This window comes from Vulpes lagopus, chromosome 8, assembly GCF_018345385.1.
Source record: "Vulpes lagopus strain Blue_001 chromosome 8, ASM1834538v1, whole genome shotgun sequence".
NCBI classification, from domain to species: Eukaryota; Metazoa; Chordata; class Mammalia; order Carnivora; family Canidae; genus Vulpes; species Vulpes lagopus.
This window is the reverse complement of record NC_054831.1, coordinates 91,838,233-92,373,281: the sequence shown is the minus strand read 5'-3', so window position 1 is coordinate 92,373,281 and position 535,049 is coordinate 91,838,233. Positions and strand designations below refer to the sequence as shown.

At 39.2% G+C, this 535,049-nt stretch overlaps 10 protein-coding genes and 4 pseudogenes across 15 annotated transcripts in view; 6 read left to right on the top strand and 8 right to left on the bottom strand.

Moving 5' to 3' along the window:
- Nucleotides 1-62,558: 62,558 nt before the first annotated feature.
- On the top strand, nt 62,559-154,986 carry PLPP1 (phospholipid phosphatase 1). Of its 2 annotated transcripts, none has more exons than XM_041765632.1 (6): nt 62,559-62,926; nt 96,135-96,289; nt 125,451-125,731; nt 143,283-143,340; nt 153,934-154,110; nt 154,630-154,986. In XM_041765632.1, exons 1-6 carry the CDS (start codon nt 62,869-62,871, stop codon nt 154,759-154,761), a joined length of 861 nt encoding a protein of 286 aa, XP_041621566.1. In that variant the 5' UTR covers nt 62,559-62,868; the 3' UTR covers nt 154,762-154,986. The 2 variants fall into 2 exon arrangements, with proteins under 2 accessions (XP_041621566.1, XP_041621567.1); XM_041765633.1 differs by lacking the exon at nt 96,135-96,289 and adding an exon at nt 120,265-120,416 and having other exon boundaries at nt 62,563-62,926.
- A 3-nt stretch (nt 154,987-154,989) lies between these two features.
- Nucleotides 154,990-259,050, bottom strand: MTREX (Mtr4 exosome RNA helicase). The gene is made up of 27 exons (XM_041765631.1): nt 258,689-259,050; nt 250,691-250,828; nt 249,274-249,340; nt 244,902-244,964; nt 243,886-243,998; nt 238,406-238,580; nt 236,383-236,473; nt 233,745-233,869; nt 232,580-232,678; nt 231,981-232,083; nt 230,223-230,354; nt 228,326-228,405; nt 226,340-226,450; nt 223,471-223,572; nt 221,104-221,229; nt 212,981-213,131; nt 204,802-204,974; nt 204,295-204,363; nt 191,823-191,951; nt 179,901-180,011; nt 178,441-178,629; nt 173,356-173,519; nt 168,474-168,579; nt 165,493-165,549; nt 164,124-164,286; nt 156,603-156,707; nt 154,990-155,273 (listed from the first exon to the last, which is right to left on the bottom strand). The coding sequence occupies exons 1-27, from the start codon at nt 258,820-258,822 to the stop codon at nt 155,221-155,223; spliced, it is 3,129 nt and encodes a 1,042-aa protein (XP_041621565.1). The 5' UTR covers nt 258,823-259,050; the 3' UTR covers nt 154,990-155,220.
- On the bottom strand, nt 209,558-212,520 carry LOC121496970 (annotated as a pseudogene).
- LOC121496856 lies at nt 234,325-234,880 on the bottom strand (annotated as a pseudogene).
- Nucleotides 259,051-259,137: 87 nt separating the features above from the next.
- On the top strand, nt 259,138-309,746 carry DHX29 (DExH-box helicase 29). Of its 2 annotated transcripts, none has more exons than XR_005989358.1 (27): nt 259,138-259,447; nt 267,047-267,120; nt 268,329-268,442; nt 269,359-269,488; nt 270,187-270,329; nt 272,288-272,416; nt 276,057-276,183; nt 276,885-277,043; nt 279,428-279,593; nt 279,845-279,968; nt 281,379-281,987; nt 283,806-283,949; nt 289,081-289,257; nt 289,905-290,045; nt 292,189-292,333; nt 292,468-292,585; nt 293,178-293,262; nt 295,410-295,498; nt 296,455-296,583; nt 296,676-296,751; nt 297,482-297,706; nt 302,810-302,946; nt 303,377-303,470; nt 306,124-306,426; nt 307,414-307,490; nt 308,490-308,586; nt 309,424-309,474. XR_005989358.1 is itself a non-coding variant. In XM_041765630.1 (27 exons), exons 1-27 carry the CDS (start codon nt 259,267-259,269, stop codon nt 309,477-309,479), a joined length of 4,104 nt encoding a protein of 1,367 aa, XP_041621564.1. In that variant the 5' UTR covers nt 259,139-259,266; the 3' UTR covers nt 309,480-309,746. The 2 variants fall into 2 exon arrangements, 1 of the variants encoding a protein (XP_041621564.1); XM_041765630.1 differs by having other exon boundaries at nt 259,139-259,447; nt 307,359-307,490; nt 309,424-309,746.
- A 21,787-nt stretch (nt 309,747-331,533) lies between these two features.
- Nucleotides 331,534-333,925, top strand: CCNO (cyclin O). Its single transcript, XM_041768158.1, has 3 exons — nt 331,534-331,997; nt 332,576-332,761; nt 333,262-333,925. Exons 1-3 carry the CDS (start codon nt 331,611-331,613, stop codon nt 333,745-333,747), a joined length of 1,059 nt encoding a protein of 352 aa, XP_041624092.1. The 5' UTR covers nt 331,534-331,610; the 3' UTR covers nt 333,748-333,925.
- Nucleotides 333,926-338,504: 4,579 nt separating this feature from the next.
- Nucleotides 338,505-344,520, top strand: MCIDAS (multiciliate differentiation and DNA synthesis associated cell cycle protein). Its single transcript, XM_041768309.1, has 7 exons — nt 338,505-338,621; nt 338,706-338,817; nt 338,998-339,089; nt 342,211-342,283; nt 342,851-343,074; nt 343,705-343,815; nt 344,080-344,520. Exons 1-7 carry the CDS (start codon nt 338,505-338,507, stop codon nt 344,518-344,520), a joined length of 1,170 nt encoding a protein of 389 aa, XP_041624243.1.
- A 38,605-nt stretch (nt 344,521-383,125) lies between these two features.
- Nucleotides 383,126-427,016, top strand: CDC20B (cell division cycle 20B). Its single transcript, XM_041767496.1, has 11 exons — nt 383,126-383,188; nt 383,469-383,531; nt 403,670-403,898; nt 404,865-404,995; nt 409,881-409,974; nt 415,742-415,935; nt 417,290-417,384; nt 419,219-419,444; nt 421,546-421,671; nt 422,378-422,495; nt 426,901-427,016. The coding sequence occupies exons 1-11, from the start codon at nt 383,126-383,128 to the stop codon at nt 427,014-427,016; spliced, it is 1,455 nt and encodes a 484-aa protein (XP_041623430.1).
- Nucleotides 383,479-394,759, bottom strand: GPX8 (glutathione peroxidase 8 (putative)). Of its 4 annotated transcripts, none has more exons than XM_041764833.1 (4): nt 394,398-394,677; nt 393,592-393,853; nt 390,035-390,206; nt 383,479-383,591 (listed from the first exon to the last, which is right to left on the bottom strand). In XM_041764833.1, exons 1-3 carry the CDS (start codon nt 394,599-394,601, stop codon nt 390,043-390,045), a joined length of 630 nt encoding a protein of 209 aa, XP_041620767.1. In that variant the 5' UTR covers nt 394,602-394,677; the 3' UTR covers nt 383,479-383,591; nt 390,035-390,042. The 4 variants fall into 4 exon arrangements, with proteins under 4 accessions (XP_041620767.1, XP_041620765.1, XP_041620764.1 ...); XM_041764831.1 differs by lacking the exon at nt 383,479-383,591 and adding an exon at nt 389,585-389,913 and having other exon boundaries at nt 394,398-394,676; XM_041764830.1 differs by lacking the exon at nt 383,479-383,591 and having other exon boundaries at nt 389,585-390,206; nt 394,398-394,660.
- LOC121496969 lies at nt 397,399-401,727 on the bottom strand (annotated as a pseudogene).
- A 3,991-nt stretch (nt 427,017-431,007) lies between the features above and the next one.
- GZMA (granzyme A) lies at nt 431,008-438,792 on the bottom strand. Its single transcript, XM_041767593.1, has 5 exons — nt 438,643-438,792; nt 435,548-435,686; nt 433,890-434,031; nt 433,420-433,689; nt 431,008-431,365 (listed from the first exon to the last, which is right to left on the bottom strand). Exons 1-5 carry the CDS (start codon nt 438,740-438,742, stop codon nt 431,204-431,206), a joined length of 813 nt encoding a protein of 270 aa, XP_041623527.1. The 5' UTR covers nt 438,743-438,792; the 3' UTR covers nt 431,008-431,203.
- A 9,694-nt stretch (nt 438,793-448,486) lies between these two features.
- On the top strand, nt 448,487-448,928 carry LOC121498108 (annotated as a pseudogene).
- Nucleotides 448,929-492,220: 43,292 nt separating this feature from the next.
- Nucleotides 492,221-500,119, bottom strand: MARCOL (MARCO like). The gene is made up of 4 exons (XM_041767495.1): nt 500,110-500,119; nt 495,489-496,372; nt 493,224-493,345; nt 492,221-492,266 (listed from the first exon to the last, which is right to left on the bottom strand). Exons 1-4 carry the CDS (start codon nt 500,117-500,119, stop codon nt 492,221-492,223), a joined length of 1,062 nt encoding a protein of 353 aa, XP_041623429.1.
- Nucleotides 500,120-527,166: 27,047 nt separating this feature from the next.
- The window catches only part of LOC121496685 (serine protease inhibitor Kazal-type 6), a 9,480-nt gene continuing 1,597 nt past the window's right edge, over nt 527,167-535,049 (bottom strand). The window contains exons 2-4 of the mRNA XM_041765189.1: nt 534,767-534,789; nt 528,352-528,467; nt 527,167-527,212 (exon numbers count right to left, since the gene is read on the bottom strand). Of these exons, the coding sequence (XP_041621123.1) occupies nt 527,167-527,212; nt 528,352-528,467; nt 534,767-534,789 (185 nt within the window). The remainder of the gene's footprint in view (nt 527,213-528,351; nt 528,468-534,766; nt 534,790-535,049) is intronic.

Sequence of the window (535,049 nt, the reverse complement as noted above, 5' to 3'; positions counted from 1 at the left end):
CCCCAGGATCATGCCCTGAGCCAGAGGTAGATGCTCAACCACTGAGCCACCCAGGTGTCCCTGATTAGAAGATTCTGCAATAAGTGTCTGTATCCCTATGATAACCTCTTAGAGTATACATGGAGGAAATGTCTCTATGCTTTGGAGCTCCTGCATCTTTGTGACTTCAGTCTTATTCAGTTAGAGACATAGGAATCAAAAGTTACCTAACTCCTTAAGACTAACGTTTAGTCCCTATTTATCCCTAGTCCCCTCTCTCTGAAAACTTCAGAAACAGAATTTTCATTTCCTCTTTTCAGAAATATACTTGAAAGTTTTAACACATGGAAAAATAACTTGGTATATCTTTGTCCATGTAATAATCAAAATGAATATGACAATGCATTATTTACTGAATTAAGGAATGTGGATATTTGTTTTTTTCTTTAAAAGACCTAATAAGGGGATCCCTGGGTGGCTTAGTGGTTTGGCGCCTGCCTTCAGCTCAGGGCATGATCCTGGAGTTCTGGGATCGGGTGCTGCATCAGGCTTCCTGCATGGAGCCTGCTTTTCCCTCTGCCTGTGTCTCTGCCTCTCTCTGTGTGTGTCTCTCATAAAAATATAAATAAAATCTTTAAAAAAAGACTTAAATAATTTAGAACTTCCAAAATCCTACATTAGGCTTATACTGAATGATATTGCTTTAACTTTCTTTTCATGAAACTGATGCCTTTGGCTCATTTAGCTTGGCCAGATGCTGTCTATGTGAGTGTGTATGTCCTGGCTCATACATTGGAATGATGGGATATGAATTCATTTGGATCACATAATTTTAAACTTTCTCTACTTTTGCCTTTTCGAATTTTCTAATTAAATTTGTTTTACTTATTTTACTTTACCACTCTGATGTATGTAGCTAACCTTAGTGTCTTTGAATTTTGCTGATTTAACACACAACTGAGGACATTATAAAATTTAAAATGGCTTATTTAGAGAAGTTTTCCCTAGAAAGTTTTGATGAAAATAGATTATGCTCATACTGGGCCAAAAAGATCAAAGAAATGCCCTCAGACATTTGATACCTGCAGATAATCATCCAAAATCAGTTTCCCCATCACACCCAAAAAAATTATTACAGTAAAGAATGAATTTACCCACAAATAGGGACTGTATTAAAAGGAAAAACTCACTTTACTCACATTTTGCAATCTCTTTTGACATTCGTTTCCATAGATAAATAAACTACTACATTCAGTGCTTTAGAGGAGTCCAAGGTATGTGAGATTTCATTCATATTCTAAAAGAACTTTAGTAAAGAACTAGGTATGTAGTTAACATAATACAAGGGACCATTGGAAAAAATAAAACCCCTTCCAGTTGGGATCTTCAGAGAGAACTGGTTTAAAAAAAAAAAAAACAAAAAAAACAAAAAAAACACAAAAAAACGTGGGGTAAAGCAGCAAGGACCCATTTTCAGACTCCTAATAACTCCAAAATTTTGGATATTTGATACATTCACCATCATATGAGATCATGTAAAGTATAATGGCTTTTATTTTGGCAATTATAAATTACTATTCTAAGTATTATATCATTATAAATAATATATTTTTCTAAGAAATTTTGTGAGAAGTATTTAACTGCTTTAGTATACTATTTATGGTTCTCTTTGCATTTTTAAAAGTACATTATTCACTTCTCCGAATCTTGGACAACAAAGCACAGTTGCTTAATAGGGGAAATAAGTAGTAACAAATTGGGCAATACAAATGGATTCCATAAAATTTTCTCTCCAAAGACTTGACTTACTTAAATATCAGGAGTCAAAATGTCAAATGTTTGAGTTCATTGATAAAAGCAAAAAGTATTGGTGCTGTGTGTTTTCTTTACAAAGCACTGACCTTATTGCTTTTTAGAATTTGGTGGTGGCAGTTTGTTTTCTCCCAATTTGAATGTCCCAAACAAAACCTAAATCTAGTTGACACTTAAACAATAGAATGTTACATTAGTTTGTAATCCAAAGTGAAATGCGCACAAGGCGGCCTGGCTGGCCCCGTTTCACAGCTGACTGCCCACTTCACTTCAGATTATGTAAACACGTATTGCAAAACAGCTCTGACGGGAACCTCATAACCTAAACAGCATTCTCTGAAATGTAATTTGTTGTCTTTTTATATAAAAGAAGAAATTAAGTCAAAATTATTTTGAAGAAAAACAACTCCGGGATTTTATTTAATTGAATTTTACCAGGAAATGCTATTATTGCCAGTAGCACTGACCTCAGGCCAGAGAGAAGCTGAAGTTACATATTTCCACAGGGTCAAGCTTCTCTAATGATTTAGTGCATGTCACATCAAGTCACTGAGTGCCGCTTCTGTCACCTTTGGCGGCAAGGAGCCCTCCCTTAGTGTTCTGTTTTGGAGAAAGGTATGTACTAGGTTATGTTAACTAAAATCTAAAATGATCACCCCTTTGGGACAATAAACTGTTGTGATCGCTTCCTGCAAAAATAATACAAAATGAATGTGGCACTTGAGGTAAGTGTACTTCAAGTTCTGGCAAAGAGCTAGGTGTCTTAATCTTCCAGAGCCACTTAAGGGCAATAAAGAGCTCTAATTTTCTGCCTTCCCTAAGTAAAGTTTCTTTTTTTCCTCAATATCATTTATGTATACTTCCCTACTCTTTCTGCAAAGAGAAAATAAGGCTGTCTTTTTAAAAGATTAAAAACTTCTCCAGATGCGTATTCATCTTGGGCCATAAAAATAAGGATTAGGATTGGGATTTGAACTGGAAATAGCATACTCTGGATTTTTCCTCCTTTGGCCCTCACTTGATCCCAAGTGATCCAATTTTATTTGGTCATAGAAGACACAATATGTTATTAAGTTAATGAGAGAGATTCGACTTTAATGGAAAACAATAAATTATTATTTTCTAAAAATTTTTCTGTCAATCCACCCCCACAAAATAAATAAAACAGAACTAGTTTGGTCAGAGTCAGGATTAGGCCCTCAGTAAATGTTTAAAAATTTACTGAATGTCAAACCCTGTGCTAAGCACAGAGTATAGAGTAGTGAACAAACTGGATGTGACCCTGACAGTTTAGCATCCTTTGCCCACCCTCCTGTGTACCAGCAGCTGGTCGTTTTCCTTAAGTGTCCCTGAAACACCATGCATTGACCTTTTCCTTCTGCTCTGTCTCCATTGACGGCTGGGATGTAGCCACATCATACACATTTTCAAGAGATAAGTGTAGGATAAGTGCAATAAATGCAACTTTATGGGGCCCCTGGGCGGCTCAGTTGCTTAAGTGTCTGCCTAAGGCTCAGATTGTGATCCCAGGGTCCTGGAATTGAGCCCTACATCGGGCTCTCTGCTCATCCCGGAGTCTGCTTCTCCCTCTCTCTCTGCCGGCCCCTCTCCCTATTTATTCTCTCTCTCTCTGACATAAGATCTTCTTTAACAAAAAAAAAAAATGCAACTCTATGTTGCATGATTATCAAGATAAAACCTTTTTTTTAAAGATAAAGTTTTTTTTTTTTAAAGATTGTATTTATTCATGAGAAACAGAAAGAGGCAAAGACACAGGCAGAGAGAGAAGCAGGCTCTTTGCGGGGAGCCCGATGTGGGCCTCGAATTCGAAGGCAGACACTCAACCGCTGAGCCACCCAGGCATCCCAAGGTAAAATGTTTCAAAATCCCTGGGTAATCACAAAGTTAGATAGACATGTGGACAAAACTGCAAAGGGCCACAGGAGAATGAACATGGGTGACTTGCTGAGGTGATGGGATTCTAGGTAAGTCATTTCCATCCTCACTTTACTAATTGCATAACATATATTCTAAAAGGATGTCTAGGAAAAATAATAGAAAAGAAGGCTTGCAGAAATGAATCTACACTCAACCCAGGAAGAGCAACCTACAAACAACCCTTGGAACAGGTGAGAGAGAGCTTTTATTATAGGGGCAGACCCAGGTTTTGAGGGGCGGGAAGTTTATATTATTTGGAGTTCCCTCTTAAGGAAGTACATGCAAAAGTAGGAAGGCAGCCATGCAAAGGAGGAGCCGGGACTTTAGCTGCTTGAACTTTAAACCATCTACAAACTATTCCAAGGATGGGGCAATTAAGAGGCTGAAGGAGGTATAATGAAGAAAAGTTTTGTGCCCTCCAATATGTCAAACAGTTTCTTGGCTATCTTTGAGAATTCTTTTACCAAGTCTGAGCTTCTATTTCTGGAAGTGTCAAACAGGATTTAGCAAAGTAGCATGGAGTACATATGCATTAATGGTTTACTTGGGATCAAAATAGGACTTTTTTATTTTTTAGATTAGAGTTTTTACTTGGGTAGATCTTCAGTGTTTTTTTGTTGTCGTTGTTGCTTCTAATTTTTACAGAGATAAAAAGTACAAAGAATACTATTTAATTGTCCAATGGCTATTTAACGAACCTTAGGGATGAGGAGCTTTTTAAGAGCTCTTGATGTAAGAAAACACGCTATCCAGAACAGCATTTATTTACTCTGCTTTATTCCAAAAAGGATCTATTTCTACTAAAGTAAAATCTTTTTTTTTTTTTTTAAGATTTATTTATTTATGAGAGAGAGAGAGAGAGAGAGAGGCAGAGACACAAGAGGAGGGAGAAGCAGGCTCCATGCCGGGAGCCTGACGTGGGACTCGATCCCAGGACTCCAGGATTGCACCCTGGGCCAAAGGCAGGCGCTAAACCGCTGAGCCACCCAGGGATCTCCTAAAGTAAAATCTTTTTACTTGAACATATTTTTTAAGAAAATAAATTAGAAATTTATGATACTCCTTAAGTCAAGGAAACTAAAATGATTCAAATAAATTACTCCTTGGTACCATATCGTCATCTTTTATTATATGTAGCTAAAGCCTAATTCAGTGCAGTAAACTTTTACTGATTGTTCTAGATTTGGAAAGGCAAACAGAGTCATCCTCCCCAGTGCTACCAGAATCTTGTATTTACTATGATATTGATTACATTCTTCGCTCCTACAATCATTCGGTGCCCCGGTAGGAAAAGGTCCAGGACCTTTGTAGCAGACAGTTCTCAGAGGAAAAACTGTAAATAAACACGAAGAGAAAAAAAGTTCAGGGTCGAACTAATGGATAACCTCAAAAACATAATGTAAGTGAAAGAAGCCAGATGCAAAACACAACATATTGTATGGTTCCATGTATATGAAATGTCTAGAAAGGCAAATTTAGAGGAACAGAAAGCAAACCAATGACTATCTGGAACCGTGTGTAGGAATAGGGATTCAACATTAAACAGGACCTTCCTAGGATGACAGTGTTGCATGATTGCAGAGTTCTTGTCTCCACAGAGTTGAAGAATGAATCTCGCAGACAAAAGGATTAAGTGAGGTGAAAGTTTATTAAGGGTAGGTGAGAACCCAAAGGAAAGCTCTCTAGGGTAAAAGAGGTCTCCAACCAGTTGCCACTGAGGGCTTTTATGTTGGGTCTTATTATATAGAACTGACCAGAGAACTTGGTAAATACCTTGCTATAACATTTAAGACAAACAAGGTGGATTTGTAAATATTATGAAAATATCTCATCTATATTTAGAACAAACAAGGTAGATTTGTTATGTTCCCTTCTCTCTAGTTAATATCTTGTCTGTAACATTTCTCCACATCTGGAATTTCTGTAAGCCGGGTTACATAGCCCCCTGTATGACCCCGAGTCATGTTGTCTGCTACCTGTCTCTCCCTACCTTGCCTCACCTGTCCCTTACTCCACAGAAATGTTCTAAAAGTGGATTGTGGTAGTAGTTATACCACTAAATAATTTCAAAATAATTGGATTGTACCCTTACATTGGTTGAATCTTATAGTATATAATTATCCCTCAAAGCTGTTAAAGAAAAAAGTTCAACTTTACTAGCAAAAGAAAAGAAATTGTAAATGTTTTCTACTTGACAAATATTAAAATAATAATAATATTAGTACCCTGACAAAGGTGTAGAAAATGGACACTCAAACATATGTAGTAGTTATAAGAGTGGGCACAGACTTCCTATAAGTTATTTGGCAATAGGCACCAAAGCTTCAAAGTGACCCTTTGACTCATTTCCAGGAGCATACTCTAATGAAATAATTGGACAAGTGTTGACATACACACACAGAGATGTTCATCTTCCTATTCTTTGTAGTGAAAAAGTTAGAAACAACTTTAATGTCCAGTGATAGGAGGTAAGTCATGGAATAGCCATCTAACAGAATACTGTGTAGCTATTTAAGTGATGCAGATGTATAAATGTAACATCAAAAAATGTCTCTATGGGGGATCCCTGGGTGGCGCAGCGGTTTGGCGCCTGCCTTTGGCCTAGGGCGCGGTCCTGGAGACCCGGGATCGAATCCCACATCGGGCTCCCGGTGCATGGAGCCTGCTTCTCCCTCTGCCTGTGTCTCTGCGCCTCTCTCTCTCTCTCTCTCTCTCACTATCATAAAAAAAAAAAAAAATGTCTCTATGAGTGAAGGGAGATTACAATTAACTATAGAATTAAAAACACATATAAATATACATTCATACACATATAAAGGGCTAGGATTTATATAAAATATAAACATTAGTTACCTCTATGTGCTAGGACTATTGGATATTTTTTATTGCCTTTTGTTTATCTGTATCTTCTAAAGTGTTCAAGTAAAACATATCATGTTTTATGAAGACAGCAATAAAGGGTTTTTCTTTAAAAAAAACCTTTCACCAACTTCTCATCACTTAAACTAATTTTAAGGATCCCTTTTCATAGTAATAAAAATCCATCAGACCCTCACACCAATAAACCTTTCAGTGTTTATTGATTGATAAAAATAATGGCAAAAAGCTGCCATAACTTCTATACCACTTGCTTAGCTTTGAATATATCATTATAATATCACAAAACTGTAAACAAGTATGCACACACACATGTATTTCAGCTTATTTATTCAGTCTGTGTTGTAGAACTATTTGAAACAACTCTGCTCTGCAGGTTAAGAAGGACCAACCTTAGTACCCAAGGCTCTACTAATTAAAATCTTCATTCCTTTCTAACTTCACCTCACACCAGTTCATACAAAACTGTTATTCCTTTTTCCTTTGTACAGGCAACAAGCTTTTATCTTTCAATGCATTATTTGAAAATCAGCCCTCCTAACTCTTTCCCAGATAGTTTAGGTGCCTCCTTTTCTCTGTGCTCCAGCACTTCATACATGATTTTATTATAGCATTTGTCACACTGTATTGTAATTAATACTTTTTGTATGCTTCCCCAGCAGCATGAAGAACTTTATCTCCACTGGGTTTTTAGCACACTGTCTGCAACAGAAGAGGTGCTTGCAATAAATGTCTAGGGATGAGTGCATGGAAAAAGACCCAGTCCTTGCCCTTAATGCTCTCATAGTCTGGTTAGGGAGATAGATCCATGCTTAATATATGAGTAGTCCTTTAATAGAAGATGTGAATGAGTACACAGGAAAAATAGTGATTAATTTTGACTGAGTGAAAAAATAAAAAAATTAAAAATTTTTTTTTGACTGAGTGATTAGGAATTGCTTCCCAGAGTAGGGTCTATTTGAGTTAGACTTATTTTGACAAGTGGAAAAAGGAGAAAGGATGAATTAAAATAAACAAAAAACCCTGGGCCCTTTGATAGACTTGGAATTCATTCTGTAAAAAAATAGGGATATCTCTCGTCAGTTGATCCCTGAACTTCCAGCTCTCAGCCATCCCTAGTACTAGCTGGGCCTGATTCCCAGTGCTCCAACCTCCCTTTCTTCTCGTCTCCTTGTCAGAAACTAGTGACAGCGCAGACAATAAATTTCCTTGTTAGGGTGCTAAATTGGCACTCTAATTTGGCAGAGAGTTTGCTTACCCAGCCAGATATATATTTGGGCAGTAAGAAAAAGTACTAGGTGAGGCACAGAAGAACTGGTTTCTAATCCTGGCTTTATCCTAGACTCACTGAGCAGATTAACTGTATGATATGCAGAAGTTAGATTCATCCTCAGTTTTCTCTTTTCCAAAATAGGAGTGGTTATAATAGTATTTCTGTTACCTAACTCATATAGTTATTTAGAAGAATTTAGAATACTGTATTTGAAAACACTTTATTAAACTGTGATACATAAATGCTTAGTTTTAGGATTACATTTCTGAAAATAATTAATGGATTGGGGCAGACGCCCGCTTGAGAAGAGAAGCATGGCAGTGGGTTGGGAAAAGCAACCTTGTCTTGTGCAATCAGATCAGGGGTTTTCTTTTTTTAAGGATATTTTTTTATTTTAAAGATATTTTTTAAGATTTTATTTATTTATTCATGAGAGGCACAGAGAGACAGAGAGAGAGAGAGAGGCAGAGACAGAGGCAGAGGATGAAGGGAGAAGGGAGAAGCAGGCTCCATGCTGGGAACCTGACATGGGACTTGATCCCAGGTCTCCAGGATCACGCCCTGGGCCGAAGGCAGTGCTAAACCGCTGAGCCACCCGGGCTGCCCAGATCAGGGGTTTTCAAGTAAATTTGGGTGGTAAAATATCTGGGTATCACAGAAACACAAAGTATTGGTGTATTTAACTATGTCACCCAAATCAGGACTATTAATTTTTTTTTTTTTTTTTGCAAAAGTGTGATTGTATAACCTGAATAGAAATAAAAAGGAATGGAGATACCCTACTCCCCAGTTCTTGCCTCAGTCTAATCCCAAAGTAAGGTTATTTGAGCTCTTACCCATTGTAGCAGTCAGGGTTCTCCAGAGACATAGAACAAATAGAAGAGAATGGAAGAGAGATGCCTGGGTGGTTCAGAGGTTGAGAGTCTGCCTTCAGCTCAGGTCATGATCCTGGGGTCCTGGGATCGAGTCCCACATCAGGCTTCCTACATGGAGCCTGCTTCTCTCTCTGCCTGTGTCTCTGCCTCTATGTGTGTCTCATGAATAAATAAATAAAATCTTTTAAAAAAAAGAGAATGGAGGAGAGAGGTGGTATTTATTTTAAAGAATTGACTCATGATTGTAAAAGCCAGCAGGACTACCATCTGCAGGGAAGTTTGGCAGGCTGGATATTGCAGCATCAGGGTCTAAAGGCAATATGAGGGCAGCCCAGGTGGCTCAGCAGTTTGGCACCATCTTTGGCTGGGGGCGTGATCCTGGGGACCGGGGATCGAGTCCCACGTCGGGCTCCCTACGTGGAGCCTGCTTGTCCTTCTGCCTGTGTCTGCATTTCTGCCTCTCTCTCTCTCTGTGTGTGTGTCTCTCGTGAGTGAATAAATAAAATCTTTTAAAAAAATAAATAAATAAATAAAGGCAATGTGATAGCAGAACTCCCTCTTCCACAAGGGGTGTCAGTCTTTTTCTTGAGGTCTTCAAGTTATTGGGTGAGGCCCACCCACATTATGGAGGGTGATCTGCTTGATACTCAAAGATGTTAATCTCATCAAAAAAATTCCCTCACAGCAGTGTCCAGATATGATTAACCAAATATCTGCAGACTGTGGCCTAAGCAAGTTAACTGTGACACTCACCAGTTTACAAACCACTGCAGCAGGTAGCAAATCATTTCACCTTTTTCTGGGACTTTTCCAGGAATTCCTTGAAGCTATGAATATCCGAGGGTCCTGCTGGATGTGCCAAATGAGGGAAATAGTACGTCATATAATGGCAGAATTAGCAGATAGCATCTCTGAAACCCTGAGGGATGAGTCCCTACTGAGACAGCTTACACAGACTAAAGCACCCTTGGGACTCAGAGTGAGGTACATGAATGGATCCTTCACTCACGGATCCTCTGCAGGAAGCAGAGCCCTCACAAAGCAATTCTAACCCCTGCCCATTGGGCCCAGCACCTCCTAGGCCTCAGATGATCCCAAAAGGCAGCATCAGGTCAAGTTTAGGCGACATCCCATGGGACACTCAGAGCCTCTGTGATTACAAGTGATTGTTCTCTTCTGCACATTTACTGGTCGTTTGGAGGTTTCCTTTAATTGTTTATTATGCAAGTCTAAATCATCTCAGATATCTTGCTACTCTGAATCCTGATTTGAAATCCTGGCCAAGGTGTATTTTGTTGTTTTTCTAGGTCCTTTTTATAGACTCTCTTGATGCCTTTTGTTTCTCATGACTTTTTGCCTGATATCTAGAGTATGATTAATGCTTCATGGTTAATCAGATTTAGCCTGCTGCAGAAATCATTTTAGTTTATCAAGTTCACTCAAGGGGATTCTCTGAGAAAAAATGTTAAGGTTTGGAGGGGTTCCAGTGGTTCTCAACCCTGACCTACTTTACTCGGCTCAGTACTGCACCCAGAGCAGCCAAACTACCTTCCCCGGCACTCCTCAGCTATGTGGAAATTGCCTATTATTACTCACAGCTCTCTTCCACCGGATGATGGGAGGGGTATGAGAGCACAAAAAACTGAAATCTCGAATAAAGTAATATTTTTTGAAGATTTTATTTTTAAGTAATTTCTACATTTGACATGCAGCTTTAACTCAAAATACCAAGATCAAGAATCACATGCTTCACCGACCAAGCCACCCGGGCACCCCTCTAATAGATTAATATTAAGATATTTTATTAGGTGCACTTGGGTGGCTCAGTTGGTTAAGCCTCGGTCTCTTGATTTCAGTTCATCTTGTGATCTCACTGTCCTTGGATGGAGCCTCTCCTGGAGCCCCACTTCAGGCTCTGTGACCAGCAGGTAGTGTGCTTGAGATCGTCTCAATCTCTCTCCTCTCTCTCTCTCTCTCTTTCTCTCTCTGCCCCTCTCCCTGCTCCCACATGCAAACGTGTGTGTGCTTTCTCTCTCCTCTCTCTCTCAAATAAATAAACAAATAAATCTGAGGCACCTGGATGGCCAGTTGGTTGAGTATCTTCCCCTCAGGTCATAATCCCAGGGTCCTGGGATTGAGCGCCTCATGGGACTCCCTGCTCATTGGGGAGCCAGCTCCCTCTCCCGATGCCCCTCCCCCTGTAGGTGCTCTCTCACTCTCTCAAATAAATAAAATCTTTAAAAATAAATAATCTCAAGAAGATACTCTAATACACATAGGTAGATATAAAATTTTATTATTTGAAGGGTATGATCTACATGTAATCCACCAACCCTTTATTTTAGTCACCCATACCTTCAGTGAAACAATCATCAGTAACTACAGATAATAATAAAATCAGTTGTATTATAGCTTTTTTTTTTGTATTATAGCTTTTTATTGGGTTTTGTTTTCCCAAAGGTCCAAAGAGAATCAACTTTGTCATGTAATACAAGTAAAAATTTCTTCTTTAAAAAAAAAAAATTCTTCTTTAAAGTCTTTTTCTGGGGGGCACCTAGGTGGCTCAGTGGTTGAGTCTCTGCCTTTGGGTCAGGCTGTGATCCTGGGATCTTGGGATGGAGTCCCACATCGGGCTTCTCCTGGGACTCAATCCCAGAACCCTGGGATCACGACCTGAGTCAAAGGCAGATGCCAAAATATTTTCTATTTCAAAATACTATCAGTTTATTCTCTCTGGGTGAATTTTAATAGAGATTTTTATCATTAGCATGGGCCTCAAAACTGAGAATATTTATAAATCAGGTCAGTTTCAAAATTCTTTTCTCTCTCTCACTCTCTTTTTTTTGCTAATCACAAGCCACAACGTGAATTTCTGTGAGAGCCAGAAAGCCATGTCACAAAAGACCAGTCTGGCTTCAAAGACTCTTCTTATTTTCCCTGTGTGGAGGACAGATGTTTTTTGTTGAATCAGGACCATAATTTGCATCTGGTAGGACAATGGGCCATATTCTCCTCTCCTGTCTACACAGAGAGCTACATTGACGACAGCAAGAGTTGCTCAGAGATAGAGGCAGAATTTGGCTCTGCCGGCGCAAAATTCAGCCTGGTTTTAAAGAGGAAATGGTACAGTTAACATTTAGTGAAGAGCACAGCAGCTAGTATATTTGGAAGTTTCCTTTAAAATTTTTTGAAATTTTCCTTTGAAATTTCCAACCCACTGTATGAAGTAATTCCAGACTCTAATGAGCTTCAGAGGCCCTTGGGCTGTAAATAAGAACCAAAATGATTGTCTATATTGGATCCAGGACTGTCGTAGCCAGTGGATAATTTATTGTTATGCTCTATGTCCTGGTTTTCCCTCAGTGATTGATTTGTTCTCTTCTGTTTCCAGAAAGCTTTTCTAATATTCACCTTTCTTCAAAAGTGACCCTGAAAGATGAGTCAAAAGTTCCATACCTGTTTTCCATATGAGGAAGCTGAGGGCCCAGAAAACTTGCCCAAGCAAATTTTTTTACTTGTGCAACAAAGGAACTCTGGGTTCTCAAGTGGTTATGGAAATATAGTCAAAATGGAAACAAAACTTCTGCTTCCTTAGGTTATCTTTCCTATTTGTTTAAAATGAAATCCTTTACATTTCATCAGTTCCTAGGAGATAGCTTTTTTTTTTTTTTTTTTTTTTTTTTTGGAGATTGCTTTTTGACTCATGTAAATTTGGTATCCCCTCTAATTAGAACCAGGACATCTCAGTCGTTCATTAGGAGAAGCCTCTTCTTAAGCCCCTCCTCCCAGAGGCAAACAGAGCCCTTTTGCTGCTGAGCAGGTCGTTGCTGATAGGTATCACCATTATTGTACAGAGGGTTTAGAGAATGATTCATTTAATTGTGGGCTCTGCAGTGTATTGTCTTTGAAACCCATGCATTCAGGTTTTTTTTTTCTTAGTAAAGTTATTTAGACATATTTACCTTCAGTTTCCTTATTTACTTTTAGGTTCCAAGATGTTTTGATCCTCTGGATTGAGAAATAAAGTAGATATCACTTTGAGAAAGGAGAAAAAGTAGAGAGGGAGTTAAGTAGAGAGGGTTTTGTGAATTTCAGATTTTCCCACGGAAAAAAAATGCAAAAGGGACAATTCCGTTTTTATAAGATCACAAAATTCTTGAGCTATATGACACTTCCTTTTTTTAGAATGAAATTTGAAGGAATCTTCGAGATTTTTTAAGCTTAATCCCTCCATTTTACAGATGAAGAAAATAAATTCAAATGAGCTGTGATATGTCTTTGAGCTATTTCCATGTCAATATGTACAAATTTATTCTTTTTAGAAACTGTGTAACAGTCTACAAGGATGTACCTTAATTTATCTAGCAATTTTTCTTTGAGGAATATTTTTTCTCTGAAGAATATTTTATTTCCAAGTTTTCACTACTAGAAATACTGCTACAGTGAATAAGATATCTTAGCTCAATGCATGAGTATTTTTACAGGATAGATAATGAGAAATGAAGTCAAGAATTCTTTTAAGGATTTTATTTATTTGTTTGTTTGTTTATTTATTTATTTGAGAGAGAGAGAGAGAGAGAGTGCATGCACACCACTTGGAGGAGGAGCAGAAAGAGACAAGCAGACTCCGTGCCCAAACAGGGCTCAACACAGGGCTCAATCTCACAACCCTGAAATTATGACCTGAGTGTAAATCAAGAAGATTTGGACACTCAACTGGCTGAACCACCCAGGCAGCTTGTCCAAATTTTAATAGAAATAGTTCTACGAAATTGTAACCCTGCCTGCACATCTTTGCCAACATTGGATGTTATCGAACTTTTAATTGAAGTTTTTAAAATAATTTTGGACTGGAGAAAAAAAAAATTTTGGTCTTTACATTTAGCTCATTAATCTATGATTTCACATACTATGTGAGGTTGGGGGCTAGCTTATTTATTTTGTCAATATTTAATAGGAGAATAGGAGCAGAGCACTAGGCATGTGAAGAGTAAGGGTAGCAGCTAAAGGCAACTGCCATATGGAATCCCCTTCACCAAAATAAAAGTCCTGCAGCCTATTGGACCTGCCCCTTGCGGCAACTTCTGAAGACTACTTAGGGACCATGTATTGTTACAGCAAAGTTGCATCACATATGGATCTGGGGATTTAACTATACAGGCTTATCACTTTCTAAGGATCCAGTACTAGGGACTTTAGGACAATTTAAGAATATCACTAACCAGGACAGACCCGGTGGTGCAGCGGTTTAGCGCTGCCTGCAGCCCAGGGCATGATCCTGGGGACCGGGGATCGAGTCCCATATCGGGCTCCCTGCATGGAGCCCTCTCCTCTCTCCCTCTGCCTGTGTCTCTGCCTCTCTCTCTAGCTGTGTCTCTATGAATAAATAAATAAATAAATAAATAAATAAAATCTTTTAAAAAAATCGTTCATTTTGCCTACACTGATTTTTTACCTTCCATGTCAACAAAAGAACCTAGACTGTCTGCACCCCCCTCCCTGCAACACCACCCAAGAAATATACTCAAGAAGTGTCTAGAGCACGCTGCCTTCTGTGTCCCTCATCCTCCAAGGATCTTTTTTTTTTTTTAAGCTCTTATTTATTTATTCATGAGAGACAGAGACAGAGAGAGAGAGAGAGAGAGGCAGAGACACAGGCAGAGGGAGAAGCAGGCGCCATGCAGGGAGCCTGATGTGGGACTCAATCCCAGGACTCTAGGATCAGGCCCTGGGCTAAAGGCAGGCGCTAAACCGCTGAGACACCCAGAGATCCCCCACCTTCCAAGGATCTTAAAAAATATTCCTTCCAATTCCATATATACACATATAGTATGCTCCTGAAAGGATCTTGAAAATACAATTTTCTCCACTTCATTAGGTTTGGAGTTTTGAAGTTTTCCAGTGATTTTTTTTTTTCACCCTTATGGATTGGTACCTAGCTATCCTATAACTGTAATTCAACCCACTGTTTCTCCCAAGCTTCAGAATTCTCAGTAGAGTGTTCTGGGCAGCCACTACCAGATGATGCACTGTTGGAGTCAGTTTACCATCTCTGGTCTGAGTCATTGTTGGTAAAAGTTCTGTGGTAGTGGTGGGAGATTTGTGTCTTAAGTATAAGCATTCTATCACCATGACATCTATCAGCAGCCTTGCCCACAAATGTGAAACAAAGATTATTTGAGGAGGTCTGGCCACCCATGGAAAAATAAGATGTGGCTCTTTGAGGAAGAAGACCCTTCCTTTTTCCTTTAGTGGCTGAAGTATGTCATACGTCTTCCTACTTTCTATATTGATGGGCAGGATCAGTGGCACAATTTCATATTAAGCCTTGAGAGGTTGCAGAGGGGGTTCAGGAGATGACTTTGGTGCCCACCCACATCCTCTAGCACTCCTTGTTAGCATAAAAGCAGGTGGCTTTTGTGGCTCTGCCTGGAGTCTTACTATGGCTATCAGAGCTCATGTGGCTTATGCAGGGGGCTGGTGGCAAGTGCTGGGGAATGCCTACAGGAGTAGAACTCAACCGGTAACAGATGGGAATTGTGGTACAACACTCCAACAGGTATACTTTGCAGTTTCTTGGGGGTCTCCCAGCTGCCCCACTGGTAATAGGCTCATGCTTCCTCTCTATGGGCTGCCTGTTCTTCCATCCCCATTCCCCCTAGCAAGATCCTCTTCTAGATAACCTACTTGAACTTCAATCCTTATCTCAGAATCTGCTTCTGGGACAACTCAACCTAAGACAGGAGGGGACATCACCTTTGTAGAGGGGTATGACATATCCTTTTGAGAAATTATATTAACTAACAAAGCATTTTAAGGAGCTACTATTAAGTAATAACAAATTTTAATTCTTCACTCTGAAAAGAGATGCAAAGACTTCTGGGAAGGACATCTGTTTTTATAGAAACAGGGAACTACAAAAGGGAGAAGGTGAATCTCGGGGTAGGGAATCTCTAACATACCTACTGTCCAGCCAAACCAGGAGCATACTGGGCTTGCTCTGAGAACTCATCAGGGCTCAAGCACCAGGAACAGTACCAGAGGCAGCAATGATAAATAAAATATTATGCTGTGATTTTTCCATTTGAAAAAAAATTAGAAATATATCATTAAAAAAATATGTCACTTGAGGATTGCCGAATGTTGTTTGAGGAAAAGACTGTTGTTAGGTTTTGTCTTTTTAATATAAAAAATTGTTAAAATATTCATATTTATAAGAAATGTTGATAGACGATACTATTTTTATATAATATTTTCATTTGGCAGAATTAAAAGCTGCCAACCATCTGTCATTGCCCCTTTTAGTGGGGGGAGGACATGGTTCCTGAAATCCTAAACTCTGGGAGCCACTGATCATAAGTCCAAATGGATATACCTTTTTGGTGATGCAAGAGTTTACACAAAGTAGCCGTATTGTAAAGCCAGTGTCAGGGCTGGTCCCTGACATCAGAGGCCAGCCCAACTGATGAATTTTGGGATGGTAGCAGAGGGACAGATTTCTCACAGAATGTTTTTCTGGAGCCAACTGGCTGATCCCTCATGCCTCCAGTGGCTTTCCTTGCACTCTTCACATGTCTGCCAGGATTTCGCTGGGATGTTCCCAGATACTCTAAATGCTTTCCTATCCCTGCCTCTCTCCCAGCACCTAGACATAAGGGACAACAGAGCCTTCACATCTTCTCATTCAATCCCCACTTTCCTAATGCACCCTTTAGAAGTACATCACTAGAAAAGAACTTGCTATTTTTGTTGTTGATGATATTGTTTTAACTCCTTTGAGGTCAGAATTTCACCCTTTTGGGAGAAGTTATTACAAATTATCCGTATCATTCCATTCTTTTAAAAAATTCCTCCAATAACAAAGTGCCATGGCTTATCTGCATAAAAATGAAGTTCAAAGCCATTCTCTTTTTTTTTTAAGGTTTTATTTATTTATTCATGAGAGACACGGAATGAGAGAGAGAGGGGCAGGGACACAGGCAGAGGGAGAAGCAGGCTCCATGCAGGGAGCCCGATGTAGGGCTCCATCCTGGGTCTCCAGGATCATGCCCTGGGCTAAAGGTGGTGCTAAACCGCTGAGCCACCTGGGCTGCCCTCAAGCCCATTCTTAACTTTAAATTGATAGAAACCAAAGGTGTCATTAATGATAAATTAGGAACACAATTTTGAACATAAGAGGAGAGTAGTTAAGCTAAGGATGTTTTTACAAAAAAAAAAAAGAAAGAAAGAAAGAAAGGTGGATAATTTTTTAAAGAGACAAGTACTAAAAAATGGGGATAATTTTAAAAATAAATAAATAAATAAATAAATAAATAAATAAATAAATAATGAGGATAATTATATGAAAAGGGACTGCCTATTTCCATGGGCTCTGGGAAAATGAACTAAAGGGGGCAGCTTTTAAAACTGAATAGGATAAGGGTATATAGGGAGCATCTTTCTCCCTCTTTGGAAAGACAGATCCTACCATGGAAGACCAGAGATATTGCTTTTCAAATTCTTAGACAAACTGTCTCTCTTGAGTACTTTTATTTTCATAGCATATGTCCAGTGTAGGGGGCAAAGTGACCCAGGGAGCTTTGGGCAGGAGTATCAGGAGACCCAACTGGCATGGCCATTCTAGAACTAAGATGCCAGATATGATAGTTTACTAGGGTTGCTGTAACAAAGTAACACAAACTGTTTGTCTTAAACAGCAGAAATTTATTGTCTGATAGTTCTGGAAGCTAGAGGTCTGAAATCAAAGTGTCAGCAGGATTGTTTCCTTCTGAGGCCATGGGGGAAGGATCTTTTCACAGCCTCTCTCCTTGGCTGTAAATGGTGGTCTTCCTGTTCACATGCCCTTCTCTCTGTCTCCCAGATAATGTACATCAGGGAGATACGTGTCTCTGGGTCTAAATTTCTCCTCCTTATGAGGACACCAGTCATATCGGATTAGGATCCACTCCAATGACCTCATTTTATACTTCAGTAAAGACCTTCTCTCCAAATACAACATTCTAAGGTCCTGGTTGTGAATTCTGGGGAGACACAATTCAACACATAACACCAAGCAGCCTCCCTGTCTTCAGTTTCTCTAGAGGAGAATATTGGTCTTAATGCTCTTATGGGCTCTTTCAATCCCAGGTTTCCAGGATTCACTCAGCCCTTATGAAGCTGCCAAGCCTGCACCCTCTTCCCGCCCTTCCCCCTGCTGCTCCTGGCACCTCATTCACAGGACTATAAATATAAGAATTTTCCTGACCCAAGATTGCCAGGAGGGCGGGAAATGAGTGGGGAAATGGTGCTAGGGTGGAGTTTTCTTTAACCTTTTGTCAGTTGCGTGAGTTCTGTAATCAGATCAACACTCAGGGTGTGGTGAGCTGGGGGTCCTGACATCCTAAGGCAAACAAGCAAACTCAATGACATTTGTTCTTTTCCAAAACCCAAGGTCTTCTGTGCTCCAACTATAGATGACAAAATAGTTCCAGGAGAGCTGCAGTGTTTTGTTCTCCCTGCCAATTCATTAGCAGCAGAACGGTTGCCGGCTATAATCCAGCCAGGCTGACATCAGTTCCCCAGTAAAAGGACAGAACTGGAGCTGGATCTCTGCAGCCAACAAGGATCAGGAGGGCTCAGCTGTACTGACACGTTGGCAAAAAAAAAAAAAAAAAAAAAAAAATAAGAAGAAGAAGAACAAGAAAGAAAGAAGAAAGAAGAAAGAAAGAAAGAAAGAAAGAAAGAAAGAAAGAAAGAAAGAAAGAAGAAAGAAAGAAAAAGACGAAGGGAAGAGGAGAAGAGAAAAGAAAAGAGAAGAAAGTTGGGAATGTTTCTAGAAATGAAGAGGTCACCCACCTTCTTTAAGGGACTCAGACAGGAAGAGAGGATGGAGGGGACACTAGGTGTGGCCATAACACAAATTAGGGTCTTGCCAGCATTGTCTTCAGTGAGTATTTAGAAAAATTAGGTTTTGCCTAACCTGCAAATAAAAACCATCAGTTTTAGAAACTTAAACTCAGAGCATGTGTGTAAAAAGAAACCTATATAAGGAAGCTGAGCTGGACTGTAGTTATGGCAGGCCCAGGAACAGCCCACTTCCTTTCTTTGTGCCTTTTTTATTCATCTCTAAATGTGGGGATGGTAATACAATTGCACTCCTCTCAACTTAAAAATACTTTTCTTCCAAATCACCTGACAAGGCTTTTTTTACCCCTGTACAGTGCCTACATCCAGTAAGAGATCTTCCAAAACCTCTTTATCAGTCTAACAGATCTTGCTGGAAGCTTCTAGCACTCCAGATGCTGAATGCTCTATCATTGACCCCTCGCTCTCCTGTGTGTCTTAAGAAAGTGCCAAAACCTTATGTTGAAGCTGTGTTTTATTAGGAGCTTCCTGGGCTTTTTTTCCATGGGATTTCTCCATTCCTATTTCTGGAATTTCTTCCCAGCTTTTCTGTTATTAGAGAGTGAGCTTTGGATGTCACTCTACGGCTGGATATTACATGAGTGTATGTGCCCACATTGTACCTTCAGTTTCAACCACATGCGGCAGGGCAAGGGAGGAAAAATAATCATCCTGGTGGCCCCATTCCCAGCTTCGTGGAGGCAGAACATGTCCCTGATGGGGCAGGCACGTTTCTGGCTATGTAGGGACTGGACAAGGGATCTCTGCATGCAGAAAACTAGGACACCAATGAGGTCATCCTAAAAGCAAAGTCTGGAGTTAGGTGGATTGAGGACAAATTATAATACATTCAACAACTTAATGTGCTTCAATCACACTTTCCAACTGGATTATCCTTGATTTAGGTATCCCAAAATGCTCCGATCTGCTATCTTCCCATCTATACCCTTAGGTATTGACTCTTAGATCCTCCCAATTAAATTGAACTTTTGAGTACTAAATCTGACCCTGCTTCCTTAGAAATAATATCCATTTATTTATTTAGCATCCATTGATTCACTCAACAGCAGGAATTAGGTGCTTCTCATCCACCAAGCATAGTGCTCTGTTAAAAGGGTAGGAAAGGCTTCCTGCCCTAGAGGAATTCCTAGTTCAAGCTCTCTTCCAGCTGCTGAGGGTTCTGGATTTGGGTTTTGACTTTGACTTTTTAAACTTAGAGCACCCATGCTTCCTTTCCAAGGGGGAACTTGGCTTCCTTGCTAATGCAGAGAATGGATAGCTGCCAAGTTGCTTTACTCAACCAGACATCTAGTCTCAACTACTCTTGGTCCTTCCTGTCTCTGTCTGAAGCCCAGCATGACAATCCCTTTGCCTGCCTGGACTCTGCTTGAGTCCAGAAGCTCTGTCCACATACCAAAGGTTATATACCTGAACCTTTGGGCCTCCAGAGCCCTGCAGATGTATCTTCTGTAGAATCTCTTCCCCATTTGTTTCCTCTTGGGCCTACTCTCAGCCTGACCACCACTAGACCATGACAGAGTTCTAAGATCCTAGTGTGTCTGAGAGTTCATCTGTGACAACTGAAAATGGGACCCAAAGGGGGAACATCTAACTGTTTCCCTTCTGAATCATGCTAGTCTGACTTGGGAGCCCAGGTCTGCCCAGCACAATCTTCTTGGCCCCCCTTGCTGCTCTGACTTCTGTTGGGGGTGGGGGGAGATGGTCATTGTGCAGTGATGTGCAGGAGAAGCTAAGGTAAGGCACTGCCCATACCTAAGAAGCAGTCATACCTGTAGGGTATTCCTGTCAAAAATGCTCCATGTGCAGCAGTGCAAGGGAAGGGAAAAATAAACCATCCTTGTGGTCCCACTGCATCTAATCTGGAGGAGATAATGAGACATCCAAACTAGACATTCTGCGAAACAGTAATCCTGGACTCTTCAATAATACTGACGTCAAGAAAGATTTTTTTTAAATGCCAGTGAGCTGTTTTAAATCAAAGACAGCTAAATGTAATGCATGATCCTTGATTAGATCCTGAATTGAAAAAAATATAGTCACAAAGACATTATTGGGACAATTATGGTAGTATGTGTATGTGTGCATGCATGTGTGTATGGATGTGTGTGTGTGTAGAAAGAGCAAGTAAGAAAAACAAATGTAACCTGCTAACAATTAGTAAATCTAAGTGAAGGGTATATGGCTTTTTGTTGTACTGTTTTCTCAGCTTTGCTGTAGGGTTGAAATTTTTCAAAATAACAAGTGTAGCCTGGTGTGGGGTGAATGGACCATAAGACGGGAGAAGACAGATGAGCCGACTGGCAGGAGCCAGGACAGGCATGGCAACTTCTGACTGCTTCTGGATCAGATTCTAGTCCCAGGGAGAAAACAGGCAAAATACAAGTCTGGGCGAACTGGCCACAAGCGCAAGGAACCTGCAACTTAGTGAACACCTGGAAGCCTTGGGTCAGCCCCACCATCTGGGGACCAGATGTGGGTGCAGCAGGCAAATTCCAGGCCTACTAACAAACAAAGAACTCCCAATAATGCCACGTGTGGCCTTCGGAGGCTCAGGACTGGGAAATGCTGAATGATCAAGTGCTTGGCCGTTTTTCCAGGGGCCAGACAGGATTGAAGCCAGCAGGAACTGACACGTCTGCCTGTTGCCCAAGGAGCCCAAAAGCTCGCCCGAGGTGGGGGCAGGGGCTCTCAGGAGGCAGGGACCTAACTGGTTCTCTTTGCTTTTAACTGGGTAAACTTTGCACTGACAGATTAAGTTACTGATTATACTCACAGATATCACCCAAATTTCCCCTTTTCCCCATATTTTTCTTCTATATTTGTAATTCTTTCTGGCTGTCCCTGCCCCTCCCCTGGTTTTATGCCATTATGATGTATGGAAAACATTAGAAGACTCTACAGTGTCTTAAAATGCCTAAATATAAAGCTGCAAAACAAAAAGAAAACAAAACAAAACCCCAGCAAATATCAAAGCTGGTTTTGGACTCAGTAGTGTCCACGTTGCTTGACATGCTGTTTCCAAAGGTCAGGGAGCTAAGTGCTAAGGGGGCCAAACATTCAAGCCCTCCCTCTGGTTTTGTCATTTTTGGCATTTCCATAAGTTTTATGGCCCTTAAAGGAATGGCTGACCTCTCCTTCCTGATTCTCTTTTAATCTCAGCTGTCCTGAGCAAATTCTGGACAGGACAAGCATTTCAGCCATCTCCTATCCGAGGCTCCTGAGTTTTCTTCCCCTGTATGTGAGATGTACAGCAGGAGAAGTCAGCCAGGGTTTGGTGGGACAGACCCAGCCAAGGGCTCTGCCGTTTCCACCATGCAGCTCAGTGACAAAGCAGCCATGACAAGCCCTGCCAAGACCATCTGTTGGGAGCCAGGAGTAGATGAATTCCCGGTGTGAGTAAGGAAAACAGCAACAGAGTTCGCTACAACTGTGATTAACACGCAGGATTCAGCCAAGTGAAGGCTCCTCCTGAGAACCCATAACATTTGCAGAAGTGAAGTTAAGCAAACCCCAGTGGTTTTCATTCTCAATCTCCTTTCTTTCACTTACTCATGGTCTTTCTCTTTTCTCCTTTTTTTTTTTTTTAAATATTTTATTTATTTATTCATGAGAGACACAGAGAGAGAGGCAGAGACATAGGCAGAGGGAGAAGCAGGATCCACACAGGGAGCCCCATGTAGGACTCGATCCCAGGATGCTGGGATCATGACCTGAGCTAAAGGCAGATGGTTGGGATCCCTGGGTGGCACAGCGGTTTAGCACCTGCCTTTGGCCCAGGGCACGATCCTGGAGACTCGGGATCGAATCCCACGTCGGGCTCACAGTGCATGGAGCCTGCTTCTCCCTCTGCCTGTGTCTCTGCCTCTCTCTCTGTGTGACTATCTTAAATAAATAAAAATTAAGGGATCCCCGGGTGGCGCAGCGGTTTGGCGCCTGCCTTTGGCCCAGGGCACGATCCTGGAGACTCGGGATCGAATCCCACGTCAGGCTCCCGGTGCATGGAGCCTGGTTCTCCCTCTGTCTGTGTCTCTGCCTCTCTCTCTCTGTGACTATCATAAATAATAAAAAAAAATAAATTAATTAAAATAAAATTAAAATTAAAAAAAAAATAAAAATAAAGGCAGGTGGTCAACCACTGAGCCACCCAGGTGCCCCTTCTTTTCTCCTCCTTTGAGCAGCAAACCGCTGTGTTCAAATATAAATATTAGACAAGAGCCAACATATAAAAGGGATCAAAACTCAGTCTGATTTTTTGTGAGGGCTCTGCATCTAGGTGGCTCCTCCGCAGTCGCCCCAGGATAATTTCAGATAGTGCCCCACTGAATCCACGGTTGGAAAACCATTGCTTTGATCCATGTGTTTTCCACACACAAAGGGAAGATGGTATAGGGTGTCTTTTTAAAAAATATTTTATTTATTTATTTTGAGAAGGAGGGAGAGAGTGCAGGCATGAGGTGGGGGAGGGGCGAGTGAGAGAATCTCAATCCGACTACGACTACGCAGAGCAGGGAGCTGGGGAAGGGCTTAGCTCACCATGTAGAGATGATGAGCTGAGCTGAAATGAAGAACCGAACTTGCAACCAACCTGAGCCACCCAGACGCCCTTTAGGTGTTTTACAAACACCTCCCTACCAGTCCCTGAGCTGTTTTCAGGGACTGAAAACCAAGAACAGGTGAGATCTGTTCTATTTCTTTCTTAGAAGCCTGGAAAGTATTCTTTGATGGAAAAAGAATCTAATGATAATTTATGATATCTTCAAAAAAGGGCTTTGGCCTGAACTTGAGGTGTTTCATCCTACTACAAAAATGGAGGTGTGGGATCCCTGGGTGGCGCAGCGGTTTGGCGCCTGCCTTTGGCCCAGGGCGCGATCCTGGAGACCCGGGATCGAATCCCACATCAGGCTCCCGGTGCATGGAGCCTGCTTCTCCCTCCGCCTGTGTCTCTGCCTCTCTCTCTCTCTCTCTCTCTCTCTCTCTCTGTGACTATCATAAATAAATAAAAAAATTAAAAAAAAACAAAAACAAAACAAAAACAAAAACAAAAATGGAGGTGTGATCACATGGTTTCATGTCCATGAAGTTAAACCTGTGGTATATGTGGATCTTCGGTTCCCTCATGAGATGAGAGAATGCCAGGGTCTGCTGTCCTCACAGGTTCTATTGTGCTGGCTGTGTATGTGTGTGTGTGTGTATTTTTTTTATTGGAGTTCGATTTACCAACATATAGTATAGCACCTAGTGCTCATCCCATCAAGTGCCCCCCTCAGTGCCCATCACCTCATCACCCCATCCCCCCACCCACCTCCCCCATTGTGCTGGCTTTATGTTAAATCAACATCTTGGATCCAGTTGAGCTTGTTTCATTTTTTTGAACGTTACAAATTGTATCAGCGGCTTACTTTTCCTGCCACGGACCACTAATTACGTTTTCATCTATAACCTCAAATGTCATGGAATAGAAAACTGTGAGAAAGTTCATCTCTGAAGCAATGGAAAGTTCCCAAATGTGACAACAACACAGTAACCTATAATAGGAAAGGCCATTAAACACGAATATTACATCAGTTATCACAATAGCAAAGACTTCTGAAGTGGAAAAAAATATATTTTACACAACTACCAGTCATCCCAAAAGAACAATGTGTTTTTAGTCATTCGTTTCAAAACTGGCTCATTTCTGAACTACATAGTTATTTTTTAATTTTGTTTTATTAGTAGTTAGACCATATTTTCCTAGTCCACACCAGCCAAGATGCTGTACACTTTTAACAGACAGATAGCAATGACCCGCACATGTCCTGATCTTTCCTGACCTCTATCCCCATCAGTGCCCCCTCTGGGAATCAACAGAGAGCATATTACCTGGGCTCACCAGAAAGTTCAGGAGCTACCACCACCGTTTTCTTCTGCCCTGCCCCTCTTCGATGATGTTGACCGCTCCTGTCTTCACTATCCATACAATTTTGTGAAGTTGTCTCATGGTGGCCTCCAGTATCACCAGTCAGCCACCCCCTATAGGTCCATGGCCACCTTCACCAGCCCTGAGACACAGGGCTGCTCTGTATCAATATGGATATGAATATTCTGGAGGTCATGAGTTCTCTCTCCCTTTTGTGTAGCATATCGACTGAGGCAGTACTACCTTTCATTCATTGCCTTCGAGCTTTTATGGAGAGCAATTGTCTTAGTCTATTCGGGCTGTTACAGCAGAAATACCACAGGCTGGAAGTCCAAGATCATATCATGGTTGGGTTCTAGTAAAGGGCCTCAGCTGGGTGGTTAGGCTGCTGCCTTCCCTCTGTGTCCTCACGTGACAGAAGGGGCTAGGGAACTCCGTGGGGTTTCTTTTATAATAGCTCTAATCCTATTTAAGAGGGCTCTACCCTCACAACATAAGCACCTTCCAAAGGCCTCACCTCCTAATACCATCACATTGGGCACTGGGATTTGGAGTGGCGGGGGCGGGGAGGGTGGGGGGAGCAGGCAGGGATGGAGGACACAAATATGCAAAGCACAGAAGCAGTGCTTTCAGGTTTTATGCACAGGACTTTGTCTCCTGGGTCTCAGTTCTGGGTACGTGGAGGCAAGACTAGAATTTGGGGAATACTGTGTATTCGGAGCTGTGCTCCCACCAGAAGATTTAATAAGCTTTTCTGTTTGAGTCTCTCTTCCCTTAAATGAATTCTCTCTCCTGAGTTCATTGGTCCCTCTCACAAATCAGCTTCTGGCAGCTCAGTCTACCAGACAGGCCTGGACCTGTCTGAACCCCAGCAGGGGAATGCTGAGGCTCACCAGAGGCCACTGCTGTGTAGCTTTCAAGTTGAAATTTACTCCAGGCTCTTCACACCAATATGTATGCTTTTTTTTTTTTTTTTTAAAGCACACAACTTTGGTTATCTCAATCATTCTTTCCTAAGTTAGTCATTTTCTTTTCTTTTGCCTTGTCCTTATGAGCTCTTAGATGTCAAATGGCAGATGGGTGAGGTTATCACCGACCATTTGATTCATACACTTAAAACACATGGGTAGAAGGTTTATCATTCCTATTCCTGCATATCAGCATTCTGTTTGCCTAAAGTAAATTTACTCAAATGGATCTTCACTAGAATGTGGAAAAATCAGAACTCTCATGCATTGCTGGTGGGAATGTAAAATGGTGCAGCCACTTGGGAAATGAGTTTGGCAGTTCTTCAAATAGTTACATGAAGAGTCACCACATGACCCAGCAATTTCACTCCTAGGTATATAGTTCTGAGGATTAAAAACATAGGTGCACACAAAAGCTTATGCACTAACATTCATAGCAACATCATTCATTAGATCCACAAAATAAAAACACCCTAGATGTTTATCAATGATGAATTGAATAGTGGTAATGGCTGCCCAATTTTATGAAAACACTAGCACTGAATTACACACTTCATTTAAAAAAAAAAAAAAAAGATTTTATTTGAGAGAGAGGCAGAGACACAGGCAGAGGGACAAGCAGGAAGCCCAATCATGCCCTGGGCCAAAGGCAGGCACTAAACTGCTGAGCCACCCAGGCGTTCCTGAATTAAACACTTTAAAAGGGTGAATTTTATATCTCAATTTTTCATCTCTCTACACGGTAAGCACTTAGCACAGTCTGCCTTTTTTTTTTATTAACTGAAATCCAGTACAGTCTTTTTTCAAGTTTCTTTAGTCTCTGTCTAATGCCTTTTCTGTTCAAGAACAGCCTGCTTTTAATTTTATTTTAGATTTTATTTATTTATTTGAGAGAGCGAGAGCAGGGGGAGCAACAAAAGGAGAGGGAGAAGCAGGCTGCTCACTGAGCAGGGCTCCATCCCAAAACCTGGGATCATGACCCAAGCCAAAGATAGACACTTAACCAACTGAACCACCCACGTGCCCTAAAGAGCCTGCTTTGTAAAGAAAAAAATTAAATACTCTATGGATCTATGTTTGTAACAAATTGCAGCTTTCTTGTGAAAGGCAAAATCTTTGTAAAGCCCAAGTAAAAAGAATGAATGCTTCTCTTATTCATTCATTCAACAAATATTGAGAATGTAATATGGCAATATGCCAGCACAGCAGAGATAATGGTGACCAAAGCAGATGTATCCCTGCCTGCACAGAGAGATATAGGAAAGTAAATACAATTTGACAAAAGCTGTGCCCAGGAAAGCACAGAGCTCTCTGGGGGCCTATGGGAGGAACACTACTCAGGCCTGAGGACCCAGGGAAATCTTTCTGGAGCCCTTGATTTCTCCTTCTTTTTTTTTTTTTTTTTTTAAGATTTTATTTATTTATTCATGAGAGACAGAGAGAGAGAGAGTCAGAGATAGACATAGGCAGATAGAGAGAGAGAGTCAGAGATAGACAAAGCAGGCTCCCTGTGGGGAGCACAATGCGGGACTTGATCCCAGTATCCTGGGATCATGCCCTGAGCCGAAGGCAGACACTCAACCATTGAGCCACCCAGGTGCCCATGGAGCCCTTGATTTCTAATAGAGAATTGAAGTTGAGCCACAGTCAAGGTCACAAAGAGCCGAGGAGGGAAATGTCCTAGACAGTGGGGATAACATGTGCAAAGACCCTGAGGTGGGAGGAAACACAGCATATTCCAGGAACAATTCAGAATGACTTTTGAAAAAAGATCCAATCTAAATATTTGGTTTGAGTAAGTCCAGACTATCATGTTTAGGAATTCAGTACTTTTGCCAGGGTTCCCACTTGTTCAAATTCTACTCTGTGTATTGCTTAGAATGTTTTCAGCTGCAAGTAAGAGAAATCCTGGCTCCCACAGGAATAAAGAGTAAGGACTTTTATTATTTCACTTGATGGGGAGAGTAGAAGTTGGGCAGACTTCAGGATAGGTGCGTTCAGTGGTTTGACAATGTCATTAGGGACCCAGCTTCTTTCTGTCTTTCTCTCTGCTATGCACCCATTCAGCTTCAAGTTCCCCTCAAGACCACACAACATAAGGTCACATGCTTCCCTGTCCTCTTTCATCAGCAGAGACACTTCTCTGCTTTTCTCCAGGAAGACTTTCCTGGCAACTCATTGGCACAATTCCTAAAGAGAGCCCTGGCAAGGGAGTAGTCACCGTGAGTGGCTTGGATTATTTTCAATGGATTGAATGTTGGGGCATCACCCTTAGTGTGACCACAGTGGGAACCTTAAATATAGGTGGGTGTCTTGGGCTGGCACTGCATTTACCAGCGCCTGCCTTGAACCAAGAATATGTCCAAGTCCAGCTTCAAAGTGTGATGAGTAATGTGGTTTTTGTTACCACAGGTTTTGTGAAAACTGGCTATCATACTGACAAACTTCCTAAAAATTATCTCTAAACATCTTTCTCTTTCCCCTGATTTCCACCCCATCTTCCTCTCCAGACCTCTTTCAGCCAAACTGGTTGTTACCTCTTTTCCACTCATTTTCTTCAAGTCACTTGGCTTGCATTTTCCACCCAGCAGAAACCACTCCTCCCCACGTGAAGGAATGGACTCTCAGGTCACCTCCTTTTCCTCCCACATGCTCCTGACGACCTCCACTTGCCCTGCCAGGAATTCATTGGGGACCTACAATGTTTTATTAGTGTTTCGACACACAAAAACCTGGATCTCAATGTTTCCAAGTGTTTTCAATCAACAGGCTTATTAATTATCAATCACTATTAAAAGTTATGGGTAGTCACACAGAAATTGGTGGCTTTGTGGGTTTATTCACTTGAGGGAAAGAGAGAGCACAGAGGAAGAGGGAAAAGTACACTTCACCTCAATAGAGAGCCTGACATGGGGCTCAATACCAGAACCCTGAGATTATAACCAAGCCAAAGGCAGATGTTTAACTGACTGAGCCATCTGGGCATCCCCACAGAGAAATTGTTTTATGTAGGAAAAGAATAACTTCAATATGGTCAGTATGGTTAAAAATACCAAAACTATGAAAAAATATGAACTATATCCAAAGACAAAAAAGTTGGGAAATACTTGTAAAATATGTGACAATTTCTTTAATCCTTAATCTAGATAATTATTTTTACAAATCACTAAGGAAAAGGTAAACATCCTAAGGCAAAAGATATGAACTGTCAAAGAGAGAGAGATAACATGTATTTTAATTTTTGCTGCTCAGATTGGCAAAGAATTTAAAACTTATTAATCACTAGTATTGGCAAGAATATGGAGCAAGAAGCACTGCTAATGGGAACGTCATCGGAACAGTGTTTCTGGAAGCCAATCTGCATTTGTATTAATATTTTTTAAATGTTTACTTAAAAAAATTATTTATTTGACAGAGAGAGAGCACAAGCTCTGTGGAAGCAGAGGGAGAGGGAGAAGCAGGCTTCCCAAGGAGCAGGAAGCCCAATCTGGGACTCAATCCCAGGACCCTGGGATCATGACCCGAGCCGAAGGCAGATACTTAACCAACTGAGCCACCCAGGCGCCTCTAAAATATTTTATTTACTTCTGGTTGATTAATGTTTCAGGGAATTTATTTTAAGGAAATATCCAAAAAAAAAAAAAAAAAAAGGAAATATCCAAGCAGGGGCACAAAAATTTATGTACAAGATACTTCCCATAACTCTTTTTTAAAAGGATTTTATTTTTAAGCAATCTCTACACCCAGCATAGGGCTCACACTCAAAAACTTGAGATCAAGAGTTGCATGCTCTACTGACTGAGACAGTCAGGTGCTCTCATAACTTCTATAAAACAGCAAAATTGAGCAACTTTATTGTCCAACTAATTAAATTAATTTTGGTAAATGTGTTATTGCAAAGACTTGCTTACCTATGATTGCATCTCCAGAATCTAGCTTGGTGCCAGGTCCATATATGAATATTTATTGAATAAATGAAAAAGAAATATGTTGGATATTCTACAGACATTAAGAATGATGATACAGGGGATCCCTGGGTGGCTCAGCAGTTTAGCGCCAGCCTTTGGCCCAGAGCATAATCCTGGAATCCCGGGATCGAGTCCCATGTTGGGCTCCCTGTATGGGGCCTGCTTCTTCCTCTGCCTGCATCTATGCCTCTCTCTCTCTCTGTCTCTGTGTCTTTCATAAATAAATAAATAAATAATTTTTCAAGAAAGAATGATGATACAGGGATGCCTGGGTGGCTTAGTGGTTGAACATCTGCCTTCAGTTCAGGGCATGATCCTGGAGTCCCAGGATCGAGTCCCACATCTGGCTCCCTGAATGGAGCCTGCTTCTCTCTCTGGCTATGTCTCTGCCCCTCTCTCTCTTGAATAAATAAATAAAATCTTAAAAAAAAAAAGGTGATACATATTTACTTTTATTGAAATAAAAGTAAGCTATTATTACAAGGAAAAGCATTATCAACAAGAGAAAGGATAAAAACCATATGAGCATTTCAATAGATGCAAAAATGCATTAAACAAAATACAAATTCCATTCATGATAAAAATACTCAACAAAGTAGATGTAGAGGGAATATAACTTAACACAATAAAGTCCATATATGAAAAACCCACAGCTAACATCATCCTCAATGGTGAAAAGCTGAGAGCTTTTCCCCTAAGATTGGGACTAAGACAATGATGTCCACTGTCACCACTTTTATTCAACGTAGTACTGGAAGTCCTAGCTACAGCAGTCGGACAACAGAAAGAAATAAAGGCATCCAAATGGGCAAGAAAGAAGTAAAATTTTCACTATTTGCCAATGACGTGATACTATATATAGAAATCCCTAAAGACTCCACCAAAAAATTACTAGAACTGATAAATTAATTCAGTAAGGTCACATGATACAAAAATCAATATACAGAAATCGATTGTATTTCTATACACCAATGAAGTAGCAGAAAAATAAATTAAGAAAACAATGACATTTACAATTGTACCAAAAATAATAAAATATCTAGGAATAAACTTAACTAATGAGATGGAAGACCTGTACTCTAAAAACTATGAAATACTGATAAAAGCAGTTGAAGATGAGGGTGCCTCTGTGACTAGTTGGTTAAGCATCTGCCTTCAGCTCAGGTCATGATCCTATGGTATTGAGATCAAGCCTCTCATTGGGTGCCCTGATGAGTGGAGAGGCGGCTTCTCCCTTTCTCTCTGCCATTCCCTCTACTTGAGTGCTCTCACATTCTCTCACAAATAAGTGAATAAAATCTTTTTTTTTAGAAGTTCTATTTCTTTATTTGAGAGAGAGATAATGAGAAAAGGGGGAGAGGGAGAAGCAGGGATCCACACTGAGCAGAGAGCCCAACGTGGGTCTCAATCCCAGGACCCTGGGATCATGACCTGAGCCAAAGGCAGACACCTAACCAACTGAGCCACCCAGGCGCTTGTATTTTAAAAAGAGAAACTGAAGATGACACAGTTAAATGGAAAGATATTCTGTGCTTGTGAATTAGAGGACAAATATTGTTAGATGTCCATACTACTCAATAGAATCTACAAATTTAAGGTTGTTAGTCTACAGATTTAATGCAATCCCTATCATAAAAGATCCCGAAAAGACAAAACAATTTTAAAAAAGAACAAAACTGGAGGCATCACAATTCCAAATAACAAGATATACTATGAAGTTATAGAAATCAAAACAGGAGTATTGGCACTAAAATAGACACATAGATCAATGGAACAAAATAGAGAGCCCAAAAATAAACCCACAGTTATATGGTCAATTAGTCTTTGACAAAGGAGGCAAGAATATGTAATGGGGAAAATCCATTTGTTCAATAAATGGTATTGGGAAACCTGGACAGCTACATACAAAAGAATGAAATTGAACTAATTTTTTACACCATACACAAAAATAAACTCAAAATGGATTAAGGACCAAAAAAAATGGATTAAGGACCTAAATGTGAGATCTGAAACCATAAAATCCTAGAATAGAGCACAGGCAGTCATTTCTCTCTGACAATGACCAACATTTTTCTAGATATGTCTTTCTGAGGCAAGAGATATAAAATAAAAAATGACATCTCTGATAAAGGGTTAGTCTCCAAAATATAGAAAGAACTTACACAACTCCACATCTAAAAAACATAAGTGAAAAATTTTTAATTAAAAAAAAACTAGGGCAGCCCCAGTGGCTCAGCAATTTAGCGCCGCCTTCAGCCTGGGGCCTGATCCTGGAGACCTGGGATTGAGTCCCACATCAGGCACCCTCCATGGAGCCTGCTTCTCCCTCTGCCTTTGTCTCTGCCTCTCTCTCTCGGTGTGTGTCTCTCATGAATAAATAAATAAAATATTAAAATAAAATAAATTAATCCAATTAAAAATGGGTGGGCAGAAGACATGAAGACATTTCTCCAAAGAAGACATTCAGATGGCCAACAGACACATGAAAAGATGCTAAGTATCACTCAGCATCAGGGAAATGGAGATCCAAACCACAATGAGATATCACTTCAAACTTGTCAGAATGAGTAAAATAAAAAAGCAAGAAACAAGTGTTGGTAAAGATGTGGAGAAAGGGGAAGACTCTTACACTGTTGGTGAGAACGCAAACTGATGCAGCCACTATTGAAAACAGTATGGAAGTTCCTCAAAAAATTAAAAATAGAATTACCATATGATACAGCAATTTCACTACTGGATACACCCAAAGGATATGAAAACACTAATTCAAAAAGATATATGCACCCCTCTGTTTATTGCAGCATTATTTAGAGCAGCCAAATTATGGAAGCAGCCCAAGTGTCCATCAATAGATGATTGGATAAAGAAGATATGGTATGTGGGACACCTGGGTGGCTCAGTCGTTGAGCGTTTGCCTTCAGCTCAGGGTTGTAATCCTGGGGTCCTGGGATTGAGTCTTCCTCTGACTATGTCTCAGCCTCTCTTTCTGTGTCTCTCATGAAGAAATAAATAAAATCTTTTAAAAGAAGATGTGGCATGTATACATACATACATACAAACACAGTGAAATATTATTTGCCCATGAAAAGGAATGAAATCTTGCCATTTGCAACAACATGGATGGATCTAGATAGTGTAATGCTAAGTAAATAGGCCAGAGAAAGACAAATACCATAAGATTTCACTGACATGTGGAATTTAAGAAACAAAACAAATGAACAAAGGAAAAAAGAGACAAAACAAACAAACAAACAGACTCTTAACCATAGAGAACAAACTGATGGTTACCAGCTGGGAATTGGGTGGGCAGATGGCTGAAATAGGTGAAGGGGATTAAGAGTACAGCATCGTGATGAGCACTGAGTAATGTAGAGAATTGCCGAATCCATATTGCATAATGAATATATCACTGTGTATTAACTACTGAAATTAAAATTTTATTTATTTATTTATCTATCTATCTATCTATCTGTTTATTTATTTATTTGAGGTAGAGGGAGAGAAATACTCAAGCAGACTCCATGCTGAGCATGGAGCCCAACACAGGGCTCAATCTCATGACCCTGAAAATAACTGAAGAATTTTAAGTAATTATGTTCACCGCACATTTGCTTAGAAAAAGACAGACAACTGCAATGTCCAATAGAGAATTGTTAAATTACAAGTCATCATAGGATAGTACATCATGCAGCTAGTAAAATAGTTGTTCAAAGAGTTTTTATGGGCATGAGAAGACATTTGATGCAATATTAAACCAAAACAAGACATTAAATTATATATAAAATAGGATCTCAACTATATTAAAAAATGTGGGGGGGAAGACTACAAGGAAACAGGAAAATATTAACAGTGCTTATCTCTGGGCAGCAGCTTTTTGTTCTGCTCTTTATTTTTTTTAAGCTAGATTTTTTTTTTTTAAGATTTTACTTATTTATCCATGAGAGACCCAGAGAGAGGCAGAGATATAGGCAGAGGAAGAAGCAGGTTCCCACTGGGGGCCTGATGCAGAACACGATCCCAGGACCCCAGAATCACAACCTGAGCCCAAAGCAGGCGCTCAACCACTAAGCCATCTAGCCATCTAGATGGTCATCTAAAGCCATCACTTTAACATCTTAATCCCTTAAACTAGATTCCTAGTAAAGAAACTACTGGATTGTAGGGTATTAATGCATTGAAATACTCTTGAGACATATTATCAAATTCCTTTCTCAAAGACTGTTCCAGCTGCTTCTTGCAGTACCAAGGGCTTTCCTGAATTTGTGGAGATGGGAGCCTCTGTAATGGTGAATTGGACTAGAAGTCAAGAGGGGTGTGGTCTCTGCTCTGCCACAAAACAGCTATGTCATCCTGAGAAACAATATTAAAAAAAATTTTTAATATGTGTAAATTTACATGTTTTGGGTTTTTTTTTTTTTTTTTTTAAGATTTTATTTTTGGGCAGCCCCGGTGGCGCAGCGGTTTAGCGCCGCCTGCAGCCTGGGGCGTGGTCCTGGAGACAAGGGGTCTCCATATCAGTCCCATATCAGGCTCCCAGCATGGAGCCTGCTTCTCCCTCTGCCTGTGTCTCTGTCTCTCTCTCTCTCTCTCCCCCACTCCGTGTGTGTCTCACATTAATAAATAAATAAAAATCTAAAAAATAAATAAAAAAGACTGTCCTTTAAAAAAAAAAGATTTTATTTTTAAGTAATCTCTACACTTGCAACCCTAAGATCAAGAGTCACATGTTCTTTCAACTGAGCTAGCCAGGTGCCCCAATAGGTTTTTAAAACACGTTAACATTTTTTTTTTCCAGACATCACAACCACCCCCATGAAACAAGGAGAGATTATTCCTGTTGGAAAGATCAGAAAGCAAGGCCCAAAATGGTTAAGTGATTTTTCCAGGGTCACAACTGGTAAGTGACATGAAATGCACAACTTCTGGTTCTTATTTCAGAATAATTTCCATTATCTCACACTGCCTCTTTCTTTTCATCTTGTCACGCAAACATTTTAGATCTCAAGGCAGGGACTGTCCTCATGCTTCTCAGATTTCACTGTGCATGCAAATCCCTGGAGGAACCTTGTTAAAATGGAGATTCTAATAGATAGGTCAGGATAGCATCTAAGATTGGCATTTCTAACAAAGCGCCCCCTGGGGCGGGGGTGGGGGTGGGGGTGGTGGGAGGCGGGCATGTGGGGAGACAGTGCTGCTGGTTTGTGGGCCTCACTTTGAATAGCAAGGTACAAGAGAGTGTCTTAAATTCCTTTTGGCAAAAATATTGCATATTTGAATATTTTTCACCTAGGATAAAATTATATCACATGGAGAAGCCATTTATCATATAGAATTCACCAGGTTCCACAATGTCTAGGTCAGTGGATGGGGATCAGTAGCTGACTGCAGCCTGGACTCCATCATTTCTGCCAGTTTCAAATAAACTTTAAAAAGCAATTAAACCTAATAAAGAAGTTCTTCGAAACCAAGTACATGGGTTGCAGGAGCAGTCCAGTATTGAGCAGGACATTTAGAGGGAAGGCAAAAGCTAGCCACACAAGGAAGAAACTAAGAACTCCAGGGTGCATGATTAATCCTGGCTAGAGAGGGCATTCCACACAGGGGACCCAGCGTTGGAAAAGCAAAGGAAAAAGGAATGGGTCAGATGTTTTAGAGACAGTGAATAGCCTCATTTGGGAGGAATGTAAAATTCATGGAGGGAGATAAGATTGGAAGGACAACTCCAATCCAGAATTTTATAGCCTGTGGATGCTTGGTTGAATTTAGACTTTTATTTAAAACTCCAGAGCTGTTCGCCACTGAAGGCTTTTGAGCCAACAAATGACATGAAAAGGTGTTAGAAGATAAGTTTTCAGAGGGCAGTGACTGGGAAGTTAAAAAACAACAACACCACCACCAGAATATGTTGATTGTATTGGTTGATTACATGTGGCAAGTGATAGGAGAGTTTAAGGGCAATCTTTGAGGTTTCAAGGCTGGATGATAGGAAAATGAAAATAGAGATGTCAGGGGATAAGCAGATTATATAAATAACTGCAATAACATTGTCCCCACCAACTTTAATATCCTGGCATGGCCCCAAATGCTATGATCACAATTGCAGAAGAAAGGTTATTTTGAGATGGTTTTGCCTGAATTGTCTGATTATTAGTTAAAATTCTGTCTTGACAGAAAAAGGTTTATACTTCGTTTTCCAGGAGTGTTAGGTATGCATGAATTTTTGCCTTCTTTCTACCTGTCTTAACAACTGTCACTGGTAGCACAGTTGACTAGGAGTCAGGAAATTTGACTAGGAGAAGGAAATTGATGTGCTTGGATCAGGAACCAAACTAACTGGTCTCTGAGGTTCCACATCAGAAGAGGGGCACCGTGAATTCCTGCTTTCTCCTCCTTCCCAGCACATACCTCTATATAAAGGCATTAATCTAACTGTGATTTCATCCTGATTTAGCACGGTCCACTAGAAACTCCCTCGCTGGATTCTGAAATTCTTTATAACTGAGTTCAGCTGACAAATGCACTGGCTTCATTGCCTTATAGAGGCCTTGATGCCCTCAGAATAGCACAGTTATTTGTAGCAAAGGGCAGACCTTTGTACTCAGTTGGCAGCTTCTGCTCGCTAGAGCTTGTGGGAGCCTGAAAGGAAGAAGCCCAGACATGCATGTGGTTCCCTCCCTGTTCAATTCACTCCATTGTCTTTTTTTGGTGGTTTGACCTCTTATGACAATTGTAAGGTATCTTGGAAAATTCTGAGATATAATTCATAGCTCTTGCAGTGCAGACAAAAGATTTTTAATTAAATGAAAGCAATAATAGAAACATTCTCAAAGAAGGCTGGGTTTTGTTTAAGCCACATGTCTCCATCAGATTCCAACTGGGAAAGTCGTGTGTGTGTGTGTGTGTGTGTGTGTGTGTGTGTGTGTGTATTTTTTTCTTCTCACTTCTTATCACAGATAATTAACAAGAATTTGTGGAACACCCACTCTGTTCAGAGCACAGTGATAATGTGCCATTGTTTAGGGTTCAAAACAAGTTGCTAATTCAACAACCCCAGTAAGAGCAGGGGTTTGTTTTTTGTTTTTTTTTTTTTTTTCCCTTTGTGGTGACCATTTTTATCTGAGACATTGATTGTGTTTTGATAATAGAATTATGTGGTATGGGACACCTGGGTGGCTCAGCGTTTGGGTGCCTGCCTTTGGCTCAGGTGGTGATCCTGGAGTCCCAGGATGGAGTCCCACATCAGGCTCCCTGCATAGGCCCTGCTTCTCCCTCTGCCTGTGTCTCTGCCTCTCTCAGTCTGTGTCTCAAATAAATAAATAAATAAATAAATAAATAAATAAATCTTAAAAAAAAAAAAGAATTATGTGGTAGAATAGAGTGTGATCTGTCATAAATTTGTGGTTTACTATGAAATGAGATGGGGAGGTGATCTGAAACCAGCAAGAAAAGGACTTATCTCCATTCTTCCTCTCTCTGGCTTGTGACAGGTTTAGTGGTGAGAGAGATGTTCCAAGCTTAAAGCAAAGACAGAAACAACATCACTATCTGGCACAGTGAGATGTGTAATGTGTTCTCAGGATAATTCTGGTTTTGTTTGGTTCTAAAAACCTGCCCGTGTTTTTATTACTCAGTCACTTCTTGAGCCAGTAAGCCTGATACAGCCACAGAAATTAGTTCGGATATGTCTTTAATCACAGGATAGCCTTAGAGAACAGGGATCTGATTCAGAATAACTGATTGTTTCAACCATAGTCACACAGCAGATACCCCAAAACCAAACAAATGCCCTACATCTTGCTTAAGAACAAGCACACCGATAGAGATAATAAATCTCTGCCAAAATCAGCTAGATTTCATTGTTACTTCAGCTATTTGGCAAGGTCTTTTTTGACATATACTTTTTAAAAGTCGTCGTCGTTGTTTTTTTAATCTGTGGTTCCCGGATGGCTTCTTTGAAATGTCACTTCATCTTAAAATTTGGAATGATAACTAAAGTTTAGCTTACTGGCTGTGTCCAAACACAAACCCAAGGGATTTTACCCTAAGAATTTAGGTAAAATCTCTGGATGATTTGGGCCAAAAAGAACTCTTTCAGTAATCTGGAGCCCATTTCTGTTGTTTCACTTTCACTAATGGGTAATAGGGTCAGAGACTAAACAGTGTGTATTGCTTCAAGCTTTGCATTTATCTTTTGGGATAGTGTCCTAAATCTTTCAGAATATCTGATTTATTAGGTTTAATAGAGTCAAAATATTATTTGAAGGTAATATAGCTTTTACCTATGTTTATAAAGTTAAATCGATTGGCCTCAAAACCTTAAACAACTCATCTTTATGTCCCTAGAAATATGGTTTTTTTTAAGATTTTATTTATTTATTCATGAGAGACACACACAGAGAGAGAGAGAGAGAGAGAGAGAGAGAGAGAGAGAGAGAGAGGCACAGACACTTGCAGAGGGAGAAGCAGGTTCCCTGCAGGGAGCCCTATGTGGGACTTGATCCCAGGTCTCCAAGATCACGCCCTGGGCTGAAGGCGGCGCTAAACCGCTGATAAACCGCTGAGCCACCCGGGCTGCCCAGAAACATGTTTTAAAATGTTCAGTGGGACATGAATATATCCCTACTTGATATTTTCCTTATCTTGCAGTTAATGTAAGGGCATCATAGAAGATAGTCTCAGCATCAATAATGAACAACATTACTATTTTTTAATTGAAATTTCATTTTATTTTTTTTTAAGATGTTATTTATTTGTGAGAGACAGAGAAAGAGGCAGAGATGGAGGCAGAGGGAGAAGCAGGCTCCCTTTGGGGAGCCTGATGAGGGACTTGATCTCAGGACCCCAGGATTACAACCTGAGCCAAAGGCAGATGTTCAACCATTGAGCCACCCTGGTACCTCTAATTAAAAATTTTAATTGAGGTTATTATAGATCTATATGTAGTTATAAGAAATAATACAGTAAGAGTGCCTGGGTGGCCCAGTGGTTAGGCATCTGCCTTCTGTTCGGGTCATGATCCTGGGGTCCTGGGATGGAGTCCCACATTGGGCTCCTTGCATGGAGCCTGCTTCTCCCTCTGCCTGTGTCTCTGCCTCTCTCTGTGTGTCTCTCATGAATAAGTAAATAAAATCTTAAGAAAAAAAAGAAAGAATACAGTGAGATCCCTTGTATGCTTTCCCCAGTTTCCCTCAATGGTAACAATTTCTAAAACTATAATACAAATTGGGATATTGGCATTGATACAATCCAGCGATCTTATTTCTATTTCCCTAGTTTTACTTGTCTGTGTGTATGCTTATTTACATACACCACGCTGCCATCTATACAGTTTTGTGGACTCACCACACAGTCAAGATACACGCAGTGCCATCACCATAAGGATTCCTTATGTTGCCTTTTAATAGCCACATACCCTTTCCCTCCACCCACCTAAACTGTATTATTTTCTGAACAATCAGGTAGTTCTCCACATAGATTGGAAAGCCAGTATATATAGTAATTATTAGATTAAGTCTCACTGCCTGAGTTTGAATCCTGGCTCTGCCACCACCCTGGGTGATTGATATGCCTGACCTTATTTAATCCTCACAAAAGCCCTGTGAGATAGATATTCTAGTCCCTGTTTTAAAATAAGGAAACCAAGCCTGAAAGAAATGAAAGTATATTATTATTCTATTTGCCTAGAGTAACATACTAGCACACATTTGAACTAGGATTGAAAACCAGGTCTGTATGCCGCCTCCCCCCAAACCCAGGTCTTTTCACAACAGCAAATGTATTAATTTCAAGTGTTCCAGTTACAGCAGCGTGCAGGTTGTTAAGCATTTGCCCCAGCCTCAAACTCATGCTTCTAGTCACTGCTTTGTGACACAAAGCACAATTCTCTTTCGCCAGATAGGTTCTGCCAATAGGAGGCGCTAGGGGAATAAGTCACTAGCTCCTTCAGGTTGTTTTCTGTTCTTTCAATGTCACCAAACAAACAGCCCTTCATCCTGGCAGTGACCGTTCCTTCTAATAGTCACAGTTAATTCCGGTCTGCAGGCGGTCCACATGCCCACAACTGGCTCCATTGCACCCCTCAGTGATACCATACCATCCAACCACACCCCCACTTCAGAGATCTCTGGCTCCCAGTAACTCGGGGGCCTCCTCTGTGTTCCTGAGGCATCCTGAGCTCTTTAGTCTTTGCTTCCTGAGCTTCTGAATTTTAATATTTCAGGCTCTATCCTTGGTTCCTCCAGTCCTGAAGTTACTGCTTCTGTGATGATCACTTCCTGGAGTTGCTACTTCCATGATATCTTCATGTTCTCTTTCTGTGTTCCTAGTATTCCAACACCTGCTAAACAATTCTTTATATTCAATTATTGCAAATTATTTATTTAAGTTAGCTATTAGATAAGTTAATTATTTATTAAAATAATTGATATGGTTTCTGACTCCTTTTTTTTTAAAGATCTTACTTATTTATTCATGAGACACAGAGAGAGAGAGAGAGAGAGGGGCAGAGACATAGGTAGAGGGAGAAGCAGGCTCCCTGTGTGATCCCGATGTGGGACTTGATCCCCAGACCCAGGATCACACGCAGGGCCAAAGGCACATGCTCAACCGCTGAGCCACCCAGATGTCCCTGGTTTCTGACTCCTCCTCTTGTATCTTCTGATACAAGATACAAGTAGCTAACTCAGGGACACCTCTCATGAATAAATAAATAAAATCTTAAAAAAAAAAAAAAAAAAAGTAGCTCGGGCAGCCCGGGTGGCTCAGTGGTTTAGTGCCGCGTTTGGCCCGGGGCCTGATCCTGGAGACTCAGGATCGAGTCCCATGTCGGGTTCCCTGCGTGGAGCCTGCTTCGCCCTCGGCCTGTGTGTCTCTCATGAATAAATAAATAAAATCTTAAAACAAACAAAACAACAACAACAACAAAAAACACACACGTATTTAAAAAAAAAGAGTAGCTCATAATTTGGAACTTTACTTGCCACATTGACCAAGAGCATGGTAAAATTTTTTAACAGAAAGGATATGTTATCATTTTAAGAAAAAAATATTTGAAACTTTAAAATATGGCAAAAGGATGATTGTGCATCTGTCCCTTAAGTGTCATACTAGCATTGTCTAACAGGCTTACCCACATATTTTTTACTTCTCCATGGAAACGCACCTTTGTTTACTATTTGTTATTGCTTTGGGCCCATGGTCTGTGAAATCAGACATAAACTTGTAGAAGATTGATAAGTGGCAAATGATTTTTCTAGGGTACAGTTGTAAAAAATTTCTGTTGGGTGGAAAAAGGAATCTTGAAAGTTATAGTTTTATTATCCTATAGGGCATTCAAAAGGTTTTTTGAAATTAATAGACTTTGCATTCTGGCAGTTTTAAGTTTACCGATAAATTCAACAGATAATGCAGACAGTTTAGTATATCCTCTCTTTCCTTGACCTTACCTCCACTGTTGCCCCTGTTAATAATATCATTCTTACTATGGAACATTTGTTACAATGATGAGCCAGTATCGATCCATTGTTTTTAACTAAAGCCCATAGTTTACCTTATGGTTCATTCTTTGTGTTGTACACTCTATGGAATTTAGCAAATGCATAGTGTCACAAACCTACCAAGCACATACCATACAGAAGAGTTTCCCTGCCCTAAAATCTCTTATGCTTTACCTATTCATCCTTTCTACCTCCCCTGAATCCCTGGCAACCACTGATCTTTTTTTCCTATGATATATATATAGAAAACTTTTATTTTTATTAATTTAAATTGTTCTCCTAAATTATTAAATTGATATGTATATACACAAGGAATAAAATGACGCAAAAATACGAGAGGAAAAAGTTCATCTATGTCCTCATTTCTAGTCTTACTCCTCTTCCTGGAGAAAACCATGTATCTCAGGTGTGCATTCTTCCACAGTTTTCTTCCTGCTTTTGCAAAACTGTGTGTATGTGTGTGTTTGTGTGTGTGAATCACTGATCTTTATATGTCTCTACAGGTTGCCTTTTCCAGAATGCCATGTTTGGAATCATAGAGTATATAGCCTTTTCAGACCGGTCTCTCACCTAGTAATACACATTTAAGTTTCCTCCATGTCTTTTTGTGTCATTTCTTTTTAGTGCTAACTAATACTCCACTGTATGAATCTATCAGTTTATTTTTCCATTCACCTGTTCTGAGACATCTTGATTGTTTCCAGTTTTGGGCCTTTATAAATTAAGGTGCTATAAATATTTGTATGTAGGTTTTTGTGGCGACATGAATTTTCAACTCATTTGTGATTACTGGATCATATGGTAAGGGTACGGTTAGCCTTGTGAGAAATTGCCAAACTGCCTTCCAAAGTGTCTGGACCATTTTGCATTCCCATGGGGTTTTAAAATAATAATAATAAAAAAAAAAACCTAATTAAAAACAACAACAACAAACAACACCTAACTTCATAATCTTATTGCTGGACTCTTTCATAAATCACATATACTCAATCTCTTGAATTCTCCTCTGAACCAGTTTGACCATTTTGTTGGTGCCCCAATTACCAAGGTCAATAAATATTCAACATGGCCTCACTTAAATGTCTGTACTAGGGCCATTTTTGGCTTTTTAAAAATCATACTTTGACAATAATAGCCAATGATATTCCCCAAGTGAAAAATGACCCTATAGATTAACCATAGGAAGAAAACCCTTTTGTCTTTTTTCTAAATTATGGCAATGACTTTTACAGTCACACTCCGATTTCCTCAGGATCAACTCATATGTAAACTGGCTCAGCAACCCTGCTAAAGGGCTAATATTTTATAAGTGCAAAAGAGTAGCTGGTGAACATTTCAGTGAACCAATCCATCGATTCATAAAAAAAATAAATAAATAATTCCTAGATAAATGCTAAGTCACCCTGATATAAATCAGATTAAAGGGGATTTTTCAAGCCACATGGTCTCCAATTATCTATACATTTTTATTTGGTGGCTTCTGTAAAGGGAGAAGATTGAAATCAACCCCCCGAAACTAGATCCTAGACTTATCTGTAAGAAAGAAAATCCTCACAGGGTTTTGAGGCCTACTGGCTGAATTCTGACACTGCACAGACCTTCCCCAGGCGGAGAGACAGAGTAGAATTACGAGTCTGGTAGTCAGGGAGGCTAGGGTGTGTGGTTTGAATGTCAAGGGTGTTCTTGGGCTTGCTGCAAACCTCACTTCTGATTGGTCCATTTTCAGACTGTTGAACTGAAGTCTGCTTCTCGGCAGTCTTAAGTTATTCCAGACGGTGGATCGAATGATTTTCCCCCCTTACCTCCCTCAGACGCGGAGCTCCAGCAGCGGCTGGCACGGTGCACGTGTAACTTGCACACACACACGCACCCCCTCCCAATTAATGTAAAGGTCCCAACATAAACATTAGTTCTCATGAGCGTTCCAAGGATTTTAAAGGCTTTGGTGTTGTAAAAAAATATTTAGTCAGCTTGTGACAGCTACAATCCTGCTCCTGTTTCAGTTTAAAAAAAAAAAAAGAAGAAGAAAAGGAAACCATACTCATTTCTTCCTTCCACAGCTCCGTGACGTTCCAAAACGGAGAAAGAATCCCTTAGCTTGCCTCATTGGTAGAAATGCCCGACTGGGACATTCCTTTGGCCACTTTAGCTGAAACTGCATACCTTGGGGATTGAAGCATCCCTGCGTTAGCCTCCTGTCTGAGAAGTGTCTACAAAGATAGGAGAACTCTGTGCCAAACCCTCAGAGAGAACAGCACAAAACCACACCTGACCCCACATGGGGGCTGCTGCATTTCCAGAGAGAAAACATAGCCACTGAGATAGTAGCATCCCTCAGGATCTCTTTTTATTTTGACTGCCAGGCAGGTAACTACTGTCTTAGGAGTGTTTCCAACATAACCAAGGAGATGTAGGAAACCCTCCTACCCAGTGAAATGAGGCCATTGTCAGTATGACACACTGTGGTAACCTTCTCCAAGAAGCCATCAGTCTGAGGGAAGGAACCCGCCCTATAGGAAACGGAAAAGCTGACCAGGCCTTTTCTATCTAGGATACACATGTTCCTGGCCCTTTTGCTGCAGTAGCCTGAGCTTAATTCCTTGTTGTGTTTGGCAATGAGCGAGTGAGAAAAACAAGGGTATTAATAATGATAATAGGCATTTGAACTTCCTGGGTACACTATGTGCTTGTACCCAACTGGGGAATAGAATTTTTTAAAAAGATTATTTGTACGTGTACGCAATGAGACTAAAATTTGCCACAAACTTAAATCATTCATTTTCCTTTGTCCCGGAAAAACACATTTTTGTCTCTGTGGCATTTGAATCAACTCTCCTTTCCTAATTTTGGCATCTGAAGAGGTTTTATGACATGAAATGACTTTATTTATATATTCGGCAACTCATGCCACAAAGCCTTAGGGCCTGCCAATTAAAAACACAGCAGCAAAGAAATGAAGCAGTTTGACGATTTTCCATCGATGAAATGGTTTTCCATCATCAGCAAGTGCCTTGCAAAATGATACTGCTATTTGCTGACTCAAATACCATAAATCTGGTTGTCTTTCTGGTTTTGTGGCAAATCCCACCTGCTGTGGTCATGGTTGGTAACTTGTGGATTTTATTCTGGTTGCCAGTTATTGATCTCTGTTCCCCATCCCTCCCTTATTAGAAAGATAGAAAATCAGCAAGAATTGTAGGGGCTGGGAATACAGGGGTCCTGGTAGGAGCTTCCTATGGATGATACCATCTATGAATTCAAATTCTAGGGCAACTGAAGTCTGCCACAGAAGTTTTCTTGGCATCTTAAAATTTGCCCGCAAGAGAGTTTACCAGAAAAAGAATCCTCGAGGTAAAGAGCTGGTGTCTACATCTTTGCCTCAGATGGTCAAATTTCTGGGAAAATCTCGGCTGGGAGCTCTTCTGAGAAATAAGCTGACATCACAGGGTTGAAGGACTTACTGCCTCAAGACTCTAATGCTCTAGAAATTTGCCAAAGCCACTATTTATTTAAAATTGACTCTAGGGGCACCTGGGTGGCTCAGTCTGTTAAGTGTCTGCTTTGCTCAGGTTGTGACCCCAGGGTCCTGGGATCAAGCAATAAGTTGGGCTCCTGGGATTGAGCCCTATGTTGGGTTCCCTGATCAGCTGGGAGCCTGCTTCTCCCTCCCCCTTTACTACTCCCTCTATTTGGGCTCTCTCCCTCCCTCTCTCTCTCTCAAATAAATACATGAATAAAATCTTTAATAAATAAAAGAAAATTGACTCTAGCTTGTAGTCACATGCATTTATGGCTCCTTACGAACAAATGGAGAAGCCATGCTTCAGGAGGGAGGGTCCTCTGCTGTGAGGGATTCCTGCTCTGGGAGTTCGTATGATTAGTACAGTGGTAAGAACACATTCATTCATTCATTCACTCATTTTTAAAGTTTTTTTTTTTTAATTCATGAGAGACAGAGAGAGAGAGAGAGAGGCAGAGACACAGGCAGAGGGAGAAGGAGGCTCCATGCAGGGAGCCCGATGTGGTACTCGATCCCGGGTCTCCAGGATCGTGCCCTGAGCCGAAGGAAGACCTGCTAAGCCTCCCCAGGCATCCTGGTAAAAACACATTTAGAGGGAGCATCCAGCAAAAGCAATTCATATTTATCTCTGATACCTTTTCTCCCATAATTTGGCCTTCTTAAAGAAACTGATCCACCAAATTGCACTTTCGGTGTTCTGAAAATGCAATATTTTCAGTGAATACAGAGAATAAATTGAAGCTAGAAGATGTTTAAGTGTTTAAATGACCTAATCCAATTCTTAACAAACTCCTCTGACTTTTCTTTTTCTCCCTTTTATTTTTAATTACAAAAGCATGGCATTAACATATGAAATTTAAAAAAAAAACACATGAAATAAGAATTATATAGTAGTTATCATAGCACAAAAAAATTCTAAAAATTTTTCATGGTTCTATCAATTAGAAACAAGCATTGTAATCATGTTAGTGTATTTCCTTCCAGTCTTTTTTCAATACCGAAATTTTATGTATTTTGTATCATAAACTGTATATATTATATATTATAAACGATAATGTATTATAAGTTGGGTACTTACTGTAAACAATTTACATGTAGAAATGAATAAAGGAGAAACTAGCATTTCCTATAATCTCAACCCACAATAGTCATAGAAATGACTGTGAAAAGTTTGATAATATTATCTATTATATATAGCATTCTTATATACCCATTATATATTATATGTATTATAACATGTAATGTTGATGTGTAATATCTAATATGTTATCTATTGTATATACTGACTTATATTTTTACCAAATGGCTTCTACTATATATTCTGTCCAGTAATTTGCTTTTTTTCATAACAATATATCTAAATATCTTTGTATATCTACTCCATTTTAAAAATGACTATATAGTATGCCACTGCATGGATGTACCATACTTTCTGTAATCCCTACTGATTTCTAACTTTTGCTATTATAAACAATACAGTGACCATTCTTCCATATTTATCTTTGCACATCTGTTTGGAAGGTGGAATTGTTGGACCAAAGGATATTGTGCATATATTTTAAATATAATCATAATTACATTAGGTGTAATTATGTCCTCCATTTCCACTAAAGATTACATCATTTCATGGTATCACATTAACTTTGTATCATTTTAATATCTGCATAATATCTCACCAAGTCATTTCATACTTCTAAGTCATATGATATGGTGTACATGAGACACTGCTTTTACCTACTAACACTACTGGCTGGTTTTAACCACATCTTGAGTGGAACACATTGTGAGTATAAAATGTGTCTTTCTGGAGGCAAAAAAGAAAAAAAAAGCTAAGCAATTTTTTAAAACTGCATTATATCTGTAAAGGTAGGAAAAAGATACAACAGAGTCACATTGCATAATTTCACTAAGGAAATAAGCCAACATTTCAAAGATGAAAAATTATTTCTTGATGGCAAATCCAAGCCACCTAAGGTTTCAGGGAAAAATCTATTTTAAAAACAGTCATAGCAGAGGAGGTTTCTAGCTAAAATAATTCATTAGCAGTTAACCTAAGAAACCACAATGTTTCCTGACCACATGATGTTTGTTGACCTGGTTTCTCACCCCCTGGTTTATATGCATATGTTGTTCCTGGCCGACAGCTGTCAGATAGTTTCATACTATCATCATCAATAAATCCTATAGTTAAATGCAGACTAATGAGCCTGTTCAGACTTTCGTCTCCAAGCTGCATTAAATCACACCTCTATCAAGAGCCTACTTCCCAGAAACATCAAACATAAAAGATTCTGCAATTATGGAAACTTTTATTCATTTGCTCTATGTGAAGCATTATCCAGAATCCAGAATTTTCAAAAAATGAGTAAGTGAGAGCTTTTTTTTCCACATAAAATTGTATATAGAAACCCAATATGTAAAGCATTAAAGAAAAATCTGTTCAGGTCCAAGCTAGATCCGGGCTAAGAGCCCCAATTCCTCAGCTCCCTCCTTTCCCTAGTACTGTGTGGTCCTCGAGGTGCCTCCTCAGATTGCAGCTGAGTCTATAGTAAGAAACAAAACAAAATAACAGACAAGATACTGATAAATTACAAGACGGACCAAATCTACAAATGAATCCTGTCTTATTTTTTTCAAATATTTTATATTTTTATTCATTTTAAAGAGAGAGAGTGAGCAGAGCAGAGGGAAGGGCCATGGGAGAAGGACAAGCAGATTCCCCACTGCTGAGTGGGGAGTCCAACTCAGAGCTCGATCCCAGGACCCTGAGACCACAGCCCAAGCCAAGCTTCACCGACTGAGCCCCCAGTACCTCATGATTCCTGTCTTCTATAGATGCAGGATTCTGATGTTTAGTGCTTTTTAAACCATGTGAAATTTAAAGTGGCTAAAGTGGCCAATCCCAATTTAACTACAATCAGATTATGCAGAAAGTTTTCTTTTTAACATCAAGCTTAATTCATTTTTTAACCAGGAAAAACAGTGTATTCACAGATATTATTGGGCATTATCTGATTATAAGAATGATCAAATTAGCCTATCATTTAGATTTTAGCAACACTGTAAATAAAAAGTTCAATCTATTTTTATATATTATTGCATGTTCGTTTGGAGACCACCCTCATTGTACAATACAACTCGGCATGACAAGTTTTATTCTAGCAGGATAAAAAAAAATGTGGAAGATCTAGAAGTTTGCAATTACAGTAGTCCCACCTATAAGCACCACTTTAAAAAATGAGTCCACAAACCAACTGCATTACAGTCAACCTGAGATGTTAAAAATACAGGTTTTTCTACTTTACATCCAAAGATTCAGGATCTAGGGAGAAGCCCAATAATCAGTACTTTTTCAAGTGGTCTCCAGGTGATTCCAATGTATACTGACGCAAGAAGCTGGTGATGCGGAGTTCCAGCAAGAGATAATGGGAATTCTAACAGGCTAGTGTGCAGAGCTCAGCTGCAAGTAAACTACAAAACAGGTAGGCATCTGCAATCCGGGATGTCTCATACCAGTCCTGTGTAAGTCCTGAGTCAGCATTCTCAGATCTGTTCTTCAACTCTTTGCCTGCTTTGCTCAGCATAGCAGGGTGCCTGGTTCCTGCGGGCTGTTTCCTAAACCCCTACAGCCCGATTTTCAGAGGTCATCAATCAATGAGAGGTACTGGCTTCCATCTGGAAGGCAGAAGAAAGAAAACAGGGGATTTTCCTTGTTTTTCTGTCTTAGCCTCCTCTGGCCACAATTGTCTCTTTGATGGTTTCCACCTTCATCAGCCAGGCCCACTGTGGTTCTCGCTTTCCCTGGCTGCTACCTGCCCATAGACTCTAATCATATCATTTTCTGTCCCCTGTCCTGCCTTCAGGTGGTAGTGCCTTCCTTCTGCTGCTGCTAATAATATCTGGGATGCTGGAATCCCCTTTTGGCGTCTCAGCCATTTCATCACCCATGTAACTAATTCCCTTTATTAAATGCCTTGTTGCGATCTTGCTCCTACAGGGCCTCTGCCACAGGGCTAGTGAGGTTTCAGAACCAGGACTCCAATCACTCCAGTCACACCAGGCAGGTGGACAAGAATAAGGCAGGAAGGGCCCAGTCATGCAGGGAGGACCCTGTGCCTTGTGCCTCAGGATCCTCCAAATGTGTGTTGAAGCTTGGTGCTGCTCCAAAGGCTGCATCCCATGGCCTTCGGAAAGGTCACGAGGGTACAGTGTCTTCTGGAAGCCATATGACTGGAGTATCTAGTATAGAGTAGCTGCTTAATAAGTAACGATTGGATGTGCATAGTTTGCAAGGGAAACTATCTGATCTGAATTAGGGGGAAGGATTTGAAAAAGATTCTTTTTCACACAGTCTAGAAATATTTCTGGTGTGAAAATGAGATGATAGGTTGTTTTTCTGAGACCGTTTTTATTTTTAAGTACCTAGAACTTTTTTGGTGAACTGAATAATATTTTATAGGGATGAATCAGGCTTTTTTAAAACTAGAAAACCAGGCCTATGAACTAAGACTTTATTTTTATTTACCTGGCAATAAATATTTAACAGTATCTTTTTATTTTTTTTTTAAGATTTATTTATCTGAGAGAGAGAGGAGGCAGGAGGAGGGGCAGAGGGAGAGGGAGAAGAAGACTCCCTACTGAGCATGGAGCCTGATGCAGGGCTCTATCCCAGGACCCCAAGATCATGACTTGAGCTGAAATTAAGTCGGCTGCCCAATGGACTAAGCCATCCAGGCACCTCTGTCAGTATCTTACTTTTGCAAAAAAAACCCTAACAAACATGTATGAGATAAGTGACACCAGCTGCTTGTTACGTTAGATTTCTACCACAGTTTTGTATTAAAGTGTTACATTCGAGAACAATCAAGATTAGGAGGAAGCAAAATGTATTGAGATTCATGGGTTAATTTTTCAATGTACGTTGGTACATGTAATATTTTTATTTATTAAAATTACATGAAGTTGGGCAGCCCCAGTGGCTCAGCAGTTTAGTGCCGCCTTCAGCCCAGGGAGTGATCCTGGAGACCCGGGATCGAGTCTCACATCAGGCTCCCTGGGTAGAGCCTGCTCCTCCCTCTGCCTGTGTCTCTGCCTCTCTCTCTCTCTGTGTCTCTCATGAGTAAATAAATAAAACCTTTAAAAAAAGGTTATTTTTCAAAAAAAATTACATGAAGTTGAAATTTCCATGTAATTAGCCTCAATAACTAAGACATATAATTATTTTTTAATTTATTTTTAAGAATTTATTTATTTATTTATTTGAGAGAGAGAGAGAGAGAGAGAAAGCATGAAGGGCAGAGGAAGCACAAAGGGACAAGCAGATTCCCTGCTGAGCAGGGAGCCTAACTTGGGGGTTGATCCCATGACCCTGAGATCATGAACTGAGTAAAAATCAGATGCTTAACTGACTGAATCACCCAGGCGCCCTAGCATATAATTTTTAAAAAATATTTATTTGTAATTTATTTGAGAGAGAGAGAGCCTGAGCATGAGCAGATTGAGGGGAGAGGGGCAGAGGGAGAAGGAGAAGTAGACTCTCTACTGTGCAAGGAGCTGACTTGGAACTCAATCCCAGGATCCCGAGATCATGACCTAAGCCAAAATCAGATGATTAGCCAACTGAGACCTCTAGGTGTCCCAAAAGGTTTTAAATGAAATGCTCTAATGGGCCCTCAGAACAACAATTTGCTCATATGGCATATATGTCTGTAGTACGTGTAGTTAAATAAGGACAGTGTTTGTACCCTGTTTCCTTTGTTGATGTTGTTTAGATTTTATGTCATTAAATTAAGGACCTTGACAAAAGATAGCTGGGACCTAAAATCACATATATCTTTAAAATTGGAGAACTTGGGATCCCTGGGTGGCGCAGCGGTTTAGTGCCTGCCTTTGGCCCAGGGCGTGATCCTGGAGACCCAGGATCAAATCCCGCGTCGGGCTCCCGGTGCATGGAGCCTGCTCCTCCCTCTGCCTATGTCTCTGCCTTTCTCTCTCTCTCTGACTATCATAAATAAATAAAAAATTAAAAAAAAAAAAAAGATTGGAGAACTTCTCTCAGTGCAGTCAGAGGGAGATGTGCCTATGGAAAAATGGTCAGAGATGCACTGTTGCTGGCTTAGAAGAGGGAGGAGGGAGACTCTGAGCCAAGGAATGTAGGCAGCCTTTAGAACCTGAAAAGGGAAAGAAATGAATTCTCTACTAAATCCTCCAGAAAGGAACATAGACTTGCCAACGCCTTGATTTTAGCCCAGTGAGACACATACTGAACTTGTGACCCACAGAACTATAAAACAGTAAGTTCACATTGATTTACACCACTAAGTTTGTGGTAATTTGTTAAAGCAGCAGCAGAAAGAAATATATTGTCCTCCTGGTTGTTGGAAATGCAACATTTTAAAAAAAGTCTCATGCTTTTATCCCTGGGGCACCTGGTTGGCTGAATCTTTTAGTGACTGATTCTTGATTTCGGCTCTGGTCATGATCTCAGGGTTGTGAGATGGAGCCTTGCGTGGGGCTCCACACTCCACAGGGAGTCTACTTGAGATACTTTCCCTCGCCCTGTTGGCTGCTCACACTTGCTCTCTCTCTCAAATAAATAAATAAAATCTTTTTAAAAAATCTCCGTTTTTTGTTTTTTTTTTTTAATCCCTCATGGGCTGCCACTGTCAGCAGTAGCAACAGTGTTCCTAGAATGTTGGAAGTGTGGCAAGATTGAAGCTATGAACTGTATTGAATCAAACAAATATGCAAAGACTAAAAGGTACAGTGGGCTTCTGCAGTTCAACCCCTTGGCTGTCCTTGGAGGCTCTGTCATGAAAAGAAGTGGTGTTTCTGGAAGGTACAGAGGCCAGGGCAATGCTTCTACATAAACCTGGTCTTGGTGTAACAACAAAAGCAGCTTCATAGATAGGGAAATCATTTCAATAAACACACAGCATACCAGGGATCCTAAAAACCTGTTCAGGCATCTAAGAACTAGTTACACCTCCCTGACCTGAGGCCAATAAGATGATCTCTCCGTGGTTTCTGACAGCAAGAGAATAATACGGCTAAGCAGAAAACTCAATCATGATTAGTAAGCCTGCAAAGTAATAACTCGAGAGTGTGTCTATGAATTGCAAACCCACTCTCTCCACCAACCTTCAGCCTTCTTTGGTAGGGAGCTTTGATGGGTTTCCCCCCATTATTTGTAAAGTATTATGTAAATATGACTGCAGTACAAGTTTCCTAAATCTTCCTATACAGAAATTCTGGAACCACCACTGGAACTAATACTTGATGCATGATGATACATCATCAGTTGAAAATAATTTGACAAAAAAAAAAAATAATAATTTGACATTATCTTCTCAAGTTGTATGTATACATACTTGTATTAGTTCCTGATGTTTGCTGTAGCAAATGACCACAAACATGATGACTTAAAACAATAGTAATTTATTCCCTCATAGTTCTGGAGACCAGAAATTTAACATCAGTTTTACTGGACTGAAATCAAGGTGTTGACGAGGCACCTTGCCTTCTTCTCTTTTGCCTAGATTCAAACCTCCTTCTACCTCCCACTTTATAAGTACAGTTGGATTGCATGTAGGGCTCATTTGGATAATTCAGGATAATTTCTCTATCCCAAGATATTTAACTTAATCACATTTGCTAAGACTCTTTTTCTGTATAAAATTATGGTTATAGGTTTGGAGGATGAGAAGATGGACATATGTTTGGGGATGATTGCCATCCTATCCCAATACTCTAGCAATTCCAATTCTATTAAGTGCTCTAGAGATACTTACTACCTAAGTGTATTTTTTGAAATGTATTTTAAAAGTCCAAAGTAAATCACCCAGTTGTCTATTGACAGGTGAATGGATAATTAGAAACATATTCACACAAATGGAAATTCATCCATCAGTGAGAATGATTGATCTGTAGGAACAGGAAACAACATGAATAAACACTACAAATATTGGTGAGTAGAAAAGGAAAGCCTCCCCAATGTACATATTGATACTGTTTTTATAAAATTCAAAACATGTAAACACTGATTAGGGACAATATGTGGCAAAGCCATAATTTTCTTTCAAAGATTGATTGATTGATTGATTGATTGATTAGAGAGAGAGAGAAAACCAGTGGGGGGTAGGGGCAGATGGAGAGGGAGAGATTCTCAAGCAGACTCCCCACTGAGTGCAGAGCCTGAGGCGGGGCCCTGTCTCACCACCCTGAGACCATAACCCGAGCTGAAATCGAGAGTCGAACTCTTTTTTTTTTTTTTTAAGATTTTATTTATTTATTCATGAGAGACACAGAGAGAGGCAGAGACACAGGCAGAGGGAGAAACAGGCTCCATGCAGGGAGCCCTACGTGGGACTCGATCCTGGGACCCCAAGGTCACGCCCTGGGCCCAAGGCAGGTGCCCAACCGCTGAGCCACCCAGGCGTCCCGAGAGTCGAACTCTTTTTTTTTTTTTTTTTAATTTTATTTATTTATGATAGGCACACAGTGAGAGAGAGAGAAGCAGAGACATAGGCAGAGGGAGAAGCAGGCTCCATGCACCGGGAGCCCGACATGGGATTCGATCCCGGGTCTCCAGGATCACGCCCCGGGCCAAAGGCAGGCGCCAAACCGCTGCGCCACCCAGGGATCCCAGCCGAGAGTCGAACTCTTAACAGACTGAGCCACCCAGGAGCCCCACCATGATTTTAAGTAAAGGGAATGATAAAGGCAAAATGTAGTATGTGGTCACCTCCATGTTGGAGACAGTGGAAAATGAGCAGGCTGGGGGTTTGGGATTGGGAAGGAATACTGGAGTAACTTCAATATGGGAGATGTTTTAGCTCCTATGCTGGATGGTAAGCCCTTAGGTGTAATGTTACAAATATTGCTTTATATGTTTCACATATTGCATTTTACAAAACACCAAGGTAAGGTAATTAGTGACATTGCATTAGGTGTTTTTTTTGTGTGTGTATGTGTGGCTAGGTATATGGACTCAAGCTTGCTAGAGAAAACAAAGGGATTGATCACGAGGATTCATAGACATAGGAAGTGGAAGACATCTGGGCTCTGAAACAGCCTAAGTACCAATCCTCCACTCTTACATGCAAAGGAGAAAGAGGCTGCTGCAGGAAGGCGGATAGCTTCATCTTTGAGACCAGTGTTTCCTCCCTAAATATGAGTAACACTCCCCACCCCACCCCCCCAAAAAAGAATACCCAGATTAAATGAATCACAATTCCAAGGAAGCCACAAGATAAACTGCATACTTAATAAGTATGCCAGATTATTCTCATTATCAGGGAAATTTGGGAAATTTTTGGAGCAGTGCTTCCCAAATGTTAAATGTACACAGGAATCACTTGAGATCATGTTGAAATGCAGATTTAATAGTTCTGAGGTGTGGCCCGAGTCTGCCTCTCTGAGAAGCTTCAGGAAAGGTAGACACTGCCAATCAAGGGCACTATTTGAGAAGCTAGTTTGTAGAGTCAGTACAATATTGCAGAGACCTCCTTTGAGAATCTGGGAAGAGCTATCTATAGATCTATTTCATAGCAGAATGCATAAACATAGAATTAACATAAAATTGCAAAGGGTTTGGAGAGCCACTGAACACTATTCTTAAGCTAATAGAACATACCATCAACCTGGTTCTGATGAGGAGGTGACAGGAATCTTTAGTTAATAATATCCAATGTCGGGCAGCCCGGGTGGCTCAGTGGTTTAGCGCTGCCTTCAGCCCAGGGCATGATCCTCGAGACCCGGGATCGATTCCCATGTCGGGCTCCCTGCATGGAGCTTGCTTTGCCCTCTGCCTGTGTCTCTGCCTGTGTGTGTGTGTGTGTGTGTGTGTGTGATGAATAAATAAAATCTTTAAAAATAATAATAATATCCAATGTCTATTAAGTACTACTATAGGCTTTGGCACTGTTGTGCTAAGTGTTCTAGACATATTATCTCATTTAAACCTCACAACAAACCTATGAGGTGGGTACTTCTATTATCATTCTTATCTTATAAGTAAGGTAACTGGTGCACAGGAAGTTTTAGGTAATTTGCTCAAAGGTGTTTAGTGAGCCCAATTCTGGGGTCCAGGTGTTTAATTACTATGTAATTAAGGTTTTATTAATTTAACGTGTTGCAATTACTTTAAGGAGAGTGATTTTTATTTCATTAAAACTTGTTTGGAAAGTAAAAACGTGAGCACACAAGATCCGAGGTTTTCAAATTCTGATGGGCATCAGAATCCCCTGGGGCTTTTGTTAAACATGAGAGGAAAATAATGCTTGGGTTCCATAGTAGATCTTCATCTTAGAATCTCTGGAGATAGAATGGAGCAGGGCACTTATGTTTTATGATTGATTTTTTTAAAAGGTCATTTTTAAATCTACAACAAGCTCTAAAACAACACTTCATTCTAGCTATAGGTGGCAACAGACGCTTTGACAGGGAATCCAGATGTTTAACAGGAATGAAATGAAGGATCACCATTGCCTCAGGCATAAGGAACAGCTTACTTTTTGCCAGGTTTCTTAATACCCCCTGTGGCCAGAGGGCCCTTCCCCGTGGCTTTCTTTTTTAACTCTTGGGGTTTCTTCTGCTTCTCTTTCTGTTTCTGCTCAAATGCTTTATCTCATCTATCTCCTTGGCCTGCTTCTTGGGCTGCTGCAGGCTTCTTCTTCCCACTGTCGCAGCCAGACGCGACACTTGTCACCCCTTCTGCAGACCCTGCCACCGGAAGCCTGTTTAACCAACACCCCAGATGATTCCAAAGTGCGAAGTTCCAGTATCACTGCTACAGATTTTTCAAAGGCAGATTTTAAAAGTGCAAAGTAAAGTTAATCTGTTATGTGAGACATTCTGAAAGGGGAGTTAACTCCGAAGGTTAGGAAGTTCCTAGAAATGCATTATTGACTGATCTTAATGAGGAAGAAGAGGAAGGAAGGACATGTAGGTTTCCTTTGCTCCTTTTTTTTTTTTTTTTAAGTTTTCTTTATTTATTCATGAGAGACACAGAAACAGGCAGAGGGAGAAGCAGGCTCCTCACCGGGAGCCCGAGATCACGCCCTGAGCCAAAAGCAGAAGCTCAACCACTGAGCCACCCAGGCATCCCTCCTTTGCTCCTTTGACTTCCAATCAGGAGTATTATGTAACATCGTGATTTAGAAGGTAATAGATTGACTTTTAAAAGTACTTGGCATAATAGAGGACACAAAAAAATGCTTATAAAGTGGTACCATGGACCTGCAAGAATAGTGGCAGGAAAATTAACTCTACTTCCCACCTTCACCCCCAGACAAATTTAACAAAATAGCAGAAAAGGGTGGGAGGCACAGCTTGACTGCCTGCTGAGCTCCTATTTATTTTCATTTTTCTCATTTGTTTATTCGAGCTTTTTTTTTTTTTTTTTTAAATTTGTATTTAACTGCATGTGACTTCATTGTGCCAAGTACAAGTCTGGAGCTGGGAATGCAGTGCTAAAGGAAGCCTACTCCCATTGCTTAAGGAAATGAGTGAAGCAGTCATACCTATACAGGGATGAGGTTTAGAAGAGGGACAAGTATAATGTAAGAAGAGCACATACCGAGGGTTGTGAACAGGAAAGGAATCAGGAGAGGAGGGTGGATTGTATTATGTTTCTAAAACAGCTGAAGAAGGTAGATTCTGAAGAAGAGTAGGAAATGGATGGGAATCCTATTCAAGATTTGTTTTTAAAGAACAATATATGTGTTGTCTTTAACACTATAAATATTTTATAGGTAATTAACTTCTGTATTTCTGGTGATACATTTTTAAAGAGATTGTTAAAGCAATAATCTGTGAGCATCGTAGAGAAAGGAAGTGGTGATCAACAGGGCCAGGTGTGGATTTACTAAGAACAAGTCACTTCAGACCACCCCTTTGGTAGATTAGGGAACCAGGGTAGATTTTGGGTTGAGTGGGTGGTAAGAAAGCAGAAATAATGGAGGTGGATTCACAGAAATGTTTTTGAAAAAAATATATATTGTGTGTTTGTTTAGATCAGATGTTTGTTAGGCAACTACACTCATGCTTTTGTATTTGATCATTTCAGTAAGCCTATTAAGAAAATCTTGGCTTCCTAAAAACCAACAACAACATAAAACTCAGTTTCCACAAGCTTGACACTGGAGGAGAGTGTTGGGGGAAGGAGAATATTTCCACAGAGCTCATTTGCCCATCCATGAGGTCCCCATGGCTGATCCTAGAGAGTCACTTCTTTTCCTATGGTTCCTCACATTTGTGCCCTGGGTCAAGAGTGTACAGAAGACTTTAACCCTCATACCTTTTAGCAAAACTGTAAAAGGAAGTTTGGGAAGCCATAAACAAGAATTTAGGAAAGATGGAGGGTAACTGAATGGAAATAAACATAGAAAAGGACTGGAAACCAGATAATCCAGTTTACAAAATAAGGTTTCCTCCTCTTCAGTTTATAGTCCACTGCAGAGATTATGACTTCTTCTCACTACTAGATTATGTGTTTTAAATGACTCTTTTCAGCAGATCACTATGCATTTTCAGTGATTCTTCTTTGCCTCCAGACACACGGTTAAGCTATAAACTGCTATAACCTTTCTTTTAGAACATTATCTTCCACTCATTCACACTGTGAGCTTTTTCACCCTTCCTACTCAGGCTTCAGAACATGTCATTTGTTTTGCCTCTTTGCTCAAACCATTCTTCAAAGTGTGTTCTCCTTCAGCATTCGTTTCCGTCTGCCCAAATTGTTTTATTCAGGGAACTGTGGTCTGAAGGACTAGATTTGATTAAGCTACCTCAAGGAAAAGGTTTTCTTAGAGTAATAGGACATGTGTTTTCTCAGAAATATGACCCACCATGCTCTTGAACCCTGTATCAGTTGTGAACAATTGAGGCTTACAATTGTTTTTTTCTCACATTAAGAAGAAATCTGGAGGTAGCCAATTGCTAGTTGTTTTAGTGGCTCAACATTATAAAGACCAGTGGCACTACTCTTCTTGGCCTTTTCCTCATGATCAGAAGGTGGTTGTTATAGCTCTAAAATATCATGTCCATGTTCAAAGAAGGTGGAAAGAGAAGGGAAGGGAAGCCAGTCTTTACCTTTGGTCAGGAAGCAAAAACTTTCACAGAAAACTGACACTAGATTTCTGCTTATATTACATATAAAAGAACTGTGTAACCTAGCTGCTTATAAAGGAAGTGAAATCACAAGCCACAAGTGATTACTATTGAGACTATGTAAAGAACTTCTACACTTTGAAAAAAATAAGATAAACAACCCAATAGAAAGATATGCAAAAGACAGGTAATTGACAGAAGAAGAAACATTTTTGGTGAATAAATTTAGGGAAAGATGACCAATCACATTAGTGATCAGGGAAATCAAATGATGACTACAGTGTGATAACTACACCTTATGACTACATATTATAACCACTAAATTAGCAAAAAGTAAGACATCTTAAAAAGAAGTGTTGATAAAAATGTGGGGTTGGCTCCACTGCCAGTGTGGGTGAGGTAAAATGGTACAACCACCTTGGAATACTTTCTGGGATTATCTAATGAAGTTGGATGTGGGCATATACCACGATGCAGCAGTTCCACAGCCAGAGATGCCAACACAGGAGACATACATAACAATGTTTACAGCAGCATTTTTTTTTTTGTAATAGCAAAAGCGGAAATAACCCAGATGCCCATTGTCAAAAGTATATATAAAGGATATATTCATATGGTAGATCTATAACTATTGCAGCCACACAAGTGAATACAAGAAATACTGTTTCAAGTGGAAAAAAAAATCAAAGGCAGATTACATATATTGCATAGTGTTTTTAAAAGCTAAAACCCAGAAAGTTAAACAATATATATTTTTAGAGTTATATACATTTATGGTTATATGTCTTTCTACAGAGAAATAGCAAAACCAGGAAAAGATAAGGACAAAATTCAGGACAGTGGTTATCTCTCCTAAAGGAGGGAAATGGGATAAAACACACAGGTAAATTCATTAATACTACAATATCCTAGGTATTAAATTAAGTAGTGGATTAATAGTTCCTCATTTTATTATTATGCTCCATAACTTATATTTCATATATATTTATATGTTAAATATTATATAACAGGAAGCTTAAGGAAAAATAACTTTGGTAATAAATGTTAAATGGATTATATCTTATTGTAAAACTTTTTTGGGGGGAGACACATGCTCTGGGGAATAAGACATTTATATTTTTAATTGTTTTCATTTTACAATGATATTTGAGTATAATAAAAACTATATTTGTTTCAGCTCAGGTGGGGAGAAAGAACATAAGCACATATAAACACAAATACTGTAGGCAAATTTATTCTTACTACCTTGCAGCAACTTTGTGAAATAAATATGCAATTGAGACAAGAAGCACAGTTAGAACAGAGAGAGGAAGACTTAATAATATTATGTTAAAGAATAGTGCAAATGGAGTGGGGACAGAAGTGAGAATATATATATATATATATATATATATATATATATATATATATTTAAAGATTTTATTTATTTATTCATGAGAGACAGAGAGGCAGAGACACAGGCAGAGAGAAGCAGGCTCCACGCAGGGAACCTTATGTGGGACTCATCCTAGGTCTCCAGGATCATGCCCTGGGCCGAAGGTGGTACGCTAAACTGCTGAGGCACCCAGGCTGCCCTAATACAGAAATATTTAAAGAGAAAGTGGAAATGGAAGATGGAGACTATAGTCTTCTTTTAAAAGTGCTTAGCAATGAAAGAAAAGATTAGTTTTGTCTCTTTGAAGGAGTCTTCAGGACTACTTTTCCCAAAACCACTCTGCTTTGCTTTTGCTTAATGCATGCATTACAGATAGAAACATGCAGGCCCAAGGACAAACTTTGTTATGCATTTAAGAAAGTTTCTGGGGGAAAAAAAAAAAAGCTCCTGAGGTTTCATGTCCACTCTAGGGACACACTAGTACCTATCCCCAAGGGGATGTTAACAGTGTCATTATTCAATCAGTGCTTCCTTTTTATTATTTTCACTATCATTTCAAGGTCATTTAACTCATTCTCTTTTTTTTAAGATTGTATTTATTTATTTATTTATTTATTTATTTATTTATTTATTTATGAGAGACAGAGAGGCAGAGACATAGGCAGAGGGAGAAGCAGGCTCCATGCAGGGAGCCCGACATGGGACTTGATCCCCGAACCCAGGATCACGCCCTGAACCAAACACAGAGGCTCAACCGCTGAGCCACCCAGGCGTCCCTAAGTCATTCTCAATTCCAAATAGTACACCAGAATCCAATCATGACAACAGACCAAAACAACACCACCTCCAAAAAAAACTCCCACCCTAAAAGACAATGACATTTCTTCATCATTGTCTCCTCAGTGGAGAATTTATTCATTGCTTATAATCTGCACAAATTACAGACCCCATTTTAAAATACCGGAAATGACTTAATACATTTTAATGGACTTTGCTCTGTCCATCTATTTTTAAAGCTCTTATCTGTAATTCCTACAAAGGGCAAAAAAATCTATTAATATATTAACTGTTTTACTTTCTTCTAATCTAAGAAAATATATTTTGGTGTTGGGAGAGAGACAGGAAAGAACAATGCTTCATCTTCCTGCGCAGTGTTTCCAGAGCTCCCGGTAAAACCTTTACTCCTGCTTTGCATGCCTGCTGTACACCAACACACTTCTATCACAATATTCATTTAATTAGGGCACCTGGGTGTCTCAGTCGGTTGCATCTGCCTTTGGCTCAGGTCATGATCTTGAGGTCCTTGGATGGAGCTCTGCATCTGGCTCCTTGCTCTGTAGGGAGTCTGCTTCTCTTTCTCTCCCCTTCTTTTGCCCCTCCCCTGCCAGCTCATGCTCTCTCTGTTTCTCTCTCAAATAAATACAATCTTTAAAAATTTTTTCATTTAATTACATGCCAATCTTCTTGACCTGGCAGTAGGCTCTTAGAAGACAGAGATATTTTCTTGCTCATCGTAGTCTCTCTAGACTGTGCACTAAGTTTGGTATGTATTGGGAGAATAGATAAATGCTAAAAGAATGAATGAGTGAATGAACAACAAACTTTTATTAGCCAATAGGGTTTTCTGAATGTTTATCTTTGAAAAAGCATTTTAAAAATACACGTTTATTTCAAAAGCTATTTAAATGAAGCACTGTCCCTAGACTATGCCCAGCACATAGTGGCAATAAATATATATATATATTTTTGCAATAAATATTTTTTGAATGAATATCAAGTAGTTAGATATCACAAGTAATTTCAATTTACTGTGGCTTGCACTCTTCATACTTCCTTGTAACTGCCCTTGTAATAGGAAGTAAAGGAAGCCATATAAACAATGGCACATCATTCTCAGTTGTAAGTTGTTTAAAACTTTTTATTTATTTATTTTTATTTTTTATTTATTTATTTATTTATTTATTTTAAATTTTTAATTTATTTATGATAGTCACAGAGAGATAGAGAGAGGCAGAGACACAGGCAGAGGGAGAAGCAGGCTCCACGCAGGGAGCCCGATGTGGGACTTGATCCAGGGACTCCAGGACCACGCCCTGGGCCAAAGGCAGGCGCTAAACCGCTGAGCCACCCAGGGATCCCCTGTTTAAAACTTTTAAAAGCCATTCAAACAAAAAGTGAAATACAAAATTTATATTCTTTTAAAAGAAAAACCTGCTTCCTCAAATACATTTTTGCTTGTGGGGTATCACTTGGGGCTCTATCTTCAGAATCCTTGATGGAAATGGTATCTCCATTGGTTTTCGGGTCATCTGTCAGGAAAAGTCTGAGAGGTAGTAGGTACAGTTTTTGATTTGCATCTTACATCTTGTATAAGAAGATATAAGGAGAAAACATACCAGTTGTTAACATCTGTAGGCGTTTTAACCTTTTATAAAACTTTCATATTATTTTTTTCCAGGCGTCACAACTTCATTTTTTTTTTTTTTTAAGTTGGCTCTACACCCAGCATGGAACTCAGGACTCTGGATCAAGACCTGAACTGAGATAAACAGTCAGATGCTTAATGGACTGAGCCACCCAGGCGCCCTCAGGCTTCACTGCTTCTCCACCACAACACACAGCAGGGATTATCAACCCAATTTTTCAGATTAGGAAACTGAGTTTGCTAAATCTCTGCTAGGGTCCTCCTAGAACAAAGGAGGGGAGGGTGGCTCATTTCAGGTAAAGAAAAGTAATTGACACTTATTAAAATGGTGAGGAAGACGATTGCTTTTGGGGGTCAAAATTATTGCAAAAGGAGAAAGAAATTGTGCTTAACTTTGAATACAGTAAAGATTGCTGAGAATTTACGGCCAACAAACAAGCAGAGCGAGGGAGTCCGTATGAAGGAACAGTAAGGCAGGCCAAAGGTGGCGGTGGCGGATAAGGAGTGTGATCACGTATCAAAGGCATCAGACATCAAGGAGGGGGGATGACTTAGCAGGATTCCTACTAATACTGGGCTCAGCCAGGCCAGCCTTGAAGGCCTAGGTGGGAGCCCGGGTAAGTAGAAGGCTCAGAGGCGCCGGAGTAAACGCCTGGCCAAGTCTTGGTCACGGGCTCTCTCGGACCTCTGTATTACCCAATCCCTGCGGACGGGGATGGCTGGCAGAGAGTCGGCCTCACTCTCCCTCTGGGGAGCCATACCCGGCGGCCGGGGCTGACCAAACCAACCCCCTGCGACCCGCGGGTCGCAGCTACGCCCCTAGCATCTCACCGGAGGCGCCCAAACGTCCGCAGGACCGCGGCTCCTCCCACTTCTGGGGCGGGAGGGGCGGGGCCCGCAGGTCGGGAGGGGCGGGGCCGGCGGTGGGGCGGGGCCCGCAGGTCGGGGGGGCGGGGCCGGCAGCGCTGATTGGCCGGAGCTCTCGGGCGGGGGCTCCCGGCCCCGACCCGCCGCCGCCCTACTGGCCGCCCGGGAGCCAGCGAGGCCAAGCGCTGGACGGTCCCGCGCTGCCCGGCGGGAGGGGCCGGGTCCATGATCCTCCTCCCTACCGGTCCCATCCTTAAAGCACGAGTCCCGACGCCCCGCCTGCCGGAGCGGGCGCCGGGATCCGGACAGCGGGCCGCCGGGGCGGGCCAGGGCCTACCGAGGAGGGCCTGAGGCCACGGAGCCGCCGCGGCGGGCGCGCGGGCGTGTGGGGGTGAGGGAGCTGCCAGGGCCGGGGGTCCCGGGCGCCATTGCGGGCCGTCAGAGAGCCGCCCGGCCCCGGTCTGCCCCCGCTGCTCTCTTCCGGCCGAGAGGAGCCGCGGCTCGGGGCCGTCGCCACCCTCTGGCCCGGTGTCGTGAGTTGTGTGCTCATCTGCCGCCCGCGGCGGGCCGCCGGCGCCGAGACCATGTTTGACAAGACGCGGCTGCCGTACGTGGCCCTTGATATGCTCTGCGTGTTGCTGGGTACGTACGCGCCGCCGGCCCGAGGGGTGTGCGCGCGAGCCGGGGTGGGGGGCCCCGCGGTGGGGTCCCGGGGTGGGCGGGAGAGGGGAGCCCCGGGGTGGGCGGCCCGGGAGAGGGGAACCCCGCGGTGGGGGGACCCGGGAGAGGGGAGCCCCGCGGTGGGGGGCCCGGGGTGGGGGCCCCGGGGTGGGCGGCCGGGGGTGGGCGGGCCGGGGTGAGGGGCCCGCGGTGGGGAGCCCGGGATGGAGAGCCCGGGGTGGGCGGCCCGGGAGACGGGAGCCCTGGGGTGGGGGGCCCGCGGTGGGGAGCCCGGGGTGGGGGGCCCGGGATGGGTGGCCGGACCGGGGTGGGGAACCCGGGGTGGGGGCCCTGCGGTGGGAGCCCCGCGGTGAGGAACCCGAGGTGGGGAGCCCCGGGGTGGGGGGCCCCGGGTGGGGCGGCCCGGGTGGAGACTCGCGGAGAGCTGCGGACGGGCTTAGGGGCGGCGTGTGTGCGCCCGGCGCGCTCGCCTCTGCGGGGAGAGGCTCGGGGGCGGCTTCCGCAGCCGGGGGATCCGCTTTGCAGCCTGCACCCCGGCCCCGCGTGGCCCCTGCTGTCTGTCTGTCTCCCGCCGGTGTGCTGAGCCCAGCCCTGCTTGGACGCTGTTCACGCCTCTGCGCTCGGTCCTCGCTCCTGTCCTCTGTTTCCAGTTCCACTCCCAGCGGAGCGCGGTGGGCTCCTCCCCTCTCTGCTCTTAGGGAACCCCGGTCACTGGCTTGTCAGGTTCAGTAGCGACACGGGATGTTGAATTCACTGGGGATTCTTAGGAACAGGCGCCAGTGCCTGGTTTATCTTCCTTGTGGGAAGCAGTTTAATTTTTCGTCTTTAAAAGGCTAGAACGTTCCTAATTAGAAGGTGTTACCCGGTTGTAAATTGTCAGGTTGCAAGTGGGTGTGAGGATGCCAGGTTTCTGCCTATAGGTCTGGAGGTCTGAAGAAGCTTGCCTTTCTGGGTGTGTGTGTTTTGGGTGTGTGTGCGCGCGCGCGTGCTCCAGACCTGCTCTTTCCTTCTCTGTACAGACCTTGCCATGGAGTAGCTTTCCATCTCCTGTGACAGGCCACAAGGAGCCCTAGACATTCTTTGGCTGCAGCAGATTTGGCGTTGTCATCCTGGTGGAAGAGTCCATTTCTGGGGCTCCTGGTTGCCAGTTGCTCCTTTCTTTTGACAAGAAAGAATTGAAGTCACTTGGATAAGGGATAGGCATTGGAAGGAAACTTGCACTTTTTTAATAAGTATTTTCTAAGAAAGTATGTTACAGACTATTTAGACGTTATGGAAAAAAAGAAACCAAAGCAAGAAGACCTATTCAAGATTTGGGTAGCCATGGTCAAGTATGGAAGTAATGGTACCGGCACGTTCTTTGGCTGGGGGAGGGGGACGGGGGGGGGGGGGGAGTCTGTGAGTTCAGCAACCTAGGTGCAGGTGTGCATAATGGGTTTTCACTGGTTTGAATCTTATATTCCACTTTGCTGCCTCAAACCTGATCATTTAGGTGCTTGCAGGCTTGCTCAATTCATACAAATTCTTTTACCCCCCCCCCCCCTTTTTTTTTTTTAAAGATTTATTGATTTATTCCTGAGAAAGAGAGGCAGAGACATAGGCAGAGGGAGAAGCAGGCTTCCTGCGGCCTGATGTAGGACTCCATCCCAGACCCCGGGATCATGCCCTGAGCCAAAGGCAGATGCTCAACCCCTGAGCCACCCAGGCATCCCTTTTACCTCTTCTTTGAGTTAAAATCCCTTTTATATTATTTATGAAATACCTTTATTGTCGACCAAGATGCTTCCTGTAGAGCTCCACAGTGAATTTTTGGAGTTCAGTTTAGGAAAACGAATCGACATTTTAGAACACTTTTTATAGAAACACAAGTAATTCTTCCAGATGCCAAGACATGCTAGTAACTACATTAAATATTTTGAAATTTATTTACAGTGAAATATTGATTTTTGGTAAATATGTTAAAATTTTATTTTAGATTTCCTTTTAATTCCAGTGTAGTTAAAATATAGTGTTATATTAATTTCAGGTGTAGAGTATAGTGACTCGACAATTCTAAATATGACTCCGTGCTCATCAGAACAAGTGCACTCTTAATCTCTTTCACCTGCTTCACCCATTTCCCCACCCACCTCCGCTCTGGTACTATGTACAATTTTAAAATGTACTTTGACTCATACTCAGTGTCAGTCAGGCTTTGTTAAGCTTCATTTATGTTTTAGCAAAGGGAGAGAAAAAGGTTTGGTCAGAAGTAAATTTGATAATTCTAATACATTGGCTAGTATCCTGTCAATTGCTGCATGTTGTGTACTGTAGAATTATATATCAACTTCCCCTTTTCCTACCTTATAGGAATTATTTATTCAGAATTATTATTGAGAATTATTGATTTATAAAACAAATGTCAAGTTTTTTTCTGTGGGCCAAGTACTGTACTAGGACAAATGAAACATAATACTGCTCTAAGGTAAGCTAAAGCTAATATTAATAACCATAATGTCATAAGGTAGACTTAGTTTCCTTTGTATGTTTTAAAATCCGTCTATAGGGACGCCTGGGTGGCTCAGCCATTGAGTGTCTGCCTTTGGCTCAGGGCGTGATCCTGGAGTCCCGGGGTCGGGTCCCACATCGGGCTTCTTGCATGGAGCCTGCTTCTCCCCTTGCCTAGGTCTCTGCCTCTCTCTCTCTCTGTCTCTCAGGAATAAATAAATAAAATCTTTAAAAAAGTAAAATAAAATAAAATCCGTCTATAATGGAGAAACCTATGTGCAGTACAGTTGTATGTTATAATTTCTTGTCTTTTTTGACATAATGCAAATATCACATAATTGTACTATGGAGGTAGGAATAATTTTATTGCTACATTGACCTGACTGTTGCAAGGTTTGTGATGGCCCTCAAATAGATAAAATATGTTTTTGATTTTAAACGTCTTTGATGGTTTTGGGAAAAGCTTACTTTGGGGAGTTACAGATTAAGTATGTTTTGGAAAAAGATACCTCATCTATTTGAAACTTATTTTATCTGTTACTGTATTACTTGGGATTCTTTTGAAGTAATTTAGAAGATTTTCATGATGAGCCCAGAATTCCCATTTCCTAAATAGAAAATGAAGTACTGACTTATTTTAATTTTGTATATAAGATGACATTAGATTTAGTAATATCAACTTTCCATTACAAACATCCCCTGAAGAAAGAGAACAGCGGGGGAGGAGATAAAACTTAAAAAAAAAAAAAAAAACTTTTTCATGCTGAGTTTTGGAAGACAATACATTTTTATAGTAAGTTCACCTTTCTTTTGGAGTATAAGGGTTATTTTAAATTTGGTTTTTATTCGCTTTACTGACAGCAGGAGATTGCCTAAAATTAGGGGTTATCAGCCTGGCATTAACTTTATTCTTTTTCTGTGGAGAATATACAGGTAAGAGTTGACTACACCAACAAAAAGATGATTAAACACTTCTTAAGTACAGGGTTATGTGAAAGTGATTCGTAATTTTATTGTGAATGTGTTCCAGGTTCTGTTAATGACCACTCCAACATCATACCGTGTATCTATTTTAATATGATGATGATACATGATTGTGTTACAGGAGTACTTTATAATTTTATGGAGTGTGATGTCTGTTGAAGTGATCATTAAACATGTGGTGTGTGTCTGTGTGTGTATATATACACATTTGTATCCCTCTGTCATTTTTATCACTATAAAACATGAATCCCTCCCTCTGATAAACCCAAATGATTAGTTCCTTCAGTGGATGTGGTAAGTTCTTGGGAAAAGTCAGAATTTTGAGAGATGGTATTTATTTGAAATGGAGCATAGTCTTGACCTCTTTCTTTTGTCATTGTAGAAAAGGCTGGCCGTGAGCACACAAGGAAAGCTGCTCTGTAGGGAATGATAGCAGGCTGGTGTGACTGGCAGTGTTTTTGCCCAGTGTGCTAAATGGTGTCCTGAATAAAACTTACTAGTGTTTAATTACTGAGAATCATTCCAGATTTTATCCACCGTGGCGTAAGGCTGCCAGTTAGTGGACGCCGAGTCCACTGATTAATTCAGTGCACATTGATTGAAGGCTGATTCTGCCGAGACCACGTTAGGTGCTGAGGATACACCTACCCTAAAGGAGCTCAGGGTCTAATGAAGAGCAGACAGATTACAGTACATCATGATAAGTGTAATAATGGAGGTATGGAGTAAGTGCCTCTGAGTACAGGGAAGGGAGTTGTCTTAGACCTGATCCATTGTAAATAAATGGTTTGTATGTTTATCGTTAGAGATGCAGAAGTAACAAAAGTTACCTGGAATTATTCTTAGAATCTTTTGTTTTCTTTCCCCACTTGATGCAGGACAGTAGGGACCCAAGTAAGTACCCTGTGTTGATGACTTTTCTGTAGACTGTCCATTGGCATCTAGGAGGTTTAGGTGGAACTGGCAAAAACTTGTTATGTGCTTGTGTTTTGCTGTGTGGCAGTCATTTAGAATACCTTTCTGGGCTCCATATTCTCCTTTTGCTTCTCCAGATCTGTTCTCCATTTGCTCTGTGCTCGGGGAAGCAGGCAAATTGTATGAACGGTATCACCTGACCTCTTGCTTTATGATCTCTGTTTGGCTTTGGCTGGTGGTACATCAGTAGGAGGCCTGGGAGAGCCAGTTCCTTCCTGCTGGATTTGTGTTGCCAGAGCTATTCTGTGGTTTTGTAAGTCACAGCTTCTGTTCAATGGCCCTCTCTGCCAGCCAGCTACAGTTGCAGATCGTTTTGGGTTTTAGTAACCCCTTAGTTGCCTGCCCCCTTAGGCCTAGTGATGATAATGGCTTCCTGATGTTGGTAGCTTAGGAGTGAGTATTCCATCCTCCCTTGCTCCTTTCTCTAAATCCTGCCTATACTTTAAAGATGATTCCTTCATTAAATTCTCTTGAATCCCTTTTTGACTCTGTGTGTGTGTGTGTGTGTGTGTGTGTGTGTGTGTGTGTAGTGGGGGCTGTGGGGTTTTGTTTTTTGTTTTGTTTGCTGCGACCCTACTAATAACACTGATACAGGTCCAAAACTGATTTGAGGTGGCTTCCCTTTCTGCACCTAACACCAATTACAGCTGCTCATTATAGCAGGTGTGAACGGAAGCTCATGGGCTCCAATGTTGGCTTTCTTGGAAGGGAGGTTGGTCATGGTTTCCTTAGCATGCTCCAAACGTGCTATCACCATTATGCCAAATCAGAGCCCATAATGAAGAATAAAATCTGGCAGCCAAAAACTGGAAGCCCCAAACTAGCAGCAATAGTAGGTGTTTGTAGAATCCCTATTACTTACTCTTCCTTAGTAATTATATCAAATACTGATACCATATGTTATTGCCCTGATGATGACATCATTTGCCCCTTAAGTATTACCCCTGAGGAGTGGTCCCTTTCCTGTCTACCAGTTTGGGCCTGTTTCTCAAGGAAGAAACAGTCAAGTAGTCAATGAAAGATTCTCATTTTCTAACTAGTCTGCAGCATTTTGTGCCTTTCCTTTTTGCCTAACATTTATTTATTCATTCATTCATTCATTCATTCATTCATTCATTATTCAACATGTATTTGTTTAATATCTTATAGGTACTTGGCATTGTGTTGGATGAAGATAAAAATAAATAAATCGATACAGAAATAAATAGGACATAATGCTTATCCTAATTGCTAGCCATTTCAACCCCTACTAAATTTGTTAAGCAAACTTTTTTTGCTTCTGATGAAAGTTTAGTGGGTTTTTTCTTTTTTATGTAACTTTTCTCTTTCCTCTAAGCCACTGTGAGAGGGAAGGAATCTCAAAAAAAATGAACTAAAATTTCTGGCATATTCTTGAGTTAGACTAGAGTCCTCTTGCAAGACTTTTTCTTCTGTTAAATGTCCAATTTTGAATAAGAGAGGAGGAAATTGCTACTGTTTGGTTCCAGTTGACTTTATACAGTTGAATTTTAACTTAAGCTTGCCTTGCTTGGAATAAAGTATGGAAATGTTCAGAAAATGTTCTTCTCTATAAATTTTATGAAATGTAAATTCTTCCTTTATATTTGCTTTGAATTACATAGTTTTGGAAAACTCACGGGCATGCTATGGATCTTGATTGATCTTTTTCTTGTTTAGCCATTTTGGCCAAGCTCTACCAAGGTCTCTTATATACTGAGCTTTAGGGATTATTCTGATTCTTTTGGATAAGAAATTGAAGTTTAAATTGTTACTGTTTACCCTGCTAAAAAAGAGAAGTTGGAAAAAAGTCACTAAAGTCCCCAATTTTAAGTAAATCAGTTAAAATGTAGCTTCCATTTTATGGAAAGGAATTCGGAATGTTAATTGTCCACTTCCTCCTAATTTAGGTGGCTTAATTCAGCATTTGGGATGGAAATATACAATCTGTGTAATACCCTAGTTAGGGATTATATAGACCCTGCCTTGTTTCTCTTCTTTTTAGAAAGCACTCACCATTCAGATAGAATGAACAGTGTTTACAAGTAGCTTTCTTCTTCTATCCTTCTTCTTTTACCTTATTTTTCATTGTTACTATTTTCCACCCCTCATCTCTTATCTTCCTCCTGCTTTGCTTCTTCTCTTCAACCTCTTGCTGCCTAGGTTTAAAACCCAGCTGGCTTAGAGTTTTTTGTTGTTGTTTTCCGCAACTAGTCTAACACTGGAAATGACTTGTTCTTTATAAACTGTTTTTCTTTTTCTTTAAAATACTAGAGAGACAGCATAGTCCAGTGATGGACTCTGGATCCAGATTGCTTAGGTTCACTTTTTACTTCTGTTTCTAGCTATGTGACCTTGAGCAATTTTCTTCTTTGTGCCTCTTTTCCTAGTAAAAGTATCTATTTCATATGGTTTTTGTGAGACTCAAGTGAGTCAATATGTAAAGAGCTTAGAGCACTGTCTTGTGCTTAATGCACATGATATGTTTATCAAATAAAATTAATCCTCTCTAATCCTACCAACTATAACTTAATTTTAGTAGAAATAACATCACCTAGTTTCATATTAGGGACACAGAAACACAGACTGTGAAACGTTTCCCATGAGTACTCATGGAATTTCTTTGAAACTTAGAGTCTTGAAATAGTAGTGTTGTATCAGTCGTGTGTTAAAACCACATAGACGATCTCCACATAGTGGTAATCCCAACAGTGGTAGAAATTGATTTGTATAGGTCTGTGGCAGAGAGTAATTAAACAAATGGAGAAACTTCACACATTCCTAAGTCCCGAATTTCAACTTAAGAAAATGAGAGTTAGCTATACTTTGTCACCTTCACTGTTTTTATTGTCCAGGCCATGGGAATGGTCACTCTTCATATAAAAAGTGAACTTCGTATTCTTAAAATTTTTGAATGACCTTAATTGTATATCCTCATTTGTGTGAATTCTATTATTTGAATTCATCTCTGTAATTAAGTGGACAGCAAAGAAGACAGTTGTGTAGTACTTCTCCATACCTTCTCCCTCTTACTCTTGATTTATTTTCAGCCAGATATTTATTTCAATGTATGTTAACCTGAAATTGTTTTTTGGGGTGTGTGTGTATGTGTGTGAAGAGTATTAGGTTTTTAAAATATTTGACTTTGCATTATCTTTATTTATTGGGTACCCATTATGTGCTTAATATAGTAATAGGAGCTATAAATATTATTGTGAAAAAGATAATGTCTCTAAACTAATGTTTAAGACAATGACAGATGTTTGTAAATGCCACAAAAGAATTAAAACAAGATTAGGGGACGCCTGGGTGGCTCAGCGGTTGGGCGTCTGCCTTTGGCTCAGGTCATGATCCCGGATCCCAGGATCGAGTCCCAGATCGGGCTCCCTGCATGGAGCCTGCTTCTCCCTCTGCCTGTGTCTCTGCCTCTCTCTCTGTGTCTCTTATGAATAAATAAATAAAATCTTAAAAACATTAAAAAAAAACAGGATTAGAAGGATATGAGATGATGGAGGGTGGCATTCTCAAGGAAGGCTTCATGGAAGAAGGGATATTTGAATTGAGATTTAAGGATGAAAATAAGGTGGCTGTGGAGGAACTGGAAGAATTTGATTACAGGCACAGGGAAGAACAGATGTTGAGGGCCAAACAGCAAAGAACATTTTGTAGCAGGAAAGAGGCCTGTGTGACTGGAATATAGTATGCATCCATAGTATTCTTAATAGTGAATTTTGTTAACTTATTTCTAAATGTCAAAGTTGATAATAATAATAATTGACAGTTGTTTAGTGCTTACTATGCCCTGTGTGGCCTGTAAAGTCTCTTAAGAAGTTGCTCAGGGAGGGTAGCTTGGTCACCTTCATTCTGTAGGTGATAGAACTGAGGCCTAGAATAATTGGGAAACTCTCCCAGTGGAACCCAGCTAAGAAGTGGTATAGTCAGGAATTGGGAAATGCATTTTTAGGGATTATAACTTTTCTTTTTTAAAAAGATTTTATTCATGAAAGACACAGAGAGAGAGGCAGAGACATAGGGAGAGGGAGAAGCAGGCTCCATGCAGGGAGCCTGATGGGGGACTCGATCCTGGGATCCCGGGATCATGCCCTGAGCCCAAGGCAGATGCTCAACCGCTGAACCACCCAGGTGTCCTGGGATTATAACTTTTGAATGCAGATTATCTGGTCCAGATTTAGGAAAGGTGCTAATAAATGGAGAGGCTGAAAAAGAGGTTAGGGAATTAGTTGATTCTAAAAACAATAAATATTTTTGGGAAGCCTAGTTGTTTTATAACAAGCTGAATTCTATATAATGTGACTTTAGCATCTGTTTCTAAATATATTTTGAGCATGTGCCTGCTGTCCAAAGGAGCCACTTTATTTTTCATAAGTCAAACTTCTCTAATTACTACTAGAGTTTGCCAGGAGAGTATACCCTACTGAAAGAGGCAATTAATTTGCCCTGTTTGGTAACAAATCCACATACTTTTTTTCAGATAGCATTGTTGTGGGTATTTCTATGCAGGAAAGGAAGACCTTTGTCCTTCACTGTATTTCACGTGAGTCATGTGTTACAGAGTTCAGAGACACCTTTGGTAAGTCATTGCATCTCATGGTTTAGTTCTCAGTTGTTATTGCTTGGAAATGTTTCCTGAGTCTTTTTCAGGGTGGGGTGTTTAGGAAAATGACATATAGGAAATGTGTACTGGATGAGTTCTTGAGTTAATTAGCAGCTTGTTAAGCCAGGTTCTGCCTGCCTTTTGGTACATTTACATCAGCAGTAAGAGAGATGGGTTGCCTGCCTAGGTGCTCAAGGGTAAATGAGGAAAAGAGAAGAAAACCATTACTCACTGAATGCCTAAATGAACCTTTGGTAAATGTCTGACATAAACTCATGCAGTCATCACAAAACTGAGGTTTTAGCTTCATTTTATGTCATAGCACTGGAATAATACAAAAATTGGTGGAAAAATAAAAGCATGGATCTCAAGTAGCTCTTGATTACTGTGGAAGTCAGACTCATAAGAAACGGTGGCAATACTGTATGGTAAATTGAATATCTGATATGTCCTAGCTCTGAGGTTACAAAGAGTGAGTGAGGCACGGTCTCCATCCTGGAGAGGTACACAGAGCCTGTAAATGGAGAGCAGTAGGTATTTTAATGAAGTCTCTGTCTATATTTCAAAATGATTTCTTCTGAAATGATTGCTTTTACTTTCCAGCAGAGATAATGTACACCTTTGGGAATATTACTTGTGGCTCCAGCAGAGATAATGTACACCTTTGGGAATATTACTTGTGGCTAGTGCTAAGTTCTATAAATAATTCCTGTAGACAGGTCAGGCTCCATTTCTACTACTGAGTGAAGACACATGAGGTAGATGTTTAGAAAGTGTGTGGCATGTGGTAGGCATTCCGATACTTGCTACACAAATGTATAGGCAATGTATTTGAGTCAGCTGCTCTACCAGGGTTTGAGTTCTAGCTCCATCTATTACTAACTGTATGACATGGGGCAGGTCACTTCAACTCTGTGAGTTTCGTCATCTAATGAGGAAAAAGATGCTAATAGTGCATTCCTCATATTGCTGTGAAATTAGATGAGATAATGTATGAGACAATATATATGAAGTGTTTTGAGTAGTGAAGTGTTTAGCATAGTCCTGTCCTGTGCTGTTGTTATCATTATTAAACTAATAAGCCAGTTTGGTACCACTGACCCAGTCTGTTATTCAAAATTGATGTCACATGCTAGCAACTTTTCTTTTGGAACATTATTTAGTGTAGTTCTAGTTTCAGCTTAAACAATGTTGAACTAGGAATCTGGTTTGTATTTCAGTTCTTAGTGCCCAAATTATTTTGGGAAATGTTTCAGTTACTTCTAACCTATTTCTTTGTAGAATCAAATACCTCAGTAAGGTCTTCTGATTTTACTTTTAGGTGAACAGTCTTCCTGCAGCTCATCGGCAAGGTACCCAAACGAATATTTGTGGTTGAAGAGAGAATAATAAAATAGAAATACGTGTGTGAGCTAGTAATGGTGTGGTTTGAATAGTCTTCTCTTAGTTCTCAGTTCCTAAAACATGAGTATTTCATATCTTAAATATAAACTGGTCAAGAGCTAACTTGTAGTTCAGGTTGCATGAGCTAAACATAACCAGTTCTCATCATAACTTCTTTGAATCAGAAGAATTTATCGTTTCTTTCCATAGAATTTAAGAAACAGATGTATATAGTAATCCTACCCATCTGCAGTGTTCTAAGATAGCCCTAATTTTAGGTAATGGCCTTCTTCACAGAGGCAGTTTGTTCAATATGTGACTAAATATAATAAAAATTCATATTTTATAATACTTTAGAACTTTTTAAAAAACACAGTTTTTTAAATGACATCTCAATTTGATTTGTAAAGTATACCTAATATAATTAGGCAGTGCAACAGGAGCAGGTGACATTTATTTTCCTTTTTTTTTTTTCCTCCAAATGGCGTGGATAAGAGAAAGGAATTTTAAATAGGCTCCTTTCCAAATATGTATTATTTCTGACCCATTGGTCCATTTGGCGAAAAGGTTTCTTAAATTGTGATGTTATCATAACTTGTTAGTCAGGTTATGGGTAATATTCAACTTTATAGCTAGTGTGTTGGATATCTACATTAATACTAACTTTACCACAGTATCAGTGAGATTCTAAGTGCCGCGATTGAAGGTAGCCTAATTATAAGTTACCTTTATGGAGATGTGTTTGCATGGAGTTTCTCCCCTTGCTTAGGATTCAATGTCATGGAGGTTTTCTAGTGAGTGGCAATTTCTTTTTGTAACTTTATTTACACAGTTCACATCACGGTATGATGTAGTGAAAGCAGTTGACTTGGAAGTCAAATTCTGGTCTTGTTTCTGCTGCTCTCTGTGATCACATGGGCAAGATCTCATGGGCTATTTCATTTATTCATGTATATTTTATAATGAGAATAATGTCTGCCTGCATGTATCTCAGGATCATAGTGGTAAGCAAACCTTGCTTATTAAGAAAAGTCAGTTGCTTCAGAATATATTACAGTAGTTCACACCAGTGGACTCAGGATTGGAAGAGAGAGAACACATAGTATACAAAGGGGTATTTTGAGCAACTGGAATAGACCTGTAGGAGATCAATTATTAGTCTAGTCTGGCCTTCTTGGGGAGAGTGTTATTGTCAGCAGAAAGTAGGAAAAAACTGAAATGTGAAGTGTTTAGGAAATAGTGATGGGCCCTGATACAAAGTAATACAGGCGCTCTGCTTGGCTTTTCTTTTTTTGCCATATGTAGATACACAATTTTATCAGTGACCAAGTGGCTCATGAAATCTTGCAACTAGTTTGTTATTTCTGTATCAGTCATCCTGTGAGAGATGGGGACATGTCCTACCTTGAAAAGCCAACAGGAAATATGATTTAGTCAGACTGAAATTTCAGTGAAAGGAGATTTTCATTTTTTTTTTTTAAAAGATAAAGATTAGCCCTGCCTTGGGCTCCCTGATTGGTGGGAGTCCACTTCTCCTCTGCTGATCCCCTCCACCGCCCCCACCACTTGTGGTCTCTCCCTCTGTTAAAAAAACAAAACAAAACAAAACAAAAACCTTTAAATAAATAAATAGCACTAAACTATTCAGTAGTCATTCCTGAATTTTTTTTTCTGAATTTTTTTTTAAGATTTTATTTCTTTATTCATGAGAGACACACAAAGAGGCAGAGACATAGGCAGAGGGAGAAGGCGGCTCCCTTTGGGGAGCCTGATGCAGAATTGCATCCAGGACCTTGGGATCAAAACCTGAGCCAAAGGCAGACACTCAACCACTGAGCCACCCAGGTGCTTCTCATTACTGAAATTTTATTTTATTTTATTTAAGATTTTATTTATTCATGAGAGAGAGAGAGAGGCAGAGACACAGGCAGAGGGAGGGAGAGATACAGGCAGAGGGAGGGAGAAGCAGGTTCCATGCAGGGAATCTGACGTGGGACTTGATCCTGGGTCTCCAGGATCATGCCCTGGGCTGAAGGTGGTGCTAAACCTCTGAGCGATACAGGCTGCCCATTATTACTGAAATTTTAAACTCAACTGATCTTCAATAGCCCAAAGGCCCTAATGTGGGCTTTGGCTAAAGAAATTACATCTAATAAAAAGAGGGGAAAAGGAGAGTGAGGAAAAGGGAAACAAAATGAAGGAAGTAAATATTGCTGGATGGTTTGTTTTTGACTTCCAAGAGGAGTTAGGAGAGAATGAAGCTTCTTTGATAGGAAGGATGAGAGAATTAATCATGAGGATGTGCTTCATAAGGCTTGAGATTGCTTGCTGCCCAGTAAAGAGATTGTGGTGGAGATTCTGATTTTTATTTGGAAAAAGTTCAAGGTCACATTTATAGTGATTTAAAATTAATAAAGTGTGGGACACCTGGGTGGCTCAGCTGTTGAGCATCTGCCTTCGGTGCAGGGTGTGATCCTAGAGTCCCGGGATCGAGTCCCACATCGGGCTCCCTGCGTGGAGCCTGCTTCTCACTCTGCCTGTGTCTCTGCCTCTCTGTCTCTCTGTTTCTCTCTCTCTGTGTGTCTCTTATGAATAAATAAATAAAATCTTAAAAAAAAAGACTCAGAACATCTGAGGTACAGAATATTAAAAAAAATTAATAAAGTAAGGAACTTGTCGTTTTGGTTGGTCAGTTAATTCAACATATGTTTAGGATTTATTAGGAAAAAAAACCAGATTACTGGAAAAATGCTGTGTTACCCATATTTCATGTCCTTGGACTTTTCATGATTAAGAATGAAATATTGGGGGAGAGGGTGCCTGGGTGGCTCAGTCAGTAAGCATCTGACTTTTGATCTCAGCTCAGGTCTTGATTTCAGGATCGTGAGTTGATGCCAACCCCTGTGTTGGGCTCCACACTGGGTATGGAGTCTACTTAAAAAAAAAAAAAAAAAAAAGAAAGAAATATTGGGATAGAGAGACAGCATAACTTCGGGTAGTATTTTTGTAAGTTAAAGTTGTAAAAGTAGAGGAGTTTGATCTTTTGAACTGTCAGATACAACAAATAATGAAATTATATGGTTCATACAGGAGTTAGCCATAGGCATATTTCAGTAAGTTATCTAAATATAATTCCGGAGAGTGGGTTTATGTAATATAAGATACAGACATACTAATACTTACTATAATAAAGGGTGTGAATATATCTGTGCATCCATCTTATATATGCAAAGTATTATTACCCAAAATAAGAGGGAAACAGACTTGTTCCATTTTAAAGAGATTAGAATGCAAGATGAGTCTTACCTTGCAGTTACAACAGAACTTTATTTTTGAAAATTTGTATTTTACCAAGATATGAAATAATTTCCATTCATTTTTACTAGTGTATAAAAATTTTTAGAGATTTTTTTTTTTATTTATGGGATACATAAAAAGTTAAGTGTGTAGACACTGGAAACATATAGGTCTGAGTTTGAATTCTAGTTCTTTCACCTACAATTAAGGTAAATCCCCCTCATTCATAGCTTCAGTTTATCTGGTCTGGGTCTTTATCTGTATATTCTCTTTGGCTTTTGTGCATCACAGAGTAGGCATCTGCTTATTCCACAAGCTTTTGTCCCTCATGTATTGTGTGCCACACTATTAAGTAGAGGAGATTCATATAATCACACAAATACAAAAAGAAACCACTAAGGGCTATAAAGGAGAGATATGGATATAGGAGGGTTTATTTTTGTTTATTTATTTTTAGGAGGGTTTAAAAGAAGAGTTTTGAATAGGAAAATGAGTAGCTTTTTAAAATGATAACTTTGGCTATAGGATAGAATAATAGATGAGGGCTGGAAAAGAATGGATTTAGGGAGATGTGTTAAGAGGCTTTTGAAATAGTCCAAGTGAGATCATGGTATTGAGACTAATGAGGTAGTGGTGTGGTGGAGATGGAGAAAGGTGGATAGATTTGAGAAGTCTGGGAGGGAGGTAAAATGGACACAGTGACACAGTGAATATGTGGAGTTGGAGAGCAGGAGATATCAACGATTGTTCTGAAAGTTCTGGTTTGTCTAATGGATGAATGTTGATTCCTGCCAGTTACTAAGGTGGAGAGCACTAGGAGACAACTTGATCTAAGATGGAGAGATTGGGAAGAGAGAATGATTTTGGTTTTCCTTTATGTTTAAGGTGCTTTTGAGATTTGTTTTTTTTTGAAGATTTTATTTATTCATGAGAGACAGCGAGAGACTGAGATACAGGCAGAGGGAGAAGCAGGTGCCATGCAGGGAGCCTGACGTGGGACTCAATCCCAGGTCTCCAGGATCACACCCTGGACTGAAGGCGGCGCCATACCGCTGAGCCACCAGGGCTGCCCGCCTTTGAGATTTTGTAGAGAAAGTGCCAAGTCTTTGCAAAAAATGGGTCTAGAGCTCGTAGGAATGGTTTGTCTTTTGGAAGTCACTGACATATTTTGGTAACTGAAATGAAAATCGGTGAAATCTTAAGCAGGAATTATAAAGTGAGAAGGAGAGAAGGTTGAAGCAAGAGCTTTGAGAAACACCAACCTTTCAGATTGTTTGGAAGAAATAAGGAACATCAAGACTGAGAAGCAACACTAAAAGCTAGAAGAATGTTTCAGGAAAGCCAAGCGAAGAGAGTGCCTCAAGAAGAGCGTGGTAACAATGTGTATATTCTCCTCAAAGGTCAAGCTGAGATAAAGTCTGTATAAAGTGTCCATTGGATTTAGTTACACAAATATCACTGATAATCTCCTGTAAGAAAGCAATTTCCATATTGGAGTGGTCTGAAAAGTGAATATATGGTAAAGAAATGGCAATTGTGGATATTGGTAATTATTTTGAAATGCTGGGTTGAGAAAAAGTATAGTAGAGATGATTCCAAGCATAGGCCAACAGAATCATTTCTGAGAATTAGAGATCATGAGTTAGGGCTATCAGCTGAAACACTAGAAACCTAAAATAATACATTGTCATGGTTACCTATGATATATCAGATGGGGGAAGAATACCTTTTATATTTTAAAATAAATTCCCGTGTGTGTGTATGTGTGTTTTTTACACCCAACGTGTGACATTGAACTCATGACCCTGAGATCAAGAGTCACATTCTCTACTAACTGGGCTACCCAGGTGCCTCTAGGAATACCATTTTTAGATCAATGGTACTGTATTGGAATAGTTGAATTCCTCTTGAACCCTCTTGGCTGAGAACAGTAGATTACTTGATACCCTTGTTTTCCAAATAACTGTTGCCACGTATGGTGGAGTTTGGGATGTGGAGCCTGGTAAACTTGGTTTCAAAATTCTGCTTTGCTGTATATACTTGATTCAGATCACACAGATGGTTATTTCGTCCTACTGAATTTTAGTTTCTTCACTTGTGTGATGGAGAGAATAAAGTCTACATAATAGATTTGTTAGGAATAAATAAGAGTCTTTATAAATAAAGCACCTGGTACTTCATAGGCACTCAACAAACTAATGCCTTTTTTCTTCCTACGTAGTTGCTCTTCATTGTATAGTTTCAGTACTGTACGTTTGACCTTAACCCTTGAAGTAATAATTGGTGGGAATCCTTGCTGCTTCAGCTTATTACCTTCTGTAGAAAATAAATTGAGTAGTACAAACATACATTTTTTGGAAAATGGAGGTATGATTTGCTGCTGCAGTAATCATAACCATTAAAAAAAAAGAATTTTACCAACTGTTTTGGCTTGTGTGCCTTTAAAAAAAAAAAAAAGTGTGTGTTTTAAACCTTACTAATTTAGATATGCCACTTTTGGTGACTTCCTGCCAAAGTAAGCATTTTTATATTTTTCTTCTGAGACTCATCTTAGTGTAATTTTATTTTAGTTTTTGGACCATTGCCAGTTGGCATAATTTCAGACTAGACATGATGGATCCACATAAGTACTTCTAAGATTTATATTACACAATACATTTTTTATTGGAGGGGGAATGTGAACTGTTAAAAGCAGTTGAGGTCTCAGGTCTGGATTTTATTTAGTATTTCATTTAAATTTTTTGATTTGTAGTTTTGATTCTTTAATTATTGCTTATTGATATTTTAAGCACCGAGATAACTATTTCTATATCAAAATGGTGGAATCAAATCATTCTGATCTTTTTTGTCTGACTTAAGTTGCTAAAGCAGTCTCCTGAAAGGTTTTTTTTTTTTTTTTTTTTTTTAAAGATTTTATTTTATTTGTCCATGAAAGACACAGGTAGAGAGGCAGAGACACAGGCAGAGACACAGGAGAAGCAGGGAGCCTGATGTGGGACTCGATCCTGGATCTCCAGGATCAGGCCCTGGGCTGAAGGTCAGTGCTAAACCACTGAGCCACCCGGGCTGCCCTCCTGAAATGTTTTTATATCTGCTCCCAAATATCACCATATACCACCTCTTAAGAGGCATTTATGCATATACTTTTCTAGAAGATGACTATCCTAGAAATTTTAAAAAGTATCAGTTTGTCAGCTTCATTCAAGAATCAGTATAATAGTAAACACACAGTTGTTACTTGGAATATAGGCCTTCCTACTGTGTAGAAGTTAATCTCTTGACCAGCTACTAAGAGATTTTGTTGGTTAAGCGAAGTCTGTGGATGTGATTGTTGAGACTGAAAGTCTCATTTAATATTCAGAGAGAAGTAATTTAACCAGATATTCTCATCTGAATATATGATGCTTTGTTTTAAAAGCTTACTAATACTTAGGTAGAACCCAAGGTTCTATAGATCATAATTTCTTTAAAGACTAAATAAACTCTTCAAAGAGGAACCTCTTCAAAGAGGAATCTTCCCCTTGATTCACTATCCTGTTGCTTTATGAAATTTTGTTCAAAGGCTATCGACAAACCTTTGAAGAAAGGTAGCTAAAATACACATAATTGATCATTTGATGAAATTTTATATATGTGTTGATAGATTTTCCAAGTTAAAAACGACTTTTTCAGTAGAGGCAGTAGGCAGAGGAGAGAGATCAGGAAATAAGCACTTAATAAGCTCTCTTAATGTGCCAGGTGTTATGTTAGGCACATTACGAGGCCTTAGTTTACAACTGTTCTGGAAGGTAGTACTACTTATGTAGTAGTTTTGCATTCACGATAGGAGGAACTTGAGCTCAGGTAGGTAAGTAATTTGCCCGTGCTTACTGAGGTTTAGTACCTGGCAGGATGCCAAAAGGCAGCCCACTTGGGTGGAAAAGCCCAGCTCTGTGTGCAGCCTTCCTCTGTTATACCAAAGGAAAGATTTCAGGAGTAGCTGAATAGAAGCTAGAGTAGCCAGTAGACGTTAGCCAGGTGGAAGGCTGGGTTATTGTGAGGAATGTGGCAAGAGGTTTGAAACAGGTGTGGGGAGTTGAGAAATGTAGTATGAAGCTTACAAGTAAAACTTGCCCTTTTGGGTGCTCACTTCAGCACATACACTAAAATTCACTCTTTTGGGATACAGTTCTATGAATTTAGACAGTTTAGACTTTAGAGTCATGTAACCACTACACAAGATACAGAACTGATCTATAAGTTTTCTCTTGCTGCTCTGTGGGAGTCAGGTCCTCCCACATCCTACATCTCTGGCAACCACTGATAGGTCCTCTAGCCTATAATGTCACATAAATGAAATCATGCAGTATGTAGCTCTTGAGTCTGGCTTCTTCACTTAGCATAATGCACTTTTAATTAGGCAACCATTTAATGATGTACATGTTATTGTACAATTTTGCTACAGTTTTTTACTTTGAACTCTCAAAATGCTTATATCATTCCCAATTCCAGTTTCATGTAAACTTTTTGGGGGGGCTGAGGAATGATTATAGTTATGGCTTTAAATATCAAAGAAACCCTAAATAGATTCCTAGTAAGTGCCAGAGAAGAAAGTAAAATAGAAAAAAATTTGGTGTCTCTCCCCACACCCTATTACGTCAGCCATCGCCTTGCCTTTTGCACATAGAAATCTGCATGGAAAGTGTGGTACTGATTGTGACCTTTGCCAGCTTGAAAAAGGGAACAGCTGTTAGTATGAGAGGGTGGAAGGAATTAATGTTGTTCCTGCCCAGTTGGCATCGCGTGCTTTTTGGGAAGGGAACAACAGGTGACCAACTGCTTGCTTTTTATTTTTGTTAGTGTATAAATAAGTAGGCTGTGTGTGTGTGTGTGGGGGGGCATGTGTTCACGCACAGGAATCTTGAGTCCTTATTAAAATAACCTGTCCTTAGAGTCCTGGATTTTTTTTAAAACTGTTTAAATATATACACACATTTATTTTAAGTGTTTTAATGAACTAAGAGACTCCAAGGTTAAGTGTATTATAGGTCATTATTGACAGAAAAGCACAAAAAGTAAAATAAAAGTCACTTATATCCAAACTGCCTTTTCTCCCCTTTGTCCCAACTTAAATAAAAAACAAAACCCAGCAAGATAGCTAAGTACTTTTTATAGTAAAACCATCAGCCACAGAGATGTTGTGGTTGCTTCAAGCCGGTGACCAGACTGCAGGTGTCTGTAAAAGCCAAGGGTGCTTTGTTCTTTGAACTCTTGCCCCTGGATACTTCACGTACCATCTCTGTGAATCACACCCAAACATACAGTACACTCTACCCCTGGCTCAGGGCTCTTTCCCTTTTCTACCTCTACCTTGCACAAACTCATCTAGCTTTCACCAAACCCTTTCTTGCTCAAGAGCCAGTGTTGATTTTTCATTTCTTATTGAGACATACTATTATTTACCTGGAACAAAACATTCCTCATAGTGTAGTTTTGCTTTGCCCATTCACATTTCTGTGATTTCTCAGTTCCCTGCTTTAGTTGAATCATCCCTCCTCCCCTCTTTTTTTTTTTTTCATTGTCTGGCACAGGTTGAGCTCAGTGATCAGTCTATAATGCATTTCTAATTCTATTTTCCATTGCAGTTGTTGAGCCCGTTAGTCTCTTTATTACAATGTTTTGAATGTTTTTCTGCTTTATGAAAACCTCTATTTACCTCTCTTCTCTCATCTTTTAGAAAATGGCACTGTTTCCCACTTGATTTTTTTTTTGTACCCACTTGATTTTTAAAAAATACTTACTATGTATTTGAAGAGAGAGGCCATGAACGGGAGGGGCAAAGAGGGAGGAAGAGGGAGAGAGAGAATCTCAAGAAGATTTCACACTGAGCATAGAGCTGAACACGTGGTTTGACCTTAAAACCATGGGATCAAGATCTGAGTTGAAACCTAGAGTCGGATTTAGAGTTAAATAAGTACATGTTTCAAACCTGGATGTACCACTTACTATCACAGGTGATAGCCAGTAGCATACATCTGAGTTTTCCCTTCTCCAGGCCACAAGCTTGCATTGTCCTGGCCCCTCCTGTGGACCTCTCCAACGTCCACAGCTGAAAGGTTGAAGCAGAACCCAGCTTCTCTAGCACCAGCTGGTGTCTGTTCTGAGTGGCCAGTGCTGCTGTAGCACTAGTTGTTAAAAATTTTTAATTTCACCCTTATTATATCTATGACTTTAATTAAGCTACTTATCCTTTCTGAGTCATCCTCTCATCTTTAAAATGGGGATAATAATACCTGTTTTACAAGGTGACTTTGTGCATTCATCAAATACTTGTTGAGGGCCTGCCCTCTTTTAAGCACTACTTGGGATATATCTGTGAACAAAATAAAAATATCCATACCTAATGGAGCTTGTGTTCTAGTAGTAGGGTGAAATGAAAATTAATATTAAATGTTCAGTATGATGCCAGACACATATAGGTATGCACAGTATTTTAGTCCTCTTTATTCTTTGCCATGGTTTTTCATCAAAGCCAAAGGGCCAGGGGAAGTATGGGAACAGGGAAAGGGTGAAATCAGTCCTAGTAACTAGCCATGGCTTCCTCTGAGAGGACTTGAGTCCTGACTACATTGTATAGCAATACAAATGAAATAGGAAGCTTTTAAATTTTTTTGGGAGGGAAAGAACACTAGCTGACCCTGTTCTTGATGATTTTGATTGTTTACCTATGCTTTCATTTCTTCCCATCTACCTTGGATGTAGCTCTGTCCATTCAATTCACATTGTCAAGTCCTTTCTGACTTAACTGACTGAGCCAGCCAGGCGCACCTGTCAGAAGACATTTTGAAGTCCCCTCTACCCACTCAGTCTTCACTCCTTAAATCTTGTCAGTCTTTCTCTTCTCAGTTCAAGTGTTGGCAGTCCTCTGTCAGTGACCTCTAGTCTATTCTTTTTCTGTTCAGCTTCTTTGTAAGTGGCATTTGTTAAGACCAAGTGAAAGCAGTAGGCTCATGGCCTCATTGGCCTGGGTTCAAATCCCAATTCTGCAATTACATGGCCTTGGGCAGGTTTCATCATCTTCAAAATGGTGTAATAATATTTACCTTTTCAAGTTATTGAGGGATTAGAAAGATGCAACACCTAGCATACTGTCAAGATATATGTTGAAAGTTAAGTAAAAAGTGGCTCCTGTTACTGATATTTTTTAAAAATGCCCCTTTATTTTCCCTGACATCTTTTCTTTCATGTTTCATTCTATTATAATGATAGTTCCATTCCTTATAGTTGGTTTTGTTAACTTTGTGTTTTCTTTCCAGGGTTAGGGCTGTTATCACTTTCTCTTAGTGATCTTAATAAAATCTCATGGCGGGATCCCTGTGTGGTGCAGCGGTTTAGCGCCTGCCTTTGGCCTGGGGCGCGATCCTGGAGACCCGGGATCAAATCCCACGTCGGGCTCCCTGCGTGGAGCCTGCTTCGCCCTCTGCCTGTGTCTCTGCCTCTCTCTCTCTCTCTCTGTGTGACTATCATGAATAAATAAATAAAATCTTTTAAAAAAAAATAAAATCTCATGGCTTCACCTGTTCCCTTTATGATTGATAATTTCAGATATTTATCTTTAGTCTGGATTCTTTTAGTGTCAGATGTGAGTGTCTAGCTGTGTACTAGACATGAAACATCTGTGTCAAACGATGAGGCATAATAGTGAGAAAGGAGTGCATTGAATCTGTAGAGGAAACCATCTGTCTTACCTGTTAACTTACTAGTTTCGTTTAAGTTGGAAAATTTTTGAATGATTCTCTTTACTTTTGGATACCTAATGATCCTTTATTATGGAGGAGAAGAAAACTTTCTGTTCAGAAATAGCACATAACTCTTGTCAATTAGGAGGGTTTCTCATGTGATTTTGGAGAGAATATATAATACCTGTTTCCAAAGAAAGCAAGAAAAATACTGTATTTCCCCACCTCCCAAATGTATTTTGTTCAAACCGAATTGGACACCAAATAAAGAACATTCCTTAAGTTTGGAATGAATACAACTTTCTAAAAACTGCTCAGGTAACACAAAATAGTAAAGAGCCAAGAAATTTTTATTTACTTAAAACCTAGCATTGCTAAAAGGAGAAAATGAAAGGGTTCATAGAGGCAAGTTGCACAAAAGTAACTGTAGACTTACTTGTTAGACTTAAGTATACTATATGTAGAAAAATGCACAAACATGGTTAAATTTACATATGCTGGATTTTTTTTTCTTCTTGAAAGGGAGAATATTTATTACGTAAGGGTAAGAAATCCATTACCCTTTTTGGTAAAACATGAGCTCCTAGAAGCAGTTCCCTCGTTTATTTTTCTTGAGAATTTTGCTGAGGTTTCACATTTCACTTCTGTAGTTTATAGCAAAGTGTACTTAGACATTTTGATGGCTCAGTCAGCCCACATAGTAGATTAAGATGTATTCTAGGTCACCCAGAGCATTTCCACCTTCACCCTCAGTCTAACCAAAGGAAATCAGTTGTTTGTCTATATATGCAGACCAACTTAGGCTCATAGAATCATGGATTTGACTGAAAGGGAGGGAATGACATAAGAGATAATGTCATTCTTCTTTCTCATTTGTAAGGAAACTGAGACCCTGGAAGTTAGGCTCCTTTCCCAAAAAAGAGGTGGTATGATGTGGTGAAAAGAAACGGAACTTTTTGTTAAAACTCTGGCTTGCCTGCTTACTACCTGTTTAATACTGGTTATTGGCCCTGGAATATACCCACAAGCTCTGTCCTCGTGGGTGAAGTATTTGGTGTCTCTGAGTTTCTGATAAGATTTAACCCAGAGATATAGGTAGTACATTTTAATAATTTGCTGTAATTGTGTTTTTCTTTTGTTTTTTTTTTTTTAAGCCTTTAACAAGAGCGATCATTTCATTAACCTGCAGAAACTCATTTAGTTCTGTCGATATGATTTTTCCTTTTTCTATTTTATTAGTTTTTGACCTATATTCTTTTCACTTTGAGCTTTTAAAAAATAAACTTATTGTACTGGATGCTTGTTTCATATATTTTTTTTAAAGATTTTATTCATGAGAGAGAGACACACAGTGAGGCAGAGACATAGGCAGAGGGAGAAGCAGGCTCCCTATGGGGAGCCAGATGTGGGATTTGATCCCAGAATCCCGGGATCATGACCTGAGCCTAAGGCAGATGCTCAACCACTGAGCCCCCCAGGTGCCCTTATCTTTTCTGATGTATAAATTTAAGGCTCTGCATTTTTACGTATCATATTTGAGCTTTATACTCTTAAACTTTGATATGTTGTATTTTCATTGTTCATTTCAAACTATTTTGTGATTTACATTTTGATTCTTCTTAACCTACAATTTAGTGACTTATAAATAAGTTTTTAAACCTACAGATTTTAGAGGACTTTTTCTCCTTCATGGAATTGTTAGAGATAATATGTAGACAAATACTTGGGAATAGTAGGTATTGAATGATGTTTTCGGTTTTCTTTAGACACACAGAGAGAGAGGCAGAGACACAGAGAGAGAAGCAGGCTCCATGCAGGGAGCCTGATGTGGGACTCGATCCCGGGTCTCCAGGATCACACCCCAGGCTGCAGGCGGCGGGCGCCAAACTGCTGCGCCACCGGGGCTGCCCTCAGTTTTCCTTAAAGAAATAAATTTCTGTTTTTGAAACTAGGACAGGAAACATAAAATTTTAATGAGCATAGCTAATATTAAAAATGACTTTAGTTCTATAATACAGTCAAATAAGATAATACATAGAGAGCAAAGAGATGATTACAAAAGGATTAAAGTGGGAGGAAGGGTGGTGGGGAGGAGAATTAGGTGAAAATGTAGGAATATCAAGTTGAATTCTCATCTTCTTTAAGGTCATATTCTTTTGATCCCTTTCATCTGTGGCCTTTAGGATATTATTTTTATTACATTTTACCTTCAGTTAATTTTATCTATTTATTTAGAGAGTAGAGGGAGGAGCAGAAGGAGAGAGAGAGAATCTTAAGCTGCACACCCAGCTCAATGCATTGCTCAATTTCACAACCCTGAGATCACAAACTGAACCAAAATCAAGAGTTGGCTGCTTAACTGGCTGAGCCACTCAGGCGCCCCTATTGCTTATACCATTAAATTGAAGTATCTTTAGATGACTATTTGTTGAGGTGTGTGGGCACAGATTCTGAAACTGTGTGGCAGAAGCTCATAGGTTTTGATGAGAGGTTCCATAGTTTCATTAGAATCTTAAAGGGGTCAATAAACCCCAAGAAGTTAAGAACCACTACTTTAGAGACTTTACCATGTAAGTTAACTTGAGAAGCCTACCAGGAAAGAATTATGTTTTTTCCTGCTCTCACTTTGTTTTATAAGCATAAAATTACAAAATCTTAAATCTTTGACTAGTATTTTTATACAGATACCCTACAGGTATTTGATTTTTCACTTCTATACCATATTCAATAAATTATAGGAGGGATTTGACATATTATAAAATAGGCTTTGTGTTAGATAATTTTGCCAATTGTAGGTTAATGTAAGCATTCAGAGCATGTTTAGGTAAGCTAGGCTAAGCTAAGATGTTCAGTTTAGGCTTACTAATGCATTTTTGACTTAAAATATTTTCAACTTATGATGGGTTTATTGGGATAGAACTACATAAGATGAGGGAGATATATTATTTCTTGTTAAAGAAATAATAATGCTTGTTAAAAGGCCATCCTTTTTTTAATTTAAGATTTTATTTATTCATTCATGAGAGACACAGGCAGAGGAAGAAGCAGGCTCTAGGTAGGGAGCCTGACATGGAACTCCATCCTGGTCTCCAGGATCACGCCCTGGGCCGAAGGTGGCGCTAAACCACTGAGCCACCCAGGCTGCCACTCATTTTTTTGTTTTAAGCAGAATAGTAAAATAAAATAGGTTTTTCCTTTGTCCTGGTTTCAAACAATCGGTTTACCATAGATAGGACTTTATCAGGTAGGTTGCATGTATAGCATAATTTTAGGAAACACAACGAAAAACTTCTTGATTGTGACAAAGTATTTTTTAAATTTCAAAATTGATTATTTTGGCCTTTGGTTTTATTGTAAGATATTCAAACATGGAAGTATATACAATAGGAAATGAGTTTTCTTCCTGATTTGTATGAATACCATCTCTGGACATAACTGCTTAAAAGTTGGTGATTGATTGATTCTTCTATGTGCTTTCCAATGCATATTTAGATACAAACACAATAACATGTTTTATATAGGGAAATTATACTGAATATAATTTTTATAGATTATTTTGATTACTTAATATATTGGAAATATTTCTATGTATATGATCCATACTCATTGATTCAATTTAAAATTTTTTTTCCAGATTTTATGATAGTCTGAAGTATAATTTTTTTTTTTAAGATCTATTTAGTTATTAGAGCACGTGGGGCAAAGGGAGAGGGAGAGAGACCTGAAGCAGACTCTGTGCTGAGTTCGAGCCTGACTCAGGGCTCAATCCCACGATACTGAGATCACAACCTGAACCAAAAACCAAGAATCAAACACTTAACCGACTGCACGACCCAGGCTCCCCAGTATGAAGACAACATACAGGTAGTTGTATGTGTAGCTGCTTTAGCATGATAGTGACCTATAGTAGATGCTCAATACATGTTAGTGTTTATTCTCCTTCTTGGACATGTGTATGAGATGTGAAAGATGATTAACTGCTTGTTTTGAATAGTGAAAAACCCTAAGGACTTACAATAAATATCCACAGCTGCAGCATTTATCTTTTCACTATAAAGGAAACCTTTCTCCTAAGGATGTTTGTGTTTAGTGATTGGGATTTATAAATTGCGGTAAGACTAGCAGGATTGCTATTTAAGAGTCTTGTAAGTTAGGCTGCCCTGATTATTTTAGGTGCTTCTATTTAGAGCAAATAATTTTTATTGGTGGATGAGATGCCACATTATGATTTATCCTTCTTAAAAAAGTACAGAGTATAGCATATACTATAGAGTTGTACAGTATGTGAAAGCATTTTTTGTGGGAATCTTGGAACAAAGTTCTTTCCTAACTTTGAAGATGTTTAGAGGCAGGTGCTGAGATTAGAAATCCCACAGTTCTGTTACAGGTAGGAGAGGTAAAATGTGTGCTTTGTGATAAAGTTGCAGATAAAATGTGTGCTTTGTGATAAAGTGGTTCTAAGAACTTAGGAAAAGATGGATCTGGAGCTAATTGTTAATTATTTGTTAAGTCCTGTTTTGAAGTATTAGTACTTCTCATCATCTCTTTTTCATATCTCGTTGTGGTACTTTTCTGCAGGGAAGTTGCCCTCTGTTTTGGGTGAGTCAGTAAAGAGGATCGGATTGGGCCTCAACTTCTTTTCTCCCTGAGAGGAGAGTAAGGGGGGGCTGCTAGAAGAAGGGCTTCCATAATAGCCAGGTCTGAAGCTTTGTGTGGAGGTAATACTGGACTGTATGGACATTGCCCCCAGGATTCCAGGAGTTTGTAGAACTATAAAGTTCTTGTAGCAATTACATGGGTATATCAGCCTATTTATCTTTATTTGTTAGCACTTTGCTTTCCTAGTGGAAAACATGCTTGAGAAATAGTTGGTAGAATATAGAGTTGGAAGTGCTTCCCTAGCATGTTCTTGAACTTCAGATTGTTAGTCAGTTTTTTGTTTTTGTCTTTGGGTCTTGTCTTGATTTATTTGTTTAAATTTTTGTTTCCAAAAGACTCAACTTACTTAAAACATTTGAAAACCTAAGTTTATGGTTACACAAAGGTTTTATGTGCCTTAGAGACTTTTGCTCACTTGTTTATTCATTTGTTGATTTACCCACTCAACAAATACTCATTGAAGTACTTATTGTAAGCAGGGTTGAGGGAATGCTATCAGATAGTCATCTGTTCAAGGTAAAGAAAAATGGAAAATGTATTCTGGAGAGATAACCAAAGGCTGAAGGTAGGTAGGTAGGTAGTTATATATATATATATTTATATATATATATTTATATAAATAATGTGTGTGTGTGTGTGTGTGTGTGTGTGTTTAAGAGAAAGATGGTCAATAGTTCTCTCCTAAAGGTTTTTAGAATCTGTTTCTTCTATTCCCACAATTATTTTTTTATTTCAGGCCCTCAGCATCTCTCATACACAATTGTATTTCTTGCCTCTGGACTTTCCCTCTATTTTAACTTCATGTTCCTTTTTCCTTTATTTGGCTCTTCTCAGAGTTTTTCTCCCTGCTAAAACACAGATTAGATTGTGTGTCTCCTGTTACCCACAGAATAAAATTCAAACTTCCTAATAAATAGTTTCAGTATAGATTCTGTAAATAGTCCCTTTATGAAGCTTTCCACAGTTACCCACTTTTAGTTCTTGTGTGTTCCATGGTGAGACCCCAACTGGTCTTATCTTCTCCTGATAAATGATTCTAGATATATTCCATTTCCTGCTCTGGATCTCTTCTCATCATTGACTACCCTGCCCACAGTGCTAGGAGGCTGACCTTGCCCTTTGGCTTCCAGATGTGTTTGGACAGTGGGAAGCTCTGGCAGGAGAGTAAGCTAGCTGTGTTTATTCTTCTGGTTTCCTCCTGCCAATTCATGTCTTGTTGGCTTTACCAGAGGTCATAGTTCCTATGAAGCTGCCCTCTTTATACTTTTAAGGCTTAGAGGTGTTAGCAGCTTCTGGAGGTTGACCTATCTCTTGACTCTGACCATCTTCCATACCTTACAAATAGTCCTTTATTAAGCTGTTCTTAAATTACCCAGTTTGAGGATGATGTTCCCTGCTGAAGTCCTGATTGCTGCATTGTCTAAATCCTTTAAGCTTCAGTTTTGCTTGTAATTATAGCTGTTATTTTTCAGCAGCACTATGTTTCTTTTTTATTAAACATTTTTTTTTTTTTTTTTGGTGAGCTCTTCATCTCCCCTTCCAGTCCTTTTTCCTTTTTTTCCCCTGGCACTGTGACTGTCATATAATATGAATTGATAGGTCTGAATGAATAAGAAGGGGAGATTTTCAAGATAATGGACATTTGACTTTCCCTGGGTAGCATAATATTTACTTAGATGTCTGAAATAGGATCTTTTGAGAAGATAGGGGGAGGTAGCACGTACTGAAGTCCATTTAATCACTTTAATAATATCTAGATTTTTATTTCATCCTTCTCATAAAGTAAATTTAGCACTTTTTTTTTTTTTTACTATTGCTTCAACATATTTTTTAAGGTTTCAGATATACTTATATACTTATTTCTTCAGTCATGCCATATTTTAATGGGTGCACAGTGCTTTTACTTGGCATTGCTTATAAGTTGCTTTTGAAACAATTCAGTATTACATCAGTTGTGATATTGATCTCTCCATTCCTTTGGGATGGCTCTGCCAACAGAGGACAGGAACCATTCTATTCCAATTTGTGTTGCTTCATACACATACAGCAACATAGAAAGTGGCTCCACTAGCTAATGCAATGTTACCATATTTGTCATGGAAATCAGGTGTCCGTTTCTGGTGGCTTCATGTTGCCATTGCTTGCTGCAATGCCAAGGCCCCTTGCAAAGAGCCTTGAGAAACCTGGTGCTTCCGCATACTAAAAATTGACATTAGTTTCTCTTCAAAATGCATTTTAGATTAATTCCATTTATTTTGTTGGAATATTTTGTAATATCATGTCTTTAAGGATGTAATTACTATATCTAATATGGGGGAGATTTATTCCTTTATTAAAGGAGAATATAGGAAGCATACTTTCTCAGTTTATCTTAGAAGGGATGTGCTAAGAAGTGTGTTTAGAAGACTAAAGGATGTTTAGTAAGAACTTTTGAAAAGTGACTTTTTGTAAGGGAAATGTTCAGAGAAAAATATCCTAAAATTATGATAAGGATCAAAAATAGTTTCTATATCCTTTATATAAGGATATATCTATCCTGTGAAAGGGTTTATTTTGTGAAGCATCTTCCTATAACACTAACTTGGACCCATTACTATCCTAAAAAATTACTATTGAAAATAATCTCGATAGAGAATATTCCATTGTTATTTATTTATTTTTAAAAAGATTTTATTTACATATTTGAGAGAGATCGCAGAGGGAGAGGGAGGAGGAGAAGTGGACTTGCCACTGAATGGAGAACCCTATGTGGAGCTCAGTCCCAGGACCTTGACGTCATGACCTGAGCGAGAGGCAGATGATTAACCAACTGAGCCACTCAGGTGCCCTTCCATGCTTTTTAAAATAAAGCTATCTTTTAAAAATAGAGGTATTTTTTTTACTCCAGGGGGATAGATTTGTGTGTGTGTGTGTATATCTGTCTATCCTAGTTGGTTTGGGCTGCTGTAACAGTATGCCATAGACTGGGGGGCTTAAACAATGGAAATTTATTTTCGCACAGTTCTGGAGGCTAGAATTCTCATAACAGGATGGCAGCATGATTGGGTTTAAGTGAGGATTCTATTCCTGGCCTATAGATGACCACATTTTCCTGTATCCTCTCATGGCCTTTCTTTGGTGCAAATACATGGAGAGATCGAATCTCTGTCTTTTTCCTCTTCTAGGAGACCAGCCCTATTGGATTAATTTATTAAATTTATGACCTCATTTAACCCTAATTACATCCTAAAACAGCCTCCTTCAAATATGATAAAAGTGGGGGTTAGAGCTCCAAAAAGTGAATTCTGGGGGCACATTTAGTTCATAGGGATATGCTATACATATGTATATATAAAATGTATGAGCAAAAGAGGAAATAATTTATATATTTAAGTTGAAGAAAGATACTCATGCTTAGACAAGGACAACCTGATACTGAAATTCATTATTGAAGTTTCTTCATAAAAATAATGATGTTAGTGGAGGTGGTATAATAATATAATAAAAGGGCAGTTATCAAAGATCCCCTTTTTCCTCTGACCTCAGAGACTACTCAGTTCTCACTCTCCTTGATTATCTTAGCAGTGACATCCTACCTTTGCCCAGATACGTACTTGATACTGTAAGCTACTTCTGTTGGCTTTTGTGTCACAACATTGCCCTACTTCTCTATGGTTCATTCTTTTCCAAGAATGGCCATGTGTGTGGCTGAATGAAATAGAGCCCCTGACATCTAGAGCCCCTGACATCATCCTCTCTTCCTTTCTCTCCTATAGTCTCCGTTCATGATTTCACTATGCATATTTAGTCATTAGCTGGTTGTCTTATCTCTACTGGTTTTGATTTTAGGCTGTTTCTGAACTTTTTCATTCTCCTGGCTTAAGTTACCACCTCTAATGCCAGTAATTTGTGTGTCCCTCCCTACTTCTGATTGTTACTCCTTATAGTCATTTAGTGTCATTTATTCAGAGCAAACTGTGTGTGTGCCTGATACAAAGAATATGAGAATGATAGAGCCTTTGCCTTCAAGTTAGTGACAGAATGTCAGAGGCAATATAAAACACAGTGTGATAGATGTATGTAAAAGTTGTCATGGGACAGATAAGTAGGGCGTGCCTGCCTTGGATGGAAGGGGAAATGAGAGGTCAAGTATCCCCAGTAGAAGGCTGAACATTTATGAAGCCACCTAGGGTTTTGAAAACCGTAATAGGCAAAGGTAACAGCAAATGGCTCAGTGTGATTGGAATCTTTAAGGGCTGCGTATAGAAGAGTCCAAGATGAGACTGAGCATTTAAGAAGTTACCAGATCATCCCAAAGGCAGTATTCTCAAGACTAAGTTTTCTTCCACAATAAACCACATCCCACTCCCAACTTCGCGTTTCTGTCAGTAGGCGCACCATTGTCTCTTTCTAAACCCTGAAGTGTCATCCTCAGGTCTGCTTCAGCAATTGTGATCAGGCATGACGTTGAGTCATTTCTGTATTCAGAACACTCCTTCATGCATTCTCTTCTGTTCACTGTCAACACACTACTTATTGGTTAATTACTGGATTATTTCAAGGCTATATGAAATGATCCCCTTTCTGCTTTTTTTTTTTTTTTTAATTTCTAGTATCCCTTATCTTACTTACCCTGTCGCTGATCCTGACTGAGCAAGTGCAGTGATTTTTATTTCCTGCAGGAAAATTTCTTTTTTAGGAAAAGAATATATAGTTCTTTTTATGAAACCAAACATCTTTTTTTTTTTTTAAGATTTTATTTATTCATGAGAGACACAGGCAGAGGGAGAAACAGGCTCCATGCAGGGAGCCCAACGTGGGACTCGATCCCGGGTCTCCAGGATCACACCCTGGGCCAAAGGCGGCGCTAAACCGCTGAGCCACCCGGGCTGCCCATGAAACCAAAAATCTTAAGTCTGCACCTCACATTAAAAAATCATAGAATGGAAGAATTAAGAGTTATTTATAGCAAAGAACATTTTGTTCCATAAACTTTGAGTTTTGATTATGAACATAATATGTATTTTATACTGAAGAAGCTTTTTCAAACGACAGGTCTCCTGCCTCCCAGTCTCATCTTCTTGTCATAGTTCTAACCTCTTAATTTATCCAGATCACTTGCCTCCGTGGGAGGCCATATATACACTGACACTGGAAATAGCCTTTTTGGAAATCCTGGTTTTACTCCTTATTAGTTTCAGTAAGAGTCTACATTTGTCTAAGCCTCATAATAACTTTATGTGAAAAATGGGAGAGGTGATATTACCTGCACGGTTATAGCTAAGGATGGAGTGAATCTGTGTAGCCCAGTGCCTGGCATGTGTGAGCTCGCAATATATGTTGGCTATAAAATGTTACGTACCCTGAAGACCCCTCGCTCATTGCCTCTGTGCTTTTGTTAGTGCAACCCCCTGCTGCCCTTGCTTCCTTGTACCACTGAATGCTTTCCTTGAGCCCTTCCTTATTGCCTGTGGTACGTGTTGTTACAGGTTCAACTCAGTTGCCTTTTTAAAAATAGTCTTTTCTAATTAATCTAGTTCACGTTGACCTCTGAATTCCTAGAGGACCTTTTATACCATTTTAGAAATTAGTCATACGTTCTTTATTATAGTATTTCTCTGTGAATTCCCTATAGTAAGATTCATTTATTTTGATGTACATTGTATCAAATTCATCCCTATATGAATTTTGATAAATGCTTTGGGGTAACCATCACAATCAAGATACAGAACAATTTCATCACTCCCTAAATATTTATCTCATTATGACATTTTAAACAATTTCCTCTAGTGCACATTCTGTTTCTATATGTATGGTTTAGGCTTTTGAACCTAGCATCTGTTTTATGCTAGTTTGTCTCCCTTTGTGTGGCCTAACTTAGTAATCCTTTTTAACAGTTTCGTTTATTTATTCATGAAAGACACAGAGAAAGAGAGAGAGGCAGGGACTTAGGCAGAGGGAGAAGCAGGCTTCCTGCAAGGAGCCTGATAGGGGACTCAATCACAGATCCTGGGATCACTCCCTGAGCCGAAGGCAGATGCTCGACTGCTGAGCCACCCAGGCGTCCCACTAACCTAATATTGAGCATATAGTTAGTAGATGCTTAAGTGTTTGAATTGTATAAAACGAAGCATAAAAACATGGTAAACTTGAACAAAATATGAAGCTACTCATTTTAAGTTATTTAACTTCTCTTTGGTCTTTAATTTTACTTGAGTGAAAAATTTCAAATGGATATTATTCCTATATAATTTTCTAAAGTGATTGGTACCCTTGCAGAGCTAATAAAATCATTCTAAATTTATCTTTGGGGGGAAAAAGGGCTAGTTTCTTTCTGTTTTTATCTTTTATTTATTTTTAAATATTTATTTATTCATGAGAGACACAGAGAGAGGCAGAGACATAGCAGAGGAAGAAGCAGACTCCTCACAGGGATCCTGATGTGGGACTCGATCCCTGAACTGGGATCACGCCCTGAGCCAAAAGCAGACGCTCAACCACTGAGCCACTCAGGCCTCCCTCTTTCTGTTTTCATTATCAAATGTGCTTAGGGTTTCCATTTTTTCCTTACCCTATTAGTTTACATTTTAATGTGAAACAAACTTTTCTATCTTTAACCCTCCTTGAGTATTTTTGGTTGTTATGATGTTACTGATAATGTGTTTACAGTTTTCCTTTCTTTCTTAAACATATTTAAAATATTGAGCAATTCAATTAAAAATAAACTAGTTACAGAATGTAAGGTTTTGTACAGTACAAAACCTTGCTGTTCTTTCAACTTTATTTTTTTCATGAGCCAATTTTGCTCTCTTTCCTGGGGCTGCTTTTATTGATTGTCTTTAAAATCAGAGGTCAACGCAAGTAAGATAATTTATACTTCATAAAGGTGGGGCTGATATGGACAAGCTAATGGTGCATGGTTTCCTTAATCTTCACTCTTGGGTATTTTGGACTATTGATCCTTTTCAGAAAGGACCAAATATGGTTAAGATTTGCATCCCATTCAGTAGAGTTTACTTCCTGATGAAGTGAATTGAATTTAACCATGTGTATCTTTTTTTCCCTTCCCCAACAGCTTCCATGCCTATGGCTGTTCTAAATTTGAGCCAAATATATCCATTTCAGAGAGGCTTTTTCTGTAAAGACAACAGCATCCAGTACCCGTACCATGACAGTACCGTCACATCCACTGTCCTCACCATAGTGGGGCTTGGTTTACCCATTTCCTCTGTAAGTAAATTAATAAGTAGGTAGTGATGGGTTTGTTGTGCTGGAGGATGGATGTAGTGATGGCATTGGGGTGGGAGTAAATCTATAGTACTGTCTTCACCAGTGCTGATGTGGTGAATGAGGAATATACCCACTATTTTTTTTTTTTAAGATTTTATTTATTTATGAGAGACACAGAGAGGCAGAGACATAGGCAGAGGGAGAAGTAGGCTCCATGCAGGGAGCTCGATGTGGGACTCGATCCGGGGACTCCAGAATCATACCCTGAGCCAAAGGCAGATGCTCAACCACTGAGCCACCCAGGCATCCCTATACTCACTGTTTTAATCTAGGGACAGTGTAATTGCAGTTAAAGGAGGAGTCACCCAAAACAATGTGATATCATCCTGAAGAACTATAGAATGATTATTTTACAGTAGAAAGGTTCATTTAAGTCATTTGTACCAGTGCCTTTCTGTATGTTAAGAAACTTAGGCCCAGACACTTGATCAAGCCCAGTAAGCTGTTTTATGGCAGAGCTGACATGAAGATGATGCTTACTTTATCATATTTAAAATGAAAATTGAAACCATAAGAAAGATAGATTTATTGATTAAGATTGAGAAGACAACTCAGGAGAAAGAATTTAAATACATACGCAAAACAAAATCCTCAGAATATATCAAAACTTTTTAAAAAATATTTTATTTATTTATTCATGATAGAAAGAGAGAGGCAGAGACACAGGCAGAGGGAGAAGTAGGCTCCATGCAGGGAGCCCGATGTGGGACTCGATCCCAGGACTCCAAGATAATGCCCTGGGCCAAAGGCAGACACTAAACTGCTGAGCCACCCAGGAATCCCCAAACTTACTTTTTTTTTTTTTAAAGTTCTACTGACTTTCAGATAATTTATCAGTTTTTAGGATAATTTTGGTTTTCATTTTTTTAAGGAACTGGAAACTTTCCTTTTAGGTTAAGTTTCACAAATAGGGTGAAGATTGGTCTTTGAGATTTTGTGATTACTTTCTTTATCCTTGGCTGTGATTCCTGAATCTTGGCCTATCCTGTTTCTCTTGATGTGAGTTGGAAATAGAAGAGAAAGAGCAAAGATTTACCTTCTTGAGTGTCTTGGGAGTGCAGCAAGTGATGCTGTATATCTCCTTTGACCAGTTGTCTTTTGACAGTTGGCATCCTGAGCAAATTGACTTAAAAAATTTTGTATTAGCAGACTCAGCAGCCTATTCCTACAATAGGACAGCTAGCTTTTCTTTCTCTTTTTTGTCCTAAATAACCTAATTAGTTCTTTAGTTTTCTATTTCCTGTCTGTGTTCTTTTTTTCTTTTTGGCTAGTAGGTTTTTGTTTTGTGTTGTTTGGTTTTGGATGGTCTTTAGCCTTATATTGTGAAGGTAAAGGGGACTGGGTTTTTAATATATCAAGCTACAGTAAATATTTCCGTATATTGTCTACACATTCTACTTTGGTGGTAACTAATTTTATAGCATTAAAAAGGGAGAAAAATCTGGGATTTAGTTTATGGAGATAATTACTTTTTCCCTAAAAAATAAATTCTATCATAACTCGTAACTCTTATTTTAGCCTTCAGGCTGATGAAACAATGTGCAGCAGAGCATATAGTACTACCATTTAGATGAAAATATGCTGTACTGTCTTACTGTACTTCTATAAAGTGCAAGATGTTTGTTGTAGCTATTATTTGGCGCGGCTATCTCCAGGTAAAGTATTTAAAAACTATTCCTGTATTTGAGGAGATGATTGCTTGAAGATCAGGAAGTTCCTTTTAGTTATTCGACTTGGTACATTTCATCTTTTTCTAAAAAAAGTTTAGTTATAAAAATAATAGATGCTCCTGTCTGAATCTAAGAAAATCTATTATAAAGGAAAAAGAAATCACCCTTAGTTTTATTGCCTGAAGACAGTTAATATTTTGATGTTACTTCCTTTAGTTGGACATTTATTTTACAACATTATGAACACATTGCAAATTCAGTTTTGTTCTTTTTTATTTACTAATTTTTGTAACCGATATTTTTGAGTTATTAACAAATGTCAAGCAGCATTTAAGTTACAGCAATAAAACTAAATTAAAAAAAATAGGAAAAGACTTGGATAGGAATACTTAAGTTCTGGGATACTAAGTCTCATAATGTTGTTACTGAGTGAAGTGATCTTGACAATGTTGTAATGCAAATTTATTTTATTACAATAAATAGTATATTTGGCCTGTTTCTGGGCCTTAAATAAGTTAATAGCTTGCGGATTATTGTGAGGGTGTTCTTGTACATTCCTACAATAAATTTATTTGTTTTTTAAATAATTTATATAGTACCAGATATAGAAGACAATTTTATTTTCTGTAAGGTGATTTATGTTTGATGTAACTTAATACAAAACATACTTTGTAATTTGAATAGTAAGATTTTGGATGATAAAATTTTTTTTTAAATTTTTGTTTTTAAGAGAGAGAGCAGGAGAGGGGGGCAGAGGGAGAGGAAGAGGGGGAGAGAGATTCTCAAGCAGGCGAGGAGCCCAAAGTAAGACTCAATCCCATGATCCTGAGTTCGTGATCTGAGTTGAAATCAAGAGTCTGGATACCCAACCAACCTACCCAGGTGCCCCTGGATGATAAAATACTTTTAAGGTTGTAACTTTTTACAATCTGAGGTCTGTAATCTTTTTTAAAAAAATGTGTTCATCAGCTAATCAAAAAGATGCAACATTCAGAAAACTATAGATTTCCATGTTTTTGGAATTAAGGCTTCTTTATGGGTTTTCAGGATCCACTTTTTATTTGACATCAATTTTTTTCCTTCCCTTTTGGCTTCATGTATCTTCTCCCTTCTTATTCAATGTACATTTATTTTTGTAAATTTTTACATTTCTAGAAAATGTAAGATTGTTAATTTGTATGCCGACTCTGAGAGTAATGGTAGCAACAATAAAGTAAGGATTAAGTCAGAAGTCCCTATTTTGCAGTGAATAAGTATACATTTTCTAGAGTTTAAAATGTATACAGTTTGGGAATAGAAAACTTATCTGTATTTAATGGGTTATTTTACATTAACTTGAATAGTGACTGAATATTGGCTTTTTTTTTAGGTCTTGATAGTGACTGAGTACTTTTTTCTTTTTTTCTTTTTTTTAGATCTTGATTGCTCTGTCTTGCTACCTTATAGTAAAAATGCATAGCCTAAAATAATGGTGAAAAGACTGTTTTCTGTGGCCAACTTCTGAAACTCCTAAATAGACGTTGTATTATTCATAGTGACCTAAATTGCATCATGACAAACTATGGATATATTTGGATGTATGTGAAAAAGGCTTAAACTCTTTATATTATGTATACATACTCTTATTAAATTAGTGAGAAACAGATGAGTGCTCCAAAGTAACATGAGCAAAGAGCATGAACAGAAAGTTGTCTGTAGAAGAAAAAAATTGCCAAAAGATATTTTTAAAAAGAGTTGATTTCTTAAGTTTATTTTAAAGCAACACTGAGAAAGCGGTTTGGCCTATTATATTGGCAAAGGGAAAAGCTTTCCCTAGCTTGTCAAGTATAGAAAATAAGTATATTTATATACAAAGCTGGTAGGAGTATAAATACATACTAAGAAAAATGTATCATTAAGACCTAGAAATTATACTTCAAATAGTTTACCCTAACGAAATAGTACCAGTTTTATGCAGGGAATTAGTTACAAGAATATTTATTACAGTATCATTTTTTATAGTAGAAAATTAGAAATAGGGCTTAGGGAACTGTTTATGATTTATCCCAGTGAGGAAATATTGTGATACCATCCATTTTATCATTTTTTTATATTTATTGACCTGGAAAGATCTCTTTAAGATATTAGGTGGAAAGGGGAAGGAGAAGAGTAATAATGGTTCTCTCTGATTACTTGTATATAAGATTACTTTCATTTTATTTCTTGCATTTCCTCTTTTATTTCTTCTCATGAACACATACTGTTTTGCACATTTTAAATCTTTTTTTTATTTTTTTATTTTTTATTTTTTATTTATTTACTTATGATAGTCAGAGAGAGAGAGAGAGGCAGAGACATAGGCAGAGGGAGAAGCAGGCTCCATGCACCGGGAGCCTGACGTGGGACTCGATCCTGGGTCTCCAGGATCATGCCCTGGGCCAAACAGGGATCCCTGTTTTGCACATTTTAATACCCACTAGAAATTATTTCATTGTCATTTTGATAAACATGAAGCTTAACGGTCTGAACTGTATACCCATTTTCACATAGTTGTTCCAGAAGCTTAACTGTTCTGTGTGAGGTTAGTTTTGTCTGTTTCCAAATAAGTTCAAAAAGAAAAAGATGTAAATAATGACATTTTCAAGATGCACAATAAATCAAAATAAAAACTCCATACCTCGTTCATGCTGGGTTGTCTGTGGACTTGAGTGGACCTACTGATAAATCTTATCTGTCTCCTTAGAGACAGAAATTTTGTCTTGCATGTAGCAGTATACCATAATTCATTTCTGATGCTAACCACCCAGAATGGGTGTCAGATTCCACTAGTTTAAGTTCATGATTTCCAAACTGCCCTCACTTTAGTTGTCAGCCATTAAGTTTGAAGTTCTCCAGGTCACCCAAAGTTCAGACCAACTGGATACAAACCCAGGGGATTTCCATGACTGCCTACCCCTACAAGACTGCCTTCACTTAAGATGGCAGCCACAAGTTTGGGGGTTCCCAGGCAACCTGTAATTCTGATCAACCTACTACAAATTTGGAGGTTCCCATGACTCTCAGGTTAATAATTCACTAGAATGACTCAGAACTCAGGAAAGTGCTTTATTTTTTAATTACAGTTTTGTTTTAAAAGTAGGCTCCATGCCCAGTATGGAGCCCAAAGTAGGGCTTGATCTCATGACCCTGAGATTGAGACCTAAGCTAAGATCAATAGTCAGACACTAAACCAACTGAGCCACCCAGGCACCCCTATTACAGTTTTTTTCATAAAGGATCCATATCAGTACCAGCCAAATGAAGATATACTTAAAGTGAAACGTGGGGGTTGGGAGGATCACTAATGCAGAACTTCTGGGCCCTCTCCCAGTGGAATCAAGGCTTGTCACCCTCCCAGCACTCTGATGAATTCACCAGGCTTCAGGTATCTAGTGTTTTTATTAGGGTTTTATTTATTTGATTCGTATTTGAGTAAGTGTGATTGATCCATTGGCCAGATTCTGATTGAGCCTCAATCTTCAGTCCCCTGGGGCTCCAAGTCCCACCCCTCTGAATACATTGCTGATCTTTGTGATGATCAGACCCATCCTGAGTTATCTTATCAGCATAAACACAGGTGTGATTTAACAGGTTTATGAATAACAAAGATACTCCTGTTACTTGGGAAATCCTAAGAATTTAGTCTCTTCATAGTGGCTGTAAACAAAGACAAGTGAGATTCTTTGTTATAGACACACCTTTGTATCTTTAACTGTATGGACTTGGTGCCTTGAACACAATTCAGCACTCAGAATACTCTATATTGAGTAATTTTAAGAAGAGGGTTTTAGGTTTTCCCCTTCTTTCAGTCTATCCGCCAAAGTTTACTGAGGAATTGGACATTTTCTCCCTTAGTAGGTTTCTGTTATTAAAGAAAACATGATACTGACGCTTGTTAAAATTGTGAGAAAGACTTTCTTCAAGATTATTGCAATAGGAGCAAGAGATGGAGCTCAGCTCAGCTCTGAATATGGCAGGGACAAGTGGGGATTTATAGCCCAAAGCAGTGTGTGGAGGTCAGGAGATAGAAAATTACTAAGAGAAAACATCGAAGGTAGCAGGATTCTTACTCAAGGTATACCAGGACTTTAGACACCAAAAGTTGGGAATAAGGAACTTGACCACATGTGAAGGTATTAGCAACTGGGGGATTCTTGCTAAGGCTGAGCTATGGAGGCTCAGCAAGGACGGAGAAACACAGAAGGCCAAGGCTGAACCCTTCTTGAGAACAGGGCTTAGAGGAACCTAACTAAAATTTGGTCAAGGAGAGAGTCTTAGTCACAATCTACTGTTGTTAATGATGAATTTCATCAAAGTATGTATTGTATATCATTATTAGCTCGTGATAGAAGAACATTTATATGTTCTAAATATAAATGTTCTAAATTTATATGCTCTAAAAACCTTCAAGTTTATTCAAAATTTTGTGTCATTTGAATTCCTGTTATATTTCCTTTGTTAGAAGTATTTGTTTATTAGAATTCCCTTATCCTAAGATGTGGATTATTCTAGTTTTTGGTTGGGGATTTTAGTGAAGTCATTCTAGGGGATGATTATAAAAAAACACAGAAATGTCAATAATCTCCTAAGCCAAAATTTAAAATAATGTACTTTGAATTATCCTTTTGATGGTTGTACGGGTGAACATAACAACAACAAAAAAATGCTTGGCTTTTGTATAGCATTCACCACAAGTATTTTTCTAGCATTGATTATTCCTAAGATTTTTGCTACAACTGTTATTAGTGGAATATGTTAAATAGATAAAAATTTTAAGGGATAAAATACAACTTAGAAGTATTTTTCTATGCTTTTGGTAACGTAATTGTTTTCAATTTAATTTTTTTTCTATCAATTTTTTTAAGTTGCCTTTACTCCCTTTATTAATGGCTGAAGAAAAAGACAATATAGGATAACTTTTTGGGGTTGAATTGTTACAGAATACTGCATCTCCAGAATTTGAGATTTGATAATGTTTGAGGATGAGGGAAATCATTTACTGTAGGTATATGGATTTTCTGAAGTTCTTTGTTTCTGACACACAGTTTGAAAAATCCTGTTTCTTTAGGGTGACCTAAAGAAGACAAATGAAGCCCAATGTTTTTTTGAATAGCTACTTAGATGATAATTAGACCTTGTTAGTCATGAAGAAGAAAGAATGGATGGGTTAATATATTTTTATAAGCTGTAAGGTAATACATAAGTATTGTTTATGCTTAGAGTGTCCAGAAGCACCTTCCACTGTAGGATGCTATTGGTGTTTGCTGTTTTTTATGTCATGGTACGTCTCTCTTGACACCCTTTCTTGTACTAATCCAAGAAACTGGTATCAAAACAGTGTATTGCTTCACTTGCCATGTTAACATAGGTGGTGTGGCTGCCTTTTTCCATTTCCACCCCAACAGGCACAAGGCAGTAAGGTTTACTAGAGTAGGCATGATCTCTCTTGCTCCATTGTGTCCATACTGCTGAATACCGTACTTGACATGTCATGTCATAGGTGTTTAAAAATATATTTCAGGGGCAGCCCAGGTGGCTCAGCGGTTTGGCACCACCTTCAGCCCAGGGCCTGATCCTGGAGACCCAGGATCGAGTCCCATGTCAGGCTCCCTGCATGGAGCCTGCTTCTCCCTCTGCCTCTGTCTGTCTCTCTCTCTGTCTTTCATGAATAAATAAAATCTTAAAAAGTAAACATAAAAAATAAAAATAAATTTCAAAGGGCGCCTGGGTGGCTCAGTCAGTTAAGCGTCCGACTCTTAATTTTGGCTCAGGTCATGATCTCAGGGTCCTGGGATCGAACCCTGCCTCAGGCTCCCTGCTCATCAGGGAGTCTGTTTGTCTTCCTTTCCAAACTCGGTGCTTCCCCCACTCACATGCACACTCTTTCTCTAAAATAAGTAAGTAAATCTTTAAAAATATATTAGGTAGAAAAAAATTAATGAAAAACTGCTACATGTGAAATGGGGTAAGATTATTGGCTTAAGTTTAATAATATAACTAGGACCATGAAAATAAACCTTAACTTTTTGTAAATACATTGTATATCCAAGTCATCTTTAATACAGGCGCTGAGGGGGGGGGCAGTTGATGGGTGTTATATGTTGGCAAATCAAACTCCAATAAAAAATATACAAAAAAGCAAAAAAAATATGAGATCCCTCATTAAAACAGCTTTTCAGGAAAAAATGGGACACTGTTATATTGAATATATATATCCTAATTACAGATATCTTAAAATATGGGGGAAATGTCTGAGTTAAAGAAATATAGTATTATGGAGGTGGATTTCTTAGGTTGGAAAAAAGTTTCACTGTTTACTTATTTCCATATGGAGTTGTTTCTTGTCAGTGTTGTTATGGAAAGTACTGATTCAATTAGTTCTGAGCAATTTTTCCAGCACTTTTTCTGTATATGAAGTAATACCAGATGCATCCCTAAGTAATTTGCCATAATCATGGATATTTTCTTAAGATTGCTTTTCATGTTATGTTTGGAAGATGTAATATGTAGATTCAGTATGTTAATGATAATACATCCATTTTATGGAACCCTAGAAAATATTCTGATAAATTTTAATTTTTATTGGATGTACTGAAAGAAAAGTTACATAAATATTGAGTATATACTGCCAGTAATGAAAACTGAAGCTCTCTTCGTGTCTCAGTAGCCAAGCTTACTGAATTTCACTGCTGTTTTCTTAAATGCTGTGGCTTCTTGAAGGACTCATTGGGAAAAATATCATCTCATAAAATTTTCTCTTTTTTTTTCAAAGATTTTATTTATTCATGAGAGACAGAGAGAGGCAGAGACACAGGCAGAGGGAGAAGGAGGCTCCCCACAAGGAGCCCGATACAGGACTCCAGTCCTGGATTCCAGGATCAGGATCTGAGCTGAAGGTAGCCGCTCAACCGCTGAGCCATCCAGGTGTCCCTTCATAAAATTTTCTTAAAAATAGTTTCAGGGCTGGGGTGCCTAAATGGCTTAGTTGGTTGAGCGTCTGACTCTGGTTTCAGCTCAGGTCATGATCTCAGGGTCCTGAGATCAAGCCCCTCATTGGGTTCCATACTTGGAGGAAAGTCTGCTTGAGATGCACCCGCCCCCCCTGGCTCATATGTGCATGTTCTTTCTCTCTCTAAAATTAAGTATATCTTTAAAAAAATCGTTTCAAGGGTTGTTTTTTTTTTTTAATTTTTATTTATTTATGATAGTCACACACACACACACACACACACACACACACACACAGAGAGAGAAAGAGAGAGAGAGAGAGAGAGGCAGAGACACAGGCAGAGGGAGAAGCAGTCTCCATGCACCGGGAGCCCGACGTGGGATTCGATCCCGGGTCTCCAGGATCACACCCTGGGCCAAAGGCAGGCGCCAAACCGCTGTGCCACCCAGGGATCCCACGTTTCAAGGGTTGTTATGGAATGCCTTTGCTAAGGTTAAGGGATGAAGAGCTTTTGCTTCACACACTGAGCACAACTCTACAAAACTAGTAGACATTCTCTTCTAACTTTTTTATTGCATGAGCCTTGACAAATCTGCAGGGTTTAAAAGGGTTGAACATTATTTCTAGATGAGACCTCTGATTTTTGAGAAGTTCTAAAATCTCTCTCTTTCTCTTTCTTTCTTTCAAAAGATTTTATTTATTTGACACAGAGAGAGAACCAGAGAGTACAAGTGAGGGGAGCAGCAGAGGGAATGGAAGCCGACTCTGTGCTGAGCAGGGAGCCTGATGCAGACTCTATGCTGAGCAGGGAGCCTGATGCGGGACTGAAGGCAGACACCTAACTGGATGAGCCACCCAAGCACCCAATTATGAGCCTTTTAAAGAAAGCTTATTTAAAATTATTTAATTCCTTGGTCATGTTATATGGTTACTTTAAACAAATATTTAGAATCCTAAATTTAGTTTCTGTTGAGAAACAGGACCTATGTTTAAAAATGTAAGCGTAAAACTGCTTATGTGAAACTAACTCATTTGTGATTGGAATGCAGAATCGGTGATGTAAACCATAAAAAATAAACATGTCCAGTGTAGCACAGGGATTTTGAATACTACCTTATTCAGTAATTGTGAAGTGTGAGCAAAAATAGTGTCTGTAAAGAAGTCACTCATGAAACATTTTGGTGTTTCCCTATAGCTATAAATAGCTTATGTCCTGTATCTGGCTTTTGGAAGACCACTTAATATTCTATTGTAGCCAAATTCCTGTGGGCTCCTTTAAATAAGAATTAAAAAAACTCTTCACCATTTTTAACAATTATTTATAAGCTTTTATATTTGGAATGAGAATAAGAGAGGGTCTTAAAAATGGCAGTTCACTGCTTTATCATGAACTTGTGTTTCTAACATGACAAGAAGTGGAATTCTGTATTACTTTTTAAAGATTTTATTTTTTTGACAGAGATTTAATTTATTTGACAGAAAGAGTGAGTGCATAAGCAGGGGGGAGGAGCAGAGTGAGAGGGAGAAGCAGACTCTTGGCTGAGCAGGGAGCCTCACTCGGGGCTCAGTCCCAGGATCCTGGGATCATGATTTGAGCCAAAGGCAGATGCTTAACCAACTGAGCCACCCAGGAGCCTGAGAATGGAATTCTGTATTACTTGTAGAAAGAAAACTTTTTTTGTGTTTTTACCCGTTTTTAGACTGTGAATAGTCAACACCAGTTCAGAGCATAATATCAGTGCAACCACCTTTCAGAAGGCAGGTGCCTTGCCTTCTGAAATAAGTTTCTACTTGACTAGTTGCTATTCACCATAATACTAGCAGCAGGGAGTCATCTTTTTAATTAAATGACTTTCCAACAGGTGGTGTTGGCCTGGCTCTCTTGGCTTAGATGCTGGAGTGGGGGGTGGAGATCTAATTTGTGATGTATCTAGGGAGATTGTAAGCAGAGGTCTCTGGCAAAGCAGTAGAAGTGGGGTGAATGGGCTAGTGAGTCAATGAGTTTCTAAGTAGAAAACCTGGGAGTTTTGAAGCACAGTGTGTCAGTTATGTGTTAAATATGTATGTGTGTTCAATCAGATCGATTCTTATACCTGAGTGTTAATCTTCTGATAGACCTAAAAGCATTCTTTTAGGAGCTCTCAAGATTTGAAAGAAAAGAATGAGCTTTCTGTCAGATTAATTTCTCTTTGACTTGTTTAATTTGTGCTGTAAATTATCTGTTTCCGGGGTGGAGAGTGATTTTATTTCCTGTGTCCCTATAAGAAAAAAATTGGGCAAGGAGATGAAAAGAGTAGCTGGAAAGGCACCCATTTTGTTTACTATAGAGTTTTACTTTCTCTCCTTGAAATTATTGTAATCTGGATGCCTGTTGTTTGGTTTAGAACTTTTTCACATATGGTAAGTGGAAGCCTGTCTTCTATCCTATGGCTGTTTCCTGTTTATGAATTACTACTAGGTTACAGATTCTTTATCTTCTCATAGCAGCTCTCTGAGCTTTGTAGGTATTTTTCCTTTATAGCTACCAAGGGCATAGTTGGGGTTTTAACCTCATTCTGCTTTACTCTTTTATTCACATACTTTTTGACAGCACTTCATTGTCTTCAGTGTGGAGTAGGTCTAAGTCCTGTAAAGTCTTCTTTTTTTTTTTTTTTTTAATCAGTTGGAAGTTATGAATGTGAGTCAAGATAGTGAAGAGTAGATTAGGAAAGAGTGGCAGAAAGCTTGGGTTAGTGTGACAGCAAGTGACCAAAGCTTAAAGTGGAGCTTGTCTGCCTAGGTTGACTTTACTGGAGGAGTTTCTGACCTGACCTATGCTCTTTAAGAGTGAAAATTTTATTTTGGATATGTTTCTTTGTGCCACTCCTGAAATTCAGTGTGACTTTATACAAGCATTTAATCTCTTCATATGCATTTCTCTAACTGGAAAAGGATGCTTTTCTGTTAATCAGAAAGCCATGAGAAGAGGATGGGTTTCACTTATACAAACATCACACCTATATCAAAGTCTGTTCTTGTTTTTAAAAAGAGTTCACTGATTTTGCTTCCTGTGTAGTAAACTACTTTGTTGTATTTTGGGGAAAGGCAGTGCCAATTATTCACCTTTTTAGTGGAAGTAAAATGCTTTGCATGTATTTTTTCCCCCTAATCTTTTCTTCTTGTCTAACTTTACTTCTCGTTTAGAGCTTTCATAGGCTTTTCTGTAGACCTTACAGCAACTCTGGAAGAATGTCTGGTAGTTTATTGTACTTGAGATAGTTCAGTAGCCTCCTTGGGAATCTTTCAAGAATAAGCTGGTCCTCTGCCTCCCCAAATTAGTAAGAAAGGCTCAGTTCTCTTTCCTATTTCAAAGATCTGGTTCATTGGCTGTCTCAGCCATTAAACTTACATGATCATGTCCTAGTTGATGCCATTTCTAATAACTTAAGCCCTTCCATAATCTGAGTTTCAAGCATTCTGCTTTCTAATCATTACCTTCATGGAAACAATTCCTCTCAGTCACCAGCAGTTCCCAAGTTGTTTAGTCTAGTGGTCCTCTAGTGGTCTTCATGTTATTTGATCTATTAGCAGCATTCAAAAAACACTTAAAAAGTGTATGATTTTGAAATAATTTTAGACTCTTAAAAATCTTAAAAAAGATATTTATTTATTCATGAGAAACAACAGAGAGAGCAAGAGGGGCAGAGACACAGGCAGAGGGAGAAGCAGGTTCCCTCCTCCCTTGACTCAGCTTCCTCCAGTGATAACATTTTACATAGCTATGGTGGAAGTCTCAGTACTATAACTGAAATATAGATCTTACTCAGATTTCACCGGTTTTTACATGTAGTTTGTATATGTGCGTGTTTACGTTTTTGTGTGAAATTCTATGAAATTTATCACATGTAGAGATTTGTGTAACTGTTCACAACTGTTGATCACCCTACAGAAACTCCCTTAGACTCTTTCTAGTCATACCTTTCCCCAGTCCCTAACACCTGACAAATTTTGTCATTTATGTTATATAAATGGATTCATACAGTATATATTTGAAATTGATTTTCTGAAATTGACCTTTTCTTTTTTACTCACAACTGAGCATATCGATAATTCATTTTTTATGTTGAATAATATACGGATGTATTGTAGTTTATTTTTCTGTTTGAGGGAAATCGTGGTTCTTTCCAGTTTTTGACTATTACAAGAAAAGCTCTATGAGGTTCGTTTTTTGTATGTGTGTACGGATGACTAATTGTTCTAACATCATTTGCCAAAGAGATTGATTGCTCTTTCTCCATTGGATTGCTTTTGTATCTTTGATTTAAAAAGAAAAAAAAAAGATGGCTATATTTGTAAGGATGAACATAAGTTTTCATTTTTCTAGGGTAGATACCCAGTACTGAAATTGCTGTCTTTTGGTAAATGTATGTTTACATTTTGAAGAAACTGCTAAATTGTTTTCTGGAGTGACTATACCATTTTTCATTCTCACCAGAAATGATTAAGAGATCCACTTGTGCATCTTCACCAACACTAATGTATTTTTCAATTTATTTATTTACCTTTTGAGATTTTATTTACTTATTCATGAGAGGCAGAGAGAGACAAAGACACGGGCAGAGGAAGAAGCAGGCTCCATGCAGGGAGCCCGACATGGGACCCGATCCCCGGTCTCCAGGATCATGCCCTGGGCCAAAGGCGGTGCTAAACTGCTGAGCCACCCAGGCTGCCCTTATTTTATTTTATTTTTGTTAAAGATTTTATGGGCAGCCCTGGTGGCTCAGTGGGTTAGTGCCGCCTTCAGTCCAGGGTGTGATCTTGGAGACCTGGGCCCGAGTTCCATATCGGGCTCCCGGCATGGAGCCTGCTCCTCCCTCTGCCTCTGTCTCTGCCTCTCTCGCTCTCTCTGTTGTCTCTCATGAATAAATAAATAAAATCTTAAAAAAGATATTTATTTATTCATGAGAAACAACAGAGAGAGCAAGAGGGGCAGAGACACAGGCAGAGGGAGAAGCAGGTTCCATGCAGGGAGCCTGATGTAGGACTTGATTCTGGAACTCTGGGATCATGCCCTGAGCCAAAGGCAAACACTCAACTGCTGAGCCACCCAGGCATCCCTGTATTTTTCATTTTAGCCATTCCAACAGATATGTAGTGATGTATTTCTAGTTAGGACTTTAATTTGCTTTTCTCTAATGGCTATTGATGTTGAACATCTTTTCATGTGGTTGCTGAATACTTGTGAATCCTCTGGTGAAGTATATGTTCAAGTTTTTGCTTATTTTCTGGTGAGATTTCTATTTATTTAATATATACTTATATACATTTATATTTATTTATGTATTTTTCCCATGGAGTTTAGAGAGATCTTCATTTATTCTAGCTGCATAGTCTTGTTGAATGTGTGATTTGCATGTATTTTTTTTCCCTGTGGGTATCTTGCCTTTTCATTATGTTAAATGTCTTTTGAGAGTAGAAATTTTTAATTTTGAAGAATCAAATTTATTGATGATTTTTTTTGTTATAAAGATTGTTTGAGAGAGAATGAGCAAGGGGAGAGGGAGAAGGAGAGAAGCAGACTCCCTGCTGAGTGGGGAACCTGACTTGAGGTTCAGTCCCATGACCCTGAGATCATGACCTGAGCTGAAATTAAGAGTTGGATGCTTAGGTGACTGAGGCACTCAGGCGCCCTAATATTTTTTCTTTTATAGACTGTGTTTTTTGGTGTTGTCTAAGAACTCTACCTATTAAAAGTAGCCCTATTAAAAGACTTCTAAAAATTTGTCTTCTAAAACTTTTATAGTTTTCTGTATTGTTATATCTCTGTGAACCACTTTGTGTTAAGTTTTTTTTAGGAAGTATGAGGTAAAGTTGAGGTTCATTTTTTGGTATGTGTGTATGTATGACCAATTGTTCCAACATCGTTGGCCGAAAAGACTCTCCTTTCTCCACTGACTTGCTTTTGTGCCTTTTTGTTTTTGTTTTTGTTTTCGTTTTTTTTTTTTTTTTTTTTAGAAATTTTATTTTTTTTTAAGATTTATTTATTTATTTATGATAGACAGAGAGAGACAGAGAGAGAGAGAGAGAGACAGGCAGAGGGAGAAGCAGGCTCCATGCCGGGAGCCTGATGTGGGACTCGATCCCCGGACTCCAGGATCGCGCCCTGGGCCAAAGGCAGGCGCAAAGCCACCCAGGGATCCCCTGTGCCTTTTTGAAAAAGCAATTAGTAGGCTGTATTTGTGTGGGTATATTTCTGGACTTTGTTCTTCTTTCATCAATACCTATGTCTTTGCTTCCTTGTATATCACATGTATTTTTTTTTTTTTAAGCGGTAGAGTAACAGTCAACTTTTGTTGGATGTTAATTGTGAATTAGGCAATGGAAGGATTCAAGGGTGCCAGGCAAAAGTCATGGTCAGGAATGCCAAACGTGCTTCCACACTGGGCCCTCTTCCGTGGTACTTGTGTAGCCGTTCATGTTTGAGTTCCTTGTAAGAAGGACAGTAGTTGAAAAGCACATAAGCAGCCAGCACCACAGAAATCCCAAGGACGCCCCCTTTCTTCACATTGATATACTTGTTGTAATACCAGTAGTAACCTCTTTTTTTTTTTTTTTTAAGATTTTATTTATTTATTCATTAGAGAGAGAGAGAGAGAGAGAGGCAGAGACACAGGCAGAGGGAGAAGCAGTCTCCGTGCAGGGAGCTTGATATGGGACTTGATCCCAGGTCTCCAGGATCTCACCCCAGGCTGAAGGCAGCGCTAAACCGCTGAGCCACCGGGGATGCCCAGTAACCTCTTTTTGAAATGCTCCAGCAATGCCCTTAGGGATGAAATCCCGCATCAGTATCCAACCTGGCAGCTCTCCTAGTTTCACCTCCATGAGCTTCTTCTCCTTTACTGGTACGGATGAGGATGATGCCATCTTGGAGTCCTGGGTGTCCGCTCTCTATCACATCTTAATTACTGTGGCTTTATATTGGTTGGTAAAAATATGTATTGAAGCTAAAAATCAAGTGGAGAAAACAATAATGTAGCTCAAAACTTCATGAAATGTAATTCCTCCAACTTAATATTTTTTAGAATTATTTAGCTGTTTGCTTCCCCTGCCTTTCCACATAAATTTTATTTTATTTTTAAGTAGGGGCTCAAACTCATGACTCTGAAATCAAGACCTGAGCTCCAGATAAATTTTATAATCAGCATATCTACAAAAAAATATATGGCAGGTATTTTTATAAGAATTATATTAAAGCTATAGATCGATGTGGGGGAGAATTGACATAATTGTTAAAATTGTTAAAATCTTTCAGTCCCTGAAGATAACATCTTTACATTTATTTAGAAAAACACCATTTCATCAATGTTTTATAGTTTTCAGTGTACAGATCCTATATATGTACTTAGATTTATACTTAAGTATTTAATTTTTTTGAACTTTTTCTAATGGTATTGTGCCTTTAATTCTGGTTTCCAGTTGTTTGATACGTTGCTATGATATAGACATACGATTGACCTTATATCCTGTGGCTTTGCTGTACATCTAGTTCTAGGAGTTTGGGGATAGATTTTTTAAGATTTCCTATACTCCCCTGATTTTAATTTTTCCTTACTGACTGCTTTTTCTCATTCTCTTTGCAAATTCCTTCTCTTCTGACTTTTTAATTTTGGAGGTTCTTGGGTCCTCTTTTCTATCTATACTCATTTCTTGGTGATCTCATCCACTTTCCACCACTTCTGTTCGACATCTTCAACTTGGACTTCTTCTTCTTTGGATTTTATGTCCAGCTGCCTACTTGATATCTCATCTAATGGGCTCCTCAAACTTGATGCATCAAAGTATGAACTCTTAGGTTTGTCCATTGCCCACTCTAATATTTTGTCTCAAATCTTCCCTCAGTTAATTTAATTGAGACAGTTTATTTTTGTTTTTATTTTTTAAAAGGTTTTTATTTTAAGTAGGCTCTACACCTAACATGAGGATTAAACTCACAACTCTTAGATCACCAGTTGCATGCTCTATTGACTGAGCTAGATAGTCAACTTCCCTCAGTTAATTTAACTTTAAACTTATGGTCTCTCAAATGGAAAACCTTGGGTCATTTCTTCATTCCTCTTTTCCCACACTAATATCCAATCCATCCATCAACAAATACTGTTGACTCTACTTTGAAGGTGAATCTACAACTTGACCACCGTAAGATCTGTGCTGTATCTTTGGTTCTTCCTCACCTCAAACCTAGTGCCTGGTACAGAGTAATAGGAACCTACTTAATTGTTAAATTGAATGATTGCTTCCTTGTTAAAAAATGGTACTCAAGATTTTGAGATCTTACTTTCTCTAGTTGAATTATAATATCCCTTAACATTGATGGAAATAAGTTATTTTTATATCTTAAGTTTCCTGAATTCATCAGACTTCTATTACAGATGGAGTTCTTTAATGTTTTGGTTTATACACTGAATTGTGTTCAAACACTTTTCAGAGTTCTGTCTTTAAGATTTAGTTGATAGAGTTTCAAATAGAATATTCTAGTTTCAGTTAATTTTAGCTATAATTTACTATTCTGGTTGAGAAAATGATTTTTCATTTAAAAAACCCTGCTGCTAGTAAATTTTAATAATGAAATATACTCATATCAGCACTCTATATAACTTGGGAGTATGTTATATATAACGTGACTGCTCTGAATTGTTTACAGCAAAAGAAATGCATTCAGTGCTTTAAGCAATAAAACTGATCTTAGTTCCTTTTTCTTGAGTCTTGTTTTTTGATGTAGTTCAGTAATTATTTTTGTTTCTGGCTCATTCCCTCTGTTCCCTGAACTTTATTTTATCATGTACTCGCATGTACCCGAGTGCACTTTATTTAATGCATGAATGGGGCAGAGTAACTTCACAGGTTTTCTTGAATAGTCACCACACTTTCTGCTCTTTAAATATAAGCAGAAGGAAAATAAATAAGGCGTTGACATATTCTTTTTACTATCTTGTTAAGTATGATTATATCTTAAGTCTTTACCAGCATCTTTGACAACTCATATTTTCAAAATTGACTCTTTCCTACTTGAAATTTTTCCCCATCGGTGAGTAAACAAAGGTAGGTTTTCAAATGACATGATAAGGTAGACTAAGTAAATACACACTTCCCTTACCTGTTTAGCGTAGGGCCATAGTAACGTATCAAAAATAATAATAAACCCATTATTTTACAGTTTAGTCTATATCTTTAGGTTCTTTATTGCTCTAGTCTCCATCTACATCCTTTCCTTCCTGTTGAGGCATTAGGAGAAGAATATGATCTCTGAGGTATTTCACAAATGGACATCATCCTCTCTGTTGGGTGGTGTCTTTTATCTGCCAGTGGAGTCTTTTGCTTTCAAGGCTAGTGACATGTGGTCCCTGACCTCAAGGTGCCTGAGAGCTTTGTGTCAGGATTTCGCAGGTGGATGCCTACTTCTCTTAGCCCTGGGGCAGCGTGTCCCTTAAGGATTTGCTGCTTTGGACTTAGGAGTTGCAGGCCTCTCTTCTCTGAGTATCAGATCGTTTTATATCCCTGTAATAGAATACCATTCAGAAGCAAAACAGAATGAGATATTAGTCTATGCTACATGGATGAACCTTAAAACATTATTTTGTTGAAATGTTTGTGTAGTTTTCACTATTAGAAGAGTTCCCTTCACGTGTTAAAACAAAAAGTTCTTGCCCACGGTTTCTCAGTTCTACTAGGCACCCTACTGCTAATCTTTCCAACTAACACCTTTGTTTATATCATGTTTTTAAGATGCTGAATATTTGTGTGGAAGAAGTTAAGGATATTGTGTGACCATGTTTTGTTTTGTTTTTTCTTAAAGATTTTATTTCATTTTAAAGAGAGAGAAAGAGCGCTCGTACACATTATTTGCAGGAGGAGCAGAGGGAGAGAGAGAGAGAATCCAAATCAGACTTCCTCCTAACAGGGAGCTCAACATGGGGCTTTATCGCATGACCCTGACTCAAGTTGAAATCAAGATTTGGAGGTTTAACTGACTGAGCCACCCAGGCACTCTGACCATGTCCTTATGTTATCATTTCCTATCTCTGGTAAAGGATGGAGAAGTGCTCTTGTGGTATTTAGCTGGTGGAAGTGGTGACACTCTCTTTTAAACTATGATAAATATTCACTGGTAGAAAGTAGAAGGCTATATTTATATGTGGGAGTAAGTATCAGTTTACCATACAGAAAATCTGATTCCTTTTTTTTTTTTTTTAAAGATTTTATTCATTTATTTATGAGAGGCACAGAGAAAGAGGCAGAGGAAGAAGCAGGCTCCCAGTGGGGAGCCCGATGCAGGACTTGATCCTGGGACCCTGGGATCACACCCTGAGCCAAAGGCAGACACTCAACCACAGTGCCACCCAAGTGTCCCACAAAATATGATTCTTATATGGATGAATATGACTAGGTATTAAAAAGCAAAATGTAGGAATGTAAAGTGATACTTTGGAAGACTTTGGAAAATAGCTTAGCAAGTTCTTGAAAAGTTAAACATAAACTTACCACATAAACATATACCATATGACTCAGCCATTTTGCTCTTAGGTGTCTACTCATTAGGGAGGACAATTAGTCCTACTAGGCAAAAACTGAAACAACCCAATTATATCTATACTGGTGAATGGATAAATTAGATGTAGATACATGCAGTAGGATAGTATTTAGCAATAAAAAAGGAACAAAGTGCATGCTACAATGTGGATGAACCTCAAAAACATTATGCTAAGTGATAAAAGGACTTAAGAAATACCACATATTGAATGATTTCATTCACTTGAAATGCTCAGGAAAGGCAAAGCTATGTAGAAACAGAAAACATGAGTAAGGTTGCCTGGGGTTGGCCATGGGAGCAAGGGTTGAATACAAATGGGCTTGTGAGAAATGTTTGGATAATCAAAAAGTTCTAAAACTGGATGGTGGTGATGGTTATACAACTTTGTAAATTGGCCCAAATCACTGAATTATATACTTAGAGTGGATGAATTTTATGGTATGTAAACTATATACTTAAAAGTAAATAGTTTTTTTTTTCCAAAAAGGGAATGAAAATGAATTTTATAAACTGAAGTATTAAGAAAAACATTGTTTGACAAATGTAGTCATTTGGCTGATGATGAAAAGGGATTGTTTGGAGATGTGACCTTTCAGGTAAAAGGAAAAGGGTGTTTGATTTACTTTGATAAAAAAGTAAATGGAACCCTTCTCTTTTCTTTGAAATCTGTAGTTAATGCTAATACCATCAGATGTCTTAAATTTTTGCATTTCTCCATATTTCTGTACAATTGTGGATGATAGAGTATATTGCTAATAACCTTTTTGAAAAAAGGGCCTATAATGGCCTATAATTCCACATAAAAAATACATTCTTAGGAAATAATTAGAAATGAAAGCAAGGATTAGTATCTGGAAATGTTCACTCTGGCATTACATAGGGTAATCAAAGAATTAGTGATCTGGGGAGACTGGGTGGCTCAGTGGTTGAGCATCTGCCTTTGGCTTAGGTCATGACCCTGGGGTCCTGGGATCCAGTTCCATTCCTTTCTAACTAGCTGAAGTAAGGTTGGGTTTTGTTGAAAGGATATAGGGCACTCTAACAACTCCAAAATAGCAAGATCAGTGAGGCCCTCTGGCAATGGGGAGCCAAAGCCACTTTCCCATTTCTCACTTTCAAGGGCCAGGCTAGTCACTTCTCTTTTCTTTGCAGACCTGTTTTGTTCTCAGCCTCTTCAGCGAATCTTTCTTGTGCATGGTTCAGACTGCTTGCCAGCTCTGACTGAGTCAGTCTTTGTTCCAATTCCAGAATTCCCAGAGCAGAAATCTGGACGAGGTCATCTTTTTGAGCCTGATATAGATCATTGAACAAATGGTGATTTGATCTTCTCCATCCCCTTTTTGGGGTCTATGTTCAGGTTTAGTGAAAATGAAATGGTGTTGAATAATGACATTGATATAATAGATTTCATGGACTTACATGAGATTGCAAATATTATTAATTTGAAAATATTTCTGAGGCCTTCTGTGATAGAATTACTTTTCTTCACTCACACTCTCAAAAGAAGAGTGTGCATTTGTGATGGATTCCTGCTTTTTAAAAAATGTTTATTTTTTAATCATTCCTCACTAAAATCTCTGTAGTGTGGCTTCCACCCTTTCTTTCTTTCTTTTCTTTCTTTTATCTATCTATCTATCTATCTATCTATCTATCTATCTATCTAGATTTTTACTTATTTATTCATGAGAGACACAGAGAGAGACAGAGGCAGAGACCCAGCAGAGGGAGAAGCAGGCTCCATGCCGGGAGCCCGATGCGGGACTCGATCCCAGGACTCCAGGATCGCGCCCTGGGCCAAAGGCAGGTGCCAAACCGCTGAGCCACCCAGGGATCCCCTATTTTAGAAAAGATTTTATTTATTTGAGAGAGAGAAAATGAGTACGCAAGAGACAGAGAGAGAGAGAGAGAGAGAGAGAGAGAGCCTGAGTAGAGGGGAGGAGCAGAGGGAGAGGAAGAAGCAGGCTCTCCCGTTGGGCAGGGGGCTCAATGTGAGGCTAGATCCCGGCACTCCAGGATCATAGCCCAAGCTGAAGGCAGATACTTAACTGACTGAGCCACCCAGGCGCACCCCCTGCCCTCCTTTTCCTTATTACCATTTTTACTAAGTCTGGCCCTTGAAAATGTATTGGGTGTTGTGGATGCATCACCACCTCCTGAGGTGCTTTCTCTGGATTTGGCCTCAGTGATGTAACTCTCTCCTTTCTTCACCCTCCAGATCTGACTCAGTGGATCTTCCTCCTGTGCTCATCCCTTTAGTGTTGCCGCTGCTTTGTGCCTCACCCTGCACTTCATTTCATTTCATATCCGTCCTGGAGTTTTTTACCTCTGTGGCTTCAGAGATGCTTACGTGCCAAAACTTCTGTCTTTACCATACACCTTCTACTGGGTTCTATGGTAACCACTGGCTTTTTGAATATCATCAGAGCTTCTCTTTTGAACCTTCATAGCTTTTTGTACCTTTTTATTCTCTGCTGCACTTATGTATTGTGCCTTATTCAACTTTGTATTCCTGGTAGCACCTACTAGAATTCTTTGACAGTGGATTCACTCAATATTTTCCCATTTATATATTCTTGTTTTTTAAAATAGGCTAATTATACTTGCATGGAATTTAATTTTATTTCCTTCCTATCCTAAAAAAAATACCCACAAACTTTTTTTCCAAATCTAAAAATAATTTCCAACATAGTTGTTTTGGTCAAAGGGAAAAAAAACCCAACTTAGTGGATGTGCTTGTTAAGAAAAATTTTCAATATATTTCGGTCTATTAATAAGAATTTTTCCTGAGAATAAGGACATAAAGCCTACTGCATTTTTAAAAAAGATTTATTTATTCATGAGACACACACACACACACACACACACACACACACACACAGAGGCAGAGACACAGGGAGAGGGAGAAGCAGGTTCCATGCAGGGAGCCCGACATGGGACTCGATCCTGGGTCCCCAGGATCATGCCCTGGGCTGAAGGTGGTGCTAAACCACTGAGCCACCTGGGCTGCCCCCTACTGCATTTTGGATGCTGATCATATGTGGATTTAATTTCTATACTAGATATCTTGTCTTACTACAAAAGAAAGAAATCATGGAAAAATTCAATTCCAAAATGTGCAATAGAGATAGAAAGTTTCCTTTGTTATGTTATAGAGTTATTGCAAGTAGAATTGAACTGTAGAAATGATGGTTCTTTGTGAATACAAAATAAATTTGCTCATGGGTTAAGAATATGGCTGTTGGTTGAAGGATGAACATCTAGTTATTGTAGAGAGCAGGCAGCAACTGATGTCACAGATCTGCTTATTAGCCTCCACAGTATATGCTGCTTGTGTACAAGATGTTTGTGCTGCAGCTGTGGTATCTGTATTAAAGGCTTGGGCATTTCGCCCTATTCCTCTGAATGCAATTTGGTGAATCAGAGAATAGTCTGGAATCAAACATGGAGGTAGTATAAGTATCAGTTAGCAAAGTCAGTTCTAGTTTATTTATTTATTTGTAATCATAACTCTTACTAGAAGTATACTTCGGGAGCCTTGTGAACATCTTAAAGACTTGTAATGGGTTGCCACTCTTGACAATTGGTTTAACACAAAGATAGAAACTTTGGTGTATGTATTTAGGGTATAGATGAGAAACAGAAAGATAAATAAAAGAACTAGGAATGTGCTTCTTTTCATTTAGCTTCTGGAGATAGAACATATTTGATATTTACATTAAGGACACTCAGGCAGAGTGGTAGAGTTGTGTTTGTCTCCCAGCCTTTGGGATTTTAGTGGAGTTAATGAAACTTTTAAATGGTCATTAAGACTTGGAGCTTCATAGAAAGAACACTTGAACATACAGTGAGTATGGTAGCTTGTGATTATGGCATTACTGCTGGGAAAATGGATCTTCGAGGGAGAGAATCTTCCACACTTGGATACGTCTTGACACAGACCTCATGTTGAAGGTTTCTGCTAACTAGATTTGTAGTTGGTATGCTGCATATTAATCAGTATGTCTACTTCTGTGAAGTAAAGGAGAACTGAATTCTTAAAGCTGACTTGCAGGGAAAAGACCTTTTAGGAGGTGAGTGTAAGACCTAATCCTGAGGGAAAACACGAATGAAAACAGAACTGTGTTTTGGTGTTTTTGTGCTTGACTTCGTTGTCTGTTTTTCTCAAACTTGGTTTAAGTTCAGGTCTTTTTCACAGCAGCTCTAAACTTGGTATAGATGGTACAGAAGTAAGTGGATAGCACATTATTTAGATACTCTGATAGTTTTGCCACGACCTTGTCCTGTCTACATGTGGTAGTAACATAGAGACAAAATGGGTAATGTCAAAAAGCTGTTTTACTTTTGGAAGGAAAATGCGTGACAAATTGGTTTGGGAATAGGTTGAAAAACCCTCTGAACGGCAAACAAGAGCATAAGAAGCAATTTTTTTTTTTTTTTTGTCTTCTCTAAAATCCATTTAGTGTGTTTGGGCAGAAACAAAGGAAAGAAGATACTCCTAGTTAAATTGGTTAAGCATCGTTCCTCTTCCTACCTTAATCTAAACTGTAATCTTTCTAACTTCTGTTGCATGCATTGCTGCATTCCTTTTTATGTGTGCTCTTATTTATTTTCATGGCAAATGCATTTTTAAACAGTCTCTGGGATAATTATTGCCATTAATTAATTTTCATATTACCATTTTAATGATATTTTCATTTATTCCTTTTGCTAGCTGGATTGCCTTTTGCAATTCTTACTTCAAGGCATACCCCCTTCCAACGAGGAATATTCTGTAATGATGAGTCCATCAAGTACCCTTACAAAGAAGACACCATACCTTATGCGTTATTAGGTGGAATAATCATTCCATTCAGTATTATTGTTGTAAGTCAAATCCACTTTTCCAAGTTTATCACTTTTGGGCAGTTGGCTTAATTTTGTGTTAATCTGTTAATTATTGAATGCATAAATGTCCAAAACTATGTTTTTTAACCTTTAATTGAGCATGTTATTTGATTAAGATCTCAGCTATTTTAAATGGGACCAGAGGAATAACAGTGTATAATTAGAAGAACCTTACTGAAGGTGTGTAGCTTTTATGCTAATCTTTTCCAAGTCACTGTGATTTTAAAACACTAATTTGGTGTTATTGCAGCACATGCATAGACACATGTTACAGCAGTATGTTTTTAGCCTACTTTATATGTAGGGTATTATTTTGTAATTTGTGAAATCTGTGTGTATGTACCTACTTTCTAGTTGCCGAGTTCTAAAAAATAAAAATAACTAATGTTAAGTCTTCATTCTAACCCATGTTAAAGAATTATTAGATAATGCCAGAAACTAGAGAGAGAAGCCAAAATTTCTATATATAATCAGCAGTGAATACAAGAGGATTTTTGCTAGTTCTGAAAAATAATAGTAACTATTTGCTTTTAGGATTTTAGGTGGGAATCATTAGAGATTGTGCTCCAAGGAGATGGCTTCAAGGGATTGGCTCAGATTATAATTTCTTGACTGAGAGAGTCTATGATTTAAAATAGCTGTACGCTCCATGGCTTGTAAAAGGCGAAAGATTTATACGATCTGAAAAGAAACCAGAGTATGCTCCATGGCTTGTAAAAGAAGATTTATATTGGTTAAAAGTAGAAAATACGGTCCCATCCAGGAGATAGGCCAATAAGATGACATATATGTCTTGTCTTTTTTGGTACTTATTGAAAAAGAAACTTTAATTTAGAATTTTAATTTTTTTTTAGGATTTTATTTATTCATGAGAGACAGAAGCAGAGACATGGGCAGAGGGAGAAGCAGGCTCTCCATGGGGAGCCTAATGCAGGACTCAATTCTAGGACCTTGGGGTAACACCGTGAGCCGAAGGCAGATATTCAACCACTGAGCCACCCAGGCATTCCTAGAATTTTAATGTTTTATTCAAGAATGATCACAGCTCCTTATAGGCATCGAGAATTAATGAACTCATTATTTGTGGTACATAATTAATAAAAGAAAACCTCTCTCATAAACATGTTTGTTTTATGAGACTGTGAGCTCCTGGAGGGCAGAGTTGGTGCTTTGTTCATCTTAGCAGCCTTGCTGCCTGCCACTGAGCTGGGCATGGTGGAGCCTGGCATGTCAGAGCCTGGCATGTCCTAGGTGCTGGAATGAAATGGGAGTAATTACATAGTAACATTGGTTGGCTCTCCTACAGTATGGTGAAGTTTTAAGAAATCAGATCCCTTTAATCTAGACAAATATTTACACTGAATTTTTACTATGAAAAGAAAGAAAGCCAAGCCTATGATTGTTCCTTTAAGAGCACAGTAAGAGTAGAGTTTTTTTTTCTTTTAAAGTATGTGTGTTTCTGAGATACTATTTGAATTTTAAAATTTTAATAGGATAGTTAGCTGCAAATACAGTTGCCCCTTGAGCAAGTTGGGGTTAAAGGATACTGACACCTGGTGTGGCCAGAAATCTGAGTTATAATTTTTGACTCACCAAAAACTTTACTAATAGCCTACTGTTGCCTGAAAGCTTACTGATAAAGAGTCAACACATATTTTCTGTGTTCCATGTATTATACAATAAAGTAAGCTTGAGAAAAGAAAATGTTATTAAGAAAATCATAAAGATAATCCATTTTCAGTACTGTATTGTATTCATAAAAAAAAATCCGTGTATAAGTGGACCCACTAGGTTCAAACCCATGCTGTGAAGGATCAACTGTAGTAGCTGAGTTCATAAAAGATTCTCCCTTGGGCACTCAAACAGTGCTGCAGGTGGACTTGTCTTTCAATTCTCCTTGACTTCGTGTCTCAGTAACAAGGAAGCTGCACAAACAAAGCTCCAGCAATCCACGACAGACCAGAGGCCTGCAGCAGGACGGGGCCTAGCACCAAGTGTGTGCGTGTAGCCTGTGCACGTGCAGGGCCTGACAAAACCCTCCATTAGCAAGAACTTGTCATTGATACTTCATTAATTTGTAAGTTTTGACTATTTCATCATGAGCTGTGATACTCATGTGATACTTCATTAATTTGTAAGTTTTGACTATTTCATCATGAGCTGTGAGAAAGTTATCTTTATGTTGAATACAACAAGTAAATTGAGTGTAGGTTTCTTAAAAAAGAACAGACTCTTTAAGGTGCTATGAAAGTACGATTTTCACATCAATCATATTAACCACTGCACTAGGCAGTAGCTTTATACACTAATTTAAAAAAAATTAACTCCTTTCAGGCAGCATTTGGTTAAACATGTAAATAAATGCTTAGTTTTATTTACTAGAAAGTGAATCAGTTCCTTAAAAAAAAATTGGGATCATGATTCAGACTTCATGCTAGGCCTTTGATGTGGCTTTCAGATGATCCAAAGATACATAAAGTGATGGAGCCTGGTGGAGAACCAGAGTTAATTAATATAGTTTCTCAGAAGCCAAGGGAGAATTTCAATAAGGAGAAATGATCAGTGGTGTCAAATATTGTGAGGAGTTGAGGTAAATGAGAGTTGATAAATACCTATACAATCTGACAAGACCATTTTGACTTTGGAAAAGATTCAGTAGAATAAAGAGAATGAAGGTAGTAAGAGAAATTTAAAGAGTGGAAGTACACCAGTGATTTTAGACTACATTTGTGGGAAGGTGAGCCCTGAATGGGAGGCACATAATATGTGGACAATGCAGAGATGTATAAAATCATCTTGGTTGATGGAGCTATAAAGGAGATGGTGAGAAAATATCTTGGTGCATAGGTTTTAAATGGTTGAATTACATGGATTTGGGTAATTACTATCTTTAATCTTCAAAAGTATTTTGTTTTAGTCCCTCAAACATTATCTTTTGTTCTTTAATAATAATTTATCCTATCTTTGGAGTGTAAATAATGCATAGCAAGTGATCCCAGCTCTAAGATGAGTCTACAGTCAGCTTAAGAGTGGACTTGACCAAAGGCTAATAAGCATTGACATTAATGGTTCAAACGGCAGGAAAAGGTATTTAAATGAAACAAAAATATGGCTGTCATGTATAGTGAAATGCTTAGATACATCCCTGCATTTAATTTAGAAAATCAATTTAGAATTTGTCTATTGTCTATCTCAGTGAGGATGGAGGACATAATAAAAAATGATATACATTGACCTAGGTTTGGTCAGTGTTAGAGTCCCCTGCCCTTCCCCAGCATTAAGGGTAAAGTTTCTGCTTATAGTACCTCTGTCAGTCAATTGGTCTTCAGTGCCCAGTGCTCTGAATTCTCCTAGCGAATTGACTTTCTGTTCTCAGTGTTAGGAATCATGTTTTGGGTGGCCCTAAAGAATGATCATTATGCCTATGGAAGACTCCTAAAATTCAACAATTGGAAAATAGTTGGGTGCTTATGCAAAAAGAACAGCTGACAGCTGAAGTGTGGGAGTTCCAGCTGCTTGAATTGTGGTTGATTAATATACTTGGTATATATTTTAGATGATCAAAGAGCAACTCCATAATGAAACATGAGAGAAATCCTTTCTGCTCATCTGTGAAGGCAGTTGCTGGGACACCTTAACACTCAGAGGAGACAATATATACTTTATTACAGGGTGACTGGAGGGCGTTGGGAGAACAATTACAGAGGTGCACAATTACAGAGGTGCATATGGTTTTTGTCTCCTGAGAGACCTCTTCTCAGAAAAGGATCTGATTCAGTCATTCACATTAATCACTGTAATGAGGAATATGTTTCTATGGGGCTTAATGTTTAAACCAAGGGTGTTTACCTTTTACCCAAGAGGCACCCCTTTCAATTAAAATTTATGAACCACCTACTATGTTTGAGTCCATTGTGGTAGTGCTAGCTTTTTATTCAATGACTAAAACTTGATTCTTGCTTTTGTGGGATTCATAGACTTGTCCAAATTTTATCACTCTATTTATGGAGCCATGGAGCCAGATGAAGAATTTTTGGTGTTAGATTCTTAAAATCTCTTTCAGGAAGCAACTATTTATTTTACCTACAATAAGGCTCACCGTGAAGATAATTAATCTTCACTAAATGGATGAAGCAGGGAAAGTAGTACATATCTTAAGAAAAACTTTGTGACTTGTATCTCCTTACTTCCCCCAACATAAGCAAGCTGATTCTTCTGTTCAACTATTTATTTTGGTCTGTGAATTTATCAAGTATTGGGAAGCCATTTTTATGCCTTTAAATTCATTACACTGGCACATGCTGATACACACTCTGCCTGAAGGCTTTGTCTCTACTTACAGTGAAAACTAAAGCCAGTGAAAAATAAAGAGGAAACTTGAGATGATTTCTTGGAGGAGGAGAGCATCAAATGTGTGTTTGGTCTATTAATGAGACTTGTTAAGAAAGACAGGCCTAGAGGTCTGGAGCAGCTGGACTGGGAGGCTCTGTCAGCTAATTTCTGCCCTCTGTACCCTTTGGCCTCAGTGTTAGATCGCTGCTTTAATATTAGTTTACTCTCTGAAACGATTTTACTTTTTAGAATATGATGGATGTTTTTCTTTCAGAGGAATGTTTGATAGAAATGAAGACACTGCCAGATAAAAGTACGTACATAAGGGATACTCTAGGAAAGTTTGTGTTCTTTGAACATACCATGATTTTTGTCATCCATGATACACCATTGACTACTTACTAAAACTCATTTGAATACAAGAAAAGAAATAAGGTCTTATTGTTTCAGGTCGGCTTTGAAATTATTGTGGCCATTGCTTTGTAAGCATTATCCACACTTGATCTGAACCTTTTTTCATGGTTTAGAATTAGATATCCTGACTACTTTTGCAAATGAAAAATGGGAGGTGTTGTTAAAATAAAGATTTTATTGTGACTTACCATTTTCTTTTCTATTTTTTATTTTGTTTAAAGTGCCCAGTTGCTCTTTTAACATATTATTTTTCTGTTTCTTTTTCAGATGATTGTTGGAGAAGCCCTGTCTGTTTACTATAACCTCTTGCACTCGAATTCCTTTATCAGGAATAACTACATAGCCACTATTTACAAAGCCATTGGAACATTTTTATTTGGTGCAGCTGCTAGTCAGTCCCTGACTGACATTGCCAAGTATTCAATAGGCAGACTGCGGCCTCACTTCCTGGATGTTTGTGACCCAGACTGGTCAAAAATCAACTGCAGTGTTGGTTACGTTGAAAACTACATATGTCAAGGGAATGCACAAAAAGTGAGGGAGGGCAGGTGCGTGTTAAATCTTCAATGTTTGTTTTATTTTGTGTATTCTTGGAAAAAAAGGTTTCAGAGATGGATGAGCTATCCACTAGCTTAGAGCAGCTAGTGTAATCACTGGGAGGTGAATTGAGATTATATTTTGACCTGTTATCTCTACTTACTCTTTTTCTCCCTTTTATCCCTACCTTCTATGTAAGAGCATTTTAATGCAGGTCTTTCCATCTCCAATGAATAATAATGTAAAATAAATGTCATATGTCCTATAGTGCAGGGCCAGTAAACTTTTTCTTAAGGTACCAGAGAGTAAATATTTTAGGATTTGTGGGCCATTTGGTTAATTTGACAACTGTCCAGCTCTGCTGTTGTACCAGGAAAAAACAACCATAGACAATCCTTGAACGAATGGGTGTGGTTATGTTCCAATAAAAGTTTATTAACAGAAATAGTTGCTGCTCCAGGGTTATAGTTGGCTGACTTTTGATGTAGGCCAGCTGTGCATCAAGTTCTGCTCTATCTCTCAGTATTCTTAGGGTATATTTTTTATAAGAAAACTTCATATCCTGACAGCTTAGGTCTTCAGGTTGCTGCCTTCTAATAATACCCTTGTTGGGCTCCTTTCTATACCTGGAGCACTATTAGGCAGGAATGAAATAGAATGTTTGGAACCCAAAAAGTCCAACCCCTTTAATGTATATAGATAAGAAAGAAGAGGCTCAGTAATATTAAATAAAGCCATTAGGGTCACCTGGGTGGCTCAGTTGGTTAAGTGTCTGCCTTTGACTCAAGTCATGATCCCAGGGTCCTGGGATCAAACTCCTTGTAAGTCTTTCCTGCTTCTTCCTCACCCCCACCCCTTCCCCAGCTCATTCTCACTCGCTTTCTCTCTTTCTTGAATAAATAAAATCTTAAAAAATAAAAATAAATAAGTCCACTAATTAGTAGGAGAGCCAGTTACCCATCTCAAGTCTCAGAATTGTCAGCCTTATCTTTTCTATATAATTGACATATTTTAAGATAGCTATCACTTTACCTTAGTCATTCACCATCCAACAAATACTTTGGGCAAAACATCGTTGTGCCTTTTTTTTTTTTTTTTTAAGATTTTATTTATTCTTGAGAGACACACACAGAGAGAGAGGCAGAGACAGGCAGAGGGAGATGCAGGTTCCCTGCAAGGAGCCTGATGTGCCACTCGATCCCAGGACCCCAGGATCATGACCTGAGCCAAGGCAGATGCTCAATCCCTAAGCAACCCAGGTGCCCCTGGGTAAAACATCCTTTGAGTGTTCTTTATACATGATTCTCAAGCATTTCATTGTCCTTATTATAAGCTGCACAGGCCTTGTAGTAGCCCTCAATTTTTGCATTTAGTGGTAATGAAAAAATACTTTAAGTATTCACTGTGGTGTGCCTGAGATCCAGCAGTGAACTAGAATGATCTTCATGGAGTTTAGGCTAGCACAGAGAACTTAGATTAAATTAGTGAGGGCAGTGGAGGAGAACCTCTTTGTTGATACAAAGGCCAGAGAATAGAGAGGCTGTTGAATTGGCAAGCTTTGAGGTGATCATTGGAGAACCGATAGGGTTATAAAATTTTAATGAATGAAGGAGGGGGAAGTGACTAATGCAGTAGTATTGTTGATTTGAGTTTAGGTAAGCAAGCATTTTTTAAGAGGGCTAAGGGAAAAATGGTCCAGAAATGGCATTGAAGAGTTAGGAACTTAAAAATACCAGCACTGGGCACTAAGGGTGTGGGATGCGGAGATCTCATGCTTTGCTCTCCTAGCACTACAGTGTCCTGGAGAAATGTCTCATTTTAATGACTAGGGGATGTAGTAGCCTTCGGTCAAGAGGTTGAAGACTCAGGGAAATATAGAGGACTGTCCATGCCTCTGTCTCTAGTAATCTCTTCTGCATCACCCAAGCTCTAATGTTTTCTCTTGGCCAAGGAATTTAAGAAAGTCAGGTGATGATAATTTAAGAAAGTCAGTTTTTCTAAACTCTAGAAAATATTATTATAAATGATTCTTTAAGAACACAGATTCCTCATACGTGTATTGTTTCTCTGGTTCAGTGGGTACATACATTTTGGCTCAGAATTTTCTTGTAACAGTTTATCTTACTGAGAGATTTAACTTTCTTACATGATCCATTTGAACAAATTATGAAATATAATTTCTTTTAAATGGCATAAATGTGATTACATTTCCCAGTCCATATATGACCTATTACGTATCTCTTGTATATCTAAATTGGCCAACACGTACTCTGATGGTACTTTTGATGTAAATATATGTAGGGTTTTTACCCATTACCCTTTAAAGTTTCTTTAGCAATCCACATTTTCAGTGAGAACTGTCGATAAGCATTGGGGTTCTGAAGGAAGAAGGAAAATCAAACCTAGAAATGAAAATTTAAAACTGTGTCTTCTGAGAAAAATGGGATTTCTATTAGTGTTTCCAGAATGAGTTAGTGGTTACCAGTTTCAGAGCTTTGTAACTTTGGTGCATAACTGTTTTTGCATTGCTGTTCTGTTGTGGAGCATAATTTGGTTGGAGTCGGGCTTTCCTATTTCTTTTCTCTTGAATTTTTTAAGTCGGGGTGCCAGAAATGCAAAAACATTTCAGTCTAGACATTGTAATATATTAGGAGTGTAGTGTAATCTCCTTTATTTTGTTTCCACAGCCTGCCCCCTGTACATTTATTTTAATTATAAAATTATAATGCTTGAATTGGAGAGAAGGGAACATAAGCACCCAAAATGAGTCATTTTTGTTGACTATAAATGAGTCAGAGTTACATCTGAGGGTGAGAGTACTCTCCTACAATTTTGACTTTTGGTCTTGATTTTTTCCCCCATTCATTCTCTTATTTTCTTCTATTCCTCTCTCTGCCCTTCCTGCATATGTGCGTGCTCTTGTGCTCTCCTCTCATTGATGTCAGAGGACTTGTACCAGGGTTCATTTGTGGTTCTGAGTCCTAAACATAGAAGTGAGAACATACATGGACTGTAGTAGCATACTTCATAATATCCAGAGAGCTCATATTCGTTGTTTAAAATTAATACCTGGGAATTTACTGTAAATGAAAAGGGGCTGTACTCATCTAGCTGCTCTTGCTTATGCCAGTGAGATTAGCATTACTTTGTGAAAAAAAAAAAAGTTACTAAAGAGTCTCTTTAGAGATGATTTATGCCAGCAGCTCTCAAATGTTAGTGGTTTATTAGAAGTACCTGGAGGGCTTGTTAAAACACATTTCTACGTGTCATCTTCAGGTGTTTAATTCAGGAAGAGGGGGTGAGGGGTGAGAATATATATTTCTGACACACTCCCAGATGCTGCTGTCTTTGTGCTTGATCTCAGGACCACACTTTGAACCAGTGCTTTATATCCCCTGGATGATGGGAACACGGCCTCTCATGCTGTTATCTCAGGATATTCGGCAGGGTGAATTTAAGATTGTGCACAACTAGCTGTGTTACTGAATGATCTATCATTACCACTAACTCAAGAACCGAGCGGGTGAGCCTTGGTGCTACTGGGGCGAATTGCTCTGTGCCAGGGAATCCTGAGGCAGGGTGGACAAATCAGAAGCACAGCTCCTGGCTGGGTTTGCCAGCACCGTTGCAGAATAAACTTGGATAAACGGTTGTAAGGAAAGGCAGTAACTCGAGATGGTGGTTTCGAAAAGAGAAAGGGAGAAGTTTAGGGTGCTTGGTAGCAGGCTCAAGCATTAACAACTGGCCTCTCCACCAGCAAGATGGACACCTTCAGCGTTATAGGGAAAGGTGGGGTGGGATATGTGCAAGAGAGTGGGCAGGGAGTGCATGATCACGGGTGAGGGGGTCAGTATGTGTTCAGCCCAAGATCATGGGCAGGGAAGGGGATGTGTGGGATGTGCGGTCTAGGCATTCCACTGCTATCAGGGCTTTTCTGGTCTGGCAGTTGGGATGTTCGGGTGTTTGCAAAATGTCTTTGTCAATACCTTGAGAAAGTTTGATAAGAAATAAGCACAATGGGTTTTCGTTGAAGCATTGGTTAAGAGGTCTTGCCTATTCCTGGTTTTAACTGTTGGAGCCTGTAGTTGATCAAGAGAGCTTGATAACAGTTGCTCTATTTGTGATACTACACAAATGTGATAGTGATACTACATACAGTATAGAAACTTGTCTTCTCTAAGTGATTCACTTTTTTCTTTTTTCTGGCAATTTATTTATTTATTTATTTATTTATTTATTTATTTATTTATTTCTGGCTTTTATTTAAATTACATTGATTTAAGCATAGACTCAGTGTTCCTGATCAATTCTGAGTGACTGACTGGTCTTTGTCTGTATAAATCAGATATTCAATATAAAGTTATTTCTTTTGGATTTTGGCAGCTTTGTGTTACTTAGCTGTTTAATTGTGATATGTTTGGTTGAATGTGATAAATAATTTTCCTTTTGCCTTTTTTATTTTTTTTTTATTTTTATTTTTTTTCTTTTTGCCTTTTTTAAATGCAACCCCCATGTAGGTAAAATGAAGCTGAATTTCGAGGAGGACCTTCTACAGTAGTGAAAATCCATTATAATTAGACTGACTAGCTGTGGTATTAAGTACTTTGAGAGAAAAGCTGCTTCTTTGTGGTCTAATTGTAGACATTACTGGACACTTTATGCTTTCAGAAAGATTTATTCAGGTTTATCTATACTTCCTGTGTGTGTATATGTCGGTAAGCTAGAAATCAACCTTAGGTTTTAGTCTTCTATCTACCTGGAAATAGCAACATATAGACTGAGAAAGGGGGTTCTTTTAAAAGATCCTTCACCCTGTGAATGGACATTAGCTATTAGCATATGTAAAAGGAATTGGACTTGAAGGGCAGCAGCACTTTCCACCTCCTCTGTTCTCAATATTAACACATGACACTTAGGTTGTAGCTGTGACTATCTCCTCACCCCCTTGCTGACTCTTTTTGCCCCAGTGTTTCTGATCCTTTAGTCACTTTGGAATCATGTGGAGAGTTTGTTAAAGTATAGATAGCTGGGCCTCACCCCTAGAGTTTCTGATTCAGTGAGTCTGAATGCCAGGGAGCCCAAGAATTTCCGTTCCTAAAATATTCCCAGATGCTGCTGTAGCTGCTGACCTGAGAATCACACCTTCAGCCTATCCATGAAGTTACTAAATCCAGCTACTATCTATTGCTGTTAAGTCCTAGACACTGTGGGAGGTGTGCATGTTGCTCTCGTCGTGCTCACTACACGAGCTGAGACATGTTTGGAGATTGTGTGTGTGACATATGTGCCTTGAAAGAGTAAAGATCAACAATGAAGTCAAAGGGTGGTAATACTGCTTCTAGTAGAAGAGGCATTTTGGAGGATGAGTAAGGTTTGAATGTGTAGAATTAGGATGGGGTATGTCTCAGCCTCCAGGGAGCAGCAGCATCAGAGGCAGGCAGGCTAGAGGCTTAAGGTATGCAGGCAATGTTTTATTATTAGACTGAGTTTCAGTAAAACCAGTATGATTTTCTGATTTTTGTCTGTTGATTGTTTGTTAATGTATAAGGCAATTTGGGGCATTTAAGGCTAAGGAAACTTCTTTGTTTAGAAATAAAAATGAACTTACACCACATATGTAGTTAAATAGCTGTATACATTCTCATGCATACTTTTGATTTATTAGCCTGTTGCATTTATACATTCCATATAATTTTGTTTTCATGTGGAATAAAAGCAAAAGATTTTTTCTTCCTTGAAATTTGAGTTGGTGCCTGATTCTCTTTCCTAAATGCAGAATGAGTTGATTTGAGATATGACTTTATTTTGGTTGAGGTGTAGACTTGCAGAGACAAGATCCTTTCTTTACTCTCAGTGACTTCCTGCCATTATCTATTGGTAAAGACACACACACACACGCGCGCACACACACACACACACATCATTTATTTTTTTAAAAACAAATACCCCCCTCTGCCCACCGTCCCAACCCTCGAAGTTTAGATGTTTGGCCTTTCATGCCATCCTTCTCCTTATTTAATTTATTTTATTTTATTTTATTTTATTATTTTATTTAATTTTTTTATTTATGAGAGACAGAGAGGCAGAGACATAGGCAGAGAGAGAGAAGCAGGTTCCCTGCGGGGATCACAATCCAAGCCAAAAGGAGATGTTCAACCACTAGGCCATGCAGGTGCCCTTCTACCGCATTTTTAAATGGTAGTTTAGGGAATTAATTATGAACAAAGATAACTTTTGGTGCTTCTTGAAACTGTCCTTTTCTTCTTAGTTTTGAGTTAGAATATAGGTCTGGCAGTGGATATAGTAAGATGAAAGAGATTCCTAGGTTTAGATAAGCAGTGCTGTTAAATTTCTTTTTTAAAGATTTTATTTATTTATTCATGAGAGACACAGAAAGAAAGAGGCAGAGACATAGGCAGAGGGAGAAGCAGGCTCCATGCAGGGAACCTGACATGGGACTTGATCCCCGGTCTCTAGGATCACGCCCTAGGCCGAAGGCAGTGCTAAATCGCTGAGCCACCCGGGCTGCCCTGTACATTAAATGTTAATAAGCTACTAAATCACATGAACACATCGTTAGCTGATTACTTCTTTTTTTTTTTTTTTCCAGCTGATTACTTCTAATGGTGCTTTGTACCTTCACCTTAGAACTCTTAAATTTCACATTGCCAACTTTGAAATATGAAAAAAAAGTTGCATACAGTACTTTTTTCAGATTAAAATATAATGGAGTAATATAAAGCTTGAGTTTCCATTCAAATAAATGGAAGAGAATTCAGTATTTTCATTTAATTAGAAAACAAATATTTTTATTGAGAGGTAGGATGTCAGTTGAATTTGTGAATAGTAAAACAAACCTGATGTATGGACTGTGTTGTCTCATTATTCAGAGATCACTGAAATCTGTCTTCGTGTGATTCTTAATGGGAACATTCATAAATGTTTTTCTGTTTTAAGTAGGCTTTGTAATAAGAAAACAGGAAAAGCATCAGCATTCATTTGTTGTGACCATTTCCACAAAGTGCCCAAACTGTTGACTTCATCCCAAGTGTACTCCTACTCACGCTCAAAATTACCTTTCTTCTCATTCCTCTCCCCTTGCCATTCAAAGTGTGGTCCTGTGATCTGACCAGTAGGATGGACATCACCTGGGAGCTTGGTAGAGAGGTATAATCTTGGACCCCACCTCTGGTCTACTCAACAAACTCCATTTTATGGAATAAATGAGTTTATATTGGCCCTGGAGAGCTAGATTATGGGATTGGTTAACCTTTTTCTTTTATGTTTGTATCCTGTTAACCATGATTTTTTCTTACATTGCAGCTGTAGTGTTTTGCTTTTGAAATAATGTTTAGAAGTTTACAAAGGGTAGTTTTCAAGATTTTTTGGTTTACTGAAGGATAGAATTGAGTCCTTTAAAAATGGAGAAAAGTCTTCCTATAGGTATTAGAAAGTAGGATTCAGGCAATACCTAAAACCTTTTTTCCTTGTCATCCCTTGTTTTTTATTTTGTCTTTTTTTGCCCACTTATATTTGCTTTGAGAATGCTTTTTTTAAAAAAAAAGTATGTTTAAGATTTTATTTAAAAAAATTAAAAAGAAAAAAGATTTTATTTTTAAATAATCTCTGTATCCAGCACAGGGCTTGAACTCACAACCCCAAGATCAAGAGTCGCATGCTCTACATGCTGAGGCAGCCAGGTGCCCCTGAGAATACTTTTCAAAGTTAAATAGTCTTTTATTTACAACAGAATATATCTCTTACTTTATCATTGTGGATATCATTTGTTCCACTAATCTGACAGCCTTTGATCATAATGTAAAAAAGGTTTCTGGACATTTTAAACACGTTATTGAAATGCTTGCCAGATGCATTGGGAAGAGGCCTTGGGTACTGCATGTTTAAGCACACACACTTTGACACTGCTCAGTTTCTTACAGAAGGGTGAAAAGAGCAGGGTATTAGATTGGACTTCCTAACTCTCCTGGACCATGATGATAAAGTCAGAATTTGTAACCACTATAAAGGGAAAAAGCACATCAGAGGTAAGATGTTAAAATCTGATTAACTTACCTCCTGTGGCTTGCTGTGATTATTGGCATAGACTTAGCTAAGTTTAGCATTTAATAAAATGATAACATTCTTGTCATGGAAGTAACATATGTCCTTACTTTTATGAATTTTTTACAACTGTCAAAACACGAAATAATTAAGGTGTGATTTTTGCAGAGCCACGAAGTAATATTCTTGGTGCTTTGTGTGTGTGTGTGTGTGGGGGGGGGGTGTGTGGCAGCAGCAAAGGTGGATTTGTTTGTGATATTTAAAGTGTGAAAAGCCTAAAAATTTTACATTTTCTAGACTAACCACATAAAAATTCATTTTTCATCAAGACATTAGATTCTGTTTTAGCTTAAAAAATTTATTGAGCACCTACTGCATGTTTGATCTAATGGTGCTGGGTGTTAGGGATGCAAGGTGAATTAAAATGGGATCTCAGGGAGGTGGGGAGTTTACCAGCAATTTTTCTTTTGATTTGCTGTGCCTTTCAATTTTTCTAATGAACATATCTAGTTAAACAAACAAATGAATAAACCTCAGACATTCCTGTTTATAAGTCTTGTCCTGCTCCTGCCCATGTTTGGGTGGAATGGAGGAAGTACTACAACAGATGATGTACTGTGGAGGCTGGATGCAGGGATATATGTGTGCACTGAGTGTTGTACATCTCTTTCCTTTTTGGAGAAAGGGAGAGGACTTCAGCCTCGCTGTTGGAAGAAAGGTTTCCTGGAGGAAACAGTGGCTGAAGTGACTCTGGCATGGTAACTATCCAAGAAAGTTGGGAGGCTCATTTCAGGCACAGTGATGAAGAAACACAGAGAGCATGAAACATGGTGTGAATTGGGAATTATAAGTAGTTGGGCAGCAGATGATGGTTCCAGAGTAGTTGGTGGGGCTTATGAAGCTCAGCAGTTTGTTTGAGTGAAGGACCTGAAGCAGTAGAGGAATGTGGTCATGACTTTGTTTTTATATTTGTAAAATATAGTCTAATTTCCTCCACTTAATTCTTATTTAAATATACTGAAATGGGTACCTAAATATTTTATGATTTAAGCTTTCTTTCTTTTAAAGCAGAAGGATTTGAGATACTAAAGGAAATGACTCTAGTGCTTTTGTCAGTTGGGTAGAAAGGCTGTCTAGGTGAAGTACCGAGGCACTCTGCTAGTCCTTTGGGAACTCGAGCTCTCGTGATGTCATCTGCTCGAATCTAAAAGGAACCAAGAGAGACCTGCTTGGCCAGCTTCCTGTTGGGCTCTAATAATTTTATATATGCGTGGGCATTTGCCTTTTTTATTGCCACTGGTGATGTCCACTTCACTTTTGTATGGGTATAATTGTGAAGACACTTGTACTGAGGTCTTGAGCCTCATCCTCTTGACCCCAGTAGTAAAGAGTTAGTGGTGATTTCATGATCTGCATCAGGGTGGGAAGTGGAGTGTACTGGCCAAATTTAATAGGCTTTCTTGGCCTTCATGTTGTCTCCTTGGGAGAGGGCTGAAAGTAGAGGTCTTACAGTCTTGCCTCTATGCTAGCATAAGAGGCAAGCCCCTTAAAAACACCTGCCCCTTAAGAAACACCTTAGAAAGAGATTTAGAACTTTATCTTCCTTCTGTCTCACTCTGGTATCTTCTACCTTTTAGCAAGGTAGTTTTCCTTATTCCTTATTTTAAAAGGGGGCTGGGGGATGCCTCGGTGGCTCAGCAGTTGAGCATCTGCCTTCAGCTCAGGCTGTGGGTCCCAGGATCGAGTCCCACATTGGGTTCCCTGCATGGAGCCTGCTTCTCCCTCTCTGCCTGTTGTCTGCCTCTCTCTGTGTATCTCTCATAAAAAAATCTTAAAAATAAATAAAAAGGGGACTGGGGAGCAGTAGAAGGTATGATGTTATTAGATGCTGGCATAGGAATGCCCCGGAGTTATGTTCCTTGTGTAATCTACCATTTGCCCTTTGTTTCCCTTTTAACTCTTAGATAATGCCACATTGGTGATTTGGAGTCCTTCTGCAGCAAGTAATCAATTTTTCCCTCATGCTGTAGGAAACTTGTGACCTCTCTTTCCCTGGTTAGTGAACTTAGGTCTGTTTTACCTTCTGCCAGTAACCTTTGTCACTATCTGACCTCTGCTCATCTGTCAGAGACACAGAGTTTCACTCCTTAGTGTGTAGCACTGTTTATGCCGCAGTCATCTGATTTTCAAGGCACACCCAGTTTTACTTTCCTTTATCTGAGTTCTCAACAACTTCTCCTTTTTAGATTCCTGCTTTTCATATGAGTCTCTTGTAAACAGAAGACACATGATCATTCGTTTTTAATCATTAACTGGTTTATGTAATCAAGAGTTTAAATATGCTGTACACAAAGCAATTATCCCCCCTCCCCCGCCTGTTTCTATTTTCTACCATCCTCCGTGTTTTTCTCCTCTAAGTTTCATGATACGGTATCTGTAGATATTAGATTGTTTAGTATATGAGTCACTGATATTAATGGCTGTGAAGTGGTATTTGATGCTGATGCATTAATATTAATAAAAATAGGATTCTCAGATCTGTTTTATTTCAGTTACCACTTCCTATATGAAAGTGACATGTCTTAGTTAAAATTGACGCCACATAAATGCAGTGTAGCTTTAAATGGAAATATAGTAAAAATCATTGTAAAAAATAATTTATGGATTATATGGCAGGGTTTTTGCCGCAAGTGAAATACCATATCAGTCTCTGGCTGGTTCAAGCAAATGAGATGAATTTATATTATTTTTGCTGTATTTTGCTTAATTTTGATTGGGACCATCTTATATATTTTTGCCATTTATCACCCTCATCTTTATCTCTGTAACCTTTGGGGGGGAGAGATACCCTGTGGTTCTTGGGTATTTAGATAGACATTTCTAGAAATCTGATCTTTTAAAAAAATCTCCTGCTTCCAAACACATGTATCAAAATCACATGTTTATTGGCTCTGATACTTGTAATAACTACAGTTAATATACTGAATTTCAGTGGTATGAAATGATGTGTATATATTTTTGTGGAAACATGACTTAGGATATTTAAAAATACACGTGAATTTCAAAACATTTCACTGAGAGATGTAAGAACAAACTTCCAGGGCTTGAATGCCTGAATATAGGCAGTGAACTGTGCATGTGCGCTGAGTAGTGGCAGCAGAGCAACTCTCAAGGCAACTGTTGTTCAGGAAGAGGAGTTTGTGTGTGTGCGTGTGTTTAGTGGAGAAGTTTTTAGGAAATTTGTAGCAGGCATATCAGGTAATTTCAGTATCATTTTTTATATTTTCAGTTGTTTTTCTATGTCTTTTACATTAAATGTGAAGTTGTACAGTTTCTGTGGTTTAAATAAATGACATATTTAAAAAATATGTCCTGGATATGATTTTTTGTCAGTTCACATAGTTAAATCTAATTCATTCTAGCTATTCATTTTAGCAATTTCATAACTGCTAGCTGTGTTGCAGCAAACATCTTTGTGCTCGTGCGTGTTTCTCTAGGATGGGGGGGGGTCTTCAAGTGGTATTACTGGGTCAGAAAATATGGTGGGTTTTACATATAGATAGATATTGCCAAATCCTCCTTTGGAAAGTATGCACTCATATCAGGGCATTGTGGAAGTACCCATTTTCCCCAATGACTGCCTACTTGACTCCCCTTGTATCTTAGATGTGACTTTTTTTTTTTTAAGGATTTTATTTATTTATCATGAGAGACATGAGAAAGAGACAGAGACATAGGCGGGGGGGAGTGGGGGGGTGGGAAGCAGGCTTTCTTGCGGGGGGTGCCTGATGTGGAACTCGATCCCTGGACTCCAGGATCATGCCCTGAGCCAAAGGCAGACACTCAACCACCGAGCCACCCGGATGTCCCCAGATGTGACATTTTGAAAGATATTAGCCTGATAGCTCATTGCCTGAGCATTTTGCACAGCTATTGGTTGTAAAAGTCCTACAAGTAGGATTAATACTTGGGAAATTGTTCCTATGGGCATATGTTTGGGACACATTTTAACTTTCTCACAGGGTCATTCTGTGTTTAAAGGTCACCACAGAAGGGAATTTTACCACGTCCTTCAAGTTAGTTTGCTGTTGTGTAAACTTTATGATCAGGAAATAACATTTGGAGAAAATGCTTCATGTTGCAGTTTGACTTCCTTTTATTTAGCCTTTAGGGTGCCCAAAGGACAAATTAGTATTCTCTTAAAATAATTGTTTACACATTGACATTTGCTTTTCCACAGATTATCTAAATTCTTCGCATATTAACTTCACACATGTTGCCCCGTATGTGCCGTGACTCCTGTTCTTTCTGACGGCCGCTCCCTGCAGCCACTGGGAGATGGTAGGATGCGTGTTGCCGCTGGGTCTGCTGGCCACGCACAAGAATGGGGGATCATGGCCCATTGGGAAAAAGCTGGGAGGACCTGGATTTGATCCTCAAAGCGATGTGACATTTGAGCCAGTGGGTGAACCTGTGGGAAGTTCAGGGTCTTCCTATGAAAAATAGGATTGACAGCCCCCACTATGGGGATTTTTTGAAGAATGGAAGTATTGTGGATTAAATACCTATGCATGGAAAGTGCTCAGTAGTTTGGAAGCGTTAAGTCTTCTGACAACCTTTTTGCCTTAAAACACTTTAAGAATGAATTTCAGGATGATGTTTAGGGAAAGGAAGTTCCCCAGAGCCAACTGTGGCATATCCAGTGCACTAGTAGAAGACTAATAATTAAAAACATTTGTGAGCATTGACCGCAGATGAAAAACTCTTTGCCACACTATATGCCTCCTAGTAAAGCAGTTGATTTGAGATAACATTTTATTAGTCCTAATTCTTTTTTTTTTTTTTTTAAGGTTTTATTTATTTGAGAGAGAGCGTCAGCATGAGCCATGTGTGGGGGGAGAGAGAGGAAGAAGCAGACTCCCTCCAGAGCATGGAGCCCAACGCAGGGCTTGATCCCAGAGCCCTGGGATCATGACCTGAGGTGAAGGCAGATAGACACTGAGCCACCGAGGCACTCCTAGTCCTAATTCTTATTTTAAAAATGCCTGCCCCTCTTTCTGGCAATACGAGGATTAGAAATACTTATTGACAGAGTTACATGTGCTAGGTAATACGTTATACACACACATATGCACATGTTATTACATATTTAAAAATATATGTAAACACATATAAATAAGTCTTTTTAATGAATAGCCAAGCTGATGAAAAAGTAAGGGAATTTTCCTGATGTTGGGATTTTTTTTTTTTATTAAAGATTTTATTTATTCATTCATGAGAGACACACACACAGAAAGAGAGAGGCAGAGACACAGGCAAAGGGAGAAGTAGGTTCCCTGCAGGGAGCCCAGTGTGGGACTCGATCTTGGACCTGGGATCACATCCTGAGCCGAAGGCAGGTGCCCAACCGCTGAGCTATGATGTTGGGCTTTGTTAATGCTGTAGATTTGATGTGTACCTGAAAGTATGTGCCAATTCTTGGTAGCCTGGAGCCTCAGTTTGGATGGGCTCTGACCATGGGGCCCAAGAAATAAAGACTGAGGCCAGTGCAGGGTAGACAGAGGGGGACTCAGGGATAATTTAAAGATTCTCAGAGGGCAACATCTTCCCAGGCGGGGGGACTGTCAGAAAGAATTCGTAACTACAGGACCACAGTAACCTTGTTCTGGTGCCAGAATCAGTGTGTGTGTGGTGTGTGACTTTAAAAAGAAAAGAATTTAAAGTGGATTGCTAGTGAACCCAGTGGGAGAGAACACAAATCTTTGGAAGAACTCTTTTTAAACCAAGGCCTCTAAGACTCCCCACAGATAGAATCCTAAAGACATGAATTCATATTCTCATATGAATGAATATACATAGAAACAAGCTACCCTCAGTGAGGGTCAGGATATACGACAAACTACATAAGCTCTCAAAGGTTGCAGATAGTAGAATTATCATATAGAATATATAATAAATATGTCTACTCTGTGGAAATAAATCAGAGACTGAGAATATAATATAGGATGAATAGAATCAAAATTGACCATAGGTTTGAAAAAGAACCAAAGAGATTTATAAATGATACATACATAGTAATTTATATAAAAAATAGACTGATAAAACAGCAAAAGTGAGGGCTAAAATGGAAGACAAAGATGAGAGTACAAAGATAAAATTAGGAATAGGATGAAAATGTCAAACACGTTGAACCTGGATCTCACAAAAAGAGAGTGTGATGGAGGATATTAACAAAGGTATGATAGCTGAGACGTGTCCAAAATTGGTGTAGTATATACATGAGAAGCCAGTGAATATGAAATCAGATAAAGAGACATTCCTACTAGATACATGATTGTGAGACTGGAGAATACTGAAGACCGTGGTGGTGGTGGTGGTGGTGGGGGGAGAGTAATTACAGAGAAAGGACAGTTGAATGGCAGACAGACAGCTTCTATCTTAATAGCAAAAGTAGAAGCCAGAGATAGTCTGTTGATGCCCTCAAAGTGATGAGAAAAAAGATTAACCTACAATTCTATATTCCGGAAAACCATCCCTCAAGAATGAATGCAAACTAGAGATTTCAAACTAAAATAGTGAAAGGGATAACTGTTTTGTGCCTTTTAACTCTGGGGTGTGGGGATGAGGAAAAGAAGTCAGAGGACAAGCAGTGAGATTTTTAGGAGGTTGTGATTTAACCTTCCCATGAGTCCTAAAATACTTAATAAATGCCATTTAAAAAGTTAAACACTATAAATTATGTGAGTTGCTTGCTTCTGATGACTGATAAAGGTTGGATTTTGGCTGTTGCAGTTGATAAGCCTGAACATTTATGTAGATGTTGGAAAACTGAGAAGGAAGAATGATGGATTGAAGAGTGGGAACGCATGGACACTATGAGGGGTGGATGGCTGTAAACCATAGAAAGCTAGGACATCGGGGTTCAGGCCAAGTTTAATAAGCTCTCCCAGGAGAAAGGGATGTCTTGGCTGACAAATATAAGGAAAAAAATCTTAAATCTGTCATTTGGAGTAGAATGTCATCCACAGAAAGTTACATTGTCAAGACTGACGTACTTGTTCAGTGTAATAGACCATGCCTGAATTAGTGAAATAGCTGCATTCCAGAATATATTCTCTGTAAATTTTCTCTCTGAAAAGACTTTCCTAAGCTTTGATGGAAAGTTGGCACAAATTGTTTATCTACATTCCTTAGAAGGGCTCTCCTGAAGTGAAATAGTAGTCTAGCATTGGGCTGAATCTAAGAATGACCTGGCATTCTGAGGCCAGGGCCAAAATTTTGTAAATACTTAAGTAAGGTTACTATTGATGAAAACAATCTGCATTTCAACTACTTTTGGGATTTTTAGATTTTTAGTATTACTATTTTTTAAAAAATTTAAGTAATCTCTACACTCAACGTAGGGTTTGAATTTACAACACCTAGATCAAGTTACATGCTTCACCTACTGGGCCGGCCAGGAGGTGAAGATTTTTGGGATTTTATCAAACTACTCATACAATTCTTTGTTCATTTGTGAGTTTCAGACGTAATAAAGAAATGTATCTCATAGAGATTCCATTAAAGAGATGTGTATGGGGGCGCCTGGGTGGCTCAGGTCTGTTTAAGCATCTGCCTTTGGCTCAGGTCAATGATCCCAGGGTCCTGGAATTGAGCCCCACATCAGGCTCCCTGCTCAGTGGGGAGTCTGATTCTTCCTCTCTTTTTGTCCCTCCCACTGCTCCCAGTGTTCTCACTCTCAAATAAATAAAATCTTTAAAAAAAAAAGATGTTTGTGGAATATGAAAATAACTTGAATTTATTTTTGGGTGTTTTATTCTGTTTTAATAGTAAAAATCCACATTGCTGTGATTTGTTTGATCACTTACTGTGGGTAAAGACTTAGAGATTGGGGTCAAATAGAGTGTTCCCTTTATTTTAATCCTTGTTTGTTGAAGTCAGAGGTTATTGTTTGATTCTCTACCAAATATCTGTTTATGTATTTGGAATAAAAAACTGAAACCATTTTGTTTTCAACTAATGAAATCACCCTGTGACTAAATCAGAACTATTTAAAACTATTACATAGCTTTGGAATTTATAATTTTGTGGCCCAGTGTACAATGAATACTCTGAAGATGAAGTCTTAGTGAAACTTTGAACTTGCTTGGCTTTGAGAACATTTCTTTGATCGTGGTCATGTTGGCTTAATGGGCTTTGACAGTCCTTGAAATTGGCTTTTATTTATTTGTAGGCTCTTCAGTATAACTTACTGAAACATAAAATGTATAGAATTCTGCTCTAATTATCTGATTTAAAGTAAGGATTTGTATTGATCTTTTCTGAAAGCCTTCCCTGCATATGAATGCAGTTGGTGAGCCAAACAGTTGGTGAGGCTAAAAGTAATTTATTTTTCTTCATGTTTTACACAGATTAAATCTGCAGCAATTAGCAGGTTTAATTACATAATTCCTACCTGGTACTACAAGTGAGAATATTCATTTTCTTAGAGATGTATCTGATTATGAAAAAGACTATCATAATTCTTGCTAGACCATCATCGACACATGCTTAAGAAATCTCCACTCCCACCTATCCTCAGTTGCCAAACGTACACAGATGACTTTCTGATCTGTGTTTTAATTTCACTTCTCTAAATCCAGGCAACCAAATTATTTTTGAATCAAGCAGGGTATAATAAGTAATATACTTAGCAGCCTGTCCTTCTGAGTTTTGTTCTTATTCATATTCAGGGAAAGCTTTCAGGAGAAGCATTCTGATTCTTTGATGCATCTTTTTGCATGGAGTTACTTTACTGTATCAGATATGCCTGCCTTTTCTGCTCCAGTGGCCAGCACTGTGTAAGCAGAAGTTAGATCATGGATGTTAGAGAGCTTTCTCCCTATTCCAAACAGTGCCATAAAATTAAGTTTTGCAAGCATTCTGTCATTTTGGGTGGGAAGATGAGACTCACATGTTTATAGAATGTAATACTGAAAAGAGAGGACTCCTCAGTGCACAGCTTTAAAATAAATGTTAAACAAAAACACTTGAATGTGGCAGGAAATCTAAGGCAAAATGTGTGCCTGCTTAAAATGCTAAGATACCACTTCTGGTTTTTTAGAACTTACTTTATTTTTGAAAAAGTAGTTAACTTCTGAGTGTTCCAAAGGAGGTATTACTAGTACTCAGGGGCAGGCCCTGCAGGTAGAAAGAAAACGTAAATCATGGTCATATAAGTTTATGTGTAACGATGTCAGAGCATTTGCGTACTAGTTGTGGCTTGTCAAGCATTACTTCAAATATGTGTGTCTCAGCTTTGTTCCCTGCTGGAAGTCTCTGTAAAAGGACCCTTCCTCCCCCAAGACTCTCTAATTTCTGTCCTGCCCTCTTTCCCCGCTCTGCTAGTTTCTCAGGGTGAGGGGCAGAGGTGGATGCACTGTGGCAGTACGACTGAGGCCGTCAAGTCAAGACTGTCGGCCTCTAGGAAAGAAAATTGACCTTTGTCTTTTTCTCTTCCAGATTGTCTTTTTACTCGGGCCACTCATCGTTCTCCATGTACTGCATGCTGTTCGTTGCGGTAAGTACTCTGCATCTGCCCCCCCCGCCCCCCCGCGGTGATGGTGACACGCCCCCTGCGGTGTGACCCCCAGCGTTCCTGTCAGCTGAGGTTCAGGTCGCAGAAAAGATACCTGCGCTCCAGCCAGGGCCAGTTCCCACTGTTGACAAGTATTTCTTTCCTTCATGTGGAGAGAGCAGACGGGCACACCTGTTTAGCAGTTGACGAATAGAAGACCTTCAGGAGAGGGTGGGGGGTATCTTCCCCTGGAAAGTAGGTCTTTTCCTGCCTATGGTCGGAACCTAATCATCAAGTGTGCAAACCTGGTGCTAAGAGTCCATTGGTGTGTGCTCTTAACTTTGGGGGGATGTATTTTCTGGAACATAGCAACAGCTTCTGTGTAATCACTGCAAGTCCCTGATCTCAAGTACCAGGCCAAGGTGGCTGCTGCTGTGTGGTGAGCTCACCTTCACTAGATGCGCCAAGGGCCCCTTTTCCTCCGGGGGGCTGCTGGGTTTAGGAGTGAAGTTTTGATTCGTGGATGTGAAGGCAGCTCTTGTTTCTTTTTGAGTAAGTTTTATTTTCCTTCACTCCCTGAAATACTTCATTGACTGCTTTCCATGGGACTAGAAAGGTTTCAGCTTCTGGGAGAGCAAGGGGCTGCTTCAGAAGCTTATCCTCTCTCCAGTTTGCAGGGCCACTTCTCATTACTAACCCATAGAGCAGCACTGGCAGGTGGCACTTGGGGTATACAAAGTTGACAGTGAAGAGTTAGAACATATTTGCATCCATATTTTGCATCTCTAGACAGGAGTGTTTGTTTATCCAGAGAACCTTAGGGAAGACCAGGCAACAGGGCATATACAGGAGTCTTTAAAGGTCAGTTCAATTGACTTACTTTTTATAACTCTCCTATCTCTGCATGTCTTTATGAAATTACAAAATTTGTTGGAAAAGAAGAGAAGGGGAGAGAAGATCTCTACCCTTAATGATCAGCTATAATTTTTGTCTTAATTTTCCTTATGAGTGGTTTTCTATATAGTTGTGTTTTATATAAACTTGCTCTTTTCCTCTTTTTTCTCTCTCTTCCTTGGTTACATTAAGTGCTATCGCGTATTTAATGCTTACATTATTAGCCCATGGTATATGATATTAAGAGTAGATTGCTGAGAGTTAATTTGGTCTTATTCAGACACATTTTAAAATTAATTTTTACCAGAATCCTGCTTTCATTGGAAAAACCAAATTTGGAAAGTTAAAAGAATGTAAAAATTATAGATGAGTGTGCTTTACAAAATTCAAACCCACAATTTCAAAACCATTAGAGTAGAGCTAATTTTTGGCTTTTTCAGCATTTCTGGAAATGTTGTCTTTTGTCTTAGGTTAATTTAATTTTGAGAGGAAGCAACAGGGTATCAGTTTAGCAGAATTTAGGGCTTCCTTTTTAAAATACGCACCCAAATGTTTCTGAAAAAGTGCCACGGGGAATGTGAGTTATTTGAAGGGAGTATCGAGAAATACTATTCCAATGTCCTCTGTTCATTTATCTTATTAGAAAAAGTTAGCATTCTTTCTAAAGGGAGCCACTGTGTATTTTTCTTTTTAAATAGGGCATGGGGACAGGGGGAGATGAATGTTAGAAGCATTTAGTATCCTGAGAAATCTTCCCAAAGCACAAGTCTGTGACTACACGGACAGCTTTTTGGTGTTTGGACATGTTCTACATGCCCACAGCCAGACTCGCCAGGGCGGCTCCTGTGCTCGGCCAGCCCCTCGCCTGAGTGTCGGTATCTGTAAGTCCTTCAGGACAGGGACTTAAGAAGCTGAGGTTGATGATGATGATTTGCATTCATACCACTTTAATTGTTGGCTCTTTCTGATAACCCTCATGAAGCAGAAGAGGGGTGGCTGCCCCGTTATAGTTGGGGAGCTAGGGGCCTAGGGAGGCCGTTGAGGTCTGCTCTCTGTGGTCTCTTGTTAATCGGTTCCTCGCTTTGCTGACAGGCTGCTTGATCTGAACCCTAGTCTAGTTATTTTGAAGGAGGTCAGGTGATGACAGAACTTTTATCAACTGTTTTTAATTGTGAAGAATATTCTCAGATCATTATCTTCTATATCCTGCAGTTTACTGCGCATCTTTGCTCCTTTGACCCTTCTCAAAATATCTGTATATTTAGTCACATATAAACTTTTACTGAGAGTTGTTTTGTAAAATAGGAAACTAATGTACAGAAGATGAAGGGCTTCATGGGAAGCCTGCTGCATAGACACCTGGGAGGCTAGGAGGAGACAGCTAGGGATCTAAGCAGATGGAAAATTACCATGATTGTTGTTGGGTAACTGGGTATGAGCTCTTAGACATAAAGTTATAATGAAAAGTTCAGATAAATAGGTTTGTTGTAGACCAAGGCTTTTCTGGGGAGGAATGTTGGCCAGAGCAACTGTGCGCTGCATTTCAGTGACTCTAAGCAGTGGAAATATTTACTTGATGTGGATGTAGGCCCCAGCTTTTATTTCAGCCCCTGAACACAGATGTCTCCCTGCTTTCCAGCTTTCACATTTATATACAACAGTTAACCACCTCCTCTGCCAATTCCTTAGGCAGTGACTCATCTGGTTTCCCTAGGCATCTTGGCATCGTGGGTCAGTCCCAGATTTGGGTGGAGATGTACAGTTTAAATTCTGAGGACAGTTTTTGATAACCAAAACTTCCGTCAAGAATTCCTGACACGCAGAAATGAACTTCTAATTTAAAAAGTCTCAAAGAAAATATCCTGACCATTGTTCTCATCTGGCAGGAAGCCCAGCCCTGCACTTGATGGTGCCAGGACAGTCAGCACCCATGACAACCACCTAGGCTGGCAGGAGCAGAGGGCAGGGCATCTTTGCATGTAGCTAGTTCATGTGCTTAGTGAGGCCCACTGAATGTGGCCAAATGCCAAAGAATCCAAGTTGACTTCACTGTCCAGGAAAGGAGCCATGTTATGAGACTGTCCTCTTTTTAGTACGTATATATATGGAATGTACTGGAGTATACTGAAGGAATAGACTTGAAACCCGTTTCCCAGCACTGTGCTATTGAGCCTGAAGTCTCAGATGGTTTACATGTCTGTTATGAAATTCCTGTATAAATGCCTACAATGGGGTCCCAGGTACCTTAGTGTCTGTGCTTCAGTGGACCCCTGCCCCTGCCACAGGATGTGTTGTATCTGGGTCTTGCCCTCTCCCGTGTTGGATACCACCTGCTTCCCTCGAGGTTTGTACAGTCCCTCACCTGGCACTCACCATGTGGTTGGTACCTAGCACTGGTGTGTTTTCATGAAGATGCTTCCCAAAGTGTGAATTAATGCTGGGCACGGGGCAAGTGATCACAGCCCAGGACGACATGAATCCTGGCTAACTGTAATGTGGGATTCTACATCTAAATTTAGGAACTCTGAATCCTACAGGTGGTGAAATTGAAGCCTTAGAGAAGACTAAACAGAGGTCAGCCTTAGGGTGTTCTCCTGGCCAGGTCTGTCATCAGATGGGGGGAAACGATATATTGCCTGGCTTGGTCAAGCTCTGTTTCAAAATAAGTAGAGTAAGGAATATTTGTGTTGAACATGCTGTTGTCCATCTGGTTCAGGAGTTGGCAGATGATTTCAGTAAAAGGTCACTTCATAGTTAGGCTTTGTAGGCCACACGCAGTCTCTGTTGCATATTTTAAAAACAGCCCTTTAAATTGTGAAGACCGGGACGCCTGAGTGGCTCAGCGATTGAGTGTCTGCCTTTGGCTCAGGGTGTGATCCCAGGTCTGGGGATCGACTGCATCGGGCTCCCTGTGAGGAGCCTGCTTCTCCCTGTCTCTGACTCTCTCTATCTCTCATGAATAAACAAAATATTAAAAAACAATGTGAAGCCATTCTTAGCTTGCAGAGTGACCCCCTGACTCTCCTTTAAAACAGGAAAGAAACCCTCTTATTTTAAAAGATTATTAAGAAACTGTGAGACAACAAGCATTTTGCAATTAAGTGTTACAGGATCAAGGAAAGGCAAAATATAAATAAACCAGCTTCAAAAAATATGTTGGTCAGCAATCAGATTTTAAAAGTGAGAAGTTAGGGATCCCTGGGTGGTGCGGCGGTTTGGCGCCTGCCTTTGGCCCAGGGCGCGATCCTGGAGACCCGGGATCGAATCCCACATCGGGCTCCCGGTGCATGGAGCCTGCTTCTCCCTCTGCCTGTGTCTCTGCCTCTCTCTCTCTCTCTGCGACTATCATAAATTAAAAAAAAAAAAAAAATTTAAAAAAAATTAAAAAAAAAATAAAAGTGAGAAGTTAGATCCTTTAATGGAAGCCATTTTTTTTTTTTTTTTTAAAGAAATTTTGAGTAATCTACTCTTGGACGATACTAAAATAGTGAAAGAATGCCTATAAGTAGTGCCAGCAGACAGTAAATTTCCTTATTTAAAAAAGATGTACATATTTTTTACAAAAAATGAAAAATGTGTATACCGTAGCATTTTCCAATGTGGCCCTGTTCATTGCAATGTCCTCAGTGTTTAATTGGACTAGGCCTTTGTGTGCCTACAAAACTGTCATGAGGCTCTTCACGGAGAGATTCAGTGTTGGATTCTCTCTGGATCAGGAGGAAGGCCTCTCTGCACTTGTCCGGGAAGCATTTGCTTCCTGCGCCACAGAGTATCTTCCTACAGTCCTCTGCCTTGGAACATCTGTTGAGCAAATTGATTCCTTCTGTCCTTGTTGCCTTAAGGAATAAGAAATTGCCTTTATGAATCTCTAGTACTAGCTCAGCTAAGAAGCTTTTGCCGATTTCTTTTTAAAAAAAATACTGGACATGGTAATTTATTTCTACCCTATTTTGAATGGGTTTTACTTTGGTAAGAGATTGGACACTTTTTTTTTTTTTTAAGAGAGACTGGACACTTGACCTTCCGTTGAGCAGTGGTACTCTCCTGACCAGAAGCCCTCCATGGAAGAGTTGCTTGGGGCTTACCCTTGCTCAGTTTGCTCGTCTTAGAAGAAAACTACATCTAGAACCTCCCTTTTCACAAGGGTTAGTAGTGATGCCTGGTTTCAGTGAGGACACTCCTGGTGGATATTGGTGGATTACCGCTAAAGCTAATTCTCAGATTATTTTTTGCTTTCTAAATCTGGGTTTTGCAGAGTCACTGGTTGTGATTTGACAGCTGATTTGTCCCGACCTTTTGCTCTAGTGCACTGTCTGGTCAGGGAAATAACAGGTCCTCTGCTGGAGAGACCGGAGAAATAGAGATAGGCCTCCCTGTGGTTTCCTGTTGAGGCCTGGAGGTTAATTTCCTCTACAAGTTCTCCAGTGGTATTTGTCTATCTTGCCTTTTTAACAGATGAAAAAAAAGTAGGCAGGGAACAGTATGAAGGCTAGTGAAGTATATGATGGATCTTTGTTTTTCCTGCTAACTTTATGGTTTGTGCCTCCCAGAAACCCACATGCCTTGTGCCTCTTCGTGTAGGGGACAGCAGAGAGGACGCTAGTGATAGGCTGCTCCTCTCACAAACTTGACTGTTCTCTCGCCTCTGGGGAGTATCTCAGTGACCAGCTGCAGGTTATTGCTTCCTTTCTGCCTTTTCCACCCATCATCTTATTTTAGTTGTGACCTTTCTACTTCGGAACTTCTTTGATCAGAAGGTTGCATGTTAGGATCAGGAGGGATCCAGAGGTTACAGTTTCTCACCAGGCAGTCCTTGGTCCCCCACCAGTGGACCGAAATATCCACGGTTGGGTCAGTTGAGACCAAACTGCTGCATGCTCAGAGAGGAATCTTAGAACGGGCCCGAGAAGTGGGAGAGAGATGGGGAGATGAACCACTGGGCTCAGGGTAGGGGTACACACCTTGTACTATATGTAGAAGGAAGTCATGGAAATCCCATGCCCAGTGCTAGACCGCTCTTGTAACGGGGACTTCAGTGGACGTTTAATGTGTTTGTCCTCATGGGATTTAAGTTTTTCTCATGATTTGAACCTTGGTGTGTAAATAGTATTTTTCTTCTCAACTGAAACTTATCTTCTTTTTTTTTTTAAAGATTTTATTTATTCATGAGAGTGTGTACATAGAAAGAGAGGCTGAGACACAGGCAGAGGGAGAAACAGGCTCTTTGCAGGGAGCCCCACGAGGGACTCGATCCCGGGTCTCCAGGGTCACGCCCTGGGCTGAAGGTGGCACTGAACTGCTGAGCCATCCGGGCTGCCTGAAACTTATTTTTTTTTTTTTGAAACTTATTTTTTAAAAGTAAAACTCTTCATTATTTGTCACAGAACCACATTAAAAACAAAATAAAATGGGATTTTGGTTAAACACACAGAGGTGGCTAATAATTGGCATTTTATCTTTTGGTTGTAAGCAATTGACTCTCTTAGCTCTCCCAGAGGAACAATGGTTTGTGTGTGTGTTTGTTTTTCTAAACATTTAATTGAGCCTCAACATGGGGCTCCTCTCCACGACCCCGAGATCATGGCCTCAGCAGAAGTTGGGTTGGACAGAAGCTTAACGGACTTGTGCCACCAACGCGCCCCCAAAATGGTTTATGGGAAAGACCTACGTGGCTAGCACCAGGACCTGAACATCCTCCACTTGTCTCACTGGCTGCCCCTCTGCTCCATTCTTCGTGCTCACTCAGTGGCCCGCTGTCCTTGCCTAACCATAGCTTTTGCTTCCTCCTGAGTTTACTATGCAAGTAGCCTACCTGTGGCCTTTGGGGGCCCTTTCTGTACCTTCTGAAAGAAGAGAACTCGTTCATCCTTGCAGTGCAAATTCCGGAGGAGAACACAGCCTGGCAGGCCTCTGGGCCAGGCCTGTCCTTTGTTTTCAGTGTTCCCTCTGAAAAGAAGGCACAGCTGTGTGGTCCAAATGGGCTCCCCCTTCCCTGTGTCTGTGGAAGGATGGTTCCCCACAGGAGGGGAGTCCTCAGCACCACCATGGACTCTGCCCAGTACCCTACAGTGCTGGATGGAGAGTTCCTTAGTTCTTCTGAGTTTTATGACCTAAGCGACAGACTTTCTTACTTGCATGTGTTCAGTGCACATATGATTAGCATATGCGTGTGTGGGGGTAGGGGAGCTGGAGTGAGGGAGTTGGCAAAGGCAGGGACTATGGAGCCTTTTTATATAATAAGGTTTGGCATTAAAGCATGGGCTCTGTCCCTCTATCTAGTTCAGGTCAACAGCAGAGTTTCCAACATTGTTTCTCTGAGGCGGTTAAGAACATATACTTCTCTCAACAGAGACTTGTTTATTTTTTTTAAAGATGTATTTATTTGAGAGAGACAAAGAGAGCATGGCAGAAGGGAGGGTGGCTCCAGGATGAGCAGGGCGCCCGATGGCCGGGGAGGGGGGAACCCCCGCCATCATGACCTGAGAGGGAGGGAGATGTTTAGCCAACTGAGCCACCCGGATGCCGCAACAGAGACTTGTTTTTAAAGGTACATACTTTCCTCTTAAAGGACAAGGAATAGAATAAAGTTATAAACCCACAAAGTGAAAGAATGGAAAGGGACACAACAGGCAAGTGGTAATGATTTTTGGGAAGCAGTTAAATGAGTAGGTAGAGGAAGTCAAATCTCTGGTACCTCGGGGGAGGGGGGGAGATATTAAAAGATCTGCACTACAGAACTTGAGAAAGGCTTATTAACATGGAGCCACCAGAAAGCCCAGACTGTCTGCCTGTGGAAGCTGCGTATGCAGGAAAGACTGCTGGCTGGCAGCATGGGAGGAAAGCTGTTGAAGTCTGGAGTTGTGGCCATGTCAGCTGTGGAACTCCAAGTGATCCAAGGTCCAGGAAACTCTTTGTTTACCTCCTTGGGATCTACTGAAATGGAAGATGCTTTTTTTTTTTTTAAGGTTTTATTTATGTACTCATGAGAGACATACAGAGGCAGAGACCTAGGCAGAGGGAGAAATAGGCTCCCTCCTGGGAGCCTGACGCAGGACTTGATCCCACGACCCCAGGATCACGACCTGAGCCAAAGGCAGACACTCAACTGCTGAGCCACCCAGGTGCCCCTGAAATGGAAGATTCTTGACAGCAATGAACAGAGCTGTATTTAGGATATGCCTGGTCTTCCCAGAGCTACACTGAGTATCTTGGACTCAGGGAAACACCGAGCAGGCAAATAGGAAGCATCCTCAATTGGCCAGCCTTAAGTAGAGCTGAGAATTGTTCTGTGACCACAGCCTGCATACGTGCCATGGCCATTAGTCATCAGAGGAGCCAGAGCTTGGAGGGGAGGGTAAGGTTAGCTTTATGACCATAATGAGGGGATTCTTAGTACTCCTTCAGGGTGAAATCATTTCCTCTCTGAGATGGGGGTAACATGGATACTTGGATACATGTGTAAGGAGAAACTAGCTACTTAGAGGGGTAAACATTCCACCTAAAGTACACTGAGGCTTGACTATTACTAATCCATAAGTGAATGCTAATTCAAAAGAATTAGGGATGTTGAGGAATTTGGGGGCAAACTCCCTAGAATTAAAGTCAGGGTCTTTGGAAGGAAAACGTTATCAGAAGGATTTTAGAATCCTAAGTGAGGAAGGACCTTCAGAGTCCTGTCTGAGTCTCCTTTAGGTTGGAAGCACAAAAAAAGACTAAGCATAAGTCCATTTTAGAGTTAACTGTTTTTTCTTGCTATGTCCTTAGCAGAGAGAGGTGCAGTTCTCCCTAAGGTGCATTCCTAAGTATAATTCATAGCTATATATTTTTATAGTCTGAAGAACCTATGCCTTTAACAGTTATATGAAAATCAGCTATATAATCAGAGTAGGGACAGCTGAACCTTTGGAGAGTCACATTCAAAACTTGGCTTCCACCCCAGTCCAAGATACTGTTTTCCTTAAAACCAATAAAACATTTCCAGTTAAGATAGAACTAGTGAGGAGAATCTAACTGGCATCATTGTGTTACCTAATTGGCTGCCACTGGCAGATACACACTTCGCTTCAACCAGAACCAACTATCTCCCAACTCCAGAGTCTAGAGACACATACCGAAAAAGAAAGGGGGCGCTCTGCAAAGCCAGGAGTACTTTAACCAGCTAATCTGTGCAGTTCAGTTGAACTGGTATGCTCTGTTACAATTAGATGTTTATACTGTAAAATACTCAATAAAATTAGACAATCTCTGAGTTTTTGCCAGCTGCTAAGAATTGAATGCTTGCTCACAGCAGTGCGCAAAGAACTGGGAATGGATTTGTGTATCAATGTCAAGTAGGCAGTGTTTGTGGGCACGGCCACACAAATTGTTTTCTGAGTTCTAGTTAAGTTTAGGAATCACAAATTATCAAACAGAACTTTAAGATATTTTTAAAAGCATATTAGATACAAATAAGGCAAAATACTTTTTTAAAAAAAGAGACCAGATTCACTAAAACGCAGTGATAGGAAAACTATCCAAGGTTAGCTGTATGACTAATGAGGGGATTCTTAGTACTCCTTCAGGGTGAAATCAGCTGTCCCTACTCTGATTATTTAGCTGATTTTCATATAACTGTTAAAGGCATAGGTTCTTCAGACTATAAAAATATATAGCTATGAATTATACTTACATGAATGCACGTTAGGGAGAACTGCACCTCTCTCTGCTAAGGACATAGCATCCTTCTACATCACAATCTTTAGGATGCACCCAAGTCAAAGGCAGGCTGAGAAAGAAAAGGGGAAATTCTCAAGTCTGAGGAGTATAGAGAAAAGTCATGAAACTTAAAGGGCACAGGTGCTAAGCAAAGACTAATCCATTGTCAGGACAAAGCTAGAACTTGTATTACTTATTTAGGCAGCTTGCTATATTTACTTAAAATACAGATTTAGTCTCTGCTGCCCGCCTCCTTAAAAAAAAAAATTATTAGAGAGCACAAGCAGGGGAGTGGCAGAGAGAGAGAGAGAAGTGGGCTCCCTGCTCAGCAGCTCTATCCCAGGACTCTGGTGATCATGACCTGAGCCAAAGGCAGACGCCTGACTGTGCCACCCAGGTGCCCCGCTGCTGCCCTTTAAAGTAACTTGAGGATAGTGGAACTCTCAAGTAAATTGTTAGAATGAATTAAACAAACTTAGTCCCTAGTTAGACTGGATGAAAACACAGTAGCTTGGCCCAGGGTAAGGACACCCTTGTGCTCAGAATGCGAGCACTTTTTCCCAAGACTTGGAACTAAGGATAACAACGGGCTTTGAATCAGAATTATAACACAAATCCCAAGAGGAAGAGCTGCCTTTGAAATCCTAGAAAGTTATAAGTAAGGAAACCCCTTGCCTTGTTAACAATTTGAAAAGCAGTCTAGCTAGATAGGTCCAGTAATAAACTATTCTAAAGACAAGTTTCTGGGGCAATCTCTTTTTGTTTTGCTTATTTAAAAGGATTAACTTTCAGGTGTTAATGAGCATAAGAATGCTTGCCTAACACCGTATTCTGTATATAATTTATACCCTGATTATTTAATGGTTATTAATAGTAATGATTATTAATATATAATGAGTTACTCATGTATAACACCAACCCTTTAGGGGGATGGTGATAATTAAAAAATATATATAGTTTCTAGTTGGTAGGTTAAACTCTTGTCTTTATTCCTGTCTTCTCTATTAGCTTTACCTTCAAGCCAGGATGAAGGGAGACTGGGCAAGGCTCTTACGCCCCACACTGCAATTTGGTCTTGTTGCTGTATCCATCTACGTTGGCCTCTCCCGAGTTTCCGACTACAAACACCACTGGAGTGATGTACTGACTGGACTCATTCAAGGAGCCCTGGCTGCCATATTAGTTGTAAGTATACAGGGTGGCAGCCTACATCTTGATACTGATTAAACATTGGGATGATTGAGTAGAAAACATGTCCCAGTGAAAAAACTATCCAAAGGCAGATAATGTGGCTCAGTAATTTTTACTGGGTAATCACCCCAATGGTTTTAAGTCATGTAGGATAGACAGCAGATAAGAAAAAAAAAACCATGTTGCTTTTTCCAAAAGTTATAAAACTCTTACTACTGTATGTTTTTTTGTAAAAGGCTATGGCTGTGTAGTGTTTTGTTTTGGGTATGAATTGCAGAATAACTTGAGTTTAATACAGTTAAACCTGTTTTACTTAAGACCTAATAAGCAACTCTCAATTTAGAAAATCTGTTTTAACAAAACTTCCTTTTAGTCACTTATTTTTTTGTACCCTTTCTCTGTACCCTGTAATGTTTGTATTTATTTTCACAAACTGCTTGTATATGGTTCTTAAAATTAAATTACATCATTAAATACTTCTGTCCCGTTCTAAGTATAACTTGTTCTCTATAGGTGGTGTATGTATCTGATTTCTTCAAGGAGAGAAATTCTCCTTTTAAAGAAAGGAAAGAGGAGGACTCTCATACAACTCTGCATGAAACACCAACGACGGGGAATCACTTTAGGAACAATCACCAACCCTGAAGGTAGCAGAGTGCCCAGATAAAGCTGGCCCGCTTTCTAAAGGAAAATGATTGCAACCAGAAGGCCAAGAGGATGAGTTTTCTTCTTGGTGTACAAGCCTTTAAGGGACCGCTGCTGCTATACCTCTTGGATGCCCACTTTACCTGTGTGTATATAGTCACATTTAACAATGGTTATCTAATAGCTCAAAGTTCATTAAAAAAAATTTCAAGCCTTTCACTAAAACAATGCCCACCTGTACGTTTTTTATTAAAAAAATGTAATGCTTATGTACAAATGTGTATGTAATAATGCGCTTTCTTAGTATGATGCCTGATTTAAATATAATACATACTGAAATGGTTGAGTACAACTGCCTTGAGATGGGAGAACCAAATCAACACTTCTGTAAAAGCATTTCTAGTCAACTGTGATCAGGTGGTATAAAATTTAAAATCCCACATTCGTTTATCTGACTTTTTATAAGTAGAGGCTGGCAGCAAACACAATATCTCTCTTGATTTTGGTGATTCCTAAGAGAAAAGAAAATATGGTTTAAACTTCCAAGACCACAAAGACCGTAATTACCCTCCGGTCAGGTTTTAATACAACAATCCTGATGATACCAAACCCTACTGGTCTAAAACACAGGACGTCACAGCCACTTCTGAGAGCAGGGAAACTTAGAAACCAGACTCCTGCTCTTGTGACTCTAGACCCTGAAGTAGCCTGTGTCTGTGTGTGTGTGTGTGTGTGCAGGGGGCGTGCCGGTGTCTAAGGCTATGCACACACTCCTGAGGAAAGGACTAAACCGTCAAAAGTAGTCATTCAGTTGACCCAAAAGTATGAATTTTCAGCGTACATAGGAGACCCTGTATTTTCACTTACTATGTAAAACTCTTTCTGAACTGAGGCAGGACAAACCTAAACTTTTTTGCACACCTCTTCTTAGGACACTTAACCAGCAGAAACCATTAGTAGGGGTTGTGACTATAAGAGCAACTCACTCAGAGCCAAAAGGTGGCTGCTGTTCTTTGACAAGAAAAAGGGCTGTGAGTTACAACAGCAAATATTGAGACAGAACAAACTGTAAGCATGTTATATACTCCCTCCTGCCTCCTGCCCACTTCCATTGCTACCACCTTGGACTGGCTATCCTGTTTTTTTTTTTTTTTTCCTGGTCTTCCCACTTCTACCTTGCTATCTACAGGCTTCTCTACAATGCAACAGCAAGAATTGCCTTATGACACCCAAACCAGAGCACATCACTCCTGTGGTCAAAACCTCCAATCACTTCAGGAAGAAGCCGGGGCTGCGGGCTAACATGATCATCTCTTTTTTCCTTCCTACTACTCTACTCACTGTTCACTTGGCTCTAGCCACACTGGCCTCTTGCTGTTGCTTATGCTTCTCGGGCATACATGAGGGGCCTTAATACCATCTTCTGAGTGGAGGCCCTAGGTCTATCCCTCAATTCCTATTGTCTTGTCCTTTCTTTTCCTGTAGACTTATTACCACCTGAAGTATTTTAATTGTTGACTTGTTTATTGTATGTCTCCCCACGCTAAGCTCCACAAAGGCAGGGATTTGTGGTTTTTTTTGTTCACTGCTATTATCTGCTGGTGCTTAAAACCATGCCTGCAAATAGTGCACAATAAATGTTTACAAATGCTTATGTATAAAATCTCAAAACTTTTTCCCAGAGACACTCAGAAATTCTGTTTAAATACTACTAGATGGCCCTCCATGGCATTCTAAGGAAGAGGATCTGAAAAATCTCTTCCTACATAATGGCCAAGAACTCAAGGCTCAAAAGATCTGCCTTAATTAACAGGAACAGAGCTTACATACAGGATACTGACCTTCTGCAAATTTGTTTTCCAGCTCAGTGTTTCCAATGGCTTTTGCTGCTTGACACATCTGTCGAAGCAGTTCTTCTAGGCGCCTCATACAACGAATTATGCTGCCTATAAAGAAAAGGAAACAAATCATTTATAAAATGGAGATAACCAGGACAGTAGAACTTTTGTTAAGAGGCAAACCTAGGAGAACATGGGATGATTAGCTAGTAGTACTCTGAGGGACTTCCCATGCAGTAAATGAGGCAGCTGACTTGACTGGCTGCCTGAAAGGCACTATGAAGAATACAAAGGCAAGAAGTTGAATTTTCCATGCCTAATGGTAGAGAGTCCTGGATTTATTATAATGTGTGCCCCTCAAGTTATCTTTTACTAACAGTGGGGAGAGTTAACTCAGGAGAATGTAACTTGAGCTTTGATAAAGGAAAAAATAAAAGCCATTTGACCAACAGAATCAGCATAATCCAGCAGCAAGTGCTCACGCAGAGCACCTTCTCTCCTGGTGCGACTATTCAAAAGCCAAAGATAATACCGCACAAGGGCCCACACCCCAAAAGACAACATTCCTGGCTGCAGAACCCACCTATGGGCCAGAGCAATGAGAACACGATGGTGCTATTTCATGTTAGGGGAGGTTTGTGAGAGGACACTGGTACTGAAGATCACCAACACACAGGTTACCTTAAAAGACAAACGAGGACAATACCCTTCCATCTCCTACAGATAGAATGTTCACCTACTTTCGATTGGGTTCACAAGAGTAGGCTGGGGGCACCAGGAATTAGAGGAAAAAAAGACTAGAGGGGAGACCCAGGTTCTAGCCCACATTCTGCCACTGAGGTATTAGCTTTGGGATCTAGGCCCTTACTCCATCCATTCTCATTTCTAAGAAACACAATAATAATAAATACTATTTAAACAGTCTGCCTGCCCTCATTTCATGTCACTTGAGATAAATGTACAAATTTTGTTCCCAAGCAAAACTGAAGGACTACAAAGTCATGATATAGCCCTTTAGCCAAAATATTCAAAGTCCATAGGTTTTTTTTTTTCTTTTTTTTTTTTGGTTGTCCTCTCATTAAAAGGTTCATAGAGTTCTGGGAGAAAACTCCAGCCCTCAAGTACAGCCTATTTCCACAACACAACTCTGTCAAAATTATTTAGGACCTTAGCAAGGGTCTTTACTAGATAGAGTAATAGCGAAATGGCAACCAGAACAGAGACATAAATTCTGTAAAATCCAAACAATCACATACATACACATCTTATAATAACCCTGAGGACTTTATTGTATTACAGGAGAGTAAAGTTACTGATGTTCATAATGACACTTTGGCATCAAGGAAAGCAATGAGGCTGCATGTGTTTTAGGAAAGAAGGATGATGTTCAACATTTTCTGAGTGCTTGTTTTGTGGTAGGTCTGTAATATTTCATGTAAAACTTCTCATTTGACATCTACAATTTGACATGTACTGTCATTATCCTCATTTTACAAAGAGGGAAAAGAAGAAAAGGAAGTTGCCTACATAACTTGACCATGGTCAGAGTGAGGAGTAAAGGATGGAAATCAGGATTTGAATCCAGACCAAAGATTCTAGAGCCCAAGCATAAAAACTGTATTATAGTACCTTGCAGAAATAAATATAATTTCTAGGAAATTTTCTTTAATAAATGTGTATTCCTTTATATATTTTAACATTTTATTTATTCGTGAAAGACACAAAGAGAGAGAGGCAGAGACATGGGCAGAGGAGGAAGCAGGCTCCGTGCAGGGAGTTCAATGTAGGACTCTATCTCAGGACCCCCAGATCACGACCTGAGCCAAAGGCAGACACAACCACTGAGCCACCCAGGTGCCCCTATATAGTTCAACTTATAATTAGATTTAGTTTATACATTAAAAATCAGAAAATTCTAAATCTTTTGTTTTTAAAAAAGATTATTTGAGAGAGCGAGAATGCATGTATGTGCAAGTGGAGGGAAGGGCAAAGGAGAAGAAAAGGGAGAGAATCCTCAAGCAGACTTCCCGAGGAGCACAGAACCCGACACAGGGCTTGATGCCAGGCCCCCGAAATCATAACCTGAGCCAAAACCATGAGTCAGCTGCTTAACTGGCGGAGGTACCCAGGTCCTCTAATATACTTTTTTTTTTTTGGTCTTCCAATATTTTGTAAGATTTTTAGTCCTTACTCTAAAGCTCTTCATTTCTGTAAAAATCTTCATTGCCAGGCAGTGCCAAAGAATTTACATTAATGAGTTTCTAGAGGTAATAGGCAGTAAAAATTGGCAAGTAGGATGCAGTCAAATAAAGGAGTCTGTTTTGTGAATTTGGCAATCAGAAAGTCACTGGTGTCTTATAGTAATTTCAGCAAACTACTGTGAATCAAGATGGAAATGGAGGGTAAGAACTAAAGAGGGTCTATTCTCAATTACTCTTTCTGAGCCTGGCTATAAAAGGAATTCTTATTCCTTAGGATGAGGACAACAAAATACCTATTGCTCTTAACCACTACATTACGTTGGTAGCTGAAAAAGGTGCGTATGAAAACTATAAGCATATTTATATCCTAATATGGCAATACTGAAGAGGGTGCAGAAAAGAGTGGAGCAAGGCTCTGAGATTCAGAGCAATGGGGGAAGGGGCCATCCTCTGGAATGGAAAGCATAAGGTACATGAGTTTCTAGATAAAGAAGACAGGCCTAATGGTTTCTCCCCTTTCCAATGATGCACAAGTGATCACCTACAAAGCAGGGGGCAGAGCTACAGTAGACGCCTGACATGCCATGTCCACTGTCTCTTAAAGTAGAAAGACCAGGGATTACAGTTCAGCTGTGCCATTTACTAAATGAGGGACTGTATTAGCAGTTAGGAGTGACTTCTTTGTGGGTGATAAGAATATTATAAAATTAAATAGTGATTATTGTTGTACAACTCTGAATACACTAAAAACCACTGAATAGTACACCTAATTAAAAAGGGTGGATTTTATGGTCTGTGAATTATATCTCAATGTGAATTTTTCCAGAATGGTGATGTAAATCTGAGGTTAAAAAAGATCAATGACACTGAATTGCACATTTAAAATGGTGAATTAGGGCAGCCTGGGTGGCCGGTTTAGCGCTACCTTCAGCCCAGGGCCTGATCCTGGAGACCCGGGATCGAGTCCCGCATCGGGCTCCCTGTATGGAGTCTGCTTCTCCCTCTGCCTGTGTCTCTGCCTCTCTCTCTCTCTGTGTCTCTCATGAATAAATGAATAAAATCTTTAAAAAATAAAAATAAAATGGTGAATTATATAATTATGTGTATTTTGTCACACACACACACAAAAAAGGTAGTGATTAGTCAGAATTCAATTTCGCTTCCTACACTAGCCCCTGGCCCATGACAACTACTTAATTTACTTCGTCTTTATGGGTTTGTCTATCCCAGACATTTCCTGTAAGTGGAATCCTACAATAAGGTTGCCTCTGGGTCTGCCTTTATTTTAACTCAGAACCTGTGTGTCCAAAGTTCATCTACATTTTAGCATTAATCAGTATTTCATTCCTCCTATAGCTAAATACTACATTACACTGACACACCACAATTTATTCACCCACAGATGGACATCTGGGCACACATGCAATCATCAGATTCATCTGGTGCTTGAACGGGACAGTATAATTTTCATTGAGGATGGAAAGCAACACCTTTCTCTGAACAGTGTTTCTACCTCCAGCTTTCTGGCATTCTACAAAGTGGTCCTCCATAGTTCATGTCTCAAATCTCACTTAATAAAGTTAAACTTTAACATCTAGGTGTTTTTAATGAGTCTGACCTGAGGTCAGGATCACAAATGTATTTTCCTGCAACTATTTACCACTTGATTCCAGCTCAGGCTAAACCCTTTCTGGAGGGCAGAGACTGCTGTTCATGATGCACCTAGTCCCTGATCCCCACTAGGGTCTCAGTATTATTCATCAAATGCGTAAGTATCAAGTACTAATTTCTACATAATTTAGTACTAAAATGTTGCCAAAAGTGAAAGAGAAATGATACATGTTAATAAATGGTTACTCTATTATTATTAGCAAAAGTATTTCTAAGAACAAATCCACTGGAAAATCCCTTACGAGGCTAAGGGAAGGGTAAAACTATGCCAGCTGAAAGGTGTTTGAGAAGACCATTTACTCGAAGCACCATATGGGAATGCACTACATGGTAAAGTTTCAAGTGATAGCACATGTCATTAGGAGAGCTCCTGTGACAAAGTAAGTGAAAAGCAAGTCCTTCATGTGTAGTCAAGAGTACAATATTGTTTCTATAGAGATAGAAATAAAATTTAATGGCCCCTGAAAGCTTACAGTGGCTCTACTCTATGATTTAGACTGAAACCATAGGTTTGAACCTCTACAAGTACTGTTTTAAATTGTTCTTCCAACTTAGTTTGACAGAAATAAGCAGCAGCCACATTTTTATCATTTTCTCCAGGGTGATAACAGAGGAGATAATTACTTGTATGAAGTCTTCAAAATTCTTCAACTGAATCACAATATTAGCTCCTCTCTTGCAGTAGGCATCCCCTCAAACATACTGTGCCAGTTAATGTTTGAACAATACTTAAAACTACTTCTGGAGCTCATGACATGAAATGATCACTTATTTTCACAAAAAGAAAATTTATAATCTAACTGGAAACAAATATGGTTTGAGTGAAGGGCATTTTAAAGTTCCAATGCAATCATTTTCTGCCCATAAAAGTAAAGACACAATATACTATGGGCTAGACCTTTGATTACAGTATTTTTCCAATTATATAAAGCGTGTACAGCAACAAGATGAGGAGAGAATGGCTATTCTGAAATAGAAGAACTCAATAATAGCATGGTAAAAAAAGGGAAAGGCACATAGTATGATGGAAAAAGGAAACACTCTCTCCTATATAAATCAAGGTTCTTAGTTATTTTTTTGCTGTTTATGTTTTTAAGAGTTAATATATAGTCCATCTCAATTTTAGAAAAAGTGTAGCTAATATAACGGCACCCAGACCAGAAAACCATGGAAGATTACACTGATGGTATCCTCAACTTCAAATTATAGTTACAAACTGAATTCCTCAGATTTTCCAACTTTGACTCCTCACGCAAAATGTGATATAGAAATAGCCCCAAGGAACTGAAAGGGGGGAAATCGATTTCAGGAATGCCAGTATGTTCTGGATAACTACAAACTCTCTTCAATATTAGCAGTTTCAGATCTCTTTCTCCATACTGTGAAAACTCTTCCATTTAAGTACAAAGAACAGAAAAAACAGTCCACAAAGATAATTTTGTAGGCCTCCCTAAATATGCAGGTCTGTTGCGTCTTGATTTTTCTTCAAACTATTCTCCACTATGAATCATTATTATGTCATTGTGTCTGACTTCTCAAAGAAGCAGATATTCTATAAATATGAGCTACTGACAAGTCTTAGAATTATTTAGGCAAGAACAGTCATTAGTTTCATCCTTATGTTCCAAAAAGATCCCAGACTGAAGACTGGGGGTGTTGTATGTATGACTGCCTTTGCACCTTCACAACACACAAGCTGTTATAATGCACCTAGGTTCCTACAGGCAAAGACAGTGTATACAAGTGAGCCAAATGTCGTGCTTCCCTCTTCTCATATCCTCAGCTATTGCTCTTCACCATGAACTATTACACACCATCTTGCCACTCCTACAAGCATGAACTGTCAGTGGATGGAGATGGTACAATATAGGTTAGCATGTGAGAAGTCTCTAGGTGATCCAAAATTAAAGGATAAAGCATTATATGGTGCTTAAAGTTATCAACTATTATGTGACTTGTAATCACAGAGGCCGGGGCTCAAATCATAGTGCCATCATATTCCACACCTCCATCACCTTGGTAAAATTATTTACTTTTTAAAAACTCAGCTTCCTTGTGCAAAGTAGAAATAGTATCTATGGGCAGCCCAGGTGGCTCAGTGGTTTAGCGCTGCCTTCGGCCCAGGTCATGATCCTGGAGATCCGGGATCGAGTCCCATGTCGGGCTCCCTGCCCGGGGCCTGCTTCTCCCTCTGCCTGTGTCTCTGCCTCTCTCTCTGTGTCTCTCATGAATAAATAAATAAAATCTTAAAAAAAAAGAAAAAAAGAAAAAAAAGAAATAGTATCTACCCTAAGCTGCCATTTTGGTGATTACATCTAAATTATATAAAGTGCTTATTGCACAGTGCCTGGCACACAGTAGTCACTTAATAAACCTTAAATCCCATGAAGTTCAATGTCATAGTTGAAAATTTTAATATTCTATTGCAGATATGTTTGACCTATGCATCATAAAAACCCATGATTCATAAATTCAGTAATCTCTTAGTCTTTAATACTATCAGTTGAAAAGCATGTAATATTGATGTGTCAAAAATAGAATTTTTCTTAAAATACAGCTACAAATAATAGCATTTTAAATATTCTTATAATAATCTCTATGAAATCCAAACTCATTTAATTTTTAAAGAGTTCAGGGATCCCTGGGTGGTGCAGCGGTTTGGTGCCTGCCTTTGGCCCAGGGCGCGATCCTGGAGACCCGGGATCGAATCCCACGTCGGGCTCCCGGTGCATGGAGCCTGCTTCTACCTCTGCCTGTGTCTCTGCCTCTCTCTCTCTCTCTCTCTGTGACTATCATAAATAAATAATAAAAAATTAAAAAAAAATTAAAAAAAAATTTTAAAGAGTTCAATGTAAATATCCAATTTGGTAAATATCATTCACCATTATAAATTTCTATATAAGCCAATCATTTTGAAATAAATAAAACATTTTTAAAATGGTCTGCTTTAGATATTGTGGGTTTTTTTTTTATTTTTATAATGATTATTTCTTTTATATTCCCTCTGCCTTTTTTCATTTAAAATTTCTCTTCAGTTGAGTAACAATTATTCTTCAGTCTTTTAAAATTCTGCTCATTAATTGATTCATGCTTAAGTAATCTCACTGAAGCCAAGTCTGTTATTAGAAATGCAGTGATGGACAGCATTTTCAGCTCTGCTGTCTTTTAGTGGAATTAATATAGTAAGCCTTTATTTTTATTTATTTTTTTTTTAAGATTTTATTTATTAATGAGAGACACAGAGAGAGAGAGAGAGAGAGAGAGAGAGAGAGAGAGAGAGGAATAGAGACACAGGCAGAGGGAGAAGCAGGCTCCATGCAGGGAGCCCGACATGGGACTCGATCCCGGGTCTCCAGGATCACACCCTGGGCTGTAGGCGGCACTAAACCGCTGAGCCACCTGGGCTGCCCTATAGTAAGCCTTTAGAGAACTGCCAAGAGATTAAAAAAACTGACACAACTTACTAGGATCATCTGTGATGACATTACCATTCCAATTTATTACCAAAAACTACAAATAATGTATTATTCTTGTTTAGTTAAAACAATGCCATCCTAACTAAGTATATTTTTGTATCAAAAAGGAACGTATATATATATATATATATATATATAGAGAGAGAGAGAGAGAGAGAGAAAAAATTTAAACATACCTTCAAAGACATCTGTCATTTTGCAGATATGGGCAAATGTAGCGCCTGTTGCCCAGGTATATACTACATCCATTAAGTGAGGTTTGAATGAGTTTAGGTAAGTTTCCTCATCAATTTCCAGTTTGGCTTCTGCTGAAACTTTTGCAATTCTTTTAGCACATTCCTTTGAAAACAGAAGATTACTTTACATTTCTTACTTCTTATTTATAATCTCCCATGTACTTGTTTTCTTTAGGTTCCCAGAGCCAAAATTCCACAAGGTCCCTTTTTCTTCCTAAATGTCCACAGCTTGGATATTCTGTGCTTCTAAGTCGTGACAGTGGCCCTTCCACTGTAGTTGTTTCCCCAACTGTAATGTTTCCCCAATTACAATGAAGTAATTAAGAAAAATTTATCAAAAGCATGATTTTCATCCAGTTAAACGTTTTCTACATAAAAAAATAGAAACTCTTCATTAAAATCAGTTAAGAGTAGCATTTAACTAATCTCTAAGTATTTCATTAACAACAACCAAAAAACCCCAAAGATGTCAGTAACAAAACAGATTTAGAAAACCAGAAATCCTATGGCAAAATAATATTTTTCCCCAATAATGCTTTAAGAAATAGAAATCTTATTTTTTCCCTCACAATGATATATTCAGATTCACTCTTTTCTCCTTGGTAATATAAAAGGTCAAAACCACCTAGTCCTTTGTAAAGTCCCCCGGTTCTGAAAGTTTAAATTTCTTAGTAATAAGGAATATTAAATGTTCCACTGAAAAGGCTCTTTTTATGATTCACTTTTCTTCTCTTGCAGTGTCATATAGTTCATCTTTTCTTGTCGTTCTGTCTAATGTTGAAAACAGATAAAATCAGTTCTTCTTAAGAAAATCATAAAGCACACAAATTCATTATTATAAACTACTGGGGCTTTGAGGACCCAGGAATAATTAATTTCTTAGAATAAAACATTTTAAAACCTTATTGTAAACAAGAATGGAAAAAACATACAAAGAATTAAGCTAACTAATCCTAGTTCATCAACACGCCATTCTTAATACCAAAGAAAACAATGCAGGCACTGAGTTGTTGATATTGCCTATTGACATTATGTAGGTGTTAACTCTGTACTCAATAACTCAATACAATTTATCACACTGGTGGGGGAGAATGTTTAATTATTAAAGTAAAAAAAGCACAAATGATGTTACCAACATAGAATAAATGACAAGACTAAAAAAAATTAATAAATGACAAGACTAACATCAAGTAACATTTAATCTTGAAGGAAGTGGTCTCTGTGGAATAATAAACACTAGGATAAGACTGTTAAAAATGTTCATTTTACATACACTATTCATAAAATATGCATTTCAAAAAATTCCTACCTGCATTTGACGAAGTGGTCCTGCTAACTGCTCTGTTAATTTGGGCATCTCACTAGACTATGAAAGAAAAGGATATAAAAACCTAAGTTTTAAATGCAGTATATACTTTCTGCTGCAACAAAGAAAACAAAGCTTTCATGATATCCATCACTGTCAAATTATAAGACCTTAGTTATTAGCATTTACAGTTTTTAATGACCTTAATTGATATAAATGAAATTACCACTCCTTTTATCCTAAATTATATTATTACATATAATATAATTTCAGGGGAAAATATTACATAGCTAAATTTACAATTTACCAGTTATTTTCTGTGGCCACATATGGACTGTAGGGAGAACAAATATTATAAACATCCATAGTAGTTTAGTTACATCAAAATTATTATAAACTATTTTATTACAGTTTGACTTTGAAATGATTTTGGCTCCTAGGCAACTCTCTCACTCTGTGGAAACTAAAAATTTGGCATAAGAACATTAAAAGTAGTACCATCAATTTTTATTTTACCCAGATATTTCTACGTCTTAAAAGTTTAACCTGAGTTAGTGTTCTTAATATCACCTTCCCACTAGTAAAAGATTTGTCAGTTCTCAGAATAATAGGAGTTTCAGGTACTACTATACTAACTGGGCAAATAAACTTAGATAAGTGGCTTGAATTTTATGTGTTGGTCTCCTACTCTGTCAAAAAGAAATAAAAGGTCAGATCCTCAAAACCCATTCTATTGTGACTAAAGACAGTATTTGTGAACAAAGTCTGACAAAAGTAGCCTTACACAAAAATAAAATTATTATAAGAATGTATGCATGTGTGAGACAGGATTTAAATTATAGGTAAAACTTCTAAAAAAGATATTATAGGTTAGTTGCAACTGTTATGTCTTTATTTTAAGCATCAGTATTTAGACAGGACTGGTTTTGTTTTACCTATTATATGTATACTATGTAATAAAATAATGACTTAGGTTCTGTATTATTCCTGTCCCCCAAAAACAAAACAAAAAACCATGATGCACGATGAAAAAAAACAAAACAAAATGGACACAATGAACTCAATTTCTCAGTTTGTGAACTCAAGACTATTTAACATCTTAGATTTTGTGTCCATTCACAGTTAACGGTTACTGACCACTTCCCTAGGCTCGTCAATGTAAACAGAAGCCACTGGTCCTGACATAAGCAAGCTAAGTGTGATTTCACCAATCCTTTGCCACCAGGAGTGTTTACAGTTTGTTCCTCATCTCTCTGTTAAGTCTCAATTCAAATTTCACTCTCTTGATGAGGCCTTTACTAATCACTTTATTTAAAATAGTAACCCTATCCCAATGATTTCAATCTGTCTCCTTCTGATTCACTTTCCTCCAAAACCTTCTTCACCATTTGACAAAAATCTGTGTGTACTTTATTTCTTTATTGTTTACCTTCATCTACTAGCATATAAATATCAGGAAGGCAAAAAATTTCTGCTGTATCTCTGGTACCCAGATCTGGGCATTGCACACATGGATTTTAAATAAATATTTGTAGTTAGTTGACATTTATACTCTAAAGATCATCATCTTTAAATTACTTTTAATGATATAAAAAATGCAAGGACACAGTTTTAGGAAGAACACATTTCTAAAAAGAAGTTAATATATTAAGCAGACTTTTTCATATTTATAACAAGTACCTTACTATGTTTAACCTTTCCATCTGGCTAGAAAACATTCTTTAAAAAGTATCAACAAAATTCCATGTCACTTTTAGTATAATTTTCCATCTTGATGTTGAAAGGCACCACCATAAGAATTGATGATACATATAACACAGTGTGGTTTCACTGAACAAATCTTAATTAACCACATATAGTGACATCTTGCCCACAAATTTCAGAATTATGGTTTGGTTAAGCACACTCCTTTGAAGAAGTAACATACTTGGGCTCTCAGAAATTTTATAGTGCCACATAAAAAAAAAAAAAGAAATTAGCTATAAGACACAGGCAGAAGAGCACCAATCCCAAAATCATCTTCAAATCTTAGGGCTTTTCAAAGAGAATTTGACAAATATTTTTAAAAGATTTTTATTGGGGATCCCTGGGTGGCGCAGCGGTTTGGCGCCTGCCTTTGGCCTAGGGCGCTGATCCTGGAGACCCGGGATCAAATCCCATGTCGGGCTCCTGGTGCATGGAGCCTGCTTCTCTCTCTGCCCCCCCCCCCCCCCGTGACTATCATAAATAAATAAAAAAAAAAAATTAAAAAAAAAAATAAAAGATTTTTATTTATTCATTTGAGATAGAGCAGAAGAAGGGGGAGTGGGAGAAGTAGACTCCCTGCTGAGCTGGGAGCCTGATATGGGGCTCAATCTCAGGACTTGGAGATCATGACCTGAGCCAAAGGCAGACAGATGCTCAACCGCTGAGCCACCCAGGCGTCCCTTCATGTTTTGAAGAGCTGCTGATAGTGAATTGACTACTTTAATGAAAAAAATTACTGCAAAACCAGCAGTGAGAATCCGACAGCCTCTACCTCAAACCTCACCTATGACCAAGTAAGACTTCAGCTGCTTGGAGAATCAGTTGCTTCATGGTTGTTCTCCATTACTGGGAGGAGTGATACTAATTTAACCTCACTATCCCCTTTTATTTTCAGTCTTTTGCCTAATTTTATTTTCATTCATTCATCCTTTTCTTTCTAGGACTATCTGATCAGACCAGGTCTTCAAACAATGCATTGAGTAACAGAACAAATTTAAAGCTTGGAATATGGTTAATGATGACTATCCACCAAAAAAATCTTATTTCATTCTTTCTGATAATATGTATTTAATTATTTAATACATTCTTACTATATTTGTATTAAGGATAGTGATTTCTAATTAACATTATCCATAATATGTAAATATGAAATATTTTTGTTAAAAATATCCATATTATTAAAATTAAATTACAGGATATGTGAATTAATAAGGTACATTAGAAATCTATTAACTCACATTCTCTTGAAACACAAAGCAGCTCAGGAGTGCCGTTGCCTGTTCTGCAGACAGGTCATTGAAAAGGCCATTAAACATCATCTCAGTTAGAAGGAGTTCATCAGCACTAGACCACCACAAAAAAAAGAGAGAGCAATTTTCAAATGTCATAATATACAAATACAAAAGGTATACACACATGCTTAAAATGTACAAAGTTTTTAAAAAAGATTTTATTTATTTGAGAGAGAGAATGGATAAGAGGAGGGAGGGTTAGAGGAGAAGTAGACTCCTGCCGAGCAGGGAAGCCCAATGAGGGACTCAATCCTAGGACTCCAGGATCATGACCTGAGCAGAAGGCATATACTTAATGGACTGAGACACCTAGGTACCTTGAAATGTATAGTTTTTAAATAAAATCTATTATTTGACCATGAGAAGTTATCAATGAGGAATAACAAAGATTAAGAAAATGGCAGGCCTTATACTTTCCAATGTATCAATAATAAATGTAAAATGGTTATTTCATGTAAAAATCCCATTCTACCAAACACCAAAATGCAAATGTTTACTGAAATAAAGAGCTACTATTTCTTAACTATCAGTTTACTGGGAAAGACAGTCATCACTACTTTTTCTCTGGGTTCAAGGATCAATTTAATTGTTTTTAAGCTGTATAAAAAATAATTTATAAAACAAAGGGATAATGAAAAGCAATTTCATTAGAAATCTTAATAAAGACACACACTGCATTCCCAGTGCTGAGAACATATATACCAAATGGCCAATGGCTTTAAATGCAACTAATTGCTGGTAATCAACTGTCATCCATGAATCTGGATTATACCCATATAAGTAAATTCAATTCCAAATTTCAAATACATCTCCAATAGGTACTAGCTTATCATTTTTTAAAAAGTTATTTATTTATTTATTCATGAGAGACACACAGAGAGGCAGAGACATAGGCAGAGAGAGAAGCAGGCTCCCTATGGGGAACCTGATGTGGGACTTGATCTCAGAACACTGGGACCATGACCTGAGCCAAAGTCAGATGCTCCACCACTGAGTCACCCAGATGCCCCGATACTAGCTTATCATTACTTCTGTTTTTCTCCTGCACTTAACACTATCAAAACATACTACTGACTGTAGATTTTAAATTTATCTCTTTTAGGGATGCCTGGGTGGCTCAGCAGTTGAGTGTCTGCCTTCGGCTCAGGACATGATCCTGGAGTCCCGGAATCGAGTCCCGCATCAGGCTCCCTGCATGGAGCCTGCTTCTCCCACTGCCTGGCTCTCATGAATAAATAAATAAAATCATCAATCAATCAATCAGTCAATTAATCTCTTTTAAAGTGTAAGCTTATCATTTTTTTTGATTCCTACTACCTTTAAAAAGTTTCACAAATTGTAATCCTGATGAAGAGGAAGGCCATCCTTTTTGCTCTATAATTGTACATTTTCATATTCAGGTTTGTATTACCCAACAGATTTTTAAAAATCTCCCCATCTTTTTCTTACCAATTTCCTTGTATTTACAATTGTATTTGACCGCTTATAAACCATACCAATGACAATTTAGCAAACAAATCATAAAAGATAAGACTACTATAATAAGTCCTTATAAAATGGGATAGGCCAAGTGTTTAGCACAAAACATTACATAACTTCTGCCTGTTGAACAGAAAGGAAAGTAAAAGAGTAAGAATCTTAAAACTTTCCTTTTGTCCTTAGAGATACATGATTCACTCACTGATTCTTGAGTTTGAGAATTACCTACAGTCTAAGATTTTGCTTTTACAATTAATTTCATCATCATCACATTGTCTTCTGATTTGTGTAATAATTGCAAAATATCTCTCCTGTTTTCTCTTTGCCATCATGGGTGGAAAACAAAAAATTCTGAATTCTCAACTGTGTTCAATGGAAGCTACAAAAGACTACAAATATAGTGTTTCTAGATTTCTATAATCAAGGTTCCACAACGTTTATAAAAGGGTTTAAAAAAACCCATTTAAAAAAAAAACCCCATTTGGTAATTGTGAGGGTGTTACCTCTACTAAAAAAAAACAAAAAACAAAAAAACAAAAAAACCCAAACTTTATTTTTTTATTTCTAAAAAAGTCATGACCATCAATCTTCTTTTTTTTTTTTTTTAAGATTTTATTTATTTATTCATGAGGCAGGCAGAGACACAGGCAGAAACACAGGCAGAGGGAGAAGCAGGCTCCCTGCAGGGAGCCCAATGGGGATTCGATCCCAGGACCCCAGGATCACGACCTGAGCCAAAAGGAGATGCTCAACTGTCAAGCAACCCAGGTGTCCCTATCAATCTTTATAGTTTTAGCTACTCAAAAATAAAGTAAAAAATTAAACTTAGGCTGATGGTAAAATGAGAGTTAAGTAAAGCAAAGAGGACAATACAAGTAAGGCAAGACTACTTCAAGGAATTACATATTACTATATAAACATCAGTAAGGTGCGAGGCAGACAAGAAGGATAATCACACGGGGGATCCCTGGGTGGCTCAGCGGTTTAGCGCCTGCCTTTGGCCCAGGCGCGATCCTGGAGTCCTGGAATCGAGTCCCGCATTGGGCTCCCGGCATGAAGCCTGCTTCTCCCTCTGCCTGTGTCTCTGCCTCTCTTCTCTCTCTCTCTTTCTCTCTCTCTCTGTGACTATCATAAATAAACAAATAAATCTTAAAAAAAAAAAAAAGAAAGATAATCACAGGAGAGTGATCTAACAGGTTATACAGGTAATTATGCAAATATCAAGTTGAAGAGCTTAAAATAAGACTGGAGAATTTCACAGCAAGTTTCACAAGATCTAGGAAAAAATATGTAGGAATTAGGATTTGCAGTGGGAGTGAGGAAAAGGTCAGGTTAAGCGTTTAAAGAAACTGTGGGATGTGGCTAGAAAGGAAAGGCCAACAACACACTAAATTATGGAATTTATTCTAAAAGCAATAGGGGGAAAAAAAAAGCAATAGGGAATAAATGAAAGACTTTTACCAAAAGAATGAAATGATAGGATCTGTACTGTGGAAAGAATACTGAGAAAGTATAAAGTATAGGTTATACTCAAGACACGAGATCCAAAAACTACAGCTTCTGCAGTGCTCTGGCAAGAAATACTGAAGGCATATTAGTGGGAAGAGTTAAAACAGCACAGAGGTAGAGGAAACACTCAGGAAGATGAAAGAGAGAGAGAAGGGAGAGGAGTCTAGGATGACTCCCAAAGTTTTGCTGTTAGTGGCTGGGTCTTAATTTAGAAAGAAAGAGATCAGATGGAGAAGCAAATACTGGGGAAAATTAACATACTTGCATATGTGATACTGTTCTATCTCTCTAAAGTCTTATGTTAGAATAAAATCAATACTATTATCCCAAGACTCAATCCAGCTACAGATACCTAAGAGAAGATTTCTTTATTGATTGTTAAATACCGTGTAATATTACAAAGAAATAATTCCAGTAACATTAATTCTGGTATTTGAATTAGTAAACCAGTGCTGTGGTCTAGCTTTAGATCTAGACCTGGGTAAATTATTAACCTTATGATGCCTACATCTCTTTAATTACAAAGTAGGAAGCAGGTTTAAGCAGGTTTAAGCAGGTTTAAGCAGGTTTAAAACCAGAAGCCAAAGCACCAAATCTAACTTGAACAAATGATACATCTGGTTCACACAGTGACTAAAAAAATAATTCTGAATTAGTTTGTGAACAATTAAAAAACCAAGGGATTTCACCTAAAATTCTGGATTTTTGGCTTTTCTAAATTGAAAAATCTGTTATCACATTATTCTGTAATAATTGGGGCTGGGTAGTTGCTGCCCCCTTTTGGTGGCCAAGAATTGTTCTGGTTACCACACTGTTTCCTTCTGGCCCCTGTTAGACGTGAGTTCTTAACATCCAAACTAAACAATCACAAGTATAATACAAATAAGTCTTCCCCAGAAATGTCTAAAACCATATACAAGGCCTATAATTCTCCAACCCATCCAATATAGGGCCATGGTAAAAACACAAGAAACTGCTGCAAAAAACATCTTTAATGAACTAAATGAGAATAATGGTTATAACTATGGACAAAATAAGAATTCTCTTCAAGCTAATGGAAATCACATGGGATCCTGAGCCAGAACCATTCAATAGGCCCTTCCTGAATTTCTGACCTACAGAAACCAGAAGAATGAAATGACTGCTGTGGTTAATTAATTTAGTTTTAAGGTTATTTGCAGTATGTCAAAAGATCACCAAAATAGTATCTTATATTCAAGTTTTGTGCTATGGCCTGTAAAATGCTATGCTGTAATTCCCTTAGCCCAAGACTTTTTTTTTTTAAAAATTCATGATAGAGAGAGAAAGAGAGGCAGAGACACAGGCAGAGGGAGAAGCAGGCTCCATGCTGGGAGCCCAATGCGGGACTCGATCCCAGGACTCTAGGATCGCGCCCTGGGCCAAAGGCAGGCGCCAAACCGCTGAGCCACCCAGGGATCCCCAGTCCAAGACTTTTAAATAACATCTCCTATACATATAAGATAATGGTTATCAGAGTAAGTTTAAAGTGGGAAAATGTTCATAACTGAAAAAGAATTAAGAATACAAAATCTTGTATAAACGAATATCACAAATATGTAAAAACTACACAATGCATTAAAATAAAAGGGAAATATATCAAAATGCTAACTGCAATGGTCTTAAATAGTGAAATGGAAGAGATTTTTTAAAATTCTCTTTTTCTAGTTTCTCAATTTCATTATCAAAAACTCTATTTACTATGTAAGGTATTTTACAAGCTTTGTATTTTTAAGATAGCTCTTTTTTTCCGAAAGATTTATAGCCTTCATATAGAAACAGTCTCTCATTTTAAAATCAGTTTTCTAGAACCAGGTTTTACCTGCTTATCTCACAAGCCACTCGTCCTTTCATCTCTATGACATCAGAAGAAGTAGCAAATCCCAACCTTCTTAAAACACGTTTGCGACATTTGAGCTCATCCATTTGTAGGACAGTTCTTGCTTTCTTTAGTTCTCGCTTTGCAGATTTAATATCTATTGCAATCTGAAGTATAAAGAAAGTTCAATAAAGCAAAATGAGATTCACATAATGAAATAAAAAATATTTATAAAAGGTTTTAATTATCTGAGAGAAAATGTGCATATGAGTGGGGGAAGGGGCAGAGAGAGAATCTCAAGCAGACTCCACAGTGAGTGCAGAGCCCAACTTGGGGCTCGATCCCACAACTTGGAGACCATGAGCCGAGCAAAAACTAAGAGTCAGATGTTCAACCAACTGAGCCACCCAGGCTCCCCAAAAGATATTTAATAAGGATACCTTACAGGTTCACCTGGAATTTCTTACTTCTATAGGATATTACACAAGAGGAATGATATATTTGTAGTATTAAATATTAGCAAAATGTTAAATATATGGAAATATAAAACCCATTTTAAAAATTTAAGGCAAAGCAGGGAGATTTAGGAGTTGTTAAAAGTTTAAGAAGTTGGAACAGAGCATGGTTCTGGCTTAAATGAGGAGCAAGGAGGAAGGAAGGTCTAGAAGGAGGTGTGAGTTTAATAGCCATCAGCTCGATGAGGTAACCTGCTGGAGGTTAAAAAAGTCAGTGGTAAATTAGGATAGGTTCTCCCACACAAGATTTGGCAATTGATCACTTCCAAAGCATTATCAGTTCCAGGTTTTCATCCTTAGGAAATTAGGGAGTAAGAGTTAAAGAACAGGAAAGATAAGGGTACATGAATCTTATCTCTTGGCTACCAATATTTCCCTCATGATGTCCTGAAATGCATTTCTTCTTTTTGCCTTCTAATTCTATCATGAGGGGATCCCTGGGTGGTTCAGTGGTTTAGCACCTGCCTTCGGCCTGGGGCGTGATCCTGGAGTCCCGGGATCGAGTCCCACGTCAGGCTCCCTGCATGGAGCCTGCTTCTCCCTCTGCCTGTGTCTCTGCCTGTCTTTCTCTCTCTCTTTCTCTGTGTCTCTCAGGAATAAATAAATAAAATAAAATTATTGTATCATGAAACTGCCGAAGCTGGAAATGGCTTTAGCCAAGAGAATAGGTTTTTATTCTACACTCTAAAAGGAAAATGTAAAAAAAAATAAAATAAAATAAAATAAATAAAATAAAAGGAAAATGTATTTTTAGGTCATCTTCCAGAATGGATGAATTTTAAAATTCAGCTCATCAGTAAATACTACATACCTTCCAAATGGTACAAGAATATATAGTACAACAATAAGAAAACACTAAATTCCTAAAGTTGAGGATTGATGTTCAGAAAAACACTGATAAAAAAAAATTTTTAGGGATTCATAGGATGAAATTCAAAGACTCTGGGATTTTGCATATGATTTATTAAGCTTCCACAGAGGAGCAGAAATGATAAAGGCAACGACAGTTGTTAATAATGGTATTTACTGACAGCTAATTATGTACTCTATTTCTGGTGCTTTATTTCACTTAATTTTTATAGCAATTGTGTAAGGTAGGTAACTAATACTAAATCTGAATTTTACCAAGATAAAAATCTAAGACAGAGAGATTACTAAATAAACTGGTCAAGATCAGAGCTAGTGAATAATAAAAATGGGATTCAAAACCACTGTCAGCCTTCAGAATCTAATCTCTTAGTGATTATTTATATTGCTATGAACAAATGTGTCGTCCTAATGCTATAAGGATAAGAGCGCTTTCTATGCTAGACAACTCTCGGCTACCTAGCATAACTCATCAAGTCTATTAGAAAAAAAAAAGTTTTCTAAAGTTTCCTTGATTGAGGATGAGGAGAGCAGAAGACTGCACTAAGTACTCAGAGGTATATAAAATTTACTGGTTAGTAGTAGAAGGCACATTCTTGAAGACTTTTTTCCCTCAATAATTTTTATTGAAATGTATTTTGGATATACGGAGTTAAACAAAAATATTATTAAAATTAATTTCATTTTAGGACACCTGAGTGGTTCAGTGGTTGAGCGTCCGCCTTCGGCTCAGGGCATGATCCTGCAGTTCTGGGATGGAGTCCCGCATCGGGCTCCTGCATGGAGCCTGCTTCTACTCCCTCTGCCTATGTCTCTGCCTCTCTCTCTTTCTCTCACAAATAAACAAATAAAATCTTAAAAAAAAAATTAATTTCATTTCTTTCCACTTTTTAAAATGTGGTTACTTTAGAATTTAAAATTACATATGTGGCTTACATTATATTTCTATTAGATGATGGTATTTTTTTTTAATTTTTTTTATTTATTTATTTATGATAGTCACACAGACAGAGAGAGAGAGAGGCAGAGACACAGGCAGAGGGAGAAGCAGGCTCCATGCACCGGGAGCCCGATGTGGGATTCGATCCCAGGTCTCCAGGATCGCGCCCTGGGCCAAAGGCAGGCGCCAAACCGCTGCGCCACCCAGGGATCCCAGATGATGGTATTTTAGATCTTTTCCTAAACATTTTATTTAAAAAAGTTTTTTTTAAAAAATTCATTTTATTTATTTGACAGAGAAAGAGCACAAGCAGGTGAAGAAACAAGCAGAAGGAGAGGGAGAAGCAGGCTCCCCAAGGAGCAGGGAGCCCAATGCAGGTCTTGATCCCATGCTTAAGTGACTGAGCCATTCAGGTGCCACAACCTCATTTTTTTTTTTTTTAATGTCCATATGGTCTTCTATGATATGGATATGTATAAGTCATACATCTAATTCCCTATTGATAAGACTGAGGTTATTTTTATATTCATTTGCTTTTTCAAACAATGCTACAAGAACTTGCTTGTACTACCTCACTTCGTGGAGTCTCAATTCCTAGAAGCAGGAAAACTTGGTCAGAAGGTGAGCACTTAAACTGGTGACAGTTGAAGGATCAAATTTTTGAAGCCTTCTTAGGCACGGCTAAGGGATGTGAAATTTATCCTGCAGTCACTAGGCCAAAAAAGACTTGTTTCCCCCCCCAAATTGTTAACTCTGTAATTTTCTCTTATTATTATAAGATGTTCTATAAACACATTATAGACAATTAGGGAGGAAAAAAAAAAAGAAGGAAAAAACACTAATATAATCTCATTGCTCATATACAACCACTCCAGATTTTCCATTTAGTCTTTTTGGTGTATGTTTTATTTGTGCTAAACTGCAATCATAGTCCAAATCAATTTTTATCATTTAATGCACCTGTACAAGAGCATTTTTTCCACGTACTAGTGAGTTTTCATAACAAGTTTGTTTAGTCCCTTAGCCAAACACCAACACCTTTTTCAGTTATGTCTGAGAAGCTCAGATAATGCCATTCTCTGTGATTTCACACCACCTTCTCTGTGGATACTTTCCAGTCACCATTCATCTAAGCTCAGGTTTCTGTGTATGTTGTGGAAATGTTCGGGATGACTCTCTGGTGGCAATATAAGCAGTAAATGGAAGCAGGAAGTGAGCTAACAGTATGGTCCCAGTGAGAAATGAACAGGACAGGATCTCAAGTGAGAATCATTGTAGCCATTACTAAAGCTTTTTATGTCTCCATTTCCTCATCTTGAGAAGCACCCTCCTGGTAAACCAGAGCATGGCGCACTATATATTCATTGTGCCATGTGGCACAGGGCCCCATTATATTATTTCACAGAAAGCTAGAAAGACTGCTGTAAAACTGTGAACTAAACATATTACTCTGTTAAGCCAGAAGTTTCCAATCACAAGCTTGTTCAATAAATAGTAGTTATCTATTTTATAAAGAGATCATTTGGGATATGGGAGAGTACAAGTAAGCTAAAATGAAATGCCTGATTCTAAGGAGCTTAAAATAATAGTTTGTGAAACAGGAAGACAAAGGTGGTAAAAGTGGTATGCGATAAAAGATGAAAAAGCTTAATAGCAAGGAGCTTTAAGTTTCAAGGAGGAAGTAACATTTCTATAGTACAAAAGATTCTAGTTGAAGAGGATAGTGTAAAGCCATATGTTCATTTCAAAAAGCTTTCCTTAAATTCATTATTCACAATGGCTCTAAGTATGCTTTGCTGGTTAGAGACTACAGTTAATTACCCTAAAAAGCTAAACTATTACGACTTCATACCACTAGGAAGGCTATAATCAAAAACACAGACAATAACAAGCCTTGGTGAGAATATGGAGAAATAACTTTCATAAATCGCTGTAAGAATGTAAAGTGGTATAGCCACTTTGGAAAAAGTTGGCAGCTTCTCAAAAGGTTAAACACAGATTTACTCTATGACCCAGCAATCAACCCAATTCCACCCATTAAAAACGAAATTATATCCACACTAAAACTTGTACCTAAATGTTGGTAGCAGAATTACTCATAATAGCCAAAAAGTGGGAAAACCCCAACTGTCTATTAATTGTTGAATCATTAAACAAAATGTGGTATATAACCATACAGTGCAATAATTTTCAGCCATAAAAAGGAATAAAGTATTAACTCATGCTACAACATAGAAGAACTTTGAAGACATTATGCTAAGTGGAGACAGGAGACTCAATAAGCCACATATTTTAGGATTTTATTTATATGAAATCACCAGAATAAGCAAATCCATAGTGGCAGAAAGTAGATTTGTAGTTGCCAGGGTCTGGAAAATGGGGGAAATATAGAGTGATTGCTAATTGGCATGATGTTTCTTTCTGGGGTGATGGAAATGGTCTGGAATTGGACAGTGGTATGGTGGTAGCTATCTGTGAATATGCTACAATCATTGAATTACAGGCTTTAAAAGGTATTACACTACACGAGTTATATTACATTAAGAAAACCTGTCAAAAACCAAATTATAATAAAATGATCTTTATCTTGTCTTGCTGATAAGAAATGACGGTTTCCTAAAAAAAAAAAAAAAAAAAAAAAAAAAGATAGGTAGATATTTCCCTGTCTTAACTGATGAAACCAAAAGGAAAGGAAAATAAAAAAACACATTCATTTATTTAGTGAAATACATAGAATTTTATGATAAAAGTAAGTTTCTGCCATACCTGTGCTTTTTTTTCACAAAGTGTATACACAGTTTCCAAATTTGGATCATTGTGAAGTGGATGAGAATACATTCTATGCTCAAAAGCCTCTACTTTCTGGATGACTTTTTTCAGTCCTTGATCCTGAATGCCCATATCATCAATAGGATCTAATAAAGGAATACCATCAGGAAAACGTTTCTGAACTTCCTGAAACAAAAAATTTAAAATTAATTTTTTCATTTTATAGACAAGATTAGTTAAGACTAAATACTTCTACGTTCTTCTATGCAGAAAGACAAATATGCACTTAAAAAAGAACTTAAATTGGAGTACACTTTTTCACTGCATTCGTTTTTGAAAATTCCTTCTAATTGCTGTACTATGATTTATTGATACAGGAATGTGTTAAATTTATTCATAAAATTCTAGTATTTAGCTCTGAATGTGGCACAACTTACTGATAAACACAGTATTTGTAATATTGTAATATTTAGGTCATTGTAACATTTTACTGTCATAAATAATCCTGTGTTAACCCAAGTACAAATTGTTTTCAATTTTCTTATTATTTCTTTGGGGCTAATTCTAGGGGGTCATTACTGAGTTGAAAGACATTAAATTGTTTAAAGGGTCCAGATTCCTATAAAAAAATTTTTTTACATGATTTAACTGTTAAATATAACGAGCATGGGAGTTCAGAGAAGGGACAGCTCATTGTAGACTGATATCCCCCCCGGGAGACTTTCAGGGTCTTAAATAGGCCTTAAAGGTAAAATATGATTTGGTGAGTTAGGGATTAAAAAAAAAAAAAAAAAAAAAAGGGTTATCCACATAAAAATTCTGTAAAATTGTCAAGAGAATTCTTGAAAGCAGGAAGCCTGCCTATGGACCACAGCTTGTTCTACTCTTAACGAAAGCATCCTTTATCTTTGTTTTCTCAAATTCTAGTACAGAGTCTTTGCTTCATAGTAAGTATTAATCCAAATGTTTGTTGACTAAATAATGACAATTCCTTTATCTTCCCCTACTGAAAAATAAAATTCTAGAATGTTATAATTCTTCGTATTGAAAATAAAACTGTTTCATTAATGTATTAACATACTAAAAATTGGTTAAAAGTCCTGGCATATGATTTAATACACAAAAATTTTAAAACAGTCTAGTTATTTTTACTCAATAAATAAAGCAAAACATATTTTGCACAGAACAGTAGCCATGTTTACCTCTGTGAGATCTCCTTTAGTAACTAACTTTGTTGCTATACTCAAGGAGTGGACAATCTTCACAAAGATCCGCTATTTCTTTTTTTTTAAGATCTGCTATTATTTTTTATTAAAAAGAACTGCCACTGATGGCAGTGTTTATAGTTTTTTTTTAAAGAAAGCAATATATTTTCAAGCATTTAAGTTGCCTTATTATAAATTATATTTATTTTTACATAAAATTTATATTTAAATGTATAAAATTAACATGTGTACCTGTATTGATTTTAAAACACTCTGTCTATTATCCACTGGCCGGAGGTCTTTAGGAATGTAAAGCCTAACACTGCTGATAGCAGACAGGAGGTGCACCAATACTGGAACAACCTACCAAGAAAAAGTTACAGAGCACCACAGTTAGAGCTACACATTTTCACATTCTGCCATTTCCTAAATTTAGCTTGAGTCCTTAAAATGAAGTTGCATTTATAATTTGTGACACACATAATAGTTGATAATAATTACTGTGGAAGCTTGTTTCTTCTCAGAAGCTGTATTTCAAAAGTAAAAACTAATTCAACCTCTAAATAACAAATAAGTGGTACCTAAAACTAAGTTATCCCCTCAATATAGAACTCACTTTCAGGTCCTTATTACTGGCACTTTTTGAACAAGTTACAGTACAACAGCACTACAGAGGGAGGAAAGAATCCTGTTCAGCTTGAGATGGCCAAGTATAAGGTCCATGTAAGCTCTGGATGGGCCAGAATGAAGGGGAGATGTATTTCAACCAGAGAAAACATTGTACTCTATTAGACATAATACTCAAAAATCACTTATCTTCAAACTAACTTTTGTGCTTTCACCTGACCAGAATATCCTTCCATCACCATCAAATATGTCATTTTGCTTCCCTTAAGTATGCTTCCTTTAAGGACACCTGTATACTGAGAAGTTAATACTTTCAAAGGTCCAAATGCATCTGTGTACTGGTTTCTCAAGGCTCCCCTTATTGTGATCACTATGAAAAAACAAATGTCATTGGCTTGCTGATAATAAATCTATCCCTAGTGTTGTTTTGTTTTGTTTTTAAGATTTTATTTATTTATTCATGAGACACAGAGAGAGAACGGCAGAGACACAGGCAGAGGGAGCCCGATGTGGGACTCAATCCCGGAATCCTGGGCTCACGCCCTGAGCCAAAGGCAAGACACTCAACCACTGAGCCACCCTGGTGTCCTGATCCCTAGTGCTTTACTGAACAGAATGTACAGCAGCAGAGCAGCTTCTAGAGTCATGAATGTTTGGGTTTGAATTCAGACTTCTGCTAGTTTCGTGACTTCGAGGAAGTCTCCTCATCTTTATAAGCTTCATTCTCCTCATTTTAAAAATGGAGATGAAATTGTACCTACCTTATTAAACTGTTTTGAGAATTAAATGAAATAATGCATGTAAAATATTTTAAAAGAGTGTCTTAACACCTTTAGAAAATGTTATTTTGTGTAATAAGCAAATATAAGTGTCAACAAATCTGTATATACCAAAACTAAAACAGTACAGATCATACTCAAATACCAAAGAGAGAAGGTGGTTTGGTAAGTGTTAATAAGTGAAAAAGATGAAGAATAAAAAAATAAATATATACTGTTTAAAGGGAACAACTACAACTTCCTATTTGAAAATGACCAAAAAAATAATACAACAAACTGTCCATTTTATTTTCTTAATTAGAGCTTTCCAACTGTTAAGCTTACAATCTGTGCCTTTTCTCTTTCCAGATAAGATTTTGGGGTTTGGTTGGGTGGGGAGTATTTTTTCCTTTCTTTCTGCCTTCCTATTTCCTCTTATTTTAATCATTTGAAATTAATCTGCAGATAACATGTCACTTCACCTTATCAGCAAATACTTCATCATGTATCTTCAAGAACAAGTACATTCTCCTGCAAAGCCATATTATATCATAAAAATTTCACAATAATACATTATCATCTAATTTACAGTTCACATTCAAATTTCCCCAAATGATCCACTAATATCCTTTATAGATACTACCACCATCACTTTCAGATCTAGGATCTAACCAAGGGTCATTTATCACATTTAGCTGTCAGGTCTCTTTAAATCTAGGATACTCCCCCACCTTTTTTGTTTTTATGGGGTTGACATTTTCTTATAATTTCAAATTTACAGAAAAGTTACAAGAATAAAACAAAGAGCTCCCATATACCTTTATTCAGATTCACCAATTATTTACATATACCGCATGTGCTTTATCATTCTCTTTCCACACACATGCCACATCCATAGTACAACTATTAAAAGAGGGAAATTTAATGTTAATACAGTCCATATTAAAATTTCACCTATTTCCCCGATAATGTTTTTTATACCACCCTCCTCTCCCACCACTCCATGCATCCAAACTAGGATGATGAATTAAATTTAGATGTAATAATTCTTTTTCTTTTTTTAATTTTTATTTATTTATGATAGTCACACAGAGAGCGAGAGAGAGGCAGAGACACAGGCAGAGGGAGAAGCAGGCTCCATGCACCGGGAGCCTGACGTGGGATTCGATCCTGGGTCTCCAGGATCGCGCCCTGGGCCAAAGGCAGGCGCCAAACCGCTGTGCCACCCAGGGATCCCTAGATGTAATAATTCTTTATTCTACTTTAATCTGGAACAGATCCTCAGTTTTTCTGTGCTTCTCAGGATACTGACATTTTTGAATAGGCTAGTTATTTTGTAGAGTGTCTCTGAATTTGAGTTTGTCTCATTATGAGGAAGCATCAGATTCAGAGTACGCATTTTTGGCAGAGGTGATTTTGCCTCTCTGTCTCTCTTATGAATATATAAATAACATCTTAAAAAAAAAGATGGAAACCGCTCAATTTCTAATGTTGTTTCTCATAATAAACACTATCCACTATCCAAAAATGGTTAACTCTCACATTAAGACAAGAAAGACATTACAAAAGTCCTCCAACAACTGTTTCCTTAGATACAAGGAAAGGAAGATCCTAAGACTTAGGTTTTGTAAACAAAGAAGGTAAATGGTTAAAAATCTACTGAATAGTTTCATAAAATGATATATCTCTACACACACAGAAATCTAAAAACATGTATGTGTATAGTGTAGTTCACACAAACTTTCTAACCTTAATAACCTCATAAAATAGCTTAAAATTCAGGCTCATGACCCAATATCGGTTTATATAAACCCAAATAATCATGTGGGTAATTACAAATAATCATGTGGGTAAATGCAAACTTGTTAGAATACCAACGATAGAAATAGACCTTTTTAATCTTTTCAAGTTTGCCATAAATCAATTTCCACTTTTAGGATAAACAAATGATAGAGTAAATAATAGGAGAAATCAGCAAGTTTAAGTAAAAACAGTCTAAATAAGTTTCAGGCAATGTCATTTCTTCAAATCAAGGCCATTAGCTAAAATATGATTTTTGAATTTTTCATCCAGAAAAGATATTTTTTTAACCAACTACATTTTAATCAAGCCCAAGCAAAGTTACTTAAACTGATGTGTTTCATTAAATTTTAGAATTTTAAAACTAAAAAATGTGTGTCTTGATCAACTTTTCTTTCTAGAACTCTGGAAATCAACCAAAAGCTTGCAGCAATCCAAAAAGCATTTAAAAAGCTAAATTTGGTGTCACACACTTTCCAAGTTAAAAGGAAAGGAAATGACTATGGAAATCCCACTGCCATCTCGTATCTCATTCAAAAGAAGTCTCGTTCAAACCAACCCAGGCTATATAACTGCAATTGAGAAATGAAATCTCCTTATAAATTTGTCTATGGAATGATCTGTGTCCAGGATTCCTATTCAAGATATTAATTTGCAAAAAGTAAACAATATTATATACATAGTCTCTTAAGGTATAGTGCTCTATGTTTTACTGTTGGGTTTTTATCATTCAACTACATATAACAGAACTTAGGAGTTCTTTTAAGAAAGGATGTTTCAGGGTGCTTTAGTTGGCTGGGCACCTGACTCTTGGTTTCGGCTTGGGTCATGATCTTGTGGGTTGTGAGATGGAGCCTACAGTGGGCTCCACGCTTAGTGGGGAGTATGCTGGAGTCCCCCCCACCCCCCATGCTCACGCTCTTTCTCTCTCCCCTTCAAATAAAGGAATCTTTAAAAAACAAAAAAAAGGTATGTTTTGTTTTTAAAGATTTTAAAGATTTAAAGATTTTATTTATTCATGAGAGACAGAAAGAGAGAGAGAGGCAGAGACACAGGCAGAGGGAGAAGCAGGCTCCATGCAAGGAGCCTGATGTGGGACCCAATCCCGGGACCCAGGATCACGCCCTGGGCCAAAGGCAGGCGGTAAACCGCTGAGCCACCCAGGGATCCCAAAAAAAGGTATGTTTAATGCTCATGCACATTGGTTCCATTGCTGGAAATGCAATTCTTGTCTGAAAATATTCCTACAAGTCAGGTAAATTTCTCAATACTTCTTTTATAAAACTTTTACTGACCTCCCCACTCTAACACACTAACCCAGTTAGAGGATGAATTTTTAATGTTCATCAACTGCAGCACAAAATGATCCCCCCATTAAGCTGTAAACCTCTTGAAACCAGAGATGATATCATGCTAACACATCTCTCTTTAATTCCCTGAAATAAGCTGAATAAAAAATGTTATACATCAATTATACCTCCATTAAAAAAATTCCATAGAAGACACAGTCTGTCTAGGATCCAATGATGTCTACCCTTCAGAGGCTACGAAACTGAGACAAATCATGATTATTAAGTACTATACAGTTTCTTCTTATCCTTAAGTAAAATGGGCACAGCTAGGCTTAATAAAATTTGGGCTCAGAAGTGAGACAGATTTTCCTTAAAATGCTAACTCCAGTGAATTAGTTATTAGATCATTTTCTTGCAAGAATCTAGTGTTCACTGTGAAAGAATGCCATGACTTCTCATCAATGTCTGCCATGAGCAAAAAAGATGTTGGCACATGTGCCACATATTTGCCATTATAAGTTACAATAACTCCAAAGATCCTTTTGAATACAATTACTATTTGCTAAATTGTGAGAATTTCAGTTTCATTTATGGTTAAGCAGTCAATTGCAAAATAAACATCATGGAGAAATAGAAACCAAACAGTAGCTGGGATTCAAAAGTAAACAATTTTACTTTAATTATTTTAAAACATTTAATAATGAACGGTTTGCTTAAACACTGCCAATTCTGAATTTCACTGTCACCTGAACTAATCCAAAGCAGCAGTCTATGATTCTGCAGTGGCAGATTTTAATTTTGATAAATCAAAGATTACTAAAACATATCACAATGAGATTTCCTAAAAACTCTTACGGAATATACCACATAAAACAATGTTTTAAAATAACAAAATTCCAGTATGTCAGCCTGCCAACACATATGTGCAATTTCAATAGTGAGGTTTTATCTATAATGATTTTAATTATTTAAAAATGGGGGGGGATGTTCAAAAAATACAGGTATCTCATGTAGCAAACTAAATGTTTTGCATTTAATTACAAGCATAGGGGGATGCATGCGTGTCTCAGTGGTTGAGCGTCTGCCTTTGGCTCAGGGCATGATCCTGGGATCGGGGATCAAGTCCCACATCAGGCTTGCTACATGGAGCCTGTTTCTCCTCTGCCTATGTCTCTGCCTCTCTGTGTCTCTCATGAATAGATAAATAAAATCTTTTTTTTAATATAAATAAAATCTTTAAAAATAATTGAAAGCATAGGGAAATTGAAGAGCTTGGGAAGATGGCAGAGTAAGAGGACACATCAGACCTTCCCACGGACATATCAAGACTGTAAATACATATTGCATGCACAACTCACTCTGAAAAGGACCCAAAGACTAGCAAAAAAGCTTTCCCACAATAAAGATACAGACCAAAGGCCATACTGAGAAGGGTAGAAGGGGCAGAGACACTTTTGGGAACCAAATTCCTCAGCAGGGTAACCTCCAAACAGAAATGTTATCTCAGGCAGAGTTCCACCCTGAGAAGTGGAAGGACCAAATCCCACATCAGGCACCCAGGTAATGGGGATGTGCATCAGTAAGACAAGTGTTCTTATTACATCTGGCTTTGAAAATCAGGGAAACTTAACTCCACGAGAGTTGGAGGGCTAAAGGAAACTTAGAATTCACTCCTAAAGTGCCAGTGTATTGTATCATTCAGCCTAGAACCTAGAGAGGCAGTTTGAAAAACACATGAGTTATAAGTGAAGGAGATTTACTGACTAATTTTAGAGTATGTGCCAGAAGGGCTGGAAGTAGAAGAACTTTCTCCAGGAACAAAGTGCTACCAGGTGACATTTTTCTTTTTCTTCTCAGCCTACCTGATCTGATGCTTGTAGAAGCCAGTTCTGACACTCTCCATTTATCCTGCTAGCACTGCTCACCCTGCACTAGTGTTCCCCTGTGGACGTGACCCAACTAATCCACCTGGGCTGGCAGAAGCCTCTCCAAAATGGCTCATGCCACACCATATTCACCAGGCAGCATCCGCGAGGATCTGTGTCAACCCAAAACAATTACTGCAAACACAACTAGTGAGCAGCAGTGGCTGGAACTGGCACCCCACCCACCAGCATGACCTTAACTGTTATAGCTAGACATCTGAATGAGCTGGCCTGGGGCCCAGTCCTACCTACCTGCATTCCTGTAGCAGTCAGGGCCTAGCTACAACAGAAGGGTAAACACAGGCCAAATGGGATCCACCCATGAACTACCTGGTTCTGGCAACTGCGGGTACTATGCTATACGGCACCCACAAAGTATCTTCTATACACGGATACTACATTTAACATGAGGAAACAGCTGAACTACCTAATGTACAGAAACAAAGAAAGTCAAACAAAATGAGAGAAATACATTCCAAATGAAAGAACAAGACAAAACATCAGAAAAAGAACTAAACAAAATGAAGATATGCAATCTACCTGATAAAGAAGTATCTAAAGTAATAGTCATAAAGATGTTGACTGGACTGAAGAGTAGAATGGATTAACTCAGAGGTGCTGGATGGCTAAATGGTCAGAATGTGACTCCTGATCTTGGAGTTGTAGGTTCAAGCCTTACACTGGGTGTGGAGATTACTTAAAAACAAAAATGTTAAAAAGAAAAAAGAATAGAGTGAATAAAATCAATGAGAACTTCAACAAAATGATAGAAAATATAAAATGAACCAATCAGAGATGAAGAATACAATAAATGACATGAAAAATACATTAGAGGAAATTATCATCAGATTAGAGAATGCAGAAGAATGGATCAGTGAGCTGGGATAGGGTAGTGGAAACACCTAAGATGAACGGGGACGGGGGGGAATCCTTAAAAATGAGAGTAAGTTATGAAACTTCTGGGACAATATTAAGTGTACAAACACTTGCATTATACTGTTCCCAGAAGGAGACAAGAGAGAAAGAAAGTGGGTGAAAATTTGAAGAAATAGTAGCTGAAAACTTCTCTAACTATGGAGAGGAAACAGACATTAGGGTTTAGGAAGCACAGAAAGTCACAAAGGAGATAACCCCAAGAAAGTCCACACCAAGATAAACAGGGACTAAAATGTCAAAATAATTAAAGATAAAAGAGAGAATCTTAAAGTAGCAAGAGAAAAGCAACTAGTAACATATAAGGGAAACCCAATAAGCCTATCAAACTATTTTTCAGTAGAAATTTTGTAGAGTAGAAGGCAGTGGCATGATATATTAAAAGTGCTGAAAGGAAAAAAAAACAACCACCAAGAGTACTATTTCCAGCAAGATCATAATTCAGAACTGAAGGAAAGATAAAGAGTTTCCCAAACAAACAGCTCTGAGTTCATGACCTAAGCTGAGACCAAAAGTCAGACACTTAACTGACTGAGCCACCCAAGCATCCCAACAATTACACATTTCTATCCATCCAACAGAGAAGCACTTACATACATAAAGCAATTAAGAAACACAACAGGAGAAAGTGTGTCTTTCTATTACTATTACAGCAATACAATAATAGTAGGGAATTTTACCATTTACATCAATAGATCATCCAGAGAGAAAAACAATCAGGAAACAATCACTTTGAACAACATACTAGACTAAGAAGACTAAACAGATATATACAAAATGTTTCATTCAAAAACAACAGAATACACATAATTTTCAAGTACACACAGAATATTTTCCAGGACAGATCTATGTTAGGCCACAAAACAAGTCTCAATAAATTATTTATTTATTTATTTATTTATTTATTTATTTATTTATTCACTCATTCATTTATTTATAAGTCTCAATAAATTTAAGACAGAAATCACATCAAGCATCTTTTCTAATCACAGTGGTATTAAACTCAAATTCAATTACAAAGAAAAACTGGAAAAAACACAAATACAATGGGACCAAACAACAAGTTACAAGAATAATTAATGGGATAACAAAGAAATCAAAGAGAAAGTTTAAAAAATACCTTGAGACAAATGCATATGGAAACACAACCACTCAAAATCTTTGGGATGCAACTAACTAAAGCAGTTTTATCTATCTATCTATCTATCTATCTATCTATTTAAACTGTTTTTAGAGTTAGGTTTATAGTATGATACATACAGGCCCATCTCCAGAAACAAGAAAAAGACCAAATAAACAATCTAAAGTTACAACTAAAGGAACTAGAAAAAGAATAAACATGGCCAAAAGTTAGTAAGAAAAAATAAAGGTTAGAGTGAAAATAAGTGAAAAAGAGTTTTTAAAAAACAATAGAGAAAAGCAATAAAACTAAGAACTGGTTCTCTGAAAAGATAAACAAAATTGATAAACTTTTAGCCACACTCATCAAGAAAAGAGAGAGGATTCAAATAAATGAAGTCAGAAACCAGAGAGAAGTTACAATGAACACCAAAGAAGTAACAATTATAACAGCCTAGTACAAAAAATTATATGACAACAAATTGGACAATATGTGAGACAGATAAACTAGAAACAACCTTCCAAGAGTGAATCAAGAAGAAATAAAATATGTGAACAGACCAATTACCATACTGAAATTGAACTGATAATCAAAAAACTCTGTAAACAAAAGAAAGTCTAAGACTAAATGGCTTCACAGGTATATTATATGAAACATTTAAATAAGAGTTAACACTCTGTTCTTTGTCAAATTATTTCAAAAAAATTGAAGAGGAAGGAATGCTTTCAAATTCATTCTATGAGACCAGCAGAGTCATAATTCCTAAACCACATGAAGATACTACAAAAAAAAGAAAATATAAGCTCATGTCTGTGATGAACACAGATGCAGAAATCCACAAAAAATATTAGCAAACTGACTTCAACAATACATTAACAGTATCATTCACTGTGATCAAGTGGGATTTATTCCAGGGATGTTTGGATGGTTCAATATCCATAAATCAATCAATATAATACACATTTACAAAAGGATAAAAATCTTATTTCCACAAATGAAGAAAAAGCATGTAACAAAATACATATATCTGTTCATGGTAATAACTCAACAAAACAGATATAGAGGAAACATACATCAACATAAATACAATACACATAGCAAAACCACAGTTAATATTATTCTTAATGGTAAAAAGCTGAAAACTTTTCATTTAATATTAGAGAGAAGGCAAACATGACTACTCTTGTCACTTTCACTGTTAAAAAGTCTATACCACTCAAAGCAATCTACAGATATTAATCCTTACAAAAATAGGAGCAGCATTTTTTCTTTTCTTTTTTTTTTTAGATTTTGTTTATTTGAGAGAGTGAGCAAGAGAGCACATGCGAGCATGATCAGGAGGGAGGGACAGAGGGAGAAGCAGACTCCCCATTGAGCATGGAGCCCAACAGGGGGGCTTGATCCCAAGACAAGTATCATGACCTGAGCCAAAGACAGATGCTTAACCAACTGAGCTACCCAGGCACCCCTGAACATTATTTTTCAAAGAACCGAAACACATAATCCTTAAACTTGTGTAAAATCACAAAGATCTTGATGCAGAACTTGATCATTAAGCCAAATAGCTAAAGCAATCTTGAGAAAGAAGAAAAAAGCTAGAACTCAAAACAGTTTGATTTCAAACTATACTACAAAGTTATAACTATCAAAACAGTATGGTACTGGCACAAAAGCAGATCAATGGAACGAGAGAGTCCAGAAATAATCCTGCCATCATATGGTCAATTAATCTAAGAAAAATGAGGTATTAAGAATGTAATGTGGAAAAGAGCGTCTAAGCAACAAACAGCGCTGAGGAAACTAGACAGCTACATGCAAAAGAATTAAGCTATTTTCCTATCTTACATAAAAAAAATAAACTCAAAATGGATTAAAGACCTAAATGTAAGACCTGAAACCATAAAACTCCTAAAAGAAGTGGTGTCTGGGTGGCTCAGTTGGTCAAGCATCAGACTCTTGGTTTTAGCTCAGGTCACAGATGGAGCCCCATTTTGGTTGCTCCATGTTGCTTAAGATTCTCTCTCTCTCCTTCTGTCCCTTCCTCCTTCCCCACACGCTATTAAAACAAAACCAAAACCAAAACCAAAACAAACTTCTAAAAAACATAGATAGTAATGCCTTAGCAATATTTTTTTTTGGATCAGACTCCTCAGGTAAGGGCAACAAAAGCAAAAATAAACAACAGGGTCTACATCAAACTACAAAACTTTTGTAGAGCAAAGGAAACCATCCGCAAAATGAAAAGGCAACTTACTTAATGGGAAAGGATATCTGCAAATGATATACCTAGTAAGAGGTTAATATTCCCCCCCAAAATTCCTCATAAATCTAAACACAAACACACAAAATCTGACTAAAAAATAGGCAGAGGACCTGAAAATATATTTTCCAAAGAAGATATTCAGATAGCTAACACACACATGAAAAGATGCTCAGTATCACTAATCATCAGGTAAATGTAAATCAAAACCATAATGAGGTATCACCACACTCCTGATCAGAATGGCTAGTTTCACAAAGATTAGTATTGGTAAGGATGTGAAGAAAAGGGAACCCTCAAACACTGTTGGTGAGAACGTAAATGGGTAAAGTCACTGTGGAAAACAGTGTGACAGCTCCTCAAAAAATTAACAAAAGAATTATCCTAAGATCCAGTAATTACACTTCTGGGTATCAACCCCCCCAAAAATGAATATGCTAACTTGAAAAGATATATGCACCCTTATATTTATGGCAGACTTATATACAAGAGCCAAGATACAGAAGCAATTTAATTTTGTCCATTAACAGGTGAATGGATAAGGATGAGAAAGAGAGAGAGGAATATTACTCAGACATAAAAAGAATGAAATCTAGTCATGTGCAATAACATGGATGGATGTCCAACAACGTGGTTATTATGTTAAGTGAAATAAATCAGACAAAAATAAACACCTTGTGATTTCACTTATATATGAAATCTAAAAAACAAAGGGAACAAACATAAAAAAACCAAAACCACACTCATAGATATGAGAACAAACTGGTGGTACCCTGAGGGGAGGTGAATGAGGTAACAGATGAAACATGTGAAGGAGATTAAGAGATACAGACTTCTAGTTAGGAAATAAATAAGTAACAGGGATGACAAGTATAGCATAGGGAATATAGCCAGGAATATTGTAATAACTTTGTATGGCGGCAGACAGCAACTACATTTACTGTGGGGAGCATTTCTTAATATATATAAACGTTGAGTCATGTTGCACTTCTCAAATTAATATATTATACACCAAGTATATATTTCAATTAAAATTCTGTTTAAAGTACATGTAAATTAAATGGTTTTAAAAAAGGAAACTTATTCGGGATTTTTAATTATCAAAATACTGCTTCAATATTTTATAGAAATGTAATGAACAGCACAGATAAAGTAAAATTGTTTATTTAAAACATCATTAAGTCCAGGTAGAACCCAGCTTCATGAAAAATTTAAATTATCTTTATCTTTCACTTCATCATTATTCACTTGACTACAGTTTGGTAATAGAAACAGAGCTTAAATTTCATTAATCGCCATTTTGATATTTTAGATGGCTTTAACATACCTTTAAAAACCTTGAAAACTTTCAATTTAGAATCAAGACAGTATGTTCATTATAATCACATTCAGGAAATCTAGTGATTATAAATAATTCAAAAAATATTTGATACCTAAATATGAAAAATAAAGTGCAAACCTGCATCTCTCCTTTTTCATCAGGTTTAGCTGGTTTTGCAGCCTCAGTAGCTGAATTTTTCAAACTTTCTTTGCTACAGCGCAGAAGTACTTCAACTACATATAAAGGATCCAGTTCACCAGAATTAGGCTAGAAAAAAACAAGATAAAGAAGCTCATTATTTTTTAAAAACTGGTCCACAAACTTTAAATTCCACAGGTACAGGGACTCTATTCTCAGCATTTAGCATTATGAATGGCACATACTACACAATAAATGTTTATTTCATGAAATGAAGGATGTCCTTCATCCTTCAACATGCTCCACTGGATGAGAAACCACAGAAATTACTGGATACTTAATGAATTCAGATGAGATCGAATATGTGTGTGTTTAGGGTGCCATGGCTGTAGACTTGTTACTTGTGAATTTAAATATTATGAGCTGCCCTCCCTCTTTGCCCATTTCCCTGCTCTCACTCACTCTCTAAAATAAATAAATCTTGAAAAAAATAAGTATGACCCATTAACTGGCATAAAATGCCACTGAGTTTCCAGTGATTAGTTTATAATTTTATTTATTATACCAGAATTACAATAATAAACTCTATCTTCAAATTATCCTAATTAAACAACAAGAAAATTATACTGAAAGTAGATTAGTTTATTGCTTAGTACACTGGCACTTCTATAATGTGGTTTTATAACAGTTTATTAAAAGACTTCTTTTATACTCTTTAATAAAAACATGATTTTCAAGATCCAAGGATTAATTATATCTGTAATTTTTTTAAAAGATTTTATTTATTTATTCATAGAGACACACACAGAGAGAGAGGCAGAGAGAGAAGCAGGCTCCATGCAGAGAGCCCAACATGGGACTTGATCCAGGGTCTCCAGGATCATGCCCTGGGCTGCAGGCGGCACTAAACGGCTGCGCCACTGGGGCTGCCCTATATCTGTAATTTATAATAATTTGCTTGACAGCAGTATTTTTCAAATAGCAGTAAGACATTTTTCTTTAGTGAAGAATTCCTCTCAAAAAAAAAAAAAAAAAGAATTCCTCTCTTCTTTTTAATTCATTGAGTGATCCCCATTTGCATAAAATGGGTTAGGAAAGTTATTTTTATTTATTATTTTTTTAAGGAAAGTTATTTTTATTGAGGAATGAACATGTCAAAGATTGACTGCTTGGTACCCTCCCCCACCCCCCAGGCACAATTACTGCTCAAAACTGAAAAACTTTTAGGGACACCTAGGTGGTTCAGCAGTTGAGCATCTGCCTTTGGCTCAGGGCTTGATCACAGAGTCATGGGATTGAGTCCCACATCGGGCTTCCTGCATCCACCTGCTTCTCCCTCTGTCTATGTCTCTGCCTCTCTCTCTCTCTCTGTCTCTCTCTCTCTGTCTCTCTCTCTCATGAATAAATAAAATCTTTAAAACAAAAAAACTGAAAAATTTTAAGAAATGACAATAAACCCATGCTTACAAAATATTTCTGCAATAAACTACCAACCACTTACCAATAGTAAAATACATTTCCAAATACAAACCAAAAATACAATCATAATTATCTGAGTTCAAATTTCTACAGCATAAGCTCTATTCCTCAAGAAAACCCATTTTTCTTCTATATATTTTTTTCAAAATATGGTTTTAAAAAAGTTTTGATTAAACTTTGATTAAACATTCTTCATTTTGGTATAGACACAAATCAAAGGTGCACAGTACTTTCAACTAGACCTTATCTGCAAAGATTATGTGTTATGTAAAGCTTAATCAATACAAAATGATTTTATAAAACAACGAGCTAAGAAGTCATGACCCAACTGTTAATTCTTCCAGGGGACAAATGACTTGTAAGGAGAATCAATGACTATTATCTTTAGTTTTCCAGCAGGGAAAAAATCCACAGTTTGATGAATGAATTAACTCCAAAGTATTAGGTGACAAGTGAATATTTAAACAGAAATAAATTAAGATTTATGACCAATCTGTAATGTATCCAGATCATCTAAAACTGTTTTGTTGGATTTAGTTCCAATTCTATAGATTTTATTTTTAAATTTAATATTCTTTCTCTTTAAGCTACAATAATCATAGAAGTGACCATCAGAACTCAAGAATATCATATATGTAATCTTTCTTTTGTAAAGCTACCTAAATCACAACATTACAAAGACATCTTAAGTGTTACTATGGGAGCATATGTCAAACACTTCTTGTCATGGCACTAAGTGGTAATTTGCTGTTAAAAATATTTCTTAAAGGGCAGCCTGGGTGGCTCAGCAGTTTAGCGCCACCTTCAGCCCAGGGCGTGATCCTGGGGACCTGGGATTGAATCCCATGTCGGGCTCCCTGCATGGAGCCTGCTTTTCCCTCTGCCTGTGTCTCTGTCTCTTGTGAATAAATTAATAAAATCTTAAAAAAAAAAATTCTTAAAGATTATAAAATAGGGTCACCTAGGTAGCTCAGTTGGTTAAGCATCTGCCTTTGTTTTTTTTGTTTTTTTTTTTTTTAAATTTTATTTATTTATTTATGATAGTCACAGAGAGAGAGAGAGAGAGAGAGAGGCAGAGACACAGGCAGAGGGAGAAGCAGGCTCCATGCACTGGGAGCCCGATGTGGGATTCGATCCCAGGTCTCCAGGATCGCGCCCTGGGCCAAAGGCAGGCGCCAAACCGCTGCGCCACCCAGGGATCCCCAAGCATCTGCCTTTGGCTCAGGTCATGATCACAGGGTGCTGGGATCAAGCCCTGCATCAGGCTCTCTGCTCAGCAAGGAGCCTGCTTCTCCCTTTCCCTTTGCCCCCCCCCCTTGCTTGTGTGCATACTCTGTCAAATAAATAAATAAAATATTAAAAAAAAAAAAGATTATAGGGGGATCCCTGGGTGGCTCAGCGGTTTAGCGCCTGCCTTTGGCCCAGGGTGCGATCCTGGAGTCCCGGGATCGAGTCCCACGTCGGGCTCCCGGCATGGAGCCTGCTTCTCCCTCTGCCTGTGACACACTCTGCCTCTCTCTCTCTCTCTCTCTCTCTCTCTCTCTGTGTCTATCATAAATAAATAAATAAATAAATAATTCTTAAAAAAAAAAAAGATTATAAAGTAATTTTAGGAGCCTAGGTGGCTCAGTTTCTTAAGCATCCAACTCCTGATTTTAGCTCAGGTCATGATCTCAGGGGCCTGGAATCAAGCCCTACTTGGGACTCCCTGCTCAGCAGGGGCCTGCTTGGCTCCCACCCTCTCTCTCTCTGTCACCTCCCCATACGCCCACTCTCTAAAAATAAATAAATAAAATCTTATAAAAAATATTTGAGGATACTGCCTCCATGCTTCACCTAGTTCACAAGTCCTAAAGTGTCACTCAGAATGAAGGTTATGAGTTGGGGTGGAATACACTTTACTCAATTTAGCTAAATTGCTAAGCTAAACTAAACTAATAAGCTTAGCATCTTATTAAGATAGCTAATAAGTTTAGCTTATCTTATCTTATCTTATCTTATTAAGATAGCTAATAAGTTTAGCTATCACTAAACTAATAAGCAAATAATATACATGTGTGAAGGGAGGGAAAGGACCAATACCAAGAATATTACCATGTATTATTTAAAATGTCCAGTTTCGAAGAAAAAATTATAATACATGAACAGAAAAGTATGATTCAAGACCTATATACCAGAAAACAGCAACAGAAGAAAAAGCCTATGAGAGTGACCAAATGTTAGATTAAATAGAGACTTAAATGTAACCAGTATAAATATTTTCCAACAACTAAAGGAACCATAATTAAAGAAGGAGGGTACAATAACAATGTCATATCAAATAAAGAATATCAATAAAGAGATAGATATGATAAAAACAACCAAAAAGAAAATTTTTGAATTCATAAATGCCTGAAATGAAAAAAATCACTAGAGGGGCTCAAAAGATGTGGAGTAGCAGAAGAAAGCAGTAATACATTTGTACATAGATTGATACAAATTATGTAATCCATAAAACAGGGGTTGGGGGGGTCGGGAAGAAGACAAATGACTAGAACCTCAGACAAATGCAGCATACCAATAAGTACAAGACACTCATAATGTGAGCGCAAGGAGAAGAGTGAGAGATGAAAAAATAATGATTCCTGATGATAATGGCTGAAAACTTCTCAAATTAACTTTTCAAATTAACATTAATGTACACAGCCAGGAAATTCAATGATGAACAGAGACATCATTTTACATCACAGTAAAAATGCAGAAAGCCAAACCGAAGAAGAGAATTTTGAAATCAGCAAGAGGAAAAAATAAAAAGACTTATCTCTTACAAGGGACCACATTAAGATTAACAGCAAAAACCTCTCAGCAAAAACAATGGGAGACCAGAAGGCAGTGGGCTGGCATATTCACAGAAAAACACTTGTTAACCAAGACTCTATATATCCAAAAGTTATCTTTCAAAAATAGATATTCCCAGATAAACAAAAACAGAGAATTTGTTGCTAGTAGACCCATTTTATAAAAAATAAGAGAAAAAAATAAAATAAAAAGAAATTAAAAATAAGAGAAATTCTTAAGGCTGAAAGAAGTGACACTAGACATCAATCTGAATCTACATGAATAAACAGAGCACTGGTAAAGGTAATTATGTAACTAAAAAAGACAGTATAAAGAATTATTTCTTTTTCTATTAAATGATTTGAAAATAAAGTAATATGTATATATTGAATTGTTAAGTCTGTAACATATAGGAATGTAGTATATTTGCCAATAGTGGCACAAAGGAGGTGATCAGGAGTAAAGTTGTATTGAGCTAAGGCAAAAACTCCAGAGGATAACTGGAATCCACAGGAACAAATAAAATGAACCAAAAATGATAAATAATGAGATTAATATAATGATAGCTATAAATAAATACTTACTCTCCTTCTCTAAGCTTTAAATCATAGTATTAATTTTAACATATATTGCTGGGTCTGTAACATTTATAGATTATACCACAAAAAGAGGGAAAATGGAACACATGTATACCAGAGTAATTTTTGATATCTCATTGGAATTCAGTATAAATCTGAAACTTATTCCATTAAGTTAATATGGAAATATTAAATATGGAAGGCCCTAGCCAACACTAGTAACAAAAACTAGAGATGCAGAGAAAAAAAAACATAAAAAGTAGAGAAAGAAATCATTAAAATAAACTGAAATATTATGTTAGGAGATAAGCACTTAAAAGAAAGCAGTAAGAGTAGAAAAACAAAAAAGAAATGAGACTATAGATAACAAAAGAACAATGGAAGACAAAAAACCAACGATATCAATAAATACCTGTAAATTAACGCTCCTAAATAACTAGTCGGTCAAAGAAAAAAATGAAAAGAGAAATTAGAAAATATTTGGAAATAAATGAAAATGAAGAAAAATATGCTAAAACTTATGGGATACAGTTAAAATATCTGGAAGGAAATTTACAGGCATAAATGCCTATATTAAACTAAAAGATCTCAAATTAATAACTTGATCTCCTACCTTAAGACACACATACACAGAAACACAAAAGAGACAGAAAACTAAACCTAAAGCTAGCAGACAGAAGGATTAATAAAGATGAAACAGAAATTAATGAAACTGAAAAACAGAAAAAAAAAAAAATCAATGAAACCAAAAGCTGGTTCTTTGAGATCTACAAAACTGACAAACGTAGCTAAATGAAAGATTCAAATTATTACAATGAGAAGTGAGTTTAGTAAGTTCTTTATAGATCTTGGATATTAGCCCTTTATCTGATTTGTCATTTGCAACTATCTTCTCCCATTTGTAGGCTGTCTTTTAGTTTTGTTAACTGTTTCTTTTGCTGTGCAGAAGCTTTTTATCTTAAGTCCCAATAATTCATTTTTGCTTTTGTTTCTCTTGACTTCATAGATCTATCTTGCAAATAGGTGCTGTGGCCAAGTTCAAAAAGGGTGTTGCCTGTGTTCTTCTCTAGGATTTTGATGGAATCTTGTCTCACATTTAGATCTTTCATCCATTTTGAGTTTTTCTTTGTGTATGGTGTATGAGAATGGTCTAATTTCATTCTTCTGCACGTGGCTGTCCAATTTTCCCAGCACCATTTATTGAAGAGACTGTCCTTTTTCCAGTGGATAATCTTTCCTGCTTGTCGAATGCTAGCTGACCATAGAGTTGAGGGCCCATTTCTGGGTTCTCTATTCTGTTTCACCGATCTATGTGTCTGTTTCTGTGCCAGTACCACACTCAATGGCAAAGAAACAAACAATCCAGCCATGAAATGGGCAAAAGACATGAAGAGAAATTTCACCAAAGACATACACATGGCCAACAAGCACATGAGAAAATGCTCTGCATCACTTGCCATCAGGGAAATACAAATCAAAACCACAATGAGATACCACCTCACACCAGTGAGAATGGTGAAAATTAACAAGACAGGAAACAACAAATGTTGGAGAGGATGTGGAGAAAGGGGAACCCTCTCTTGCACTGTTGGTGGGAATGTGAACGGGTTCAGCGGCTCTGGAAAACTGTGTGGAAGTTCCTCAAAGAGTTAAAAATAGAACTGCCCTACGACCCAGCAATTGCACTACTGGGGATTTACCCAAAGATACAGATGCAGTGAAAAGCCGAGACACCTACATCCCAATGTTTATAGCAGCAATGTCCACAATAGCCAAACCATGGAAGGAGCCTCGGTGTCCATCAAAAAATGGATGAATAAAGAAGATGTACACACACACACACACACACACACACACACACACACACACACAATGGAATATTACTCAGCCATTAAAAATGATGAATACCCACCATTTGCTTCAACGTGGATGGAACTGGAGGGTATTATGCTGAGTGAAGTAAATCAATCAGTGAAGGACACACATTTATATGGTTTTACTCATACGGGGAATATAAAAAATAGTAAAAGGGATATAGGGGAAAGGAGAGAAAAATGAGTGGGAAAAATCAGAGACGGTGACATGAGATACTCCTAACTCTGGGAAACAAAAAGGGGGTAGTGGAAGGGAAGGGGGATGGAGGGATGGGGTGACTGGGTGACGGGCACTGAGAGGGGCACTTGACGGGATGAGCACTGGGTGTTATACTGTATGTTGGCACAAATCGAGCTCCAAAAAAAAGAGAGAGAGAAGTAAAAGTGGAGACATTACTAATCATCTTTTAGAATTAAAAAGGATTATAAATTATATCAGGAACCACTTTATACAGTAGATTAGGTAACTTAGATGAAATGGACTAATTTCTAAGAGAGGAAATCAGTGAAACTAACCCAAAGAAACAATTTCAACAGACCCTATAAAACTGACTTAGTAATCATAAACTTCCCTCAAATAAAAGCCCAGTCCCAGATATTCTCACTGCCAAATTATTCCAATTAAAAAAAAATTAATACCATTTCTTCAAAAAGTCTTCAATAAACAGAAAAGGGGAACACTTCCAAACTCATTATGCTCTCTCGCTCTCTCTCATATAAATAAATCTTTAAAAAAGAAAAAGAGTATGTAAATAAGAGGGAAAACATGCTCTGTTCATTACTGAAAGACTCAATTATGTTAAGACAGCAATATTCTCCAAACTGATAAAGATACAGCACAAGCCCTCACAGAATCCCAGCTGACTTCTTTGTAAAAATGGACAGTTAATTAAATTCATATGAAATTTTAAGGATCCCAGAATAGCCAAAACAATCTTGAAAAAGAAGAACAGGGGGATCCCTGGGTGGCACAACGGTTTAGTGCCTGCCTTTGGCCCAGGGCGCGATCCTGAAGACCCGGGATCGAATCCCACGTCGGGCTCCCGGTGCATGGAGCCTGCTTCTCCCTCTGCCTGTGTCTCTGCCTCTCTCTCTCTCTCTCTCTGTGACTATCATAAATAAATAAAAAATAAAATAAAAATAAAAATAAAAAAAAGAAAAAGAAGAACAGGGCAGCCTGGGTGGCTCAGCAGTTTAGCGCCGCCTTCAGTCCAGGGCGTGATCCTGGAGATCCGGGACTGAGTCCCACATCGGACTCCCTGCATGGAACCTGCTTTTCCTTCTGCCTGTGTGTCTGCCTCTCTCTCTCTCTCTCTCTCTCTCTCTCTCTCTCTCTCTCTGTGTGTCTCTCATTAATAAATGAATAAAATAAAATAAAATAAAATAAAAATAAAGAAGAACAAAGTTGGAGAACTCACAAGTCTTTATTTTTTTTAAACTTAACTACAAAGATATGGTAAATTGAAGACCATATGGTATTGGCATTGGGATAGACACAGAGGTCAATGGAATGGAACTGAGAGTATAGAAATAAATCTATGTGCCTATGATCTTCTGAATTTTGATAAAGATGACAGGATCATTTAATGACGAAGGAATTTTCCAATAGCAAGGGCTAGGATAAGAATGAAGCTGGACCCTTACCTTATACCATGTACAAAAATTAACTGAAAATGATCAGAGGCCTAAATATAATAGCTAAAACTATAAAACTCTTAGAAGAAAACACAGAGGTAGTAAATCTTCATGACCTTGATGTTGGCACTAATTTTTTATATGACATCAAAATCATGAACAAGAAAAAAAAATTAATTGGATTACCTCAAAATTAAAAACTTTCGTGCTTCAAAGGACACTATCAAGAAAAGTGAATATAATCCACAAAATGGGAGATAAATATCTGGAAATCAAATATCATAAAGAACTCATATAACTTAGTAATAAAATGACAACTCAATTTGAACGTGGGCAAAAGAATTGAAGATATTTCTCCAAAAATATACAAATAGCCAATAAGCACATAAAAAAGATCCTTGGTAATATGAGTCACCAGGGAAATACAAATCAAGACCACAATGAGATACTATTATTCACCAAGTGTAATTAAAAAGTCAGAATTAAGTGTTGGTGAGGATGTGAAGATATTCAAAACCGTCATACATTGCTAATGTGAATGTGAAATGGTGCAGCTACTTTAGAAAACAACCTGGTAGTTCTTTAAATGGTTTTACAGTATCCATGGGACCCAGCAATTTCACTCCCAAGAGAAATGAAAACATATGTCCACACAAAAACTCAGCTATGGAGGTTTATAGGGGCATTATTCATATAGTCCAGAGGAAGAAACAGTCCAAATGCCTATCAAATAATGAATGGATAAACAAAATGTAGTGTATCTGTACAATGGAATGCTATTTAATCATAAAAAGGAATGAAGTGCTGAAATGCACTACAACATGCTTAAACCCTGAAAACATGCTAAGAAGCCAGTCGCAAAATACCATATTATGATTCAATTTTATGAAATTTTCAGAATACGCAAAAATATAGAGAGTAGATAAACAGCTGTTTAGGACTGAGGGAGGGTCTGAGAGGACAGGGGGGAATGACAAAGATTTCTTTTTCCTTTTCAGGGGATGAAAATGTTCTAAAATCGACTGTGGTGGAAGTGAATTTACTAAAAGTCACTGGGTAAACAGTACAGTATGTTAATACTATCTCAATAAGACTTGAAAAAAGAAACACACAAGAAATGTAAAACCTGCAGTGATAGAAATATATAGCACTTCAGTACATTACAGGTAAGAAAAATTTTGCCCTAGCCAATATTCTCTTAGATCTAGACAAGTTATGGAATGCGTAAACTGGGAAAGGCTTTTTCATCATGGGTTATAGAAGTATGAATGGAACCACAACATTAAGTATTTACGGCCACATTCTTTATCATACATGAAAAACAGAACTTAACAGGCATCAGCTTAAATAAAAACTATCCTTTCAAGTTCTTCTCAAGGAAGATCATACCTGTTACTAGTAATAATTCCTAAAGAAGATAATGTGTGTCTTTGGAAGGGAGAAGAGGTAGGCAAGCATTTTAATAGTTTTCTCATGGCTGAAGGTGATGAAATACAAAATATAAAAAAGCCTGTAAGTCATATCTGAGTTCTAGTCATGGCTCAAATGAGTAATACCCAGGTGATCTTTGTCAAATTTCAGCCTTGACAAAGATTGAAATTCTAAGCTCCACTTCATTATGTATTTTTTAAAAGGCGGGGGGATGAGGGGAGGCAGCATGAGAGAGTCAGACTTTATCCAGTTTAATAATGTTGGCTCAATACAGCCAACTTTTCAAATAACCAAGCTTGAAATCTTATCATCACTAAAACTACTCCCCCACCTTCTCACACAAGACTGTCCATTCTTAGTTCCTCAGTCTCCTCCACCTGAACCCTTATTCTACTACCATCTTCCTTCTGAATCCAAAAATAAGTCTCCTTAATTAACAAACTTGCATCTACTGTGCTATCTCTTTCAATATCTTCCAAAACTGTCAAAACAATAACTTCTGATCGGATCAATCCCTCCCTCAAAAATAAACAGATTATAAAAACAAACAACCAAACTAAACCCAAGCAAACCAACCAATCCAATCTTCAAACACCTACCTTTCAAATGTTTACATCTAGATCTAATATATTCATATTTGTATTTTAACCATTTTCTGTGATTAACTTCAATACTTCTAAAAGATTTCACTCTACCTGAAATGTTCTGGGCCTGCTACATATCATTGCTTCTCCAGCAGTAAATATCCATCAAATGAATGCTACTCACTCTCCAAGTTTCCTTTAAAAATTTTAAATTATCTTCCTAATTAGATGCCATCTCTAATAGCTCAGACATAATTTCTTCCTATGCCCTCCAAATGCACTTTACTTTTATCTTTACTCAAGTATTTATACTTATTTGAGTATAAAATACTCAAGTATTTATACTATTCTGCCTTTTATTTTCATTATCTGCTTTCTGCTATTCACCAAATGAGTAAGCACAAAGATTTTGTGTCTGCGGTCAGTGAATGCTTATTAAATTGGGATCAAATGAGGCAACAAGTGTGACAATACTTAAAAAACAAATCTTACAAATATTTCTAATGAAGATGGTAATTTATCAAAACAGTAATAACAAACTATCCTTAAGAAGTTCTTCAGTGGAATTAATCGCCGATCATTCACAAAAGTACCCATCACAAACCTATGAACTTTTTTTTTTAAGATTTTATTTACTTCTTTGAGAGAGCACAAGAGGAGGGGAGGGGCAGAGGGAAGCAGGCTCTCCACCAAGCAGGCATCCCTAAACCTATGGACTTAATTGTTTATCCCAAAAAATGATTTCCGTATTTCTAAATTCATTTACATATTTCAGGAGCGATTTCCAATTCCAAAATTTAATTTCTATTTGCTCTATACCTAGGTGGGGCAGAGAAGTTAATGATGGCAAAAGCATGAGATGGTCAACCTTAAGAGAAAGCACATATCATCTTATGCAAACTATTCTTTTTTTTTTCTTTTTTAAGGACGCTCCATACCCAATGTGGGACCTGAACTCACGACCCCAAGATCAAGACCTGAACTGATATCAAGAGTCAGGTATCCAATAGACTGATCCAAGTTCCTGTAACTTACATGCCCTACAAACTATTTATTTTTAAAGATAAAGAAAAATAGGGGCGCCTGGCTGGCTTAAGTCATTTAAGTGCCTGCCTTTGGCTCAGTTCATTATCCCAGGGTCCTGGGATCAAGCCCCATGTTGGGCTTCCTGCTCAGCAGGGAATCTGCTTCTCCCTCTCCCTGCCACTCCCCTTACTTGTGCTCTCTTTCTCTAATAAATAAATCTTTAAAAAGAAGACAAAATAAACATGGAGATAAAAAATGTTGCCTGAGGTCATATATTGGGAGACACAGAAAATATAACAGGATGGCTAACTTAATTTCAAGATAGCAGTCATCTAACAAAGTAACAAAATTTTCCTTGATTTTATATACAAATAATCTTTTCAAAATATTTATATAAATAATGACCAAAGCCAATTTTATTGTTTTCCCTTAGAATAAGTAAAACTGACTAGCTCTTTTTAATACCTATTCTTCAACTTTCTATTATAATCCTAAATTAAAATTTGAATTTTCTGTATCAGAAGCTTATTTTTTCTTATATTCAATTTAAAGAGTAAAATTAAAAAGTATTGATGAATTCAAACAAGACATATAAACTGTCATGAAAATAAAATTTGCTGTTGTTCGGAAAATAACAGCACTTTATTTATTTATTTTTTTTTAAATTTTTTTTTAATCTTTATTTATTTATGATAGTCACAGAGAGAGAGAGAGAGGCAGAGACACAGTCAGAGGGAGAAGCAGGCTCCATGCACCGGGAGCCCGATGTGGGATTCGATCCCGGGTCTCCAGGATCGCGCCCTGGGCCAAAGGCAGGCGCCAAACCGCTGTGCCACCCAGGGATCCCAACAGCACTTTATTTATGTATTTATTGAATAACAGCACTTTAAAGACAAAACTTAAGATTATTCAAAAACGTAATTATGGCAAAATTAATTATAACTTCTCTTAAATGTAACACTATTTCTACTTTGATCAATTTCACGAGTCTGAAAAAACTTTTCACTAGAAATTTATATATGATTCTACCTTAAGGGCAATAGTTTACCTTAACATTTGACTTTTTTGAGAAATTCACCACTACTCCCCAGCCAAAATCATCTCCTTCATTCTTTACCTAAAAAAAAAAAAAAGGAAGTAAATAAAAACATTTATGTTCAAAAGCAATTTTAGACTTTCATGTCCACATTATGGGCTAATAAAACTTTGAGTTTTCCTGGTAAAATATTTTTTGAAAGATTGCTGTTAAACTTAAGGAAAAAATATTAAACCTCAAGAAAAAAATCACCATCAAATTTCATAGGCCGCTAAAACAGCAACAGGAACATGTCAGTTGGCAAACAAATTTCTAAAATATGTATTTGTTCTGAAACTGAGATCTTTTATATTTTATAATTCATCCAGGACTTAAAATTGCATACAAATGAAAATCAGTGGAGATTAAAAGGACTTCACACAGGATCCCACCCCCACTCAATACCATGTGAATGGTATAAAAACAATATAGTTAATGTAGAGCAACAATTAGAAGAATCTTTATCCAAAAACGACATACCTTTACCAAACGACCTGGTTGTAGAAATGGTAAGCAGTATTTTGGTTTGTGAATATATTCTTCAATTTCTTTACCCAGTTTGGCAAGCTGCTGTCTAATCTTATAATAGATGACGACGCTTTCCTCATTTGGTATTACTATTTTATTATATTGTTCTTCTGAGTTCTTTACTTCTGTAAATACATGTAAAATATTTTTAAAATAATTTACGTAAATTATACCAAGATACATCTGTTTTTCTACAATAAACATAGGAAACAAAGTCAGCTTGCATACATTAGAAGTTTTATGGAAAAACTTCAGATATAACTGCAAGTCATTCTGAGCATTTTCTTTCTACATTTAAGGTTCATTAAATTCCTCCAACTCATTAATTGTGAATCTTCAAATTGAGTCTGAATTGGCCGTGATTATGGTAAGTTGTTTTTTTCCTAGGATGTGGGAGAAGGGGTTATCTATAAGAATTCTAGGCCTACACTGTTCAACACAGCACTGTCCTATAAAACTTTTTGTAATGGTAGAAGAGTGCTAGATCTTTTTTTTTCTAATATAGTGCCAGGAGACACCAGCCATATATGGCTATTTAAATTAAAATTTATGAAAATTAAAAAAAATTAAATATTTAGTTCCTCAATAGCACCAGAACCATTTCAAATACTCAAATGCCGTATGTGGTTTCTGACCTCCGTACTTGAAGGGCACAGACATAGAACATTTCTACCACTGCAGAAAGTCCCACTAGACAGAACTATTTGGGGCCTTTCAAGTAATACATTGCTTTAACTTTCTGCAAGAATCCAGTTTGCTATTGTCATGACAACTTATACCACCATCAGAGTCGAGATCACTAAAACTGAGGACCAGCAATTCAATCACAGTTCTTTCTCTACTCAGTAGCCAAAACACACGCCCTTTTCCCCAATTGTTCCTAGCTAATCTAACCGTTCTTAGCTAATCTATACCATTTCCTACTCCAGTTCTTGCGTCTACTGCTGACCTCCCTCACTCATTTCATTATGCCTCCATCCCATTGTGAACAAGCACAATTTCAAATGAGGTTAAATACACAAAACTTAAAACTCACTGTAAATACATTTAGTACATTTACAACATAGGCAAATATTAGCATCACCTAGTTCTAGAGTATTTTCACTGCTCCAAAAGGAAATTCCATATCCATTGAGCAAACACACTCTTCATTCACTCCTCCCCACAACCTCTGACATCCTGTCTACTTTTTGTTTGCATGGATTTATCTATTCTAGATTTCTCATATATGTGCAGTCACACTATAAGTGGCCTTCTGTTTGACTTCCTTCACTAGCATGTTTTCAAGGTTCATCCATGTTACAGTACAGCATGTATCAGTACTTCACTTCTTTTAATGTCTAAATATTATTCCACTATATAAGTACACCATTTTAGTGATCTGTTTACCAGATGGTGGTCATTTGGATTATTTCTTTTTAGCGACTGTAAATAGTGCTGTTATGAATATTCATGCAGAAGTTTTTGTTTGAAAATATTTCTTTTATTATATCCCCAGGAGTGGAACTATTGGTTCTTATGGTAATTCTGTATTTAACTTTCTAGGAAGTGCTGAACTATCTTCCACAATGACAATATCATTTTGTTAATATCTTAAAAACAAAGCCAAAAACCTATCCTAATTAAGTGTGAAGTGGTATTTCTATGTCGTTATGAATGGCACTTCCCTAATAACTAATGTTGAGCATGTTTTCATATGATTGTTTACTGGCTAACAGTTTATCTTCTTTGGAGAAAAAAAAAATCCATTCAAATACTTTGCCCCAAAACAAAAACAAATATTTTGCCCATTTAAAAATCAGATGATTTGTCTTTTTATTTTTGAATTATAAGAGTTCTTTATATATTCTGGAAAATAGACCTATATCAGATATATGTTCTACAAATTTTTTCTCCCATTCTTTGGGCTTTTTATTTCCTGTTGGTGTCTACTAGGTACAAAAGCTTCCAATTTTGATTAAATCAAATTTATGAATTTTCTTTTGTTACTTGTACTTTTGGTGTCTTATTTAAGAAACCACTGCTAAATCCAAGGTTATAGGAATTTATACCTATGTTTTCTTCTAAGAGTTTTGTCTTCAGTTCCTTTTTTTTTTATTTATTTATTTTTTTTGTCTTCAGTTCCAATCTCAGTTAATTATTGTATATGGTAAGAGTCCAATTTCATTCTTTTACATATGACTATTCCACTGCTCCAAGAGCGTGTGTTGAAAATCAACTGACCACACATGTATGCGTTTACCACTTCAAGACTTTCAATTCTATTCAACTGGTTAAACTCCTCTATTTAATCTGCTTTTTTTTCGTTTCTTTATCCACAAAATGAAGATAACAAGAGTGCCCTCTATGGAATTATGAAAGAATAAAAGTGAAGTTTAAAAAGTAATCTATTGGTTGCTAGAATACACTATTTTTACAGATAAGAGGAAAAAACCCAAAGGTTGGTACACTACTGTGCATACTATTTCTCTTGGTTATTCAGTCACTAAACCAGACTAACTGCTGCCTATGTGTGTATAATTACCCTACTCATGCATGACCTCGTGCTAACTGCTTAGGAATATTTTAAGTTTAATTCTTTTTATTTGAAGTATAGGGGTGCCTGAGTGGCTCAGTTGGTTAAGTGTCTGCAGTTGGCTGAGGTCATGATCCTGCGGTTCTTGGGATCCAGCACCAAAGTGGGCTCCCTGCTCGGCAGGGAGTCTGCTTCTCCCACTCCCTCTGCTCCTACTCTCACACACTCTAACAAACATACAAACAAATAAATAATTTAAAAATAAATAAACAAAATAAAGTATTAAACTGGCTTGGTGCACCCAGAGAGCTCAGCCGGTTAAGTGTCTGACTCTTGGTTTTGGCTCAGATCATGACTGATCTTCAGTGTGGTGGGTATGAGCCCCAAGCTGGGGACTCTGTGCTTAATGTGGAGTCTGCTTGTCCTTCTGCCTCTGCTCCTCTCCTGCTATCTCAAATAAATAAATAAAATCTTAAGAAAAATATATTAAGCTGGCTTATAACCTTATGTGTTTCAATGACAGCATCTGAAATTTCTACATAAGGTAAAATTAAGTTCCTTTTTACTATTAAACATTAAAATACCTTAATTTATATCCAAATCTACAATGTACTTAAATCTTGTGGATACTATTTTTAAAAATTCTATTATTATATACAATGTTCTTTTTTTTTTGCAAGAGAAAGAGATTGATAGCCTCTTTAAAAACATAGTTCTTTGGGACACCTGAGTGGCTCACTAAGTGTCCAACTCTTGGTTTTGGCTCAGGTTGTGATTTCATGGTCACTGGGATCAAGCCCTGCATCCAGCTCCACACTGTGCTGAGTCTACTTGAGATTCTCTCCTCCGCTCCCTCCGCCCCTCCCGCTTGTGCTTGCTCTCTGAAATAAATAAATACAAAAGTTTCTTGACAAAGAATCATTTCTTTCTCTTTGCTAAGGTCATAGGTATTCACCAAGACAAATGGCATCACACAATTTCACAATAACAAATATAATCTGAAGTTATACATTTGCCATTAATTTTATAAGGTGCATTTAAAAAATTTAACAGCTGTGCTCATAGTATTTAAATACAGGCAAGTCCTTAAAACTAGCCAGCTCAAGTTTTCTTTAATCAATGTTTTGTCATCCTGTTTTCTTTTTTTAGTCAGAGAAGTTACTTCATTTACTTTCACCGTATTAAAAAAGAGATGATCTATGACTTAATAAAAACAGCTTAGCTCAGCAGCAGGAGTCCAAGACTCTAATCTCAATTCTGCCAGCCATCAAATGTATAACCACAGATACTGACTTAACTTCCCCTAGGCCTTTATTTTTTTATTATTTTTTTCAGTCTTCACACCTTTTTTTTACTGGAAGGCCATGTATTGCCTTCATTTCTTGTATTTTTTTTTTAAGATTTTATTTATTTATTCATGAGAGAGACAGAGAGAGAGGCAGAGACATAGGTAGAGGGAGAAGAGGGAGAAGCAGGGCTCCGCAGGGAGCTTGATGTGAGACTCGATCCCAGGACCCCAGGATCATGCCCTGAACGGAAGACAGACACTCAACCAACCAAAGGCAGACATTCAACCACTGAGCCACCCAGGCGTCCCTCATTTATTGTATTTCAAATCACTGTACATTTACTTTTGTGAAAATACTGCCTGCATTTTCTGGTACACACACAAAAAAAGCCCCTAAAAATGGTTTCAGGAAAGGAGAAAAATATCCAATTTAAATAGTGAAGTAGTTAAATAAATAAATAGTGAAGTAGTGCACCATAATTACTGCTACACTGCAGTCATTTCTGCATTTCCTATGCTTCTTAAATATCTTGTCTGATAACATACAATATAAAGAGCAATTATGGAAAACAGACATTTACTTCTAAAGTCTTACTGAGAATAACCTGTTGGCACTGGATAACCATTCACAGGCAGAGCCTCACTAGCAGGATATGCATATGCCCGTTGATTCATAACACCGACGCATCTTTGGACATTACTTCCATATTGCTGAGTGCTATCATAATCATTCTGTTAAGTGCCTATTGGGTAGCCAGTCCTAAAACTGGTCTCTAAACCAGCAGACAAAATTATTTCCAAAGTTACCATTGGTGTAAATTGCAGCACAGTAAATACCATTGAGTTTCCCCCCCAAAATCTCTCTTAATCAGACTAGAGTAACATCTGTCATAATTTTCCCTCTCTCAAAAGGCATTAAATCCAAAACTTTTGCTCAAAGGGTACCTGTTCCAATGGTCATCCTTCAACCCTCCTCTACCCCTGGAACAAGCTGAACCTCTGATGTCTTCAACCAACTGAAGCAACTTGGGGTTAAACGTTCTTGATTAGCTTCATGAAGCAGAGAGATAAGGTTGCTCACTTGGTTTATGTTATTAGGTATAAAAAAAGCGTATGCAAAAAAAAAAAAGTGTATGCTGTGCCTGTCTTGGTACTGTGAACAGCTCTTCTAATTCAATGAATATAATCCTCCAAGAAGTTAGGGTAGTCATAACTGATAACAAATTTCACATCTTCCAAATCTTGCCCTTGAAGCTGTATCTGTAGCAATCCAAACAGGGGTCAGCCACCCGTCTTTCCTTATTTTTTTAGTAAGCTCATCACATCTTTTTTGGTTTCAACAAAAACAATGGTTTCATTCTACTCCTCATTCACATCTCTTCCACCAAGGAGTAAGTTTTTCATCCTTTTCTACACCATGGCAAATATCTACAATCTGAAGAATGTCGTGGTTTGCACTCAGTTCCAATCCACCAATGTTTACATGGATCAAGCTGTTCTGATCCACAGTCTTCCTTATTTGGGGTTCGAAGACCTTTTCAAGCATTCTATCTACTTAATCAAGGATAGACAAGGCAGGTAGTTCTTCTCAGATTGGTTTTCCCATACTCTAAATAGTCAGTCAGTCTTCCAGGTGTTGCAACACAGGTTTCCACATCTCTCTCCAAATCACAAATCTGTAAGTCCCTTGGGAACACAACCAAAGATGCAAGTGGACCTCCAGCAACATACTCTATAGTATTTAGCAGCTATTTGATGTATCTGTTGGGCAAGTTCCAAGGTGGTGCCAGCAACAAGCAAATAGGCCCATTATCTTTCACTAGGAATGGCTGATGATTGATGTGGATTACAGCAGGCAGCAAATAAGACAATGTTTTCCCATATCCAGTCTGTGCTATTCCAACCACAGCTGCCAATCCACTCAGAGCAATGGGCCAATCCTGGGCTTGAGTAACAGTGGGTTCAGTAAAATTCTGTCTTGCAGTCACATCCATTACGTTTGCAGAGGAGTTTGCTTCATAAAGAGGCAGAACTGGCTTTGGGCAGTTGTGACCTCTAACTATAATTTAAAAAAAAAAAATTTCCTTACTCCTTCTATATGTTTCCACTTCTTGTGCTGTGCACCTAACTAAATCAAGGTGTTCTTGATAAAAATTTTTCTCAAAATTTGGGCAGCTCATCAAGATTTCATTTCTTTTTGACTAGTTTTTCCTCCAGAGTTTCCAAATTTCTTTCCAGATAGGGGCCCTGCCCTACTTCTCCCAAATCGAGATGTACCAAAGCTGTGTGATTCTTCAAGATGATACTGCTTTTTGTTCACTGCCTGGTGCCAAATATTCTTTTACAGTGATAGGCATCTGGTAAGTCAACATTTGGAAAATTATTATCTGTCTCCGGTTGAGGACATAGAACGGTATCATCTAAAGCCATATATGCTCTACTTGTGGACAGCAACTGGGGCAAGCTGGGGACATCTAGGGGTTCAATCTTCCAGTTATCTGCAAATGACTGGTCCCTAAATGGCTGATTAGGTATAATCAGAATCTGAAGGGGATTCAGGGAGGAGGGAGTCCTAGGCCTTTAAGAAAAAAATCTGTAAAATGATGCCAAAGCTCCTTCCAGTTCTATAGTTTGTAATGAAACAGCCTCTCTTAAGACCTGATAAGTTAATGTAAGAGGAAATAATTATGATCTATTATCCAGGTAAGGTTAAAGAAAAAGAAAAAATTTTTTAACACACTTGGATGTTCTAAGCCTTTTTCCTTTGAGGCACATTATTATAATTCATTTACTTTTGGCTACATAAAAATTGAGTTGAGTGTACTAATACTTGCGATAGAAAAGTATCTCAAATTTACCTTTATCGTTAAATAAATCACAGCACACATATAAAATGGAAATATTATGTAATCATAAAATCATATTTTGAAAGGATATTTGAGATTAAATTTTAAAAAGCCAGAATCATCGAGCCAATAATGAACATAAAGTATTAACACAAGGCTAGGCATAAGGTAAATATTTAACAAAAGATGCTAACATAAGTACCATCATTGCTTTTATAAAAACTGTATACAGTAGTTCCCCCCTTTATCCACAGTTGTTTTCTTTTTCTGTGGTTTCAGTTACTTGTGTTCAAATACAGTCTAAATAGAGATCACCTTCCTTCAGACAGTACGTAAGGGAGCCTAATGCTACATCACAGTGACTGATTCATTTACTTCTCTCTTCACCTGATTACGTAGGTATTTTACCATCTCACGTCATCACAAAAAAGGTGAGTAAAGAGTTAAGATATTTCTAGAGAGCATATTCACAAAACTTTTTTTATAATATATTGGTAAAATTGTTCTATTAGTTACTATTGTTAATCTCTTATTGTGCCTACTTTATAAATTAAGCTTTACCACAGGAATGCATATATGTATACAGAAAAACATAGTATATATAGGGTTCAGTACTATCTGTGGTTTCAGGTATCTGTTGGGAATCCTAGAACATGTAACTGTGGATAAAGGGAGAACTAATATATTTAATCCCACGTTGAGAAAAAAAAATTTATGAGAAAGAAAAAAGTTGGAAGAACTACGAACTGCTTAGGCTGGCTCTGTGTAGAGTCACAAATGATTTTAACTCTCCTCTGTATCGTTTATTCAATGTCCCTGTTTATCTGCTTGACAATGACTGCATTATTTTTGTAAGATCTACCCAAACCAGTATTTTCAATCTATGCCTCTGTTTTAGGTTTTAATCCACTCTATATGATAATCAGCCAAAACATCCTTTAAGATAAGGATCAGTACATAATTCTACTTGAACAGAGTTACCATAAAACACTTACTTTTTGAACTTTAGGAAGCATCATCATATTAGGAGCTAGAAATTCTAAAAAGGCTGAACTCAAATCCCACTGAAGCATTAAATTTCCTTAATCATTTATAAACTTATGCTGTGGCATTTTTTTATAATGAGAAAACAATACAAGGCCAAGACTAATATACACATCCTTCTTACAGGTCAAATTTTAGTATATCCGGCTTTTTGTTATATCATGATTCATGAACATGAGCTATCATGTAATATGCCTACAACAATAAATTATATCAAATTTGAACCAATTACAGAAAGGTGTACTAACAGGGTTTTCTTACTTTTATTTTAAAATGTTCTCATTGGTTGTAATGACCAGAACACAGTTCTTACTTTATGTAAAAATCAAGGTATGGCTAACCAGAAAATAAACAATAGCCTAGGCAGCCAATAAGGCAGTGATTGTGCTATTTACTCTACTAGCTAAGAAGACTTTGATAGAATAATTTTATACTTACTCTCTACTACTCCTGGAATTGCTCTATAATGCTGAAACTGGTAAAAGGATTTTTCCAACATGTACTCAGGATTAATTTCTTCTACACGTAGTAAATTCAAAACCATGTTGTAGGTCAAATGAAAAGCACTATTTAGAGGATCAGCTGAGCCCTAAGAGGAAAAAAAAGTCAATGTTGGGATTTTTCAAATATGATTTACATAGATACTTAAAAAACTGCTTAATAATTTAATCCATTTAATGAATATTATAGAAATGTATTAAGTTCTTTCCTTTAAATGACCAATACAAAGTGATAAATAGTTGATCTTTGGGAAATTATAATGGGGAAAAAAAATCCACTAAGTAGGAATAGTACTAGTTAAAATACTGTTTACCAAGTATGTTTAGCTCTCTGCCTTCTAGGCACTTGATAAGATTAAGATTACACTTTCTCACCCGTGGTGGGTGGGGCAAACAAACTGTTAATGATGGGTCACTTTCTGGCCAAGTATTTAATTGTTGGTGTGAAAAGCAGTCTTTTTCCCTCTGGCATAGTGACTGTTAATGTTCAAGGTGTGGTTCCTCCATCATCTTGCATCCCTAAACAATGATAAGCAGAACCTTCTTTATAAACCTGCACTGAACAAGAGAAATAAACCTTTAAATAACTTAAATTTAGGGATTTTTACTGTACATAACCTAGCTTGTGCTGACAGACTATACTAAATTCAACTCAGAACGATATCCAGATAAAAATTAGCACCTTAAAACTCAGCCGTCTGGAGTGATATGAAAAGTTAAGTGTTCCTCTTCCCCAACTTACAGACAATTCTTTATCTACATTTTCATAATTCTTTCTCCTAACTGTGACTGTTACCAAAGAAGGGCAAAACTAAGGGCTAGGCAGAATAAAATATTTATCTACACCGAGTGACCTTAACTCACTAAAAGTTTCTAACCAAAAATACTTCTTTGAGATCTAAAATTTTCTTTCAGCAATGTTTCTTCAGAAATATTTTTTTAGGGACGCGTGGGTGGCTCAGTGATTGAGCGTCTGCCTTCAGCTCAGGGCGTGATCCCAGGGACCTGGAGTCGAGTCCCACATCGCACTCCCTGCACGGGCTTCTCCCTCTGCCAATGCCTCTTCCTCTCTGTGTCTCTCACGAATAAATAAATAAAATCTTGAAAAAAAAAATTTTTTTTTCCAAGATTTTAGAGAGAGAGAGAGAGAAAGAAACAGAGATAGAGAATGTACGAGCAGGGAGAGGGAGAAGCAGGCTCAAAACGTGGGCCTCAATCCCAGGATTCTGGGATCATGACCTGAGCAGAAGGCAGACACTTAACCAACTGAGCCATTCCCACCCAGGTGCCCCCAGAAATATATTTTTAAATGTAAATACTTAAGAATGAAAATGGTTTTGTAGTTACACATAGTGAGAAAGGACTTCAATTACTCCACTCTGACCTCAAACTTTCTGATCAATTAATGTTCTTCTTTCCAGCATATCTCTTAACTCAGGCAAAAGACGCTATAGGCAAAGCATCCTCTGGTGGAAACTGAAACCAACCCCTCAAGGACTTCCTTGAGCCAGAAAGACTCTGCCCAGGACTAAGCCCAAGAAGATGAACAACTTGATCTGTAACCACCCCCTCCCCACCCACCGCATGTACCCAGGGAACTCTGTCCCACATTTTCCTTATATAAACTTGTGAAGTACTTTCGGCACTTTGGAGACAGTCTTTGAAATGCTGGTCCACTGTCTTCCTGGTACTGGCTTGCCTGAAATAAATTGCCTTTTTGTTTCACTACCACTTGTTTCTCTTTAAATTTTGCCTGAGGTGAGTAGCTAAACCTGCTCTGTTTGGGACCCCCTGGACCCAGGTGCTTTTGCACCTCTACGCCCCAGGTACAATAGGAGAATAATCAAATTCTGGGGAGAAGTGAATTCACTTTAGAAGTGAAATGTCACATAGCATGCTATGTATTTCTAAATGGCATAGTAAAACACATAAATACTTTTAGGGTAGTCAAGGGCTCTTAAATTGAGGTCCACAAACCAACGTTATAGCATAATTTTATATGTATGCATATAGGATTTTATGAGAAGCAGAGTTTTCACCACAGCCTTAAATGAAAAGTATTCCTTAACTCCTGAAATATTAAGAGCCATTCGCCCTAGGGGCATAGTTAATAAGTCCCTAAAACCTTGATGTTTATGAACTTTCCTTGAAACTAAGGCCAAGGGACACCTGGGTGGCTCAGTGGTTGAGTGTCCACCTTTGGCTCAGGTTGTGATCCTGGGATCCTGGGACTTGTCCCACATCAGGCTTCCTGCAGGAAGCCTGCTTCTCCCTCGGCCTATGTCTCTGCCTCTCTCTCTGTGTCTCTCATGAATAAATAAATACAATCTTAAAAAAAAAAGAAAGAAAGAAAATAGGACCAAAGGGAGATGTGAAGTTAATACAAAAACCAAATTCTTGGAGGAGAGAGTAATTTAAAGACAACTTTAGCTATTTTACCATTTTGCAAACAGACACGGACCTTACTTTTCTATTTTTTTTTTTAAGAGTTTATTTATTTATTCATGAGAGACACAGAGAGTGAGCAAGAGAGGCAGAGACATAGGCAGAGGGAGAAGCAGACTCCATGCAGGGAGCCTGACATAGGACTCGATCCTGGGACTCCAGGATCATGCCCTGGGCTGAAGGCAGGATCCCAGCCCTTACTTTTCTGTTATTTTTTTTTTCTATCTCCTCTCACAAATTTGGGGCTTCAATATTACCAATGTTTATTTCTAAGTGCAAGCTCTGCTTCTGTGTTGTTTTTCTTTTAAGATTTTATTTATTTATTCATGAAAGACACAAAGAAAGAGAAGGACATAGGCAGAGGGAGATGCAGGCTCCTCACAGGGAGCCCAATGTGGGACTCGATCCTGGAACTCCAGGATCACGCCCTGAGCCGAAGGCAGACACTCAACAGCTGACTCACCCAGGCATCCCATACTTCTGTATTCTCAACTGCTGTAGAATACACCTACCAGAATTCTCAGTGACCTGAAACTCAAGTTGGTATTGTGACATTTTATCTAAGTGACCCCAAGATAGTCTACAAGTTAATCTACTGAATTTGGCTGATAAATATGGTTACACTACCTAAAATGAAATTTATCTCTCTTGCTTTTTCCCATTACTGAGTGTCAGTCACTCTTACAAAGACTGTTAGTAAGATTACTGATTTTGTCACCAGCTAGACCCCCAAATCTGATCTTTACTGCTTATGTGATTATACTCACTGACCTTTGTTCCACATTCTTCCTTAAGCCCTTCCTTCTAGCTGATCTCTTAACTGAGGCAAAAGATTCGCAAGTCATTAAACATCCCATGAGGAAACAGAAACTACCCTTCAAGCAGTAACAACTGCCTTGATGAGGAGCTCAAAACTACCCAGACCAGCTTGAATTCAATCCAAGATTCTCATCTGCACATATGAACCAAAGAATGACTGACAGTTACCTTAGCTCATTATAATATTAAAATCCCCACCTAAGAAAGAACGATGACAAGGCTCAATATTCCTCCTAACACTAAATAAAGGGAATCCATTCACCATTGCTCAGGGAATCACAACTCGGGAAGTTACTTCCTGTGACCTCCTTATTTGTTGCGAATAAAATCCTTTGTGTGGCAACTCCACCTGGAGTAATTTCTGTGACTCTGCGAGGAGTGAACTCAGGATAGTTCAATTATAATTTGATTAATGGTTAATGAAATTAACATTTAAATTCCAATTTCGAAGGTCTTTCTTCTACTTTATCCCCTTTAAAAATTTCAATCAATCCATGGTTGCAGATTATTTCCTCTTATGTATCTTAGATTAGTTCCTTTGTTTCTTTACCTCTGCTATCTCCCTATTTCAAAGTTTCATCAAATCTGATTTAGATAGATCACTACAACTATCATTGTAACTACTCTGGTTTCTATTTCCCTTCCAATTTAATCAACGTGCTGCCAGACAACCCAAAATATAATTTCACTGTAATATAATACTCTATTCATCAATAATGACTACCTAAGGACCCTTGTAAATACTGAAATTTAGGTCATACCAAACTGTTAAAGAAATTATTAAAATATTTTAAATGCATGATTAAATGATTTACATGCACAAATATATAACTGTGTGTGCATGCTCAGATATGAGAAATGTTAAAAAAAATAATCTTTAGTCAACAAGCAATGAACACATGTATTCTGCTATCTTTGTAAGACTATTTAACCTAACAGGATAAATGATAGATGTGACAGATCCAAATTTTACAAATGTATATAAAACATACTAATTAGTTTTACATACCATAACGTGGAATAATCTACACATTTTAGTTCTTATTTGAGAAAATAAATGTTCTATTAAAGTCCTATTAAGAGCAAATCTCACTCACTGTTGCTTAAAGGAAAACAGACCTGACGTTTTAATGATGTATATATTACGTTGTTTTGGCTGCTATTAGTTTATATATTGTATTAAGGTCAAAAGAACAAAGTGCTGTCATGCCAAATTCAGTTTGAGTCAGTAAATGAAAAATCTATTTGTGTGAGATACTGAGAAGCAACAGCACATGGTGCTTAGAAGCATGCACTGACACCAAACTGCCTGACTTTAAAATCAGAATTTGCCATTTAACAACAATATGACGTTTGAAAAATTATTTAGCCCCTGTATGTTTTATTCATTTATAGAACTGGGATGGTAATAGCAATCATTTCAAAGCCCAAGACAAGTTGAATATTCATTTAACTGTTAATTGTTATTTTTCTGAATAAGTTGCCCACAAATTCTTTAATGACAGTAAAATCACCTGAAAAAAAATCCTAGAGGACAAAAAAAATAGTAGAACAGTTAGTCTCAATAAATGTGTCCAGAAATCAAGAAACAGAGATACACACGTATTTGTTTATATAACTGCAGCATCATCAGCAAGCAGATACTGTATCCTTTTGACAACTCAAACTATATAGCATTCAAGGTGAAAGGTACCACTTTACACTCACTAGGATGATCACTTTAAGTTAAAAGGACAGATAATAGGTGTTAGCTAGAATGCAGGGGTATGAGAACCCTCCTATATTGCTGATGAGAATATAAAATGGTATAGCTGCTGAGGAAAAACAGTCTGGTGGGTCCTCAAAAGGTTAAATATGAAATTATGTATGACCTAGCAATTTTACTCACAGGTAATATACCCAAAAGAAATAAAAGCATGTTTACATAAAACTTGTAAAGAACAATCATAGCAGTCAAAACAACATAAATATACATCCACTGATAGATGGATAAATAGGTTGTAATATAGCCAAAAAGAGCAATATTCATCAAAAAAGGAGTGAAGTCCTGATACATATTACAAATGCAGATAAACCTTGAAAATATTATGCTAAAGAAACCAGATACAAAAGATCACATATTATCTGAATTTATTTATTTTTAAAGATTTTATTTATTTATTGAGAGACAAAAAGAGAAACAGAGAGGCAGAGACATAGGCAGAGGTAGAAGCAGGCTTCCAGTGGGGAGCCTGATATGAGACTTGATCCCAGAACTCCGGGATCACGCCCTGAGCCGAAGGCAGACACTCAACCACCCAGGAGTCCCATATCTGACTAAATTTATATGAAATGCCTAGAACAGGCAACTCTATAGAGACAAAGAGTAGATTAGTGGTTTGCCTAGAGCTTAGGGGAAAGGGAAGAGGTAGGAGGGAAATAGGGAATGATTATTAATGACAATAAAGTTTCTTTTTAGGCTGATAAAAATGTTCCAAAATTTATTGTTAAGATGATAGCAAAACTCTGTGAATACATTAAAAACCATGAAAATGGGTGAACTGTATGCAATATGAATTATATCTCAATAAAGCTGTTTTTAAAAGTTCACTTCAGAAATGATGGAGAAATTAGAATCCTTGCACACCGATAGAAGGCAAAACGGTATAGCCACTGTGGAAAACAGTAAAAATATTCAATAAAAATTTAAGAAAAAAGAACTGCATATGGTCTGGCAATTCTACTCTGGGTATTTATCCAAAAGAATAAAAATCAAGACAATGAAGAGATGTTCAGAGAATGAGGAGAGGTGTAATGGGGTACTAATCAAAGGTCATAAAGTTTTGATCAAACAAAATAAAAAAGCTCTAGAGATGCTGTATGACCCTGTAGCAATAGACAATAACATTATTTTATAAGTAAATAGAATGAAAAATCTGTACTAAAGAAACCAGATGCTGTTATTAAAATATTACTTCCTACTATTGACAACCTGATTCAACTTTTTCTATTCAGAGCACAAAGAAAGAAAAATAGTGTTTATTATATCTGGCACAATTTAAAGACTAAAAATACAAATTTTCAATCTTGTGTTATTTTCTTTATATGAAGAATTAAAGTTACATAGACACTTAAAAAATAGGTTTCTAGGGTGCCTGGGTGGCTCAGCTGATTAACTGTCTGCCTTTGGCTCAGGTCATGATCCCAGGGTTCTAGGATCAAGCCCCATGTCTGGCTCCCTGCTCAGCAAGGAATCTGCTTAGTCTGCTTTTCCTTCTGCCCCTCCTCCCACTCATGCTCACTTGAGCCCTCTAATAAATAAATAAAATCTTTTTAAAAAAAATAGGTTTCCAAGTGTTAATCTTTAAAAGTGAAAATAAGACACCATACGATCACTATGAATATATACAGACAAGCTTTGTCTTCACTCACATAAAACATGTATTTTAAAAAACATACACTTTCATTTTTGCTTTAGTATACCAGATGTCCCACAACCATATCTCAAATTCTCCTTGCTGTTCACAAGTCTTTGAAATTGAAAAGAGTCTGTTTCAGAGAGATACTGACCTAAGTAGGACTTAACATGTTTTGGAGCTTTAGTTAATGATGTGGCAGTTAATTTTAAAGTTTTAATTGCTAAGTTTCTCATCCTACTAAGAGTTTTTCTAGGAATTTAGTAACTCCTTACTGCTTGGAAAAGGAGAAGAAGAGCAAACAGGCCAAACCTCCCTGAGAAGCTCTCCAAAACAAAACTCTTAAAATAATCCAAAAGATAGGGATCCCTGGGTGGCGCAGCGGTTTGGCGCCTGCCTTTGGCCCAGGGCGCGATCCTGGAGACCCGGGATCGAATCCCACATCAGGCTCCTGGTGCATGGAGCCTGCTTCTCCCTCCGCCTGTGTCTCTGCCTCTCTCTCTCTCTCTGTGACTATCATAAATAAATAAAAAATTTAAAAAAAAATAATCCAAAAGATAAATATTAAACAAAATAAACAAGCTAATTTAAAATAAAGCTTAAATACTTGAATTCATTTATGGAGATAATTATGAACCACTAAGAGGTAGTATTAGAATGGTAGATTGTAGACTTAATTAAGATATCTGGACATAGGATCCCTGGGTGGATCACTGGTTTTAGCACCTGCCTTCAGCCCAAGGTGTGATCCTGGAGTCCTGGATCGAGTCCCACGTCAGGATCCCTGCATGGAGTATGCTTCTCCCTCTGCCTATGTTTCTGCCTCTCTCTCTCTCTCTCTCTCTCTCTCTCTCTCGTCAGGAATCCTGCATGGAGTCTGCTTCTCCCTCTGCCTATGTCTCTGCCCCTCTCTCTCTCTCTCTCTCTCTCTCTCTGTCTCTCATAAATAAACAAATAAAATCTTTTAAAAAAATTAATAAATAAAATAAAAATAAAATAAAAAGAAATCTAGACTTGCAAAGTTAAGAGAAGGTAACTGCCCAAAACACTGATATCATGTGCCCTACTTCCTGTTCTGATAGGTGAAGAGCAATTTGTTCAGTAGAGAAGGCAGTTATAGAGACTGTCTTAAATTTGGAGGGTAAAGTAAACATTTTTGCCTTCTGTGGGGATCTTTACATGCCTTCCATTACATGAGTTACTCTTTACTTATTAGAACAGAAAGTAGGGTATAATCGGCACTTTGCTCAGTTATCCTCTTCTACCTTTTAAGCCTAGATAGTTTACTAAATTAATTCATCTACTTAGAAAGGTATCTGAATCGACATAACTAATTTCAAAGTGGCTCCCGAAGTATGTTTCTTAAATTGCTGGTGAGAGCACAGTATCTTAACTTGGTTACCTTAAGTAGCTGTTTTCCAATCGTTGGGCTCATCTTTTCATCCACCATAAGAATTACAATTCCTCTATCATCCATTCCCCTCCTTCCAGCCCGACCAGACATCTGAATGTATTCACCAGAGGAAATCTGTGTGAACATAATTAAAAATCCAGAGTTTAGGAGACAACCTAGTGAAAAAAGTATTCTTAAATTTTCATCACAAAATATAAAAGCACAAGTTATATATTCCACAAAAGGAAACATGATTAAAAATATCAACTTCTGGAGCTAAATTTTAGCTCCAAAATGATGGAAAACACTAAAGTCTAAGAAATCAAAGAAGGACTCAAAGTCTACTAAATATCAATTCTGACTTGATCATAATAGATTTCTTAATTTGCAAAAAGATATTAGTATAAAATAAACATTTATTTTTAAAGTATCTGAGAGCAACAAAGGCACCAGGAAAAACAACAGAAAAGCTAATCCTAAGAAAGATTTCAAAAGAACATTTCAAAAAGGTAATGCAAAAGAATCTCAGCAGGGCCCAAGGGCATCATTACAGTATAGCACACTATGATTTTTAGGTTTAATAATATGATACTGAATTATCAAGAAAAGATTGCTTTCTTAAGTTCAATTACCCACTATGCTCTGCAGTCTTACCATAGGGTCCTTAGGATGCCAAGAAGCATGTAAAGTCACAAATGACTTATTTACTTATTTTCTTATGGCATCAATTTTCTTTGGAGAATTAAGTAATTTTAAACAGATTACAAAGATATTTTAAACTTAATTATTTTAAATATAAACATGAAACTGTTAGCTAGCTGCATTATGAACAGGAATCATATACTACATGAATTAAATTACTAAATGTTCAATTTTAAAAAGTTACAGGTTATAGAAAATTTTTGAAGACTATGTAAAAGTTTCTAAAGAGAAATGGCACCTGATCATTACTATTTCTCTTTTGTATAGCATCTAATACATTTTAAAATAAAACAAACCAAGAAAAAAATGCTTTGTCTTTACGATCTACCATGAACACTTTTCAGGATTTCTATGATTAGTAATTACTGGCAGAAACTTCTCTAAGTAGAAAAGAATCACCACTTTCGAGGATTAGGTTAACTGCAGTAGCTGACTACTTAAGTTTCTCCCAATGCTAGTTTATCTGAGTCTTTGGCTTGTTCTGGATACTCAAACTAGAAATTTATCTGCTTTTCACCCCTGTGAAGCTCCACTGTCTACCTAGTTAATACCCATGTGCTGCTGTTTCTGTTTTAGGATTGCCTTCTCTAATGAAGCCTTCCATTACCCCTTATATACAAGAGATTTCTTTTCTCTTGCTCTAGTCTGTATATACTTCTCAGAATCCGTAACACAACATTTTATTGCACATCTGCCAACTTTCACCTGCTTTGTTTAACTTTTGAAGTTTTAATTTAGTAACTGTTTCCTGAACGGGTCGGCTCTGGATTAAGAATTTACTTTCTACCCAAATTCACTGTTTTACCCATTGTTCCAACTTTTTCTCCTTCCTTCTTAGAAAGGATATTATGTGTGAACCTGTTAAAACTTCTATTTTAGGGCAGTCCCGGTGGTGCAGCGGTTTAGCGCCACCTACAGCCCAGGGCGTGATCCTGGAGACCCTGGATCGAGTCCCAAGTCAGGCTCTCTGCATGGAGCCTGCTTCTCCCTCTGCCTGTGTCTCTGCCTCCCTCTCTCTCCCTGTGTCTCTATGAATAAATAAAATCTTTGAAGAAGAAAAAAAAAAAACTTCTATTTTAAACCTGAAAGATAAAATAGTGAGCTGCAACTGAAGCCAATATAGATTTGGTGCCTTATACTCTCAATCTTTAAGAAATGAACATTCCAGGGATCCCTGGGTGGTGCAGCGGTTTGGCGCCGGCCTTTGGCCCAGGGCACGATCCTGGAGACCCCGGATGGAGTCCCACATCCGGTTCCCGGTGCATGGAGTCTGCCTTCTCCCTCTGCCTGTGTCTCTGCCTCTCTCTCTCTCTCTCTCTCTGTGACTATCATAAATAAATAAAAATTAAAAAAAAAGAAAGAAAGAAATGAACATTCCAGATATATTTAAAATGCTTTAAAGCACTCATAAATCATCTGCACACTTATCTCTCATCATGAAACTCTTTCACCAAGGGGGATTTCATTTCTATGTTGGATTTTTTGTTTTTGTTTTTGGCTAACGGATAGAAACGAAGGATCTGAAGTCTAACCTTGACAAACTTGTTTACGGGTTCAGGTATAAGTTCTTCAGTATTTAGAACTGAAAGTCTCAAAGATTACATAAGCCCAAATCACCTTAGGTAAAACAAGTAAAGATAAAAAATATTCCAATATATTAATTATTTTACTTACCCATCTGAAATCTTTCCCATCAAATTTCCGGGCATTTGTAAATAAAACAGTTCTAGCTGGCATATTAATTCCCATAGCAAAAGTCTCTGTGGCAAATAAGGCCTAAAAAATTGAATAATTATATGATTAAACATGTATTTTATAGAGCTGAGAAACTAGTTTTGTAATTTTCAAGTATAAACAAAAATTAATTTTCAAAATTAATGAGACTGCAAAAATAAGACAACATGCTAGTCTTAGCATGTTGTCTTATTAAAATACTAAAAAATATTTCAGTATTTTATATGTAAAATTACTAAATAATACCTAATGTCCCTTGCATTCCAGAAAATTTCTAATTCAGGAAAAAAAGTCTTTCTTAAATTCCAGTGGTAGTAACTTGAAGAGGATACTACTACTGGTCTAATGTACAAAGCACAAGACTATAGATTACTTTTCTAAACACAAAGTCACATTTCCTGGCTTTCTGACTGATGGTACAATTTTGGAGTCACCCTTAGAATCTCTGAGGGGAGAAGAGAATCAGTGACTAAGTACACTTTTAAGACTTTACTAATAAGAACACACAAAAAACTGTGTGGCTTAAGCACACAAAAGTGTGTATTTATATACAAGTAAAGTTACTGAAGTACTTTTAATCTAAATTTTCATGAACAGGGAAGGAGATAAAAACATCTTACTGCATCAACTCAACAGAATGCTATTCACCTATTAAAAAATGAAAAGATACACATATGACAAACTGGATAATAACATGGGGAGTATAATTTTTTGTTTAAAAACAAGTATTATCTGTATGTTTCCTAGTGGTTATTCCTGGGAAGTAAAGGGGAATGATGGTGTTTCATTTTTTTCTTTATTTACAATTCCTCTATTTGACTTTCACCACCACCGAGTATCATTTATAGTTTAAAGAAAAGATTCTTTAAAATGAGCCTCAACAATAATCTAATGAAGGAACATCAACAGGGCTTTATCAGGATATAGGTGGAAACAGTGACCAATTCATTTTTTTTTAAAGATTTTATTTATTTATTCATGAGAGAGAGAGAGAGAGGCACAGACATAGGGAGAGGGAGAAGCAGGCTCCAAGCAAGGAGCCTGATGTGGGACTCGATCCTGGACCCCGAGATCATGACCTGAGCCGAAGGCAGATGGTCAACCACTGAACCACCCAGCCATCCCAATAGCAACCAATCTGTGATCTAAAATACCTCAGGTATATTCTTTAAAGTGACTAATTTCTTTTAATTGTCTAGTCATGGGACACCTGGGTGGCTCAGCGGTTGAGCATCTGCATCTGCCTTCGGCTCAGGGCTTGATCCTAGGATCCAGGATCAAGTCCCACATGGGGCTCCCTATGGGGAGCCTGTTTCTCTCTGCCTCTTTCTTTCTCCGTGTGTCTCTCTCATGAATAAATAAGTATTAAAAATAGTCTAGTCAGTGCTCAGATTCTCATGATACATATCTGAGACATACAGATATGATACATATCTGATTTATATGATACATACAGATATGATACATATCTGATTGTTAAAATTCTAACTTGATTTTTAAACATAAAATCATTTATAAATTATATATAGGCTTATGATTCCATTTGGAAGTTGTTTCCAATTTTTAATACCCCATTTCTAGGTATAGACATCAATATAATCTTTAAAATTAAATTAGATTCTCTGTGGTTTAAATTAGCAAACCCTAAAAAACTCTTTTATAAGTCTACCAGCAATTCTCCTTATCTTCTGTAAATTAGTTGTTTTAATCTGTATATAGTCAGGAGTCCACTCATAGAATCAACTCCACTTCTGATAGTTAAACAAGGATCTTCTGCAAAATTCCACACTATATAGTGTTACCATTTCTTACTTTAATAATAGGAAAGGAAATCAATGATATTTTACCTACAGACCAAAATATCTTAAGTATAACATTATATACAAAAATCAACTTGAGGGGAACCCAGGTGACTCTATCAGTTAAGTGTCCTACTCGGTTTTAGCTCAGGTCATGATCCCAGAGTCGTGAAATCAAGCCCTGCACTGGACTACACACTCAGTGGGTAGCAGTCTCACCTGCTTGAGATACTCTTTCCCTTTCTGTCACCCTCTGCCCTGTCCTCTGCTTGCATACATTTTTTCTTAAATAAATAAATATTTATTTCTTTATTTTTTAAAGATTTTATTTATTCATGATAGAAAGAAAGAGAAAGAGAGAGAGAGAGAGAGAAAGAGAGAGAGAGAGAGAGGCAGAGACACAGGCAGAGGGAGAAGCAGACTCCATGCCAGGAGCCCAACACGGGACACGATCCCAGGACTACAGGATCACACCCTGGGTCAAAAGCAGGAGCCACCCAGGGATCCCCCCCACCCCTGGCTTTTAAAAATCAAGTTCATTATCTAAGTCATTCCACAGGACCTTATTTAAAACACATATACACAGGGATCCCTGGGTGGCTCAGAGCCTTGGCACCTGCCTTTGGCCCAGGGCGTGATCGTGGAGTCCAGGGATGGAGTCCTGCATCAGGCTCCTGGCTTGGAGCCTGCTTCTTCCTCTGCCTGTGTCTCTGCCTCTCTCTCTCTCTCTCTCTCTCTCTCTGTGTGTGTGTCTATCATGAATAAATTAATAAAAATCTAAACACACACACACACACACACACACTGCTGCCTATAAACAGTGTTCTCAATTTTCAAACTGTTTAGACACATAGCTAGCTCAGCTAACAGAGCATGCACCTCTTAATCTCAGGGTTTTATGTTCATCCCCCATGTTGGGGATAGAGACTACTTAAAAAAATAACAGTAACAATAGTTTTCAAACTATTCATACAACAGAATTCTAAGGCATAATAAAAGTAAAATCTTACCTTTATCAATCCTTCAGAAAATAGAATTTCTATAGTTTCTTTCAAAATAGGAAGTAGACCACCATGGTGAATACCAATACCTCTCTTCAAAAGAGGAAGTACATGTTCAACCTGTGATTGGAATAATGTTTATTTCTCAAGGATGTACAAAAAGGGAAATAAAAAATGTTAAACTAACCAAATTAAGAAAAGTGGGCATCAAAAAAGGCTGTTTAAGGAAATGTTATAACTTTTTCAGAATAAAAGCTAAAACCAAGCCCATATTCCCATAGATTATTAAACTCAAAATTCAGTATAATTCTCCCTCGCTTTCCTTAATACAAGATATACTTTAAATGAAACTCATATATGCATTGCTGCCTCAAATCTTCCAGCATCACTTCATCTCCCAAAATACTAAGAGCAATGAGGGCAAAGTTTGTATCTGCACAAAATAAACTTAATAAATACTAGTCACCTCCAAATAAAAATAAATAACTATATAGCCTACTTTATATAAATACGTACTTCATCTAAAAGCAAATGAATTATGAAAGAGTTCATCCTCATTAACACTTAAGCAATTGTCATTACATATTTATTTTTTTTTTTTTAGATTTTTATTTATTTATTCATGAGAGACAGAGAGACAGAGAGAGAGGCACAGAGATACAGGCAGAGGGAGAAGAGCAGGCTCCCTGCAAGGAGCCCGATGTGGGACTCGATCCCGGATCCCAGTATCAAGCCCTAACCTGGAGGCAGATATTCCACTGCTTAGCTACTCAGGTGTCCCACATATCTACTACTAGAACTGTGCTAGGATAACAAAGATGTATAAAGACAAGCCTTAGCCCTCAAATACTAATTCAGCTGGGAAAAAAAATTACAAGAAAATCTTCTACGACAATATACACTAGACTGATTAAATCAGAACCTCTGGGATCCCTGGGTGGTGCAGCGGTTTAGCGCCTGCCTTTGGCCCAGGGCGCGATCCTGGAGACCCGGGATCGAATCCCACGTCAGGCTCCCGGTGCATGGAGCCTGCTTCTCCCTCTGCCTATGTCTCTGCCTCTCTCTCTCTCTGTGACTATCATAAATAAATAAATAAATAAATAAATAAATAATAATAATAATAAATAAATCAGAACCTCTGAGAGTGGCCCCCAGTCATCAGTATATTTTAGAAATCCCCAGGCGGGGATCCCTGGGTGGCGCAGCGGTTTGGCGCCTGCCTTTGGCCCAGGGCGCGATCCTGGAGACCCGGGATCGAATCCCACGTCGGGCTCCCGGTGCATGGAGCCTGCTTCTCCCTCTGCCTGTGTCTCTGCCTCTCTCTCTCTCTCTGTGTGACTATCATAAATAAATAAAAATTAAAAAAAAAAAAAAAAAAGAAATCCCCAGGCAATTCCAATAGCAAAGGAAAAATCCACTGGATCAAAAGCAGAGTAGACATCAAATTCCTCACTAAACATATGACTTTCATTAGGTGTTTTCTTTGGTAGCCTTATGAATTAAAAAATTTAGTGACTTTGGGAAGCCTGGATGGCTCAATCAGTTGAGCATCCGACTCAATTTCAGTCATGATCTCAGGGTTATGAGATGGAGCCCCAGGTCCAGCTGTGTTTAGCATGGAGCCTGCTTGGTATTCTCTGTCTCCCCCTCCCCCAGTCCACCCCCTGCTCATGTTTTCTCTCTCTCTCTCTCTCAAAAAAAAAGAAATTTAGTGACTTAAAACTAGCACTAATAACTTTGTATTATTAGGAACAGAAGTAATTTCCAGACCATGCAAGCTTTCAGAGAAGAATTCCCTTAGACAGCACATCTTTTGTCTTGTCATCTTTTCAGAAGTGTAAAGTATAAATCAAAGTATCATTCCAGTGTTCAATACAACTTATTTACTGTAGTAAGTAAACAATACACTATGTAGCAAAAAAACTAAAAAATGCAAACTGAAAATATGCTATCACACTTAACATCCACTTTACTTAAGTCACACTAAATACAAACCTGAGGGAGTTTTTTATCTTCATCAGACAAGCAGTCAATGGCATTACTGAATACTTCTTCAACCATCTTCTTTTCTTCATCTAAGAAAAAATTCAAAGGTAAATAAGTGATACCAAACCTCACAGATTGCACAGAATAAAAGTCTATAAAGAATAAAAATAGAGCCAGCATTTAAGACAGAAGGGAAAGTAGATAGGGACACTTGAGTGGCTCAGTCAGTTAAACATCTGCCTTTAGCTCAGGTCATGATCCTGGCGTGCTGGGATCAAGTCCTACATCGGGCTCCCTACACAGCAGGGAATCTGCTTTTCTCTCTCCCTCTGCCCCTCCCCCTGGGTCATGTGCACACGTATGCTCTCAAATAAAATCTTTAAAAAAAGGAAAAGTAGATTAAAATTATCATTCATTGCCGTTCAAAACATATCTAACAGAATTAATCTATGAATAAAAGTAGTCTATTACAAAATTAATAACAAAAATTATACTAAGTGCCATATATCTAATATTTAAGTCTAACAATTACAGATTACAGGTATTATTATTATTATCCATTATTGAGGAAAGTGAGGTTTAGAGCAAATAATGGAAACTGCTATTAACTATTAGAGAAGCAATGCCAAAGCCTATGCTTTTAAATTATATTGCCTTCTTATAAAGTGTCTATTAAATAACAGGTAGTCAATAAACATCTGTTCAATTAATCAATATATGACCCTGCAACATTAAGCAAACGCAGCACTGATAGTTATAAGAAAATATTTCTAAGCTGAGTAATTTGCTCAAATAAAAAATAAAGTATTACTAACTTTAGGAGTTTATGTAGGATATCTGTTATTATTTTGCTCATGAATAAGTAAAAAGTAGCTCTAAAAGTACATGTGTTTAATTCTGTGCCTTGATAATGGAGGCTATGCAACTGACATTTGATTCTGGATGACTGAGGATATTATTTACTTCTCATTATATAGGATTACATATGTAAAAGGATAAACTGAATAATAAGTGAGATGGTATTCAATATGCTGAATATTTTGATAGTCTATGCTACTACCTAGCTGTGTGAATTTAAGTAAGTTATACTTACAAATAATATGTGAGAATAACTGATTAATTTAATACAAGTTATCTTACTATATTTAAAAGGTTACACCACAGTCAGGTAAAGGACAGGTCATCCTCGTTTGGATTTTTTCTTTTTTTTAAGATTTTATTTATTTATTTATGAGAGAGAGAGAGAGAGAGAGAGAGAGAGAGAGAGAGGCAGAGACACAGGCAGAGGGGGAAGCAGGCTCCACGCAGGGAACCTGACATGGGACGCAATCCCAGTTCTCCAGGATCAGGCCCTGGGCTGAAGGTGGCGCTAAACTGCTGAGCCACCTGGGCTTTCCCTTTTTTTTTCCTCTTAAGGATTTTATTTATTTATGAGACACACACACACACACACACACACAGAGAGAGAGAGAGAGAGAGAGAGAGAGAGTCGTTTGGAGTTCCAGAATAATGAAGCATAGTACTTTCTATACAGAAAGTGATCTGACCAAGAAACCTAACCTTAAGTTGTCACACAGAGAACCACAGTAACAAAGGAGCTTATAGCAATAAAGTACAAGAGGGTATAAACTAATATTTTTCAGGAGGGATCTTTGGATTTTACATAGAGTAATATGTTTATACCTCCCAATAAAACAAAACAAAGGGAAGGAAAAGAAGGAAATAAAATAGGGTCTTAAAGCTTTTACAAATGCAGTGAGTACCATGAGTACCTCCTGTGACTGTAACATGAACTGCATATCCTAGCAATACACAATAGATTAATCACAACAGATTAACAATATTAAAATATATTTACATTTCATATAACATTAAGACTGTACTGAAATTATATATTATATAGTACCTGTGTTAAAATCTAATTTGGTCATCTGAAGTGCATAGGCTTCACAATCCTTCTTACTAAAACTGAAAATAATTACAGGCTGAAAATTTCTTTCCATAATCATCTTCACAATCTTGAACACATTTGATGGTCCTGCAAAAACAGTACATATACCAACCCAAAAATTAACTCAGGATGGATAATAGAGCTAAATATAAAATCTCTAACTATAAAACGCTTAAAAACTATATAGGAGTAAATGTCCATGATTCGTTATTAGGCAAAGCATTCTTAGGTATGATACCAATAGCACAAGCAACAAAAGAAAAAAAGAGATAAACTGTATTTCATTAAAATTAAAAACTTTTGTACTTCGATACCAACAATCAAGTGAAAAGACCTTTACCCACAGAATGGGAAAAAATAGGTAAGGGTCTACCATTCAGAACATATAAAGAATTCTTACAACTCAACAACAACAAAAAAATGACAATTTCATTTTTAAATGGGGAAAAGATCTGAATAAGTAGTTCTCCAATAAGATATACAAATGGCCAATAAGCACATGAAAAGATACAACACATCATTAGCCATGAGAAAAATATAAATTAAAATCATAGGGGCGCCTGGGTAGCTCAGTGATTGAGTGTCCACTTTTGGCTCAGGTCATGATCCTGGGGCCCTGGGTCACATCCCATATCAGGCTCCTCTCATGGAGCCTGCTTCTCCCTCTTTCTATGTCTCTATCTCTCTGTCTCCCATGAATAAATAAAATCTTAAAAAAAAAAACAACATATGATTTACCAGTTCATACCACAAGGCTGACTGTATTCAAAGAGACATATTATAGTGAGTATTAGCAAGGATGTGGAGGAAATGGAAACTTCATAACCTTCTGATGGGAGTGTAAAATGGAGGTGCCATTTTGGGAAAATATTCTTGCAGTTATTCAAAAAGTTAAACATAAAAATACCATGACTTAGCAATGCCACTGCTAGCTATACACTCTAGAGAAAAGAAAACATACATTTATATAAGCTTATATATAAATGTATGCTTTATAAATTTATAAATATAAATTTATATAAAAATTGGAGAACACAAATATTTATACGAGCATTATTCACAACAATCAACAAAGAGAAATAACCCAAATGTTCAACAACTGATGAATGGATAAATAAAATGTGATATATTCATATAATGGAATGCTATTTCATTGTAAAAGGGTTTAAGAGTATTGATTGACACATGCTGTAACGTGGATGACCCTTGAAAACACGCTAAATGAAATAAGCCAGTTGCAAAAAGCCACACAAATTATGATTCCATTTATTTGAAACACTCAGAAAAGGAAAATAGACATAGAAGGGCAGATTACTGATTGTGTGAGGCTGAGGGGCAGGAGAAGACTTTAGGAGAAATATAGAATAACTGGTAATGGATACAGGGCTTCTTTCTGACTCGATGAGTATGTTTTGGAATTAGTGGCCGCACAAGTTTGTGAATACACTAAAACACACTGAACTACACACTTAAAAATGGTAATTTTTATGGTATGTGAATTATATATCAATAAAAAAATTGTGATGGTTGCATAATTCTGTTAATATACTAATAACTATAAAATTGTAGATTTTAATGGATAAACTATATAGTATGTGAATTATACCTTAATATCATATATGAGAATGAGATGAACCTTTTATCCCATTTTATCATATACTATCTATTTATACAGTTTTCTGAGGGAAAAAAGTGAACAAAGTTCCACATTACCTTTTGTTCCTCCTTTCCGCCCCTTCTGATCTCCTTTTGCCAAATCACCTGCATCTCGAAGTACTTGCATCGCAGTATTAAAATTATCTTCTCTGAAGTCACCCTGGAAATCAGATACTTTTCTATGTAACCTTGCTAATATTTAACCACAATCCAAACCTTTTTTTAAAATCCAAGCCTTTTTCATATTTCAAAACAAAGCTTCCTCAAAAAAAAAGTAATAACTATCACAAAGGTCAGTAAAAGAATGAAAAATGTACATAATAGGTAATAAAAGGTGACAGAGATATTAAAACTGGGAAAAACAAAAGATGTCTGAAACATGCCCTAAGTCCCTGTTCTTCAGACATTTTAAAACACTGAAAAAGAAGAAGAAAAAAAAAAACTGGGAAAGAAGAAAAATCTTAATTCATGCCTAAGAGAAACACAAGTCTTAAATATAATTTTGGAAATAAAAATACACACAAAGCCAACAGTTCTGGACCATAAAACTACCTAAGAAAAAAATGGACTTATACTATTCTACTTCAGTTTTAGGAAAAATAGGTATAAACAACCAAGGGTGACATTATAGGGAAGAATCACAATTACTCCCTTACATTTTCATCAACAACAAGGTGCAGGCCATCTCCCCCTGCTGGAAAAATGTAGTGCTGCAACGGAGTAGGCCGGTAATCTGTGTAAATTACATGACAAGGCTGTAAAAAAACAAACAACAAAAAATCAACAATTAAACACATTTTTATGTCTTCAAAATAATACAGTGTATTTAACTTACCTAAAAGACCTTGGGGAAATAAACTTTTGAATTCAACATTTCAAAAGAAGAAAAAACTTAAAAAATTTAAAAAACCAGGCAAGAGAAAAATGTGGAACAATTAGGTCTACTGAATTATACTACCATCTATTCAATTTTATCAATCAGGGCCAAATATATGATATGAGCCTCAATAATGATCTTGGATTCAGACCCTAGACCTGTGATGCCATAATTATAGATGATGCCTGTTCCTACGTAGTATGGTGACACAGAATACTCCCTGAAGTAAAATAGGATTTTTCTGCCCCACAGAGGGTTTTCAAAGGTTTACTAAATCAGCAGATTGATCTAGCTCCTCCAGAAGATCCAATAGGTTTCTATCCTACAGAAGCAATATAGATGTTACAAAAATGTCATCAGAGAGCTTATACAACAGATAACAACTTATAAGAACACTGGTATAAAGGAAAAATAAAGACAGGAAAATAAAACCAAGAATTTAGCACAAATGAACAAATGCTTGTTATAAGGTCCTATACTCCTGCTAAAGTTGGACTACAAAAACAAATGGGAAACACAGTCAGTAAAAAGGCTGACAGTATTCACATAGGAAGAATCAAATCACATGCTCAGGAGATGTCGTCCAGCTTCTTCCTAGTACTAGATCTTAGAGGAAATTCTCTACTACAAGGCCTCACTCTATGAGTAAATGCAGTAGTTTCCAAACCTGGCAAATCATCAGATCAACTTAGGAACTTTTAAGAGTTAGCTCACAAGCTCCTACTCACAGAGATGTTGATATACAGGGTTTAAGATAGCACTTAGAAATACAAACTTGTAAAAACCAAGTCACATGATTTTGATAAGCTTGCCGGACGTGAGAAGTACTTTTACATTAAAATGTCTTCTTAATTCTAAGTGGCATCAAGAACAAAGTATAAAAGATAGTAGAGCCAACTTACAATGTTTTAAATATTGAAGACACCAAAAAAAAAAAAAAATACCTGTTTATGTAAATGGCAAATCCATTCAGCAAACTGTCGGGCATTTGGAATAGTAGCCGAAAGAAACACATAGTGGACATTGTCAGGAAGCAGAATAATAGTTTCTTCCCATACAACACCACGCTCTGAAAAAAATATATATACTTTGGAATTTACTGACATCTAATATTATTTTCTCTCAAGCACAATAATTAGGAATGCAGACCACTTTACACAAAGATATTTTTAGCCACAGACCCCCTAATGAAAACTACTTTAGTTCTTACCATGAATTTGTCCAGTAGAAAGTTAGTAGACTAAACCCCTAAAAACACAATGTGCTCTGAAATAATACCCTGCAAAGAACAGCTCCACATGGTATCCTTCTCACACAGGATAACAAGAATCCCTGACAATGGAAATAGTATTTCCATCTCACTTTGAGAAAGAGAAGTTAATTAATGCCTTTTAGAAAAGTTATAACAACAAAACTCTTTTTTAAAAAAAGATTTTACATTTATTGATTGACTGATTGATTGTTAAAAGATTTTATTTGAGAGAAAGCACATGAGCAGGGGGAAGAGCAGAGGGGGAGATGTGCTGACTCCCCGTCAAGACCTGAGCCAAAGGCAGACGCTTAGCAGACAGAGCCGCACAGGTGTCCCCTAGCCACACTTTAAATACTTCGTTGTCAAGGGCCATTTCTATCACTGCAGAAAGTTCTATCAGACAGTGCTACGTGAGATCTGACAGGAGGGGGAATTCAGTACTTCACAAATCAGGACACAACAGCAGCTCAGCTGAAAAGTCTCACATTTATTACTGAACCAACCTACTGGTATAGAGGCATAGTAACAGAGAAAATCATTCCCTTGATAAGACATGTCTATTGGCAAGGTAGGAAGGATGTTTCCATTTTGATAAGATAGGAACATGTGATCTCCATGCAGCTTAAATATGTGTGCCAATTATGTTTGCTATTTCATGACTGCGACGCTTCCTCATAGACCCAGCTTGGTTCTTCTCCAATGCCTCCTCTTGGAGTTGTACCTGATTTTATTACCAGTTTTCATCCGAATCCACTGGGGAATAGGACGATTCTGCTTTTGTTTCTTGGCCAGGAATCACTTGATTCTGAAAGTCTTGTGAGAAGACATGGTGATCACAGTCAACCACACGCAACCAGGATGGCGGTGGAAAGAAGAGAGCTTATTTATTTATTCATGAGACACAGAGAGAGAGGCAGAGACACAGGCAGAGGGAGAGGCAGGCTCCATGCAGGGAGCCTGACGTGGGACTCAATCCTTGGTCTCCAGGATCCTGCCCTGGGCTGAAGGAGGCACTAAGCCGCTAAGCTAAGCCACCGGGGCTGCCCTATAGCAACAAATTTCAAAGATACACCATTACTATACCATATAGCATCTTTCACCCAAATAACCCTCGTGATCTCTAGACATGAAAGATTTGATGAGCAGCAAAACTATGTCAGTTTTTATTTAAATGAAAAAAAAAATCTAGAAAAATCAGTTGAGAGATTCCTCTTAAAACAAATACAGGATTCATGATTTTAAAACCAGAACAGCTCTGTTCAGAACCTAGGTGGCTCAGTGGTTGAGCATCTGCCTTTTGCTCAGGGCATGATGCTGGGGTCCTGGCATGGAGTCCCACATTGGGCTCCCTGCAGGGAGCCTACTTCTCCCTCTGCCTAGGTCTCTGCCTCTCAGTCTCTCATGAATAAATAAATAAAATCTTAAAAAAAAAAAAAAAACTTTAATTTTATGAATTTGAAAGGGGTGAAATGTTTAAAAGGTAAATGATTTCATAAATTATATTACTTTCACTATAAATATAGGTTAACTCAGTGCTTTAGTTTAAATAAAAACTGAGTTTAAATATGTACATATGTAACTTTTAAATGTTAACATTAGCTCTCCCAGTTCCACTCAAAATTCCAAGTATACTTACTTTTCCCTACAGCAGTGTAATGGTTCAAGTAAACGGATATTTATTTTTTTTCTCATTTTATTTCATAATCCCTATTTTATTTTATTTTTTTAACCATAAACCCACATTTCTTAGTTTTTAAAAACTGAAATACTAATAAAAAATCCAAGTAAGTTAACTCCAGGCTGAAAATCTTAAAAATTTCTTTAACACTGATTTTAGAGTTCTCTATTAAAAGCAAACTAGCAAAAAAAATAAATAAAAATAAAAAAATAAAAGCAAACTAGCTTCAGGGCGCCTGGGTGGCTTAGTTGGTTAAGCATCTGCCTTCAACTCAGGTCATGATCTCTGGATCCTGGGATCGAGCCCTGAGTCAGGCTCCCTGCTCAGCAGGGAGCGTGCTGCTTCTTCTCCTTCTGCCTCTCTCCCCTGCTTATTCATTCTCTCTCCCAAATAAAATCTTTAAAAAAAATTTTTTTTTTAAATTCCAATTGTTTTGTATGAATTTGCATTTTTTTCACCCAGTTACTATTTAAGAAGTGGCAGTTAAACGAGATCCCATCAGAAATACTGTATCATGTTTCCCACAATTTAGTTTACTACAACTCTAGCCACATGAAAACTAAAAGCAACATTCAACAACTACTTATTCAAAATTCCTAAAGCCTTTAAGGAAAACACATGGCACACATCTCAGCAACATGACAGAACATACCTGAATCTCTCATGTAATGAATTTCATCAAATATGACCCACGCTACTTCTCGCATAACTTCAGAACCTCTGTACAGCATACTTCTTAAAATCTAAAAAAAATATGAACAATTTAGCAAAATTTTAACATTACAGAAGTTCATCTTCCTAAAGAGGAATTTTGGAAATGCTTTTTTAATAGAAAAAAAAATAATTTTAGGTTATATATTTTATTTTATTTTATTTATTTTTTTTTTTTTTTAGGTTATATATTTTAAATATGGTTCATAAACCAAATAATATTCCTTCTCTCTTAAAACCAAAATAAGTGACTTCTCAACAGTTACTAATCAGATACAGTTCATGGAGAGAATTACCACCACTACCGGCACATATGTTAAATACAAACCCACTTTATTGTACATATAATACTTATCACAAAATCCACATTGTCTAGGACATGAAAGTAACTTAAAATGGTCTTCTATTCAATGTATGGTACCTTATACTGTTTACTGATTTTTTTTTGCTTCATCTCACAACATGGATATTCTCTGGCACCTAGTATTCTGATTTTTGAGTTAAAGAACATCTTCCACACATGGAAAAATGCTTTGGGAATGGAAACTTACTTTGGGTACCAGAATGAAAAGTGAGCAATGCTTTTGCCTGGCATACCAGAAGTTAATTTATGCTGTCTATTGTACCATGTCCTTGTAAAATGCAGGGATATAATTCAAGAATGTATAAAAGATACATCTGTATAAAGATAGCTGTGCTCAAAACCTAAGATATTATAAGTATATATGTTTTAAGTGAAACTTGACTATCACCATGGGGAAGAAGCTAAACTTAACTGGACATTTTTAAAAAGTTATTGATGTATTTTTATCAACACTAAGATACAAAAATAAAAAATCAAATGGAAAGAAAAGCCACTACTTATGTGAATCTATGTATGCAAAACCGTCAATGTCCCTGACAGTAAGTCTTTTATTTTATTTTTTAAATTTTTATTTATTTATGATAGTCACACAGAGAGAGAGAGAGAGTCAGAGACACAGGCAGAGGGAGAAGCAGGCTCCATGTACCGGGAGCCCGACGTGGGATTCGATCCCGGGTCTCCAGGATCACGCCCTGGGCCAAAGGCAGGCGCCAAACCGCTGCGCCACCCAGGGATCCTAGTCTTTTAAAAATATTAGGTGAAAAATAATTCTATCAATGATAGTCATGGGTGGCCCGGTTGGCTCAGTGGTTTAGTGCCACCTTCAGCCCAGGGCCTGATCCTGGAGACCCGGGGCTGAGCCCCACATCAGGCTCTCTACATGGAGCCTGCTTCTCCCTCTATGTCTCTGCACCCCCTTCTCTCTCTGTGTGCATCTCTCATTAATAAATAAATAAAACCTTAAAAAAAATGACAGTCATGTAACAAGTAACAGAATTAATAATTTACACTTAAATTTATAGAATTACGCAGAGGGAGAAGCAGGCTCCATGTACCGGGAGCCCGACGTGGGATTCGATCCCGGGTCTCCAGGATCACGCCCTGGGCCAAAGGCAGGCGCCAAACCGCTGCGCCACCCAGGGATCCTAGTCTTTTAAAAATATTAGGTGAAAAATAATTCTATCAATGATAGTCATGGGTGGCCCGGTTGGCTCAGTGGTTTAGTGCCACCTTCAGCCCAGGGCCTGATCCTGGAGACCCGGGGCTGAGCCCCACATCAGGCTCTCTACATGGAGCCTGCTTCTCCCTCTATGTCTCTGCACCCCCTTCTCTCTCTGTGTGCATCTCTCATTAATAAATAAATAAAACCTTAAAAAAAATGACAGTCATGTAACAAGTAACAGAATTAATAATTTACACTTAAATTTATAGAATTACTAAATCCTTTAAAGGTGAATTTCTCCTTTTCAAGTAAATCTATTCAAAAAATAAAGTATTACATTTTATCTATATAGGTGAACTGATAAAGCATTAGATGTTCTAATTAAATAGATTAATAAAATTAAAAAGGAAAAACTGGATTAAGCATGATATAAATTACCTCTGTGGTCATAACAAGACAAGATGCTGTAGGATTAATAGTAACATCTCCAGTCATCAAACCAACATCTTGAAATTCTTCATACATTTCCCGGTATTTCTGGTTACTCAGAGCCTTAATTGGGCTGGTAAATATTACACGCTGTTTTTCCCTTAAGGCTAATGCAATGGCATACCTAAAAATGTGAAAGCAAATAATAAAGTATTCAAAACCTTTTCTTTAAACTACATAATTTTTTAAAAATTCTATTAATGTATAAATTATGTCCCAACTTCCCCTAGTTACTTATCTTAATGGACTTTGCAGAACATTAATATCTTATTCTACTTACTAGTGACAAGCTCTTAAAATAATAATTATAATAATAAATATGAAGTGTAGTGGTCTAAATAAACAAGAATATTTGTGGACTACTGAAATTAACGTAACTTAATTACTAATACCAAAAGATTACTAAAGGTTATTACCCTGTTTCTTGGAAGTAAAAAACTTTTAGTTCTAGAAATGGGTCTCCAAAAGTTTAGAGGCTCTGCCTGTCACTTTATACATACATATATACAATTAGCAAACCCTGGAAAATGAAATTTTGTTCTTCTGAGTTTCAAAAATAAGTTCATCCAGATGTATTCTTTCCCACATGTAATAATTACCAAATCATTCCTTGCTTGGGAATCATGGTTCTAATTTTGAAAAGTTCATGCACAGCTATTAACAAAATGTAATAGTTTAGGTTTTTTTTTTTTTAATTCTATTAGGTATTTAAATAAAGACTATGAAATGATAACTAAGGTTAGCACTGTGGTAGAGTGTCCTTGTTTAAAATATAATTCTGGCCCACAACAGGCTCATAATCTAATTGGAGAAACAAAAATATTATTCATCACAAACATATAACCTTACTCCCCAAACACTGAAATAACTAAAAGCTGTCCGAACATGATCAAATACATAGTTTAAGAGATAGATATGAAACTGAAAAGGATATAGAGATGCTACAATATATTACCTAAAATGTCCACTTTCGAACAAAAAATTAGATAGAAGATACAAAAAGAAACAGGAAGTATGATCCATACATAGGGGACAAAGGCAGTCATGAGAAACTAATTCTCAGTGGGTCCAGATGTTGGACTCAGTAGACAAAGACTTAAATGCAGCTATCCGAAACATGTCCAGAAAATAGAAGTCATGTAAGAAAGGAAACAGAAAATAATTATTCAACAGGCCATTACAAGAGATATTTATGGTATTACTACACCATAAATAAATGAAAACACTACAGATGAAAAGTATTAACTAAAATGAAGAATTCACTAGATGGGATCAAGAGCAGATTTGAGATGATAGAATAGTATTGGTAAATATGCAGTATCACTAGATTTACGAAGATAAATCAACAAAAATGACCAAATTTAAAGAAAGAAACAAAAGAAAAAAAATAGAGAACCTCAAGTGTCCCAGCGGAAGTTCCAAAGTGAGATAAAAGTATTTCAAAAAATAACAATGAAAACTTCCTAAATTTCTTTAAAAATATATTAATCTACAGATCTGACAAGAACAATGAACCAAAGCAGGAAAAAATAAAAAAGAATCTCACCTAGAAGCACTGTCAAACTGCTGAATAACAAAGACAAATAGAAAACCTTCACAGGAGACACCTGAGTGGCTCAGCAGTTGAGCATCTGCCTTCAGCTCAGGGCATGATCCCAAGGTCTGGGATCAAATCCCACATCAGGCTCCTTGTGGGGAGCCTGTTTCTCCCCCTCTGCCTGTGTCTCTGCCTCTCTCTGTCTCTGTCTCTTAAAAAAAAAAAGAAAAGAAAGCCTTCACAGCAGCAGCAAAACATTCAGCGCTAGAAAACATTAAAAGACTCAAACTTTTGAAGATAAAAAATCCAATGTCTGATTTGATACAATGGATAAAAATGAAATCAGATTAGGCACTGCAGAAAAAAAGATGAATAAACTTGAAGACTTGTCAAGAAAATCTGTCTAAAGTGAAAAAGAATAAACTTCAAAAAAACCCCAAAATAATAAAAACAGAGTATAAGTGGGCTTTGAGACAACCTAAAGTGGCATGATAGAAGTTGAAGTCCCCAAGGAACTAGGAGGAAGGAGAATGCTTGAAAAAAAAAAAGCTGAAAATATCCCAAATGTGATAAAAAATATAATACACGTACAAATCTGAAAGCCCAATAAACTCAAGCATAAGAAAAGTGAGAACTATGTAAAACCACATTATAATCAAATTACTTCAAGATAATGATGAAATTAAAAGCAGCCCAACATTCTATAGAAGCAATATGCAAAGAAGCAGAGAAATGCAGGGAAGTCAATCAAAACAAATGAAAACAGTAACAAGATGAAAAAAGGAGCAACAAGGACATTTAAACAGTTTGTAACAGTATTCCATAAGTTTAAGAAGCTAGGAAAAGGGTGCTGGGATGGCTCAGGAGGCTAAGTGTGCCTTTGGCTAGGTCATGATCTGAGGGTCCTGGGATTGAGCCCCACATAGGGCTCCCTGCTTAGTGGGAAGTCTGCCTCTCCCTCTCTCTACCCAAACTGCCCCCTCCCAGCTTGCAATGCTCTCAAATAATAAAATCTTAAAAAAAAAAAGCTAAAAGTGAAGTACTAAGTAGAGATGGAAATAAAACAATAAAAATCACACACACAACTGAACTTCTCTAGTAAGGAAAACTATAATATCTGAGATGAAAATGCAATGAATGGGATTAATAATATAACAGACAATGTAGAAGCAAAAGGTAATGGAAGACACTGCATTAGAAAAGGCCCAAAATGAAACACACAAAAATGGAAAATATCAGTGTATCATGAGACAACTTTAAGTGGCCTAATATAATCCTAATTAGAGTTCTCAAAGAAGAGCCATAGGGAGCAATGAAAAACAAACCCAGAGCTTAAGAAACACGAAAAAAACTATACCAAGCCTCATCATAAACAAACTGCTTAAAACCAATGATAAAGATAAAACCTTAAAGTAGCCAAGAAAAAGATACATTATCTGCAGAGGAACAAGGTAAGGTTGACAGGGGATTTCCGGTCATAAACTACACAAGTCCAAAGGTACTCTTAGAATTAGAATTCTATATGGAGTGTAAACAGCTTTCAAAAATGAAGACAAAGTAAAAGTTATTTTATTTTATTTTTATTATTTATTTTTTTTAGTAAAAGGTATTTTAGACATAAAAAGTTGAAAGGATTTTTCATTAGAAGATTTGTACTACTATAAATGTAAAAGAGTTTCTCCAGGAAAAAGAAAAATAATGCCACACAGAAATCTGGATCAAACAACATACCAAAACATCAAATTATTTTGGAAACATACCAAAAGCATTTCCCAAATATACCAAATCAAAATCTGTGGTGTAGCTAAAGCAATATTAAAGAAAAACTTATACCACTAAATGCCTATATTAGTGAAAGACAGGTCTCAAATCAATTACTTCATCTTTCCTCCATAAAGCTAGAAAAAGGAGAGCAAATGAGTCCCCCAAATCCGAATCTGACTCATAAAATAGAAAATAAAACAGAGCAAAATCAATGAAACCAAAAACTTTTTCTCTAAGATCAGTATGACTGATCACCCTCTAACAGGCTGACCATTAAAAAAATACATCACCCTGATAGCAAAACTAGGAAAGGATATTATAATCAACTACAGACCAATATCCTTTATGAACAAAGACGCAAAAATTCTTAACACATTTTTAGAAAATCTAATCCAATAATATATTTACCAACATGAATTTTTTAGGTTCCTAGAACCCGATGACACATGGGGGACTCCCCTACTCATAACACCAAGCAATTCTTACCAGTAGGGTGTTGAGAATTCAACTAAATTCTGATATTCACCAGAGACAGCATCAGATTCTATAGACTAAGGGCTCAGTTCTACAAACACTGCCTTCCAGTCCCCACTTCAGATGCCAGTAGCAAGTCCTAAGCCAGTTACCTGTGCTTCTGACCAATCGGTTTCAGATTGAAGGTTCCAACAGCTTCCTCCTTGGTATGGACCAATTGGCTAAAGCAGCTCACAGAACTCAGGACACACTTACTTACATTTATCAGTATACTAAAGAATATATGAATCAACAACTGGATGAAGAAATACATGGGAAAAGGATGAAGAGCTCTCATGCCCTTCCCATCCAGGTGCGCCATCTCCTGGAACATCTGTTCTAGGGACACCTGCACATGTTACCAACCTGAAAACCCAATGACCCGAGTTCTTTTGTTTTTTTATGGAAGCTTCACTAAAGAATCATGACTAAGTCATTGGCCACTGGCTGATTCAACCTCCAGCCCTTTTCCATCTATCCTCAGTGGAGGTCAGGGAAGAGGGTGGGTGGAAAACCATATAAGTGGTTCTCCTGTGTATCAGCCCCTCTTCCAAGTCACATAATTAATTTAATAAAAGACATCTTTACTGCTCTTATCACATGAAATTTCCAACAGTTTTAGGAATCCTGACCTAAGAACCACGGATAAAACCACTGGAATGACCAAATATATATTTTTTATAAATCACAATACTGCAGTTTATTAATAGGTGTATTTATCATGACCTTGCAGAGTTTATCTCAGGATGGTTTATTATTTTAAAATTAATGCATTCATCATAGTAACAGAAAAAAGAAGCATTTGACAAGATATAATAACTAAATATCCTATATGCATATACACATATACACGCAAACTTGGAATAGAAGGGAACGTCCTCAACTTGATAAAAGGCATCTATAAAACACCTACAGATAACAGCATGCTGATGGAAGACTTAGTCTCAGGAACAAGGCAAAGATGTTCTCTCATCACTTCTATTCAACATTATACTGGATTTCCTAACCAGTTCAATAAGCAAAGACATTAAAAGTATCTAAAGTAGAAAGAAAGAAGGAAAACTATCTTCACTTACAGAAATCAAACAGAAAAACTTAAACTTTTAAAGTGTCAAAGAAACAAAAAATTATTTTAAAATTTCATTTAAAAAGCACACACAAAAAAAAAGCACAAAGAGAACAAGAACAAAGGAGCACAAGACATCCAGAAAACAACTAATAAAATGGCATCAAGTATATATCTATTAATAATTACTTTAAACGTAGATAGAGTAAATTCTCAAAAAAAAAAAAAGTAGCTGAATAGATTAAAAAACCACAAATTCAGCTATATGCTACCTAAAGAGACTCACTCCAGACGTAAGGACACACACAGACAGAAAATGAAGGAAAGGGAAAAGATATTCCATGCAAATGGAAACAAAAACAGGGGTTAACTATACTTTTGTACTTTTGTCAGACAAAACAGACTATTATAAGAGTTAAAGAATTACATAATAACAAAGGAGTCGATCCAGCAAGCAGATATGAGATTATAAACCAACACAGGAGCACCTACATACATAAAACAAGTATTAACAGGCTTAAAATTTCCTTTATAGATAAAGCTACTCACTCAGCGCACACAGTTTTTCCTGCTGATGTATGTGCAGATACTAAAACAGACTGATTATTATCAACACACTGAATGGCTTCTCTTTGAAAAGCATCAAGAATGAATGGGTATTCCTATAAAAAGACAATAACAATATCTACATTAAAATATGTGCCATTCAGAACACACTTAAAATTAAGGAATGCTACCCCTCCAAAGCATTCTGAGAGCATTTATTATTCTATTTAAGAAATATGCTACCCAAAAGAGAAAGTTAGGAAGAGTTAAAAAAAAAAAAAAACCTTTAACTAAACAGTGAAGAAGTTAATTATACTGTCTAATCTTTCAATTTACTTTGCCAATATACACATTATATTAGTTACAACACAGGAACATTACCATTTATCAACATGTTTTGTGGTAGGCACTAAGCAACATTTTCCATATATTATTATTATTGACCCATGATAACCCCTAAAATAAATATTCTTTCATTTCACAGATGGGAACTCTAAAGCTCTGAAAAGCAAAGTTCCCACTTAAGTTTACTCAGCAGAGATAGAATAATATATCTACTAGATTTTAAAGAGTTCATGCTTACTCCATCATTCTGCCTTCTTCAGTTAGGGAAAACATGACTTGGAAAGCTTGTATTTATTATTTGAGTTCTATCAGAACTTCAAAATCCACTCAATACAAGCATTAGTTTAAGCTCCTTAAAAGCTTGTTAAATGTTAAACTCCCCAAACTATATGTATAACTTATTGTACACATGCTTTTGTTCTTAGAGAAAGCTTGATAATTTTGATTAGATTCTTTAAAAAGGTGAAGAATCATTACTTTCATTTTTAAAAATCTCATCACATGATGCCTCTTTAAAATCATGTTGTTTACTGATTTAGTTCTCACTGTATCTGACTTCAGGTGGCTTATTCTTGGTTTATATACACTGGAAGTATAAAAATCTCATTTCAAAGAGCTTAGGATTTTTAGAAGAGACACAAAACTGTACAAACTGTACCGCCTAAAGTACAGACCTTTGCAGCTTTTCCAACTCGAGGTTTAAGTGGTAAATAATCTTCATCTGCAGGAAGCGCAACCTGATGTTAAAAAACAGAGTCAACAACTTACTATTTGGAGAACTGATACATTCAATACTCCATAATTAATGATAGTTTGAAAAACACAAGTGATAGTATTTGATAGTCTTAGACATTGTAAAATTAAATAACTGCCTTTAATAATAAGATAAATGCTAAAGCTATAGGATAATCAAAAAACCCCTACTTGCATTTATCTAATGGTAATGTAATTAATACCAATTAAGTTTATTTCCCCAAAGAAAATGTGTTTGAGGTCTAGGACCTATCCTTGGTATCTTTGTATTTCCCATAACTAACATATTGCTCAAAAAAGCTGTATGGAGGGGCACTGAGTGGCTCAATGGTTGAGCATCTATCTGCCTTTGGCTCGGGGCGTGATCCTGGGGTTCTGGGATCAAGTCCCACATCAGGGTCCCTGCAGGGAGCCTGCTTCTCCCTCTGCCTATGTCTCTGCCTCTCTCTCTGTGTCTCTCAAATAAATAAAAATAAAATCTTTAAAAGAAAAAAAAAAAGCTGGGGCAGCCCTGGTGGCTCAGCGGTTTAGCATCGCCTTCGGTCCAGGGCGTGATCCTGGAGACCGAGGATTGAGTCCCACATCAGGCTCCCTGCATGTGGAGCTTGCTCCTCCCTGTGTCTCTGCCTCTCTCTCTCTCTCTCTCTCTCTCTCTCTCTCTGTGTGTGTGTCTCTCATGAATAAATAAATAAAAATCTTAAAAAAAAAAGTTTAATGGACATAAAAGGGATATTTCTATATGTAATAAAATGATACTCCTTATTTCCTAAAACAGAAAATTTACTTTCCTCCAGTGAAGATTAAGATCTGGAGAGCAAAAAAAAAAAAAAAAAAGACGTGGAGAGCAGTTCAAAATGTATCTAAATTCCCAAGAACTAAATCATGTAGTATATAAATCCAGAGGGTCAAAATAAAGTACACACAAAAATTAGAAATAATTATAAGAGCAAAACTTCAATAAGTAAATATTACATGAGATTACCATCTTAGAAATACTAAGAGATTGTGGGTAAACTTCCAACTCAATTACAGCTGACCCTTGAACAACATAGGATTTGAGGCAACAATCCTTCTCCTGACCCTGCTCCGCGCTGTCGAAAAATCCATGTGTAAGTCGAAAAATCCATGTGTAACTTCTGAGTCCCTCAAAATTTAGCTATTAGTAGCCTACTGTTAACCAGAAGCCTTACTGATAACACAGTTAACACACTTTATATATGTATGTAACTGCAGACTAGTAGACTAGTATATAACTATAGACTATACTCTTTTTTTTTTTTAATTTTTTTTTTTTTAATTTTTATTTATTTATGATAGTCACAGAGAGAGAGAGGCAGAGACATAGGCAGAGGGAGAAGCAGGCTCCATGCACCGGGAGCCTGATGTGGGATTCGATCCCGGGTCTCCAGGATCGCGCCCTGGGCCAAAGGCAAGCGCCAAACCACTGCGCCACCCAGGGATCCCCTAGACTATACTCTTATAATAAGTAACCTAGAGAAAATAATGTAATTAAGAAAATCCTAAGGAGGAGAAAAATACATATACAATACTGTTGTTTATTTTTTTATTTTTATTTATTTATTCATGAGAGACACACACACACAGAAAGAAAGAGAGAGGGAGAGGCAGAGACACAGGAAGAGGGAGAAGCAGGCTCCGTGCAGGGAGCCTGACGTGGGACTTGATCCCAGGTCTCCAGGATCAGGCCCTGGGCAGAAGTGGCACTAAACCACTGAGCCACCCAGGCTGCCCAATACTGTTGTTTATTAAAAAACACCTACTTTTAAGTGGATCTGTGCAGTTCAAAATAGCCTTGCTCAAGGGTCACCTATATAATCACAATGTGGGTAGTATTTCATAAAGGAATAAATTATACCCTGATTATAATTAAGAAAAGTGAAACTTACTAAATTATGAAAATCAATGAATCATACCCAGTATAATGAATGTTAAAAGAAATGTGACATTCTAAATGCAACCTACAAAGGGGAGACAACAGTTAGATTTTGGGATTTTATCCTGCACACGTTAAGAAAGAGTAACTTATCAAGTACTTTTTACTAATGAATGAATACTTCTGGGGGATAACAGTTTTCATTAGTCTTTCCCTTAATAATGTTTACTCCTCTTTACTAGGATTCCAAGAAACTTCTAAGTAATTTCTGATTCACAGGTAGTTTGATAGTTAGACAACTACTTATTCTTAATTTAAGGAAATGACATATTTTTATATACCTCCATCTCTTATGAACATGATGAAAATGAGTCCTATCCAAGAAAGCACAACCCCTGGTATACTGACAAAACCAGATTTCTGGATCTGTAAATCCAAAGCCCAGACCCCAAATGACGGTATGATTCCCATAGGAATCCCTATAGGGCTATATCTGATTAGTTGAGTGACACTCTCACATCTTTCCGGTACTTTCTATGACATGAACAAAGAACATCAGTGTGAAGCAATTAAGATTTTAGCTTCTGTAAGATTTAATAGAAAAAAGAACAACAGATTGTGTTTTCACATGTACAAGAATCAGTACTGAAAAGTCTGGGTTAACGATAACATACGAAAAGAGAGAGACTAAGGAGTCAGAGAAATAGAAAACTAGTAAAATGATCAAGAGTCAACAGACCTACCAGATAGTCATTGCTGACTTTTGCCACAGCAGTTTGAAAGAAATGGAGAAGAAATCTAAGCGCAGTATATTTAAAAATGAATGGCAAGTTAGTGTAGCCTGGATTTTCCTAGCAGAGTACTCAATAGCAACTCTGAAAAGTAAGGGATCACATCTCTTTTATCTTTTTATATTCAGTGAATAATACAATGTTCCTGGCACTCAAAAGATATATAATGCATTAATGACTACGGAAGGGGGGAAAAATATAGTGGCTGAAAAGCAATCCAGAATAAGAGAAGCTTCTGAATATTCATATGCTAATAGGGAAGGGCAAATAGAGAAGATAAGATATTCGACTCTAGAAACAGTCAAGGAAAAAATGGAATGATCTAAGTCTTTGTGAAAGCAAGGTTAAGTTACAACCAAGAACACGGGCAGAACAAGCTCCCTTAGCATTGTGTTTTCCTTGAGTGTATGTGACAGGTACAGAGAGGAATGGTGAAGGAGGTTATAAAGACAGGACACCCCAGCTTGTTAGACTTAAGCCTCTAAATGAAGTGAAAGGTAAAGTTAGTTGCTAAAAAAGTGAGAAGTAACAGAAGGAGGGATTGTAGAGTAATTCTGGAGGACAAATAGAACTTTTGACCTCTTCAGAGCAAATTTTGCACCACCTCCTTACAATCTTTTTAAGACCAGAGAATTGAATAGGGGTCTAATATAAGTACTGAACGAATGAGCAAATGAGTATTACAAATGCCAAAGGAAGTGCTATTCTAAAAGAACATAAAGGAAATTATGAAAACAAGTGCAGAAAAACAGGTATTGTATTTTACTTTTTTAAAGATTTTATTTATTCATGAGAGAGACACAGAGAGAGAGGCAAAGACATAGACAGAGGGAGAAGCAGGCTCTCCATAGGTAGCCCGATGTGGTACTCGATTCCGGGACTCCAGGATCATGCCCTGAACCAAAGGCAGACGCTCAACCGCTGAGCCACCCAGGTGCCCCAAAAACAGGTATTCTAAAAACAAGGTTCTAACATCTATCAAAAGCCATTTTTCTTAATTTGGAATTACTCTGCTTACTCAATTAAGACTTTTAAGAAGACTTACCAGTTACCTATAACTTATAAGGTCATATTGTAAAGACAGAAGGCTTAGTATAAAGAAAGAGTGTTACCTTTATAAATTCTGACTCCTAAAGTGTTACTACAAGCTACCAGAGACTACCACCACATGGCAAATAATGAAATTGCAATATATCAATAACCAAAACAAGACATGAAAAAGGACATGACCTGTAAAACGGCGCTGTCATTGAGTATGGGAATGAACATGTACTGAACACCTTATCTGTGTTTTCTAATTTTCTTCTATAATCTTCACAACCACCCCATAAGGTATATCGCATTATCCCAAATTTAAAAATTAAAAAAAACCAATGTCAAAAAGGTTAAGAAATTCATCTAAGACTGTGTTAGATAAACTGCAATTTCAAGATGAGTTCAGTTTAGAACACAAAGCCCCAGTTCCTTTCCTGGACTACATACACCCCAACGGAACTATTACTGTTTCCAACATCCCTAAGATTAAATTGCTTGCTAACGATTATACTAGACAGCTCAAAGCAAACTCCCACTGATAACACTAACTTCCTATATACTGTTTGCACTTACCTCATGTGTACACCCTTCAACAGTTTCAACGGACTGTACCTTGACTCTGGGCATCAAGTCTGCCAAACTTAAAAATATATATATATTAGTTATATTAAAATAAATTACTTTTCTATAATTGGATAATAAGCCTCCAGTTTGCAGTGTTAAGGAAAATGACACTATTCAATTATCAATATTCTGAATTGGAAAAAAAATGGCTATTAAGAATATTAAAAAAATCTTTCCCATTACTCAAATTTATGCTGAGAATTCAAAATGATCTGTTACTGTCTACACTTACAAATACAGTACAGATGCCAAGTGGATTATTTAAAGAATTATGTCAGCTCAGTTCCAGTAATTACTAAAAAAAAATTTTTAAGTACTCTTCCAAAGCACTGTCACTACTTTAAAACAAGAAGTTGGTTATAAAAACCATTACAATAGAGAGTACAAAATAAACTAGCTTAATACAGACATTGCTAGAATTTAAAGAAGTGTTCCCTATTCTCTTCAAAATCCTAAGTTCTCATCTAGGTCCTGCTTAGACTCTGAATGGACAGGACTGGATAAACTGAAGAAATGTAGATGTATTTTTGTGCTAGGTTCATTTTTCTTACTGATTTTACTTTTAATTTTTATTTAAATCAATAATCAGTTATAATACTTTGGACAAAACCCAAGGGTTACTACAATAAGCAACGATGATTGTTTTAAACTGTCAATATTATACTGTAATATATTCCACTAGCTTTGGAAAAGTGGATCTGAAATATTTCAGTGACACATCTACCACCATTTACAGTAGCTACTTTTGCTAGCTACAACAGGTAACTGGTTTGAAAAATTCACAGAAAGAGTACATTTTTCATGGTAATACCAAGGCAAAATATGGCATACAAGAGGAAAGCAAAGCTATTAAGATTCATCAATTTCTATGTAAAGAAATACGTTATTTCAGTCATAGATATCCATGGGTCTCCTTCACTGATAGTAGTCTTAAGATTCATAGCCACTCTATTCCAACATGTAACAATAAAAGTCTAATTCCACTTAATATTCCTTCTCATTTATGTTTTCTATTAGGCCAGTTTTATTCTTTCCATTTATTCCACTCTCAGTGATCCTCTTCTTGGGACATTAAAAATAAATGTGGTGGGTTTTTTTTACCTTAAAAAAAAAAAATTAGGCTTCACAATTCCTTCTCAAAATTGGATTTTAAAATATTAAAAGATAAACATTTCTATATTGTCTTCCATTTCCCCAAACTTATACAAATACTCTATATTTTTGCATGTATTTAACTAAGAAATATCTTTCATTTCTTTAATGCAACAAATACCTTTATAACGTAGCCACATGTGAGTAATCTTCAAGATTTTCTGCAACCATCTAATTTAAGAATAACTAACATTTATGATAATGGAAATACTACCTTAAATCTTCAGTTATTGATTCTTCCACCCTAGGCTTCTTTCCAAAAATGGGTTCATCTGTGCCCTCAAAATCTGCATCTCTCTTGGTTTTTCCAATATTAGTCGACTCAGACTGCAATTTACCATCAAAACGTTTCCTGAAAGTAAATGATTTAGAATCAATTCTGCAGTATCAGTTCTTACTTTGAGGGTGATTCTATAAATTATTATCCTGAATATAATATATGCCATTAACACAAAGTCCTAGAAGTAGATGTTCCAAATCAAAACTCGTTAAAGCCCAGAATATCCTTAAAAAACTGAACACTAGGGATCCCTGGGTGGCGCAGCGGTTTGGCGCCTGCCTTTGGCCCAGGGCGCGATCCTGGAGACCCGGGATCGAATCCCACGTCAGGCTCCCGGTGCATGGAGCCTGCTTCTCCCTCTGCCTGTGTCTCTGCCTCTCTCTCTCTCTATCATAAATAAACAAAAATTTAAAAAAAAAAAAAAACATTTAAAAAAAAAAAAACTGAACGCTACTCCTTTGACATTTCATATTTTCTTGTAAGTTTTACTTTAAAAATATTCTACAGTTTACATGAACACAATTATTAACATCATACTTTTAAAAATTATAAATTAAAAGTTAAACATTGATTTACATGGGCACCTTCAATAAAAATTTAATGCTTTGGCTTATGCCATGATATTACTATCAAAAAGAAAACTTTTTCTTTGTGGTTGGATTCACTGGTCAAAAGTAGTGACAACAGAAGCACCTGGGTGGCTCAGTCTTAATGGTTAAGTGTCTGCCTTCACCTCAGGTCATGATCCCAGGGTCCTGTGATTGAGTCCTGTGTCATTACTCCCTGCTCAGCATGGGAGCCTGCTTCTCCCTCTGCCCCTGCTAGTGCTTTCTCTTTCACTCACTCTCTCTCTTAAATAAATAAATAAAATCTTAAAAAAAAAAAAAAAAAGTGACAATAAATGGTACTTGGTGGACTAGTTACCCAGAGAGAAATTCAATCTGACCTACATGAGTGTTACACTAAAAAAATCAATTACACGTGGATTTTAGATTTAATTGTGAAAGGTGAAATGACAAAGCCTCTAGAAGATAAAATGATAAAACTATTTTCATGTTTTACTAAATAGGACATAAAATTACTAACCAAAATTTAAGTCTGATAAATTGTAGTGCATCAAAACTAAGAATTTCTGCTAATGAAAGGATAACATTAAGAGAGTAAAGAAGGCAAGACAAAGAGTGGGAGTGGATATTTGAACCACATAACTGACATATGCCATATATCTAGATAATACATAAGAGGTGGAGATTACAAATTTAAAAATAAAGAAGTGGAAAAAAGACTTGAACAGGCATTTTACAAAAGAGGATATCCAAATGGCCAACAGGAATATGAATATAAGCCCAAACTAATTCCTTATCAAGAAAATAAAAATGAGACTATGCTGAATCAGGGCAGCCCCGGTGGCACAGCGGTTTAGCGCCGCCTGCAGCCCAGGGCATGATCCTAGAGACTTGGGATCGGATAGAGTCCCATGTCGGGCTCCCTGCATGGAGCCCTCTGCCTGTGTCTCTGCCCCTCTCTCTCTCTCTCTCTGTCTCTCATGAATAAATAAAATAAAATCTAAAAAAAAGAGAGAGAGACTATACTGAATCAGTGGCTCTCAAATTTTTGGACTCTGAATTCTATACAAGTCTTAAAAATGATAGAGGATTTCAAAGAATTTTGTTTATGTAGTTATACCTATTGGTATTTACCACATTAGATATTAAAAATGAGAATTTTAAAAATATTTATTTGTTAATTCATTTTAAAACAGCAATAACAAAGCATAATGTTAACATAACACTTGAATGAATGTTTTCAAAAAATAATCCTTTTTATTTATTTATTCGTGAGATACAGAGTGAGAGGCAGAGACATAGGAAGAGGGAGAAGCAGGCTCCATGTAGGTAGCCTGATGCAGGATTCGATCCCATGACTCTGGGATCACGACCTGAGCCGAAGGCAGACACTCAACCACTGAGCCACCTCCAAGTCTCTTTAATGACTGGCTTAACAGAATGCATTTGGAGTCTACATCTCTTTCTGCACTCAACTTGAGATTCATGAATAATCCAGAGTCAAATTCAGACATAAAGGTATATATTCTGAATGTTTCCATCTCCATTTATATTTACAAACAGAAAAAAAAAAAAAAAAACTAGTACGTTATCAGGATAGTCACTTTTTCTGGAGGAAAGAAAGATGTCTGAAACATTCTAATTTTTGTATCAAACAAGGGTTACGTTTGTATGTTCATTTTATGAAAATTCATCTTAGGGAGCACCTAAATGGTTCAGGTCATGATCCCAGGGTCCTGGGATGGAACCCCTCATTTGGCTTTCTGCTCAGAAGGGAGACTGCTTCTCCTTCTCCCTCTGCCCTTTCCCTTGCTCTTGTGCTCTCCCTTCTCTCAAATAAATGAATTAAAAAAAAAGAAAAGAAAACTCATGTGCATTTATACCTCTTTTTATGTTTTACTTTACTTTTTTTAAAGAGTAACAAATAGAATGATCCCTATGCTTGAACAATCTTTCTGTAACAAAGTTCCTCCTTTGATGCTTAGCAAAACGTAAAATTTGTAAATCCTATTACTTCCAACCTAGTCAAAAAGGTATTCACTCTTGTCTCATATTTGCTGCTACTTATGTGAATCTTTTTTGGACAAGCAATATCCTTGAGCCTCAGTAAAGTAGGATATTTGGATGATACCTAAGATCCCTCTAGTTCTAACATTCAACTGTTCTACCCTTGAATTGGTAAGCATCAAAAATCTATTACAGTGAAAACTTACTAACAGCTGGTGACAACTGTAAAACAGAAAAAAATTAGTTTGCATAACTGAGAAACTTAAAACCTAAGTTTATAGACACTTCCCTTCAGAAAGAGCTATATTATTCTTTATTACTTTATGTTAGACTTTTAGATCTCTATTTCTCCAATTATTTATTATAACTTGGTATATGTCACATGTGGAACTTGCTCACTTGAAACATTTGACTTAAATAGAAGGACAGAAATAAAGTGTCACAGATAATAAGCCTACCCTCTAAGAATAAGTTTATTTTTTTTCAAGATTTATTTTTTTTTTTTTTAAATTTATGATAGTCACACAGAGAGAGATGAGAGAGAGGCAGAGACACAGGAGGAGGGAGAAGCAGGCTCCATGCACCGGGAGCCCGATGTGGGATTCGATCCCGGGTCTCCAGGATCGCGCCCTGGGCCAAAGGCAGGCGCCAAACCACTGCGCCACCCAGGGATCCTCTCAAGATTTAATTTTTTTTAAAGTCCTCTCTACACCCAGTGTGAGGCTTTAACTTACAACCCCGTGATCAAGAGTCGCCCACTTTACCAACTGAGCCATCCAGGCACCCAAAGGATAAGTTTTTTGATTTACTGAAACTGCATGAAAATGTTTTATCTAGACATGACAACCACATCATGGAATCCTACACAGAATCCTTTTCTTATATAGGATATTAAAGCAATCGGCAGGGCAGCCCCGATGGCTCAGCAGTTTGGTGCCGCATGCAGCCCAGTGTGTGATCCTGGAGACCCTGGATCGAGTCCCATATCAGGCTCCCTGCATGAAGCCTGCTTCTCCCTCTGCCTGTGTCTCTGCCTCTCACTCTCTCCTCTCTGTGTATTCTCATGAATAAATAAATAAAATCTTTAAAAAATAAATAAAGCAATTGGCAAAATACAAGTCTGTAGATTAAATAACAGTACTATCTGTTAATTTTCTAATTCTGGGGACACCTGGGAGGCTCAGTGGTTGGGTGACTGCCCTCAGCTCAGGGGTGATCCCAGAGACCCAGGATCGAGTCTCACACTGGGCTCCCTAACATGGAAGAACCTGCTACTCCCTCTGCCTGTGTCTCTACCTCTCTCTCTCTCTCTCTCTCTCTCTCTGTCTCTCCTGAATAAATAAATAAAATCTTTTTTAAAAAAATTCTAATTCTGGTAATTGTTTTCAGGATTAAGACATGGACCTCACCGTCAAGGAGAGGAGAGGAGAGGGGCACCATTCTACCTGCCACACTGTTGAAAACAAAAAACGGTGCATCTCCTGTGGACAAGAATTTGGCAACATTTAGAAAAATCACACATATTTACCCTTTAACCTAGTTATTTCACCTACAGGAATCTATCCCAAAGATAAAATGGCAAGAAAAAAATTTTTAATCTAAAAAAACAGACAAGATAGGTACAAGGCTATTTGTAATAGTAAAAAATTGAAAATAATCCAATGTCTATTAAAAGAACTCTGATGGAATAAATAAATCCGCATAAGGAATTACAACCATATAGCTATAAAAAAAGAGCTCTATATACTAACATGGAATTATGTCTATTTCATCATGTTAAGTGAGAAAAAACGAGGAACTGTTTTTTTTTTTTAAGATTTTATTTATTTATTTGAAAGAGAGAGGGAGCACCCAAGTTAGGTGAGCAGCAGAGGGAGAAGCAGACTCCCCGTAGAGCAGGGAGCCCTATGCAGGACTCCATCCCAGGGTCCCAGGACCCTGAGATCATGACCCGAGCCAAAATAGCAAAATAGCCACGACTGAGGTATTTTGTGCCTGCCCTGAAGCACAGTTTTTAAATGGCATCTTTCGCATAACAATGAGTGGAGAAGACAAACACAGACATGCACATACATATTTTTAGAAAGAAAAAAAGGAAAAGGAAAAACTCAAGGAGAGGGAAGAAACAGGTCAGAAGAAGCAAAGATAAAAGCAGAATGTACGGTTTTATACTTCTGATTTTGGAACTGTAAAATAGTGTTTTATGTAATTTCTTAAAAATTGATTTCTTAGGGATCCTTTAATCTACTTTAAATGGAAAATAAATGGAAACAAATTAATAGGTACCAAGGTAGTAGCATAAACATTTAGAAAAGGAATTACTAAAAAAAATAAATAAATAAATAAAATAGAAAAGGAATTACTAAACAGTATTTACACTGTCAGCGTGATTTATTTTTTCTAAAGATAAAAAGAACCACTTACTAGAACCACAAACTATTCAATATTGTATTCTGAAAGACAATATAAACTACATAGTTATTTTTTAACTACTATGAGAAAACAAAGTTTACGTAATTATCATTATGTATGAGGATTTTCTGCAAAAAAAGGATACAATTATAAAAATAAAGCCAAAAACCTTGTAATACTGATTATACTGTAAATGTCAGTATGAACTTTCTAAAAAACAATGTTTCCCCGGGATACCAGGGAGGCTTAGAGGTTGAGCACCCACCTTTGGCTCAGGGCGTGATCCCCAGTTCTGGGATTGAGTCCCACATCAGGCTCCCTATGAGGAGCCTGCTTCTCCCTCTGCCTATATCTCTGCCTCTCTCTGTGTCTCTCATGAATAAATAAAATCTTAAAAAAAAAAAAAAAAAGATTCCCCAGTTCTTTCCATTGTAAAGACCTAAAAGCAATGAAATACTGAAGCAATGAGCACTCTAAGTACCAAATAAATTTCCCACTAGAAGCAAGTGGAGACCCTTTGGAGATACCAGATTCCAGGTTCGAGCTGAAAATATATGTATACTATTGAATCTAGAAAATCTTTTGCCAAAAAGTACATATGCTATCAAAGCCTAAGCTCGGAAAAAGTACATAAGAGCCAATTTATTTATTTATTTATTCATGATAGACACAGAGATTGAGAGAGAGGCAGAGACACAGGAGGAGGGAGAAGCGGGCTCCATGCCGGGAGCCCGACGTGGGACTCGATCCTGGGACTCCAGGATCACGCCCTGGGCTAAAGGCAGGCGCCAAACCACTGAGCCACCCAGGGATCCCAAGAGCCAATTTAAAGAGTGAATCTCATCGGTAGGAGTATCAGAAACAGCAATGCAAATGATTCAAGCGTCCATCAAAAGATGAAGGTATAAATATAAATGGTTTATCCATAAAACTGAACACTACTCAGCAACAAAGAGGAACTGTAGACATACACCTCAAGTGAGTGAATCTCCAAAGCACTGAGTATGAGAAACCAGGCAAAAAAGGAATATACACTGTAATATTCCATTTAAATTGAATTCTAGAAAATGCAAGCTGTTCTCCAGTGTCAGAAAGATCCAGAGTTGCCTGGAATCAGGGTTGTAGAGAGGGATGCATTACAAAAAGGCATGTAGAATTTTGGGGGACCTTGGAAATGTTATCTTGATTGTGCTGATGATTTAGGATGCTTCAAATAACTTAAAAAGATTAAAAAAAAAAAAAGAGCACAAAGGAGTGCAACACAACCAAATCATAAAAATCTATTCATTCATCAAGAAACTAAAAACACTAATACACCCATGTTAGTCACCAGTGGAAGTTCCTTAGGGCACAACTCATTTCTCTTCAAACTGATAAAGAATCAAGCATTTTCCTGCCTTTCTTCTATGAACTGTATTTCAAGGTAAACAGATTATAGAAGAATATTCTTTTTTTTATAGATGGATTTGAGATAATAAATACAGAAAAGACAAAAATAACATGATGAATAGCATTTGATTCATTAAAAAAAAGAGTGGGTCTAAGAACAGATTGACCATGACTTGATATTGCTAAAGATGTTAATGGGTACAAAGAGTTCTTCAAACTATTCTCTATGCTTTCCCACACTCCAGCCATATATTAACAATTTTCATAACATAAAGTTTCTTAACAAGTACCCACTTGGAGGATCCCTGGGTGGCTCAGCAGTTTGGCACCTGCCTTTGGCCCAGGGCATGATCCTGGAGTCCCGGGATGGAGTCCCACATTGGGCTCCCTGCATGGAGCCTGCTTCTCCCTCAGCCTGTGTCTCTGCCTGCCCCCCCGCCCCTCTCTCTCTCTGTCTGTCTCTCATGAATGAATGAATGAATGAATAAATAAATAATTAATTAATTTAAAAAAATCACCTACTAACCTTTAAAAAATGTACCTGTTCTACCTCTTAACCAAGACTAAGAATACCTTGAGAGCAAAATCATATCTAATTTAAATCACTCTCCTGTTATCTCCCCCAGTCAACATTAAATGTTGTTGATAACCATGAACCATCTCACTTTAATTCAAGTATTAACTTTTCCTTAGTCTACTATAACCAATTCCGTACACTTTATTAATCAGTCTATACATATGTTTACAAACTAATAAGTTGTAAAAATTTTCTTAGTAAACTCAACGACAGCCAGCTTTTGAGAATGAATTACGTGCTAAGCACCCTTAGGTGCTTTATATATTATCTCACTTCATCCTCACAACCCTAGTAGTAGGCACTCTCAGGTTCTATTTATGGGCAAAAAAACCCCGAAAGCTTGGAGATTAAATTCCTCTCCCTCCTCCTGTTGCTATTCTGCTAGGGCCAAGTCGTCCGAGTCACGTTTTCTAAGCTTCTTAACCCTTTACTGAACTGGTCATTAGTCTCATTTTTTTTTTTTTAAGATTTTATTTATTTATTCATGAGAGACACAGAGAGAGAGAGGCAGAGACACAGGCAGGGGGAGAAGCAGGCTCCTCGCGGGGAGCCCAACGTGGGACTCGATCCCAGGTCTCCAGGATCACGCCCTGGGCTGAAGGCGGCGCTAAACCGCTGCGCCCCCCGGGCTGCCCCTAGTCTCATCTTTATTAAAGACTGCGGCAGACATCGTGGGGCACCTCACCGCCCCCTCCGGACCCCACGGCGCGCACCCGGGTAGAGTCAGCAACCTAGGCGTCAAGGAATTGGCAGTGGCAGGAGCTCACGCTGCCTGCAGACACTGGAGAAGGCCAAAATCCTGATTCACCAAGCCAACACTCTGCCTTCCCTTCAACATTCACCCCAAACCCCTTCACTGCCCGATGCCACCGAGGTAACACTGCACTTGTTCCTGCTCTACACAAGAACGTCGTATTTTCTCCCCCTCGGCACTGAGAGAAAAAAAAAGAAAAACCAAACACCTCCTGACACCTTCCTTACCCGCCCTTTTCTGCAGATCCCGGCGGCCCCTTCCATTTCCCCTTCTCTTTCTCCTTGTCTTTTTTAGTTCCGGACGCGGTGGTCGAGTCGTCCTCGAACACGCTGAAGAGTTCATCCCCGAAGGCGTCCGCCATCTTTCGGAGCTGAGAGACCGAATCTCCCTCCTACCCACGATGCTCTGCGAGCGCACCGACAGTGGACGCCACGGGCGGCCTCGGCTGTGGCCCTTAGAAGACAAAAATAGTCTAGTCACACAACCCCACCCCCCGGGATTCTTCCCTGACTTCTTCTCTTCCGAGTTTTCCTTTCCGACCACTACCCGGGAGCCAGTGGCCTGACTCAGAGAGGGAGCGTGGGGAAAAGGTCAGGCACGCCGCGGGCACCTAGAGGGCGGGGAGGGGCGGGACCTCGGCGAGTCGGACCAATTGCAGGACAGCAGTCGCCCAGGCCCGAGAAGCCCGGATGGAGGACGCTGGGTGGCGGCGTGGGACCCGGGGAATGTGAAGAGCGCTCGGGGAGGCGGTGCTGCGGCGGTTCCGGGAGCTGCACCGAGGGGGGGACTCTGCCACAGCTGCGACATGGGCGGCAAGAACAAGAAACACAAGGCGCCGGGGGCCGCGGCGGTCCGGGCCGCCGTGTCTGCTTCCAGAGCCAAATCTGCCGAGGCTGCTGCTCCCGGGGAGGCCCCAAACAAGAAGCCTGTGGCCAGGCCGCCCCCCGCAGCTGCCGCCGGCACCCGGGAGCCCAGAGTCAAGCAAGGTACGAGCAGTCCCAGAGCCGTGCGCGGGCTTTCCACCCCCAGGGGCTGCCGCTGTTTCCGACGGAGAAGCCAGCGCGACCTGGGTAGACCTTAAGGTCTCAAAATTTCCCTCTCCCACACCTGACGCTGCTAGTTCCCTACCTGGTGGCCTTGTCCTAGATCAGTGTAATATGTTGGGGCCTCCCGAGTTATTAACATACCCCTGGTGCAGCCTGGCGACTCCCACCTAACCCTCGCTTTTTCTTCTTCCGAGAACAGAATAAAAATTGCATTTGCTCCCATTTCAGCAGGAATCTCCTGAGCCATCGTCTAAACTACTACTTAGGCGAATGCAGAGCGTAAGGGTGTGCAGTTCCTAACCTTCTGCAGCCAGACCCGTTTTCGTAACGTGCTCTTCATTTCATTTTCAGCCAGGTTGTCGTGGTTTCATGTGTTATGGAAAAATCAGTAAGAATTTCAGTACTTACGCACCGAGTATAGGTATAACGTATTGTGGAATTATCTCCAGTCTTTACCATAACCATGCTGTTTTGGCTTACTGTGCAGTTTGGTTTGATAACACAGAGATTGCTGATTCCAGCTATAGATGAGCAGGCCCCATGTATTACAGCCGATTCCAAAAGATGAACAGGTGTCCTGTTTTGTTCTGCTTACGCTTGTTTGCTTGTAGTTCTTACTAAAATATTCGTCCAAGACATATTTATTGAACACCTCTGTATCTTTCATGGTGTTAGGGGTGGAATGAGCAGTATAGACACATCATCTTTTATGGACCTTGCTAGCCTAATGGCGGACACAGGCATTAAGTAATTACACCAACATGGCTTAATACTTATAAAGTGCCACAAAGAAAAGCTAAAGAAGAGAATTTAACTAAGTAGACTAATTTTTACTAGGGAGGAGGAGGAGTTGAACAGTGTCTGTTTGAGAAAGTGACAGTTAAACTGAGATCAGGAGGACTAATAGATGTAAAGAATGGGGGACGTAGTATTCTTGGCCAACTTAAGGAACTCCACATGCCAAGATCTTGAGTGAGGAAGGAGCTTTTGAGTGGTGGGGCTTTGAGGTACTCATGGAATGTAAGCATTGCCAAAGAGGATGAGACTGAAGAAGTCCTTCCTTCAACTGTCACCTTGAAAGTGGATAACTAATTCTTTGCCCTACAATATATTACAGCATTTTTTTAAATTTTTATTTATTTATGATAGTCACAGAGAGAGAGAGGCAGAGACATAGGCAGAGGGAGAAGCAGGCTCCATGTACCGGGAGCCCAATGTGGGATTGGATCCCGGGTCTCCAGGATCGCACCCCAAGCCAAAGGCAGGCGCCAAACCGCTGCGCCACCCAGGGATCCCTTATTACAGCATTTTAACTACAATGTTATAATGCCTATAATATGGTTACATAGAATTTCTCTTGGACTATTCTATGTCACTTTACTCTCAGTCAGCCTCTTTTGTGTTGTCTTTTCCTGGTATTTTTCTGAATTCTTTCAACTCTCTAATAATCATTTGTTATCATTTTTCTTAAGATTTTACTTATTTATTGATGAGAGAGGCAGAGACACAGGAGAGGGAGAAGCAGGCTCCATGCAGGGAGCCGGATGTGGGACTCCATCCCCGGTCTCCAGGATCATGCTCTGGGCTGAAGGTGGTACAAAAACCACTGAGCCACCCATCCTGCCCTCAGTTTTGACTTCTCATTCTCCTTGCTCCAAAATGTGACCCTCACCAAAGGTGCTAATCTGTGCTAGTAGAGTTCTCTCTGGATAGCCCTTCTAAGAGAGTACTTCCATTATTAATTGTCTTGTCCTCTGTGGATGACTCCTCAATCTGTCCAGGCCTGGTGACTGTTCTCATCTCAAGTCAGCCATTTATATATTTTTTTATATGTACTTGGACCTTTTGGCAAGCCTCTGCAATTTTTTTAAGATTTTATTTATTTATTTATTCATGAGAAACACACACACACACACACACACACACAGAGGCAGAGACACAGGCAGAGGGAGAAGCAGGCTCCATGCAAGGAGCCTGATGCGGGACCCGACCCCGGGTCTCCAGGATCACACCCTGGGCTGCACTAAACTGCTGCGCCACCGGGGCTGCCCAAGCCTCTGAAATTTAACTCAACTAACACTAAACTACTTTTCTCTCCAGGCTACCTTCTATAATTTGTTTCTTTTTTTTTTTTCCATATTCCTCTTTCTCTAATGTTAATAGTTACTTTTAATGCCTTCCTTTTTTCCTCACATCTAATCTGTTGCCAAGCTTCATTCATTCTTCACTTATTCATCTTCCATATACACCATTTTTGCTTTTCTTCTGTGTTGATCACATCTTAATCTAGGCACTCATGAATTCTTGGAGTACCAACAAAGCCTTCTGATGGGTCTCCCCAACTCTTATATATCTTCCTTTAGTTTGTCCTGCATTCAAGCATCGGATAATCTTGGAAAAATGCTGCTTTGTTTATAGCACTTCTCAGTTTCTTCTACAGCATCTTCACTGATAAAGTGATAAAGTCCAAACCATTCACGTAGCATCTAAGGCCCTTTTTCCAGCCTTTTCACCAATTCCTGTATTCAGCTATAGCAAATCTGAGGTATTTTCATTGTTCCAAACGCACTATTGACTTTCTTCCACCTGTATTCTTGCCATTTTCTCTTACTGGAATCCCATCAGTCCTAAACAGTGTCTTCCAAAATCATGTAACATTCATCCCACATATGTCAACTACTTTTTTAATTCTTCTGTATCCCCAGCTCATTTATCATTATTATTTGAATCATTCCTTTTGACATTTAGGTCGTTACCTATTGTGTGTGAGGCAAATCCTACTGAATTTTAGGAGGTAGGGACTGTTTCATGGATACGTGTATTAATAATCCTTAGTATCTGCTCTAGAGCCGTGCATATAGTCTTGCAAAAAAATTTTTGGATAAGAGAGAAATTCAGAAGAATTTTAAGGCTAAGAAATCAAGAGAGAGAAAATGAGGTTATCTTAAATTTGTAGGAAATATTTCATAACTAAGTTAATATGTAGAGAGTATATATAAAATAAATCCACAGATTGCCATGATTTTTCTTTTTTTTGGGGGGGGTGTTTATATATAACATATGATAGGCCTAGTTCGGAGAAAAAAACATGATTTCTGAACTTGTAGTTGCTGATTTAATTGTAATTGTTCTAGTCCATTTCATCTCTTATCTTTTCAAAAGTTTAAGGAATTGTAATAGCATTACCCTCTCAAAATTGTTGTCTAGAGTTAGAAAATCACTGCTGCCATGAAATGACTCTTGGCACAATTCTCAGTATTCTCCCACTCCTGTTTCTTTATTTTATTTGTTCATCAAATAACTTTTGAATTGTTGCTGTGTGCCAGGCAAGATTTTAGGCACTGGAGATACCGCATGAACTGCTTGGGAGGGAGACTGGCAACTGTAAGGTTTGTATGTTTGAAAATCCTTAAACCTAGCAGGTGAAATCCTAAGAGGTAAAGAAAACTAGGGGAATAATGTCATGAGTGAACTCATAAAAACCATGATATTTTTCAAGGTCATCCAGATAAAACAAAAAGTACAACAAAGGGCAGAAAACAGTGACTTGGTAAAGAATAAATTGGGTGGCAGTCTGTTTTGGCTGAGAACAGAGAAGCCTTCCCTGAGGAAACTTCTATGCTGAGATGATTTGAAATATCCAGCTATTAGAAGATCTGGAGACAGAATGTTTGAGGTCCAGGGGAAAAGGGCAAAAGCCCTAAGATGGGAACAAGCATGACATGTTAAAAGAAAACAGGAAGAAATGTGTAGAACAAGGGGGCTAATGTTGGTGTTAAATGTAGGGGAGACCTTAGCTAGTTTACATTTTTAAAGGGTCATATTAGGTGATTATGGCAATATGAACTTCCTCACAGACCCTGACTACTTAGGTTGTAGCAGTTTATCCTCTGGATACCCTGTGCTTCCCTTTCAGAGCTTATTTGGATAATTAGGTACTTAATTACCCCATGAAGACAAGGACTGGGTCTTATTTATCCCGGTTTAGATCCCTTGGCTGGTTCACATCCCCTTGCAGATGTATACTTTTGGTCAGAAAGAAACCAGAGTGCCTCAGTGCACCTGTCACCAGCACTAGCTACTCAAAATGAACGTATTAGTGATAGTGGGTCATTAAAATCACTCTGTGATATCAAGTGCAATGTATTATAAGAGGAATATGTTGTGAAAGTACTGGGCAACAAGAAATTGATTTTTGGCTGATGCTTGTTTTTTATTAGCTGAGTCATCTTGAAGAAATCACTTTTTCTGTGCTTCAACTTTAGTGTAATTATTTTTGAGTATAACGTATTGTGTTCTGTGAAATATCATTTATAAATTTGAAATCCATAATACTTTTGCCTTGGAGATACTATACACTAACATCCTTACTTGCAGTAGATTTCCAGTAACTCCCTCTGTGTGAAACAGAACACCACAGTTTATGGGAAGACCCAAAGTCATGGGTCTTTAAGCAGCAAGGAAAGTAACTTTCATAAATCATGTGCACGTTACTTGGCAAAAGAATGGGAACCATCTTTATACCATGGCCCATTGACTTAGAATTGCATTTGAGGGCGGCGGGGTGGCTCAGCGGTTTAGTGCCGCCTTCAGCCCAGGGCCTAATCCTGGAGTCCTGGGATCGAGTCCCACGTCAGGCTCTCTGCATGGAGCCTGCTTCTCCCTCTGCCTGTGTCTCTGTGCTTCTCCCCCCCGCCCCCCCGCCTCTATAAATAAATAAAATCTTAAAAAAAAAAAAAGAATTGCATTTGAAAATAGGCTTACCAATTTATAAATTTGAATATCTGGTTTTTTCTGGTGCCTTCAATTTTTCCTAAGTAACACGTTTTTGTTTTTGTTTTCTTTAAGATTTTATATATTTATTCATGAGAGACATATTTGAATATGGTGGTAGGGAGCTGTTAGATTGACATTCTGAAAGTTGGCAGCTGACAGGAAAAGATACCAAAAAAGCACCAAATAGAAAATTAGAACAGTTTCAGGGAATTGAGTAAGCACAGTCTTTTTAATAGCCTCGGCATTCCTCCAGGGACAATAATAGATATTCATAGTAGGTAATTCCTCATAAAAAGCTTCGAATTTTGCTGTTTGAATATGTATTGAGAAGAATTTGAAATAGAAAGGGCCTTACTGGATCCCTGGGTGGCGCAGCGGTTTGGCGCCTGCCTTTGGCCCAGGGCGCGATCCTGGAGACCCGGGATCGAGTCCCACATCGGGCTCCCGGTGCATGGAGCCTGCTTCTCCCTCTGCCTGTGTCTCTGCCTCTCTCTCTCTCTCTGTATGACTATCATAAATAAATAAAATTAAAAAAAAAAAGAAAGGGCCTTACTGGTTTACTTGATTTAATTGGTAATATCTCTGTAGCAAGATCTCATTGTTTCATTTCCTCAGCATATTGTGTAAAATGAAAACATACCTACTTTTAGGGACTGTTTTTGACCCCCAATGTGCAGCAGTATTTATGCACAATCTCCTGATTTTCTGGGAACTCAGCTTTTCTTTTATTTGCCCTCTGGAAGTTCACAGTATAAGCTGACTTCAAGGAAATGATGTGACTGGATGTCTTAGATCGGTTGGAGGAAACAAATGAGAGCTTACTGCAATCTTCAGAGCTTCTTGCTTCAGTCTTTACTAACAACAACAAAAAATAAAAAAATTTACTATTTCACCTCTATCAATAACACATCAACCTGGAACACATCAACCTGGAACAAGTTCTCAGTGTAGTCTTGGTTAAAAAAACTCATACACCTGTACCTTTTCCAAAACGGCAATAATTGGATCCCCTTAATGATTTGGGGACTTGTAAACTCTCATTAGTATGCTAAATTTGTGAACAGGTTTACAGCATTTGATGAGACCTCACAGAAATGGCTAAGGACTATTGATAATGTGCTCTAATTTATGACTATTGACATGAGCAAGGTTACTAGGATTAAAGCTTAATGCTAAAAGATAAGGAAATTAACCATACTGTGCCTTTTTTTTTTTTCATAAAGTGTTTATATTAACTTGTCATGGGTTTGTCATTTTTATGAATTGATGAATATTTAAATTTTTTTCCTTTTTATTTACAATATGGTCTATATCAGTGTTATAATTCATATGAACAAAAAGTATTTGGGGATCATCACTGATTTTTTTTAAACAATTTGGAAATTTTTTAAAATTTTTTTAAAGATTTTATTTATTCATGAGAGACAGAGAGAGAGAGAGAGAGAGAGAGAGGCAGAGACACAAGGAGAGGGAGAAGCAGGCTCCATGCAGGGAGCCTGACCTGGGACTCTATCCATGCCGGCTGCCCTTGTCACTGATTTTTTTTTTTTTATTTTTCTAATAATAAATTTATTTTTTATTGGTGTTCAATTTGCCAACATACAAAATAACACCCAGTGCTCATCCCGTCAAGTGTCCACCTCAGTGCCCACCACCCAGTCACCCCCACCCCCTGCCCTCCTCCCCTTCTACCACCCCTAGTTCGTTTCCCAGAGTTAGGAGTCTTCCAAGTTCTGTCTCCCTTTCTGATATTTCCCACTTATTTTTTCTCCTTTCCCCTTTATTCCCTTTCACTATTATTTATATTCCCCAAATGAATGAGACCATATAATGTTTGTCCTTGTCACTGATTTTTAAGAGAGTGAGGGGATCATGAGACCAAAGGTTTGAAAATACTATTTATTCCTTGGTTGTTCATTGGTAGGGAGCTAGTGATACGCATAGCATTTCTTTTGGTTGGAATAGAATTAACATCTGTAGTGGGTTGAGTAGTGTCATGTTGCCTCCCCACCCAAAGTTCATTTGTACCTGGAACCTCAGGACGTGACCTTATTTGGAAATAAGGTCTTTATAGATATAATTAGACAAGGATCTTGCTATGAAATTATACAATGACTAGTATCAGAGAAAAGAGGGATATTGGGACACAGACACACAGGAGATAAGGCTATGTGTGAAAAAGGAGGCAGGCAGACAAAGCAAGCAACTCCCGGGATCACCAGAATCTAGAAGATACGAGAAAGGATTCTTGTCTAGAGCTTGCAGGGAGTATGACAACTTGACTTTGGACTTCTGGCCTCCAGAATTGTGAGAGAGATTTCTACTATAATTGGCCAACCAAGATTGTGGTAATTTGTCCTAGGGAACTAATACAGCAACCTTGGACACTATCAGTAGGAGATGATAGGAACTGCCAACCATCTTCTCCGCCAGGATTCTAATATCCTTTGAGAGGTCTTACTTCAGCCAAGTGCCAGGCAGAAAAGCATCTGATTGTAAAATATGAAGATAGATTTCATTTAAAAAATGTACAGGCCTTTGCTCTTTGGAAGTAACTGATTAACTTAGAGGATGCTAATTGGTAAAATGTTATTGAAAACTTAGAGGTCATATTGCTACTTTGTAGATTATTTGGAATAATAAGTGGGGAAAAGGGCTGAAATAAAATATTTAATGTTTAGCAATTTTTAGAGGAAAATTAAAATAATGTAATAGCTATTAATGACCAAATTGCCTTGACTACTTATTGTCTGTTACATACAGGTCCGAAAATTTATAGTTTTAATTCTGCAAATGATTCTGGCAGTCCTGCTAATCTGGATAAATCTATTTTGAAAGTGAGTACTGAGTTTTGAGTCATTTCAAGAAATGTTCTCTTTGAAAAGGGGAAAAAAAAGATTTATTCTTAAGTATAAGAATTATGAAGTATTTAAAATTTTTGTAATAGTTAAATTAATTGCTCATCTGTACTAAATAGAAGTAAATCATAACACATATGTTGAACATCATAAAAAATTAAGGAAGATCTGGATAAGATCCAAATTTCTAAGGATAGTGTATGCATCCTTTCAGACCTGATTTAATATACATTTCCAGCTTCCTGTCCGTTATTCTTCTCCACTTCAAATTTTACTTTAAATCTCATTGTTCCTCCAAATCACGCATGATTTATGACTCCAGGCTTTTGTCAGTGGCCTCTCTGCTTTAAAAGATCTACTTCCCCCTTCTCCATTTGTCTCTTCTGGAACCTCTAGGAAGTCCTTCATAACTCAGCAATTTTCCTAGTGGTTCCATATTTTTTTCATGTATCTTTTTAAATAATTGCTGCACTGGCTTGTAGTTTATCTTTTTATATAGGCTCCTCTGCTAGACTGAATTCCTGAATTATATTTTTGAGCATAGCTCATAGTAGGCATTCAATAAAGATGTAAAGAGAAGGTATATTTGTTGGTAGATGTTTATGTGTTCTAGGTTAAAAATATGGAAAGAACATACGGAACAAAAATATGGAAGACAAAATGGCTAATAGAAAAGCAGGAATCAAACCCTGGAAGCCAAAAGAATTTGTGTGACCTAATTATTACTATTTATATAGTTTTTACTTTTACTTCATAGTTCTTTTTAGTGTAGCATCCATATTTTTTTTTTTTCAAGCTGTGTGCTTGAGGTGGTTTACATTAAACAGATTTCTGGACTCCATTCCCAAGGATTCAGCTTGCTTAGGCTCAAACTTAAGAATTGGTCTTTACGAAAGCAATCTAAGGACAATATCTTGAGACCTACAGGTTTAAGAGGGGTTTTAAGAGGATTTTTTTCTTGCCATGTTGCTTTTTCCATGTCACGTTTTTTCTTAAATATATGGTACAGATATGGTCTAATGAATGGTAGTCTAAAATACAATAATTATTTACCTGATTTTCACTGAAATTCTTGGATTCATTGGTAGAGATCTAGAAAATTGTATTTTTTTCTAATTAAAATTAGAATGTTAAATATTGCTTAATAATTTAGATTCTAATTGATATGACCTTTTTGGCTTCAACAGGTAGTAATTAATCACAAACTAGAGCAAAGAATTATTGGAGTGATAAATGAACATAAAAAGCAAAATAATGACAAGGGAGTAATTTCTGGAAGACTTACTGCCAAAAAATTACAGGTATTTTGCAAACTTTTTTTTTAAGTATCTTATTTTTAGTGGAGCATTTTTAAGACCTCTCCACACATAAAGTGGTGAGATAAAATGACTTTTTTCAATTTCCATTGAGATTTCGTGTAGATCATTTCTGTCAGCAAGAATAGGGAAGGAATCGTGCCAGATACAAGTGTACACATTAAAATGGTGATATGAAAACTCAGTTGCATTCCCCAAATTATATTAGACTCTGTAGTGGGCAATTTTGCTTACATAATATCTGACATAGTCAATACCAGAAGGTACTTTGTCTCATTTTTCAAATGAAGAAATTTGGGCATGGAAAGATTAGGACCCTATAACCGGAGATTGTTAGCAAGTAGCAGAGTAAGCAGAGTCTGAATTGGAATCCAGTTCTGCCCAGCTCTAAAGATCATGCTTTAGAAAGTACATTAAGATGCTTTACTTTATGTATGAACATGTTCATTGAAGCGCACTACTTACAATAAAAAGAGAAAACATCCTAAGTGGTCACAAATAGGAAAATGTATAATTAGACTATGATATGTCTACCCAATGGAATATTATGTACTATTAAAAGTGATGAGTTTCTAATAACTTGGGATGATGCTTGTTACAGTATTAAGTGAAATTTGTTTTTACAAAGTCATAGAAAAATGAATGAAAGGAAACATGCTACATTGCAAACAATACCTTTGGGTAGTTAGAATATGAGCAATGTCTCCAAGTCCTTTTTTAATTTATCCATAGTTGTCAAATTCTCCATTTGGTGAGCATATTTAACTCTTCTAACTAGATGGGGGGGAAAAGATTTAAAGTAAAATTTGTATCAGAGTTTCTGGTTTAAAATGAGTGGGAGAATAAAATTAATAATAAAAGGAGAGAAAATAGAATGCCTTTTTCCATTTCGCTTTCATAGGATTTATACATGGCTTTACAAGCTTTTTCATTTAAGACTAAGGACATTGAAGATGCCATGACTAACACACTCTTACAAGGAGGTGATCTCCATTCTGCCTTGGATTGGCTCTGTTTAAATCTTTCAGATGGTAAGTAGTATTGTCATAAAATTCTTAACAGTTTCTAGAACCCTTTTGAAATAATTTCAGCATTTGTGACATTTTTATCAAGTTTTAAAATGTTTTCATTGTGTTATAATTATTTTGCAAATGTTCTCACCCTTTTTCATTCTTTACAGTGTATTTTCAGAGGTTGTAGTCCATGCAAGAAGAAATTATTTTTTGTGCTTACTTTCAGTTGTCAGTAGTCATCTTACAAGGCAATTAATACAACAAATTTTCAAAGTTTGCCTGCCTATAACTTATCTGGCTGGTTTGGGTTCAGAAATTTGGGCCACCTGGCTTTGGATAAATTTGATTTAACGAGGGTTGTAATCTTTGGCAAGAAGCTGGAGTGCAAACGACTGAGTAAGGATCCTGCCATATACTATGACAGGCAACCAAAGAGTTGGGAAAGGTTCAAATCGTTTTATAAAAATTTAGAAGCCTAACACATTGAGTGTGAAATAAATGGCCAAAAAGAGGTGGGCTAGCTATCTGATGAGTGTTCCCATTCCTACTTTGACAGTAAAGCCAGGTTCATCATAGGATTTCTATTCTTAGGCAATGAGGGATGGAAGAAAGAAAGAAAGGTGCTGTTTGTCTAGGCAAGGTTTATGTGTATGTTTAATGAATGCAGATGCTTGTTTTATGTATCATATGCATGTTTTTTTATTCTGATTTTTAAGATGCACTTCCTGAAGGATTCAGTCAAGAATTTGAAGAACAGCAACCTAAAAGTAGGCCAAAATTCCAGTCTCCTCAAATACCAGCCACTGTTTCCCCTCCATTGCAATCTAAAACCAAAAAACAAGAAGATACTAAGATTAAGGTAATTTAAAAATTAAACATTTGAAGTTGTATGAAATCAGAATGAAGCACATGTAACAGTTCATGAGTAGAAATACTAGGTTGCCATAAGATTTTTGCTTATTGAAAAAAAAAAAAGATTTTTGCTTATTGAAAATAATTAATTGGTTTGCCAGGCTCTTCTGTCACTGTTTTAGTAATGTTTTGCTGCATAACAAAACACCCAAATATATAGTGGCTTAAACCAGCAATTAACTTCTTTAGATTCTGTAGTCTGGACTGGGCTCAGTTGGTTAGTCCTTCTATTCCACAAGTTATCTTCTTAGGCTGAAATATCCAAAATGGTTTCTTTACTCATAGGACTAGTGCCTCAGCTAGGGGGCTAGCCAGGCATTCCTCTTTCCACGTGGCCAATTCCAAAATACATGTGGAAGGGGATTACAGAAAGGCATGACTACTAGAAGGTGTACTTCACTAGGGCATTACACTTAAATAATCTGCGTATCATAAAACCTCTGTGAACGTGGTTAAACCTGGAGGACATTATGCTAAGTGAAATAAGCCAGTCATAGAAAGATAGATACTACATGATTTCACTTATGCGACGTATCCAAAATAGTCAAATTCATAGAAGAGAATAGAATGGTATTTACTGGAGGTGAAGGGAGGAGAGGGGGAAGTGGGGAAATGTCTAATTGTTAAAAGTTTCATTTACACAAGATGAAAAAGTTCTAGAGATCTGTGTAACATAATGCCTATAGTTAATACAATATTGTGCACTTTAGGGGGATCCCTGGGTGCCGCAGCGGTTTGGCGCCTGCCTTTGGCCCGGGACGCGATCCTGGAGACCCGGGATCGAATCCCACATCGGGCTCCCAAGCATGGAGCCTGCTTCTCCCTCTGCCTGTGTCTCTGCCTCTCTCTCTCTGTGACTATCATAGATAAATAAAAATTTAAAAAAAAAAAAATATTGTGCACTTTAGGGATGCCTGGGTGGCTCAGTGGTTGAGCATCTGCCTTGGACTCAGGGCGTGATCCCAGGCTCCTGGGATCAAGTCCCACGTCGGGCTTCCTGCATGGAGCCTGCTTCTCCCTCTGCCTATGTCTCTGCCTCTCTCTCTGTGTCTCTCGTGAATAAATAAATAAAATCTTTAAAAAAAAAAATATTGTACACTGTAAAATACATTCAGAGGATAGATGACATGTTAAGTGTTTTTACTACAGCCACCACTCTTCACTCCCACCAACACACATGAACAAAAGAACACAGGGGTTTGGAGATGATGGATAAGTTTAGTGCCTTGATTGTAGTGATCACGAGTGTATGCATATGTCCAAACTCATCAAAATGACAAGCTTAAATATACGTTACGATAAACTAGTATGTAATTGATATATTAATATGCACATTAAATATGTACAATTTTGGGACGCCTGGACGGCTTAGTGGTTGAGCATCTGCCTTTAGGCTCTGTGTGATCCTGGAGTCCTGGGATTGAGTCCCATGTCAGGCTCCCTGCATGGAGCCTGCTTCTCCCTCTGCATGTGTCTCTGCCTCTCTCTCTCTGTGTGTCTCTCATGAATAAGTAAAAAATCTTTTTAAAAAGACAAAATAAATAAATAAATATGTACACTTTTTAAATATATCAATTATACCTCGGTAAAGCCTGAAAACAAAAACAAAAATCTGGACAGCATAATTGCCAGAAAACCACTGTTTTTAAGGCATAACGCTACTGTTTAACCATTCTTTTCTTTTTTTGCTTCTTTATATAAACATGTTTTTTGGATTTTGCAGGTTTGGGCTTCTTAAAGTAATGTTGAATTCATTTGTCCTTCGTAGAACAGTATGTAATATTATTGAAGCTTATGTATCTCCTGTTTCTGAGTGTAAGAAAAAATAGTAAAACAAGGACACTTAATGATAGTTTGACACCTTTTTCTAACTTTGGTTTTTCAGATATTTGTTTTTCCTTTCAGCCCAAAAAGGAAGAAAAAAATTTGGAAGTAAATATGAAAGAATGGATCTTGCGGTATGCTGAACAGCAGAATGAAGAAGAAAAGAGTGAGAATTCTAAAAGTTTAGAAGAGGAGGAAAAATTTGACCCTGTGAGTTAGAAATTTGTATTAGGCTTCTAGCTGGATATTCATAGGCAACATATTTAACTTTTCTGTGACTTAGTTTTCACCTTTGTAATTAAAGAAATACCTACCTCAAAAGAAAGGAAGGACGGAAGGAAAGGAAGGAAGGAAGGAAGGAAGGAAGGAAGGAAGGAAGGAAGGAAGGACGGACCTCTAGGAGTTGATATGAAGATAAAACAAAATAAAACTTATAAATAGCAAAATAGCAATGGCACAGAATAACTGCTCAGTAGCTGTTACTTACAGTCCTCCCGTGTTTAAAGAGATAGTCATCAAATATTTTTAAATGATTATCATTTGTAGGGAGGGAGTATGCTAAATTCCTTGGATAATAAAAGGCACATTTCTTTACAGAGGATATCTGTGGACTGGTAAGAAAAAACCTAAGTATCATAAGAGAAACTAAAAATGTAAGGTTAAATGGAAACATTGTAGGAAGAAAATATTACAATATCTATGTCTGACAGAAGAGTTCTGTCTAGAATTTATAAAGATGTTTTAAAAGGACAACAGACACTTTATGAAAACAGATGCATGGATGGCCAGTAAACATATAAAAATAATTTCAAGATCATTAGTCGTCAGAGAAATGAAAACAAAACTTATAATGAGATACTATTTTATATTCATCAAAATGGCTATGATTAAAGAGTTGAGTAATACCAAGTATTGGGAGAGCATGGAGCAACGGGCACACTCAGACATTGATTTTGGGAGTGTAAAATAGTACATCCACTTTGGAAAACTGGCACTTTCTTATGAAGTTAAACATACACTTAACAAATGACCTAACAGTTTCATTCCTACGTATTTATTCAAGAAAAAAGAAAACATGTCCGGGAAAAAAACCTGCATGTGAAATTTCATAGCAGCCTTATATTCCTAATAGCCAAACACTGCAAGCAACTCTCTAAAACATACTTGAATGAAAGAAGCCAGGCACAAATGAGTACATGTGTAATTATTATATTAAATTCTAGAAAAGTCATTCATGCAAAATCATTCAGTAGTGACAAAAAAGGCAGATCAGTGGTTGCTTGAATCCAGAGGCAGGAAGGGAAACTTTTGGGGATGATGAGAATGTTTTATATCTTTGTTATGATAGTGATTACACAGATATATACATTTGTCAAACTCATTTACTTGTACACTCACATGGGTGTATTTTATTGTATGTAAATTATACCATAGTGAAATTGATTTAGAAAGAAAAAAGGGAAGTTGCAGAACCCATTTGTGTAAAAGAAAAAAATACATATATTTGCATTCCTATGTATGCACAGAAAAGATCTGGGAAGATTTGCAAGAAGCTATTATTAATGATTAGGACTGGGGTGCTAGAAAGGAAGGGAGACCTCTTTTTTTAGACTCTTCTATGTCCTATAAGCTTTTTTTTTTTTAACTATGTGCCTGTATTAAGCTAATACAAACAAAAAGAATTTAGGACAGTACAAGTCTATGTTGAGGTTCAAACAGGGTCTCTTCTGATTGGAGCATTTGCTTAAGCCTGCAAAGCCAAGGGTGGAACTTGAAGGGTGGATGGAGTGCACATGGGCAGGAAAAGGAAGATGGTCCAGATGGGTGAGACAGTATGAACAGGGTACAGAAGTGGAATTGTGTAAGGGGCCTTTGGGTGTTAGACAGTTAATGAGTCTATACAGAGCAAAAAACGTAGATGAGTACTGCCAGGTAGGAGTAAACAGGTGAGTTTAGCTGATACCAGAAGATTTTGATGCCTAAAAAATGAATTTGGCTTTTCCTCTTAGGAAGAATCACCGAAGCATGGGGGCAGGTGAATTATAAGGAGAATTTGATATTGTAGGTCAGATTTAGTAGTGTTTGGTAAAGGTGGTTTGGAACATTGAATAGCATTCTAGGTGATTTGGAAAGGATAGGGAAGCCATTTTGGTAGCTGTTGCACTTCCTCAGGTGTAAAATAATAAGACTCTGAATTGGAAAAGAACAGAAACCTTTAAAGCAAGAATTCAGAGAAACTGTTGATTTACCTAATACAAAGCTTAACAAAACCAAAAACAGATTTGCTGGTGGAGCAATGGTGTTATCAGTGGCAGAGGTAGGACTGCTGAAAGAATGAGTGTCATTTGGGTGATGAAGAGAAGAGAGCTAACTCTTCTACCTGGTAACACTGTATTGTATGTGTTCTACATAGAGTGGTCCCAGAATTCAGCTGCATGTGCAGACTTAGTTTATCTCTTGTTCCTTCATCTTTATAGTTCTGTTTCATAGCAGCATTATGCCCTTACCTTCTCCACCCCATACATTGATGCATCTCACCTGTCCCTTATCAATCTAAGGAAAAAAGCAGAAATTTGAGTTTAACTTAAAAATGTGTCTGTTTGGGATCCTGGGTGGCGCAGCGGTTTGGTGCCTGCCTTTGGCCTGGGGCGCGATCCTGGAGACCCGGGATCGAATCCCACATCGGGCTCCCAGTGCGTGGAGCCTGCTTCTCCCTCTGCCTGTGTCTCTGCCTCTCTCTCTCTCTCTCTCTCTCTCTCTCTCTCTGTGACTATCATAAATAAATAGAAATTAAAAAAAAAAAACAAAACTTTTTGCTCAGCAGAGTCAGATTCTTAAGTCTTACTACTTCCCTTTTCCCCAGAGGCCTTTTTTTTTTTTTTTTTTTAATGTCCCTGACTCTTCTACAAGAAGGAGATTATGGAAAGATAACTTTCAAATGAGTATTATTATCTTATTACTGATACAGTCCTTTAAAAACATGTATTTATAAAATGCATAAAAATAAGATATTTTCCTTTTACAGAAATGAACTCACATTTACTTTTTATTCTGTAGTTTTTAAATTTTATTTAACATGTCACGGAAGTTCTCCATATGGATCACGCTCATTCTTTTACTCTCTCATTTTTTTTCTAGTAGCCAATTAATTTTTTCTGTAGATGTGGTACACACTTGATTTGCAGTTTTTCTTTTTCAGGCAGTACTGCAGTATTGTGTCTTTTTTTTGTTTTTTTTTTTTGTTTTTTTTGTTTTTTTTGTTTTTTGCAGTATTGTTTATATGTACCTGCAAATTTGCACCTTTGTATTATTTCTCTGAGAAAAATTTCTATAAGTAGATGTGCTAGATCAAAGAAGAAGATCAGGGACACCTGGGTGGCTCAGCGGTTGGTATCTGCCTTTGGTTCTTGGCATGATCTCAGGATCGGTGATTGAGTCCTGCATCGGGCTCCTCGCAGAGAGCCTGCTTCTCCCTCTGCCTGTGTCTCTGTCTCTCTCTGTGTCTCTCATGAATAAATAGATAAAGTCTTTAAAAAAAAAAAAAAAAGAAAAAACAAAGAATAAGATCAAAAGATCACAGGTGTTTTGTTTTTTTCTTAAGATTGTATTTATTCATGAGACACAGAGAGAGAGGCAGAGACATAGGCAGAGGGAGAAGCAGGTTCTATGGGGTGTCCAATGCGGGACTTGATCCCAGGACCTTGGGATCACTACCTGAGCTGAAGGCAGACACTTAATCACTGAGCCACCCATGCACCCCAAAAGATCATCGGTTTTGATGTAATACATTGACAGTTGATTAACTCATTTTGTTCTTTTTAAAATTTCTGTATCATCTTATTTGGAACAGAATGAAAGATACTTGCATCTTGCAGCAAAACTTCTGGATGCAAAGGAGCAAGCAGCTACCTTTAAACTAGAAAAAAACAAGCAAGGCCAAAAAGAGGCTCAAGAAAAAATAAGGAAATTTCAAAGAGGTAAACACTTCCAAATTCTTAGATGTGTAAATGTCTTTTCGTTTTTGCTTTCCTAGCATGGAGATTGCCTCTTTTTAGTTTGTCTAACAGTTTATACATGGGATTGGGAGACTTTCTGTAACAAGCCAAATAAATACTGTAGGGTGTACAGGCCATATAGACTCTCTCACAATTACTGAACTCTGCTGTCACAGCATAGAAGTAGCCACGAACAATACATAAGTGAATGGCTGTGGTTTCATAAAACTTTATGGATTCTGAAATGGGAATTTCATATAATTTTCACATGTCATCATATATTTATTTTTTTTCAACCGGTTAAAAATATAAAAATCATTCTTAGCTTATAAGAAACAGGTAGTGGGGCTAGATTTGACTGGCAGGCCGTAGTTTGTCAGTGTCTGATGTATATCATAAAATACCATCCTCCCTCAAGAAGGACAGGTGGATATAATTCCATGAGTATTCGTTAATAATAAGGATGTTTTTCCAGACCTTCTACTTTTGTTAAATAATTTCTTTAAAATGTGTGATGTGAAAATAAATTGCCTCCGACTTCTAGCACAAATTTTAAGTAGGAAGTGTTGAGTACTTGGTTACAAGGAAAAAGAAGGAATACTGTCTTCTTTAAAAAACATCTTTGCAAAGTAAACAGTCATAAAAAAACAAATACAACAAAGCATGATCTTTTTTCTTGGTAGAAATGGAAACTTTAGAAGACCATCCAGTATTCAATCCAGCCATAAAGATTTCACATCAACAGAATGAAAGGAAAAAGCCTCCTGTAGCCACAGAAGAGGAAAAGGCTTTGAACTTTAACTTATTTGAAAAATCTGTAGCTGCTACTGAGGAAGAGAAAGGTAAAATGAAGGGAAAGTGTTTCATGGTGTAAGTAATAAAATGTCAATGAAAATAAAATTGAGAAATGTTACTTTGCATTCTAGCAAACTGCATAAGCTGGCAGTAAAGTTAGGCTTCCACATACTTTCTTGGAAAAATAATAATTATGATAACTTTTATAGCATTTTATAATTTACCAGTATCTTGCTTCAGCCTCATCTCTTTCCAGTCCATCCTCCAAATTCCTGCCAGAATTCTCTTTCTGTAACACACATCTGAATGTGAGTTCCCTGTTAAAAACCCTTGATCAGTAATAAGTCCAAGCCCTTTATCATCGTATTGAAGACTGCATTCTGCCACAATCTGCCTTTCTGCCATATTCACCCAGCTGTGTACTACAGCCACATGTTATTTCGTGATTTTGCTCATCCTGTTAACCCCCTACTTGTCCGACCTTTCCCTTGCTTCAAGGCTCAACCCAAAACAGCACTTCTGGGGATCCCTGGGTGGCTCAGCGGTTTAGCGCCTGCTTTGGGTCTGGGGCATGATCCTGGAATCCCAGGATCGAGTCCCACATCAGGCTCCCTGCATGGAGCCTGCTTCTCCTTCTGCCTGTGTCTCTGCCTCTCTCTCTCTCTGTGTGTCTCTCACAAATAAATAAATAAAATCTTTAAAAAAAAAAAAGTACCTCTTTTAAGCCACCATGAGTCCTGCCGTGCCACCATGTGTGTAATCTTGCATTTATTTGTGCTAAGTAAATTATTGATATAGTTAGTTTATATTTATTTGTAATATAGTCAAGTCCTATACTAAATTGTCAGTTTTTTTTATAAGATTTTATTTATTTATTCACAAGAGACACACAGAGAGGCAGAGACATAGGTAGAGGGAGAAACAAGCTCCTCTAGGAGAGCCTGATGCGGGGTCCTGGGATCACACCCTGAGCGAAAGACAGACGCTCAATCACTGTCCTATCCAGGAGTCCCTTCAATCTTTTTGATTATACACTGTTTCATAAATATTTATTGAATCTTTGTCCATAATGTCAATTGCTTTGTGTACAGTTATTAACAAATTAACCTAGTCCTGGCCCCCTTCAAGCATATGGTCTTATAGGGGAGGTAAGCTTCAAATATACATATGTAATTATAAATTGTGATGTGTGCTATCAAAGCAAGAAAACTGACTTCTAATGATAGAGATAAGGGGGCTAATGACTTGCTCTGAGATACAACAGATGATTAGGTGTCAGTCCAGTGACATGTTGATGGGAAGGGCCTTCTAGGGACACCTGGGTGGCTCAGTGGTTAAGCTCCTGCCTTCGGCTCAGGGCATGATCCTGGAGTCCCACGTCGGGCTCCCTGCGTGGAGCCTGCTTCTCCCTCTGCCTGTCTCTGCCTCTCTCTCTCTCTCTCATGAATAAATAAATAAAATTAAAAAATAAAAATAAAAGGGCCTTCTAAGGAGGGAGATGGTACATTTGCAGTCTAAGGTGGAAAAGAGGGCAGTCCGGATGGCTCAGCGGTTTAGCGCCACCTTCAGCCCAGGATGTGATCCTGGAGACCCGGGATCGAGTCCCACATCGGGCTCCATGCATAGAGCCTGCTTATCCCTCTGCCTGTATCTCTGTCTCTCTCTCTCTCTCTGTGTCTCTCATGAATAAATAAATAAAATCTTTAAAAATAATAATAATGTGGAAAAGATCTAGAGCAGACAATTCAACAGAACGCTCTGACAGAAATATTCTGTATCTGAGTTAGCTAATATGGCAGCTACTAGCTAGATACGAGTACTGGTTGCTTATAATGTGAATAATGCAACTGAGAATCTGAAAGTTTAATTGTAATTAATTCAGGTTTGTCCTGTGGCTGTTGGCTACTGTGTTAGGCCAGGCAGGCTCAGAGCAGTAGGGGAGGTAGCTGTCTTTCCTGTGTGGATGTAGTATAGTGAGCATGGTGGTAGAGTGGTAACATATAGGCAGAGATGGACCATAGAGAATTTGAAGTTTATTTTAGATGTAATATGAAGCCAATGAGGTGGTCGTGGTGGTGGCAGCTGTTAAGCAGAGAAATTACATCTGATTTTTATTTTTTTCCAAGATTACCCTTCCTATGTGGTAGGTAGTTCAGAGTACCCTAAATAATTCATCACATGGATAGTATCATAGATACTTTACAAGAAGTTACTCGGGATACTTTATGTTTAACAATTCAGATTTTCCGTGGTTCTATCCAATCAGGGGATTTCCTTACACCACTTGTAGAAGAGCAAGTTTTTGTCCTTTTTTCACTTGTTCTCTTCTAAAAGTTTTTTCCCCAAAATGAGAGGACTTTCATCACTCAAAAGAGATTCTACATTATTGCGTGATAATTTTTAAAGCATCAATCTTTGTCTGTCATTTTAGAGAAAAAGAAAGAACCTCATGATGTAAGAAATTTTGACTATACAGCTCGAAGCTGGACTGGAAAGTCTCCCAAACAATTTCTGATCGATTGGGTCAGGAAGAATCTTCCCAAGAGTCCAAATCCTTCCTTTGAAAAAGTTCCAGTAGGTAGATACTGGAAATGTAGGTATGTTTTTCTAACTGTGAATGAACTCTTAGAAAAATCTCTTTGTTTCTTCTGCGTTAAGTAGACATTCAGGAAGCTTGCTCCTTCCACATTTCTGGGTGATAGTGCTGATCATTAATTATCTAGGTTCAGTGTCTTCCATGGAAATATTATATTTAAATAATTAGATAAACTTAGGTTCAATGTTAATGGAATTCTGACTTGTTTTACTTCATTAATTTCATTTTAAAAATTCTTTGGCTTCTTTGCAGGGTAAGGGTAATCAAGTCTGAAGACGATGTACTGGTAGTGTGCCCTACAATCTTAACAGAAGATGGCATGCAAGCTCAGCACTTGGGAGCAACTCTAGCTCTTTATCGTTTAGTGAAAGGGCAGGTGAGACTTTTTAGACTGAGGTGTTTCAAAAATCATTTGTGGACTATATGTAGCCAACATAAAACTGGATGGGCAGGGGATCTCTGGGTGGCTCAGCAGTTTAGCCCTGCCTTCAGCCCAGGGCATCATCCTGGAGTCCCAGGATCGAGTTTTGCATCAGGCTCCCTGCATGGAGCCTGCTTCTCCCTCTGCCTGTGTCTCTGCCTCTCTCTCTCTGTGTCTCATGAATAAATAAATAAAATCTTAAAAAAAAAAAAAAAAACTGGATGGGCATATGGAATGTAGTTTTTAATTATGGCCCTTGGTGCCAGTTTTTACTTACCGCTTCTTCAGATTAATCCTCATTTCTGCTTATTTATAATTTTTACTTCTCTCGCCCCTAAACATAGCTCAGTCTTTCCTTAGGGCAGAGGCTCTGAACCGTTTCAGTGGTTCACTTTTGCAAGCTATGCTATTTTATAGGTTAAGAGAAGTAGTACGAGATTGGTTGAAGTAAGGAAAATTTCTAGACAGTTTAATGTCTAAATGTTATAATATCTCTCTTTAATGTTACATTTTCTCTCTGCTTTGAAAATGCAGTTTTCAGTTTAGGTTATATTGGTTGTAAGCTCTCAGGTTAAGGAAAAATTAAAGGATTACTAAAGGAAGCTCTTATTTTCTTGGATTGTTGAATTGTCAACATTTTTTTACAATAAATGTGTGTATCTTTTTTCATGGGAAATTGGAACCACTGGAAATTTTAGACCTTGTTGAAGTGGAACTCTAAGCAAGGTTCTTTTCCAGTTTCTGGCAGTAAAAGTTCTTAATGCCTTTATTTCCCTTATTTTGCTAAAAAGGTATCATAAGCTAAGCTTAATTGAGAAAACTGTTGTAGAAATAATTTTATACCACAGAATTAGAGTAACTCAGATTGACTCCACTGTAGTTCATTTTAAATACTTTGACTAATAATCTTAAATACCTGCATCTCAGAGGGAGCTCTCTCTCAGAAATGCTTTATGGATCATCTTCGTATTTACATAGCACCACTGCAGGAGTAAATAATAAAAATGTATTTAGTAGTTACCTATGTTCCAGGAATGAGTACTTTTCATGTATTAACTGAAAGTGTACTTCAGAGTATATCTATAAAGGAGATACTAGCCCCCATTTTACAAATGTAGAAACTGAGACAGAGAGGTTATTTGCCCAAGATCACAGAGCTGGTAAGTCTAGAAGCCTGAATATGATAGGCTGTTTATAAATTATATATAAAAATATAATAAGCATGTGCATCTTATATTGGAGTAATGACTTACTAGTTTAAGAGACAAATTACATTTTAAAAGGAAGACTAAGTTCTAGCCTATTGAATTTTGGTATCTAGTAGTTAGTAAAAATAACATAACTGCTGCTTTTTTTCTGTTATAGTCAGTACATCAGTTACTTCCTCCCACTTACCGAGATGTTTGGCTAGAGTGGAGTGATGCAGAAAAGAAAAAGGAAGAATTAAATAAAATGGAAACCAATAAACCACGTGATCTCTTTATTGCCAAACTTCTGAACAAATTGAAACAGCAGCAGCAACAGCAGCAACAGCATTCTGAAAATAAGAGAGAAAACTCTGAAGATCCTGAGGAATCTTGGGAAAATTTAGTTTCTGATGAAGATTTTTCTGCACTGTCCTTGGAATCAGAAAAAGCAGAAGATTTAGAACCTGTTAGAAACCTGTTTAGAAAGTTGCAGAGCACACCAAAATACCAGAGACTTCTAAAGGAAAGGCAACAGTTACCTGTGTTCAAACATAGGAATTCGATTGTTGAAACTCTTAAAAGGCACCGGGTAGTGGTTGTAGCAGGTGAAACAGGGAGTGGCAAAAGTACTCAAGTACCTCATTTCCTATTGGAAGATTTGCTTCTAAATGAGTGGGGAACGAGTAAGTGTAACATTGTCTGCACCCAGCCCCGAAGAATCTCAGCAGTAAGTTTAGCCACAAGAGTATGTGACGAGTTGGGCTGTGAAAATGGACCTGGAGGAAGGGTAAGCTGTTGTTCAACTAGAGTGAGTGATGACATTACTCGTGTCACCTTTGCTCTTGGGGTCCAAATGGAACCTGTCCCACGTAAGAGGTTGTTCAGTAGCTGATCTCAGGCACTTTTCCTGTTTTCTTTGATAGATGGTCATCAAAGGGTGTTGTGTCACCCTCCTTCATAGTAAAAGGGTTGTTAGTATTTCGGTCATTAAAATTCTCATATCAAGGAAAAAATATATCCACTTTAATAGCTGAATATTCAAATATGTTACCTGCTAAGGAGAACAAAGAATATAGACAAATAGACATTTGACTGTAGTATCATAAATCTCAAAGTCCTGCAGATCTTTTCTGTGGAATGTAGTCCTGATTTTCATTAATTCTTTTTAGTAAACAGAAGGAAAAAACAATATAGAAGAAAAAGCTAGACTGTTCTCAAGCCCTTTATTTTTTAAAAAAAGGAAAAGATACTTAAATATCTCTTGTGCATTTTGCCACATAAGCACACCCAAAACTAGCCAAACCTTATTCAGAATGACTGCAAAATATAGAAATAATAAATTGCTTAGAACCAATGACGATGAATTCCAAGTCCTCATTCTTTCTGGAGATGTTGGTCTTTTAACATTTTTGCCTCTGTCTTTAAGACAGGTACCCCTTTATTAAAAATGTTTAATGTAATAGATGGTCTGGGTTTCTCTCATGGAATATAAGAGGAAAAGAGATAGTTTCTATCTTATAAGGAACTCACGTTAAGATTACAGACATGTACACACATAGCAAATAAAAGAATGACTGAAAAGAAAACTAAATGTGGTGGGAATAGAAGGAACTTAAAGATTCCCATCAGGCAACACTGATACAATACCAACTAATGGTGACAGCTTTTATGAAATCTTGTTAGAAAATTTTAGGAACTGCTCTAAATTTTTGCTCTGATTACCTCAATATTTTGTTCCAAGGTAATTGAATTAGAAAGAATAATGTTGGCACCTGGGTGGCTCAATTGGTTAAGGGTCCAGCTCTTGGTTTCAGCTCAGGTCATGATCTCGAGGTTGTGAGATTGAGCCCCACATCAGGCTCTGTGCTCGGCAGGAAGTTGGCTTGACATTCTGTCTCTCCCTGATCCTTTGCCCCTCCCCCCCATAAAAAAATACAAAAAGAATAGGATAATATGGATGGTATCCAAAGTGGGTGAACAACTTTTATCTCAAGACTTTGAAAGAACAAAAGTATTTCTTGTTTAAAATTAGCAAAACAGGGACTTCTGGGTGGCTCAGTGGTTGAGCATCTGCCTTTGGCTCAGGGCATGATCCCAGGATTCTGTGATTGAGTCCCGCATCGAGCTCCCGGCGTGGAGCTTGCTTCTCCCTCCGCCTGTGTCTCTGCCTCTCTCTCTCTCTGTGTCTATCATGAATAAATAAAATCTTTAAAAAATAAAATAACAAAAAATAAAAAGAAAAACAGATTTTATAGTTTTATATCCTTGGAAAACCATGGGAAATTTTAATTAATAAATTTCACTAAATAGATTTACTTGGGCAGCCTGGGTGGCTCAGCGGTTTAGCACTGCCTTCGGCCTGGGGTGTGATCCTGGAGACCCAGGATCGAGTCCCCATGTCGGGCTCCCTCCATGGAGCCTGCTTCTCCCTCTGCCTGTGTCTCTGCCTCTCTCTCTCTCTTTCATGAATAAATAAATAAAATCTTAATAAATAGATGGATTTACTTAAGATGCTCCTAGGATTAGCACCTGTGCTACATTTCTTAGTGCTTGTTTCCCAGATCACTTGTGAGAATCTAATCTTAACCTTGTGTTCTCCCTTCAGAATTCTTTGTGTGGATATCAGATCCGGATGGAATCTCGAGCTAGTGAATCTACAAGGTTACTGTATTGTACAACAGGGGTTTTGCTAAGGAAACTTCAAGAAGATGGTCTCCTAACTAATGTATCTCATGTTATTGTAGATGAGGTGAGTATATTCTAAAGTTGAGATAAATTCAAAACAATTTCATATTAAAAAGATGCTATTTCAGGGCATCTGGGTGGCTTAGTCAGTTAAGCATCTGCCTTTAGCTCAGGTCATGCAGTGTCCTGGGATCAAGCCCTGTGTCAGGTTCTTTGTTCAGCAGGGACTTGCTTCTCTCTCTCCCTCTGCATGCTGCTCTGCCTGCTTGTGCACACGCTCAATTGCTCTCTGTCAAATAAATAAATAGTAAATAAAATAATTAAAAACATAAAAAGAAAAAAAAACATAAAAAGATGCTATTTCTAATACTAGCTAACATTTTCTTCATCCTTAAATACCAGACGCGTTACATATAATTATTTAATTTCCTCTAGCAAATGTGTCTCATGTTAATTGATTTAATACCATATGACAGGGATCCCCAGGTGGCTTAGTGGTTTAGTGCCTGCCTTGGGCCCAGGGCGTGATGCCGGAGTCCAGGGATCGAGTGCCACATCGGGCTCCCTGCATGGAGCCTGCTTCTCTCTCTGCCTGTGTTTCTGCCTCTCTCTCTCTCTGTCTCTCATGAATAAAGTCTTAAAAAAAGAAAAATGACATTTACTATATGCTAGATGCTATTCTGGTGTTTTTTTTTTTTTTTAATTTATTTATGATAGTCATACAGAGAGAGAGAGAGAGAGGCAGAGACACAGGCAGAGGCAGAAGCAGGCTCCACGCACTGGGAGCCCAACGTGGGATTCGATCCCGGGTCTCCAGGATCGCGCCCTGGGCCAAAGGCAGGCGCCTAACCGCTGCGCCACCCAGGGATCCCCTATTCTGGTTTTATATATATAAATTCATTTAATCCTTCATGCACTCCAGTGAAGTTATATATTCTTACCTCTGTTTGACAGTTGTCAAACTGAGGCACAGAGATGTTATAATACCTTGTATAAGTTCACAAAGCCAGTAAGTTCTGAAACTGGGGGTTCAAACTGAGGCCATCTGGCTACAGTCTGTGGTCTAACCAGGACACTGATTCTCAACTACATTTAGTTGTTAAAGGATTTTGATTCTTAAAAAAAAGAGAGCTCTTCACTTTCTCTCTAGATTTACCCTCCCTGAATCAAATTTGAATGCACACTTAAATTGAATATTTAAATTGAAAAGTTTCCTATGGCAATTGTTTTAAATGGCACAGTAGCCTAGCATATGTAAACTGATTCGCTTTGTACATAAGTTTGTCAAGGTGGCTCAGCGGTTGAGCATCTCTGCCTTTGGCTCAAGGCATGATCCCGGGATCGAGTCCTACATCAGGCTCTCTGCGAGGAGCCTGCTTCTCCCTCTGCCTATGTCTCTGCCTCTCTCTGTGTGTGTGTCTCATGAATAAATAAGATCTTTAAAAAAAACTTATTTTTATCAAGAAGAAATAAGATATATAGCATTTCCCTTCTTCAAGAAATATTTAAAATTTTTTTCCTGATATAAAGTTTTTTGAGTCTGTTAATTCACCAAGTTCAGAAGGTAGTAGTAAAAGTTCACTCACTGATTTTTAATTAATAGAATACATATAGATTATTGGGTAATTTTTTCTCCATTTGGTTAGAAAATAGTACAAACATAGAAAGTTACAAAAATGAAGGTAAAAACTTTTAATCTCATAACCCCGAAAAAAGATCAGTGTTAACATTTAATTTGCATATTTTATGCATATGTATTTAGTATGTATGTATGTTTTAAATTTTATTCACATCATTTAGGACACCTGGGTGGCTCAGTGGTTGTGCATCTGCCTTCAGCTCAGGACATGATCCTGGGTCCTGGGATCAAGTCCTACATTGGGCTCCCAGCAGGGAGCCTGCTTTTCCCTCTGTGTCTCTGCTTCTCTGTGTCTCTCATAAATAATAAAATCTTTATTTTTTTTTAATTTTTTTAAATTTTTATTTATTTATGATAGTCACAGAGAGAGAGGGGCAGAGACACAGGCAGAGGGAGAAGCAGGCTCCATGCACCGGGAGCCTGACGTGGGATTCGAACCCAGGTCTCCAGGATCGCACCCTGGGCCAAAGGCAGGCGCCAAACCGCTGCGCCACCCAGGGATCCCAATAAAATCTTTAAAAAAAAAAATTTTTTTTCACATCTTTCATCTACAAAAACACAATTTTAATAGCTATATAGTACATAATTTGGATGTCCCATAATGTATTTAACTTTTTCCTTTTTTTTTTTTAAGATTTTTAACTCTTATGTTTTTAATTCTAGCCATTCTGACAGGTGTGAGGTGATAGCTTGTTGTGATTTTGATTTGTATTTCCTTGATGATTAGTGATGTTGAGCATCTTTTCATGTGTCTTTTGGCCATTTGTATGTCTTATTTGAAAAAAGGTCTATTCACATCCTCCATACATTTTTAAATTTTGGTTTTTTGGTGTGGAATACTGTAAGTTCTTTATATATTTTGGATATTAACCCCTTACTGGATATATGATTTGCAGATATTTTCTCCCATTCACTAGGTCGACTTTTTGTTTTGTTGATGGCTTCTTTCACTGTGCGAAAGCTTTTTATTTTGTTATAGTTCCAGTAGTTTATTTTTGCTTTTATTTCCCTTACCTGAAGAGACATCATCCATAAAAATATTGCTAAGGCCAGTGTCCATGAGATTACTGCCTATGTTTCTTTTAGGAGTTTTATCATCTCACATTTAGAACTTTAATCCATTTTGAGTTTATTCTGTGTATGATGTAGAAAGTAGTCCAGTTCCCAACATTATTATTGAAAAGACTGTCTTTTCCCCATTATATATTCTTGCCTTAGGGTAAACTCTAATTTAAAAGCCAGACCAACTTCAGGAAGGTATTCCTTCATAGTTTAATATTGGCAGTCTGATTTACTGATCCTGGTCAAACCACCCAAGTAAGAATACCTAGGATTCGTCCGTCTTTCTCCCACATCCCATAAATCCAGTCACCTAGTCCTGTCAATTCTCCTTTTCTCAAATTCATTCATATTTCTCCATATTCAACCAGTATTGCCTTATAGAGGCTATTTTTTAAGTATTCAAAAACCTCTAATTAAACTTCCTTTCTGTTTTGTTCTCCATTGCATTCTCCACATTATAGTCCATTCTCTTTTTTTAAAAGATTTTATTATTAGAGTACACAAGCAGTGGAGAGGGGCAGAGGAAGAGGCAGAAGCAGACTCCTGACTGAGCACAGACCCCCATTCTGAGCTGATCTCAGGACCCTAAGATCACGACCTGAGCCGAAAGACACTTAACTAACTGACCACCCAGGCACCCTGCCACTTACCTTTTTTACAAAAAATCTCAGACCACATAATTCCCCTGCTTTAAAAGTTTATTTTAAAGATTTTAAGTAGGGCAGCCCCAGTGGCGCAGCGGTTTAGCGCCGCCTGCAGCCCAGGGTGTGATCCTGGAGACCCGGGATTGAGTCCCATGTCAGGCTCCCTGAATGGAGCCTGCTTCTCCCTCTGCCTGTGTCTCTGCCTCTCTCTCTGTCTCTCTGTGTCTCTCATGAATAAATAAAATCTTTTAAAAAAAATAAAGATTTTAAGTAATCTCTAGTCTTTATACCCAATATGGGCTTGAACTCAAAACTCTTGAGATCAAAAATTGCATGCTCCTCTGACTGGGGCAGCCAGGTGCCCCTAAAATGTTTTTGTCACTGCCCCAGCTCATTAGGGCAAAGTCATAGGGTTTTACACAGCAATTTACCGAGTACTTCACCTGCTTTATCTCTTGCCCTGTCCCATGCTGAAGGTATTATGTTTGTTTTTCCAGTCCCTGAAATGTATTGTGATTCCTCTCTTTACCATGATTTTTTAAGATTTTATTTATTTAAAAAAAAAAAAGACTTTATTTATTCATGCGAGACACACAGAAGCAGAAACATAGGCAGAGGGACAAGCAGTCTCCCTATAGGGAGCCCGATGCGGAACTTGATCCCAGGACCCCGGGATCACGACCTGAGCCAAAGGCAGATGCTCAACCACTGAGCCACCCAGGCACCCCTTTACATGATTTTATACATGACCACTTCTTCGCCCTTTCGCCTCCTGTTCCTCCTCCTTTTTTTCAAACTCAGCCTTCTGTTCTTAGCATTGATGGCAATTTCTCCTAGTATATTTCCTGACCTCCTGAATTAACTACCCTTCATAGGTAAATTTAAAGCCATACTATACAGTATACTAGACTATAAACTGAAATGGAGAGAACTGTCTTGGTCATTTTTACAGCCCCAGCATCTAGCACAATACTAAGTACTTACTATTTGTTGGGCTCTGTTCTAAGGGCTTTGCGACTGTTAAAATCACTCTGCAAAGTTTATATTATTGGTATTCTTGTTTTATAGAATAAGAAATAGACCCAGAAATATTTAATATTCTTAAAGTCATACTGTAAGTGGCCAGGAAGAGTTGAACCCAAGCAGTTGGTTCCAGAACCTGAACACTTACCCACTACTGCCTCCCTTACAAACAAATGAATGATAAAACCTGTTTTAGTTTCTTATCTTGATATACTTAATATTTGTATGCTGCCCTAAATCCTACAAAATAAAAACGTGGTAGAAATAAGTCAGGATATACAAAGTTGGAAGATAATTACATTCAGAAGATAGGGAGTTCTATATACCACATCAGTTCTTCCCTAAATGTATGTGCCAGAAGGGCATTAAAAACCATTTTTCTTAGACAATTCATTGAGACCCTGCTAGATCCCTATTAACCAACCCCCCTTTTTCTATATAGTGCATCTGTCCTGTGATAATGATGACAGTACAGTTTGAGATTAGTGGCAGAACTTTAGGAGTCACCCTGGCTTTGCTTCTTTTTTTTTTTTTTAATATTTTATTTATTTATTCATGAGCGACAGAGAGAGAGGGAGAGACACAGGCCGAGGGAGAAGCAGGCTCCATGCAGGGAGCCTGATGTGGGACTCAGTCCTGGGTCTCCAGGATCACGCCCTGGGCTGAAGGCGGCGCTAAACCCCGAGCCCCCCGGGCTGCCCCTGGCTTTGCTTCTAAGGGAAATTTAGGAGATAACCTAATCTTACCAACCAATTTTATTTGAGTGATTATTTTGGCCTCTTAATAGACCTTATATGTGATTAATTTTTTTGTTCCATTTATACTAGGTTCATGAAAGAAGTGTCCAGTCAGACTTCTTACTAATTATCTTGAAGGAAATTTTACAGAAACGCTCTGATCTACACTTGATTCTAATGAGTGCCACTGTAGACAGTGAAAAGTTTTCTACGTATTTCACACACTGCCCTATTCTCAGAATTTCAGGAAGAAGCTATCCTGTTGAGGTAAGTTTTCTTTATAATGAGTATATCAATACAAGCTACATTCCTACCAGGGAATTTCCCCCAGAAGATAGGGCTAGTAGCCATACCTAGTCCTGCAGTACTGCAAGTCAGGAGAGGACTTGGAGATGACTTGGAGATGGCTTGGGAATCAGATGGCTGGTGCTGCCTGGATTGAGGGTGGATGGCCTGGAAGGAAGGATTCTGCTGAAAGATGTACCCAAGAAGTACAGAACATAAAACATTTCCATATCAAAACCATTATTTCCAGATTGAGGGTGGCTCCCTGGCAATAAGGAACTCCTTTTGCACCCAACCTCTCAAATTTAGGCTTGTTATTGAAGCTGCTTTTCTGCCTCTTTTCGTAATATTTGTGCTTTGGGTTCAGCTTATAAAGACTGCTCTCTTAATTAGTTTTCACAAATAAAAATTACATACTGTAATGTAATTTGTCCTGAGACTTCTAGGGACAAATTCATCTCTACCAGCTAAGTTTTCTATTCGCAAATAATGTAGAAAGAAGATTTTCCTCATAATATTATAAATTAACATTTGGTAACATTCAGAAGGGAAGATCCCCTTATTCTCTTTAAAATAGTGTTTACTGAAATGAATTTGAGTTCACCATTTATATGCCTTAATCTATGTAGGTTTTCCATCTTGAAGATATAGTAGAAGAAACGGGCTTTATACTGGAGAAGGATTCAGAATACTGTCAGAAATTTCTGGAGGAAGAGGAAGAAATTACCATTAATGTTACAAGCAAAGCAGGGGGAATTAAAAAGTATCAGGTAAAAAGAAAACAATTTCAAAGACATCTGATAGTGATACCCAGGGCAAACCTTCTTTGAGAGGTTTGAAATCATATGGCTGGCACAGTGGATTTGTGTATATTTTGGTAGAAAAGAGATAGAATTTTGAGCAAATTTTAAAGGTCATTTCTTTAATCTTTGGTTTATGATATTTTTATCTTCTTACATTATTTTGGCCATATAGATAGACATAAATAGGGATGCCTCGGTGGCTCAGTGGTTGAGCGTCTGCCTTTGGCTCAGATTGTGATCCCAGGATCAAGTCCCATATCAGGCTCCCTACGAGGAGCCTGCTTCTCCCTCTGCCTATGTCTCTGCCTTTCTACCTGTATCTCTCATGAATAAATAAATAAATCTTTAAAAAAAAAAAGACATAAATAATCAAGGGCCATGTAAATAAGAGGCAACTTTTATTGTTTTATAGCAATGATTAATTATTTAGGAGTAAATTTGTTATTATTTTGTTTTAATCTCAACACCTCAGGTGTTGAGTTGGGGAGGCCCAAAATCTAGATTGTTGTTTGCCATTTGTTTTCTCAGCAACTTCTGTCCTGGTATGAGCCAGCCTTGACTATATAGTGAGGCTGTCTAGAGCAAGCACACTTCTTCCTAGAGAATTAGTTTCAATGACATGTTTATTTTTAAAACTGTCAAAAAATCTAAATTATCCTCCATCTTAGCTAGTGGTACTATATCTAGTATTTTTATTGTATCAATGAGATTTTGTGCTTATATCCAATATGATGGAAACACGAAGTTACTTTATCTTCTCATTAAGGAGATAAATCCAGAAAGCAAAAACTAAAATCTTTCCCTAATATTCCAGAGATAGCAACTAGAAACTAAAGGACATCAGAATATAAAGGTATTTCAAAAGAGATAATTGAAATTCAGCAACCAAAGGAGAATCTAATAGGAATGAGGCAGATATAAACTGCTTATTAAAGTCATTATGAGGGGACACCTAGGTGGCTCAGTGGTTGAGCATCTGCCTTTGGCTCAAGTCATGATCCCGTGGTCCTGGCATTGAGTCCCACATTGGGCTGTGTGCATGGAGCCTGCTTCTCCCTCTGGCTAGGTCTCTGCATCTCTCTTTTTGTCGAAAGAAAGAAAGAAAGGAAAGAAAGAAAGAAAAAGAAAAGAAAGAGAAAGAGAGAGAAAGAAAGAAAGAGAGGGAGAGAGAGAGAGAGAGAGAGAGAAAGAAAGAAAGAAAGAAAGAAAGAAAGAAAGAAAGAAAGAAAGAAAGAAAGAAAGAAAGAAAGAAAGAAAGAAAGAAAGAAAAAGAAAAGAGAGAGAGAGGGAGGGAGGGAGGGGAAGGAAGGAAGGAAGGAGGAAGTTATTATGGGGACACCTGGGTGGCTCAGTTGGTTCAGTGTCTGGCTCTTGGTTTTGGCTCAGGTCATGATTTCAAGGTCATGAGATCGAGCCTGAAGTCAGGCTCTGTGCTAGGCGTGGAACCTACATAAAATTCTCCTCTCCCCCCCGCCACCCCGTGCCCTCTATCCCCCTCCATAGTAACCTATGACCTCTCCTGGCCTGCTCCTTAGTTGCCACAGAATGATGTGTACAGTGTTCTGTTTTTTTGTTTTTTTTTTTTTAATTTTTTATTTATTTATGATAGTCACAGAGAGATAGAGAGAGAGGCAGAGACACAGGCAGAGGGAGAAGCAGGCTCCATGCACCGGGAGCCCGACGTGGGATTCGATCCCGGGTCTCCAGGATCGCGCCCTGGGCCAAAGGCAGGCGCCAAACCGCTGCGCCACCCAGGGATCCCCAGTGTTCTGTTTTTATTTTTTTTTTAATATTTATTTATTCATGAGAAACAGAGAGGCAGAGACATAGGCAGAGGCAGAAGCAGGCTCTTCATGGGGAGGGACTTGAGGCAGGACTCTGGGATCACCCTATGAGCCAAAGGCAGATGCTCAACCACTGAGCCACCTGGGTGCCCTTCTTAGCTCTTCTTTACTTTAGTATATGCGTGACAAGATTAAAAGTTTTGCTATACTTAAGAAGGTTGAATGAAATGAAATAGTTTTAAAGGACTGCAAATACCTCCTTTTTCCCTTGTTTATAAAAATACTTAATATTTTTGTTCACTTTTTTCTGATTGTATTTCTTATAGGAATATATACCAGTTCATACTGGATCAAGTGCTGATTTAAATCCATTTTACCAAAAGTATAGCAACCGCACCCAGCATGCTATTCTCTACATGAATCCTCATAAAATCAACCTTGATCTCATTTTGGAACTTCTTATATATTTAGGTATATATCTTTTTCTAATTTGACTCCATTTGTTTTGATGAAACTTCTGCTAAGTGATGATGTTTTATTAGCGTGTTACATGCTATCCCTTACTTTTCTTATGTTGAATTTTGTTTTCTCTTTAAAAATTCCAGACAGAAGTCCCCAGTTCAGAAATATTGAAGGAGCAGTGTTGATCTTTTTACCAGGACTTGCACATATTCAGCAGTTATATGATCTCTTGTCAACTGACAGAAGATTTTTTTCTGAACGGTAACTACAAATCTTCATTATATTCTAAGTAGTTTTAAAATCAAAAAATTTTATTTATTAAAACTCTTGATCAGAATTTTCAGTCTTTTACCTTTATCCAAAGTGAAGTAAATTATTTACATTTCTATTCTAGCATTTAATGTACTAAAAATTTTAGGTATTCTGCTTTTGTTCTGTGTTCTTAATATGAGTAAGCAGAGGGAATCCTGTGGTTGAGAATAAGATGGTGACTCCCCTCCCCAACCCAATGGACAGCGCCAAACCCTTACAGGTTGCATTTTATCATCCAGACATATGGAAGTGGCTGTTTAGTATATTTGTCCTGATACAGTTCATTACTACTGTCACAGTTATCATATCCAAGCAGATTTTTAAAAATTCTTTAAACCCTATATTCCATATAAATTCATCTTAAGTATTTTTTTCTTTGATGAGTATATGTGGTTTCATTGTATCGTTTTCAGAGCTTTTGTGTTTAAAATTTTTCATAATAAAAAAAATTTTTAATTGCTATTTGCAAATAAATTTTGTTATTCTTTGCAGTGTCTTCTAAAGAGAAACTCTTGCTAAGAACTATGATTTTAACTTTCAGATATAAAGTGATAGCTCTGCATTCTATTCTTTCAACTCAAGATCAAGCTGCAGCATTCACACTTCCTCCTCCTGGAGTCAGGAAGGTAAAATTCAGTGCAGCAAATTTATGTGTGATCTGAGAATATTTTGTGAAAACATTACGACGCTTTAGGGATGCCTATGTGGCACAGCGGTTGAGCGCCTGCCCTCGGCCCAGGGCGTGGTCCTGGAGACCCGGGATCGAGTCCCACATCAGGCTCCCTGCATAGAGCCTGCTTCTCCCTCTGCCTGTGTCTCTGCCTCTCTCTCTGTCTCTCTCATGAATAAATAAAGAAAATCTTAAAAAAAAAAAAAAAAAGTTACAACTCTTTAACATCAAAGACAGTTATTAAAATGTTATTAAGTGCCTTAGAGTGCATGGCAGACTCTAGATGCTCTGTAGATTAACATAATCAGAAACAAAACTAATAGTGAAATTTAAGTATTTGATTATTTATATTATGCATTATTAAAGATATAAGGCTTGGGTAGCCCAGGTGGCTCAGCGGTTTAGCACTCAGCCCAGGGCATGATCCTGGAGACCCGGGATCGAGTCCCACGTCAGGCTCCCTGCATGGAGCCTGCTTCTCCCTCTGCCTGTGTCTCTGCCTCTCTCTCTCTCTCTCTCTCTCTCCCTCTCCCTCCCCCTCTCCCTCTCTCTCTCTCTCTCTGTCTCTCATGAATAATAAATAAAATCTTTAAAAAAAAAAAAAGATATAAGGCTTTTAGGGGAATGACAGTTTAAAAATGTGGCATGCATTTTGCTTGTGAAAAGAAGAATCACTACTTTTCCCATCTTTTTCATGAAGATGTTGGAGCTCAAGAGCTATGTAAATCCTGTGAGGATTCTTTGTTGTTCTCTAGGCTGTTCATCCCTGATTAAACAGTCTCAGTATTTTCATGGTCTCCTCTGTTCAAGATTCTGAGTGAAGAGATGCTTGGCAGAGAGTTTCTCAAGAAGAGTTCAAGAGTTTTGAAAGGGATAAAAGAGCACAGTGTAGAGCCTGGGTTCTGACACTGCTCTGATTTGTAACATTTGGGCTTCCCCTAAGATGTAGTTTAAAGAAAAGAGTTCTACCTCTTAAAAAAAAAAAAGAATACTGAGGTAGAAAGAACACTAGGTCCCATCTAAGTCTTAGAACCCGGATTATTATTTCCTTTGGTCAAATGAATAAAACAAGTATTCACTACTGAAATACATAGTTGAGATGGAGCAATACACAAGTGAACATTTGATGGAGAATTTCCTAAATATTTTACTTCCAAGGACTCAATAGAAAATGCAAAGACTGTAGTATTCAGCCACCACCATTAAGAATTTTAGAACTAGGGATCCCTGGGTGGCGCAGCGGTTTGGCGCCTGCCTTTGGCCCAGGGCGCGATCCTGGAGACCCGGGATCGAATCCCACATCGGGCTCCCGGTGCATGGAGCCTGCTTCTCCCTCCGCCTGTGTCTCTGCCTCTCTCTCTCTCTCTCTGTGACTATCATAAATAAATAAAAAATTAAAAAAAAAAAAAAAGAATTTAGAACTAGAAATGGATCTAAGAAATCATCTATTTCTACCTCCTAAGTTACAATAGAAGTATCTGAAGTCACCTGAAGTAAAATGACTTGGCTGAGGTCACAAAGCTAGTAAGTAGCAGAGCCAGGGCACCAATGCACATCTATCTTACTGATGTACTATTTTTTTCCCAGTAATTGTGAATGGTTGTGCTGAACTATCTCTGTTCTCTGACCCAATTTCCTAGGCTTCTTAGTTCATTTTTAAGATGACTGACTAGAATTAGAAGAACAGTATTTTTGTTAGAATAAAAATCTGGGGCAGCCCGGGTGGCTCAGAGTTTTAGCGCCACCTTTGGCCCAGAGCCTGATCCTGGAGACCCAGGATCGAGTCCCATGTTGGGCTCCCTGCATGGAGCCTGCTTCTCCCTCTGCCTGTGTCTCTGCCTCTCCCTCTCTCTCTCTCTGTGTGTCTCTCATGGATAAATAAAATCTATAAAAAAAAAAAAAAGTAAAAATCTATAACTGGCAGGCTAAGGTGATGAAAACTATAACAAGTGAAAATTACCCAGTAATAGCAAATAGATGGTGAATTTTTGTAAATAATTTTGAAATTCACTTTTTAAAATTCATCAGCTCAAACTAAAGTTTAAATGATGGGATGGTGTTGAAAGTTGTTAGCTAAATCTTTTGGCTTTTGTTTATTTTCAGATTGTTTTAGCAACAAATATCGCAGAGACAGGTATCACTATTCCAGATGTTGTATTTGTAATTGATACCGGAAGAACAAAAGAAAATAAGTAAGTTTGAAAAGGGTTTGAGGTTCTTGTATTCTTAGGAGAAATCATAGAATCATAGGGGGAAAATCCCAAAACTTCTAATTCTATTCAAAATAAAAAGTCTCAGAGAAACTGTTAAGAAACTTCAGAATAACCATGAGTAAATGTCAAGTTTCCTGTCATGAGTTTTCCCATAAGTAATGCCAGTGTACCGCTCACTTGTAGAAAACTGCTCTGAAAAAATTTTCAGAACATAATTTTTTGTAAATTTGTAAAATATATTTACAAAAACATTATTTATGAGATTATAACAAAGTATATGGGTTTTGGAATAAAAATTGGATTTAAATCTCTGATCTATAATGTTGAGCAAGTGATAATAAGACCAGTAAGTATAATCATCAATCCCCTCATATGTAAATGGAGAAAATGAATATTTTTCATAATTGAAAGTATCTGGTATAGTAATTGGCACTTTATAGGTAATCTTACCTGAATCTGAATAAAAAGATTACTATTTTATAAATAGTAATGTTTGTATTTTAATGTTTGTATTGCAAAAACAGACAGGACCACCTTGGTAGTCTCTCCCTGTATTGGGAAACTTTAGCAATATTTGGCAGTGCATATGACTACTAAGAGGCATTAAACTCTTTCAAAGAATTCTTGTTGCATAATTGATAGGCATTTCATTAAAACACCTTCCATGGTCAGATTAATTTGGGAAAGGGTAAATTAAGTTAAATAGGTTTTTCCCTTGTAGAGGTATCTAAAGCTTTTACTTTGATAGTATGAGATTTAATTTGTGAAGTGCTAAATTACTTAAATACAAAACATGACTTGAAAAATAGTGGTCCACAATTATGATAGATTTTTTTTAGCCTGTCTTCAATGTAATTTTAACAATCACCTATTTCCAGCTTTTTTCAGATTTTTATTTAAGTCCTTTGAACATTCTCTCCTAAAACTTTCTTCAGGTACCATGAAAGCAGTCAGATGAGTTCTTTGGTTGAGACGTTTGTCAGTAAAGCAAGTGCTCTGCAGCGCCAGGGAAGAGCTGGGAGGGTCCGAGATGGCTTCTGCTTCCGGATGTACACAAGAGAAAGGTATGGACACCTGCATTGGAAATAAAAGATACATCAGTCATTATAGTGTGGCATTTCTGATAATAGGTGAAGTATTTAATATTATTTTTCAGATTTGAAGGCTTTATGGACTATTCTGTCCCAGAAATCTTGCGTGTGCCTTTGGAGGAATTATGTCTTCATATTATGGTAATCCCACAGGGACTCAAATGCTGTTTTCTCATTCTTTACTCCTTTCTAAAAAAGAAAAAAAAAAAAGCAGAAGACTTAAACTTCTTTTACTCTGTGTTCTACATTTTCAATCATTTTATTTACTCTTGAGTAAATACTCCCTCCCCCATGTTTTTATAAGTAACCCACTGTGCTTAAATTCTACCACAGGCACTCACCCTTAATAGACTAACAGTAGGTCTCAACTGGGAATAATGTTGCTCACTAGGGATCACTTGGCCATGTCTTCAGACATTTTTGGTTGCCAGAACTGGGGGGAGGAGGAGGCCATGCTACATGGGCACTTATAGGTAGAGGCCAGGGACTACCCCTAAACATTCTATATGGCACAGCACAGTCCCTTAAAGAATTATCTGGCCCAAAAGAACAATGCTGAGATTGAGAAACCCTGACCTAGACCAAGGGCTTCCTAGTCTGAAAGATCTATAATATCCTTCAGTTCTTAGATTTTGACTTTGCAAAAATCAGGAATGAAGAAACTAAAAATATGGACTAGAAGATCTCGTCCTCACACCAATCCTTAACACACATACCAGTCTCTCACACGCTCCCAGTTATAAGAAAAAATAAGATAGCCTTACTCAGATACTTATGTTTCTTTGCTTAGAATTTAGTTCCAATTTGACCATCTCTTTGATCAATTCTTTCTAATAACATACTGATTTATCACTCTTTTTTTAATGTGCAGAAATGCAATCTTGGTTCTCCTGAAGATTTCCTCTCCAAAGCCTTAGATCCTCCTCAGCTTCAAGTAATCAGCAATGCAATGAATTTACTCCGAAAAATTGGAGCATGTGAATTAAATGAGCCCACACTGACACCACTGGGCCAACACCTTGCAGCTTTGCCTGTGAATGTCAAGATTGGCAAGATGCTCATTTTTGGTGCCATATTTGGCTGCCTTGACCCAGTGGTAAGATGAATGTTGCTCTTGCTTCTTCACTTTAACTATCATTTGGGCTGAGAAATTACTAAGTTTGGAAATAATTTTTAACTTTTTATAGTTATATACAAGGTAATATTTATTCATTTCTTTAAGTATACTACCGTAGGTACTATTTTATAAATGGGTTTGGCTTGTCTAGACTTTTACTGTCAAAAATCCCACTTGAAATATTTAATTGAATACATAGATTTTTTTTTCCCCCTTGAGAGATGAAGCAAGCTGGAGGGGGATGTGGACAGAAAGAGAAAATCTTAAGCAGGCATCACTTCCAGCACAGAGCCTGACCAGGGTTCCTTCCTATGACCCTGAGCTAAAATCAAGTGTCCAATGCTCAATCAACTGGCCACCCAGGCACCCCTTTATAGTAGATGATTCTTAGAAAGCTTTGAGCTCCACAGACTTTTCTATGAAGAATCAAACTCTTTCTTTCTTCTCTTTTTCTACATTGTCTCTCTCTCTGAGCCAGCAATTACTAGCATTTCTATTTTATTTTTTTTAAATTTTTTTTTTTTATTTTTATTTACTTATGATAGTCACAGAGAGAGAGAGGCAGAGACACAGGCAGAGGGAGAAGCAGGCTCCATGCACCGGGAGCCTGATGTGGGATTCGATCCCGGGTCTCCAGGATCGCGCCCTGGGCCAAAGGCAGGCGCCAAACCGCTGCGCCACCCAGGGATCCCTTAGATCAATTATCAGGACAGAGGTTATTTTTTGGACTCAACACAATTTTAGTGAGTATTCCTAATACTAGAGCAACAGACTAGATTAGAGTATGTTACACTCTCTTCATTCTATTTTTAAACAGCCTGATTTGTAGTCCCAGAAAAGGCCACAGACTGGTAATACTGGAAAGTTAAAATGATGCAGGTATATGAGCCCCAAGATTCAGAAAGAGGCACAAAATTAGTTAACTCTGAATAATTTGATAAAATAGAAATGCGGGATGGGATCCCTGGGTGGCGCAGCGGTTTGGCGCCTGCCTTTGGCCCAGGGCGCGATCCTGGAGACCCGGGATCGAATCCCACGTCGGGCTCCCGGTGCATGGAGCCTGCTTCTCCCTCTGCCTTTGTCTCTGCCTTGTCTCTGCCTCTCTCTATATATATGACTATCATAAATAAATAATAAAAAAATAATAATAATAATAATAAAAAATAAAATAAAAAAATAAAAAACTTTAACAACCACAAATGGGTCATGAGGCACTCCAAATTATTTTTAAATTATTTAAAGAGCATTTCAGGCAATGGAAATTGAGTAGGTTAAAAGTCAAGATAGATGAGCTGTGGTTCTGGGATTGCTTCTAACTGTGTGACAAACTATAAATCCCTATACACAAACTCAGGTTTTTGTCTTTGATTCTGATGTGACCTCCTCAAAGATTGATAAACCCCTTGGCTAGACTTACCAAAAAAAAAAAGAGAAAGGGTCCAAATAAGAGGAAAGATCACAACCAACACCGAAGAAATACAATTATAAAAACATATTATAAGCAACTATATGCCAACAAATTAGGCAACCTGGAAGAAGTGGATGCATTCCTAGAGACATATAAACTACCAAAATTGAAACAAAGAAATAGAAAATCTGAACAGACCCCAAACCAGGAAGGATATTGAAGCAGTCCTCAAAAACCTCCCAACAAACAAGAGTTCAGGGCCAGATGGCTTTCCAGGGGAATTCCACCAAACATTTAAAGAATTAATACCTATTCTGAAGCTATTTCAAAAACTAAAAGTGGAAGGAAAACTTCCAAACTCATTCTATGAAGCCAGTATCGCCAGTATCACCGTGATCCCACCAAAAAGGAGAATTATAGACCAATATTCCGGACAAACATGGATGCCAAAATCCTCACCAAAATACTAGCCAGTTAGGATCCAACAAGTACATTAAGAGGATCATTCACCACGACCAAGTGGGATTTATTCCTGGGCTGCAAGGGTGGTTCAACATCTACAAATCAGTGTGGTACACTACATTAATAAAAGAAAGGACAAGAGCCATATGATCCTCTCATTAAATGCAGAAAAAGGATTTGACAAAGTACATCATCTTTTTTTTTTTTTAAGAATTTGTTTATTCATGAGAGAGACAAAGGCAGAGACATAGGAAGAGGGAGAAGCAGGTTCCATGCAGAGAGCCCGATGCGAGACTTGATCCCAGGACCCTCAGATCACGCCCTGAGCCAAGGGCAGACGCTCAAACGCTGAGCCACCGAGGCATCTCTCTCTCTTTTTTTTTTTTTTTAAAGAAGTACAGCATCTTTTTTTGATTAAAACTCTTCGTGGTGTAGGGATAGAGGGAACATACCTTAGAATCATAAAAGCCATCTACAAAGAGCCCACGGTGATTATCATTCTCAATGGGGAAAACAGAACTTTTCCCCTAACGTCAGGAACATGGCAGCGATGTCCACTACCACCACTGCTGTTCAATGTAGTACTAGAAGTCCTTGCCTCAGCAATCAGACAAAAGAAATAAAAAAGCATCCAAATTGGCAAGAAGTCAACCTCTTACTCTGCATATGACCTGATACTCTATATGGAAAACCCAAAGACTCTACCTTAAAATTGTTAGAACTATACAGGAGTTTAGCAGCATGGCAGGATATAAAATCAATGCACAGAAATCAGTCTTTTCTATACACTATCTATACACTTTTCTATATACAATACAATCAGCATTTCTATACACTAAGACAGAAGAAAGAGAAACTAAGGAGTCAGTCCCATTTACAGTTGCACCCAAAACCATAAGATAACCTAGGAATAAACCTATCCAAAGAGGCAAAAGATCTGTACTCAGAAAACTATAGAACACTTATGAAAGAAATTGAGGAAGACACAAAGACATAGGAAAACATTCCATGCTGGTCGATTGGAAGAACAAATATGTTAAAATGTCTATGCTACCTAGAGGAATCTATACATTCAATGCAATCCCTATCAAAATACCATCAACTTACATCACAAAGTTGGAACAAATAATCCTAAAATTTGTATGGAACCAGAAAAGACCACAAATAGCCAAAGGAATATTGAAAAAGAAAACTAGAACCGATAGCATCACAATTCTAGACTTCAAGCTCTGTTACAAAGCTATAATCATCAAGACAGTATGGTACTAGCACAAAAACAGACACAAAGATCAATGGAACAGAATAGAGAACCCAGAAATGGACCCTCAACTCTGTGGTCAACTCATCTTCGACAAAGCAGGAAAGAATATCCAGTGGAAAAAAGATGGTGTCTTCAACAAATGGTGTTGGGAAAATTGGGACAGACACATGGAGAAGAATGAAACTGGACCATTTCCTCATACCATACACAAAAATAGACTCAAAATGGATGAAAGACCTAAATGTGATACAGGAATCCATCAAAATCATAGAGGAGAACATAGGGAGCAACCTCTGTGACCTTGGCTGCAGCAACTTCTTGCTAGACACATCTCCAAAGGCAAGGGAAACAAGGAAAACAGGAACTATTAGGACTTCATCAGGATAAAACGTTTTACACAGCAAAGGAAACAAGTTGACAAAGTCCAAGGACAGCCAACAGAATGGGAGAAGATATTTGCAAATGACATAAAGGGCTAGTATCCAAAATCTATAAAGAACTTAAAAAAAAAAAAAGAACTTATCAAACTCAACACCCAAATAATCCAATCAAGAAATGGGCAGAAGACATGAAGAGACATTTCTCCAAAGAAGACATACAGATGGCCAACAGACACATGAAAAAATGCTCAACATTACTCAGTATCAGGAAAATACAAATCTGGGAAGAGCCCAGATGTCCATGGACAGATGAATGAATAAAGAGGGGCAGCCCCGGTGGCTCAGTGGTTTAGCGCCACCTTCAGCCCAGGGTATGATCCTGGAGACCTGGGATCAAGTTCCACCTTGCGCTCCCTACATGGAGCCTGCTTCTCGCTCTGCCTATGTGTCTGCCTCTCTCTCTCTGTCATGAATGAATGAATAAATAAATGTTTTTTAAAAATGGATAAAGAAGATGTGATCTATACACAATGGAATACTACTCAGCCATCAAAAAATGAAATCTTGCCATTTGCAGTGACGTGGATGGAACTAGAGGATATTATGCTAAGCAAAATAAGTTAGAGAAACAATTATCATATGATCTCACTCATGTATGGAATTTAAGAAACAAAACAGGATCATGAGTGAAGAAAAAATAAAATGAAATCAGAGGGGGACAAACCATAAGAGACTCTTAATCATAGGAAACAAACTGAGGGTCACTGGAGGGGATGGGTGTGGGAGGAGGAAGTATCTGGGTAATGAACATTAAGGAGGGCATGTGATGTAATAAGCACTGGGTATTCTATAAGACTGATAAATCACTGACTTCCACCTCTGAAACCAATAATACATTATATGTTAATTAATTGAATTTAAATAAAATTAAGGGATGCCTGAATGGCTCAGCGGTTGAACAGCTGCCTTCATCTCAGGGCATGATCCCGGTGTCCAGGATTGAGTCCCACATTAGGCTCCTTGTGGGGAGCCTGCTTCTCCCTCTGCCTGTGTCTCTGCCTCTCTCTTTCTCTCTCTCTCTGTGACTATCATAAATTAAAAGAAAAATAAAAATAAAAGATAAAAATAAAAATAATAAAAATGAAACATAATTTAAAAAGTAGGGATCCCTGGGTGGCGCAGCGGTTTGGTGCCTGCTTTGCCTCAGGGCGCGATCCTGGAGACCCAGGATCGAATCCCACGTCGGGCTCCCGGTGCATGGAGCCTGCTTCTCCCTCTGCCTGTGTCTCTGCCTCTCTCTCTCTCTCTCTCTCTCTCTCTCTCTCTCTCTGTGACTATCATAAATAAATACAAATTTTAAAAAAAAGTAAATAAGTATGGTCTAAAAGTGATATATTAAAATTACACAGAATGAAGCCCAAAGTAACTAAAATGCAGAACACAATAAAGGTATTGGAAAAGAACAAATATTCAACTTGAAAGTGGGATGGTTTTATGATGTGCTTTCTTTTACAAACCATCCTTCCATGTATACCTCTTTAATGATAAATGTTTTGGTTATTTATGGATAGGCAACACTAGCTGCAGTGATGACCGAGAAGTCTCCTTTTACTACACCAATTGGTCGGAAAGATGAGGCAGATCTTGCAAAATCAGCTTTGGCTATGGCTGATTCAGACCACCTGACGATCTACAACGCATACCTAGGGTAAAGAAATAATCTAGGTGTTGTCAATAAGTCAATGACCTGAGGTTATTTATTTTTAAAATGGTTTTGATTTTCATTAAAAAGATATATGTAAGATTTACATCCTAATTACTTTATCTGTCAAGGTATAATTACTTCAAAGATTCGTATTTTTATAATCCTTTCTAAAATTCAAAAATGTACTTTGTATTGTACCTATATTATCTCATATTTGGAGTTAATAATTTGCTATTCTACACGAAAGAAAAATCTCAGTATCACAGTGCATATTCTTAAATTCAATTAGTAGCTCCTACAACAATTAAGATTCCCCCTTTTTTTTTTTTTTAAGATCCCCCTCTTAAGTAACTAATTAAAGCTTACTTTAGTAAGTACCTCTGAGAGAGAGAGTTTGAAAACATGTTGAACTTTGGTCATTTTATTTTCCTAGATGGAAGAAAGCACGGCAAGAAGGAGGCTATCGGTCTGAAATAGCATATTGCCGGAGGAACTTTCTGAATAGAACATCACTGTTAACCCTAGAGGTAAATTTAAAACAGTTTCCTAATTCAGAGTCGTAAGGTTGACTCATAGGGTTTGTTTGGTTTTTTAGAAAAAGAAATGCCTAGAATAGTGCTTGACACATAGTACAGATTTAATTTACTGAATTAAAAAATTTGGGGCAGCCTGGGTGGCTCAGTGGTATAGCGCCGCTTTCAGTCCAGAGGGTGATCCTGGAGACCCAGGATCGAGTCCCACGTCGGGCTCCCTGCATGGAGCCTGCTTCTTCCTCTGCCTGTGTCTCTGCCTCTCTCTCTCTCTCTGTGTCTATGAATAAATAAATAAAATCTTTCAAAAAAAATTGTAATTTTTTGTTTGGTGGTTTCTCCCAATAGATAATTTTCTTGTATTACACAGTGATTTAAAATAACATTTAACAGTTTTAGATAATAATCATAAGATGCTTCCAAGGCTTGGAATCTAGTCATTTTTCCTTAGAGCCTTGATTCCTTTTAGTGAAATTATTTTTTATTTCCCTAAATATTAGGCCAGCTACTTAGTTGGTAGCTACTTAGGTAGGATGATAGTTCTGGAAAGGCATCCAGGGCATTGTACCGTACTGTGGCTGATGGTGACCAGATTTATAAATCTGACTTTTGCGACAGAAAATCTAACAGCTGTGCCCATCACTCAGTTTTTTTTAAGATTTTATTTATTTATTCATGAAAGAGAGAGAGAGGCAGAGACACAGGCAGAGGGAGAAGCAGGCTCCATGCAGGGAGCCTGATCTGAGACTCAATCCCGGGTCTCCAGGATCACACCCTGAGCTGAAGGCGGCACTAAACCACTGAGCCACCTGGGCTGCCCCATCACTCAGATTTTGACTATTGTTGAGGACCAGAATTATTTCTTGGAAGAGAGAGAGTACAAATATAGTTAAAATATAAAGACAAGTGATAGCAAAAAGCAGAACTCCTCTGCAAATAATTAATGTTCACTGTGCATAGGAAATGGTGTGTAGTACACCATCTAAAGGCAACAGTTTTTACTACAGACATGCTATAAAAGTATTCAGAAAATAATGTATCTCACATAATTCCTCTATTCCGTGCCCATATTTTAAAAGGTTATTTTATTCTCATATAACTTAAACCATTTTTTTGTGTGTGTGATTGAAAATAAAGGCTGAGGTGCAGCCCGGGTGGCTCAGTGGTTTAGCGCCACCTTCAGCCCAGGACGTGATCCTGGAGACCCAGGATCAAGTCGCTCGTCAGGCTCCCTGCATGGAGCCTGCTTCTCCCTCTGCCTATGTCTCTGCCTCTCTCTGTCTCCTCTCTGTGTATTCTCATGAATAAATAAATAAAATCTTTAAAAAAAAAAAAAAAAAGAAAGAAAGAAAGGCTGAGAAAAGAGCAGGGACATCTCCAATATTGTCCTTCTACAAGTAGATAAAGGGATAAATTGAATAAACAGCTACCTCTGGACCAACTCACTGGGATTCAAGATGTAAAGAGCTAAATCAACACTCCTTTTTCTCCACTCCACTTCCTTCCAACTGCCAAGTTGCCTCCTTCTTTCTTTGATCCTTTTCTTCACCTCCCCTGGACTGCAGTGTTTTCTATCTCTTCACCTACCCTGTGGTGTTGTGGCTCTTTGGCCTTTTCTCACCTGGAATCAAAGTCTCTTAAGCCCCAAACCAGAAACCTAAAGGAAATCCTAAATGTAAATGTCCCATTTAATTGCTTGCATCCTGTTTACTTTGAAAAATGCTCACCCTATAGGGGTGAAATCTTATAGGGCTTAAGCTGATTGGTACCTAGTTCCTAAAGGTAGTTAAAGATTTTAGGCAATTTTTTTTTTTTTTAAGATTTTTATTTAGGGCAGCCCGGGTGGCTCAGCGGTTTAGCGCCACCTTTGGTCCAGGGCGGGATCCTGGAGACCCGGGATCAAGTCCCACGTCGGGCTCCCTGCATGGAGCCTGCTTCTCCCTCTGCCTCTATCTCTGCCTCTCTATCTCTAATAAATAAAATCTTTTTAAAAATATTTAAAAAATAATTAAAAATATATTTTTATTTATTTATTCATGAGCGACAGAGAGAGAGAGAGGCAGAGACACAGGCAGAGGGAGAAGGAGAAGCAGGCTCCATGCAGAGACCCCAATGTGGGACTCAATCCAGGATTACGCCCTGGGCCGAAGGTGGCGCTAAACTGCTAGGCCAACCAGGCGTCCCATGGGCAACTATTTTAGATTAAATGAAGGTGTAGGTGAGATTCCCAGAGGTGAACAAAGTGAACAAGGTATTTGCAGTCCAGGGTCAAGATTCCTCTCCAGTTCTTCCTCAGTGTTAGCCCTCTGTATGACTGTCTTCATTGAGTGGAGAGAAGACCTACTACTAAAGTAACTAGATTAAGTGCAGATATGATATGTTCAGGCACACTTTTATTCCTCTCACATTTTTGAGATGTTTTATGACATCGAAAGTCTTGGGATATGGAAATAGGTAACTCTTCAGTCCTTGATTTACCAGGATCTTTTTTTCCTCCCTTGTTTTATTTGAGCTGTAGTTAACTAAATAATAATTTGGCATCCTATCAATTTTGATAGGAAACAGCAGTATAATATTTTAGAGGGTTATTTGTCGTGTTTCTATTTTAATCAGTAATGATCTTGTCTCTTCTTGACATAAACCAATCCAGGATGTAAAACAGGAGTTAATGAAGTTGGTTAAGGCAGCAGGATTTTCATCATCCACAACATCTAATGACTGGGAAGAAAACAGAGCCTCACAGACCCTTTCCTTCCAAGAAGTTGCCCTTCTTAAAGCTGTTCTGGCCGCTGGACTATATGACAACGTGGGGAAGATAATCTATACAAAGTCAGTTGATGTTACAGAAAAGTTGGCTTGCATTGTGGAGACAGCCCAAGGCAAAGCACAAGTACATCCATCCTCAGTAAATCGAGATTTGCAAACTTACGGATGGCTCTTATACCAGGAGAAGGTAAAGTGCTCATTCTTAATTCCACTATTCAGGGCATTTTTCTAGAAGTCAGTTGTAACAAGTTAGGGTGTCCCACAAGTATTATATCTGGTTCGCAAATTGAGCTATTTATTTCTGTATATATTTGAAATCTTATGTGTATAGTTTCTCATTAAAAAAAAAGTCCTTATTTCTTTCGCTTAAGGAAAGAAAAATATTAAGGTTTCCACTCTGACCATCATCTTTCCTACTTGAGATAAAGACAGTTATAGCAAATAGATATTCTTTAGTAATGTATCAGTTCCCAGAGATTTCACCAAAAGGTACTACCTTAACAGAGAACAAAGACATGTTATATGTGCATTCCAAATAAGGGGGATACAGAATTAGAACTTTATATGATCTGGCAACAGTTTGAGTCACAATGTAACCCAAGATAATTTAAAAGCAATTATTTAGAGATTACCATTTTAAAAAAAATCTTTTATAGCTTGCTATAAAATAACAAGGATCCATAATTTCAAGCACTGGCTCATAAAACCATTAGCCTATAATAGAACTTAAATGTAAAACATGACGAATTACTGACTAGGGGCCATAGCTGAATATTGGTCTAGAAACCAGACTCTATGAAACAGTTTTATTTTGCAGCTAATTTACAGCATTGGCATTATAAAATTGCTTATTCATAGTTTCATTTATGTTCAAGGTATATAATTCACCCTTGCAATTAATGTTTTAAAGTGGCTTTTAATAGTGTAATTGTACAGATGGCAAATGTGATGATTATAAAGTTGGCAGACTATGCACATATGAGAATATAAAGGCAGCTTTACAAAACTTGTAGGAGTAAATTATAAAAAATGCTTACATGGAACATAAATGAATTTCTTAGATTTTTAGGCTGTGAAGTTTTTGTGGTTTTTTTTTTTCCCCTCTTTATTCCTATGCAGGTAAGGTATACCCGAGTTTATCTGAGGGAAACTACCCTAATAACCCCTTTTCCAGTTTTGCTTTTTGGTGGTGATATCGAAGTTCAACACCGGGAACGTCTTCTTTCTGTTGATGGCTGGATCTATTTTCAGGTACGTGCTACCACTGCTCTCATAACATTAAAATTTTCTACTTGCAGTACTATTGAGGCAGATTTTTAAAATTTTATTGGCATTTGCATAATTTCTTCCTATAATGTGACTTAAAGAGGGAGACTTCCTTATTTTATCTCACTTATATTGTTTTAAATCTGTTTAAATAGGATAATCAAATTATATTGCTATTACAGATTGCATTTATTATCAGTAATAACTTGGCTATGTGTTGTGTACTTCAGTAGTTAATTATACATGGACTATCCCAAATTTAATAACCTAATAACCTTGTTATTAACTTCTGTAGTTTAAATAATTTTCTTAGTTTAAATTGTTACTGGCCAAGCAAGACTTAAACCTAGAACTATTTGATCCTCAAACTTAAGTTCCTTCTGCCAATTGTGCCACCTATAAGAAGACATAGACTGAGTGATAGCTTTTAATGAGTATGGTCAAGTTTTTCTCTGGAAAAATTAGACCAATCATCGCTATGGGCAATAAGCTTATTTCTTTGTGACCCCATCAACATTGACCAGCTTAAACAGATCTAATACATTCTGTTACTGTATGCTATCATGATTTGTCTAAGACTGGAGAAGTAAACTTAAATACAACTTTAAAAATAGATGCAGCTGTCTCCAAGAGGACAAGGTGGTAGAAATCATCTAACTGGATTGTGGTCATGGTTGTACAACTGCATAAATATACTAAAAGTCACTGAATTGCAAACTTACCTATGAGTATACTTTTAAGGTTAGTAAATTACATGTCATTAAGCTGTTAATTCCTTCCCCAAAATTGCCGTCTTTACTCCTGCAGAGTTATTGTAAGAGAAGCTACAGAAAGTAATTTGCCTCTATTTTTCTAATAACATTTTATATTAAAGTCAAGATGTGCTAAAGCAGATCATGAGGTATCATGCTTACCTTTATTTATTGAAACACATTCACACTCCCAGGAATTAACTTTGACCCATTTGTCATCTCCTCTCACCAGGCCCCTGTGAAAATAGCTGTAATTTTCAAGCAGCTTAGAGTTCTCATTGATTCTGTTTTAAGAAAAAAGCTTGAAAATCCTAAGATGTCCCTTGAAAGTAAGTATTTGATTATAATGTAAGTAGAAAACCACCTTTTTTTTTTTTTTTAAACCACCTATTTTTAAACATTGGAGTATATTAGAGCACACTGAAGTCTTACAGTCCATGTGATTAAAAATTTTCATAAAATTTATTTTATGCTGAATTCTATCAGACTCCCAGACAATGCCTTATTGTTCACAATCTAATTATCCTCCTGATTCTTTTACTCTTTCTTCTTCTAAGCTTCACTTCTAAATTTATGGCCATTTCACAGAAAAAAGGATGGTAAAACTGAGCATTGTAAACTTTGATTATAAGGGACTCTTTGTGAGGTTTCCAGCATGTAACAAAACCTCCTTAGCAAATACTGTAGCCTCTGTTGCTCTATTTGTCAAATTAATTGGTGTTTGATACTTTTGTTGTGTAGAGAGATCTGTCACTTCCCTATTGACACCTCTCCAGGAGCCTTCCCTGTTAAGTTTTTGTTTCCTTTGGACTAAACATGGAGCAACTGATATCTGAGCCAGGTGAAAAGTTAGGAAACCCTGTCTTAAAGGAATTTTTAAAGAAATAATTCCTTATAAAGGACAGTAGTTACATCGCATCATCTCTGGGCTTTAGCCTACTTTTTGTCAAAGTAGGTATCAAATAATTATAACAATAATTAATATTTACAGGGCAACATATTCTATTTTGTGGACATCTGTAGATTTAGAGTGAATATTGCTGGTATTAGTATTGTATTCTAATTTAGAAGAATCTTTCAGTGAAGAATGCTATTCACATATGTATACATTGGGAATTCAGCCAGTGATGAATTTGTTGATGGGTTTTTTTTTTCCTTCCACTCAGATGACAAGATTCTGCAGATCATTACAGAACTGATAAAAACAGAGAATCATAATTGAAACTTGACATCATGCTCAACTGCTTTCAAAATTAAGATGAAGATATGGACACACACAAAAAAAAAGATGAAGATATGGTCATGAAATTATGTGAAAATGGACCATCACTCAAGTATTTCAATACTTAAATGTTGGTATACTAGCCCTAACTTAAAGGTGGTGGAAGAAGCACATACTTTAAAAATGTGTAATTTTCTAGTTCCTTTTTAATGGTAATTATTTGCAGTGTATTTAACCACTACATTTACAATAAATTCTTTGGTATCATCCATGCTTTATTCATCATTATGTGCCTCTGGGCAAGGCCTGTGTCTGTAGCCTCTGTAACTTAGGGTCTTAATTCCTATGTATACATACACCTTATCCTCTACCAGTCCTTCTCACCTGGAGAGTTTAGACCTCCATGACCAGAAGAGAAAATGAGCTCCAAAACCAGTTGTAATTAAATTTCTGTGAAAAGGAACAACTTTAGAAGTCAGTTTAATATTTGATAACCAAAATAAAAACTTACATAAGTATTAATAATAGATACTACCTGTTTACTACACATTAAGATGTACTGCTAGAGAACAGGCAGGAATGGCTACTGCTAGTGATAACCTTGGGATGGACAGCTTACACCATTTTCCTCACTCCTAAGCTTTGGTATCAATGCCCTTACACCCTTTTTTATACCCATAATTAAGTTAGTAAATCAGGAACTTTGAGATAGTAAACTATGCTTAAATATTTTTCAGGGGCTTCAGTTGTTTCACTGACTGAGAATCTTTTCAAACTCCATTTTGATTACAGAGAGGAATTTTCCCCTCATTTCCAGCCAAAATTGTTGAGGAACTTCAGAAAAAGTCCTGTGTAGACCAAATGGCAGGAATTCTATCTGAAGGAAAAAAGATGAGAATAGGAATCTAGCCCCAAACTGCTTGATTCTCATAACAGGTATTCAGTATTTGTTGATTAATAAATAAGAGAATCTGTAACTTTCACTTTGCAGGTAGAAGTAAAAATACTACTTAGTAGCAATCTCTAATTTTAACTTTCTGCCTACAGTGTGATAATGGAATTGAGAGCAAAGAGTCGACTATGATTGCAGTTTGGGGTCACTAGCTAATGCCGTTAACAGAACTAGAGATGTCAGAGATCAAAGAGCTAGTTTGGGTGCTAGAGGAAGTTCAGTTTGTGATATGGAGAGAGAAATTGTGGAGTCCTGCAGAACTAATGCTTCCCACCACCTCATGTATGCAAGCTGGTGCCCAAATGGCTTTTATGTATTCAGTCATTTACTCCTCAGAACAACCCTATGAGTAGGTAGTACATTGTCCCCACTGTTCAAATGAGGAAACTAAGGCACACGTGAAATAACTTGTCCAGATCAAAGTGGCAGAGGTGCAATGGCTCTAGAACCATATAAAAATTTCTGAAATATAACAATATCATTATTCCTTTGAAATTGTCAAATAGTGGCATCAGGATTAGGGCCATGGGGTTAGAATCTTCCACAGAGATGTCATGTCATACTTAAAGGTGTGGGAGTGAAGATAAGCACCAAAGGAGAGAGCAGATAAAAGACAACTGAGATTAAAATCTTGCAGAATGCCCTATTTCAAAGTCCATTCACTCCTATCTCCTCAGCTGTTACTCCCACCCAGGCCATGATCTTTCACTTACGTCACTGTAGTAATCTCCAAACTATGCTCTCCCCTTCCTATTCCTCTGTAAACCATTCTTCTCTATAAGAATGAGCTTTTTAATTTTTTTTTTATTTTTCACATTTTAATTCCAGTATAGTTAACATACAGTGTTGTTTTAGTTTCAGAGATATACAATATAGTGACTCGACAGCTCTATACATTACTCAGTGTTCATCATGACAAGTACATTCCTTAATCCCCATCACTTATTTCACTCCTTCCCTGACCCACCTCCCCTGTGGTAACCGTCAGTTTGCTCTCTACAAACTTCTAACCATGACCTACGAAGTTCTGTTCCTCACTGCCCTCCAACTTCCTTTCCTCCTCTCCCAGATTTCTTACAGTGCCCCAGCTACAACAGGCTCCTTTTGAATCCTAGAAGATTTCAAGTGGCTTTTTAAACATTTGCACATGCTATTCTCTGCCATAAAGTACTGCTTGTGTTCTTTACCAGAGACCTTACCCTGCATCAATGCTGTCTCCACAGACCACCCTACTGATTTCCTCACTGACCAACCTCCCTGAAGTACATGTGCCCTTTTAATTATTATTACAACAGAGTACTTTTCTCAACATGTAACATCTGCTTTCTGACTTCTCCCACTAGACCATCTGCTGCACCACTGTTTTATTCACTAATGTAGACTGGGCACAGTCCCTGGTACATACGGGCATTCAGTCAATGTCTGCTGAATGAATGCATAATGTGTGAGGGAACAGAACAAGGAGTATATCAAATATGACTGCAGTTTCTTGTGGATGTCTGAGTTTCTGGAAGCAAGAGTATTGTCAACAAATGTTATGGACTAAGAAAGACTACCATATAAAGAGATCAAACTTTAGAGAGCAGATGAATTAAGGGTGACAAAGAAGGACATGGTTACAGGTCCCACAGCCACCCATACATTTGGAAGATTGACTAGAACTCGCAGGACTCAGAGGCTATAGTTGATTATAGAGAAAGGATACACAACAGGATGAACAAGGGAAGACGACACATCACATAGAATCTGGAGGAATCTACACACAGGCTTCCTACACACATACAGTCTTTCTGCCCAGAGAAGCCCAGTTGAGATTCAGTCCACAAGTATTTTCCTGGAGGCTTGTCATGTAGGCACAAAGACCAAAATCATAACTATCAAACTTCCAGACTCCCAGAAGGAAAGCAGGTATGAAGTGACCCCAAGCAGGCAAAACAGTATTATCTGAAAAACATGGAACTTTTCAAAAACCAAGTGGTCAGGCTCCAGCCAAGAGCCAACCCTGCAAGCAGACCCTTCTCAAGATAGCAACCAGAGGTCTGCTACGTAAACTCTCCTACACACACCCAAAGCCTAATTTTTAGAGAATGAATACAAACTAAAAGGTTGGTGCACCAGATGAAGAGTACTCTACAGAAGTGATGAGGAAACAAAACCTAAGAGGTTGAAGAATGAGATACTTTAGGATGGGAAGATCTCCACTGACTTCTAGACAAAAGAGAGAGAGGTAGAGAGACAGAGGGAGAAGCAGGCTCCACACAAGAAGCCCAATGTGGGACTCGATCCCGGGACCCCAGGATCACACCCTGAGCCAAAGGCAGATGCTTAACCGCTGAGCCACCCAGGTGTCCCTGTGACTTCTAGACAAAATAGAAATAACCAGCAGGCCATAAGAATAATATTAGCCTCAGGGGTGCTGACAATTAGTTTCAGCAATATTTTTTTGGACCAATCTCCCCAGGCAAGGGAAACAAAAGCTAAAACAAACAAATGAGATTAAATAAAATGAAAAATCTTTTAAACAATGAAAGAAACCAGTAACACAATAAAAAGACAACGTAATGAATGGAAGAAGATATTGGCAAATCATACATCTGATAAAGGGTTAGTATCCAAACAATAGACGTTTTTCTAGAAACAGACATCCGGATGGCCAGCAGACTCATGAAGAGATGCTCAACATCACTAGTTGCAGAAGTGCAAGTCAAAACCACCACAAGGTATCACCTCACACCCATCAGATTGGCTATTATCAAACAATAAAAATAAGTGTTGGCAATGACATAGAGAAAAGGGAGTTGGGAGGGCAAGTGAAATAGGGGAAAGGGTTTAAGAGGTAAAAACTTATTGTTATAAATGTCAAGAAAATACAATGTAAAGCATAGGGAATACAGTCAATAATTAAGATTTTATTTATTTGACAGAGAGCACAAGCAGGGGGAGGGGAAGGGCAAAGAAAGAGGGAGAAGCAGATTCTCCACTGAACAGGACCCTGGGATCATGACCAGAGCCAAAGGCAGACACTTCTCGACTGAGGCACCCACGCAGCCCACTAACAACTTTGTACAGTGACAGATGGTAAAATACTTTTTCACATGGTCATTTCATAATGTATAAAAATATCAAGTCACTAGGATAAACACCTGAAACTAGTAGGATATAGCATATTAATTATACTTCAATTAAAAAAAAACCTGTGCATGTATAGTCACAACAGCATGATTCACAAAAGCCAGAAAGTGTGAACAATTCATGTCTATCAGGCAGTGAATGAATTTTAAAAGTGTCAATATACTATATCCGTACAGTGGAATATAATTTGGCCATAAAAAGAAATAAGGTACTAACTGCATACTAAAACATGGATGAACCATAGAAATAAGCTTAATGAAAGAAGCCAGTCACAAAAGACCACGTATCATATGATTCTACTTATATGAAATGCCCAGAATAGGCAAATTCATAAAAACAGAAATAACATTAGTGGTTTCCAGAGGCTGGGGTATAAAGGCGAATGGTGTTTCCTTCTGGGGAGATGAAAATGTTCCCAAATTAGATTGTGATGGTAGTTACACAACTCTGAAAACCACTGAATCATATACTTCAACAGGGTGAATCTGTAGGTTTTAGTCAATATGGTTTTTGCATTTATGTGTAATTTGTACCATTTTAAGGAAGAATAAGTAACAGTCATAAAGGATGAATTAAGGGTAGAAAAAAGGCAAGAAGATTGGTCAGAAAGGAACTACACTGCCATTCTTTCAATAAACACTTACTGAGCATTCAGTGCCAGGCACTGAACCATCAAGTGTTCAGCATATTTACTAAGAACTTCCATAGACTGTGGTAGGTCTTGGCCATAAAGCGGTAAAAAAAAAACGGGGGGATGAAAATCTCTTCCTTCATGGATTCTGATAAAGGAAGACAGATGATAAACCAGTAAAATCAACAGCTTGTTGATTTTCAGATGATATGGACAGAGAAGAGATGGGAGTGCAGTGATGGGAAGTAGAGAGGAAGGGTTTCAGTTTTTTAGAGTGTGGTCAGGGAAGCCTTCCTGAGACAGTGACAGAGCAAAGCCCTGAAAAAGGTAAGGTAAGTAGCCTGATGACAGGGTTGATGAAAATTTCCAGTAGAGGAAACTTCTAGCGCAAGAAAATAAGCCAGTGGAGTGCAGGTTTGGGAGTGAAAATCTGGAGTCTCAGCCTTGCACTATTTATTCTCAAAAGAATCAAAGCCCAAAAAGTACACATCAAACACCTAAAAGAATGAATTGGGTTTGAAAAGTAGAGGCAAAAGTTGAACAAGAACTAGGACATTAAGGAGAAGGCCATGGGATGCCTGGGTAGCTCAGAGGTTGAGCGTCTCCCGCTCAGGGCATGATCCTGGAGCTCCTGGATTGAGTCTCACATCGGGCTCCCTGCATGGAGCCTGCTTCTCCCTCTGCTTGTGTCTCTGCCTCTCTCTCTGCATCTCTCATGAATAAATAAATAAAATCTTAAAAAAGAAGAAGAAAGCCAAAACCACTCAGAACAAGGAAAAGTTAGAATGAATTTACAAAATATTGTCAGAGAAGCACCTACCTCTGAGTGATCACAAAGTACTTTTGGTCTTCACCCACCAGTAGAATGTTATCCCATGACCAAGAATGAAGCCACATAATCCTAATCTGACAGTGCTGAGGGTGTCGATTGATTAAAGGAGCTCAGAGTCCTCCACCTTAAATTCCCCACACAGCCAACAAGCACGTGTTTACAAAAAAAAAAAGTGTCACAGAAACTTTCTTCTTCCACAACTTCAATCTTCTGTTAACATTCCCAAAAGGAAAAGGTGAAGGGATACTCCTTATAGAACATTTAATGAAAAGAAGAGTACTGAAGGTCTATTAAAGAGGAGAGAATGGAAAGCGAAGAAGGTAAGCCTCCCACCTGACCCCAGCACCTAAATGGCTCACAGGTACTGCAAGGCAGCTTTACTCTCCTGTTCCTTCCAAGTCAATGCCTCCCACTCAGCTCCAGAGGGCGCAACTATTCTGACTTCTATCACCATCAGTTTTGCCTTTTAACTCCAGTGTTTTAAGTCTTCTTAGATATGGATGGAGTTAAGTCTATCTTGCTATGTGTTTTCTAGCTGTCCTATCAGTTCTTGGTTCCTTTTCCCACTTATCTCATTTGCATTAATCAAGTATTTTTCTTATTCCATGTATCTACTCTATTAACTTAAACTGTTTTGTATTATTCTTTTAGTGATTACCCTAGAGCAGTGTAGTGCACTAAAATTCTACACTGCAATGTGGCAGCCACTAGCCACGTGTGGTTACTGAGCACTTGAATATGGCTAATGTGGCTAAGGAACTAATTTTTTTTTTTAAGATTTTATTTTTTCACGAGAGGCACACAGAGAGAGAGGCAGAGACACAGGCAGAGGGAGAAGCAGGCTCCATGCAGGAGCCCGATGTGGGACTCTATCCCAGGTCTCCAGGATCACGCCCTGGGCTGAAGGCGGCGCTAAACTGCTGAGCCACTTGGGCTGCCCCTAAATTTTTTCTTTTATGTAATTTTAATTAATTTAAATATAAATAATTAATTTAAATGTAAATATAAATTAAGTTAAATATTAAATTTAATTTAAATATAAATGACTAGAAGCTACTATACCAGATAGCACTGGTATAGATACTAAGTATGTGTCCTTGCCTTCCCACATTCTATCTTAAGCATTTACCACTTCCTGAACAACGCATGATTTATTAATATTACTAATCATGTCTATTTGCTGAATCTTGAGATGTTTCGACAACCTAAAAATCTTGTCGACCAGGGAGAGAGTGTACTTCCCACTGAAGCCAGTTCTTGGAGATAGAAAGGGGCTTAGCCAGCCTGGATCATGCCTTTCACATGCAAATAAACCAATCCAGAGTTTATACCAATGACCCTGTTTATCTAACTCTCACACATCAAGCCAAATGTCCTCTGTCCTAAACCATCCCAGGGGCCAGGTACCAGGCAACTGGAGACCACCGCTATAGCCCAAAGCCCCCTGGAATTATTCAAATGAGCCAACTCTTAAGCTGTTTACTTGGCTCTCCCTTGCCTTTCCCATGGAAACACCAATAAAGTTTCTGACCTAGGCTTTCCCCTCATGCCTGCTTCTGCCTCCTGATAGAATATTGGTGCTCCTCATGTGGTCTTGCACAGAATGACGTGTCCTTTTCTCTCAGGAAATGTAATAAATCGCCTCCCAACAGCCACACTGGACTCTGTGTGGTCATTCAGTTACCTTCATAAATTAAAGTCCCATTGTTGCAAATAAGACAATAACCACTTCAACAATTAACTTTATTTTACTCCCATTTTACTCTCTTCCTTTGTGTTAAATATGTTCTTACATATTTCACTTCTATATCCATTCTAAACACCAAAACATTATTATTACTATTGCAGGTATTTGTTATAGTAAAAATCTGCTAGCAATGAATTCCTTCAGCTTTTGGCTGTTTTAAACATCTTTATTTCACTCTCATTTTTTTCACCTTCATTTTTTTTAGTGATATCTTCACAAGATATAGAATTCTAGGTTTGCAATTTCTGCTTTTTCTTTCAGCACTTTAAAGATGCCATTCTACTGTACTTTGGCTTTCTTGAGTTCTACTAAAAAGTCAGCCATAAATCTTATTCTTGCTGTTTTGAAGGTTACTATGTCTTTCACTTCCACCACACACATTCCTACTTTTATGATTTTTCTCTGGATTGTTGGACATCAGCAGTGTGCCTATGATGTGCTTAGTGTTGTTGTTATTGTTGTTGTTTTAACACATATGCATCCTGCTTGAGGTTCACTGAGCTTTAGGAGTCTATTAACTTTTTTTATTAGCTTTGGTAACTTCTCCAGCATCATCTCTGTAAGTACTGCCTCAGAATTATTCTCTCTCTCCTCTCCTTCTGGAACTCCAGTTTCATGTATATCAGATTCTTTGTACACTACACATTATTTTATGTTCTGTGCTTCCCTCCTGCGTGATTTTTTATCTGGGATTCAGTTTGGATAGTTTCTATTAATCTGTCTTCAAGTTCACTAATCCTATCTTTTGTTATATTCCAATTGCTGTTAAAGTCATTCAATGACTGTGATTTTAGATATTTTTCAATTACAATATGATCATTTGATTATTTTTTATAGACTTCAATTGTTTGATAAAAACAATTTTTTAGGAGAGAGCACACAGCCAGACATGGAGGGGCAGAGGGCTTAGGGAGAGAATACCAAGCAGATTCCAGGCTGAGCAGGAAGCCTGCCCCAGGGTGCAATCTCACAATCCTGAGATCATGACCTGAACTGAAAATAAGAGTTGGATGATTTAACTAACTGAGCCACTCAGGCACGCTGATAATTTTTTTAAAAAATATTTTTTATTTTTTATTCATGAGAGACACACAGAGAGAGGCAAAGACAGGCAGAGGGAGAAGCAGGCTCCTCGAGGGGAGCCCAGTGTGGGACTCCATCCCAGAACTCTGGGACCACACCCTAAGGCAAGAGCAGATGCTCAACCACTGAGCCAACCAGGCGTCACCCAATCAATTCTTTTCTGCCCATTTCATCTTGCCCTCTGTTTTCCTTAACATACTTAAAATAATTATCTTTTTAAAAATTCTTTTTCTCTTTCCTTCTTTCTTTCTTTCTTTCCTTTCTTTCTTTTCTTTCTTTCGAGAGCATGAATGGGAGGAGGGGCAGAGGAAGAAGAAAGAGAGAATCTCAAGCAGACTCTATGCTGAGCACAGAGCTCGGCACAGGGCTCAATCTGATGACCCTGAGATCACAACCTGAGCCAAAATCAAGATTTGGATGCTTAAGTCATTTTAGGCACCCCTATAATAATAATAGTAATCCTTTCTACTAACTCAATGAACTAGTTTACCTGTAGATGAATCCATTCCTACAATCTCATGAAGTGTCTGGCTACAGAAAAACTGTGATGACATGCTGGGAAGAGGTGACTCCCCTGGGAGAATCATAATGAATTATCCAAATGAAAAAGAAGATGAATACACCAAGAAAGATGTGATCTTTCACTGGGACCTGGGGGTGAGAAAAATGGAAGTATTTTTTGTCTAAGAAAATAGGACCTGATAAGAAGTCTACTAGGGATGCAAGAATTTTAAACAAAAACAGATAAAGTGGGGTGCCTGGCTGGCACAGTTGGCAGAGCACAGAACTCTTGATCTTGGGATCATGAGTTCAAGCCCCACATTGGGTACAGAAATTACTAAAATACATTAATTAAAAAAAAAAAACAGAGGAGGTATTTTCTGTTGACTCACACATTCCAGTGAAGAGATAGATCTCTGTCAAACCTGCCACTTGGACACCACAGAGACCAATCTAATTGTAAAGCTAGACTCACAGGTGAAGAAGACAACTTCACCAAAATGCCAGCCAGCCTTAAGACCTAGCTAAGTAAGTTTGCTTTAGTTTGGAGAAACTAAGTGAGACTAAGAAAAATAGGGCCAGGATAAGGGGAGGGCTTACAGGATGATAGCCTTAGAACTTCTAGAAGGGATGAAGACAGAGATTTTTATTTTTTTTTAATTTTTATTTATTTATGATAGTCACAGAGAGAGAGAGAGAGAGAGAGGCAGAGACACAGGCGGGGGGTGGGAAGCAGGCTCCATGCACCGGGAGCCCGACGTGGGGTTCGATCCTGGGTCTCCAGGATCGCGCCCTGGGCCAAAGGCAGGCGCCAAACCACTGCGCCACCCAGGGATCCCGAAGACAGAGATTTTAAAATTAGGTTTGGGTAGCCTGAAGCTCAGGTTAAAAATCCCTGAGAACATACAGAAAAAGAGTTGCTATATAATTGTGGTAGTAAGGAAGCTGCCTGACCAGTAAAATTCATTCTAGCATAGAGACATCACATGACTAGGATACTTGATCTGGGAACAACGAGACCAGGACAGAGTCAAACTAGCTATTAGTAGAACTTTAGCCTAGACTTTATAGAATAAGGCATCAGTGCCTCGTAAAAGCATCTGTTTCCAGGGATCAAGTATCAGTTTTTTGGATATTTTTTACCCCTTTACCAAGAATAGATGCTTGTAAAAGAGCCTAGCCTAGCCTTCAGAAAACAAGAGAGAAAAGAGCTAGGTAAGTGAGGCAGCTGTGGCCCAAACTGCAGTGCCCAGGCTGTATAAGAAGCCAAAGCCAGACAGGATCAGAGCTAGCTGTGCATGTCAACTCACCATGTTTTTCTTTCCTAACTCACTCTGGTAAACCCAAAAGTTGTACCGATTTTGACTTATAACCAGTCGTATTAGAATAAAGAATTCTAAAACAAATAACCTGCACTCTTCCAAAATGCCAGAGAGAGGATAATTTATTTTTATCACCTACTTATTTTCTATGTAGAAGACAGAATTTGGAGACTGATGGAGATACGCACACACAATTTATATTTAATTGTACAATGGAATTACAAATTTGCTTCAAACCACCAGCTGCTGAAAGTTACTATAAGCAAGTCTTATTCAGCTTGGTTGTGGATGCCCTCTCCCCTCCCCACCTGGCTAACAAGACAAGAGAAAAAGAAAGAAAGAAAGAGAAAGAAATCTGCATAGGAAGGAAGGAATTACACTGGGTGGTGAGTGAAGAGAAACAATACTAGTAGGGTAATAGAGGAGGGGAAATACTCCATTTATAGAAAAGTGAGGTATCTGGGAACCTAAGTAGCTTTGCCCCTCTGCCTGTGGTTGCAGACTATACAAGTTTGTGCTAAGGCAGAGAGAAATTTTTCCTTTTCCGTTTTATTTTTTTTTATTTTTATTTATTTATTCATGAGAGATACAGAGAGAGAGGCAGAGACACAGGCAGAGGGAGAAGAAGGCTCCACGCAGGGAGTCCGACACAGGACTCGATCCAATCCCGGGTCTCCAGGACCACGCCCCAGGCTGAAGGCGGCGCTAAACCACTAGGCCACTAGGGCTGCCCTCCTTTTCCGTTTTAACATTAGCACCCTAACATTTCTAAGTAAATGCCAACAAACTAGACATCCCAAAGGGAATTAACAGTCTGACTGCCAAACTGCAGAAAAATCACTTTGGAGCAAGGGATGTAGGTCATTGTATATAAAACCTCTTGGAATGCCTAAGTAAAGAATGCTATGTGCATGTGTTGGAAAACTCTGTAGCTAGTAAAAAATCATGATTTTGAAGGATATTTAGTGATTTGGGGAAAATGCCATGATACAACGTTAAATGAGATAAAGGAGATGGGGCAGAAACAATATAATACATAGGCTACACTGTTTCCTCTTTCTGCACATACAAGGAGACTGTATTCCCAGTCCCCATTAGGTTAGGATCCTGTGATTGTATTTCTCCCCAGTGGGAACGTGAGTAAAATGTGTCACATTCTAGTCTAAGTCAGTAAAGAACCACTGCAAGTTTACCTAGTTACCTCTCCTATACACGTGGCTGAAAGCACACAACTCCAAAGATGGTGATTTTCAAACTAGAAGCAGTTCTGATCTTTAACTCACTGCTGAAAAAAAGCTGAGCAGAACAGCCTGACCTGCAAAGACTGGGTTGAAAGCAAGGAACTCAACTTTGTTGCATTCTGCCATTAAAATTAGCCAATGAAGGGGCAGCCCTGGTGGTTCAGTGGTTTAGTGCCACCTTCAGCCCGGGGCCTGATCCTGGAGACCGGGGATCGAGTCCCACGTCGGGCTCCCTGCATGGAGCCTGCTTCTCCCTCTGCCTAGGTCTTTGCCTCTCTCTCTCTGTATCTCTCATGAACAAATAAATAAAATCTTTAAAATAAAAAATAAATAAAAATAAAATTAGCCAATGAAGACACTAGAGAACATAAGTCCATACATGAAAAGCCTAATTTTGTCAATAAGAAGTATATATAGGGGTGCCTGGCTGGCTCAGTCAGAAGAGCATACAACTCTTGGTCTTGGGGTCATGAGTTCAAGTTTCACATAGGGTATAGAGATCACTAAAAATAAACTTTTTCTAAAAGTATATATAAAAACATACATATATATGCACTCCATGTATGGGTTTAAATATACACATAGGTTCCAAAAGAGTATATATCATAATATTAATGTTTCTTCTTATGAAAATATTAAAATTCTCTATTCAATATAAAAAAATTCTAATTTGGGGGCTTCTAGGTGGCTCAGTCAGTTGACTGACTCTTTTTTTTTTTTTTTTTTTTTGACTGACTCTTAATTTCAGCTCAGATCATGATCTCAGGGTCCTGGGATGGAGCCCCCAAGTCGGGCACTGTGCTCAGCAGGGAGTCTGCCTGAAGATTCTCTCTCTTCCTCTGCCCCTCCCCTTGCTCACCCTTTCTCACATTCTCATAACTCAATCAATCAATCAATTTTTTTCTGATTGTAACAAATGGATTTTCTAATCAGAAATATACAATAAATGTCATTAATGAAAAAGTAAATGGGCTAAGCTTGGGGCATATACTGAATGAACACTGGTTGACAAAATATATTCTTTTTTTTTTTGACAAAATGTATTCCTAAAGTATTCTGATTGCCCTATTGGAGCAAGGGGTGCAATGACTGTCATCGCTCTTCCCAGAAGGCTTACATATTTTGGAGTGATTGTACATCACCAAAATAAGTCAGGGAATTTCTCTGAATGTTTTACTTTGGTGAAAATAATTTTCACAGTTCCCTGTTAAACTTGTAGTGTGCATGGTAACAAAAATACAGGAGAGCACAATGTCTGGAACTAAACAGATGTCTCATGAGTGGTTCACACATATATTCCTTCAAGCTGAAAAAGAAACAGCAGATATGATAATAATACAGAAATGTGGGCTATGAAGCTTAGGAAAACTGAGCATTTGTCTGCATCTCCCAAGTACTAGGAAACGCCGTTCCTGAAGGACACAATTTTAGCATCCAGACTTGCCACTTGGGAAGAAAAACATCCAGCCACTCCATCCATTCATTTCCAATCCACATAGCTGAACACACTTAGAGAGTGGATCCTGCCTCTCAACAGGGCAACCTCACCTGCTCCTTGGTAAGAGTTTTTGTTAACTGCAGCCCCTGGGTACCTTTTCTCATAAATTCTAAGAAACATGACTAGGCCCTCAACAGCTGCTCTGTTTTGATTTGCACCCTGTGATCTGACATTCAAGCAGGTGCATTACATATCGTGCCACGCAGCCTTTCCTTTTGTTGTTTTCAATAGGACCAGCTCTGCTTTACATTTGGGACAGGGGGTTATTTTACCACAGTCTGAAGATACTAATGGCTGCCCTCTTTGTTTTCTGTGTGGTAGTGAAAGAAAAGACATGCTAGACCTCCGTATTACAGAGAAGGCTGAGGTCTTTTTAACAGAGGATGCCCCACTGGGCATAAAAAGAACTTTCTGCAAACTGCAGCCACATAATTTCAAATAATAAAAGCAACAACAACAAACTTAGAGATGTATGAGCATTTTCTTTCATTTAGTTGGGAAAAATTCATTGTATACAATGAGCCTACTTCATCCCCACTTTGCATATCACCTCAAGAGAACTACTTTAGGAGAATTCAACTATCATAATCTCAACATTTGTAGGAGTCCCTCCCCAGCAGAGAATACTGCTCCCCGAACAATGACCTATCAACATAAGCAATATTATGCGAAATCTCAATCAGGGAATGGATTTGCACAATATTAAAAGAAAAAGACCTATTTTTACTTGTGAACACAAGCAGTACAGACGAATTGCTCTCCAGAGAGGCATCCCTAACCATCCAATTTAAAGTACCCCTAATTGGGCAGCCCCCATGGCCCAGCGGTTTGGCACTGCCTTCAGCCCGGGATATGATCCTGGAGACCCCAGATCAAGTTCCACATCGGCTCCCTGCATGGAGCCTGCTTCTCCCTCTGCCTGTGTCTCTGCCTCTCTCTCTGTGTGTCTGTCATGAATAAATAAATAAAATCTTTTTAAAAAAGTACCCCTAATTCACACTCTAGGCCAGCTCACTGAAATCTCTGTGCAGAATTTACTATGGATGGTCTGATAATGTTTATAATTTGTTTACCATTCTATGTTCAGCCTCCCCCCTCCCCATTCTATGCATGCAGGGGCCATGTGTGTCCTCTCCACTGCTGCAAATCACTGAGCACTGGCCAGGCACTTAGTAGACACTTGTTAAATATTGGCTATGGGAGAGAGCAGAGACAGACAACTACAGCATTTAGGTACAGTTATATTCTAGTAACAGGAGACCTTTTTTTAAAGCTTCCATTATTGGTTTGTCTTAGATCAACTACTTCCTTTGAAATATATGTTCATACCAGGAATGGGAGGTGGAAAGAAAGCTGAACTTTAAGATTTTTTTTTTTTTGAGAGAAAGACAGAGGGAGAGCATGAGCACAAGAGAAGGGGAGAGGGAGAGGGAGAAGGAGAAACTCAAGCAGACTCCCCATGCCTTGAGATCAGGACCGGAGCCAAAATCAAGAGTCAAATGCTTAACTGACTGAGCCACCCAGGCGCCCTGACAGCTGAACCTTTGAACAGCCTGTCATTTTTTACTGAAGTTCAAAGCCACTAGCTTCCCTCACTCTTCAGGCCAGCCTGCTTTGTGAGACCTCTGCACTCCCAGCAAGGCTGCCAGGCAACCAAACTGGCCCTCTCTAGACAATGGAAACCTTATCCAGCACCAGTGCTCCCTGCGAGAAACTAAGTCAACTGTCAGTTTCTCATGTAATCACTTACCAAGAGTTGGCTAGTTCTGAGAAATGCAACAGAGTCTGTGGTCATCACACTCCAAACGGCTTCACATGTCCTTTAGCCTCGAAGCTTTATTTCTTTTCCCCACTCCCAATTCTAGCTCCACTTGTAACTCCTGGTGCATACTAGGTGCAGGGAAGTCAGCCTGCCTTGCTCAACTACACGATGGAGCCTCCAAGGTTTATCACAAGAAAGTTCAACCAGTTCTGACTCTGTGGATTCCTCCATCTTCTGAGAACTCTACCCCTCAGCTTTTCTCTCTTTTCTAAGCAGTGGCTCAAGGGTAGACTCAAAGCCATTTCTTGGTTCTCCCTTAGCATTTAAAAAACACAGAACAGCACAGGGATGAATGTCCAGACCAGAGTCACAGACTTGGGTTTAAGTCCCAGTTTTCCACTAGCTATGTATCTTCAGGCAAGCTTCTTATCCTTGCTAAAGATGCTCTCATTCATAAAATTGGGACAGTAACTTTCAACCAAACAGTTGAGGTGATGATTAAATGCTACCCTAAATACAAGTGCAAATAACAAAGCATAAGAAGTCAGTGAATGCTAGCACTAACAAGGTCCTACGGGATCCGGCCCCATTACCTCTCTGACATCATCAGCTGCTCTCCTTTTCACTCCTATTCCTGCCACACTGACCTCCTTGCTGTTCTCCGTATGTTCCATAGACCTACTCATGCCTCAGGGCCTTTGTATTGCTATGTTCTCTGGCTAGGATGCTTTCCCCTCAGATGCCCATGGGGCCAACTCCCCCACCTCCTAGAATTCTCTGCCCAAATCCTCCTGGTGGGCTTTATCTGACCAATATATTAAGTAACACAACCTGCCTGTGGCACTCCTAGAACCCCAGTCCCTCTATAGTTTGTCTCCTTGCACTGCCATCCCATAGAAGTTCCAGGAATACAGGGATGTATGTTCTGTTCACTGATACAACTCAACTTCCAAAGCAACAGTCTCACTTATGAAGTGACACAACTTTGCTCCCAGAGTCCCAGACCCTGTTCTATTCTATCCACTCTTCCTGATGTCCACATGTAATAGTAATTACCATTTTTCAGGATTCACCTAGGTTTCCTGTTTTCTAACTTTTAGGCCACCTGCATATGAAAAAAACGCTATTTTGGGCAGCCCTGGTAGCGCAGCGGTTTAGCGCCACCTGCAGCTTGGGGTGCGATCCTGGAGACCCGGGATGGAGTCTCACGTCGGGCTTCCTGCATGGAGCCTGTTTCTCCCTCTGCCTGTGTCTCTGCCCCTCTCTCTGTCTCTATGAATAAATAAAATCTTAAAAAAGAAAAAACGCTATTTTTATTATTTTATTATTTTTTTAAAGATTTTATTTATTTATTCATGACACACACACACACACACACACACACACACACTCAGAGGCAGAGACATAGGCAGAGAGAGAAGCAGGCTTCATGCAGGGAGCCTGATGTAGGACTCGATCCCGGGACTCCAGGATCATGCCCTGGGCCGAAGACAGACACCCAACAGCTGAGCCACCCAGGTGTCCCTATTTTTTTTTTTTTTTAAGATTTATTTATTCAAGAGAAACACAGACAAAGAGGCAGAGACATAGGCAGAGAGAGAGGCAGGCTCTCTTCAGGGAGCCTGATGTGCACTCAATCCTGGGACCCCCTGATCACACCTTGAGCCAAAGGCAGATGCTCAACCACTGAGCCACCTAGGTGTCCCTAAAAATGCTATGTTTAAAAAGAGGTAACACATACAACTAGTTCAAAATTCAAAAGGTCAATGAAGGTATACAGTAGGAAGTCCCTCTCAATTTCTGTCTCCCAGTCCTTCTCCCCAAAGGCAACCTATGCTACCAGTATCTTTCCAGGAAGATTCTATGCATATATAAGGATATGTGTAAATTCCTTTTTTCCCCCACAGTGACCACATATTTGACATACTGCCTTGCACCTTGGTTTATTTTATTAAGCATTCTATTTTGAAAATCCTTCTGCATCAGTCCATAAACATCTGCCTCATTCTTTTTAGTGGCCACATAATATTCTGTGTTTAAAAGGTTTTATTTATTCATGATAGACATAGAGAGAGAGAGAGGCAGAGACACAGGCAGAGGGAGAAGCAGGCTCCGTGCAAGGAGCCTGATGCGGGACTCGATCCCGGGACTGCAGGATCGTGCCCTGAGCCAAAGGCAGGCGCCGAACCGCTGAGCTACCCAGGGATCCCCAATATTCTGTGTTTTTAGATGTCCTTTATTGAAGACAACGTTTTGCTTTTAATATACTGTGATAAATACCCTTTTATAAAGTAATTTTGCAGCGATATAGAATAATCATCCAGGGATAGAAATGCTGAGTTAAAGATTATGTTCATTTTAAATGTATGCAAATCTTGCCAAATTATCTTCCAAAATGGCTGTACCCATTTATACTGTCACCAAAAACATACAAGGCCTATTTTCCTGTATCCTCTTATCAAAGTATGGACTTTTATCAATCAGATTTTGTACAAAATATCTCATAATAGTTTGTTTGCATTTTTGTTTTGAGGGAATTATTATGAGGACTGTCCCCTCCTCTGATCTACATGGGCAACTCTATCATCTATGGGAAAGCAGCAAAGAGAGCATAAGGCTATCATCATCGTTTGAAGAAATTCTTTTTTTTTTTTTAATTTTTATTTATTTATGATAGTCACAGAGAGAGAGAGAGAGAGAGGCAGAGACATAGGCAGAGGGAGAAGCAGGCTCTATGCACCGGGAGCCTGATGTGGGATTCGATCCCAGGTCTCCAGAATCGCACCCTGGGCCAAAGGCAAGCGCCAAACCACTGCGCCACCCAGGGATCCCGAAGAAATTCTTTCAAGACTCACTGGAACAAGTCACTTAGTCTTCCATATTTCAAAAGAGCCAGGGGAGCTTGAACTGGCTTCAAACATAATGTTACTGTATTTACTCCTCTTTGACTTTTTTTTTTAATTTCCCATTTTCACCATTTTTTAAAAGATTTTTATTCTTATTTATTCATGAGAGACACAGAGAAATAGAGAGGCAGAGAATAGGCAGATGGAGAAGCAGGTTCCAAGCAGGGAGCCTAATGCGGGACTTGATCCAGGGACTCTAGGATCATGCCCTGAGCCAAAGGCAGATGCTCAACCGCTGAGCCACCCAGGCGTCCCCTCTTTGAGTTCTTCTTAATGTCCAATTATGATCACATATATATGTCAATTAGCAAAATTATGGCAAGTACTATTTCAGCCACCCTGGATGCAGAAAGTTACACATCCTAGCTACAGAAAAACACAACTAGAGCAGATGCTAACTCATACTGAGCGCTATGTGCGTACAATGAATGCCTTATTTAACCCTCACAATGATTTTATAGGATACTTTTATTATCCCATTTTTTTAACAGCTACAGAAACTGAGAAATAAGAAGGTTGAGTAACTTGCCCAAGTTTGCAAGGGTTGTGTGCTGTATAGCTGGTATTCGAATCCAGGAGGTGACTCTGGAGCCAAAGCTCTTGACCACTACTAGATCATATCACCTGTGCTAAGTGGGTGTGAGTCGGGAGAAAAAGCACATGGATGCATGAGAGAAGAACAATGCCTTTGAGTGTGTGTGCTGAACTCTTGCTGAACTGGCAAGTGGCAAAGGAGCAGAGGCAGGTAACCAAGAAATGGCCTTTTCTCTGGGTGCCGACAGTAGTGGACATTTAGATGTGCAAGGCTTTAAAAACTGTGTTGAAACTTCCTGCTCTTTACTAAATACCAGAAAAAAAAAACTTGTCTGACTTCAAGTACCTTTTTTTTTAAAGATTTATTTATTTTTATTTATGATAGACACACAGAGAGAGAGAGAGGCAGACACACAGGAGGAGGGAGAAGCAGGCTCCATGCGGGGAGCCCCACGTGGGACTCGATCCGGGGACTCCAGGACCACGCCCTGGGCCAAAGGCAGGCGCCAAACCGCTGAGCCACCCAGGGATCCCCTGACTTCAAGTATCTTAAATACTTCTCAATTTGGACACTTAAATACATTAACAGAAAATGATAGTTGCAAGTAAATAAATTTTTAGTGACAGATATCAATTCTAGGGACTTAAAAGTGAGCTTAAGAATCATTTGAGGTGCTAACTGTCCACATGTAAGTGACAAGCCCAAACCACTTACTCCGCTAAACAAGCTACTTTTAGTAAATGCATTCTTCCCACCTCCACTGCAGTCCAAGAGCTGGGGCAGGGTAGTATGGGGGCTTGTGGCTGAAGCTGGAGTGCCACACTGGAAAAAAATCAAAACAATAAGATAACTTATCCATCCTGAAGATTTCAAAAAACACATCTGAAAGTAAACAGGGTCAAATCATGATTAAGCAGCTTTCATTAAAGAAGCCTGGGTTTAATTAGGTTCTACAACTTTAAAGTATTTTACATTTACCTAGTACCTTACAGGTGCATTGCACGCAGGTCTCAGATTGGAAAAGAGAAATTTTAAAAACCCTTCATAGGGAAAATGAAGAGCACTTGCACCGTATTGTTCATACCACAATTATTGCACCCAAATGACCTCCAGTCTCATCCCCTACTACAATCCATTTTCCACACATCAACCAGAACAATATTTTAAAACAAAAGACAGATTCTCTCTCTTTGGTAAGACCTCTTCAATGGCTTAGGGTAAGTTCTAAACATTTAATGTACCTACAAGGCACTGTAAGGTCCCATGCAATATTTGAGACATACTCATGCTAAAATTTATCTGACACTTCAGTTTAACTGGGTGTCCTGTATTTTGTTTGTCAAGCCTACACTCAGGAGATCCTCTACCATAACAATTTTTTATTTTTTATTTATTTATGATAGTCACAGAGAGAGAGAGAGAGGCAGAGACACAGGAGGAGGGAGAAGCAGGCTCCATGCACCGGGAGCCTGACGTGGGATTCGATCCCGGTTCTCCAGGATCGCGCCCTGGGCCAAAGGCAGGCGCCAAACCGCTGCGCCACCCAGGGATCCCCATAACAATTTTTTAAATGTGGCAAGTGGTTCTTTGTTTCCCCCAGTACAGGGTCAGCTCTGCCAGGGAAGGACCCATGCAGCTTTTCTTAAGATTTTTTTTTTTTTTTTAAGTAAGCTCTACATCTCACCTGGAGCTGGAACTAACAACCCCTAGGATCAAGAGTCTTATGTTCTATGGACTGAGCCAGCCAGGCACCCCAGGACCTATGCTGCCTTGATCACTGTCTTGTATCGGGCATGGCAGATATTCCACAAATATAGAGAAGTAGAGCTATCTGAACAGAGCCCAGGCACCCTTGGTTGAGAGTTAACTCTACAGACACTAGCCTCACATCCACAGGTGAATAAAATGATCATCTTACTTTTTCAGAGTATCTCCAGGGTGATAATATTGACTTCTCAACAAAGGCTTTAAGGTAACCCCCCAGGTTTCATATTAAGGACTTTGAGCTTTCAACATATTTGACCTTAAGGCAAATATTAATAAATGAGGTACAGAGACTCAGAGAAGGTGAACAGCTAGTCCATGATGACCAATGAATGGGAATAACAATTCTGACCCTAGGAGGGACTTTGTGCTCTTTCCACTGTACCCCATGGCCATCTGGGCTGATAAGAATCAGAATTCCTAGGTCCTTCCTCCTCATCCAGAAAGCTTCTCAAGGAAAAACTCTGACATCTGACCACTCTGCACAGATTTCACTGCTCATCCCATAATGGTTCCCCACAACAGCTTGAGAGGAGACAGCAAGTTTTGGCACCTGTATTTTGAACGACAGGTGGTTCTCAGCTTATCAAGTTACAAATGACGCTATTTAGGTCTAGAGACTAAAGACTTTGCTCAGGGTTACAGGGAAACAGGAATAAAACTGACCAGAACCCCAAATCCTTCTCTTTTCTGCATCCCTAAGAAACAACACCCCACACCCAACTAAATTTCTGACATTTGTCAGGTTTCTTCTTAAATGAGGTGGGAATGGCTGAACCTGTTCTTGGGACGCCTAGCAGCCTCACCTGGAGTACCTCTGGAAAGTTCATCAGGCTGAGGGGTCTGTGGGTTTCCTGCCACCGAGACCTCCCCAGAAGGCTGACCAGATGCTACTGTGCCCCTTTTCCCAAGAGCTGGGGTCCCTTAGGGAGACTGACTTCAGGCTTAGGACTCCAGCCTCTCCCAGGACAGGACGCTAGGTTCTAAACCATCAGTGCCCTGAGGAAACTGCCACGTTCAGCCCCCAGCCCCGTTTCTCCCGCCTGGGCGCCTCCAGCTCCACTTTTGTGCGCTTCTGAAGGTGCAGACCCCGAGAGCAGGGAATAATAACCAGGGAAGGTGGAGCCGCCAGGGGCAGAGGGCTGGGAGCTAACAACCTAAACGGAAGAGGCCGCGAGGAATTCGATCGGGCTAGCAATGCAACCCTCCAACTACGTCACGTCCTTAACCGCTCCAGCTCCCGGGGTTGGGGAGGCAGGTGTGCAGCAAACGCTGCGGGAGTGCGGACCCGCTCCTGACGTTCGGGGGGGGGGGTCCTCCCGCCTGGTTTCGAGCACCTGCGGAGGCTCTGCTCCCCGAAACCAGCGCGGGGAGGGAGGGGTACGGGATCCTGGGGGCCTGCCTAAAACGATTACAAACGCAGTGGAATGAGAATTATTGCTCGGGCAGACCTGGTGGCTCAGCGGTTTAGCGCCGCCTGCAGCCCAGTGCGTGATCCTGGGGACCCCGGATCGAGTCCCACGTCGGGCTCGCTGCGTGGAGCCTGCTTCTCCCTCTGCCTGTGTCTCTGCCTCTCTCTGTGTGTCTCTCATGAATAAATAAAATCTTAAAAAAAAAATTCTCTCTCCCCGTTCTTCTGCCCTTTCTCCCCACACTTGCACTTTCTAAATAAATATTAACTGATCTATAAAAAAAAATTATTGCCTCGGAGGGTCACCGAGGAAACCCTCCCGCGCCGACAGATTTCTGGTTGGAAACTGACCTTGAATTACGGATTATAGTCGGCCTGAGGGGCGCCCTGGCGCCCGCCCCGGCCACGACGGTCGCTCTCTCTGTCGGGGAGGGGGGAGGGGGGCGGGGGGAAGGGCTCACTCCGCCCGGCCGCCGCCCCACCCCCACCCCGCGGCGCGCGCAGCTCCCGCCGCCTCGCCCGCTGCGTTACCCGGGTAACGCGGGACGCGCGCGGAACCCGCGGGGCAGAGCGGGTGAGCTGGGCCGGGCGTGGCCCCGCCTCTCCCTCGCCTGCGGCGCGGGCTACCGGCTGCCAGGCGCTCGCTCCGAAGCGGTTCTTTAGCCGGGAAAGCGCGGCCCCGTGCGGCTCGGTGATCGTCCAGTGAGGAGCCGGGGGTGTGGTGGGGGGAAGGCGCCGCCGAGTACTTAGGGCCTCGCCCGCGGGCCGGCCAGCCCACTTCGTCCTCCCCGGTGCGCGGCCGCCGGGCGGCAGCATGGTGACCCCTTGCCCCAGCAGCCTCGTGAGCCCCGCCGCCCGCGCTGGGAAGCGGGACAACGACCAGAACCTCCGCGCCCCGGTGAAGAAGAGCAGGCGCCCACGCCTCCGCAGAAAGCAGCCGCTGCAGCCGCTGCAGCCGTGCCCGCTCCCCGGAGACTCCGGTGTTTGCGACCTGTTCGAGTCCCCCAGCTCCGGGTCTGACGGTGCAGAGAGCCCCGCCGCGTGCGCGGCGCTGGGCCGCAGCCCCCTGCCCCCTCCTGCCCAGGAGGCGGTGCAGCTGGACCTGCAGACCTTCCGCGACTACGGCCGGAGCTGCTACGTCTTCCGCAAGGCGCGGGAGAGCCACTTCCACCCGCGGGAGTCGCTGGCGCGGCAGCCGCAAGTGAGGCGCTGGTAGAGCGAGCTTCCCACGGCGCCCCTCCTCCCTCGGGCTCTTGCCTCTTCCGCTCCGTCTGCCCCCCACGCGCCCCGGGGCACGGAGGTTCGCGGGCCGAGCGGGGAGGGCCTGGGGGGGGGCGGGCCACCAGCCACATTTTACCAACGGAGAACAGTGAGGCCTGGACGGCTTAAGGCAGCTGCCCGAGGTGCCCGTGCTGGTTAGCGGGAACTCGGTAGCAGGCGGAGGAGCGGAGTCCGTACTCCTCCCGCCCCCGGGCAAGTTTATTTAACAATTCTGAGCTTACTTCTGCAGCTGCGAGGCGGTGGCCCTCTCCCCTCACTGAATTGCCGAGAGGATTACGCGAGGTAACGTGTATGCACACGCGGCGCAGGGCCAGGTACGAGCCCGACCGCGCTTTGGGCGCAGCAGCGCGGTCCCAGTGTTTCCCAGTTTGCAGCACATTGAGGTTTTTCTTTCTTGTCCCGTCCCCCAGGGAAGCTCCCTGAGTTTTCTTGACTGGTTCCTTCCGCGGGCCCTCCTGGCCCTAAGCTCAAAGGGCCCCCCTCCCACGTCCCCCGCAGGTGACGGCCGAGTCCCGCTGTAAGCTGCTCAGCTGGCTGATCCCCGTGCACCGCCAGTTCCGCCTCTCCTTCGAATCGCTCTGCCTGACGGTGAACACTCTGGACCGCTTTCTGACCACCACGCCTGTGGCTGCCGACTGCTTCCAGCTGCTTGGGGTCACATCCCTGCTCATCGCGTGCAAACAGGTACCTCCACCAGGTGGGGTCTAGGGTACAGCCAGACTCTCGGCCACTCTCTGGCCACCACCCGGCTTTCCAGCGCACAAGATGTAGCTCTGGCCTCTCTGAATTCCTTTTGTCACACGTTTGCTTACACCCCACAGCTTTAATTTCACGATGATTCCCCCACAAACTGAACAGCCAACGCTTTCATCGGGCCCCTAAAGAAATAGGCCGCAGTCCCCAAAGTAAATCCCAATAGCTCTTTGTAGCCATGCTATTCTAGACTCCGGAAAAAAAATATATATTCAAAATTTCTCAAACCTTTTTTTAGCTGGACAGTAGTTAGAGAACCCGCGCTGGAAGTACGCCCCAAGTGATTAAAGTGGAAGTGACCGAGAGGCGAAGGCCCAGCTGTCTCGCTGGAAGGGATGGGGGGAGTCCTGGTTTTCTCCCGGGTTTGAAACTGGGTTGGGCCTCGGCCCTGGATGCTGGTGCTGCGGGGGCTGAGCGCCCCTGTGTTACAGGTGGAGGTGCACCCGCCGCGCGTGAAGCAGCTCCTGGCCCTGTGCTGCGGTGCCTTCTCCCGGCAGCAACTCTGCAACCTCGAGTGCATCGTGCTGCACAAACTGCACTTCAGCCTGGGCGCGCCAACCATCAGCTTCTTCCTGGAGCATTTCACGCACGCGCGTGTGGAGGCGGGGCAGGCTGAGGTCTCGGAAGCCCTGGAGGCGCAAGCCCTGGCGCGCGGGGTGGCGGAGCTGAGCCTGGCCGACTACGCCTTCACCAGCTACACTCCCTCGCTGCTGGCCATCTGCTGCCTGGCGCTGGCTGACCGTATGCTCCAGCTCCCGCGCCCCGTGGACCTGCGCCTAGGCGGGCACCCAGAGGCCGCACTGCAGGACTGCCTGGGCAAGCTGCAGCTTCTGGTGGCCATAAACGAAACCTCCCTGACTCACATGCTGCCCTTCCAGATACGAGAGAAGTGCAGCCTGTCCCCGAAGTTGAAATGAAACAGACCTTTGGTTTCCTGTCTACCCTGCCCCGGCTGCTGGACCTTTCCCATTACTGTGAAAGAGTGCAGTCTCCATTCATGGCTCCCACTTGGTCAGGAGGTCATCCTGAAGGTTGTAAATAGTGTATGATAGTAGTGTCTCCCCCTTTATTTATTTTGCTATGAGCACATGAGGGACCCGAGTCTTTCCCCAATAAACAGGCTGTCTTCGTTCGTCTGAATGCTACTATTGCCTGTGTTATCTGTGGGGAGGAAGGTGAAGGCAGCTGGGGAATAGACGTAGTAACAACCCAGGGGTCCTGCCTTCCTCCCTTCCTTCCACTCTGTAGTTAGGATACCTATGGGGAATCCCAGGTCCTTTGAGATGACAGTCACTGAGAGGGTCAGTTATAGACCTGTATTTTGTAACCCTCTTATGAGACTGAGGACTGCTCATTCCCAGAGGTCCAGAGGAAGGTGGGAAGTGAACCTGAATAGAACCCACAGCGGTTCAGGCTGTCTAGAGGGGCAGGGGGGTGGGGCACAGAGGATGCCCAGCTGGGAAGCTTTGGGGACCACACATGCTGGCTGGCTAGGGCAAAACAAGACCTCTGACAGCTAACAGATGTTGGAAATGAAGGCTTTGCAGGCTGCTGCGGCCATTATAAATGGGCCCCATTTAACCTGCAATGACTTGGTTCAACAGCTCGCTTTTGTCTTACACCTGCTGCATGTGAGCCCAGGATAACAATGCCATAGTAATGGCCATCATTGGGAGCTTAAATGTACCAGGCACTGTGTTCAGCATTCATTATTACCCTCCAACAACTCTAGAGTGTATTATGCCATTTTTTTCAGAGGAGGGCACTGGGCCACAGAGAGGGTAAACAATACTAGAGCAATCAGGATTTGAAGGCAGGTGATCAGAGTCCAGAGCTCCACTGCTCAACTTCTCCCACTTACAGGTTTGTAAAAATGCTTAAAAAAAAAAAAAAATCCTCTTCCTGAAGTGGATGTGGGACAAGTTATCTCCTCAGTGCCTTCCATTCAGTGGACACGATAGAGAACATATTTGGAGAGCCAGCACAGTTCCTGCCTCCAGTCCTGTTACAGGCATGAGATCCAAGTCAAGAAGTGAGACCGAGGGCAGCCCTGGTGGCCCAGTGGTTTAGCGCTGCCTTCAGCCCTGGCCCGGGGTGTGATCCTGGAGACCGGGAATCAAGTCCCCACATCGGGCTCCCTGCATGGAGCCTGCTTCTCCCTTTGCCTGTGTCTCTGCCTCTCTCTTTGTCTGTAATGAATAAATAAAATCTTAAAACAAGTGAGACTTGCTGGAGTCAACTCCACCGCTGTCTCCTCACCATTACTCTGTTATGAATCTGCTGTAGAGCTAGGGGATTCTCAGTTCTGTCACTTCCAGCAAATGTCTTCACTTCTCTGAGCTTGACAATCTTGATAGCGCTGTGGTAAAGCCTAAATGGGATCCTGGGGTAGTTTAAAATAGCAAACAAGTGGGCCCGGAGTCCATTTGTTGGGTGACCCCGAGCAAGTCTCCTCTCTATGCCTGAGTCTCTTCTGTAGAATTAGAAATAACAACCTATTTATTAGCATTGAGGCATAGATTTTTTTTTTAAGATTAGAGAGGGGGATCCCTGGGTGGCTCAATGGTTTAGAGCCTGCCTTTGGCCCAGGGGGTGATCCTGGAGTCCCGGGATGGAGTCCGGGGATTGAGTCCCGAGTCGGGCTCCCTGCATGGAGCCTGCTTCTCCCGCTGCCTGTGTCTCTGCCTCTCTCTGTGTCTCTTGTGAATAAGTAAAATCTTAAAAAAAAAAGAGAGAGAGAGAATCCTTAGCGGACTCTACTGAGCACATAGGGCTCCATCTCACAGCCCTGAGATCATGACCCTGAGCTCAACCTCAGCCAAATCCAAGAGTCTAGACGCTTAACAAACTGCACCGGCCAGGTGCCTCAGAGGTATGGGTTTAATGAGATGTTCCATATAAATCCCCCTGCACATATAGCAAATTTTCAAGTAATGAAGACTAGTGGCAGCCTGTACAATAATGGGGAGGAGATTACACAAAAACTTGATGAAATAAAAGACAAATAGAGGAAAACGTTAGCTATTGGAGGGGAACATACTGCTATTCATTGCACTGCTTTTCAAATTTTCTGTAAGATTTTTAAAAGGTTTTTTTGGGGAACAAAGTCGTGTTCTACTACATTTAGGATCAATTTAAATGTAAGACAAATTTCCATAAATGAAAAAGCAAATGCAAACCAGATTGAGACTCTTCCTTGTATTTCTCTTCACAAGCCCCCCACCCCCACCCCAGGTACTCTCCGGTACCTAGAGCATTTGCTCTGAGCCCCTCAGATCCCTTCTCTCCCCACATGTTAATGTGTTGAGTTCTCCAGGAACTTGCTTGCCTTTGGCTCAGGCATCCAGAAGTGGTGATCCTGAAGCTGTTTGAGGAAAAGCTGGTCTGGGATGATGAAAAGGAGGAGGAGGAAAAATATCATCTGAACTAAGTCCCAAAATATCTAGAGCCCTTTAAACCAACTGTTAAGGGCGAGAGTAGGGCCACTGGCTCTTCTACAAAAGAGTGATTTGGGGGAAAAGTTTTCATCAGCATTCACTCCATCAGCCAAGATTGATATGGGTGAGTTGGTTCTAGAATCATTCAGATTAGGAGTCATATGCTCATGCTATTCCAGCTCTTTTTGCCACATTTTTATGTACAGTGCCCCTATTTTTCTACTACACTTTAGGACTCACTGATGAAAAATGAATATTCTGTAAAATCAGGGATGGTCGCATGTGTAGAGATCTCCCCAGAGATCTCCCCAGAGAAGCATCCCAGAGCTTCAGAGTAGGGAAGCTCTGAACTAAGCGCTCAACTTTGAACTAAGAGCTTCCCTACTACTTTTACAGACTGGAAAGATGGATAGGGATAGAAGACTGTCTAGTGACTAGGCTACACAGGAATCAGAAAAAAAGCCAAGAATAAGTTGTGGGAAGTCGGAGGTGCAGTTGAAAAGCCTCCTTAAAACATCAACAACATTAATTTATCCACACCAAGCACCAGCTGCATTACAAAAATCTCACTTTAATAGCACCTCTATTGAAGTGTTATGCTTTTCCTTAAAGAAAAAAAAAAGATTTTATTTAAAAGTAATCACACCCAATGTAGGGCTGGAACTGACAACGCTAAGATCAGAATCACATGCTCCACCAACTGAGCCAGCTAGGTGCCTCAGCGTTATGCTTTTCCTCAAGATCTGGGGCTGACCTATCTGGTGGAGCCTAGGTCCAATCCCAGGCACTCTGACCCTGAAGCCAAAGCACCTCGCCATCAAAGCACCAGCTCTAGATGCCTGACCTTACCTCAGCCAGGTCCCCGCATTTATAGAGGAGTTAAAAAGTCTCTGAGTCTATACTAGCTCTACTGTTGCAGAACCATCTCCAACACTGTCTTTATTAATCCACATAATAGGGAGAAATAAAAAAGGGATCATGCCAGTTTAAAAGAGGATTTTCATCGCTACTACTGGGTATGAGACACAAGGTTCCCAATAGCTTACTAAGATAATTTTAGATGTTCAATGTTGATGTAAGAGTGGTCTGACAGAGATGCCCTCACCCAGGGATTTAGAGATGCCCCTTCTTGGGAAAGGCCTGGGTCTTGGGAAGGGCAGCCAGGACTTCGGCAGAGCCAGCAAGGCCGGCTGGGAACCGGGGTGGCCAAATGCTGCGGTGGGCAGATGAGGTCTTGTGTGCGGGTGGGAGTTAGAAAGAGGCTGGGATCTTAGGGGATTTGGGGTCGACCTGAATCTTCAGACGCCGCTTTTAAAGGCTGCACTCGGGCGTCGCTGCCCGGGAAAGTGCGGGGGGCATCAGGCCAAGAGAAAGCGTGTCCTAGCCCGAGAGTCAAAACCAGAAGTGCGCCCCCAGCCTGGGGGGAACGGTCTTCTGTATCCCGGGGGCAGGTCTGGGGAGTCCTTGCTCCAATTCCACATCCGCATCAGATCTGGCGGTCATAATTTTTTTTTGATTTTTATTTATTTATGATAGTCACAGAGAGAGAGAGAGAGACAGACAGAGAGACAGAGACACAGGCAGAGGGAGAAGCAGGCTCCATGCACCGGGAGCCCGACGTGGGACTCGATCCCGGGTCTCCAGGATCGCGCCCTGGGCCAAAGGCAGGCGCCGAACCGCTGCGCCGCCCAGGGATCCCCAGATCTGGCGGTCAGATGCCAGAGGCTGGCTTTGGCGAGCGTGCCTTATGGCTGGGGTGCGACGGGAACGAACCAGGGCTCGTTAACGTTTTCATCCCTGCTGTCCAAAGGCAGAGAGGCGGGACCCGTGTGAGGGGCCGCTGGGGCTCGTCCCGCTCTTCTGCGCCTTCTCGCGGCGCGGCCCGGGAGGCGGCGGCGCCAACGCTCTCCGAAAGGGCGCCCGCGGGCCCGGGCCCCGCGCTCGCCGCTCCCGGGGGAAGCGCCGTTGCCAGGTTGGGTTGAACGCCTCCGCCCGCGCGCAGATTGTCCGGGGCTGGAGGCGCCACCTCCGGCGCTCCGGCGCGAGCCGCCCCGCCCGCGCGCCAGTCTGCCCTCGGGCCGGCCCTCCCTCCGCACCGCCACAGCCACAGCCACCCCGGCCGCGGCCCGCCACGCGCCTCCCCTGCTGGCGCCGGGCGGAGCGCGCAGCGCCGCCGGGAGCCGCTCGCCTCTCCAGCCGCGGCCACCGCGTCCGAATGAGCGGCGCCGGCAGGCGGGATGCAGTCGTGCCGGGGCGCCGCGGCCGGACGCCGAGCCTTCGACAGCATCTGCCCCAACAGGATGCTGGCGCCGCGGGGCCGGCCCTTCTGCAAGCCCGGGAAGCTGGAGAGGAAGGTGGGCGGCGGGCCGGTGCCGGGCAGGGTCCGCACGCCCCGGGGCCCCAGGCTGACCAGGCTCACCGTTTCTGTGTCCGGCTAGTTCGCCCCTCCGCGGAAGTCCTTCCCCGGCGGCGGCGGCGGCGGCGGCGGCGGCGGCGGCCCAGCGTCTGCGTACGAGGACCCGCGGGGCGCGGAGCCCGCTGCGCTGCCAGGTGAGCCTGTGGCTCCCGCACGGTGCCTGGGGTTCCCCGCGCCGGGGTGGGGGGAAGGGCCCGCGCGGCTCGGAAGAGCGTTGCTGCCCCGGGCCCCGACGTCGCGGCGGCGCTGGCAGCGGCGAGCCCCGGCGGAGAGACTCAGGGTCGGCGGCGCGCGCGCCCGGTTCTCCCCCGCAGCCCTCACCACCATAGACCTGCAGGACCTCGCCGACTGCTCCTCGCTACTCGGCTCCGACGCGCCGCCTAGCGGTGACTTGGCCGCCTCGCAGGTACCTCCCTTCCGCTCGAAGCCGGGCGGCCTCCGACAGCCCAGACTCCCACTCCGGGGTCCAGGGTTCGCTTCCGCAAAGGCTCATCTTGGGCGGGGAGCTCAGGCGCAGTTGGCTAGTGGGGGCAGACGTCGTGCCGGAATCTCCGTCCCGAGGATCGGAACGTCTTCCTCCTGCCTAGTCCGCTGTGCCGGCATCCTCAGAGCTGTTCTGACCCACCTGGAACAGAGGGACCCACTTGGGAGGCTTCCCTCCAAGGAAGGGGTCTCCTGTTCTCCTCCCTGTCTATTCCCTGGAGCTGTGACAAGGAATCTGGAGATGCGCCCCGAGGAGCCAGGAGACTAGGTGGGAGCAAAGTTGAGCGCTGGGCACCTGGTACCTGTCCTGTCCATGCTCCCAGTAGTCCCTTCCCAGACACTTACTAACAATTTTCATTCCCTGGGTATCTAAGGAGTGTGAAGATTGAAGGATAACTACTCAATCAAGACTGGAAAAGATGAATAGAGTTTACATTTAGGGGAAGAGGAACAAAGGACTAAGAACTCTGGAAGAGTTCTGACAGCAAAAACGTTCCTCTTTGCAGAGATGCCTCTTGAGCAGTTGGGCATTAAAAAAAAAAAAGTCATTCCTCCCCCCCACCCCCTCCAAAGTCTCATGTCACTTACCCTCATGGGGGAAAAGAGGTATTTGACTTTTATCCCCCCTCAAAAACCTATTTTCTTACTCCATCCCACTTCTACCACTTGTCAGGGCTGACACTACCCAGGTAGATGACGGAGCCCCCCAGCACTGGTGTCTGGGAGGCCAGAAGACTGCCTGGCTCATCCGAGGGATATGAAGTGTCCAGAAGGACAGGAGGCCTTAACTAGATGCAACCCACAGGAAGAGTGCCAGTTCCAGCTTCCTGGCAGCAGGTCCTGGGGAGATGGGGTCCTGGGGGAAATGCCCAGCTCTGAACACTCCAGAAGATAAGACCACGCCCCAGAACTGAGGTTGGTGGTGGGACACAGCTTCCCGGGCATTCCCAAAATGCCTTTAGAATTGGATTAGAGCCCAGATGGACTCAGGGTAGGTGGCCACTGAGAGCAAAGATGGCTAAGGCGAGATGTGAGAGTGGGCATTGCCCTGCAGAGGCCATTTTGTTTTTCTTTTTAGATCTGGATGTTCAGATAAGGAAAGACAATACCAGAGCATCTTTCAACTGACCCAGAGGCCCAGTCACTTACTCCATGTTTATTTTGCAAGTAATGAAAACCAAGCAGGCTCTTAACTGAATTTTTGCTTCAGTATTCAGAACTTAAATTTCACATCTTGTTCTGTATTAGTCTTTTTTTTTTTTTTCTTGGCTGCCATTGTAGTTTGGAAAAATGCCAGGTTTTTATCTAATTGGGAAGGTAGGATTCAAAGTTTCAAGCACGGAGTTCGTGCCAGATGGCCATAGGGTTCGAGGACTTTTCCTGGGGGAGACAGAGCTGGTACAGACACCACCTAGAGGAAGATCCCCTGGAAAACCTTGGCCAGAGCACAGTCAGGTCAAATTTCCTAGCCTCCTTCCTGCTGGGTAAGGTGACCAGAGAGAGGAAACTCTCCAGAAGTATTTGTTTGAGGTCCAAGATGAGCCAAGAACCTGGCATAGCATAGGAGGAAGCATTTCCTGGGCCCCATCTCGTGGTCAGGGTTTTGGCCAAATCTCTAGTAAGAGGAATCCTTCAGCCCTTGGAAAATGAGTCTGCTGTCTTGCTCCTTCAACCAGGACAGAACTTGTGCTTCAGGATTGGTCTCAGACCTTTCTAAGCGCCTTTCCCCCTTATAGCCTCTGTTCCCAACTGATGCTTGAGGTCTCCCAGATTGAAGCACTCCTCCTGGAGGAAAGCTGATACTTGTACTTTCTTCAAGGTTAGGGTGAGAGTAAGTTCCTCTTCTCAGCAGTATTTGAATAGTAGGGAAGGGCTTTGGGGACATGAATATGATTAACACAAAGGAATCCATTAATAATAGTGGAATCAGTAGAGTAGATATTTCTGACATGCATATTGGATGCATTCCCTCACATCCTGTGCCTTCTTTCCTTTTTCCCAGTGCTGTCTTCATTGGAAGGCAGGCTTTCCTTAAAAAAGGAGAAAAGCTGGAGGCTATGAGGCATGGAGGAAAGAAGATTGAAGTAGTCACTATCATTTCAGGGCAGGAGCCCCAATTCTATTTCAGAGTTGGAGGACTTTGGGCAAATCCCTTCCTCTGTGCTTCAGATTCTTCATCAGAGGGGGAGGAATCCCTTTCTGGGCCCTGCCTGCTTCCTACATTGTGCGAGAATTAACAGAGAGACTGCGCCAAGAGCGTTGTCAACTCTCAATGTGCGGGAAGGGAGGGAATAAGAATGCGTCGGGGCTGCCAGCTGCCCAGGGTCTCCTGCCTCCCGCACCGGGCCCACTGCTGGAACCCCGGGGAGTGTCCGGTTCGAGGCGGGCGGTGCAGCACACCGTGCGGAGAAAGCAAACTCGGGCTTGGAGCGATAGAGGCCCCGCTCGCCGCAAGCCGAACCCAAGCACGGCCCGTAGCATCCCCGACCCCTCGTCCTAGCCTAGCCTTTCCCTTCCTGTGCGGGGAGAAGGTGGGTGAGCTGTGAGGGGGGAGCCTTGGCGGCTCCCCCAAGTGCTTTGAGGCCTCAGGTTCCGTCTTGGGAGGCCCCGCACCTGGCCGGCGGGGCTGGGGAGGAAAGGTGGAGTGTCCGCGCACCCGCTCGCCTATCTTGGGCGTAGCTCCTCGGCGGGTCGGAGGTAAGTCGAACTGGAGGAACGGCTCGGGGCTCGCGGAGGCAGCGGGTCGGCAGGTGTCAGGGGGACTGTCCCCTGCCGGAGGCCGGGCGGGGGGCCACCGTGCCGCGCGGAGCCGACTCTGGCCTCAAACGGCGCCGCGCAGCTTCAGCGCCCCCCAGGACCCTGGGGACCCGCTCGCCACCAGGGCAGTGCAGGCCTGCTGGGTTCCGAGCCTGGGATCGGGCCCCGATTTCCGGGTGGGAGCTCGGCGGCCCACGAGAGGGCTCCGGAGGGCCCCTGGCGGCCTGCAAGGGTTTCAGACCTGCGGGACTTGACCTAAACTAGTTCTCGCCTCTGGTTTATTTCAGAACCATTGTCTGCCAACTGCAGAGGACTTCGATCTGCAGGAGTTCAGGGACACCGTGGATGACCTCATTGCAGGCAAGTGCCGGCTCCTTGCAGTTTAAATAAAGGAGGCGGGTTGTCTCCCACTCCGCAAATCACACTAGCTCAGATTTCGATTTCGTGGTCGCGCAAGGTGGTCAACCCGACACCTGCCAACGTCGTCAGTAACTCATCAATGGGTCGCGCTCCTTCATCTTTATGAGACAACACCCTTTCTAATGGAGCAGATGGATCGCTGAATCAATAGCTCTTTCTCAGTTTATCGTTTGAGTTCTGGGAGAGGGAGCCCTACCCTGTGATGTGGTCAAGGAGAGGTTGGGTGGCAGGAGTGCACAGCACAGCGGACCTGTGTGACTCGAGGCAGGTTTGACCTGGCCCCCGCCGAGGCTGAATTCAGATAAACTCAATAGGCATATATGGAACGCCTTGCTGTGTATGGAGAAGATACCAGAAAGGGCCTGGGGACAGTGGGGATTGCAAAGTGAGGGGTGCTTTACTTTCACAATATCTTCACATAAACCCTACACCTGGCGTGGCGCTTTGTCCCTGTAGCTTGCTGGGCACGAGTCTGAGGCTGCAAACCCAGCTCCCGCTCTTCCTCAGACTCATCCTCTTTGATGTCGCCTCCTCTGGCCGGCGGAGACTTCCCCTTCTCTCCTTGCGACGTATTGCCATTCGGGCCCTGTCTCTCTCCGCCGCTGGACCCAAGGGCCCTGCAGTCACCGCCGCTGCGCCCTCCGGAGGTGCCCCCGCCGGAGCAGTACTGGAAGGAGGTGGCCGACCAGAACCAGAGGGCGCTGGGGGACGCGCTCGTTGAGAATAACCAAGTAGGGGCACTGGGCTGGCCGCCAGGAATCCCGGGTTGGGGACTGACTATGGGGCCCAGGGCGGAAGTGGGGGTTACAGGAGGGGGAATGTGCCCCTGTGTAAGTCAGAACCAGTGGAGGGGCCAGTGCTTCAGGTAGCTGCTATGGCTCTAGTGGCTCTCCTCAGTTTCCAACCTCAGTAAGCGGGAATAATCCTACCCAACCAGATTTTTCCAATATTTACTGAAGGCTTCCTATGTGCCTGGTATTGTGCTTATCAATTTACTTTTTCTTCTCATTTAATACTTACAACCACTGAACAAGAAGATACCGTTACTAGCCCCATTTTACAGGTTGGGAAACTGAGGCCCAGGAAGATGGAACTTCAGAGGCAGAGCGTGTATCTGCTTGTTGCCCAAGTCCGTACTCTTCACCACCACGCTACACTGAGGATGGAGATACATTTTGTCCAAGTGCTTTGTAAAAACAAAGGTCAAATAAACAAAAGTGATTATTACTCTCACCAGTGCGAATGGCTTTGGGTCCCCAGTTCCAGGTTAGAGGTTAGGATCCTGGTATAATTCACGCAGAGTATACAGATGAGACCGACCACGGTGGCCTACGTCCTAGTGTCTGGGTCTCCTCCTGCAGCTGCACGTGACGCTGACCCAGAAACAGGAGGAGATCGCCTCGCTCAAAGAGCGGAACGTGAAACTGAAGGAACTTGCCAGTCGGACCCGACACCTGGCCTCGGTGCTGGATGTAAGTGGGGTGCTGGCGCGTGGGACACTGCGGGACGTCGGCAGTGTTCCCGAGCAGCCCCCACCCGGTCCCCAGTACGGGACGCGGCGGGCGGGGGAGGAGGGCGCGGGCGGCTGGGGCTCGCTGAGCGGCCGGCAGCCCGCGTCTGAGTCCGCGGAGTTCCACGAGCGCGCGGGGCCGCTTTGCGCGCCCAGCGCCGGGGCGGAGGGGGGTGCGGGGGTGTCCGGCTGGCCCCAGCTTGGCGCTCCTCCGCATCGTTTGCAGAAGCTGATGATCACGCAGTCCCGGGATCGCGGAGCGACGGCCGAGCCCTTCCTGCTCAGGGCGACAGCCAAAAGGAGCCTGGAGGAGTTGTTCAGCGCTGCGGGGCAGGACTGCGCGGAAGTGGACGCCATCCTGCGGGAGATTTCCGAGCGCTGCGATGAAGCGCTGCAGAGCCGCGACCCCAAGCGGCTCCGGCTGCAGCCCGAGCCCGCGAGCAGGGAAGGCGTCCCCGGGAACCTGCACGGCGCCTTCCGGGGGCTGCGCACCGACTGCAGCCGGAGCGCGCTCAACTTGAGCCACAGCGAGCTGCAAGAGGGCGGCTCCTTCAGCACCCCCATCCGCAGCCACAGCACCATCCGCACCCTCGCCTTCCCCCAGGGCAACGCCTTCACCATCCGGACGGCCAGCGGGGGTTACAAATTCCGCTGGGTCCCGAGTTGAGCGGCGACGTGGTTCCCCAGAGCGCTGCCCGCGATCCGGACTGAAGCGCCTGGAGGCTAAGCGGGAGCTGCGGGAACTGCTTCCCGACCCCGGCTTCTCGGAAGGACTCCCCCTGCTGGGCCATTGCCACCCTGACGCTTTTTTCAGGAACAAAAAAACAAACAAAAAAGTCCCGATAATGATGTACTGTAAAGTCCTGGTGTAAAATACTGTACACTTCCTCCCCTTGCACAGTGCGTGTGTACACATATAAATCTCGATCAATTTTAAAAGTCTGTCTTTAGCAGCTTTGAATCATGTTCTTTTAGAACTCGAATGGACTTAGAAATCACTTAGCCATTTTAGAATTACACAATGCCCTAGTTTTATAAGAAGGAAAAGGAGGCTCTAAGAGATTAAGTGATTTTCTATAATAATCATTATTGGGAACTTCCGGTCTTTCTCACCAGTCATTTAAAAATTGTAGGCCAGAAACCAGGTTTCTGAGTGACTGTTTCATTATATCACTCAACTTCCCCTGGAAGGACCCTTAGTTTTCGTACTGTTGAAAAAAAATTGTTTAAGACTTTTATTCAGTCTGGAAGAATAAAAAATTAGGAGAGATAGCAAAACACTTGCTTTAGGGCAATAGAGAAAAATGTAGATGCTCAGAGGCAATGGGCTATCCACAAAATAGGTGCTAAACATATTTGTATAATGATCATTCATATAATTTTGTAAGATTTATGGTATATGTTTATATTAATTATATATAATTTATATTTCTGAACAGAATAATCACACAAAAGGCAAACTTTGTTGGTGAAAAACAGGTTTTAAGAAAATGGCATATTTCACTGAAAAAGAATATATATTTGTGTGTGTGTGTGTGTGTGTGTGTGGGCACGGACGCACGTACACCAGAAACCAAGTGTGGAAATCTTGCTAAAGGTAAAACTGTCTCTTTGAATTCCATCGATAAAACGGGGGTGCACATTCATGTCTTATATTTCTAGGGTTGATCTATGAAAAACATGTATGTTATATAGTGGCTTCACTCTAACGTTTTTCTATTTCCTTTTGTGTGGGGTTCCTTTTTCCACTCTGTTGTGAAATTATGTGACTGGCATACGTCAAGTAGTGATTTGTCCTACCCTTCCCACTTCTCAACATGAGGGCTGCTTCTTGCATTTGTGGCCTCAGCTTGGGCACATTTCCAAACCCGTTACACCACGTCCCTCATTCTGCCGTCTAAGTGGTGGTATCAGATAACAGGTGAGCTGGGCAGGGTTGCAGAACCTGTTCCTCCAGGTTGTCCTAGGTACTGTTATCTGTATTTAGAAACAAACAAACAAAAAGTGATAAAATAGACCACATTTCCTCATATTTTGTCCAACAAACGGACTCTTAAAAAGTACACTGGACAGCTCAAAATTCTTTTCATCGGCTTATGTATAAAGTTACTGCAGTTCAGGTTCAGAAAAAAACAAAACCAGCAAGGACTCTTAACTTGCCCTGAGAACCCATCAGCAGAAAGACACTGACAAGTAAGGAGCAGGGAGCCCGTCTCCTTTTTTCCCAGTACAAAGAGGAGGGAGGCCTTTGGGTTAGTGCTGAATGTCAAGGGGTTGGTGCCTCAGTGAAATAACTCTCCTTCACTGATCTCAAAGCTGTGGGGGAAACAAAAAGTAGCTTCTACTTACTCTGAACTCAGGACCTCTTGCAGTAGAAACTCCTGTAAAAACACAGGAGAGGGGCCCCTGGGTGGCTCAATCAATTAAGTGTTTGTCTTCAGCTCAGGTCATGATCCGGATCCCAGGCTTCCTGCTCAGCAGGGGAGTCTGCTTCTCCCTCTCCTTCTGCTTCTCCCCTGCCCCCACTTGTGCTCTCTCTCTCTTGCTCACTCTGTCTCTTTCAAATAAATAAAATCTTAAAAAAATAATAACACCGAAGAGTCAAAAACCTTAGGATACTACTAACTTTGTTATTCTGTAGCTTCAAAATTTTTCCTTTTCTTTTTTATCTTTAAAAAGATGCTTTTTATTTATTCATTTGAGACACAGAGAGACAGAGAGGCAGAGACACAGGCAGAGGGAGAAGCAGTCTCCATGTAGGGAGCCCGATGTGGGACTCAATCCCAAGTCTCCAGGATCACACCCTGGACCAAAAGTGATGCTAAACTGCTGAGCCACCCAGGGTGCCCTTTCCTTTTCTTCTTCTTCTTCTTCTTCTTCTTCTTCTTCTTCTTCTTCTTCTTCTTCTTCTTCTTCTTCTTTTTTTTTTGGAGTTGCTTGCTTTTTGAGAAAATGATAAACCCTAGGCACTACAATAGCTTTAATTAACCATTAATCTTTGCAAATATTACTTTTATGCAATTGAATTTCATCAGCCTAGTGTAAATCTTAAATTTCAGTTAATTCCAAAAGCAATAATGTTATTGGTCAACTTTTAAAATATGACACAACATGGCTTTTGTTAACAGATGAATATGCTATTTGGTTTGACATACATATGGGTGGTAAATGCTCATCATCACACTGGAGGGGACTTGCATACTTGCTGCAAAATCAAAACCAGTTCATTTGGTGTGAATAAAAGGATATTTATAAAGCTATGACCAAAATTAAGGCATATTCTCCTTCTGAATATTAATAATATTTGGATAAATATAATTAAAAAAAAAAACCTGGGACGCCTCAGTGGCTCGGTGGTTGAGCATCTGCCTTTGGCTCAGGGTGTGACCCTAGAGTCCAGGATTGAGTCCTGTATTGGGCTCCTTGCAAGGAGCCTGCTTCTCCCTCTGCCTATGTCTCTGCCTCTCTCTCTGTGTCTGTCGTGAATAAATAAATAAAATATTTTAAAAATATTTTAAATTTATATAGATCTTAAAATATATTATATATAAATATATATTATATAATTATAAGTTATAATCATATAATAATTATATATAGACATATTATATAAAATATATATCTTAAAATATGTATTATACATTTAAATATATTTTTATTATATATATTATATGTATATAATAAAAAACTTACTGTTGCCTGGCTTTCACCATTCACTGTATTGAGGGGAGTGGATAGGAGGGAGGGAGATGTTTCCAAAGGTAACTAGGTTGAAACAGCTGTCATCCTCCCCATATCACTAGAGATCAGATTACATTAGATTAGATTTAGTGTCACTAGATATTAGAGTACATAGACTAGAATGGAGAAGTGAATGAGAGAGATTTTTTTTGTACAAACCAAAAATCAATCTTTCCCTAAATGTAGAAAATAAGCAAATCATCTATTCAAAAGCAACACACATACAGAGTTACTTCTAAAGATGAAGATTTGATTTTTTTAAAAAAGATTTATTTTTATTTGAGAGAGAGAGAGAGAGAGAATAGCGGGTGGGGGGTGGAGAGGGAGAGGGAGAGGGAAAGAGAGAATCTCAAGCAGACTCCTTGCTGAGGACCAGGAGCCTGATATCATGATCTGAGCCCAAATCAAGAGGTGGACACTTACACAACTGAGTGCCCCAGGTGCCAGGAAGGTTTAATCTTGTGTCTCCATCTTCCCTACCAATATTTAGATTTTCTAAAAATATTTATAAGTGAGAAAATATAAAATAAGAGCATAAGACCTTAGGAAACAACAACAAAAGCCTGGTATAACTCATGTAAACTGAGCCTTGAAGATTGCATTGCATTTCTTTCATCTGTAATGACTGAACCAGGAAAGGAATTTAAGCAAGCATAAATGTGGATACCACATTCACTCTGATTTATTTATTTATATTAAAAATACATTTTTTCTTTTTATAACAGCATATATCATCCTGTATTATAACAGTAATACACATTTATCATAGAAATGAAAAATAAATCCAGTCATTTAATAATTCACTAACTTTAATATATACTGAATACTTACTGTATACTAGGTATTGGGTGTACATTGGTAAATACAACAGGCGTTGTTCTGCCCCTTTGGAGCTTAGAAGCTAAGGAATGAAATAAACAATAATCTGCAAACACATTAATCTGTAATTTAAAATTGGGATAGGTGTCTTGATGAAAACAGAGATCAGAGGTAGAGAATTAACAGTGGAGAATCCAGTTGCATAAGGGTATATGGGGAGTACTCTTTAGAGGAAGAAATTTTTAGTAGTAAATTTGGAATTTTATCAAAGCAATACACACACTCTTAAATAAAATAATAGAGAACTTATATAAAAGTAATGATCTGCCTCTCCCATTGTCACTGTACTCACCAGATGCAATCATTTTTTAAAATCTTTTTTGACTATTTCCCTTGCTGGCTTCTGCTATATGCCTTGATCACTGGTTTTCAACATAGGTTCTCATTTGAGTCACCTGGGGAGGTTTGGGAACCAAATATGTGGGCCTTACCTGCAAAGATTCCACTTTAATTTGCTGTGACAGCATCAACATTTAATTCTGCTTCAGTTAAAGAAAATACTATTAAAGATTTTGATCTTTTGAAATCTACTGAGATTTAATGGCATGCTTATGTTCTAAATTGGTACATGAAACATAGGATTTGGGCAGCTCAGGTGGCTCAGCAGTTTAGTGCTTCCTTTAGCCCAGGGCCTGATCCTGGAGACCCAGGATCAAGTCCCACATTGGGCTCCCTGCATGGAGCCTGCTCCTCCCTCTGCCTGTGTCTCTGCCTCTCTCTCTCGGTGTCTCTCATGAATAAATAAATACAATCTTTTTAAAAAAGAAATATAGGATTTGAAAAGAATGTGTATTCTCAAGTTATTGAGTGTAGTGTACTTTAGATGTCAATTAGATTAAGGTGGTTGATATTTTTGTTTAGATCATCTATATCCTTACTGATTTTTGCTTTTACTGTCTTATCAAATGCTACTAAAATCCTCAGTTGCAATTTTGAATTATCTATTTCTTCCTTTCATTATGTTAACTTTTGCTTCACATACTGTGAAGTTTATTAGGCACATACATTTAGAATAATTATGCATATTTTAAGGTATTGACCCTTCCTATTATTATGGAGTGTTTGTCTTTATCTATGGCCATATCCTTGGTTTGAAGTGTATTTTGTTGGATTAACATAGTTATTCCTGCTCTTCTATATATATGTGTGTATGGAATTTTTTAAAAGATTTTATTTAGTGGGATCCCTGGGTGGCTCAGCAGGTTAGTACCTGCCTTCCGCCCAGGGCGTGATCCTGGAGACCAGGGATCGAGTCCCACATTAGGCTCCCTGCACGGAGCCTGCTTCTCCCTCTGCCTGTGTCTCTGCTTCTCTCTCTCTCTCTCTGTCTCTCTCTCTCTCTCCTGTGTCTCTCATGAATAAATAAATAAAATCTTTAAAAAAATACACACTATAAACCTAATAATACAATGTTTCTCCCCCATAAGGATTCTCATCTATGAAAAAACTCTTTTTAGCTAACAGTATACTGGAAGTTCTTGCCAGTTTAATAAGGCAAGGAAAAGAAATAAGAGTCATAAGGATTAAAAAGGAAGAAGTAAAACCTGTGAATATGGTTTTATTTTTACTGCAGCTGAGCTAAGATTTCCAGAAACAATATTAAGTCTCCTGAAAATTTTAAAAAAGAGTCCATCATTCAGAAGTTTAGTACACCCCCCCTGGAATCTGACTTTGTTAACTTAATCTTTCACTTTAATTTTCTTTTACTTTACTTTGGTATCAACAAGATGCCGACATAAATGAGTTGAAGAGATAGAAATTATCTGTTGAATTTAGACTATGATATATTTTTTAAAGATTTTATTTATTTATTCATGAGAGAGAGAGAGAGAGAGAGGGAGGGAGAGAGAGGCAGAGACCCAGGCAGAGGGAGAAGCAGGCTCCATGCAGGGAGCCTGACGTGGGACTCTATCCCAGGTCTCCAGGATCAGGCCCTGGGCTGAAGGCAGTGCTTAAACCACTTAGCCACCCGGGCTGCCCTAGACTGATATTTTGATATAATTTGGTTTGACTTGACACAAGTAACATTTATATATTTTTAAAATAGATTCTTTGAGTAGTTTTAGATTTACAGAAAATTAAGATGTACAGAGTTCTCATATATCCCTTGGATACACTTTCCTATATTAACATGTTAGTATAGTACATTTGGTAACAATTAATCTAATATTGATACATTGTTATTTTAAAAAGTTCATATATTATTCACATTTCCTCAGGTTTTACCTAATGCCTTTTTTCTATTCTGGGATCCCACCCAAAATATCGCATAACATATAGTCATCATGGCTCCTGTACACTTACCTTGTCTGTGGCAGTTTCTAACACTTTTCATTTTTGATGTTCGTGACAGTTTTGAGAAGTACTAGTCAGGTATATTTTAAATTACCCCCCACTACTGAAATGTATCTAATGTTTTTTATCATTATTAGAGCAGGGTTATATATCTTTTGGATGAAGGTCATATAGCAAACGTTCTATTTTTATCATATCATAACAAGAGTATATATATATATATATATATATATATTTTAAGATTTTATTTTATTTACTCATGAGAGATACAGAGCGAGAGAGGCAGAGACACAGGTAGAGGGAGAAGCAGGCTCCATGCAGGGAGCCTGATGTGGGACTCGATCCCTGGTCTCCAGGATCAGACCATGGGCTGCTGGCAGCGCTAAACCACTGTGCCACCAGGGCTGCCCACAAGAGTACATTCTATCAACATAATTTGTGACTGTTGATTGTTGACTTTGATCACCTGACTGCGCAATATTCATCAGTTTCCTTCACTATAAAGTTACTCTTCCTTTTTCTTTGTGTATCTAGTACATGTAGTCTACTCTTAAGAAATGGGAGGGACACCTGGGTGGCTCAGCGGTTGCACAGAGCCTGCTTCTCCCTCTGCCTATATCTCTGCGTCTCTTGTGAATAAATAAATAAAATCTTAAAAAAAAAAAAACAAAAGAAATGCTGACATTAAAAAAAGAAGAAGAAGTAAGGAGTTTGTGGTGGGCAGCTGGGTGGCACAGTCAGTTAAGCACTAACTCTTGGTTTTGGCTCAGGTTGTGATCTTTGGGTTGTGAGATAGGCCTGAGTCCACCCCACACTCAGAGAAAAGTCTACATAAGACTCTGTCCATCTCCCTTTGTTCCTGCACCCACCCCTCCTCCTCACTCTCTCTCTCTCTCAAATCAGTCAATCAATCAATCTTAGGGGTGCTGAGTAGCTTCGTGGGTTGAGCATCTGCCTTCTGCTCAGGTCATGATCCTGGTTTAGTGCCGCTGTCAGCCCTGTGGTGTGATCTTGGAGAACCAGGATGGAGTCCCACGTCAGGCTCCCTGCATGGAGCCTGCTTCTCCCTCTGCCTGGGTCTCTGCCTCTCTCTCTCTGTGTCTCTCATGAATAAATAAATAAAATCTTTAAAAAAAATCAATCAATCTTAAAAGAAAAAGAAACGGGGAGTTCAACTGTTCCTCCTTTGGGTAGATTATCTATATAAATTATCTGGAGTCCTTCTGCATGAGAAATTTGTCTCTTTTTCCCATAACATTTATATCTTAATGCTGACACTATCTCTCTCTCCATCCATCCACCCATCCATCCTTTCATCCTATCAGCTCTTTCCTTTTCAAGTTAAACAAAGAAAATAGCAAAAAATTATCTTGCTGTCTAAGACTTAATATTATTTCTAAATCTAAATTGGCATGTCTGTTTAAGAATTTATTATTTATTTATTTTTAAATTCCAATGTACTTAATATACAGTGTTTTATTAGTTTCAGGTGTACAATATAGTGTTTCAACAATTCCATGCTATCCTCTTCATCGATTTTACCCATTCCTCCACCCACCTTCTGGTGAGTGGTAACCCCCTGTTCTCTCTAGGTAAGAATCTGTTTTTTAGTTTCTCTCTCTCTTTTTCCTTTGTTTTATTTCTTATTTTTTTTTTAAGGATTTTATTTATTTATTCATGAGAGACAGAGAGAGAGAAAGGCAGAGACACAGGCAGAGGGAGAAGCAGGCTCCACACAAGGAGCCTGATGTGGGACTCGATCCCAGGACTCCGGGATCACACCCTGTGCCGAAAACAGGCGCCAAACCGCTGAGCCACCCAGGGATCCCCTTTTCCTTTGTTTTATTTCTTAAATTCCACATATGAGTGAAACCATATGGTATATGTCTTCCGCTGTGGCATATCTTTTATCTATGCCCCAAAGTAACTGAGCAGAACAATGTTCATTACGTTTGCTTTTAGTTTACTAATATTTGGCTTTTACTTAAAACTTTACAGTGAGATCCTTTGTCCTCATTATTGATATTTGCAGCAGTTTAGTGTATATGCTAATTACTATTATTACAGATGAAGGAAGTTTTCCTGTTTTTGAATAATAAACTTTAAACATATTAGACTGGAGGGGAGGAATTAAAGCTAGGCTTTTCAGTAATGCTTAGGAAAGCATCAATTGGCAAAAACTAAAAAGTAAAATCAGAATGTTACTTCGATAACAAGATGAAGGCCAGTATTGAACAAACAAAATGTAAAACTGCAAATTCAACAACAAATAAAGAATTTACAGGTGTTACTACTTAGAGAAACTATAGCTGTAGTTTCTTTTGTTTCTGGATTGAAAGCAAGATATGTTTGCATTTAAATTTAGAAAGTTTTGCTGATACCTATTCTTAAAAGTAAACACTCCACAGTAAGTATCTTAACCATAATGCATGTATACCAGTAATGGAGAGCTCTGCTACGTGAAGGGAATGGAAAGAAGAGAGTAAGTGGAGGAGGGGTTGGCATGAGAGAGAAGCTGAAGGAATGGGGTTATGTGTTAAGCTTACTTTTATGGGAATTTTGAAATGCATTCAAAATTGCTAAGTGAATAATGAAAACAGCTATATCATAGAAAAATCTTTATATCATTGTAGTATAAAGAAATTTGAACATCTGAAAGTCACATCTATAACAGAATGGCTTTTTTTTCAGAGTTAGCTTAAAAAATGATTTACTCAGTAAGTATTTTATCTTCTGAACCAAATACTTAAAGCCCCTGAAGGTCAGCTAAATGATGGCACAAAATATTTAATAGATTTATACTGGTGGGGGAAAAAAGCCTACAGTTAGTTTGAAGACCTATCAAATAAATGGAACCCTAGTTCAAATTAGGATGACAACTTAAAACTGTCCAAATACAAAAAATATAGTCTTTATTATATACAAACAATAATGTCTTATTCTATTAAATGTGTATTTATTGACAATACATTTTTACCAGACTAGCTTATGGAACCAACTTTTTTTTGGTATATATTTTTTTAATTTTTTATTTATTTATGATAGTCACAGAGAGAGAGAGAGAGGCAGAGACACAGGCGGAGGGAGAAGCAGGCTCCATGCACCGGGAGCCTGATGTGGGATTCGATCCCGGGTCTCCAGGATCGCCCCCTGGGCCAAAGGCAGGCGCCAAACCGCTGCGCCACCCAGGGATCCCTTTGGTATATTTTTTTATTGGAGTTCGATTTGCCAACTTATATGGAACCAACTTTTGTATATAATATTGACAGGTGATTTTTAAGTTTGTCAGGTAAATAGTGGCTTAACCTAGGTTTGTTTTTATTTAATTAATGTTTGGAGGTACAGTTACAGTGAGATGATTTTGGCTGAAGATAAGATATCGTCCAGGATTATATCTATGAATAGTTGTTACTCTACTCATTTACAATATTTCTTCTTAAAAATATCTGAAGAGCTTCTCTTTTTTTTTTAGAATTGAAGTATTAGTTGACACATACTAAATTAGTTTCAGGTGTACAACATAGTGATTCAACAATTATATACATCATGAAATGCTTATCACAGTAGGTGTATTACAATATTATTGGTTATATTCCCTATCCTGTACTTTTCATCCCTGTGACTTATTTATAACTGGAAGTCTGTACCTCTTAATCTCTTTCCCCATTTCACCCCTTCCCTGTCCCCCTTCCCCTTTGACAACCACCAGTTTGTTCTCTGTTTATCTCTTCGGTTGTTGCTTATTTGTTTGTTTTGTTTTTTAGATTCTTTTACCTTGAGAAGTTTTTTTTTTTTTTTTTTTTTTACCTTGAGAAGTTGAAAAGAAAACTGACTGAAAAGAAGAGAATCTTTCAATTACAAACAATTGTATGCCTATCTACAGAGGATGGCGAAGAGCCTATAGCCTCAGTATGTATTTGTCGTGGACAACTAGTCATTTCTTAGGAGCCAGATTGCTTCAGAGAATCTTAATCAATCCTCTTATTTTAAAAATCTCCCTCTTTTGAAAGACAGAAGTCATGTAATTTCACTTATATGTGGAATTTAAGAAATAAAATAGATGAACATAGGGGAAGGGATGGAAAAATAAAAGATGGAAACAAACAAATCATAAGAAACTTTTTTTTAAAGCATCTTATTTATTTATTCATGAGACAGAGATAGAGAGAGAGGCAGAGGCAGAGACACAGGCAGAGGGAGAAGCAGGCTCCATGCAGGGAGCCCAATGCAGGACTCAATCCCAGGACTCCAGGATCATACTCTGGGACGAAGGCCGTGCTAAACCGCTGAGCCACCCGGGCTGCCCTCATAAGAGACTCTTAACGCTAGGAAACAACCTAAGGGTTGCTGGAGGAGGGGGGGTGGGGGGATGGGGTAATTGGGTGATGAGTATTAAAGAAGGGATTTGATGTATTGAGCACTGGGTGTTGTATGCAACTGATGAATCACTAAACTCTACCTCTAAAACTAATAATACACTATATGTTAATTAAATTGAATTTAAATACAAAATTAAAAAAATAGTATGGAAGTAAGTCCAGAAGTGAATTAATTAAAAAAAAATCTCCACCTTTTATATCATTCCACAGCCCATTTCTCTGTTTCTTGATTGTCTACACAGGACCATAGGAAGCTGATTAGATCTTTGTATCTGAATTGATATGCTAAGTGCAGGCTGTTTACAGTTGCTCTAAAATTTAGTCTTTTTTATTTTTTATTTTATTTTTTTTTTTAAATTTAGTCTTTTTTAAAAAAGATTTTATTTACAGAGAGAGAGAGAAAGAACACACACACACACACACACACACACATACGAGTGGGAGGGGCAGAGAGAATTGCAAGTTGACTTCACTCTGAGTACAGAACCCAAAAAGATTTGAACCCCAGGACCCTGAGAACATGACCTGAGCTGACATCAAGAGTTGGACATTTAGGGATGCCTGGGTGGCTCAGCAGTTGAGCATCTGCCTTTGGCTCAGGGCGTGATCTCAGAGTCGCAGGATCAAGTCCCACATCGGGCTTCCTGCTTGAAGCCTGCTTCTCTCTCTGCCTGTGTCTCTGTCTCTGTCTCTCTCTCTCTTTCTCTGTCTTTCATGAATAATAATAATTAAAAAATCTTTTTTTTAAAAAAGAGAGACATTTATCAGACTGTGCTACCCAGGCACCTCTCAAGTTTATTAGTCTTTCAAACACAAACTTTCTGCCTCAATCAGAAAGACTCCCATTACTCATACTCTGCAGTCCTGTTTCTAATCTCCTTTCCCATTATGCCAATTGATGTGATGCATGAAACTTAGGTGGTGTGATGCTCCCTTAATTTAAATACATTCTACTTGGAAAAGCTTTTTTAAATACTTGCACATACCTTTTGTAAAGTGATTCTTAATATATTAACACTAGTTGTATGAGAAGAGATTTTATGAATTGCCTCAGCTTTAGCAGAGAAAGAAAACATCTTCCAGGCTCAAATATTACGTGAAATATTATTTTTCATTGTTTAGGAGATCATGCACTTGGGTATACTCCTTTGGGTTTGTTTCCTTACCAAAAAAGGTAAAAAGGGGCTGGCCTCTTATAGGCTTAAATCTTCTATGATCATCAAAAATTCATAAAAAAATCTTTATTGATTTAAAAGAAGGTAGGGTTATTGAGAAGCAGAAAACATTTCGTTTTCCCTTCAGATGAAACTAATGATATGATAGGTAAGTAGAAAGACATTTACACTTTGTTATCTTGGTTTTATCTTAAGACTATTTATCATTGCCAATGTAGTAAATGTTGAGAACATTTTCTTTTCACATGCTAGAACAAGAGATAGAAACAAATGAAAATGTAGGTCAAAGAAAAGCCTGGAAAGTTGAGTTATAGTTTGGATTTGATGCTACGTTTGTGTCAAAACAAGTACACTGTGCTGAATGAAATTTATATGGTCGACAAATGAAAAAACTATGGATGCTTGTATTGTTTAAAAGGTTACGTTAACCTCATTATTATATTATTAATATTATGATATATTATTAATACAGAAGAATGTACATTATACTATTAACACAGAAGAATTTAATTGCAAAGCTGGACACACTGGGGTTATTCCTTTACATGCAAAGAGAAATTGGGAACTGAAACAATTGATTTTCTGGATACTTTCAGAAAAAGCATATTTGACTTTCAAAATGCTGGAAATTCCTTCAGGAATCCATCCTGACATGGTTTCATTCATCTTGAATGAATGAAAGGCCTCCTGCTCTGCCACAACACAGCCCCTCACAATCTTTTCATTTCACTTAGATAGATGGTCTGACTTTTCTCTGATTAAAGATCATTTTGGATCTTTTTTCTATGATTAAAGTAGTCTCATTAAAAAACATGATTGTTTCCATTATAACAGTAGCAAATGTTATTCAGTTTTAGAAAATAAAGTAATGAGAAACAACCTCTAGTTTCTGCTTCCAAATGTAATTATTGTTCATATTTTGGTGAATTTCATCCTAGTTTTTTGCAACCATTGGTTTTATTCTGCCCAGAGTTGTAGTCAACCAATCCATAACATTTTGACTCCTTTGTTCCACTATTTATTGTAAGCCTCCCCTGCCTCCCACCTCCCATGACTAAGCAGCTTCTTTCACGTTCTCTGGAAGGAATATGGGACTGTATGGCATTTATGAATTACTGCAATTTGTCGTGCTGAGTTTGTTTTTCCCTTCCTATATACCCGAGGTCACACACTTTCATTTGACAAGCAGATAGAACATTTCCCATGTTCCTAAAGGCAAGGAGAGTAGAGTCCCTATTCCTGAGGAGCTCACAATCTACTTGGGAAAAGCTGAGTCAACAAAAGAAGGAGAGTTTGATCAAAGGCAAGGGAGACAGGTCTCTTGGATCCAAGAATACTTTGGGAAACAGGTCAGGGCAGAACTGTGAAAAGCATGATAATTGCATCCTTCTAGGTAACCAGAAAATGGGGATTAGAATTGGAGGTGCGAGGGTGGCATAGATAAATTCTAAATAAAAAGTTTTTCTAGGGGATCCCTGGATGGTACAGTGGTTTAGTGCCTGCCTTTGGCCCAGGGCGTGATCCTGGAGACCCGGGATCGAATCCTGCGTCGGGCTCCCGGCATGGAGCCTGCTTCTCCCTCTGCCTGTGTCTCTGCCTCTCGCTCTCTCTCTCTGTGTCTCTCATGAATAAATAAGTAAAATCTTAAATAAATAAATGAAAAGTTTTTCTAGGTAAAACTGAGGGTTTTGAAGTCAGAGTAGTGGTTGTCTATGGTGACAAGACTGACAGGGAAAACTGAACAAGGAAAACCAGAGTGGTGGAAATGTTCTTTCTTCATCTTGATGGTGATTACACTGGTGTATTTGTCTTAAAAGAATCATCAAGCTATACATTTAAGATGAATGCACTTTATGTGTGTTGTGTATTAGTAAAAAAGGAAAAGTCTGCTCCCCCACCCCCATCCCCTAGACCTGGATCTCTGCTCACAGCAGGAGAGATTTAGGAAAATTCTAGTTGTTCTGCTCTCTATTGTACCATATCACTCCGTTAGCAAGACCCAGGGCTCAGGCTTGTATTCTTAGTACCGTGGTTCTGCTACATTAAAGGATAAAAAAAGTTTTTTATGGACTAATTTGTGAAGTTATTAATACCATTTAAAATTACTTCTGTAGGAAAGTGCAACTGACTTACAAAAGAACATCGGGACTGCAGTTCAGCAAACATTTACGGGACACCTCTACTGTGTACAGAATGGTGCTTTGCACTGAAAGTCTCCAAGATGAATGAAACCAGGATCCTGTGGTCAGGAGCTTGGTCCTTCCCAGGTTAGTGTCTTTCGCATATTACTATTAGTTGAAGTCTTGATTTTCTAAGTTTTAGAAATAATCAAATCATGGCATATTATGTAAAGATATTCTGCATTATTAGCCATTAGGGAAATACAAATCAAAACCACAATGAAATAGTTGCCACTTCACACTCACTGGGATTGCTATAATAAAAAAGAGATTAAAAAGTTTTGGTGAGAATATGAAGAAATTAGAATCCTCATAGAATGCTGGTGGGAATGTAAAATGAGACAGCTGCTCTGGAAAAACAGTTCGGCTGTTTCTTTAAAGTTTAAGCATAGAGGAACCATATGACCCAGCATTTCTACTTCTAGGTATCTACCCAAGAAAAGTGAAACATGTCCATACAAAAACTTTTGCATGCATGTTCATAGCAGCATTATTCATATAAACAAAAGGTGTGATCAACCTAATGTCTACCATCTGATGGACAAATAAAATGTAGTATGTCCATGCAATAGAGTATTGGCCAGCAATAAAAAAGAATAAAGAACCGATACAGAGAAGAGTAGGGTCCCCAAGTCACCTGTCCCCATCAAATTACCTAGATAACCTTCAAATCATCCTGAAAATCTACGAATTCGGCCTGAGATTTAAAGAGAGAACAGCTGGAATGCTATAGTGAGAAGAGTTCGTGCTTCTATCAAGGTAGGAAGACAGGGAAAAAGAACTAAACAAAAGGCCTCCAAGGGGGAGGGGCCCTGCGAGGAGCCGGGCTGAGGCCGGGGCGAGTGTCCCCAGGACAGGAGAGCCTCGCCCCGGAGACGCAGGAGCTGCACCAACCTTCCCGGGCGGAAAGGGGCTCGCAGGGAGTTGGAGCAGGACCCCAGGAGGGCGGGGATGCCCTCAGGCTCCCTAGGACACTAACAGAGCACCTGTGTCCCAGGGAGAGCGGGCCACACCCCACGGCCGAGCTCACTAAAGGGCTGCAGCACACACGGCGGGACCGGGAGCATCTCGGAGGGGCTCGGGCTGCGGCTCCGCGGAGGGGGCTGCGGGCCGGGAGTGAATCCAACAGCGCAGGCCCCGGAGCACAGGGCGCCGGGACACAGCCCAGGATCCGGCCTCCCCCGGGACAGGCAGAGGCCGGGAGGGCCCAGGACAGCAAGGACGCTCCTGCCCCGAGCTGAGCAGATCAGCGGCCCCGCCCCGGAGCCTCCAGGCCCTGCAGACGGAGAGCCCCGGAGTTACTGCGGGAGCTGACTCCAGGGCTCCAGAGCTGCCGCAGCCACTGGGGTTGTTCCTCCTGGGGCCTCACGAGGTGTAACAACCCCCACTGAGCCCTGCACCAGGCAGGGGGCTGAGCAGCTCCCCCACGTGCTCACACCTGAAAATCAGCACAACAGGCCCCTCCCCCAGAAGACCAGCTAGACGGACCAGTTCCAGGGGAAGTCAAGGGACTTAAAGTATACAGAATCAGAGGATACTCCCCCTTGTTTTTTTTTTTTTTTTGCTTTTTGATTTCTGTTTGCTTCCCCCACCCCCCCTTTTTCCCCTGCCTTTCTTTTCTTTCTTTTTCTTCTTTTTTTTTCTTTTTTTTTTCTTTTCTTTCCTTCTTTCTCTTCTCTCTTTTTCTCCTTTTCCCAATACAACTTGTTTTTGGCCACTCTGCACTGAGCAAAATGACTAGAAGGAAAACCTCACCTTAAAAGAAAGACTCAGAAACAGTCCTCTCTCCCACAGAGTTACAAAATCTGGATTACAATTCAATTTCAGAAAGCCAATTCAGAAGCACTATTATAAAGCTACTGGTGGCTCTTGAAAAAAGCATAAAGGACTCAAGAGACTTTATGACTGCAGAATTTAGATCTAATCAGGCAGAAATTAAAAATCAATTGAATGATGCAATCCAAACTAGAAGTCCTAACGACGAGGGTTAATGAGGTGGAAGAACGAGTGAGTGACATAGAAGACAAGTTGATGGCAGAGAGGGAAACTGAGGAAAAAAGAGACAAACAATTAAAAGACCATGAGGATAGATTAAGGGAAATAAAGGACAGCCTGAGGAAGAAAAACCTACGTTTTATTGGGGTTCCCGAGGGCACCGAAAGGGCTAGAGGGCCAGAATATGTATTTGAACAAATCCTAGCTGAAAACTTTCCTAATCTGGGAAGGGAAACAGGCATTCAGATCCAGTAGATAGAGAGATACCCCCCCTAAAATCAATAAAAACTGTTCAACACCTCGACATTTAATAGTTAAGCTTGCAAATTCCAAAGATAAAGAGATCTCTAAAGCAGCAAGAGACAAGAAATCCCTGACTTTTATGGGGAGAAGTATTAGGGTAACAGCAGACCTCTCCACAGAGACCTGGCAGGCCAGAAAGGGCTGGCAGGATATATTCAGGGTCCTAAATGAGAAGAACATGCAACCAAGAATACTTTATCCAGCAAGGCTCTCATTCAGAATGGAAGGAGAGATAAAGAGCTTCCAAGACATGCAGGAACTGAAAGAATATGTGACCTCCAAACCAGCTCTGCAAGAAACTTTAAGGGGGACTCTCAAAATTCCCCTTTAAGAAGAAGTCCAATGGAACAATCCACAAAAACAGGGACTGAATAGATATCACGATGACACTAAACTCATGTCTTTCAATAGTAACTCTGAACGTGAATGGGCTTAATGACCCCATCAAAAGGCACAGGGTTTCAGACTGAATAAAAAAGCAGGACCCATCTATTTGTTGTCTACAAGAGACTTATTTTAGACAGAAGGACACCTACAGCCTGAAAATAAAAGGTTGGAGAACCAATTACCATTATAATGGTCCTCAAAAGAAAGCAGGGGTAGCCATCCTTATATCAGATAAACTAAAATTTACCCTGAAGACAGTAGTGAGAGATGAAGAGAGACACTGTATCATACTTAAAGGATCTATCCAACAAGAGGACTTAATCATCAATATATATGCCCCGAATGTGGGACCTTCCAAATATATCAATCAACTAATAACCAAAATTAAGACATACTTAGATAATAATACACTTATACTTGGTGACTTCAATCTAGCGCTTTCTACACTTGATAGGTCTTCTAAACACAACATCTCCAAAGAAACAAGAGTTTTAAATAATACACTGGACCAGATGGATTTCACAGATATCTATAGAACTTTACATCCAAACTCAACTGAATACACATTCTTCTCAAGTGCACATGGAACTTTCTCCAGAATAGACCACATACTGGGTCACAAATCAGGTCTGAACCGATACCAAAAGATTGGGATCGTCCCCTGCATATTCTCAGACCATAATGCCTTGAAATTAGAACTAAATCACAACAAGAAGTTTGGAAGGACTTCAAACACATGGAGGTGAAGGACCATCTTGCTAAAAGATGAAAGGGTCAACCAGGAAATTAAGAAGAATTAAAAAGATTCATGGAAACTAATGAGAATGAAGATACAACCGTTCAAAATCTTTGGGATACAGCAAAAGCAGTCCTGAGGGGGAAATACATCGCAATACAAGCATCCATCCAAAAACTAGAAAGAACTCAAATACAAAAGCTAACCTTACACCTAAAGGAGCTAGAGAAAAAACAGCAGATGGACCCTACACCCAGCAGAAGAAGAGAGTTAATAAAGATTCGAGCAGAACTCAACGAAATCGAGACCAGAAGAATTGTGGAACAGATCAACAAAACCAGGATTTGGTTCTTTGAAAAGAATTAATAAGATAGATAAACCATTAGCCAGCCTTATTAAAAAGAAGAGAGAGAAGATTCAAATTAATAAAATCATGAATGAGAAAAGAGAGATCACTACCAACACCAAGGAAATACAAACGATTTTAAAAACATATTATGAACAGCTATACGCCAATAAATTAGGCAATGTAGAAGAAGTGGACGCATTTCTGGAAAGCCACAAATTACCAAAATGGAACAGGAAGAAATAGAAAACCTGAACAGGCCAATAACCAGGGAGGAAATTGAAGCAGTCATCAAAAACCTCCCAAGGGGATCCCTGGGTGGCGCAGCGGTTTAGCGCCTGCCTTTGGCCCAGGGCACGATCCTGGAGTCCCAGGATCAAGTCCCACATCAGGTTCCCTGCATGGAGCCTGCTTCTCCCTCTGCCTGTGTTTCTGCCTCTCTCTCCCACTATGTCTATCATGAATAAATAAATAAAATCTTAAAAAAAAAAAAAAACCTCCCAAGACACAAAAGTCCAGGGCCAGATGGCTTCCCTGGGGAATTCTATCAAACGTTTAGAGAAGAACCCATACCTATTCTACTAAAGCTGTTTGGAAAGATAGAAAGAGATGGAATGCTTCCATACTCCGTTCTATGAAGCCAGCATCACCTTAATTCCAAAACCAGACAAAGACCCCACCGAAAAGGAGAATTATAGACCAATATCCCTGATGAACATGGATGCAAAAATTCTCAACAAGATACTAGCCAATAGGATACAATAGTTCATTAAGAAAATTATTCACCATGACCAAGGAGGATTTATTCCCGGGACACAAGGCTGGTTCAACACTCGTAAAACAATCAATGTGATTCATCATATCAGCAAGAGAAAAACCAAGAACCATATGATCCTATCAATAGATGCAGAGAAAGCATTTGACAAAATACAGCATCCATTCTTGATCAAAACTCTTCAGAGTGTAAGGATAGAGGGAACATTCCTTAACATCTTAAAAGCCATCTACGAAAAGCCCACAGCAAATATAACTCAATGGGGAAGCACTGGGAGCCTTTCCCCTAAGATCAGGAACACGACAGGGATGTCCACTCTCACCACTGCTGTTCAACATAGTACTAGAAGTCCTAGCCTCAGCAATCAGGAAACAAAAAGAAATAAAAGGCATTCAAATTGGCAAAGAAGAAGTCAAACTCTCCCTCTTCCCAGATGACATGATACTCTACATACAAAACCCCAAAGACTCCACCCCAAGATTGCTAGAACTCATACAGCAATTTGACAGTGTGGCAGGATACAAAATCAATGCCTAGAAGTCAGTGGCATTTCTATACACTAACAATGAGACTGAAGAAAGAGAAATTAAGGAGTCAATCCCATTTACAATTGCACCCAAAAGTATAAGATACCTAGGAATAAACCTAACCAAAGAGGTAACGGATCTATACCCTAAAAACTATAGAACACTTCTGAAAGAAATTGAGGAAGACACAAAGAGATGGAAAATATTCCATGCTCCTGGATTGGCAGAATTAATATTCTGAAAATGTCAATGTTACCCAGGGCAATTTACACGTTTAATGCAATCCCTATCAAAATACCATGGACTTTCTTCAGAGAGTTAGAACAAATTATTTTAAGATTTGTGTGGAATCAGAAAAGACCCTGAATAGCCAGGGGAATTTTAAAAAAGAAAACCATAGCTGGGGGCATCACAATGCCAGATTTCAGGTTGTACTACAAAGTTGTGGTCATCAAAACAGTGTGGTACTGGCACAAAAATAGATACATAGATCAATGGAACAGAATAGAGAATCCAGAAGTGGACCCTCAACTTTATGGTCAACTAATATTCGATAAAGGAGGAAAGACTATCTATTGGAAGAAAGACAGTCTCTTCAATAAATGGTGCTGGGAAAATTGGACATCCACATGCAGAAGAATGAAACTGGACCACTCTCTTTCACCATACACAAAGATAAACTCAAAATGGATGAAAGATCTAAACGTGAGACAAGAGTCCATCAAAATCCTAGAGGAGAACACAGGCAACACCCTTTTTGAACTCGGCCACAGTAACTTCTTGCAAGATACATCCACGAAGGCAAAGAAACAAAAGCAAAAATGAACTATTGGGACTTCATCAAGATAAGAAGCTTTTGCACAGCAAAGGATACAGTCAACAAAACTAAAAGACAACCTACAGAATGGGAGAAGATATTTGCAAATGACCTATCAGATAAAGGGCTAGTTTCCAAGATCTATAAAGAACTTATTAAACTCAACACCAAAGAAACAATCCAATCATGAAATGGGCAAAAGACAGGAAGAGAAATCTCACAGGGGAAGACATGGACATGGCCAACACGCACATGAGAAAATGCTCTGCATCACTTGCCATCAGGGAAATACAAATCAAAACCACAATGAGATACCACCTCACACCATTGAGAATGGGGAAAATTAACAAGGCAGGAAACCACAAATGTTGGAGAGGATGTGGAGAAAGGGGAACCCTCTTGCACTGTTGGTGGGAATGTGAACTGGTGCAGCCACTCTGGAAAACTGTGTGGAGGTTCCTCAAAGAGTTAAAAATAGAGCTGCCCTAAGACCCAGGAATTACACTGCTGGGGATTTACCCCAAAGATACAGATGCAATGAAATGCTGGGACACCTGCACCCCGATGTTTCTAGCAGCAATGTCCACAATAGCCAGCCTGTGGAAGGAGCCTCGGTGTCCATCGAAAGATGAATGGATAAAGAAGATGTGGTCTATGTATACAATGGAATATTACTCAGTCATTAGAAACGACAAATACCCACCATTTGCTTCGACGTGGGTGGAACTGGAGGGTATTATGCTGAGTGAAGTAAGTCAATCAGAGAAGGACAAACATTATATTGTCTCATTCATTTGGGGAATATAAATAATATTGAAAGGGAATATAAGGGAAGGGAGAAGAAATGTGTGGGAAATATCAGAAAGGAGACAGAGCATAAAGACTCCTAACTCTGGGAAACGAACTAGGGGTGGTGGAAGGGGAGGAGGGCAGGGGGTGGGGGTGAATGGGTGATGGGCACTGAGGGGGGCACTTGACGGGATGAGCACTGGGTGATATTCTGTATGTTGGCAAATTGAACACCAATAAAAAATAAATTTAGTAAAAAAAAAAAGAACCGATGCATGCTACAAAATGGTTAAACCTGATAAACATTATGCTAAATAAAGGAAGCCAGTCACAAAAGACCATATTGAATGAGTCTATTTTTAGGTTAATGTCCAGAATTGGCAAATCCATAGAGACAGAAAATAGATTCCTATTTGCTTAGGGCTGGAGAAAGAGGAAATGGGGAGACTGCTAAAAAGATAAGGGATTTCTGGGGATCCCTGGGTGGCGCAGCGGTTTGGCGCCTGCCTTTGGCCCAGGGCGCGATCCTGGAGACCCGGGATCGAATCCCACATCAGGCTCCCGGTGCATGGAGCCTGCTTCTCCCTCCGCCTGTGTCTCTGCCTCTCTCTCTCTCTCTCTGTGACTATCATAAATAAATAAATAAAAAAAAAAAAAAAAAAAGATAAGGGATTTCTTTGGGGTTCATCAAAATGGTCAAAAATTGTGGTGATTCCTGCACAATTCTGTGGATATTCCAAAAACCTTGATATGTACACTTTAAAAGGGTGAGTTTTATGCTATGTGAATTAGATCTCAATAAAGCCATTAAAACAAACAAACAAAGAGGGATGCCTGGGCAGCTCAGGCTAAGCATCTGCCTTCGGCTCAGGTCCTGATTTCAGGGTCCTGGGATGGAACCCCTGGTTCAGGTTCACTGCTCAGTGGAGAGTCTGCTTCTCCCTCTTCCTCTGCCTCTTCCCTGTATTGTACGTGAGCTCTTTTTCTCTCTTGCTCATTCTCTCAAATAAATAAAAATCTTAAAAAACAAAGAACACCATAGTGCCTGTGAAGAAAGCAAAAAGAAAATCTTAACAGCTATATTTCAGCAAAAATATTAAGAGCAGTTTTGGGGCACATTATCAATCCTCGCTCAACCATTTACTGGCTGTGGGATTATCATGTTATTTAATCTCTCCATGGCTCAGTTTCCTATCTGGAAAATGTAAAGTGGTCCAGCTACTCTTGAAAACAGTTTGGCTGTTCCTTAATGGTTAAACAGAGAGGAACCACATGACCCAGGGCCTCCTTTACTCACAGATGGATGCCCATAGGATTTTGCATAGTTGAATATTAACGGGAACAAGTGCAGCGGTCACATTTGAATTCAATAAGTGTTAGCTATTATTTGTAGAGTATGCTAACATTTTTAAAGTGCTCTCACATTTTCTCACTTGATAACACAAGCACTTGGGAAATTTACATTTTTTTCTGCCTCAGTAAAATTTGAGCTGCTTGTTTTTGGCACTTGGAACTCCTGTTGTCTGTCCTGCTCTCTTATCCTTCCTTCACTCCGTGATGCCCATGATTTATCCTTATTTCATTCCTGCTTTTACCCAATTTCTGCTAAGATGTCAATAAGTAACATTTAGTAATGTGACCTGGCTGAGGAAATTTCTGTGTCAAAAGAGAACTCTTAAAACCAAAAGAACTCATAGAATCTAAAGGAAAGGCAACTTGGGGCACTTGGGTGGCTTAGTGGTTAAGGGTCTGCCTTTGGCTCAGGGCATGATCCCGGGGTCCTGGGATCAAGTCCTGCATCAGGCTCCCCATGGAGAGCCTCTACCTATGTCTCTGTGTTTCTCATGAATAAATAAATAAAATCTTTAAAAAAAAATAAAGGAAAGGCAACTCTCCAATTTTATCCTTATGTATAATTCCGTATCATTAGGGAGACAGCCTGACCTGCCCACTCACCAGGATCTGATTTTTGTGATGAACAGCCTATGATTTAATCTGTGAATTTTGTCTATTTTAAAATTGGCTGAGGGGTGCCTGGCTGGATCAGTCAGTAGATCTCAGGGTTGTGAGTCAAGCCCCATGTTGGATGTAGAGATTACTTAAAAATAAAATCTTAAAATAGACTGAAAATTCTTAAGGGGTGCCTGGGTGGCTGAGGTCATGATATCTACGCTTAGCAGGAATTCTGCTTGTCCCTCTCACTCTGCCCCTCCCCCCTCATGCTCGCTCTCTCTCAAATAAATAAAATCTTTAAAAGAGAGAGAAAAGTTTTAAAAAATATAAGAATTGGGATCCCTGGGTGGCGCAGCGGTTTGGCGCCTGCCTTTGGCCCAGGGCGCGATCCTGGAGATCTGGGATCGAGTCCCACGTCGGGCTCCCGGTGCATGGAGCCTGCTTCTCCCTCTGCCTGTGTCTCTGCCTCTCTCTCTCTCTCACTGTGTTCCTATCACAAATAAATAAAAATTAAAAAAAAAAAATATAAGAATTCTCTCATATATACAATTTCTACTTCTTTTCTTTAGACTTGTTAGGCCTCATGCTAACAGACCAAAATGCTAAAATTTCTTTTATTTCAAGAACTTTATTACAAAACAAAGCATCTTGTTTTTTTTTTTTTTCATTACAAAAGCAGTGACTGCAAACAAAAAGAGTAACAAAATACCCATGTTCCTCCTGCTTTGATGGCAACATCCACTTTTGTATCTGTATATATACATACAAATACATACCTTAAAGAAGAAAGATCATACTCCATTGTGCAACCCTTTTTTTCGTTACTTAACAATATGATTCTTTTACAATTTTTATTTCTGAAATATTTTTTATTTTATTTTATTTTTTTTTATTATTTTTTTTTTTCTGAAATATTTTTTAAGAAGTAAACTCTATGCCCGGTGTGGGGCTTGAACTCATAACCTGGACATCAAGAATCACATATTCTAAGAACCATATGATTCTCTCATAGATAACAGAAAATAACTTGACAAAGTACAACATGTATTCACAACATAAGCTCTCAACAAAATAGGGATAGAGGGAACATACCTCAACATCATAACGGCCACTATATGAAAAACCCACAGCTAATAGCCTCAAAAGCGAAAAACTGAGAGCTCTTCTTCTACGGCCAGGAACAAGACAAGGATGTCTGCTCTCACCACTGTATTTAACATAGTACTAGAAGTCTTAGCCTCACCAACCAGACAAGAAGAAGAAATAAAAGGCATCCAAATAGGCAAGGGAGATGTCAAACTTGCACTATTGGCAGATGACATAATACTCTATATAGAAAATCTAAAAGATTCCACAAAAAAATTGCTAGAACTGATCCATGAATTCAGTAAAGTTGCAGGATACAAAATCAAAATACAGAAATCTGTTGTGTATCTATAGGCCAATAATGAGGGAGCAGAAAGAGAAATCAAGGAATCAATTCCATTTACAACTGCACCAAAAACAGTAAGATACTTAGGCATAAACCTAACCAAAGAGGAAAAAGATCTGTATTCTGAAATCCATAAAACACTTATGAAAGAAAGTGAAGAGGACACAAAGAAATGGACAAACATTCCATGCTCATGAATTGGAAGAACAAATATTGTTAAAAATGTCTATACTACCCAAGCCATCTACACATTTAATGCAATCCCTATATAAAAATACCAATGTTATTTTTCACAGAGCTAGAACAAATAATCCTAAAATTTGTATGGAACTACAAAGGACTCCCAATAGACAAAGATATCTTGAAAAAGCAAAGCAAAACTGGGGACATCACCATTCCAGACTTCAAGTTATATTACAAAGCTGTAGTGAACAAGACAGTATAGTACTGGTACAAAAACAGATAGGGGAATCCCTGGGTGGCTCAGTGGTTTGGCGCCTGCCTTTGGCCCAGGGAGCGATCCTGGAGTCCTGGGATCGAGTCCCACGTGGGGCTCCCGGCATGGAGTCTGCCTCTCTCTCTCTCTCATAAATAAATAAATGTTTAAAAAACAAAACAAAACAGATAGATCAATGGAACAGAATAGAAAACCCAGGGTGACTCAGTGGTTTAGCGCTGCTTTGGGCCCAGGGCTTCTCCCTCTGCCTGTGTCTCTGCCTCTCTTTCTCTCTGTATCTCCCATGAATAAATAAATAAAATCTTAAAAAAAAAAAAAAGAGAAAACCCAGAAATTAATGCACAACTCTATGGTCAACTAATCTTTGACAAAGCAGGAAAGAATATCCAATGGGGAAAAAAAAAGTCTCTTCAACAGTGGTGTTGGGTAAACTGGACAGCAACATGCAAAAAAATGAGACCAGATCATTGTCTTACCCTATACACAAATGCAAATTCAAAATAGATGAAAGACCTAAATATGAGACAAAAAACCATTAAAATCCTAGAGGAGAATACTGGTAGTAATGTCTTTGACTTGGTGGTAGCAACTTCTTAGTAGATATGTCTTCTGAGGGAAGGGAAACAAAAGCAAAAGTCAACTATTGGGACTTCATCAAGGTAGAAAACTTCTGCACAGCTAAGGAAACAATCAACAAAACTAAAAGGCAACCTACAGAATGGAAGAAGATATTTGCAAATGACGTCAGATAAAGGGCTAGTATCCAAGATCTATAAAGAACTTCTAAAACAAAACAACCAAAAAACCAAATAATCCAATCAAACCATGGGCAGAAAGACATTCTCCCAAAGAAGACATCCAGATGGCCAAAAGACACATGAAAAATGCTTAACATCAATCATCATCAGGGAGATGTAAATCAAAACTACAATGAGATATCACCTCATACCACTGAGAATGGCTAAAATTAACAACTCATGAAACAAAAGACTTTGGCGAGGATATGGAGAAACGGGAACCTTCTTTCACTGTTGGTGAGAATGTAAACTGGTGCAGCCACACTAGAAAACAGTATGGAGGTTCCTCAAAAAGTTAAAAAAAAAAAAGTTAAAAATAGAACTACCCTGTAATCCAGCAATTGCACTATCAGGTATTTACCCAAAGGATACAAAAATACTGATTTGAAGGGATACATGCGCCCAGATGTATAGCAGCATTATCAACAATAGCCATACTATGGAAAGAGCTCAAATGTCTAATGACTGATGATGGATATATACCTACAATGGAATATTACTCAGCCATGAAAAGAATGAAATTTTGTCCTTTGCAATGATGTGGATGGAGCTAAAGAGTATTATGCTAAGTGATTTTTAATGTTAAGTGAAATAAGTCAGTAAGAGAAAGACAAGTACTATATGATCTCACTCATTTTTTTTTAAAGTTTTTTTGAGATAAAGAGAAGAGAGAGCAAGCATGAGCAAGAAGAGGGGCAGAGGGAGAGGGACAAGTAGGCTCCCTGCTTTGCAGGGAGCCTGACGTAGGGCTCAAGTCCAGGACCCCAAGATCATGACCTGAGCTGAAGGCAGATGCTTAACCAACTGAGCCACCTAGGTGCCCCCATATGATCTCATTCATATGTGGAATTTAAGAAACAAAATAGATGCAAAAAAAGAGAGGCAAACCAGGGAATAGACTCTTAACTATAGAGAACAAACAGAGTTGCTGGAGGGGGGCAGGTGTGGAGGATGGGCTAAATAGATGATGGATATTAAGGAGGGCGCTTGTTGGGATGGACACTGGGTATTGTATTTAAGTGATGGATTACTCAATTCTATACCTGAAGCTAATATTATGCTGTGTGTTAACTGGAATTTAAATAAAAACTTGAAAAAAAATAAAAATCATCATGGTGAAATACAGCAACAACAAAAACCCATGTTCTACTGATTGAGCCAGCCAGGCACCCCATATTTCTGAAATAGTTTAATGACTATTTTATTATGTAGATGTGTAATGATTTATTTACCCTGTGGCTGGATATTTAACAGATCTGCATGGGATCATGAATGGTCTACAATTATTTAAAAAATAAACAAAATACTAAGAAATTAGGGGAAGTAAGGTATTTTTTTAAGTTTTTTTTAAAGATTTTATTTATTTATTCATTCATGAGACACACAGAAAGAGAGAGAGAGAGAGAGAGAGGCAGAGACACAGGCAGAGAGAGAAGCAGGCTCCATGAAGGGAGCCTGATGTGGGACTCGATCCCAGGACTCCGGAATCATGCCCAGGGCCAAAGGCAGGCGCTCAACCGCTGAGCCACCCAGGCTTCCCTAAGTAAGGTATTTCTTCCAATCTTCAGTCTCTGGGGCCTTTATAATGGTGGTACAGTTTGGAGTTCTATAATGAAAGATAAATATTGAAACTTGAGGATTCAGAGGAGGACAGTAAACAAAGCATTGAGAAATAAGAATTGAATTATTTAATCTTTGGAAAAGAAATCTTACAGATGACTATTTATTCATATAGAAAGAATATCCCACAGTACCTTGCATTTTCATTATGTCACATTTCCAGTCCATTGGTATTAGAATTATTATTGTGTATGTCTCCACTACCAGCCTGAGAGTACCAGAGGCATGATTTCATTTTACTCTCTACCCTCCAGTGTGTGCTTTTTGAAAAGTAAATGTCGTTGAACAGGAGTTGAACATTATGACATCTCAAAGGAAAGAGAGAGTCCTGCCTACAGTCACTTGAGTCCTGCCTATAGTCACTTTGCTAATTTCCTTGAGTCCTGCTTATAGTCACTTTACTAATTTCCATAAACGTCTAAAGAAATTACCAGCCATATGACTCTGTAAATATGGCTAGTATGCTACTGTGTATTTTTTATTCCCATGAAGAATTTAAGAGTTTTATCCCACTGCCTTACTCTAGTAAATCAGGCCCTTGGATATAATATTACTGAAATGTAAACACAATTGTGTTGAAATTATGAACCACTTGCTAATTTCAACTGTATGAAATGTTAACTGTTTCTGTATTTACACAGGTATGTTTGCCTACTGGATCAGCATTAGTTGCAAGTGTTTAAGTGTGATGATCTGACAGTCTTACAGTGCAGCAGAAGAGCAAATTTTCCAGAATAGTCATACAATTCAGGTTTTCTGGGCACTTTTTGACTAGATATCTGAGCATAAAGCTGGGGAATCTCTACAGAAAAATTAAGAGTGGTAGCAGCCATGACAGATGGCCAATCCATATATGTATTCAACTTATGTAGTCTCAGACTGGAAGTTGTAAAATTTTGCTAGACTCATGAGCAGTAAAGTAACTGTAAACTTTCAGGATTTTTGAATCACAAATTATCATATTTGATTACAAAATAATTTAGGTGGCTTGTGCCATACTAAACTAGGTCTGATTCTTATTAGGGTTGGTTGGGGTTTGTTAACAGGAAACAGAAAATGTTCTTAATGAGATCTTCCTTCTTTCTTCATTTGGTAGCAGGTAACAAAACAAAGTCCCTTAATCAGTTAAGTCTCTAGTTAAAAAGACAAACATCATATCTTATCTCCTTACATATTACCCTCCCCCCCAAAAAAGGCAGAAAAAAACAAGTTCATAAACCCTTAATTTCCCAGTAAAATCAAGTAGGTTGGAATTGTGGGCAGGCAGTAAATATTCTCTTAAAATAGCTTCTTCTTTATTCTACTACCACAGTTTATATAAAAGTGATTGTAATGAATTTTAAATGCTTAGGAGAGCAGCTAACCACAGCTGGCATTCAATAGGTCCTAACTATTAGGTTTTTTTTTTTTTTTTTTGTAAAGAAAACAAGATCTCAATATAAAAACTCACAAAAATCAAAAATAATGGGCCCAGTTATAATAGACCATGACTTTGATGTCAAAAAGAGAGTGAGAACAATTAAAATGAAAAAAACAAAACAAAACAACCCTCAGCAATTAGGATTATGAAAGGCATCAGAATAACCAAGATGCATGTTTTATTGCATTTTGAAAATCTAATAATATAGTCCTATATTTTCTTTTTTTTTTTTGTTTTTTTTTTGTTTTTTTTTTTTTTTTTTTTGTTTTTTTTTAGTCCTATATTTTCTGAATAAATTCTCTAGTGAACAGCGCTAATCTCTTCCTTGTTCACAGTGCCATCTTCAGGAGAAATGAGGTTTCCTTAGTTTAGCACAAATGCATTCTTCCTGGATTGAGCAAGGTCAAGTACCTAAAGGTCAGGCATACTATAGAAAATGCATGCTTTAGTTTAATTATCATAATAATGTCAACTCTTGATTCTTTCTACTTGGCTGTGTTCAGTGCAGAAGACCAATTTGTCAGCTTTTACATTTGGATGTGGGAAGTTTAAAAATTGATTAGAAATGAATACATAATGATTTCTAATTAATTTGCTTTTGGAACACCATACTAGGTCAATATATAAATCATGTAATTTTTACGTTATCGCTAAGAGATTTAACAGTTTCCCTTGATATTTTGTTCCTTTAACCAGTTTCAGAAGGAAATGTTCCATACTGCATAAAAACTAGAATTAAGCAATTACTTCTAGTACTTAAAATGGTATTCATTCCATGAATAGTTGGTTGAAGAAGCTGAATAAATGTTTGAAGAAGCCAAAGTAGATCAGATTAACAACCTAAGAGAGGAAATAGGGGAGAGCTATTAGGACTATTAGAAATGTCAAAGGGCTACACTGTCTAATATGGTAGCCACTAGCTACTGAGGATTTAAAATGCAGATAGTATGAGTTGAGATCGGCTACAAGTGTACAATGTACACAGCGTTTTGAAGACAATACAAAAAATCATAAAATATCTCATTTTTATATGGATTACATGTGGAAATGCTTTGTATATATGAGGCTAAATAAAATATATTATTTAAATTAATCTCAACTACTTATTTTTACTTTTAAAAATATGTCTACCAGAAAGTTTAAAATTATATATATGGCTTGAATTATATTTCTATTGGGCAGTGCTTTCTAGAGCATACAAATTAGTGTGGCAGCAGCACTCATGACAGATTTACCGAGCACATATCATGTGCCTGGCACATACCAAGGGCTGATAAGAAAACTTTCAGGTAAAGTTCCATGATCACTTGTGTTTTTACCTGGAAATTAAAGCTGAGAGATCAAATAATTTGCCCCAGATATCACAGCTAGTAAACGGAAGAGAGGATATTCAAACCAACTTTGTATGGGCTCCATACAAAAAAAAAAAAAAGCCCACTTTCTGCATGTCTACACTATACTACCTCTTGGAATAATCTTTACTTGAAATAATGGAAATCTGAGCAATGCAGACAAGGCAGAGATTTTAATTCAAACTTTCAGTTCTATAAAAGGGGGAAAATGAGGATAAGAGAAGTTGAGTCACTCCAAGATCTCTTGTAATAGAATCACATATAGTTTATCACCTAATTTGGGGTGAGGTGAGTCATGATAAATCATAATTGTTAAACAAACAGGGTGCTATGAAAGCAAATAATTAGGGTGTGGGATATGGCTTGAAAAGTTAAAAAAAGGAAATAACGTTTGAATTGAGGTCTGGAATAAGAACAGAAATTAACTAGGTCAAGGAGGAGCGGCAATAGGAAGACCAAAATGCAGTTGACACTTGAACAACACGGGTTTAAACTACATGATTCACTTATACATAGATTTTTTTTCTATATATACATGAGAGTACGATTTTCTTAACATTTTCTCTTCTTTAGCCTACTTTAAGAAATAGTATATCGTACATATAACATACAAATTATGTATTAACCGACTTTATATTAGGCTTCTGGTCAAAAGTAGTCTATTAGTAGTTGAGTTTGGAGGGGGAATCAAAGTTATATGCAGATTTTCAACCATGTTGGGGCTGGTGACCCTTATGCCCTGTATTGTTAAAGGGTTAACTGTATACAAAGATCTCAGGGTGAAAGTGTATGCCTTTTTTTAAAGAAGAGTCTTTATAGGGGCAGCCCAGGTGGCTCAGCGGTTTAGTGCCACCTTCAGTCCAGAGCCTGATCCAGGCCCTGATCCTGGAGTCCAGGGATCGAGTCCCACGTCAGGCTCCCTGCATGGAGCCTGCTTCTCCCTCTGTCTGTGTCTCTGCCTCTCTCTCTGTCTCTCATGAATAAATAAATCTTAAAAAAAAAAAAAAAGAAAAGTCTTTATAAAAAGAATGCAGAAGAGGGTGGTTCAGGTAGGGCTGGAGAGAAACACAGAGACCAGATCATTTGGGGGAATTTTAGGCCTTATGAAGGTTCTGGTTAATGATGTGACCAAGATCATATAATTAGTAAGTGGAAAAGCTAAGATTCCAAAACCAAGTCTTCTGGCTCTGAAGTCTGTGATCTTTTCGCAACTCTATGCTACAAAGGAGCAAAAAGACAAGAAGGAACACATTTTGTGTCATTCTGACTTTAAAAAAGATTATGAAATTCAATAAAAATAAAATTGGATTAGGAGCAGAAATCCTAACACATGTCTTGGAAGACACTCCTCCATGGGTCTCTCATATTCCTGCATGCTTGTTAAATATACTAAGGATTCAAAGTCTGGACAACTCTTTATCTATTTCTCAGAATTGATTTGCAACAAGCAAACTTGAGGGATGAGCTAAACTTTCCATCTGGGAAAAAGAGTAGGCTTGCTTCTGTTTACTATAAAAGCAGTGGATTCCCCAAGCTAAGCATTCCTTGCCTCTCTTGCACCCACTGTGGGGCAGCCATCTCTCTGGGTCCTCTGCGTTGCCCTCTGGAATTTGGAGGCATGGTGAAGATGTAAATATGATGCTCATGCTGTTTGCCATGCTGTGAGTAAATAAGGTCCTTTGTCTCTCACCCAGGAGTCTTGTGTCTTCTACCAGCATCTATTAACCAGCAAGAGGTTAACTAACTTACTAGATTGTAAATAGGATAAAATCAAACCCCAGACCTAGAAGGCAGTATCTAAATTACCAGTGGCCCCTGGAAAACTTGGAACAAAGGTGTAAGAAGGAACAAATACTGATTTTTTAAATTAGCTTTCATAGGTTTATCTAAACTGCTCCCCCAGCTCTTTGTCCTCTGGCTTTATAAAAAAGAAGGCCTGGTCTTAGGGCTGAAGGCTCCAAACTGCCCTTGGGGGTGCTCTGCTTCCTTTTTTGCTAAGCTCTAGAAAGCCAGTTTCTCATGGATTGGTAGGAAATGTTCCAGGGGGCTTCAGGATTGCTGTGATCAGACATGGTGAAAGGATGAATGGCTCTGATTTCAGGCAGAGTTTCCTAGGTGGGGGGTCCCAAGTGGAGGTCACTTTGGTGTGTAATTTGTGAACTGTAGGATGCAGGGGTGAGAAATATGTTAGCATTCCCTCACGCTGCTCTCTCCTCATTTTGCAATCAGATTTTTCTGCGGGCAGGAGTAACTTGGCCAAAATCACATGGTAAGTGAATGGCAGAGTGGAATTCCCCTGCTCTTTTCATCACTCCGGTTCTATTCCACTTCTCCAGAACCATCCTCTATTCATAGCAATTATATGGTACTGACTTAACAAGCTCAAATCTGGGGAATAAACAAGAATTCATTTACAGTTGTATGTATATTACTGTCTAGAGTAGGATCACTTCCATTTCAGGGGTAAGACTTCCTGGACTTAAGCTTGAGTCATAAATCAAAAAGTTGCTTGGCAAGCAGAGAATTGGAACACATTTAAATGTGTATTACCTAGTGACATGGCCATCAAACTAGAGTAGTGATGCGGATTCCCCTTGATTTAGTGTATCACTCTTTAGAGAACTGGATTGGAGTTTAGAATTTGTTCACTTATATTTCTTGACCAACTACTATGGGTCAAACACCTACTGCGTGTAGGCTCTGGACCTAATGGTACTAGCTTCTGGACAAGTGCTTTGTAGAGACATATCTATTATTCAAATACTCTTATTTTTTTTAAGATTTTATTTATTCATGAGAAACACAGAGATGTGTGAGAGAGAGGCAGAGACACTGACAGAGGGAGAAGCAGGCTCCATGCAGGAAGCCCGATGTGGGACTTGATCCCAGGACTCCAGGATCACGCCCTGGGCCGAAGGCAGGGGCTAAACCGCTGAGCCACCCAGGGAATCCCTCAAATACTCTTTTAAATTAGTCATCTAAGTACCATTACTTCATCTCAAAGGAAAGAATTTATACTTTTAGGGATTTTATATTCTCTGTTTTTATCCTCATCATAAATCTGTATAGTAGATACTAATTATCATATTTTACAGATGAGGAGCCTGAGACTTAAAGAAAGGGTGAAACAATATGTTTCAAGTTATATGATTAGCAAGTGGCAGGCCTAGGAGGACGCAGATCTATCTTATTCCAAGAACTTTTGCTTCCCACTACTCAGAATTTTACTCAGAATTTTCTTACAGTTGGGTATATCACCTTCTAAGCACAGCACAGCCATATCAAGGTCTTTCTTTTGTGACTTTATAATCCTAGTTCCATGATTTGGGAAAAGTCCATAATATCAATTCAGCAAACAGACATTGAATACGAACTATATATAAAGCTAATTATGTGGAAAGTACTGAGCCATTCTCTAAAGGACAAAGAGATGAAAAAGACATGATCCTTGTATTCTTGGAGCCTCCAATATACTTAACACAAATATAAAACCTGGAATTAAGCTGATTAAAGACACAAAATGCAGGATCCCTGGGTGGCTCAGAGGTTTGGCACCTGCCTTTGGCCCAGGGCGTGATCCTGGGGTCCTGGGATCGAGTCCCGCATCAGGCTCCCGGCATGGAGCCTGCTTCTCCCTCTGCCTGTGTCTCTGCCTCTCTCTCTCTATCATAAATAAATAAATCTTTTTTAAAAATTGCTCCTAACTTCCTTCTTAAAAAAAAAAAAGACACAAAATGCTATGGGAACATAGGGAAGAGAAAAAATTACAATTAGGGGGATGTGAGAAGGGTTTTGGAACAGGGAATTGAATCTCAAGTATAAGGTTGCTGGAAGACAGGGGAAAAAAATCCTCAAAAGGGAGATAGCTTGGGAAGGGGGGGGATGCCTTGGCTGGCTCAGTTGGTAGAGCATGAGCCCCACTTTGAGATTCCTTAAAAACAAACAAACAACAGAAAGTGAGGAAGCCTGAAGGCAGGAGAGTGAAGGCCTGCCTACTTTGTGGGGAACAGATGATACTGGTGGTATTGTGGCAGATGATGCAAGAAAGGTTGAAATTAAATTGTAAAGGTTGAAATTAACTCACTTGTATGTGAGTTAGAAGGTTTGAAACTTAATTCTGTGTGTAAGGAAGATCCTTGCAGGGATATGGGGCAGGGGAGAAATACAACCAGCTCAAGATAATGCATATTGCCTTTAATAGCTTTATCACTGGATCTTCACTGCTTTACATGAATGGTGCATGGAACTTGCTCTGTGCAAATAAATATGTTAAATGAATGGACTTGAAGAGATTAGATATTGGATTATCAATTAGGTTACTGTAATAGTTCAAGAAGAGGGTAGATGTAATCAACACTGCAGAGGGGAAAATGTCCTTAATATCTGGGTTTGGGCTTATGGGAAGAGAAAGTGTTAAAGAAGGCTGATTTTGACTCCATTCCACCAGAAGATGGGGATATTGGGAAGCAGGTACCTGCCGAAGGAAAAGGTGGTTTGGGAAGAATGGGAATAAGGAACGATTCTCAATTTTGTTTTGGATTATGTGGTTTAAAGTGCTGGTAGGCTATCTAGTAAAAGGATTTCCCCGTCTACAGCATTCACAAGCCCTCCTTTGAGGGGGCACCATGTTCACATGCCTGACTTCATCCATGGTTTATACAGATTTGTACTGATTTGATATTTTCCGTACATTCCTTAAGATCGTGGGGAAGTATCTTGGTTAGTACTCTATGCCAGAGCTACCCTATGCAGAAAGAGAAGGGTTGAAAATTAAAAGTAGTTGGAGGTGATCTTCTGATGTCATACTTCAAGCTGGGCAAATTTTACCCTTCATCTTCTTCAATTGGGATACGGTTGGAGCAATAGATCTTAAAGGACAGACCTTGCATTTATAATGTAAAAATATGCCATGTACGTAAGCGACTTATAACTGAAGAAATAACGAGTCGATGTAACTTAACCAGAGGCGAGGTGGTATTTGATAGACTACTCTTCCGACGGAGGCTTTTACTTGGCTAGAACCTTTACAGGTTGACTTTCTGAGTCCTGCTGATAGTCTGAATTACAAGGGACTCCCTCCCTCCCTCCCTCCCTCCCTCCCTCCCTTCCTTCCTTCCTTCCTTCCTTCCTTCCTTCCTTCCTTCCTTCCTTCCTTCCTTCCTTCCTTCCTTCCTTCCCAGGCGCTATTCTGAGCTATAGATGATGGATTCTGGGGCGGGGGCAGACAGGCTCAGCTGATCAGTCCAGATCGCGAAGGTCCCCTTGGCTTTCTTTCCCCAGACTTCGCGGCTAACTTCCTGACTCTCCCAGGGGGCAGACACCCCGAACTGTCTCCCCAGCACCCAGTCTTGCCCTCTCCTACGTGGGCCGGGGCTGGATTGATCCCGCCGGGAGCGGTGCTCCTCCCGCCCCCCAGCCCCCGCCCGGCGGGCACGCGCCCCGGGGACGGTTGCAGCGCGGGGCAACGGCCCGGGTCGCCCAGTAGGCGGGGCGGGGCGGGGCGGGAGGGGGAGCGCGAGCCGGGGGAGGGGGGCGCGGACCCACCCACCGACAGTTGGAGTTGGGAATGGGGCCGCCCTCCGGTTTGCAACCGGATGCAGTGAAGCAGAAAAAGCCAGTTGCAAAGATGCTTATTAGTACAGTAAGATCACAGTCACAGCGCCGGAGTCCCGGTCCCCACTCTGGGATGTAAATGAACTGGGCAATGGCCTGGCGGAGCTCTGGGGAACGGACTTCGCTGCGAGGACGGATCAAGGGAGCGGACTTTGTTCGTTGTCTCTCTCTGGGATAGTTAACGTTATTATTTAGAGAGAAAATGTGAGGATGTAATTGAAAAAAAATCTGCATTTGGGAAGCTGGGATACCCTCTTGCTTCCCGTCGGTAGGGGCCTCGCAGGCCCTCGGAGCCCCGGCAAGATGCGAATCCAGAAGAGCGTTGTCGTGTTCGCCTTTCTCCCTTCTCGCTGCCTCACACCCTCGCCCCCTTCACCTCCTCACTCCAAATCCTTCCAGTTGGCCTTGGGCTTTGCCGAGGAGTCTTCCCCGCCGCCCTGGGCCATATCTCAGATCTGCCTGCAAAATCCCCTCGGCGCAAAGAGGAAACATTTTGAAGAGAGTGACTCAACCAGGCACATAAACATATAAATTAGACATAATTCCTAAACCGTATTTGATAACAATTTAGATCAAATGTTCACAGGATATTTCTTCTTCTAAAAAGTTGTGCCATAATGTTTCTATTCATATAACCACATGATATGAGATTAATATATGTTTTCATTTTAAGTTGTATTTTGACATAATTTGACTTAGAAAAATGTTACCGAGATGGTAGAAATAATTCCACTATATCCTTCACACAGCTTCCCCAGATGTTAACATTTAACACAACTATAGCACGATGATAATAAGTAGGAAATTAGCATTCTTACTACTGTGTTAACTAATCTACAGATAGTATTTAAATTTCTACAATTATCCAACAAATGTATCCCCCCACCCCCACCCCCCACCCCTTCTAGTCCAGGATTCAATCCAGGACTCAATTTAATCCAGGATTCAAATTCAAATGCATTTGTCATATTTAGATAGATAACTTCTGATCTGTGATAGTTTCTCTCTTTTTCTTTTTCATAATGACACTTGAAGAGTACTACTGGCCAGTTATTTTGTGACTGTCCTTTGGTTTAGCATTTTTTCATTATTAAATTCTGGTTATGCATTTTTTTTGGGCAAAAATGTCACAGAAGTTATGTTGTACCTTTCTCACTGCCAGTCTGTCATCCTAGTGGAGAGGATGTCAATGTGTCATTAATGGTGAAGTTGATTTAATACTTGGTTGAGGTGGTGGCTGCCAGTTCTGTCCAATGAAAAGTTATTTTCCTTTTTTGCACTGAATCATAGGAGGCAAACACCCTCATTATATGCATACCAGTTTAACTATTCAGATTCTTGACTGCAACAGTTAGTCCCGTGGTGTTTGCCAATGGTGATTTTTTTTCTATTTTCATCATTCCTGTTAAATTTCAGTCTGATTATTTAAATACACAATAACTTTTTAAAGGAAAATACTTGGCTTTTACTTTTCTGCTTTAATCTGGGGGCAAAAAGGCATTTGGAGGCTGTATAATACGTTTTGGGATTAGTGGCTAAAATGGAATTTATGAATGTATTACAGATAATTGAATTCTAAGAGTATTTCACTATTCTTAGTACTTGTAAGGACACGGATTCCAAAATCACAGTTTACATGGGCTTACAAGTTTATTAATTGAATTGGTTTTTATTACTCCTGTGTTTGTGCCCATTTTCATAAATGGTACATGTAAAATGATAATTAAAAGTAGGACAAAAAGTCTTCCATATTATTTCCAATATGCCGCTTATTTTAGCTGGCATTTGCAAAACTGATCTTTGAATTAACAATACATTTGACTCTCAGCCAAAATTTCACTTTATTTAGCCTCAGTGTTTGCTGAAAGGATTTACTGGAAGTTGAAAGCACTGCAAGGAAGATACAACTCTTGTGGGTGAAATGTATAGATCTTTTTCATGGGTTATTCGGCTATCAAGCTTTTGATAGATCTCATTTATTTCAGTTACCCTGTGCAGCATTCTCCCTAACTTTTATCATCGCAGATGGAAAACTGGTTCAAGATTGAGTCTCAGCCTCGATGCCAATTTTCCTTGTGTTCAGTAAGAAGGAAGATGGGGGAGAGTAAGTTTAGTGTTTTTATTTTTTAAATCACTGACCCTTTGAGTATCTGATATCTATGAGTGCTTTCGCAGGGAAAATGCACAAACCCACATGTTGCATTAAAGCAGAAGCAATCCGGTGTCAAATGGGAGGTAGAGAGGAGGCTGCTGAGAGGGAAAAGCTGGTCTCCAGTCTGCCACAGGTTCCCCAGACAGTTTCTCCTCCTGCCATATGGCGCAGCCAGCCTCCCTGGCGGCTCAGGTGGGGCTGCTAAGGCTGCCCAGCCCATCTGGCTCCCTGTCATTCCCCTCTAAACCCCTCCGTTAACCCCCAGTATCATCCTCTCCTTTATTCCTTAGGCCTCAGTCTGCTCAGCTTTCCTGCTGACTCCTCACTAGGCCTGCGGTGCTCCCTGTCACCAGCGTTCACCCACGCTTTCACCTCGCCCTCCCACCTCTTGGTTGGGAAGGCAGCTCAGCAGCTCAAGGGAGGGACATGGCTACTGCACAGAAGAACTTCTAGGAGAAACGTCAGTGGTCCCCCTTATCATCAGCACAGCAATCTTGCCACGTTTTCCTATTGGAAAAATGGAGCAAGAGCTGATGAACACGTTGGGAGAACACGTCTAAAATCAGTGGCTTACACAGACGGTGAACATTACCCATAGAGAGAAGGCCTCGTTACAACGAAACCTTCTTTCCCCGCCCCCCTTGAAAATGGAAGGAAGGTGAACCTACAGAACCCGCTTCTCCGCCCGCCAACCCCCTCCTGTCCTGCTGCGGTGACAGCCGTCGGCGCCCAGCCCAGCTCAGGCCCGCCACGGCCCGCGGCAAAGCTTGGCGCTTCGGTGCGCGCCGCCGCCCACAAAGAGCCGGCGGCGGGCGGCGGCGGGCGGCGGCGCGCGGGGGAATCCCTCCCGGGCTCTGACGTCACCGCCGCGCTGGCCAATGAGGAGCGGGAGAGGGGGATTCCCGCTCCCGCGGCCGCCTCGCCGGCTTTTTAAACCGGACCCTGGGGAACGCTGTCTGGGGAGCAGTGGCAGGAATCGGGGAAGTGGGGGCTCAGGGTGGAAGGTGGTGGTTCTGAGGGGTGGGGGTGGGGGTGCGGGATGAGATTCTAGAGGGTGGACGATTCGCTGCCAGGGGTGGCTTGGATCTGGGGGGGAACCGGGGGCCAGTCGAGGCGAGGCCAAAGTCCCGGCAGGGGGCACGTCCCCCCGAGATGGACTGGAAACTGGAGCGCACGGCCCGGCGGAGGGTCCGCACGGAGGAAGAGATGCTGTGGGTGAGTGAGTGCCGTCCTTTTGTTCCCCAGCCCCAGCGCCCCAAGGCGGCTTCTCGTAGTAACCCGCTTAGGACCAGGACGTCCCCGATCCGTCATCTCGAGAGGTGTAATTGGAGCTGTTTTCTGGAGGCGCCTGCTTGCTAAAGAGAGAGAGTTAGGGGTAGGTGGACAAGCTGAAGATCTCTAGAGACGTTCCACACTTAACACTGCTGTGGTTTTTCTTTCTTTCTTTTTTTTTTTTAATAGTTTTTCTCTCCTTTTGTTACCTATGCTTTCGAAGGAGAACGTCATGCGGGTGCTCGCCAAAGACCTGAAGCAGAAGAGAAGTCCAGGTTCTCCCAAGGTGACTGTCTACTGCTTGCTCTCCTTCTCTTAATTCTCATCTTGAGCAAAGTAATTCCTCCTAAAGAAGATATTTGTTGAAAGTACAGCCCGGTCTGAGGGTATGAAAATTTAAAAAATATCAATCTCCTAGGATGTCACTAACTGCAGAGTCTAATCATACACCCCCCACCCTCTGATTCTGTAAGAAATTGAAGATCCCTGACAATGGTAATCATTTGTATATCAAAGGTGCTTTCCAGTTTTTGGCTCAACAGAAAAGGATGAAGCATGGATGTGTCAGGTAGGCAGCGCCTTGCTGGCTCACCGCAGGCAGTTGCGCGCAGCTCTGTAGCGTGTTTGCAAGCTCGCCCCCAAAAGAAATGAAAATGGTGCCATCTTGTGGACAGTCGGAGAAGTGGCATAATCGACCATCTGTTGCGTTAGCAATTTAAAGTTGACGCAATGTAGTGCCTTTTCTCCTTGAAAGCCTCAGGCCTTTCTGTAGCTTCTCTTGAAATCAGTGTAAAAAAGTAAATCTAGACGACTTTTGCTTATTTTCCCCACATAAACAGCCCTCATATACTTTAAATCTATCATAATCACCATTCACTTTGCTTCTCTCTGCACGAAATTGTTCTTATTCCTTTAAACTTTATTCATAGACTCTAGTTTCAAGCCTATCAACATTCTCACAGATTTTTCTTAATCTTCTTAGATTTTTCAGCATTTCAGTGGTGACGCAATAAATCAAACACATTAGGGCCCTTTCAGAATACAGTGACTGAGGTTATTTATAATGAGAGGCAATGAATGACAGTTAACTCCTTAGATTCCCTAAATGCTTGAATATTGATCTTTTCCCTCCAAAATAGCAGCAGTTTTGTTTTTTGCCCAGCTTATGTGTTGCCATGACTCCTAAAATATATTTTGTTGCCTAATACAGCTGGTCTTTTGGTCAGTAAATAGAGATACTTGGAAAAGCTACAGTCAAGTACAACAACTCTGTTAATTCACTTGTACTACAATACCGTATTTTGATATTTACTTTAGAACAGCTAAGTGCAAGTATTCTGAAAGTTTTCCTTTTTAGGTTTTTGAGGAGATTTAAAAGTGTTGTTTTTATTTTTTATAACCATTTTGGAGGGACAGGTTTGGTTTATGTTTTCTTTTGTGTGACTATTAAGAGTACATTTCTGCCACTGTGTTTCATATGGCAAATGTAGCTTCGGTGACTTCATGGGCCATGAAACGTAGCCATGACCTGAGTCAGGTAGGCAGTGTATTGTTAGCTGGCTGCTTTGGGTCAATCTGGCAGCCACAACTACCCTGCCACTTGCTTCTGGATAAATTCTTCTCATTAACAGGCTGCACTACTTACCCGTGTGTGATGGGTTGGCAGTGTATTGTTAGCTGGTTGAATATATGAATGGCATCAGCTAACATGCAACTGCTGTCTTATTGCATATACAATGAACATCAGTGTATAATTCTGTATTTCGTGTGTGTATGCATGCATGTATGTGTATACTTTTTGCTATGAACCAGGGCACTAGTTACCATAATACTTGTAATTACTATTCAGTTACCCAATAATAATACAACAGACAGCTTCATAAATGGTGAAGAAACCAATACAATTGATTCTTGAAAAATTTCCCAGGTAATATTTTTGGAAGCCTGGGTACACACAGTAGGAAAGTATTTGTGAAATTATGTATTTATTTTTAACATAAAATTTAGAACAAAATGGCAATTTGTAATAGAAAGCCTAAAATGTTTCCCCAAGTTTTCAACTAAGTATTGAGTATTCTCTCTAGATAATGAGTTCCTTAATATGACATTAGAGCAGGTCTCTATAATCATGTGTATGTACCAGCTCAAGGGAGATGAGTCAGCCAACTCAAACATTTCCACTTCAAATATCAAGAAAACTGGAAAATTTAGGGTGGGGTGGGGGGGTGGGGTTGAATCCTTTGGAGGATTTGCCTCAGTTTTTCATTTTCTGTGAAGTCAAAGACTCATAAAATACTTGGAGTACAGCTTGAGATTTAGCTTGTGAAGTGGGAAGAATTGGCTGTACAGTATGCTTTTTACTATTTTCTGATTCCTTTGGAGGCTATTTTGGCCCATGCAACAGTGTCAGGTATGTGGTGGGTCCCAGACACACAGTGACAAACATGTTCTCATGTGGACATTGGCAGCAAATTCATGGAACTGACTTTGGTGGTCTGGTCAATTAGTTATATTCTAAGTGAGATATGAGAAATATATTACAGTCTACTATACTGGATTATAAATTAATGATATGAGAATTTTTGTTCTTGGGGCACCTGGGTGGCTCAGTGGTTGAGCGTCATCTGCCTTTGGCTCATGTTGTAATCCTGGGGTCCTGGGATCGAGTTCCACATCGGGCTCCTCACAGGGAGCCTGCTTCTCCCTCTGTGTCTCTGGCCTCTCTCTCATGAATAAATAAAATCTTTAAAAAAGGGAATTTTTATTCTTATTTAAGTTCAAACAATTAAACCGTGAGAAATAGTTGCCTATAATTTGATTGTGTATGCATTCTGCTACTTTGACGTCTCATTCTCTTTTTGTTCTTGCCCATTATCATTCCATTTTCAGCATTTTTTTTTTTTTGTATTTAAGGATCCCTTCCATGTAAATAATGTTATCTTGTTTTTTCTTAAAAGGTTAAATTTCAACATGTTATTTTTTATGGAAGGTCACTGACCTGTTGATAAAATAAAACCTACTAAACTTAGAAGGCTTGGCCTTTGTGTTTTAATTTTTTTAAACTAAAGAACAAGACATAAAACGTCAACATTTATACTCAAGGAGCAATACGTATTTAAAGTTCTTCTTCTGTTCCATATTACTGAGATGATGAGAAAGGAGAGAAAGAATGGAATGCAATAAAGATAAATTAAGGAGATCAGTGGGTAAGGGAGAATGAATATTTAAATTCAAAAGAAGAATGTTTCCATAGGAGTAAGAGGGAAGGAAAGGGAGGGATCCACACTTGGGATGCCAAACTACTCTTCATTCATCCCTGCTCCTCCCACCCCAAAAGAATGCTTCGGTATGGCCTTGAAAGTTCAGCAAGAGGAAGGAAGAGAAGAGGGGGGAACAGTGTGGTGTGCTACTTACTAAGCATGACAGCTATTAGACTGTTACTATTCCATGGGGAAGATGAACTCCAGGTGAGGAATAAACGTGGACAAAAGCGTCCCCATATTAGCTACACCCAAGCATATCATTATTCTTTCAAAGAAACATCACTAATGAACGTAATACATTATACACGGACCACTCAAGACTTTTTAGCTTGTGCAAGGTAGTCTTCTGAAACAGTTAATGGATTTAAAATATAGAGAGATAACAGTTTTTGTTTTCCTCCTCCTCTTTCTTTTTTTCTGCAGTATTTTCCTACTTGAGATTACCTGTAGACAATCCAGTTAAAACATTAGATTTTACTGTGATTAGATAGCATACTGTTAGCAGCTTTTCATATTTTGTAACTATATGTACTTCCTTCAGCATTTTCATATAACCTAACCAAACAGAATATTTATAATAAAAATAAATACTAATATAGTAAGTTTTTGCTCTAGATTTATCTCTTTGGAAATCCTTATGATAAGCTAATCAAGTCTGATTTTTAAGAATTTTCGTGTTTTGGGGCCAACTTACAGTGGTTTGTGAGAACTGATTGCTAAATTTTCAGAAATTTGGCATGTTGGTTATTAAACCATTGGTAGACAGAAGTTGGCCAAGTGGGAGCACTTACACCATGGAAATTGGCAAATGCTGCAAATTGGGACCCCTCTTCCAGAGAAGTAATGGTTATTTATCAGCCACCACTGTGTACATGCTACATGTACTATAATTACTAGGAATTCTATATAGGTACGTGTATACATACTATGGATACACTATAATTATCAGGCATTTTCAAAAATGAAGTATGACTTTCAGGGTATATTTCAGGCAAATTCATATTTATTCCAATCTCCAACACTATGGCTATATGTGCCATGAGATGAAAATTAGGAGTTAGAATAAAGTACTCCTTTCCACCTCCAAATAAACCAAACATCAAGCCAATGCATTTGATTTTCTTCCTTTGTCAAAAGGGCAACTGAATACCTTTTTATGTGATGCAGCTATTTTCTGTAATACTCCTCAATTTAAATAGCAGGCTATTTTCCAGGCTTTTTGATGCTGAGACAGGGAAGATATGCTCAATTCAAGAAAGCTACATTTTTTTTCTCTGTACCTGTGTACCTGGCAAAATTCATATAAGACATTGGAGTTACGGGTAGCAAGACTTCAGCAAATGTCTCCATATCCTGTTTTAGCACACAGAGCCTGATTGTTACAGAATCCTGGAGGTACACCTACTTAGCACACTTTCAGATCCCCACATGCTTGCCCTGCATATCCAAAGGCTGAGGGGAGAGAATCAAGCCTTGACTATAGGGGAGACTGTAGGTTGAATAAAGCAACCAGGATGGGAGATATATAACTGAAAACCCACTTTATAGGCCTTGGAGAGAACTAGTGACTTTGGGCAGGATGGACCTCTCAACTGCACTCACCAGGACAATCCTAGCGTTCCCCAGTGCAGCTCCATTGCTAAACTGACAGTGGGGTGTCTACATAGCCCATGTAGGGCTGGCATTATACACTTCTGCTCATATCCCTAATGTGAACATATGAAAACACCACAGCAATCCTGTGGCACTTGTTGGAAGTGGGGGTATATGGCGAGGGTGTTCTGAGAACATTTTGTTTAGAGGCTCAGAATTCAAACTGCTTCTATTCTCTTGGGGCAAAATTGTGAAGGACAGATAGGCTTGTGAGCGGCTTCTATTTCCTCAAAAACAATTCAGATTAGTACTGATCCCATTCCTGATCGCTTAAGACGCCTTGTTAGGCATGGTCATTGACCCGTAGAGCTAGAAGGGGCTCTTTGTTCAGTCTGACCTCATTCAATTTATAGATGAGGAAATCTAAAAATAGTCAAGTGACTTGCCCAAAGTCATATCAGAGGTACAGGCAGGTTTGCTAACACACTAACCTGGCATTCTCGAAATTGTGCTTGTAAATCTTCTTGGCCTCTAATAGAAACTGTACCCTGCTCCCTACCCCCCTCTCCATATCTTGCAAAGTACATTCAGAGCTCGGTAGTTGGACATATACTTTGAAGCAGAAGGTGTTCCAGGAAATATTTTTGGTTTCTCCAAGAACTTTAAACACTCGCACAGAACCATATACTAAGGTGGCATTACTGATTTCACCATAAAAAGCTAACTTCACTTTCATTAATCTGGTCAGAATTTGGGAGCTAACTCATGGCTATTGAGACTGTACTTTCTTTCTTAGCCAAATTTTATAGGCTATACTGCCTTTTTTATTCTTTTTTTTCTTTTGCCACAGTCTTCCTATTCACTTCATAAAATGAGTATCTATTTCATGGGGCAATAATTAGCCTTCACCAACTTGGCAGGTTGCTTTGTTAGCCAATAGTTATTAGACTGACAAAACCTAAAGGTTATGACTTTGGGTGAAAAAGTATGTTGTGACTCCATCAAAGGGTTCAGTGATCGCTGATGTTTAGGACTAGTGTGATTGCAAGCCTCGCTTGTTTATATTCGGAAATTGATGACTCAGAGTTGATTCTTACTATTTCAGTCATCAGAAAGGTGCATCATTGAATTCTTTCTAAATGGCTGATCCAGTCTGAATACATAAGCAACCAAAATTAATACATAAAAACTTGAATAAAATCATCAAACACTCATAGCCTTTTCCTTATACCTAAGATTTTCACTCAGAAATAAAGACTGTGATTCAACTATTAATATTCTACTTATAAAATTTGAGTTGCTTCTGGAAAATAATAGTGAAGTATTAAAAGTGATGGAGGCTTTTTCAAATATTAGGAAAGTGTCATTTATCAATTTGGGCAGATAAAACATACTATGAACCTGTACTTAAGAAACAATAACAACAACAAAAGAAACAAAATCCTGTACATGAAATAGAAATATATAGGAATTTGAATTTCTATTTTACATTTTTCAATGTTTATTTTGTATTTTATTACATAAAAATAGCCATTTACAGTTAGTTACTCCTGAAATTTCAGTCACATACAGTGGCTTGGATTCAAACAGTGGTCTAGTGTGTTGGCATTTCCATCAAGTATAATCCTAGAAAATGTCAAGGTGGACAACAGGAAATTGAAGCACATTGGCGACTCTATATTCTGAGTTATTTAGTATGTTCAAATGAAATATTTCATATATTTCATTTTGATTCTTTAGCTACTCTTTATTTTTGCTTTAGGTAACACCTCCGTCCTGGGGACATTCATTACCACTCATTGGCACGGTATCCTAAAAGCAAACAAAACACCCCATCCTTCAGTGCCACATTTAATTGTCAGAATCTTTGAGATGAGACCATAGCCCCCTACAAACATGTCTATATTCCAATTATTGCATTTGAATGACTCACTGTCATGTTCAAAGGTCGTCTTTCTTTCTTAGGATCATTTGTCTAACCAGAGCTGCTATCTCAGGCCTGATGACTTCAATGGGTTCCTCTGGCCTCCAAGACTTCACAACTTGTCCCTCAGGGTTGACCAGATACTTCCAAAAATTCCACCTTGGTTCCTTCTTTGAAGAATCTAAAATACCAGAATATATTTTCATGAGCATAATTTTACTCTTTGTTAAGATTGTCATTTCTGTTAGTATCTGTGTAAGTGACAACTTTAGAGTCATGTTCTAGGAATGTCAAAAACAAAAGGCAAAATTCCCAAACAAAGCAAAACTCAAGCTTTGAGTAACCATACTTCTGTATATTTGGTGACTTCACTGATGATTCTACTGATCTGGAATCATGAAACAAAGTGGTTTATTTTGGATTTGTCAGTCTAAACAACAAAAATATTTACCTTGTCACCCAAAACTTTCAGTTTCCTAACATTTTAATTTTTTAATTTTTTTAATTTTTTATTTTTTTTCCTAACATTTTTAAAGATAAAATGATGTTTGAATGGTCTTTGGTAATGTCATGTATGGAACTCTTTTCATATTAAATGCTATTTATGGGTTTTAATATTGTTACATTTTATGTAGACAAAATTGGAGAGGAATTCTATATCATATTTCTTAAGTGTTTATTTTATTTCATTTAAAAAAAAGATTTTACTTATTTACTCATGAGAGAGAGAGAGAGAGACAGAGACAGAGACAGAGAGAGGCAGAGACACAGGCAGAGGGAGAAGTAAGCTCCATGCAGGGAGCCCAATGTGGGACTCAATCCTGGGTCTCCAGGATCAGGCCCTGAGCCTAAGGCAGGTGCTAAACCGCTGAGCCACCTGGGCTGCCGTAAGTGTTTATTTTAATAACGGTTAGCATACAGGGTTAAATCATATTATTCTGAGAAATGATGCTGTCCTTTTGATATACCTTAGTTTATGTAAGCAATGTAGATGTTTTTTCCACTTATTAATTATCTAGAATTGATGTGCATTATTGACTAACATGCGAAAAAATATAAATAACTATAGTTAAAATGTATCATGCGTCTACTATGTACCTAGTAAAAAAAAAGTACCTAGGTACTATGTACCTAGAGATCATTGCTCTAAATGGATCCTTTCATTTAATCTTTCCAGCAACCCCTGTGAGGTGGGGATTATCATTTACCCCATTTTGCAGATGAGAAAAATGGAGTCCTAAACTCAAGGCCTCATGGCCAGTGAGTCGTAGAACCAGCACTGATACACGGGCCTTCCTACTCCTATGGAAAAGTAAGCGGATTTTAGTAGGATGATGACAAATTCGTTTTTGTATAGGAAGGGATTCAGGTGTATATGGGATATCCAATCAGAGGAGGTGCTGAATGTGTGGCTTTGGAACTTAGGAGAGAGGGCTCAGTCAGGGAAAAGGGTAGAGAAGGGCCCCAGTGGATTGTGGCAGAGTCTTGAGGATCAGCAGCTTTGAGGATTGATGGAAAGGAGGAACCTGAAAAGAAGAGAAGAGGCCAGAGTGGCAGTCACTGGTACCTGTGAGGTTCGTGAGACTTTTGCTCCTGGAGCACAAAGCCAGACACAATGATCTGAGAAGGGCATTGAGACAGGGAAGCAAGATAACAAGTGTTGAACTATTCTTTCAGAAATGGTGATTAAGGAGGTAGAAGGAACACACTGCCTGGAGTTTAAGGTGGGGAGGCATACTTTGCTTTGTGCTGGTTTCGAAAAAGAACCGATGACGGAGCATAGGCTTAAAATAAGAAATAAAAGTAGCCTGATTACTTATATATGTTTTACTCTGTGTACTGTGCCAAGCATTTGAATTTATTTCATTATTAGAGAAAAATATTTCTGATCAGTGCAAACTTCAGTGACTCAGCATGAGCATCATATTACTACATTAGAGCCTTCTTAAAGTCGTTTGGAAAAACTGCCATTTTCTGTAATGGAAAATATGTCTCTAAAGATAATCCACGTCAAGGTGGAGCTCTCTCTAGTTGGCCCAACATCTCGGTAGGAATTAGGAAAAGACACCCCATCTAGCCACGCCTTGCTATGTGCCTCCTCATCCGGGTGCCCTCTTTACTGGGACCTGCACATACATGCAGAGTGGTCCTGTCTGTGACCACATGATCAGTTACTGTCCATTCTGGCTAGTTTTAGAAGATCTAATTTTTATTTGGCTATGATTACAGAGTCTTTGTCTCTGGAGCTTCATCTAACTTCAATGAGACCTTACATCACTGTTACTTTTTTTGATTACACAAGGTAGGTGGAGTTTCAGAAGCTTTTTTTTTTTTTTTAGTGATAAGGGGAAGACCGTAGGAACCATTATGCCCACATATTTGGCTGCTATAACTGAAAATGAGTACAAGGACAGGTGCTCTGGCTTTTCTTTCCTCGGTGTATCTTGGAAATAAAAGGAAGGAAGACATCACTCTGGTTGCTACTCAGGGCATTATTCATTATATTAATCTTCCCTAGAAATTAAATATAATGTTTTTTAAAAGATTCTGATTTCACACTTAAATTTTATAGAACATCATGAGCTGATTTACTGGACTTGATTGCTGGTTGAGGTCACAGTTTTATCAAAACTCAAATTATCTATCATGAAAATAGGACCGAGGATAGCATTTGCATAAATCAGATGAGAGGACATTACCTGAATGCTCTTTAGAATAGTGTTTGGCACAGTATAAGCAGCATATAAATACTTTATTTTTACTATGAATACACTTAATCCTCCAAACAATCTTAGGAAGAAGGCACTATTGATAGTTTCATTTGACAAATGAGGAAGAAAGCATAGAGGAGTTAAGTGATGTACCTGAAGCCACACAGCAAAAGCAACGGAGCAGGGTTTTGAAGCCAGGTAGACTGCAGCTAAAACCTATGCCCTCAGTTGCTATACCTGACATCCTTTATGCTAACAAACCCTGGAAAATCTTTTAACAGATTTCTGTAACTAGCCTAATTTTAGAAACAGCCTAATACCCGCCCCCCCTCCAAAAAAATTCCTTATATTCTGTTTTGACTTTTAGCAAAAACCTGGTGAACTGAGATATTACTTATCCTTGAAGATAGTATCTCAGACAAGTAAGGCAACATAAAATTGACCACAACATAAAATTAACCCCAAAGATGTGTCTAACCAATAATGCCCAGCAATATTCATGAGACATAGGTAGCATTAATAAGGAGGAGGGACATTTCCCCGAGTGCTATTTTGTAAAGATATTTTGTGAAGATGGCTATGACCACACTTGAAGCAAATTCTTCAGGAAAATGATCATAAGGAATAAAATACATTGGAGTAGACTTATTTTGCCATTCATAAAGCTAAAACATTATTTCAGGGGAGCACAACTTTCTAGAGAATTACAAAGGATGAGATTCTGGCTCTGATAGTTTTATCAAACTTTCCCACTAAAACATCTCAAATGAAATAGAAAAATATGGTCCTGGGTTATTTGCTTTAAAAATGAAGAGCAATGAAAAAACAAATCGACGAGGCAAGGGGGATATTTACCAACAAGAAATCTAAATGCAGGGTCCGCTTCAGATCCTAGGATCTTAATCTTGTGGAAGATGGGGAATGTCGCTCCGTAGTTATTTCTTGCAAAAGACACCACTTCCTTGCTTGGGCGGGGCTCCGATTCCCCGAACTGATTGCATGGGAAGGCCAGGACGCTGAAGTGGAATGGTCCAAACTCCTTGTGCAGTTCCTGCAGTGCTAAGTAATTTCTGTCTGTGAGTTGGCAGTCACTGGCCACGTTTACAACTAGTGTAACCTCCCGGAAAAAGAAAAAAATCCAACCGGAAAGTGAAGCAAATAAAAGATTAAAAAAAAAATTCTGCAAGTGGTTAAGATCCTAAATCATTTTGAAGCAGATGGTTATTTTGCATTTTTAGACCTATTCAATTTTGTTGAAAATCAGAACCTGGATGCATGAGTTAAGACTCTGAAAGATCACTACCATCAAATAAACATCAGGCACAACAGTTTACTTTTAAATAAAAGCTAGTAAGAACATCGATAAGAGAGCTTTTTAATGGTGCTAGATTATGGAATTAGTATTTTTTAATGTCTCCATATTCACATTACTAAATATAAGAGTTTCTTAAACAACTTAAAGTATTAATTCAGCCCTGAACACAGAGCTTATCAAATAGAAGTAGATACTCTGAGAACTCTGATGGCTACAGTGATACAGTAATAATATTTCTTTGAAGACTAAATTATAACTTACGACCCTTTAACAATGAAAAGTTGATTCCATTAAAATACACAGAGAACATGAACAATAGAGAAGAAAATCAGAAGATGCAACTTACTTTGCCTTTAAACTTTTCCAGAGAAACCGTTCTTCCTTTTGCATCTTTCACTTCAAAGGTATAAAAGCTGTTGATTTTAGGTTTTAGGAATTTTAGTTGTAGAAGAAATAGCATTACTGTGCATAGAACCATAGACAGTAAAACTGCAAATACCTTTGCTTTCGACCCTGAACATCTTAAAGGGTAAGCTGTAAGAGGCTCCATTTTGGATGATTCTAGAGAGAAGTCTCAGCAGGCTGGAATTCAAGGAGGAGCTGAAACATGAAACCGGCTCAGTTTAACGGAAAACCAGGAAGGACAGACTAGCTCCTTCCACTGCTCAGGAATAGAAGGACCCTTCTCAGATGGGGAACGGAGTGAAACTCCTGGATAAAATAAAGAGGGCTAAGGAATTTCAATGTATTTATGATGGCTCATTGCAATCTTTCTAGAATAATCAGGATAGCTCTTTTAAAGAGCTCTGTTAACGAAATATTTCACCAGAAGATGGTGCCCTTGTAGGGTGCGAGCTGTGGATTAAGTGATCCCAGTAACTGGTTAAATGTAGGGCAGTGGGTAAATGCCAGTCCAGAATAGTTCAGAGTGTAGATTGAATGCAGCCTATAAATATGAATGCATTGCCAGAAGGAATTTAATGGTATATGTATGCATTAAACTTGCTACATGAGTTCTAGGAATTTACAGTGGAAAGGGCAGAGAAATACGTGAAGGAAGGGGCTGCTTACTCTGACTTCATCTAATTAAGGCAATGCCAGGTAAATATAGTAAAAATAAAAAGATTAAACACGATGAAGGCTTTAATGAGCCCTCTTCTATCATAAACCAAACTATAGTCCAGTGTTTTTCAAATTTTTGATCATGACCCCCAGTAAGAGAAGCACTTTACAATTTAACTCACTGCACAGACATATATAACTGAGAAGTTTCATTAAACAATACTTCCCCTTTGAATTTTGATATACTTATGGCAGTTTTAAAATGCCCTGGTTCTGACTCCTCACAATGATTTCATAGTTCACCAGTGCGCTGCAACCTGTAGATGGAAAAAATAGTGAATTCTATAATAAATAAGGAATTTAACAATTTTTAAAAAGATTTTATTTTTTCATGAGAGACACAGAGAGGCAGAGACATAGGCAGAGGGAGAAGCAGGTTCCATGCAGGAGCCCGATGTGGGACTCGATTCCAGGACCACAGGACCACGCCCTGAGCCAAAGGCAGATGCTCAACTGCTGAGCCACCCAGGCGTCCCAAGAATGTAGCAATTAAATTAGACAATTCTACCAAGAAGGCAAAAACAAACAAGGAAATCCCCCAAACCCACCTGTACTTAGGTGTGTCATCTAGTTGCTTCATTTTTTATTTTTATTTTTCCCAGGGCTGTTGCCTCTTACAGGAGGCCTTACTTTCCTGCTGAAGATTTCAGGGGTAGGAATGGACAGGAAATTGAGAGCTGCATGTTCTGACGTCCACAGTTCCTTCGGTCACCTTAGACTCTTCCCTAAGACAAGTTTCAAATTAAGGTGCTTCGTTCTACTTGGGCCTGACTCTTGATGCGATGGTGTTTACAGAAAATGCTAGGAACAAGTTCATGGAATGACCTGAAGAACCGTGGGAATGCCCTTTCCTATCCCGATTAGGTCTTTGGAGCTTTAGAGGATGTGCTCAGGAGGCTGACAGCTCTGCTTCGGGGCCCTGCTTCTGTGATGTATGCTTATGGGCGTAGTTGAGCCAAACCCTCAGCTTAGACATGTACAACCTGTCAGACACTGGTAAACCATGTTATTCCCACTCTTGGAGCCTGATAAGAATGGATACAATAAGGGCACCTGGGTGGCTTAGTGGTTGAGCGTCTGCCTTTGGCTCAGGGAGTGATCCTGGGGTCCCGGGATCCAGTCCCACATTAGGTTCCCCACAGGGAGCCTGTTTAACCCTCTGCCTATGTCTCTGCCTCTCTCTCTCTCTCTCTCTCTCTGTGTCTCCATGAATAAAAAAATCTTTTAAAAAAAGAATGGATACAATAGAAAAGTATTATCCTATAAACATAATTTCTAGTATAAAACAAAAATGTTTAAAATGATACAAAACACGTATCACCTCTTAACTATGATAGTATTACTGGGGTGCTCTCTGGCTGAGTTACTGGAAAAGCCAAACTTTATATGACACCCTGACCTAAATTCTCTGGCCCTGCTGCTCCAAGTGCCATCCTAGGGCTTGAAGCCCTGCCATCGCCTGGGGCTTGTTAGAGATGCAGTGGTTCAAGCCCCGTCTCAGACTTCCTGAATCAGAACCTGCATTTTTACAAGATCATCTCATGACTCAAGTGTGCCTGTAAGTTTGAGAAACTTTAGGCCTCAGTCTTTTTTTTTTTTTTTTTTTGGGTTTTCAGAGTAAACAGGTTTTCTGGTTTCTGTTTGTCTTCCATAGTAGACATGTTTCATGACCTTATGTCTACTTCAGGTACTTTGACTAGCTCCTCAGGCTGTTGTTCAAGGAAATGGCTCAGGAACTTGAGTTCTAACAATTAAAAAAAAAAGAAGTTCATAGAACACCTGCTGTAATTTGAATTGTGTGAACTCATCCCATTATAACGGGGCTTTGAGGGAGAGGGCAGAGGGTTGCCTCTGGGAGAATGCTGATTGACTATACCCCAGGCAGGGCCCCATAGGGTGATATTACTTTGATAAAATCATATAATACTTTCTACTTCATTGCTTTGTAAGTACAGAAACTCCCATCAGGTGATCCAGAGCTTGGTCTTTGAGAATGCCAAAATTATACAGTATAAGTTTACAAGAGATTCTGTACAAGCCTGCATGCCAGTTATTAACCAGAAATAAAACATTTGTGCAGACTTGATGTTGCATGTTGGTTTGTCCAGCATATTCACACTATAAGGAAACTACTTTGAAAGCTTAAATAAAGTCTCTTGTCAGGGCTGAAATCAGTTTGTTAATTTTATGTTTCTTAAAGTTTAAAAGCATTATATATGCTTTTTTTAAAGGTGTTTGACACCTTTATTGCTTTGGAGTTGGGGGTACAGGTGCTCAGGAACTGTTGGTGGGGTGGTCTGCTTCCTCCTCACCACCCCAGGCTTTTGGTTGTGCAGGATGGCCCTGGCTCTGTGAATGGCAGCCATGCGCAGAGCTGGGCAGTTCTTGTTCTTGCGGATCATGTGTCTGATGTTGCTGAGGGTGGTCCTGGGCTTCTTGTTGATGGTGGTCTGCATGTAGGAGGGGGCGGGTTTTTGCTGGCTAGATCTCCACTTCATGATCACCACTATATCCCTGCCCTGGGCTGCTGGCTCCATGCCCACAGTCTTGTGGTAAATCAGCCATTTGTAGCAGGAGTCGAGAGCCTTCAGGTTATTGCGGGGGTGCTGCATGTCTGCTTGTTTCTCTTGATGCAGAGCTGGAGCAGTTCTGCATGAGCCTCCATAGCAGGTGGGCAGAGATGGCCGCAGCTCCTCTGACTACTGCGGCTGGAGATGTAAAGATATATACTTGTATATATACGTGTGTGTGTGTGTGTGCGTGTGTGTGTGTGTGTATGCTTTTAAACCTTAAGTGCTTTTTATATATGAATATTTAAGCATACATATACTTTTTATATATGAAGCATATATATAATATATGAACATATATCTGTATAGGCCCATTAACTAGATATTCAAGAGAACAGTTTGGGTAACTCCCAGCCCAGGTGTTACTAAACATTGATAGATAGATTCTGGCCTTTAGGCATTTCTTTTTTCTTCATTTGTCAGAGTCTTTCTCTGTATATATTTTGATGTCATCATTTATTAGTTTTCTGGGAAATCTGTTGTCATTGTTTCCATGTTCTTTCTATACTAAAACTGTTCTCGATTTATAAATATATCAACATTGCAAATTTCTCTGCATAGGAGATAGTATGCTAGAAAAATCAAGAGGAGTCTTTCAGGAGATCAAGGAGGGCTTTTCTAAAGGATGGGAAGAGAATAATGAGGTGAAGGTCAAGGGAACATACAATGGCAAGAATGGGATAAAGCAGTTGACTCAGTGAATCAAGCATCTTGGGCACTGTAGAGGATACAAATAGTGTCAGTGATGGAGCCAGTGTCAGACAAGTTTGAAATCAGTTTTGGAGACAAGGAAACAAACATGAATAGGGGAACAGATATGAGGCAGCAAATCACCGACTGCTAAATAAAAGACTTATGTTTGTAGAGAGCTTTATATTGTACACAATTATTTATAACTTATATATATTAATATATATGGATATGAGCATACACACATATTAAAAAGAACAACGTGTAGTATAAATCTCTCTATAGGTAGAATGCAGTAATGCTTTCAAACAGGAAGAAGTTAACATCACAGAACAAGTAAGTAGAACAAGCAAGAAGAGAGTTTAGGACTTTCAACTTTACAACCCAAATTATTTCAACTACATTCAACAGTTTCTCTGTAATAGACACCATATGTTTACTCAGAAGAAAACATGGCAGGTGAGATTACTGTAGTACTCTGTTGAAGAGGTTTCATTCATCAGGAGACATTTAGTTTTTCAAGAAATCACTGAATGGGTCGGAAGAGGAGAGGGAGTGGAGAACAACAACAAAACAGCTTGGCCAAATGTACTGAAGTTATCTGGGAGGGTCACAGAGTCCACAGAGTAACAAGTGAAGATGTGAGGTGATAGCATTATCTTAAGGAAGGCAGCTTTGGGACAGGTGCTCAAGATGCTCTGTGGCCCCCCAGTCGCAGGCACTGGCAATGGAGAACTAAGTAAACTATCTGAAAATTATCTCAAAGTTCTTGCTTGGGTGGTATTGCCCACCAGGATGAGGAGACATTGGAGGTTCAGAAATAAGAAGATGGACATTTTAGGGGCACCTGCATGACTCAACTCAGGCAGTTAAGTGTCTGACACTTGATTTCGGCTCAGGTGTCATCTCAGGGTCCTGAGATGGAGCCCTGCATGGGATCTGTGCTGGGTGCGGAACTTGCTTAAGATTCTCTCTCTGCCCCTCCCTGTTCCCTCTCTAAAAATAATAAATAAAAAAAGGGAAACAAGCCAAGTTCTTAGAGTATTGAGTCATTCATCCTTTTCCCCTTAATCTTACTTTGTCTATTTTTTCTTATCTTCCTCTTTCTCTTTATTAATATCTACTTCAGGGACGCGTGGTTGGCTCAGTGGTTAAGTGTCTGCCTTTGGCTCAGGGTGTGATCCTGGGGTCCCAGGATCGAGTCCCACATCGGCTCCCTGCATGGAGCCTGCTTCTCTCTCTGCCTAAGTCTCTGCCTCTCTCTCCGTGTCCCTCATGAATAAATATAAATAAATAAAAGCTTAAAAAAATCTACTTGAGTTGTTTAAAACTATGTGACAGGCATGTCCTCAGCAAGAGATAGGTCCTGGAATAAAAGTTTAAAAACACTGAAGATGAAATATCACAATCTACTGCAGTGATCCCTAACCTAGAGTCATTTGCATACAATCTCTGTGATTTTTGCCATGTGTCCTGTTAGTTACTTCACATTTTTGGTTCAGATTGATTCATTTATTTTACTCAAAACATTTTTTTTAGAAGGGAAGATTTCTTTTCTTTTCTTTTTTAATTTTAGGGAGGGAGAGACAGAGAAGGCTAGGGAAGGGCAGAAGGAGAGGGACAGAGAGAATCGTGGAGCCCGACATGGCACTCGATCTCATGACCCTGAGACCATGACCTGAGCCAAAAACCAGAGTTGGATACTCAACCGACTGAGCCACCCAGGTGCCCCTATATGAGATTTTATATCAACATTGGAAACCCTATAAAATTTAAAAATGCACACTAAAACACACAACTATTAAAAAAAATGTCCATCTGTGTCACTATGGACCGTATGTCCCTACGGGAGAGACTGATATAACTGTACTTCACATTCAAACCATTGTAGGAAATTATGCTCTAACTCTTTGGAAGTTCTTTGTGCCGAGTAAAAATTTGCCTTCTCCCCTTTATCAGTCCCGGTCTTGTCAAAAAGAGCAATACAAAGTAAATTTTTCTTTGTTTCACAAATTGCCTTCCTTTAAATGCTTCAAGATGGTTCCTATGGGTCTTCTTTCCTCAAGACTAAAATACCCCTGATTCCCCCACTCCATTCATGTGCTGCTCCATTGCTGTGTTCCCTGATCTTGCTTCACTACAGTCCCTTTCCTCTAAATGAACTCAGGTTTAGAATCCTGTCTTGCTCATCATCTTCTTACGGAACGGGTCCAAGCCTGGACACAGTTCTCCAGATGGGGCCTGACCAGTGCAGAGACAATTAGTTTTCCCAGTTCTTGTTTGACAGTTTTTCCCTTAATGAGGCCTAAAATTGTATTGCTTTTTTAAAAAAAGTCATCTTATTATGCTATTGATTCATATTCTGGTGGTGAGTGTCTAATACTGCCAGTCCTTTTCACTGCATATCAGCTCTTTCTCATGTGCAATGAAAAGTAATCATTATTGCATTAAGATTCTCTAGAGGAACAAAACCAATAGAATATATTTAAGTATATATACATGAGGCTCACAAGGTTATGGAGGCTGAAAAGTCCCACAGTCTGCACCTGTAACCCGGAGAACCAGGAAAGCCAGTGGTACAATTCAATCTGAGTCCAAAGTCCTGAGACCTGGGGAGCAGCTGGTATAAATCAAGAAGTACAAAGGTCTGAGAAACCAGGAGGTCCAATGTCTGAGGGCAGGAAAAAAATGGACATCCTAGAGAGAAGAGAGAAAATTTGCTCTTCTTTCGCCTTTTTGTGCCATTTGGGACCTCCAGTGGGTTGGTTGATGCCCACCCACAATGATGAGAGTGGATCTCTTTACTCAGTCTACTGAGTCAAAGGTTAGTCTCCACTAGAAACACCTTCACAGCCCTATGCAGAAAAAGTGTTTCACCAGCTCTCTAGGCATTCCTTAGTCCAGGGAAGCTGATGGATAAAATTAACCATCACAGTTATTAAGCTACCAGACTGCCCAACCTGCCTTGGAATAGGGAGGAAAGGAATGTCAGAGACACTTTCCTGACGTGATGGCTGATCCCAGCTGTGAAGGTGGGCTGGAACTTACCCTGGCAGAGAATTGTAGAAGAGCGTCCAGGTGGGGAGATAGTATGGAGGATGTGACAGGAGATGAGCCAGAGGAACATGCACCTGCCAAGACAATGTAAGACAATTGATGGGAAATCTCTTCATCATTTTTCGAACTGATATATCATTTACGAGTAAATAATTATATTTTGTATAATGTGTGTATATATACATACAAAAACATGTATCTTCCAGTTTGCTTGTCCACTTCTTTGTTGTTGGACATTTGGGTTATTTCTACCTTTTGGCTATTGTGAATAGTGCTACCATGAATAGCCATGTACCTGCGTTTGAGTTTGAATACCTGTTTTCATTTCCCTTAGGTCTATAGCCAGCAGTGAAATTGCTCAATCATACAGTAATTCTAGGTTTAATTTTCTGAGGAATTGCTGTTTCCTACAGTAGTTCCTCTTTATGTCCCCATAAGCAATGTACAGTGTACAAAGGTTCTAATCTCTTCACATTCTAGCTAACATTTGCTATCTATCTATCTATCTATCTATCTATCTATCTACTCTCTGATTAAAGACAGCCCAGTGCGTGTGAAGTGGTACTTCATTGTGGTTTGGATTTGCATGTCCCTAATGTATGTCCTAATTTCTTTTTTTTTCTTTCTTCCTTCCTTTCTTTCTTTCTTCCTTCCTTTCTTTCTTTTTTCTTTCTTTCTTTCTTTCTTTCTTTCTTTCTTTCTTTCTTTCTTTCTTTCTTTCTTCTTTCTTTCTTTCTTTTTTCTTTTTCTTTTTTTTGTATGTCCTAATTTCTAATGGCTGCAGAGTACTCCCTTTTAAGGATGTCACATAGTCTACTTAGTCGATTCTCCACTGGTAAACATTGAGACGTTCCCATCTTTTTCCCTCTATAAACATATAGACTGCAGTAACACCTCCATGTTCTCTCCTGTGAGTGTGGACTGTGGAGTCAAACATGAGATTAGGGTATAGCATCTCCACTTACTCATTGTGTGGTCTTAAGCAATTCACTTAACCTCTAAACCTCAGTTTCTTCATCGGTAAGTGGGAATGAATAACAGACCTGCTTCACAGGTGTTTCTGAAGATTAAATATGAATGTATGTAGACCTTTTAACATATGGGTTCATATTGCGGTAAGCACTCAACAGATTTTGGTTTTGTTCATCTTTGCTCATACTTTTAATTTCTTCCTTAAATTCTTAGAAGTGACATTACTGGGTCAGTAGAGGTTATACACATATTTGAAGGCTTTTGACACACATTGCTAAATTGTCCTTTCTAAATATTAACGTATGCTCTACCAGCAATGTATGCCAGTGTTTGTTTCTAAAACCTTCAGTCTTGGGGCTTGTCATAAAAAAAAAAATCATTGCTAGCATTTGGTTATTGTTTTATTTTTTTTATTTTTATTTTTTTTGGTTTTTTTTTTTTTTGGTTATTGTTTTAGATCAGCATTTCTTTGATTACTAGTGAGGTTGAATATTTGGGGGGCATTTATACATCTCTTTTGTGAATTGTCTTTTTAGGTCTTATACCCTATTTTTTTTTCTATTTGGCTTGTACATTTTTTTTCTACTTGGCTTGTGTTCTAAGAGTCTTTTACATAAGATATTAACCTAACATTCCTAACATTTTATTAAAAATATAATATATTTCCAATTTGTCATTTGCATTTCAGTTTCACTTAGATACATGGCCTGATTCACCATTTTAGGATCTGTAAATACCAAACTCCTAGGGTTTCTTGGAGGGAATGAGATGAATGTTGAACAACTTGAGCCTCAGTTATCTCAATTGTGAAATGAAAAGTTTGGACTAGAAAATTGCTGTTTACTTCCAGATTTGCAATTTTGTGATTTTATATAAACATTTTGTATGTTTAATATATAGCGTTATTTCAACTTCATATTTTATATTGATACGTAATTGTAATAACAACCATAAACATAATTAATCCATAAGCTGCTTTTATATGTCTTGAGACCCTTGAACAGAGAGGCTTTAAGTGTATACACACACACATACACAAACACACATTTATATTTGTATAAAATAACGTTCAGATCACAAAAATTAAAACTCTGATATATAATTTATTTTATACATGATGAGTTGTTTATAATTCTCCTTTAAGGAATACTTACTTTTGCATCACTGAGGACACTATAAATTACAACTTTTTTTTCTTGTTAAATAGATATTTGATGAAATGAAGACTACATATTCTAGCTTCAAGAGCAATTTTGTGAAGAGGCTGTCGGCGGAGGTTCCCGTTGCCAGTAGCCCAATTGCCACCAGATGGCGGCAAAACCAAGCTCGGAATCCGGCGTCCTGCTCCTTTGGGGAAGAGTTTTCAACCACTTACCTCCCAGAAGCATCTGGATCCGTGCTGGAGAAAACACCTGAGAAAGAGACTTTGGTTCTAGGTGAGGTAATAGAAATTCCACAGACTATTTAAAAAATGTTAATGAAATATAAATTCCTGAGAGAATCTTTGTGTCGTAAAACTATCCAGTATCACATTAATCAAGGGCTTTCCTTTTTTTCTTACTTTGAATAAGAAATTTCCAAGGTGATGGCAGGAGCAGGATATGAAACAGAAACAAAAGACAGTATGTTGTATTTCAGGTGCATTTGCGAGATTTGCATTTGTGTATGATTCCTTTTGTAAAGATTATAAATATATATAAAATATTTTTCAGTGGTCCCTTGGGCCCTGTGATGAACATGTGATATGAACAAATATGTAGTTTTAGAGGATGACTTGACAGGGTTTTCTGGTAGCAAGTCTGGTAAAGGGCTTTCTCAATCTTGAGAAGAGGACAGAAATGAATAATAATGATGCAAATAATATTGATTCTGTTATTACTTTAATTTAGAAAGGATTTCACTGATGTGATCTCAAAGTATCTTTACAACATCTTTCTATAAAAGGGAGAGGGAGAGGCAAAGTAATTTGCTCATGATCATAGAGTGGATACCAATGATTATGAAAGCAAGCATCCCACAGTGATTTCCTGGCAGGATGATTATACCCTGGGCAAATCAGATATCTTTGCTTCATCATCTTAAACTAAGGAACTGTTTGTATCTATTCTTCAAATGTGCAAATGTGTTCTTTCCATGCAGAGATTAAGTATTTCTGCTGATGCTGCAGTGAGAGTCAGGTCTTCGATCTTGGCATTTGCTACAGAGGCCACTGAGGCAATGCTCACTTACGACCATGGTGTTCTGGATAAGGCTGGTTCTCCCTCTTTTACTCACCTCTCCCAAATTTTGGAGAGATGACGGCCTGTGTCTTCACATTCTATTGTGAAAGGTGCAATGGGTTGACCACTAACCAAACTGATTATCTTGTTTTGAAAAACAAAAGCTAAATATTTTTATTGCAGGATCCCACCAAGAACCACTGAAAACTCCCATCAAAGGAAGTTTTGAAACAAATAACTCTGCCCTCCGGTTTTGCAAGGCACCTCATGCATTGGACAGAGGCTGGAATGAAAACATTGCCTCAAAAGGCCAGGTAGGTAAAGAAAGAAAACTGAAGATCTCATATCCTGAGAAGCTCCAGACAAATAAGTCCCAAATGTGAGAAAGGAGCTGGCTTAGCTGCTCTTATAAATCAGTAAGAAAATGAGTGAGTGAAGGACATGAATAGGGGCACTTTGTAAAAGAAATATAGTATCTAACAAATATACAAATCTAGTTAGTATCAATCAAAAAAAGTGAAAATGAGACATCAAAAAGATAAACATTAAGACGACATGGTGCTATACAGAGAAAACCCTAAAGACTCCATCAAAAGACAACTAGAACTGATAATAAGTCAATTAAGTAAAGCTGCAGGATACAAAGTGAGTATATAGAAATCTGCTGCATTTCTTTTGAAATCTGCTGCATTTCTATCTAATAATAATTAAGCAGCAGAAAGAGAAATTAAGAACACAATCCTATTTACAGTTGCACCAAAAACAGTAAGAGACCCAGGAATAAACTTAATTAAGGAGATAAAAGACCTGTACTCTGAAAACTATAAAACACTGTTGAAAGAAATTAAAGATAACACAAACATGGGGCAGCCCCGGTGGCTCAGCGATTTAGCACCGCCTTTGGCCCAGGGTGTGATCCTGGAGACCTGGGATAGAGTCCCATGTCAGGCTCCCTGCATGGAGCCTGCTTCTCCCTCTACTTGTGTCTCTGCCTCTCACTCTCTCCCTCTGTGTCTCACATTAATAAATAAATAATTTTTTTTTTTAAAAAGATGACACAAACAAAAAGATATTCCATGTTCATGGATTGGAAGAACAAATCTTGTCAAAATGTCTATACTACCCAAAGCAATTTCCAGATTTAATACAATCTCTATCAAAAGCCCAACAGCATTTTTCACAGAACTAGAACAATCTTAAAATTTGTGTGAAACCACAAAAGACTGAATATAAACTTGAAAAAGAAGAACAAAACTGGAGATATCAAAATCCCGACAAATCTGTAGAAATCAGAACAATAGGGTACTGGCACAGATATATACACATAGATCAATGGAACAGAATAGAGTCCAGAAAGAACCCCATGGTCATATGGTCAATTAGTCTTCGACAATGGAGGCAAGAATATGCAATGGGAAAAAGAAAGCCTTTTCAACAAACTATGTTGGGAAAACTGGACGGCTACGTGCAAAAGAATGAAACTGGACCACTTTTTTACACCATACACAAAATAACCTCAAAATGGATTAAAGACCTAAATGTGATTTCTGAAGCCATAAAATTCCTAGAAGAAAACATAGGCAATAATCTCTTTGACATCAGCTGTAGAAACATTTTTAAAGATATGTTTCCTCTGTCAAGGGAAACAAAAGGAAAATCAAATTATTGGGGCTACACCAAAATAAACACCTTTTGCACAGTGAAGAAAACCATCAACAAGACCAAAAGGCAAAAAAACCCAAAACAACAACAACAACAAAACAAAACACCAAAAGGCAGCCTATCAAATGGGAAAAAATATTTGCAAAATATATATCTGATAAGGGATTGGTATCCAAAATTCATAAAGATCTGATGTGACTTAACACCAAAACCCAAGTAATCCGATTAAATGGGTAAGAAGACATGAACAGAAATTTTTCCAAAGGAGCCTTACAGCTGGCCAATAGACATATGAAAGCATCCTCAACATCACTTACATCAGGAAATGCAAATGAAAACCACAGTGAGATATCACTCCAGCTTGTCAGGACAGCTAAAATCAAGATAAAAAAATAACAAGTCTTGCCAAGAATGTGAACCAAAAAGAGCCCTAATGCCCTGTTGGTGGGAATGCAAGCTGGTGCAGCCACTGTGGAAAACAGTAAATGGATGTTCTTCAAAAAATTAAAAATAGAATTAACCCATGATCCAGTCATTCTCCTACTGGGTATTTACCCAAAGAAAGCAAAAACACTAATTTGAAAACATATATGCACCTCTATGTTTATGGCAGCATTATTTACAATAGCCAAGATATGGAAACAATGCAAGTATCCACTGATAGATGAATGGATAAAGAGGATGTGGTATGCATCTATACATATAAATAAATGAATATGTACATATACATACAGTGGAATATTACTCCTACATAAAAAAAAATGACATCCTGCCATTTGCAACAACACAGATGCACCTAGAGTGTATTATGCTGAGTGAAATAAGTCAGAGAAAGGCAAATATCATATGATTTCACTTATATGTGGAATTTAAGAAATAAAACAGATGAACAAAGAAAAAAGAGACAATAAAAGAACAGATTCTTAAATATAGAGCACAAACACCGTTACCAGAGGGACGGTGGGTGGGGGATGGATGAAATAGGTGAAGGGGATTAGGAGTACCTTTATGATGGGCACTGTGTAATGTATAGAATTGTTGAATCATTATATTGTACATCTGAAACTCTTAGAAAACTATATGTTAATTATACTTGAGTTAAAAATAATAAAGTTTTTTTAAAGAGGTAAAGATTAAAAATATAATGAAATTATACATACTATGGTATGCTTCCCCTCAGCCAAAAGATTTCTTGTATAATCATTTTCAGTTATTCAGTGACTTGGTCTGCCCTCTGGGGTTTCCAGGATAAGTTAAATTCTTTTTCTAAAAGATGGTCATTTTTTTCTTCTAAGACTTATTGATCTATTTTGGAGAGACAGAGTGTGCAAGTGAGGGGAGAGGCAGAGGGAGAGGGGGAGAAAGAATCCCAAGTAGACTCCCGCTGAGCGTAGAGCCCTGTGAAGCTCCATGTGGAGCTCTACGTGGGGCTCTGTCCCAGGATCCTGAGATCATGATCTGAGCTGAAATTAAGAGTCAGACGCTCAACCAGCCAAGTCACTCAGGCACCCCTGTAAGCTTTTGCTACTGTTGTTTGTTTCTTGACTAAGTTAATTTAGTTCTTTTAAGTATCTCATTTATTATGATTTTAAGATCTTAGAGGAGTCTGACCTAAATTCCTCGGGCACATTAAGTATCACTAGCATGTTTTTGGGTTTATCAAGTTCAATGAATAGCTTCTGAAGGAATCAAGGCTTCTTTTAGAAAGCTTAAATGGAAAGTAATAAATTCTCAGTTTGGGCATTTACTCATTTAGTATGTGCTTCCAGTGTTTGATATATCTATCTATCTATCTATCTATCTATCTATCTATCTATCTAGATATAATAATAATTATATAGATATATTTATATGTATATATATCTTACTAGAGGAAAGATACTGTGAATGTAAAATTTAATTATTTGAAACCATATACAAAAGGTTTGAAAATAAACCTCTTAGAGCAGGTCTTTTACCTAGTGCTTTATTGTTGGTTAGGGGTTTAGAGGTGCAGATGGCCAGGTGCAGATGGCCTCTATATCATTAGGGGCATGTTGACCTTACACCCAGGCCATGTAATCAGTGCCACTGCCTTTCCACACTCTACTTCTTGCAGACTAGAGTTTTTATTGCCTTATCCTCACAACCTCCCTTTTCTTTAGGCTCTATAGTAAACTGGTGGCAGTCAAGGAGGTGGCTCTGTCTGTGTGGTCACAATGGTGTTGGAAAGTTACCATTGTTGCAGCAATTGTTATCCAGCCAGAACATTGTCCCAGCTTCACTGAAGAACCTGGGAAGGAGATAATGGACACTGTTTCACTATTTTATATAAAACATTTGTTGTCATGACTAATTAGAAGTCAAACAGCATCAGGATTGGTGCAGATACGAAGTGAGGTCTTTCACATTGACAGTAAATGTGAGTCTCCATGTGGTCCTCAGAGGTCCTGCAGAGGGAGTTTCTACAACAAGGGCCTGCATAGTTGTGTAGATGTTCAAAATTATTCTGTATAGTCAGATCTATGCCAAGTTGTTCAGTAAAGTAGTTAGTAGATCTTACCGAGGGAAGAGCACCCTTGGGTACATCAAACCGAAGCACTCTGTGCTGGGCAATTCCTTGGTCAGCTTTGTGCTAATAATGGGATCCTGAAGAATTAACTCTATGAAGAGTTCCATTGATTTTAAGAATATTATTTTATACCAGTAGTTCCCAACTGGGGGTTATTTTGCTCCCCAGGGGACATTTGACAATGTCTATAGACATTTTTGATTATCCCATCTAGTAGATACAGTCTGAGATGCTGCTATACATCCTATAATGCACAGAACAGCCCCCAGAATAATGGATTATCTGTTGCTAAATGCCAGTGATCCTAAAAATGGGAAACCCCGCTTATACTTGATTGTCCTGTTTTGAATACCTAAAAACCCATGATTCACTTACTGGCAATGACATAATATCTCGGAAGAAAACTAAAAATCTCAAAATGATGCCTGTGAAAGAGAATGCTGTATGAATTATGGTGATCCAGTGATTGTTTTATATGTAAGATTAAATATATTACCATGAAGGAGAAAAAAAGGAATTGTCTCCACTTTATTTACTAAAATCTTTTTAGAAAATTCCAACAAGTACTTTTCTTTATACTTACTATTAATTTTCTTATCTGTTTTTGTTTGAGGTTTGATGTAAGAATGTCAGAAGTGCTTTTTATATACTGGCCCAAAGGGACAGCAATCAGATTTTTGTGTTCATGGGAACCGAGGCAAATCATTTAAGATCTTGTGATTTGATGTTCCCATTTCTTTTTTTTAAAGATTTTAAAAATTTATTCACGAGAGATACAGAAAGAGAGGAAGAGACATAGGCAGAGGGAGAAGCAGGCTCCCTAAGGGGAGCCAGATGCAGGTCTTGATCCCAGGAACCTGGGGTCATGACCTGAGCCAAAGGCAGACGCTCAACCACCGAGCCACTGAGGTGCCCCTGTACATGTATGTTTCTTTTTTTTTTTTACATGTATGTTTCTAAAGAAGTATTTATTTGCTTGTTTACAGAAATGCCTAAACCAACTATTTTTGACCCAGAAGGTGGTTCAATGGGTTAGTGGGCAAATGCAACTCTGTGAGCCATCCCAATGTGTCTGGAAAGGTATGGTCCAAAGATTTTCTGTTTGTCCTTCTTTCTTACCCTTGTCTCTCCCTGCCTCCTTCATTTCTTCCTTATCTTAGAATATATTATTGGAATATATTATTTTTATATATATTAGACTAATCAACATAATTATGAATTTAGAGAATTCTCCGCCTTACCTGTTCCCCTCCCCAAGTCTCATTTCCTAGAGGCAATCATCCCTAACTAACAGCTCTTCCCCCCCAGTATTTACATCTATTTTATAAGTAATATTTGTAAACTCTTTCTTGAGATTTTAGACTTTATCATAACTTTCTGGCATAGTAGATAAGAACTTTGTTCTTCTGCCTCATTCACCTCCTTCAATCTACTTAGATCACACTTCTAAAAATTAATGAACCCTTCACGTGGCTGAAAATCTGTGTATAACTCTGACTTCCCCAAAACTTAACTGCTCATAGCCTACTGTTGCCTGGAGGCCTTCACAATAATATAAACAGTTGGTTAACACATATTTTGTATGTCATATGTATTTTTTTTGTCATATGTATCATATACTATATTCTTACGATAAAGTAAGCTAGAAAAAAGAAACTTATTAGGAAAATTATAAGGAAGAGAAAATACATTTACAGTACTGTATTTTTTTTAAAGATTTTATTTATTTATTCACGAGAAACACACACACACACAGGGAAAGAGAGAGAGAGAGAGAGAGAGGCAGAGCACAGGCAGAGGGAGACGCAGGCTCCATGCAGGGAGCCCGATGTGGGACTCGATCCTGGGACTCCAGGATCATGCCCCGGGCTGAAGGCAGGCGCTAAACCCACTGCGCCACTCAGGGATCCCACGTGTGGTATTTATAAAAAAAAACCCACGTGTAAGTGGACCCATGCAGTTCAAACCCATGTTGTTCAAGGGCCAACTGTATTAGCTTCACTGTGTAAAGCAGTGATCCAATATTGATATATATTGCAAAATAATCACCACAGTACTCAATATTCATTACAATTCATAGTTACAGAATTTCTTTTCTTGTGATGAGAACTTTTAAGATCTATGCACTTAATAATTTTCAAATATGCAGTCCAGGGTGAACTATAATTGCCATGCTGTACATTACATCTCCATGACTTATTTTGTAACTGGAAGTTTGTACTTGTTTTTTAAAAAAACCCTTATTGGTAGTGCTTGAGTGTTTCTAGAAACCTTTAAATTTTGCCCACAACTGCAGGTCTTTGTGGCTAACACCAAGGCTGTGAATAACGATCTACTTCTGGGTATAGCATTGTGAAGTTCTTACACTTTTTATCAGAAGGCATGTGGTCATAGAGACCACAAATTACCTGGGTGGGCTCAGAGCCTATTAATTTATGTCATCTTGGTTCATTCCATCACAAGCCAAGTAGTTGGACAGATGAAAAGGTGGTGGCCTGTGGTTTAGACCTAGGTGGGTCTTTTGATGAGAATTAAAACTGAACCCAAGATAGGACCTTGAGCTCAGATAGTCACAGGTAAAACTAGCCAGAAGTAATTCTGTGTGCTCTGGTAAAGAAACAATGAGACAAAGAGCCAAAATAAATGATTAAAAAAGAAACTTATTAGGAAAATTATAAGGAAGAGAAAATACATTTACAGTACTGTATTTTTTTTAAAGATTTTAAAAATTTATTCACGAGAGATACAGAAAGAGAGGAAGAGACATAGGCAGAGGGAGAAGCAGGCTCCCTAAGGGGAGCCAGATGCAGGTCTTGATCCCAGGAACCTGGGGTCATGACCTGAGCCAAAGGCAGACGCTCAACCACCGAGCCACTGAGGTGCCCCTGTACATGTATGTTTCTAAAGAAGTATTTATTTGCTTGTTTACAGAAATGCCTAAACCAACTATTTTTGACCCAGAAGGTGGGTTCAATGGGTTAGTGGGCAAATGCAACTCTGTGAGCCATCCCAATGTGTCTGGAAAGGTATGGTCCAAAGATTTTCTGTTTGTCCTTCTTTCTTACCTTGTCTCTCCCTGCCTCCTTCATTTCTTCCTTATCTTAGAATATATTATTGGAATATATTATTTTTTATATATATTAGACTAATCAACATAATTATGAATTTAGAGAATTCTCCGCCTTACCTGTTCCCCTCCCCAAGTCTCATTTCCTAGAGGCAATCATCCCTAACTAACAGCTCTTCCCCCCCAGTATTTACATCTATTTTATAAGTAATATTTGTAAACTCTTTCTTGAGATTTTAGACTTTATCATAACTTTCTGGCATAGTAGATAAGAACTTTGTTCTTCTGCCTCATTCACCTCCTTCAATCTACTTAGATCACACTTCTAAAAATTAATGAACCCTTCACGTGGCTGAAAATCTGTGTATAACTCTGACTTCCCCAAAACTTAACTGCTCATACCTACTGTGCTGGAGGCCTTCACAATAATATAAACAGTTGGTTAACACATATTTTGTATGTCATATGTATTTTTTTTGTCATATGTACATATACTATATTCTACGATAAAGTAAGCTAGAAAAAAGAAACTTATTAGGAAAATTATAAGGAAGAGAAAATACATTTACAGTACTGTATTTTTTTTTAAATTTTTATTTATTTATGATAGTCACAGAGAGAGAGAGAGAGAGAGAGAGGCAGAGACACAGGCAGAGGGAGAAGCAGGCTCCATGCACCGGGAGCCCGACGTGGGATTCGATCCCGGGTCTCCAGGATCGCGCCCTGGGCCAAAGGCAGGCGCCAAACCGCTGCGCCACCCAGAGATCCCTATTTATTTTGTTATTCATGAGAAACACACATACAGAGAGAGAGGCAGAGGGAAAAGCAGCCTCCATGCAGGGAGCCTGACGCAGGACTCGATCCTGGGTCTCCAGGATCAGGCCCTGGGCTGAAGGCGGTGCTAAACTGCTGAGCCACCCCGGCTGCCCTCAAGATCTGACTCTTATTACACATGTTAGATCTTTGGATATTATTCCAAAAGTCCCTGAGATTTTGCTCATTTCTTTTTAAATTTTTTCCCTACACGTTCCTCATATTGGATCATTTCTGTTGATTTATATTGGAATTCAATGACTCTTTCCTCTGTCATTTCCATTCACTATTTAGCCCATCCAGATTTTTCAGATATTGTATTTTTCAGTTTAGAAATTTCCATTTATTGTTTTTATGGCTTATATTTTTATTTTAAAGATTTTTAAAAAATTTATTTATGAGACAGAGAGAGAGAGAGAGAGAGAGGCAGAGACACAGGCAGAGGGAGAAGCAGGCTCCTTGTAGGGAGCCTGACATGGGACTTGATCCTGGGTCTCCTGGATCAGGCCCTGGGCTGAAGGCAGTGCTAAACTGCTGAGCCACCCGGGCTGCCCTGTTTTTATGCCTTCTATTTTAGTTTTATTTTTTATAGTTTCTATTATCTTTACATAGAAAACAGTTTCTTTTTTTCCATTCTGCTGATATTTTCTCTTTTTATTCAAGTATGTTCTTTCTTTACCTCATGGAGAATATTCTTTCTATTCTGTTTATATATTTTATTATAGCTGCTTTAGCATCTTGTTTTTGATAATTCCTATACTTAAGTCATCTTGGGGTTCTTGTCTATTAATTATGTTTTCCTTATGTCCAGTAATCTTGAATTGTGTACTGGACAATATGGATATTATGTGATATTAATTCAGGGTCCTGCAGAGAATGTTGCCATTTTTGTCTTAATTAGGTTTATACTTTAAGGTTTGTCTTGCCTTTTATGGGTGATGCTTTGAGTCTCAGATCAGTTTCTTCAGCCTCAACTATGCTGATTTGGCTCTATCCCTCATATATACGGATTAGAGTCTAGGCTGAGACCTAAATGGATTCTTCAAATCTCAGTTCAGTTTTCAAAGCCGTTGCTAAGCTTATTTGAGTTTTCCTTGCACTAACATGATTTCAGGGTTAGGCTGAGATGTGTGTGGATTCACACATTCACAATTAGGGAATGCCTTTCTGTGGCTCTCTCCCCTCCAGGAATTTCTCCACATACTTTGGTCACCTCAGACTCCTTTCCCTGGCTCCTCTCACCAGAAAGATGGTGAACTTTCCATCAGAGTTTTAGCTGCTGGTGCTATTCCATGATTGGGGCCTACTTTCTGACAAAACCATGTGAGAAGAAAAAGTGAGAAACTCACCCCTGGGCAGGCTGCTTCTTCTGGTTTTGACACCCTTACTTAGTTTAACTGCTTTTGCTTATTTTCCATTTCTCAGGTTTTTAATTTTAAAAAATATTTTGTTCAGAGTTCGTAGTTGTCATTAGTGGGAAAGGTGGGTTATAGGTAGCTTAGACCACTGTAGGGGAACTAGTGTGCTTCATAGTTTTGTACTGATATGTGTCAATCAGGATAAGAGATTTTTGTCTTCCAAGAAAGAAGATAGGGTTATATGTCAACTATATTTCAATTAAAGAAATAAGGTAGGATACATTTTAATATGTGGTCACACAAATATGGTTTCTTTTGGCAGTCAAAGAGTTCTTATAAGTCGAAGCTGGAGAATACTGCCAGGAACTTCCAGGTATCACATATAAGTCACTGACTACTTTTTCTCGATATTCCATAGTTGGGTGTATTTTGGTTTGAAATGATAGTGACATCTTTCATATGGATATTGTGGGTTTAAAGATGTCTCCCTAACAGTTATGTGCTTTTTCCCCTATATTTATTGCAGTATTATTTATAATAACCAAATTATGGAAGTAGCCCAAATGTCCATCAATAGATGAATGGATAAAAAAGATGTGAAATAAAAAAAAAAGATGTGGAATCGGGGTTCCTGGGAGGCTCAGTTGTTAAGCATCTGACTTCAGCTCAGGCCATGATCTTGGGGTCCTGGGATTGAGCCCCACATTGGGTTCACTGGGGAGTCTGCTTGTCAGTCTCCCTCTCCCTCTGCTCCTCCCCATTCTCATGCTCTCTCTCTCTCTCTCAAAAATTAAAATCTTAAAAAAGAAATGTGGTATATGTGTGTGTGTCTGTGTGTGTAATGAAATGTTATTCAGCCATACTATTCTTGCCATTTGCAACAACATGGATGGACCTAAGTGAAATAAATCAGTCAGAGAAAGACAAACACCGTATTATTTCACTCATATGTAGAATTTAAGAAACAAAATAAATGAACAAAGAAAAAAAGACAAACCAAAAAGCAGATTTTTAACTATCTGATCAAACTGATCATTTGGAGATCAGAGATCATTGATCAGAAAACAAACTGTTGCCTGAGGAGAGGTTTGTGGGCAGGATGGGTGAAACTGGTGAGGGGGATTAAGAGTGTACTTATCGTGATGAGCACTGAATAATGTATAAAACTGCTGAATCACTATATTGTATATCTGAAACTAATATGACACTTATGTTAACTATACTGGAATTAAAATGAAAAAAAAGAAAAAGTCTAGATAATTTCAGTAAAAAATAATATGTGCTTTTAACTTTTAGTGGCCTGTTAGATACAATTCATGTGTACTAATAATGATAGGTGAAACTTCCAAGTTCTCTAAATGACTCCAAATAAATATATCTGAGTATAAATAGCAAGCATTATTGTTCATTAGACTATGTAGCTTGACACAAAATTCTAGTTTTTATTTTTGAACTTCTAATGATCTGCTTGCATATATAATTCTATTTTCCAACTAACCATGGGGAAGGGATTAATTTTGCTCATCTATCTATAAAAAGTTGGTTACTTGAAAATATTTTTTATTTGCTAAGTAATTACCCTAACTAATATGAAATGCTTTTCTTATAGATCTGAATATTCTAGACTGGAATTTTCGAAATCTTGTTGCTGTAGCCCTTGGATCCTCTGTGTTCATATGGACTGGGGAAAACAACCTGATTGAAAATATAGACTTAAGTCTCAATTGTAACTATATATCCTCTGTGTCCTGGATAAAAGATGGAAACTGCCTGGCAGTTGGCACCAGTGAAGGAGAAGTACAAGTAATGGAAAGTTGTTTTTTTTCCTCAAAATGTGCTCTGTGTAATTGCTCAATAACTAAAATTGACTTTTAATAACAAGTTATTATACAATAGAGAATCTATATTAGTTGTGGCACTTGAAACTATGGGGAGTAAGAGGATATACCATTCTGTTTTTTTTTTTTCTGAATGGCATTTAATGAGGAGTTAAGGATACTCTATCTAGCTTTTTTTCACACAAGCTTTCCTTCTGTCATATTTACCTTCTTAGAAGTCTTTTTCCCCCCCAAATTTTATTTTTTAAAGTAATTTCTACACTCAGAGTGGGGCTTGAACTCACAACTCTGAGATCAAGAGTTGCATGTTCCTGGGGCACCTGGGTGGCTCAGTGGTTGAGCCTTTGGCTCAGGTAATGATCCTGGGGTCCTGGGATCAAGTCCCACATCAGCCCCCCCCTCCCCCGCCACAGCAGGGAGCCTGCCTCTCCCTCTGCCTATGTCTCTGTCTCTCTCTCTGTGTCTCTCATGAATAAATAAATAAAATCTTTAAAAAAGTTGCATGCTCCTCTGATCAAGTCAGCCAGGTACCCCTAAAAGTCTTTTCTCTAGTATTAAAGTTGGGCTTGTAGAATCTTCAGGGTTAGGACTTTGGATCACTCTGTGATCAGGAGCAGAGTTACTTAAAATGAAGGAATTTGTTTCTGATAAGCTCTCTGAAATGGTAATTTACCCATATTCTATCAACCTATTTAATTTCTCATGTATTATTATTACTAGCAATACTATAAACAATATTGCTCATATGTTCAATGACTTTGGAGGGCCATAGATAGCTCTCATTGCTTTTTCATCTCTACAATGATATTGGATGCTTTGAAGGTTATGTCATGATTTCTTCTTGCACCAAAGTTCTTCTTTCTCATATGGGTCAGTGTATCATTTGTAGGTGGCATAAAAGGAGTCTCTTAGCCTGTCGGTGGATTTCTAGATACGAAATCCCACAATTTAGAAGAAACTAGAAGTGTGAGAGCCATTCTCAACCTGTGGCTGTGCACTGAATTCACCTGGGGAGCTTTCAAATAAATGTCTTTAAAAAAATGCCATATTCACAGATCCTACCTCCATTATGAAATCAGAATGGCTAGCATCCATAGCAAGCTCTGCAGGTGATGTCATGACAGCTGACATGTCAGACGATGTTGAGTCAGACAATGTCAGACATGTTGAGTAATGCTTCCCAGGGTTAAGGGAGCTAAGCTTTCCTGTTGTACAAAGACTGGCTGTATCAACAATAATTGCCATCAGGCCTTTAAGAAGACAGTGGGCTGTGAAAAAGACAATGTTATGTAACTCTGCTTGTTCATTTTTTTTTTCAGTTATGGGATGTGGTAACTAAAAAGCGGCTGAGAAATATGCTTGGTCATTTGTCAGTGGTTGGGGCTCTGAGCTGGAATCACTGTATTCTCAGCAGGTAAGAAGCGTCTTAATGGAACACATTAGATTTTTATCACCAAGTTTGGGAGGCTGAGTGAACCAAAAGCAAAACTAAAACAAACCAAAACCAAACAGGATATTAGTTAGTTTCAGTTATGATCCTACCCTCTTGCATGTTCTGATCTTCTGGTGATATAAGTAGTCCAGTGGCCACGGATACCATGGTGGCTCTGTGCCTGCACCGTATGCTAGTACTGGGAAGTGATGTTCAGGATTCACTAAATTGTTCAGATAAAAGGTCAAACTCTGTTTAAGCAAACAGTTTCTCTGTACCAAGCCATACCTACCAGAGGGATATTTTGTTGCAATCAAGTATTTATTGTTATCAGGATCAATAATTTGGACTATGGTAAGCTTTCTGGGGCATATTTCCAATTCACAGACCCACAGATGTCAAAACTGGAAGGAGCCACATACATCAGCTATCTCCATGGTTCTCAAACTTGAGCATGCATCAACATCACCTGAAGGACTCTATTTTTTATTTTATTTTATATTTTTTAAAGATTTCACTCCTTCATTCATGAGACACACACACACACACACAAACACAGAGGCAGAGACACAGGCAGAGGGAGAAGGCTCCACACAGGGAGCCCGATGCGGGACTCAATCCCGGGTCTCCAGGACCACGCCCTGGGCCAAAGGCAGGCGCTAAACCGCTGAGCCACCCAGGGATCCCCAAGAGCTCTTTAAAACACAGATTGATGGTCTGTCTTTAGGAATTTCTGATTTAGTAGGTCTGAAGTTGCTTTGATAATTTGCATTTTCTAGTTTCCAAAGTGATGCTGATGCTTCATCACTTTTGAGAACTACCAATTTAGTCTAACTACTTCTTTTTAACCAGAAAAGTCAAGTGACTGTCCCTATGATCCTACATAATTGATCTAAATATGCACTGTTTTTAATAATTGCCATTCGTTTTTATACCATAGTTCTTAAGGTAGGTTTAAATTAAATAGATTCCAAGGCCTTTTACAATTTAAGTAGCTAAGAAATAAATTTGAGATTTCAATACCCTGTGATTGTAAGTCAAAGTTAAAGCCACTTAAAAAAAACTGTATAAAAGGCTAATTATTTACTATGAGAAGCTGTTGTAGTGAAGTCAGTTCTATATTTGAATTCTTTTTACAGTCTGCATTGTTTAACTTTAGTTATACCATCCACAAGGAAAATGAACAGATCTTTTCTTATAATAGCAGGTAACATTTTTGGAGTAATGGATGCTAGGCATTGTGCTATACTCTTTATGTGCATAATTGTGTTTTAATCCCTGCAGTGATGCTATACAATGGTTTCTAATACCGCCCCCCCCCCCCCCCCCCGCGCAACCTATTCTTAATGAATAAACTGAGATACTAGCCTGAGGTCACATGGTAAGTAAAAGGGACAGAGTCCAGCTTTGAACCCAGGTGGTCTGGCTGCAGAATTCCTATTGTTCATCTGAATGCTGTTCAGTGTGTCTGGCGCCTGAATAGTTTTTACAAATATGATACTGGATTTTGAGAAATTTCAGAAATAATTATATGTAGTTGTTTACTTATTCCTTGTAGACAATTAGTCCAGAAAGAGTTCATTTGATAGAGTAATAGGATCTTTATCATTATTTGGATCCAAATCACTGTGCATGAGTAGACATTATCCACTGATTTTGAATCACATTACAGTTTGCTGTGACATATATTTCAGATGTTAGTAACATTAACAAAACTAATAGTGGATTTGTAGATTAATAGAAAGAGGAAATAATACTTCATGCTTTCGAATGCTCGAGTTTTCTGTCAAAAACCTGCCCCTCTACCTTTGTGCAGCGGATCGAGGCTGGGCCGTGTTTATCACCACGATGTTCGGGAAGCCCAGCATCACGTTGGATCACTTCACCACAAGCAAGCTGTCTGTGCTCTGAAGTGGTCGCCTGACGGCAGGCTGCTTTCCAGTGGCTGTAGTGATGGACTGCTGGCAATATGGCCCCATGACCCAGGTGTGAGAACACAGACTCAACCGCTGAAAGTTATATCCCAACCTACAGCAGTCAAGGTAAGACATCCAATAGCCTTCCAAGTTGCTCTTCACTCAGATATCACTGAGTATCCTTCACACATGAGAACAAAGCCATTAAGCCAATGCTTTGAGATTTTTCTTTCCCCAGAATTTGTTGTGGATTTTGCTACCACTCTCCTCAAAGACAACCCTATGTATACGCTCCATGTGTCCGTTTTTGTGGTTGTAAGTGACTGAAGCTTCTGAAAAAAAAAAAAAAAAAGAAAAAAAAAAAAAGGAAATATATTTTCTCTCACAACTGAGGAGTCCTGGTAAATACAGCTGCTTCCAATACCGTCCAGATCGAGGGCCTTAAATAATGTCAGAACACTCTCTCTTTGGCTCTTGGCTCTGCCTGTCTCTGTTTAGTTTCATTCTTTATTCAGACATTTATTTTGTGGGCAAGATGGTTCTTAGCAGCTTCAAAGTCAGATTCCCTCAAATGGGAATTGATTAGGAAACTATCATTCTTATAAGTCTGGTATAAAAGCCCCAGGCAGGACTCTGGTGTGACTTTGGGCACATTCTCATCTCTCAACAGGTAACTGTGGTCAGAGAGATGGGTACACTGATTGTTCAGGCCTAGGTCATGAGCTCACTCCATGAAAGGAAACCCATTGTCAGAAGAAGGAGGAGGGGTGGTGCCCAGTTAAACCAATATTCCACCATGCTCTGTTTAATATATATTTTTTTATTTCTCTGTATTTTAAGTTCTTATTTCTAGTAAAAAAAAATCCATATATTCATTCCTTTGGTGTCATAGATATGCGTCCTGGCCTCAACATAGACTCCCAGAATATTTATCACTCACAGAGCAAAGAAATGATTCTACTTTGTTAACTATGAGCAAATTTGTTAGAATGAGAACTTACATAGTTATCATGGGGTTTCCTTGTATAGGGTGTAATACGTAGCACCTGCTGCGAGGCATAGTGGTGGCTCAGTACTCTGGTTTGTGGTTTTTATTTTATTTTAAAAAATATTTTATTTATTTATTCATGACAGAGCAGAGAGAGAGGAAGAGACGTAAGCAGAGGGAGAAGCAGGCTCCTTGCAGGAAGCCCAATGTAGGACTTGATCCCCAGACCTGGGGTCACGCTCTGAGCCAAAGGCAGATGCTCAACCCCTGAGCCACCCAAGCATCCCTGGCTTGTGGTTTTTTTTTTTTTTTTTGGCTTGTGGTTTTTAATATCCATAGAACATTAAGAATGATTTTAGGTTCAAATTCCCATTCTTAATGATTTGAAAAAAATCTAGAGAAAATGTATGTAAAATATCCTGTCTGCAAACAAAATGCAAAAACAAAATAAAGCAAAACAAAAACCCAACACATGAAAACCCAAGCAAAGCAATACAAGTTACTTTTTTACATGTCTTGTCAGAAATACAGTGAATTGAACCAAGAGTTTCTGAAGCCTGAGCAAACTAAATCTGGTGGCAGCTAATAGCAGGATGGATGTATAAATAAGGATGCATAGATAAATATAACTGAAATATCTGTTATAATGTACTTTAAAATTACTATTACTAATCATTTCAATGATCAATATAAATGTGTAATACTAAATCATATTTTTCAGAATAACTATAGTAACATAAATAAGTAAATCAAAGATAATTTTATTTTCTGAAATGTATTAGTTGAAGTGCCTGAGAGTTTTTGGGGTATGAGCAATCGTGTGTGACTCCATTCTGTCCTTTTTTCTCTGACCTAGAACCTAAAGACACAGGTAGACAAATAGGAGAAAGGCTTCATTTCATAACCAGATTTTAGGGGCACATGTCACCTACTCCAGGGGCAGATTTTTGCCCATAGGTCATGTTGAGTGTAGTTTTAAAAATATATTATTGGGTGGTTTTTCTTTGTTTAAAATATTTGCAGTTGTTCTCAAAATTTGAGGAAGGCACCTAATAGGTGATTTCTAGTCCCTTAGAAGTGATCTCTAGAGAGTGCCACTGCTCCTGCCTTTGGATCAAAGGTCCAGAAGAACCATGGTCCTCGCAGACCTCTGCAAATCCTGCTCACCTGAGCATGTCACCATCACAAGTTCACTTTCTCCAAGCCTGATCCACCGGTGTGATTATTTGAACTTTAAAGGCCATGGATTGGTGTCCCTGGCAGTCTGCAGTCCTTGCCGTTGGAGGCGGAATGAGAGATGGGCACTTACGTATCTTGGACATAAACACGGGGCAAAGTATCCAGACCCCGAGCACAGACTCACAGGTAAACATCTCTGCTGGACTTTGCCTTCATTTTGATCTTCCAGAACCTGTGAAAATGATTCCTGAGAGAGCACTGGACTCAAACAAACCTCTTTATACTTGCTGAGGAGGCTACGGGGATTTCAGTTCTTGGCAGTTTCTTTCTTTCTTTCTTTCTTTCTTTCTTTCTTTCTTTCTTTCTTTCTTTCTTTCTTTCTTTCATTTCTTTCTTTCTTTAAGATTTTATTTATTTATGACAGAGAGAGAGAGGCAGAGACACAGGCAGAGGGAGAAGCAGGCACCATGCAGGGAGCCTAATACGGGATTCGATCCCGGGTCTCCAGGATCACGCCCTGGGCTGAAGGCAGTGCTAAACCTGGGCCACCCGGGCTGCCCAGTTCTTGACAGTTTCTTTTTGTAAAACCTTTATCTGTGAGTTGAAAGCTGAACTGTGTATCCTTCCCTCCCCACTCGATTCCCCACATCTCCCTTCTTTCTCAGCATTGCTTTGACTGTGCTCACATTTGTAGGTTCAATGCACCTAAACCTATTTGTATGCTTAGTCTTCCATTGGCCTTGGGGCTAACAGAATTCCTCTAACACTCTAACCCCGGCTGTGGACTGGAGGATGGATGTGGATAGAGCATACTGCCTAGAATCAGTTCGAAATACATTCACGATGAATCAGATATTGCCATAATTCTGTATTTTCTGGGCCACAATTCCAGATTTGTTCCCTACTCTGGCTGCCTAAGACAAAGGAGATTGCAACTGGCCAAGGTACTCCTCAGAATGATGTGACTACGTGGGCTTGTCCTGGTCTGGCCAGGTCAGGTGGATTTTTTGGTAAGTAAGTGGATGAGTAAAATGCTGCGGACCTATAGCTAAGTGAGACGTCATTGTCAGGAAAAGCCTCAGATGAAAGATTTTTCTCTTCTGGCTCTGTGAAATATTTATTTTACCAGAGGAAAAAAGCCTATACTCACTCCACCTCAGAGTGTGTATAGGTGTTTCTGAATTTGACCAAGACTGTTCATTACTTACATTGGTTATGTCTTCTTGTTGCATATGTGTGTGGATGAAGCAGTGATGATCAGGGATTCTTTCTTTCTTTTTTGAAGATTTAATTTATTCATGAGAGACACAAGGAGAGAGGTGGAGACATATGCAGAGGGAGAAGCAGGCTCCCTGTGGGGAGCCTGATGCAGGACTCGATCCCAGGACTCTGGGACTATGCCCTGAGCTAAAGGCAGACGCTCAATCACTGAGCCACCCAGATGCCCCTCAGGAATAGCTTCTAAACTGTTTTTGAGCTCTGGAGTTAGTATTATAACTCATCTTACCTTATTCTTAGAAGAACCAGCAGTACTGGAATGTGTGGGAGTTTTTACAAAATGCATCTGCTATATCTCAGGCACTTTCGGGGAGGGGTGTTGAGGATATACATGTAAACAAGACAGATGTTATCTTTGCCTTTATGGACCCTATACTTTAGTGGGAAGAAACAGACCAAAAACCCCAAACGTGTGTGTGTATGTGTGTGTGTATGTATATATATATATATATATATATATATATATATATATATATATATATATATAACATATCACATATACATATATTCACATGTCACTAGATAGTGATAATATTAGGACTCTCTTTGCAGACTCTGAGAATGCTATCTGGCAACAACAAAACACCCTTAACAGAAAGACTTCCTGCTCCTGCTGCTCAGTATGGCCTCAGAATGACTTTTATATCCCTAAGCTGTTATATCTTGTGATTTGGTAAATAAAAACGTATGCAGCTCTTAACAGAGCTACCTGGGTGGCCAGGCATGAATGTAGGAGGGACACTAGTTGATCCTTTGCATATTTTAAACCATAAGATATGCAATTCATGCGATATGTTTTCTGATTAGAGAAATATTTTTAATCAAGCCTTAAACCTGGTTCTCTACAAAACTACAATTCTGGGAGCTAGTTAGATCTTTCAGTGAGGTGGGGGCCTCTGATAGATCCTGGAGTCAATATGCTGATACTTGGAGTGAAGAATGAACATGTCCGGTGCATTTTCTTTTTTGTCTAGCCTTGACAAGCTATAAATTATTCAGTTGTAATGCCTTGTGACTTTTCTGTTGATTGTAGATAGAATTCCAAAGAGTACTTTTAAACTTTTCTCCTCTTAACATGTTTATAGCTAGAGGAGATGCAGTTCCTTTTGAGCTCTCAGATACTAAAGCTCATCTCTGACCCAGTGGTTTCTTTCACACGCCATATTTCCCCCAAGGGTTTAGCAGGTGGTTGTTATATGCATATACACATCATGTGGTTAGCATTAAAAAATGAAATAGAATAGTACAGAATGGAAAAAATGTAAAAGTATGGTATTATTTTGTGAAACATTTGTTATAGTCGTGCAGCTTCATACAGGTGTCTATATATGGAGCCCCTACATAAAATGTAGTTTTGAACTGTGGGTTGTGGTCATAAAGCTTGGAAAATGGTCATGCCTTTCCTTAGTCTCACCCTGTTAACCACAGTTCATGATTCTCTGGGGGGAAAATTCAGGTGAAGAGGCCTCACCCACTTAACTGCAGAAGAAAGAGAACTTACCATCCTCCTTGCTCTCAAGGACCAAAAGTTGTAATTGACAAGCTTTGAAACAGGAGTAGGTAACTTTCTAGCCTGTAGGTCTGGCCTTTGCTTTGGTTTCACCAGTCCATAGCACATGCTATGGAAACCATTGATTGGTGGTCTCCTTTATAATGATAGCTGCATAAAGAAAACAAAACTTTCAACCCTTTCAGTGATAATACTCTTGGAATTTAGGGATGTAAATCCTAAAGGATGACCTTTGTTTGAGGTAAAGATGGCATTTTCCACTTAGTCTAGTAAATTAAGATTTTCACTAATAAGAGAGAAGTATTTCAAGAATGCCTTTGCTTCTAATCCAAGCTCCATTTTCCTAACAAATTTTGTAAGTAGTTGTCCATTTTTTAAAGTCGAGACACTTTTCAAAGCCTGCTTTGGAAAAGATTTGGGATTTTTTTCCCTTTTCCACCTTTCTCTTTATCTCAACACATCATAATAAAGAATGAAAGTATGTTTATTACCTACTTTGTTTATTTTTTTAATTTTTTTTTAAAATTTTTATTTATTTATGATAGTCACAGAGAGAGAGAGAGGCAGAGACACAGGCAGAGGGAGAAGCAGGCTCCATGCACTGGGAGCCTGATGTGGGATTCGATCCCGGGTCTCCAGGATCGCGCCCTGGGCCAAAGGCAGGCGCCAAACCGCTGCGCCACCCAGGGATCCCTACTTTGTTTATTGAATTGACTTTTCTTAAGTTTAATTTAAAACCATTCATGTAATATTCTATATTTACCCTAAGTCAAATGGTTTTCATTTATATTGCCTTAATTTATAAATGTGTAAAATAAATAAGGGACAGTGGTTTTCCATAGAATAGAGATTCTTTGCTCTGGGTTTGGATAATGGGCTAAATGGTTAGACCACTGAATTTGATTGTAGTTCTGGCTCTGCCATTAGTTCTGTGACCTGGGACAAGGCAATTGATATTCCTGAATTTTCTTTTTTTCATCTATAAAATAAGGGAGCTACTTTGTATCTATGAATCTAAATTTTTTAATGTACTGACACACCCATGGCCAATCCCATGTCTCTTTGGGGGATGTGTGTGTGTGTGTGTGTGCATGTGTACATGCGTGAGTATGAAGGAAAGCATTAGGGGTGATGTGTGCAGTTGGAAAAAATCCCAAGTGTTTAAGATATGTCTCCCTTAGGAGTGGAATACACATGTGCACTCCTTTCTGTTGAGAATCTGTGTCAGAGCACAAGATTATTTCTGAAATTCTAGATCTCACTTGAGTTGTAAGTTGTACTGGTTCTATGAGATGACCACCCACCTAGCTAGATTTTATCTGTGCCCCCAAATACCTTTTCCATCAAAAACTTATTCCATCTCTTTCCTTCTCTCTATCCTCCTGGCCCCAGCCTCCTTTCATGGAGTCAGTTATGTCTGCTTTGTGCTGAACGTTTAATTTATTAACAGGGTTGGGTTAGGATAGATTTTGCCAAGCATTTTCCAAGGAAAATGAGTCACTTGAGATGTTCACATCAGAAGGACTCTGGGCAAATAACTTGCAGAAATACTGTCTATTATAGTCTCTTCTCCTCAATAAAGCAGTCTTGAAATAAGGAATTCTCTTTTCTTTTTTTTTTTTTACCTGGAGCTCCCAAACTAATGTGAACATTAAAAACATTTCTCATTTTTAATACCTATTAACCTTATATAGAACTACTGTTCCATAGAGTGCTCTTTGGGAGATTATCAGTTAGATAATAACAAAAGGGGTATTGTCTCCAGAATGACATAATTAAGACTCATGTATACTTTGGGGGAGTGCTTTTTAGATCCTTTCCTACTGGGCTGCCTCAATTTATTTGACTAGCTCCTTGAAACCTGGGTCCCAAGGGGATGACTTTTGGAGAGGATAAGAAGAAGGATGGGATGGGTGGTAGGAGCACACCAGTAGCAATTCCTGACTGTTGGTGGACTAGAGAAGATAGAACTGATAAGGGCTTGGGGCATGAGCTGTGTGGTGGGCTAGAAATGCTCCCCCAACAATATCCTTGTCAAATCCCTGGAAGCTGCAATTGTGACCTTATTTGGCAAAGGGGTCTTTGCTGATGTAATCAAGCCAAGGTTTGTGAGATGAGATCATCCTGGATTATCCAGATGGGCCGTAAATCTGACGACAAGTGTCCTTAGAGGAGACAGACACACAGACGAGAGGGCCACATTACCACAGATGCAGAGAACAGAGTAATGTGGCCACAAATCAAAGGTAGGAGGCAAAGGTTGGAATCTCTCCCGGAGCCTCCAGAGGGAGCCAGCTCTGCTGACTCCTTGATTCTGAACTTCTGGTCACCAGAACTATGAGAAAATAAATTTCTCTTGTCTCAAGCAGTTTGTGGGAATTTGTTATGGGAACCCTAGGAAACTAAGATAAGGGGGAAGAGCTCTGAAAGGGAAACCCAGTGAAGCAAAATCTCAGCCACATTCTGATGCTGCTCATAGTCAGCCACAGCAAAGGCGCAGTGGGAGCACCAGCACCAAACATGGCAGGTTTCAGAGAAGCCTTCATCCTGGGATGGGGTATGTGGCTGCCACCTCAGCAACAGACCTTATAATATAGGACATGAACTGTCTTATCTTCTTCCCACAGGCCACAGAGGCAGAGTGTTGCACCTGGCTTTGAGTCCAGACCAGACTCGAGTGTTTTCTGCTGCAGCTGATGGTACAGCCTGTGTATGGAACTGCTGTCGCTCAGCCCTCCTGTGAGCTCTGGTTTCTTCACTTCAAAGTGAGAATAATGACAGTGGCTTTGTCTTCTCCATGAGGTTGTTGTGAGGATCAAACAAGATGAAGTGCTTTTCCTGAGGTGAATGTCTGTTCTCCTGCCCTTCTCTCTCAGGTTACTTTATTTGCTCTGTTCCTCCAGTTGCATTTCCCAGATGTTGTCTTTGCCTCTTCTTCTCTATTTTCCCCTCTCTCATCCTCTTCTTTTCTTCCTCCTTTTTCATTTTTTAAAATCTCCATCTCTTCCTTATTAGGGATGCATTTCCACTGCATTTCCACTCAAAATATCTATAGCAGAGATTTCCAAACATTTTTTCCCACTTGACTTTTCTCCCAAGCTCCAGCCTCATAGAAATGCCTCTGGATATTTCCTTTCTAAGATATTTCCTGTCTTTAGCTCAAACAAAATACATTAAAAACATAACTTATGGGGATCCCTGGGTGGCGCAGCGGTTTGGCGCCTGCCTTTGGCCCAGGACACGATCCTGGAGACCCGGGATCGAATCCCACATCAGGCTCCCGGTGCATGGAGCCTGCTTCTCCCTCCGCCTGTGTCTCTGCCTCTCTCTCTCTCTCTGTGACTATCATAAATAAAAAAAAAAAAAAATAAAAAAAAAACATAACTTATTCACTTGAAAAATATTGACCAAAATCCTACTATGAGCTAGACAGTATGTTAAGCATGCACATTATTTCCTCTCAAAATGAGATCCTCTGTAGGATTCCTTTGTCCCTCTTCATGGTCTCATCCTTATCCTGGTTATCCCATCATTCTGGGAGCCTCCTAATTATTTTGCTCCATGCTTACTTTGGTTACTCTTTGTTCTCTTTTTTTTCATCCTAGTCATGTCCTGAATACCTAATGACCTCTCAGTTGTAATTCCTTCTAACTGGTTTTCTTGTCTTTATCCTTCATGGGTCTCCGTTCCACTGTTAGGTTACATTTCTAAAAGCATGATGGTGATCTTCTCAGCTCCCTGTTCAGAAACTCTTAATGACTCCCTATTACCTAAACCCTTTACCTCAACCTTAGGGTCCTGAGCCCAGAATTCGAAGTTAGGGAATCTGCACTTATCTTGGCTCTGCCATAAAGTAAGTGACCTTGGGTATATCTTAACATTTGCAAGAATAGGAATTTGGATTTGATAATTACTAAACTTTTCTTTAAATAATAAATTTATTTTTTATTGGTGTTCAATTTGCCAACATACAGAATAACACCCAGTGCTCATCCTGTCAAGTGCCCCCCTCAGTGCCCGCCACCCAGTCACCCCCAACCCCCGCCCTCCTCCCCTTCCACCACCCCTAGTTCGTTTCCCAGAGTTAGGAGTCTTCCATGTTCTGTCTCCCTTTCTGATATTTCCTACCCATTTCTTCTCCCGTCCCCTCTATTCCCTTTCACTATTATCTATATTCCCCAAATGAATGAGACCATATAATGTTACTAAGCTTTTCTTAAGGCTCAGTTGGGCCACTGTGTTCTCTTTTTAAATAGGCTCCATACCCAGCATGGAGCCCAATATGGGGATTTGAACTCACAACTCTGAGATCAAGACCTGAGCTGAGATCAAGAGTCAGGCTCTCAACTGACTGAGCCACCCAGGCATCTCTGTTCTATCTTTTAAATGTTAATCTTCACTCATCTCCTGTGTTGATCCTGGGATAAGTCTTGTGATTTCCTGCCTTGTGTCTTTGTTGGAGCTTTTCTTCTGGTCTGGAATTCTACTATCCTCTTCCTTGTCTTTGCTCATCTAAGTCTTAACTTCTCCAGAAAGTGTTTTGAGATGATGTTACTTGGGTTTGAACTCTTGGCATCAGTCTATACCACCCATTTGATATTAATGTACTATTCATATCAAGATATGAACATTTCTTGTTCCCTAAGGACTTCCATATACCCATCCTCAGTCAGCACCTCTCCATTATTGTGATCGCTATCACTATAGATTAGTTTTGTCTTATGCTGACCTGCAGATAAATGGAACCACACGTTATACGTTCTTTTTGTCTGACTTCTTTCACTACTATTAAGTTTGTGATATTAATTCATGTTGTTACATGTAGCTGTCGGTTTTTTCATTGCTGTGTAGTATTCCATTGTATAAATGTACAACTGCTTATCCATTTTGTTGTGGGTAAATATTTGAGCTACTTTAAGGTTTGACTTTTAAGAATAAAGTTGTGGAGTGCCTGGGTGTCTCAGTTGGTTAAGGATCTAACTCTTGATTTTTGGCTCAGGTCATGATCTCAGGGTCATGAAATCAAGCCTCATGTCAGGCTCTGCACTTAGTGGGGAGTCTGCTTGGTATTCTCTTTCTCCCTCTCCCTTAACACCTCACCCTGCTCTCATGTTCTTTCTAAAAAAAATAAATCTTTTTTTCAAAAAAAGATAAAGTTGCAATGCACATCTTTAAACAATATTCGGTGGACAAAAGCACTCATTTCTGTTGGGCATATGCCCAGGTATGGGATTGCTAGGTGAATCAATATATGTCTGTTGAGTTTTAAGTAGTCATTGCCAGCTTTCCTAAGAAGTATCAGTTTACACTTCCACCAGCAACAAGTGAAGTTTCCATGCTCCTGCTTTTTAAGTGGGCTTCAAAATCTATAATGTTGCCAGTAGGGGATATCCCATCCTCTTATTGCTAAGTACTATTAGGGCTTATAGCACTTCGCAATACAAAATAGGGATTATAGCAGGTATGTACAGTAGTATCATCCTAATGACCTTCTTAGAGCCTCTAGTGTTAGATATTAGCACCAGACCTCACTTTTTAGTGTAGGGATTCCCATCCCCAGGTGCATATTGGAATCATTGGGGGAGATTATATAAAGAATACGATGTCCTGGGTTTCACTGAATACAATTAAATAAAAATTTCTAGAGGTGGGGCCTGAGCCACCTGAGATGTAATTGAACTATGCTCCCTTCTTTAAGAGGCTGTCTCTTGGTGCTGATGTGTGTCTTGGTTTGAGTGTACTGTGTGTGTGTGTGTGTGTGTGTGTGTGTATACTTGGAACTGATGGAAATGGAAGGAATCCATTCACATAATCACATTTTGAAGTGGCTGCTGGACTGATGACTACCGCCTGAGTTCAATGTGCTGAATAACAACATAGGGGGTTTTCAGATTTTTCAAGGAAACCTTGAGCACTTACTCCCTAGTATGTGATGCCAGCCACTGTAAACATTGTGTTGGCTGGACCCAACCCAGGATCAGGGGTGAGGAGAACCAAGATATCACCTAGATAATCAAAGGCTTATATGTAAACTAATGAGATAGGAGACTGACTTTCTGCTGTATACTTTTCTTGTCTGGGACAAGTGCATCATTTCTGTCTCTTAGAATTTTAATTTCTTTTTTTTAAGATTATTTATTTACTTATTCATGAGAGACACAGAGAGAAAGGCAGAGACATAGGCAGAAGGAGAAGCAGACTCTCCCATGGGGAGCCTGATGGAGGATTTGATCCCAGGACCCTGGGATCACAACCTGAGCTGAAGGCAGATACTCAAACACTGAGCCACCCAGATGCCCCTAGAATTTTAATTTCTACTTCTCACTTGCCTTTGGAAAACACTATAAGATATTTCCTCCCCTAGTTCTTTCTTAGACTCAAGTTCTTACAGATAAATGGATATATAGACAGCACATGTGGATGTGGTATAATGGCCTTAGAAGTGCAAACTCATTTCCTTTTAACCCAAATGCTCCAGAATGGCTGTTCTTGTTTCCTGCAGAATTGCTGAGCCCATCACTGTATTTATTACTAGACAGATATGACCTTATTGTCATTCCTGCTCATTGGGACAATGAGTTATTCAAGCAAAGTACGTATGTCGATTGACACATGGATGACACTGGTGACATTGGTTCCCTCATCTCTCCCTTGCAATATCCATAAGGTTGTCATATCACTCTGCTTCACTTTTCCAGTGCAGATCTGCCCACTAAAGTTAAATGAGAAATGGGTCCAATTACATAAATTGATTTTATTTATGCTAAGAGTAAGAAATCACAGCAGGTGCCCATCCTGTAAATGATGAATCACAAAATTCTACTCTTGAAACTGATACTATACTACATGTTAACTAACTGGAGTGTAAATAAAAATTTGAAGCAAACAGTGAAAAAAGAAGTGACAGCAGATGAAATGAAATACAATTATCTAAACTACCCCCTTCATAGTCTTATTTATCCAGCTGAGATACTTCTGTGAAAGAAAAGTATAGATGCCCGGTCCTCGAGGGTCTCCGCATTTCCCTAGAAGGCCAAAAGCAGTAACGCCTCTGATAATACCCTCACATATCAAAGGGCTTCCAGAATCTCCCTGGAAGAAAACAAGAGAGGTAGTGGGGATCAGCATGGAACATGATCACTGGTAAACGGAAAAAATTCTATTTAATGTGCAACATTCAATGTGGAGATCAACCTTGACTTAAATGAAAATTAGTGCTGAAGAGCCCAAAATATTTGGAAATATTTTAATATGTTAAAATTAGCGTACTTAATTTATTTATGAACCAGTGAATGCAAAATAAAACTTGTATTGTTGCTCATGTTATCCGATAATTTTGAGACTGATTCTGCTTTAGAAAGGAAGCCCTCCTATTTGTTATTTTCTTAAAATGCTTAATAACTCAAGGGGTAAAATGGTCAAATGCAGATGGGATGTTGAAGCAAAGAGTAAGCACCATGTTTTCTAGTTTCTCTAGCACATTAACTGTTTTCCCAAAGGAACAAAACCAAAGCAACTTTTCCCTTCATCCTGTCAAAGAAACAGAAATTGCTCCCCTAAATCCCTTTGGAGCACCTGACACTAGATGAGAGCTCCTGGAAACCAGTGATTATACTTCAGAGCTAATGGGCTCCTCCAGCAGAGAGGCTTCAGTTAGTTGTGAGTCATTGCTTTATGTCTTGACTGTGCCACCTACTGTGTGACCCTGCATGGAACTCTAGAATCAGCATATTTAAATGTATTTGAGATCTAGAGTCCAAAGTGGCCATTTCACTGCTCTGGCTTTAGGGAAGATCATGGGTACTAGACAGATGACCACTGAGGCACATACATAGAGCTCTGCGAATGCCAGGTTCTGAGGGCCCAACTCCTTCCCAGTCATATGAAGGCATCAGCAATCCCTCCTTTTCAGGCAAAAATTGGCCTATGAGTGTATGAACTAAGGAAATATGTGAGAGCCTGGGACCCCTCCCGGACAGATATACGTCACACAGGGCATGAAATATTCATAATGAGTCCTTTAGGTTTAATTCATCCACGGCCAATTCTAAGGGGGTCTTAGGCACTAAGAGAATGGAAGAATGATCACTAAGCTTTGACCCTAGAGGGTGGCTGTGGAGAGGGACAGGCATACTGGGATGCTGCTTTGGCCTCAGGATGTTTCCTGTAGTTCCAAGGGCATGAAAGTTCTGGGTTCCTGCATTGCCAGCGTGATTGATGAGGGGAGGGGAGGAAGGAGGAGGGAGAGCAAAGGAGAGAAAGTGGAAAGGTCTAGAGGACAAATGTTATCTCTTCCTGGGATTTGCCTAGCCTTGGTCCTGAAATCAAGCCATTCAGATTCTGCAGGTGTTTGGACAAGCTTCTGGGAAGAACAGAGCTCCCTGGATCTCTCAGTCTCTGACTCAAACTCCCAGACAACCTACATTGCAACTCCTCTTCAGAGGAGGCCCTTACAGGGTCTTTGGGAAAGGTGAGAAATGATAAACTTGGCTTAAAATTTTATAAGGTGTCTCTGCTACTTCAGTCTTTAAGCAGGGCCCTGGCCTGGTGCTTCTCAGGGAACTCTGGGACGGACGCTTGCACAGTCTCTGCATGGGTCATATTTGGAAGTTGCTTCCAGGGGACTGAGCTTGGCTCTAGGGAGCTGTAGAATCTGGCCAGAGATCCGTAGTCAGGCTTGGAAAGGACAGGCATTTCAGACTTGCTTGGTTACATGGCAGGTGAATTTTGAGGGGAGTGTTGAGGTGGGGGAAACAGCACTGAAAGCCCTAGAGGAACCCTGACTTCAGCTTTCCTGGATGGTACATATTTCCAAACTGAGATCTGTATACTTTTGTATGAAAAACGAGAAAACAACTGCTTTTCAGTGTGTGTGTGTGTGTGTGTGTGTGTGTGTGTGTGTGTGTGTTTATGTAACATCAAGATGTAGTAGGTCAACCCATGCATCTGTAATGAACTCGTTTCTGATGAGCAACTTATTTGAGCTGAGAACATTAATTTATTTGGCGTTTTATAAAATTTCCATTAAAAAAAGCACTAGGACCTTGTGGAAGCCAACGCCGTAACAAGACAAAGCATGATGTGACGTGTTCTTTATCTGCCTGACTTACTCCAACAGCTACAACATGGGATCTTATTTCACTTACGTCGCACGAGTCTTTTCCACCATTGAGGCTGCCGGCACAGATCATATTCAGTCCAATCACAGGATTATAATTATAGTGCTTTTCATCATTGCAGATTCTTCTGTTTATGACGGTGATATTGACTTCTCTCAGAGTGTCAGACTGAGGGGAGTTATTGTGAATTCTTCCCCATCCTGCGACTCGACACATGGTTCCTGGTTTCACATCATCCCCCCTCTTGGGAAGCCGGAGGATACTCACTTTTTTATTAACTTTTGCTTTTTTCTTCAGCTGTTAGAAGACAATCATGAAGACTTAACAAAATGAGAGCATTTAAATGTTCATATTTCCATTTAAATTCTAGCCCAACCTTTGGCAGACTCCATAATGTAGCTATGGTCTTTAGCTAGAGGGCACAGAGGAAAGAAAGAATTTCCATCTTGGAGGCCAGAGGAGGTTCTGTGACTTTGAAGTCATTTAAAGGTACATACCTGTAAAAGTTTCAGATCCCCCTCATGTGTGTCCGGGTCAAAGCATGGATAGGGAAACTCTTTCTTAACAAACATTATCTGTTTTTCCGACTCCTTCTTGGTGATTGAGTGAGCTCCAAGAATGACCTGGGAATTTTTGTCCCTGAAAACAGACACAACACTATTAACTGGGTTTACTCTTTATATTAGGAGCTGAGCCTATTAAGTGACAGCCTTACTGTCTCATTTGTAAATATACAATCTGTGCCACTACTTGTTTGTAGCTCAGAAAGAAAAAAAACATGTACTTTAAAGAATAAGAAGTTGTTTATGAATCTAGTATCGTCACCATGAGCTTCTTTGTCACCTGCTAAACTAGGTTCACCGAAAAACATACAAGAGAATTCCATGGCATCTAGGCCTCCTCATTCTCCTTGAGCCTTGATAAAGTCAGGTTACCAAATACTGGAAAACAAAGGTCTCAGGAGCCTAAAGATGGAAGTAAAAGGCACTCAGTAGTTCTAGAGGAATGCACTGAAGTGATCTTTGTAAGAGAACAACACACTCAAATGGGAAAACTTTGAGAAATATGTCTGCCCGATGAAGGACCCTATTTGCATGGCACTGAGTGTGTCTATATTGGGGGGATGGTGATCTGAAGCAGGGGCCCAGGATTCTTTCTTTGTTTTACTCTCTGCTAAAGGTTCATTTTGGTTAATAAAATCAAAATATTCAGGGGTCCCCTGGCTGGCTCAGTTAAGTAGAACCTACACCTTTTGATCTCAGGGTTGTGAGTTCAAGCTCCATGTTGGACATGGAGCCTACTTAAAAAAATACTCTCTGGTGTGTTAATAATTAAGGTTATCATCATTCACAACCTAGTATAAATGAAACCAACCAGATAGTCACATTGTCATTTTTCTATTATGTCAGCTGATGTGAGTTTCACCTAAGAAACTAGAACAGTAGTTTCAGTAGAGCATACCTTGATGATGAAATGTTCTATACATCTGCCCTGTCCAATGTGGTAGCCACTAATCATATGTGGCTACTGAGGGCCTGAATTGTGGCCAGTGTCAACAAGGAACTAAATTTGTAATTATATTTAACTTTAATTTAAATTCATAGATCCACATGTAAATTCAAATAATCAATATGACAGTAGCCACTATATTGGGCAGCCCAGGTTGAGGGGCTTGATTTAGGGAATGGAGGAAAGGCTAGGACTGGAAGAACTTTGAAGGTATTGGTCAGCAAGGGTTAAGAGATGGCTAAGGTGTGAGAGAAGTTCATAAAGGTTTTAGAAACAAGCTTTCTTCACTTGACTGTTGTGTTCAGGCTCCCGAGGAGACACTTATTTTACCCTCCCATACTGTGGTTAATTCTCTCTAGTTATGAAGTCAAGACCAGAAGCAAAGCCTTGCAGCATCCGGACCCAGCAGCTCTATAGAAGTCTGACACAAAGCATGTGGGTGCTTACTGGGGATTCCTCAGTGGCTGATACTTTGGGGCCGAGTCTGGGCTTACCTCCCTGTGGGGGTAAAGCAGTTTCCCAGAGATTTAAGTGATGTGAAGATATATGTGAGCTTCCTGTGGTTTTAGTGAGATTTATTCTCTTTATTAATATTCCCCTAAATGAGAATATCTCCACAAACATTTTTCAGAACCCAAGCACTTACAGGACACAGTGAGCTGCTGTCAATACCCAGTCTTCTGCAATCAGGGCTCCAGCACATATTTCTTTTCCTTTAAGTAGCACCATGTAGGGTCTTGAATGAGGACTCACTTGATTTCCTCCAATAATTTCTACACAGAAATCTGTTAAAAAGAAAAAGACGACTCCTATCAGTGCCCACCTTAAAGAGCTCTACTTAAAGTTATGTTCTTAAGACCAGAAATGCTTTTCCTGCTTGGAGAGGAAACAGGTGACACAGCATCCCCCCACTCTCCCCTCATGCAGATGTAAATCCCATTCCTGTTGGACTCCCTGAGAGGATTCTGTTCTTTTATCCATGGAAGCTATGCCATTGGCAGTCTAGGGATTATCAGGCTGGAAATATGCCACAAACTCTGACCTTAAGCCTCAGGGCTTGCAAAGGGCAAAGAGCTGTGCAATGGTTTGGCACAGTTGCTAAGGAGATGCTAGTGATGATGGCAACCTTGAGTGCACTCCTCCCTCCTCCCTTCTGGCTGAGTATTAATCTGGTGGAAACAGAATAGTTTTTAGAGGCTGGAAAACTGCCCTTTTGTTTTTGTAAAAACACATAGCTTATAAACTGATAAGCTTTTTGTTGTGCCTCCACCTATAAGTTCTTTGGTCCTTGTGAGACTCTGTTTAACAGACTTTTTTTTAAAAATTTTTTATTTATTTATGATAGTCACAGAGAGAGAGAGAGAGAGGCAGAGACACAAGGCGGAGGGAGAAACAGGCTCCATGCACCGGGAGCCTGATGTGGGATTCGATCCCGGGTCTCCAGGATCGCGCCCTGGGCCAAAGGCAGGCGCCAAACCGCTGCGCCACCCAGGGATCCCAAGACTCTGTTTCATTGAGATTTGTACTCTCCTCATTCATAAGTTGAAGAATAATATCTACTGCCCTGGGGCGCCTGGGTGGCTCAGTGGTTGAGCATCTGCCTTTGGCTCAGGTCAAGATCCTGGGGTCCTGGGATTGAGTCCCACATCAGACTCCCTGTGTGGAGCCTGCTTCTCCCTCTGCCTATGTCTCTGCCTCTCTCTCTCTGTGTCTCATGAATAAATAAATAAAATCTTAAAAAATGCATCTATGGCACCTTGGGCTCCCCTTCAACCTGCAGACTGAAATACACGGTTTAACCCAACAGCTTTTCCAATGAGGTAGGAGACGGGAGGAGAGAAGATGCTGGAAGGAGAGAACTGTGCCTTAGTCAAATTTCCTTGATGACAGAGCAGGAGTACAGCTCCTGTTCATTATTAGAGACAATAGGCCTGCACACAAGGCATACTACCCATGCTGGTTTAGCAATCCCGTGCCTCTGTGATACACATTTAGTCCTTCACCTCCTGTGCCAGATGTTCTTGGATTCTCCTAAAATATTTCTTTTGGCCACTGGCTGAAACTCATGGTTTCTTAAATAGGGCACAGTGCCTTTTGCTCCCTTAATAATGCCGACTCCCTGCCAAAGTCACAGTAAGATGTGAAAGATGAGGGCGAGGGAAGGGGAAGAGTGGTCCTGAGGGCTCCAATTTCCAGAAGCATGTTGGGAAGGGGAAAGATGAGGCTTTAACAGTTAAAGGACAAGAAGCCCAGAAAACTTCCCTCCCATATCAGCTTTTCCTTGGGTGAGTCATGCATGGAAAGACTTTTAAAGGCGCATCTTTGGACCTTGTGGGTTGCAGAAGTCATAAACTCAATAGAATAACTTTATTTGACAGAATCACTTGCTTGGTGAGCACATCCACCAGCCTCAGAAAAAAAAAAAGTCAACATCTGCAACCAATCATCCTTAAAAGGGTAAAGGTAGAGGTTAGAGCAGGTGAAAAACTTTTGGAAACTAGCAATTCTTGTTCCTCACCCAGAATCAAAATAAATGAGAATCTCAGGAGCTGGGGCTGGATGTAAGTATTGTTTAAAAAGACCTCCAGAGTATTCTAATGTGTGGGAGAGTTGAGACTGCTGGGCCAGAGTATCAAGTCTTACTTTGCTCTATCTATCCTTTTTATGGGCCCACATTGCTCTCTTTGACCACAGGAAACAAAGCAGAGCAGAAAAAGCTGCTTTTGTTGTTTCCGTTTAAGAAAAGCTATAACTGGATTTTTTTAAATCTACTCTGTTTTCAATGTTGTGGAGGATTTAACATGCCCGAACACAGTCATACTATGCCATGCTTATGCTATGCCTGCCCTTTTGTCCCAAATGTGCTGCAGTCTTGTTATTTTAAAAATTTCTTGTCATTTTTAGGTGCAAGATAAACCATAGAACTTTCTTGGGAATTCCTGGTGAGACAGGTTTTTGCACCAACCCCTGACCACCATTCCCACCTCCAAAAGTTGACAGACCTTGGGATGAAGCCATGGTTGCTTCTTGTCAGTGCACTTTAGGCAGCCGTAGAGCAGAAGGTTTTCAAGGAAAATCTAAAGCCACTCAGGGGCTATAACCCATCTTCTGATAATGCCATGAGCTTCACAGCATTTCAGATTGATGCCCGTGTAGTTTATCTAAAACCAGGCATGTTGATTACTACTTAGTATGCCAAAGAATTAACGTAATACAAAATATCATAGCACTTCCAAAGAGTCAGTGTGGTGACATTCCCAATGGCACACTAGACTAGAGAAATGATATAAATTCAGATCGTTCCTAATTTGTTTTCGGTGACCTAAGTCGAGTCAGGTTTTTTTTTTTTTTTTTTAACTTTTGTTTAAAACCATCTAGGTATTTTCTACAGCAAGAAAGGAAAGAACGCCACTATTCCTTTCCTGAGAGGTACTATTTATTTTCCTCACTCATGCATTTTTGTTTATTTGGTTGCGTTGACATTGTCTTTTTGGCAACTTTCAAGTCATAACTTGGCAGCAGTAAGCACCAGTGGTTCTATTATTTTTTTGTGAAGAAATTTTAAAGAGGAAAGAAGGATTTTTTTCCTTCTAAAATAAAGATATAGAACCCAAGGGAGAATATTAAAGCATGGGGAACAAATATCTCCTCTTATATCTACCTATTATTGCCAAAAGTTTGCTGAAAGTCTGCTCCACTTTGCTTGATGGATATAATGGAAATGACGAGAATCAATCTTACCTCCAGGAACCAGCAGGAGAAAAATAGCAATGGAGAAAGAGGATGCCAGAAACGTGCAGGAGTTCCTCATTGTGGCTGCTGTCCCCACATCAATCGGCATGGAAATCTGTGTTAGTTCTTGACTGACTGTATCTATATATTGAGGGTACAAAGGATGTGGTTTTTTTTCTTTCCAATTTCAAAGTTGAGCCTTCAGAAATGAAACACAAGAGAGAACAGTGAATAATTGCTCATAACCAGTGGGTATGCTTTCCTATGCTAGGACAGCTGAGGGAGGAAAGGACAACTCTGTAGTGTGGGTGGGGGCGAGAGGACCTTCTTGCCTTCAGAACACAGTCCAAAAAAGAGACTCTAACATGTCTCGGGAGAAATTTGGAGGATTCTAGCTTTCATCAGCAGTAATACTGTCTTCTATATCCTCTAATGGAACTGTTGCGATTTAAATTAGAGCTTTGAAAAAAAAAACTGGTCAGCAACCACAGTTTTTTCTAATTATCTCCTTGGGTTATATAAGGACTAACAGGACAAGGGCAAGTGGAGATGCAGGAGAGAGTCTTATTTATTAATAAGCTCCTGCTAGATTTTCCTTCCCCATTTTGTGGAGGATAATTTATTGTGCTCCTCTCTGAAGTCTGTGGCAGGTGTGGAGACAGAGAAGGTGGGGGTAGGGAGTGTCTGGTCTTTTCAGCCCTCTGTGTTTCCCTTGATTGTTTGATTATACATCTTGAGATACAAGAAAGATACTGAGTTTCCCTTTCCTCCCATCCTCCTTCCCTCTCTCTTTCCCTCCCTCCCCCTGCCCCACTTTCTTCCTTCTTTCTGGATTTAGATAAAGGAGAATGGTAGTCAGACATGGCTATTTTGTTCTAACACTGAGGAATGTCTTTCTTTAAGACAGATGAACCTCAGTCCCTCAAGGAACAATATTCAGTATGCTTTTCATTGCAAATATATTATGTTTTTTTTCTGAGCTAAGGATGTGGTCTTTATTATAATACATATGGTTATATGTTCTTTCAGGGTGTTTGGTGTTACACCAACCATCTCCAGAGTTAACATGCTGATAACTCAGACTAGTGGTTTTTCAGAAATCACATGATCATTTGAGGGATCCCTACTGAGACCCCTATGTTTCCTTTTCTCCAGAGATTACTAGTGCATCAAAAGTTAATCATTTCTGGTAATAGCAATGGGCTACCCAGCCTCCGATTCTGGTAAGTAATTTTAGTGAAAACTTAAAGTCAAATCTTGATTGACTATAGCTACCAAACATTTCTCAAAGGAAACAGTGACAAACCTGTTTTGTTGTTGTTGTTGTTGTTGTTGTTTAATGTGAACATGGTAGCCATTCCCTCATTCATGTTGACTTTTGAGACCCTTATGAAATATATTTTATATACCACTAATTTTACCCATGTAAAATTTATAATTCAACAAAATTATATTTCAAAACTTATAATTCGATTTTTAGTATATTTACTGAGTTGTGCAACCATTTTAGAACATGTTCATCATTCTGCAAAGAAGCTTTGTACACATTAGTGGTCACTATATAACCCACCAGAGTTACCATATAATCCAGATGACTGAGTTATATGGGAACTCTAAGTTTAACATTCTGAGGAACTCCTAAACTGTTTTCCAAAGTGGCTGCACCATTTTATATTCCCATTGACATTGTATGAAGGATCCAATCTTCAACATTGTAGAAGGTTTGTACGTTATTGGTAATACTTGTTGTTTGATAATTGCTATTCTAATGGGTGTGAAGTAGTATCCCATGATGGTTTTGATTGGCGTTTCCTAAAGGACTAATTATGAGCTTCTTTTCATGTGCTACTAGCCATTTATCTCTCTTTGTTGGAGAAATGTCTATTCAAATATTTTGCCTTCTAGGGCAGCTCGGGTGGCTCAGGGGTTTAGCGCCGCCTTCAGTCCAGGGTGTGATCCTGGAGACCTGGGATGGTGTCCCACGTTGGGCTCCCTACATGGGGCCAGCTTCTCCCTCTGCCTGTGTCTCTGCCTCTCTCTCTCTCTCTCTCTGTCTCTATGAATAAATAAATAAAATGTTAAAAAAAACATATTTTACCTTCTAAAAAATGGGGTTATTTATCTTTTTATTATTGAGTTGTAAGTGGTCTTTACACATCCTGGATAGGATTCACTTTTAAGATACATGATTTGCAAATATGTTCTCCTAGTCTAGGGGTTAATCTTTTATTTTTTCTTGCTTTTTTTTTTTCTTTCTTTTATTTTTTCTTGATAGTGTTTTTTAAAGCACAGAAGTTTTAAATTCTGGTGAAGTACCAACCTCTTTTGTCTTGTGTCTTTGTTGTCACATTCTAAGAAATCACATTCTCTTTCATCTCAAAGCACAGCAACTTACAAGTTGATTACTAATGAGACAAGAATATATAACTCCCTTTACTCTTACCCTGAATGTGAAGTCACAGTTCCTTCCAGTGAGATTTTTCCCTTTTTCATCTGTTGGTGTCTCTATCAAAGGAACTGAATTAGTCCCCAGAATCAGCAACCTTGAAATAATAAACACAAACAATTCATCATTACTCCTCCTTTTCGAATCTGGTCTGGGTCTTTTTCGGTCTATCAGTGACACTGACCTCTCTCAAGGTATTCAAAATTGTGCACGAGTCTCATTTCGTGCTTTCTTATCCTGCTGCATCATACCTGGTGTGGGGTGTGACATTTCCTCCCATTTTTCGTAGCTTAAGTATTCCTACAGTTTTATAGTAGTTTTACCTTCCAGCTAGAAAACAGGAGATGCAGTTTTAGTCAAGGACAGCAGTAACACAACCCAGAAAAATAGCTCTGATTAAAATATATGCTGTGCTTATTCAGTATGTTGTAATCAAGGACGTGGCTGAAGACATGTTCTGATAACTGATTGTATCAGCAATTGATTTTTTTTTAATGTTTCAAGTTTTTACTTAAATTCTGGTTAGTTAACATATAGTGTAATACTAGCTTCAAGAGAATTCAGTGATTCATCACTTACATATAACACCCAGGGCTCATCATAAAAAGTGCCCTCCTTAACACCCATCTCCCATTTAACCCATCTCCCACCCACATCCCTCCAGCAAACCTCAGTTTGTTCTCTATAGTTAAGAGTCTCTTATGGTTTGCCTTCCTTTCATTTTTCCCCCTCCCCTCTATGTTCATCTGTTTTCAGCAACTGATTTCTAAAAAGTCAACCATGCATTTACAGGCCTGTGTCGCTAGGCTAGTCTAGGCCATCAGTTCTGTTGGCCTGTCAGTGATAAAATTATATTGGTGGTCGATGACAGTTCTGTGTCTGAAAAGCTGCTGTGGAGAACTCAATCTTTCTTTCTTTCTTTCTTTCTTTCTTTCTTTCTTTCTTTCTTTCTTTCTTTCTTTTTCTCAATCATTATTTAGATCATCTTAGGTTTGTGAATGGATGGGTACTGAGACCAATGAAAGAAAACCAGGGCTCCTGGTGCAAGGGGGCAGGGTGCAAAAGGGGCAAGAGTCTTCATCTGCCACATCAGTGGAAATGTGGTTTTCCCACTTCTGAACATGTGCAAACCAGCCTGAGGGTCTCATTGGCCTTTGAGGGCTTGCCTACACTCTGCTTTTCCATTTGCCGAGCCTCTTCTTGGCTTACCACCTTGTTCTCTTTTCAAAAAGTCAAGGCAAGGAGAGTAGCCAGTGTGATCAGGGTTGAATACACAGTAGAAGGAGACAATTCTTGTTCTTTCTTTTTCTCTTGCCTCAAGCTCAGTTTGAAACTGTAGAGGGTCTTGGTATTATGGACCTCCAAAAAACAAAGAATGCAACAGTAGTGTCCAATGTCACATTCCTAGCACTGCACTGTTTTCAGCCCTCACTTCCTGACCTTTGACTGTCCCCACTTCCACAGGGGCCTCTCTGAGTAGCTGGTGCTCCCAGCCCTCACTTTGCTAACACTTAGAAGCTGAAACAGCCACAAGGGCAAGCATTTCCATAGAACATTGAGTCACATGCCCACATGCACCTTCCTTCCTTCTCTCCCACTCATGCTTTCTTACAGACTTCATGCTTGTTTTCTGGTTGGATACACAAGGGAGAAGGAGAACCCTTAAAGGGACTTTTGATCTTCTTTTAAAATATATTTTTTTAAAGATTATTTATTTATTTGACAGAGAGTAGGGCGAGGGGGGGAGGCCCAAACAGTGGGAGTGGCAGAGGGAGAGGGAGAAGCAGGCTCCCCGCTGAGCAGGGAGCCTGATGTGGGGCTCCATCCAAGGACCCCAAGATCATGACCTTAGCTGGAGGCAGATACCTAACTGACTGAGCCACCCAAGCACCATGGGACTTTTCATCTTAATGAATGGATTATAACTGGAGTCCAGGAAGCCTGTATGCATAGGCACATTCCTCTCACAAGCACACAGAAGAGCACTGAGTATACCATTATGTTTAACCCTGGAAGGATAGCTATGTTGAAATCCTCACACCTCTTTCTGGTTTCTCCAGCACTTTCACCCTAATGGCCACAGGGGTAGCGGAAGTGAGAGGGAGTTTCCAGACTTTCTTCTAAGAACACAAACCCTTCACCTCCCCTACTCTGATCTACCTCCTTAAAAAAATAAGAAATACAAGTCCTGAAGGAGACCTGACCACTTCTACTACTTGCATGAAACCTGAGTCCAAAATCTCTAGCCTCCTCTTGATTATCGTTGCCACTGTCTGGATTATTTCTGACCCTTATGCAAAATTATTCAGGAAATATTTATTGAGAGCCTAGATATACCACATATTACTCTAGGTGTTGGAGGACATAGACCTAAAAAAGACAAAAATACTCATTCTGTGGAGCTTACATTGCAGTGAGGGAGACAGACAAACACCATCAAAAGTATATCAGAGGTAACTGATAGGGAGAAAAATGCAGCAGAGAAGGAAGGGGGGGTTGGGGGAGTAGGGGTGGGAGTGTGGGGAGGGGGGAGTTGCCTTTCACTGCCCAGGATGCTCAACAGGGATTAAAGCATGGGGAGGAGGGGTTGCCCTGACAGAAAGGTCCCCCCTGATGTCCTGGAAGATAGTGTGGGGAGTCATGATGTAAGTGTCAGGGGGCAGCGAGTGTCGGGGGAGAGCTCTGGGGCTTTCTATTTCCTCTTGATGCTGGAGTTGTGTGGATCCCCTGAGTTCTCTCTTACCTCCTGCTGGACAAGTTCTGTATAAATTCCCTTTGGACAAATGTGAACCTTATATTCACACTTTGCCTTCCAACCCTGCCTTCTCTATTCTTCTCTGTGCAGGGCAGCCAGACAATCGAGTCTAAAAACCAGTCTGATCAAATCACTGTCCGGCTTAAAATACTTTCCTGTTTCCTTCCCCACAAAGTTCAAATCTTACCATGGTTTCCAATGCTTGGCCCCATGGTCCTCTGTTCTGTGTCCCCTATTTCTCAAATCTCATGAGAATTCTCTTTTCTCTCCTACTTCTTCCAAATAAATTTTCCAGAAAGACTCTTCTTAGCCACACTGCTCTTCCTGCCTGGAAGCTCTTTTCCTCCCTTTTTCTTGCTTATCTTCTCTAGAAGATATTCTCTAAAAAAACTTCCCTGACTACCTTCTTGGTTATCACTGCCACTGATGAGAAAAAAATCAGAGCTATCCACTTATTAGTCTCTCCCACTAGTGTGAGAGTGCTTTTAGGGCACGACCAGAGTACTATGTATCTCTAGAGGAAGAGAAAAGCAGAATGACACTCACAGCTGGATCTTGATTTTTTCTGCTGATCATAAACCCTCTGAAAGATCACCAATATCAGACAAGGCGAGCAAAGCCAAGAGCAAAACTCTGCAGTCGTGTGTGAGCAAAGGCAAAAACAAGCTCATTGGGTTCATCACAGAAGTGACCACTGACTAAAACGAGTCACTGCTGCTAGTTAAACATGGTTTCTCTTTATTCTTTCTGACTTCTAGGTAAGTAAGATTCATGAGGATGCCCAGTCAGAACTATCCTACTTCTTGACAACACTCAGTTTAGGGCAAACCCTCCCCCAAGCTGCCTGACACACGCCTAAATCCCATGATGAGACCCATCCAACTCCCACTTACTGAGCCACCCCGTGGGTCCTCAGTGTAGAGCTTCCCTTGCTCAGCAAGCTTCAACAAGCCAAGTTTGACTTGACTGCAGGTGAGTTCACCACCTTGGATTGACAGGTCCTATCCTAGCAGGACTTTTCCCAATAGCTACTGAGAACATCTGTAGCAATAGTTCTGGGTCACAACTGTGCTTCTTACCTGTGCTTTCACACTGGCCAACCTTGGCTGTGAGGACCTTGACAGAAAAACTAGTTTCAGGTGCAAGTCAAAATAATTCTTGAAAAAAGTACAAAGTTTGAAAGAGTTGAAGATCCCCTTCAATGACTGTAGACCACAGCACCAATAGGTAATTGCCATTCATTCATCACACAAAACCATATTTTTAGGGAACATGAACTTGAGAATATTCACAAACTCTTATAATCCTTTTAGACTGCATTTTCTTTCCAGTTTAACGTGTTGCTTTCCCTTTCCCCTGTCTCTGCCTCTCTGCAGCCCCACCAGACTATTCTCTGTTGTCTCACCTGGTTTTTACCTTTATGTCTTCGGCCTGTGTTTATGTTTTGTGAAATGACCCTCTTCCTTTTCCTGTCTCATGGAGATTAGTCATTTTTGGCTTTAAACTTCAGAGTCCTTTTGACAGTCCTTCTCCCTGCAGTTCCTCAAAGTGCCCTGAGAATGTCAAGAGTTCAGAATACTTATAGGTGATAGCAGGTAGTGGTCAATAGTCAGTGTCTCAGACCAAATCTGCTACACAGATTTCCAGCCCTTTGATTAGAGCTGTGTAGCGTCTTGTGTGAGATGAGGTTTCATTTCTTTGTGTAATCACTCACAAGATTCTGCAAAAATGGAAAGGCATCCAGAGTGAAGTCCCATCTTCCCCTCACTGTCTGATTCAGCAGCTAGGATATTGAGAGCATGCTTAGATTATTATAGTTGAAAAAATGTCTTATGAGTTACACAGGTACCTGACTAAGTAAAGGCACATTTACATCTCTTTTTTAAAAGATTTTATTTATTGATTCATGAGAGACACACAGAGATAGGCAGAGATATAGGCAGAGGGAGAAGCAGGCTCCTCATGGCGAGCCTGATGTGGGACTGCATCCCAGGATCCTAGGATGACGACCTGAGCCAAAGGCAGATGCTCAACCACTGAGTCACACAGGTGCCCCAAGGCACTTTTGCATCTTAACCCCAGGAAAAAAGAAAAAGTGACCTTTGGGGCTCTAGGTTACATCCTGGGTGTTCTGGCTGGGAATAGAGGGCTCATGGGGACAATGAGTTTCCCTCCTTCTTCTTCCTCCCTTTACTTCCCTCCTTCCAGGTAATTCCTGGGCATGATTGTCAACATGGCTGGAGATTTCACAGTTTTTCCCAGGAGAGTCTGAGTGATCTATAAAGAAATAAACCCCACTGCTTTGGTCTCTTGAGCCTGTGTGAGCCCAGATCACTGAATCATCTGGTTCTGCACTGAAGACAATGAATGGTACACCTTGAGCATCATAAAGCTCTCAATTTTTAGTGGCTTTTATTTATTTTTCTCTTTCCCCTTTAGTTGTTGTTATATATACAGAAAACAAGGCAAGACAGATGAGCTAAAATAGAAGTATGGCTATAAAATATATGTTGCAGCCCAACAACACATGTTAATTAATGTCCCCAGCAGGGAAGGGCAAAAAGCAAATCCATTAAGCATACTTTTGCTTGTACTTCTAATCTTAGAGCCTGAAAGCCTGAAATCACAGCAGGACCTTTTTCCTGAGCAATTTAGACAGAAATTCATTTTTTATCTGTGCCATTATTCCACAACTGTTTTTGGATGACTTCTGCAAAGATGAAGAAAACATAGTCCTTCCCTTTAAAGAGCTGCATAATAGGAAGACACAAAAGACAAAACTGTGGACAAATAGACAAATGACTACAATATTGGACAGTGTGCTGAGTGCCTTGGGAGTATAAATGAGGAATGGAAAGAATTCAGAGACATAGCAAATCCAGGTGGTAGGGAGCCTGGAAAGTCTTCACGAAGAATGCTGATTTATTTACTTATTTATTTTGGAAGGAAATTGAAAGAAATATGAGATGTTAGCAGGCAGGGCAGGAGACTTCAGGTTCAGGTAGATGTAAGTAAAAGGCAGACAGTCTGGGATTAGGAGACTGACATAGGTGGCTCACAGAGAAATGGTGAACACAGCTGCATGCGTTATCATGTGTCAATGCCTTTGGAATCCAGGCTTGACACTTACCTAGTCCTTAAAAGGAAAAGTGTTAGCAAAGTGGTATTTTTAAAGCCCCAGCTTGACTTGCTATTCTTGTAATAGTTCAGGTTCACTTTTTTGTAGCTTCTACAATTTTCCACGATATCTCTGGATAACAGAATCTTGAATTAAACAATGCTTCTCTTTGCCAAGAATTCAAAGCACCGTTAATATAGTATCCATCTCCTTCCTACCCATGGGAGGTAGGAAGCATCAGGCAACAAAATCTGTTTTCTTAAAGCTCAAAACACAAAAAGATTAAAGATTATGTCACACAGCACAGATTGGAGAGAAATCATTTTCTCTTCTTTGCTGCCATTGCTAGTCTGTTCTTTTCCTACTATAGGCTGTATTGTCTCAGTATCAGTACCCAATGTTCGGTACAACGTTGTTGATATTAAAAATCTCACAGTATTTCATGGCAAGATTCTAATTTGGACTGATAGTTTAGTAAGTTATGTTAAGGAAACCAATCAACAACTACAGTAACAATAGTAATAACACTATCTATGTTTTCCCAGGCACTGGTTAGCTCCAGACTGATGTTAACTATAATGCAAAGTAGGTGTTGTGATTCCCCTGTAGAAGTAAGGACCATTAAATTTAGATAGGGCAGCTAACATGCCCAGGTTCATACAACTAATAAATGGCAATGCAGTGCTCTAACCCAACTCCACATCAACTTTTCATTGTGAAAAGAATCTGGTAAAGTCTAGACACACACACACACACACACACACATACACACACACACATACCCAAATACTTGCATACTGTTTTTGGGAAATTCACAGACTTCTTGATGTCTGTCCATGGCCTTGAAGGAGCTCATGGATCTCACTGTTAAGAATCCTAGCTCTGAAGATATCTTTGAGCTCTAGATAGCATAGTGTGTGTGTGGTAATGAGCATGAACTCTGGGTTTGGATCCCAGTCCTACTAGTAGATGATGTCAGTAAATTTAATTAACCTCTCTATGCTTCTTAATTTCCTCATATGTAAAATGGAGCTGATAACAATGATACCTAAAAAGATGAAATATTAATGTATGTAAGTCACATAGAATACTGCCATGCTAATTGTAAGTTTCCTTAAATGTTGGCAAATATATGTGTATTTGGACTGGATTATTTTACACTGATGTTACTGCTTTCTTCACCATCCCCACCACTGGAAGCAAACATGAACATGTTCTGAAACCAAAAGTTTGAAGATTTATCTGAGAGCTGTGACTATTCAGTCGTATTTATATGACTGAGAGGTCCAGTTACTAAGTCATCTGTCCATCCTCAACTTAGTGGCTTTGATGATTGTTAACTGATAGATCTGGATCTGTAGATCTGACCTGAATTTAGGAGAGTCATAAGATATAGTTAATGTGTTCATATTTTACCTTAGACAAGAAGGGCACATTTTCGCCTTAAAAAGTCAATATGCCTTTTTGATAACAAAGACAGATGGTCACATTAGAAACTACTGGAAATTAGCTCTCTTTTGTCTGGACTGCCAACATGCTATCCAGACTGAGGAAGACTTGAAAATTTCAAGACCACGTGAGCCATGGCCAAGGCCATGTCAGCAAGCATTGGAAGCACCCAAGAGGCCAGGGTAATGCTGGTGGCATGCATCACCACAGGATCAACTTAGACAAATATCATCCAGGTTACTTTGAAAAAGTTTGTATGAGACATTGACACTTAAAGAGGGGCCAGAGCTTCTGCCTGTCAACCTTGATAAACTGTAGACCTTCATCAGTGAGCAGATCCAAAGACATGCTGCCAAAAATAAGACTGGAGCTACTCCTATCATTGATGTGTTACGATTGGGCTACCACAAAGCTCTGGGAAAAGGAAAGCTCCCCGAACAGCTCGTCATCATGAAGGCCAAACTCTTCAGTGGAAGAGCTGAGGAGAGATGAAGGGTGCATAGGGGGCCTGCCCCCTGGTAGCTTGAAGCCATGTAGAGGGAGGTTCATTAAATGCTACCAATTGAAAAACCCCCCAAACTATTGGAAATTAAATTCTTATTTCTTATTTATTTTTACACAATGTTAAACATAAATGGAAACAATATGGAATTTTATTTTCTCATGAGTGAAACTAAAAAGCATATGAGAGAATGTCTTATTTCCAGGAATTAGAGATGTAAGGAGGTAGGGAAGTGAAAGGACATGGATTTTCATGGAGCTATTACCTACATAGGGAGACCAATTCCTTTCAGGTATTGACATTAGTGATGCAGAATAAGACACAAAGGGCGTGGGTTTTTTTCTGTCTTTTTCTTTCTCTGCTATGCTGCTGAAGATCTTGGTGTCTTATTACTGAGAAACATAACCTTATTTTAGCAATGGTGTGGTGGTTACTTACTTGTCTTGCAGATAAGGTCATTTCCTCTGGGCTTAGACCTCTTCTACCTTAAAAGGGAAATGTGAGGCTGCGGAGACTGTGGTAAATTAAGAGTGTGACAGAAAACTCTTCTTTTGACAATTTTTTCACTTTCAAATATGAGTTCATTTTAAAAAGCTGAGTATTTAAGTATATATCAGAAATTATTTGGAAATATCCTCTTTAAACCTCCTCTTTCTGGTGGAGAAAGGATATATAGGTGATACACTCATTGTTGTGGCTGCCAGGTAATCCAATCATCAAGGAAAAACTGGAGGGTGATTCTGAATTCACACCATTCAACTATAAAGGCACTAAATGAAGATACAGATGAATGTTTATATCTGTGTAGAAATGAGAGACTTTGAAATATGACATTAAATAATTTAGATATCAAAAAATAAAATGCTGATAGATTTAATCATAGTTAAGGCTTCTGTACCTTAAAACATAAAACACAAAATCAAATTGCAAACTTGCCTCTTTTTTAAAAAAATAATTAATTAATTAATTTGAGAGAGAGAGCAAGGGAAGGGGCAGAGGGAGTCTGAAGTAGACTCTGTGCTGAACACAGAGACTGATGCGGGGCTTGATAAAAACTGAGAGATCATAACCTGAACCAAAACCAAAGGGTTGGACATTCAACCAACTGAACCATGCAGGTGCCCCAAAATGCAAACATTTTCAATAAATGTGACATAGATGGATATTTTTACAATGTAGTAAGATGAACACCTGAGAAGAAAAAAGATTAGAGAATTTGAACAAGTAATTTCCCAAGAAGGTATAAGGATGGATGCTCTATTCCTAGACTATGGAGGAATGCATAAGCACACAGCACAGATTATTGATAATATGAATGCAGTTTAAAACATTTAGGCACTATTCAGCTGAAAATAAAAAAACACAAAAAGGACTCTGTTGTTGGAAATTCTCATATGTTGACAGTTACTTCAAATTGTTACTGTCTTTCTGGAAGGCAACGTAAGTGTTATTAAATTATGCACAATCTTTGAACTAAAAAATCATTTCCATAAATTTAAAAAGATTGTGAGGTATAGAAAAATTTATCTGTAAGGAGTTCCATTGCTTTATCATTCTGTAATGAGAAAAAATTGAAAGTGGTCTAAATGCCCCCAAATAATTAAGTAAGCCTATTAGTTTCCCCTTGCTACCATAACATATCACAGTGGCTTAACACAACACAAATTTATTGTTTTATAGTTCTGTAGGTCAGAAGTCTGATGGGAGGTCTCACTGGACTCAAATCAAGGCAGAGCAAGGCTGCATTCCTTTCTGGAAGCTCTAGAGGAGAATCTATTTTCTTGTCATTTCTAGCTTCCAGAGGTCACCTGTGTTTCTTGACTTGTAGCCCACGTGGAGCTTCAAAGCCAGCAATATCTAGTGGGGTTTTTCTCACAGTGTATCGCTCTGACACCGACTCTTCCACTTTTAAAGATGCCTGTGATTCCACTGGGCCCACCTAGATCATCTCTCTATATCAGGGGAGCTGATTAGCAACCTTGATTTCATCTGAAACCTCAATTTCCCTTTGAGTAGTAAACATATTTACAGGCTCCAGAAATTGGGATGTGGCATCTCTGGGTGGGTGGGGAGCATTATTCTGGATGCCATAATTTGTAAGTTCTATTTAATCTATACAACAATTCTAGGCAACTATTAAATAACATGGAAAGTGATCACAAAATGTTGCTGTGTCAAGTCTTTGGTGTCACCACCGATCTTCTTGGCCTCTGGTAAGTCCATCCACAGACACTGACCACTTGTTCTTCCTCAGCTTCTCTGTGGAGACCCATTCTGTATGTGTGGGACTGTCTTCACTGGGCACCGGCACCAGCTGACAGCACCTTGCCTCATGCCTGCATCATGATACAGCTTTTGTTTCCCATCCCTGGCTTCCTCCTCTCCTGCTGAGACCCAGGAAGTGTATGATCCAGAAATGCAGGGTGATCAAGCCTTTTTAGGAAATCTATTGATTAGTAGGAGTTGGCATCTAGTGGGTAAATTCTCTTCTCCTCCACTTTCCTCCCATAGGGTATTCTTTGAAGCAGGAGTTCTCAGGGCTTTTGGAAGACTGCCTACTGCCTGAGCAATCAGTTCTTGTTGCCAGGAGGTTTTCCCACCCAGCTATGCATCCTTGGACTGGTATTTCTCCTCAACACTCTTCTCCCTCCACAACTTTGATTTCTTAGGGAACTATAAGGAGAAGTTTAGTGTTTCAGTGTCAAGTGGTGGGAGATGAGGGTGCATAATTAGGAACTTTATGCAGAAATCTTAGCACCATGATAAATAAATTATGTGGGCTATGCCAGGGACAATGGGAAGTGAGTGAAGGGTTTTAATGAGGAGAGGCTCAGGATTCTATCCTTATTAAAGAGAGGCCACTCTGGCACCAATGTGGGTAGTGACAGCTCCAGAATGTCTGTATATGAGAGGATTAAGAAACAGCAATTTGTTGGAAGGTGGAGATTTGGAAATTGTCTTGGAGTAATGTTTATATAGCAAGACCCAATTTTTACCTAGAACGAGCACTTATTGAGCAGGTGGGTGCTTGTTGGGAAAAATTGGCATAAATTCATGTTTGGGGTGAATGCTATCACTGATGCAGGAGGGAGGGAGGGAGTTGACACACAGGGCCACTAGTTAGAAAATTGCTGTCCAGGTTGGAATTAACTGAAACTGTGGAGATGGAATGGAAAGGACAGGATAAGTGGGATTAAAGTGAGCTTTTTTTTTTTTTTAGTGATAGTGAGTTCTCTACAAAGAGACGAGGCCCAGGAAGAGGGGTCTGGTCTGGAGAGAGGAGATGGCAGTAGGCTCTTATATTTATTTCCACTACCTCATGGTGTGGGACTTGGGCATCTCTATCCCCTGCCTCACAAATGTGGGAATAGGATTTCCCTGAAGTGGGGCAGGTGGGAGAGTTGGATAATTATAACTTCTTTGCTTTTCTGAATTTTGGACTTAGAGTGAACTTTGTCATGAGAAGAGACTTTTATGAGGTAATATCTTTCTGGTCCTCATTCAGTTGGTTAGATATAGTCTAGGGCCAGAGCTTTCTATGTGGAGGGTTTTCTAGGTGATGTAGCTACCAAATCAATATCCCCCCTCACTTCTCCAACCCCCAGCTCTACTATAACTGCCTCACTGCCATTATATCTATTGCTACCATTGGGACAGTCTCATTCATTTTCTTTCTTTTTTTTAAAATTTTTTTATTTAAATTCAATTTGCTGGGTCACAGGGCAGTTCTATTTTTAACTCTTTGAGGAACTCCACACAGTTTTCCAGAGTGGCTGCACCATTTCACATTCATTTGGGGAATATAAATAATAGTGAAAGGGAATAGAAGGGAAGGGAGAAGAAATGGGTAGGAAATATCAGAAAGGGAGACAGTACATGAAGACTCCTAACTCTGGGAAACGAACTAGGGGTGGTGGAAGGGGAGGAGGGTGGGGGGTGAGGGTGAATGGGTGACAGGCACTGAGGGGGGCACTTGACGGGATGAGCACTGGGTGTTATTCTGTATGTTGGCAAATTGAACACCAATAAAAATAAATTTATTATTAAAAAAAGGAAAAAAATAAATTCAATTTGCCAACATATAACTCCTGTGCTCATCCCATCAGGTGCCCTCCTTAGTGCCCATCACCCAGTTACCCCAACCCCCCACCTCCCCTTCCACAACGCTTTGTTTCTCAGAGTTAGGAGTCTCTCATGGTTTGTCTTCCTCTCTAATTTTTCCCCACTCCCACTCATTTGGTTTCTATCTTATTTAAAACCATGTTATTGAGGTATACAATTTCCGTAGCATGGAGTTCCCTGATTAAATGTGCAATTCATGATGTCACAAAAGGCAAGATGGCATTCTTTTTGATGGTTGAGTAATATTCTGTGTGTGTATGTGTGTGTGTCTTTATCCCCCCCAAATCCCATCTTTATCCCCAAACAAACAAAACACAAAAAGAATCATAAATGCAGAAAACAAACTGTTGGTTGCCAGAAGGGAGGGAACTGGGAGGATAGGTGAAATAGATGGAGGGATTAAGAGGTACAACCAGTTACAGAAAAAGTAAGTCATGGCGATGAAAAGTGCAGCACAGAATATATAGTCACTAATGTAATAATGTTGTCTGGTGACAGATGGTGACTTAGCCGAACCTCGTGAGTGCAGCTTAATGTAAAGGATTATGAATTCATTACATTGGACGCCTGAAACTAATATAACATTGCATGTGAGCTCTATTTCCATAAAACAATGTATAATTCAACACTTTTTGAAATAGAACTATTAATATTTAAAATTGTGGTAAAATACATACTCATATTTTGCCTTTTTAACCATTTAGGATGCACAGCTCAGTGGTCTGAGTCACATTCACAAAGCTGTGCCAGTTTCAACTTCCAAAATTTCTTAGTTGCTGGAAATAAAACCTCTGTAATCATTAAGCCACATATCCACAATCCTGCCTCCCTCCAGCCCGTTGGTAACCTCTAATCCATATTCTCTCCCTATGAATTTGCCTCTGCTAGATATTTCCCAGAAGTGGAATCCTACCATATTTGCCTTTTGTCTGGCTTATGTCACTTAGCATAACATCTTCAAGGCTCATCCAGTTGTAGGATGTATCAGAGCATCTTCCTCTTTATGGATGAGCAGTATTGCATTGTATGTATATAGCACATGTTGTTTATCCCCTCATCTGTGGACCTCTGGGCAGTCTCCACCCTTGGGCTATTATAAATAATGCTGCAGTGAACATTAGTGTACAAGTATCTGAGTCCCTGCTTTTTGGGAATATACCTAGGAGTGAGATGGCTGGGTCATATGGTAATTCTGTTTTCAGCTTTTTGAGAAACTCTCATTGGATAATTTTTTTATTCTTTTAAAATATTTTATTTATTTGAGAGAAAGATCATGAGCAGGGGCCCAATGTGGGGCTTGATCCTAGGACCCTGGAATCATGACCTGAGCAGAAGGCAGAGGCTTAACAAACTGAGCCATGCAGGTGTCCTCATTGGACAATTTTAGATCCTAGCTGCTTGTCACTTTCTCTACCCCTATTTCTGCGTTAATTCTTGGATACTTGAATATAAAGGTGGTTGATCCTTGTAGCACCCTGGCTGTAGACTAGTGGTTTCCGCTTAGGATGTAGAAAGTGGGAAAGAGGGGCAATTTTACCTTTGCAACAACAAAAAAATCTGAATAATCTACAAAATCATCATTTTTCTTGAATTTCTCAAACTTGAGGCTGCAGGTCAACCAGGTAGGCAGAAATCGAAGGGAAGATAGGTTCTTCCAGGAGAGTTGGGACTTGTTTACCGGGAGCAGAGAAGGATAGGATGAAATGATGGACTTCATAGAGGGTGATCTGAAAATTTGGGTAAATTTTAAAATGAGTTGCTAAGGGCTCTGTGTGAAGGAGCAGGTGACTATAGGACACTTGGAAGCTACAGACACAGGAGAGTTCACTTTAGCTAGCAGGCTTTTTTCCTTTTTTCCAGGGGCCTCACCATGAGAGACCTAACAGGTAGGCAGGAAATAGTGGAGAGCCTCCCTTTGGAGCCAGGGACCTGGGCAGCCACTACTGCAGGAAAGGCACAAAGCTGACTCTTCTTCTGTTTTCCTCACAGAGCAAAGCCCTAGCTGCTGAGGAAAGGGCAGCAAACACTCACCCTGGCAGAGGTGAAGACCCGTTGTAGCTGTAAGAAGGGAAGAGAAAAACCCAACACTATTTCTGGGAAAGAGACAGGGAAAGGTCTTCTGCCACTAGGGGATGGAAGGGGGGCACTGCCACAGCCCCCCACCTGAGAGCAAGGTCTATCATGCCTGCTTAAGATGGGGGCTGAATATGGACAGCAGAATGTGTCTCCCCACTTCCCGGCCCCAGGATGGCAAGAACGGAGTAATAAATGACAGCAGTCTACTGGTGCAGGCATGTGCATCTCCCTGAGGTTCAGGCTCACAGGCAAAGCCAAAGGCTGAAAAGGAACAGAACAATGAGAATCCTTCCCTGTTAGCCCAAGCTCAGGTCTCCTTGCAAGGTAACGGCAGATGAATTTAAAGGCTGAGGTGTACTGTGGGTAAGTAGCAGCAACCAATACAAACCAGGTAACTGCTGACTAGATTGCCCCCGCTCCTCCCAGTAGAGGCCTAGACAAGGAAGAGTTATTCACACAATCAGACAGGAAACTAGTTACCTCAGTGTTTACTGCCCTGAAAACTCTGACACTCCCAAAGTGACAAAAATATCACATGGTCAAGAGACAAAGCACTCAATAGACTTGAGCTCAGATGTGCCTCAAATGTTAGAATCATCAAAAAAAGAACTGAAATATTTGTGACAATTATATTAAAATCTCTAGGAGAAAACATGGACAACAGACTTGACCATAGGAAGGATATCAATAGGGCCTTAGCACCTGCCTTCAGCCCAGGGCAGATCCTGGGGACCCAGGATTGAGTCTCACGTTGAGCTCCCTGCATGGAGCCTGATTCTCCCTCTGCCTGTGTCTCTGCCATTCTCTCTCTGTGTATCTCTCATGAATAAATAAATAAAATCTTTTTTTTTTAAAGAAAGATATCAATAGAAAGATAAAAAGTACTAGAAGGGACCAAATAGAAATGCTAGAGACGAAAATCATAGTGAAAGACAATTACTTACTGGGTCATTAGGAGACTTTACTCAACAGGAAACTTAGAGAAAGATCAGTAGATATCATCCAAATTGAAGCACAAAGACAACGGAAGAGGGAAGGAAGGAAGGAAGGAAAGAAGGAAAAAAGGAAGGAAGGAAAGAAGGAAGGAAGGAAGGAAGGAAGAAGATGATCCAAGAGCTGTGGGAACAGTGTTGAACTAAGTGTCCTATAATTGGAACCCAATCAGAAAGGAGAGACAAGGTGACAGAAGCTCTGGTGAGAAGAGAATGTGTTTCTGTGAAGTGTGACCCCCTCCAGGGGGCAGGAACTCAGCAAATGTTGGCCACCCCTGCCTACCTACCTGGAATCACCTCCAGATCACTGTCTTGCCAGAAGGCACCCTGAGGGGCAAGCTGATTTCCTCTTCATCAGGACTGGGAAGGAGGATGGGGACGGGGTGGCTGTGGGAGAATTAAGATCCCCTGGGAGTGAGTCCCAGGCAGCTGGGATGGGCTCAGCTGCCCCAGGCTTGGTTCCCAGGAGCGCAGCAGGGGTACAACATGAGAGTCCCTTCTCCTCTGCCTCTCAGGCCCTGGACACTAGTGACTTGGGCTCAAGCCCACAGGCTGTGTGGTTCCACTGGGCTAGACCAGTCCTCTTGGTCCCAAGACTCAGGCCAGCCTTCTCCTGTCTCCTGACTACCAAGTGCCTATTTTGTTGTTGCTGCTGTTGTTGTTGTGAAAACACACACTACAGGTGATGGTACCTGACAGAAATCTTGACAGCACAGTTGCTGGGCAGTGAGTGGTAGCTTCCCAGCCTCTGAGTTAGGCAAACGGCAGCTGGCTAGAGTGGATGTTGAGAGGCTGAAGACACATCTTAGGTTGTGGGAGAACAGAGCTAATTACTGGGGAGGGGCGTCCTGTGAGCACTAACAAATCGGGTCACAGTTTCTTCTTTGCCTACCAGACCACTGTATTAGGTCGGATTTCATTTCCTCTCAAGAGGTATTGGAGGGTCAATGGAGGGTGAGACTTCTTTCTCTCCTTAGTTGACATCTGGAAAGGGTGCCCTGCGCAGTGGGGACGTAGGTGCATGATAAGCGGAAAGTGTGGGTATGTGTTGTGTGTGCAGGAAGCTGACCAGGTATGAACGCAAAGGCTGGATGAAGTTGTCTTCAGTTAAAATGAAAAATGTCAGCTAAGTTGAGAAAAGAGCTACTCTCTGAGGGCCCATGGGTGGCTCAGTAGGTTAAGTGTCGGACTCTTGGTAACTGCTCAGGTCCTGATCTTAGGGTTGTGAGCTCAGGATTGTGAGATTGAGTTTCACATCAGGCTCAGGGCAGATTCTACTTGAAATCCTTTGTTCTTCTCCCTTTGATTATACTTGCCAAAGTCTGCACATATCTTAACTCTCTACCAGTTAAAGGTTATCTTAATAAAGATGAGAATAATTTAACATTTTAATGGATGAAATATTTATTATTTTAAATCATGTTACTTTCCATGTGATCAAGTATACAATCAAGACATTAGTGTTTCAAATTATCATTGAATAATTGAACATAGAGAATGAAAAACCCTGTAGTTACAGGAGCTTAAACTTGGGAAAAATCTGTAAATGCTCTCTATTTTCTCCTCTGTTCACAGGATACCAGTCATCTGTGATTTCAGGCTCTGATTGAGTACGATATCCTAATCATCAGTGGAATGTATCATAAAATGTGATGCCATATCGAAGGGCAGTTTGATTAATATTCAACATGTGCCATAATGTACAAAGTAAAACTTCCCACTATGATTCCTATAGAAAAAGAGAGAGAATGAGAGTGAGAGGAAATTAAAGATTTGTAGGGTAGAAATAAAGTGTGCTACATTTAACAAAATATTAAGACACACATTAATAGGAAACTGGTGAAATCCAAACAATTTGATAGGTCAGTTAATAGTGATATACCAACTTAAAGTTCTCAGGTTTGAGAAGTGTGCCAGGGTTCTACAAGGTGTTAACCTTAGAGGAAACTGAATAAAAGTCCTGGACAATTGGTACTATCTCCTAAATTTTCCTGAAAATCAAAAGTTACGGTAACATAAAAATTTTACTTAAAAAAGTGATGTTTGAAACTGTCTTGGGGATGCCTGGGTGGCTCATCAGGGGAGCATCTGCCTTTGCCCAGGGTGTGATAGCGGGGTCCTGGGATCCAGTCCCACATCTGGCTCACTGGAGGGAGCCTGCTTCTCCTTCTGTCTATGGTTCTGTTGCTCTCTGTGTCTCTCATGAATAAATAAATAGGATCCTTAAAAAAAAAAGGAAAGGAAAAAGAAACTGCCTGGGTCATCTCACTTCAGACAGTAAAACCACTGGTATAAATTTGACCATTGTCTGCACAAATTGGGTCCATTTTTCTGGTGCAGAAATCTAGATAGTCTGCATGTAGAATATAGATGGATGTAAAACATGATACCAAAGCACTTCTCAACAGTGAGGATTTGAACATGGAACACGGTGGGGAGGCTGTGCTCCACTTCCAGAAGCAGCTGGGCTCCACTATCTCCTAGGCTGTAGCACCTGTCTCTTCCTTATGGGGCTCCTTGACTCTTCCCACCTGCTCTGTTCTGACTCCCTCTGGGGACCCAACCCCAGATCTGAGAGACATGATTTTGAATCTCTGGAAACAGAGGCCAATGTGGGGGATTAAGTGTGCAGAGACTTGGGTAAGGAAACATCTGTGAGTAAAGTGAGGAGGGAGGTGGGAAGCCCTGGCCAGAGCACTAGCTTCCAAGCTCCTTCAGAGTGAAGGGGATGGGAAGAGAGATTTGAAGGGAGTGTTTGAGAATGCCCTGCTGGCCAAGGAAGATATTTGGAGTCTGTCGTGGAGTTCATGAGACAAATGGATCACAGAGGAGTTCCCTTCTAGCCCGAATGGGCCCATTAGGATGGATTTCCAATGGCAAAGGTCGGTTCAGGGCCTTGCATGATGATACCCCCTGCAAGGAGAGGTCTGCAAGGGGGATGATGGCCACCAGAGATCTGTCATTCTGCACCTGGGCTTAGGAATCCCATCATGCTGGTTGTTGGTCTGCCCTTAGGAATTCACCATTAGGTCCCATGAATTGATTTCTGCCTTTGCATAGTAACAAGCACAATTTTGATGAGAGCTCAAATTCAAAATGACTTTCAGAAAGAAGAACTTGGGGGCAGGGTTCAGGATTGACTCCTAATTATTTACAGACATCTAATAGTTACTGTCTATAGCTGTTGTGCCCAGGTTACCAGCCACATGGCTTTTGCCATCACTTTGTGATGGTCTCTTCCTACTTTTGAAGAGCAAAAATGTATTGTTGTGTGCTCACCTCTTTTCTAAGCAGAAATCACATGGATTGCCATAAGTTCTCCCATTGCTTGCACAGATTGGATCCCATTCTCTGGTACAATATTTATGCCCAGGTGGATATTGTTTACAGTTTGGCTTCTAAACAAAGGTACAACAAAATTCGTCAGGGGATGAAACTCTAAAATTTTCTCTATCTTCACATGAAAGGCTATGTGTCAAAATTGGTAAAATATTGTCTATATGTATTTTTCAAAGGTACCATCTATAACACTAAACATCTACAAAGTCAAAACTCATGCTCCTTAAAAATAAGATGTTATTAAAATATCTTTACAAACCTGGTATTACTTTTTCAAAAGATCACAAACCTGGCTGTTTTCCTAATTTAGTGACCACCATCCATGCTTCCTTTGACAACTTCCTCCTTCAAAACTAGAAGAAGTCATGAAGCTGAAGCTTTCTATTTATGATTACCTTCTTGTTCTTGATAATTTCACTAGGTATGTGCGTATGTCTGTGTATAAACATATCGATATAAATGCAATTTGTTCAGTATTGACAGTGTTGGCAATTTACATAAGTAAACAATGTGCATGCATACTGAGATCATCTGCTTCTGAGATATTTCTGCACTTCTGCTTATCAGATACCTCAGTCTGTACTTTAATTTTCAACGTTATGTGTATCTATGGAGATTATTATTTTTGTCCATCTTTGGACAAAAGGGGGACAAAGAAACACCAGTATATTTTGGGTGGTTCATTGTTCCTTTTGTTTTGCTAAAATGAACATAGCTTCTACTGTCAACCCCATTTGACCTCCCCATAACTGCATTGTTGTGTAATGGGATATGTACATTTTGACATTGTCTAGATAATGAGAAATGGTTTTATGTTGCTGCTCAGTTTATATTTTTTTACTTCCATGTAATAATAACACAGCTTTGTCTTAATTTTTGAAAGATATCTCTGGGGCAGTCCAGGTGGCTCAGTGGTTTAGTGCCACTTTCAGCCCAGGGCCTGATCCTGGAGACCTGGGATCGAGTCCCAATAGGGCTCCTGCATGTAGCATGCTTCTCCCTCTACCTGTATCTCTGCCTCTCTCTCTCTCTCATGAATAAATAAAATAAATAAAATCTTAAAAAAAGAGAAAGATATCTCTTTTGTACATTGTTTGATAAATTTTGCTATTAAAATTTACAATAAATAGGCTAAATATTTTATTTTTTCCACCTTCCATCATTATTGACTTACCCAAGGTCTGATTTCAAATCTAGGATCCAAAGCTGTTTCTGCAACCAAGAAATAGATAACTATGTTAAAAGCATAAAAGAAGAAGAAGTGAAGGAGGAGCAAAAAGAGTAGGAGAAGAAGGAGGAGGAGTAAGGGGGAGAGGGTTGAGAAGAGAGAAAAAGAGGAGGAGGAGGACCAAGAGGAGCAGGGAGGGGAAGAGTAGGAATAATGGTCTTTGGGGAAACAGAACCCATCTCTTAACACCAGAACCTATGGGAAGTGCTACTCAACACCCTGCAAGAAACGGGGCGAGCCTTTGTGTCATTAGCAAAACTAAACATTCATGGAATGCTTATCAAATTAAGAAATATTTTGGAATTGCCAATTATTCTTATTCTGTGAAATGTTATTCAATGTACAATTTTATATAATCCCTAACAGCCTACTTTGAAGGTAGCATTGTTTTCTTTCCTTATTTTTGTAGATGAGACATGTAGACCGAGAAGATCATGCTTTTGAGCATGTCACTTACATTTGAAGAAATGAATTAGTATTTAAATCATCAGTCCCCTGATCTACATGTGAGCATCTATCCAGGATGATACAGATGCCTTATTCTGGCATTCAAGGACCACCTGGAGCTCCAAGCAAGATAACCTTTACCAGAGGAGTCCACATGTTTCTCTCCTTAAACAAAGGCCTGTCTTCTGGACCTCAGTGGGTGATGAAGAAGTCAGAATATTAACCAACAGCAGACCCAGAAGAGATCTTTCCTCCCCATGGTTTGTATTTAACGATAACAGATTTCACATCCGAAAAGGGGTAAAAAAAAAAGGATTTAGGTCATGTTCTTTAGTCACAGATGGACAAAGAGCAAAGTTCTTCTGCCCATTCTAACTCTCTCCATTTGTCCAAAATAGGAAATGAGAAAAAGCAAATCACTGATGCAATTTTATTTTCTATTGTTTTAAAAAAGATGTTATTTATTTACTTGAGAGAAAGAGAGTGAGTGGGAGAGGGCACAAGCAGGGGGAGAGGGAGAGGCAAATGGAGAGGGAGAAAAGGCTCTCCAGAGAGTAGGGGGCCCAGTGTGATCGAGGGTCCATCACAGACCCTGGGATCAGGACCCGAGCACAGGCAGATGCTCAACCATCTGAGCTATCATGGTACCCCACTGATGCAATATAAAAGACATTTGTGGGGCACCTTGGGAGGCTCTGTCAGTTAGGCCACTGACTCTTGATTTTGGCTCAGGACATGATCGTGGGGTCCTGGGATCAGCCCTGTGTTGGGCTCCACACTCAGCTGGGAGTCAGCTTAGATTCTCTCTCTCTTCCCCTCCCCCTAGCTCAGGCATGCTCTCTCTCTCTCCTTTTAAAATAAAGAAATCTTAAAAAGGAAATTGAAAAGACCTTTCTTCTATGCCTATTACCACTTTTTGAGTTTTTAGACTACAAAAGAGCTCCTCCCTCTGGAATCATGCATGTGCTAAGATCCATGAAATAAATCGCCTTGAACTGGAAACTTCACTTACCGCAATAATAAGGAAACACCAAGACGATGAGGAAAATAGCTTTGATGCACGATGAGAAAATAGACATTCTTTCAAGCCTGTGGAGAGAAATTTAGGCATGTTGATGACACGTGGGATATAGACAAACTTCCTGTTTGCAGAGGAGGGTTTCTGACTGGCAAATCCCTTGGAGTCCTAATGGCTTACTTTTTTAATTCCTAGATTCCTAAATAAGGTAGACCATGTCTCCTCATCTTTCTTCCCCTGACTCTGAGTTCAATAGGACATGTATGAGAACCAAGGGCTCTTAGAGATGTGAGAGCAATCCTGGGATAAGTCCTCTTAGTACGCTTAAGAAGGAGCTGCTCCTTCCCCAGGTTTGGCACGGCCCACAGGGAGCCAGGCTGCATGAAAGGGAATAGGCCCTTCCTTGGGAGTTCCAGGTCTTCCCCAGAACATAGAAACAGCTCCTGCAGGGAGGAGTGACCTGGAGCGGCCCTCGCAGCGGTGCCCTGCCCCAGGCCTGCCTTTGTCAGTGTCCCCTCACCGACCTGAGACGGAGAAGGCAGTGGACACAGGGAGGTGTTCAGCTCTAGGCGCTGTGTCTAGGTTGCTCATCTGTCTTTCTCAGCCACTCCCACCTGCCAGAGGCTTCTCCTTCACTGGCCTCTTGGTGAGGAGCCTGGTGGCACAAAACAGATGGTCCGCGGCACATAAGATGCTGTGCTGTCTGTCATGTGTTCTGTGTCCTCAGCGAGAGGCTTGGGGCAATTTGATCTCCTGCGCAGAGAAGAATGAGGATGGGAAAGGGTAATAAGAGTAATTATAGATCCTAAGATAGAGAAAATACATGTAAGCTTTCCAAGCGATTGAGTTGGAAAGGATAAGAGAATCAGAGCCAGCAGAGAAGAACAGTTTTGGGAAGTGCAATCAGGTAGTGGCCGAGAGCCTGGGTATCGAGCAGCACTGGAGCATGTAGGCTCATCGGACACTGGTTAGATCAAAACTCTCCTTAAAGCCTAAATTGCTACTTTTTATCTTGAGATAATTGTAGATTTGAGACAGTCGTAAGAAATGACACCCACAGTTGTCCTGCCTCCTCTCTCCATTCCTCGCAATGGGAGCATCTTATGAAACTGTAGTGTAAATTCCCAGCAGGAATTGATACCAGCTGGAGACCTTCTGTCACTGTCTGTTCTCACCACCAAGATGGTGAGTCCATTGTTTGTACACAAGCCTGGGCAATGGTCTGCTTGAGGAACTGTCAGGCGGGTATGAGCATAGCCTGCCTTGGGTCCCCGGCTGAAGGATGGGACGTGTGTAGTAGGCAGGGGAGACACCAGGTCACTGTGTAATGGTTTCTCAATATTCTGTGTGTCCAGTCATCTTGTTGTGCACCTTTAATTTACATTAAGGTTATTTTCATTTCAATGAACCTGGAATAAATGAAGAAGAGTCTCAGAAGCGAGACTGAACCCCCACTTAAACTTATGCTTTAAGTTATAATTTAAATAAGAGAAGTGGGTGACAACTGGAGGTTTTGAGGAAGGCTAAGATTTAGTCAGTCATTGTCTCCCGAAAGAGTTAAACTCCCTCACAGTCTGACTTCTGGAATTTTGGCAACTAAGACTTGAATTCAATTCCCATTACATATGTTTTGATTTTCTGATATATAATTTTATTTGAAATGTGGGACTAATAATCCCTGAGTCTTAGATCTTAGGGTCAAATATGAAGGCCGTTTGCATTCACAGTTGACTTTTGGGCTTACCTTTCCCACCCTAATCTAACCTGCCCCTTTTCAGGAGTGACAAAAGTTCATATTCAGACAGGAAACTCTGAGGGTAGCACCGTTCAAGCCAATAATGGAAGACACAATCTGGAGAGTGCACAAAGTGCTCCATTATTCTGGTCAAGTGAGTATTGCTCTTAGAGTAGCTCTCTGAATTACTGACATAGATGCCATCTGAGGCTTCTGTGGCAGATCAGTTCTTCTGATGTGGGACATTTGAGGAAAAAGGCAACTGAAGCCTACAGTTGAAATTACTTGTGCAGCCCTGCAGGTCTCCCACCCTAGATTTCTCGTCTTGCACGTTCTCCTGAGCAGAGATTAAGAGCAGGAGAGGCGTCCTGTGAATCCCAGCTGTTCACATGCCTTTTGTTTTCAGTGTATGAACTTGTCCAGCACAAGGGGACTCACACGTCCCATGTATGAGATGAAAGGTTCATGTAGAAAAAAACTAAATATATTAATCAACTTGCCTCAGAGGGAGGATAAGAAGAAGATTTTATCTTTAACATAATAGATATATTAAGGGAGAAGAAAGGAAAAACTGAGAAGAGCAGTTGGCAGCCTCCCTAGTGCCACTGCCCCATAAATTTAGCAAATTTTAGCAAATTTTAGCAAATTTTAAATCCCCCACTTTGGACAATAGCTGCTACTTGCCTTGTTTTTAATGAAACATGTAAAACACCAAGTAATACTGTTCCATGCATGAACTACCCCTGGTCTTTTAATTGTGTGTGTGTATATGTGTGTGTGTGCGTGCACCTCATACAGTTGAAAAGAGAATAAGAAATGTCACATTTACCAGTATATCAAAGAAGACTGAATTCCTTCAGTTCACCACTTGTTTCAGAAGAAACCAAAGTGATTTGCTGCCATAAACCAGGCTTTAAATGATATCTCAGAGGGCAACAGGGAGACACAGTTGGTTAATCGTCGGCTCTTGATTTTGGCTCCATTATGATCTTAGAGCTGTGAGATTGAGCCACTTGACAGGCTCTGCCCTGAGCTTGGAGCCTGCCTGGGAATCTTCTCCTCCTCCCTTTGCTTCTCCCCGAACATGCTTGCGCTCCCCCTCTCTTGCTCTCTCTCCCTTAAAAAGAGTGGAAGTCTCAGGCAATGATGAAGGAGGAGGATTTGCTGATTCAACACTTACCTATAACACCTAGCACTCATGACAAGTGCCTTCCTTCACCCCATCAGCCATTTAGCACATCTTCTCCTACCTTCCCTCCAGCAACCCTTAGTTTGTTCACTCTAGTTAAGAATCTGTTGGATGAATGGCCTTTGTCTCTCTTTCCCCCCATGTTCATATGTTTGTTTCTTTAATTCCACATATCTGTGAAATCATATGGTATTTGTCTTTTTCTGACTGTTTTTGATTAGCATTATACACTATGGATCCATTCACATTGTTGCCTAGAGCATGATTTCATCTTTTTGGTGGCTGGTTATTCCGTTGTATACATACACTACAACTTCATTCTACATTCATCTGTTGATGGACATTTGGGCTCTTTACATGATCTAGCTTTTGTCAATAAGGAAAGCCATCTTATACACAAAAGCAACCAAAATGTACCACAGATTATCCCTTTGGGAAGAAGAAAGGGCAAAGGATGACTGTGACTATCTTGTTCCTATTGCCACCTCAGCTAGCTGCACTGTGTTGAGAAATCTCCTAAAGTTCTCTGTGTAAGAAATTAGATGTAAGAGAAGTGACTAAAGATAAGGCACTGCGGTACCTTTCATCCTATCTGGGTTGTGGGCACTTGCCTTCTGCAGATGGCATCAAAGCCAGTCATGTGGCATGGAGTTGGGGACCATTTGATCTGAGAGGCACAAATAAATGGGGAGGGGAGAAAATAACCTGTAGTTAAAGATCCTACAATGGATAAGCTATGTACAATCTGTCCAAGCAAGGGAGTTGTATAGGCTCCAAGAACTAGGGCAAGAAACAAGAATTCTAGAATCTGTAATAGTTACACTCAGCGAGAACCTTAGTACTTGAAATAATTATAGATATGAGAATCACCTGAGGAGCTTTATAATAATATCTAGGTTCCTTCCCTAAGACGGTGAATCAGTTGCTCTAGATTAGACCCTGGGCATTGGTATTTTTAGAAGCAGTGCCTATTACAGTCAGACTGCCTTCTCTTAAATTTTTTGTACACCAAACTTTACCTACCTGAGAAACAATAATTATGGAAAAGAAATATTGGGAAATAACACAGGTGGGTATATGTAATGTATATTTAAAGATTTTATTCATTTATTCGTGAGAGACACACAGAGAGAGAGAGGCAGAGTCACAGGCAGAGGGAGAAGCAGGCTCCCCACAGGGAGTTTGATGTGGGACTCGATCCCAGAACTCCGGGATCATGCCCTGAGCAGAAGGCAGATGCTCAACTGCTGAGCAACCCAGGCTTCCCAATTATATATTTTTATAGATTTATTTATTATATATATATATATATATATATATATATATATATATATATATATAGAAGAGAGAAGAGAGAGAGTGTGTGCGGGAGAGGGCTGGTGGGAGGGGCAGAGGGAGAGACTCTTCAGCTGATTCACCATGAGGGGGTCACAGACCCCGAGACCACAACCTGAGCCAAAATCAAGAGTCAGACACTGGATGGACTGACACACAGCTGCCCCCAAAGAGGTCATGATTTACCAAACCTTTCTTTTTTCTTGTCCCACAAAAGGAAATGAGGCAGCAGGTAGTAGGATTGTGCAGACTTAAGTACTACCCGAGGCAGTTGCTTAGAGTCGACTTAGAGAATGGCACACATCTGTGAGCACAAAGGAGCTCTGACAGCAGATGAGAACAGAGACACTGACTGAAATTGTGAGGATCTTCAACAGGAGGCTTAGTCTTCTTAGGACCAAGGAAGCTGGACAAATAGCTCAGTCTTTCCTGTTGGTCGACACTCTACCACCGTTTCATAGCACTGCCTTACTTTCCTTCCACATAGTCTGTGAAATGGACAGGGCTGTCACACATGTTTCTGAAGAGCTTCCTGAGAAAGCTTTGAAGTGGCCTCTAAACACTTGGAAACACGCTGGAGGAGGCAGTAAGCTGTGGACGGCAGGACCGTCCCTGGGAGACCACTACTTCATGTCCACCTAGACATAAGGATGGAGGGGGACACTCAATTTTCATTTGAAAGGGAGCCAAGTCAGGAATGACAAATCTGAGGTAAAAAAATGAAGTTCCCGTGAAGATAATGAGGTGGAGGAAGTGTCCTACAAATCTGTTCCGGATTAGCAGGTGCAGTGCCCAGGATCACTGTTACATGGCAGTTGGGAGACAGAGAGACTGGCGAGTGAAGGCAAAGCACAGCAGGACTCAAAGGGAACACGAGAGTCCTGGTTGTGCAGCTGTTTGCAACAATGTCTCCCACACATCACCTTTTCACTCATCTGACAAGAGTTTCTAGAGAACCTATTAGTTGTTCTAGAATCTGGGGACCCAGATTTCCAAAGAACTGGCACTTTCTTTAGAGGAGTTCATGATCCAACTGAACATACAATCAAGTACAGAGCAACATTCTATGAGAGAGGGTATCACCAGTATTAGGAATACATTTGTGGAGAATAAAGGAACGTGTAAAAGTGGATGATGTGTGACCAGAGTGACATGAAATGTCCAATCATATCCAATGATTACAAAATCCTCAATGCCATGCTCAGGAGTTTGGGTCCTATCTTCTAGGCAGTATGGTGCCACTGAAGAATTTCCAGCGGGGCGGTGATGGATCAGATCAGATTTGTGATTTAGAAATACCACTTGAGGGGCTTGTAGATTATGGATGGGATGGAGATGGGCATGAATGTTAAATGTGGCGGGGATAGGGACTCTGTTCAGGAAGGTCTCACCTAGTCTGTATCAGGAGAAAGGCTGTGTATCTGTAAATACACACCTCTGCACCTCTTCATTCCTCCTCGTTTGTTGAATCATCATCACCATCAAGCATCTGTCATTACTATAGTATGTTCTGTTAACTATTTCAAGTCTTAGAACATAAAATGGCAGAGGGGTAAAAAGCAATGAACACCAATCCGAATGTCTGTTATACTGGCACTCATGGGTACCTACTTTTATTCTGTAGTATACATTTCATGCCTCTTTGATTTGATTTTACCAAATATCAAGACTGAAACTTTGCATAACTTCTCATAATATTCATGTCTTAGTAACTCCATTTTTCACTTGACTGTATCACATGGTTTCTAAAAGTCATGAGGTCAATCCAGCCTGCCCCATTACGAAATCAAAGTCTGAATTACTTGACCTGAATATCTACTCTTCATATACTCCGAATTCTTTTTAATGGTTTCCTGATTAATCAGCCTCTGAGTTACCACATTTTCAACTTTGTCTATATCACGGAATCCTTTCCCATATTCCTCACCTCACCCTCCAGAAGATGCTCTCATCAATGTCCAGACAGAAAACCTGCCAGGCATGAACCCTCCCCAACATTCTCTTCCCCATTTCCATCTATGTTTTCTATAGCTGTTTTCTTGCCCCCTTCCCCTGGGTCCTAAGACAGTGGTTTCCCTTCTTCTTGAGAACATCAGCTTTATGTTCACCTTTTCTCTTAAGGGTCATAGGATCAATCACTCCATCCTACACTCTATCCAAACTACTTGAGTACTCAAACTACTTGAGTAGGTATTAGGTGATTTTTAAAAAAATTTTTGTAACTATTTCTTAATCCCTAAGTTTCATAACTCATCTACTCTGTTTCTCAAATTTGTTTTGGAAGTTTATCCATCACTATATACATATATACTTATCTCATATATATACATATATACACATACATTTATACATATATGATTTATTCAAATTCTATTTCAAAATAAGCAGGGTTAGCCAACAATCCATTAGTGAATGGAATGGCTTTATAGCTGTTGATGCTATGGAATTCTGGTGGGTCTTATGTTTCATGTCCTTGGTTTGGTACAAGGGTTCCTTTTTGGCTTTCTCACCTTTTCTGTTTAGTGATTCTCCTTTTCCCCTCACTTTCTCAATTTGAGGTTTCCTCAAAGTTGTCTTCAGGCTTGCATTGTTTTTCTTCATAGGCTTCCTTGGTAATTTTTTTCAATTTTTACAACCTGAAATCACTGTGGTATGGATGGTTCCAGGCAATACCTGAGATTCACTTGTATTAGCAATAGGCCCACTTTATATTTCCACAAGTACACATACTTGTGCCTTCCAGTAAAGTTAACAGAAGTCAAACACCTCGTTAATTGTTACCCATTGAGCATGCTATGGTATACTCTATTACTGGTGGTCAAGCTCTTAGGTCTGGCTCAGGAGCTTGGCACTCAGTAACCTGGCTTACTAACTGTGCATAGAGTGGGGTGGGGTCTGTGAGTATGATCTAGCCATTCTTCCAATTTACCAAGAAGTCTATCTGAAGAGTCCATTACTGTGCCAGAACTACAGTAAGATCTAGACATACAACATTATTACAGTGAGATCTAGACACACAATATGACATTATTATTCTGGCCCCAAGAAGCTTGAAAGTCTATTAGTGGGTGCAAACAAGCACCCAGGCATTTATAGTAGTACGATCAAAGTGAAAATGTGAGAAGTAAATTAGACAACAGACCCAGACTCAAGATAGCAGACAGTAGGGCATCATCTCTCCTTGCTGGGGGAGGTGACACATAAGAAAGGGACGCTTTGGCCAGAAAAAATGGGTAAAAAATGAATCATTTTCAGCAGAGAGATAGTATATGCATGAGTTATGAGAACCAAACAGTGTTCCTTAACAGGCACTAACTTGGAGAAGAAATCAATTAGAATAAAGAGTTGGGTAGATATAAATCCAACCAGCTGGGCTGTCTGGGTGGCCTAGTTGGTTAATGTTCTTCCTTAGGCTCAGGTAATCATCCTGAGGTCCTGGGTTTGAATCCAGAATTGGGGGCCCTGCTCAGTGGGGTGTCTGCTTCTCTGTCCCTCCCCTGGCTCATGCTCACTTTGTCTTGCTCACTCACTCACTCTCTGTGTGTGAGAAAAATAAATAAAATAAAATCTTTTTTTATATAACATTTTTACTTTATTTGCTTTTTATATATGTAATCCAATGTTATAGAATCATGTAATATTTGAAGATTTTTTTAAAAAAGATTTTATTTATTTATTCATGGCAGACAGAGAGAGAGAGAGAGGCAGAGACATTTGCAGAGGGAGAAGCAGGCTCCCCATAAGGAGCCTGGGATCACGCACTGGCTCAAGGCAGACACTCAACTGCCTAGCCACCCCGGCGTCCCATAAATAAAGTCTTAAAAATATAGGTCAGCTGATCTATTTTTTGTTAATTATGTTTTTCTTAATAGGTCATACAAGCACATACCTCAAATTTTAAAGATACAAAAGGAAAATAGTTTAAAGTCACTTTCTGTTTGCTCCGTTCCCAAACCCCTATGCACACAATTACATTTACCAGGTTTTTCTGTATTACCCAAGAGATGTTTTATGTATTTTCAAACACATTGGGATATATTTTTCCATATGATTAGTAGCATATCATACAGTGCTCTACTCCCTAGTTTCTCTGAGGGCAGTACAGTGAGTCTTTATCAGTACTATAGAGCATCTATGATTTTCCTAAGGGCTGCGCACTATTTCATTTATTGCATTTAGCATAATTTATTTAGATGGTCTTCTAACAATGAGAAGCTACTGTGTTTCCCTCTTTTACAAGTACAAACAATAATATAATGAATTCTGAGCAGTATATCATTGCCCACATGGCTAAATTTGTAAAATAAAAACTGAGGGTGGAAATTTTGAGCAAAAAAAGAGAACTAAAATATCAGAATGTGGTTTAACCACATTTGACGTTAAACTATTGTAAAATAATTATCCTCAGTTTTTGTTTTGTATTTTCCTCTTCTGATTTTACACACTAAATACACTCTTGGCACTGCTTTATACTGTACAGGCAATCCTGATTCCTCTTTTTTCTTAAGATTTTTTTTTGTTTTATGAGAGAGAGAGAAAGAGAGGAAACGAGCAGGAGAGCACAAGCAGGGGGAGCAGCAGGCAGAGGAAGAGGGAGAAGCAGTGTCTCTGCCAAGCAGCGACCCACTGCATCTGGCTTTAATATACTTTCTTTAACAACAATGTCTGCTCAGTACCTACTCACTGTCATCCAGCAAGGCGCTGAAGTACAAAGGTCATGTGGTACCTGCCATTATAAAACATGTATGTTCTAGGATGCTGCTTTATCTATAGGCACGTGTCTCAGAAACATATATAATAATAGTAAGTATATGTATATCTATTTTCTCTGACACATACATTATAAAAATCTAGAATATGTGTGTCATTTATCATCTAGAGAAATTGACAGCCCAGGCTGGAAATTTCAACTTTGAACACAGACCACCAAACTGCATTCAGGTAAGGAATGGAGAGAGGTATGCTGAGTGACAGCTGGAGACAACTCAGGTAAAGGTGGCTAAGGCAGTGTACATGTGATTCTTATGACAGATGGCAGGAATGCATATTTGTTTGCATTTTATAACAGAGAAAATTGAGATAAAAAAAAATGAGGTGAGTTGCCAATGAGGTGAGTTGCCCAAAATGACATAAATAGAAAATTGTAAAGGCATAGTTGAACCCATTTCTTTGTGACCACATAGGCCCAGATCATCCAACACAAAACCCTATTTTTTTTATCAACATAGCTTGAGAGTATTCACAAACTCTCATACTGCTTTTAGATTGCATTTTCTTTCCAGAGTAACATGTTGCTTTCCCCCTTCCTCTGTCTCTGCCTCTCTGCAGCCCCACCAGACTACTCTCTGTTGTCTTACCTGGTCCTTACCTTTATGCCTTCAGCCTGTGTTTATGCTGGCTGAAATAACCCTCTTCCTTTTCCTGTCTGATGGAGATTTGACATTTTTGGCTTTAGATTTCAGAGTCTTTTTGACAGTCCCTCACCCTCAGGTACCCATAGTGCCCTGAGAATGACAAGAGTTCAGAATACTTTGCAGGTGACAGCGAGCAGTGGCCAACAGTGTCTCTGACAAAAGCTGCTACACAGATTTCCAGCCCTTTGATTAGAGCCGTGTAGCATCTTGTGTCAGAGGACATTTCATTTTCCTGTCTCATCCCTTATAGCATTCTGGAAAACTTGAAAGACCTCAGGAGTAAAGTCTTATCTTTCCCAGCACATGTGGCTCTGAGAAAGTTGGTTGTAATGAACTGGTTTACCATGTACATAGACAGGCAGTCTGTGTCAGGAAGAGCAGGGCAAAGCGGTGCAGATGGCGTGGAGCTTCCTGTCTGGATCTGGATCGTTCTAGTCTGAAATTTCCATCCCCTGGGATGCTTGCAACTTGTTAGTGTTTTCTCATGATGAATTTAGGACTCGGTGTTCGGGTGAGGTCAGCAAATTTCCTACATTATTTTTATTTTTTTTTTTTAAGTTGTGAAATTCTTTTATTAGTTTCTAATTTATAGGCCTCATCAGTGCCCCTGGTGGTACTGTTGAGACCATCTTACCTAGTTTAGAACTAAATGGATTTTTTCCATTGCAGTCACTTTCTACAGAAGACATTTCACTTAGCTTTGTCATAAATTACAGTGTCCTGTATGCTTTCTGCCACACTTCAAAGCAGCTTAAAGAAATGACTTCCCTTTCATAAAGCAGAAGTTTTAGTATCAAATAGGGTCTTTAAAGAATGCTCAAAATCCACATAGCAGGATCTCAAATATACCAGTACTAATAAGCATTTGCCAGCTTTCCAAAGCCAAGAATTTGATAATTGTCACCCAAATACTGTTAAAATTCACAATTTGTTGTAGGTTACCACTCATTTCTCAAGAGCTGTTTGCTTTTCATCCTGTTTTTATCATAAACTTCAAACTGTCATCTTTCAGTATTCCCTTCATTAGGTGATGTTACTGGACTGACAGCAAAACCTCCAAGACATTATCAGATTATAAAGCTTACCCTACACTCCAGTCCAAAGGAGTCCTTCCTCTCATTACATTTCCCATTGCACCTCTTCAAGCTGGGTTTACTCCAAGTGCTGTTATTGTTCCCTCTTCACCCAACCTTGCTGAATTTAAGTTAAGTGATTGAACTCCAGTAGCTGTTTTTCTACCAACTAGATACAATTAACCCTACTATGAAGTAAAATGCTATCAAATGCCTCACATTTTAGGATACTTCAACATTTATGTGACAATGCATTCCAGTAACTGAGAAAACAAAAACATGCCATTAACAAGTTTACTTCATAGTGATAGAATACAAATTTTATATGCAACACATGGACTTTGGTATTACAGAATTTAACCTGTTTCTATAAACTATCATACGGTGTTACTCTGCTTATCTAAGAGAAAGTGTGTTGCACCAACAGACCCCTTTTTCCTATAGCATTGTTTTTACTGTTTTTACTATGTATTTTAACTTCCTTGCCCTTAAACAAGATAATAAACTTCTAAATTCCTATCCAGGAAAAGTCAACCCAAATTTCAGTTTAAACACTAGAAATAAGGTTCTGTGCAACTCCAATCTTTTACCTGAATACTGTAACAAGGCTACAGTGTTGACCAAAACAAGACACAGGTTTCTCATTAAACTTTTGTTTTAATGGGTCTCAAAATTCTGTGACAGATTTTTGGTCAAGTTGTTTCCATTAAAAAGTACTGATTTTAAAAACTAATAACTTAAAACTGCCACACACGCACAAAAAAAAAAAAAAAAAACAAATGGCCCACAAAACATTCTCCTTTCCTTCTGAAGGTTTTACGATGCATTGTTATCATTAACCAGTCTTTTACTATTAAACTTAAATGGCCAATTGACACAAACAGTTCTGAGACCGTTCTTCCACCACTGATTAAGACTGGGGTGGCAGGTATTGGGGATAATATTCATTTAGCCTTCTGAGCTTTCTGGGCAGACTTGGTGACTTTGCCAGCTCCAGCTGCCTTCTTGTCCACTGCTTTGATGACACCCACAGCAACCGTCTGTCTCATGTCACGAACAGCAAAACGACCCAGAGGAGGAGAGTCAGAGAAGCTCTCAACACACATAGGTTTGCCAGGAACCATATCAACAATGGCAGCATCCCCAGATTTCAAGAACTTGGGACCATCTTCCAGCTTCTTTCCAGAACGATGATCTATCTTTTCCTTCAGCTCAGCAAACTTGCAAGCAATGTGAGCTGTGTGACAATCCAGCACAGGTGCATATCCAGCACTGATTTGGCCTGGATGGTTCAGGATAATCACCTGAGCTGTGAAGCCAGCTGCTTCCATTGGTGGGTCATTTTTGCTGTCACCAGCCACCTTGCCACGACGAACATCTTTGACAGATACGTTCTTGACATTGAAGCCCACATTGTCCCCAGGAAGAGCCTCACTCAGAGCTTCATGGTGCATTTCAACAGACTTTACTTCAGTTGTAACATTGACTGGAGCAAAGGTGACCACCATACCAGGCTTAAGAACACCAGTCTCCACTTGACCCACTGGGACAGTACCAATACCACCAATTTTGTAGACGTCTTGGAGAGGCAGACGCAAGGGCTTATCAGTTGGACGAGTTGGTGGCAGAATGCAATCCAGGGCTTCAAGCAGTGTGGTTCCACTGGCACTCCCATCTTTACGGGTGACTTTCCATCCCTTGAACCAAGGCATGTTAGCACTTGGCTCCAGCATGTTGTCACCATTCCAACCAGAAATTGGCACAAATGCTACTGTGTCGGGGTTGTAGCCAATTTTCTTAATGTAGGTGCTGACTTCCTTAACGATTTCCTCATATCTCTTCTGGCTGTAGGGTGGTTCAGTGGAATCCATTTTGTTAACACCAACAATTAGTTGTTTTACACCCAGTGTGTAAGCCAGAAGGGCATGCTCACGGGTCTGCCCATTCTTGGAGATACCTGCTTCCAGTTCACCAACACCAGCAGCAACAATCAGGACAGCACAGTCAGCCTGAGATGTGCCTGTAATCATGTTTTTGATAAAGTCTCTGTGTCCTGGGGCATCAATGATGGTCACATAATACTTGCTGGTCTCGAATTTCCACAGGGAGATATCAATGGTGATACCACGTTCACGTTCAGCTTTCAGTTTATCCAAGACCCAGGCATACTTGAAGGAGCCTTTTCCCATCTCAGCAGCCTCCTCAAATTTCTCGATAGTTCTTTTGTCGATCCCACCACATTTGTAGATCAGATGGCCAGTAGTGGTAGACTTGCCCGAATCTACGTGTCCAATGATGACGATGTTGATGTGAGTCTTCTCCTTTCCCATTTTGGTTTAGGTTTAGCGGTGGTTTTCACGACACCTGTGTTCTGGCGGCAAACCCGTTGCGAAAAAGCCATTATTTTGTTCTGCTGCATGTTCAATTGATGTCTGTCTCTCTGTTTTGAAATGGTTAGGCAAAATGAGAAATATCTAGAGATGCTCTTTTTCATTTTTTTAGAGGAATGGTTCTCTACTTTAATGTCATAGTATATCTTCTTTATTCCAAACAAACAAACAGACAAACAAACAAACACAAACCAAAAAGAGCATCATAAACAGAGACCAAACTGATGGTTGCCAGAGGAGAGGGAATGGGGGGATGTATGGGATAGTTGGAGGGGTATAGAAGTCGAAGCTTCCAGTTATAGAAAAAGTAATTCACGGCAATGAAAAGTACACACATGGAGAATATAATATCTAATATAATAATGTTGTCTAGTGACCGAGGGTGACTTCCCTCAACTTAGTGAGTGGAGCTTAATATATAGGAATATGAGACGATTACGTTGTACATGTGTAAGTAATATAACATGCATGTCAGCTACACTTCCATAAAAAAATGTATAAATCAATGCTTTTTGATATAGAACGACAGTGGCCGGAGTCACACTCACAATGTTGTGCCAGTTTCAACTTCCAAAATTTCTTAGTTGCTGGAAACAGAATCTCTGTAATCATTAAGCAATAGTTCCACAATCCCCCCTCACTCTACTCCCCACCCCGTAACCTCTAATCATGTTCCTTCCCTAGGAATTTGTCTCTTCTAGGTATTTCCTGAAAGTGGAATCCTGCCATATTTGCCTTTTGTCTGGCTTATGTCACTTAGCATAACATTTTCAAGGCTCATCCAGTTGTAGGATGTATCAGAGCATCTTCCTCTTTATGGATGAGTAGTATTGCATTGTATGTATATAGCACATGTTGTTTATCCCCTCATCTGTGGACCTCTGGGCGGTATCCACCCTTGGGCTATTATGAATAATGCTGCAGTGAACATTAGTGTACAAGTGTCTGAGTCCCTGCTTTTGGGGAATATACCTGCAGTGAGATAGTTGGGTCATATGGTAATTCTGTTTTCAGCTTTTTGAGGCCTCTGCCATTGGACAATTATAGATCCTAGCTTCTTGTCATTTTCTCTACCCCTACTTCTGTCTTAATTCTTGGAAACTTGAAGTACAGGTGGTTGATCCTTGTAGCACCCTGGCTGTAGACTAGTGGTTTCTGCTTAGGATGTAGAGAGTGGGAAAGAGGGGTAATTTCACATTTGCAACAAAGAAAATTATGACTAATCTACAAATTCATCATTTTTCTTGAATCTCTCAGACTTGGGGCTGCAGGCCAACCAGGTCAGTAGAAATCAAAGGGAAGATAGGTTCTTCCAGGAGAGTTGGGACTTATTTACCTGGCACAGAGTAGGATAGGATGAAATGATGGACTTCATAGAGGGTGATCTGAAAATTTGGGTAAATTTTAAAATGAGTTGCTAAGGGCTGTATGTGAAGGAGCAGGTGAATATAGGACACTTGGAAGCTACAGACACAGGAGAGATCACGTTAGCTAGCAGGCTTCTTTCCTTTTTTCCGTGGGCCTCACCATGAGAGAGCTAAGAAGTAAGGCAGGAGACTGTGGAGAGCCCCTCTTTGGAGCCAGGGACCCGGGCAGCCACTACTGCAGGAAGGGCACAAAACTGACTCTTCTTCTGTTTTCCTCACAGAGCAAAGCCCTAGCTGCTGAGGAAAGGGCAGCAAACACTCACCCTGGCAGAGGTGAAGACCCATTGTAACTGTAAAAAGGGAAGAGAAAAAACCCAACACTATTTCTGGGGAAGAGACAGGGAAAGGTCTTCTGCCCCTAGGGGATGGAAGGGGGCACTGCCACAGCCCCCCACCTAAGAGCAAGGTCTATCATGCCTGCTTAAGATGGGGGCTGAATATGGACAGCAGAATGTGTCTCCCCACTTCCCGGCCCCAGGATGGCAAGAACGGAGTAATAAATGACAGCAGTCTACTGGTGGCGAGGAAGAGACGAAAGTGAGGCATGTGCATCTCCCTGAGGTTCGGGCTCACAGGCAAAGCCAAAGGCTGAAAAGGAACAGAACAATGAGAATCCTTCCCTGTTAGCCCAAGCCCAGGTCTCCTTGCAAGGTAACGGCAGAGGAATTTAAAGGCTGAGGTGTACTGCGGGTAAGTAGCAGCAACCAATACAAACCAGGTAACTGCTGACTAGATTGCCCCCGCTCCTCCCAGTAGAGGCCTAGACAAGGAAGAGTTATTCACACAATCAGACAGGAAACTAGTTACCTTAGTGTTTACTGTCCTGAAAATTCTGACACTCCCAAAGTGGCAAAGAAAAATATCACACGGTCAAGAGACAAAGCACTCAAAAGACTTGAGCTCAGATATGCCTCAAATGTTAGAATCATCAAAAAGGACTGAAATATTTGTGACAATTACGTTAACTCTCTAGGACAAAAGATGGACAAAAGCCTTGACCATACGAAGGATATCAATATAGAGATAGAAACTACTAGAAGGGACAAAATAGAAATGCTAGAGAAGAAAATCATGGTGAAAGACAACTAACTTACTGGGTCAATAGGAGACTTTACTCAACAGGAAACTTAGAGAAGGGTCAGTAGATATCATCCAAACTGGAGCACAAAGACAATGAAGGAAGAAAGGAAGGAAGGAAAGAAGGAAGCCAGAGCAGATGATCTAAGAGCTGTGGGAACAGTGCTGAACTAAGTGTCATGTAGTTGGAACCCAGTCAGAAAGGAGGGACAAGGTGACAGAAGCTCTGGTGAGAAGAGAATGTGCTTCTGTGAAGTGTGACCCCCTCCAGGGGGCAGGAACTCAGCAAATGTTGGCCACCCCTGCCTACCTACCTGGAATCTCCTCCAGATCACTGTCTTGCCAGAAGGCACCCTGAGGGGCAAGCTGAATTCCTCTTCATCAGGACTGGGAAGGAGGATGGGGACGGGGTGGCTGTGGGAGAATTAAGGTCCCCTGGGAGTGAGTCCCAGGCAGCTGGGATGGGCTCAGCTGCCCCAGGCTTGGTTCCCAGGAACTCAACAGGGGTACATCATGAGAGTCCCTTCTCCCCCACCTCTCAGGCCCTGGACACTAGCGACTTGGGCTCAAGGCCACAGGTTCTGTGGTTCCACTGGGCCAGGCCAGTCCTCTTGGTCCTGAGACTCAGGCCAGTCTTCTCCTGTCTCCTGACTACCAAGTGCCTATATTGTTGTTGATGCTGTTGTTGTTGATATGAAAACACACACTACAGGTGATGGTACCTGACAGAAATCTTGACAGCACAGTTGCTGGGCAGTGAGTGGTAGGTTCCCAGCCTCTGAGTTAGGCACACGTCAGCTGGCTAGAGTGGATGTTGAGATGCTGAAGACACATCTTAGGTTGTGGGAGAACAGAGCTAATTACTGGGGAGGGGCGTCCTGTGAGCACTAACAAATCGGGTCACAGTTTCTTCTTTGCCTACCAGACCACTGTATTAGGTCGGATTTCATTTCCTCTCAAGAGGTATTGGAGGGTCAATGGAGGGTGAGACTTCTTTCTCTCCTTAGTTGACATCTGGAAAGGGTGTCCTGCGCAGTGGGGACGTAGGTGCATGATAAGAGGAAAGTGTGGGTATGTGTTGTGTGTGCAGGAAGCTGACCAGGTATGAACGCAAAGGCTGGATGAAGTTGTCTTCAGTTAAAATGAAAAATGTCAGCTAAGCTGAGAAAATAAAGAACAAGCTAATTTTACTAAGATGTGAAATAGGCACATCTCCAGAGTGGCACTATTGGTTAGGAGTTAAGATGGAACAGCAGTCATCATAAAGCTGAGTGTCGGAAAGAACTTACCTTCTTTAATAAGAGCTACCTTGTGGGGCTACAAGGGCGGCACAGTTGGTAAGGGTTGGACTCTTGGTTTCTGCTCAGGTTGGGGTCTAGGCTGGGGATCTCAGGGTCATCATCCCAGGCTCTTGGGTTTGTGGCTCAGGACAGTGTCTGCCTAGATCCTCTCTCCCTCTCCCTACCCTTCCCACTATTGCATGTTCTATCTCAAATCAATCAATTGATCGATAACTAAAAAAGTAAAGCTACTCTACGTGTAGAAGCCTGCCCCTGTGATGATGTCTTGCAGTTTTCTCAACTGTCCGCTCTACACGTGGGGAAACCGATGATTCAGGAAGTTAAAGAACTTGACACAGCAGGTTCATTGTGCACCCAGAGTGCAAATCCACATGTCCACCAGAGCCCATTCTCTTATTCAGTGTGCAACAGTGATGTCTGTGCCAAAGAGAGGTGTTTGCAAAGCTGATGTGTTCGTGACAGTGGAGTCTGTGCAAGGATGATGTCTGTGCAAGAGTGCCTGTCTGTACAGCAGTGATGTCTGAAACTATCTCCCTGAAATGAGAGAGCTGGTTAACCCTCATTAGCTGAGTTTCTGGGTAAAGAACTACAGGAGGTCTGGATCCCAGCCCTGACTGCCCCAGTCCCTATAGTTTGTTCCCTTTAAAAAATTTTTAAAATGTTGCAGGATTTTTCATTCCAGTAAATAAAATGTATATAACATAAATTTTACCATTACAACTCATTTTAAGTGTCCCATACAGTTCTGATTAAGTACCTTCACAGGGCTGTGCAACTTTCACAAATATCCATCATTAGAACTTTTTCTGTCTTTCCAAATTCAAACTCCATACTCATTAAACAGTAAGTCCCCATTCCTCCTTCATGCAGCCTCTGGAAACCACCCTTCTACTTTCAGAGTTTATGAATTCGACTCCATTAGATACCTCACGTAAGTGGAATCACACTGTACTTGTTCTTTCATGACTGCCTTATTCCACTTCGCCACTATTTTCCATGATTGTCCATTTTGTAGCCAGTGTCAGCATTCCCGTCCTCACTAATATCCCTGGATGTGTCTGTATCATGTTGTTTCTTGTCTCACCCACTATGGTCCCTTGGGTTGCTTCTTCCTTTTGGCTGTTGTGAATACTGCTGCTTTAACAGGGGTAAACAAGTATCTGCTCGAGTCCCTGCTTTCAATTCTTCTGTGTGCCTACCCAGAAGTGAAATTGCTAGATCATAGGATAATTCCCTTCTTAATGTTTTAAGGAATCACCAGGGTGTTTTCTACAATGGCTGTACCTTTTTATATTCCACCAACAGAGCACAAGCCTTGCTATTTCTGCACATCTTTGCCGATACTTGTGACTTTCTGCTTCCTCGATAGTAGCCATCTGTATGGGTGTCAGGTGATCTCATTTTGATTTTTATCTGCTTTCTGAAAACAATTTTTATACAAAATTTCTATAAGGAAAAAGTCAGGAAACTGGCTGAATGCTTTTTTACATTATGACTCAAAGAAACGAACACTCCAATTGATATTTTCTTTAAGAATTAATCCTGGACTTTACTGTGTAAGAAAATAAAGTAAAAAAAAAAGAATTAATCCTGGAGATTTTACACAAAGAAATAGCCCCTACATAGACCACACACTTCAATAAAAATGGGTAAAAGATTTTTTAATCAATAATGAGCATAGTTGATATATGATATATGGCAGATTGATACTTATCTTCCAGTAGTCCAAGCGACATCACTGTCATTAGACTCGAGCTTTAAATGAGCATTGAGCCACTGCTAAAAGCTACCTCTTGTTAGTTGGGAGATGAAAAGAAGTGGAAAAACATCAGACTTTCGCCACAAATGAATACCCTAGTGCCACCTGGCATTTGATCACTCACTTGCCTCTTGACTTATTTGTGGGAAAGTAAATAATACAATAAATATTTCCCAAACCTTAGAACCCTTACAATATCTTTCAGTACATTCTTTAATTCATTCCCTTATAAGATTTAAGCTCTTACTAATTCACTCCTTTGTGAAGTTTGTACTACCTAGCTTTCATGATCATCACACTAGCCTGGGGTGTTTCTAGAATTCCATTTCCCAATCCCCTTTCTCAGAACATTTGATTGTTTAGGTCAGAATGGATTCAACAATCTGTACTTTTCTTAAGCACCCCAGTAACATATTACTTGTTTACTTCTGAATAGATTGATTTTACTTCGCCAAAGTCTGCACATATCTTAACTCACTACCCAGTTACAGAAGGTTATTTTAATAACAAAGATGACAATCATTAAACATTTTAATGAATGAAATTTTTATTATTTTAAGTCATACAACTTTCCATGTGATGAAACATGCAATTAGGACATTAGTGTTTCAAATTATCATTGAATAATTGAACATAGAGAATTAAAAGCCCTGAATCACAGGAACTTAGAGTTGGGAAGACTACATAAATGCTCTCTATTTTATCTTCTGTTCACAGGACACATCCTGTCATTTATGATTTCAGGCTCTGATTGAGAATGATATCCTAATCGTCCATGGAATGTGTCATAAAATGTGATGACACATCGAAGGGCAGTGTGGTCAATATTCAACAAGCACCAAAATGTAAGAAAGTAAATTTCTCACCACTCTTCCTGTAGAGAAAGCAAGAGGGATAGAGGGAGGGAGGGAGGGAAGGAGGGAGGGAGGGAGGGAGAGAGAAAGGAAATTAAAGAGTTGTAGGGAAGAAATAAAGTGTGTTACATTTAACAAAACATAAGGAAGATGCTAATGGCAAACTGATGAAATTCAAATAAATTCTTTATGACAGTTAACAGTGATATACCAACATTAAGTTCTCAGGTTTGAGAATTGTGCCAGGGTTCTACAAGGTGTTATCCCTAGCAGAGACTGGATAAAAAACCTGGAAAATTGGTACTATCTCTTAAATTTTTCTGAAAATCCAAAATTACTTGAAAATAAAAATTTTACTTAGAAAAGCAGTCTGCGACACCCCCTGGGTCATCTCACTGTAGACAACAAATTCACGAATATAAATTTGACTATTGGCTGCACAAATTGGGTCCATTTCTCTGGTGCAGAAATGTACGTAATATGCATGCAGAATATTGGTTCGGTATGAAACATGACGATATCAAAGCACTTCTCAACAGGGAGGATTTGAACTAGGAGCATCATGGGGAAGCTGTGCTCCACTTCCAGAAGCAGTTGGGCTCTACTAGCTCCTAGGCTGTGGCATCTGTCTCTTCCCTATGGGGCTCCTTGACTCTTCCCACCTCCTCCATTCCGATTCACTCTGGGGACCTACCCCGATCTGAAAGAGGAGATATTGGATATTGTCTTAATGGTTCTCTGGAAATGAAGGCCAATGTGGGGGATTAAATGTGCAGAGACTTGGGTAAGGAAACATCTGTGAGTAAAGTGAGGAGGGAGGTGGGAAGCCCTGGCCAGAGCACTAGCCTCCAAGCTCTTTCAGAGTGAAGGGGATGGGAAGGGAGATTTGAAGGGAGTGTTTGAGAATGCCCTGCTGGCCAAGGAAGATATTTGAAGTCTGTCATGGAGTTCATGAGACAAATGGACCACAGAGGAGTTCCCTTCTAGCCCGAATGGGCCCATTAGGATGGATTTCCAATGGTAAAGGTCTGTTCAGGGCCTTGCATGATGATACCCCCTGCAAGGAGAGGTCTGCAAGGGGGATGATGGCCACCAGAGATCTGTCATTCTGCACCTGGGCTTAGGAATCCCATCATGCTGGTTGTTGGTCTGCCCTTAGGAATTCACCATTAGGTCCCATGAATTGATTTCTGCCTTTGCATAGTAACAAGCACAATTTTGATGAGAGCTCAAATTCAAAATGACTTTCAGAAAGAAGAACTTGGGGGCAGGGTTCAGGATTGACTCCTAATTATTTACAGACATCTAATAGTTACTGTCTATAGCTGTTGTGCCCAGGTTACCAGCCACATGGCTTTTGCCATCACTTTGTGATGGTTTCTTCCTACTTTTTTTTTTTTTAATAATTTTTTTTTAAATTTATTTATGATAGTCACAGAGAGAGAGAGAGAGGCAAGACACAGGCGGAGGAAGAAGCAGGCTCCATGCACCGGGAGCCCGATGTGGGATTCGATCCCCGGTCTCCAGGATCGCGCCCTGGGCCAAAGGCAGGCACCAAACCGCTGCGCCACCCAGGGATCCCTCTTCCTACTTTTAAGAGCAAAAACTTATTGTTGTGTCCTCACCTCTTTTCGGTGCAGAAAGCACATAGATTGCCATAAGTGTTTCCATTGCTTGCACAGACTGGATATAAATCTGTGGTGCAGTCATTTTGCCCAAGTGGATATTGTTCACAGTTTGGCTGCTAAACAGAGGTATAACAAAATGAAACTCTAAAATTTTCTCTATCTTCACATGAAAGGCTATGTGTCAAAATTGGTAAAATATTGTCTATATGTAGTTTTCAAAGGTAGCATCTATAACACTAACATCTGTAAAATCAACACTCAAGCCCCTTAAAAAAAAGATGTTATTATTAAATTGTCTTTACAAACCTATTACTTTTCAAAAGGTCATAAAACTACCTGACTGTGTTTTCCTAATTTAGTGAACACCATCCTCACTTCCCTTCACATCTTTCTCTTTCAAATTCTAGAAGAAGTCACAAAGCAGACGTTTTGTAGTTATCATTCCCTTATCATTCTTGGTAATTTCTCTAGGTATGTGTGTATGTCTATGAATAAACATATAGATATAAATACAATTTGTTTTGTATTGATGGTGTTGGCAATTTACCTAAATAAACAATATGTGTGCATACTGAGATCATCTGTTTCTGAAATTTCTCTGTGATCTGCTTATTCAGATACTTCAATCTGTCCTTCAATTTTCACCTCTATGTGCATAGATGGAAATTATCATATTTGGTCCACCATTAAAGTGTATATTTTGGTTGGTTCGTTTGTTCCTTTTGTTTTGCTAAAATGAACACTTCTACTGTAAACACCATTTGATGTCTCTCAGATAATTGTTGACATGTTGTGCCCATTATCTGCATTTTTGTGTAATGAGACATGTGGGTTTTTAAGTTGTCTAGATAATGACAAATGGTTTTATGTTGCTGCTTAGTTTACATTTCCTGACTTTCATGTAATAATAACACTGTTTTAAAAGATCTCTCTGTTTTACATTTGTTTGAAATTTTGCTGTTAAAATTTACAATAAAAGAGCAAGTATTTTATTTTTTCCACCTTCCATCATTAGTGACTTACCACATGTAGGATTTCATGAACAGGTGGTAAAGATGTTTCTGCAACCAACAAATACAGATGACAACATTAAAAACAAAGAAGAAGAGGGAGAGGAGGAAGAGAAGAAGAAGAAGGAGAGAAGGAAAGGAAGGAAGAGAAGTAGGAGGAGGAGTGAAGGTAGAGAGAGGAGAAAAGAGAGAAAAAGGACCAGGAGGTCAAAGAGGAGCAAAGAGGGGAGGAGTAGGAGAGTGGTCTTTGGGGAAACAGAATCCATCTCTTAACAGCAGAAACCTATGGGAAGTGCTACTCAATATCCTGCAAGTAATGGGGCGAGTCTTTATGTCATTAGCACAATTAAAAATTCACAGAATGCTTCAAATCTGGAAATATTTTGAAATTCTCAATTATTCTCACTCTGTGAAAAATAATTTGATGTACGATTTTTAATAATCCCTAAGCTTTCTTTGAAGATAGCATTGTTTTTCTCCTTATTTTTGTAGATGGGACACTGCAGACCAAGAAGATCATGCTTTAGAACATGTCACTTACATAGGAAGAAATCAATTAGTACTTAAATCATCAGTCCCCTGATCTATCCAATAGGATACAGATGCCTTATTCTGGAATTCAAGGATCACCTGGAGCTCCAAGCAAGATAACCTTTATCAGAGAAGTCTACATGTTTCTCTCCTTAAGTAAAGGCCTGTCTTCTGGACCTCAGTGGGTGATGAAGAAGTCAGAATATTAACCAACAGCAGACCCAGAGGAGATCTTTCCTCCCCAAGGTTTGTATTTATTGACAATGGATTTGGCATCCAAAAAGGGAGGAAGAAAACAATTTAGGACATGTTCTTTAGTCACAGATGGACAAAGAGCCACGTAGGCTGCCCATTTTAACCCACAACCCTGTCTCCACTTGTCCAAAGTAGGAAATGAGAAAAAGCAATCCACTGATGCAATTTTTCAATTTTATTTACTATTTTATTTTATTTTATTTTATTTTATTTTATTTTATTTTTTTTTATTTACTATTTTAAAAAAGATTTTATTTATTTACTGGACAGATGGGAGGGAGCAGGAGAGAGCACAAGCAGGGCTAGCGGCAGAGGAAGAGGGAGAAGATGGCTCCCTCAGGAGCAGGAAGCCCATGTGATAGGGGCTCCATTAAAGAACCTTGGGATCAGGACCCGAGCAGAAGGGAGACAACCCTCTGAGCCACCTTGGTAACCCCACTGATGCAATTTTAAAATACATTTGTGGGGCTCATTGGGTGGATCAATTAGGCAAGTGATTCTTGATTTCAGCTCAGGTCATGATCATGGGGTCCTGGGATTGAGCCTCATGTAGGCTCCCCATTCAGCTCAGAGTCTGCTTGGGATTCTCTCCCTCTGCCTTTACCTCCAGCTCAGGCATGCTCTCTCTCTCTTTCAAAATAAATAAATCTTAAAAGAGAAAGCTGAAAACACATTTGTATGTCTCATCACTTTATGGGTTTTGAGACTAGAAAGTAGGTTCTCCCTCCTGGATTCCTGCATATTCTAAGATCCGTGAAATATTTCACCCAAAACTGGAAACTTTACTCACCAGAATAAAGAGGAAACACCAAGGAGATGATGAAAATAGCTTCGATCCATGATGAGAAAAGAGACATTTTATCAAATCTGTGGAAAGAAATTTTAGCATGTTTATGACATACGGCAGGTGGACAAACTTCCTGTTTCCAGAGGACAGTTTCTGACTGGCAAAGGAACCCCTCCAATCCCCTAGAGTCATAATTAATTACTTAATTAATTCCTATATTCCCAATTATGGTAGACCATGTCTCCTCATCTTTCTTCCCCTGACTCTGAGTTCAATAGGACATGTATGTGAACCAAAGGCCTCCTAGGGATGTGAGAGCAATCCTGGGGTAAGTCCTCTTAGTACGCTTAAGAAGGAGCTGCTCCTTCCCCAGGCTTGGCACGGCCCACAGGGAGCCAGGCTGCATGGAAGGAAATAGGCCCTTCCTTGGGAGTTCCAGGTCTTCCCCAGAACATAGAAACAGCTCCGCAGGGAGGAGTGACCTGGAGCGGCCCTCGCAGCAGTGCCCTGCCCCAGGCCTGCCTTTGTCAGTGTCCCCTCACCGACCTGAGATGGAGAAGGCAGTGGACACAGGGAGGTGTTCAGCTCTAGGCGCTGTGTCCACATTGCTCATCTGTCTTTCTCAGCCACTCCCACCTGCCAGAGGCTTCTCCTTCACTGGCCTCTTGGTGAGGAGCCTGGTGGCACAAAACAGATGGTCCACGGCACATAAGATGCTGTGCTGTCTGTCGTGTGTTCTGTGTCCTAACAGCGAGAGGCTTGGGGCAATTTGATCTCCTGCGCAGAGAAGAATGAGGATGGGAAAGGGTAATAAGAGTAATTATAGATCCTAAGATAGAGAAAATACATGTAAGCTTTCCAAGCGATTGAGTTGGAAAGGATAAGAGAATCAGAGCCAGCAGAGAAGAACAGTTTTGGGAAGTGCAATCAGGTAGTGGCCGAGAGCCTGGGTATCGAGCAGCACTGGAGCACGTAGGCTCATCAGACACTGGTTAGATCAAAGCTCTCCTTAAAGCCTAAATTGCTACTTTTTATCTTGAGATAATTGTAGATTTGAGACAGTCATAAGAAATGACACCCACAGTTGTCCTGCCTCCTCTCTCCATTCCTCGCAATGGGAGCATCTTATGAAACTGTAGTGTAAATTCCCAGCAGGAATTGATACCAGCTGGAGACCTTCTGTCACTGTCTGTTCTCACCACCAAGATGGTGAGTCCATTGTTTGTACACAAGCCTGGGCAATGGTCTGCTTGAGGAACTGTCAGGCAGGTACGAGCATAGCCTGCCTTGGGTCCCCGGCTAAAGGACAGGATGTGTGTAGTAGGCAGGGGGGACGCCAGGTCACTGTGTAATGGTTTCTCAATATCTCTGTGTGTCCAGTCATTTTGTTGTGCACCTTTCATTTACAGGGTGTAATATGTCATTTCCATGTTAATAAAACTGGAACAAAGTGAAGAAGACTAACAGAAGCGAGACTGAGACCCCACCGGGGCAATGCCTTAAGTTTTAAGTTAAATAATAGAAGTGGGTGACAACTGGAGGTTTTGAGGAAGGCTAAGATTTAATCAGCCATTGTTTCCCTGATGAACTAACCTCCTTCACAATCTGGTTTCTGGAGTTTTGGCAACTAAAAGACTTGAATTCAATTCTCATTACTGCTGAGTGATCTTGACATATTTTTTCATATTCTAATATACAATTCTGTATATTATATGATATATGTATATATTATATATACATATATTGGAAATGTGAGAGTAACAATCTCTGAGTCTTAGATCTTAGGGTCAAATATGAAGGCCGTTTGCATTCACAGTTGGCTTTTGGGCTTACCTTTCCCACCCTAATCTAATCTTCCTTTTATCAGTAGTGATAAAAGCTCACACTCAGACAGAAACTCTGAGGGTAGCACCGTTCAATGCCAATAATGGTAGACACAATCTGGCGAGTGCACAAAGTGCTCCATTATTCTGGTCAAGTGAGTATTGCTCTTAGAGTAGCTCTCTGAACTACTGACATAGATACCATCTGAGGCTTCTGTGGCAGATCAATTATTCTGATGTGGGACATTTGAGGAAAAAGGAACTGAAGCATACAGTTGAAATTACTGTGCAGCCCTGCAGGTCTCCCACCCTAGATTTCTCATCTTGTACGTTCTCCTGAGCAGAGATTAAGAGCAGGAGAAAAGGGAACCCTCTTACACTGTTGGTGGGAATGTGAACTGGTGCAGCCACTCTGGAAAACTGTGTGGAGGTTCCTCAAAGAGTTAAAAATAGACCTGCCCTACGACCCAGCAATTGCACTGTTGGGGATTTACCCCAAAGATTCAGATGCAATGAAACGTCGGGACACCTGCACCCCGATGTTTCTATCAGCAATGGCCACAATAGCCAAACTGTGGAAGGAGCCTCGGTGTCCATCGAAAGATGAATGGATAAAGAAGATGTGGTTTATGTATACAATGGAATATTACTCAGCAATTAGAAACGACAAATACCCACCATTTGCTTCAACGTGGATGGAACTGGAGGGTATTATGCTGAGTGAAATAAGTCAATCGGAGAAGGACAAACAGTGTATGTTCTCATTCATTTGGGGAATATGAATAATAGTGAAAGGGAATATAAAGGAAGGGAAAAGAAATGTTGGGAAATATCAGGAAGGGAGACAGAACATAAAGACTCCTAACTCGGGGAAACGAACTAGGGGTGGTGGAAGGGGAGGAGGGCGGGTGTTGGAGGGGAATGGGTGACGGGCACTGAGGTGGACACTTGACGGGATGAGCACTGGGTGTTTTTCTGTATGTTGGTAAATTAAACACCAATAAAAGTTAATTAAAAAAAAAAAAAAAAAAAAAAGAGCAGGAGAGACGGCCTGTGAATCCCAGCTGTTCACATGCCTTTTGTTTTCAGTGTATGAACTTGTCCAGCACAAGGGGACTCAGACACATGTCCCATGTGTGAGTTGAAAGTTTCATGAAGAACAAAATGAATATATTATTCAACCTGCCTCAGAGGGAAGATAAGAAGGAGAAGACTGTACCTTTAGCATAATAGACATATTAAGGGAGAAGGAAGAAAAAATTGAGAAGTAAGAGCAGTTGGCAGCCTCCCCAGTGCCACTGCCCTATAAATTTTAGGCAAAGAAATCCCCCACTTTGGACAAAAACAGCAATTTACTTCAATTTTACCTAAACTCATAGGAAACCAACTAAGATGGTTTCATGCATGAAGCTCCCCCCAGTCACTGAATATTGTGTCTGCTTGTTTTAAACCTCATATAGTTGAAAAGAGAATAAGAAAAATTCACATTTACCAGTATTTCAAAGAAAACTGAATTCCTTCAGTGCACCACCTGTTTCAGAAGGAAGCAAAGGGATTTGCTGTCATATACCAGGCTTTAAAAGATGTCTCAGGGGGCAGGTTGGAGGCCCTGTGGGTTAAGTATCGTCAGCTCTTGATTTGGCTCAGGTCATAATCTCAGGATTGTGAGATGGAGCCCGACATCAGGCTCTGTCCTGAGCTTGGAGCCTGTCTAAGATTCTGTCTCTACTCTCTCTGCCCCTCTCTGCACACACTTGCTCTCTCTCTCTTAAAAAAAAAAAGCCTCAGGCAATGATCAAGGAGAATTTGCTGATTCAATACTCACATATAACACCTAGCACTCACTACAAGTGCCCTCCTTCACCCCATCACCCATTTAGCCCATCATCTCGCACCTTCCCTCCAGCAACCCTTAGTCTGTTCACTCTAGTTAAGAATCTCTTTTATGATTTTCCTTTGTCTTTTTCCCCCCCATGTTCATGTATTTGTTTCTTAAATTCCACATATGAGTGAAATCATATGGTATTGTCTTTTTCTGGCTGGTTCAATTGGCATAATATACTGTGGATCCATTCACATTGTTGCCTAGGGCAAGATTTCATCATTTTGATGGCTGAGTTGTATTCTATTGTATACATACATCATGACTTTTTTCTCCATTCATCTGTTGATGGACATCTGGGCTCTTTCCATGATCTGGCTATTGTCGTTAAGGAAAGCCATCTTATACACGAAAGCCTCCAAAAATGTACCACAGATTGCCCCTTCAGGAAGAAGAAAGGGCAAAGGATGACTGTGACTATCTTGTTCACTTTTTCCACCTCAGCTAGCTGCACTGTGTTGGGAAATCTCCTCTAAAGTTCTCTGTGTAAGAAATTAGATGTGAAGATAAGGCACCGCGGTAACTTTCATCCTGTCCAGGTTGTGGACACTTGCCTTCTGCAGATGGCATCAAAGCCAGTCATGTGGCATGGAGTAGGGGACCATTTGATCTGAGAGGCACAAATGAATGAGGAGGGAGAAAATAACCTGTAGTTAAAGATCCTACAATGGATAAGCTATGTACAATCTGTCCAAGCAAGGGAGTTGTATAGGCTCCAGGAACTAGGGCAAGAAAACAAGAATTCTAGAATCTGTAATAGCTAAATACAGGCAGTACCTTAGTTTTTGAAAAAATTATAGATATGAGAATCACCTGAGGAGCTTTATAATAATATCTAGGTTCCTTCTCTGAGACGGTGATTCAATTGCTCTAGGTTAGACCCTGAGCATTGGTATTTTTATGAGTAATCAAGATAAATGTGCAGCTCTATTTGTGGGTAACAGAACTACGGACATAAAATGGTATCTGGGACTTCATTACAACCATTTCCCCCTGTTCTAAACTAGCAGTTTTGTATTTAATAGGAACATTGTATAAACTGCTCTGTGACTGGTTTTATTTATTTAATAACAGCCGAGCCTATTTTAATGTGATTTTATTCAAATCAATTTATTCTTTTGAAACACTGTATGATATTTCTGATTGTTATGTAAGTATTAAGTAACTTAAGCATATTTAGTGAGGGCACCTGATAGGATGAGCACTGGGTGTTATACTATATGTTGGCAAATTGAATTTAAATTTAAAAAAATTTTAGGGGCAGCCCGGGTGGCTTAGCGGTTTAGTGTCGCCTGCAGCCCGAGGCGCGATCCTGGAGACCAGGGATCGAGTCCCACGTCGGGCTCCCTGCATGGAGCCTGCTTCTCCCTCGACCTGTGTCTCTGCCTCTCTCTCTCTATCTCTCTCTCTCTCTGTCTCCATGAATAAATAAATAAAATCTTTAAAAAAATTTTAAAGCATATTTAGTAATGAAAGTTTACTCATTTCATTCCCGCTCAGAATGATCAAATTTTTTGCATGTCTTTTAGAAGAAAATAAAAATTCTTGAAAATCATTAAAGTTGTGTACACAACTGGCCCTGGCCTGAATTTTCTGGTGCTTCTATATGCATTGTCAGATCCCAGAAAAGATTTGCTTTATCAGATAACCTTATGGGTTAAGGCCTTTGTTCATATTACTTATTTGCCTTAAAACTTTTGTCTCCTTTTTTCTGAATATAGTAAAGAAGTACTTTTCCACCCCTTCCCAGCCCCTGTGTCTTTCTGACCTTATCTTTCCATGACCTCTTAATGGGTTGTTAACTTTTATGGAGCTGGCTCAATCACTTCTCATCAGCTGCGCCAAGACTGCAGGCCTTGTCTGATAGGCTTTTACCCTACCCATCCTGGGCTGTCATTCGCCCCCAGATAGCTCTGATTGTGCAGCCCTGAGAAATAGAAAGCTTCAGCTAGTTGGGAGTGGTAGAGTTGATACTGTACAAGGTAATCTTCAGTGGCAGTGGGGACTGGGACTCTTCCTGACAATGTGATAGGGATAATGTAGATCAATGGATCACATTGAAATCTCTGCCAATCTTTGGGATTTTTCTAGTGTATCTATAATTTGAGCTATTCTCAGGAGACTTGATCAGGGAGTAGTGGTGTCAGTAGGGAAGACCGAACCATTTATAAATAAGTCAGGGGGGATATAATCTAGGCAGCTAAATGTATTTACCTAATCCTAGACCATTTCTTATCTAAGGAGACTGGCTAAAATTTCTATCTCTATCCCTTGAAAATCAATGCCATTAATTGTTTGAAGTGTTCATAAACACTGACCTAGAACTCAGTATTACTTTTTAAGAATTTCACCTATTTTTCTCACCCTAATGCCCTGTGTCAGGCAAAAATCAATCTGTGTTCTATATCCATGAATTTGGGAACGTCTAGAAAATAAATGATCCCAGAAATCAGAAGCAACTCTGGAACTGACTTTATTTGTAGTGGAACAACCTGGAAAATAATGAAGGATCTATCCTATTGGCAAGACTCTTGCTGACCTCAGCAGGACACCCAAGGAAACCCATTGTTTAAGGAGAAGTGAAAGTAGATTTTGAGGTTCCAGGTAATTCGGTTGCTGTCAAAGCTAGCATTTCCCTTCATAGTTCAGATTCAGTTTTCCATTACTCATCCTGAAAACGAGATAATGAAAGAAATTAAGGATCAAGAAACTGTGGCACCAACACAGAGAGAAAATGAGATTATTTAAAAATCACATGGGAAAGAGCAAGTTGGGGCTTTGGCTGGCCTGTTTCATACTGACGGCTTTGAGAAATTGTGACTGTGTGCCAGGTGTTCCTTGTCCCTGGGCTAGCTGTCTTAGGTATAAAATGAGAGAAGGGGCATCTTATGTTTCTTCCCGCTCCAATTTTTATTGCTCTAGGGCACACTGACCTTTAACATTTATTTATTTCTGCACGAACAATTTATTCAGCCTTCATAAGTAATTCAATGACCAAAAACAATAGAGGTGTAATTTTTACCTCATTACTATCTTTGCGGCCCTTCATTAATTTTGAAAGCTGAGACATGTAACTCTTTCTGAGTCCCATGTTCTAATTTTAAACCGCCTTAGGATCATTGTATTTCTTGTGGATGAACAAGAGGGCAACCTTGAAATGTTTGCCTGGCTCACCAAATCCATTCTTCAATATTGTTATTTAAATTTAAGATACATTTTAATAGGCTGAATTAATCTATGGGGTTCGTAGCTGTGTTTATCCTCTGATACATTTTGTTTGCTGTCTTCAACTGCAAAAAGGAAAGCTTTGTGGAAGCAGGAAGCAATTCTGTGTGTTTTGCTCACCTCCTCACCTCCACACATGCAATGCCTGGTTTATAGTGGAAGTTTAATGAATATGTGACTCAATGACTCAATAATAAATTTATTCCTACTTAAAAAGCTGAATATATCACATTCTCTCAGAAAATGCCTGAATTTACTGTTCAGGGTTAATACCGGTCATGTGTCCTTTGACAAACACCCAAGGTGCTATTGAGAAAACTACAGAGACACAGAGAAAAATGTTCTTTGACTCCTTTTGGATCAGAATCATACTTCCTGATACAAAGACACAGCGTCAGCTTACCTTTTGGCTTCATTGAATACACAACGATTCCCATAGGTTTTTCCATCAGAACCACAGACTGGCTTGTAGATAGACTGACATTTTGTATGTCCAGTTGGGTTCTTGCTGCTGGTTTTGTCAGTCTGCAGTAATGTGAAAGACCATTAGGCACATAAAGGGAATTCAGTTTAATTCTGAGAATTATAATAAAACTAAGAGTTATTGCTCAAAATTATTGATTAAGCATTGCATTAAGCCAATCATTTTGTGAATCCGTTTATTTTAAACTACACAACAATCCTGAAAAAAAAATGTGTAGGGTTAGCTCTATTGTATCATTGCAGGTATATAGTATATTTATGTGAAAAGCCCAAGACCAGATATGGATAAATACCCAAGCTGGGTTTCAAACCCTGAATTATGGGACTCTAGAACCCCTGCCCTCATTACATGCGAGACTGCCTCCGTGTTAATTCTTTGTAGGCAAATCTTCCCCTCACTGAGAAAACAATAATTATGGAAAAGACATTATGACTCCGGGATCATGCCCTGAGCAGAAGGCAGATGCTCAACTGCTGAGCCACCCAGGCTTCCCAATTATATATTTTTATAGATTTATTTATTATATATATATATATATATATATATATATATATATATATATAGAAGAGAGAAGAGAGAGTGTGCGGGAGAGGGCTGGTGGGAGGGGCAGAGGGAGAGACTCTTCAGCTGATTCACCATGAGGGGGTCACAGACCCCGAGACCACAACCTGAGCCAAAATCAAGAGTCAGACACTGGATGGACTGACACACAGCTGCCCCCAAAGAGGTCATGATTTACCAAACCTTTCTTTTTTCTTGTCTCACAATAGGAAATGAGGCAGCAGGTAGTAGGATTGTGCAGACTTAAGTACTACCCGAGGCAGTTGCTTAGAGTCGACTTAGAGAATGGCACACATCTGTGAGCACAAAGGAGCTCTGACAGCAGATGAGAACAGAGACACTGACTGAAATTGTGAGGATCTTCAACAGGAGGCTTAGTCTTCTTAGGACCAAGGAAGCTGGACAAATAGCTCAGTCTTTCCTGTTGGTCGACACTCTACCACCGTTTCATAGCACTGCCTTACTTTCCTTCCACATAGTCTGTGAAATGGACAGGGCTGTCACACATGTTTCTGAAGAGCTTCCTGAGAAAGCTTTGAAGTGGCCTCTAAACACTTGGAAACACGCTGGAGGAGGCAGTAAGCTGTGGACGGCAGGACCGTCCCTGGGAGACCACTACTTCATGTCCACCTAGACATAAGGAGGGAGGGGGACACTCGATTTTCATTTGAAAGGGAGCCAAGTCAGGAATGACAAATCTGAGGTAAAAAAATGAAGTTCCCGTGAAGATAATGAGGTGGAGGAAGTGTCCTACAAATCTGTTCCGGATTAGCAGGTGCAGTGCCCAGGATCACTGTTACATGGCAGTTGGGAGACAGAGAGACTGGCGAGTGAAGGCAAAGCACAGCAGGACTCAAAGGGAACACGAGAGTCCTGGTTGTGCAGCTGTTTGCAACAATGTCTCCCACACATCACCTTTTCACTCATCTGACAAGAGTTTCTAGAGAACCTATTAGTTGTTCTAGAATCTGGGGACCCAGATTTCCAAAGAACTGGCACTTTCTTTAGAGGAGTTCATGATCCAACTGAACATACAATCAAGTACAGAGCAACATTCTATGAGAGAGGGTATCACCAGTATTAGGAATACATTTGTGGAAAATAAAGGAACGTGTAAAAGTGGATGATGTGTGACCAGAGTGACATGAAATGTCCAATCATATCCAATGATTACAAAATCCTCAATGCCATGCTCAGGAGTTTGGGTCCTATCTTCTAGGCAGTATGGTGCCACTGAAGAATTTCCAGCGGGGCGGTGATGGATCAGATCAGATTTGTGATTTAGAAATACCACTTGAGGGGCTTGTAGATTATGGATGGGATGGAGATGGGCATGAATGTTAAATGTGGCGGGGATGAGGACTCTGTTCAGGAAGGTCTCACCTAGTCCAGTATCGGGAGAAAGGCTGGAGTGGAAGATGGTAGAAGGGAATGGGAAGTGAAATAGAAGAGCACGACACTCATTAATGACCATCGGTGTATCTGAAAACGACCATCTCTGGGTTCCTCCTCATTTGTTGGATCATCATCACCACCAATCGTTATTACTACAGTATATTCTGTTAACTATTTCAAGTCTTGGAACATAAAATGGCAGAGGGGGAAAAAAAGATGAACACTAACCTGAATGTCCGTTATACTGGCACTGAAAGGGTTGCCTACATTTTTTCTTTCTTCTTGATTATAAAAAGACCTTGATTTCCCTTGTTGGCTATACCATCCTGGTCTTCCTTGCTGTCTAGATGACATTGAACCCCCTTGCTGGCTTGATGACACTGGCTTCCCTTGCTGGCTAGAAGACCCTGAACCCCCTTGCTGGCCAGATGATCCTGGCTTCTCTTGCTGGCTAGATGACCCTGAACCCCCTTGCTGGCCAGATGCTCCTGGCTTCCCTGGCTGGCTAGATGACCCTGAACCCCCTTGCTGGCCAGATGCTCCTGGCTTCCCTTGCTGGCTAGATGACCCTGAACCCCCTTGCTGGCCAGATGATCCTGGCTTCCCTTGCTGGCTAGACAACCCTGAACCCCCTTGCTGGCCAGATGATCCTGGCTTCCCTTGCTGGCTGGATGACCCTGGATGCCAACCCTGGCTAGATGACCCTGAACCACCTGGCTGACCAGATGACCCTGGCTTCATTTTCTGACTAGATAACCCTGGATCCCTTTGCTGGCTAGATGATCCAGGTTTTCCTTGTTTATTAGAAGCTTCTGCATTCCCTTTTTGATTACAGTCCCTTGAATTCTCCTGCAGACTCCCAGGCTGATTGAGAACTCCTGGCCTTTCTTGCTGATTAAAATTTCCTTGTTTTCCTGGCTGATTAGAATACTCTGGTTGTCCTTGCAGGCTAAATGTCACTTGTTTTCCTTCTGTGTTGCCACCTCCTTGCTGATTAGATGCCTGCTGTTCTCTTTGATGGTTAGCTTCATTTTTTCTCTCTAGAATAAATGCAGGCTCTGGACCTTCTTGTGGTTTAAAAACACTGGATTTCCAAGTCTGGGTTGAAGTCACTGGAATGATACCATAAGCACAAAAATAAAGTTATCTATATTTAAGAATTTAAAATTAACAGCGCTCATCCCCAGAAATAGTATGTATTTCATGCCTCTTTGATTTGTTTTTAACAAAACCTCAAGACAGAAGCTTTGCATAACTTCTCATAACCTTAATGTTTGGTTCTTGCATTTTTTACCTAACTGTATCACCTGGTTCCTAAGAATCATGGGGTCAAACCAGCCTGCCCCATTTCTAAACCAAAGTTAGATTTACTTGAGCTGAATTATTTTCCCTTCATACTACTCCAAATTTTTATTTTTTGTGACTATTTCTTAATCCCTATGTTTCATAACTCATCTACTCTGCTTCTCAAATTTGTTTTGGAAGTTTATCCATCAATATATACATATATACTTATCTCATATATATACATATATACACATACATTTAAACATATATGATTTATTCAAATTCTATTTCAAAATAAGCAGGGTTTAGCCAACAATCCATTAGTGAATGGAATGGCTTTATAGCTGTTGATGCTATGGAATTCTGGTGGGTCTTATGTTTCATGTCCTTGGTTTGGTACGAGGGTTCCTTTTTGGCTTCCTCACTTTTTCTGTTTAATGATTATCCTTTTCCTCTCACTTTCTCAATTAGAGGCTTCCTCAAAGTTGTCTTCAGGCTTGCATTGTTTTTCTTCATAGGCTTCCTTGGTAATTTTTTTCAATTTTTAAACCTGAAATCATTGTGGTATGGATGGTTCCAGGCAATACCTGAGATTCACTTGTATTAGCAATAGGCCCACTTTATATTTCCACAAGTACACATACTTGTGCCTTCCAGTAAAGTTAACAGAAGTCAAACGCCTCATTAATTGTTACCCATTGAGCATGCTATGGTATACTCTATTACTGGTGGTCAAGGTCTTAGGCCTGGCTCAGGAGCTTGGCACTCAGTAACCTGGCTTACTAACTGTGCATAGAGTGGGGTGGGGTCTGTGGGTATGATCTAGCCATTCTTTCAATTTACCAAGAAGTTTATTTGAAGAGTCCATTACTGTGCCAGAACTACAGTAAGATCTAGACATACAACATTATCACAGTGAGATCTAGACACACAATATGACATTATTATTCTGGCCCCAAGAAGCTTGAAAGTCTATTAGTGGGTGCAAACAAGCACCCAGGCATTTATAGCAGTACGATCAAAGTGAAAATGTGAGAAGTAAATTAGACAACAGACCCAGACTCAAGATAGCAGACAGTAGGGCATCATCTCTCCTTGCTGGAGGAAGTGACACATAAGAAGAGAAGGCTCTAGCCAGAAAAAAATGGGTAAGAAACTAATCATGTTCAGCAGAGGTGAATATATGCATGAGTTATGAGAACCAAACAGTGTTCCTTAGCAGGCACTAACTTGGAGAAGAAATCCATTAGAATAAAGAGTTGGATGGAAATAAATCCAACCAGCTGGGCTGTCTGGGTGGCTTAGTTGGTTAATGTACTTCCTTAGGCTCAGGTAATCATCCTGAGGTCCTGGGTGAGTCCAGTGTTGGGGGGCCCTGCTCGGTGGGGTGTCTGCTTCTCTGTCCTTCCCCTGGCTCATGCTCACTTTCTCTTGCTCACTCACTCTCTGTCTCAAATAAATAAAATCTTTTTTTTAATGTAATATTTTTACTTTATTTGCTTTTTATATGTGTAATCCAATGTTTTAGAATCATGTAATATTTGAAGATATATTTTTTTAATATTTTATTGATGTATTCATGAGAGACAGAGAGAGGGAGAGGCAGACACATAGGCAGAGGAAGAAGCAGGCTCCATGGAGGGAGTCCAATGTGGGACTCGATCCCAGGACCCCGGGATCATGCCCTAGCTGAAGGCAGGTGCTCACCCGCTGAGCCACCCAGGCGTCCCATAAATAAAATCTTAAAAATCTTAAAAGGATGATCTATTTTCTTGTTAATTATGTTTGCTTAATAGGTCACACAAGCAAATACCTCAAATTTTAAAGATACAAAAGGATGAATAGTTTAAAGTCACTTTCTGTTTCTCTCCCTTCTCAAACCCCTTTGCCCACAGTTACATTTACCCAGTTTTTCTGTATTAGCCAAGAGATGTCTTACGTATTTACGAACACATTGGGATATATTTTCCACATAATTAGTAGCACATTGTACACTGCTCTACTCCTTAGTTTCTCTCTGCACAGTATAGTGAGTCTTTTCTTTATCAGTACTATAGAGCATCTGTATGATTTTCCCCAAGAGCTACACACTATTTCATTTATTACATTTAGCACAATTTATTTAGATGGCCTTCTAGCAATGAGAAGCTATTGTGTTTCCTCTTTGTAGTACAAACAATGATATAATGGATTCTGAGCAGTATAGCATTGCTCACATGGTTAAATTTGTAAAATAAAAACTGGAGGTGGAATTTTTAAGTAAAAAAGAGATACTAGAATGTGGTTTAATCATTTTTTGAAGTTAAACTTTTGTAAAATAATTAACCTCAGTCTTTTTTTTTTTTTTTTAATTTTGCTCTTCTGATTTTACACACCAAATATACTTCTTGGCATTGATTTATGCTGCAGTAGGAATTCCTGATTCCAATCTCTCCCTTTTTTTTTTTTTTTTAAGATTTTAGTTTTATTTGACAGAGATGAGAAAGAGAGAGAGCAGAGAGCACAAACGGGGAGCGTCAGGCTGAGGGAGAGGGAGAATCAGTGTCCCTACCAAACAGGGAGCCTTAGGCTGGATCGCAGACCTTGGGTCATGATCTGAGCTGAAGGCAGATGATAAGCGATTAACCTACTGAGCCTCCCAGGCACCCCTCTGATTGCTCTTTTTCCTTCACCCTTCAAATCCATAGAGCCACTGCATCTGGCTTAATATACTTTCTTTAACAACAAATGTCTGCTCAGTACCTACTCACTGTCATCCGGCAAGGTGGTGTACAAAGGTATATGGTACCTGTCATTATAAAACATTTATGTTCTAGGAAGGGTTTTTGTCTATATGCATTTTTCTCTGAAGCATACATAATAATAAATATATGTGTAATATATCCATTTTCTCTGACACATATATTATAAAAATCTAGAATATCTGTGTCATTTATCACCTAGAGAAATTGACAGCCCAGGCTGGATATTTCAGCTTTGAACACAGACCACCCAACCGCATTCAGGTAAGGAATGGAGAGAAGTATGCTGAGTGGCAGCTGTAGACAACTCAGGTAATGGTGGCTAAGCAGTGTATTGTGATTCTTTCGACAGATGGCAGGAATGTATATTTGTTTGCATTTTATAACAGAGAAAATTGAGATTAAAAAATGGAGTTGCCTAAAATAACATAAACAAGAAACTAAAAAGCCAGAGTTTGAACCCATTTCTTTGTTACCACACAGCCCCAGATCATCCAACACAAAACCCTGTTTTCTTTTTATCAACATGGCTTGAGAGTATTCCCAAACTCTCATAATCCTTTTAGACTGCATTTTCTTCCTAGTGTAACGTGTTGCTTTCCCCTTTCCCCTGCGTGTGCTTCTCTGCAGCAGCACCAGATAATGCTGTGTTCTTTCACCTGGTCCTTACTTTTATGCCCTTGGCCTATATTTATGGTGTCTCAAATGACACTCTTCTCTCTGTCTGTTAGAGATTTGTCATTTTAACGTTCTCTGACAAAGTATTACTAATAACTCAACATTCCTAAGGAAGGAAAGTCATCAAAAGTAACTTTTCTTACCTGAGAACATGGCCGCGAACACAAAGGGAAGGAAAATGGAAGCCTTCATGTCAGACTCTGTTGTTTCAGACTTGCTTGTTGGGTGGAGTGAAGGGTAACTCTTCAGTAGATGCTTTCTGAAGAAATCATCCTGATCACCACCATATTATATATTTGAAAAATCCTCCACCCTAATTGCTAAACACTGTCACTTTGTTTAAAAAAATTATAGAGTAACTTTCACAAACTGGAAGGTGTTACTTCCTGAGTGGATTGCCATTTTTAAAACTAGTTTCACACCCCAACTCCCATAAATATCCAAAATTTAATATGCTTCTATCAGACACATATCTTACAGAAAAGAAAAAAAAAATCGTGGAATCCATCAGGGAGAGTGGTAAATTCAGTGTTCAGGTTTTTTTTTTATTGTTAAGAGGTGATTTATCTTTTGTCAGTACTCTTACTGACCTTGCAAGTTTGTATATCCAAACAGAGATTCCCATGACATTTTCCTACAAATAAATGATGTGCCAATTATTTACCTCAAATTATATTTTAAAAGCCAGTAAAAAATGCATGAGGCATGGGTCATTAATAAGTGATGAGCGCGTCCAGCGGGGAACGATGATGTATAATGTATTTTTTATGAGGGAACAAAACACAAGAGACCTTATGTTTGCGAATAACATTACACCATTGACCTTCTTGCCTCAAGCTATTATGCCACACAGAAGCTTATGTGAAAATTACCTTGGGATTTCTAGACGGTCATAAACTCAATATTATAAAAACAGTGGAATATTGTGCTCAAAGGTGGGTGACCTATTTAAGAAAATTTGAATTAATTGAGGCTTGTCTAAAGGAAAATGACCTGGATAAAGTGGGGTCTAGAAAATATAGTAGAAGGTTGGTTGATTGTAGTAGAAAATATAGGCTTGAGTATAGACAGACTTAGGAGTGATGTTGCCATTGGATTCATCATGTAAAAGGCATTGACACGGAGGAGAAAGGTATTATTTGATCTGTGTAGTTCCAGGTAGCAGAACTTGTTCCAATATAAGGAAGTGCAGGATAAACATTCTTGAAGTCTAAAGACAATTTCAGCTCTGGGAAGGGAGTGAAGTAGGTGATTCTTACAATTTCTTCTAATTTTAAAAAGTCCTCAGATTTAGTGGTTCTGGATAGTGCTTGATTTTCATTTCAGCTTCTTTAGAAGGGCAGTTTTGAAAATAATGAGTGATTTCTTTTAACCAGGTCAGCAATTTTAGGGCATTAAAAAGGACAAGTTTTAAATTTTTCTATAGTAAAAAGGCAACATTGTTTTGTCCTTCCGCAGTTATTCTCTGTACTGACTGGGATTCATATGAACATCAGAACAGGCTCAGTGAGCCAGAAGGCCTGATTATGTAGATACATATGTGTGTGTGTGTATATTTCTCCCATATAATAAACCCCATATTATTAACCTATTTAAATATACTGAAAGACCAGATAATTTTAACCAGAGTTTCATTATGAAAATTTCCAAAATCCAAACAAGTTGAAAGAATTATGCAGTGAAAACCCATAAACACACCACCAGGATCTTCAATTAATATTTTGCTACATTTGCTTTATCATATATTGATCAAAATGAGTAAATCTGATGCAGGTTATTTTCATATCCAGATACTCACATAGAAGCCTCAATTCAGTGAATTCCCAAATATCAACAAATGGACCATAATAGCTGCATTTGCATTTTGCCTAAACAATTGTTTTGTACATACTCAGTGCCCTGGGCTAGGTCACCTATGCTTTTCTCCTAGCTCAGGGTTAAACACATTTCAAAATAGAATATGTAAATAACAAATATCATGAAATGCTTTTGCATGTGAGGACATCACACTGAGAAGATGAAGTCTCATGAAGCCTCTGCTTTGGGGTCTCAGAGACTGTCTCCCGAACTTGTAGAGGTATTGCTGGTCACACTTAGTAAAGCAGTGTTTTCTCTATATCTTTTCTCTACATCACTGTTCTCCAAGCCATACCAAAGGGTGTTTTCTTTTTTTTTTTTAATTTCTTTCTTTTATTTATTATTTATTTTTATTTTTTTATTGGAGTTCAATTTGCCAACATATAGCATAACACCCAGTGCTCATCTCGCCAAGTGCCCCCCTCAGTGCCCATCACCCAGTCACCCCAACCCCCCCGCTTACTTCCTCTTCCACTACCCCTTGTTCATTTCCCAGAGTTAGGTGTCTCTCATGTTCTGTCACCCTCACTGATATTTTCACTCATTTTCTCTCCTTTCCCTTTATTCCCTTTCACTAATTTTTATATTCCCCAAATGGATGAGACCATATTATGTTTGTCCTTTTCCGATTGGCTTTTTTCACTCAGCACAATACCCTCCAGGTCCCTCCACGTGAAGCAAATAGTGGGTATTTGTCATTTCTAATGGCTGAGTAATATTCCATTGTATACATATACCACATCTTCCCAAAGGGTGTTTTCAGTAATTACTTTTAATCCTCTAATTTTCTTTTTTATTCTTTTAAGATTTTATTTTATGTTATTTTATTTTTTGAAAGAGAGATAGAGCGCATGTGAGCCTGGGGGATGGAGGAGCAGTGAGAGAGGGAGGAGCAGACTCCCTGCTGAGCAGGGAGCCCTTCATGAGGCTGGATCCCAGGACCCTGAGATCATAACCAGAGCTAAGGCAGAGGTGCCCCTAATCCTCTAATTTTCTTAAATGGAACATTTAACCTCTTCTTTAGTGATGGGAATCCTCCCACCTTGACAATTGTCTCCCATTGTCATCTTCACACTTGGGTCTTGGTATATTCTGTCTTAGAGTAGGCTCTCTGAATACTTGAGCCACTGTAGTACATGTCAGGTTTTGTTCTTTGCACCCCATGTATGTAAAGATTGAGCATAGTACAGGATGGAAGACATTAGCTCCATAGCATTTGCTAAAATATTCAGACATGGACACAAATAGGTCAAACTGAATCCAGCAGATGATTTGAATATTTGGTCTGGTTTTTGAAATACAATTCATATTGCCTGGAAGACAATGTCTCTTAAATTCAGTGCCATGTTGCTAAAACTGTCAGAGGGAGACTTGCCAGTTGGTTACCAAGTCTCATTAAATACTTCGCAATATTAAGAAAAAGGCCAAAGGTCAAGCACTAGATAATCACTATTTAACTGGAGGTCCTTTTGCCATTTCTCAGTTGACTTATTAATTGATCAATTCACCCAATCTTCACCCACATAGAGGCATTAGTTTCAGAACACAGCGTCCTGCAGGGTAGCAGATGCTTGAGATAGAATCTTGGATAATGTCTCTGCTTTGGGTGTCAGTTTCCTCCCTCAGAACACAAAGTTTTGCTACAAACTGAAATTCAAATATATTTAATTTCATCATTATTTCTTGAGATGATGCATATATATGACACACACACTAAAATGTTCCATTAATGTCAGCTCTTGTTATTATATCCATGGGCATATTTGAGATTAGAAACATGACTCTCCCATGTATTTGTTTATTATATAATAGCCACAGAGTGTAACTGGTCACATTTATGTGTGTATGTATTATGAGTCTATGTGGCCACTTATAGTCTGTAGCAGATTAGATATAGACAGCCTGTGACATTTGATGCCATCACATACTTGAGGCTGCTTTCTAGACTCTTGTTAAAAGACTCAGAGATCTTGAAATTGTGAGACCTCATAGTTTGCCACAAGAGAGAAAACAGATTGCCCAAGGATATAAAGTTTGTTTGTTCACAGATCATCTCTGTCACATTAGTATACTGATTTGCTGGTCCAAATATTTTACTTCCAGCTTGTATACCCTCTATTAAAAATAATAAATATTTACTTAAACATCCAGGACCATACGCTGTGTCAAGTGCTTTACATGAATTATCCCATTCAATTCTTTTTAGAAATCTTATTTAAATTCAATTTGCCAGCATGTGGTATATAATTCAACAACCTATTTTATAGATATTGTCTTCATTTCTCCAATGAAAAATAGAGATTGTCACAGAATTTTATCTTTTAATTTCTATAAAATATCTTCTGCCTGTAATAAACAATACAATCAGCTCTTCATCTCCATCAGATGCCACCCACTATGGTGTTGTATGACACTGCAGAGTATCTTGGGGAGTCCTTGAATATCTCATAATTAGCATTGCAGTTTTAGCAATCATAATTAAAATACTCAGGTCTATTTATTTCCTTCGATTTTTATTGGTACCTTGGAATACTTTAGACACTAACTTGTTAATAAGTCCATGGGAAGAATATTTATACAGTTCCTACATTAAGGGACAGGTTGCCTGAGTTTGATTTCTGTTTCTGTCTCTTATTAACTTGGTGACTGATCAAGTGTTTCCTTGCTTCAGATCCCTCTTATGTAAGATAAATGTAATTACGATGCCTATCTCATTGGGTTCTTGTGAATATTTAATAAAATAATTCATGTAAAGCCCTTAGAACAATGTCTGACACAGGGAAAGCACTCAAACACTCAAGGAATGGTAGCTATAATCTTTTTTTTAAATTTAGATTTGTACTTTGGTCACCAGTGTAAGTTGATACTCTTGCAAGAAGGATTTAAAATAAAGCCTGCTGAGGCAGCTGATGATATTCTATTGAAAGAAGGTAAGACTGGGAGTTATTTGAAAGAAGAGAATGTGGGAAGGGAAGTACAAGTTGTGTGTGTGCGTTGTGTGTGCCTGGATGTGTGTGTGCATATGCGTGTACGCCCATGTGCATGTGTTATAAAAAGGTGGTTGGGAAGCCATTTTTTAATTAATTATTTTTTTATTGGAGTTCGATTTGCCAACATATAATATATCACCCAGTGCTCATCCCATCAAGTGCCCCCCTCAGTGCCCATCACCCAGTCACCCCCACCCCTCACCCACCTCCCTTTCCACCACCCCTTGTTCGTTTCCCAGAGTTAGGAGTCTCTCATGTTCTGTCTCCCTCTCTGATATTTCCCACTCATTTTCTCTCCTTTCCCCTTTATTCCCTTTCACTATTTTTTTTTATATTCCCCAAATGAATGAAACCATATAATGATTGTCCTTCTCCCATTGACTTATTTCACTCAGCATAATACCCTCCAGTTCTATCAACATCAAAGCAAATGGTGGGTATTTGTCGTTTCTAATGGTTGAGGAATATCCCATTGTATACATAGACCACAGCTTTTTTATCCATTCATCTTTCGATGGACACCAAGGTTCCTTCCACAGTTTGGCTATTGTGGACATTGCTGCTATAAACATTGGGATGTAGGTGTCCTGGGATTTCACTGCATTTGTATCTTTGGGGTAAATCCCAGCAGTGCAATTGCTGGGTCATAGGGGAAACCATTTTTTTGTGTGTGGTTTCAAAGCAGAAGTATTACCACTTGGTGGAAGTAATAAAGAGGCAAAAACTAACTTGCTTTAAAAAGTTGTTCTTGGAAGGGCCTGGCTGGCTTAGTCTTAGTAGGTTAAGCGTCGGACTCTTGATTTTGTCTCAGGTCATGATCTCAGGGTCATGAGATCGAGCCCCATGTTGGGCTCTGCCCTCAGCCCAGAATTGGCTTGTCCCTCTTCCTCTGCTCTTCCTCACACTCCCTGTCTCTGTCTCAAATAATAAATAAATAGAATCTAAAAAAAGAAAAAGAAATTATTCTTTATTGATGGAATGGCCTGCTTCTTTAGGTTGTGGATCTTTCAAAACCAAGGGTACTTGATAAAGTGCTCAAAACTGTTGTGCTTTAAAGTGAGATACAGCGCTCATAATGCTATCAGGAGCCAGGGCTAATGAGAACGAATGAAGCTGGTCCTGGGGCCCTTGTGGGAACCACTCACCCGAAGACTCAGAAATTTGCCATTGTTACTAAGGAGCATGGGCACCACGTCAGCAGATCCTCTCACTTGTCCAGAGTTTCTAGAAATCCAGTTTTTTATGTGAACTTTTCAATTTTTAAATATTGGCATCTATGAAAAAAAGTGACTGTGTGTGGGCTAAGAATATCCCTAAGCCACATCCAGCTGATTTCCATTTGTTGGAGATCTCTGTGTTAGTAGCAGTATGCTAAAAAGTATGTGACCCTACAGTTCTCTGAGTGCTGACCTCATTTTTTCCACATACTCAATTTGAGACTTTGGAAATAGCCTTCTCAAAGATACCATTTTTTCACAATGTTTCTGGATTCTTTTCTTCTGCTTTTCCAATTTTTACTTCCCTCTTCCTTCCTTCCTTCTTTCCTTCCCTTAGATTTCTAAGCACCTACAACATGCCAATAAACCTTTGCTTTCAAGGGTTTTCACATTTTACCACACATAGAAGCTTATACTATCTTCTGTACATCATGTAGTACTGCAGTAAACTGAAAAATCTGATAAAGCCAGAGACATCTAGCCTACAGGCTTCAGCTGTTCCAGAACCTATTCAGCTGTTCCAAAGACTGAAGCAACGAACCTTCTGTCTCATTTGGTCCTTCTTCTTGTCTCCGCCAACAAGCTGAGAAGCTCTAAAACAAACTCAATGTGTCTCTTAGGGCAAAATATTTCCTCCACTATATTATTTACTAAGGAATGCTAATCTGGTACAGATAATATATATTTTCTTGGACTGATCTTTGTTACCCTCGAGTTCATCTGGGTAAATCTGAAGACTTGAGATTCAAAGCACTGATTGGAGAATTCTGGGTTCGAGAAGCGTAGTAATAGTCTATGTCCCAAGTTTGTTTCGAGGTGGTATTTTTCCATATTAACTAAATCAAACTAGCTGGTCTAAGTAAATCAGGTGGTCTAAGTAAATCAGGTGGTCTAACTAAATCAAACAGGTGGCCCCACTGCTATCTAAAAAGAACATCCATGTTGAAAGTCTGCCAAGATAACTTCATTGAAACTGTTGTCTTTTATGCATGATAACAGGTGGGAAATAACCCCGCAAAGGGTGTTGAGTGACAGGGACAAAATCATCTGGCCCAAAAGACAAACTGAGCGCACCTCTAGCCTTGCAGTGTCAGGAATCAACATTTCCCATTGTGTTGGAAACCAAGCTCTCCATTTTTCTTCCTGAAAGAAAAGAGATGGTGCTCAGAATGAAACAGTGGAAATGGGTTAAGCCTAGGCTGGATGGGGCAGCCCGGGTGGCTCAGCGGTTTAGCGCCTGCCTTCGGCCCAGGGTGTGATCCTGGAGACCCAGGATTGAGTCCCGCATCAGGCTCCCTGCATGGAGCCTGCTTCTCCCTCTGCCTGTGTCTCTGCCCCTCTCTCTGTTTCTCATGAATAAATAAACAAATAAATCTTAAAAAAAAAAAAAAAGCCTAGGCTGGATGAACGGGGAAAGGGTACTTATTCTTTTTAGGTCTGTTTGGGGATAATTACACTGTCTTATTCTTAATAAGAGTTATCTGCACAATACCTAGTAAAGACCTAGTAAGTACATTCCTAGACCCATACTCTGCTGGCCCCAATTAAGTGCGCTGCTCAAGTAGCTGCTTCCATGTGCTTACATAGCTGCTTTGCAGAATTCACAGCCGTTACGGTAAGTTTGCCCATCAGAACCACACACCAGTTTGTGGATCCTGGGACAGGGTTTCCCACCTGTAGCTGGTTTCTCATAGTTCCTGCAAAAAGCCTGTAATTTAAATGAGGTCTTTTTTACTTCATGGACAATAGCATTGACATCATTAGTTCTCCTGAGGAATGAAAAGATATGCTAAATTTATGCTTAGAAATTCTTTTTTAAAAAATATTTTATTTATTTATTCATGAGAGAGAGAGAGAGAGAGAGAGAGAGAGAGAGAGAGAGGCAGAGGGAGAAGCAGGCCCCATGCAGGGAGTCTGATGTGGGACTCGATCCCGGGACTCCAGGATCATGCCCTGGGCAGAAGGCAGACACTTAACCTCTGATCCGCCAGGCGTCCCTAGAAATTGTTTTAAAAAGCACACATTTTATTGTTACAATGAAGATGTATGTTAAAATAAAAAGTAATAAAAGTTACATGTAGTCTTAGCACCCAGAGGTGTCCTTTGTGAGCATTTGGTTTTCTTTCTATTTCTTCTATATGTATTTTATTTCCAGTTTTATATTAAAAATAGAATCACACTGTGTATATGTCCTATTTATTCTTTGTCATTTATCTTTTCTGTACCATTATGCACATCCCAGAAAGAAGGATTTTTGTGTTGTAATACTCCATCATAAAGATGTTAAATGATTTGTTTTACTAATACCTCATTATTGCATATTTCTTCTTTCAGACATTGAGTTGAAATCACCATTTTGTATATAAAATACTTGTACATATTCTGATTACTTTCTTAGGGTATGCTCTTGTGAGAATTGCTATCTCTAAGGTTATAATTTTTAATGCTTTTAATACTGATTGTCAAACTGCTTTATCATAAGTGTGTATCCAAATATGCATAAGAGATAAAGGTAAGTTCTTTATCTCTTTCTTGGAATTTCTGGAGAAATTTGTCTATACTCCCCTTTTATAAGGTATTCCTTAACACAGCTAAAAGTGCCTCGAGATAATAAGCCATATCGTGTTCATCTTCTTATGCATTTCCTAGGAAAGGAGAAGGTAAAAGTTAAATATTGAAAAATATTTCTTAAATGAATGGGAAAAGAGCAGAGAATTTAGAAGATAGTTTGTTACTGAAGGTTGATATCAAATAATGTGTTTTTTTCAAAAAAATTTTTTTTCTGGATGTAAACTCCTTGAAGAAAGGGATAAAAGAATATGTGCATTATATAATCATGTTCTATCATTGATCTCTTCATTAGCTACTTATCTATCTGCCAATCCTACAAATAATGCGTGTTTATAATAGAACTCTTAAAAATGCATAGCAGTACAAGAGGAATTTACTTAAAAACCCAGAATCCATTACTCCCAAATTTGACATTTTCTATGTTTATATATTTTTAAAATATGGTCACGGATTGATAGCATTTTACAAAATGCTTTTTAAACTTGAAATATACTTTCAGTACCTATCTGTATCAAGTACACTGTGAAGTATACACAGTACCTATCTGTGTCAAGTAACCTATTACCATTTTGAGTAGTGATATAGCCATTTTGAATAATTACCGTATGTTATACACATTATTATGCAAGTCCTCATTTGGAAACATTTAGTTTGTTTTTGTGTTTTTTTGCTACTATAAAAAATCTGTATGAAAGCCTTTTCAAATAACTCCTTTTCTTAGGCTGCATTTCTAGAAGTAAAGTCTGTGTTTCAATTTGCCTTTTTAAAGACTCTTGATGCAAGCATCCAGTAAAAAGTCAGGAATCATTTTTTCATATGTGTATTTCATGTATGTCTTGAACATAATAGATGCTCAGTAAGCTTTGTTAAGTAGGGAGGATAGGATAAATAATTATAGAATTTAATAGAGAGCCTGGGACAAAGTGTGTTTATAAATCTTCGTCATAAGAATAGAGGACAAACTTTCAGCGCCCACCTTCGTATCCTTTTTTCTACTAGAGAAAAGTCTGCATTTATCTGCAAACTTTCCCCTACTGAGCTTTTGCTTTTGCATTTATTTAATCAAAGGATATGTCTTTGAAAAGTAATAAGTCCAGTGTTCTAATTTTGTAGGTGGGGACAGATTGCTCACTTATTTTTGGAAGAAATGCTTCCAACATTTCCAGGACACAGTAACAGAACAGAACTAATGCTTTGATACCTCATTACACTATGACTTTTCTGGGTTGATTTTGTCTTTATTTACCAGTCGTGGTAATGATTGGAAACCCTTTTTCCAAGAATCTAATTTTGAATATTAAGTTACTCCTCTCAAGAAGTTCCTATTCATACTTACATACCTGCTTGCAAATTAGTTGGTATTAAAAAGCATCATAGCAATAATGCAGTTTGTAAAGTTGATTATTATTTCATTGCAATAATCTTCAAAATGTATTTCTAGATTTAAAAGTTCAACAGGAAAATATATTCCTCTACCTGCCACCCAGAATGTCGGTTTCCCCATGTGGCAAAGAAGGGAATGAAACAGAATATTAGAAATATCAGCCTAAAGACTAGAAACATCAGAGTTAAGTAGACTGTCATCAACGCGTATAGCATAAATTCAGTTTGGATCAAGAATCTGACTTGTTATCTTTATGCTTTCTGCAGTCACCATATGTGATAAAAGACACCCAGGTGGTATCGAAACACACAAGGAATGGATATTTAAATGAAATATTTAGTCCTGATAATTGGCAAAATAGTTTTAAAGAATCTAAGTATGTGCTATGATATAGTTTAAACAATGACTGAATTTGGCTATTTTCCCAAACATTTTCTATTGCAAGAACAGTGTTTGATAACAGAAAGTTTACATTTGATGGGACAAAGAAGTCTTACTTTACCAGAAGTTAATTTTTTTTTTCTTATTAAACTTTTGTTTTAATGGGTCTCAAAATTCTGTGACAGATTTTTGGTCAAGTTGTTTCCATTAAAAAGTACTGATTTTAAAAACTAATAACTTAAAACTGCCACACACGTACACACAAAAAAAAAACAAAACAAATGGCCCACAAAACATTCTCCTTTCCTTCTGAAGGTTTTATGATGCATTGTTATCATTAACCAGTCTTTTACTATTAAACTTAAATGGCCAATTGACAGAAACAGTTCTGAGACCGTTCTTCCACCACTGATTAAGACTGGGGTGGCAGGTATTGGGGATAATATTCATTTAGCCTTCTGAGCTTACCAGAAGTTAATTTAAAAAAAAATCAAATTCTCCTTTTATTTTCCTTCTTATTTACCATGATTTTGTTTTCAGAGATTTATTTTCTCTCTATTTTGCTATTTAACTTCCTTTTAAATTCCCCTTTGTATGATTCCATAAAGAAATTAATTTAATTTCTTTACTGTGGACTAAATAAACATTGATTGAGGGCCTACTTGGTGCCGGTAAGTTAATATCCAATGTAGTCTAATCAATTCCTAATCAAAATTTTACAAACATATTTTTCCTCAAGAAAGTAGCTGTTGCTTAAAAAGAGTTGAGGAGATTGAGAAGATAAAACAAATACATGTAATTTTAGACTACATCCTATACTAGAAAGGTGGTATTTCTGGGACAATTGGTGAAATTTGAATAAGATGATAGATTGGTTAATAGTTACATATCAATGTTAAGATCCTGATTTGGATGACTGTATCAAAGTAATGTAAAATATTAAGATGATATTTCTTTGAAGCATTTTTACTGTTTTTTAAAAAATCAAGTTATTTCAAAATGAAAATGTCAGAAAAAACCTTTAAAAAATAAAGTACAGGGACGCCTGGGTGGCTCAGTGGTTGAGCGACTGCCTTTGGCCTAGGGTCCTACATCGGGCTTCCTGTTTTTTTTTTTTTTTTTTTTTTCGGGCTTCCTGTTTGGATCCTGCTTCTCCCTCTGCCTGTGTCTCTGCCTCTCTATGTCTCTCATGAATAAATAAATAAAATCTTTAAAAGAAAATAAAGCACAAAAAAGCCTATTTAGACCTCTCCATCAATATTTTAAACTAAATTTTTAGGTAAGATACATAGATATAAGAGGCACATCTCAAAATCTTTGTAGTAGGCTAATTTTTGGAAAGTAGAAATGATAATACATTTCACACTGGATGGTCTTCTTATATATTCTCTATCATTTGCTGAATCTTTTATTCATTCTTTTTTTTTCTTTTATTCATTCTTAAACTAGAATTCACAAAGAAGAGAAAACATTATTTCCTGGCATTAAAAAGCTTACATCCTAATACAGAAGACTATCTGTGAAGGGTAACAAAATAAGTTAAACATTAAGTATATTAATAAAATCCAACAGAAACACAGATGACAAAGCAATGAATCCCTGGTAGGAAGGATAGAAGCGATTCTGCTAGTAGAAGTTTTCTGTATATGTAGGGCACATGAGAGGGGTTGTTAGAGTCCCTCCGCCTGAGGGAATGGGCACACTTTCATGATGGTGCAGACAGTGACTCATGGTTGTCCTTCAGATAAAGAGCAGCATCTGCAAAAGCATCTGAGAGGTCCTGGCCAGCTAGGCACAGTGGGCCACATAGTGTGGGCAGTGCCCTGGTCATGGGGGGTAAAGAATGAATGAGGCTAAACAGGGACACTGCCCACAGATTGGAAACGGACTCAAATACAAAGCGAAAGAATTTAGGTATAACCTTCTGAGCAGGTGAAAAGTGCCTGATTTTAAAGTAGAGAATTATATGACAAAAGTTAAATGTTAGAATATTAATATTCTTTGATATCAGTGTGCAGGATTTTTGTTGAGTAGGTTAAGTTTTAAAAGCACTGAAGTTGTTTCTCCTTATCTTTACATTTTGTGAAAAACATTTAATATTCAATTAGAAAAGTAAAATTATAAATGTAGCTTAGTTATCAAAATGTCATCATAAAAATTGTAATTAAATAATAGCTAATTTAGTATTTAGCACTTATGTGCTAAACACTCTTATGGGCTGTATACAAATCAACTCACATAATACTAAATTAAGTGCTATTATTAGCTGAGTTTTATGATAAAGAAACTGAAGCACAGAACACTGAAGTACTTAAAATCAAACGTTTAGTGAGTAATAGGGCTGGGATATGGACTTAAATACTCTCTTTCTCAAAGGTCATATTTCAAAAAATAAGCTAAACCAATTTAGTATTTGAAGGTATATATCTATATTTTTATTGTTACTATTGTTTTTGTTGTAGTCCTCAAGAATGTAGAGCCTGTAATTACTAAACGCCAATACACACTACCAAGAGGATTTGATATTTATGAGTCTGGCATATACTCACTGGGTATACCCGAGTATGTTTACTAAAATTTAGAGCTGTGGATCCCTGGGTGGCTCAGTGGTTTAGTGCCTGCCTTTGGCCCAGGGTGTGATCTTGGAGTCCTGGAATCGAGTCCCACATCGGGCTTCCTGCATGGAGCCTGCTTCTTGCTCTGCCTGTGTCTCTGCCTCTCCCTCCACCCCCCCTCATGAATAATAAATAAAATCTTTAAAAAAATAAAATTTAATTTAGAGCTATAATTCTCCAATTTAAATGTGTGCCAAAATGTCAGGGAGCTTCTTAAAATGAAAATCCCTCAGCCTAAAAAATCTCTAGATGTCCTGATTCAATTGAGACTATAATATGTATGTGTAAGAAGGAGGAATGTGCATTTTCTGAAGCATTCGTAGTGATTTTATGAACAAGGTACACAGATCCAGAGTTACTGTATATTCTGAGCTGCCTGGATACTCTCAGTTTTTTTAATTATCTTCTTTTTATGACTATTATACACACTACTTTCACTTTCAAAATGATCCTGATTTGGAAAATAAGTGATATTTACCCTGTAGTCTTTATAAATACTGCCTATAAATTCCTTATTTGGAAATGTGACATCTGACTAATTTAAGGAAAATGGGAGGCAATTTTCAAGTCCTTTTGTGCATCTGCACCAGTGATAACACTTGGTCTATATTCCTGTGTCAAGCCACCATTTCATCTCCTCATCAGGCTAGCCAAATGAACTCTGAAGATCTTAATAGAACAGCCACCATACTCCTCAGTTCAAGGTATGCTATTGTTTTCAGACAACTTCTTATGATTGAAAAGGACCCATGAGAGAGAAGCATGTACCTGAGGATCTCCTTGGCTTACAGCCTCTGCAATGAGAAAACACATACTGATAAATCACAACAGCTCAGAAGAATCTCAGAATTCAACAGCTAAAATTATCCTTAGTGATTGTCCATTACAACTGTCTTACTTTATGGATGAAAACGGAGGCCCAGAGAAGGGAAGACAATTGCTCAGGACACACAGTCTGTTAGGCATACAACTGAGCTAGAGGCCAGATTACAAATGCCCAGTACAAAGCTCTTCTCCCTACATTTGGTGTCTGTGATTTATGTGGCTTTTATCCAACTCAATCCAAGGGTGGTTCACAAGTGTGGTTCACTTCTTTAAGATTTATGTTAAAATTGGGCAGCCCGGGTGGCTCAGCGGTTTAGCGCCGCCTGCAGCCCAGGGTGTGATCCTGGAGACCCTCAATCAGTCCGAGTTGGGCTCCCTGCATGGAGCCTGTTTCTCCCTCTGCCTGTGTCTCTGCCCTTCTCTCTCTCTCTCTCTCTCTCTCTCTCTCTCTCTGTGTGTGTGTGTGTGTCTCTCTCTCATGAATAAATAAATAAAATCTTAAAAAAAAAGATTTATGTTAAAATTGAGCTAGTCCTAAAGAAACAAAGGCAGAGTCTAGATCTATTCTTTATCAAAGAGGCATATCTTTAACCAGAAAAACGTTGGAAATTCCAAGGATAATCGAAGACAACTGGCAAACAAGTGTCAATATAATGATATAATACACAAGAATTTCAAGAACACTTTAAAAAATCATATGATTCATCATCATTCCCACTAACACTATCAACCATCTGCTTGGAAGATTTGTCTTAAGCACTATGTTAAATCTTATGCACATTAAGAGAGAGAGAGAGAGAGAGAGAAGTACAAGAGTACAAGTTGCCCATGACTGGGATGCTAAGATTTGACTTCTAATCCTCATTATGCTACTATCTTTTTCTTTCATATTGAGCAACTCACTTCTTTTCTCTGGCTTCTATTTCACCACATGAAAATAGAGACTGTGAACCCTACCTGCTCTAAGACTTCTTTCAATAAAGATTATGCTTAAATAGCTTGGCTTGAAAGTCTGGAAGACCTAGGTTAGCATCCCAGTCATGGGCACCTTGTACTTCTCTCTCTCTGACTCTCTTTCTAATTATCTTTTTACTTTGCTCACCTGTGGGGCAAGTAAGAATGACTCAGCTTTCTGTAAAATGAAAGCTTCTCAGGAAAATTCTGGCAGTTGAATTCCTAAGATAAGAATTTCTTGAAGGTGACTTTAAACAAGAATTTCTAATTTCACTATAAATTGTTTCCTTGAAGAATGAAGCTTCTGCTGTTAATTGTGGTCTGCTGAGGGGAACACAATAAATTGGCTTGGAACTTCTAGATTAGCCACTCGGGGCCCAGGTGATCTAGGGCAGGCCATCTCATCCTATGAGATGCAACACTTTTTCTTTTTATTTTACCTTTTTTTTTCCCTAAAGATTTTATTTTATTTGAGAGAGAGTGAGAGTGAGAGAGATCACAGAAGGAGAGGGAGAGGGAGAAGCAGACTCGCTGCTGAGCAGAAAGCCCCATGTGAGGCTCAATCCCAGGACCCTGAGATCATGACCTGAGCTGAAAACAGATGCTTAACTGACTGAACCACCCAGGCCCCCCTGTAACACTGTTTTTATGGACAAAACCATCTCTTGTGTAGCATTGTACTGATAATTAGTTAATTTGTAAATAAAAATTCCTTCTAAATTAAAAATGTGATGGGCAGTCACCATCATTAACCATGTTATCATTATAATTATTGTCATCATTAACAACATCATTAACTGCTGACATAACCAGTCTGGTCCAGAATGTCATTTCTCATCTATATGGTACTCACCTGTGAAGAGGAACAGATAGGCCACAGTGACCAAAAGCAGAAGGCTGCTTGATGGCTTCATGGTCAATGAGGTTTGCAAGGTCTGTAGGGAATGAATTAGTAGAGTCTACCGCTATGGAGGTTCCACAGGCTGTATTTATAAGTGGATTCATATGCATGCATCGCAGTATATACATTTGTCAGCCAGCCAGATTCTCCACTCAATTGTGTAATCTATTTCCCCAGAGATTAGAGACGCCAGAAACCCAAGAGGCTAATTTCATGCCTTTTCCAAACAGTCAGGGATAATGGCCCAAAATGATGTTTAGACAGAATGAAATGAATTACATGTAACACACACAGAGTTTGCTCCCATCAGCAGCACATGGTGGTAATTGCAATCAAGTCATTTTATTCTACTTTGCTTATTTTGATCTGCCCCCAGCGAACCTTGGGCCAGAAAGCTTGTGTCTTGGCAATACCCTGTAGGATAATCTGCATAATAGGGGTTCAACACTAATAATGTTTGGTGTCACAGCTACTAGGACCATGAAAATGTTGATGTGAGGAATTTTGAGGTAGAGGAGATCACTAGGCAGACTAAGAACATAAGCCTAATAGTCATTACATTAAAAATCTAGGTATTCAAGGTGATTGTGAATTGGAGGCTATGTCTTTAAACAAATCCTTGCTTTTAGGCACCATGTGTGTGTTGGTTCCTATTCAATATTTTTATTCTAGCAAGTTTTTCACAGGTAGATCTTAGTCATGGTGCATAAATGCCATCTACATTTACCTTCTTTCTCAAATACACAAAGTACTCTTCATATTAGGGCTTTTGTACTCATTGTTTCCTCTCCCTGGAAAAATCTTGGCTGAGAAATCTTTAGCTCTAAAAATGTCAATTCATCTGTCACTTGCTCAATGAAGATTTACCTGATAATTCAAAGTACGCCCATCCCTAATCAGATTAATTGTGTTTGTGCCTTCTTAGTTCTTTCCAATATCTAAAATTTTTTCATTTAATTATTACTTGTACATTTTCTCACCAGATAAATACATAGATGCATACAATCATACACACAAATGCATGGACATACATGTTAAGATATGAGCTCATGGATCTTTCCCACTACTCCACTGTCTCCACATCTCTATGCATAGAACAATGTCTTGCACAGAAAAGCATGCAGAATGATTTTGATTTTACAAATGCTAACCAATAAAAATTCCTTCCATCAATAATAATAATTGAGCACCAATTATTCCAAGTACCAGATGCTGAAAATGCAATGAAAACAAAGATTCATAGAGCTTAAAATCTTCACTCTTTTCTCTGACACTTCTGGGTGGAACCTACCAATTCCTGGAAATTTATTAGATTCTGGAAATTTAAAAATGAGTAAAGGAAGCTCACAGGTAGGAGGAGAAGAAAGTCATTTAATTAATGTTATACACAAATAAGTAGGGAAGCCCAGAGGACAGCACATTTGAGGGGTGTACGGGGGTCAGGGAGGAAAGGCTGATAAGGGTGGTTAGGACCAGGCATCACAGGGATCTGAATCTCCAACTTAAGAAAGTTGGAGGCACATAAAGAGATAACCAGCATTCCAAGAATAAAGATTAATGTGGAAAAAAGAAAACATAAGAACTAAGGTATATTCTGAGAAATGGTTACAGATGGGCCTTAAGTTGAAATGAAATGCTGAGCTTTGTCATGAGTCTTATGCTTGGGGTTTACTAAAATCCCTGGATCCATGGGTTTCTAGTTGTCATCAAATTTAGAAATTTGGGGTGACTGGATGACTCAGTTGATTGGGCATCTGCCTTTGGCTGAGGTCACGATCCCAGAGTCCTGGAATCAAGCCCCGACAGCTGAGCAGGGAGCCTAATTCTCCCTCTCCCTCTGCTGCTGCTCTGCCAGCTTGTGTGTTTGCGCTCATAAATAAATAAATAAATAAATTAATTAATTAATTAATTAATGTCGTTTTTAAAGACTTGAAATTTTAATACTACCTTTAAAAATATGTTTTCCTTCCCTCATCATCCTTCTCCCACACTGCATGAAGTTGTCCTATAATTTACTGATATTCTTTTCAATATGTTTTTTCCTGTATTTTATTTTTGCTCATTTTAATGCTTGTCTTCAAGCTTGCTAGTCTTTTCCTCTATACTAGCTAATAATCTACTACTAATACTATATGGCATATTTTCCTCAGACATTTCAGTTTTTTCATCTTTATAAATACACTTTGATTCTTTCTTTCATCTTCCATCCTTTTTACTGAACATGCTCTTTCTTCTACCTTCTTGAAGAGATAACTGACATAATAGCCTCATCTATCAATTATATTATTTGCATCATTGCTGAATCTCTTTACATGATTGATATTTTTCCAGATTCAGGGTCATGTTTTTCCTATTTCTGTTTTCTATTTTCAGTTTTTCTGCATCCTGTTACATTCTCACTGGTCCTTCTTTAGATGCTATTTATCCTAAAGAATCATTAACTCCTTTTCTGTTGCAAGGAAGACATATGCTATTTACAAGGCAAGTGTAAAGTGGGGTGGGGGTGCAGGACCTAGCAAGAATAGAAGCAGGAAAAGGAGCAAAAAGCAGATTTTTTGTGGGGACTTTCAGTATCCTTGTCTCAAGACTTCATTAAAATCCAAAATTTCTTCACTGAAGAGAACAATCAAGGGAATGAGAAGGTAAGCCACTGACTGGTAGAAAATATTTCCAAAGATAAACATAACAAAGGACTTACTCAAAATATACCAAAAAAATCTCTTAAAACTCAATGAGAAGAAAATGAACAATTCAATTTAAAAATGGGCAAAAGATCTGAACTTTACCTTACCAAAGGAGATATACAGACAGTCAACAACTTATGAAAAGATGCTCAACATCATGCTTTTGGAGAATTGCAAGTTAAAAACAATGTGATGTCACTACACACCTACTAGAATGGCTAAAATCCAAAGCACTGACAATATCAAATGGTAACAAGGATATAGAGCAGTCCCAGAAAGACAAAGAGGAAATTTAAATGTGTATTTTTAAGTAAAAGAAGTCAACCTAATAGGCTACTTCAATATTGCAATTTATTCTTATATATATATTTGGTCTTCTGTGGTTCCTGGCTCACAGCTCCTCAAACCCTTGGAATTCCTTAAGCATTGAGGATGCTACAGGTTACCTTTGGTTATGTTAATGAATGACTTTTGGAAAGAATTTAGGGCTTGGGCTGGTTGCCAGAGGAGTCAACCACAAGATTAGTGGTTCAGAATTTTCAGGCCCACTCCCCTGACCTCCACAGAGGAGAAGAGGAGCTAGATGTTGAATCAGTTCCCAGTGGCCAATGATTTTATCAGTCATGCTTTACAATGAACCCTCCATGAAAAAAACACCACAGGGTAGGGTTTGGAGAGCTTCTGGGTTGGTCAGAAATTCAAGTAACAACCTGGACTTGTGATTGGAACTTGTTTTTTTTTTTTTTTTTTTAAAGATTTTATTTCTTTATGAGAGAGAGAGAGAGAGGCAGAGACACAGGCAGAGGGAGAAGCAGGCTTCATGCAGGGAGCCTGATGTGGGACTCCATCCTGGGACTCCAGGATCAGGCCCTGGGCTGAAGGCGGCGCTAAACCACTGAGCCACCTGAGTTGCCCATGACCGGAACTTCTAATCTGTAGCCCATCAGTCAGAAGCACATGTGACAGCCTGGGCTTGCCATGGGCTCCTGAAATGGGTGAGGGGCCCCTTGACCTGTGGAATCTGATGCTATCTCTGAGTTGAGTATGGGACACCCAGCCGCTGTCCAAGAATTGCTTGATGGTGTTGGGGACATCCCCCTTGCCACACTGAAATCAGAATGCAGAAACTATACAGAGTTATATAACATGTGATTCCAAGTGAATGACATCCTGGAAAAAACGAAACTATAGAGATGGTGATGTGGGGTCATGGGGTGCAACAGTCAAGAGAGAATTCTTGATACATTTTATGGTGCAAAAAAGTGTTTTTGTTATAGCATGGAGATAGGACCCATGGGCAAAAGGAGCTGCACTGGACTGTGAAGAGAGACTATTGATATACTTTTAAATTTGGGGTGGGGGAGGGTAGAAATAAGTCTCTAAAGGGGTTTCTGCGTGTTAAAGAGGAGTTACAGTGTCCTGGAGGTCTGGCTGTTATTAAGATAAGGCTGCATTTAGTCTCTAGCAAAACATCAACATTAAGGCAGCTGGGAGTTGCTTGAGTCACACTTTGCATGTCTCTGGTATTTATCCATGGGCTGCAAGTTGTAAAGAAATCTAATTTCGGTTACATTTCTTGTACCTGTGCTCTCCTCATCGACAGTAAAACACAGTAAAAAATGGTGATTGTCAGGGGTTCAGCAGGAGAAAGGGATGAATAGGTAGAGCACAGAGGATTTGGAGGGCTTTGAAACCATTCTGCAGGACACGATAGTAGATGCATGTTGATGCTTTTGTCAAAACCCAGAGCACGTATAACACCAAAAGCAACCCTATTTTAAACTAGGGGCTTTGGTTAATAATGATAGGTCAATGTTGATTGTAAGTAATGCACCCCACTATGGGGGTTGTCAATAGGGGAGAAGGAGGGGAGGGTATATTTAAGAATTCTATGTATTTCCTGCTCAATTTTGCTATGAACTTAGTGGAGCTCTATAAACAGTATCTATTAACTTTAAAAAAGAATATAAGCATATCAGAAACTAAGGACAAAAGTGAAAATTGCAATGAAGCTTTAGTTTATTCTCAGTAAGCCTATGGAATGCACTTCGGAGCTGTCTCCCCAGAACTGGATATTTTCCTCTGAAACTGTTGTTTTTAAAAGCATATCTCCTTATAGGTACGTGATGTATCACTTTACAGTTTGCATGGAGACTTTATAGACATTTATTCATTTTTCCTAAATCTGTCAGGTCTTCTCATTATTGCACATGTGATAGTATTGACACCTAGAAAGTTAGGATTTAACCCACAATTGCTAGGAGGACATCAAACTCCAAATCCAGTTTCTTCCAAAGGACTCAACATCCCTGGAGAAAATAGATGGACAGTCTATTGCTGGTACAGATGGACCAAGAGCAATGATTTCTAACACAGATACAGTTGATGAGGAGCACGAAGGCTGCCAAGGCTCCCGTTGAGATGTCATTTTAGCTGGAGAAATAAAAAAGGAAATCCACAAAAAAGAATCATTATTCCCTTTGCTATCTCTTTGTTTTAGTCATCTAGCCGGCCTATTTCTATCCCACAGAGCTTCTTTGTTGGTGTGTTTTTGCAGTATTGTATTTTCCCATCTAGACAGCATGGTACAACACTTTCCTTCAAACAGGCCACACAAAGAGTGTATTAGTAAGAGGAGTCAAATCTCTTCCCAGATTCTAGGATTTGAGAAACAAAAAGTAGATGTCCTTAGGAAGATGTGAATGAAGTCATGCAGTGATGTGTTCTTGAGATTGTGCTGGTTTCGCTTACATAAAAGCGTATGAAGGTTGTCAGTAAGACCCAGAAATTAACCTATAATTAATTATGACACTTGTAGGTGGGGCTCAGCACCTCTCGAAATGCTCAGTGTGAAAGCTTTTAATGATGTCTGCTTAAGTCTGTAAAACTGTTTTCAAAGCAACACACATCTAACAAAATTATTACTACAAAATGGGTTCGATATTACTGGGTGAACAAACAGTTTTCTGTGTGATGAGAAGTTGAGGACTGTAGTTATGAAGTCAAATTATTTGTATGAAAAATAAAATAATTCAGGTAACTGCTATTGTTCAACCTCAGAATTGTGTGGTTTCCTCTCCCACTACTTCTTCCTTTTCTCAGTTAATGATCTTACATACTTTTTCAAAACTGTGGTATTAACTATGGTCACTATGCTGTACAACAAACCGCCAAAACTTATTCATGTATTCATCTTATAATTAAAATTTGTACCCTTTGGCCAACATCCTCCTATTCTGCATTCTCTTCCCAGGCTGGCAACCACCATTCTTTCTGGTTCTGCGACTTTGACTTTTTCAGATTTCGCATTATGCAGCATTTGTCTTTCTGTGTCTGGCTATTATATTTAGCACAATGTCCACTAGGTTCTTCCTTGTTATTGCAAAAGGTAGGATTCTCTCTCTCTCTCTATATATATATCTATATCTATATCTATATCTATATCTATACATATATATATATATCTCACACACACTCTCTCTCTGGCTAAGTAACACTTAGGAGGACTTTGGACTGAAGTGGCTGTAATGCCTTGGTAGCCTATGTAGTAATAAGCAAATCCAAGTGAAGCCAAAGTCAATGAGCATGAGTCCGAGGAAATGGAATGTAGGAAAAACTAATTGTAAACAGCCAACTTGGCTTTCCCAAATAAGGCAACTGCTTTAGGTATAGCCAATGAAGGAACTACTTAGCTTCCCTTCCACAGCTTCTTTGTAAAAGCCTTTCCTCTAGCTTCTGTTGTGGTCCTAACAATTTTAAGTTTAGTGCTGCTTGATTTGAATTGGCATTTACCTGAATTAATGTGTAAATTTGAGTGTGCCTCAGTTTATCCTTTAACAACATCTATAAAATTTTCTTTATTCCTGCTGACAGCCATTTAGGTTGTTTCCATATCTTGGCTATTGTGAATAAGGCTGCAGTGAACATGGGAGCATAGCTATCTCTTTGAGATCCAGATCTTATTTCCTCTAGATACATACCTAAAAGTGGAACTGCTAAACCACATGGTGGTTTTGTTTCTAATTTTTTTGAGAAGTCTTTGTACTGTTTTCCACAATGGCTGAACTGATTTGCAATCCCACTGACAATGTATGAAGCTTTTTTTTCTCCACATCCTTGCCAAAACTTGTTACCTTTCGAATTTTTGATAATAGCCATCCTAACAGGTGTTGAGGCAATATTGCATTGTGGTTTTGATCTGCATTTTCCTAATGCTTAGTGATGTTGAGCATCTTTCCATGTGTTTTTTGGCCATTTGTATGTCTTCTTGGGAAAATATCTGTTCAGTTTCTCTACCCATTCTTTAATCAATTTAAAAGATTTTTGAGTTGCATGAGTTCCTTATATATTTTGGATATTAACCCCTTATCAGATACATGGTTTGCAAGTATCTTCCTCACTCTGTAGGTTCCCTTTTCATTTAGATGATCATTTCTTTTGCTGTGCAGAAGCTTTTTAGGGTGATGTAATCTCACTTGCTTAGTTTTGTACTTGTGCTTTTGATGCCCTATCCAGAAAGTCACCGTCAAAGCCAAACTCATGAGATTTTCCCTTAGTTTTCTTCCAGGAGTTTTACAACTCAAGGTTTTATGTTTAAGTCTTTAATCCATTTCAAGTTGGGTTTTGTATATGGTCTAAGATAAAGGTCCATTTTCATCCTTTTGCATGTGGAGATCCAGCTTTTCCAAAGCCATTTACTGAAAAGACTACTTTTCCTACTTTGTATTCTTGGCACTTTCTCAAAGATTAAATGATCATTTATTTGTGAGTTTATTTCTGGGTTCCTCTGTTCTGTTCCATTGGTTCACAGTTAAGCCATTACCACACTGCTTTGAATACTACAGCTTTATAATATGATCTAAAATTAGTATGAATCATATCTCCAGTTTTGCTCTTCCTTCTCAAGACTTCCTCTATAACTTTAGTTTTTCAGGGTGTTTTGTGGTTCCATATGAATTTTAGGATTTTTTTCTATCTCTGTGAAATATATCATTGGAATTTTGATAGAAATTGCATTGAAACTGTAGAATAGTTTAGGTACTATGGACATTTTAACAATATTAATTCTCCCCAGTCTATGAACACAGAATACCTTTCCATTTATTTGTGTCTTCTTTAATTTCTTTCCTTAAGAATTTAACAAGTGAAGAAGAAGGTCATTATATAATGATAAAATATCAAGTCATCAATAGGATGTAACAATTGTGAATATATATGTACCCAATGTTGGAGTATCTAAATTTATAAAGCAAATATTAATAGAACTGTTGGGAGAAATAGATAACAATGCAATAATAGTAGGGAACTTCAATATCCCACTTCAACAGATGATAAATCATCTAGACATAACATTAAAAAGAAAATATTGAATTTGAACTACATTTTAGGCCAGATGGATGAAGTGGAGCAGAACAATGCATCCAATAGCAGCAGAATGCACATTCTTCTCAAGTGCATACAGAGCATTCTTTAGGATAGATCATTTGTTAGGCCTCAAAACAAGTCTGAACAAATTTAAGAAAATTGGAGTCATATCAATATCTTTTCTGATTACACAGTTATTGATCTGTAAGTTAGTAATAGGAGGACAATTGGAAAACTCACAAATATGTGGAAGTTAAATAATACATTTCCACAAAAAACCCAATGGACAAAGGAGAAATCAAAGGGACATAAAAAAAAAAAAAAACCACTTGAGACAAATGAAAATGGAGACACAATATACCAAAACTTATGGGATTGTGCTTTATGATGTGCATTCTTTTAGTGTACGTGTCTTATCAGATCTAAAGAGTAACTAGTGAGCTAAATGGGGCCATGAAAGGATACCTTTCTCTCTTTGGGTTAGATATAAATCTTCTCACATATGTTCTGCTTATTTTCCTTTAGGTCAAGTTACAGAACTGAAATGCACCCAAACTCTGTAGTCACAGATACCAGCTCTGGGGAAGAAAAGAAGAAAGTCAGAGAAAGATCAAGAAGACTTCACAGAATGCCTCCTTCAGAGTTAGTGGCCTCTTTGAACCAGGTCTTCTCAGACTATGGCTGTAGCCCTATCACAAAATTAACATCAGTGTTCACACATTAGGAATTATGATAGATACTGTCACCTTCTTTATATGTTATTTTAAGCCTTTGTTTGCTAATAAGTTCATGAATACTTTTAATTCTGATGTCTCTAAGTATATAGGACTAATCCCTCCAATTCAACACTTACATCCAAATCAAATTACTATAATTATGTGAAAGGTAGTTTAGGAATATGGGATTGATGTGGTCATCTTGAGTAAATAGAGGCCCTGTAACTTCTTGGCTATGAGATTGTGGACAAATCATTTATATCTTTCTACCTCAGCCTCCTCTTGCATAAAATGGGGCTGCAACTTCACAAGTATTGCTAAATATAAATGTGATAATATTTGGGTGCTGATCACTGGGAATATGGGTAATCAGTGATATATTGGTAAACCTAATTGTTTGTGGTGAGTTATTTTGGTCTTTTATCTTTGCCACTATTTTCTATGGCCTTTCCCCCCCGTTGTTCCCTTTGCAATTTTAGAGTGTGAGAGTGGTGTGCATATGTTTATGTATACTTCAAGAAAACTTTACATAGACACAGACAAGCCACCAGAAAGGCCCCCGTCACTCAGCCTCATCACTGACACAGCACATCATTTCTGCAGTGAATTTAGTTTTAAAAACCCATAAGAGGTGAACAGATGAGAAAGATGTGACTTGGCAAGACTTGGCAGGGAAAGAAAAATGCCTGAGGATAGTTAGTGATTATAAATTTGGTATGATCTGGTTTTGACAATGAACCCATAGTAATTTGAAGGTATAAGGATAGATAAGAGTGTTCAGATCAAATGGATTATTTTCTTATGCTTTGAAGAGAAGAGTACAAACCATGCTTAAAACAGTGTGTTCTGTCCTGACCATCAAAATAGTGAGGAGCATTAACAGAATTATGAATATTTGCTTCTTTTTTAAAAAAAATATGTATTTATTCATGAGAGAGAGAAGCAGAGACATAGGCAGAGGGAGAAGCAGGCTTCCCGCGTGGAGCCCAATGCAGGACTCGATCCCAGTTGGGATCATGACCTGAGCCGAGAAGGCAGACGCTCAATCACTGAGCCACCCAGGTGCCCCTGAATATTTGCTTCTCTGTGCTTTTAAAAACCATTAAAAAACATTTTTACTGAAAAACTTTAAACATACAGCAATATTAAAATACTTTTATAGTGAACCCCTTTAAAACCACTAGCTAGATTGTACCATTACTATTTTACTATGCTAGGTTTGTCATGTATCTGTCCATTAATGCATCTTAGATGCAATTCAAAGTAAATTGCAGACATCAGTAACATTCCCTCTTAAAAAATTCACTATACATATCACATTTAAGACTATACTACATGTAAAAAAGAGACAACACTACATGTTTACATTCTTTTCTTTTGATGTCAAATTTGCAAACTATGGTACACATAAATCTTAAGTATGTATTCACTGAAGTTTGACAAATGTATACACTTCTGAACCCAAATTCCTATATCTTGACCATTATTGTATATGTGACTTGCCTCTTCTTTCTAAGAAATACAAGATTTCTGGCCTTCTGTGGTTTATTTTTTATGTGCTTCCCTTCCATCTCCAAAGAATAGCTCAGAACTATTAAGAGATAGTAATTTAATTATTTATCCAGTTATGGACCCTGAAATAAGCCTTGAAATCAATGGTAGTCTTAAGAGATAGGTAAGAGATTTGTATGAGGAAGAAAGGGTAGACAGAGTGGCACAAGGTGGCACAAGAGCCATTCCAGGCAGGACAGGACAACGAGGTGGAAATAGTTATTCTGTGTGGACAGCTGACAGGACCCTGGCCCAGCTGGAGGGGATGGTTCCAATAGGAGAGGGAGGAGTGGCCCACATCGAGAGGCAATATGTTCAAAGATGCACAATGACAGTTTCCAAACTCCGCAGAATACCTGTGTGTCTACATTGGAAGTAACTAAATTTTATCAGGGAGTAGAAACTAAAAAGGAGAAGAAAAGCTTAATTTCATTAATGAGCAGTGGGCCTTTTTCTCCAGCAAGGGGAATACTCTTTAAGCATCGAAGAGTACAAATCCCACACTTGAAAGGGTAGAAGGTGTATATTTTCCCTAGCATAACCTAATCTCTCTGGCTCTTTATCTAAATACCAGATGCATCCCCTAGTTTGGTTAGGTCTGACTTAATATACATAAAAGGTATACATAAAAGGTAATATCTATGTGCATAAATGTACCATTCCAAAGAGATGAGAAAACCGTGGTTTAGAGAGGATGAATGTTTTAGTTTTATATAAAGTACTTTTCCTGAAATTAGGAAGGAGCGATATTATGTGACCTATGACTTAAATAATAGGTATTGCAAAATAATTGTAAACCTAATGTATTGTCACATTGTTAAAAATCCTTCATCATCTACATGGCAACTTCAAGAATAAGGGAGGGAAGGGGATTTTCCCAAGATCCCACAGTGACTGCTTGGTTGATTTAGATCCAAAAAAAAAAAACAGGTCTTTTTATCCAAGTTTATGCCAGGTCAATTATTCCATATTGTATCTGTATGTCTTCTTCATCTCAAAGTAAAAACACAGCAATGATTCTACAGAATTTACTTTATTGACAAGCAAAGCCAGGGAAGTAGATGTATATTGAACTACCCAAGAGCCAGGCAGTGTAGACAGTATATCTTTATAAATTTAAGGGACCCATTCGAGGAAAACAGAAGTGAGAAAAGAAGTGGCTAGAAGTCACCACAAACACTGCAGAAAATTCAGCATTCTCCTTGATGTTTTAGATTGATCTTCCCACCACTTTTCCTATAAAAGAGAAATACATATGTATGCTCAGTGCAACATCATTAGTATTCATGACAAAGGTTGAAAAAAGGTTTAACTATTTAGAGTCCATGCCATCATTTGGTTCTACAGGTATCCACATTTATGATTTGGCAGAGGGCAACTAAATGTACTTGGAGATGACATCTGGACAAATTACAGAAAACAGGAATCTTAAAACAAATTTCAGAACTTTACCCAGGTTTGACCTTTTGTTTTCAATTGTTCATTCTCTGAGAGTAAATATGTATACAACCAGAAAAGTAAAAGTGAAGGAGAGATAATGGCAAAGGGACTCTAGTGTCATAGTCCTGATAGAAGATATAAGAGGCTGAACCTAACATTCAGATATTTGGCACTTTAGCAGGTCATATATTCAGTCCTTCTCAGTAATATGTGTCAATTACATCAAATCTCTTTTTACCCTACTGCCTTTCTTCTGGGAAAATTTGGTGTTAATTAATCAGATACGTTACATAAGCAAGTAGGCACATATTAGGTGTTGATTCAATATTTATTAATTTTATTCTATGTATCTGGCCTGTTATTTTTAATAGGGAGCTATATTAAAAATATAAAATTCCTAAAATTTTATAGCAAAGTTGAGAGAAATTAAGACATTCACAGAAGAAACTCTAATACAAGAAAATGAAGACAGTGGTGAGGAGTGAGAGACTTTTACCTGGCTTAAGCAAGGTTTATAATTTCTCTGGTTTTAGAGTAATCAATTAGACTTAAAGATCGATTGATTGAATTTTTTATTGATTATAAGCCAAATCCTTGGAAAGGTCGAAATCTTTGCCTAAAATCTATAGCATCTGTTCTGTTCCTTACAAACATGAAATTCAATATATATTGGTCCTTGATAGAATCTTCCTAGTATACTATGTAAAGTTTGACTAGTCTGCATATAAAGGATAATCTTTTCCACTATTCTTTGTTGAAAGGCTCTTTTTCAGCAAAATGAAAGAAAGGAATGAACAGAAAATGGTAACTTAGCAATATATAATTTGATATAAAATAAAATGTTGGAAAGTAATTTGGGTAAAATAATATTTTTATTGATGATAAATTTTCTCTAAGCTTTCTATGTTTCTGATTTTGTTGAGTATGATACTTACACCATCGCCTTACAGAAGGCACATTTATTGCCATATGTCTGGCCATCAGAGCCACAGTGGGGGTTAGATTCCCGAGTGCAGTAGACCTTGGGATCCCGGAACTCACCACAGTCAATCTACCAACATAAGCACGGTGACAGTGACATTAGTGCATCCTGTCTGTGGAACTATCCCTCAGAAGAGAAGCTTTGGACGGCAAGCTTAAACACACACACACACACACACACACACACACACACACACACACACACGAGCGCACGTGCGCACAATGTAAAACTTTCTGAAATAGAAAATAGCTTTTCCTTGTCTGCTTAACTAGAACTTATTAAATGTAACAGCCTTTTTCTTTGAAACGCAGGAAACCCATTTCTGTGGTTATTGTATTCAGAAGTAAATTAATGATGTATGCAGATCCTTACTCCTTATATAAGGAGTGAGGCAAACACTAAAGGTATGACGTTTTGCTCCAACGCTTAATTATTTGGAGAGTTGTTTTTTGACTTTAAATGCTTCTTGCTTTTTCCTTTCTTCCTTCCTTCTGTTCCTTCCCTCCTTCCTCTTTATCTTTTCTTTTCTTTTTCTTTCCTTTCCTTTTCTTTTTTCCCCCACTCTCTCTTGTCAGTGAGAAAAAGAAAAAAGAAAGTCTCTTACATGAGAGAGACGCCTCCTTAAGACTCCTTTCCCTGGCAGTTGGCCCTTTGATCTTGCCATCCAGCCTCTTTTGTCCTTTAGAAAGCAGACATGCAAGAGGCAGTTGGGGAGGGCCTTCACTGTTGAAAGAGTCTAGAACCACCTCCCTCCCCAAGCCTGATTTTCCCCTTCCAGTGCCCCCTGGGAATGAATAGAAAGAATACAAAATTTCAACAATTAAGACCAAAACAATCAAATGGTATATGAATAGACTTCCTTAGAACATAGACACACTTCACACTTTCAAATTGTACTGGCCCCTGCTGATACCTGAAGTGAGCCGATCAATCCTGTGAAGGAATTTGTTTTGTACACACCATTAACCAGCTGTGCTAGCTTGGACAAAGTACTCAATATCTAAGCCTCTATTTGCTTAATAGAAACTTGAAAAAAAATAACGGTTTCCACGCTTCATTCCTACCATTGTTCTAAGGATCAAAGGTGATCATATAAGAATTGTGGAAAATCAGCATAGAATAGTTGAAGTAGACCTGGACTAGGAGTATGGAAAATAAGCTTCTTATTGTAGGCTTGCTCTAACTGTACCATCAGACTAGATGGTCTCTGAGGACCCTTCCACCTTTATTGACCCTTCCACTCAATAGAGTGGCTAAAAAAAGCTCAGTCCTAGTTCTTCAATTGGATGGGAGAAATAACAACTTTTGCCTAAATGCTTCCTCCTCCACGTCCAGAGGCCCCTCTTCACTTACTGTATGAGAAATTCCAGCATGGTGACGGGGGTCAGAAAAGGACCTCTGAGAGCCATGAAGGTTGGGGAAGGTAAAGGATGCCTTTGCAGGGACAGCCAGAAATCCCCTCTGTGAAGCAGAGAGCAGGGGGAAACAGGGGAAACAGCAGGCTGGGACTAGAAGGAGGCCATGGCTCTCACAACTTGAGGAGAAGTGGGCTAAGGTTTCTGAATGTCATGTCTTTCTTTCCTTCTCTTTAAAAGATTTTGTTTATTTACTCATGAGAGACAGAGAGAGGGGCAGAGACATAGGCAGAGGGAGAAGCAGGCTCCCTGCGGGGAGCCCGATGCGGGACTCGATCCCAGCACCCTGGGATCACGACCTGAGCCAAAGGTAGACACTCAACCACTGAGCCACCCAGATGCCCCATGTCATGTTTTTCTTGTGTCCAAATCTCCTCTCTCCTATTGTTTGTATTTTAGATTTCTGTACATGGAATCCAAACAACTGGCTTTTCAGTGGAGGTCAAAGCAGGTCTAGGCTAAAGGGGATGGTAGGATTAGTTTTTTTTTCTCCTTTAAAGTTTCCCCTGTGAGGGATTTAGAAAATCCAGGAGAGCTGAAATTGCCCTCTCCCCCAATCTTTTAAAACCCCCTACTGCTCTGTCATGTTGCAGGATTGTTCTGTAGACACACCTAGGTTTGAATTTTGCTTCTTTCACTGACTAGCTACATTACCTTGTACAAAAACTTCACTGCTCTGAGCTTAAGTTTCTTCATCTTTAACAGGGCTGGCAATGCCTATCTTCTGGGATTATCTTAATAATGAATCCTTTGAAAACACTTTGTCAAAGCTCCAGGTATGTGGAAGATTGCTACTATGCATACTAACAATGTAAACTGTATCACAGTCTACAATTTTTGGAGTCCATTATTTCTTATCTCATTTTTAGTGAATTTTCTGATGTTTTTTTTAAATTGGTGTTGGATTTAACAAGCATCTATTTATTTCCTCAGTTCAGCTTCCAGAGACCACTTCTGTGCACTTGGGTGCCAATGTTTAGTATCAGTCTGACCCCTTGTGGTTCTTCAAAGAACTGTGCCTTCTAAAATATTCTGGAATAATCTGTGTCTTTTGCTAATGGTGACTACCAGATTATTTAAATTATCTGGAAAATGAGTTTGTACAGTTAATAAATCAACCAAAGAGTCAGGATCATTGATATATTAGTCTAGCATTTTAGTTCTACAAATAAAGCCAGTGAAAGTTTGCAAACACACAATCACACACACACACATACACACAACCCCCCCCCCCCCCCCCCCCGCCCCACACACACCCTAGAGTGTAGGACTTCATCTATTCTCCTCTTTACTGAAAAATACTAGTTTAGGTGCCCCTAAACTACTGCTTTTATTATAGTCTTTCTTTCTTTCTTTCTTTCTTTCTTTCTTTCTTTCTTTCTTTCTTTCTTTCTTTCTTTCTTTCTCTTTCTTTCTTTCTTTCTTTCTTTCTTTCTTTCTTTCTTCTTTCTTTTCTTTCTCTTTCTTTTAAAAGATTTTATTTATTTATTCATGAGACACAGAGAGAGGCAGAGACATAGGCAGAGAAGCAGGCTCCCTGCGAGGAGCCCAATGTGGGACTCAATCCCTTGAACCCAGGTTCATGCCCTGACCCGAAGGCAGACGTTCAACCACTGAGCCACCCAGGTATCCCATTATAGTATTTCTTTGCTTAAGAAGTAAGGATAGAAAACACTAACATGTATTTGCTCAGAAAATTATGCTGCTCAATATGTATTCACACGCCCTGCACAATGGCTTTCTGTTGCTGATCAGAAGTAGCATGGAAGGGCACCTGGGTGATTCAGTCAGTTGAGTGTCCAACTCTTGATTTTGGCTCAGGTTATGATCTCACGGTTGTGAGATCGAGCCCCACACTGGGCACCATGCTGGGTGTGGAGCCAGCTTAAGATTTTCTCTCCCTCTCCATCTGCCCTTCCCCTCCAATTAAAAAAAAATATGAAGCAGCATGAATCCACAGACGCTCACTCAAAGTGGAGTTGGGCATCCTGAGATGCTGATTGCACAGCTTTACTGCTGTTGCTAAACTTGGGTGAGGTAGGTCCTCTTTCTGAAGCCTGTTTCCCTATCTGTAGTTAAAGTGTAGGTGCTGATTAACACTGCCAGGTTGTATTTAGGTGTCCTATCAGTATCTTAATTATGAGTTAGTACAAGCTCATTAGGAAAAATGAATAGCCCCAAACATATTTTAGCCATGGAGCATTGTTTTACTAACTCTACTAAAATTTATCATGCCTTTATCTTAAAATACCAACAATAATAAACTTATATATCTTAAAATTATTGTAAAAGAAAATGGTTGACAATTATTTATTTTTGAGCAGTTTGTTATATTAATTTCAATCTGGAATACTCATTTAAATAGCACCTTAAGGATATGGTTCCCAAATATCCAGCTTAGTAGGGAAATAAGAAAAATAAAGACAAAGTAGTGAGGGGTTCTGAAAGCAAAATGTATTCTGTTCAAAAACCTATCCTTGTTCTGAGAGCATGTATTTGAAGCATTTTGGTATTACCCTATAATTTCTTTAATGAAGGCTGATGATGGTAAATAGTGGTTTTACCTTTAATTATTATTATTATATTTTTATATTTCTGTTATTTAATGTTTCTACTTGGCAAATTAAAGAGTTGGCAGCATAGTAGTCACTTAAATTTATGGGGGAAATTTTATAGAACTATGAATTCCCGAAGTTCAGGAACATGCTTTTCGTTTAGTTTGAACCCTCTCTTTGAAAGAATGTGAAACTTTTACAAGTCAGTAATTTAAACTGTTCAACTCTAATTTCCCATCAGGTGCTCCATCATGGAGAGACTTCTTGGCATGAGATATTGGCTTTGGGGTCAGAGAAAACTCTTTCCCTTTTGTCCTGGCTGGATCAGACGTGAGTAGGCATGCTCCCAAGGATAGTTTCAATTTCTGCCTGTTGTTGGGATTGCCAGCATTCTTCCAGACACACAGAAGAGAAATGTAGCCTTTGTGCCATCTCAAAGGTGGCATCATCCCTACCCTTAATATTTGAGCGTAAAAGAGACAGCAGTCTTGGTCAGGCAGGCTTGGTTCATTCCGATTCAGATACCCAAGGCTGGAAGGGGTTCTAGAGATCATTGAATCCATATTTTCATTTTAGAGATGTGGAAACAAAGGCAGTGAGTAGGGAAGATACACCCCTTGGATCATATAGCCAGCAAGGATTCAAACAAGGACTCATTTATACTGTCTCCAGGGTGTGTGGGCACTCTAAAGTAGGTGCTTTCCAGCATCAGGTAATTACCTAGAATGTAAATTCAAAACTCCCCAGTTGTGTGTTATTACTCAGCAAGCCTGGCATAGTGTCTGAGGATCTGCATACTGAGGAAGCATCCCCTGGGATCCTCAGGCAAGCAGAGTCTAAGACTGGGGTCCATCTACAGGAACGAACCAATAAATAGCAGATTTTCAATGAACCCTAGAAACACTAAACATCCAATCTGGAATTCCAAAATGAAAGAAGAAAAACAACTTCTGTGTTAATGAGAAAATTGGGGTTAAATTCCATATATATTAAATTTGTATGTAATGGCCTCATCATACTTTACTACTGAATGGGATATAGAATGTTTTTCTGGATCTTATGTCCTCTCTCTATTTTGATATTTAACATAGGCTGGCTACCATATATATTTAAACATAAGAATAAATCAATTTTAAGATGTATAATTACATATAGCAATACAAACCCATGTGTGTATGCACTAGGACCCAAGTGTATATGTGCATGCATGCGTACACACACACACACACACACACACACAAGCACATATAGCACACTGGCAGTAATCATGAGGCATCATCCATTATAAGATGCATCTCAATTTCTGAGATGCTAAATTTGAGGAATAAAAAGCCTTATGCGAGCAGAAGGTATACTAGGGTTGGAAAATGTTTTTCAGCTACTTTGCCAACTCCAATCAGTTGGCAGTAGTGTCTAGAAACTTCTGATGCCAAGAGTTCTTGAGCACAATGGGGCTAACCAAGAACCAAGGCCAAAGTCAAGTAAAAACGTTCAATATAGACACAGGGCCAGGACTGGTAGAACAAATACCACTTGTTTTGTGTTGTCTTTTGATAGAACAAGAAAACTGGAAAAAGGTGGTAGATTAATTTGGAAAAAAGAATCAACCAAATAAAGAAGATAACTTGTGCCTATTTCAATTGTTAATCCCAACGGTACTTAAATTTAAGTGAATACTCAAGGCAAGACACTGAACAAGTTTACTCTCTAAGCAGAAATTAACAGCCTCTGTTCTAATAACTCCTTTAGAAGTTGCTAATGATTGATCACTAAGTCATCCTTCTATAATTTGCCAAATGCTCTCACATAGTTTATATAACTTAAATCTAATTCTGTGTGAATAATATTATTCCTTTTCTATAGTTGTGGAAATTATGGCTCAGAAAAACTGAGTAACTTGCCCAAGATCACACAGTGAAATCAGTGACTGAGCATTAGTGCTATCACAGATTCATCCTATTTTTTTTTAAGATTTTATTATTTATTCATGAGAATACACAGAGAGGAGACAGAGAGAGAGAGGCAGAGGCAAGGTGGAGGGAGAAGCAGGCTCCATGCAGGGAGCCCAAGTGGGACTCCATCCGGGGTCTCCAGGGTCACGCCCTGGAGAAGGCAGGCGCTAAACCACTGAGCCACCCGGGCTGCCCAGATTCATCCTATTTTTATTTATACTTATTTCACTTTAACAAAATCTGAGGATGGAGCATTTAGACTCTTTGAAACTGAAAACAGTATATTCATAGAGATACTGTAATTAAAAAATGATATACTTCTGATTTCTGTATTTGTCCTGCTTGTCCATTGTTTCTGCTCTTTTACCCATAGGCAAACCTCTGGCCAGGGAATACCAACCAAATACCAGCCAGGTCTGAAGAATAGATAAAAAACATACACTGACCTGTCCTCCTTGACTGAAGACACCTGAAAAAAAAAAAAAAAAAGCACAAAATCCAAACAATGTAGTCTCTGAATGTGTGAAAAGCAGGATTTGCAGAATAAAGGTGCCCTCTGTAGAAACGTCAAAAGTGATATAAGGACAGGACCCTGATGGAGAATATTTCTTGGAGGTTGAGGGGAAGTTAGAGGAAATAGTTAAAGGACTCGGGAATTCATATGACAGTCCTGGTTGAGTCACTAATTTACTATGGGAATGACCTACCTATTATCTCTGGCTTCACTAT

Bases quoted from the DNA above. Each gene is read 5' to 3' on its own strand.
- PLPP1 (XM_041765632.1), top strand. From the start codon at position 62,869: ATGTTTGACAAGACGCGGCTGCCGTACGTGGCCCTTGATATGCTCTGC. The intron at 62,927-96,134 runs GTACGTACGCGC...CTTCCCCAACAG, and splicing joins TATGCTCTGCGTGTTGCTGG to CTTCCATGCCTATGGCTGTT. The intron at 154,111-154,629 runs GTAAGTATACAG...TGTTCTCTATAG, and splicing joins CCCTGGCTGCCATATTAGTT to GTGGTGTATGTATCTGATTT.
- MTREX (XM_041765631.1), bottom strand. From the start codon at position 258,822: ATGGCGGACGCCTTCGGGGATGAACTCTTCAGCGTGTTCGAGGACGAC. The intron at 232,679-233,744 runs GTATTTTTTTTT...GTTTTTTTACAG, and splicing joins TTTGCCATTTACATAAACAG to CCTTGTCATGTAATTTACAC. The intron at 156,708-164,123 runs GTATGTTTAAAT...TTTTCTTTATAG, and splicing joins AATGACAGATGTCTTTGAAG to GCAGCATAATTCGTTGTATG.
- DHX29 (XM_041765630.1), top strand. From the start codon at position 259,267: ATGGGCGGCAAGAACAAGAAACACAAGGCGCCGGGGGCCGCGGCGGTC. The intron at 289,258-289,904 runs GTAAGTTTTCTT...TAATCTATGTAG, and splicing joins GAAGAAGCTATCCTGTTGAG to GTTTTCCATCTTGAAGATAT. The intron at 295,499-296,454 runs GTAAGTTTGAAA...AACTTTCTTCAG, and splicing joins GGAAGAACAAAAGAAAATAA to GTACCATGAAAGCAGTCAGA.
- CCNO (XM_041768158.1), top strand. From the start codon at position 331,611: ATGGTGACCCCTTGCCCCAGCAGCCTCGTGAGCCCCGCCGCCCGCGCT. The intron at 331,998-332,575 runs GTGAGGCGCTGG...CGTCCCCCGCAG, and splicing joins CGCTGGCGCGGCAGCCGCAA to GTGACGGCCGAGTCCCGCTG. The intron at 332,762-333,261 runs GTACCTCCACCA...CCTGTGTTACAG, and splicing joins TGCTCATCGCGTGCAAACAG to GTGGAGGTGCACCCGCCGCG.
- MCIDAS (XM_041768309.1), top strand. From the start codon at position 338,505: ATGCAGTCGTGCCGGGGCGCCGCGGCCGGACGCCGAGCCTTCGACAGC. The intron at 339,090-342,210 runs GTACCTCCCTTC...GGTTTATTTCAG, and splicing joins GTGACTTGGCCGCCTCGCAG to AACCATTGTCTGCCAACTGC. The intron at 342,284-342,850 runs GCAAGTGCCGGC...GCTCTTCCTCAG, and splicing joins CGTGGATGACCTCATTGCAG to ACTCATCCTCTTTGATGTCG.
- CDC20B (XM_041767496.1), top strand. From the start codon at position 383,126: ATGGACTGGAAACTGGAGCGCACGGCCCGGCGGAGGGTCCGCACGGAG. The intron at 383,532-403,669 runs GTGACTGTCTAC...CTTGTTAAATAG, and splicing joins GAAGTCCAGGTTCTCCCAAG to ATATTTGATGAAATGAAGAC. The intron at 403,899-404,864 runs GTGAGGTAATAG...TTTTTATTGCAG, and splicing joins GAAAGAGACTTTGGTTCTAG to GATCCCACCAAGAACCACTG.
- GPX8 (XM_041764833.1), bottom strand. From the start codon at position 394,601: ATGGAGCCTCTTACAGCTTACCCTTTAAGATGTTCAGGGTCGAAAGCA. The intron at 393,854-394,397 runs GTAAGTTGCATC...TTTTTCCGGGAG, and splicing joins TGGAAAAGTTTAAAGGCAAA to GTTACACTAGTTGTAAACGT. The intron at 390,207-393,591 runs GTAAATATCCCC...CTGGTATTTTAG, and splicing joins TGCATTTAGATTTCTTGTTG to ATTCTTCAAAGAAGGAACCA.
- GZMA (XM_041767593.1), bottom strand. From the start codon at position 438,742: ATGCCGATTGATGTGGGGACAGCAGCCACAATGAGGAACTCCTGCACG. The intron at 435,687-438,642 runs GTAAGATTGATT...TCTTTTTAACAG, and splicing joins TCTCCTGCTGGTTCCTGGAG to ATTTCTGTGTAGAAATTATT. The intron at 434,032-435,547 runs GTAAGTGCTTGG...GTCTGTTTTCAG, and splicing joins ACAGCAGCTCACTGTGTCCT to GGACAAAAATTCCCAGGTCA.
- MARCOL (XM_041767495.1), bottom strand. The intron at 493,346-495,488 runs GTTAGTGTTCAT...ACATTACTGCAG, and splicing joins CCAGTATAACGGACATTCAG to ACTGACAAAACCAGCAGCAA. The intron at 492,267-493,223 runs GTAAGCTGACGC...TCTCGTTTTCAG, and splicing joins GTATTCAATGAAGCCAAAAG to GATGAGTAATGGAAAACTGA.